The 539,074-nt window shown below is 38.8% G+C and overlaps 3 protein-coding genes and 1 long non-coding RNA gene across 47 annotated transcripts, besides 19 other annotated features; 3 read left to right on the top strand and 1 right to left on the bottom strand.

Annotated features, from left to right (window-relative positions):
* Nucleotides 30,862–31,419: an enhancer, noted in NCBI's record as "OCT4-NANOG hESC enhancer chr6:130322225-130322782 (GRCh37/hg19 assembly coordinates)". NCBI's record gives its function as "activates a minimal SCP1, AML or CMV promoter by ChIP-STARR-seq in naive H9 embryonic stem cells {active_cell/tissue: H9 hESC(naive)}" and the evidence as "EXISTENCE:reporter gene assay evidence [ECO:0000049][PMID:30033119]".
* Nucleotides 48,363–171,220, top strand: L3MBTL3 (L3MBTL histone methyl-lysine binding protein 3). 22 transcript variants are annotated; one of them, XM_047419407.1, is made up of 23 exons: nucleotides 48,363–48,526; nucleotides 52,009–52,087; nucleotides 72,467–72,583; nucleotides 79,064–79,175; nucleotides 79,433–79,612; nucleotides 81,031–81,190; nucleotides 82,641–82,773; nucleotides 84,953–85,037; nucleotides 87,188–87,279; nucleotides 89,818–89,922; nucleotides 96,135–96,270; nucleotides 98,112–98,203; nucleotides 100,758–100,909; nucleotides 108,340–108,416; nucleotides 113,402–113,487; nucleotides 115,922–116,032; nucleotides 122,527–122,641; nucleotides 124,047–124,149; nucleotides 134,208–134,357; nucleotides 150,661–150,740; nucleotides 163,234–163,403; nucleotides 163,625–163,687; nucleotides 169,392–171,220. In XM_047419407.1, the coding sequence occupies exons 3-23, from the start codon at nucleotides 72,482–72,484 to the stop codon at nucleotides 169,533–169,535; spliced, it is 2,448 nt and encodes an 815-aa protein (XP_047275363.1). In that variant the 5' UTR covers nucleotides 48,363–48,526; nucleotides 52,009–52,087; nucleotides 72,467–72,481; the 3' UTR covers nucleotides 169,536–171,220. The 22 variants fall into 22 exon arrangements, with proteins under 22 accessions (XP_047275363.1, XP_011534486.1, XP_006715639.1 ...); XM_011536184.3 differs by having other exon boundaries at nucleotides 79,538–79,612; XM_006715576.4 differs by having other exon boundaries at nucleotides 48,363–48,446.
* Nucleotides 48,843–48,972: a silencer, noted in NCBI's record as "silent region_17535". NCBI's record gives its function as "represses an Ori minimal core promoter by ATAC-STARR-seq in GM12878 lymphoblastoid cells {active_cell/tissue: GM12878}" and the evidence as "EXISTENCE:reporter gene assay evidence [ECO:0000049][PMID:35858748]".
* Nucleotides 49,923–50,162: a silencer, noted in NCBI's record as "silent region_17536". NCBI's record gives its function as "represses an Ori minimal core promoter by ATAC-STARR-seq in GM12878 lymphoblastoid cells {active_cell/tissue: GM12878}" and the evidence as "EXISTENCE:reporter gene assay evidence [ECO:0000049][PMID:35858748]".
* Nucleotides 50,213–50,282: a silencer, noted in NCBI's record as "silent region_17537". NCBI's record gives its function as "represses an Ori minimal core promoter by ATAC-STARR-seq in GM12878 lymphoblastoid cells {active_cell/tissue: GM12878}" and the evidence as "EXISTENCE:reporter gene assay evidence [ECO:0000049][PMID:35858748]".
* Nucleotides 50,643–50,702: an enhancer, noted in NCBI's record as "active region_25052". NCBI's record gives its function as "activates an Ori minimal core promoter by ATAC-STARR-seq in GM12878 lymphoblastoid cells {active_cell/tissue: GM12878}" and the evidence as "EXISTENCE:reporter gene assay evidence [ECO:0000049][PMID:35858748]".
* Nucleotides 58,049–58,098: an enhancer, noted in NCBI's record as "active region_25053". NCBI's record gives its function as "activates an Ori minimal core promoter by ATAC-STARR-seq in GM12878 lymphoblastoid cells {active_cell/tissue: GM12878}" and the evidence as "EXISTENCE:reporter gene assay evidence [ECO:0000049][PMID:35858748]".
* Nucleotides 144,679–144,808: an enhancer, noted in NCBI's record as "active region_25054". NCBI's record gives its function as "activates an Ori minimal core promoter by ATAC-STARR-seq in GM12878 lymphoblastoid cells {active_cell/tissue: GM12878}" and the evidence as "EXISTENCE:reporter gene assay evidence [ECO:0000049][PMID:35858748]".
* Nucleotides 148,183–148,272: a silencer, noted in NCBI's record as "silent region_17538". NCBI's record gives its function as "represses an Ori minimal core promoter by ATAC-STARR-seq in GM12878 lymphoblastoid cells {active_cell/tissue: GM12878}" and the evidence as "EXISTENCE:reporter gene assay evidence [ECO:0000049][PMID:35858748]".
* Nucleotides 168,352–168,621: an enhancer, noted in NCBI's record as "active region_25055". NCBI's record gives its function as "activates an Ori minimal core promoter by ATAC-STARR-seq in GM12878 lymphoblastoid cells {active_cell/tissue: GM12878}" and the evidence as "EXISTENCE:reporter gene assay evidence [ECO:0000049][PMID:35858748]".
* SAMD3 (sterile alpha motif domain containing 3) lies at nucleotides 172,534–395,650 on the bottom strand. Of its 12 annotated transcripts, NM_001258275.3 has the most exons (14): nucleotides 394,902–395,650; nucleotides 342,760–342,875; nucleotides 252,476–252,595; nucleotides 246,353–246,398; nucleotides 244,977–245,076; nucleotides 244,119–244,308; nucleotides 239,277–239,390; nucleotides 214,220–214,405; nucleotides 213,885–213,969; nucleotides 205,623–205,790; nucleotides 184,607–184,807; nucleotides 175,792–175,963; nucleotides 175,122–175,204; nucleotides 174,097–174,586 (listed from the first exon to the last, which is right to left on the bottom strand). In NM_001258275.3, exons 5-14 carry the CDS (start codon nucleotides 245,053–245,055, stop codon nucleotides 174,302–174,304), a joined length of 1,563 nt encoding a protein of 520 aa, NP_001245204.1. In that variant the 5' UTR covers nucleotides 245,056–245,076; nucleotides 246,353–246,398; nucleotides 252,476–252,595; nucleotides 342,760–342,875; nucleotides 394,902–395,650; the 3' UTR covers nucleotides 174,097–174,301. The 12 variants fall into 12 exon arrangements, 11 of the variants coding, with proteins under 11 accessions (NP_001245204.1, XP_024302103.1, XP_047274195.1 ...); XR_001743174.3 differs by lacking the exons at nucleotides 246,353–246,398; nucleotides 252,476–252,595; nucleotides 342,760–342,875; nucleotides 394,902–395,650 and adding exons at nucleotides 172,534–172,898; nucleotides 173,532–173,833; nucleotides 245,255–245,420 and having other exon boundaries at nucleotides 174,216–174,586; XM_024446335.2 differs by lacking the exon at nucleotides 342,760–342,875.
* Nucleotides 182,427–183,047: an enhancer, noted in NCBI's record as "NANOG hESC enhancer chr6:130473790-130474410 (GRCh37/hg19 assembly coordinates)". NCBI's record gives its function as "activates a minimal SCP1, AML or CMV promoter by ChIP-STARR-seq in naive H9 embryonic stem cells {active_cell/tissue: H9 hESC(naive)}" and the evidence as "EXISTENCE:reporter gene assay evidence [ECO:0000049][PMID:30033119]".
* Nucleotides 207,149–207,348: a silencer, noted in NCBI's record as "fragment chr6:130498512-130498711 (GRCh37/hg19 assembly coordinates)". NCBI's record gives its function as "represses an EF-1alpha promoter that drives an FKBP-Casp9 reporter gene in an ReSE screen in K562 erythroleukemia cells {active_cell/tissue: K562}" and the evidence as "EXISTENCE:reporter gene assay evidence [ECO:0000049][PMID:32094911]".
* Nucleotides 213,705–213,754: an enhancer, noted in NCBI's record as "active region_25056". NCBI's record gives its function as "activates an Ori minimal core promoter by ATAC-STARR-seq in GM12878 lymphoblastoid cells {active_cell/tissue: GM12878}" and the evidence as "EXISTENCE:reporter gene assay evidence [ECO:0000049][PMID:35858748]".
* Nucleotides 224,444–224,944: an enhancer, noted in NCBI's record as "H3K27ac hESC enhancer chr6:130515807-130516307 (GRCh37/hg19 assembly coordinates)". NCBI's record gives its function as "activates a minimal SCP1, AML or CMV promoter by ChIP-STARR-seq in naive H9 embryonic stem cells {active_cell/tissue: H9 hESC(naive)}" and the evidence as "EXISTENCE:reporter gene assay evidence [ECO:0000049][PMID:30033119]".
* Nucleotides 227,404–227,984: an enhancer, noted in NCBI's record as "OCT4-NANOG hESC enhancer chr6:130518767-130519347 (GRCh37/hg19 assembly coordinates)". NCBI's record gives its function as "activates a minimal SCP1, AML or CMV promoter by ChIP-STARR-seq in primed H9 embryonic stem cells {active_cell/tissue: H9 hESC(primed)}" and the evidence as "EXISTENCE:reporter gene assay evidence [ECO:0000049][PMID:30033119]".
* Nucleotides 253,340–253,449: an enhancer, noted in NCBI's record as "active region_25057". NCBI's record gives its function as "activates an Ori minimal core promoter by ATAC-STARR-seq in GM12878 lymphoblastoid cells {active_cell/tissue: GM12878}" and the evidence as "EXISTENCE:reporter gene assay evidence [ECO:0000049][PMID:35858748]".
* Nucleotides 290,145–290,284: an enhancer, noted in NCBI's record as "active region_25058". NCBI's record gives its function as "activates an Ori minimal core promoter by ATAC-STARR-seq in GM12878 lymphoblastoid cells {active_cell/tissue: GM12878}" and the evidence as "EXISTENCE:reporter gene assay evidence [ECO:0000049][PMID:35858748]".
* Nucleotides 290,505–290,624: an enhancer, noted in NCBI's record as "active region_25059". NCBI's record gives its function as "activates an Ori minimal core promoter by ATAC-STARR-seq in GM12878 lymphoblastoid cells {active_cell/tissue: GM12878}" and the evidence as "EXISTENCE:reporter gene assay evidence [ECO:0000049][PMID:35858748]".
* Nucleotides 338,263–353,284, top strand: LOC112267974 (uncharacterized). Of its 2 annotated transcripts, XR_007059768.1 has the most exons (4): nucleotides 338,287–338,373; nucleotides 339,649–339,759; nucleotides 347,452–347,590; nucleotides 351,006–351,351. It is a non-coding gene; the product is annotated as an uncharacterized LOC112267974 (long non-coding RNA). The 2 variants fall into 2 exon arrangements; XR_002956398.2 differs by having other exon boundaries at nucleotides 338,263–338,373; nucleotides 347,452–353,284.
* Nucleotides 392,073–392,273: a silencer, noted in NCBI's record as "peak6122 fragment used in MPRA reporter construct". NCBI's record gives its function as "represses an SCP1 promoter by STARR-seq MPRAs in K562 erythroleukemia cells {active_cell/tissue: K562}" and the evidence as "EXISTENCE:reporter gene assay evidence [ECO:0000049][PMID:32103011]".
* Nucleotides 395,233–395,332: a silencer, noted in NCBI's record as "silent region_17539". NCBI's record gives its function as "represses an Ori minimal core promoter by ATAC-STARR-seq in GM12878 lymphoblastoid cells {active_cell/tissue: GM12878}" and the evidence as "EXISTENCE:reporter gene assay evidence [ECO:0000049][PMID:35858748]".
* On the top strand, nucleotides 395,313–472,849 carry TMEM200A (transmembrane protein 200A). Of its 11 annotated transcripts, XM_005266816.4 has the most exons (5): nucleotides 395,313–395,504; nucleotides 396,215–396,306; nucleotides 414,955–415,018; nucleotides 469,130–469,260; nucleotides 470,189–472,849. In XM_005266816.4, the coding sequence occupies exon 5, from the start codon at nucleotides 470,205–470,207 to the stop codon at nucleotides 471,678–471,680; it is 1,476 nt and encodes a 491-aa protein (XP_005266873.1). In that variant the 5' UTR covers nucleotides 395,313–395,504; nucleotides 396,215–396,306; nucleotides 414,955–415,018; nucleotides 469,130–469,260; nucleotides 470,189–470,204; the 3' UTR covers nucleotides 471,681–472,849. The 11 variants fall into 11 exon arrangements, with proteins under 11 accessions (XP_005266873.1, XP_047274107.1, XP_047274108.1 ...); XM_047418151.1 differs by lacking the exon at nucleotides 469,130–469,260; XM_047418152.1 differs by lacking the exon at nucleotides 469,130–469,260 and having other exon boundaries at nucleotides 395,313–395,404.
* Nucleotides 472,850–539,074: the final 66,225 nt, after the last annotated feature.

The following is a 539,074-nucleotide window of genomic DNA, read 5'->3' on the forward strand; positions in this document are numbered from 1 at the left end:
TGATAACATCTCAGAACTGATGAAATTCAGCAGCTATATAATGTCCATGCTAAGTGCCATAAAGAAAATAAAGCAGGTAAGGAGATAGAGAGTAATGGGAAGATTGTGTTGTTTTCAGGTGTGGTATTCAAGGAACACCTTCCTACTAAAAAGACATTTAAGCAGAAATCTATAAGAATTGAGAAAGTAAACCATGCAGATGTCTGGGGGAGGGCTTTTCCACATAGAAGTACTGCAAAGGCAGATGTTCCGGAGAGAGAGGATGTATGAAGTGTCTGAGGAATAGAAAAGAGTTTCCTGTGGCTGGAGCACAGTGAATGAGGGGGAGAGTGATATTAGCTGAAGTCCAAGAAGTAGTGGTGGAGGTACATACACATTATGGGAGACCTGGGAGACTATGGCAAGGACTTTGGATTTTAGTCTTAGTTTGATGGAAAGTCATTGGGGATTTTTCAACACTAAATACTGCATGAAGAACAGAGTAGGCAGCAAGGTAGGAGCTATTGCAATAGTCCGTGGAAGACTTGATGGCAGCATGTACTAGAATATTCATGGTGGAGGTGATGATTGCATTTTGAATGCATTTTGGAGGTAAAATCCACAGGATTCATGGATGGGTTGTATATGCAGATATGAGAAAAGGAAATCAAAGATGGCTCCAAAGTTTTTGGCCTGTATACCTTATTAAATGGTGGTATCCCTCATTGAAAAAGGTATGACTCTGGGAAAATAAGGCCTTGAAGAGAGCATAAGGAAAGGAATTATTACCTAAGTTACACATCTAAGAGGAAAAGGTGACTACACAGTCAATATAAGACTCATTGATCAGGGCAGAGGCTGAGGCTGTAGAAATACATTTAGGAGTCCTCAGAGTATGGATGGTATTGAAAGTTATCAGACAGGATGAGATCACCATGGGAGAGTGGGTAAAAGAGAGTGAAAGAGGGAAGCAGCCAGTGAATTGGGGAGAAATCAGGAGTATTTTGAAGCCAAGTGAAGAAAGTGTTTTGAGAAGGTGAAACTAATTAATGCAGTGTCAAATGTTGCTGACAGGCCAGTTAAGATGAGACCTGAGCATTGAGCATTGGACTAAGCAATGTAAAGGTCATTGATGGCATTGACAGAGCCCTTTCAGTAGAAAAGTGGATACACAACCAGACTGGAGTAGATTCAAGAGAAAATAGAAGGAGAAGACAGTGAGACTGAGGAAAGACAGAGCGTAGGTGACTTTTTCACGGGGAAAGAGAAACGGGTCAGATGCTGGGGGGAGATGTGAAAAGTTTTCTCCTTTCTGCATTTTTTTAAATAATGAAAATTATTACAGGATCTAAGTGTTGTTGATGATAATGTGGGCAACCCAACAGAGATAAAATATTGGAAAGAAAATAACCCAAGAGTGGACAAAAAGCAAGGAGATTCAATGAACAAGTGAAAGACTTGTATAAGAGCTTTAAAAAGTCTGTGATCATGGTCCAGATTCAAGTCATATTAACAGACAATTCGCCATGGGCCTCTCAGGGTTTTGCATATCTTGTGAACAAAGGCACTGACTCCTTTTATTTCCAAGTACCTCTTTAAAGATGTTGGTATAATAAATAGCCTTGGCAGATAGAGATCCTGTCTCCCTCTGGAGCAAAGAGGAGACCTGTTCTCTGCCCATCATAAAAGATGTGAGTCCCTAGTCTCAGGGTTCTTCTTCTGAACACAGCCTATGGCATCAGCAAGGATCCGTTGGGACTTATTTGTCAGGGACATGGAGGAGTGGGAAAGGTTGGTAAATATGCTGATGCTCATGTTGCTTTCTGTGCAATGAATAATATAGTTATTTGTCTCTGACCCAGGAGTCCTGGGTCTTCTGCCAGCATTCATGAAACCCTATTAGGCTAACTTGTTAACTTACATATGTGGTAAAATCTCAGACCATTCAGTCCTTGACATAGCTCTGCCAAGTCATACTGGGGGCATATGTGAGGATTTTTGGACATAATTATAGAGTACCAATGGTCTGTATGGTCATTCATTTTTCTCTAGCCACTTTTGGCAACAGGGGTATAAAAGGAGAAGAGGCAGAAAATTAGACTTAACTAGGGGTTGGATTTCATTCAAGGTAAGAATGCTGAAGTGAAATCATGGTGGACTTGAAGAATTGCTGAAATCTCTATAGTAGGGGTATGATCTGAAAAGGTAGAAAGGAGGAGTTTGGTAGTAAGATGCTTGAAATTGAAATTTTGCAGTCTATCAACTTAACCACTCAGCTACCTTATCACAACAGCAAAATTGACATTCTGGAAGTGGTAACATTATGGGTAATTGGTCCCTACGTTGATACTGATGTCACCAAGAATGAAGACCAAGGTAGTGGTAGAAAGGTAATAAATCAGAGATAAAACCTCCCACGAGTGAGAAGAGTGTTGTAGATGACTACAATAAGAAGGTGGTATATTCTTATCAAGGTGGTGTTCCTTCCTACAGTGAGTACCTTAACAGAAAGTCATAGAAAATCACCCTCTGGATGAATGCAGCCTTGCTCAAACGTGGCTTGGAGAATGGTTTATATCTCTGTGCAAATTAGAAAATGGAACCCTTCTTCTGGTCACAGCCAGCATCCACAAAGCCTTCTATAGGCTCTGCCTCCACATCACTGCATGGTAGCCCTGAAGAGGATGGCATTTGTTTCCCCCAAAATAAGCTATTTCTGATTTTTTTTTTTCGAGATACAGTCTCGCTCTGTCACCTGGGCTGGAGTGCTGTGGTGTGATCTCAGCTTACTGCAACCTCTGCCTCCTGCGTTCAAGCAATTCTCATGCCTCAGCCTCCAAAGTAGCTGGGATTACAGGTGTCCGCCACCATGCCTGGATAATTTTTTGTATTTTTAGTAGAGACAGGGTTTCACCATGTTGGCCAGGCTGGTCTTGAACTCCTGACCTCAAGTGATCCGCCTGCCTTGGCCTCCCAAAGTGCTGGGTTACAGGCGTGAGCCACCGCACCCGGCCGAAATTTTTGTATTTTTGTTTATTTTAAGGAAGAAGGGGAGTTTTTTCTAGGAATGGCAATGGCAAGAATGGATAAAGACTTACAAGGGATGGTTGTTATTCTCCTGCATCCCAAGACCAAATGTTCTGTAGGATGCAGGAGAATAACAATCATCACTTGTAAGGATCATAGGGGTAGCAAAGCCCTCAAGGGAGAGTCTGGCTACAGTGAGAGGAAAAAGGTTTAGAGAAGAATTCAAAGACATAGAGTATTTAACTGAGACAGGCAATGAGTGTCAAAATGCAAAATGGGTAGCTGGCCTGGGAGGGTGGAAGACTGTGCAAAATTAGAGACTCATATGCAGATAAGAATCCCAGAGATAATGAAGGATAATCTAGAAAGTCTGTGTGGTAAGATAGAACTTTATGGATTTAGACTTGATGGTCTCTTAGCATTTTCAAATTATTCTAACTATAGGCACACCTGGTTTTATTGTTATTCACAGATATTGTGCTTTACGTTAATTGTACTTCACAGATACTTCACTTTTTACAAATTGAAGGTTTGTGGCAACCCTGTGTTGAACAAGTCTGTCGCCATCATTTTTTCCAAAAGCCTGTGCTTGCTGTGTGTCTCTGTGTTACATTTTGGTAATTCTCTTAGTATTTCAAACTTTTTCATTCTTATTATGTCTGTTATGATGATCTGTGATCAGTCATCTTTGATGTTACTATTGTAATTGTTTTCAGGAACCATGAACCACCCCTGTATAAGACAATGAACTTGATAAATGTTATGCATGTTTTGACTGCTCCACTGACCAGCTGCTCCCCTGTCTCTATCCCTCTCTTCAATCCTCTCTATTCCTTCAGAGACAATAATATTGACATTAGGCCAATTAATAGCCCTACGATGGCTTTGATGTATTTGAGTAAAAGGAAGAGTCATACATCTCTCACTTTAAATCAAAAGCTAAAAATGATTAAGCTTAGTGAGGAAGGCATGTCAAAAGCCAAGACAGACTGAAAGCGAGGCCTCTTGCACCAAACAGCTAAGTAGTAAACGCAAACAAAAAGTTCTTGAAGGAAATTAAAAGTGCTACTCCAGTGAACACATGAATAATAATAATAATAATAATAAAGCAAAACATCCCTATTGCTGATGTGGAGAAAGTTTGAGTAGTCTGGATGGAAGATCAACTCAGCCATAACATTCCGTTAAGCCAAAGTCTAATCCACAGCAAAGGCCAAATTCTCTTCTATTTTATGAAGGCTGAGAGGTGTGAGAAAGCTGCAAAAGAAAAATTGGAAGCTAGCAGAGGTCGGATCATGAGGTTTAAGGAAAGAAGCCATCTCTATCACATAAAAGTATAAGATGAAGCAGCAAGTACTGATGTAGAAGCTGCAGCAAGTTCTACAGAAGATCTAGCTCAGATCATTGATGAAGGTGGCTACACTAAACTGTTTGAATGTGGATGAAACAGCTTTAAACTGAAAGAAGATGCCTTGTAGGACTTTCATAGTTAGAGATGAGAAGTCAGTGCCTGGTTTCAAAGCTTCAAAGAGCAGTTTGACTCTTTGGTTAGGGGCTAATATAGCTTGGGACTTTAAGTTGAAGCCAAGGTTCATTTACCATTCTGAAAATCATAGGGCCTTTAATAATTATGCTAAATCTACTCTGCCAATGCTCTACTAATGAAACAACAAAGCTGGGATGACAGCACATCTGTTGACAGCATGGTTTACTGAATATTTAAAGTCCATTATTGAGAACCACTGCTCAGAAAAAAAGATTTCTTTCAAAATCTTACTGCTCACTGATAGCACCTGGTCACCCAAGAGCTCTGACAGAGATGTACAAGGAGATAAATGTTGTTTTATGCCTGCTTACACAATTCATTTTTCAGCCAATGGATCAAGGAGTAATTTCAACTTCCAAGTCTTATTATTTAAGAAATAAGTTTCATAAAGCTATAGTATAAATAGTGATTCCTCTGATGGATCTGGGCAAAGTAAATTAAAAACCTTCTGGAAAGAATTCACCATTCTAGATGCCATTAAGAACGTTTCTGATTTATAGAAAGAGGGCAAAATATCAACCTTAACAAGAGTTTGGAAGTTGATTCCAATGCTCATAGATGACTTTGAAGGGGCCGAGACTTCAGTGGAGGAAGTAACTGCAGATGTAGTGGAAATAAAAAGAGAACCAGAATTAGAATTAAGGCCTGAAGATGTGAATGAATTGCTGCAACCTGATAAAACTTTCAAGGATGAGGAGTTGCTTCTTATGGATGAACAAAGAAAGTGGTTTCTTGAGATAAAATCTAATCTGGTGAAGACATATAAACTATCTTAAAATAACAACAAAGAATATTACAAAAATTGGCTGGGTGTGGTGACTCACACATGTATTCCCAGCACTTTGGGAGGCCGAGGCAGGTGGATCACCTGAGGTCAGGAGTTTGAGACTAGCTTGGCCAACATGGCTAGTCTCTACTAAAAATGCAAAATTTTTTTACCCCATCTCTACTAAAAATACAAAAATTAGCCAGGCATGGTGGCAGGCACCTATAATCCCAGCTCATGTCAATCTACAGCGGCTTTTCAATCACTACAGCTTCTGGGGACCACTAGGGCTATTGCTGGAGTTTCAACTGAAATCAATGCCTCCAACAGATCCTCAAGAGGGAGGCCAGCTGACATAGTATCTTGACATTCCTCCCTCCCTTCTTCCATCCCTTTCTTCCTTCCTGCCTATTCTCCCTCCTTCCTTCCTTTATATTCTTACAATAAACCTCTATTGTCTAAGGTAGATTTAACATATGTGTGACCTTTGAAAATAGAAGGGACCTGATGGATGAACAATGGCAGTAAATCACAATGCCTCACACATATTGGCAGGTCAAAAATAGTAACAAAGAGTAACAAAATGGGCTCCTCCCAGGATTCAGACTTACCTTCTCTAAAACAGTGCCTCCGTAACTTCCTTGTGCAAATGAATCACCTGGGAATCCAGTGCAAGTGTAGATTCAGTGGATCTGGAGTGGGGCCCTGCCTCCTGCCTGCTGGTCTGCACGCTACACTTAGCATAGAAAGACTCTAGAGCAGGGAGAGAGGAATATGGACATTTATGTATAAAGCAGCACTGCCCAGCCTTTTTGTCACCAGGGACCTATTTCATGGAAGACAATTTTTGCATGGATAGTTGTCGGGGGATGGTTTTGGGATGATTCATCCTCCTTATGAGAATCTTCATTTATTATTAGATTCTCATAAGGAGTATGCCCAACCTAGATCCCTCGCATGCACAGTTCACAACAGGGTTCATGCTCCTAAGAGAATCTAATGCCACCGCTTATCTGACAGGAGGCTGAGCTCAGCCTCGCTCACTTGCTCGCCACTCACCTCCTGCTGTGTGGCAGGGTTCCCAACAGGTACTAGTCCGTGGTCTGGGCATTGGAGATCCCTGCTATAAAGGGCCAGATTGTAAATATCTTAGATTTTGGGGACTAAAATCTAAAATATTTTAGTCAGGGTTCTCTAGAGGGACAGAACTAGTAAGATAGTTGTATATATGAAAGGGAGTTTATTTAGGAGAATTGACTCACACGATCACAGGGTGAAGTCCCAGGATAGGCCTTCTACAAGCTGAGAAGCAAGGAAGCCAGTCCAAGTCCCAAAACCTCAAAAGTAGGGAAGCCAATAGTGCAGCCTTCAGTCTGTGGTCAAAGGCCTGAGAACCCCCAGAAAACAACTGGTGTAAATCCAAGAGTCCAAAGGCCAAGGAACCCGGAGTCTGATGAAGGGCAGAAAGCATCAAGCATAGGAGAAAGATGAAAGCCAGAAGACTCAGCAAGCCAGCTTATCCCACCTTCTCCCACCTGCATTGTTCTAGCAGTACTGACAGCCAATTGGATGGTGTCCATCCAGATTGAGGGTGGGTCTTCCTCTCCCAGTCACTCACTCAAGTGTTAATCTCCTCTGGCAACATTCTCGCAGATACACCCAGAAACAATTATTTACCTGCTATCCAAGCATCCTTCAATCCAATCAAGTTGACACCTAATATTAACCATCATAGGGACCACACAGTCTCTGTCATAACTCTACTACTCTGCCATTGTAGTATGAAAGCACAAGGCCATAGACAATAAAGAAGTGTACCTATGCTTCAATAAACTTTTATTTGTGGACACTATAATTTGAATTTCATATGATTTTTTACATGTCACAAAATATAACTTTGCTTTCATTTTTTTCTCAATCATTTAAAAATGTCAAAATCAGCCAGGCAGGGTGGCTTATGCCTGTAATCCCAGCATTTTGGGAGGCTGAGGCAGGCAGATCATTTGAGGTCAGGAGTTCAAGAGCCGCCTGGCCAATATGGTGAAACCCCATCTCTACTGAAAATACAAAAATTAGCCAGGCATGGTGGCAGGTGCCTGTAACCCCAGCTACCCAGGAGGCTGAGGCAGGAAAATTGCTTGAACCCAGGAAGTGGAGGTCACAGTGAGCTGAGATCATGCCACTGCACTCCAACCTCAGCAACAGAGAAAGACTCTGTCTCAAATAATAATAATAATAATAATAAAAGAAAATAAAAATGTAGAAATCATTCTTAGCTCACAAGTCACACAAAAATACATGTTGAGCCAGATTTGGCCCAGAAGCACTAGTTTGCCAGCTCCTGCTCCAGAGAGAATCTGTTAGTTTCCTATGCCCAAAATCAATTTCACTGTCCCATAAATACACCTTCATTTTGGGGGAGATGGTGGAGGGAGACTACCATGGTTTCAATTTCCTGAAGTCATAATGGGGCCATGAATTACGATATCCTGACCGAAGTGTAGGCATATGACCCAAGCTAGGCCAATCATGTATTCTCTCTCAGGAATTTGGCTCTTTGATAAAGTGACCTAAGGTTTTATGATGCCAGTTTCTCCCATGGGGGCGCCCAAAAGACAGTGTCCAGTAGTTCTGCTTCCTAGATCCGGGAGGCATTGAGATAATTCCTTTGTAGAAAATTGTCTTGCAATAATATGGTATACACATCTGAAACCTTCCTAGCTATAACGTATGCCAGTTTATTTATTAGAATTTAAATCTAAATTTGTACTTTTTTGCCAGCTCCATGAAAATGCATCTGGGCCCTTTAAATATTTTTCTTTTGTCAGCTGGTAGAATGTGAAGCTATAGCAGTTGAGGGCAATGGAGAAGCACTGCAGAAGGAAAGGGTTTTGCTTGCTGGTGCTGGTGTGTCAGCCTGGAAAGCCCTATAGTGTGACAGTTTCCCCAGCACAAAGCTCCTGAAGCAGGCACAGCTCCTCCAGTATTTCACTTCTGGATCATGTGCAGCTTTTGCAGCATTAGGCTTCTGCAGTGCACAGCAGCCGGCAGCTGCCCCTGGAACACCCTTTAGGTGGTTTTGCCACAAAGTGCCTCTGGTGAGATATATCCCTGTGAATAGGTTTCCTCAGCAGCCTTCATTCGCTGGAAGATTTTCAGCAAGTTGTACTGGTATGACGTCACAATTATCTGCCATCTGGTTAGCTATGTCATGCCCTCTCCAACATGGTTGGGATCTCAGCCTTGAGGGGAGGGAGCTCTTCCATGGGCGTCCAGCTAAGCCACAAAGGTAGTGGCTACTGCTTATATCTGTTATTTCTGCATTGTTTAGAGTTCATTTCTTATTACTGATCCCTTGTTACTGTAATATTCTATTGGAATTAATCATTCTTTTTATTGAACTTTCTCTGTTAAAATAACTGTGTGGTTTCTGTATCCCGTTTGGACTCAGACTGACATGTAACCAAATTAACCTCCAAAATGATGATACCAATTCACTATTTTATACCAGCAGTGTATGAGAGTTTTCATTTCATCAGTCCTTTGAATTAGAAGATCTTTAATGGTTGCCTGTTTGATGAGTTTGAAATTGTATCTCCTGGAAGTTTTAATGTGGTGTTTCCTGATCCTGAGCCCCCTTTAACCAGTCTCCTCAAGCATTATCTGCACTGGGCTCTGCCATACCAGGCAGAGGCCTGGCTCCTCTAGGCTTTAACTGGTCACTCTCTGGACACTGTGCCACACAAAGTACCTTGAAGCAGTAAGGTGTTTTCTTCATAAAGATTCTAGGCCCAAATCTGATTACTATGTTAGACTCTTTCAGATTCCTATGGCCTACATTTTAGAAACCTCTGATTCACCAATTGTGAACATTGTCTCATACTTTCTTTAGCATATACACTCTCTTCATACATGTATATATGTATATGTAGACATAATGTGAATATATACATACATATATTATTTTTAGAACCACTTAAGAATAAGATGCAGACATTATTGCCCTTTTACCCCCAAATATTCAGTGTGCATAACCTAAGAACTTCTATGATCACAGTACAGTTCATTTATAAAGTAGAGAAAATTAAATAATAATACATTTCAATATGTAATATACAATCAATACTTAAATTGTCCCAATTTCCCCCTTTTCTAGGATCTATGATAGGTTATGAATTTGCATTTACTTATCATGGCTCTTTTGTTTCCTTTAATCTGGAAAACTTTCTCAGTTTCTTTGCATTTCATGACATTGGTATTTCTGAAGGATACAGGCAGTTGTTTTGTACGCTATTCTTCAATTTCAGTATATCTGATGTTTCCTTATTATTAGATGCAGGCCATGCATTTTTGGCAGAAATATTACAGAAATGATCTTGTGTTCTTTTCAGTGCCTTGTATTATAAGCACATGATGTCAGTTTGTCCTAATATTGGTGATGTTGACTTTGATCCCTTAATTAAAGTGGTGTCAGTCAGGTTCTCCATATAAAGTTATTATTTCCCCCTATGCAATTAATAAGTAATCTGAGGAAAAATATCTTGGGACTATGTGTTCCTCTCCTTTCCCAATGTCATATTTTATACCTCTGTTCTCCTATAGTAAGAACCCTGGTTTCCAATAAAATTAAGATATTTACTCATTTTCTCTATCCTATAAATACCAACAATATAGTTTTAGATTTACCATACTATTACCACTAGCAGCAACAATTAGTTATTGAGTAAATTCAAGAATCCTTTACAGTTGTTTTTCCTTAGACTATATCCTCTTGAAAGTATACAGAGTACTGTGTTCAAATTTACTCGTATTATTTCTGTGTGATTATTTTATTGTTTTAATAATTCACATTTGGTTTACTTATGTTAATGATTCACTTCTTGTCTTTTTATATTTAATTTTACATTCCGAATATTTGAAATACTAAATGGTTTGCCCTGTTCCCACCAACCTCTAAAGGAAACCAATTTTATAAGTTTATGGTTTATTCTTTCTGTGTTTCTCTTTGCAAAATTCAGCAGATACATACGTGTAGTCTTGTTTCTTACACAAATGGCAGTATATTATACAAACTCTTTTGCACTTTACATTTTTCATTTAACTAGGTTTCCTAGAAATCTTTATAGGTTCATATGCACCTTCTTCACTCTTTTTTACAGCTTCACAATGCTCTGTTGTGTAAACATATAATGTTTATTCAACCAATTTCCTAGGCATTTAGTTTGTTTCTATATTTTGCAACTATAGATGCTATAATAAATAATATTTATGTATGAATTTTGATTTTTTATGGTGTAACTTCAAGATAAATTCCTAGAAGTTGTATTTCTACATTAAAGGATAAATGCATAGTTTTTTTTAGATGTAACTGAATGTTTTGCTATAAAGCTTGTACTATTTTACATTCTGATGAGCAATGCATGAGCATGTTCTAGGCCACCATTTGAAAATCAAGGCTATTAGTTACAGAGGCCAACAAAGGAAATGAGGATAGTCAGCCTTCTTGTGGTGGTGTCTAACCGTTAATCACAGTGAATAATGAGAAATGAATGGAACAGAAAAATAGGTCAGAAACAGACCAATATATTTATTGGGTAAAACATAAATGTGACATATGTTTTTCAACAAATGTTTTTAGGCAAGTGGTTAATCATTGGTAGGGGTAGAGGGTGGGGAATCAAACTTGTAAATAGCGTTGCAGACTGGGCTATTCAGATCAACTCAGATCAAATCCTGATGGAAATAACCAAAGAGCCTAAAGAAAAATGCAAAAAATATCTTCCTAAATGCAAAGAAGATAATGAGAAAAACAATTATAGGCCCAAGCAGACTGGGCTATTCAGATCAACTCAGATCAACTCCTGATGGAAATAACCAAAGAGCCTAAAGAAAAATGCAAAAAATATCTTCCTAAATGCAAAGAAGATAATGAGAAAAACAATTATAGGCCCAAGCTGAAAGAAAATAAGAACCCAGATAGTTTCATTTACACAAAAGAGCTTTTACCCAGAGAACATTTTCTGGCCTATGAAAGGTAGAACCTTAGTTTGACAACCCACATGATGAGGGGAAAGAAAATCAAAACCCTAAACTCATTCAAGATAGGAGCAGTCCCTGAAATAAGCTAGGTAACCCCAATGGGCTATACTTCCAAGGTGAGGGTGACAAAGAAGTTAAAACAAAATCCTGAAGTAGAATTAAAGCCCAAGTTCAAATTACTTGAATTGTTTTAATATAGTCTTAGTCGGGCAGTGCCCCCAAGTGTCTGACAGAAGAAAATGTAAATCATCTCTGGAAGAAGCTACCTTCATTACAGGTCTTAGATTATTTCCACAAACCCATGTCCAACACACAATATATAATAAAGAGGCAAGTGAGGAAATGAAATTCTGTAACTGTGACCCCAACAGAAACAACAAACAAAAGAAACAGATGCACGAAGATGTCAGATGTTAAAATTATCAGACACGAAATACAAAGCAACAATGCTCACTATGTTTAAAGAAATAAAACAAGCTTGAGATATCTGTAGAGAAGAGAAAGGTGTAATAAGTGATACTGAAGATTCAAAAAAGGACCAAATGGAGTTTCTAGAAATTAAAAACTAAGCAAAATTAAAACGCAATAGATATTTATCTCATACCATAATACAAAAATTAACTCATATTTTTTAGTTTTTCCAGTGATTTTGGTCATATTTTTCCAGCGCTTCTTATGGCAAGCAATTTTGGATTGAATCCTGGACACTGACACTCTTATGATGTGTAGATTTGGGGTTCTGTTATAATCATCCAGAGAATATTGATATTTTTGTTTTAGTAGTCAATTAACCTAGGCAAGTTCAGATGATAACCTCTTCTTGCCTTCTTTGAGTGGTGGTCCAAATCTCTATTTCTTTGAGCTTTTGCTATTTTGAGTCTGTTCCATGCGTATGTGGTTCTAGCGATTGGCAGAGTTTGTGTTCATCACCTACTTCTGTTGATGAACAGAATGATAACATAATGATGAAGAGATGATAACCTCTTCTTGCCCTCTTTCCTAAAAAGAGTGAACTTTAAGCTAAAAAGTTAGTGAACGTTAAGCTAGATCAACAGAAATTTTCCACCTACTTCTGTAGATGAACACAAACTCTGCCAATCCCAGAACCACATATGCATGGAACAGACTCAAAATAGCGAAAGCTCAAAGAAATAAATTGAGATTTGGACCACCACTCAAAGAAGGCAAGAAGAGGTTTTCATCTGCACCTGCCTAGGCTAATTGCCTACTACAACAAAAATATCAATATTTTCTGGATGATTATAACAGAACCCAAAATCTATATATCAAAAGAATGCCAGTGTCCAGGATTCAATCCAAAATTGCTTGTCATAAAAAGCGCTGGAAAAATATGACCAATTCTAAGAAGAAAAGACAATCAACAGATGCTAATTCTGAGATTATTAAGATAGTGGAGTTTTTAGACAAGGACTTTACAGTAGCTATTATAACTTTCATTGAGGTAAAGATAAACATACCTGAAATGAATAAAGGAAAGGAAATCTCATCAGAAAACATATTATATAAAAATAAATAAAAAGTTTTAGAATTATAACATACAATAACAGAAATAAGAATTTCACTGGATGGGCTCAATAGCAGAATATAGATGGCAGAGAAAAAAAGTTGGTGAAGGCCAGGCGTGGTGGCTTATGCCTGTAATCCCAGCACTTTGGAAGGCTGAGGCGGGTGGATCACGAGGTCAGGAATTCAAGACCAGCCTGGCCAAGATGGTGAAACCCCATCTCTACTAAAAATACAAAAATTAGCTGGGCGTGGTGGTGGGCACCTGTAATCCCAGCTACTCTGGAGGCTGAGACAGAGAATTGCTTGAACCTGGGAGGCGGAGGTTGCAGTGAGCCAAGACCACACCACTGCACTCCAGCCTGGGCAACAGAGCAAGATTCTGCATTTAAAAAAAAAAAAAGTTAGTGAACTTTAAACTAAATCAATAGAAATATTCCTATCTGAAGGATGGAGAGGAAAAAAATAAAAAAGCTGGAACCTCAGGGACGTATGGGAAAATATCAAAAGGTCTATGTCCATGTAATTACAAAGTATTTCCAAGAAGTATGAAAAAGATGGAAACAGAAAAAAATTAAAGCAATAATGATTTTTAAAGTCCTGAATTTTCTGAAAGACATAAATTAGCAGATTTAAGAAGCTCAAAGAACTCCAGATAGGATAAATTCAAAGAAAACTATGCCTAGACCCATTATAATCAAACTGCTAAATGACCAAAGATTTTTTAAGATCTTGAAAGTAGTCATTTTTAAAATGGCACATTCACACAGAGTAACAATGATTTTAATGACTGCAAATTTATCATCAGAAACCATGGAGGCCAGATGACATGGAGCAGTATCTTTAAAGTGCTGAAAGAAAAAAAAACATCAACCCAGAATTCTATAGCCAGACAAAATATACTTTAAGATTTAAAACAAGATAAAGACTTTCATATAAAGGAAAACTAAAAGAATTTGTTGCCAACAGCCCTGCATTGTAAAACATGCTAAAGGAAATTGCCTTCTAGTTTGAAGCAAATGATACTACAGGGAAATTGGGATTTCAGGATCAAATAGTAAGCATCAGAAATGATAAATATCTGAACGAACATAAATATCTATTTTTTCCTCTTGGGTGTTTTAAAATATATTTAACTTTTTAAAGTGAAAATTACAATATTGTCACATGTTGTTTTCAATGTATATAGATATAATATATGTGACATCTACAAAATAAAGGATGGCAGGAGGAAGGAAAGCAATCTATACTGTTGAAAGATTTTTATAATGTACATGAAGTAGCTAGTACAATATTAATTTAAAGTGTAAAGAATAGTATACATTAAGAGTATGCGTGTGTATGTATGTGTGTATGTATGTATATAAATCCCTAGATCAACCACTAAAAAAATACAAACTACATCTTAAAAGTCTATAGTAGATACATTAAAATCAAATACTAATAAATATTGAAATACTATAATCCAAAATTAGGTAGGAAAGAGATAAGAGAGGAACAAAAAAGAGGATGGAAAAACAGAAAACAAGTAATAAACTGGTTACTAAATTCAATCATATCAATAATTGTATTAAATGTTAATTGTGGCCTAAAGATCCCAATGAAAAGAAATTGTCAAATTGGACAAAACAGCCTCAATTACAAGGGTTTTAAAAAATTCATGTGAAATGTGTATTATCAAAAAGCTATGCATAAATTTCAAAATGTTTATATACCAAAGTAAAATCACTAATTTGTTATAAAATCTGAACAAGATCTAGTTTGAGGTACTAAGAAGGATAAGGCATCCATTTGAAAAGAGCTCCTAACAGAGCAACATGAATTCTGTAAAACTGAAGCAAGATTAAACATCAACTTTATGGTGAAGCTTGGGTAGAAGAATGGTGAAACCACTAATGCTTTATGAAGAGTTTATGAGGACAATGCCCCAAAGAAATCAACAGTTTACAAATGAATAACTCATTTTAAGAAAGGACATGACGATATCAAAGATGAAGCCCTCAGTGGCAGACCATTCACATCAATTTGCAAGGAAAAAATTCATCTTGTTCATGCCCTAATTGAAGCAAACCAACAATTAACAGCACAAGCAATAGCCAACACCGTAGACATTGCAATTGGTTCAGCTTACACAATTCTGACTGAAAAATTGAATTTGAGAAAACTTTCCACTCTGTGGGTGCCAAAACCAATGTGCCCAGACCAGTTACAGACAAGAGCAGAGCTTTCAATGAAAATTTTAAACAAGTAGGACCAAGATCTTGAAGCATTTCTTTGAAGAATTGTAATAGGAGATGAAATGTGGCTTGACCAGTATGATCAAGCCACAATCAGAGCACAATCAGACAAAAGACAAGGTACAATCAGAGCAATGGCTACCAAGAGGTGGACATGGTCCAGTCAAAGCAAAAGTGAGCCAGTGAAGAGTAAAGGTCATGGCAATAGTTTTGGGGAGATGCTCAAGGCATTTTGCTTGTTGGCTTTCTGGAGGGCCAAAGAATGGTAACAACTGCTTATTAAGAGAGTGCTTTGAGAAAGTTAGCCAAAACTTTAGCAGAAAAACACTCAGAAAGTCTTGACCAGAGAGTTCTTCACCACAGCAATACTTCTGCTCATTCCTCTCTCAAGCAAGGCCAATTTTGAAAAGATTTCTATGGGAAATCATTAAGTATCCACCATACAGTCCCAATGGGCTCTTTCTGATTTCTTTTTGTATCCTAAACTAAAAAAAGATCTGTAAAAGAAACCCATTTTTTTCCAGTTAATAATGTAAAAAATACTGCACTGATACGGTTACATTCCCAGAACTCTCAGTTCTGTAAGAATGGACTAAATAGCTGGTATCATTACTTAGAAAAGTCTTGAACCTGATGGAGCTTATATTGAGAAATAAAGTTTATATTTCTATCTTTTACTTCCATTTTCCCATGAACTTTTTGAAGTCCCCTCAAATATGCTGCCTATAAGGGATACATTTTAAGTATAAAAACATAGTTAGTATAAAAGCAAATAGATGAAAACAGTATACTGTTCAAAGAATAAGTAAAAGAAGACCAAGATGCTAATATTGACCGCAAGTAAGTAGTCTTTAAGACAAAGTTTATTACCAGAAATAAAGAAAGATATTTCCTAATGATAAAAGGGACAACTGGTTGGGAAGAAGTAAATGGTGTGTACCTAATAACAGAACTTCAAAATATATCAACATACAAAACTCATGGTATCTTCATGCAGTGTAAGACTACTTAGCAATAAAGATATACAGATGGCAAATAAACAAATAAAAATGCTCACCATCATTAGTCACTAGGGAAATGCAAATTGAGACTACAATGCAGTACGATTACAAATCCATACACTAGAATGTCTAAAGTGATCAAGAATGTCTCAGTACCAAACACTGAGAAAGATATACAGCAACTGGAACACTCTTGTAAAAATGATACAACCAACTGGGCACGGTGGCTCATGCCTGTAATCCCAGCAATTTGGGAGGCCGAGGCGGGCGGATCACCTGAGGTCAGGAGTTCGAGACCAGCCTGACCAACATGGTGAAACCCCATCTCTACTAAAAATACAAAAATTAGCTGGGCATGGTGGTGGGCATCTTAATCCCAGCTACACGGGAGGCTGAGGCCGGAGAATCGCTTGAACCCAGGAGGCGGAGGTTGCAGTGAGCCAAGATCATATCGCTGCACTCCAGCCTGGGCAACAAGAGCTAAACTCCAACTCAAACACACACACACACACACACACACACACACACACACACACACACACACACACACACAAAGATATAACCATTCTGAAAAATGGTTTGACAATTTTTTGTAAAATTAAATATATAGCTACTATATGATCTATCAGTTCTACCCCTAGATATTTAAATACAAGGAATGAAATCAAATGCCTACACAAAGATTACACATGAATGATCACAGCAGCTTTATTCATATTACCCTGAACCTTGAGCTAACCCAAATGTTTGAAAATAGGTGAATGGATAAAAACATATATAGCATGTTCGTTAACTATAATACTACCAAGTAATCAAAAGGAGTGAACTCCTGATATTTTCGGTTATATGATTCTCAAAACATTATGCTGAGTAAATAAAAAAGCCAAACACGCACCAAAAAATGCCATACGGTCGCATTTATATGGAATTTTAGAATAGGCAAAACTAATTTAAAATGACAGAAAGCATATCAGTGGTTGCCTGGAGCCAGGAAGAGGTGATGGAACTTTTGTGTGACAGAAATGTTGTATTTCTTAATTGGGGTGATGACTACACAGGTTTGTATATTTGTCAAAACTCATTAAACTATAAACTTCAGATGGATGCATTTTTTATGTAAATCATCCTCAGCAAAATTGATTTAAACATGAAAAAATAAGTCAGAGCTGGGGTGTCTAATCTTTTGGCTTCCCTGGGCCAATACTGGAAGAAGAATTGTCTTGGGTCACACATAAAATACACTAACACTAACAATAGCTGATGAGCTAAAAAAAAAATCGCATAACGTTTTAAGAAAGTTTACAAATTTGTGTTGGGTCATATGCAAAGCCTTACTGAGCTCCACACGGCCCATGGGGTGCAGAGTAGACAAGCTTGAGTTAGAGTTTGGTTCTCACAAACTCTTAAGTTTTGTTTTTTTTTTTTTTTTTTTTATCTTGTTGGGGTTTCTTTTAGACGAAAAAAAGAAACAGGCATAATTCCTCTCTTCCTCCCCCATCCCACCTAAAATTAATTTGAACTTAGTAGTCTAATAAGTGAAAAATAACAGTTTTTCTCAGTCTGGGAGAAGACAGCCTATCAGAGGTGAAATCGCCTATGCTGTGGCTTCAGATTTGTATTTAAACTGCATCTATGATATTTACCTGTTAGACAACTCTGGGAAAATTATTTATTCTTTTGAGTTTGTCTCCTTATATGTAAAATGATTATAACACCTATCTATTAATAGCTGCGCTGCCAGGATGAAATGAGACAAGGTTTATAAAATACCTGACAGAGAAAGAAAATTTGGAAGAAGTAGTTGGTCCTCTTTTTAGAAGAACTACAGACCCCAGATTCTAAAACACAAGCTCAATTCCAAATGTCTTATCGACCGTGTAATCTCATTCATACTTCTCATACCATACATCTTGGGTTCCACTGTTATTGCTGTTTAGAAAATAGGTGACTACATTTATAAAGAAACAAGCTTAGGGTTTATTTCAGTTGTTACTAAGATTTAAAAGTCTGCAGGTCACTCAGTCAACAATATTTATTGACCATCCATTATGTGTCAGGTACTTCTTTGGGCTCTGGGGATACTGTTGGGGAGTAGGTAGGAAATAACTAAGATGTTTTCAGTTAGTGATACAGATAATCATTGTATGAATTCATTGTATGAATATATATATATACACACACACATATATATACACATACATACACACAAATATACAGACATATACACACAAATTAAGTATAATAAATCTATACACAATATACTATCTTGTAACAAGACTCTAGGTTCTATGCCAGCTCTAACAAGACTAATGTCATATTGGACAAGCAAGTTAACAAACAATAATTTTTGTATCTATAAAACAAGACATCTGAACTACGATTCCTTTCAATTCTAAAACCTTATATACTAAAAAATGTCTAAAGTCCCTTCCTAATTTTCAGTCATTCACTATATATATTCTTTCTTTCACTAATTTTGAATGTGCATTGTTAACCAATTACAGATCTGTAAGTCTATAATTGGTTAATAATGCAGATCTATAAAGATAATTCTTTATAGATCTATAATGTAGATCTATAAAGAGAGTTCCAAATTATCTCAAACAAAAAATTTCAATTCATTCATTCACTCATTAAACTCATTGATTGGCATCACCTATGTATTATATAAGTAACTATGCTAGGTTCTAGACATCAACACAAACTTCACCCCTGACATCATGGAATTTATTAGGTGTAGGGGGTAGGAAAGAATATTTCTGATTTGGTAGGAAAATAAAGAATTCAGTTTTGGTAGGTTAAGTTTGAGATGCCTGAGACACATCCCAGTGGAACTGGCACGTAAAATAAATTAGGGAGGCATCACCTGTTAGACAATAGTTTTTAAAACCATGAGACTGAATATGGTCAACTTGAGAGAGTGAGTACAGTGAGAAGGAAAGAGACAAAAGGTCTAAGTTTTCATGAAAATTAAGATTTAGAGGTTAGGCATAGGAAGAGGAGCTAACAACACTGAGATTGCTACACAGAGCATAAAATAAAAATCCTAAGTGTGTAGTCTATCAAGTATATCAAAAAAAGGGAATGGTCCAGTGTATCTAATTAAATTTTTAAAATCCCTTGGATTTGAAAAAAACTAACGTCATTGATGCACTTGGCAAATGCAGTTTAGTGTGCTGGTTGAAGCAGAGACAAGGTTGGAGTGGATTGAGTAGGAATGGAGGGTGAAAGCCTAGAGACTGTGCAGATAATCATACAGAGGAAATCTGTGGTAGAGGGAAGGAAATATAGGTTTGACAGGTTTGTTCTTGTTGTTGTTTCCTTTTTACTGTGATTGTTTCATTTTTATTTTTTGTTTAAGGTGAGTGATATTAGGACTGAAGGGATGTTGAAGATGAGCAAGAGAGAGGAAGAGAATGGATGGAGAGGACTCTTAGAAGGCAGGAGCACTGGCTCTCAAAGCAGAACGGAAGGATTGGCCTTTGACATTTGAAAGGGCCTAAAAGCAGTGGAGGGGACATGATGAAGCTAAGTTGCTAAGGATGGAGAAAGAAAGAAGAGGTAGCATGTCAGAGAGTTTAGGAGCTGGAACCAGGCTGGAATCCAACTTCTTCCATTTATTGTAAGTGTGGTCAAGTTATGCTCTTTCTAGACTTCAAGTTCTTCACCTATAAAATGCAGGGAAAGTATCACCTATGTTATAGATTTGTCATGTGAATTTTTAAATGAGTTAATATTTATAAGAGCACTTAAACCATGTCCAACACATACCAAGTGTCATAGAGGTGGTATCTATTATATCAGTGTGTTTTGATAAATAGGGTCCTGTTTGATGGCTTCTATTTTCTCCAAGAAATGAGATGAAGATGAAAAAATTGTCAACCTTTCTAAAATGTAAAATCATGTATAAGTAAACAATGAGAAAAAAAAATTTCCATTAAATTGCTGAAGGTTTAAAAACTGTAATACCCAGTATTGGTGATGGTGGGGTGTATCAGGCCTCTTTCTCCATGGCTGGTGAAAGCATAAATGTGTACATCCCCTGCCCTACAAAAGGCAATTTGGTAATATAGATCACAAGATTTTACCAACCTGTAAAACAGAGGTCCTCAGAGGAGGGGTGTGTATGGTAAAGAGAAGTGGAAAGTCTGGCCTGAGAAAGCAAGTCAGTTATATTCAACTCCATGCCCAGCTCCCTGATTGGTGACACTCTCAAGTCCTCCCCATGGTTCCTGTTAACTCCCAGGTTTATGCTCGATGGTGTAATTGGCCTCAGGCTGTATGCTGTTTTTGTTTCTCTGTGTAACAGTTCATCTTCTTCACAAGTCTCCAATAGAAATCCACTCACAGGGAGGGGGCCGCATCCTGCATCCTTGAAGCACACATTTTTATGTCTTATTTCCCTGCCTTATTTTCCCCCAATTGCCTCTGGGGGTTCAAAATTCTGTGTTGCGCAGAGCATTTTAGCTCTTTCAAATTTCGTATTCCAGAGTTGATACCAAACCCTTCAAGGTACCCAGGAGAGTACTCTAATACCTGCTGTTCTTAGAAGGGTTATCAATGGCAAAATTTTACTACTGCCTCGGCAATTCCACTTCCAGAACTTATCTCAAGATATCAAATACTCATTTTAGTATTATAACTGCCAAAACATTGTACATTTAAATACTTAACAAAAGGGATTAATAAATCATGATATGTGTTACATGGTAGAATGTTACCGGACTACTAAAATATGATTTTGGAAAGCATTTAATATGGGGAATTTTTTGCAATGCTTAAAAAAAATACACTGAGGTACAAAGAATAAAACAACCAAAAAAGTGTATGCCCTAATCTCCTTTCTCTAAAACATTTAAAAAAAGAGTAATAACACATGTATACGGTGAAAACATTTAGACAGTGTAGAAAGTTACAAAATGGAGGCCGGGCGCGGTGGCTCACGGCTGTAATCCCAGCACTTTGGGAGGCCAAGGCGGGCGGATCACGAGGTCAAGAGATCGAGACCATCCTGGCTAACACGGTGAAACCCCGTCTCTACTAAAAATACAAAAAAATTAGCCAGGCGTGGTGGCGGGCACCTGTAGTCCCAGCTACTCGGGAGACTGAGGTAGGAGAATGGCGTGAACCCGGGAGGCGGAGCTTGCATTGAGCCGAGATCGCGCCATTGCACTCCAGCCTGGGCGACAGAGCAAGACTCCGTCTCAAAAAAAAAAAAGTTACAAAATGGAAAGTGAAAGGCCTCATTCCCTTCTTCCTTTGGCCTACCACCTTCTCCAAGTACATAATTACTTATCATACTTTCCAATTTAAAAAAGCATAAATATGCATAAAGTTATGCCTATCATATCTCTTTAATTTTACACAAAAGGAAACAATTTCCATTGTTATATATCTTTTATTACTCTTATGATACATTTTAGAAATAGTGATATTCTATATTATTCCATCATATCAATACACCGTAACTTATTTAATCAGTCTCCTATTTTTGGAAAGTCTGGTTGCCATGTTTTCTTCCAAAAGATTGTTCCAGTTTGCACTGCAACCTACAAGGTTTTCCCGTGTTCTCGTTGCATCCATACTGAGTATCATGAAAATTTACAATATAAACTTACAAGAAAAAAATTATAAAAATGTAAGTAAAGTAATTCCCCTACCAGTTAATGAGCACCTACTATGTGAATTTTTAAAAATCATGGCATGGTTCTATAATGTATAACCATACATTAACAAAATATGGTTCTCTGTTCTCAGATTAATCAGCTGGAGGAGAGGATGCAGATGTAAATAATTAACAATTAAAAGAAAAAAACTTTGGGAGGTGGAGGCAGGAGGATTGCTTGAGGCAAGGAGTTGGAGACTAGCCTGGGTAACATTGAGAGACCTTGTCTCTAAAAAAGTTTTTTAGCAATTAGCTGGGCATGATGTGCACACACCTGTAGTCCTAGCTACTCAGGAGGCTTTGGATTGCTTACGCCCAGGATTTCAAGGCTGCAGTAAGCTATGATTGCATCACTGCCCTCCAGCCTGGGTGACAGAGTGAGAGCCTGTCTCTAAAAAAATTAAAATTTTTTTTAAAAGACAGAAATAATGGCCATACTAAAACTAAAATGAAGAGCAGAATATGGAGTAAGAAATGATTTATTTAAATTGGGAATAGGAAAGCATTCATAGCTGTTTTACTTGGGATCTAATAGTTTTATCCACTGCTATCTGTTGATGCTTAGTATGTACTAGGCGCTAGGCTGATTTGATTCAGGTGCATTTTCTAATTTAACCTCCATAACAATATAAGGTGGATATGATTTTTGTAGGCATTTTATAGATGAGAAAACAATCTGAGTGGGATGAATTGTTTAATGTTACACTGCTCGTCGTACACCTTCCACGTATAGCTCATTTCATTCTCATAACATTCCTATCAGGTAAGCACTGTCATTGCCCCTTTTACAGGGGTAAAAATAATACACAGAGTGCTTACATTGTTTGCTTGAGGTCACACGACAGGTAGATGGCAGGGCAGGGAACACAAACCCAGACAATCTGACTCAGAGCTCATCTGTCCTTTCTTGATTTGTTAGACAGGGAATGGGATGCAGAAAGTACATTCTCAGAGGAAAGAGCTGCAGGAGCCCAGCCAGTGTGAGACATGGTAGGATGAACCAGCTTCTAAAGCCCAGAGACTAGTAACAGAGTTGTTCACTGGAGAATGGACAAAGCCAGTGGGAGAGAGAATGGCATAAAGTGGATGTAAATGAGATTCGTCGCAGAGGAGAATAGAGAAGACTTGATGACTAATTGGATGCTTCAATCACAGCCCTCAGCCTTTACCTCTCTAAACTAAAGCGTTTGACTCCTTTTAGTCAGAGGTCACAGCCAGCCAGCATTTTATTCCTTTCCCTTTTTTTTTCCTTGGTTTCACAGTGTTTGGAGTATTCCTTTCCTTTTATTTTAGGGACCTGTTTCGGGATGCTTCTGTTAGAAATGTCATCATTTCTGTGCAGCGTGGCTTTAAGAAAAGATGATGCTAATGGGCTATGCAGTTCAAATAGTACTTCTCCATCCCTCAGTAATGCACCAATTCCATGAGGTTAAGATATTGGTTAGCAAGTAGGATGCAAGAGAAAAGGCATCCTATCCTCCAGTTTTTTTTTTTTAACATAAATGAAGGGAAATGTCCAATGAGCATTATTTTTGAGATGGAGTTTCACTCTTGTTGCCCAGGCTGGAGTGCAGTAGCACCATCTCAGCTCACTGCAACTTCTGCCTCCCAGGTTCAAGTGATTCTCCTACCTCAGCCTCCCAAGTAGCTAGGATTACAGGCATGTGCCACCACACCCAGCTAATTTTCTGTATTTTTAGTAGAGATGGGGTTTCTTCATGTTGGTCAGGCTGGTCTCGAACTCTTGACCTCAGGTGATCTGCCCACCTCGGCCTCCCAAAGTGCTGGGATTACAGGCATAAGCCACCATGCCCGGACTTCCAATGAGCATTTTTCAGTTCTCCTACCACTTCTCCCTGCAGCATTGGACCCTATGATTATTCCATCCTTGAAATTCTCTCTGCCATTAACTTCTGCAGTATCACCCTTGCTGTTTTCCTTCTACCTTTCTGATGTGCCTTTCCATTTTCCCTAAATATAATGATATCACTTCCTTTGATGCCTCTGAAAGGATCCTGCACCTCAGAGCTTGCTCAGCATTCTTTAATTCCATCCCTGTTTGCTTCAAGTACAATCTCAAATAAATTTACTTAGAATCTTTCAGCTATCTGTTCACAGAAATAAGAGAACCTGGACCTTTTTACTTATTTCCCTGTTTCTATCCAGAACATCATTAATCTTATAGCACTCATAGAGTGTTAGTCCCGCACTTATTTTTATGTAGGTCACATGGGTCAGCTTTATCTACCTCCTCTTCACAGTAGGTCTGATGCTTGGTGCTGCCTCTTCAGCTCTGATCTGGCCTTGCTCCTTGGCTATAATCATGCCCAGGACTTTGACTACATGTCTTTCAGCTGCTGTGTGTAAACACTTCATTTGGCCTAATCTAGCTAACAGTAATGGACATCAGTGGTTCCCAAATTTTATTTCACATTGGAATCACTTGGGGTTCATTAAGAGCAGCTAACACCTGGCCACCCCAGACATACTGATTTAATTGGTATGGGATAAGACTTGAGACATTAGACTTTTTAAAAGCCAATGTGCAGCAGGTGATTCTAATCTGCAGCACATTCAGGAACTACCATCCTATATGAGGGTTCTGAAACCCAATTACTCAACAAAATCACTTAGGGAGTTTCCAGTTTCTTTAAATACAGATATCTGGGCCCTACCTTAGAACTCAGTCAGTACGGCCTAGGAATTTTCGCTTTTCATGAGTCTCTAGGTGAATGGATATTGGGATGCATCGCCATGTATGCAACTTGGAGTGGACCTTTCTGGCCGGGACACCATGGCCTTCTTTTCAGCTCTTTGAATGGCACCGACAAAACTTTTTTCTATATCTGGAAAACAATCGGTCTGTTGTTTCTCTGCAGATGCATGTTCTTAGCTCCAGACTCCCGTGTATAAGATCTCATAAGACATTTGACTGATGGTCATCCCACATGCACCTAAAATTCAACATGGCCAAAATTGAACTCATCATTTTGTTTTTGTATTGTTTTTCTCTTCTCTGTGTCATCCAGATAATATCAAACTTATCCACAAAGTGTGCAAACCCTAAGGCTAGCAGTCATTTTAGACTCTTCCCTTCTTAACCCCACAGAGAGCTACCAGATCTGGTGGTAATTCCATCTGTTGATTCTGTTTTGCAGATTACAGCCTTAGTTCGAGCACATATTACCTCTCAGCCAGAGTATTGAACTTCTAATAACCTAACTGGCCTTCCTTATCCAATTTCCTTTTTCTTTAACTCTTAATGCTGCTTGAATGAACTTTCTAAAATGCAGATCTGATTTTGTCACTACTCTTCTTAAAATCCTTCAAGAGGTCCTTGCTTTTACGATAAAATTCAAACTTCTTAGCATGCAAAGCCCTTCATGGGTTTTGCCTCTGGCCTCATTCCTCAAGACATTTTCCCTTTCATGTGCGTCACCTGGGGCCTCAGTTCAGCCCTACTGAGTCAGATACCTTGGAGGAGGAGCCCTAGATATCTAAACCTTTACAAGCCCCAAGTACTTCTTCTGATCACAGAAGATTGGGAACTCAACCCTCAAACACGCCCATTGCACTTGTCCCTTCAGAAACCCAACTTTAGAGATGATTCCTGAACATACTGCACTACCTCACTGTCTCCTGCACTGATTCCCTGTGTTCATCTCTACTCATCCCTCAAAGTCCCCTCACAGGGTGGGGTTTCCTGACTCCTGAGGTGCCACTCCTCTGAACTCTTCTTCTCTGCTTCTATTACACCTCGGGTCCACCCCTATTTCATGATTACCACCTTGTTATTTGATTCCTTGTTTATCCTCCCCACTAGAATTTTTTTTCTTTCTTTTTTTTTTTTTTTTTTTTTACAGAGCCTCTGTCGCCCAGGCTGGAGTGCAGTGGTATAATCTCGGCTCACTGCAACCTCCGCCTCCTGGGATCAAGTGACTCTCCTGCTTTCCTGCCTGGCCTCCCAAGTAGCTGGGACTACAGACATGCACCACCACGCCCAGCTAATTTTTGTATTTTTAGTAGAGATGGGGGGGGGGTCTCACCAGCTTGGCCAGGCTGGTCTCGAACTCCTGACCTCAAGTGATCTGCCTGCCTGGGCCTCTCAAAGTGCTGGGATTACAGGTGTGAGCCACTGTGCCCGGCTGATCCTCCCCCCACTAGAATTTGAACTCTTCAATGGCAGACAGAGTATCATTTTTCTCTTTATCCTTATGTAACAGCACAACACTGAGTGCAATGTGAATGAATTACTAGAAAACAAAAATGGAATCCATAGTTAAAGAAACAAACAAAACACAGATAAATAGGTTATCAAGAGAATAGGCAGAATTAGCAATACAGACAACTATCAGAATTTGAATTTAAGGTAGGAGGTCCTAAGCCAATAATTTAAAATATACATATATATACACAGAATGCAAGTACAGTATCAGTCAAGGTTTTTAATTGCAAGCAATAGACACTGATGCAAGCTGCTTGAAACAGAAAGGAATTTATTGAAAGGTTGTTCGGTAGCCCACAGAATTACCAGGAAGACTAAAATTGCCAGGCTTTGAAAACCGGCAGGAACAAAGGAAGGCTAAGCAGCTGGAATCATAGCCACGGCTGAACAATAGAGGCTGCAGCTCACCCACCTGTCTCCACCAGCACGGGACACGCACACTGCCGATGGCACTGCATCTAGTGACTATTGCTATGGCTGCTGCCACCAAAATGAATTTTCCACTCATCCTATTTCTCTGCCTCACTCACTCCCTCCAGATTCTAATCTTAAACTGGTTCAAGTGACTGGGCATGTCTAGGTCTGGATGTACATGAGATGTGTGTGTGTGTGTGTGTGTGTGTGTGTGTGTGTGTGTATGTGTGTGTGTTACAGACTTCTCAACTTGTCAATAGCCAAAAACAGGTGAAGGAAAGGTCCATACCTTGGAAAATCCCTCAAACAAAGGCAGGGGTTTGGATGCTGGATAGCTAATTAAAATAAAGTTGTTTCTAATTTTATCCAATATTATATATAGTATTACTAAAATGGTAAAATGTATTAGAATCTTGATACTCAGCAGAAAGTCAGAATAAATAATTTCTAGTAAGTCATAAATTACAATTGTGAACAAACCCTAGGGTTCTGTTAAATTAATTTGAGTAGAATAAATGCTCGCTATGTAGATTGAAATCAGACTCAAAGAAGGGAGGAGGCACTGCTGTCTTGAGGGAACTAAAATTGCAGCATGGATTCCTCCAGGACACTTGGAGAATGAATGGAGTCCATAGGGGGAAATTAGTTGTCAAACACTGGGGATGGAGAGGCCAAGGGTGGGACCCAAGTTTGGGATTGCAGAGTCAAGGGTATGTAGCTGGGGAGATGGAATTGAAGCAAAACACTGCAAGCAAGCCCAGTTTCTGGATGGTCGCCTTGTACATGGGGCCATTCAAGGTTAAGTCATTCATTTACTTAAATATTTTATTTCCTCAATGCTATGTGAGGAAGACTTGAAAAATATAAATTAAATTTGATTTCTTTGCTTTTATTTACAAAAAAAACCCAATTTTGTTAAAAGAGTGGATGCTTGGAAATTTGTAAGCAATACTGAAAAATGTGGAGAAAGTTTAAACAATCACAAATTCTACAACCAAGAAATAGGCATTAACACTATGGCAACTTTATTCTAACCATCCTTCTATGCATGTGTACAAACGGAAGCATCTGAACTGCCCTCCGGTATTCACCATTATTCACATAGAAAGCACACAAGAAAGACAACTGGGTGGATGGATGGAAGGATGGACTTTTGTAAAATGATCTCATTTGAAAAATAACAATTTTAATTTTATTTAATAGAAGAAAAATGAAAAGAATTGCTAGACTTCAAATATTTTTCTTCAGCACAAAACACATTGTTTCTTCTGTTTTTTTTTTTTTTCTTTTTTTTTTTTTGAGATGGAGTCTCGCTCTGTCACTAGGCTGGAGTGCAGTGGCGCAGTCTCGGCTCACTGCAACCTCTGCCTCCCAGGTTCCAGTGATTCTCCTGCCTCAGCCTCCCAAGTAGCTGGGACCACAGGCACCTGCCACCACGCCCGGGTAATTTTTTTGTATTTTTAGTAGAGATGGGGTTTCACCATGTTGGACAGGATGGTCTCGATATCTTGACCTCATGATCCACCCACCTCAGCCTCCCAAAGTGCTGGGATTACAGGCATGAGTCACTGCATCCGGCCCATTGTTTCTTCTTTTTAAAAATTAAACAGTAGGGTGTGGAGGCTCACCCCATATAGTTGCCTGACTTCAGAAGGCCAAGGTGAGAGAATGGCTTGAGGCCAGGAGTTTGAGACCATCCTGAGCAACACAGTGAGACCCAATCTCTACAAAAAATAATTTAAAAAAAATTATCCATACCAGGTATGGTGGTGCACACCTGTAGTCCCAGCTACTCGGGAGGCTGAGGCAGGAGGATAGTTTGAGTCCAGCAGTTTGAGGCTGCAGTAAGCCATGATTATGCCACTGTACTCTAGCCTAGGCAATGGAGAAAGAGCCTGTCTCTAAAATAATAAATAAATAAATAAATAAAATTTTAAAAAATTCAAAAAGCTTAAAAGAGTTTATTTAAAAAGAAAGAGGTCAAAGTTGTTATTTGTTTCAACTAAATGCTTTGCTTTTAGACAATATCAATTGATTTATTGCTATGAAAGATGAAGACTTCAGCAGTCATGCTTCTTGTCATCTGCCTCTCAACTTTGCCATGTTTGCGAGTTGTTTTATTTGTATGCTGTCAAGACTTACTGTATTTATATACCCAGTAAGCTGGGTATTTTCTAGTAGTTTCCTATATGGAAATGGATTAATTGCTCACCTCATGTGTTGTTCTGCCACTATTTATCTAGTCCTCAATTTCTAATTTTGATTCATTTTCTAATCAACTGGATTTTGAAATCGAATTTATTTTTCTTTGCAAGAAGAGCTTGGTGCGTTATATTCCCTGAGGTCTTTCTTGCTTAAGTATGTTCATTTTTGCTAATGTACAGTAGGCCTGAGAAAATGTTCTTTGGTCCTACTTTCTTTACTTTAGAATACTTTTGGTATTTCACCATCGTCTCTGGCATTAAGTACTGCTGTGGAGAAAAGTGTGATGCTAATCTTTTTTTTTTGTAGGTGATTTGATTTTCTGTCTAGATATTGGACTAATTTATTTTTATACTTTCAAGTTGAGTAAGCGAACCGGAGATATCTTAGGGCTGAGCAGTTCGTATCTAATTATTTGATAATCTAATGACCATTTGAGGTTCAGTGATTACTCTCACAATTTTGGCAGTCCTGAGAAATAGTCTTCTAACAACTTTGAGAAGCTAGAGAGAATGAATGTGCCTGGAGAAGAATGACAAATGGTCCCTCCAATTCTGACTTTGTCTTCTAGGTCCAATATCTTTGGTTTTGTGTCTTTGTCATATTCAAGCAAGTCCTGTAACTCCTCTTGGGTAGCTTGAAGTGATTCCATGCACTCAACAGTCTCTAAAAAGATGGTGATGCAAAGAAGTTACAGGAGTAGGAATTTTTTTTTCTTTTTCTTTTTTACTATAGAGGATAATGCTTTTGGTGGAGATTTGTAATGAGTTCTGCACTTAGCAAGTGTGGTAGACCAGGTGTATTATTGGGAAGATGAGGTGTTTGTTTGTTTGTTTTGTATTTCTTCTGCCTGGTCTATTATTTACTGTAGTTAGATAAATGGATTTAAATGTCTGAATAAAATATTTTTAGAGTGGGTAGATGAAGTGGCTTGTAATGTATGGAAGTAAAATATTTCTATGATGAATAAAGAAGCATTGGACTTCCCATACAGAGATTATGCATGTCATTTTGCTGAGGGCATCTACTTCCACCAGAATGATATTGTATCTTCAGAAGGAAAAGGGGAGAAGCCAGTGATAAAATACAGGGTGTTATTATCTCAGAGGTGCTTGGAGCTCAAGAGGGCTTGAAGTAATTATTTCCCAGATGTATGTTGCCTGTGTGCATGTGATATAGGAGTTTGCATTTTGGATGTTAACATGAAAAGGCAGAGTCACCAGAAATTCCCAAGGGCCATTTCAAATATTTTTAGTGGACCACAACTGCCCAGTATGGAAGAAACACAGCATTTGTGTGTGTGCATCTGATGCCAAGAAATAGATCTGGCAGGGTTGGTTAGGTAGCCTCCTTCCACTGGTGGCCACCATAAGGCAGCCCTGAATACTGCCCAGGTGCTGTGCATATAGGTATTAATTGGCTTCCCTGGGATTACCTTCCCTAAATCTGACTGAAGCTGAAAGATCCCAAAGTTTTGGCACTGGAATATCACTTGTGATGGGCTCATATTGTGGCTTATAGAGCAGGGTGTCTGTGTGATTGCTTGAGTTCCTGTCTCTCATTAGTGACAACAGAGCCCACCTCCTCTGATGTGAACAGTTTTCAAGTTTGCCTGTACTACTCACAGCCTTCGAGTGTGCACCTATCCCAGCGTGCTGAGCCTCTTTAATTAGGTGTATAGCCAAGATACCTTTAATTGCCGATAGTTCTTTTTCCCTCACTGGGAAGTTAGCCTTGGCTGGAATAAGCAGTCCTGGTGAAGAGAAACAGGTCAGCTGCCTTGAAATCCTCTTTGGGCTCAGCTGGTATTCACTAAGATATTAGAAAGTTAATTTAGATCAGAGATGTCAAGCTATATGCCTATGGTCTGAAATCAGCCCCCAGGCTCATTTTCTTTGACAAAGAGAGTGATTGCCTGCAGGCAAAGACTGCATAGTCTTTTAGAAGACTTTTTTTCCAAGTAGTTGCTGATTTTTAAAAGTTAGAAAATGTCCCATAAAAATCCAGATTTCCACCTTTTCTTGTAAAGTGAAATATATGACCATCACACTGAGTGCACATTTCCAATGGCAACAGCAGATCCAGAGCTGCTGAGGAGAGCCGAGGAGCAGGTCCCCTCTTGACCCAGGCCTGTGCTCTCCAGCTTGCCAGCATCCCCTCCAGTTGTTCTTATCCTTCTGACTCAGAGGGCAGATGTCAGGTCCCATTTCTTATCACACCTGAACTTTTTGTTTTTCTTATGATAGAGTGAGGAGGAATGTGACATATTTTCTACTGTCTACCTCTACCATAAGCAGAAATATGCAAGCCACATGGAGGGCCACTCACTTCTTTTTCATGGCCTGCTTTATTCATTGGTATTACCCGCCGGGAACCTGTGAGCAACTGAGTTTATGACTGTTGCTATAGATAATAGAAGGGCAAGGTGAGTCAGGTAGACCAAGATAAGGATGCAGGAAAGCATGACAGTTTATGGAAAAGGGCAGCTCCTTCTATGTGATAAGTGCTTACCTTTGTTGTGCAGATTTATTGCTTGGGAATGGAGATGGGACTATTGGAGGGAGAAAAGTCAATGGTAATCAGGGATTCTTGGATGTCCTTAATCGGTTGCAGTCACATATAGTTTCCTGTTTTTCTACTTCAAGGAGCACCATGTTTACTTGAAAGAATGACAAGCAAACCACGGTTAGTCAGAGACTGTTTGGCAAATATTTTTTCAAAAATGAATAAAATAAGCCTGTTACTTGGAAGAAAGAAATGAATGATAATATGAATTGCAAATGATAAAATTTGAACTTTTAAGTAAAAATTAGAATTTTAGAAAGCTTTTATCTACCACTTTGAGCTCAACAGCTCTCAATACCTAAAAACTTTTCTGTCGTAATTGATAGTGATAAAACATATGCAATTTTTTGAAATTGTAGAATAAAATGTGTTAATATTTGGAAGATATATAATTCAGTGGATCAGTATTTTTCCAGATCTTTAAAAAATCATGCATAGGTAAAAGAACCACTCAAAATGGAAGGGAACAATATATTTTAATGTAACAGAGTATGAATAAGTATTTGATAATATATCAGATACTATAACCTTTGAGAAACTACTAGTTGTCAAGTTTTGTGTAATATCAAAGAATATCCACAATTATCTGAAAAGGCTCTAAAAATACTTCTTCGTTTCCTAGCCTCATATCTGCATGAATATTTCTTTGTATACTTCAACCAGGACAACATAGCACAATAAATTGAATGCAAAGGCAGGTATAAGTATCCAGATGTATTCTATTAGGGTAGACCTTCAAGTGATTTGCAAAAATATAACAATATACCACTCAACTTTTTTTTTATTTTGGAAAACCCAGTTATTTTTTATAAAAATATGTTATTTGTGTTAACATGTAATAAGTTTATCATTGCCATTCTGAAATAAATATTTAAATTTTTTCTCAGTTTTAATGTCTTTTTTTTTTTTTTTTGAGATAGGGTCTCACTCTGTTGCCCAGGCTGAAGTGCGGTGGCATGACCACAGCTCACTGCAGCCTCAACCTCCTGGGTTCAAGCAGTCCTTTCACCTCAGCCTCCTCAGTAGCTGCGACCATAGGCACATGCCACCATGCCTGGCTAATTTTTAAAAAATTATTTCTAGAGACAGAGTCTCCCTATGTTGCCCAGGCTGGTCTCAAAGTCCTGGGCTCAAATGATGCCCCTGCTTTGGCTTCCCAAAGTACTAGGATTACAGGATTTTAACTTCTTATGTGGTAAACATTGGTCGATATAACCCACGTAACAAAAGTTATTTGAATTCCCTATTAGGGTGTAAACTGGTCCTGAGACCAACAACCATTTGTCTATGCGTATATTAACTTTCTTCATATCTATGCTACATCCATATTATTTATGTGTATATATGTGTGTGTGTGTATATATATATATAATTTTTTTTTTTTACGTAGAGTCTCGCTCTGTCACCCAGGCTGGAGTGCAGTGGTGTGATCTCAGCTCACTGCAACCTCCACCTCCAGGGTACAAGTGATTCTCCTGCCTCAGTCTCCCAAGTAGCTGGGATTACAGGTGTGCACCACCACACCTGGCTAATTGTTGTAGTTTTAGTAGAGATGGGGTTTCTGCCATGTTGGCCAGGCTCGTCTCAAACTCCTGACCTCAAGCCATCCGCCCATCTTGGCCTCCCAAAGTGCTGGGATTACAGGCATGAGCCACCGCACCAGGCCCATATCCTTTATGTATTCTTTTCTTATACAAAACACATTGCATTTACTCTTGCTCCACCTTGCCTTCCTAACTTAACAACACGTCTTCAGAATTGACCCATATCAAGACATATAGAGATTCCTTATTCTTTTTATGGTTACATAAATCTCTTTGCAAGAAATTATGTAATTATTTATCTCTTTGCAAGAATTTATGTAATTTTTATGCCAATGTCATGCTGATGATTTGTTAAAATTATTTTGTTTATACAGACACTGCCACATTGAATAACTTTGTATCCATATCATGTCAAATGTGTGGTAAGATCTGTAGGACAAAAGTAGAAATGCTAGTCAAAGATTAAATGCATATGTAATTTCGATATATGTTGTACAATGTATAAGCTTATACTTTTTTTAAGAAAGTAAGGTATGTATTACAGCCCTATACAAATAGGCTACATCAGTGTCATAATCTGTGTTCACTTGAATACAGCAGAGTTGAGTGCTGAGTGTGTATACACATACGCAGTTTACATGCTTAGAATCAAAAGTTAATGTTAACTGATTAAAACTTGAAAATATTGAAATGAAAATTAAGCTGGAAAGTCCATTGTAATAGATAAAATGTGTTGTTGATTATTCTATATCAGTGTGATTTGGGAGAAGTCATAAGTTTTTGGTATTTGTCTGGTACATGGTTGAAACAATTTGACAACTTTTGTTGGAAGGCCTGAAGCAGCTGGCACTAACTGCACTAATGAACAGGAGGTCCCAGCATTTTCAAATCCCGAGTTCACAGTGACCATCATTACAGAGGCAAGACTTCAGAGCCAGTGGAGATGGATTCCAGGCAAAGACTGTTAAGGAAAAGCAAAACAGATTCTTGCGTTCTTGCTTAGACGCTGCAGGGAAGTGCTTGTAAGCTCATAAATATGGGATCATTAAGCATCTTTGTGTGCAGGGATGAATTTTTAAAAGAATGTTAACATTTTCAAACAATTTTTAAAATGATAGTCCTCAATTCCCCTCTTCCTGCTCCCAGCGAAACCTCACAAGTTTTTTTGGTATTTGTCAATCTTTTGGCTCATTGCAGAGTATCCCATAGCTCCTATTCTATCTTCACATATCAACGTACGTGCCATCTCCTCCGGAGTACCTCACTTGGTTCCTGATATGCAACAACCTTTTTTTGCTTCATGTTCCCATAGGACTCTGTAACTTATCTACTATAGGTTATATAATGATGTCTTATAACTGTTTATTGACAATATTTCCACTACATTTTACATCCTAAAGAGAATGATGCTATGTGTCTTATTTAATGCTTTATTCTCAGAACCTACTTTAGTGCCTGACATATAGTAGGTACTCAATAAATATTTGCTGAATTAATAAAAAATAGGAGGACAATTTTGGCTAGCATGTGGGCTCTAAGAATCTCAATAATTTTAATTTAAAAATCCCAAATCTTGGCCGGGTGTGGTTTGCTCACACCTGTAATCCCACTTTGGGAGGCTGAGGTGGGTGAATCACGAGGTCAGGAGTTAGAGACCAGCCTGGCCAACATAGTGAAACCCCGTCTGTACTAAAAATACAAAAATTAGCCAGGTGTGATGGCACTCACCTGTAGTCCCAGCTACTTGGGAGGCTGAGGTGGGAGAATTGCTTAAACCTGGGAAGCGGAGGTTGCAGTGAACCAAGACCACACCATTGCACTCCAGCCTGGGTGACAGAATGAGACTCCGTCTCAAAAAGGAAAAAAAAAATCCCAAATCTCCTAGCAACTACTTTAAGTACCTCTGTCTTCACATATTTGTTTTATTGTTTCATATACAATTTCTAGTAATACTAGTACACATAGTATTTCTGGTGTAGATATACTATGGTTTGATAAAGTGTACAATGTTATTTTCTCCTCTGTTTTCTCTACCTTCTCCCATGACCCTGATGTTATTTGCCTTATTGGCCATCAATGGCACCTTTGGCCTAACAGAAATAATGAATTCTCCAAGAAGCAATAGGATTAATCACATAAGAAAAGTAGTGATCAGTAAACTGGTTTATACACGCTGTAGCCCAGTGATGGTACTATTGGTACTATTAAGGTACTATTTTCTTTTTTTTTTTGTTTGACAGAGTCTCACTTTTTTGCCCAGGCTGGAGTACAGGAGTGCAGTGGTGTGATCCTGGCTTACTGCAACCTCCACCTCCTGGGTTCAAGTGATCCTCCCACCTCCGCTTCCCAAGTAGCTGGTATTACAGGGCACACACCACCATACCTGGCTAATTTTTGTATTTTTAGTAGAGATGGGATTTACAGTTTGAACAAAATGTATTTCTTTTCCTTGGTTTCCAAACTTTCTTAGGCCAACCAAAGAAAATGGAATTTGAAGGTGTGGGTAATTTATCACCATCTCTTATTTATAAAAAAGCTTATGTGTTAGCTCATAATGAGCAGGAAAAAGTGAGAGCAGCAGTTGCCCAACATTTTTGGTACCAGGGACCAGTCTCGCGGAAGACAGTTTTCTACAGACTGTGGGGCAGGAGGGCAGTGGGGGAGGGTTTTGGGATGGTCCAAGTGCATTACATTTACTGTGCACTTCATGTCTATTATCATTACACTGTAATATGTAATGAAATAATTATACAACTCACCATAATGTAGAATCAGGGGTGCTCTGAGCTTGTTTTCCTGCAACTAGATGGTCCCATCTGGGGGTGATGGGAGACAGTGACAGATCATCAGGCATTAGATTCTCATAAGAAGCATACAACCTAGAACCCTCACATGTGCAGTTCACAATAGGGTCCATGCTTTTATGAGAATCCAGTGCCACTGCTGATCTGACAGGAGGGGGATCTCAGGCAGTAATATGAACAATGGCGGTGGCTGTAAATGCAGATGAGCTTTGCTGGCTCACTCGCCTGCTGCTCACCTCCTGCTGGGCACCGGTTCCTAACAGGCTACATACTGGGGGTTGGGGACCCCAACACTAAAAATTAGAGCATCAGGAAACTTCTTCTGTGTTCCCTGGCAACTCCTCACTTTTCTGTAAAGCAGAATCCTATTCACTTCCTTTGAGAAGACTTCGTCTCTCACCCTCTCATTTTGGTAAGATTTTATTATAGCCTCTTCTGCGAACTCCTTTACTCTTTTACCATTTATGATCCTCCCTTTGGGATTGATCTTGTGTCTTCTAGAAAATGCACTTATTCAGGGACAACCTTGGGTTTTCTCACGCCATCCAGGAGGGCTCCAAACCTCTGAGGAGACCTGGCTGACACCTAGATTGCAACTTTGTGAGGCCCTGAGCAGAGGGCCCAGCTTAGCTATGCCCAGAGCCCGGACCCGTAGAAGCTGTAAGATCATAAATGTGCATTAAGTAGCTACCTTTGTGGTAATTTGCTGCATAGTGATAGAAAACTATATACTGCCTTATTGGGAAGATGTATAGTTTATAAGAAACTGATTCTAGCTAATGTTAGATAGAGAAAAAAAAAGCAAAATTAGACATGTCACGGAATTGAAGGAAAAGCTAAACCATCAGGCCTTAGGGATAATAGGCACAAGGGTGACCGTGAGGGTATCACTGAGGAATTTTGAGGAGTGAGCTTTGAAATAATCTGCCTACATCCACCCTTGTTCCTTATCCCACGGATAAGATTTTTCCTGACAGACTCTAACTGGCCTCATTCTCATCACCTGCCCATTCCTTGATGTCGGGAAGCTTGAGAATGGACAGACCCCAAGACCATGTGGAAGGAGAAAGGAAGTCTCCTAAAGGGAAAGTGTGATGTTCTTAAGGAAAACAAAGGAGAGGGATTTGAGACAGGCCCACACAAAAGAAAGCCACTTTGCTACTGCATAGGGTTGTCAAGAAAAAACATGAGATAATGCATATAAAATGCTTCGCATGGTTCTTGGCACACAGTAGTCACTCAGTACAGTTTAACTATAATTATTAAGCATCAGGGGCCTATGCCTCATCTAGAAAGCAAAAGAAAGAACTCTGTTCTTGAAAATGAAAAGAAAAATCCCAATTTGATAAGGGGAAAAATCCCTGACACTCAAAAGGACAGGCTTAAATGTCTGTTGCTACCTAGATGATTTATAATCAAAGGGTTATCAGAGGTTAGGAAGGTATAGATTTCAAAGTGCTATTTGTGCTGATTATTGCTATGTACTCAAAGTCAAACCAGCTATGAGATATAATCCTCCAAATTCCAGTGGGCCACAGACAGAAGCCAACTATTGGTGGCTGTTTCTCTTCACACAAAACTCTTAATGGTTGGCTCACAGCTCTGATTGTAAGTGGGCTGGATGGTACCTAAGCCCACCCATCCATCCATGCTTAAATCATGGCTTTAAATTTGAAATTTTGGAAAATTAATTCAGATATGAGATGATAGTCATGTTTACTGAGGATCATGAACAGAGTCCACAATATGTTTGTGTACTTGGTATTGAGTGATGTAGTTGTGTTGTTGAAGTGAGGCTTTCCTTTGATCTTTTTGTTGACGAATGCCATTCACTGGTCAGTACAACCATTCTGAGGAAGAACTGTCTATCAGGTGGTGTCATTTTGGGCCCAGAACATCACTGACGGCTGGAGTTCACTTCCATTCCATTCTGTTCTACTCCATAAGTATTTATTGAGCTCCCATTATGTGCAATGAACTGTATTAAGTGCTTTGATAGATTAAAAAATGAATAGATAAGACAGAGCTCCTGACCTTAGGGTATTTTATTATCTCAAAAGAGAGACAAACGTTTACAAGGACCAGACACAATACAGAGCAGGATGTGACAAGTGCTAAAATAGATATAGAGACAGAAGAAAGCTTTAAATTTCAAGTGCGCATACCTGAAGTTTTCATATAAAGGGTGAATTTGAGCCCTTTTAAATCATATGCCCACTAGAACAGGCAGCATTTTATCTGTTTTTGTATTCCTAATTCCCAGCACAGTTCCTGGTACTTAATAGATGCCAATAAAGATGAATTTTTAAATTGCTTGAGGTGTGGAAAAATAGACATAAAATTTGCCATTTTAACCATTTTTAAGTGTACAGTTCAGTGGCAGTAAGTACATTCACATTGTTATGCAAACATCATCACCATCTATCTATGGAACTTTTTAAATCTTTCAAAACTGAAAGTCCAGGACCTATTAAACAATAACTCTTCATTCCTCTCTGCTTCCAGCCCCTGGCAAACACCATTGTACTTTCTGTCTTTATGAATTTGACTACTCTTGTTATCTCATATAAGTGGAATCATACAATATTTGTCCTTTTCTGATTGGCCCATTTCACTGAAATGTCGCCAAGGTCCATCCGCGTTATAGCATGTGTCAGAGTTTCCTTCCTTTTTAAGGGTGAATAATAAAGTTTTCACTGGATATATATAACTGCATTTTGTTTATCCATTCATCCATCAGTGGACATCTGGATTGTTCCCATTTTTGGCTATTGTGAAGAATGCTGCTATGAACATGAATGTACAAATATCTTTTCAAATGAGCTAGAAATTGGGATAGATCAAGAGTGGTCAGAAAGAGGGCATTCCAAGTTCAGGAAATAACATGAACAAAAGGAAAGAAGAATGACAATGCACTAGGCTTGCCTGGTGTGGCTTACTCATGGGTTGGGGCTGCACATGGAAAGGTTGATCTGTTCCAGAAGTTGCAGGGCACTAAGTACCATACCAAGGAGAAAAAGTTTTTCTGAAGTTATTAGGAACCATTTAAAAGGGGTTGGAGCAGGTAAGCAACATTACCAACACTATACTTGAGGAATACAATTGTAATGGCGAAGATGTAGTTAGAAATATACGGTAATAATCTTGGCAGGAGACAAACTAGGGCAGTGGCAGAGGAAATAGTACCAGGAGGGAGTAGAGTTATTTTTATTTTTGTTTGTTTGTTTGTTTGTTTGTTTGAGACAGGGTCAGGGTCTGGCTCTGTCACCAGGTAGGAGTACAATGGCACGATCTCGGCTCATTGCAACCTAGGCCTCTCAAGCCATTCCCCCACCTCAGCCTCCTGAGTAGCTGGGACCAAAGGCACGCACCACTATGCCCAGCTAATTTTTTTGTATATTTTGTACAGACCGGGTTTCACCATGTTGCCCAGGTTGGTCTTGAATTCCTGAGCTCAAGTGATCCACCTACCACGGCCTCCCAAAGTGCTGGAATTACAGTCGTGAGCCATTGTGCCTCCCTGGGAGTAGAGAGATTATAATGGAACTGTTAATAGGATCTGTTGACCAACTGGATGTGGGCGGCAGGAAGAGGAAGTTGTTGTTAAATCAGTGCCTGAGAGCATGGTGACATTACAAACTGAGATGAAGAATGCAGAGGAAAAAGAAGCAGGCAAAAACAATAGCTACCATTTATTGAGCTCTTATGTGTTAGGTACCTCACATGCATTATCTCACTTAATCTTGATAATGACCTTGTGAAGGACGGATTATTGTACATGGAAGGATACTCTGTTTATGTAGAATAAGTTACTGTCTAATATCTAGTAAAGGGGTGGAACTAGGATTCCAACCCAGACCTAATGGCAAAGTTCAAACTTTAAAAAACAAAAAACACCATACTATTCCATTGTCTTCAAACACATGGAATATCCATGTGGACTCATCTCTCAATAACTCGGCAATGTAAATTTCAGTTAAATGCTCATGAATAAAAATATAGTCCATCTCTACACAAAGATGACTTCAAGCGATGCTGAGGAAGAACATAAATAAGCTGACTGAGGAGAGACTGTAATGACAGAAGACCGGAACTTAATTCCGGAAGCACAAGTATCTATCGTGTGAGAAGACAAAGTGGGACTGGGTTTGAGGAATAAGAGAACAGCCAGAACAATGAATTGACAAAGACGCTGCATGAGAAGGCCATTTCAAAGAAGTGATCAGTCAACACTGTCAAGTGCTTCTAAAATCTTAAATAGGAAATAGACTGTGGCCACTAGATTTGACACTTAGGAAGTCATTGGACACTTTACAGAGAAGAAAGTACATATAGCAGTGTCTGTGGATTGAGGAATGTATAGAAAGTAAGGAAACAAAGAAAGTGAGCGTAAACTTCTTGTTTATGAAGTTTGGCGGCAAAAGAAAGGTGAGATTATGGTACAGTATTTGAAGTGATGTAGATTTGAGGAAAGGTTTTCTTTTTGAGGACCTGGAAGATAGGAGCATAATTTTTTGGCTGTGAGGAAAAAGCTAGTGGAGAATAGTCAACTGAAAATTTTGGGAGAATAATGGAAATTCATGGAGGACTAGAGATAGGCTGTGATCAAGAGCACATTTCAAGGGATAGTGAGGGGCAGGGAGAAATAGGAATATTCTTTCCCCAGGAATAGGAGAGAAAGAGACTTTGCAAGTTGAAAGGAAGAGCTGACAGTTTTTGGTGTTTTTTTGTTTTGTTTTTGTTTTTTGCTTTATAGAGAGGGTCTCACTCTGTTGGCCAGGCTGGAGAGCAGTGGTGAAATTACAGTTCACTGTAACTAGGAACTCCTGGGCTCAAGCGATCCTCCTGCCTCAGCCTCCTGAGTAGCTAGGATTGCAGGTGTGCACCACCATGCTCAGCTAATTTTATTTTTTTTTTAAGATGGGGTCTCACTATGTTGCCCAGACTGGTCTTGAACTCACGGCCTCAAGCCACCACACCTGGCTTGAAGTAGTTTACATTGGGATAGAGAGGCAACACTGTGAGGCTGTGGGAAGCTCTGGTGTCAAGATTGGTAAACAGCTGGTTGGGCTAAGGAAGAGGGAGTCAGATAGGGTCAAATGAGTAGATTATCTAGCTTTACTGAGGGCTCCTTTGAGTTAGGATGGTTTTACTCTACCATGAAGGCAACCCATTCAAAGAGTGACTGAAACTCAGTATCTTTCACACTAACACATTTTCCAACTTTCCTGAAACTCCACAGAGATGCCTGATTGAGTTTGGGTATTTCACAAACCTCCTTAACCTTATTTATAGACCCTTAAGGTAGATAACTCTTGGCTGATTTTATTGATGGTATGCTGATTTTTACCAGTTTTATTTTTCACTGTCAACAAATTCTAAGGGCATACGTGCGGAAACCCTCAACATACTGACACTAGGAGAGAACTACTTGAAGAGACTGCCATAGAAAAGTATGGGGAAATTACTGAGACATGGTGAAATGTTTCAATGTTGAATTTCAAAATTTCATTCGTTAAAGACTTCAAACCCATTGAGAAACCTCTGTTTAAAAACCTTTCTATTGATTCTGGTTTCTGAAATAGAACCAAGTGCAAGGCATAGCTAGTATAATTTAAAGTAACAGATTGTCTTCTTCTCTTACATTGACATTCCATTCGGCATTCTACGTGAACAAAGTAATGTTCCAGATTTTTTTAATATATAGTTACATTTACTGTATTTATGTGATAAATTCAATTCTAGATATAGGTATTAGCAATTGGAACCATGCTTCAGTTATCTCCCTTATGAAAGATAACATAGGAATGTTATAACAAATATTTAGTTAAAAAACTGAAAAGGGCTTTGAAAATGTAAAAGTGTAATATAAATGCTAAATAAAGATAATATATTCTGAACAGCAGGCTCCTTTGAAATAGGGCCTATGAATTCCATTAACACTCTCTGTTTACATGCTTTTAGGAACTTTTAGGAGGGTGTTGCCCATGAACATAACTCCGATACAATACCTACGGTCTAGTAACTAGCCAGGAAAGACACAAGTCCAAGAGCAGCGTAATAATTCACATAAGAATACTTCTTTAAGTCATTTAGTAAATGTTTTTTGCATGCTTCCATGTGCAGGTACAGTTCTGGGTGCTAGGAGTACACAGGGAACAAAACAGAAAAAAGCCTGGCCAGGGATCTGAATAGACTTTTTCAAAGGAAGATATGCAAATAGTCAATAGGTACATGAAAAAGTACTCAACATCACTAATCATTAGAGAAATGCAAATTAAAGCCACAATGAGATATCACTGAACAGCTGTCAGAATGGCTATTCTTTTAAAAAAAATAAAGATACCAAGTGTTGGCACTGATGTAAAGGAATGGGGACCCTTGTACACTGTGAGTGGGAATGTACACTGATATAGCCATTATGGAAAATAATATGGAGTTTCTAAAATAACTACAAATAAAAATACCATACGACCCAGCAATACTACTTCTGAGTATATATCCAAAGGATTTGAAATCAGCCTGTCGAAGAGATATCTGCACTCCCATGTTTATTGTGGCATCATTCACAATAGCCAAGATAGGGAAGCAGCCTAAGTGTCTACCAACCAGTGAATGCGTAAAGAAAATGTGGCATATACACATGATGGAAAACTATTCGGCCTTTAAAAAGAGGGAAATTATGCCATTTGTGACCATACGGGTGAACCCAGAGAACATTATGCTAAGTGAGATAAGCTAGACACAGAAAGAGAAATACCAAATATTCTTACTTACATGTGGAAGCTGCAAAAAATTGAACTCATAAAAGGAGAGTGTAGAATGGTGGTTACCAGCGGCCAGGGAGTGGCCAGGAATCGGTTCAAGGGGTACAAAGTTCCCTTTAGACAGAAGGAATACATGATAATTATTTGAGATGATGGACATGTTAATTAGCTTGATTCAATCATTCTACATTATATACATACAGCATCACTTTATACCCCATAAATATATACAATTATAATTTGTCAATATTCAATAAAAATAAAACAGGAAAAAGTTCCTTTTAAGAAGTTAACATTTATTGCTTGCTAACCAAGTGCCAAGGATTTTTCTTGGATGCGTCCATCAAATCCTCATAACAACCCCACGAACTAGGTAGTGTCAGTATCCCCATTTTACAGATATAGAAACTGAGGCAAGAGAGGATCAATAACTTGTCCAAGATCACACATTAGCAAGTAGTGGAGTTGGGATTTGAACCTTGAAATTCGGCCTGAATGTTCCACTAATGAGAAAAAATGACGGGTACTGGATTGACTAAATTGACTGTCTAACTTGGTCCTCTTTAATTTTGTAAGGCCAAAGAGAATGAGTCATACACATTGCTTGGCGTCTTTGGTTTTTCTATTTGATTCAAAAAATGCCTCAATTTTCCATAAGTGATGAGGAGCTATTGTTGGGATGCCAGTGAAGATAGGAATCCTGCTCTACAAGTAGCCCTTCTGGTAACCACAGAGTGATCAGGCCTTACAAAACTGGAATGACATTTGGGAATAAGAAGACATGCAGAGTCCACTGCAGTTCTGGCACCTTTATCTTTTGGGCCTCCAGCCACCTATCTCTGTTTTTCTCTAACTTATGGTTTCTACTTATGCATAGTTTCTACTGTCTAATCGCTAATCTTCCCATGCTTTTTCTCTCTGAGTTGTTTATTAATTGTTTTTGTAATGGCTATCAACTAACTTTTAACCCCAGTGTCCCCAGTGTCTTCAGTTAATGTGGCCAAGTGTGAGAATATGATTGGCTATTCATATGGGGAAGCACATTCCCTGCTGACTCACAGGCCACCCCTGCTATTCTACTCAGCCCTTAGATTACATGCCCAATCCTGGACCAATCAGCTGTGGCCAGGAGATCAGGTCAAATGGAAAGAACATTCTAGAACCAGGATCTCAGTGTACTGGCGGCTGTTGTCACAGGCATGTTCTGAAGTCTGGCTTGTTCCTTCCAATATTGTTTGTTATATGGCTTCTGAATTTAGGTTCTAAGTGAGTGTGTTATGAAGAATTATCAACCGTCTTTTTAATTTAGAAGTCAGTTGACAATCCCATATTATTCTATTCTTTTGAATATGTCTGCAATATTTCTATCTTAACTTCTTCATATCTAAATGAAATGATAATATATATTCACATCACATCTTTATATATTTAATTTCCTTACGATGTTTAGAATGTGATACATATTATAATCCTTTCCTCACCTGATGAGTACTATACCCCCTTTTTTCCCCCTCAGCATTTCAATTACATTTCACTATCATAAGCTTTGTGCTGAGTGTTGGATACAGATGTATCACAAGCAAGAGATTGGTATTCAAATGAAAAGAACTATAAGAACATTTCAGTGTTATCTAGAACATTAACAGGAAGACCAGACTCAGCTCTTACAAATATCAATGATAAGAATTTTGGCCAAATCAATGTTAACATCATTTTTACAGTTGGAAAAACACAGAGCACACAATTATATAGGCTAAAAAAAATCAATAACTTGACTCATATGTAACAGTAAGATAATACATTAAAAGGATGATTTCAAGAATTGTTCTTTTAGAAAATTTCTATAGAAAGGTTCAATTTTACCTTAAGACTTGTGACCAATAGCACACATTGTAACATGGGGGACCGGGGTTAGGAAAGCAGTCTGTGGCTATGAAACAGATCAAAACTAACTAGCCATTAGGGAATGAAACCCATGACCTCCATCTCATTAGTACCAGGCTTAAGCCAAGCTGAATGAGCTATTCATTGATAACATTATGATACCTATTGGATGAGCCTTTACTCTTTACTTAAAAATCCCTTTCTCGGTTCCATATTATTTGTACTAAAATATGATTGTGTTGCTGTTATGTGAGAAGGAGTAGGGAGATACATGGCTTTCAAGGAGACTTCAGAAATCAGACTGAGCGCAGTGGCTTATTCCTGTAATTCCAGCACTTTGGGAGGCCGAGGCAGGAGGATCACTTGAGCTCAGGAGTTTGAAACCACCAGGGCAACATAACGAGATCTCCATCTCTACAAAACATAAAAAACATCAGCCAGGCATGGTGGCATGCTCCTGTAGTCCTAGCTACTTGGGAGGCTGAGGTGGGAAGATCATTTGAGCTTGGGAAGTCGAGGCTGCAGTGAGCTGTGATTGCGCCATTAAACTCCAGCCCAGGTGACAGAGCAAGCCACTGCCTCCAAAACACAACAACAAAAACTTCAGGAAGCAGGGCCAATTAAAAGGAAAAAAAAGGGAAAAAATCAATTACTCTGTTTACTTTATCTAAGTAGGGAGAGAACTGAAGCTCCTAAAACGTGAGGTGACATGGCTAATGGTTCCCAGTGGTGGTAGCAGAACTGGATTAGAACACCAGTCTCTTGGACTTCACTCCTGGGCACTTTCAATTTGTGAAGGGCTGGCTCATGGAAAATGTAATCCTTGAATTTTTCCAGGACATGAGGGGCCTGTCTTATCAATGCAGGACAAGCATAGTGTTAGGAAAAGGGTGCTAAGCATTTTTGTTTGTTTGTTTGTTTGTTTTGAGACAGAGTTTCGCTCTTGTTGCCCAGGCTGGAATGCAATGGTGCAATCTCGGCTTACTGCAACCTCTGCCTCTTGGGTTCAAGTGATTCTCTTGCCTCAGCCTCCCAAGTAGCTGGGATTGTAGGCATGCACCACCATGCCCAGATAATTTTGTATCTTTAGTAGAGACGGGGTTTCACCATGTTGGCTGGGCTGGTCTCGAACGCCTGACCTCAGATGATCCATCTACCTAGGCCTCCTGAAGTGCTGGGATTACAGGCGTGAGCCACCACATCCTGCAGTAGCTAAGATTTCTAAAATGAAGTGCATGCAGCATCGACATTCCAGGATGGAGTACAGTGAGAAGTTTTGAATGACATCCATGAGGGTGGGGGATGGGGTGATGAGAGGCTTCAAAAATTCTCTGGAGAGTGAGTACAGTGATTTGTTTAAAACATTTTCTATGTAAAATGACTTTAGCTTCAGAATATTTGGGAATGTAGTAACCTGAAATCATTTTGGGGTGGACAAGTTTGGATATAAACAAATAAATATAAAGAAAAATAAAGGAGTGAGCTCATAGCTGAGTGTGGGACGTCAGGGAAGTTATAGACCTGAACCTGAAGCATGGATTTGGTATTTACATGTGGCAGGGTGGAGGAGGGTGGGATGGGAAGGTGGGAGAGTGGTAGAGGATGATGAGATTAAGTGATGCCGGAAAGAAGGCATTCATCATGAATCATTAACAAGTGAGTGAATGGTGGAAGGTGGAAGGGATGGCAAAGAAGCCTCTGCTAGTATATTACTATTTAGTGAACAGACGGAGAAAGGTCTGGTAAATAGTACACATTTATGCGAAGAATAAAATCATGTTACCTAGCTTCTAATAATGTATTTTACCTCTGTTTTAGATAGTGGCACCAAAGGATTCTTTGTAGAAAACTTTGACAGCAGCCTTTAAAGTCATTATTCCTACAAGTGAGTACTTTCAAAATCTTTACTATCCTGAACCACATCTTGAGAAAAATTGAGATGAGGTTTTAATAATGATCTCCGGAGGAGAAAGAGTGTATCATAGAGAGCCTCAAGTCATCCTTATTTCTGTTAGTGAACCTCTGTCAGTACACTTTCTAGGCAAGCCTTGCTCTTGAAACACTCGGACCTTTACTCAGGACTTCTCTGATTGGTTCATGTTCCCAGACACCTTCTGGGAAGAAGAATGGCATCATGTACCCTGGATGTTTGTCCTTCAAGAATCAGCTTAGCCATCACTTCTAATGTAAAGCCTTTCCTTATTGCCACTGGTGCTCAACTGTGTTTGCTCTACATACCTCTGCTATAACATTTTCCATATAACATTACTGTAACATAATGCCCAATTTACTACACTGTCTCTCCACCAGGCTGAATTTCTTGTAGCTGGGGCCTAGTTTTGGTCACCTGTTTATCCCCAGCACCTTGCAGAGCACTTAGCACAGGTAGGCCATTAATACACATTTATAGACTGTTGAACCAGTATCACTGAAAACATAAGTACAACAGAAATATCATCTAGAAATTATCTTGAGAGAAGGAATCTAAAATTGATTTTTCAGAAAGAGGAATCTAAAATTAATTTAGTTTCCATGGGGGCAAGGTCTTAGTTTTGTACATAGCTCATGCCCTTTCTTTCCTTCTCCTGCAGTTTGCCTTTGGCCATTTCACTGCTTATTATTCAAGGGCTAGAGAGAAAAGGAGAGAAGCTGAAATTCAGATCAGTTAATTAAGCTGTTTGGGAACAGCTCTGAAAAGGGTTGAATGTGGTGGGTGAAATCAATAGTGAACTGGTGGTTTGAGATCATCTACAGCTCTCACTACCCAGCCTTCTCTACTTCACACCCCTCAGCCAACGGCTGTTCAACGTATGAAGCATTTTATAAGTTCATTTCAGCTTCACAGGATTTGTCCGTTTGTTCTGGAGTACATGTTAAGGCATATGGCCTGATTTTTGGTTTGGAGAATTTGGTCACTACACCAACATTAGATATATCGGGTGGTCTGCTTCTATAGGGTAATTTCATGGTCCTAAGGAAAGAATTTAAGAGTTTATGTTCTGAAACTGGTTCAAGAAACATTCCTTAAGTGAAAAAATTCAATCAAGAATAATATTCCCTACACTGGAGAAGGATTTTTAATATAGAACTTCCATCTGTGATATATTTAAATTCTAGGCCTCAGGCAGCAGTTTCAGAAAAGGGCCTCCTTTACCCTTTATTAGATGCAAAATAGTCTACTCTGGGGATGGGAACTTCCTTTTACCTCCCCCCCCCCGCAAAATCTAAGACATGCTTCCCTCATTCCTAAAATCACACATGCTTTTTTTTTTCACACAGCAAACTCTGCTATTGACATCAAAATGTTTATCAAAACTTTAATTACTCGAATTATTTTGTAAGTACTCCTATTAAGTGGAAAAGACCAGTGAAGCTGTCCAAACGGCGGCCCGCAGTCAATGCGCCGAAAGCTGTCAATACTGAAATGTAATACTCTCTTGATCTAGTTTTGACGCTTTAACAAAGACAGGTTTTGCCATTTAGGACCGCTCAGCCATCTTGACTGAATACCTTAAGAGGGTAGTCCTGGACCTGCTTATTGCCAAGGGACTTTCACAGTGTTCTAAGTTACTGTAGGAATCTCAGCCTATTACTCGACAGAGGCCTAACATGTTGGAGCTGTCAATAAAGATCCGCACTTAGGAAGCGGAAAGAAGGCACAAGTTTTATATGCACACTTTCTTTATTATGCATTGTTCCAGCCATCAAAGAGAGGGAGATTGTACTCTCCCAAAGCTTACAACTTTGTTACTTTTCATGACCTGTAGCATGTATTTAGCCTTTGGGCAGTGTTTGTGCAAGACTAAGGCCCACTCTTTAATGGCTGAATGCATACATTTCACAGCACATGGTGGATTCGCTGCTCTGAGAATTGCCTTTAAAAAAAGTAAAGTGAAAAATAGACAAAGAAATCTGGAACCTTAGCAGTGTTTCCTATTTGTTTGGACTGTTCTTGAACCAGCTCTGAGGCGGTGACCGGGCTATTGAAAAGATGCACCTGAAACAGGATCTGCGGGCAGCTGCATTTGCCACCCGGCTTTATTGCTGCTTTCCAGCGGCGAAGGCGCAGCAGCAGTAACAGGGAAGCCAGAGCGAGCCTCCCCGGCAGCGGCGGCGGCGGCGGCGGCACCGGCACCAGCGCAGTTTCCCCTCTCCCCAGCCCTGACTCTACGCGCACATGCGCATTGCGCCCGCAGCCCTGGACCATTTGTCAGGACTACTCGTGAGACGGAGAAAAAAAAAAGAGAAAATTTGGGGGTAAGAAGCGGTTGATCGGATCTAATCTCTAATTAATCTGAAGATTTGTCCGTGCAAAAGCCATTCATTTATTTTTCTGGGTGAGGATGAAAGTTAAGAGCCCTATAGAGGGAAGGAAGCGCACCCTCGTCTTGTGAAACAGATCAGGGGAGGGGAGGGACAGAAGGGGTTTCTCCCCCACTTCTCTGCGCCTCTGGGAAAGAGGAGAAAACTTAATCCCGGGGAAAAAAGTGGGCAAGTGACTCGGAAACGGCTGGAGGGGGAGTCTCTGGGCATCTCACTCTGAAGTAGTGAGTGCGAGTGTGAAAGAGGAACAAAAGAGAGAGAAAAGAGAAAGGAAAAAATGGGGGGAGGAGAGACTTGTATTTTTTTCTTTGCGCGCACACGGGGAAGGGTGTGGGGGGCCGTGCGGAAGGGAGCCGGGGCGAGGCGGCCGCGTTGGGCTCAGGCTGGCGCGCAGGCGGCGGGATGCGTGTGGCCCCCTCCCCCGCGCCCCCCGAGCTTGTCACTTTGGTCGCTTTCGTGACACCGGGCGCGGGGTGGGGGAGCGCGGCGGCGCCGGGCTCCACCGGGGTGCGTGTCCGGGTGGGCGCCGCGGAGCCGCAGCCCAGGCGGCGAGCGCGGCCGCCGAGGCGGGGGGCGCCGGCGGGGGGCGCGGGGGCGGCCGGGGCCGCGGATCGGTGCGGCGGGAGGCGCGAGCCCCGCGCGCCGCCCCTGCGGCCCCCTCCGCCCGTGTGGCCTTTGTGCCGGGCGCGCACCGGAGAGCGAGCGAGCGGGCGGGCGAGCGCGAGAAGTACAAGTACGGGAGACCGAGGCAGTGGGAAAAGAGGCCGGGCCACTTTCTCCCCTTTCGGGCTGCGGAGAATGGACTGGTTGAATGTGCAGGCGCGTCTCCCCGGCGTGTGCTGTGTGTGTGCGCGGCGGAAAGGCCTGCCCGACTCCCACCGCGCACACGCACACTCACACGCACGCACACACACGGACCCGCGGCGGGGCTCGGCGGCCGAGAGTTTGCGTGGCTTCCTCGCCGCCTCCCTCTTCCCAACCGAGTGTGTGAGAATTTCATATAGATCAGCTCCAATTTCCGCCATTTTGGGAAAGTTGCACAAAAATAAACCCTCCGGTTTATTTCTGCCCGAGGCAGGAAAGTGCTTTGGGAAGCGAGGCGGCGCGGGCCCGCGGCGGCCGTCCGCGCGGGAGAGGGCGCGGGCCGCGGGCCGGGCCGGGAGCCCGCGCCGTCGCGGCGTTCGCCCCGCGCCGTGCCGCGCCGCGCCGGCCCGGGTGCGGGCGCGGGCGCGGGCGTGTGTCGGGAGGCGGCGGCGGCGGTCGCGGCGGCGGCGGCCGCGCCGGGGCGGCGGGCTTGTGGGGGGAGGGTGGGGGCGGCGCGGGGCTGCTTTTCCTGCAACTTGTTTACGCCTGCCTTATTCTGGGGAGGAAAAGAGGGGTCGGGGCCGGGGCCGGCGCCGGGGCCACCGCCCGCCTCGCGCCGCGTGTGTGTGCGGTTCCGGAATAATGGGCTTTGCACACTCGCGTCCTGGGCCCCGCGGGCCGTCCTCGCGCCGCGGCGGCGGGGCGGGGGGAAGTAGAGGCCGGCGGGGGTGGGGATCGGGAAGCGCAGGAGCCGAGGCATCCGCCGCGCGCCCCGCGAGCTGGTGGAGTGTGGGGGCCGCCGGGCGGGGAGAAAAACTTGAGAGCCCTGGAAGGGGAGGAGGGCACGGTGGCACGGGCGGGGGGAGGGCGCAACTTTTGGACTGGTGGTAAAACTTTAATTACCTTTAAAGAAAAAAAGGCCCTGCGATTCCCCCCTCCCCCAGTCCCGGTCAAAGCACAGCCCGCAGCGCGACCGTGAGAGAAAGTTTAAAAGCGGGCGTGTTCCTCCCGGGTCCCCGCGGAGGGCTGGGGGCGTCGGTCTGTCCGTCGCGCTCAGAGGGAGGTGGGGGTAACTAGCCGCTTTCCAGGGCGCGGGGACCGCGGCTCTACCCCACCCTTCCACGGGAGACGGAGGTAAACGTTGCTTCGGTTTCCCTTCTGAGTCCCCCTGCTGCCACCACCCCGCTTCCTTTTCCTCCCCCTCCCCGCCGATTTTTTGAGGGGACCCGAAAAACGGAGTCCCTTTCCTTAGGCAACTTCCTCGGGCGCTGTGAGCACGGCCCTCCCCCTCACCGCCCCCACCCCCAACGCCTCGCATCCCTTGGCCCGCTTCTCCACCTCGGGGCCACCGCCAGAAAAATGCATTCGAGATCATTCAGAGTGCACAGAAACAAAAATAGATTTTTAATTGTTAGGTTAGGGGAAACTGAGATGAGAAATAAGAATTTGGGGTGGGGGGGCGCGGCCGGGGCGAGTGCGTCCAGTTCTCCTTTTGGTTTTCCTAGAGCGTTGTTTGTGATGTCTTTATTGGTTTAGGGAGTCCGAGAGGCTCTATGCTGGCTATCTCGGTCGCGTGGATTTTTGCGCAAGTTTTTAGAAAAACACTGACTCGAGTAGAGAGCATTTCTCCGGAAAGTTTCAAGTGCAGCAAAATAGCGAACGTGCAAAACTGGCCAAGGGGAGACCTCTAGTGGTTGAACGCGTCTTTTAAGTTCGGAAGGCCGAGAGCAAAGTTTGGCCTTTACTCGTAGCTACGTAGTCCGTTCAGACGTGGAAGTAATTAGAGGACCTGAGCGAGCAGCCAGATGTTGTGTGAAAGGATGCTGATCAGAAATTGAAAGTTTAGTAAATCGAAGCAATGAATTCTGAGGACTCAGACCCTGTAACTTCCATCCGACATGAGTTATATGGGAAAGACACTTTGCTTTTATTCAGAGATTTGAGATTGATCGCTCCCTGAATTGGAAACAATTGTTTGCTTTTGCATTTATCGGTGTCTGTACCTCTGATCAATTTTTAATTAACGAGTCTCAGCTGATGACTTTATTTTGAATGTTAAGAAAACTGCTAAGTTGAAATGTGTTTAAAACTTTGAAGAAATGGAAAAGACCTTTAGTTGAGATTTGTCTTTTATATGAGCTGTTCATTTTACTGTCTGATAAGTGTAAGGCAATTTTATATAGTTTCTTAGCTGTATAGTTATGTATAGTCCGAGTAAGTAGTCCCTTTTGGTTCTAAGACTGTAATTTTGTTTCACTGAGTACGAAATTATTTCTGAATACTTGTATAATTTGTGATTTAAAGTCCTTAAATACATGGGCAAAAATTTTATGTAATATCTATTCTTTTTCCAGTGTGTTTTCTGTAAAATATCTTTAATTTTAAAGATAAAAGCAGTGAGGGAAATTAAAGTTGACTCAAATGATCCTTGTAACTTTCACCTGCCTGTCATATACAACAGGAGAGACGTTATTGGGTGAATTTAGGACATGGGAATGATACGAATGATTAAAATCCATTTCAACTCATCTAGAACCAGCTTATTTTATTTTAATTTACCGAGTGGCATGGTGTAAAATTATGCCTAAGTGATTCAGAATGTAAGCTTCTTAACTGGGGATGGTGGATTTGAAGGTTTCTTTTTGATGACAGTGTTTTGATTTTACCTTCCCTCTCTTTAAACCAATGCTAGAACCCTTAGGAGAAATCTTGAGAGTGGACAGCAATTGTGAAGATCGCCAGAGAGTTCTGTGTTTCATCACCGCCGAAAGGTAAGACCCACTTGTTGAAATAAATTGCTTGACATACCTGCAAATGTTAAAAAGCTGCATTTGGAGATCAGGAAGGAGAGTATGAGACTGGGTTGGCAGAAAAACATCATTTTGTGGGGCTGCTTTGAATGCATGAATGTATTGACACTAAATGTAATTGTAGTTTGGATGAAACATTAGGAAGTTAGGAGATTGTCCTGGATAATCTTTGTATTGCCTTACTTACTAGATTCTTAATTAGCATTTTAGCACCTGTTTTCTACTGAAAGTAAATGTTTTATTCTTTGGAGTTGAAAAAGTGGAAAAACTGGAATAAAATGATTGTAAATTAATATAAGTGTTACATTGTTATACAGTGATATGGAAGATTCTGGAACTCTAAATGTCTTGGGGGGCCAGTGGTAAAATTTTGTGAATGAAATTTACATTGGGTGCTTTGGGGGTATTTGTCACATAACTTCTATGGCTTAAATCCAAGATGGGCTGACTTGTGCCAAGTGCCATGTTGCAGGGTTATGAGTGAGTTTCAGTGTGTTAGCTTAGACTTGTCAACTTTTGAACATACTTCCACAGGGAATACAGCTGTTGTCTACTAAGATCTCTTTAGTAATTTTGGAGGGTGTTGGCTTCTTTCCAATACTCCAGGTCCTTCTTTTAGGGCAAAGGTCATTCTCAGGCAGAGGGGACAGCCATCTCTGAAGGTAGAACATTTCAGTACATTTTTGCTACTCCAGTGCTTTCTACTGTTTATACCTTTTTTTTTCTTCCTTTAATCTTCCCCTCTCCTTTTCTGCCTGTTTTCCTGCCCTCTCTGTCTTGAGTAATAAAGGGGTCGCTAAATCTTGTTTGGCAAAAACAAAAGAAAACCAAAATTAGCCTACCTTTTTAGAGCAGAACTAACAACCTTCATTGGGCCAGGTGTAATCTAGAAATCAAAATGACTAATTATTGATATAAAAATGATTAACAGGAGTTTATTGTCATTTGCTGCTTGTGGATCATTTTGAATTGTATAATTAGCAAAATAAGTAGATCTGGTCCATGTGGATATGCAGCAGAGACAATGGGGCAAGAACAGCTATAGGAAGGTCCTGCAGACAACTAGGGTTCAAGAAGAGTAAAATCAGTTTCCTAAGATGGTGAATTTCATGTTTAAATGTGCTGAGTTGAAGACACTGCTTATTTTTCTTTGTCTGCGGAGTCACTGTGTCTGTGGATAGAATGCTAGAATAGGAATCAGAAGACTAAATGTAATAACTAGATATATCACCTTGTATATGTCACTCTACCTCCTTCAGCCTCCATTTCCTCATCTACAGAGCGGGAACAGCAATACTTGCCTTGCATCTTTTGTTAAAAGAATCAAATAAAATCAGATTTTGAGAACCATAAAGAGTTATTCAGATGTATAGTGGTCATATCATTTTACCTTCGTCCAGCTTTATGAAGGGCTGGAGGTAGATTGTCTAAGTCAGAATATAGTGATTTAACACTTGGCTAAAACTTTTAGATTGGTTTCTGATGTGTGTATTGTATGGACTTCTCGGAATATTTCTAGGAGTATATCTTGTCTTGAGAAAAAAGTAGTTTCCCTTGTATACTATTGGCTCTTTGAGGGAAGAGACCATGCTCTAACATGGTGCGGAATACAAAACCGGAAATTTATTTATCCCAAACTAGTCATTTAATAAGTAGAAGGAGTAAATGAAAGAAATACTTTAAAATGATGCCTAATTGTGAAAATGGTAGGGTGATGAAAGTAGAAGGGTTGGTGTGAGGGGAATTAATGTACTGTAATTAATATTTTAGTTGCATGAGTCTGCTGGGAGATGAGGATGAGAAAATAGGTAACTGGAGTAGTAATGATTTAAACTAACTATAGGGGCCAGAACATGAGTCCTCCGAATGACTGAATTTAGGAAATGTCCAAGTAGGGCTTTTCCTCCTTGTTTTCTAGACCTCTTTGGCTGCAATCTAATTATAGCCAACTATGTAAAATCTAGATTAAAAAAATTGTAAGTACTATCTATTATTATTTTTGATTTGATGCTACTGAACCTGACAAAATAAACCCTGACAGGTTTTAGTTTTACTTCATCTCCACTCTTTGGAGATTATCCAATCAATGTTCTAAGAATCCAAAAACCCAATAGGAGTGGAAAAAAGAAGTATATGTCCTGTTTAATTAGTCCCTGAGTAATTGAGAGTTGATTCTTAAAGAATTTTGACTGGGTTGGTAGTTTATTTTTAAGAATTCCATATTTCAGCCAATGCTGTTTATAGTAGTGCAGTTAGGATGGGGAATTTATGAGAGAACTTACTTTATGTGGTGGGTGGGATGTACCGTTGGCATCCCAAGGATGGATAACTTGAGTGATCCCTGCGGTATTGTTTCTACTAGTTACTTAACCAGTTTTTTTCTGAGCTCTTATGGTGTTGAACACTTAAAAGACGAGATCCTTGCTCTTGAGGAGTTCTAGAGATCCTTACTCTGGGACTAGACATAATGAGCTCTTCTAATAATAGTATAACAGTTGCACATGGTACCATTAGGAAAGGATGAGGGCTCTAGCACTCTTTGGAGCTGTTGAACCAGGAAACATGGATTTCTGGGCTAACTGATGCAGGACCATGGCATATCATCCAATACACATGGCACAATATAATGCATTCCTTTTTTAGTGCTTCGCCTTCAGAAATGAGTAAGAAGCCCTTCACCCACAGTCAAGGAATGTCTAGCAAGAGTCTAGCAAGATGGATTGAGGCGATTCTTTCTTTGACCAGTGTGTTCACAAGGTAACTTTCTGGTGAAGATCTACACTATCTTCCACTGTTACCACTTGCCACTATTGAGGGATTTGTTCCTCACAAGGATTTGGGAATGCTTATAGTATAGGTAAAGATAGTGTCTTTAGAGAGAACTATTTATATGTTCATATGGGTGCACATTTATATGTGACATCTTGAAGTTCAGCGGATCCATGGAAGATATATTTTCTAAAGGGCTTCATTATCTAACAGGAATATTCTCAGATTATCTCTTTACTGTATTAAATTATTTCATTGGTGGTTGTGGATGTAAGTCAATAGTGGGAAATGATGAACGGATTTGTATTGACTGTGGCAGCTATGCAGTGGGTGGATGAAAAGAAGCACCAAGAAAGGGTATCCTTGATATATAACTAAGCTTGATTTATGAAGTAAAATTGGGAAAGACCTTTAGAAAATTCCCATTTGGGAGACAAGATAGTTTGGAGGAATGAACAAGGATCTTTGAGAGGAACTTGAGTAAAGTTAAGTTGGGTGATCTTGGATGAGGGAACTTTCCTCATAAACTGTAGTTTCTTTCTGAGTAGACTTGGAATTGATTAGTTGGATGGTGATTATAAGAATGATATGTATATTATATGTAACAGTAAAATGCCTTCTGCATTATTATTCTTTCTCCCATATATACTGTAAATCATTGTTTTGTGTTCCACCAACAGATACTTATTGAACCTCTATTTTGTCTAAATTACTGTTGTGAACTGCTTCACAAAATCAACAATTACAGCAGGGTTGAATGAATGTATGTGTTGGGGCTACAAAGACATCGAGCATCAATCCTTGGGCTCAGTATATTCCTAATCTAGTTGGGGAGATAACCCATACACATACGATGGCAATTAACAAAACAAAGCCATGGTTAAGTGTGGGTGAATGGTAGATAAATGCTGTAGACACTGTGATGGCATCTCTGGATGTGGTGGTAAATGTGTTCCTGTGATAGGACCCGGCAGATGGGGTTGCTCTTTTAAAAACCCTATGAAGTGTTGATATACAATGTTAAGTGCAATTGTATATCGAGTGCCTTCTGAAGATCAAGCATTAAGCTAGATGCTTTATATTTATTTATTCATCCAAAAAATACTTTGAGTGCTTTCTGTATGCCCAGGTACTGTTCTAGGCACTGACTATTACCTCTCATACTTTCACTAACCTTGAGCACTGGGTATTATTTTTTGTCTTTTAGAGCAAACTGGTGCTCAGAGTTACTTAGTAACTTGTTCATATCATGCAGTTTGAAAGGGGTGGAATCAGGGAAAATGATACTGGCATATGATTGATGTGTCTTTAGGTTTTTGATTTTCAAAATAGTAACACATAGAATATTTTAAAAACAACACATTTCCAGATTAAGGTATGTGCTCTTTTACATTGGTTTACTAAGATGAGCAATAATGAACAGGTATAAGAAAAATAGATGGGAAGAAAAACTGGCTTTACTTTCTTCTTTTTTTTTTCTTTTTAAAACCAAGAATTGAGAAAAGACCAATTATTGAATTATTCTGAAAAGAACACCTTGGTCTAGCCCATGGCCTTGAAATGATCACAAACTGTTGATAAAACATTACTCAGAATAGGCTTGGGAATCACTGGGCTTACTTATATAAAGATTTCATTTGTTCTCTATAGGAAGAGACCCAATAAGGTAGTAGGACTAGTTATGAAAAATATATATATAAAGCATCAATCAATGAAAGAATGGGACCTGCATCTACCAAGGCAGGCTCAGTAGGTTATGAAATTTACTCTAAAGCCAGGATTGTAAAAGGAAAGAAGAAAATTAAGAGAGACAATGGTGGGGAGAAAATGGAGGGGTGGTGTGGTAGAAATGTGTCCTAGAATCAAAGTAAAAGATGAAAACAGGGAATATGACTAAGATCCTGAGCAAGAGTGCTATAATTACTGGTGTTATACACTGTAACCAAAAGAGTATGTCCCATGTTTGCAAAATGAGGTGAAGAGTCTATTTTGACTCATCGGGTGGTTTTGTATTGCAATGGGAATTATATCTCTCTGTTATATGAGTTACGGTGGATCAGGCAGTTCTTCAGTTTGACTTAGAAGGATGCCATTGTAGGCATTGATTACAAGGTAATGGGCTGTTTCTCCTTTGTTGAAGTTCTATTTAAAACATTTTTTGAGCGTATACTATGTACCAGACCTTTTAAAGGCTGGACCATAGCTTTATATTACATAAATTTTGTGGAATTAAGCTAATTTAGTTACTAGAACATTTTGGGTATGATTGCTTAGGTACCAAAATCAGTTGATTATTTTTCTCCATCCATTACACTGTTGAACCCTGAATAGTGAATTGAAATTCCTAGGTGGTCAATCTGGTCTGGTTGTTAAATGATCTTAGTAATTCACCGTATTGGTTTGTGGTCTAATTGGGTGGACTTGAGGCTTAGCTGTTCAGTCTATTGATAAGGAGGTTGGCTACAAATGGTTATCAAGATAAGCCTGTAGACTTCTGTGAAAGAAAAATCTAGCCAAATCTAATTCATTACATGCAAAAGAGAAATCAAGTGTAAATCTTAGCTTTATGTTCTATAAAAATATGAAGCAAAATAAGAAAAAAGATACTACTTTTAGCATTAAAAATTATGAAGTAAAATAAAAAAGAACAAGAGAGTACTTTTAGTTTTTCTTTTAAAATTTTAGTTCATGCATATTTAGCATATGCATAGAAATATCTGTGTCAGGTTCTTGTTCTTTTTATGGCCCTTGAATCCCTCTAATGGGTGTAAAATTTCTATTATTACCCTTCTAGTATAGTATGTTGATGATATGCTAGCACTTTAAAAAATATGTCTGACTCAAATTGAGGTATAGTCTGCACGTTGAACATGAATTTAAAATAAAAGCATTTAATGAGAGTCTATTAAATATGCCATAGGCCCATTAATGTCAGTTTGTGATTTCACTTTCTGTGTACCTTTTTTTTTTTTTTTCTTGAAAGGCATTTTTCATTTTCTGTTCCTTCTTTAGAGGAAGTAAGTAGGTTAGGCCACAGAATCTCAAATAATTCATCCTTCTTACAGTAACACAGAAGGGCAGGAAGTTGAGATTTTGTAAAGGTTACCTTTGGTGACTACCCTTTCTTTGCACATGATCTCCATGGCAGACAAGGTAGCAAATCAGAGAGACCATTGCAACATTATAAATAGGATCATTCACATTAAAATATGACTAGCTGATAAAGGGACAGTGTTTTTGAGAAAATATCAATAAGATGGAACCGCTGTAATGACTGATTTCATGTTTAAAGGCAGCATGGATTAGTTCACACTCAGGTGTCTCCTCTGCAGGGATGGATGAGAACAGAAGACCCAACTTCTCAAGGATTTGTTCTTGATGCTGCTAAGATTTCAGTTCTCACATTGAAATAATGATCTAGAGTTTTTCCTGCCTAAAATCTATGAACTTAGGTCCTTAGGACAGATTTCACATCTCTCCACAACAGACCTTAATTCCAATATATGTGTGATTCAGAGTACTTATCAGGCAGGATGAGTAGCATATCAAAGGTGGTCTCTGTCATGCTTGATTTGAAAGGAATATTTTTCTTCATAGCAATGTGTGTTTGTTGAGAGATGCTTCAAGTGTGAGTTTAGATTTTCTCTTATCCTTATTGAATAAGTCTGTTTAAGAGGTTTGAATTTAACTTCTTTTGATGTGTTCTCCACTGACACTTATATAAGGAGAGTTTCTTGGAGTGGTGATGTTATGCTTCTGCCAAAGAGGTAAACAAATACTTAGCAGCCTAGTTGTTAGAATTTTCACTGGAGAATATGAGCTAGATGGACAGATGAAGGTCTTTCCCTGATTTTTCCTCTCCCCAAGCCCCTTCCATTCCCCTCCAGTAGTGTATTGTATTTTCCTCTTCTCTTTTATTGATTCATTTGGTAAGTTTTATCAATACCTACTATAGATATTCATAAGAGATAACAAAATGGGTAAATCAAGGTCTCTGTGCTTCAAAACCTCCTATAAGTAGATGATCAAGATACAGTGTCATAAGCATTATAATCAGTGTATAGATTCTGTCCTCCCAGCCCCACTTATGTCCTGGTCCTGGCATCTTACTTGCACGTACATACTCCAGTGCTCCTATAGAGAAACACTCCCACTGTAGCCCCTTTGGGGATGATGACGCAGAGCTTTCATCTCTCTTTTTCATACTGGCCTCTTGCTTTAATCTCTCACAGCACTTTCTGTTTGCCTGTGTACCAGCTCTCTTGAAAGCAGGTCCTGGAACCACATTTGGTACATGAGGACGTTTTTATGCCTCCTCAGCAAAAACGTCACAGTAAGGTTGCGAATGGCCTAGTCCTGAGTAGTTTCTCAGAAATTACGTCCTTTTTATTTTGTTGGCAGTTAAATTTTTTTTCTTTATAAGAACTTGGCAAAACTAACAGCTATTGACCTTACATCGGTCTCCCAAATTCACTTTGAAGTCTACTTGTCCATGAAATCTGAGTCATACCATTGTTCTTGACTGCCCTGCTGCCCACCTTTCCTGTCCTCATCTCTGGACTCCTGAGAAATTAAATAGGCCTTTTTTGATGTAAAGGTATTGGCCTTCGCACAGTTTTCATTCCTCTGCCCTGTGAGACTTCAGAGATCTGATAAACTGGTTCTTGGAGGGCATGTGGACCCTGGAGAGCCCCTCCCCTCCCCTGCCCTGCCCTCCTCTTTTTGAGACAGAGTCTCAGTCTGTCACCCAGGCTGGAGTGCAGTGGGTGGTACAATCTTGGTTCACTGCAACTTCTGCCTCCTGGGTTCAAGCGATTCTCGTGCTTCAGCATCTGGAGTAGCTGGGACTAGAGGCATGCACCACCACGCCCAACTAATTTTTGTATTTTCAGTCACCACCACACCCAGCTAATTTTTGTATTTTCAGTAGAGATAGGGTTTCACCATGTTGACCAGGCTGGTCTTGAACTCCTGACCATTTTTGATTCACCTGCCTCGGTCTCCCAAAGTGCTAGGATTACAGAAGTGAGCCACCTCTCCCGGCCGCTTGTCTTTTCTTTAGAATAACTGTAACTTTTACATACCAAGCATTCACTGTGTGCAAAGCACTCTAGTGTACATAATTTTTTTTAAAAAAAGTTTTTACACCCCTATGGAGAGGATATACCTAACCCATTTTACAGTTGAAGGAGCTAAAGCTCAAGAAAGGTTAGGTACCCTGGCTAAGATTATACAGCTAGTAAATTGTGAAGCTAAGATTTAAACCCGGCCGGGTGCGGTGGCTCACGCCTGTAATCCCAGTACTTTGGGAGGCTGAGGTGGGCAGATCATGAGGTCAGGAGATCGAGACCATCCTGGCTAACACAGTGAAACCCCGTCTCTACTGAACAAAATACAAAAAAAATTAGCCGGGCATGGTGGCGGGTGCCTGTAGTCCCAGCTACTCGGGAGGTTGAGGCGGGAGAATGGCGTGAACCTGGGAGGCGGAGCTTGCAGTGAGCCGAAATCTTGCCCCTGCATTCTAGCCTGGGTGACACAGCAAGACTCTACCTAAAAAAAAAAAAAAAAAAAAAAAAAAAAAGATTTAAACCCAGGCACTGGGGCTCCAAAGCCTTTGCTGTTACATTAAGTTGTCTTCTAGGTTGACTAAAATACAATGTGTTGGCAACTGTCTTGGAAGGTAAAATCTGTTTCTTAGCTGGGTGACCTCAATTTTCTCATCTGTGAAATGAGGATGATAATGTTTATCAGTCTTAAAAAAGTAGTTTGAGGGTCAAATAGGCTGATATTGATAATATCCTTTAAAATGACAAAGCATTGAAGAAATTATTGTGCCCCACCATGTTTGTTTCCCTTTCATGTTTGTTAGGCTTATGGGCTTTGTATGATTACCCCATGTGACCTTGTATTTGTGGATACATGAGTCCTTCCATTAGTGGCTGCGTATTTCTCTGGTACCATGGAGGTAAAAGAAGGTCATCACAAACTAAATCTGAGAGCTGTAGGGAGGTCTTAGGAGACAGGGGCCATACCTTTCTCAGAATCACTTTCTCAAGTCTGGACTTAAAGGACTTATAAGTCCTGAGGACCTTCCCTGGTATTAGACACTATACCAACAAGCAGGTTCAGACTGGGAGCTAGATTAGAAGGTAGCATCCTTGTAGTTGAATCCAACTTGAAGATGAATAAACTCTATCCTCTAAAACACTACCTTACTTTCATGTTATTTTCTGAATTTATTTTGTATAGCTCAGTGCCTTCCAAATGAGGGATTCCATGGAACTTGATGTGATGTGATAATAGTGCCAAGGCTAAGTGACTCTGGGAAACTTTGGCTGGGACAGCACTCCACAGATGGTTGCACATCGATGTGCCCTGGACGTCTCCCAAAGACGCTAGGGTATTAGACATCTCTTTTCACAAACCCCTTTATCAGGGGACATGAATAAATGGTCTCGTAAAAGTTGTGTTTTGGGGAGCAGACTTTGTGGAATGTTGCCCTAGCCTTTAGTCTTGTTTAAGTGCAATCAGACCAGCATCGTGACCATTCATTAGGCTCCTCCAAGGACAGGGTATCCTCTGGAAAGAGGGCCTGAGCTTCAGGTCCAGTACCTTCCCCATGTGACTAAGCCTTCACTGTTACTTCAGATGTGTTGCTTTATAAAGAAATTGGCAGTCTTTTCTGGTGCCATGTAAATATGAGGAATTATTACTATAAAAATAAATATTACTATTATAGTAATAGTAATACTAATTTTTACTAATAGTAAAAATTACTATTAAAATAAAAATAACATATCTACTTTTCTTTTTTTTGAGATAGAGCTTCACTGTGTTGCCTAGGCTGGAGTACAGTGATGTGATCATAGCTCACTGAAGCCTGAAACTCCTGGGCTCAAAGCGATCCCACCTGCTCCGCCTCCCGAGTAGCTGAGACCACAGGTGTGCAACACCATGCCTGGCTGATTTTTGCATTTTCTTGTAGGTGTGGGGTCTCACTATGTTGCCCAGGCTGGTCTTGAACTCCTGGCCTCAGGTGATCCTCCGAAAGTGCAGGTGTGAACCACCACACCTGATCATATCTGCTTTTTAGGTAGTGATCTTCACACCTTGTGACAAAGGTTTGAGCACAGATGGCTTACTACCATAGATGTTATTCAAATAAAATGAATTTTTTAAAAAACCTAGAGTAGCGTCTGCTGTTGTGTGTCTGTAGTCCCAGCTGCTCTAGAGGCTGAGGCGGGAGGAGTGTTTGAGCCCAGGTGGTTGAGGCTGTAGTGAGCTATGTTTGTGTTGTTGTACCCCAGCCTGGAAAACAGAGTGAGATCCTGTCTCTATGAATAAATAAGCAAGTCACTGCCTAATTTTTTTTTTAAGGTCACTGAGTGACTTTCATGAATTTGAATAATTGTTAAACCAGATAATTATAACAAGAAGCTAACATTTTATTGACTGGTTTACTATCTGGTAAGTACTATGCTGTGGTATTATCTGGCCTATCTCATCTGTCTTCACCATTACTCAATGAATTTTGAAAAAAGGTTCTGTTATTCTTTGCATTTTACACATGGGGAAATTGAGACTTCAAGAGATCAGGCTGGGCGTGGTGGCTCACACCTGTAATCCCTGCACTTCGGGAGGCCAAGGTGGAAGAATCACGTGAGGCCTGCAGTTTGAGACCACCCTGGGCAACATAGTGAGACCCCCATCTCTACAAAAAATTTAAAACATTAGCCAGCTGTGGTGGTGTGCACCTGTAGTGCTGGCTCCTTGGCAGGCTAAGGTGGTAGGACCGCTTGAGCCCAGGAGGTTGAGGCTGCCGTGATCCATGATTGCACCACTGCACTCCAGCATGGGCAACAGAGCAAGACCCTGTCTCAAAAACATGCAAAAAATGAGAGACTGATTTGTCGGAAGTCATGGAGTGGGTAATTGTCAAACCTTGGAAAGTGATACGAAGAGGAGGAAAAGAAGGAAGTAGTTGAGGGAAGGGTAAGGGATGGAAAGAGGAACTGTAAGAGTAGGGCAAATCTTGAGGATAATCAAGGAAGCATTTGGTTTGCGCCTATGAAAGGATGACGGGAGCTGGGTGAGTCGGGTGGGGAGGCTCAAAGCAGTTTTATATGCCACATTCATAAGGTGATTAGCAGTGGGGAGACTCCTTGGAGATGATGTTACTGAAAAATGACGTTTAGGAGTTTTGAGTATGTCATTCTGCACCAAGTTTGACAGTTAACGGTTAGTGAGTGAAGATGATTTCTGTAAAGTAAACAAAAAATCATCCTGAGTTGATGGTGTCATATAGTAGGCATCATAGCAACAAGCTGTTGGATTCTACAGTGGAGGTTGGCTTTTCTCATTGCTGTCTTCATCTTCTGCATAGTTGTCATTTTTGTTTGGTTCATAGTAATGATTTTAGGGTTAGTATTCCTGACACACTGTTTACAAAAGATACACTGCCCTTTTAACCAAAAACTGGCAAGTTTAGTTCCTTGACACCAGGCGCTGATCTCAGGCCTGTTATCTGAATGACAGAATTTGAATCTGATTCTCAGATGCTGCTTTTAAGGTCATGTCTACCCTCATTTTATAACTATTCTTAACTCATAACCGTAGTATTTCTATACCTTATTTTTGAAAAATGTACTTGTTAACTATGAAGCTATAAAATGCAGCTCTTAAGAAAAAGCAACTGTAAAATTATTAAAACTATTTAACTGGTCTTGATGAATGTTAACTAGCCATTCTTTTAAAGACAATATTTGGAGAACAGTGGTTTGACCAGGAATGGTTGGGCTACAGTCAGTACCCTTTCTCAGTAATCCAAATTTCTTCCCTTATTTGCAGGTGCAGACTTTTGGGTTATAGCAGGGCCCACTCTTTTGCTTTGTGCTGTGCGCCTCCTAGGTTATGCTGCTTATATCTCAGAGGACTGGTATCTTCCCTTCATCTCAGCCCCAGGCAGCCTCTTTATTTTGAATATGCTGCAGGAACCCAGCTCGTAGGAGTCCCTGCTCCTCACTCTGAGCCTCTGTTTTATCCACTCCTGGCAGATAGGAGCAAAGAAGTTGTAGGAAGGAAAGATTATGAAGGACACACAAACTGTTTATCTCTAGTCAAAATGAGATACAGTAGATTCTTGACATTTGTGAGGTCAATGTCCGCAGCCAGTCACGATTCTCAACTTGAAAAAAAATCATTTTAGCACATAATTCCTTCCGTAAAATTGCTAAAGTAGAATTGGAAAATTTAAATGATCTCTCTAGACCCCTATCTACTTATCTCACTTGATGACTGATTTTTTTACTGTCTGGAGTACTTATTGAAACAAATTCACACATCTTTTCTACTTATTTCCTTTTGGAGCATTTGGTAGTTTTGTTCGCACAATGTGTCTGAGTCATCATTGCATTTGACATTTCAGTCTTTAATTTATCTGAAACTTCTGTTTTGTGGCTAGCCTATCGCTTTCATAAACATCCCCATATTCCCTTCATTCTGTCATCAACACTAGACTCAACTAGCAGTTAATTTTGTTTCATTTCTTAAAAAGAAACAGTTTTTATCACTTTATTTACAGTCTTCATAGCACTGAGACTAAGCGCTATGACTAAGAGCATGCCTGGGCCTCGGCCAGGCTGGACAACTTGCCCTTGCCCCAGCTTTATGGCATGTGTGATTCAGAATCATGTCTCTGCAAAATGACAAATTACTAAATGTCACAGCAACTTCAGGTGTCACTCAGGAATGGTAGGAACCATAAATACGTAGTCTGCGAATGCATACCTGAGTTGTGGAGGAGTGAACCGTACACCTCCTCCTCTCATCCATCTGTTGAGCTGATGAATGTGCATGTATAGTTAACGAGTACTAGTTAAGTTACCAGAGAGCTTTGTGGAAATGGATTTTCCTTCGTGACGTCTATGCTGTAGCTTCAGTTGTTGGCATTAATAACAAATATTTTCATGGGAAGACATGCCTTTTGTAATATACACTTTTAAATAAACATGAAACCGGATTTAAAAACTCATTTTTATTCATTAAAAAAATTATTTAAACATTCAACAGATACAAAAAAGTATACAGAAAGAAGGCTCACCACCATCAATATATGAGTGGTCTGCTTCCTCATAGGGGTTTTTGAATATAAGATATTAACTAGTTTAATCACCACCTGATGTAAGTGGTACATGGTAGACTGGGGCTGCCAGGGATTTATTTACATGAGAGAGTGAGGAGGTTCATCCAGCAGATAGAATATCTCAAGGGAGAGTCAGGTTTCACAACTTTGGTTTGGAGATGAGGAGTGGTGTAGGAGAGAGATAGGAGGTAATTCTGAGGAAAGTGTCGTATGTCATTTAGTCTGTTCTCCAGCCCTTTTGTTGGAGGCTGAGGGAAAGAACATTGTAATAAAAGCAAATTGTTTCACAAAGCAGGGACTTTCAGAGTGCAATACTTTTGCACTAGTGCCAGCAGTAATGGTCTCGGTCTTCAGTAGTCATCAGCTCCTTGACATCCACAGTGGGCAGTGGTAGCAGCATGCTGGGCATCAATGCCTTTGGTTGCAGCCATGGTCAGCCATGACATTACGTATTAGTGGGAATCAGAAGCATTTGGTGGACATCTGAACCCCAAACTTACCTCTTATGACATTAGTAGTGGCTGGAGACCAATAGAAGTTAGAGGAGATGAGGAGGAAAAAGCCGAATCTTGTCTGGTAGCACAGAGGACCCACCAGGGTGTACTTTCAGGATACTTCCTTAGGAAATCTCAGCACCATTTAACAAAAAAAAATTGTGATGGGGTTTTCTGCAGAAGGAGAAATACTGTTTGTGACTTGCATTGTGACTCTCTTACCTACCTGTTTTGTGTGTGTGTGTGTGTGTGTGTGTGTGTGTGTGTGGCCTGTGGAATACAGGTGGATTGTGGTGTAGCAGCAGGTGATACCTACAAGAACAAAACACAAGAGCATTTCTAAGTACTGAAAAAATTTACCGAGTCTCAGGAACACGAATTGTTGAAGGGAAAGGACTTTGTATGTTTGTATGCAAGTATACACATTTACAGAGGGTGACAACAAGGGAGGAAGACTTGGGGTGACTTAGAAGCAGCTTTTCTTAAAATAATATTGGTTCCTGGCTGTTCTGCCTCATTAATAGATGGTGGAAGAACAATCTGTTGTAGCCATTCAGTCTTCTTGTAATAATGAAAGTACCCATAGGCTTCAAAATTAGATGATGGGAGAGACAACATAGTAAATATTTTTATGCTATAATATTGTATTCAGAATCTCTGCAAACCTTAGAATGAAAATATGGGTGAAAACTATTTTTACAAAGGTTAGATATATGTTTTCAGGCAGAGTACACTGTGTATCATTAGTACTGTTTCATACAGCAAAGGCATATTCTGAGTATTTCTTAAAACATAGTGAACATTTACTGCAGGTTATATACAGTACTAGCTTTTAGATATCTGCTACTTTCTATTCCTCCTGTCAGACAGGATTTTGCTGCTGTGAATTTTGTACATATATGGTTTTTAGGTAGGAAAAGACTAAAAATCTATTTGTGGCGTCTGCATGTCTTACTGACATTTTGTTAGTAAGCATGTACTTTGAAGGTACTTTATCAGATACATGTTGCACTGATGTGGACTTGGTATTTATATTAAGAACTTTGGCCCTAATAAACTAGTTTTGTCATGTTCTGAGGTGTACCATATTCTGGTGAAAGTAGATTTTGCCAGATTTTCGGAGGAGAACAAAACTCTATAAAGATTAAACGATGGTTAACAAAGAAAGCTCACTGTTGGAAACAGTCTGACCTGGGTTCAAATGGTGGCCATGCTACTGGCTGTGGTTTTGGTTGAGTTACCAAATCTTTCTGCACCTCAGTTTCTTCAGTGTAGACTAGAGGGTTGATAAAATCCCTGTTTTTCTGAAAAAAATAATTGAAATAATATATGTAAATTGCTACTTTGAATCCTTTTCTGAAAGAAAGAAAGATTGAATCAAACTTACAAAAGTATGTATTGTGCCTGACACTTAGTATCTGGTGAACAAATGCTATTATCAAATGCTATTATATTTATGGAGACTGTAATAACCAGGATAGTCACAGCTGACAATTTTATACTATAAGATAATTTCACTAAATTTCCTTAAAGTGTACTTGCCAAAGAAAATAATGGAAATGGTTATCTAGAGATTTTACCAGAAAAAACAGTAAAACTTTTTTTATTAAAGGATCACTCAGATATTACCAAGTTTATCCACCAGGGGGAAGATATTCTGTCGCTCTACTGTCTATCAAAAAAAAAAAGTTACCACTCTTAAACATCACTTTATAGGCAGTCGATATCATTGCTGGTTGTTACCTGTTTAGTGAGAGAGAAGTCATACTAAGTCTTAATTCATTTCATATTTCTATTATTGATTAGATTAATTCTTTCTCAGCTCTTTACATCCTGGGTCCTGTTTTGAGGCTGCAGTCTTAATGGTAGTGAAATCTGATTTAAAAAGAATTACTTTTAATTGATGCATAATAATTGTACACATTAATGGTACACATGTGATATTTTGATACATGCATATCATGTGTAATGATCCAGTCAAGGTAATTGGGATATCCTTCACTTCAAATACTTATCATTTCATTGCTTTGGGAATATTCAAAATCCAATCGTCTGACTCTTCTGAAATATACAGTAAATTATTTTTAACTATATTCACCCCCTGTGCTATAGAATACTAGAACTTACTTCTCTTATGTAACTGTAGTTTTATACCAGTTAATCAACCTTTGTCTATTGCCTCCCTCCCACCCCCTTCCTAGCCTCTAGTAACCACTGTTCTATTTTCTGCTTCTATGAGACTTTTTTAGCTCTCACATATGAATGAGAACATGTGATATTTGTCTTTCTGAGCCTACCTTCTTTTACTTAACATAATGTCCTTCAGGCTTATCCATGCTGTCACAAATGACAGGATTTCATTCTTTTTTATGGTTGAATATTCCTGTGTGTGTATAAACCACATTTTTAAATCCATTCATCCACTCATGGACACTTAGGTTGATTCCATATCTTGGCTCTCAAGAATAGTGCTGCAATAAACATGGGAGTAGAGATATCTGATATACTGATTTCCTTTCCTTTGGATATGTACCCTGTAGTGGGATCACTGGATCATATGGTATTTCTATCTTTAATTTTTTTGAGGATCCTCCATACTGTTTTCTATAATGGCCATACTACTCTATATTCCCACCAAGAAGATACAGGAGCTCACCTTTCTCTGCATCCTCACCTGCATTTGTTCTTTTACATTTTTCATAATTGCCATTTTAATTGGGGTGAGATGATATCTCCTTGTGGTTTTAATTTGTATTTGTCTGATGATTAGTGATTCTGAGCATTTTTTTAATGTACCTGTTGGCCATTTGTATGTCCCCTTTTGAGAAATATCTGTGTAGATCATTTCCCCATTTTCAAATCAGATTATTTGCTTTTTTGCTGCTGAGTTATTTGAGCTTCTTATATAATCTGGATATTAATCCCTTGTCAGATGGATAGTTTGGAAATATCTTTTCCCACTTTGTAGGTTTTCTCTTAACTATGTTGATTGTTTCCATTGCTGTGCAGAATCGTTTTAGTTTCGTATAATCCCAGTTGTCTATGTTTGCTTTTGTGGCTTGTGCTTTTGAGGTCTGTAAAATCTGATTCTTCTTCAAATTTAGATTGTGTAAGTTTTGAAATGATCAGAAATAGGCTTAATAATATGTCTAATATTTGATGTTTTCTCTACTTAAGGGGGAAAACAGAAGAAAAAATATTGAAGCGTCTAGTAAATTCCAGCAGAAATTAGCTGTAATTAAAAGAAACAGAAGTTTTTTTTTCCTATTAAGTATTTAAAAGTGAATGTATATTATATATGTAAGGAGACTGCACTTTTAAAAATCTTGAATTTTTGAACAAAATTTTCAAGCATATACAAAACTAGGATGTAGTAGAATAAACTATCATGGACCCTTCACACGTCTTGACAATTGCCAACACATTGCCAATCTTATTACTTCATCCGCTTATTAATTTAGAGCAAATTTCTCACATTACATCATTTCATCTATTCCTTTCAATTTGTACCTGTAAAATATAAGGAACAACTCCTCTTTTAAAAGTACATGCTGTCATCATTTTGCTTAAAAAAAAGCAACAGTATTTCTTTGATATCATAAAATATCCAATTTGGCATTCATACTTTCCTTCCTAATAATCTTTTGTTTAAATCAGGGTCCACAGATTATCTATGAATTACAATATTGTGATTGGTTGATATGTTTCTTAAATCCCTTTTCATCTAAATTTCATACTTCCTTGCTCATCTTTTTTTGTAGTTTACAGTATTGGCTTTCAGACTTTTTGGTCTCAAGTTCCTTTTCACTTCTAAAAATGGTTGAAAGCTCAAAGAGGTATTGTTTTTATAGTTTATATATATATATTTGCTATATTAGAAATAGTTTAAACTATTTAAAAATAACAGTAAAACCAGTACATGATAGTATATATAAGCATAATTTTTATGAAATATAATCACAGTTTCAAGAAATGCATTTTTTAAACATTTTTGCAAATCTCTTTAATGTCTAATTTAATAGAAGATAGCTGGATATCTGCTTCTGCATTCTTGTTGCATTGGGTTGTTTTGCTTGAAGTATATGAAGAAAATCTGGTTTCATGCATGTATGAGGTTGGAAAAGGAAGGAATATTTTAATAGACTTTTCATTTAATAGTGAACATTCTTAGTTACCACACTAAAACTTGACAGGTGGTGGTAGTTTCTTAAAGATTATTTGCAGTGTGCAGTTTGGAACCTTACCAATGAACCTTATCAATTATGAATCATAATCTGTTACATTAAAATCTGTTGGGGCTAGGTGCAGTGGCTCATGCCTGTAATCCCAGCACTTTGGGAGGCTGAGGCAGGCGGATCACTTGAGGTCAGGAGTTCAAGACCAGCCTGGCCAACATGGTGAAACCCTGTCTCTACTAAAAATGCAAAAAATTAGTCAGGTGTGGTGGTGGGCGCCTATAATCCCCAGCTACTGAGGAGGCTGAGGCAGGAGAATTGCTTGAACCCGGGAGGCGGAGGTTGCAGTGAGCCTAGATCATGCCATTGTACTCTCCAGCCTGGACGACAACAGCGAAACTCTGTCTCAAAAAAAAAAAAAAAAAATCTGTTGGTCCATCTTGCACTTTAAATGGATCATTTACCTATGCATAATTTTGTACCATCATGTGTTGGTCATTTTGAAAATTTTGCTTAACCGAGTTAGGCAGATCTCCCAAGTGTTGACATATTTCATTATGAAATATTTTAAACATCACATCCATTACTATCACCACCCATCCACTGCCTTAGAAAAGTCTTTAGCCATCTGGAAGCTGGCAAGCCCATGGTGATGCTTGTAAGTGTTACAAAATCCTGATTTTTCTCTTGAAGGTTCAAATTTAATTGGCAGCTACAAATACTGTTAGTGTTTTCTTTCATGTGACAGGCCCACTTCATTAATTTTTGACAAAATATTTACCAGATATCCAAACCCGAATAAACATAGCTTGTTAAGTGAAAAAGGCATTCCGTTAAAAACCAGGAGCTTGCATCCATGGTACTTTGGCATGTCAAAGTACTTCCCATTTCATCACACAATATTAAAAAGATGTATATTCAGATATCAAGACTTAATAACATTTATTATTTTTACTTCATCAATAATGGTCTTTAGTGAAATTGACATTTATTTACTGTGCATGCATGGTGGGGAAGAATGCAATGGCTGCTACTACAGTTGTTGCCACTGCACCGGCAATTTTATCCTCTCTTGGTTTTGCACTATCAGTGCAAATGTCGACACAGTGAAGAAGGCAAAGAATGTGTGAGTATTTTTATGAAAATAGTTGACTTTTTGGACCTTTTGAAAGGGGCTCAGAGACCCTTGAGGAATGCATGCTTTGAGAAATGCTGCTAAAGAATTTCTGGTAATCTGGATTTTCTTCCTTATATCTTTGTGGTATGATTTAACAACAGGCTTTCTTTCTCTGATAGCTCCTATAAATAGACTTGATCAGATTAGGTTTGATTTTGTTTTTTCCTGGCAAGGCTACTTCATAGATGGTGTTGGGTTTGCATTCCTGGCAGCCATCGATGGTTGTTGCCTAGAACCATTAATTTATTAAAGGTTACAAATTATAATATTCTATCATTCCTTCTTCACTTATTAGCTGGAATTCTTTCTAAGGGGAAACTTTATCTGCCCAGTGATATGGTTACTCTAACATACAGATCACATTGGAAAGGCAGGATAAATCCATGTTTCCTTTTCCAAATAGTGAGTTGGTTTTCTTGAATCCTGAGAAGGTGATCAATGAGGTGTTCTTGGTTTATTTGTTTGCTTTGAATGTCATTATGAACTTGTGGATTTCAGTTTATCTGATGTGTTTCAGTTCACTGCAGCTAAAATTAGTAAGGATAGTAAGGATACTACTTTGCCTTTCTTTGGCCAGAAGAAAGGGGCCAGAAGAAGGGGCCTATTCAGGTTGGCTCTTGAATTCTTTGGATATGACTTCTGTTGTCTTTGATAGCTTCTTTGCTTTCTTGTTTGACAAGATGTTTCAGTTTCATCTTGGACATTTCCTGCTATTGAGCAGAAATCAGCTTCTTCTATGGGGAGAATTGTGAGAAATGGTATTTAGACACCACAGTCTGAAGCTAGACTGCTCATTACTGTTGATTGATGATTGTTTCTAGATTCTTTCAGTGGACAAAACTAGAAAATACACATATTTCTAAAGATAAAACACATCATGAATTCATACTGATACCTCCATTCAGATTTAGGAGCCATCAATCTTTCATCAGTTGTCTATGATACCAACATAATTACTTATTTGTTTTTCTCATGTTACAAAGACAACAGTCTTAGAACAACAGTATCAATACCACAACCAATGATGTGATTATGGAAATTTGTTTTCCAATTTTTTTAAAAAATGAAAATTAGAAATTTTATCACAATTTAGGTAGCCAAATTGGTTATCTTAACAGAGCCTTTTTATGGGTATTTGCTGTACATTTTGAGACTGTTTTCCTATTTCCTAGAATAACAAATTGGCAGATTATCATTTATCCATACCTACTTTTTTCTAGTGTCTTAAAACAGAAAACAAACTACTTACAGGCAAGGAATTCTATCCATATGGCATTATGACTTTTTGTTTTAAGTGAATATGCCTTGAATAAATGAATTTCTTTTGTTTATGAATAGAAAATGTTTACCATAACACTTTTTAACTAAGACATTTTTATTAATATTTTTTCTCTATACTTTTCCAAGGATCGTACTAGGAAAAAAGTGTTAATATTTTTGAAGTAGCTGTTTTTAGATCCAGGGATATGGGATATTGTGATCAAGAAAATTATGTAATTAAGGGAAACTGAACTAACGAGTACTAAATTAAAAACAGATTTCCATGTGGAATATTTAGTGATATGCCTTCTTTTCCCCTTTCAGGTTAAAAAATAAATCATGACTGAATCTGCCTCTAGCACAAGTGGTCAAGAGTTTGATGTGTTCAGTGTTATGGACTGGAAAGATGGAGTGGGCACGTTACCAGGAAGTGACTTAAAGGTAAACCCTCTTTATTACATACAATTATGTGTGTGTGCATCTGTGCGTATGCTTACTTAAAATTGGATACATATGTGAAATAAAAATTAAAAGCATTAATCATAGTGGTGTAGGTTTTAGATGATGCTTAGACCTCCACAATAAATTTGCAAGACAATTTGAAATGCTGATGGAATGGCAGAGCCTTTGTCACTTGGATAAGGGGAGTAAGGAATGTTTCTGCAGTATGTGCTTATTTCGCAGAAATTGATTTATAGTTTCAAGAAGGATCATCTCAGTTTTGACTCTTACCGTGACAGCCTATAAATGCAGAAATGGCAGACTTAGAAGAGCTATCTTTTTTGATTTTGTAGTAATGGGCTTTGTAACTTTAAGTGAATAGCCACAATCTCTGTGTCCTAGAGTTCTCATTTAAAAACTGGATAATGTTAAAGTATTGAATAAATAGGATTATTCACCTCTCTTAAATTAATTATACTGTAAATATGGATTTTTATATAATGACTTGTTCAAAATCGGGTTCTTCCTGTAAATCCGTCTGCCTAAGTATAGATGAGAACTCTTTGGAGAGCAATACTTCAGTCTGCTGCTTTTGTATAACCTTGCCCTGCCTCCTTTTCCCAGTAACCCCAAACCTATTCCAGGACCACTTCTGTTGTCCCATGAAACATGGTTGCGCAAGCACCGATCTGGGAAACCAACTACCCCCATCTCTCATTTCTAATTTGCTTTTGCTCTGATCCTATCTCTGGAACCTTGAACCGGTCTGTGGCCCTTTAGACTTTGTGTTTGCACTTGATCGTTCAGGTATTTGAACTTCACATCTCCCCAACAGGCCATTGCTGGGCTTACCTCTCAAATGTTTGGTATTCTAGGCTGTCTTGAATAGAAATTCTTGCTCCATTATTTAGGCCTCCTGGAATCTAGTCCCTTTTAGTGGCTGCTTGACAAGTATCCTAGCCAAGCCTGCCCTAGCTCATCCTCAGTGGTGAGATTGGGACAATCTGCCTGTCATTGGAAAAATACTTAGATTTTAGTTGGGTTGGGTTTAATTAAGTGTAATGTGCCAACACCTCTGAGTTTAGTTTAACAAAAATGTTGCACTGAGGTTTAGTAGAATCTGGAGAGGAGATTGGGTTTTCAGTTTTAGCTCTGTATGACCTTGAAAAAGCCAGTTAATCCCTTTCGGTCAAGTTTCCTCTGCAGTAAATTAGGAATTAATTGAATGCCAAGCGTTTTGCTTGCGCTGACATTCTCCAAATATTCATCTGGATAAGATATGACAGAGAAAGGTTGCTGAACATTTTTGAGAAAGAAAAACTGTTTCTCAAACTGGTCATGTCAACTACATAATAGCTACCCAAGCTTTGTCAAATTATTTCAATTGCCTAAGTTTTGGAAGCCTTATCTGTAAAATTGAGGACATTAGAATCTATGTGATAAGGTGGTTTTGAGGATTGAAAAAAATAATAGAGAACACTTAACAAATTGTATTTTTTCTGGCTTTGTGACTTACTATGTACAGTGCCATTTTTAATTGCTTTACTCCTTTATTTCCCTTGTGTGTTTTTATCCATTTTCCTCTCAATGGCTTTTTTTAAAAAAAACTGTCACGTGGATGATGAAATTTGTAAATTTTTTTCAGTTAGCTTTTAACAATAGAGTGAAGTTTCCATCCCTAAGAAATCTGTATTGCTTTAAGGTTTTCTAAGCAATGAGTTTTAGAAATTAACCTATTACTTGTATTAAGGTAATCAGGTAATTAAGCCATTTAGTGGGTATTATCATCTGAGTTATTTGATAATGACTTTCAGACCCATCTAATTATCTGGGTAATTGCCATGTATCCAATTCATGTGCTGTAGACAGTTTGATACCTCCCTTAAAAAATAATTTAAATGTCATTTTCTTTTACTTTATGACCCTTTTTATCTGAGATTCAGAGGTGACCCAATTGATTATATCACTGAAGATTTCTAATTCACTTGCTTCCTACTTAAAATCCAAGTTGCTTAAGAAATCTGATTAAGAAATTGATTTTTCACAAAATTAGGATATTAGAAAGAACTTTGAATGAATCATGAAATTTTCTCTCACTTCATTCTTTGCCTATTTTATCCTACCTAGGCTTCTATGTTTCAGTGGGTAGAGGCATCTAGATTTCCTAGGCTAAAGTTAATTCAGTTAATATAGTCAGCAAATCTATAGAAGTCAATTTCTTATCATGGGAACAGGTTTTTGTATGCCTCAATTTTTGCTGTTTTGAAATAACTTTTCCTGTAAAATCCCCATGATTGCTATCCAGTCAAGTTACACCCTTCTTCTTCACATTTTTTAGCAGTTGCCAGAATCTTTTTGGTGAAGTTCAAGCCCCTTAAGTTTACCACAAGAGTTTTTTGGTGGTCTGGCCTCTGCTTTCCTCTCTGGCCATGTCTCATTTCACTCCCACTGCCACTCTTGTTTTCTCCCCAGCCCAAACCACTAGTTGAAGCCTTCACACGCTGGGCCCTTGTTACTGTTCCCTGTTGCTGGAATCCCTTCTCCACACTGGGCTATCGCATGCTTATATAAACAGAGCACAGACATCTCTGGGTGCAGTAGGGGAAAGAATAGAGAACGTACTCTCTGCTGAACACTCTACCTGCATCTTTTTATTTAATTCTTTTATTTTACCCTTTTTAAGATAGTTTTTGTCTCGTCAGTTTACAGATGGGGAAATGGAGGCCTGGAGTAGTTAATTCACTTGTTTAGGTCAGTTACTGGCAGGGGTCTCAAAACCAGGCTTTTCTGATATTTAAAATGGATTATCTTACACCTGCTATACTGCTGTCTAAAGAGAGAAAACACCTTCATATCAAAAGAGATGCAAGGAAAATTTTACAGGAATTTAGAGGAGGTAAAAATTTATTTCAGCTGGAGGGATCAGGAAGGCTTTGAAAAGCAGATGTCATTTGAGCTTCAGGTGCCTGGAAATATGTAGGAGTCTCCATGAATACTTTAGGGAGGAAGGGAAGGAGAAGGGCTTCCAGAAGAGGGAGTAGCTTAAGAAGGTACAGAGTGTTAAGGGAGAAACAGCAAGTGTCCACTGACATTCTTGAAAATATTATAGTCATTAAAACACTTTTGCCTAAGCAAGCTTTGGAAACTTCACCAATGCCTAGTTTGTCCTTTTAAAATGCAAATTCGTATTTGTAGATTAATGTCTCAGCGCCAGCTGTAAGAACAGGGAGGTGACTAAGTGGCAGTGCAGAGGGACATGGTAGGGCTTCCCATAACTGAGCAGTTTCCCTACCTGAACTTCTAATGATGTCTGAAATTTACAGAGAATTATTCCTCTGGGTCATAATGTCTTTCGGAGTCTCTCAGTAAAATGCAGATACACTCCTGAGAGGACAGCATCTTATCTAGTAAGAATAATTGCCAGTTAGCCAAGAGCAAGACCCTGCCTGCAGTAGCAGGCAGAGACCCAACAGTAAAATTCACCGCACTCTTAATACACGGTTTTTGCCTTGCTTTGATTAATGTTGAAAACAATTTAGTTATCAAACATCTTTGCCCTTAAAACACACTGGTAAGTCGATTCAAATCTCAGCATTGAAGGTAATAAAATGAAAATAACCTCAACAGTATCTTCTAATGATTTATTATTAAATCAGGCAAATATAGGCAAAAGATCCTTTGACTCTACAATCAAAAATAAAAAAGAGAGTTGAATCAATTAAAGGTAGTTCAAGCCAAACAAAACATGTGCAGTCCCTTATATATTTCAGGCATAATTTTTTTCTGATTGACCTGGATATATCCACATGCAGAAAAAGTTAGCAGATGTGTTTTGTTTGCTTAATAGTAAATCCCTTTTGTAAAGTTTATAATTTTGACTTTCTTGGTTGTAGAGTGGAGCCACGTGGCAAGTTTTTTACATATTTTAGCTCTCTAGGTTAAAAGAACTAATGATTTAAAGAAATATAAACAAAGGTGAAATTTCCATCATTCCAAAACCATTTGTAAAAGCATCACTAATTTCAGAACCTGGGTGTTTTATTGGAAAACATAGTGTTAGGAAATGTATCAGTCTTTCTGGAATTCTGTCTGTAGGACTTCAGTAATGTTAGCAGGACCTATCAACCTTTGTGGTCTAACATTTTCTATCATAGCAATGTTGTGGAAGACACAGTAAGCCCAAATTGAGAAATCAGAGAAAAATTTGATCCCTGTATGTTTTTGCATATGACAGAATATTTTGAAAATGTTTTGAGGTATTTAATTTTTGAGATAAGCAACTTTGATAAGAGCAGGTATTCTTTATTTTTTTTTCAGGCTTATAGTATGCCTTGAAAACTATGAATCTTGTCCCCAGAAAGCTGTATATGCACATATCATAATTTTGCATATATTTTATGGGATTAATCAACCCTCAAAGTCCATCTGTGGATCTCTGGCTTACAAGAGTGAACTGTGCCCCGAAGTGACATTGCATCTTTACTTTGTACTTAGACTGTAGGTCAGTTACTGGCAATACATTTTAGGAGAAAGAAAAGCTGACTGGGATTGAAGGTTGCATCGTGGGAATCGTTCCTTTTAACTTTGAAAGTATTTGAACCTGAAGCTTCCAGGTGTCATAGTTCTGAGTTCTGACTTGAAGATTTCACTCAGTGATGTTTTCTTTCTCAGTCTTTGAAATGGAGGGTGGTTTGCTGTTTTACAGCAATTTGAAAACTTAAGCCATGGGAGACTTTCTGTTTAATGTAAATGTTTGATGCTATTTCTTACATTTTGTATTTGTCAAATAAGCATAAATTAACATCAGTGACATATGATAAAAGTAAAATTACCTGAAGTGCATTGTCAAGCTTGTGCCTATTGTTTTTGAATTTTAATTCAAATTGATTTTTTATCACATTCTTTAATATCATTAATTAATAATTATCATGGTAGTTTGTTTTTTCTGCTCTTGCCCAGCAGATGGTACTGTCAGCCTTATTTTGAAATATTCTGTCTTCAAAGTGATCATTAAAAACATTTTTTTAAAGATTTCTTTTTCTAAAAGTAAAGTTATTTTTAGCTCTTTTCCTTCTAAATAAACTTTTACCTCTTCCTACATTGACATTTTGGTATACACACTTGGTATAGTACTCACATATTACCTGGGAACTGGTATCTGGAATACATAGTAGGGTTCGAAGACATTCTCACATTCCTTAACCATTTCCACACGTTTAGTCTAGAAACCATTTAATAATTGTGGACTATGCATAGAACATTGTTTAAGGTGCTGTTTTCACCTGATAGAAAGAATAATTATTGATACTTTTTGTTGAAGAGTTTTCCAACTTGCAGTTTAGAATGTAGTTTAGTAAAATAAATAATTCTATTGGCGTGTTGACTAAATCGATTTTTTCGGATTGGCAAATGGAGGGCCTTGCTTAAATACTCATAATTTGCTCATAATTTCTGTGAAAGATCTGAAACATCTTACTATCCTTTTGAATTTTGAGCTTTCTAGCTTTTTCATCACCTGCTAAAATTAGTGGGTCCCTAATGTTATTCTGTTTTATGGAAAAACAGAAGGAATACAGAAAACTGCTTGAAACCCATGAATGTGTGAGTAAACCTCACTGTTTCAGAGAGAACAAGGTCTCCACACGTAGGTAAGCCTTCAACACACACACACAGTACAACCAGGTTGTTGTAGAAACATACTTTATTTGAAGTGTGCTGTCAGGTGAAAGGAAATTTTCAGTATTTGGAATGGAATGTCCATGAAATCAAGATGCTGTTGCTTTTTAGTGATAAAATCAGCATGTAGCTAGTAGACTACTTGTTCAGGTCCCAGAGAAATTTCCAGTTATTTTAGAGGGCTACAAGTGAAGATAATGCAGAATTCTAAAGAGCAGTGAAAGAAAGAGGAAATGTGGCACTGGGGTTATGTGGTTCAGGCTTCAGCCTTCTGTGCTCACTTCTTGGATTGTAAGGAGAAGGATGTTCAGGCCATTATTTCTGGCATAGGGATATTCCTTCTCTCTGAACTGGGTGAGCCTGGGCAAGACAAGTTGATTCCTGGGAAAAGAGTAATTCTCCTTTTACTAAACGTGATTTTTAAATAAAAAATACGACGTAAGAAAAAATAAGTCTTAGTTAAAACACACACACACACACACACACACACACATACACACACAAAGTGTGTTTGAAATGATAGCCTATCAAGTAAGCTGCCAGCTCTATAGGACAGGGCAGAGCAGGGTCATTGGTATCCTTCAACAGACCTTGCTGCTTTGTTCTGTTCTCCTTCCTTGAATTCCAAAATTAGTAAAATGCAAAGGTCTTAGTATTGGTGGGAGGTGTATCAGGATATAATTGTCTAAATTAACTTTTACCATGTAATTAATTTGCTTGAAGACTATATGTGTCAGCCATTAAATAATTAATGACTTTCCTGAGCACTTTTTAAATTTTGCCTTTCTGCTGTGTTGTTGCTAGTTTCGGGTAAATGAGTTTGGAGCCCTGGAAGTTATTACAGATGAGAATGAGATGGAAAATGTTAAAAAAGCAACTGCTACCACCACTTGGATGGTACCAACTGCTCAAGAAGGTAAGGATGGGTCATCTGCATTTTATTTCTTGCTTTTGAAAGATTTGAAATAAGAATATCTAAAGTTTTATAATAGGCTGGAACTTTGAAGGCCCCGGGTAATTTTTGTGCCTCATGTTGTTAGGTAAATTTCTATAATGAAACTGATAGGAGCCAGCATTTATGTTTTAAAATAACTATAAACTGTCTTCTTTGTCCTAATGCCAGATCTGTAGTAGCACAAGGTTAGTTGGAAATTAAGTAAATCCATGTTGTAGCCTACACAGGTGATTTAGCCAAAAGCCTGCCACTTTTTTTCTCATCTACTCCGATGGTTGTAACTAACACCTATATGCTGATGACTCCTAAATCTACATCTCCAGCCCCGACCTCTCCCCCGAGCTCCAGGCCCGTATTTCCACCTGCCTACTGGACATCTCCACCTGGATGTCCCACAGGTACCTCAAACTCCACATGTCTGAAATGCAATTCATTTTCTATTTCTTTCTCCCCTCCCCACAAACCTGCTCTTTCTTCCCTAACCCATATTTCAGTTGACAATAGCACCATCCACCCAGTGGACAAGCAAGAAACACAGGAGTCATCCTGAATTTGTTCTTCCCATCCCCATATCCTGTTACTTATACCTCTTGATTTTTATTTCCTAATATGTCTCAGATCTGGCCTTTTCTATCTATCATCTTTGCCATGGCCTTAATGTAGGCTCTTCTCAACTCTCATCTGAACTATTGCAGATGTCACTCTACTTCTAATTTTACCCCCTTCCAATTGGTCCTGCACCTTGAAGCCAGAGGAACTTAACGTAGATTGCTTATCTGACACTTCACTGATTTCTCATTGCCTTTTTAGCAGAACATACAAAGATCTGGGTGCCTGCACCTACCTGCTCGCCTTGTCTCCTCAGTCTCTGTTTCCTTCTTTGTATGTTGTGTTCTGGCAGTGCCAGCAGCACAGAATTACGTGTAATTTTCCCAACACATCATGTGGTTTCATGCTTTCTTGCCTTTACTCATACTGCTTTTTCTGGCTCAAATGCCATTTCTCTCTTTGTCCAGTTGGTAAATTCCTCTTTGGCCTTCAAAACCCTGTTGAGGCTTTCTATCAGAAAATCCTTCTCTGACCTTACCCCAGGCTGAATGAATCACTTCTTCTGTACTACTTCTGGACCTTGTTTATGCCTCTAGTATTGCATGTATCACATTTTATTATAAATACTGGTTTTCTTGCCTCTCTTTTCTTCTAGACTGTGAGCTCTCTTGGGCAAGGTCTCTACTGTCATTATTAATGTCTAGAATAAATTGGTGCCTAATAACTGCTGGCTGAATGAATGATTAGCCTAACAATTCAGGCAAAAGGAAATGCGAGTTTCTACACAATTTGGATAGCTATGAGTCAGGAAATGTACTACATTGAAAGCGTAATAGAAGAGATGTTGATTTAGCCAATTAAGTAAAACAAAATCATTCATCAAAAGATTATAAATGTGAAATAAAAGAAGATCCTCTGAAATTTTCTGAAAGATACAAATATAGAAGAAGTTTCTATAGATCGATATATGCGTCTTCTGAATTTAGTGACTAGTGAAATTTTCTTCATTTTACTTTGAACTCTGTAGAAAAAGCCTTGGGCAAGCTTTTATCCTTTCTGCAGAATATTTTTTCATTATTTGAATGACTTGAGTGATTTTTACAGAGCCCATACCCCCCGAAAACACTATCATTTGATCATTCATTCATTCAGCAAACACTATTCTTTATTGTGTTGCTAACAAAATTATTAGAAGAAAAAGTTTGATTGTATTTTAGAATGTCTTCTGTCATGGTTGTAATTTGCATTTCTTCTTTTCATCTTCTAGTCTTTTCAGAGAAGACTGGGATGCCTTTCAGGTTGAAGGATCCAGTGAAAGTAGAAGGGCTTCAGTTCTGTGAGAACTGTTGTCAGTATGGCAACGTAGATGAGTGTCTTTCTGGAGGAAACTATTGCAGCCAGAATTGTGCTCGGCACATCAAAGATAAGTAGGTTTTTGCCCCATTCCATCTATAAATTGAGTTTTAGATTCCAAAGTCATGGTGCCTGAGAATATAGAAGTTTTATGCTCTCGGACATTGATCACCTATTGATACCTTTTTCCCAGAGACTTTTCCTTTAGGGCCACATGGGCCCTAACCCCTATATGGGACCTGGTGACGTCTGTCATGCCTGGTCTGAGTTGTATTACTAATATTCTGCCTGCAAAACAGCCTCTGCCTCTGCCTTCAGTCTTCCATTTCCATTCATTTGATTGTCTTCAGCTAAGAGTATTTAGTTTTTTCTGGGCTATATACACATTTCGATGACACTGACATTTATAGAAACATAGTTTTGTTTATATTTTGGGAATTCTTAGGTAACTCGGTTAAAACTCCACCTACGGCATAAAGCTTCCACTGATTCGTAATCAGCTGAATGGAAATGGCCATAGGGAAGAGTGTAGTGAGTTGGGTCACTGATGATCTCAAGGTGTGGACTGAGGATTATGAGACAGAGGCATCAGCTGTAACTGGTAGTGGTGTGTGACCTTCCCATTTGGGGACAGTCTGACAAAGTTCAGCTTATCACCAAGAAGGTGTTTTTCTTGCATATCATTGTATACTACAAAGAAATGACTGGACATTTATATTTTAGTGGCATTTCCCATGTATTTTAATCAGCACAGGCTTGGGAAATGTTTTCTTTTTCTTTTTTTTTTTTTGAGATGAAGTCTTGTTCTGTCGCCAGGCTGGAGTGCAGTGGCGTGATCTTGGCTCACTGCAACCTCCACATTCCCAGGTTCAAGCAATTCACCTGCCTCAGCCTCCCGAGTAGCTGGGACTACAGGCGCACGCCACCACACCCAGCTAGTTTTTTCTATTTTAGTAGAGACGGGGTTTCACCATGTTAGCCAGGATGGTCTCAATATCCTGACCTCATGATCCGCCTGCCTCAGCCTCCCGAAATGCTGGGATTAAAGGTGTGAGCCACTGCGCCCAACTGGAACTGTCTTGTTTTTCTTGGATAACTGATGTTTCACAATGTTACACTTAGCCTTTTTTCAATTGGATTTGTCATTCTTAATAACTGCTAGATCCTTCTTTGACCCTGAAAACAAATATCTCTAAATAATCAATTCTTTTATTAGTATAGATGGTAGATGTGACAGACAAATAACTTGTTAGAACCTATTTCATACATATTGCTGGCCCCCTTTTGAAATTAATATATAAGGTAATTTTCATTTTCTGCCCTGACAGACAGATGTCATATGTAATAGTTGTTTTCAGTGTTCCTGATATATGATATTCTCATGCCTACAGATTTCTCCTGGTAGTTAAAGATTTTTCCTTTGCAGGGTGATTTTTTTTTAATGATTGTTGCATTGATAATCAACAAGTAGATGTTTGATAGGTATTGTCTCTTGTCACTATTTTGGGTTTATAAACACAACAGAGATCAGAAGGAAGAAAGGGACGTAGAAGAAGACAATGAGGAAGAAGATCCTAAGTGTAGTCGGAAGAAAAAACCAAAATTATCTCTGAAAGCTGACACCAAGGAGGATGGAGAAGAGAGAGATGATGAAATGGTGAGTGCCTCTGCCTGACACCAGGAGCACAGGGATGCATCTTTAGTGGGTAGCATCACAGTCACAAGCACTGCTCTGGAGCCCACTGAGTTCAAATGTGGGTTCCAGGACTATCTGTGTTAGTGTCAGTAAGTTACATGGCCTCTGTGTGCCTTGCTGTCCTGATCTCAAAATGGGAATCATAAACAATAGTATCCTTCTCTCAGGGTGAAAAAGTGGGATGTCCTGAAATTTAGTGCTAGGGTGAAAGGGAACATTTAAAAACCTTCAGTCTTGTAGATGAATCTTAAATTCCTCTTGACAACACAATGCCAATCTCATTTCTTTAAATTGCAGACAGATCTCATAAAACTATCTGAGTGGGCTGGGCGTGGTGGCTCATGCCTGTAATCCCAGCACTTTGGGAGGCCGAGGCCGGCAGATCACGAGGTCGGGAGATCGAGACCATCCTGGCTAACCCGGTGAAACCCCTTCCTTACTAAAAATACAAAAAATTAGGTAGGCGTGGTGGCAGGCTCCTGTAGTCCCAGCTACTCGGGAGGCTGAGGCAGGAGAATGGCGTGAACCTGGGAGGTGGAGCTTGCAATGAGCTGAGATTGCACCACTGCACTCCAGCCTGGGCGACAGAGCGAGACTGTGTCTCAAAAAAAAAAAACAAAAAAAACTATCTGAGTGGTTAAAAAATGGCACACAAATATCAGGTATATTTGGGGAAAAGCCATTCAAAATGTGTGAATTAAAACATAAATATCATATTCCTAAAGGCATCTATTAATGGTTTTATAGGAAAAGGGAACTTTGAGATCTGGAAGTGTTTCCGTTGAGATCGGTATTGTACAACTGTTACTTGGGAGTCACTGTTCTAGGAGCTGAGAATACAGGGATGCATAAGACAAATAGATGACATAGAGTCTCTCCTGGCAGAGACACTGCATTCTTGTTTAGGGGGTAGTTAATCTACAAACAAAATGAACAGGAGAAATGTCACCTAGTGATAAGTGCTACGTTGAGAATTAAAATAGGGCATTAGGATTGGCTGACTACTTTAGGTTGGGTTGTCAGGGAGCCCTCTCAAAGACGATGGCATGAACAGTGTGATCTGATGAATGAAGAGGAGTCAGCTATGTGAAGTTGAGAGTGAGGCGTCTTCTGGGTAGTAGAACTTCCAGAGGAAAGTCCTTAAGGTAAGAACTTGCACAGCATGTTTTGTTCGAGGAAATAAAAGGAAGTCTGGTCACTGGTTTAGGAGAGGGTGGAGTAAGATGAAGTTGAAGAGGTACCTGTGGTCCAGGGCATGTAGGGTTTTATGGTAAACAAGAGTCGAGGGTGTTCATTGTATTCTGAGTGTCAGGGGAAGCCTCTGGAAAGTTAAGACAAGGGAATGCTTTGATATGATGTATGTTTTAAATGACCACTGTAGCCCTGAGTGGAATCAGGGAAACCAGTTAGGAGTTTATTGCAGTAGACAACGTAAGAAGGCTGAAGATGATGGAAGTCCGTGGATTTGGGAATCAATGTTAGAGGTAGGGTTGTCAGAGTGTGTGAGGAAAAGAGAAAAATCAGGGATAAAACTTTGGCTTTAACAATTGGCTGGATAATCCTGTCTCTTACTGAGAATGGGAAGATGAGGGTGGAGTGCAGAACACAGAGTCCTTTGGCCATGATGGGTTTGAAATGCTGATTAACCATCCAGGTGAAGATCCCAAGTAGGCATTTGTCTACAGCCACATGGAGTAAGGAAGAGGAAGCTGAGGGTGTGGATTGGGAGTATCTGGCCTATGTAAGATGACCTTGAAAACCCAGGGAAAGGGACTAGAAAGAGTAGAGAAGGGAACTGGATTGGAGGAGACATCAGCAGAGGAGACAAAGAGGAGCCAGTAAGGCGTGAGGAAAATCAGAGCAGAGCGGTCACGCAGCTGAGAGCAGAAAGTGTTTCAAGGAGCGGGGAGCGGTGTCCATGCCCTTCCAACCGGTAACACGTGGATACAGTCTTATTTTGTAATAACCTCAGGCCAAAAGCAACAGTTTTCAGATGAACTATATTCTTACTTTCCTTAAAAGTTACAAAGTAAAACTGAAGAAAAGAACAACAGAAAAAGTGCTTTCTGATAGCTCTCTAACTATTCACTGGTGCCAATTTCTTGAACTTTAAAGTCATAATTTTCCTTTCTTTTTGTAGGAGAACAAACAAGATGTAAGAATCCTGAGGGGTTCGCAGAGAGCACGGAGGAAAAGACGAGGGGATTCGGCTGTACTAAAGCAGGGTGAGCTGATGAAAATAAAGTCTTACTTGTAACTTTATGAAATTGGAAATGGTTCACACAGGTGGAAATTTTAGTCATGCCACTTAAAGTATTACTTCAGGATTTTCTTTGATTCAGTTTGGTCAATAAAGATTTGAGATTTTGAGGATAAGGAAAAAAATGAAAATTCTTAACTTTCAAGTGGTTTCAGGGTAAGCATGAGAACTGTCTTCCTCCCTCCCTCTCTCCCTCCCTCTCTCCCTCCCTCTCTCCCTGCCTCTCTCCCTGCCTCTCTCCCTCTCTCCCTCCCTGTCTCCCTCTCTCCCTCCCTTTCTCCCTCCCTCCTTCTCTCCCTCTCTCCCTCCCTCTCTGTCTCCGCCTCTCCCTGTCTCCCTCCCTCCCTCCCTCCCTCTCTCTCCCTCCCTCCCTCTCTCTCCCTCCCTCCATCCCTCTCTCCCTCTCTCTTTCTCTCTCTCTCTCTCTCTGTTCCCCTCATCAAGTAGGTGTTTCCTGCCTCTGCTTCTCTATAAAACCTCTGTTCTTGTTCATTTCCCACAGTTTTAGGTTTTTAATGTTCCCTCTCAAAACATGAGCTCCTGGCGTGGAACCTGTTTTTTGCCTTCTCTTTTCATCTCTTCTGTCTTCTCTTCCCTTCCCTTCCCTTCTGTCCCCTCCCCTTCCCTTCCCTCCCCTCCCCTCCCCTCTCTTTTCGAGATGGATTCTCACTCTGTCACCCAGGCTGAAGTATGGTGGCGCAATCTCGGCTCACAGCAGCCTCCACCTCCTGGGTTCACGTGATTCCCCTGCCACAGCCTCCCAAGTAGCTGGGATTACAGGTGTGCACCACCAAGCCTGGCTAATTTTTGTATTTTTAGTAGAGATGGGGTTTCATCATATTGGCCAGGCTGGTCTCGAACTCCTGACCTCAAGCCATCTGCCCGTGTCTACCTCCCAAAGTGCTGGGATTACAGGCATGAGCCACTGTGCCTGGCCCTTTTTTTTGTTTGTTTCATTGTTCCTCAGGCAGCATTTTATTTCCAGGAGGAAACCGGCCCTGAAGCCCTTCCCTTTAGTATTTGTCTTGATGTACTTTTCTGCTTATTCTGTGTGGACCTTGGGTCACTTCCATAGAGGCCCTGGGGGATGTCCCCCACAAGGCTCTATCCCCTTGCCTGCCTCAGCTTGCAGCCTGCACAGTCAGTCATACTGTCCCGACAAACCAGGGCCATGAACCAGGTGCTTCTCCTCAGTGCCGGGGTGCATTCTAGCCTTGTTCTGTTAATTCCTCAAAAAACTGGAAATAGCCCCACCTGCCCTAGGCACACAGCTTAACTTTTGTGTCTTTTCAGAGATGACCTTCTATTTTACATCACTGAGATGAAGGGTGTAAATTCCTCAGTTCCTCTGCACTCTGCCTCCAAATGTCTGTTTCTTTCACCATCATTTCCCCTGCCCTTCTTTTTCACCTCAGATGAACTTCCAGGCCCCTGGCTCTTCTGGGACCTTGTTCCTTCAGTCACATTTTTTCCTTAAGTTTTCCGATTTTTTTCTTCTCTTTGTATACTCTACCTTAGCCTGTTCCAGTCTCATCCCCAAAGTACCTTTCTCTCAGCTTTGCTACCCATCAGGCTATTACATTTTTCCTTCATTTCCAGTATTTGTCAAATTAATCCAAAATATATAAAACTAATATTAACTGCCTCTATTATTTTTATCACTTATGTATTCTTTTTGCACCTAAAAATCTGCTTCTCACTATACTGATTGTTTTCCTTCCTTTTCAAGATTAGCAGCCACTCAATGCACTGGCCTTTCCACAGTCCTCAACTTCTTGATCTCTTAGAGAAAATTTTTTGAGCATCCTGCTTCTAGAAGCTCTCCCTTCCTGTAGCTTCTGTGGTAGTGTTTTGTTTTGACTTCCTGCTGTCTTCTTCCTTTATTCTAAGTACTTCCACTTCCATCTTCTACCCTCCTCACTGTAGGTGCAAACCACAGTTCACTTTTTATCTTGGTTCTTGGGAAGACGAGCCAGGAAGAGAGACAGAGATACCAGTCCTGGAAGTCAGAGAAGAGCCAGGCAGCGTATCAGTCAGGGACGTGTGAGTTCACAGATGCATCACTGCTGGCTTAGATTTGGAAATTCTGTCATTTCCGTCTTGCTTGCCTTTCAGGTTTGCCTCCTAAAGGAAAGAAAGCGTGGTGCTGGGCATCCTACCTGGAAGAGGAGAAAGCGGTGGCAGTGCCGGCGAAGCTGTTCAAGGAGGTACGGGCCCTTCTAGAGACGTGATCTGTAAGGGCGCAGGAGCTGGGATACCAGCCTGAATTACGATTGTTGTTTCCACTGAAATTTGACTTGGGATCATTTTCTCAGCATACAGTTTTCATGCGTGTGTTTATATGGAGGGCAGTGAACACTGACTTGTGCGTACCTCCCATGTGCCACACATGTGCCATGTGTGGGTGCACACTGACACACGTGTGCTCTTCTCTCTCAGCATCTTATGGGCTTGCTATCATGAATTTTAACAGAGATACCAATACTACCACGAAACACTAGCAGATGAAGAAAAAATGTTAGGAAATTTCATGTCAACATTGTGGCTTTGAGAGATTAAAAATGAGTTACTGGCCGGGCGCGGTGGCTCACGCCTGTAATCCCAGCACTTTGGGAGGCCGAGGCGGGTGGATCACGAGGTCAGGAGATCGAGACCATCCTGGCTAACAAGGTGAAACCCCGTCTCTACTAAAAATACAAAAAATTAGCCGGGCGCGGTGGCGGGTGCCTGTAGTCCCAGCTACTCGGGAGGCTGAGGCAGGAGAATGGCGTGAACCCAGGAAGTGGAGCTTGCAGTGAGCCGAGATTGCGCCATTGCAGTCCGCAGTCCGGCCTGGGCAACAGAGCAAGACTCCGTCTCAAAAAAAAAAAAAAAAAAAAAAAAAAATGAGTTACTACGATTTACATATTATCACAGCAAAACATCTAAAAATGGGTCACTATATTATATTAGCTATAATAAAAGTGTTTTATCATAAGTGATTTAAAATCAGTTAACAATATAGATATCAGATGTAGTTCTGAGTAGCAGTTGATGTCCCTGGACTAAACCAAGAGTTGGGGTCCGGGTGTGGTGGCACATGCCTGCCTGCAGTCTCATCACTTTGGGAAGTTGAGGCAGTAGGATCACTTGAGGCCAGGAGTTCGAGATCAGTCTGAGCAACATAGTGAGACTCGGCCTCTAAAAAAAAAAAAAAAATTAAAAATATAGCGGAGTGTGGTGTTCAAAGTTGCAGTGAGCTGCAATCCTGCCACTGCACTCCAGCCGGGACAACAGAGCAAGACCCTGTCTCTAAACAGACAAACAAAACACATACAAAAACAAGGGTTGGTAAACTTTTTTGGTAAAGGGCCAGATAGTAAATATGTTAGGCATTTCAGAGCACGTGGTCTCTGTTGCAACGACTCAGTTAGGTCATTGTAGCACAAAAGCAGCCATAGAGAATAGGTAGACAAGTGGGCATCGCTATGTTCCAGTAAGATTGTTTACAAAAACTCATGGTGCACTGGCTTTGACCCGCAGACTGGAGTTTGCTGAACCTTGGTTTAAATTATTTCATTATATTTAATCGTGGTATGTAATTAATTTGTCATAGATATATTTTTATGTAGGTGTGAACATAGCAAGCTTTTAAAAAGTGATGAATAGTAAATGTTAGTAAATGTTAGGACGATTACATCTGCATTAAGAATATTTAATTTAAATATAGTAGTAATTACATATAAACTTGTTCTCTGTAATTATTTTCTGTAGCTTTGGTCCTTTAGAGAAGAGACTTTTTCACATTAAAAAAAAAGTTTAAATGTAGCTAATTCCTTGAATCAGTAATGAATGCATGTGATTCAAAATATAAAAGTACTACAATAGTATAAAGAATGTCTCTTATAGCCCTGCCCCCCCAGGCACCAGATTTGCCTCTCCTGAAGTAACCAGTGTTACCAGTGCTTATATTCCCTTCCTGGAAAATTATATGTTCATATAAGCAATATATATATACACAGATCCTTCCCTTATGGTAACATATGTTGTGTACTTTTTGGACTTTGCTTTTTTTGTTTAACTTGACAGTTTGAAGATGCTTCTATCTGAGTCATGAATCTCTTCACCATTCTTTTATAGCAATACATAGTATTCCATCTTAGGCCTGTTCTGTAATAATTTACGTTCTTCCCTATTGATTTGCACATACATGCATGTATACTTTCAAATCTTTTGCTATATGCTTTACTGAATAATCTTCTATACCAGTCATTTTTCACATGTGTGAGAATCTCTTGGACAATTTCCTAGAGTTAGAATTGTTGTATCAAAAAGAATTTTTTGATTGATTTTATGAAATTGCTAGAGGTTGTACCAATTTTCATTCTTCCTAGTGATGTATGCGTGTGTCTGTTTTCCTACAGCTTTACCAGCACAGTGTTGTCAAACTTTTTGATCTTTAACAGCCTGATAGGTGAAACATATCTTAGTGTAATTTTACTTTGTATGTCTCTTCTGCATGAGGTCGAGCATCTTTTCAAATATGTAAAAGACAAAGGGTGTATGGCATTACATTTCCTTTCCTGGGACCTATTTGTAGCCTTGGTCCATTTTTTCAGTGGGTTATTTATTGATTTCTTTTTCTTTGGATTTTTAGAAGTTATGTATTTGGTTAAATAGTCTTTATTTTTAAAATGGTAACTATTTACATCTTTAAATAGGGCTTTGGGATAAGGGACTAAAACTGCTCTCATTTTGCATTTTAGCATCAATCCTTTCCATATAACAAAAATGGATTCAAAGTTGGCATGAAATTAGAAGGCGTGGATCCTGAGCATCAGTCTGTGTACTGTGTCCTCACCGTCGCGGAGGTAAGCTTTGCCTCGTCCTTTATTTTTAAAATAAAATGGTGATTATGGGGATTTAAAATGAGGAAAAACTGCCATTGGTTGTATTTCATGCCAGGCATGGTGCTTACTGTTTTGTGTGCATTATTTCATTTAATCTTTGTAAGAATCCTGTGCATGTTGTGGTTTTTCTCAAGCTCTGTTGTGTAGGTTAGGGAACTGAGGCTCAGAGTGATGAAGTGATGGATACAAGACCACACAGCTTCAAAGTGGTAGAACCCGGATTTGAACCAGTGTCTGTCTGATGCCATAGCCCTTGCCATAAGGAATAGACCAACAGATACTTGTGTGTGTTGTTTTTTTTTTAGTATTTCAAGGTATCTCTGTGAAATTTTTCAGGAAAAAAATGACCAAGCCAAATATATGAATATATATCTCAGTCTAATATATTACTGAGAGTACTTTAAAAACTGTGACCACACAGCTTCAAAGTGGTCGAACCAGGATTTGAACCCATGTCTGTCTGATTCTATAGGCTTTGCCATACTGTGTTCCTTAACATAAGGAACAGACCAACAGATACTTATTTTTTTTTTTTTAGTATTTTAAGGTATCTGTATAAAATTTTTCAGGAAAAAATGACCAAGTCAATTATACATACATATATTACTGAGAGTACTTTAAAAAATGTGTTTCCTCCTATGCTAGCCTTCTCCTTGCTCCCTCCCTTGAGCCAGAGGTATATCTATTTTAAAAATTCCTCCCAAAAGAATAAAATAGTCTTGTGTACTAGTTTGAGGTATTATACTATTCTTTAATTACCTTGTGAACTTGTAAGAAAGTTGGCTTCTGCAGAACACAGTACCATGTGCTGGATAATGACAGCCTCAGTCAATGATAACATACGGTTACATAGGGCATACTATGTGCCAGCGGCTAATCCAAGTACTTTTCATCTGTTAGCTCTTTTTTTTTTTTTTTTTTTTGAGATGGAGTCTCACTCTGTCACCCAGGCTGGAGTGCAGTGGTGTAATCTTGGCTCACTACAACCTCCACCTCCCAGGTTCAAGTGATTCTCCTGCCTCAGCCTCCTGAATAGCTAGGACTACAGGCGCGTGCCACCTTGCCTGGCTAGTTTTTATATTTTTAGTAGAGATGAGGTTTCGCCATGTTGGCCAGGCTGGTCTCGAACTCCTGACCTCAGGTGATCTGCCTCAGCCTCCCAAAGTGCTGGGATTACAAGCGTGAGCCACCACGCCCAGCCCATCTGTTAGCTTTTATTAGTTCTCAAAACAACCTTTTGAGGCAGAACCCTTTCCCTCCCATTTTTCAGATGAGAAACCTGAGGGCATTGAGTGTTAAAGGAACTTGTAGCTTGTAATAATGTAATAAGTAGTGAAAGGAAATAACTGGATTCTCTTACTCATATCAGAAAACTGTTGTGGAACATTTGTGTAGATTTTATTTACAGTGAGAATACTGACACTCTCAAACTTGATCAGACATTGTATGTTCTCTCCTTCCTGGACTCAAGTTTTTGTTAGACCCTTTTGAGTTGGAAGAGGAGGGTCAGAGTTTCTTGGTGGATGATTTGTGTTTGTCCTTTGAAGTGGATGATATTGCCCAGCAAGAGCGCAAGGCGTGAGTTGCTAGCCCTGAAGAATACCATCATCTAAGAGGTGGGTGCAGGAGAAAGAATAGAGCAGGATCCTGAAAAGGAACAGCGAGAGACAGAGAAAGGAACCAGGAGAGGGGCCTGCAGTAGGAACCAGGGAGAGCAGGCAGTTTAAGTGGGGAAGAAGCAGCAGTGTCAGATGCTGTGGTTGTTCTCAAGGAGCATGAGGGAATTGTGTCTTGCGCCATGGCAACTGGAGTGTTTGGGGACAGAATTGAGTTTTACAAAATCATTGTGAGGAAGCCGTAAGTATAGACTGCTTTTGAGAAGTTTAGCTATAGAAGAGAAAGGGAATTTTTATGATATGTGTCTGTTTTTCAGCTTTTGGTTTTTGCAGATTTATTTTACCTTCCCTATTTTTTATTATAAAAGTAATGTTTGCTCATTATGAAAACTTCAACTATTAATAGTGTAAGAGTGCATATTAATAAAAGTCCTGTTTCAGATCCCCCTTCCTTCCTCCCATATTCCATATCCCAGAGAGCATGACCCTTAACAGTTGACTGTGTGCCTTCCAGATGTTTTCTCTGTGTATAAAAATATGTACTGCATTTTGTTTTTGACACACAGACAAACACACGCGCGCACACACACACTTTTTTTTTTTTTCCGAGACAGGGTCCGTCTCTGTAACTGAGGCTGGAGTGCAGTGACGTGTACATGGCCTCACTGCAGCCCCAACCTTCTGGGCACAAGAGGTCCTCCCACCTCAGCCTCCCATGTAGCTGGGACCACAGGCGTGTACCACCTGATGCCCAGCTAAATTTTTTTTTTTTTTTTTTTTTTAGAAATGGGGTCCTGCAATGTTGCTCAGGTTGGTCTTGAAGTCCTGGGCTCAAGCAGTCCTCCCATCTTGGCCTCCCAAAGTGCTTGTATAACAGGCATGAGCCACCACACCTGGCATACATATTCTTTAACCATTGGGTAGTTCTCCATTTTATAGAATTGACTTTAATTCATTTAACTGCTCTCATATTGAACAACTGAGTGATCTTCATTTTTTCATTATTCAAAAAAAAAAAAAGGTCCAGTGAGCATCCTCTTACCTCTGTAAGTAGGTCTAGGATCTATCTCTAGAATTGCAAGGTGAAAAGTATGGACATATAAATTACATCTAAATCTTTGATGCTTATTGCTCCTTTTCATATTAATTTTCTCTTTTTTCTCTCCCTCCCTCCCTCCTTCCCTTCTTGCCTTTCTTTTTTTTTTTTTCTGTTTTTTTTTCGCCCCTTTGCAATGCAATGGTAAGACAACATAGTATTTGAATTCTGAAGAAGCCACTAGGGAGTAGAGTATTGGAAGATTCAGAGAAGAGGCCTGGGAGAAGATGGGACCCAGAGTATATGTGGAGATCCAAGTCTTAGGCAGAAGGAGGAGTCTCTTGCATTACAACAGGAAGGCGGAGCAGGAAGAAGTAGGGCTCGTGGATACAGAGAGGCTTGTCTGTTTGGAGGCACACATTTGGGAAACCTTCTTTGGGTTAGAAGGCAAATTACTGGCTGAGAGTGAGGATGGAGAAAGTGGGATTAGAAGCTGAAGGAGGAGGAGGGGGATTTGAAAAGACCACAGTGAAGAATGGGAGAGGGAGTTGGACAGGACCATCTAGGAGAATTGCTAGGCAGTGGCAAAGCCCAGCATTCAGGTGGAGTTGATTTTTGTTGGTCCATTTTCATTATTCGCAGTAGTTACGCTCCACAAATTACCTTGTGTGGAACCATTGCTCTTAGGGGAAATAGAGGGTTAGCTTCCTGTGAGCCTCTGGTCACATTTTTGTCTACTGATCAGTGTGTAACCTTGTTTTATGTGTGTTTCTGTTTAAAGACACCTCATTTAATGTATATCGTTCATTCATTAAAAATTGAACTCACAAGTAAGAGCACTATCACTCCTGCCTGATGAAGCTTATCTAGCACAAGTATCTTCTCTGTAAGGCAACATCACAACCTTTTGGCACTTAGGGACACTAAACAACACCTCAGCACTATGTCAGGGGCCATTTTAAACAGTAACATCACCCAAGAAAAGCACAAAAATGTAGAATATGTGGCACTAAATGGACCACACAAAAGACACTTATTCCCAGTACGAGAACTGAAACAGGAAGGTAAAGCTCCTTCTTGATTGACTTCAGCTGGGAACATGCATGTTGAGTGACTCAAAAGTGTTGTCAGTCTGTGCATGTCCACGAACACTGCGAGTATTATTTTGGGGTTACAAATAAATTGTAGCAAGTAGATGACTTCACAAACGTGGAATACAGTATGTGAATAATGAAGACTGGCGGTATGTCATTTTTTCCTTCCCATCACCATTTACTAGACTTGGTTAGGTGGAGACAAGATGGATACCTGAAATGATAGAATGTCACCAGGCAAATATTTTGCAAAGGATATCAGGGCAGAAATTTTAAAATGTTGGCAAGAAAATGTTTTTTAAATGATTGCTAGGAAAGGAAGGCTTGGGGTGAGGAGAGCTGCTAGGGAGGAAGTAAAAGGATCAGTGTGAGACTAGAGTTTCTGTTGAGATTGAGGAAGAGGCATCTGGGGGTAACTGGGTTTGCAGACTGGAATAGGAGTATGTGTCCCAGGGTTGGATTTTTAAATTTAATACTAAGAAGCAGAGCAGTTCTTGTTGGGGACTAGATTCATGGGAGTGAGGGCTTGAAGTAGAGAGGAAGGGAGTCAAAATGCCAGGGTATTGGATAAGTCATCCATATGGATGACGAAAGTACTCAGATGGAAAGGAAGAGAATAAGCCAGGGCTAAGTGTTTGGGTGGTTAGCATGGGGGAAGAAGAGGAGGAGAGTTGCTTCAGCCATATGGCTCGAGCCTCGGCAGGGGAGAACTGGCCTAGGATCCATGGTGTGGTGGGAGGCAGCAACCCGTCCTGTGTCTATGGGAGGTAGAGTTGGGAACATGAGCACCCTTGGGGAAAGGCTTGAGAAGGACGAGCTAGGTATGACTGTGGGCAAGGAGGGTGAGGATGTAGGAGATTGTTTCTCAAAGCATAGCTTTCCGGTGAGCCTGAGATAGAGACTATGGGGAGAACAGAGAGAGCTTGGCTCAAGGGAGCAGAAGCTCAGAACGGTGTGCCCACAAGGAACTAGAGGCTGTAAATTACTATAGGGCTGAGCTCTTAGGATCGGCCAGATATAGCTGACTGTGAGAGAGAGGAGAGAAGCAGCCTTCTTTGCATGGGGTGGCTGTAGGGAGTGGGGGTAGCTCCTGCTTTACCTGAGAGATTGTATTTCCCAGGGATTCCAGTCTCAGCTGTATGGAGAGACTCTGTTCTCTCTGGGGGGAGTCAGCTTAGTTGTAAATTTGATGTATGTGGTATATCAATACATTCTAATTGAAAAAATGCTGATACATAAAAGAAAATATGAAAAGTCCATCATTCCCATTTTGCCCCTTCCTTTTCACTACCACTTCCTAGAAGAAATCATTATTAACATTTTGGCAAATATACCTCCGGACTTCTTTTTACTATGTGTTTACATATGTATGCATATGTGTGTATATTAATGTATGTATATAAATGCATATACTTATGTATATACACATAATACACATATGTATACATAATCATATACCCATAAATACATGTGGACCCCCACATGTCTAATTTTCTCATAAACTTAACTCATTCTGTGTTATGTGTTCTACCACTTGAATTTTAACTATATGTTTTAGAGAACTTTCCATGACAGTAACTGTACAGCTACCTCACTATTTGAGGATTAATTGCCCTGGCTCTGCACTCTGGTCTAAGTTCATCATTCAGGGTTCTGCAGGACAGACACTCCTGGAGCGGGTAGAGGTCTGGCGTGATACGTGTTTCTACTTGAACACATCTTCTTGTGTTAGTGGGAAGAAGTCTCAGGGGCTGAACCCTCTCTCTAAGAATCCAGGGCAGGGTATGATCCAACTCAGGTCTCGTAAGCCTATATGACCTTCTAAATCAGAATGTCTCTAAGTGGGGCCCTGTAGGCATATGTATGGCATGTGTTATACAGAGTACATTCTTACTAGCATTCTTAGGAGCCTGTCTCATCCAAGTAATAAACTAGGAGAGACGCTTTTCTTTCTTTCTTCCAACCCAGCTTTGGTGGAGAAAAAAAGCTTGACTTCTGTGCATATGCACCAGCTGTGGTCTGCAGCCTTCAGTGCAGGGCAGACTGTCCACTCTGGGGCCATGCTAGAGCTGAGTGTGCTGTGCTGGTGTGCCTTCCAGCTTACCCTGGGGACACATCTTGGTACAACATAGGGAGTGGAGAAAGGACCTGCAATTGTGGGATATTATGCTTTGCCCCCTATCCGTGTGGTTGTAATGTAACTGAGAATGTTGCCAGAATGCCACAGCTCAGCTCTTCCCACTTTAATAGCTTTTGTCTTTAGATTCTGGTTATTTGTTTAGTTGTTTTATTACTGTTAATGTGGGTGGTTTGATTAACATTAAGACTATATCATGCCTGGTGTCCATGTTTATTTTTGTGTATATATATATATATATGAATATTCTGAGTTAAAAAAAATAATTCAACCTATTTTACCTGTTTCAGGTTTGTGGATACCGGATAAAGCTTCACTTTGATGGGTATTCTGATTGCTATGACTTCTGGGTGAATGCAGACGCTCTGGATATCCACCCAGTTGGGTGGTGTGAGAAAACCGGCCACAAACTCCATCCTCCAAAAGGTTTTGTCACTTTTTGTTTGATATTTTAAATTCAGTAAAAACTCATTTTCTTACATGCTACATTAGAATTGTTAAGAATTCAGACTTTATGAAAATTCAGATAGGCACAAATTTAACCTTATTGTTTATGATGAAACCATGTTTATTAAAGTTAAAGAAATAAAAGCAGAATCCAGCCTAGGAAAATAAAGTATGTTCATATGCTTATTTTCATGTAAAATAACATTTGCATGATACTCAACTTTGACTACAAATAATGTTTACCTGCAAATTTCTATTATTAAATACATACATCTTTGAAAAAACTGATTTGAAAAATTAGTTTAAATTAGTTTATATAACTAAGTTTAGTGTTAACTGGTTTAAACTAATTTTTCAAATCAGTTTTTCATTATATAGAAAATCCTGAGAAATTATGCTTGACCGTATAGATCTTAATATTTAGGAGATTGGCAAGAAGACTGTAACACTAAAAATTGGCTTAGGTGGGGGGTTGAACTCATAGCAATTACTTTTCTTATATTTGAGTACTTTATATTATAGTCCCCCAGTGATTTTCCTATTTCATGTTTATATCAAAGTTCAAGAATAACAGATATCGTCTTTTTCACTGTCTGCCTAAAGTATTCCCTAATTTTTTTTTGAGACGGAGTCTTGCTGTGTCGCCCAGGTTGCAGTGCAGTGGTGTGATATTGGCTCACTGCAGCCACTGCCTAGCAGGTTCAAGTGATTCTCCTACCTCAGCCTCCCGAATAGCTGGGATTACAGGTGCCTGCCACCATGCCTGGCTGATTTTTGTGTTTTTATTAGAGACAGAGCTTCACCATGTTGGCCAGGCTGGTCTCAAACTTCTGGCCTCAAGTGATCTGCCCACCTTGGCCTCCCAAAGTGCTGGGATTACAGGTGTAAGCCACCGTGCCCGGCCATATTTAGTAATATCTTATTCCCTTCTATTTCAATCATTACATTGATTTTTGTTTATGTCAAAAATTCAGGTTACTGGGTTGATATTTTTGGCCTGTCTCAGGGCTTTAATGCATTAGCCATCCCTTTGTTTTAAGTGAAAAAATAATGGCAGAGTGGTATTTTCAGATAGCTGAAGGATTCAACAAAATAGCATAGAAAAAGTGAGGGTGAAAAAGAAAATCTGTAAGCCTTTTCACGAATTGATCTCTTATATATGGTAAATTATTAGCTGGTTTTTTCATGCTGCTTTCTGGACTTTAATGAATGTAAAATAAAGCATATTCGCAGATAAAATAAGATGCTCAATTTCCTTTTTAAAGGAAATGTTAACTTCAATGAAATTGTAAAAATTAAGGGGAGGACATTTCCCTTATTGTAATTTGCCAGCATCCTTACTTCATAAACCTTAAATTGTCCTTCTTGAAGTGATAGGCCAAAAAGATTTTACCTGTTTCATTTCTATTATTTCCACCTTTCCACTTGTTCCTATAAGTTAGTCTTCCCAAAATAGACTAGGTGAGAGAAAAATAAAGAATTTTGACTATTGTAGTTCAGTATCTATACCGCTGAGGAATTCTACCTAAATACTGGTACAAATACCCTGATAATAAGTGTCCTGGGTATAATACATATTTGTTTCCTTATTCCTTTTCTTTATATCCATTACCATTCATTCAGAATTGGAAAATAATAATACAGTTTGTTGAAAATAAACATAGTCTAAATATGCATAGTTATGAATTATGAGTTAAATTTTGTTTATTTAAAAAGTCATTTGATTGATTTTGGCATGTTAGAGATAAAAGTGGGACTGGAAAACTAAGTGTAAAATATTGTGGTATTTGAATCAATCTGTTCATATGTGCTTACTCTAGGGTATAAAGAAGAAGAATTCAATTGGCAGACCTATCTTAAGACATGTAAAGCTCAAGCTGCTCCTAAGTCATTATTTGAAAATCAGAATATAGTAAGTACATACGAAACACGTTTTCTTTCAAAGGAAGAAGTTTTTTGAGTGTCTCATAGGATCAATTACAAGTGATAACAAGGAACTATAATAAATTTTATCGCCTTGGTAAATAGAGTACTCTTATCTTAATTAAAGTTTAAAATTAGCTTAAAATCTTCATGAACAAATATGTTTTATAGCCATATTATGGTTGTCTCTTTTATTGCATAGTAGAAGACAAGATAGTACAAGATTCAGGTGAGATTTACAATTAAGATGCATAAAAAATTAAATTGGCTGAGATATTTTATTGTTATTATCACTTATATGGGAGTGCTGTTCAAATGGGATTCACATAGCCAGATGAAGGTAGCCCTGTTTCAGTTTACATGTAGGAGGTCACTGGAGACTGTGACATATCTTCACTCTAGCTTATAGCTTTGTTTACAGTAAACAAAAACAAAATCTGGATGTGCGTGTCTTTTCTACTTGACCGGTATTCCTGCTTTCCATAACATGTTCCTCCATTGGCCGACTTGATCCATGACATTTTTCTTTTCCCAAGTTCTGATCTAATTGGAAAGAATAAAGGGCAAGCCAGTGGAAAACCAAAATGCCATCTTTACAGATGGTCAGAGCTGAGTTGGAGGACGTGCATGGCTTGTATCTGCAGACAAATAAGCTTGATTCTGAGCCCTAGAATGGAAGAGATTTAATTCGCCTTTCACGCCCATCCCCCAAGCCTGGAGAACACTAGACCCTTGAGGAGCAGAGTGGAAACTGTGCACCCTGCAGCCCAGCTTTCTCTCTAGTATGATCAGTTCCTCCTTTCCAGAGTCACCAGGCTGGTAGCAGTGAGTGAGACAGTGGGGAGAAGCAGTAATGTTTCACTAACAGCATTCCCTTCAAATGGAAATAAATAAATATCAAGAGCAGGAGAAACCTCCTCACTCCAAAAATCCTTCATTTGGGAAACAGTGTTAACCAGTTGGTTTGAGAGCATCAATCTAATGGCTGAAATGTTTTCTGATTTAATCAAACACAAACCAGGTTGGATTACAGAACTGACACATTGTGTTTGTGTGCATGCGTATGTGTGTTTAGGTTAGTAATAGTGTTAATGGGCCAGCTTATTATTTTAAAACATCTTAATTGAGAGGATAGTGTAATTGCCAAAGTGTAACAGTGCATTGTCAGTTGGTATTCTCTGTCAAAACTTATCCCAGGGAGGAAGGTCAGTTGGGTGGAAAACTTAGCAGCCTGCTGTCTCTGCTCCAAGTTTCCTAATCCCTGTCTGGTTCTCTGATGATGACTTCAGTCAGGGATTTGATTAACTGCCTTGAACGGTCTTCCTAAATTCTATGCATTGCCAGCATACAACTTAATCTTGGGCTCTCCATTTCGTATCTAAGAGACAATTAATTTTTCCATTTCTAGATTACCTCAGAATACTCAAACATTTATGATCAGAACTCGGATAAATTTCAGTACTTAAATGCATAGTAAAGATTTCTGTATAGCATTAGTGCCTGTTCTATCCATTCAGACACAACTTATTCTAACATTTTCAGATACACGGCTGTCTACATTTTTGCAATGATAGTTGTATAATTATAGTAAAATGAGAGATAGCATTTATTTTGCCTAAAGTAGTTAGAATAATATCTGTATAATTGAGTCTAACAGAGGTTTTTGTTTGTTTTTTGTTTTTTGTTTTGTTTTGTTTTGTTTTTAGGGAAGGAATGACTTGTAGTGTGTTGTGATTTGCATAATTGGTATCTAGATATACTAGTCTATAATATGTAGAGATAGATAGATTAAGATATTATTCCTCACAAAAGATTGTAAGAGATTTTATATATTACTGTACCTTAAGCACTAACTCTTACAGAACTTTCATTGTTTTTGTTCCATGTTCTGAATGACTGGTTATCTGTGGATTTCTTTAAGTTACCAACTATTTTGAATAGCTTTGTACATCAACAGCCAATTCTTTTGCTGCTATTAGGAATAAAATATATCTGTAGTGTTGAGTAAAAGTTGTAATAATTTGCAGCCTTTCATATATGAAGATGACCTACTTTCGAGAGTACTCTTTTGAGAGATATTTTCGGAAGTGGGAGTGAATTTGTACTGACTCATGCACATTTTTAACTTGATTAAGTGCATATTTTGTGTGAATAATTTTCATTGTTAAGTCTGTAATCAAGAAAAGAAGGATAAAATGTGAACTATATGGTGAATAAAACTTGCCTACCTATTACAGTTTTCTAATTAAGGCATCAAAACACATGTTAAAATTAATTATTTTAAATTCTGTGAGGTGATGGATATTTTCGTTTTGAGGCCCAGATAGCTAATTGGGTGTAACAGTAGGACCTTTTTTTTTTTTTTTTTTTTTTTTTTGCGGCTTGTTGGAAAGCGACCCTGCTGTGAAACTGGCATATGATTTTTAAATTATGTGAATACAGCAGTGGATGCTGGGCCTTTGAGCAGGAGGTGCAGAGAGTGTGCAGTTCTTGTGGTTGTCAAGTGTGTGCTTATCTCTAATTAAATCTGTGTGTTTCCATAGACAGTGATCCCATCGGGCTTTCGAGTTGGTATGAAGCTTGAGGCAGTAGACAAAAAGAATCCCTCATTCATCTGTGTTGCTACGGTAACAGATATGGTGGACAATCGTTTCCTGGTACATTTTGACAACTGGGATGAGAGCTATGACTATTGGTGAGACATTTTCTGTTGTGTGCTTTTAAAAATTTAATATTTATCCAAGTAAATGGTTTGAAAACAGTAATAGTGCAACGCTTATAACAAAAAAAAGCAGTGTTCTGCCCCACTTTTTCCTGTTACAGATTTTTAATTTTTTACCTGTTCCATATGGGATATATTTTAAATAACATCCTTTAATTTTGCTTTGTGATTGGTATTTTAGTTGACTTCCTACTATGGAAGTGCAGTCTGCACACTCCACATTCCCAACATATGTTCACACGTATTTTAATCTTCCCTTCTTATTTTCATGCCCACCAGCTAATTTAAACATTCGTAATAGCTGACTACAAAATATATTGAAGAATATTATTTTTAATCCTTGCAGTTTTTAGATATCCTGCACAAAGTTGTAAAAGCAACATATTTTACAATTATATAATTATAAAATAATTATAATAAAGCCATTATATTTTGATTAAACAGTTGAAATAAGGATTTTTCATACCAAATTCATGTTCATTGATTGCTGTAATTCAGTTTCCTAGTAAAAGGCATTTCTAAAGTGTTTAGTTCCTTCTAGAGTACACTTGAATTGAGAATATTTTAGAGAAGTAACAGATATCTTTATAAAATACAACTTGTGTTATAGGATAAGTGAATATTAACTTATATAAATATTGCTAAATATCAAGGAGGTTTGTTTTTTGACCTAATTTTTTAGTATCCATATATTTAAACATTCAGTAGACACATTGATAATTTCCATTACTTCTCAGATGGGATTCTTAGATACTCATTAGTTTTACTTGCATTGTTTAAAAAAGAAGAGATGTTGAAATTCATTTGCTATTCATATTTTTAAAATGCTTTCTATTATATGTTACCTACGCTTTTTGCAGAATTTTTAAAAAATGTAGACAGTTAGTTCCATGATTAGATTACACAGACCCAAGTACGGTTGGCCTTCTGTATCTGTGGGTTGCACATCCATGGATTCAACCAACTGCAGATCAAAAATATGAAAAAAAGAAAAATAGCAATACAATAATAAAAATAATACAAATACAAATATACAGTATAACAATTATTTACGTAGTATAACTACGTAAATAATTGTATAAATGCTGTGTAAATACATAGCATTTACATTGTATTAGGTATTATCAGTAATCTAGAAATGATTTAAAGTATAAGGGAGATAAAGTAAACAGAAAGATGTGTGTAGGTTATATGCAATTACTATGCCATTTTGTAAAAGGGACTTGAGCATCCTTAGATATTGGTGTCCACAGGGGCTTCTGGCACCATCTCCTGCTGATACCAAGGCATGACTCTGCTTTAGAATATTTTGTTTGTTTTTCCCAGCTTTTTTCTGCAGAGCATAATTTTTCCTTGTAGGACATCTTTATATTCAGTTTATAATAAAAGTTTTTCATTGAAATACAGTCAATTTCTAACATATACAAAAGTAGAATAATAGAGCAGCCCTGCTGCAACCTTTACTCAGCACCAACAATTATCAACTTATATCCAGTATGTTTCCTCTGTATTCCTACTCCTAAAATCCCAACTCTGGGATTGTTTCGAAATCAGTGACAGATATCAGAGCATTTCAGTATATATCTTCTAAAGAGAGGAATTATTTTTATTTTTAAAAATATAATAATAACTATGATATTACTAACATACTTAAATATTTCTCCCTATTGTTTTAGTGGGATTTTTGTTTATTTTTAGCTTGATGGTTTTAGGTCCAATAAGGTGTACACTTTGTGATTACCTTGCTTGACCTCGTTTAATTTACAGATACCTATTCCTCTCCTTTCTTCCTCGTTGATTGTAGCTTTTGTTAAAGACACCAGGTTGTTTGTACTGTTGAGTCTCACAGTTTGATTTGCTGATTGAAACCTCATCTTATTTACTGTGTTCTTCTGTTCCTCCTATTTACTGTGTTCTTCTGTTCCTCCTATTTACTGTAAATTGGTGGTTTTTGTTTTACTTAAAATTGTTGGGCCTGCATGGTGGCTTATGCCTGTAGTCCCAGTAATTTAGGAGGCCAAGGTGGGAGATCACTTGAACCCAGGAGTTTGAGACCAGCCTGGTCAACATAGCAAGACCCCTGACTCTACATAAAAATTTCAAAAACAGTAAAGATTTTCTATACATATTTTGAATGGGTGAGTGGATGAGAAAACTTTAACTTTGGAAACAGTCTAAATCTGTCCTGAATCAAACCTGTTTGTCTCCTTCTGTGCTTGGTGGGCTATGATGATGGCACTACTAGGGCGATAACTGGGCTCCAGGCCTTTTCTTAATAAATAACGCTAAAACAATGACTAGAATCTATTGAAATGAGAATATTTTGTTTTTAAAGTTAGGTTTATTTGGGGAGGATTTTTTTAAAGCTTTTGCCTGATTTGAACAAAATAGGTGAATGTCAGTTTATTTTTGTGGCCTCATAAGTATTACAGTGTTTTAAAGGTATAAGTTGCTGATTTGACATAAGATGCGTTGCCTTTGAAAACATTCATGTGGAAAAAAAGTAAGGGGAGAGTCTAGAAGAATTCGCCATGTTCATTTTTCGATGCCAAATGTCTAGGGAACAAACAGGAAGGATCCTGGGTTCTAAAAAAGATCCTGGATTCTAAAAAGATCCTGGGTTCTAAAAATACAAAGAAAAGAAAAAAATTGATCTCTTTTAACTCGAGTTTTGTGCTTTTATGAGCACAAACTAATTATTTTTAGGATGGAATGTACTTTGAGGATTACTTAGACTTCCAGCTACTGACATGAAATCATTTTTTGTTAATTCTCTGAAAACGAAAACAGTGTGTTTTCTTCCTCAACATGCAGTTAAGATGCAATGGAAATTGTTTAAGTGCTCTGGAATTTCTCCACTTTTACTAAATATTATGCTCTTTGATCTTTGAATTTTGGAATGGTTTTTATCTGCATAAATTACTTAGGTATGTAATTGAGGTTACAGATTGGGTTGCCTTTCCCAATTTAAAATAGTTTGGAAATGAGATATTTTTTGCTTTGATTTGAATAGTAATTCTTTATCTCTTTTTTACATTAGTGGGAATTTGAAAATATATATGTGTCTGTATACATTTGTGTTACTACATGTTTAGTTGCAATAAAACATTTCTAACTTCCAAAGAGGAACATGATAAAAATTTATGTAGGACTGAAAAAGTAGCTTTCTATGAAAGGAAAATAGCATATATTAGAATAAAAATGGCTTCACCTCTGGGTTTCTTCTGTGCTTTTGTTACTGATAGTTGGTAGCTGTTCGATTCTATCTCCTTGACAGTTGTTAGATTTAGGAATAATCCTAGATGTAATAGAATATTGCCACTAGAAAGAACTTTAGGGACCCAGGAAGGTAGGTCAGTACCACGGGGAGGGTACCTCCAGGTTACTGCTGTCCTCCCGCCACTGCAGCCTCCTTCCTGATTATCTGCCTGAAGGTTGGGCTCTGGGGCAGAACACAAAGAGAACAGTCACCTCTTTTCTTCCAGGCACTAGGAAGGAACCTTTCTTTTAAAAAATGTTATTTTCATGTACCCTTGTCTTTTGGGATCCAGGAAGGATTGACAACAGGATTTGGTCCATTGTTTAGTAGAAGGCCTAAATGAATGAGGTTGCAGCTTCAGCCATTTTTTATTCCATTGTACTTTGGTGTCCCAGTGGAGTCAGGGCAAAAATTCGTAACAAAAAGATCTGTGAAAAAGAAAAGGGTTATTAGTGAATTAGAACAAATGTAGCAGTGGGCCTTTTCCTGATTGCCTGTAAGTGTAGTGTAAACTTTTTTTTTAGAGATGAATCTCTTTTACATTTACAGATTAACAGCAGTAGTAATTTTATGTGTCTCCCTAAAATCATGTTGAAAAGTTGTCAGTTTCTTAGAGCAGTGTCAGTTAATAGGCTTGTCACTATTTGGTTAAATTTGGGAAGCACTGGTTGGTGGTGGTGATGGGAAGGCCGTGGAGATGAATGGAACCTGGGCTGTTCTGAACTTCAACTCTGGGGGGCTCATGGTCTGGGGAAGGAGAGAAACTAAACACCACTGTCTTGAGTGCAGGGCTAGATGGTGGTTATTGCTTAATTTTTAGAACCAACCACTTGGAGGGGTGATGGCACTTGGAGGGAAGGACTGACTCAAGCTCACTGGAGGGCTCTTGGGGAGGGCTTCTTAGAGGACATGGGGATTTGAGCTGGACCAAGAAGGAATGGGTACTTAGAGGTTGGGATGGAATATTCTTGGCTAAGGAAAGCACTTCCTTGTGTTTTGGCCCAGGGGTAGGATGTGTTTGGGTAATGGCAGCCAGTTTATTCAGTGCATTACTTAACACTTCTAAACTTTAGTTGTCTTCTGAAAGGGATTGATAATAATACCTGTCCCATCAGGTGTCGTGGGGATTAAAATAAGAGTTTTAGGAACAGAAACTGATTTGCAAAAGGTTGAAGAGTGATAAGGGATATTAAGCAGAGAAGTTTAGTGCTGAAGGCAAATGGATTATTGCTTAAGAGGAAGTTGACTTCTAAGGAGGGTTCCCTGCACCATGAGCATTTTTGAGCTTGGTTTTTAGGCAGAAGGCAGGAAGCCACTGTGGAGGGAGAGAGTGGAGATTTCTGAAACTATGGGTAATACAGGTGGCACCAAGTCTCCTAGGAGCAGCTAGCCTCAAGAAGAAATAAACTTTCTTTTCACTCAGCCTGGAGAAAATGAAGAAGTAAAAGGAAAATTTGATACGAGGGTGATGAGATGCTATCACCTTTATCTCTTCCAAGTATTCGTTGTGTTAATGAAAGATTTTAAGCTTGAAGCAAATTAATATTTCAAACAGCTACTGTGGGTAATAGAATTGGACATGAATTAGGGATGGAAAGGATCACTTGATGACTCGGGCTGATGAGGTTTGGGGTTTAGTAGTAAAGTGCAGAGTAATGGAGGCCCTGAAGAGTTCACATATAAGGGGAGCCAGGAGAGTTGGGTACTGAGTAATAAATTGGTAGAGTCATCATGGTCTGTGTTATAGGCAGTGAAGAAGCCAAGTGTCCTGTATTTCTTCAAATAATCTAAACCACTCTTGCTTAATGGAGAGACTTTGATGTTTTCCATAAGTAAGCATCTTGCAATGTTCTCCTTTGACTCTGGCTGAAACTGCAGAGCCCAGCATGTGTGCATTAGTTTTTGTTTAGCTTTTGGCTGTGACTGACAAAACCAGAATCCCTTTCTTTTCTACCCGAGTGCTTGGTGAAATCACTTAACCTCTTTGATTTCCATAAAATGAGGATCTTCATGTCTCCTAACTTTATCCTTATAAGCATGGATTTTTTTTAAAATAGGTTATTTCTTTGGTTTCTGGCCCTTTTAGAATTTACCGTCTGAGTCTCATTGGGTCTTAGCAGTCATTATGAATAATTTGCACTTACACATGAAATGTATTTCAAAAATTTGAAATGGAGGCTTCTTTCATGATATACATAAAAACCCAGAAGAAAGGAAGAGTACAGCAATCAGTGTTTTGTCATACTTTTTACCTTTAGTTGTTCTTCATATTTCTTTTCAGTTACGTTTCTACTTTTGAACACTAGATGGGACTAAGAGATGACTTGTTTTACAATAGTAGCAGAAGGCTATCACAGCCTTCCAACTTTTGAGTGAAGTGTTGTTTGCTTATTAAGAAAATATAAGTAAAATAGATAAAAACAGTAATATTTTTATCTTCTCTATTGAGGCAGCTTCTTTGTTTTAAGTGGCGACTTTGATCAATATCTAGATATTATTTAAACTTTATATTAGATTCAGATGGTACAAGAATGAATGACCATTAAGAGACCACAGTATTTTCCTTAATTGCAATTTGTATATCCAGCAAAATCAAAGAGTAATATTCAGTGTTTCTACTTTAAAATAAACACTGTGAGTCCGACAGATAATTATAAAAACTACTCTCTAAGTTCTATTAGATTGAGAAGGAAAAAATTAAATATTATATATATGTTATTTTTTCATTTTTTATGATGCTATCTATGAATTAACATCCTTCCCTAAAATAAAGGCAGTAAGACATTAGTAATCCATAACCAAAATGATTTTTTTTAGGAAAACACTAGGATATCTGGAAGTAGAGCTCCATAGCCTTGTTTGTATAATTTATAAAAGTGCATCTTAATGAATTATGTATTAAAATACCTTTTATGAAAATATGTATTGTAAAAAATATAGTGATTGCAGCATGAACTTGGCATTGACCTAGCAGTGCTTGGTTTTTTTTCATATTCCTAAAATAATGACCAGAAAAATAGTTTGTGGTAGAAACAGTATGAGATAACAACTGAATAAAGGAAGAAGCCTTTAAGTAATAAGGAAAAGATATTTTCTACTGAAGTAAGTTCTGAGAACCATCAGCATTCAGTAGTGGTTACATGAACTCACAATGTATTATTGTCCCAGGCTGCGCCTTTAGAAAGTTTGGCTTCGTTGACTGTGTGCTAATCTCACCCACTTACGATATTTTGTAGAAAATTATTTGTTTCACTATTCATAAGACTTCCTTATTCCCTGGAAACTCCAGCCACACTGTTACCTTCCTGGCTCTCTGCCTTCTAGTTTCCCATCAAGAGGGCTGTGTTGAGATTTCCTGATCTCAGTATGGACTCAACAGACCTCCTAGTTAGTATAGCAAAACTGACTGGACTCCTTGGCATCTTTTAGACCAACATTTTCCAGACTATGTTCTGCAGAACACTCGGGTTCCATATGATGTTAATAGGCTGAAACATGTTGCATTTTGAGAAGAGAAAAACATGGCAAAAGTATGACTAGGAGCAAGGAATTAGATGTACCAGGTATGCATGCTGATAAAGAGGCTTTGGAAAAATAGATGCTTGACTGTAGTAGAGATGACAGAAAGGAGAAGAAAGAGGTAAAGAAAAGAGAGTAATAGTTTGTCTTAATACCTGGTCTCTGTTATTCTAATGGGTAACAGAAATAGCATGTTGGTTATTAAGGATGATTGGGCTTCCTGCCTTTGTACATTTGCCCTTAGCGATACTGAAATAATTTTAGTTTTCCTATGTACACACAGTCTAAGTTTATTGTTCCACATGATTTTAATGAATCTAAATTATAAATTTTAATGATATTATGTTTGCATTTTTGCTGTAGTTGAAGTTACAGGATATAACAAAATTTGTGGGGAAAAGAAAATTGCATGGTGTCAAATCCATATAATGTTTATCTAATAAAAATCCACTTGGTATTAATATATTAAAAAGTTCTTTGGTTTAGCATTTTTTTCCAAATTAGATTGATTGTAATAAATAGAACTCTCTGTAAAGTGCTCATGATCTCTAGTTTTCTTTTTATTTTACTAGTTTTTGTGAGTTTATCCTGATAATTGCAGTTTTTTAATTTGTGTAACTTTCAGGTGTGAAGCATCAAGTCCACATATTCATCCAGTTGGTTGGTGTAAGGAACATAGAAGAACCCTTATTACTCCACCAGGTGTGTGTTTTTTTAATGTGGCTAATACTATTCGTAGACTTCAAGAGTAGGCAGACTTTTTCTGTAAAGGGCCAGATAGTAAATATTTTGGCTTTGCAGACCATGCAGTTTTCTGTCACCACTACTCAAAACAGTTGTAGTGCAAAAACAGCCATAGACAATAGGTAAACCAATGTGCATGGGTGTGTTGCAGTAACAGTTTATTTACAAAAACAGGCAGCCAACCTGCAGGCGTTAGTTTGCTCACCGCTGATGTACTTTCAACTATATTAAGTATTGCCTTAGTTCATAACAGAGTCTCAAATTTTGTCTCTCTTGGAAAAAAAAAAGTTCTGTTTTAAAAGATCTTTCATTTCTCAACTTGAAATTCATTTCTAGACTTTATATTAGTATATATTTAAATATATTGTCTAACCATAGAAGCAAATTGTCTAAGGCTTGAGCAAGTCCAGAAAAATGGATAAGAGGGACAGCATTTGTGTGTGGATTGGAGACCAGACTTCATGTCAGCATCAGTCCTCACAGAAGCACAGTGTTCACGTTTAAGTGAGAAATTGAGGCTTTAGATTTTTTTACTTAGTTTAGAACTCACACGCTCACTTTTCCTTTTTCTGTCGTGATTCCTGGTTCCAAAATAGATTTTGCACCTTCATGCTAGTGGTGCCTTTGTGTTCTCTGAAGTTTTCAGGCGCTTCTGCTCTCTGCCTCTAGTCATAGAGCCTTCTCAGCTTATTTGCTGTCTCTTTAACGGGGAACAGTGTAACTGCTGATAAATAGTGTCCTTGTTTTATATCATTTTGAGTTTATTTTATGTGCTAAAGAACAGATTCTGCGGTTTCTTCATAATCAAGACAGTGTATTTGTGCGTACATCACTACTCAAGGGGCCATGACCACTCCTGGTATGAAAAGACAGGATCATCAAACTGAAAGCATCCCTGCGCAGTAGACAATTGCTTAGTGGACCCTTACAGGAGTAATGAAGATTGCCTTTATTACAGAGAGAGGATGAGTCCTGGGTTTACTAGGAGCTGTTTTCGAATGTAGCCTGCAGCATGTAAGCTGCAAGATTGGAGAGCTTCAAATTCTATTGGAACAGCTGGTTTCATTTTTACGTTTGTCTCCAGTTCCTTGATACAGTGTCTCACTTAGAGTGTCTGATCATTTACTCACTCAGGAGGACCTATCATTCCTGTAACAGGCAAGTCAAGTCCTATCCACTCCCTGAGTTTTCTCATATAATAAAGGGAGGAAAGTCTCTGTCTTGACTTATTTACAGTACTATTTTGACAGTGAAACAGCATTGATATAAATCATGAAGGGTTAAAGCAAAGTATTGGCCAGGCACCTATGGCTCACGCCTATAATCTCAGCACTTTGGGAGGCTGAGGCGGGAGGATCACTTGAGCCCAGGAGTTCAAGACCTGCCTGGGTAACATAGTGAGACCCTGTCTCTATAAAAAATTTTAAGTCAGCCAGGTGAGGTGGCATGCACCTATAGTCCCTGCTGTCTGTGAGACTGAGGCAGGAGGATTGCTTGAGCCCAGGAGTTTGAGGCTGCAGTCAGCCAGCTATGATTATGCCACTCCACCCTGGGCAACAGAGCAAGACAGTGTTTCAAGAAAAAAGAAAAAAAAAAAAAGAAAGCAAGGTATTAATGGTTTCATGGTGCCAAACATAGTGCTGCCTGGAAGATTTCTTGTATTCTACCTTCCTTTGTCTGTCCTGCGGCTTACAAAATAATAGTGGCCAGTGATTGCCATGGTTGCTTCTTTGCCACTATCACCATCTAAAATGCTGTGAGGATCCTTTTAGATTTCCCAGTTTGTTATCAGCCCTTCTTTCCGTACCACCATTTTTGGTCATGATCAGAGATCTGATTAATTAACAATGAACCAGTGAACAACAACAGGTTCCTGGTTATGTACCCTGGAAGGAGTGGTGTAAGGCGTTATTGCCGACTTCTTAACATGAGGCAAAGAACCAAGCCATCTATCTCCTTTCCTGGACGTTTATAATTCAGTCGAAGAGAAAAAAAAAATAGCTTTTTGACACATTTTAAAAATTCAAAATTGCATGTGAAAATACCAAATACACAACAATATGAATATACATAATGCCATTACAATAGTAAAAATGGTAAATTTTATGTTATGTATATTTTGCCACTATTAAAAAATGCAAAAATGAACAAACAAAACTGCCAAATTGTGAGACTGATTTATTGGGCATGTGCTGATGCTACTCTTTGCCCCATAACAAAAAAGACACCCTTTCTCTGATCTGTTTTCTCTAAGGGCAGATTCCTGGGTCATCTCTGATCTGTCTGAAAAGAAGGATTCTAATCACTGGGCTTCCTAAGCAGCTGCTTCCTTCACCCCCTTGTACTTCACAGATTTCTGCATCCACTAAGCTGCCCTCTAGGCCACCACCACGTTTCCGTTCTTTCTAAACACGCAGCCTCTCTTTATTGTTCTTTTCAGAAATTAAAATCTTCATGCCTTTTAAAACTATTTTTATTTTGAATTATCCAAATTATACATTAATGCATGCTTGTTTTTAAGTTTAGAGTGAACTGCAGTTATCTCTATTAATATTTTAATGGTTTGTCCTTATGTGTTTCCAGGAAAGCATTTTTGCCTATGCAAAGTCACACACATGCATGCGTACACCTCAGTTTGTTTCATTTAGTAGAATGTTCTAATTTAAATTGTTTAAATTGTGCAAGATGTGTTCCTTAAAAATGTCATAAAATGTATACACAGAACTATGTTTGCGTATTAACTCCATTTTTTTTTTTTTTGAGACGGATTCTTGCTCTGTTGCCCAGGCAGGAGTGCAGTGGTACAATCTTGGCTCACTGTAAATTCCGCCTCCTGAGTTCAAGTGATTCTCCTACCTAAGCCTCCTGAGTAGCTGGGACTACAGGCACGTGTTACCACACCTGGCTATTTTTTTTTTTTTGCATTTTTTAGTAGAGATGGGGTTTCACCATGTTAGCCAGGATGGTCTCAATCTCCTGACCTCGTGATCCACCTGCCTCAGCCTCCCAAAATGCTGGGATTACAGGCGTGAGCCACCGCACCCGGCTGCATATTTACTCTTTAAACATTTTATTTTGGAACAATTTTGAATGTACAGAAAGGTTGCAAGAACAGTGCAAAACTCACCTATACCCCTGACTCAGAGACCCAGTCAAGTTTGCCAGTTGTCCTAGTGATGTTATTCCTAGCAAAAGGATCTCAGTTGTCAGATCCCTCCAGCTTCTATTAATTAGGCTTTCCTTGACTTTTATGACCTTAATAAGTTTGAGGATTACAGATCTGTCATTTTGTAGATTGTTACTTAATTTGAGTAGGATTGGTATTTCCTCATGATCATACGAAGACTGTGCATTTTTGGCAGGAATATCATAGACATAGTGCTGTGTTCTCATTTCCTTCTCTCAGGTGGCTCATCATGTCAGTCTGTCTCTTTACTGGTTCGCTTTTACCACTGATGGATCAAGATGGTGTTTGCTAGGTTTGTCTACTAATGGAGTTATTTTTTCTCTGTAACTAATAAGTATTTTCTGGAGAGATACATTTTCTGGAGAGATACTTTGAGACTGTGTATCTTGTCCCAATGTCATTTGCTAGTTTTAGCATCTGTTGACATTCCTGGCATGAATTATATTATTCTGACAGTGCTAAACTATAATTTTTCTTATTCCATCATTCCTTATACAAAATTAGTTGATATTTTCCTGCAAAGAATAGCTTTTCTTATCTTCCTATTTATTTGTTCAATTTATCTGTATCAGTGTAGACCCATAGATTACTATTTTTATCAGTGAGTTATAATTGATTGCTAGCATTATATATCTTCATATTCAGATTTTCTCAGATAGTAACCAGTTATAGCCCCTTTAGGCACATTTCAGTGTCCTTTTGAAATGTTCTTATCATTTTTTGAGAACTTCTTATTTTCTGGCACAGCTAGGCTTATCTCATACTTTCCCTGACCCCATCTAGAGTCACCCATTTCTTCAAGGTTCCGTGCCTCTTTTTAGTAGAGAATGATATTTAGAAACTAAGATCTGAACACTAAGTGTGCTTATTTACTACAAGAGTGTTGATGTTTCCAGGCCTTTAAGCTGATATAGCTAGGAAATACATGTGTATAAATATATGCAAAAATGTATATGTCTATTTCTGTGTCTGTTTATATATTGAAAACTGTGAATTTATGCCATTAGTTCCAATTCAAATCCAACACATCAGCTTCATTCTGGTTTCCCTCAAACCTGGCTAACATTATCTCTGATATATTTGCTGCTTTTCTCAGTCCCCTTTATGTGGCTAATTTCCCACCATACTGGGCCACTGTTTATTCCTGCTCATGCCTACCTAATGGATTTGGGGCCCTGGAGGGAACAAAAGAGGGCAGGAGGAAGGAGAAGATATTTTTACACATTCTATTAATAATGTTACATCATTTGTGTGTGTTTGTTGGAACAATATGAAGTTATATCTGGAATTGTTCACATATTAATATATATAAATCTACCATGTTCTTTTTAATAAGTACTTTCTGCTTATGTACATTTTTTTGCACATTTGTATATTGAAGGTCATTTAACTTACTTAATTTTCACATTTACAAACAATTGTGTGTTGCCTTTATTGCATATGTCAGATTTTTCTAGATTCTCCAATACAAAATTGCTAAAGGGTATTTGTGTGTCTGTCTTGTAAGACTGTCTTTATCTGAAAATATAAATTATATATATCTATAAAATTTTCATTTTAAAAGTAATAGAAAAATAATGATCAAGATGAAAACAATTTCATTATTACTAATAGCTCTGAATGTGTGAGTAAAGTTGTCATGTATATATGAACATAATTTTCTAGATTATAATATTTTATAATTTTTGTTGGACAGTTTGTTATTCTTGCTATCATTTTGGTTAAACCTCATAGGATTTACATTTTTCTTTCTTAGGTTATCCAAATGTGAAACATTTTTCTTGGGATAAATACTTAGAAGAAACCAATTCTTTACCTGCTCCTGCAAGAGCTTTCAAAGTGGTAAGATGATACATTTTATTAATTTGCGTGGATGAGATCATTTATTTATTGAAATTGAAGAACAGAACAAGATGGTATTAGTAAACCAGAATAGGAATGAGAAAAAAATAGAGCACCAAATAAGATGTTTTTGAATTTTTACAATTTTTAAAGTCAAAATTGTTACTGGAATTTTTGTTGTTGTCATCCAAAAAAATGCTTTGATTTTGGACTTTAAAGTCTCCTTGGAAAATAATTCTGCTTGATTCGATAGCATGTGGGGCCAGTTGTTGAAATCTTAAAGCAATCTTCTGTCTTTTTAGCTAGATGTTCTAAAAGACCAGAACAGAATATGAAAATATTTTTCAATAAAAACTGATGGATAATTGATTTGGATTTGTTTATGGCAAGCTGAGATGCTGGGTTTTTTAATTTTATTGCTGTAAATCAGCATGTTTAATTACCAAAATACAAGATCATCTGCTTTTATTACAGTATCTTTCTAACCCAGGGTCATTGCTTCTTGCATATAAAGTATTAAGATTCAAATGAACCTCATTTCTATGCAAGGAAGGAATAAGAAGTGAAATATATTTCTCATTTTTTCATCTCAAATAGCTTGCTTTATGATTTAGATTTCTCATGAATTTAACAGAAAAGAAAAATATATCAAATATTTATTTTTTTAAATGTGTCATGATGAGCTTATGATAAATAATTTTCTTTAAGACATCCTTTTATGTATAAATTGCTAGGATTTTTAATGTTAGAATTAATTATGAGGTATAGGTCCAAATTTGCTCTTAAAAAAATTTTAAGAGCAAAACCATAAGGCACGAAGAGAAACTATATCAAAAAATGTGTGTGATTTCATCTGATAGTAAGTTGAAGATTTAAAAAAGAAAACTGTTTAGAGTTATGCCATATTTGTGAATTTTTATCTCCCACCCTTTAACTTTAAATTCTTGTCTGATGCGAAGCAGAGCTGCATTACACTTCACTTTAAACGAATAAAATTACATACAGATCAGCCTACATGTCTACTGTCACAACAGAGAGAAAACAGATTTCTCTAGTTTGGTCTTTTAGGTGTCTTGCATTGACTGCTCTGTGTTATTTATATAACATACTTAATTTTCATGGCAACCCTTTTTTTGTTGTTTGAGTCAGGGTCTTGCTTTGTTGCCCAGGCTGGAGTGCAGTGCCATGATCTCGTCTCACTACAATCTCCACCTCACAGGCTTAAGTGATCCTCCCACCTCAGCTTCCTGAGTAGTTGGGACTATAGGCACATGCCACCATGCTGGGCTAATTTTTGTATTTTTTGTAGAGAAGAGGTTTTGCTCTGTTGCCTGGGCTGGTCTCAAACTCCTGAGCTCAAGCAATCCACCCACCTCGGCCTCCCAAAGTGCTGGATTACAGGCATGAGCCACCGCGTCCTGCCCAGCAACACTTTTCTTATACCCATTTTACAGAAGAGGGACCTGAAGCTCAGAAAATTAACTAATTTGCCTAACATTATGCCAAACAATCACCTTATCTTCCACTGTCTGTGAGTTTTTCAGAGGCTTATAAGTTTCTGCTGAGTACTGAGGCGTAGGTAGCTGTTGATTCCCCCAACCCATTCCTGGTTCTATCTTTTATGTTTGATTGCTAATTTTCTGTTTTAAAGATATCTTCTGCTTTTTGCCTCCATTACCACTTCTAATTTTGGTGTCTCATCTCAGCCACTTTAATATTGTTCCTCTCTCTATTTAAAAATAAATTTTATGCTTGTTGATTTTTGCCAGTACACCTCCAAATAATAAGAAAATTTTCTTGTCTTCCATCTGAGTAATCAAATAACTACAGTATTTTGAATTTTACTCTGCTATTTCCCTTGCTCGTGCATCTGTGTTGGAATTTTTTGACAGACAGGGTGAAGTTCAGAGCTACTCTGGAAAGTTGAGAATTTGAAAGCCTGGTTCTCTTATTTTCTTTCTTTATTTAAAAAATGACAGCAAGTTCTAACCATTTAAAATTTTTCTGTCTTCTTTTATGACATCATTCTCTAAATAGCCCAGCTATTTCTTTTTTTAATTTTTATTTTTTTGAGACAGTCTCCCTCTGTTGCCCAGGCTGGAGTGCAGTGGCACAATCTCACCTCACTACTCCACCTCCTGGGCTAAAGCAATTCTTGTGCCTCAGCCTCCCGAGTAGCTGGGATTACAGGTGCATGCCACCATGCCTGGCTACTGTTTGTATTTTTAATAGAGACAGGGTTCAGCCATGTTGGCCAGGCTGGTCTCAAACTCCTGGCCTCAAGTGATCCGCCCGCCTCAGCCTTCCAAAGTGCTGGGATTACAGGTGTGAGCCACCGCGCCTGGCCAGCTTTTTCTTCTTCTTCTTCTTTGTAACATCAAGTTTACCTTCTCTTCCTCTTTATCTCACTCTGTAAAATTTTTTTTTGTGGCAGAAACCTCCTCATGGATTCCAGAAAAAAATGAAGCTTGAGGTTGTAGACAAAAGGAACCCTATGTTTATTAGAGTAGCAACTGTGGCAGACACAGATGATCACCGGGTAAAAGTAAGTGTTCTGTGTGGGGGGTTGGCTTTGTCTTTTGTTATAAGATGTTTTAGATAAAAACTTTGGTAGATACTTAACTTGTGAAGTCCTGTAATTAGTAAAATCATAGGAATAAGCAAAATAATTGGCTGTGCATCTTTGTAAATCAGCATTCTTCCAGGTTTGTCCTTTAATCTGCATAAAACAATTTATCTTTAGTTATGAATGACTTAATATTTTGAGTATGTATTTGGAGAAAGAAAGTAGATACAACACATTAAAGTAGTATTATATTCAGAAGAAAAGATACTTCATTCTCTGATAGTATGCCCTTTTTTAAAAAAATTGAAGATTAATGTTTTTGTGGGGTAGATTAGAAGTAGTCTTTTCAGAGGAACATCCTATCTCAATATAGGCCAAGTAAAGATAAATAATTTCATGAATAAAATCAGATTTTAATTAGAGTAATAAAAGTCAAATGCCTCTTAAAAAGTAAGCAAATGTTTAGGGAGATGGGATCAGCTTGTTATGTCCAGCCATGATAAAGTGAAGTGGAGTTCAGGAAAGGAGCCAGAAGAGCTCGTCTCTGTTTCTTACTTCAGCATTAACTTCACCCTCAGACCAAAACAATGCCTGTTCTACTTAACTTCATAAAATTGTTTGGAATTTCTATTAGGAATAAGAATAGTTATAACAGCAAGACATTAAATGTACATGATGTTTTACAGGGTAACCCTGTTCTCATATTATTTAACATTTGTGGGAAGTATACATTGTTATCACTTTTACTGATGAGGCAGAGAGGCTCATAAAGATTAAATGAATTATTAATTACTGGCAGTGGCAGAATGACTTCTTAGTTCTAAGCTGTAGGAGTCTTAAGTTTATGCCCTTTTTAAAAAAATTACATTCTCAACTATCTCTAATAAGATAGTGTATAATAAAATAAATTATAAAATAACATGAAAAACCACAAATGTGGTATTTCTATAGAATAGAAATTTTAACATTTAGTTCACTGTTAAGATTATAGAATCATGTAGCATTTTAGAAAATTTTATAAATGCAAGACCTGTGCTAACCATATTTTCAAGTGCATTTTCTTATTATATTTGGTAGTAATGTAAGTCATAAAGCAATCAGTATTTTAGAACTAGAAGTATTTTTTAAAATAAAATCTAGACAAGTAATCAAATACATTTACAATTAAGTACAATATTACTTTTATAAATCAGATTGCTCAGAATTGAAAAAAAATATTGGTTCGACTGCATGAAAATTTAATTATCACATATGGCTGGTGGGAATGTAAAATGTCTCAGCCTTTCCAAAGAGCAGTTTGGCAATAGGTTAACAAAATCGTAGAATGTTGTTTATCCTTTCATTTAAGAATGTTAAGGGAATAGCCAAAAGGAATATGCAAAAATAAAAACTCCAAGGAAAATATATCAGTGCTGTTTATAGTACTTAACATTGGAAGCAACCACAGTAGCTGATGGGTAAAATGCATTACTCTTTATCTACATGATGTTAAAATTAAATATTTTAGAAGACTATTTAATACCAACAATTGAAAAATTCAGGTTTACATTATGTTATGATATCTGCTGTTGTTTTTTTTTTTACAAGCATACATATATAAGCAATTCTGGAAAGAATCATACCAAAGTAATGACAGTGCTTCTTTCAGGGTGCTGAAAGTATAAATGGTTAGGTTTTTTACTTGTTTAGTTTCTGGAATATATATTACTTTTATAATTAAAAATGTAGATCAACTCTCTTATTTTACATATGAGAAATTTTTGGCCCAGAGAGGTCAAGTATGCTCAAGTGGGTGGTTCAGTTAGTTAACAGGAAAAGTGTAGACTAGAATCCACCTCTTACTTCTAGCTGGATTCTCTAATACAACATCCTGGTCAGTCCATAACACCCCAGAAATACTGGCTGTGAGGGGTACAGTTGACAATTATCTTTTGGTAATTACTGGAATTAATTTCATAGCTGAAGATGAACCATGGAACAAATATCTGAGTATTTATGAGGTCTTTAAAAGGCTTGTATACAGGGGTCAGTGACTAAGTTTCAGAATTCATCAGAAGCTTCTGAGAATATAAAAAGCCTGCAACAGTAGGAGTTTATCTAATAAGTGGGAGATTAGACAGCAGGAAAACTCATCTTTCTTTTTTAAGAAGGAAGAAGAGGAGGAAAATGTAGACCAAGTTATTAGTGTAGCTTAATATTTTAAGTTTTTCAGGGATAAAATCAACTCAAGTAAAATCATCTTTTAAGATTACATATTTCACACCTTGAGCTATTATAGTAAAACATTTTAAATTGTTCTATATTTGATCAGATGACATTGAAGAAAAATGGCCTAGAATGGTTTTGCTCTCATTTATGTTTTTAGTAATAGAAGATTATTCCTGCCTCATTCCTTCCCACTCCCCAGCCTGGCTCCCCAGAGGCAAAAACTGTCAGCTCTTTTAGCTCTTGCTTAGGACCTTTTTATCTGTAATTTTCTAAAATATTACCTATATTCTACTCTTTCTCAGTTCATCAATTTTAAATATGGTTTATTTTCTTCATGTTGTGGTAATTCAAGATTTAGATCTTGCCCTTCTTCCCTTCCCCTTATCTTTTCAGTAGTTATTTTACATTGTTTTGTTCTCATTCACTGTTGAGCAAAGTAGTCTTCTCCTTGTGACTATTTTTTTGGGAGTCAGTAATTTGTTCATAGTTTAGTTTTTTTGTCTTCTTAGATTTTTACAAGTGCAACAGTGGATCTGACATGCCTTTGAGTCAAAAGCTCAAGTATATTTTTCAGTACTCTATCTTTTTATTATTATTATTATTATACTTTAAGTTCTAGGATATATGTGTACAACGTGCAGGTTTGTCACATATGTATACATGTGCCGTGTTGGTTTACTGCAGCCATTAACTCGTCATTTACATTAGGTATTTCTCCTAATGCTATCCCTCCCCCTGCCCCCCACCCCATGACAGGCCCCAGTGTGTGATGTTCCCCGCCCTGTGTCCAAGTTTTCTCATTGTTCAGTTCCCGCCTATGAGTTAGAACATGCAGTGTTTGATTTTCTGTCTTCGTGATAGTTTGCTGAGAATGATGGTTTCCAGCTTCATCCATGTCCCTGCAGAAGACATGAACTCATCCTTTTTTATGGCTGCATAGTATTCCATGGTGTATATGTGCCACATTTTCTTAATCCAGTCTATCATTGATGGACATTTGGGTTGGTTCCAGGTCTTTGCTATTGTGAATAGTGCCGCAATAAACATACATGTGCATGTGTCTTTATAGTAGCATAATTTATAATCCTTTGGGTATATATCCAGTAATGAGATCACTGGGTCAAATGGTATTTCTAGTTCTAGATCCTTGAGGAATCGCCACACTGTCTTCCACAATGGTTGAACTAGTTTACACTCCCACCAAAAGTGTAAAGTGTTCCTGTTTCTCCACATCCTCTCCAGCATCTGTTGTTTCCTGACTTTTTAATAATTGCCATTCTAGCTGGCATGAGATGGTATCTCATTGTGGTTTTGATACACATTTCTCTGATGACCAGTGATGATGAGTATTTTTCACAGCAAAAAAAAAAAACTACCATCAGAGTGAATAGGCAACCTACAGAATGGGAGAAAAATTTTACATCAACACTCTATCTTTTTCTTTTTTTCTCGAACTCTTTCTCATACTCAGCAGCCACCTATTCCACTGTGGGTGGAAATACTCTAAGCCTGGTACAAAGCTTTCATCCTGACACTTCTCTTTGCTGACAGACTAGATTGTATTTCATTTTCCTGGATCACATACTTTGCTTTTCTTGGGGTATTCTCTTATCTTGCTGACACACGTCTTTTCATATTTTCTATGGGGTTTTGATTCTAAGATTAATTTATTTCTAAGCTTAAGAAAGACTCATTGCAAAGAACATTATTTTAAGCACATATATATATATATACTTTTACTAACTGCATTCTATTTCATTATATGAATATACCATAATTTATTAACCAGTCTCCTGATGATGGGCACTGTGGTAACTTCTAGTTGTTTTCTAATACAAACAATGAGTTATTGAGATTATCAAGTCAAAATTAATGTCGTTTAAGTGCTCGACTGTTATTACCAAATAGCTTTCCAGGAATATCTCAGTAGTTAACACTCTTGTCAGTGGTCTATGAGAACACCCATTTATTCTCATTCTTAACCAGCTGTAGGAATTACCAAAATGTGAACATTTTTAACAGGCCAATAGGAGAAGAATTGTATCTTGTGATTTTAATTTGTAGTTTTTAAATTATAAGTGAAAGCAATTGTCTTTTTTCTTCTTCTTCTTTTTTCTTTTCTTTTTCTTTTTTTGAGACAAGGTCTCACTCTGTCGCCTAGGCTGGAGTGCAGTGATATGGTCTTGGCTCACTGTAGCCTCAACCTCCCAGGCTCAGGTGATCCTCCCACCTCAGCATAACTGAGTAGCTGGGACTACACTTAGCTTTTATTTTTATTTTATTTTTTTTGTAGAGATGGGGTTTGCCATGTTGTCCAGGCTGATCTTGAACTCCTGGGATCTAGTGATCCTCCCTCCTTGGCCTCCCAAAGTGCTGGGATTACAGGCATGAACCACTGAGCCTGGCCTCAAATTTATTGTCTTTTCATATATTTACTAAACATTTATATTTATGTTTTGGATAATGAGCTATTTGCCTCCATTTTTCATCTTTCTGTAGGGTTTCATCTTTTTGTGCTGATACATCATATTTTTATAAATTGAGGAAGAGAGTTCTTGACACAGGTGTTGCAAATGTATTTTGGGGGGTTTCTTGTAGGTCTTTCATTTTATTTTATAATACTTGCCATTCTGAAGCTTTAAATTTTCATGTAATCAAATTGATCAGTCTTTTACTGCTTTTGAGTTTGGTGTTTTGCTTACAAAGGCTGATCCACTCTGTGATTACAAATAAGTTCATTCACACATTCTTCTCGAATGTTTATTGTTCAATTTTTAGTGTTTGACTTTTTTATCCCTCTGGCATCTGTTGTCTTGTAAGGAATGAGAGGTTCATAGACTTCTAAAAAGAAATCTAACTGGCAGACTTGTTTTTTTAATATCCTGTGATCAGTTGATATAACTGGCAAAGTTGATTTAAAAATAAAATATCTAAAGCATTTCAGTATATCCCTTCATCCTAAAAGGTAAAAAATATATAATAACCTAAAAAAAACATGGTCGATTCCTAGTGACCATCACTAGAAGACCAACTGCCCTTTCACACAATGGCCATAGAGATGGTAGCAGTGACTGCTTTATAATAAGACATATCTTTTCACACTAGCTAAGATATGGAAGGAACCTAAGTACCCACCAGTTGGAGGAATGGATAAAGAGAAGTGGTATATATACACAACGGGATATTATTCAGCCATAAAAAAAGAATTAAATACTGTCATTTGCAACATCATGGATGAACCTGGAGGACATTATGTTAAATGAAATAAGCCAGGCACAGAAAGACAAATATTGCTTGTTCTCACTCATATGTGGGAGCTAAAAAAAATTGAACTCATGAGGACAAGAGGGTACAATAAGGGTTGCCAGAGCCTGAGAAGCATAGCAGGGAGTAGGGCATAAAGTGGGGGTGATTAACAGGCGCAAAAATAGAGTTAGATAGAATCAGTAAGATCTAGTATCTGGTAGCACATTAGGGTGACTACAGTTAACAATAATTTATATATTTTTAAATAACTAGTAGAATTGGAATATTCATAAAACAAAGAAATGACGAAAGCTGGAGGTGATGGATACCCCAGTTACCCTGATTTGATCATTATACATTATATGCCTATATCAAAATGTCACATGTACTTCAGAAATGTATACCCATAATAATTAAAAATAAAACAATAATAGAACACATATTTGAGAAATACTGTAGTTATTTGCAAGGAAAAAATGATATCTAAAAACACACTGGGTGGAGGGATATTTCGTAAATTGAATGTGTGTCTAGCAGGCTTTTTTTTAAATCATTTTCAACACAATTGCAGAAGGCTTGACATTACTTGAAAGGTCCTCCTTTCCTCTCCTTCCTCTCTACCCTCCCCTCTCATCTTCCCTCCCTCCCTTCCCTGAATTTTTAACTCCTTCTGCATATTTATTGGGTGCTTGATGTTGATCATATGAAGATGTTATAACAGTTCCTGTTCTCATGTTGCTCATGGTGTTGAGAAATACACATAATATGTCTGTAGAACTGTTGGCCAAAAAGTGCTTTTGGCAGGGCCTTTATGTCTGGTTATATAATACATTGAAGGTGGTTCAAAGATGTCTTTTTTTTCACATTATGAGTGAAGTATTTTGAATAATTGAACTGATTTATTGGGTTTTAAATCTACTGTATGTGTTAGAATGAAAATGGTTATGCTGTGGGCAGAACTTTGACTGTAGGAACTTTTATGACTTAATTTGTACTGTTAATGTCCTTGTGTCATCCAGGTTCACTTTGATGGCTGGAACAATTGCTATGATTACTGGATAGATGCAGATTCTCCTGATATTCACCCTGTAGGCTGGTGTTCAAAAACAGGACATCCCCTTCAGCCTCCTTTGAGTAAGAGACACGAATAGCTTGTATAAATGTTTCCATTTCCATATGTAGCATTCTTAAGATTTCATCCTTAGCCCTTTCTTTTTCTCCTCCTCTCTCTACTGATGTTTCTTCTCTATGTAATCCCTTCCTTTTACTACATTTTAATTACCACGGTCACAGAAATATAAATGGAAAAAAAACTTAATGCCTGAAAAAGTAAAGCGTGTATAGACATTCTGTTTTATTTAGAAATAAATATCACCTTTTACAATTAGTGTTGAATTTTTGGAAGACAATTTGTGAGACTTTCAAAATTTATTGTTTCAATATTAGTATTCTGATAGTAATTTTATATGATAGCTTTGCAAAACGTTAACATTGGGAGAAACTGGGCAAAGTGTGAAGGAGAGCTCCTTATGTATTATTATTTACAACTGCTTGTGAATCTATAATTATCTTAATAAAAATCTCAGTTAAATTCAAATTTTAGAAAAGGTACGTGGAGAACTTAACATACCACGGCCTTAATTTTGGAGTAAAATGTATACATTATACAAAACAAATGTAGGAAATACAATAAATTATTATCAAGTTTTTAAAAAATTTAGTGTACTTCTGTATCCAGTGACTTCACTTCTGGATGCTACATACAAACTGCATAAGGGCACATGTACATGGCATTCAGTGTAGCCTATTTAGAATAACAAAGCTTGGGGAAAAATATTGGTTAAATAAATTTTGGTGCACTATGCTGTAGAAACTATGCAGTAGTCACAAAGAATATTAGTATTGCAACAGAAAAATTTGTAAGACAAGAAGTTAAAAACCAAAGAAGGATATTGGGCCTTTATGTGGCAAAATAAAACATCTGTGTTGTGCCTTTTATGTGGCAAAATCAAACAAAACCGAATGTGCCTGAATGCTTAGAACAATTTCCAGGAGAGCCCACACTAACATCAGTGGTCAGAATGAGGGAGGGTCTGCAATGTAGAAAGAAGAGCATGGAGGGATCTGGAACTGTCATTCTGGATTCTTCTATAGTACTTGAAGTGTTCACAGTATGTGAGTATTCATGCTTTAATTATGTTATTTACTTAATAAAAGTTGTTTGACTCTTCTTGTTAATTCGTATTTAGATATCTCTGGACTTTATGACGTTTTGAAAGATTGTTACGTCAAAGTTTATCATTTCATTGTTGAAGAAAGATAACTAGTGTGAATAGTCATAAGGAAAAACCTTTAAACGTAGCGTCTTTTAAAATATTTTTCATTTTTATAGGATCTACTTTTTCTGTTTATGTATGTTGGTTAAAAAATTGGATTTTTAGGGAGTCTTTTTCTTCCTTATTCTGATCCAGACATTTGACTCTTCACAGATTTTTGCTTAATATTTTGCCCCTTCTTTCTTTTCTTTGCTCTTTCATAGGCCCCTTAGAATTAATGGAAGCTTCAGAACATGGTGGATGCTCAACCCCGGGATGTAAAGGGATTGGCCATTTCAAGAGAGCGAGACATCTGGGCCCTCACAGGTATGTGGTAGCTGTCACTCACTTGGTCAGATATAGGTGTTCCATATACATGTATATATAATGAATTTCATATATACTAAATTGATGTGAACTAATTTTAAATTCAGATCCATAAGAAATGTGGTTACCATGGTGATCATGTAAAAATGAAGGGAATATCTATAGTAAAATCTTCCTGGGAGAAAATGCATTCACAGTTTAAAATGGATTTACTCTAGCTTTTTGGCTTTTCTTGGCAACCTGACTAGATTTACAAATAGTTAGTTTCTGCAGTAGTTATTTTGCATTGATCATTAATAATGAGAAGAGGGGAGACTCCGTTGATATCATTTGGTAGAATATTATCTGATTGGGTGACTTGATAATTTGAATAATGAGAGATGAGATGATTGTAGATTAACAGCAAAGATCACAAAATGCACAATATAAATAGTCAAACATGAGAGTGCATTGGTCCAAAATGCATTTTAAAATATTTTTCTCTTACCCCTAAGTAACTTTAAAAAAAAACCAAATTTATGCATTTGAAATGTGATGTATTTGGTGATTTAGGGATCTTTGTAGAGAGTTAAAAATACTACTAAAGTACAGCTACTTGGGAGGCTAAGGTGGGAGGATCACTTGAGGCCAGGAGTTCGAGATCAGCCTGGACAACATAGCAAGATCCTGTCTTTTAAAAAAATATTACTGAAGTACTAAGAAATTCCTGTGATTCAACTGGCATTTTTAAGGAATAAATGTATCACCTATTTAGGTATGTTTTAAAATAATAATTTGTCGGTATAATGTTCTAACTACATAGTAACTGGATTGCCCACTAAGCAAAATGATTCCTTGTTTATCTAGTTTGTACAGGTTGTGAATCTAGGTCTTTAAAAATTTTGAAGATTACTGTACCTGTTCCTCCAAGTATTAATAGGAATTGCAAAATTGTTGTAATTATTTTCATGTGGATATAGTTTTCTCTTTTTTTCATCTCTGCAACCTCAAATCTTCCTTTTTCGAACAACTCTCCTTAATGTTCTATGAGGTTCAGTATGTTCCAGAGTGAGAAGTCTGAGCATAGACAGGATGATGATGATTCCGTTTGCAAATCCTTTTTGTTGCTTGTCTGACTGCAAACCAAAATTTATATGATACATCTTGGAAGTTATTAAATATTGCCTAGTGAAGGCAGCTGGATTTTCAGCCATTATGTAAATCTAGATGCCAGAAATAATTCATGAACGTACTAAATTTCCATTATTGTTTTACTTGTTTTGTGTTGCTATAATAGAATACCACAGACTGGGTAATTTGTAAAGAAAAGAAATTTATTTCTCACTTTCTGGAGGCTGGAAAGTCTGAGATCCAGGGGCCAGCATATGGCGAGGGCTTTCTTGCTGCGGAAGGTAGAGGGCAAGAGAGCATGTGTGAGAGAGCTAGAGAGGGCCAAACCTGCTTTTATAACAACCGCTCCCATGATAACAAACCCACTTCTGCGATAATGTCATTAATCCATCCAGGAGGGCAGAGCCTGATCACCTCTGTATTGTCACAGTGGCAATCAGATTTCAACATGAGTTTTGGAGGGGGTATTCAAACTGCAGCAATATGTTTAGAAACTCAGTAAATATTTTCGAGCAGCATTTTTTCAACAAGAACTAATATTTATTGAACATTTATTTACTCTGTGCAGGATATTGCTCTAATTGCTTTACATATCTTGGATACCCTTTGTAACAGCCCTATGATATAAGAACTGTTTTTTTCCCCACGTTTTGGTGAGGCCACGGGGGGTACTGGGGAGGTTAGTAACTTGCCTTACTTCCCAACTGGGGAGAAGGGAACTCTGCTCTGGACCACTCCCCTCTAATGGCCTCTCAAGACACTACTCCATAAATTAGTCACAGACCCAACCTTCAAAGAATTCACAGGCTGATGGAGCTATAAAAGCTGGACATAATTTAATTAAAACATAAGATACCAAATAATATCAGAACTTTGGCACACATCCCTTTCTGCTGTACAAAGTGTTCATTGGAGCAAAGAGAATTTGTTCAAGTTGTGAAGAAAAAGAACAAAGAAAATTTTAAAATGAGTAAATACTAACAGTATGTTGTTGAGGTGCAATTGGAGGTGAAACAAAACTTTTTTTGGTCTTCTGGAAGGAAGACACACCTTATGGCAGTGTCCATGGTCTCCTTAGGACTGCTTTACGTTTGAGTGGAGAGGTTTGCCTTTCACAGCAAGGCCCGTGGTGACAGTTGTGTCCCCTCCCTGATGGCCCAGCCATTCATCAGGACTGCCTTTCCCCAAGTGTGCAGGTGGACCTCCGAGGGTTCCTCAGCTGGGCCACACCCATTTCACCAAGTTTCAGTGGTTATATTTAGAGCATTTCTTCATAGATGCAGTGTTGTGCTTGTTAAGAGGATTAGTGGAAGACTTTATAGAGGAATGTGGTAAGGAACCCTTTCCAGTGGAATTAGAATCATAATAGAGAATTACTCATTTTCTTGGAAGGAGAGGCAGAAGTACACCTGATGGTTTAAAGGACAAGCATTGATAAAGAACCCGTATTCATTTTCTTATCACATATAGAGAGCATAACTAGCAGATTTTGTGCCTTGGGCAGAGTTGTTGGTTGACTCGAGCCCCTGGACCAAGGGATGCAATTCACAGAACTCCTGGAGGTCCCAGTTTCTGCCCAAGTGCTAACATCCCTTCTCCTCAGTCTTCGAACTGGATTTTCTTAGACTCCCTGACTATGCTGTCCTATTTACAGCACTTAAAGCTCTTTTTCTGGCCGGGTATTAATCCTTAATAGGCACAGCCTGTTTTCCATTTCATTAGTAGACTTGTGGAGGAGCTTACTGTGTCGTGGATATTCTTTGAAAGGTTTATTTCACTGGCTCTTACTTTTGTTCTTACTAAGAATGCTGTGTTTAGGAAAACATAATGAGAAAATTCTCTTTGGATTAATTACTGAGAAACTGCATGTATCAAAACATGCACTCTTTGCATAGATAACAAAGAAAGTTGCTATTTTAGCAAAAATAATCAATTTAATGAACACATAAGCAAGAGACTTTGTTTTGACTAGCGTTTGTTGTTACCTTCTCTGAAGATTACAGTGTTTGAATTTGATCTAAGAAGTGTTAAAACAAAACGTGTCTAAACAATGAAGCTTGATAATTTAACGTTTTTTAAAATGGTGAAATATAAATGATCAGTGAAAGAGTTGGAGATGGGTATGGTTTTCTCATCTGTAGGGGTATTCAGGAGCCAGATTGCTTAATTCCAACTCTCTAGCAAGGGAACATTAATATTGGTTGTGTCACAGTGTTTCCCTTTGTCACTTCATTTATTTGGCCTACCGAGAGAGGGTAAGGAATGGGAAGAGATTAAAGGAAATAAAGTTATATAAAAGTAGACATTTGGCCAGGCGCAGTGGCTCATGTCTGTGATTCCAGCACTTTGGGAGGCCAAGGCAGGCAAATCATCTTAGATCGGGAGTTCTAGACCAGCCTGACCAACGTGAAGAAACCCCATCTCTACCAAAAATACAAAATTAGCCGGATGTGGTGGTGCATGCCTGCAATCCCAGCTACTCCGGAGGCTGAGGCAGGAGAATCACTTGAACCCAGGAGGCAGAGGTTGCAGTGAGCCAAGATTGCGCCACTGCACTTCAGCCTGGGCAACAAGAGCGAAACTCCATCTCAAAAAAAAAAAGTAAACATTCTGCACATCAAGTGCCTTCAGAACTGAATCTTTTCTTTGTAAGATTTGGTCTTGGAGAAATTAAACAAGAAAAGAGAAAGGAATGTTTTCAGAAACACCTAAAGGATATTAATGAAGTCCATGGAATGTTTTCAACATTAGTAACTCTTGGTATGCCCCTGCAAGCTGTAAACATCATATTAATTCACCATGCATCTATCCGTGAACAAACCTTTGTTAAGTGCCTTCTTTATGTCACCTGCTGGGTTAGGTGAGGGACTGTATAGAGGAGAGGGTCCCTCCTTCTAAAGAGGCCAGTCTGGTGTAAACAGATTCTCATAGAGGCAGGAGTGGAGTGGCGCTCAGAGAGAAGCGTCAGCTTTTTATGAGGGAAGCAGAGCATTCATAATGAGGTATGTTACGGAGTTTTTATTGCTGTTTACTTTTTGCTGATGTTCTTTTTACACAATAGGGGTTAAATGTCACTCTTCTTTTTAAATAATAATAATCGGTGGGATTTATTGATGACTTCCTATGTTCCAGGCACTGCTTCAAGGACTTAATGTGTGACCTCATTTGGTCCTCACAGGAGCTCTGTGAATGTTAGGCACTTTTCTAGTTCTTGTTTTATAGATGAGGAGACAGAGAATTGAAATGCTTAAGGAAGCACCTGAGATTGTACATTGGCGGAATCAGAATTCAACCCAGGCTTGTAAGGCACTGAAGTCCCTGCTCTTAACTGCTGGGCATTCATGCAATGCACAGTGGCCTGATAGAGCCTGCCTCGTGTGTTTTTCTTTTTTTTTTTTTTTTTTTTTAACTGTTTTTTGTCAGGACAGAGTGCGAAAATGATTGTGCGAGAACTTAGAAAACTGGAGATGTTGCCTAATTGTTAAAAATATACAATTATTGTATATTGTATATTTTATTGTATAAAAATATACAATAAAAATTACAATTAAAAGGGTTTTTAAGGTGGCATTGGAGAACAGTGAATAAGGCATCCTTCTACCACACCTAATGAGCTGGACCAGCCTTCCCTAGAAAAAAACATTCTTAGAGGAGCCAGTGGGGCAAGTATTTGCATATTTAGCTGATATGTGAAATAATATGCTAATAGTGTAGGATGCACCTCAATAAAGTACTTAGAGTAGAGAACAGTATCATCCTATGGGACTCTGTTCTTCTGCTTGCTGAGGAGTTGCATAATAGTAAAGAGTTGTACATATACATGTGCACGTGTCTAACCATGACAGAACATACACACGTTATGTGGTAAGCCACACCTTATTAAAGTTTTGTCACTAGAAACTTAGTACGTGAGAAATTAGAAGTCTATAAGCCTAGTGAGAACCAACTTTTTCCATAGATGTTTAATTAGCACTGGTGAGTTTTTTAAAGTTCATATGCAGTTTTAGAAGTTAACAATTTTGTATCTGTACATAACAGAACAAATATGGAACAGAAAAAGCAACATTTCTAACATGATGCAGATCACATATGTCACTTGTGTTCTTTGAAGTGACACAGGAGTCGTTCCAACTCCTCAAAAACATAATTGCTTGTGAATTTTACCCTAATTTTTATTCCAAGGGCTGGTTAATGGGAATAGATGAAATAGTGAAATACTTGACCCACGTTCTATAGGTTGGCTTTTGTTTTTAAAGCCATCAGATAAGATTATTTACAAAGCTCTGTGACCTTGAGCCAATACTTAACTTCTTTGTGCCGGTGTCCTCATTTATAAAATAAATTGGTGACAATAGTATCTGCTTAATAAGAATAGTGTGATAAGTAAAGGAGTTAATTTTGGAACAGTGCCTGACACTTCCTAAGCACACAATCCATGTTAGTTCTATGAGTACAGGCAGCAGGCAGTGGCATCTTGCTAGAAGATGGTACTCTCAGATCAAGTTCATTGTCATGGGTTAGGAATAAGGAAATTCTTCAATGTGCAAGGGTACTATTCACCCATATAGTATAGTGGTTAAGAGATAGCCACAGTTCCTAATGTAATTCCATCAGGAACTGATTGAAGACACTAAACAACATCCCTGTCTAAGCCCCAAAGGAACTACTTCTTAGGATTGTGAGAATTAAATAGGTAATGTAAACATTTGGCCTGGGTAATGCACTTAATCCGAGGTCAGTTTTGTTACTACCATCCTCATTTTACAGATGAAACAGAATCTCGGAGCCTGTGCTTGCTCATTATTGAGTGGAGGATGAAGCAGCAGAGCAGGGTCAGAACCAGGCTCCCTGATGTCCGCCTCCATGCATGTCCAGTCACCTGAGCTCCTTTTGCATTTTGTGGCGTTCCATTTTGTCATCACCTCCCACTTCAGGAGCCAGCTGGCTTTCCTCTTTACCCCAGAGTAGGTGTGAAAATGGGAGGTTTGTTGACCCTTTTGACTCTTCTCAGGGTTCAGAGAAAGGAGGTTAACATAAAATCAATAGCTGATAGGCTACCCTTGGTAGATCATTAGTAAATCACTGCTTTGAGGGCTTTGAATGTTTTTCCCTGCTTTAGGTTGAGATTTTATAATTGAAATTACTCTCTGGTCCTAGCAATCTATTTTCAAAAAAAAAAAAAAAGATATTTAAATGGTAAGTGTCATAATGGCTGCAGTCTTACCCCTCTCTTGAGCTATCCAAGTTTACATATGGTGATTTAGAGAGATATTCTTTCATTTATTCAACAAATAGGTGACGATGCTGCCCTCCTAGGGCTTAGAATATAAATTGTCTACACTGTAACTGTAATTAGTGCTAAATTGGGGACCCAGCCCATCTAAGAATCCTGCGAGTCTTCCCATTGTCGAAGGTGGATGAGGTAAAGAAGAGAACCTGTCACTTTCTTCATATACAGTAAAATTTCAATTTTAATATATATACAGTTATTTAATAATTGTAAGGCCAAGCGTATAACAATGAATGAAATGCTGGTCATGATATTCGAGGAATAGCTTGCATACAGTTTATTTAGAGAAACTAAAAAAGTCCTTAAATTGTTATTATTTTTTGCTGCCACGAAGCTTAAGTAGATAAATTTGCAACAAAAACACACAATATAAGGAACAAATAATAGAGTGGAGTCAAAGATGGTGAAGACCTGAGGTTGGGTTAATAAATTTATTTTGTCATAAACAGAGTCAGGAACAGTAGGAGGAACTAGTTGTGTTTATCTTTTGGGAGAGTGAATTTTTAATCATTTTTGGGTGGAGGGGCGTGATTTGTTAAAGGTGATAAAGTTGTTTTTAAACATATTTATTGTGAGGTGACACTGAGACATCTGAGTAGAAATGTTTAGTGAACATTTGTATTTTCCTTGAAGTCAAGGTGATGTTAGGTCTGACACCTCCTACTAGGGAGCCACAAGGGACCGAGGCTTCCCTTTCTCAGGCCTTTGGCAGTTTCATTGTGGGCAGGAATCCCACACCCACCAATCAGATGCTGCCATCCGGGCTTTCCATCTTGAGGAATGAGGTGAAGGCAGGTCAGACCTTGCGATTGCAGCCTCCATGGAACTGAGGACTACACCAGGGCCTGGAAAGGGCAGGGGGACTGAGAGCAGTGGCGTGAGGGCCACATGCCCAGCAGCCTCCTCCTGTGCAGATCGTTTTGAGGGAGTGTGTTGCTTGTACCCTGCTTCCTACCCAACCCTGATTTTTCTGGCCTTCCTGTTGATCTGTCAAATGCCCTTACAGTGAGTGTTTTCTGCTCAAGTTAGGCAGAATTGGTTTTGGTCACCTGCATCCATGAACTCTGAATTAGGATCCCGTGAAACATATAAAGAGACATCATAGTTGGGAATGGATTTTCCTTCACATTATTACTAAATGAATACAATGAAATACTACCGTCTGCCCATGCTCATGGCGATGCGTGAAATAGTGTGTTCATTTTGCTGAGCTACTTCATTGCTATGTGACCTTGGGCAAGTAACATCTCTGCTTGGATGTCTAATAAACAAATTCCACAATTTCTGATATTACCCCCAAATCATCTTCTCCTTAGTCATTCTATCTCAGGGGGAAAAAAAAAAGGCACCTCTGTTACCACCAAGTTCTTCAAGCCAAAAACCAAATGGCCATTCCTGAACTCTTCCTTTCCATTGCTTCCCATCTCCCATCCATCCACAGGTCTTCTTGGGATGACAAAGGATACTGTGACTCTCTTCTTCATTTTTGCCCCATCTCAACCACACAAATCCAAGTTACGTCATACCTTTACTCTTGAACAACTTTTCTTTCTTCAATTTTGTCCCATTGGAATCTTCTCTGCTTTCAAAATCCTCTCTCCAAAAAGAGAAATAACTTTTAAGTAACTTTTCTTGCTCCAGTTCTGTCCCTTGAAATCTTCTCTGTCTTTAAAATCTTCTCTCCAAAAGGCATCCTGAGTAATCCTTAAAATTGTAAATCAAACCTTGTCATTCTCTTATTTGAAGATCTTCCATCAGCTTCAGATGTAATGTTTGCTAAAAATATAAAGTCCTGACTGGCCTGCTAGGCTCTACATGATATTTGCCTGCCTGCTTCTCCCGGTTCATCTCATCCCCATCACACTCTAGCCAACCCTGGTCTCTCTTTCCCTCAAACAAACCAAGCTTTTCCTGTTGGCACTGCTCCTCCCATCCCCTGGAACATTCTTTCCCACATTGTTTCCCTACGGATCTTCTTCCTGACCATTACAGCTCTGCTCGGGTGCTTCTTCTCCAAGGAGGACCTTCCTCACCACTCCGTCATAGCATCCTCACACCCTCTTTTATATCATGGTATTTCTTTTTCATGGTGTTTATCACCATATGAAGTTATCTAATTTATGTGTATAATTGTGTACTGCCGATCTCCCCCTGGAATATCAGCTCCGTGAAACCAGAGAGCTGCTTTCTTGTCTTTTTATTGTCCACTGAGTTTCCAATGCCTGGAAAGGTAATTAGCACATAATAAATGCATGATAAGTGCTTCTTGAATAAATGAACGAAATAAAGACTGAAGTTACTTAACTGTTGTAAGCTTTAATTTGTTGCATGAAATGCTTTTTTCTGGGATGTTGGCAAGATAAAGTAAAATATTGCATGTAAAGCACTTAGCACAGTGCTTGATATATCATAAGTGCTCCATAAATGTCACTGGTTTTTGTTTTTGTTGATGTTAAGCTAACATTATATAAATTTATGTCAGCACATGATCAGATGTTATTTGCTTTCTTCTTTTGGATAGATACCAGTGTAGACTAGCAGTATTTAAAGAAAATAAAGTTAGAATTTTTGCTTATGAGATATCTGTGATATATCTTATAGGCCATTATCAGAATCACCTGGCAACCCTTTTAACTCTTCCCTCCTTTTCCTAGGAGGGTGTATCAGATTCTCTTGGTAGAGGGTAGCTAGACACTGTTTAAAAATTTTCCCTGGGTGATTATCAACATTCTCACTGTCATCTACACTGAAGAAAAGAACATAGAAGATTCTGATGTAATTTACCTAAGGCCCAAACCATTTCCAGATTTAAGAATGCTTCCCAAAAGCAGAGAGGCAAGATAGGCAGTTATTTGGGGAGGCCCATGTATATTGGGGTCTGAGATACAGCAGTTGCCCAGTTGTTTCAGAGACTGGAATGCTGAAGACCTGGGCACAGGAGTATACTAATGGTGAATTAACAGTGAGTGACCTCAATTTCCTTTCAGGAATGATCACCAAATGAGACCTGAGAGACCAACTGGTAGTCACAAATGGAAGGGAAATGAGCTCTGTGCATCATTATCCAAGTTGGCCTCTGGTCCTTTTTCATCTTATGAACAAGATTAGCTACAAATTGATCCATGTATTTTCTAGAACATCAGGCATAGGTCCAGACCTGAACACAGGGAACAGCCCATGAGGAAACCTCCTTCCTTTGGAGGGTAATAACTATTAAAAAAGGAAATTAAATAGCGTGTGACTGCCCTGGTCCTGGAGGATCCCCTTAGGAAGCAGAAGCAAATCTGCTCCATTAACCAATCAATCAGTCTCTCTCCCACCTTTGTCCTGAATGATGTCTTAAGCATTTCTTTCTTGGGGCTGATTGTTTCCAGAGATATGCACAGAGGTAATCCTTCAGTGACTCTTGCTCAGTTCTGAAGATTGCAACAGATTCCTTCTTAAAGTCTAGTGTAAAAACCTATTTCCTATTTGTATATATTTGTTATGTTTTAAAGATAAAATATGCTGTATGTATGATTATAAAATATAACAATATAACATATTCAGTTAAATTTTAGAATTTTATATTCTGTATCCTGTCATTTTAATTGGAAGAAGTATGGCCTAATGGAAATGTTCAATGTTCTTTTTTTTTTCTTTTCTTTTAATCTGTTAGTGCTGCCAACTGTCCCTATTCAGAAATCAATTTGAATAAAGACCGTATTTTTCCAGACCGCTTAAGTGGTGAGATGCCTCCGGCTAGTCCGTCATTTCCAAGAAATAAAAGGACAGATGCAAATGAAAGCTCTTCTTCCCCTGAAATCAGGTAATCAAAGAGCTAATATTAGCATTGTTTAGAAGTACTCTAATTTAAAGAGATTTTTTATCTTTTAGATATTTTATTTCCTATAGCAATGTTTTCTTGGAGATTGTTGAAAATACACCTGACTTAATGTGAAATGATGGTAGAGATCAGTACTTGAACTTAAAAAAAAAAAATTAGAGAATTGATAAAAGCATGTCCAAATCAGGCAGGATTTTTCTCTGACTCATTTTTTTTTTTTAATTTGCTTGGTGTTAGAGGTAGGAATTTGGAAATTCCAGTCATTTTACTGCATACCAGTTAATATTTCTGCATGAATTGATCAATACTTACATAGAGTCAACCTTTATCAGTAAAGTAGTGGACTGGTGAAGAATGGACATTATTTCTTTTAGTGCTCATTATATGCCAAGTACTTGCATATACATTATTTCATTTAATTATTAATATGTTAATTGTTTTATAAGCCCAGTCATTTAGTTTTTACTTGAGTTGGAATGTTTAACCCCAGTGGTTTATTAAGTGAAGAACCAAACTGATACATCTTTAAGCAAGTGATCCATTCCCTGATATTAACTGAGGATGCTATTAAAAGAAAGAACAGATTAGGAAAAAGACATTTCTTAATACTTAGGTTTTGGCTTTCTCTTTTATGAATTACTTTAAAACCTAAGGCTACCTAGTTTATTTTTATATTTTATAATTTCCGTTATTCTGGATGAACCTAGTGGGCATTTAAATCAATGCATTGTCATAGGAGTAATGGCATTTAAACTAAAGGATTGTTTTCTTTATAGAGAAGCAGTTTACCCTTTGGATGGAGTAGGGGACACCTACAACTTCTTCTGGTATTAACAACAGTGATGGTTTTTTAAATCCTTAAAACCACGACTGATAACATAAACTCATTTACCAAATCCCAGCATCCAAAAATGAGGGTCACTTGAAAAAATTTACCAGGATCATTTGAGCCTGGGAGGTCGAGGCTGCAGTGAGCCAGGATCATGACACTGCACTTCAGCCTGGGTGACAGAGTGAGACCCTGTCTCAAAAAAAAAAAAAAAAAATTAACTTTAAAACATATAACGGTTATTAACTCATGTAGACATGATTATAGATACAGGGTTCATTGACTAAAACGGTGGTAAGAATACGCTTTAGATTTCAAAATTGGTTTTAAAAAATTTAAAAATTGTTTATTGTTTAAAAAGTATCAACAGAATACTCAGAAGGGTTGGTAGTGCCTGTTGTAGGTTTTTCAATAATTGTCTGGTTGCTTGGTCCAAATACCTGGAGCCAAAGTCTTCTCACAGAGCAAAGAAGTGGTTAGTTTGGATGATTTTGTGGATTCCTTTTTGGCTGTAAATCCATATAAGAGTAGAGTAATCTTTATAATGAGTCTAACCGTTTCGGTGTTCTGTCTTCTGTTCACGTGTGGTCCTGGGCCTTCCTCATGGTCAGCATTTGTGATCAAGGAAACAATCTCAGACATTTTAAAGTTTTCTATTTATAACCCATTGCACATATTTCATGTCTAAATATTTTTAAAATGATATTTTTGCCTATGCCTATTAATACTTATCATTAGTAATTACTACCTATTAAAACCTAATTATTGATTACCTAATAATTATTACCTATTAATAATTAAATGAAATAATGTCTGTGCAAGTACTTGGCATACCATCTTTTGAGTCAATGAGGTCTGACCTGCCATTACTTTTCCTTGTCTTTTCACTGTTTTTGTAACTTTTCTGCAAAAATGAGTGGGTTTGAAAGTTCCCATCCTCTCTCTGGGGTTTCAATGAAAGCCTTTACTCACTGAGACCTTGAATTGACTCACTTAGGATTGTCACCTCCACTGTCAAAAATAAAATGAAATGTATGTCCTTGCTCTATATCACTGTATATGTGCAAAGCAGTACTTTAGTTTGTCAGTTGAGCCTCCCTTTCTGCCACTTCCCCTTTTTGCGGCCCTGGGAATCAAGCAAGAAATGAAAATGTCCGAAGCAGCCTGTGAGCTAGTGATCTGCTGAAATGGCTCCACTCAGAAGGTGTTAGTGGTAGGAAGTTTGATTACCATTGAGGTATGCAGCAACGCTGGTCTTAGAATTCTTCTCCTAATCATCTCCTCCCCTTCCAAAGCTCCCCATCTTCCATCCTGACTCACATTTTTTCCAAGAGGTCAAAGAGCCCTTCTCCCTTCCTGTTGGTCTCTTATAAACCTTAACTTTGAGTGTAACCCAAGGCTGGAAACATATCTTTAAGAGGTAAAGAAATGCCCTTCCACTCATTTCCCAATGGGTTTCCTCCTTTTCAGGAAAATCCTGAGCATGCCACATTACTAGTAATCTTATGTTTTGAATTGTGTGTATGCATGTGTCTTAATCATGTCAAAGTGTCCCATTTGATTATTGTGAAAATGATCAGAGGTGTCCATGTCTAACCCTTGAGAAGATACTGGCAGAGTAGCAATGACCATCCTCTGGCCTGAGATCAGCCAGGAGTGAGAAGCAGTGGTAGGACCCAATTTGTCCTAGTGTCATGACTTGATACCTCTCCCTAGACACCCTGGAGTCTTTTTCTTAAGGGTTCAGAGGTGAGTGCTCTGTAGAGGTGTTCATAGGTTGAACTGTATCTTCTTGACTCACTCACTTTCTGTACCAGGTTTGGCCAAAACTACAGTTTTAATATGTAGGAAATGTAAAAGAGCTACAACTTAGACTTTCTAACTATTTATTTAGAGTTTTATATTTTTTCTTTCTTCTTCCCACATAACCAGGATGCAGTAAGTCAGTTCCACCTTGGATAAATCAGCAGTATACAAAGAGGTTGAAAAATAAAAAAGGTTATGAGGATCCTGAGCTTTCTGTTTAACTAAAAAGAATTTAATGCCTTAAAACCTAGAGGTAGCAAGTAATCTCATCTTCATTGAAGCTTCTATAATTCCTGTAAAGTGTCTATAAAAGTAAAACTAAATGACAATAAATACTGATATATTAAAAAAACATTTGTTAAGCATTTTCTAGGTGCTATACTTGGTGTCCCATACATTATACAAGCATGGTTCTTGTTTCTTCTGGCAATTTTCCTCAAATGTTATCTTCCTGAGCAAATGCTGTCAGTGATGCCAACCTTTTTTCTGTTTAGTACTGTCTTAGTTATAGTTTAAGGTACATAAACCAGTGAGAGACACTAAAACTTTGGAGGTAGAAAGTTGATGCAACTAAACTCTCTTAGGGGTTTTTTTCCTCCCATGCAACTTTAACACTTGGCTTTTTGCCATTGTTCTGCATGCATGGCCATCTAAGCTCTTAATGTAGCTCTGAAGATTAGTTCTGTCTTTGATGCAGGCCCAAGGAACAAATGAGTGAGTGGTTGAAGCCCAGCACAGCAAGAGCAACACCATGGTGTTTTCTGTTCCTCCAGAAAAGAGCAGCAGAATGTGGTGATTAGGAACATGGGGCACTGCTTGGATTTAAATCTCGGCTTCCCTACTTGCTAGGTTTATGATCTTTGATGAATTACTCAATAGCTCTTCACTTTGAATCTCATAATTTATGAGGATTACATGAGATGAAAAATGCAAATATGAAGCTCTTGGAATAGTGATTAATAAGTCATAAGCCCTCAATAAATGTTAGGTGGTTTTTTTTTTGTTTTTTTTTTTTTTTTTTTTTTAGATGGAGTCTTGCTCTGTCACCCAGGCTGGAGTGCAGTGGCGTGATCTTGGCTCACTGCAACCTCCGCCTCCCAGGTTCAAGGGATTCGCCTGCCTCAGCCTCCCGAGTAGCTGGGATTACAGGCGTGTGCCACCACGCCCAGCTAATTTTTTGTGTTTTTAGTGGAGACGGAGTTTTACCATGTTAGCCAGGATGGTCTCAATCTCCTGACTTCCTGATCTGTTGCCTCGGCCTCCCAAATTGCTGGGATTACAGGCATCAGCCAATGTCCCCGGCCAAATGTTAGTTTTTATTAGTGTTGTTGAAAGAGAAATAGATTACTTTGTTTCATTATATGTCTTTTATTCCTTAGGAGCAAATGAATGGCTGGACCATTTGTTTACTATATTTTTTTTTTGGTGGGGGGAGGATTTTATTTTATTTGGTATTTATTTATTTATTTTTATTTTACTTTAAGTTGTAGGGTACATGTGCAGAATGTGCAGGTTTGTTACATAGGTATACATGTGCCATGGTAGTTTGCTGCACCTATCAACCTATCTCCTAAGTTTTAAGCCCCACATGCCTTAACTATTTGTGCTAATGCTCTCCCTCCCCTTGCCCCTGTCCCCCGCTGACAGGCCCCCGTGTGTGATGTTCCCCTCCCTGTTTCCGTGTGTTTTCATTGTTCAGCTCCCACTTATGAGTGAGAACGTGTGGTGTTTGGTTTTCTGTTCCTTTGTTAGTATGCTGAGAATGATGGCTTCCAGCTTCATCCATGTCCCTGCAAAGGACATGAACTCATTCTTTTTTATGGCTGCATAGCATTTCATGGTGTATGTGTGTCACATTTTCTTTATCCAGTCTATGATTGATGGGCATTTGGATTGGTTCCAAGTCTTTGCTATTGTAAATAGTGCTGCAGTAAACATATGTGTTCATGTGTCTTTATAGTAGCATGATTTATAATACTTTGGGTATATATCCAGTAATGGGATTGCTGGGTCAAATGGTATTTCTGGTTCTAGATCCTTGAGGAATTGCCACAGTGTCTTCTATAATGATTGAGCTAATTTACACTCCCACCAACAGTGTAAAAGTGTTCCTATTTCTCCACATCCTCTCCAGCATCTGTTGTTTCGTGACTTTTTGATAATCACCATTCTAACTGGCATGAGATGGTATCTCATTGTGGTTTTGATTTGCATTTATCTAATGACCAGTGATGATGAGCTTGTTTTCACATGTTTGTTGGCCACAAAATGTCTTCGTTTGAGAAGTGTCTATTCATATCCTTTACCCACTTTTTGATGGGGTTGTTTGTTTTTTTCTTGTAAATTTGTTTAAGTTCCTTATAGATTCTGGATCTTAGACCTTTGTCAGATGGGTAGCTTGCAAAAATTTTCTCCCATGCTGTAGGTTGCCTGCTTACTCTGATGATAGTTTCTTTTGCTGTGCAGAAGCTCTTTAGTTTGATTAGATCCCATTTGTCAATTTTGGCTTTTGTTGCAGTTGCTTTTGGTGTTTTAGTCATGAAGTCTTTGCCCATGCCTATGTCCTGAATGGTACTGCCTATGTTTTCTTCTAGGGTTTTGGGTTTTACATGTAAGTCTTTAATCCATCTTAGTTTAATTTTTGTATAAGGTGTAAGGAAGGAGTCCAGTTTCTGTTTTCTGCATATGGCTAGCCAGTTTTCCCAGCACCATTTATTAAATAGAAAATCGTTTCCCGCTTGCTTGTTTTTGTTAGGTTTGTCGAAGATTAGATAGTTGTACATGTGTGGTGTTATTTCTGAGGTCTCTGTTCTCTTCCATTGGTTTATATATCTGTTTTGGTACCAGTACCATGCTGTTTTGGTTACCGTAGCCTTGTAGTATAGTTTGAAGTCAGGTAGTGTGATGCCTCCAGCTTGGTTCATTTTGCTTAGGATTGTCTTGGCTATATGGACTCTTCTTTGGTTCCATATGAAGTTTAAAGTAGTTTATTTCTAATTCTGTGAAGAAAGTCACTGGTGGCCTGATGGGAATAGCATTGAATCTATAAATTACTTTGGGCAGTATGGCCATTTTCACGATATTGTTTCTTCCTATCCATGAGCATGGAATGTTGTCCATTTGTGTCCTCTCTTATTTCCTTGAGCAGTGGTTTGTAGTTCGCCTTGAAGAGGTCCTTCACGTCCCTTCTAAGTTTTATTCCTAGGTGTTTTATTCTCTTTGTAGCAATTGTGAATGGGAGTTCACTCATGATTTGACTCTCTGTTTGTCTATTATTGGTGTATAGGAATGCTTGTGATTTTTGCACATTGATTTTGTATCCTGAGACTTTGCTGAAGTTGCTTATCAGCTTAAGGAGATTTTGGGCTGAGATGATGGGGTTTTCTAAATATACAATCATGTCGTCCACAAACAGACAATTTGACTTCCTCTCTTCCTATTTAAATATGCTTTATTTCTTTCTCTTGCCTGATTGCCCTGGCCAGAACTTCCAATACTATGTTGAATAGGAGTGATGAGAGAGGGCATCCTTGTCTTGTGCCGGTTTTCAAAGGGAATGCTTCCAGCTTTTGCCCATTTAGTATGATATTGGCTATGGGTTTGTCATAAATAGCTCTTATTATTTTGAGATATGTTCCATCAATACCTAGTTTTCTTTGCTATTCTTAAGTTAAGCTTTGAATAGATTGCTCAAGCAAGAGATTCCCTTAATATCACATTACTCACCTGGATGTAATTTCCCACTCAGATTTTAACAAATTTTCTTTGCATTTTTCTTAAGAATTTACTAAAATTTGGTTGCCAGACATTATGATTTTTTTTTAATGCACTTTGCCACACAAGAGACAATTTGCATCCTTGGAAGCAAACTCTGAGACAAGGATTTAATTGCAAGTAGTTTACTTAGTAGGTCAAGAAAATATCAGTAGGCAAGTAAGGAAGTGATGCAGGGAAGGGCAGACAGCCAGAAAAAGCTTAGTTGTCACGCTGGTTACCACCATGGACAGCAGGAACACAGACCTGCTGGGAAAACTCTGGAATTTCTTGTAAATTGCATATCTCAGAGTTAGCCCACCATAGGGATGAGGGAGCTGAACTACTGAAACACCAATTTCCTTGAACCAGAGTGAGGCTGTACATGTTAATTCCCCAGCACATCCTCCCTGCCACACAGCAGGCCAAGCAGCCAGAGCCCAGGGAAGTCCTGCAGGAAATCAGCGCAGGTGAGACAGGTGGATCAGGCTGGTGTGTGCTGAAGTGAAGCTGTGGGCTGTGGCATCAACCCAATGCCTATTCCAGATGCCAGGCAGTCCCCAGAATGAGTGATGTGCTGACGTTGCTTTTGATTCAGAGCTTATTTGTAATAGGACTAGCATAAGTTAACAGTGTGAGGAATGAATGTCCTTTTCCTGTCATAACATTATTTTAAAGGTCACCTGCTCAGAATAGAGCCATGGGCAGCTAATGTTCCATCACACTCATTCCCAAATTTGGCTTCATATCAGATCCCCTGGGACTTCCTTAAAACTCAGATTTGAGGTCCTATCTTAGCCCACCACATTCTGCCAGGCTAGAGCTTTGGAGTCCAGACTCAAATATTTATGTGAGTGTCTGTCCCCCTGCTCAAAACTCAATGACTTCCCGTTATTCTTGGAATTAAGACCCTAATTCTCAGCATGGCCTACAAAGCCTTGTGTCATCTGGCCCCTGCCTAACTCCTGCTTTGTCTCTGCAGGCTCTTTTTTCAACCTATGCTTCAGCCACCCTGTCCTGAGATACCTCCTTTCCCTCTGTCTAGATCCTCTCTGTGCCATCTCCTAGCTAATCTCTCATCTTTGGGGTGTCAGATTCACTCTCCTTTCCTCAGGGAAGCTTTATCTGATCATCCAGATTTTGGACCAAGTCCTTCATTACATGCTTTCTCATCTCACGTCCCAATGCTGTTGACGTTCTTGGGTAAACACCTCTGTGTACTTTGCTTGATGATGTGCTCCATAAAGGCAGGGGCCATGTCTTTTCTTACTCTCCGAGTTGCCCTAACCTGAGCACACTCCCTTGCGTGCAGTAGTGACCTCGAACCATCCATCTGTCTTCCATGGACAGCTATCAGTTATGTAACCTAAGAGGCAATAGCTGTATAACATTTCTGTTCAGTTAAAACTCCTACACTTTGAACTGTGAGATCACCATTCCAGATATGTAAGGAGTGATTATTAAATGTTGAGATAAATTCCCCAAAAACATACCTGCACTCTCTCATTAATTAGAGTGGTATGTCCCAAACTGTTGTTGTTTAGTTTCCTGGCCCACATAGAAAATGATACCACAGAAATGACAATGTTTGTGTCGAACACCAAAGAAATGGATGAGGCTGCCTACCAGTCACCAGAGAGGGATGCAGCGGGCTGTGGGGATCAGTATCTCAGAACATTTGTACCCTAGGATTCAGGGCATCCTCATCGGGAAGCTCTGCCCCATATTAAGACGGTCCCACCCTGAATCCACCTGGTATGCCGAATGCTTGGATCTCTTTTCCTACAGAGACTTGTCAAATGGGTGTGAGTGAAGGGAAGTCCCAGTGCCTCTAGATAGAAATGTGAGTACGTGGTCCTTATAGACAGAAATGTGAGTATGCAATCCTATCCCAGTGATCCATTTATTCATCAGAAGTATGAGGAGTGTCTTTTGTGCCAGTGCTTGCTGTGAAAAGATGCTTTCCTCACTGTGGACAGTGGCAGCTCATCTCTGCCCTCACGCTGCTCCTAGAGGCAAGATGTTGAGGCATGGGCTCTACCAGTGAGTGGAGTAGCTTTTCCTGGGGACTGATAACTTAAATCTCTGCATATCTACAGCTGAGTGAAACAATATATGTGTTTCTCTGTATGTCTTAATAAAACTGTGGGTCTCAAACTTTGATTTGCACCAGAATCATTTGAGATGCTTGTTAAAAATGTGGCTTTTGAGGCACTGCTCCCGGAGGTACTCATTCAGGAAATGGAATTCTTGTGTTCATAAAAATGAAGGCACAGGAATCTTCATTTTTTAACCAGCCCTCCCAGGTGACAGATGCAAGTAGTCTATAAATCAGGCTTTGGGAATCACTACTGAATGAAAACACCCTTTTCAGGGGTAATACTTCACAATGTGTTATTAGTTGGGAAACATCGGGCATCCATCCCACATAGCCTTGTTCTCATGAAATCTATTCTATAGCTGCTTATAATTGTGTTCTAAATTAGGTACTATCTCTATTAAAAATCACTTAATGTTTTGAGCTCCCATGTTGTTTAAGCCTGCTAAACATCAGCCACAGAAACACAATAAAGCAGCTTTAAAATGCCTGCCAAATGCTTAGATTACCTTGCAAGGCAAATGCCCACTGCTTAACTGGTCTAATGGCAGAAATCAGTCTGTTCAGTTCATTATAGGCCATTAAAATGGCTTCTCAAGTTGTAAGACCAGTGTTTCCACTATGAGAACTACATAGAGCGGTTGCAAGAATTGCAGACATCAATCTGGTTTATATTTTTAGCACGAATCCAATTTTGCTAGTCACACCGAAAGCCGAGTCTGTACCCTGTTAAACAGATAGGAAAGCAAGCTAACATAAAGTATGAAGCTAAAAGCATATATAAATCTATTTGCTTTGCAAAACTATCACATCAAATAGAATAAAATCAATTTAGAGCCAACCATTCTAAAAGATTACAAAAGTTAATTAGTAAACCTTGGGAAGTTGGTTTTTTGCCCCATGAGGTCTTCTGGGCCGAGAGCTTCATGTTGAATATCGGCGAAAGTAATTTCAATGACTAGGCATTCTCTGGCTATTGTAAAACCTCTTCTCCCTTTTTGTTGATGGGCTTCCAGGTATGAATTAGGAGCTCTGGAAGTGTTTTCCTATTCTAGCTCTTGAGAACTTGAGTTAAATCTGTGTAGTTGTTTATGTACCCCAAAGAGTAGCTTAGTGTTTAGTTAAAACACTCACAGTTCTGATGCCAACCACTGTGACACCAAGGCAGCCATTCAAAGTGCAGGGATAAGATGACTGTGTTATTGCTATATGCCTGTGAAGTTGTTGGAACAATATTGTAACAGGATCTTACTCTATCTCCTTGAATATCACCAATTTCTGACTCAGGAAACCCTTTTCTGTAGAGTAGAAAAGCGGTGACATCTGTTCTCTTTTCCACAACAACAACAACAAAGTAATAGAGTCTCACTCTTAAGAGACATCATCTTTATTTCCCAAACCTCACCTTATTCGTTAAGGCTTTTCATTTAATAAGAGGATTAATTGCTGAGTTTTTCTGGAGGGTTTTTCCTTGTTATCTTGGTAATACCCACCTCATTTATTCATTATATTCCTTTTATTGTATTCTTTCACTAGCGTATGGTCCTTATGCTAAATTATAATTAAATAGGCCTGTTAACCAAAATGTTTTTATTCATTAGATACACAGTAAACCATGTTTACCTCTCCTGGGTGATGTTTATGAAAACATAATTCAGTAAAACCGTTGCTGTTGTATCATCTCAAAAGGAATTTAATTTTAAAAACTCTTTATTTGAATGTTACTCATAGTTGCAGAAGTTTTAGTCCCAAGTCCCACTGGTTTTATTTGCCATCTTTTTCTGAATCCCTTCGAAGGTGGTGATCTCCTTGACCTGAAGCTCCTCAAGTACAGTCGCTCTTCATTTGTACGAGGCATTTTGGAGGCAGTTCAAGTATTCTTTTAAACTTTCTTTAGAGAATGTGGAGATTCTCATTCCCTTATGTTTTTACCTGCGAGTAAGTCACAGCTCAGAAACTTAAAAAAAAAAAAAATGCTGGGAGCATGCAAAGAGACATTCTTTTGATGGCCAAAACAGAAAAACTACATTTTTTAGAGCTCTCTGGTAGTCATCTTCCCCGCTTGTTACTGGGGAAGTACAAGTCTCTTTCAGTTCTGCAAAGGCCCCATGAGACTAGAATAAGCTATTTTGAAAAGAGAAGGGTGGCGTTATTTTAAACCAAGCCAAACTAAGGAGTGAACTTTCACACTTGAGCTGCCGCAAGGTAGCCATGTCTCTGATGCTGGGCCAGCAATAACTGTCAATCCGAGCTTCCTAACCTGGTTGGCAAATATTTCAATCTACATGGCAATCTGCATCTGCCTCCTTTCCTGCTGGACTTAAAGAGGTGGCGGAAATCGATAAATCCCTAAATTGGGGCAAAATAATTTGTTTTTCAATATTTTTTAACAGACTGGAACTAATTGAAACGTAATTGGTTAGAAATTGTTTTTATATGACAAACAGACTTGAAGAAATACAGCTGCACATATTCAACTGCCATCCTATGCATTTACCATTCTAATGTCTGTTTTACTAATATTTATCACAAAGCATAATTAGATTAAGACAGTAAGACCTCTAAAAAGTGACACATAATTACAGAGAAAAAGAAAATACTGAGTCATAAAGAATACATTTTTCCATTCAAGTGGATTCCACTGTCTTTATTAAAAACCAAAAGTATTCTTGAGTAAGATTTCACTATGATTGTATTTCCATTCAATACAACTGAAATGTATTGAATTGAATTGAATTGTATTGAATTGCAACTAAAGAAATATTGCAGTAAATGGCTTCTTGAAAATTCTGAAATTCCAAGAGAAATTGCTGTTTTCCATGCACTTTTTTTTAGGTGCTTTTACCTATGTGGGTGCATTTAATCTTCATGATACCTTATGTGGTGTAGTTGCTATCATCACACCTTCATTCTACAAACATGGAACCTCCTTTGGTTAGAGGCCACATAGCTAGTCCGTAGCAGACCTGGGTTATAACCCAGACAGTCTGACTGTAGTCTGTGCTTGGAACCATTACTCTAAAAGCTATTTTAATAGTTGAAGAAAGGTTAGTTAAAGACAACAGGTGTCAGTAGATAATTTTATCCTACAATATAAGTAATTTATAACTAGGAATAGCTGCTGTGCATCATGCTCCTACTTAAGTGCCTGGCTCTGTGCTAAGTGCTTTCTATACATTATTTTATTTCATTCTTAACATGCCCCTCTGACGTAAAGGATTTATTATCCTTGTTTTACCAATGATGTAACTGAGAATTAGACAAATTAAGTAATTTGCTGATGGTCGTGTAAACCTAGTGAGTAGCAGAACTGAAATTTAAACCAGATCTCTTCACTTCCTAAGATCATATGTGTAACCACTATTGCTGGGCTGCTTCCTCCATGTTAAGATTCATGCACCCAGCTGCAGTGTGGGTAATCTCAATGCTTTGAGAGGGTGAGGCAGGAGGATTGCTTGAAGCCAGAAATTCAGACCAGCCCTGAGCAACATAGTGACACGCTGTTTCTACAAAAAAATTAAAAATTAGCCAGGCATGGTAGCGCATGCCTGTAGTTTCAGCTACTTGGGAGGCTGAGGCTGGAGAAGCACTTGAGCATGAGTTTGAGGTTACAGTGAGCTAATGATGGCACCACTGCACTCCAGCCTGGACAGTGGAGTGAGATCTATCTCTTAAAAAAAAAAAATCGCACACTTGCGCCTAAGCAGCTTGTACCCTCTTTTGAAACGAAATTGTTGATAATGAAAAATGTTGATCAAGGAAAGCAGGTCAGGAAATGTTTAGGTTGACAATAATTGTGGTATTAAAATATAGCATGAAAATATTTCTGGTTGTCATTTTTATTTTTTTTATTTTTTTTTCCTCTTATTTTTTATTTATTTATTTATTTATTTTTTTATTTTTTTATTATACTTTAAGTTTTAGGGTACATGTGCACATTGTGCAGGTTAGTTACATATGTATACATGTGCCATGCTGGTGCGCTGCACCCACTAACTCGTCATCTAGCATTAGGTATATCTCCCAATGCTATCCCTCCCCCCTCCCCCCACCCCACCACAGTCCCCAGAGTGTGATATTCCCCTTCCTGTGTCCATGTGATCTCATTGTTCAATTCCCACCTATGAGTGAGAATATGCCGTGTTTGGTTTTTTGTTCTTGTGATAGTTTACTGAGAATGATGATTTCCAATTTCATCCATGTCCCTACAAAGGACACGAACTCATCATTTTTTATGGCTGCATAGTATTCCATGGTGTATATGTGCCACATTTTCTTAATCCAGTCTATCATTGTTGGACATTTGGGTTGGTTCCAAGTCTTTGCTATTGTGAATAATGCCGCAAATCTGTCAAGAAGCATATCTTTTACTCTGCTCCAGAGTGTACTGTAACATTATCCCAGAGTTTTGGCATTCTGATATAATCATATTTTGTCTGTAATTGGAAGACTATGTAGCTAAAATAACATTTTGCTTAGGAAGTTGAAATTCTAGAACAAGGATTTCATTTTTGTGTAGAGAAAGATTCATCACAGTGCATATTCAGCCAGAATTTGCGTAATGAAATTCTACCTTATAGTAGAGAGAAATAATGGTTGTCCAATTGAATAAACAATTTTTCTTGTTTTTTTCTTTCTGAGACACAGTCTCACTTTGTCACCGAGGCTGAAGTGCAGTGGTGCAATCATGGCTCACCGCAGCTTTGTCCTCCAAGGCTAAAGTGACCCACCTGCCTCAGCTTCCCAAGTAGCTGGGACTACAGGCGCATGCCAGCACGCCTGACTTTTTTTTTTTTTTTTTTTTTTTTTTTTGTGGAGACACAGTCTCACTGTGTTTCTCAGGCTGGCCTCGAATTCCTGGACTCAAGCAATCCTCCCGCCTCAGTCTCCCAAAGTGTTGTTATTAGAAGCATGAGCCACTGTGCCTGGCCTCAATTTTTATTTTAAATAAAATGTAAAACAAATGAGAATACAGAGTCAGTCTCTTCATTCCTGACCTTATCAATGAAAGACAATTTGGAGAATAAGTTTATGGCACAAAAAGCATGTTTCCCTTAACTTCATATATCATACTTTATTTTAGAAAAACACAAGTGTAAAAATAAAAGACGATTGAATCCAATTGCAGATTTTGGTGTCAAGAAGAACGGGTGCTATACTCGCCCTGTGAATTTAGTCTTAACTTCTCTACATTTCTGTGGCTATAGTAATAAACCTTCCTTCAAGGCGTGTTATAAAATATGGGGCATGTAAAAAGCTCAGTCAGTCTTTGGCTCATACTGTGTTCTTAAGAAGTGAACTTTTCTTATTAATATTAACTGTTTCCACATGTCTGGATGTGCTCGATTAAGATTCTGCTCGCTCCAGTGGTTCTATTCACCCATCTGTTTCATAATGCCTGTTCTAAGAGACTGTGCAGATTGACCCCGTCTTCCACCTTTCCACTCTCTAGCTAAAGGAAACAGCACATAGAACCTCAGGGGTATAGGCGCTTTTAATTTGAAGGAATTTGCAGAATCAATACATTAACCTGAAATAAAACATTCAATAAACATTTTTTGTGGAGTTCTTCATGTTTGGTAAAAATACATATCTGTGTTTATATATTCCCAGGTTTGTATGGGTCCAATTTAATGAAGTGTCATGAGTTAAAACTGGGACAGTGAAAACTGAACATGCTTCTATAATGAAGCAACATAAATTATGTAAGACTACATAGCTTCCATTCTGCTTCTCTTTTGGGATAGGTTATGTCAGATCCAGGTATGAGGAAATTTTTTGGGTCAAAGATTTTACTTTCTTATTCTATCTCTGTTCCCTCTTGGAAAGTGATCTTTTTCTTGGAGTTCAGAAAATAAGTAATTGTCATTGTATTCAGGCATAAGAAAACAAGGGAACTTTTTTCATAGCTCAAGTCTTCTATCTTTATTTTAACAAAGCTTATTTTAAAGGAATAGTATACTTTAATAAATCCACAAAAGGGTAACTGCTGATTATTGGTGGATAATTGTGATCCTGAAAACTGAAATATACAGAAAATTTTGACTTTTTAGCTTTTGGACTCATGGTGTTTCTCTCTCTATTTAAAAAAAAAATATCAACTACTCATCAGAGCTTCTAGAAAAGCCACAATAATTGGAAATTTGCTTTATTTGGGAAATGCCAATTTTAAGTTATATGACTGTAGTGTATGGTTTTTAATAATAATTGATATAGCCATCTACAAACTATTTGTTGACCACAATACTTTCTGGGATAGAATTTGTGCACTCAATATTATTTCCAATTTAATATAAAACAAATTTGGAAGTTCATAGAAGTTAATTTTAGCATGGTAAGCTAATTTTAACATGTTGTAATTACCAAGCATAGCTGCAGCATTATTTTTACATAGAAAACACAATTTTTATCAATACTTCAACTAATGTTCTTTCTCCAGTTATCAGTGATACTCTTACATTTGTTTTTACCGTAGCTTCATCCTTCTACTTTCTGTGGAATAAGAGACCCTGTTGCCATTTAATTGATTTCTCTTGGAAAAAAAAATAATGATTCTCCCCCATTTTCAAAAGAGCAAGTATACTTCAGCAGTTGTAGCAAGTTGTCTTTAGCATGAACTAAGCCGGGGAGTTCAGATTCAAATGAAATTTTGCATTTGCTCCTGGAAATGATCTTTCTTAAAAATAGTATCTCCTCACAGGATAATCACAAATAAACAATACATAATTTAAAAATAGCAGTAAAAATAGAAAACATGTATTTATTGCATGCTTACTGTGTTAGTGTCATTGTGTTAATTATTATATTTTCAAATGGAGACTCAATTAGTGCCTTTGTAATTAAAACTATAGAACTCCTTTTATATTTGTTGGGATATTTTGTTTCAAATGTATTTGCCCCGTTATTAAAACTTAACAGAAGTATGCTCTGGATCTTTAAGAAACTCACGTATATTTGTAACGGTAACAGCATGTATGAAACAGTAGCACATCATAAACACAGAATACTATAAAGCACTAAAGTGTGTAGGCCAGATAGCATATTCTGGATAGAAGAAATTGCAAAATGGGGTTTATTGTGAACCCTGAGAATGGAATACATTAGGTTGAAAAATTTTAAGTCCCTGAAACGTAAGAAAAGTAGTTCCTTTTTTTAAAAAAACAAACAAACCCGTTTTTGCCCTTGACATAAGGAGAAAAGCTCTGAATTAAGACTGTAATGGATCTATTCCATTTTGGAGCATCTCTGGCATGTTTAGTTTAGCATTAGGTTACTCCTGGTCAGAAAGAGGTGAAATCACTTCAGCGGGTGGACTTGACCTGATTAAGCCAGGAAAAGCTTCCTAGAATTGGGATTGATTCCCCCAAGCCAGTCTTAGCCTCCATCCAAATCCCAGTGCTGAGTCGTATATAGTGATTTAGTTCAATGGTGTGGACTTCCAAAACGTCTTCTTTCTTTAAATAGAAGTCTTACCAAACTGTGTAAGTAAAATTCCACATGAATACATGTCCCAAATTGTAGTTGAATTATTCAATAGCTACATTTTCCAGAATAGTTCATTTTATTATCTTTAGCTTTAAATCTTCTTCCTGAATAGGAAATGAAAATTGATAATGAGGAAAATGGGCATTTATAGGTGTTATTAATTAATTGCCTTGTAGGAGAACTATATATCCTTTCTAACACTTTAGTAGCATCCTTTGGTTTAAAATTAGGAAAAGCACTTGTTGAGATGTAGTTCTGAACCATTTTTTTAAAATGTTTCTCTTATAAAATATTGAAATGCCTGTTTTTCTTAGAGACCAGCATGCTGATGATGTCAAAGAAGACTTTGAAGAGAGAACAGAAAGTGAAATGAGAACATCACATGAAGCCAGAGGTAGCCATAATAATTCTCATATTACTAATGTGTATTACTGCTAATATGAAACAATCAAAGCCTTAACTGGAATACAACAGTCTCTTTTATGTTAAAAATGAATTTTATTTTTTATTTTTATTGTTTTATTTTAGGTTCAGGGATACATGTGAAGGTTTGTTACATAGGTAAACTCGTGTCATGAGGGTTTGTTATACAGATTATTTCATCACCCACGAATTAAGCCCAGTACCTGATAGTTACCTTTTCTGATCCTCTGCCTCCTCCTGGCCTCCCCTGGCAAGTAGACTCCAGTGTCTGTCCTTTCCTTCTTCGTGTTTGTAGGTTCTCATCATTTAGCTCCCATGTGTAAGTGAGAGCATGCAGTACTTTTTTTTCTGTTCCTGCATTAGTTTGCTGAGAGTAATAGCCTCCAGCTCCATCCATGTTCCCGCAGAAGACATGATCTCATTCTTTTTTATGGCTGCAAAAGATGAACTTTAAGTTTGGTTAACTTATTCTTTTTTGCAGGCAGCAAAAGTTTATTGTTTAGTATCAATATAGTATGTAATTTTTTATATGGATTCATTTATGGTCTGTATTAACAGTCTCACATATTGGTACAATATTGTACATAAAGTTTGGTAAGACATTCTCTTAGGACCTTGTCACACATTTTCTTTAGTATTGTTGATATCATTTGCTTCCTGTGTTTAAAACGCAATTCAGAATGTGTTTTGAAATCCAGATAGAATATTGTCTTAATCTAATATCACAAAATGAAAAAAAAAATTCCTTGAACAATGTTTTAAGTTGTATTGGAGGAAATAATTTGTCCTACATCTTTGTTAAAAATATATTGCTTTGGGAGGCCAAGGCAGGCAGATCACCTGAGGTCAGGAGTTTGAGACCAGCCTGGCCAACACGGTGAAACCCCATCTCTACTAAAAATACAAAAATTAACCAGGTGTGGTGGCACATGCCTGTAGTCCCAGCTACTCGGGAGGCTGAGGCAGGAGAATCAATTGAACCTCGGAGGCAGAGGTTGCAGTGAACCAAGATCACACCATTGCACTCTAGTCTGAGCTACAGAGCGAGTGGTTTAATTAAGCAATGAAGTTGTAATAACTGTTAGTCATAGTATAGATGGTATTTATAAATCAAATATAACAATAATTATTTATTTTTTATAAGAAAATGTCAGTCTGATTATGATTTTGATTGTCCCTGGGGACTTTGCTTTTCATGTAAATAGTTTTGTTTAGATTACTATAAGATTTGAGAATGGCACCTGATGGCTGTTTGCTTGCAGTGACCTATTTCATAAGTGATGCTTTGATTTCCATATCTGATTTTCATAAAGCAACCATTTATGATTAATTTAAAAGTTATAGTCAGTGCTGTCTTCAGCACCCCTTATGGTGTTTATGTAGCACGGTGTACAAAGCCTATAAATGGTCAGAGTTGGAATCTCTGCTCTGCCACCTGCTGCTGTGTGATCTTAGACATGTCATCACATACCTCTGAGTGTTTCTGTTTCTTTATCTGTCTATCCAGGAGGATGATGATAGTATACCTCCCTCATAAGATTGTAATGAGGATGAAGTACAGTCACATTTGTAGCTTGCTTAGAACAGTGCCTGGCACATAGAAAGTGCTATGCAAGTATTCGATTATTTAAAATGTTTCTGATTATGGAAAAAGGCAGAAAAATATTTAATATATGAAGGTTTTGTTATCAGGGCTATTTTGAATTCTTAGACAAAAGCTTTGGCCTTTCTTTGTGAATGGTGGTTTATAAGAGGAGGTAAGAGCATGGCCTTCATTCAGGTCTCAGCTCTACTACTTCCTAGCTGTGCGGCTAGCTCTGGGCAAAGTACCTAACCTGTTTGTGCCTCAGTTTCGTCTTGTGTAAAATGGATGTAGTAATGGTATCTATATCATTGGATTATTGTGAGGATTAAATGCATCAGTGGCTGGAGTATTCACTCTTATTAATAGTAGTAGTATTGTGGAATAAGTGTCTATTGTATGGAATTACCTGATCATTAAAAGTTCAGATAGATTGATAATAAAATCTTCTAGGCTTTAAACTTGTTGAGGGAGTAATAATTTGATAACATATTTAGTTTCTCAGCGATCTTTTTAACTCAGTGTTTATTTAACTTTCCATTTTATTTGCTGGGCCAATTTTCATAATTTCTTTCTGAAAATTGTTTGCATAATGGAGAATTTCCAGTTTATTAACATACACTATGCATGGTATTCTCTTCTTTATTTGGTAGTTTTATGTCTTTCTAATTTTTTTCTTTCTGTTTTTCTTGATTTGAATTGCCTAAGTTTTTGTTTTATTATTCCTTTCAAGGAACCATTGCTAGGAGTCATATATAATTCTTAATTTTGTAATTTTTCAAGTCATTTATTTTTATTGTTTTTTTACCTGTAAAACCTGTAGTTCAATGTGCATGTTTTGCTTATTGTCTTACTTTTTGTTAGTGAAAGAGAGCTTCATAAAATAAGTTGTTTTGAGAATTATTGCACATATTTTTATAGGTGAGATTGGCCTATAATGTTCTCCTTTACTGTCTCATCCAGCTGTAGCCTCCTAAAATCAATGTAATTTTTCTTCTTTTTCATGTTTCTGAAACATTTTGAATAAGATTGTAACATAAAATTTATCTATAGTGAAAATATGTTACGATTCTAGGCTTTCTTTTAACATCTTTCTTAGCCTTAGATTTCTTTTATCTTTTCAAAATGGTTTTTCAAGAACCATTTTGTATGAAAGAGATTTGGATAGCACTTTGTCCGGTACTGGATAGCACCATCCAGTAGTTTACTGGTTGTCTTCACCTAAAATCCAGGGAGCTTTGGTCCGAAACCAAGGCTTATAGTATCTGAAGACGTTTCTCAGTGACACTGGGGACCTCTCGGAGCCTAGTCAGTGGGTTTCCTCCTGCCTCTCAGTTCTTAATAGAGCCCTGGCTGAGTGCCTTATATGGGGTTCCCTGGAAACAGACCCCGAGAGTGTTTTGTGCAAAAGGTTTGTTAGTGAGTATTCTTGGGAGCAACAACAGTGAGAGAGCAAAAGAAGCAGGATTGGGCAGACGGAGAAGCTGAGCTGTGATGTAGTTATAGCAGAGGCCTTAGCCCATCCCACAAGTTGTGCAGGTGGCGGTTCGGAGTTATCCCAAATTCAGGCAAGGGAACCAGGCTTTTGTATCTCTAAATTGACCAATCCTCGGATGTTTGCTGGGAGGGGCACATGTTCTCGGGCAAGGAAGCTCCCTTTGGCTTTGGACAGTTCCGGGAGAGGGAGGCAGCTTTGAGCATCTGCATTCCACAGGGAGAATGAAGCCCTGGTTCTGAAGGGCGCAAAGAATGGCCCACCACAGATTCACTATATTCAGCCAGATGTTTGGTCTGTTTTTCTTTGAGGGAAAATCAGACAAAACAAAAGAAACAAACCAAAATATCCCTTTATGTGAGATTAGGCCACCTAAATTCAGTCTACTCTCTTGGTTTTGAAAATGAACCTGGCTCTTAAATTCTGCCTTCTTTTGTGATGTTTTGCCTGGGAAGTCATGAGCCTTTTTGATTTTTTGATTCAGTCTTCTTAAATCCAGAAAGCTTCCTTAAGTTATAGTTTTGATTATTATTAATACTTCTGCTTCATTTGTATCTTTCTTGAAGGTAATACCTATTCTTCTTGGGCTAGACCCAAGGAATGATATCAAAAATACTTAACAGGGGCCAGGTGTGGTGGCTCACGCCTATAATCCCAACACTTTGGGAGGCCGAGGCGGGTGGATCACCTGAGGTCAGGAGTTTGAGACCAGCCTGACCAACATGGAGAAACCCAGTCTTTACTAAAAATACGAAATCAGCCGGGCATGGTGGCTCATGGCTGTAATCCCAGCTACTCGGGAGGCTGAGGCAGGAGAATCACTTGAACCTGGGAGGTGGAGGTTGCAGTGAGCTGAGATCATGCCATTGCACTCCAGCCTGGGCAACAAGAGCGAAACTCCATCTCAAAAAAAAAAAAATAAAATAAAATACTTAACAGCTCATTTGGTAACCAACATGGCACAGGACAGTTAAACAGTCGTCTTAGTACTGGAGCGGGGTCCTGGAGGCTCCGTGCTGTAACAGAAGTTATGCTTAGATGCTGGATCTTGGGGAAGTCCCACAAGGGACTGACTACATGGTGGGGAGTAACTATTGCCAACCAATATGGAAGTATTTTAATATTTTAACAACTTTGGCATTTTGTGATGTTGTCAACATGTTTTTCAAGTTGAAATAGCTCACTCAGTCTCTCGTTCTGTCGAGTGTGCTATTTACTGCCTTTAACATGAATTTTAACAGCAGTGTCTCTTATTTTCCTGTGATTTCCTACATTGGCTTGTTCTCTTTTCATAGCCTATTTTTTGTTTTATAGAGTTTATTTCCCCTTGTGCATTGCTAACGTCATGAAACTCTTCTGTCTATAACTCAGTGCTCTTCTTCTGATGTTTTCTAGAACTTTTTATCAGAGGCCCCATGGTAATTGTTTTCTGTTTGATCATTTTTGCGTCCCGAGAAGTTTTCCCAAGGTCTTTTGTGAAGAACACTAAATGCTTAATGTTCCCATTTGAGTCCTGGCACAATTCCTCTTTCAAACCCAAGGCTGAAGGTCAGACAGATGTGCTCCATTCTGGAGCCCTCTAGTGAACCTACAGGTGCCCACCAGTGTTCATTCTCATTTCCATTCCTCCAGTGGCAGAAGCAGCCCTTTCAAACCTAGCCTGGCTGGGGTGGCCTGGGGTTGGGAGAGAATGCCCCTTGCAGTGTGGGTAGCATTTATTCTAGAGGAGACTTGAGAAACCACCCTAAGTTGCTTTACAATGTCAAGAGGATTTAAGACTCCGTAGGTCCATGAGGCCTGTTTTGAGTCTAGGAGCAAATTGATTTAAAAGACACGCATGCACACACACACACCCCTCTTAAAAAAGGATATTTCCCTCCCCCCCACCCATTTCTTCTGTTAATTGTGTTTAGTACAGTAGAGTATGTGTAATTATGAGCTTTTGGGGATGAATCCTGCTATGCTACTGAATTTGATCTTTGGGGACTTTAACTCAATACTTCCCTCCCTCGCTCCCTCCCTCCCTCCTTACCTCTTTCCCTCCCTCCCTCCCTCTCTTTTTTTGCTTCTGTCTTCTCTACCTGAATAAGTAGCTCATTCCTACCATTATGGAAGTCCCATTAGTAAAGAATTGAATAGTTTGACCTTCAAATTTAAATTGTTGTATTCCTGGGAAAGGTATGGTTTTGTTTTCCCTTCTGCAGCCACTCTCTCTCCTGGGTGGCTCATGTGTGGAGAGAACTGAATTCTACTTTATAACATGCCAGATTCTCACCTCCTTTTGTCTGGCACTTGCCCTCCTGGGTCAGCCTACCACATGATGGTTCTGTTGGGCCCTAATGGAAACAGTCTGGTAGGAAGCAGGTTCTTACCCTCCATGGTATTAGAGATGTCTCTTTCCACCAAAAGACCTCATATTTGGTTTAGGTAGTGTTCATTGAAGATTTATTGTCTTGTTTCTCCTGAAACACCAGAGGATGTTTATTTCAGGATCATCTTTATTTGAAAAGTCTTTTTACAAAGGTATTTTCTCTGCATCACTTTCTTCTACCCTAAGCCAAATCAGGAATTTTAATACCTGTACTCAACCAGAAATGAGAGGCATGTGAGCAGATTTGATTTGCAGATTTCTACTTTGGATAATGACATTATTATTTATTAAACTTCATTTCAAAAAAGTGTAGGGACAGAGGGTAAGCTTCCCCTCTGCCTTCTCTGAAGGTTCACTGAGATGACTGACAATAGATTAATAGGAGAAAGAGGCATACAGAATGTATTAATGTGCATAAACGTGGGAGTCCTGCAAATATGAGACTCAAGTCCAATGGTTGAAGCTTGTGACCCCTTTTCATAGAAGAAAGGAGAATGGGGGTGGGATTGGTATAGGCAGTTGTGAGGGGTAGTAAATAATTTTCAGGAGAAATGAATGAGCCCAAAGAACAATGGCCTGGGACAAAATTTCTCTGAGTTCTGTGGGAGGTTGCAGGCAGGTGAGGAGCAGAACTTCACTGTGAACAAATGTTGGTCTTACTATGTAGATAATGTCTCTTGGGTAATCTCTTGGAGCTGCCCTGAGAAGAATAGATGAAAAGTCTCTCTGAGCATGGTGATGACTTTTAGTGGTTAAATCTTTCTTGGCTATTTGATGAGACTTCTAAGTTGGCAATAGCATTTCTTTTGGAAAGAAGTTTTCTTAGTCAGATAAGGAAATTCTAGAGAACTTCTCTCTGCACGTGGGAAAGAAGGGAACAGAGAGACCAGGGCATGGGGGAAGGTCAAAGGGAGACCTTGCTTCTGAGGCTTACTTCTGAGGTCTTTCAGTTTCCTTTAATTCAGAGCATTTAGCATGCCAAAGCGCCACATTTTGGGTCATTGTCCTCTGTAGCCTAACAAAAGTCTGCAAGTATATGCTGTATTTATATAGCCTTCAAGTTTCTGATACAGTACAGTGCTGAATAAATAATTGCTGAATGAAGAACTTTCATATGGTAAACAATAGAGGCAGGCCTTTATCACTAAGAATCAACATTTAAAAAACATCCTTGTTTGCTGCTTTTTTAGAGGGATGAAATAATGAAGTCAAAGATCCACAAACTTATTTTTCTTACTATTACTCCCATCTATCATTTTCTTCTGATATTAACGAGACCCAGCGATTGATGTTGTTTTAATGATATAGTTCCACAAGTGCATTAAATTGCTTTCCAAGTCACCAAAGTGAGACTTCCATTTTTTTGTTTTTTTTAGTAACATTAAGTAGTTTATTTAATACCTGCTGCTAGTTTATATAACTTTTATTATCCAAATAATACGTTTATTATAGAACAATTAGCAAATACAGGGAAGCAAAATGGAGAAAATCAAAATTATGTGTAATTTTATACCATTTTCTGAATGTGGGGACCTACTTTTTTAGACTGTTTCTATCTGAAGTGTACAAAATACTTTGTAACCTGCAGTTTGCATAAGTATTTATACTTCTTGCAACATAATGTTAAATATTCTCTCTGTGGATGGATGTAGCATCACTTAACAAACCAATCCCCTACTGTTGGGTTATCTAGGCTAGTTATTTTGTATTTCTGACTGTTATAAATGTTTTTGCAGTAAACTTTAGTAGTGATTAGGGTTAGGGGGGTGTGTGTGTGTGTAATATAAAACACATAAAGTGGCTTATGTAAGGTAAAAGAGGCTTATTTCTCTTCCACATAAAGGAAGTACAGAGCTTGGTCCAGGATTTAAATGGTACTTAACAGTGTCAGGAAATCAGATTCCATTTATCTTGCTGCTCTGCCTTGCAGAGCACGTATTCCCAACACCATATCATGGTTAGAGGTGGTTGCTGGAAGGCTAGCCATTAAAGTACTATTCTACCCAGCAGGAAGGAGGGACATATTGGGGGAGTGGTGGTGGGTGTGCTGTCAGCCTTTAAGAGCACTTCCAAGTCCAATTAGCAGAACTCACAGGATGTTGTAGATTCCACTTCTGCTTATGTCCGTTAGTCATATGGCCACTTTTAGCTGAAAAGGAAGCTGGGGAATATAGTCTTCATCTCAGTACAGTTACATACGTACCAGAGACCCTCCACTGTAACTGACTTTGAGATGATTGTTAGCGTTCGTGCTTCATTATTTTCTTAAGATGAACTTCTAAACTTGGAATTGTGGAGTCAGTGGATGATAACTCAGAAGGAATCTTTTCCAGGTGAGAGAAAAGACTTTTGCCCAAAGCTGCTCCTTGGAGTGTTTTGTGGTTTCTTTAGCATACCAGTGCATGATGAAGATAAGAATGGGAGACATTCTTTTATCTCGCTGGAAGGTGCCATCCATCCGATCTATCCAGAGAGCATCTGCTGACCCTGTTGGAGGTGCACAGGTGCAGGGTCGGTAGAGGCACCTCTTACTGGGGCTTTGCCAGTGAATGTTTGAAATTTGAGTATAAAAGAGATCCTAACAGTACATTCCTTATACCGTGCAATATCTCATGGTGTGTAGGGCCAGGGATATTGGTGGTGCTGTGTTCTAAGACTGGAAGCTACTTTTCAGCTGGTCCTGTCTGACTTGTAGGTAGATTTGGATCTTCAAATTTGGCACACAAAAATCTTTTTATCTTTTTTTCAACAAAACATTGGTCTTTATGCCTCTTATTCATGACTAGAGGTCTTTAGTGTCTGTCTCTTTCTCATACATATGTATAGGCCTCACTGAGAAAATTTTTTAAAAGTAGTGATTATTTGATTAAACATTAGACTGAATAGATTAATTTGTTCATAAACATAATGAATATTATTATTTTTCTCTGCAGTATACTGTGTCCATTTTAATGTACTGTCACTTTTCTCTTAATTCTTATCTTTCCACTGTTGAGGATGACAGCTTTGGTTCTACAAATAAAATTTATCAGATTGTTGAATCAAGAATCAGGAAGGATGACCATTCCTTCCATATGGTAATTTTAGTTATTCGCAGTCAGCCTAAAATATTTTTTACTCACTGTGGAAGCACACAACCCGAAACCAAGTGGGGCAAGTGAGAAAAGAGTTTGATCACATACCTTTGGTCAATTTTCATCACAGAAAACTTCAGAAATATAGAAAACTTCTTAAAAATTTTCTTTTCCATGCATGTCAATGGTTTGAGAGGAGAGTGGTACGAAATAGGGTCCCAGGCAAAGGGAGGTGGCTGAAATGTCTTTAGAACACGAGGCTCTGTTTCCCGAGGCATACTGTGCACATTTAAACCTACTCTTCCTTACTCTTGGCACTGAACCACCTACTGGAGCCAGAGTCTATTTGCATTTATTTTAGCCTATGTCATAACATGTTAAAACAAAAACCTGGAGTCACTTTTCTTTGCAATTCAAGGAATGCAGTACAAATTTGCTCAAATGAAGCTGCTTTCTTTATTCCTTTTGGATTAAAATCATAGGAGGTGGCATGCTGTGTGGCAGATAACATCAGTTAGCGAGGAAGACTCAGCAAAAGGAAGGAAAGTCTTAATGCGAAGGAGGCAGAGTTGGTACTAGGATTGGAAGAGTATGTATATCTAGGCCTATTTATCGTATCAGGCTTAAAGACATGCAGAGGCAACCACAGACATAAGGGCTTTGGTGTTTTTAGTCATTTCCTTAGAATGGGTTAGTTATTTTTCTAAGGAACAATGTGCGGAACATTAGAAATGAATTGTGACTAATACAGCTTTTAGCAGAAAATAAAATGGAAGAGTAGGTCTGCAGTGATAGAATGAACAGTGCTGAGTGTTAATAGAACATAAACAGTAATAGGATAAAGACTATGGCTTTGGAAAAGACTAATTATATGGCATGCACTCAGGATACAAATTATAAAGTCAGCCCTATGGTATTACTGTAGTGTAGAATTGGAAATCTTACCATTTCATATAAAGCTGTCTTATAAAATATGTACAAATATTGTATTTCAAATAATAGCTAAGCTCTTTAGAATACCTGAGATTAAAAAGATGTTTTTAAGTTACTCCGTATTTTGCTACACAAAAATTCCTTAAATCTGGGCAATTCAAAAAGAAAAAGAGAATAAAAACAAACTTTCTGCTTTATGTATTTGGTTCATAATAGATATTCAATAAAATGGGATGAGGACCTGCACCTTTGAGGTTGATTGGATGAAATGTGGAAAGAGGGATAATGATGGCTTTTTAAAACATATTTGAAGATTTGAAATGTTTCATGTGGAGCAGACACTAGAATTTTTCTGTATAAGCTCAATGAGGTAGTACCAGAACCAGTGGGTGTCAACTCCAGTAAAATAGATTTTTGACTCAGCATAGTGACTTTCTAGCATTCAGAGCAATTCAAATTTTGGATTAGGCTAGTTTAAGAATAAACTTATTAGAAAACTGTAACAGAACAATAAGAAATAAATTTTTTAAAAATTTACCACTTATAACAGCCTCAGGAAACATCTGATACATAGGAATAAATTTAACAAAAGATGTGCAAGATCTCTACCTGAAAATGACAAAATATTAATGAGAGATATTAAAGAAGAGCCAAAGAAATTGAGGGATTTAGCTTCTTCATGGATTGGAAGACTCAATATTGTAAAGAAGTCATTTCTTAACCAAATTTATCTATTGGAAATTTGTCTAGTAGAAATAAGCCCTTTACAAAAGAGCCTCTCTATGTGGACAATAAACATAGGGAAAGATTATCATTAATCATGGAATGCATTTGTAACCATAATGTGATACCACTATACACCCACTAAACGGTTAAAAAGAAAAAGATAGACAATACCAAGCATTGGTGTGGAGGTGAAGCAATTGGAACTGTCATATGCTGTTGGTAGGTATTCTGCAGTTGTTTTGGAAAGCTGACAGGATTTACCAAAGCTTAATGTACACACATGCTGCGACCTCAGAGTTTCACTCTTTGGTATATGTGCAATGGAAACACATACGTACATTCAAGAAATTGTTACCAGGAAAGGGTCGCAGTCCAGACCCCAGGAGAGGATTCTTGGGTCTCGCGCAAGAAAGAATTTGGGGCAAGTCCAGAGAGTGAAGTGAGGATGCAAAAGTGTATTAGGAAAGGAAAGGAATAAAGAATGACTACTCCAAATGGTTGCCCATTTTTGTGGTTATTTCTTGATGATATGCTAAACAGGGGGTGGATTATTTGTGCCTCCCCTTTTTAGACTGTATAGGGTAACTTCCTGATGTTGACATGACAATTGTAAACTGTCCTGGCGCTGGTGAGAGTGTAGCAGTGAGGACGACCAGAGGTCACTTGGTTTTGGTGGGTTTTGTCTGGCTTCTTTACTGCAGTCTGTTTTATCAGCAAGGTCTTTATGACCTGTATCTTGTCCACATCTCCTAGCTCATCCTGTGACTTAGAATGCCTTAACCATCTGGGAATGCAGTTGTCTCAGACCCAGTAGGTATCAGCCTCATTTTACCCAGCTCCTGCTCAAGATGGAGTTGCTCTGGTTCAAACGCCTCTGACAAAATAATCTGTACAAGAATGTTTGTAATAGCACTGTTTGTAATAGCACCAAATTAAAAACAACTCAGATGCTCATTGTTCATGATCTCCAAATAAATTATAGAGTATTCACAGCCACAAAAACCATACAAGAAAGAGAAGGTAACTTCTACTACTCACAACAATGTGGATGAATCTCAGAAACATGCTGTTTAGAGAAAGAAGCCAGATACCCAAGTTTCCATTTTAAATACAATTCAAAAAAGGGTAAATGAATCTATGGTGTTAGTAGTCAAGGAAGTGGTCACCCTTGACAGATGAGGTGCGATTGGAAGGGTGTGCTGGCCACGTTTTGTTTTCAGTCAGGGTGTTGGTTACATGGGTGTGTTCACTTTGTGAAAATTCAGTGAACTTTACACTTAGTGATTTCTGTGTCTTTCTGTAGATCTTAGAGATATAAAAGCAAGGCTTTGTGATAGAATTGAGGTGTCCTTGTAACTGAGCTGGTGTGTGAGCAGAGAGGAAATGTATGGGAGGTGCCTTTCTTCTGAGGTGCTTTGAATACAGAGTTTTCAGAAAAGGTTTCTGTTCTAAAGGACCATAAGGAGACGACGATTGACAGCTCTAAGTCAAGCGTCCAGAGGACAAAAATCCTTTGCTAGAGAATGGCCGTTTTAGGAAAGCAGCCATAAAACTAGCTTTGGGTTCAGAAGCTCTAACATAAATAGAATATTCAGTAGGGTTTTTTTTTTTCTTTCAAGAGATGGGACCTTGTCTTGTTGCCCAGGCTACAGTAAGAATATTTAGTAGTTTTAATTTTGATCTGAACAAGTAAAAAATTACAAAAACATTTGCATTTCTGCTGTTTTATTTTTATTGCAATAATTTCATATCCCTGTCAAAAAATTGAATTGGCTATTTAAAAAATCAGTATGATTAGTAAATAAGAAGTTAAAAAACCAAACCAAGCCCTGAGACAAAAGGAGAGAGAAAGTATGCCAACTGTGAATACATGGTAAGCACAGGTGTTAGACGTGAGATGCAACTTGGCTGTTACCTTTACAACATCCAAAGCAGAAAGGGGAGCAAATAAACAACTTCCTAGAATAAGACTAACTTTCCTTCCCATTAAAACTTTGAGGCACGTTTCTTATCTGAAGCATTAAAGAGACAACGTTGAACAACATAATGAAGCATGTCTTTAGTAATGAGTGCTGTAGCAAATGATATCAGTTGAATTTACAGGTTGTTTTTTATAGTGACCTTCAGTAAAGACAAAGAAGAGCCTATTCAATAGTATAATGCTGAAAGGAACCAATGCTTTAACCACTCCCACCTCCAGTCTCGTTATCTGGGAGATGCACGGCATTTGGGGCTTTCTTGCTGCTTTCAGAGAGTGATTTCCCATTTGTTTTCATTGACCAGGTGCCCGGGAAGAACCCACCGTCCAGCAGGCACAGCGTCGGTCAGCTGTCTTTCTGTCCTTTAAGTCCCCAATTCCATGTCTGCCCTTGCGCTGGGAGCAGCAAAGCAAACTTCTTCCAACTGTCGCAGGAATCCCTGCCAGTAAAGTTTCCAAATGGAGCACAGACGAGGTATATTTTATTTTCTTTGCTGCCCGACACCAGATACAGGATTACTGGCTTAAGAGGTGTGGAACATTGAGCGTAGGTAGCGTTTAGTCTTTTTTTTTCTGAAAGAGAAGAAATTATTGTGAGAGAAATAACTAATGCATATGGGTTAAATGTTTTGAACCTGTAGCATTTAGATTCTGACTGTGTTTTTTAACTGGGAATTTTGATATTGCTTTTGACAGGTGTCAGAATTTATACAGAGCTTACCTGGGTGTGAAGAACATGGAAAGGTATTTAAAGATGAAGTAAGTATTCCACTAAATTGCAATATGTTACTTAATGGGATCAAAGCACTGAAATGCAGTGGAAGGTGAAATGTGTGGAATTGGCAGAGTCAAAAAGAGATGGGGTGTGTTGAAATTGACAAATTGATGTATACTAACAGGCAGTATGAATCAGTTGTATAAAAATGTCTTTGTATAAGATGAGATGCATAAGAATGTTTGTGAGTACCATTTTATGATACCCCACAGCAGTAACACTAGGCTCCTTATAAAAAGAAAACCCACAGAACTTAATAGCATGCATTTATATAGTTTATAGCACAGAGGAAGCCAAAGAAAGAAAGAAGCAACATTTTCTCTTTTTAATAAAGTGAAATTAGTTTCCATTATTTTATTTTCCAGTGTCATTCTAACAACACCATGATTGACTCCATTTGAGGTTTATAATAAGTAATATTAGCATTATGTCTAAAAAAATCCCTTAAGTCATATACATTCCTCAATAATGTTTATAATAAGATATTTATCACAGTCCACTTTTGGAAGATTATTTTATTAGTTGTTTTCAACTCCCTCTCCAAAACTTCAATATAAGGGGTGATTAAGAATGATATCACTTACAGTGAGCACTAGAATAAAAAGGAATCTGGTTTCTAACTTTTAATTCTGTAAGCGTACAGCAGGAGACCCTTTTCAGTAGAGACCTTTAAAAATAAGCCACTTGCCTGTCATCTCCTCCAAGCAAAGCAGTCAATTACCCCTCTGATTTTGGCTGTGTCTACTCCTGCCAGAAGGCAGAAAGTAGACTGAGTAATCTCAGAAGGTGCTCTCCAACATCTGCTGTCTACAGTTACACGCATACACAACTTGTTTGCCCCTATGTGTAAAGCTCAACTGTTAAGAACAGCACACTTTCCATTTCATTGCAGGAGTATAGACACAGCTAACAATCCAGCCACCAGTTGTCAGTGTTGTTATACTGTTAGGTATAATTTATGCGTTAGATGAAAGCTTGTTAAAATGCACAAGGATCTGATTTCCAACATCCTTTTTCTGATTTATGTTCTTATTGTGCAAAGGTTTTATTTTCTCTCTGTTTGATCTTTAATTGGCAGTTATTCAGATTTTCTTTCCCTAAGTCCTGAGTGTCTTCACTGATACTCTCAATTCATTTTCTGTTTTTTCCTTTTTTTTTTTTTTTTTTTTAAATCGAGATGGAGTCTTGCTCTTCTCTCCTGGGCTAGAGTGCTCACTGCAACCTCCGCCTCCTGGCAGAGGCGATTCTCCTGCCTCAGCCACCTGAGTAGCTGGGATTACAGGTGCCCGCCACCACGCTCGGCTAATTTTTTTTGTATTTTTAGTAGAGACTTGGTTTCACCGTGTTGGCCAGGCTGGTCTCGAACTCCTGACCTCAGGTGATCTGCCCACCTCGGCCTCCCAAAGTGCTGAGATTACAGACGTGAGCCACCGTGCCCAGCCTGAATTCATTCTGTATCGCTGAGCAGACTTAGAGCCACATAGGGAGCTGTTGGTCTGTCTTGGAAAATGTCATGTTGTCATTACCTTTGAAAATAATAAAGCATTTTTGAAAATAAATTTATAATGCATCTCTTTTATAACTTCTGTTTTTTTATTCTGTTGTTATCTAGATAATCCCTATAGGTTTGCTCTATTATTCAGTTTGAGTAAGATTCAAGTTTAAATTCAAAATGAGATGCTATTTTTTGAGTAATTTTTTTTATTCATGGCAGATTGTCTTTGGAGATGTTCCTCAGTTACCAAATATGCTCAAAGCTAGATCCTTTTCTGGAGGAGTGAGATAGTTAATATTCTCTGTCGATATGAATTATTCATTCATTTACTCCTTCATTCATTCATCTTGTGCACATTTGTTAAATTCCGACCATGAGTATGTTACTTTGTGTCATGCTCTTGTGAGAAGGATGATTCGAAAATAATGAAACCTAGTCCTTGTTCTCAAGTGTCTCACAAGGTCAGTGGGTTTGGGTTTTGAGTCCTACAAGTAAACCATAGTACAAATCTAACCGAAGTCTTATAAATCATCTTTAAAAGGCAAAGGACAAGTATTCAGATAGGCTGTTGTTGGAAATTATCCTTGACTTCTCTCTTACACATGCCACATCTCATCTGTTGAAAATCCTATTGGGTGTATCTTTGAAACATGTAAAACCCTTATCACCCTACTGCCACCACCACCCTGGTCTGCGCCACCATCCTCTCCCACTTGGATTAGTGCAGTAACCTCCAAACTCATTTTCCTGCTTCTGTTTTTGCTCCTCTACAGTCTATTCCCAGCACAGCCAAGGTTACCCTGCTGAAACATAAGTCAAACCATGTCACTCCTCTGTTCAGGTCCTTCCAATAGCTTCATCTCTCAATCAGAGTAAAAGCAGAAGTCCTTACAAGGGCCTGCAGTCTGACACCTCATTACCTCTCTTGCCCCCTGGCTTTTTGTTTACACTGCCCCTCACGAGTCTACGTGCTGGCCTCCTTGCTCTTCCTCTGATTGTCCAGGCTTGCTCCCGCTCCTCCTTCTGCACAGAACACTCTTCCTCCAGATGTTCATGTGGCTCACTTCTTCTGCTCAGATGCCAGCTTGCCAATTAGTCCTGCCCTGACTTTCTTACTTGAAATTGCCTCTTGTCACCACACATGCATCCCTGCTCCTGCTGCCCATTCATCTTCCTAGTCAGCTCTGTTTAATCATAGCACAAATCACCTTTTTTTTTTGAGACAGAGCCTCACTCTGTCGCCCAGGCTGGAGTGTAGTGGCACAATATTAGCTCACTGCAACCTCTGCCTCCCAGGTTCAAGCTATTCTCATGCTTCAGCCTCCCAAGTAGCTGGGACTGCAGGTGCGTGCCACCACACCCGGCTAATTTTTGTATTTTTAGTAGAGATGTGGTTTCACCATATTGGCCACACTGGTCTTGAACTCCTGACCTCAAGTGATCCACTGACTTCAGCCTCCCAAAGTGCTGCAATTACACTCATGAGCCGCTGCTCCTGGCCAACATGAGTCACTTTCTAACTTACTAATTAATTGGCTTACTTAGTATGTTTATTGGCTTATGGTCTGTCTACCACTTCTAGAATGTAAATTCCACAAAAAGTTTTTTGCTTGCTTGGTTTTATTTGTTTTATTCCCTGCTATATGTCTAAGCCCAAGAAGAGTGTTTGGAATATAATAGACATTCAGTATATTTTTGTTGAGTGAATACATTCATGCCTTTACACTCTGAGAAAGACTCACTCAGACAGAGCATGTCACTGTGGTTTCGAGTTAAGGCATTGGAAAAGAACAAATAGTGAATAGTGGAAAGGGCAGTGAAATGGAAGGCCAGAGCTCCTGAATTCCAAATCCCTCTCCTTTGTTTTAGGCCATTAGCAAGACACCTAATGTCTGGAATAATGGCATTGTATATGCATTGCAGAAGCTAACCGAAAAAAAAGTAAGCCTTGTAATACATTGCAGTGGTCACTGTTGTTCTTAGGATGTACTTTCCTGAATTAAGTTGACTTCCTTCCAATCAAGACTTGTTTGTATGGCCACATGTCAGAGCAACCTGTATGTAATAAAGAGTTTGGAAGTAGCCTCAAGATTTTTTTTCTTTCTAGTGTATGTAACCTTATAAATAACAACCTACCAAAATGTATCCTTACTGTCCCACTTTTAACTTCAAATCCCAGCCACTAAGTTCTCTGGATGTTTTTTTTTTTCATCAGTTACCTGTTGTGTTATACTCTTACATAGTTTCAGAAGGAGACTTGCTGTCTGCGCCAGGCCTTCAGTAGGGCCAAGGTTGTAATAAACCAGTCAGCCTTTGTAGTGGGCTCCTTGGGAATGTCAGTTGACATTTTCATTAATGACTTAGAAGACTTCTATAAGGCTGTCCATTGTACTAAGGTCTGCCTTGGTTGAGCGAAGTGTTAATAGATCTGCCTTTCTTCCTGACCTTGCTTTATCAGAGGACTGTCATAGCACAAGCAAATGAGAACAGACCAATGTTTCCAGAAAACAGGAGAACATTTCTCATACCTGCCGCTTAACGGTGCTACACTTGGAGATTAACACTGGAACGTCTTTCCTTCTAGTTTACAACAGCAGGATGTCTTTTTACTGAAATTAGCACACTTTTTCCACATAATTGTTACTTGAAGAAGTTGTGTAAGATGACTCCAGTTCTTACTGATGAAGCATTTAGGCAGTCTATATTTACAGGTCTTTCATTTTTAAAGGAGAGAGGAAAATCTTAAGAAGTAGCAATTTAATTATATCAGCCTTGTTTAGAGAACTGTTTGCAGAATTTAGAGTTGTCTTAGTTTGCTAGGGCCACCATAACAATGCCAACCACAAACGGGTGGCTTAAATGGCAGAAATGCATCGTCTCACAGTTCTAGAAGCTGAGAATCTGAAGAAGGCTAGAAGTCAGGGGGTTGGCAGGGTTGCTTCCTCCCGAGGGCTGTGAGGAAAGAATCTGTCCTGGGCCTCTCTCCTTGACTTGTAGATGTGACTTGTAGATGGTGGTCTCTCTTTGGGTCTTTACGTTGCCTTCCCTCTATATGTGTCTCTTTCTCCAGATCTCTCCTTTTTATGAGGATACCAGTCATAATTGGATTAGGCACCCACCCTACTCCAGTGTGACCTCATCTTAACCAGTTACCTCTGCACTGACCCTATTTCCAAATAAAAGTCACATTCTGAGGTACTGGGAGTCAGGACATCAATATACGAATTTTTGTGACAGGGACACCATTCAACCCATAACGGAGTGCGTTGCTGTCAAGGTTTCTGATGTTCTAAGGCAGAGAACAAAAGTGTGTTTTACTTTTTGTACAAGGTGGGAAAACTGAAAGGGAAACTTTTTTTTTTTAAGGTGATAGAAGAGCTGAAAGTCATAATGAAAGACTGTTTCTTTGCTCTGCCCAGTAAGCCAGACATCATTTTCATAGTATTTTATCTTTTAACCTAAAAGATGTGTTGTACCTTTGAACTTCTAGAGAATAGTAGCCTATTTTTCAGAAGCATAGACTTTTGTCTTAGAAGATGTCCAGAGAGAGGAAGGGTCTTTCTCATAGTTACCCTACCTGCGTATTAGAAGAACCACCTTAAAGTCAGTGACTCGTAACACCAGCCTCACATTCACTGTTTGATTGCCCCGTTAGTAAATGCTTTTCTTCTGTGTGTAAAGACTTAACTGTGGCCACACTAGAGATAAGTGTTATCTTTCTGATTTTCTTTTCTTCATGGTGGAAGGCTAATTCTGGAAAAAAAAAAAATGTTGCATGTAGCTGATATGTTTGCCTGAGTTATTTTATGTCCACAAACATTCATGTACCTGTTATCTCTTCTAATTTTAAAACCTGCCATGATAAAAACTAGACTTTGGGCATCCTGGATTTTTCCATATTCTTCTTAACTCTACAACTAATTCAGAGTAATCACAGGAAGATATGGGCACCTTCTGTTTTCCTTTGGCTGGTTTTTCAGGTGAATTAGTTTACTTTGTTCCCAGTCCACTTTGGGATGTGTCATTGTGGATAAGAAAGGTCCATATATCAAGAAATGTCATTGCACACGTGAACTTCTCTGTGCTTTTTTAGCATTGCTATGTAGAAGACAGCTGGTAATTTAACCTTGAATATTTTCTACAACACTGCATCTTGTTAATCCACATTCTGTTGTTTTTTTCCCCCATTTTAGCAAATTGATGGAGAAGCATTTCTACTTATGACTCAAACAGACATTGTTAAAATTATGAGCATTAAACTGGGCCCTGCTCTCAAAATTTTCAATTCCATCCTGATGTTCAAAGCTGCAGAGAAGAATTCTCACAATGAACTTTGAAGATGGTGAATTCTGAATACCATCAGCATTCTGCTTTAAAGCTCATGTTTTATTCAAAGCACAAGGACGGTTATAACTCCTAAGTGAGAAGTCTCCAAAACTCAAAAGAGCAACACTATCGGATTATTTATATTACTCAAGAGACAATATATATGAATTCTTATGAAAGTGCTTGAGCTTTTAACCAGGTACTGTCTAACAACAGTCATCTTTTGGTTCTGTTCACTGAGCTAAATTTATCTTTGTAAATCTTTTTGAGTCTGGGGGGTGGGGGGAAGGGGGGCTTCATTAATTATTTATGGTAATGGGGGGCAGAGTAAGAACTTTTGGCATTTTGTAAACATTGTTGAATTCTCTTTCATGTACACTGTTTCTTTTTCAATACTTTCAGAAACCTTTTTATATAATCAAATTTCAATTTAAACCAAATTAGTCGAAACCTGGCTAAGTTTAGCCAGTAGGACTGTTATCTGTATTGTTAATTTTGTGCCATATTTTGAATTGCAACATTATGCTAAGTATAACTTTGCAAGTCATGATATTGCCTAACTGCTTGTCATAATTGTCAGGGCTGAATAGTTGTAAGAATGACTTTTCTTTGAATCAGTATTTTTCCTTTTGCACGCATTATGAAATGTTAAACAAATTACTTTTCACCAGCATCTTTACTATAATTACCAAAAACATGTATATAAAAGAATGAAATTGAAAAATAAAATATATAAACATAAATAAATTAGGTAGTGTATTTTGAGTGGCATCAGTCTCACTCATCTTGGTGCCCCGGTGTTTACAAGAGCCAGATGGTGTCAGAGGAGTACGCAGTTGTATGCAGTTATGGTTGGGGGGAATGTTTGTGAGGGTCTTGAACTATTTATGAGATGATCTTGAGCTTCTAATTTTCATTGATGAAATTGTGGTGGTTTACAGAGACTAAGAGCTCATTCTGTCAACAGAAACACTAATCTGTACAGAGCGCTGTCTCAGGTCATGCATTGTCCTCCAAACCCAAAGGTTTTTTTCAGGGTTGGCTAGAGAGCGAGTATTGTGATTTTGCTGAAAAGACAAGGTGTGAAGGAGCAACTTCAGTTGACACAAAATTTGAAATGCTCACAGATCAGGGAGGTGATTTCCCAAAGTAATTGCCCAAGAACCTCCGTTTTGGAAGGATTCCTTTTTCTGTAGAATACTTTGCCTCGATATATAAGCATACAGATGCACTTTAAATGAAAACCCTTGATTATAAATTGATAGCTGGTAGTGTTTCTTTTGCAAGAATGCATTTCTAAGGCAAAAGGTAAATTATTTTGTCCGTCTTTTGATGTACTTTCTGATTCCAGGATTGGATATTTATTCAAGGACTATTTTAAAAATAGAAAGTAAGTTTGTAGCATGCTGTCTGAATTCTGGGGTAAGTTCCACCTCTTCTTTAGTTGCTTTCGTTTTTTATGATGTAGGACTTCCTTTGATATCCCTGTTGGAAGTCCATTAGCAGTCCTTTGCATTTGCCAATTCAAGGTAAAACAGGGTCAGTGACATCTGCAGTGTCCCAGTCATTTATTTGCATGAATCTGCTTAAATAAGTTTTTTGTTGCTGTTTTTTCTTTTTTATGTTTTGTTCAGAATTTGTACATTCAAGTTGTACTTGTTATATCTGACATGAATGAAATAAAATCTTAATTACAGATGCTTTTTACATATGTATGATTTTTAAGAAAGCTTCTCAAATAGGAGAGGCAGAACAAGAACAGGAAGAGCATCAAGTATTTGGACATTACTAGCTATGTAATGAATCTGTAGGATTCAGAATTGTCAAACTGTGTCCCAAGATGATGACAAAAATATTGAAAGATTATATTGTTAGGTCAAGTCCAATTCATCCCCATTGGGAATTTTTTTCAAGTGTAAAGCATAGAACTAAAGCATAGTTTAAATCATGAGATTTTAAACATCTTCTTCTTTTTTTTTTTTTTTTTTTTTTTTTGGAGACAGAGTCTCTCTCTGTCCCCCAGGCTGGAGTGCAGTGGTGCACTGTCGGCTCACTGCAACCTCTGCCTCCTGGGTTCAAGTGATTCTCCTGCCTCAGCCTCCTGAGTAGCTGGGATTACAGGTACCCGCCACCACGGCTGGCTAATTTTGGTATTTTTAGTAGAGATGGGGTTTTGCCGTGTTGGCCAGGCTGGTCTTGAACTCCTGACCTCAGGTCATCTGCCTGCCTCAGCCTCCCAAAGTGCTGGGATTACAGGCATGAGCCACCACTCCCGGGCAATTTTTAAAATCTTATTGAAGACATCCACTCATTCTATGCAACATGTTGTTACATGTTAGAGGCAAGGCATTAAGCATCTGTAGGGTGGTGAGGAATTCACTGTACCTCAAGAAGGTGAAAACTCTCACCACTCCATCCCTGGGATATAGTCTAAGTTTTAACAGAGAATATAGGGCACCATGATTGTAGGGAGATCTCTGAAGTGAGAGATGCAGGCTTGGGGTAAGACAGACGGTGGAAGCCAAGCTCAGTGGCTCAACCCTGTAATCCCAGCTACTCAGGAGGCTGAGGCAGGAGGATCTCTTGAGCCCAAGGATTTCGAGACCAGCCTGGGCAACATAGCAAGACCCCATCTCAAAAAAATAAAAATAAAAGAGAGAAAAGGGAGGAATAGAAAATATAGACCTTGATAGGACCTTCCCATCTAAAGGCATTTTTTTTAAAAAATTGAAAACACTGCGCAAGCCAAATACAACCTTTGTGCAGGTTGATATTTGTCCTCAGGCTGCCATTCTGCAACTTCTAGATTCAGTAGACTCAGCCCCTAAATAAAATAGGGTATGTTGGTCAAGCAGTGTTGAATTTAGCAAGTGTCAGGATGTGCTGGGCACTGGGGATAGATACACCATTGAGAAAGACAATAAAATGGGCTTGAATCTACCTTCAAGGTCAGCCCATGTCTGTGTCATGCTTGGAGCCAAACTTCACTGCAGTTTCCTTGTAGCTCACCTTGTCATCCTGTCATGGCCTGAGAGAGGCTGTCATTCAACTTCAGCCATAGGGATGTATACCTTATAAGGAAAAGAATCTGTAAGAACTTGGTAAGTTTATTTGGGAATAAAGGACTAAAAGGAAGAAGGAGTAATTTGGGGAAATAAAGGAAAGTTTGTAAGGAACTAAAGGTACATTCTAATGAAAGGGAAGAAATGATTACTGGAGGATAGGAACTAGGTTAGGCAAAATGACTTGTGCCAAATTGTTACTTACTCTGCCTGTGTTTTGATGTAAGTAGTTAATTAATAGTGATTGTAGAAATGGGCAACTGTTCTTTGACTTCTTTTATCTCACTGGCTTTAGCGTTTTAATGAACAGTCCTTAGAGAGAGAAAGATATCTAGCAGGCTGTTGTCATTTCAGTGATAGAATAAATATTTTGCAGTTATTTCCAGAGATGGGTAGTGTAAAACTATTTCTTCAATAGTTTGCATGAACCTTTCTTTTGTTTTTGTTTGTTTGTTTGTTGAGACACAGTCTCATTCTGTTGCCCAGGCTGGAGTACAATTGCATGATCTTGGCTCACTGCAACCTCCGCCTCCCAGGTTCAAGCAGTTCTCCTGCCTCAGCCTCCCAAGTAGCTGGGACTACAGGCATGTGCTACCACACCCGGCTAATTTGTTTTTTTAGTAGAGACAGCGTTTCACATTATTAGCCAGGCTGGTCTCGAACTCCTGACCTCAGGTGATCTGCCCATCTTGGCCTCCCAAAGTGCCAGGATTACAGGTGTGAGCCACCGTGCCCGGCCCACATGAGCCTTTCTTAAACTTAAAAAAAAATTAATTTGAACATGTAACCCAGGAAATGTTCATCCCACCATGCTGTGTAGGTATTTTTAACACACTTAAATCCCTTTTCTGTTCCCAAAAGGCCCTGGTCTATCTTCCAAAGCTAATAAGTCATGTTGATATTTTGATAATAACATCAAGGGGCACCTTAAACTATAGTTCTTACCTTGTGAAATAGTTGGAAAGAGGGAGAGTGCACTGAGTCTTGTTAGACCCAAAAAGTACTTATGCAGCCATTGTTAAGAGCAGAACAGATAGAACTGGACTCTGGGCAGTAGCCAGTTGGGCATGCAGGATGAGTCACTGTGTTTCCAAGGCGAGAAGCAGTAGCAGATGAACACAGGTCACAGACATCAGGACCTGTACCAGCAAGATCAGCCAGCAATGAGGAGACCTCAAAAATGCCGCAGCCCTTATTCTCAACAAGCGATTAAAGACAACCAGATCTCCTGGGGCAAGGCAGATCCCCTGAGGGAGAGAAGAGTATGTGTCCCTTCTTGAAATGTTCAATGCAAGTTCAAAATGTTCCCAAGTGATGTTCAGACCAAAGAGACAGCCCACAGGCCATAAATGTGCAGCTCCTGTGCATTAAGTGGGCATGCTGAATTCAGTCCAAGGCCATTCTCTAACCTGAAGGATTTGAGTACAGTGTATTTCAAAAAAACTGAGGCACCTCTGAAAATATAACTTAACTGCGGAATTTCTAAAAACTCAAAATAAATCGACAGCTCTTTAATGAAGTAGAATTTTATTACAGAATTTCACAAAGAACTTAATATCTAAGTGTAAAGATAGAAAGCATTGAAATTCATTAGCATCTATAAATACAAGATGATTTTCTCATACCTACCTCTACCACAACCCTAAATCAAAACAATTTCTTATGAAGCTTCAGTTTTCCCAGAGGTAAATTCCAGTACAATATTTGGCATGCTATTAAGTGAGTGGGTGCTGAAATCCTACTTCGTTTTCCTTTTCTTTCAAAGAAGGAAAATAAGGACTGTGCATATCGAAAATCAGCGTTTCTAGGAAGTTGAAAGTTTGGGACAGTCTTCTTGGACACTCAATCCTAAATACATGAAAGGCAGCTACTAGCGCAGCCAAGGCTGTAACACAGTCGTCCACCTTTGTGAGCCTCTCCCTTTCTAAATATAAAGAAAATTCGCAGACCTCCATGTTGAAAGGGTTTTTAACTTCCAACACAGGTGTGGACACTTGCACCTGAAAAAAAGAGTGGAGTCATTACCATGATACGTAAAATAGCTAAATAATAAAACATCTGAACTTAATCATGGTATTACAATAAATCAGCTTGTTGCAATGTAGCATATTTGTAAATATGACAAACATACTTCAAAATAGACCACCAACTTTGCTTTTAAATAAGTTATCGCGGTTGGGCTCAGTAGCTCATGCCTGTAATCCCAGCACTTTGGGAGGCCAAGGCAGGTGGATCACCTGAGGTCAGGAGTTCCAGACCAGCCTGACCAACACCGTGAAACCCCGTCTCTACTAAAATACAAAAATTAGCTGGGCGTGGTGGTGCATGCCTATAATCCCAGCTACTTGGGAGGCTGAGGCACGAGAATCGCTTGAACCAGGAGGTGGAGGCTGCAGTGAGCCAAGATCACGCCATTGTACTCCAGCCTGGGCAAAAGAGTGAGACTCCATCTCAAAAATATAAGTAAATAAATAATATAAATAATCGCATGAAGATGTAAAATGTCAAACTAGTGGCCATTCACATACTACATACCTGTTCATTCATGATGACAAAAAGGCTGGGATCATCCCCAAAAACATCTGGGAGGAGTAAACATGTGGCTGTCATCTTCATGTCTGTCAAAGCAAATATGTTAACATGTGAAGTAAAAATAAGCTTTTAGCAATTGTAAGCTAAGCTAGTATTGAAACATCTGGATTTTTTGTTACCTTGGACAGAAAACAAACTAGCCTTCTTAGATCAATGTTTCACACCTTTTTAAACCATACCCTCTTCTAATAAAACATTCAAAATCTCGTATCTGCCCTCCAGAGCACTTCCAGAAGACAAGAGTTCTGTACTGTCTGTCCATCAGCCAGGAAGAATTTATGCTGCCCCTTGTGATTTGTATTGTAAAATTAACTGGTTACTAGTTCCCTAAATATAATTTTACAATATCCAGTATACTTTTAAAATCTATACCTCTCCTCCTCCTCTAATTGGAAAAATTCTTTTTTTTCCCCACCAGTTGTTTCACTTATTACTTAAATATTGAAAATTATTATTAAATATATTTTAGTAATGTAAATTTTTAATTTTTAAATATATTTTTAAAACTCAATAAATGTAAACTACTGAATTTTACTGACTACCAAAGCATAACTTTTCTAGATATTCTGATAAATAACAGATGAAATCACACCACTCCATAAGGTTTACTAACATTTCAACATGTCTTCATCTGTGTAATGTTTCATTTTTTCTTGCAATACAATATTGATTGGATTGTCCACCACTGAAAAAGAAGTCAGTATATTTTCTGAATAGGATTCCAAAATGTGCCTTGTTTTCTTATAAATATCTGTTCTTGTAAGAAGTTGGAATTCTCTGAACATCTGACAAAAGAAGAAAGCAATGGATACATCAGATCACAAGAAAAGCTAATATATAGAATGTAAAGACATAAAACCTTTAGAATTAAGCTTTGAATGCTGGTTTACACTAAGTACTCAATATTTTAGAAGTTTTAGTGGAGAATTAAAGCCTTAGGATGAGGGAGGAGAAAAGAATGAAAGCCTGAAATGAATTTGAAATGATAAATAATGGGCATGGCAAATTTCTAAACCTACAGAACTAAAACTTTGGATGCAGACTCAACTAAATGAGGATTCAAAGGGTGTATGCATATGCAGGCTATTTGGGTTACCCAGCTAAGGTTCTAAGATCTTACATTTCTTTAGGTGACTACATTGTTATGTCTTGTTCAACAAGCAGCAAAGAACAAAACTGTTAGATTTTAGGAAGCAAGCCCTGACAAATACTTAACCATAGTATCCTAAATTTAGGTAAAGGAGAGTGCTTTAGAAACTAAGAGTAGACAGAGGTAAACAGTGAAAAACGATATATGGCTGGGCACGGTGGCTCATGATTATAATCCCAGCATTTTGGGAGGCCAGGGCAGGAGGATCACTTGAGCCCAGGAGTTTGAGACCAGCCTGGGCAACACAGAAAAACCCTGTCTCTACAAAACACAAAAATTAGCTGGGCATGGCAACATACGTGTATAGTCTCAGCTACTCAGGAGGCTGAGGTGGGAAGATTGCCTTAGCCCGGGGAGATCGAGACTGCAGTGAACCGAGACTGTGCCACTGCACTCCAGCCTGGGCAACGTAGTGAGACCCTGTCTCAAAAGAAAAGAAAGAAAAAGAAACAATGTATGTGCAGATTTGACTACAAGTTCAAAGCAAAACCAGTTTACTTTATGGAAGTCCCTTTCCTCAAACTACCCCATCCTACCACTGCCTGAACTCTTCCCCCTCAGAGGATTCCACCACCACTCCCCCTCCTGTTTTTGACAGTGGCATTATCAGATTATTAGCCACCCACACTCCAGTGAATTAATTTAGTCATTGCTTTTCCTAAAACTATAAAGAACAATCACATACTACCCACTGGGCCTCATTGTTCCTTGAATGTTTTGGTAGATCATAAATTGCCTAGAGATTAGGTCTGAAAGTTAAGTTGTCAGAAAGCTGGAATGCATAAGGCATAGTGGCTTTGTTACCAGGCAACCCACAGTGGACCACTAATCTAGATTAATACCGTTAGAAAACCGTTTTCTCAGCAGGAAGATGTGAAGGGAAGGATGAAGGAGGTGAATACGCCACTGTTCTGGGCTCATAGCCTAAGAATTTCTTTTCTGACTTTTTATGTTTTGAAATAATTTCAAGTTTGCATTAAAGTTGCAGAAATAGTAAACAGAACTTACAAGTGCCCTCTGTGCAGCTTCCCCCAATTTCTGATCCAGTTGAAAATGAGCTGTAGATACAATGCCCCACTATTCCTTAATACCTCATTGTGTATTTCCTAAGTACAAGAGCACCCAAATTCAGGAAAATCTACTACACATTCCATTCAAATTTGCCAGTTGTTCCAGTCATATTCTTAACAGGCCCAGGATCTAATCCAGGATCCCATATGAGATTTAGATACCACGCCTCTCTAGTCTCCAGTCTGAAACAACTTGTTAGTTTCCTTGACGGTTTCTGAAAAGTGGAGGCCAGTTACTTTGTAGAACATTTCTCCTTGGAAGTTTTATGATATTTCAAGATTTATGCATTTCTGGCAAGAATATTAGCATTTCTCACTGTGTCCGGAAGCACAAAATGGTAACTGGTCCCAGTATTGGAGATAATTTTTATTACTTGATTAGAAATGGAATTCACCAGGTTTTTCCACGTAAAATTAATATATGTTGTATTTTATGAGGAGATACCTTGAGTTTATGTCAATATCTTGTTCCTTGTATAACTTTGATCCATCAGATTCCACATCCATTAATGATTCTTGCCTGAATCAAGTACTACTACAATAGTTGCCAAATGGTGACTTTTCTAATTCCTTTCTTTCTACATGGATTAGTTGGCTTTCTATTTTAAGATAGTTTCTTTTCTTCCACATATATTTACTTACTTATTTCTATCACTACAGGTTAATCAATTCCCATTTTACCCAAACGGTTACAAATCTGATCCTTTCATTATTTATAGAATTGCTCGAATTGCCCAGACTTGGCCAGTAGGAGTCGCTTCAAACAGACTGCCGTGCCCTCTTGGCATGTCCTTATTAGTGTGCAAGCACTTCCTTCATTTCTGGCATTACACAGTATTTCAGACTCGTCTTGACTCGTCTTGGTTTGTTGTTGTTGTTTTCATTTTTGTTTTGCCCCCAACCCTGTAGTGAGCTATTTCTCCACGAACCCTAATTCCTTTTCATGAAGAATGGCTTTAAAAACTAAGATTTCAGGCCAGGCACTGTGGCTCATGCCTATAATCCTAGCACTTTGGGAGGCCAGGGCAGAAGGATCATTTGAGCCCAGGAGTTTGAGACCAGCCTGAGCAACATGGCGAAATCTGTCTCTACAAAAAATACAAAAATTTGCCAGGTATGGTGGCACATGCCTGTAGTCCCAGATACTCAGGAGGCTGAGGTAGAAGGATCACCTGAGCCCTGGGAGGCCAAGGCTGCAGTGAGCCATGATCATGACACTCCAGCCTGGACAACAGAGAGACTTTCTCAAAAAAAACCCAACCAAAAAAAACCAAGATTTCAGCCCTGGTGTGCAACTTGCTACGGAGATGTTATTGCTTTAGACTTTCTCATAGAAGAAATCTAGGAAATGTTTGAATTTACATAAACAAAGGCACCCGTTGATCCAGAAACACCAATAACTATATATGTAAATATTAAATAGCCATACATAAAGACTAAAACCATGAATTCACATTGATACTTTCAATTCCAAACCAATACCACAGGGCTTTTCCTAACCTTCCCCTTCCCAAGCTTCTAACTCTCTTCAACAGTGAGATTCCTGGCTCCCATTATATCTCAGTGTATTTACTTATGAGCACTAACATCTGTGTAGCCAAGCTCCCAGCTGTGAATGGTCAGCCACAGGAAAGCCTCCAACACTTATACACTGCTAGTGGGAATGTAAATTAGTTCAGCCACTGTGGAAAGCCGTTTGGAGATTTCTCAAAGAACTTAAAACAGAGCTACCATTTGACCCAACAATCCCATTACTGGGTATATACCCAAAGGAATATAAAGAAAGACGCATGCACACATATATTCATTGCAGCACTATTCACAATAGCAATAACATGGAATCCACCTAGATGCCCATCAATAGCAGACTGGATAAAGAAAATGTACATGTACACCATGGAATACTACATAGCCATAAAAAAGAATGAAATCATGTCCTTTGCAGCAACATAGGTGTAGCTGGAGGCCATTGTTCTAAGCAAATTAATGCAGGACTAGAAAACCAGATACTGCATGTTCTTTCTTATAAGTGGGAGCTAACCACTGAGTACACATGGACACAAAGAAGGGAACAATAGACCCCGGAGTCCACTTGAGATTAGAGGGTGGGTGGAAGGTGAGGATCGAAAAACTACCTATCGGGTATTATGCCCGCTACCTGGGTGATGAAATAACCTGTACACCAAACCCCCACGACATGCAATCTACTTATATAACAAACCTGCACGACGTATCCCCTGCTGAACCTAAAAGTTGGAACAAAAAGAAAGCCCCCCTTTTCACAACCCCAGATTATGTCCTACAAATTAATCATCTTAATCCTTTTTCTTTCTGTTACTCAGACTGGATAATTTCTATTAATCTATCTGCAGATTCACAGCTCCTTTCTTTTCATTTTCCAATATGCTTTTAAGCCTACGCACATGGTGATGTTTTCATTTCAGATAACTGTTCTTTTCAGCTCTGAATTTCAATTTGGTTCATGTGTGTGTGTGTGCGCGCGTGTGTGTGTGCGTGTATTTCATTTCTCTGCTGAGATTCCCTATGGTGATGATACATGGAATTTACTGGTCTTATCCTGTTCCCCACCGTCCTGTCCTGAAGCAGCTGGCTTGCCAGACTGGTGGAGTGGCCTGTTGAAGACTCAGTTACAGCACCAGCTAGGTGGCAATACCTTGTGGGGCTGGGACAAGGTTCTCCCAGGCTGTATAAGCTCTGAATCAGCATCCAGCATACAGTGCAGTTTCTTCCATAGCCAGAATTCATGGGTCCAGGAACCAAGAGTTGGAAATGGGAATGGCGCCGCTCACTGTAACCTCTAGTGATCCACTAGTGGGGAGTCTGGATTAAATTATGTTCCTTTAAAGGGTGTTAAATTTTGTTCTGATAGGCAGATAAATTATGGTGGATCTTCTGGTCCTGTCAGACTTGATTTTATCATTTCTTTCGGCAATTCTGTTTTGTTGTTTGTCCTTAGTCCTAGCTAAGGTCCTGGCTCAAACTTAGGCATGGTTCTCACTCATGAGGCATTGTTTTCTGGAGTCTCAGATGAATGCTGAGGTGTTCTGCAGGGTCTCTACACACTGGGCCAGAATTCTTTTTTTTTTTTTTTTGAGACAGAATCTCACTCCATCGCCCAGGCTGGAGTCCAGTGGCACAATCTCGGCTCACTATAGCCTCTGCCTTCCAGGTTCAAGCCATTCTCCTGCCTCAGCCTCCTGAGTAGCTGGGATTACAGGTGTGTGCCACCACACCCGGCTAATTTTTGTATTTTTAGTAGAGACAGGGTTTCACCATGTTGGCCAGGCTGGTCTCGAACTCCCGACCTCAAGTGATCTGCCTGCCTCAGCCTCCCAAAGTGTTGGGATTACAGGCGTGAGCCACCACACCTAGCCTGAATTCTTATTAGCAACACTGTGTGAAGTCTCGGCTCTCAGCCAAGGATCCCCAGGGGATCCGTGTGTAGACTTCGGCCCAGCCCACTTTCCTCCAGTGCCTGTCCTACAAAGGCCAGCTGCTTCATCATTCCTCAACTTTAATCTCTTCCTGTGCAGCTCCATGAGACCTCCGCATGCTGCTTGCCTCCCACCATTCTGTACAGTGAGCTAGAAAGTAACCCATGCACAAAACTGAGGCACATCTTATGTCTTTCCGTTACCAAGGATCAGGGTCCTGCATTGCCTGTACCTTAATGCCTGAGTGCAGTTGCCTCATACATATTTTTTTTTTCCAGCTTTATCCATGTTAACAGTGGGAAGACTAGACCAGTACCAGTTACTCCATTTGGGCCAAAACCAAACTCAAATTCTTTATTTTTTAAATTTATTTATTTATTTATTTTTAACACGGAGTTTCACTCTTGTTGCCCAGACTGGAGTGCAGTGGCGCAATCTCGGCTCACCGCACCCTCCGTCTCCCAGGTTCAAGCGATTCTCCTGCCTCAGCCTCCTTAGTAGCTGGGATTACAGGCATGTGCCACCACGCCCGGCTAATTTTGTATTTTTAGTAGAGACAGTGTTTCTCCACGTTGGTCAGCCTTGTCTCGAACTCCTGACCTCAGGTGATCTGCCCGCCTCGGCCTCCCAAAGTGCTGGGATTACAGGCATGAGCCACCATGCCTGGCCGATTTTTTTAATTTTTTGAGACTTTATTAGCTGGCGATTCTCACGTACTTCACTTAAAGAGATGATGATTGAAATTGTTTCTCAGGAAGGCAGAAACTATGGCATCTGAAAGGATTTTTTGGAAAATTTGGGGAAGGGTTTCAGTTTGTGTTTGGTATTTTCCTTCTCAACTCCCTCCTACTTGTCTTGTGCAACATCCAGTAGATCCCAGTAACACATTCCTAGTTGATAATATTTTAGATAATCTAATAAAGTAAATGGTTACATTCTGAATTTTTAAATGCCTTGTTGAAAGAAAGTTTTTTGAGGAAGGAGGTTAATGAGCATGGAGGTGATGGGGGGTCAGTGTTAACAGCCAGGACCACCGCCCACCCCGGCTGCTGCTGTTCTGCCACCCTGTCTCCACCAGCTCCCTAAGCACTCAGTGTTTTCACAATGGCAGGAGCAACAGGCGGTGGGGGTGGTTTGGTGCAGGGACAACTGTCCTCTTACGGGATCATTTGTTAACTAGGTATTTGCGAGGTCAAACTTGCTTTTATTTTAGGAGGCACACAAGAGTTTTATAAATTGGAAATCCCAGCTGCCTAGGGCTGAGTCAGGGAGGTACTTCCTGGAAAAACCGAAAATGATTCGTTCTTTTGTCTAAAACAATCAGGTCGGGCACGGTGGCTCACAGCTGTAATCCCAGCACTTTGGGAGGCTGAGGCAGGTGGATCACCTGAGCTCAGGAGTTCAAGACCAGCCTGACCAACATGGTGAAACCCCATCTCTACTAAAAATATAAAAATTAGCCAGGCGTGGTGGCGTGCATCCGTAGTCCCAGCTACTTGGGAGGCTGAGGCAGGAAAATCACTTGAACCTGGGAGGCAGAGGCTGCAGTGAGCCAAGATTGTGCCACTGCACTCCAGCCTGGGCGACAAAGTAAGACTCTGTCTCAATAAATAAATAAATAAATAAATAAAACAATCAACAGGCAACTCTATTCAATAAGTACAGTCATTACAAAAACCATACTCCATATTTTGGATATAAAGGGTGAAATACTTGAGGAATGGTGCGGAAGATACACCTATGCCACAGCAGGAGGCCTGGACAAAAGCACAGGGGACAGCATCAGGTCTGAAATCTCTCTGCTCCTCACATAAGCTATGACAGACCTCCACCTTACTGTCACCAATGGTTCTTTGAAAAGCTGCTTAACATAGTCCATTTATATTCATCACTAAGCCTTTGTAGGCCACACTCCAATGAAGACCCCTAAGGCTACGACATTAGTGATCACAACAGCCTTACCAACCTCCACTAATTCACTCAGCATTCACAAAATCAAGATTACATTGCTGTGTCACACGTGGTGCTCTGCTAGGCACTTTGGGAACTGTTAATATTAACACGTGCTCCCTACATGTAAGGAGTGTATAGACCGTAAGTTTGACAGGCTTTTGCTTTAAAACTGTATTTTGCAGATGTGTCCATTTGGCATACTTTTCTAACAGCCAGAGATGACTGGCTATTACAGTTCCTTACAACCTGAAGATTAAGGGGAAACAAGCGAAAGCCACAGTATGGTTGCTGAGAGGATTAGGTAGATTAATCCGTGGAAAGCACTGAGAACATGCTGTTACAGAGAAGCATTCAGATATTTGCTACTTATGTTTCTATTAAAATAATACAGGCAATTCTTATTTCCCTTTGCTCAGAAGAAAAATATGTAGATGTTTCATGTTTAATTTGGTTAATTGAATACATAGAATTTCTCCATGAAATATGTTCTCGGGTAAAACCTTTGATGATCTTTCATTATATACCACCACCAAAAATTACACTAAAATTGTGAAAGAACCTTGAATGGCCACTCTAAGTGAACTAAATGGAAGGGTATTTGATTGATTTACCCATTAAATTTCATATATATATATATATATTTATTTATTTATTTATTTTTTAAAATTTGAGACAGGGTCTCACTGTGTCACCAAGCTGCAGTACAGTGGCTCAGTCATGGCTCACTGCAGCCTTGACCTCCCCAGGTTTAGGTGATCCTCGTGCCTTAGCCTCCCAGAATAGTTGGGACTACAGGCACGCACCACTAAGCTGGGGTAATTTTTGTACTTTTAGTAGAGATGGGGTTTTACCAGGTTGCTGAGGCGGGTCTTGAACTCCTGGGCTCAAGCAATCCACCCACCTCAGCCTCCCAAAGTGCTGGGATTACAGGCATGAGCCACCATGCCTGGCCCTAAATTTCATATATATTTAAGGACACTTATGAAATTATTTGGGATCATAAAGGAAACGTATTTTTACTAAGGATGCATAATAACAGTTCCTTAATAAACTACCTTGATTACATAAAAGCATGAAAGGGAATAATGATTCACACTGTCAAAATACCCCTAAGTGATGATCCGCCACCCTCCACAATATGTCCAATGACAGAGAACTCTTTAGTTCTGAAGGCAGCTGGTGCCTATTATCTGAATATGCTACTGAAATTCTTTTTTTTTTTTTTTAATTTTTCCTTTTTCATGGTTAGGAAAGAGGGTGGGTGGGGAGGGTCTGCTTCCTGAAATTCCTATCAAATGGCTCTAGTTGCAGCCTTTGGGCCTCACACCCCACTGAGATTCACCCCCACTGTCTTGCTATGTTGTCCTGTTACCACTCCAAGAGGAAAGAGGGAAAAATCCATTTGGACACTGTAATCCCAGCACTTTGAGAGGCTAAGGCAGGCAGATCACCTGAGGTCAGGAGTTCAAGACCAACCTGGTCAAGATGGTGAAACCCCATCTCTACTGAAAATACAAAAACTAGTTGGGCATGGTGGCACACACTTGTAGTCCCAGCTACTCAGGAGGCTGAGGCAGGAGATTCGCTTGAACCTGGGAGGCAGAGGTTGCAGTGAGCTGAGATCGCAGGCCATTGCACTCCAGCCTGGGCGACAGAGCAAGACTCTGTCTGAAAAAAAAAAAAAAAAAAAAAAAATATATATATATATATATATATATGTATGTATATATAATATTAAAATATGTGTGTGTGTGTATATACATATATATGTGTGTGTATATATATATAGAATAAAGATACCTGATAAGGGCACTTCAAGAAAGGAAACAGTTTAAGAATGTCCTTCAGAGGTGTTCGGCTGCCAATCATCTTTCTTCTTATTTCCAAAGTTTGGCTCATTCTCTTGTCAATTTCTCTCCAGTCCTTTTCTGTTTTCACGTATTCTTGCTGGAACCACTTAATATGTTCATCTAGCTCAGAATCAAAACAAACAGCTTCTTCCTGCAAAACATTTTCAACATATCAATGGATTCCATGTTTCTATAAAAACTTGAATTTCAGGCTGTTATTGCACACTCTTAACTCATTCCTAAGGTGAGTATCACCATACCTGGTTACACTTGACATTGAGCATAACTAATAAATGGACAGTCTTTAATGACAATAAATTAGATAGTTAATTACTTATCATGGAATTATAATCTATTCTCTTGAAAGATCTAAAAGAGTTACTTTAATTCCTACGTTATCCTTTTATATAGAGACAGATTATCCAGAAGGTTCCCACTGAATCAAATGTTGCTCATTTCTATGCATTTCAATTTTAGAAGATAAAATGTTAAGAAGATATTTTTAAAAGTATTAAGGTTTTGTTATTACTATTATCTTTTTTCTTTTTAAATGCCTTTTTATAGCTGCAGTACCATGCCATATAATCCAAATTCAAAATAATAACAGTGGTTATTTTCTGATGCTAAATCATTAAACTAATAATTTTATTCACTATACAACTGGGTACGTTGGGCGGAGTGGGGGCAGCTAAGAAACACCTCACTTATTCTTGTTGAAAATCTAAGACAATCAGCTTTGAGGAAATAAGAAAAATATCTTTCTAGAAATATGAGTTAAGAGGACAGTCAGCTGAACTGCATGCAAATCAAAGTTGATCAACTGTCTAGCTGACCAGAATGTGAACAGATGATACCTATAAAAGACGAAAAAGGTGATAAGGAATCTACAATCCTCTTATATCAAGGCTTTTACAAGCACATAGGAAAGCCTCAGTAGATCTACTTTCTGTGAACACAGAATGACTAACAAGACCTAAACCAAGTGAAGGAACGCCTAGAAAAATAAAATTATCAAAATTAAGAAGAAGTTCCTATAATCTTATACAAATTTAGTTGGAAGATAAAAGTCTTTCCACAAAGAAAATACCAAGAAAGACTTGAGGGTTTTACAGACAAAATCTACTTAACTTTTGAAACAGAGTGTTCAAATTTATGCAAAATTTTTCAAGAAAAAGGAAAGGAGGCCAGGCATGGTGGCTCACACCTGTAATCCCAGCACTTTGGAAGGACGAGTCAGGAGGATCACCTAAAGCCAGGAGTTCAAGACCAGCCTAGCCAACATAGCGAAACCCCACCTCTACTAAAAATACAAAAATTAGCCGACACAGTAGCATGCACCTGTAATCCCAGCTACTTGGGAGGCTGAGGCATGAGAATTGCTTGAACCGGGAAGCAGAGCCGAGATCACACCACTGCACTGCAACCTGGGAGACAGAGCAAGACTGTCTCAAAAAAAAAGAAAAGAAAAAAAAGGAATACTCTCTAACCCATCCTTTGAAGCCTCTATGACACTGATCCCCAAACCTGAAAGAACAGTGTAAGAAAGGAAAAGTGCAGTCACTCTCGTTCATGAACAAAGTTGCAGATATTAGAAACAAGGAACAACTAACTTGAATTTATTATACCTCAGAAACTCAAGGGTAGTTTGACATTGGTAAGGGAACTATAGCAAATTAAAAGAAAACATGATTGATTTACCCATTACGTTTCACATACTATCATACTAAAATCTCAGTTTGGGGGCCACTGTTATAGAAAGATTCGGGGCAGAAAAGAGGTAGGTTTTGAGAAACGTGGTGTATGAACAGTATGATTGTTGGGCACAGCAGCTCACACCCAGTAATCCCAATACTTTGGGAGGCTGAGGCTGAGGGTTACTTGAGGCCAGGAGTTTGAGAGAAGCCAGGGCAACATAGCAAGGCTCTATCTCTACAAAAACAATAATAAATGTTGGGAGGCCGAGGCGGGTGGATCACCTTAGGTCAGGAGTTTGAGACCAGCCTGGCTAACATGGTGAAACCCTGTCTCTACTAAAAATACAAAAAAGTAGCCAGGTGTGGTGGCACATTCCTGTAATCCCAGCTACCCGGGGGACTGAGACAGGAGAATCGTTTGAACCTGGGGGACAGAGGTTGTGGTGAGCCAAGATGGTGCCACTGTGCTCCAGCCTAGGCAACAGAGTGAGACTCCGTCTCAAAAAATAAATAAATAAATAAATAAATAAATAAATAAATAAATAAATAATAAAATTACAACAGTTCCATAATTTTACTTGGATTATCTAAACATGTGTAAACGTCATATACTGCATTAATTAACTAATTAAAGATGAAAAAACATGACCATTTCAAATAACGCAGAAAAAGTATCTTATAATATCCCTCTATGATTAAAGAAAAAAACTTTTGTCAAAATAAGAGAAATTTTCAAAACCTATAAAGTTATATACCAAAAACCTAGAGCTAACATATTTTTTTTTTTTGAGACAAGGTCTCACTCTGTCACCCAGGCTGAAGTGCAGTGGCGTGATCACAGCTCAGTGCAGCCTCAAACTTCCAGGCACAAGTGATCAACTGTCCCAACAGATGGGCCTACAGGGCCATGCCACCACATCTGGTTAATTTTTGTATTTTTTGTAGAGACAGGTCTTGCCATGTTGCCCAGGCTGGTCTTGAACCCCTGGGCTTAAGTGATCTGCTACCTTGGCCTCCCAAATTGTTGGGATTACAGGCATGAGCCACCACGCCTGACAGATATGATTTTTAATGGTGAAATTTTAAAAGAATAATCTTTAAAATCAGAAGCAACACAAAGGTGCTTTATTAAACTCTTACTCAGCCTATACTGAAATTCTAGTCAGAGTAGTAAGACAGGAAAATAAAAGGTATAAAAATTGAAAAGATAGAAACGAAATTGTCAATATTCATAGATGATGTGATTGTTCAAGAGAAAACTTAAAATCATGCATATGTAATTTGTTACAGCTGAGTTTTTCAGAGCAACTGAATACAAGATAAATATTCTAACATACGCTAACATAGAAAATACAATTTTTTACAATTATATTTTGCAAAAAAAAAAAATTAAATTGCAAAAAAAACCTTATAAGATACCTAGGAATAAAACTAACAAAAAATGTGGAAGACTTTTAAGAAAATTATGAAACTATAAAATATTAATGAGACTTAAATAAATGGATAGCCTATTATGTTCACAGCTAGCAAGATTCAATATTGTAAGAAAGTCATCTTTCTCCAAGTAGAGCTGCTGATTCAATATTTCTGTCAAAATCCCAAACCTATCAAAAACCACAATTTTTTTTATCAGAACTTGACTAGCTGATTCTAAAACTCATTTGAAAGATTAAAAACCTCAAGAATGACCAAGGCATTCTTAAAGAATAATAAAGCAGTGATGGGAAAGTATCAAGACATTTTACAGCTATGTAAGTAAGGAAGTTGGTATTGATGCAGGGATAGATGACTTTACTAGCGGAAAACAGCAGAGCTTCTAGACACAGAGCCATGGAAACAACAGAGATGGCATCACGAATCTGAGGAAGAGAATGACTATTTTCTGAAAGGTGCAAGAAAATTTTCTATCCATAAGGAAAAAAAAAATCCCATATGGCTTAAGAAGTTAAATTTTAAGAGCAAAAACTTAAAAAAATTTAAAGAAAATATAGAAATATTTCTTATCACTTCAAGGTAAGAAAGGATTTCCTAAAAGTGTTACCAGTGGAGGGCCTTGACTACAAGTTGTCCAGGTTCTTGGCGTTTTGAACAAAGAATTGGAAGAAATGCACAACAAAGCCATGAAATAAAGAAGCAACAAAAATCAGATTTATTGAAACAAAAGTATACTCCACAGAGTGGGAGCGGGCTCAAGCTGGCTGCTCAAGAGAATTTTCTGGGTTTTAAATAGCCTCTAGTGGTTTCCCACTGGTGACTCGGTTTACACCCTATGTAAATACAGGAGAGGCCCACGACCAGTCTGATTGGTTGTGGAAGGTGACCAATCAGTGGCTGAAGTTACAAAATTACACTCTATGCAAATGTCTGATTGGTTGTGGGAAGGGACCAGAGGCTGAAGTGAAGTAGTGAAGTAACAAAGTTATATCCCAATGCAAATGAAGACTAGGCCTGCTACCAGTCTGACTGGTTGCAAGAGGGGACCAATCAGAGGTTGATATGGTTTGGCTCTGTGTCCCCACCCAAATCTCATCTTGTAGCTCCCATAATTCCCACCTGTTGTGGGAAGGACCAGTTGGGAGATGATTGAATCATGGGGGCAAGTCTTTCTCATGCTGTTCTCATGGTAGTGAATGGGTCTCACAAGATCCAATGGTTTTAAAAACGGGAGTTTCTCTGCACAAGCTCTCTGTTTGCCTGTTGCCATCCACAGAAGATGTGACTTTCTCCTCCTTGCCTTCTGACATAATTGTGAGGCCTCCCCAGTCATGTGTAACTGTAAGTTCAATAAGCCTCTTTATTTTGTAAATTGCCCGGTCTCAGGTATGTCTTTATCAGCAGTGTGAAAACAGACTAATACAGAGGTACTTTCCATTTTTCATCTGCCACACAGAGGCGGGTGGGAGATTGCAAAGGGAGTAGCCTCTGGTCCTTTTGTTACCTGGGCATGAAAAGTTGGGGTTTTCCTTTTGATTCAGTTCGAGGAAGTTGGTGCAAATTGGCCTTAGGCTTCCTGCCTTCAGACCCTATTCTCCTGCCTCAGAAGCACTGATCATAAGACAAATGATTGATAACTCTAACTACATTAAAATTGCAACCTTGTCTTTCCTTGTCAAAAGACACCAGAAAGAAATTTAAAAGGCAAGGCACAAACTGTGAGAAGATATTGGGAACAAATATAATTAGTAAAGGAGTAGAATACAGAATATACAAAGGATTTTTACAAGTAAATTGAAAAAAAGGCAGCCTCATAGAAAAATAAGCAAAAGACATGAACAGACACTTTACAGAGGAGGAAACATGAATATTTCATAAACATATGAAAAGATGATCACCCTCATACATAACTAAAATGGAAGCCAAACACAGTACCATTGTATTCCCAATAGATTGGAAGTGGGGTGGTGGCATTGCATGGGGGTGGGGTGAGTGGAAAAGAAATCAGATGATTAACGAGTGCTGCTCAGGGAGCTTAATCATCCAGGAAAATAATTTGGCACTGTCTTACAGAGTTGAATATCTGCACACCCTGTGAGCCAGTGAGCCAGCAAATCCACTCCTAAGTATAAATCCTTGAAAAAAATCTTCACATATGCTTCAAGACACACATACAAGAATAATCACAGCAGCATAGTTCATAACAGCCAACACTGGAAACAAATCAAATATCCGTTAAGAAGAGAAGAGCCAAATAAACTGGTTGCCTGTCACAATAGATTAAACCAACAGGAAAACGAATAAACTACACTCAACTGAACAACCTGGATGAATTCCAGTGACATTACATTGATTGAAAAAAAGGAACTTATCAAAGCCAACATATAGTTTTCATATCATTTTGTAAACCTTAAAAACAAGCAAAACTAGAATTTGTTTTAGGCTGGGGTAGTGAAGGAAAATTCGTGGAAGATGAGGAACTGATCAGATTTTAAGGGATAATAGAATTTGAAAGAAGAAAGGACAGTTCTGGGTGGAGAGACAGGAAGGGCAGAGCATGTTACGGGAATGTTTAGCAGAGCAAATCTGAAGATTGTGGAAAACCATAGACGGCCAGGGTTTAAAGCTGGGACTTAAAGGCGATGAAATCTTTTAATTGAGGTTGGAAGAATAGCTAGGAAACTTGTGAATGCAGAGATAGAGATTTGATATTTCTTTTAAATTATCTAGATTTAGATATATAGAAAGGGAGAAAATTATAGGAGCAGGAGAACCAGGATAATGGATTGTCAACGAAGCCAAGGAGTTTCAAATGTAAAATGTGGAAGGTGGTGAAAAGAAAAATAAAAATCTTTAAGCTTCAGATATGTCAGATCTTCATTTACTTTCAAGCTTTGTTTGTATATGTTTTAAACTGTTGAACATAAAAATGGACTACAGAGGATTTATTCAAATAAAATATGTGCTTGAAAAAAAAACAAGCAAAACTAAGCAATATATCCCTTAAGAATTCATGCATATGTGACAATGTCATTTATTTTTAAAACAGGTGAATGATAAACATAAAATTCAGAATAGTGATTAGTTCTAGAGGCCTGTGGTGTTGGAAAGGCAGGTGACAGGAGAGGGGAGGAAAACTCAGGCACACACAATGGTGCAGGCAGTGTTCTAGTTCTAAAGTTAAATGCTGAGTTAACAGTGTTTATTTTGTCTCATAAACTACATATATGTTACGTATGTAGTTTTTCTTCTGTATGTCTCAAATGCATAGAATGACAATTTCTTAAGTAAGAAAACATTTTAATTTTTTAAAGTACAGAAAAAATGTTTTAATTATCTAAATGGCTTTCTTTCATCTACTGAAATATAGTAGAAGTTATATAATTGCTGATATTGACATTTAGATATTACTGTATTTATAATGTACTACTTCCTCCAAAACTCTTACCCAATCATGAAAATAAAGTTTCTAGATAACTTCCACCTGATCAGACTGATGGGATTAACACAGTGTTGGTGGGTTGTATTCTAGACTGAAGTGATTTTCCTAATTATTAAAAAGCTACATCAGAATTTAAAATTCTCACCATTTTAATGATTTACATATTGTTAGATTTATATATTGTTAGATATACTGTTAATGATTTATATATTATTAAAGCTGGAAAGAACTTAGAAACCACCTAGTCCATGCCTCACACTTTACTGATGGGCAAATTGAGACCCTCAAAGGGGAAGTGACTTTTCCAAGCACAGAGATGCTCAGGTGTGCAGGTTTCTTTTAGGGTATTTCCTCACTTCTCTAACAGGCTGATTTCTTTAACAGTGCACGTTGAAATGAGGCAACTAGTGAGTAAGAAATGTCTGAATCTTACAGAACAGCAGCTGGAAACAGCTGCTGACTGTTGACTTCAAGATGTCTGTCTCAGCAGACAAAGTTAATGGAGGGCCGTGCTCAAGGAGGAATCAAAGAAAGTAGACATGAAGCACGAAAGAGATCACTTCAGGCCAAGAAATACACTGAAGGGAAGTGTAGGACTCACCTTTGAGATGTGTGACTTTAGAGGAATCAGCGTAAATTAACCAGAACATTAACTTGAGTTAAAGCCAAACAAATTGTATAAAGAGCGTATGCTATGCTTCCTTTACCACACCAGTTTTGGCAACATAGAGTGTGGTCTCTCTACTCCAACACCACAGTAACCTAAGCTCTCACAGAGTTGGTTGTAATAGCAGAGCATAGTTCTAGCCAACTTTTAGTTTAAGCTGACAGCTGGAGCAGAAATAAGGAGGAGAATATTTCTAAGTTTGATTTCAACAGAAGAATGAGTCTGCTTTTGAAGTAGTAAGACGGCATGGTTAAAAATGTAGTTATAGCTTTTTTATCTCCCAGAAATGAATAAAAACTCATCTTGACTTTTATAAAGATAACTTTGTTCTATATTCCACAATCTGAAAAAGTTTACAAAGAGAGTATCTTGTTATGAAAATGGAATAATTCTCTTTAAAAAAATTTTTTTAAGAAAACGGTATCTTGCCATGTTGCCCAAGCTTGTCGTGAACTCCTGGGCTCAAGGCTTTCTCCCATTTCAGCTCCCAAAGTGCTGGGGTTACAGGCATGAGTCACTGCATCTGGTCCCTGAATAATTCTTATAAATACCCTATGAAAAATCTACTTTAAAGGCACTATGTAAATAAAGGTTTCATACCTAAGATTGTGGACTGTAGCTTCTGAACATCACCAGCAAGTAACTGGACATACTCCTGGCTAACTATAGTGTTCTCTGCAAATTGTCATCTCACTTATTCTCTAATTACCCAAGGGGTGTATTTGTCTGAGCTGTCCAGTATGGTAGCCACTAGCCACATGTGGCTTCTGAGCACGTGAAATGTGACTAGCCCAAATTGATATTTCTAATTTTTAACAAATTTAATTGTCATTTTTATTATTTTTTAATAGAAGAGTGGGTTTTGCTATATTGCCCAGCTGGATTCTAACTCCTGGGCTCAAGCAGTCCTCCTGCATTTGCCTCCCAAGTAGCTGGGACTACAGGCATGTGCCACTGAACCTGGCTTTTCTTTTTCCCCCAGAGATAGCCCAAATTGAAATGTAAGTGCAAACACTGTATTTCAACTATTTAGTATGCAAAAAAAAAGAATGTAAAATATCTCATTAAAAATTTTTAAGAATGATTACATGTTGAAATAATATTTTGCATATAGTGAGTTAAATATACTATTAACGTTAATTCCATTTGCCACTTTTTAAAAATTTCTGCTACTAGAAAATTAAAAACTACATATGCAGCACATATTATATTTCTATTGGACAGTGTTGTGTTAGATACTAGGTGTTTCCTCATACCAAATCCCAGTCATCCTCATTTCCAATTCTATTGTCGTCAAGTGTTGACTTGGAAATGATGTACCCCCTATGGAACTTGAACAGTAGCTTAGCTTAGCATTCAGGCATGTGTCTCAGTCAATCAGCAGGCAGAGTTTCACCCATGCAACCTTGCCCCATGTTTCCAAGTGTGCAGCTTACTTGTAAAACTTCGCAGTATTAGTAAATATGCCACCTGCTAATGACAGTAATTGCACTCTATGTAGAATGAAATTAACTGTCAAGATTTGTCTTCAACTTTTGCTGTCTTGTTCAATTTTCTATCATGAGAGAAACATCTGTGGAAAAGGCTATAAAATAATTAGTATTTATGCAATAAATCATTATGTGTCAGGCCTAGTAAAAAACCAACAGTAAGTGTTGTAAGATAAATCCAAAGAAACTTAGTAAATATTCTTAACATTTGACTCACTAGGTAGTTTTTGTGCAACTTTAATTCTATTTTATTTCCAAGCCAAATAAATCTAACACACAAAGCTATTTCATAGCTTTCAAAGCTATAGGGTATATATGTACCCAATAAGTAGGAAAAGAAAATGTTTTAAGAGAGAAATGAATTATAGGTATAGTGTTAATAATTTAACACCTGGTAGTTTATGTGGAAGGCTTTGGAATACAAGAACATCCTAAAAGCATTTATCAAATCCATGCATCAGTATCCTACACATAAAGTAGGTTGAAAAAAAAAAAAAAAGAGGCACAAGTTAACCTCTCTAAAGAAATTGCCATGTTGTTCCAGTATATATTTGATAGAATATTTCACATCAGAATGCGGCAAAATGTTAGGTATTTTTTCCTCTATGTTTCAGACTTAGAGAAATGTCCTTAACATTAAGGTCACAAAGGAGACAATCAATTCCTAGTACTGAGGGCTTAGAAAGAATCTTCAAATAAATTAGCTGTAAAAATGAAAACTAGGTGTTTTTACTTAAAGCAAAATCATTTTTTCCTATGTTCTAAGTGTTCTTATTACAACAAATGGCAGTAACTCTCATATATTTCCCCACGCTAAAGATAGTACAAGGACACAGATTGTAAAACCACAAGGGAGGATGGTAGGACTAGCCTGATCCTCAAAAAATGCCTTCATTGCTTCATGAAGCAGCACAGGCACAGGAGAATCACAGAGAAGTGGATCGAATGCTTGACAGTGTGTTCGGAGTCCCTGGTATTACCTGCAACAGGCAAGATTACACTGCCGCACCTGATAACCCCCACACTTTATAGTGACAAAAGTTTATCACACATATGACATGCCCACCTTGGGTCCTGCTCCTATCCCCCTTACCCAAGGACATGGCTCGATCATCTAGAATGTTGTCAGTTGTCACTAAAAAAAGGGGAAAATGAGGAATTGTATACTGGATCTTTAATGCTCATGTCACATCTGCTCACATTTCATTGGCCAGCCTTGTCACCACACCTAACTTCAAGAGGGTAGAGAAGGACAATCCTGCTGATTGTACAAAGGGAAAAAATTGGTTAAACTGGTAAGTAACAGGGCTGGGAGGGTTACATCAGGAAGATATAGCAATTATAAACTTATATACACCTAACAACAGAGCCCCCAAAACCATGAGACAAAAACTGACAGAACTGAAAGGCAAAATAGACAATTCCAGAATTATAGTTGGAGACTTCAATACTTCACTTTCAATAATAAATAGAACTACTAGAAAGATGATAAACAAGGAACTAAAAAATTCAAACAACTGTTGTTTCTGGAGAAGACAACATACATTGTAAGAACTTGGAATCAGAAATAATGAATACATCATAAAATGAAGACCTCTTAGTGATGAAATTAAAAGAAATTTTGAAGAAACTAATAGGACTGTTACTTATTTAAAACGCTTAAAGCAAAACAGAAACCAAATGTAGATTAAACTAACTGACAAAGATAAAATGATCTATGCACCTACATAACATTAAGAGCTTCCAAATCAAGAAAACTCCATTGCAGTTAGAAAACAAAACAAAACAAAAACCAACAAAAACAAACAAACAAAAAAACACAGAGATAAGCCAAGGCTCCAGCTGAGATGTAAATGGTATTTACATCCTTTGTATTCTGCTTCAAGAAAACAAAATTATTTTCACCAAATATCAAATTTAGAGTGAATTTACCCCATAAAGACAGAGGAGAATCTTTTCAAAGTAGTTGAAAAGATCAGCCATAAATGTAAAGAGCTAGACACCTATACAGTACACATCAAAATTTTTTCAGAAAATTTCTAAAGAATCACTGGCTATTATCAAAGTCAGCTTTTTTTTTCATGGCCAGAAAGTTTATGATAATAGGTTGATAGCTCTACCGGCTGAAAGAAACTTTAGTAATTAAGAAAAGAAAATGCATGCATTAGTCAAGAAAGTATTAAGAAATTAAGCATTTCGGTAAGTATGTTTACATCCTGATGCTTCAAATGGGGCATTTGACAGAGGCCAAGAGGACCATCAAGGAATTTTTTGGTTGAAGAGATCCCCAAGGAAAGGATGAACATCGAGCTATGATGACATGGGGATCCAAGGTCCCGTGCCCCATGTAGACCAGATACGACCTCCTTCATCCCAGGGTCAGGACAGTAAGAGCAGGATCCCTCCACCAGTCCATCTCCATCCAGTTACAGCAGGATGCTTCCCCAAGAGCTAGCCAGAGCTTGTCCTGGTGCTCCCTGTGCTGGCCGATGCTCAGAACCTTCTTTTGGTTTAACACTTCCTCCATTCATGGCACCACAGCCCAGGATGTCATTCTGTGAGAGGGCAGATGCTACAAGGGGGTCCTGGGGGCTGGTTTAAGAGGACTCCCTCTTCCCCTTATTCTGAAAATGAGGATGAACTTACACAGAATCTTCTCCACTGAGGGACTTCCCTGACACAGCATATCTTCCACTGGGCAACAAAAAATGTCTCTACACTAAGTAGTACTAAGTAATAAACACTAAGTAGAAAATGCAATATAGAATGGCATAAGAACAGTCTGTATATGCTGTTAAATAGAGATCTCCACGTAATGAACCACTTTCTCAACACCAGTTACAAAACAGCCCATTTTCTTCATGGGTTTATGGTGCCACTTTTATTGTATATTAAGTTCCCAAATAGACTTGGGTGTATTCTGGGCATTCTCTCTTATTCCACTGGTCTATCAAAGATGAACTGCAGATGACTTAAAGATTTAAACATGAAAGTTAAAATTACAAACATAATAGAAGAAAGAATAAGGGAGTAACTTTGTGACTTGGGGTATGGGAAAGACTGCAGTCTACAAATCAACAAGAAAAAGATGCAAACCCATTAGAAAACAGGCAATGGATCTAAAGAGGTAATTTTCTAGAAGAAATGCAAAAGGCTAACACACATATGAAGAGATGCCCAGACTCAGTAATCCATGGAAATGTAAATCACAGCAAGAATGAAATTATGCTTTATACCTATTAGTCTCAGCAGCATTTTGAAGGCTAGATAATGGTAAGCATTGGCAGGAATACAGGGATCTGCACTGGTGTGGGAGTGAGACTAGCAAAGTCTTTCTGAAGAGCAACTGGTCAAATTAAGTACACGCATGCCTTGAGCCCCATCAGTTCCACTTCTGGATGTGCAACCCAAAGAAAGGACACATAGCTTCATAACCAGGTATGCATAACGGTGTTCTCTGTGGCGCAATTTATAGTGGGAACAGGACTTGAGGCAAGAGTACTCTATAATGGTTAAAATCAATGGACTTGAAATATACACGAATGAATCTTTAAAAGAGTGTCAGTTTAAAAGGTGAAACCGAATGAGGTAAAGAATCCTCATTTATGTTAAATCAAATATACATGAACCCCAAATGACAGAACACATTCTGGAACATTTACAAACAAACAAAAAATACATATGAAACGCTTTAAAATGGTTTCCTACAGTCAGAGGTGGGGAGAAAGGCAGATAGAAATGGGGACAGAAAGGAATAATAAAACCAGAAAAAGATCCAGCACAGGGCAACAGTGATAATGTGCCATGAAGTGAGAAGTTGGATTCATTCAACTTTAACACCTAAGGATTATGACAAAAAAATACTACTGTATAAAGTACAATCTTACATTGCCATGCAGTTCCACACAATTCCTGTAAGCTTTTAAATCCAACATTTTCATTATTTTAACAAGATACTGTCAGTAACTTATGAAATTACTCAGTTAAGTGTACTGGTTTAAGAATCTAATTATATCTGTTTATAAATACACGATGAGGTACAGTAAGACACTTAAGAAAAGAAAGCAGATTTATCAATTCATGGGGCTATACGCTCTCTGGACCTAAAACTAAAAGTCAGATGCATAAGAAGCGATGGCACAGCTGCTGCATTGACTGCACGACCATACATGCAGCCACATGAGGTCTTGAGATTGGAAAGGCATTTTTAAACATTGCAAAATACCCGGCATTATGCAAGATTGGTCTGGGAACATAATGTGGGATTCTGACAAGCAAAGCTATATATATAACATGATGATACGTCTTGCTAGCAGTGGGACATGAGGAACTCAGGTATGTTGACTCACAGGTGGTGCTTTGGCATTGCAGATGCTTCAAGTTTTGCAGCCAAAGAATATAGCCTAAGCAGAGCAAAAATGGCAAAGAGAATGCAGTGGGTGGAGGGTTAGGGACAAAAGATCTGCCCCCTCTGCTCAGACCTGCAGAAGTTCTGCAGCTGCCTGGTCTACCTGTGGAAGCCCATGTGACAGAACTAAGAAATCCACCCTGGCCAGGCGCGGTGGCTCATGCCTGTAATCCTAGCACTTTGGGAGGCCAAGGTGGGCGGATCACCTGAGGTCAGGAGTTCGAGACCAGCCTGCCCAACTTGGCAAAACCCCATCTTTACTAAAAATACAAAAAATTAGCAGGGCATGGTGTTGCATGCCTGTAATCCCAGCTACTCAGGAGGCTGAGGCAGGAGAATCGCTTGAATCCAGGAGGCAGAGGTTGCAGTGAGCCAAGATCATGCAACTGCACTCCAGCCTGGGCGACGAGTGAAACACCACCCAAAAAAAACAAAAAACAAACAAACAAAAAATCCACCTTCTTTCATTAAGACATCTACCTTCAATTCTTTGGTAAATCCCATCAGACCACCAAAGGAAAAAAACAGAAAGAAAATTAAGCAAAACAAAAGAAAATCTCTTCCTCTATTTATCCCTTCCCAAGATCTTCCTCCAGTTTAGCCAAACTCACTTTCTTGCCTTTGAGTGAATGGCCAGACTCCTGTGTCTTGCCTGCATCAACATTTTCGATCTCTGCAGCATAGGAAATAATTTTTTTCTGTATTATAAAAATATTGTGCCCAGTTAAAAAATTTTAAAAGGTGAGAGTTACCCAAGTGTGTCTTAAACATTTTTAATGTTCAGAAATCTTTTTCTTTTTCTTTTTTTCTTGAGACAGGGTCTGGCTCTGTCACCCAGGCTAGAGTGCAGTGGTGCATTCTCAGCTCACTGAAGTCTCAACCTCCCTGGCTCAAGCGGTTCTCACCACCTCAGCCTCATGAGTAGCTAGGACTTACAGGCACATGCCACCAGACCTGGCTAATTTTGTTTAGTTTTTGTAAAGAGGGGGTCTCACTATGTTGCCCAGGCTGGTTTCAATATACGTGACACATGGACTCAAGTAATCCTCCTGTCTCAGTCTCCCAAAGTGCTGGGATTAATGAGCCACCATGCCTGGCTCAGCAATCTTAAAGACATTACAAAGGAGCTATCGACGGAAGAAGTTCAAACCAAAGATTAAAAATAATGTTGGTAATCACTCTGAAAAATAAAATTATATGAGATAAATTCAAATGATGGAACCCCCCCACACACACACACTTCTTAGTGTTTGTACATTTGCTTAATCCCCATGTAGTGTACAAAATACAGAAACAGAGTGTTTCTGTAATATTCCATTATAAATAGTTTTCTCATCCTTTAAAGCTTTTTGCTTTACAGAACATGAGAGCATAAACGGAGAGGCTATAGTCTTCAAAGAATCAGCGATTTGCACTATTTGTAAGGGGGAAAAAAGTTAAATCCTTACTAATTAGATTTGTTTGCCAGCAAAAATGTTGTCTCTGTAGACGTCAACAATGACCACCCTATCGTCTCTTTTTTAGCCTTAGCTGGCAGGAAGGTCAAAACTAAATTCCATTACCATTTAACTGCTAACCCCAATACATTCAATTCCCTGTTCTTTCTGTAGCAAAGGGCCCTGGATTGACCATAGCAGGGTTCATCTTAGGATTCAAGCATGTCTTGGGGGCTAGAAAGGAAAAACCACGAAGAGTGTAGTTCCATGAAGAAGGGACAGAAAATGTGAGTGTACAAGCTGGTTAAAAGATGATGTGTCAACACAAGAGGTGGGCTTGTATTTAGACTCGTGTCCAGGGGTGTGACCTCTTATCCCGCGGACTGACCCTTGAGTTCTAAGGCTGGGGACAACTGCTGGGGACAATTGATTTTACCATTCATCAATTCCGTTGAATTTTGGTGGGAAATACCTCATAGAAAAAGAGGGGAAACTGAATGGAAAGGAACTCCACCTTTATTCTACTGAAAATCAAATGTTTGAGAAAAGTAACTTATGCATAATGTAATGCTGTTATTTTACAAAGTGATTTTTATTTTATTTCATTTTAAGTTTTGGGATACATGTGCAGAAAGTGCAGGTTTGTTAATAGGTACACATGTACCATGGTGGTTTGCTGCACCTATCAACCTGTCATCTAGGTTATAAGACCCACATGTATTAGGTGTTTGTCCTAATGCTCTCCCTCCCCTTGTCCCCCACCGCCAACAGGCCCTGGTGTGTGATGTTCCCCTCCCTGTGTCCATGTTTTCATTGTTCAATTCCAACTTATGAATGAGAACACGTGGTGTGTTTGGTTTCCTGTTTCTGTGTCAGTTTGCTGAGAATGATGGCTTCCAGCTTCATCCATGTCCCTGTAAAGGACATGAACTCATTCTTTTTTATGGCTGCATAGTATTCCGTGGTGTATATGTGCCACATTTTCTTTATCCAGTCTATCATTGATGGCATTTGGGTTGGTTCCAAGTCTTTGCGATTGTAAATACTGGTAGCTTGATGGGAATAGCATTGAATCTGTAAATTACTTTAGGCAGTATGGCCATTTTCATGATACTGACTCTTCCTATCCATGAGCATGGAATGTCTTTCTTTTCCTTTGTGTCCTGTCTTATTTCTTGAGCAGTGGTTTGTAGTTCTCCTTGAAGAGGTCCTTCATGTCCCTTGTAGGTTGTATTCCTAGGTATTTTATTCTCTTTGTAGCAGTCGCAAATGGGAGTTCACTCATGATTTGGCTGTTTGTCTATTATTGGTGTATAGGAATGCTTGTGGTTTTTGCACATTGATTTTGTATCCTGAGAATTTGCTGAAGTTGTTTATCAGCTTAAGGAGTTTTTGGGCGAGATGATGGTGTTTTCTAAATATACAATCATGTCGTCTGCAAACAGAGACAATTTGACTTCCTCTCATCCTATTTGAATACTCTTTATTTCTTTCTCTTGCCTGACTGCTCAGGCCAGAACTTCCAATACTATCTTGAATAAGAGTGGTGAGAGAGGGCATCCTTGTCTTGTGCTGGTTTTCAAAGGGAATGCTTCCAGCTTTTGCCCATTCAGTGTGATGTTGGCTATGGGTTTGTCATAACTAGCTCTTATTTTGAGATATGTTCCATCAATACCTAGGTTATTGAGAGTTTTTAGCATCAAGCGATGTTGAATTTTATCAAAGGCCTTTTCTGCATCTATTGAGATAGGCATGTGGTTTTTGTCATTGGTTCTGTTTATGTAATGGATTATGTTTATTGATTTGCTTATGTTGAACCAGCCTTGCACACCAGGGATAAAGCTGACTTGATTGTGGGGGATAAACTTTTTGATGTGCTGCTGGATTTGGTTTGCTAGTATTTTATTGAAGATTTTTGTGTTGATGTTTGTCAGGGATATTGGCCTGAAATCTTCTGGTACATTGTATCTTTGTTCTCACTGGTTTCAAAGAACATCTTTGTTTCTGCCTTCATTTCATTATTTACCCAGTATCATTCAGGAGCAGGCTGTTCAATTTCCATGTAGTTGTGCAGTTTTCAGTGAGTTTCTTAATCCTGAGCTCTAATTTGATTGCACTGCAGTCTGAGAGACTGTTATGATTTCCATTCTTTTACATTTGCTGAGGAGTGTTTTACTTCCAATTATGTGATCAATTTTAGAATACGTGCTGTGTGGCACTGAGAAGAATCTATGTTCTGTTGATTTGAGGTGGAGAGTTCTGCAGATATCTATTAGGTCCACTTGGTTCAGAGCTGAGTTCAAGTCCTGAATATCCTTGTTAATTTTCTGACTCGTTGATCTGTCTAATATTGACAGTGGGGTGTTAAAGTCGCCTACTATTATTGTGTGGGAGTCTAAGTCTCTTTGCAGGTCTCCAAGAACTGGTTTTATGAATCTGGGTGCTCCTGTACTAGGTGCATATATATTTAGCATAGTTAGCTCTTCTTGTTGCATTGATCCCTTTACCATTATGTAATGCCTTTCTTTGTCTTTTATGATCTTTGTTGGTATAAAGTCTGTTTTATCAGAGACTAGGATTGCAACCCCTACTCTTTTTTTGCTTTCCATTTGCTTTGTAAATATTCCTCCATCCCTTTGTTTTGAGCCTATGTGTGTCTTTGCACCTGAGATGGGTCTCCTGAATGCAGCACACTGATGGGTCTTGACTCTTTATCCAATTTGCCAGTCTGTGTCTTTTAATTGAGGCATTTAGTCCATTTACATTTAAGGCTAATATTGTTATGTGTGAATTTGATCCTGTCATCATGATGCTAGCTGGTTATTTTGCCCATTAGTTGATGCAGTTTATCGCGGCATTGGTCTTTATATTTTGGTTTGTTTTTGCAGTGGCTGGTACCAGTTTTTCCTTTCCATATTTTGTGCTTCCTTAAGGAGCTCTTGTAAAGCAGGCCCAGTGGTGACAAAACCCCTCAGCATTTGCTTGTCTGTAGAGGATTTTATTTCTCCTCCACATATGAAGCTTAGTTTGGCTGGATATGAAATTTTGGGTTGAAAATTCTTTTCTTTAAGAATGTTGAATATTGGACCCCACTCTTTTCTGGCTTGTAGGGTTTCTGCAGAGAGATCTGCTGTTAGTCTAATGGGCTTCCCTTTATGGGTAACCTGGCCTTTCTCTCTGGCTGCCCTTAACATTTTTTCCTTCGTTTCAACCCTGGTGAGTCTGACAATCATGTGTTTTGGGTTGCTCTTCTTGAGGAGTATCTTAGTGGTGTTCTCTGTATTTCCTGAATTTGCATGTTGGCCTGTCTTGCTAGGTTGGGGAAGTTCTCCTGGATAATAACCAGAAGTGTGTTTTCCAACTTGGTTCCATTCTCCCTGTCACTTTCAGGTACACCTATCAATTGTATGTTTGTTCTTTTTACATAGTCCCATATTTCTTGGAGGCTTTGTTCATTCATTTTCATTCTTTTTTCTCTAATCTTTTCTTCATGCCTTATTTCAGTAAGTTGATCTTCAATCTTTGATATCCTTTCTTCCACTTGATTGATTCCACTATGGATACTTGACGAAGTTCTCGTCCTGTGTTTTTCAGCTCCATCAGGTCATTTATGTTCCTCTCTAAACTGGTTATTCTAGTTAACAGTTCCTGTAACCTTTTATCAAGGTTCTTAGCTTCCTTGCTTTGGGTTAGAACATGCTCCTTTAGCTCAGAGGAGTTTGTTATTACCCACCTTCTGAAGCCGTCATCAATCTCATTTTCTGTTCAGTTTTGTGCCCTTGTTGGAAAGGAGTTGCTGTCATTTGGAGGAGAAGAGGAATTCTGGTTTTTGGAATTTTCAGCGTTTTTGCACTGGTTTTTCCTCATCTTCATGGATTTATCTACCTTTGATCTTTGATGACCTTTGGATGGGATTTTTGTGTGGGAGTCCTTTATGTTGACATTGATGATGTTGCTTTTTGTTTGTTAGTTTTTCTTCTAACAGATCCCTCTTCTGCAGGTCTGCTACAGTTTGCTGGAGGTCCACTCCAGATGCTATTCGTCTGGGTATTACCAGTTGAGGCTGCAGAACAGCAAAGATCACTGCCTAGTCCTTCCTCTGGAAGCTTCGTCCCAGAGGGGCACTGGCCAGATGCCAGCCAGAGCTCTCCTGAATGAGGTGTCTGTCGACCCCTGTTGGGAGGTTTCTCCCAGTCAGGAGGCACTGGGGTCAGGGACCCACTTGAGGAGGCAGTCTGTCCCTTAGCAGAGCTGGTGCGCTGTGCTGGGAGAATCCCTCTTGTCAGAATCAGCTGCTCTCTTCAGAGCCAGCAGGCAGGAAGGATTAAAGCCACTGAAGCTGCACCCACAGCTGCCCCTTCCCCCAGGCACTCTGTCCCATGGAGATGGGGATTATGTCTGTAAGCCCCTGAGTGGGGCTGTTACCTTTCCTTCAGAGATGCCCTGCCCAGTGAGGAGGAATCTAGAGAAGCAGTCTGGCCACAGCCACTTTGCTGTGTCCAGCCCAGACCTCCCAGCTCCTTAGTACTGTCAGGAGAAAACTGCCTACTAAAGCCCCAGTAATGGCGGACAGCCCTCCCCCCACCAAGCTCGATCATCCCAGGTCAACTTCAGACTGCTGTGCTGGCAGTGAGAATTTCAAGCCCGTGGTTCTTAGCTTGCTGGGCTCCATGGGAGTGGGACCCACTGAGCAAGACCACTTGGCTCCCTGGCTTCAGCCTCTTTTCCAGGGGATTGAACAGTTCTGTCTCACTGGGGTTCAGGCGCCACTGGGGTATGAAAAAATAGTCCTGCAGCTAGCTCAGTGTCTGCCCAAACAGCCACCCAATTTTGTGCTTGAAACCCAGGGCCCTGGTGGTGTAGGCATACGAGGCAATCTCCTGATCTGCAGATTGCAAAAACTGTGGGAAAAGTGTAGTAACCCAGCCAGGTAGCACAGTCCCTCATGGCTTCCTTTGGCTTGGGGAAGGAGGTCCCTGGCTCCTTGCAATTCCCAGGTGAAGCAATGCCTCACCCAGCTTCTGTTCATCCTCTGTGCATTGGACCCATTGCCTAACCAGTCCCAATGAGATGAAGTGGGTACCTCAGTTGGAAATGCAGAAATTACCCACCTTCTGCATTGGTCTCTTTGGGAGCTAGCTGCAGACTGGAGCTGTTCCTATTCGGCCATCTTGGTCCCTCTCACAAAGTGATTTTTAAGAACATAAAAGATTGCCAAATAAATATGATTCTATCTTATAATTTTAGTTTGTAATTGGAATTTTTCAAAGTTTCTAAAAAGTTTCTTTTAGGGCACCTTTCAGCTGTCTTGTCTTTTTGTCAAAGAACAGTTTTAGAACTATGTTATCTTGACTGACCTATTATTTTGAAAGTCTCACTGAAAATTAGAATAAGATATTTAAAGTACATACTTTCACCCGAGTTTTGCATGATGCATGATGCTGGGATAAGTGGTTTACAAAATATATTTAAAATATTCCTATCCTATGGATCTTATAACTAGCACTAGTAAAACTGAGGTGACTCAATGCTTTGCCCTTTTATTATCCAATAAATATACCAGATGAAAAAGAAAATAGAATATTTACACCAAATACATTCACTAATATAAACATGTTTGTTGAAGAGTTAGGATTTACATATTCACATTGGATCAAGATAGAAACAGAATTGGGAGGACAAGAGATTTCACTTTCATACTTGGTAGTTCAGACATCCTTGTTAAAGAGTTCAATCTACTTTGATAGCAGGGGAAATTTTTGTTTCTGAGGAATTTCGGTGCTCTGAGGTAGAAAAGGAATATATATAGGATCTCAGACAATTGGAATTCCCATGACCTCCCAGGTGCTGAGGGTTGAATCTCCAGGCCCTCCCACGGGCCCTCAGCCTGGAGCTCCCGACAGCCACTTCTGGGTTGGGGTGGAAAGGCTTCAGGACCAGCAGGGAAGGGAAGGCCACAATGGAGTTTTGTATCCATGCATGTGGGTTATTTCTTCCCTGAAACCTGGAGACCAGAGGCTACCTAACTCAGACAATGTGAGTATTAAAAAACTTCCTGTAGCAATAAGAGCATCAAGAACATAAGACGCATTGTAGGATAAGAGCAAAAAAAAAAATTATTCAAGGACTCGAACTTAAGGGTTTTTTGAAGTTTTTGAAGGTTGTGAAAAAAACTGGACACGAGATGTTCAGTAATTGTTTTGGGAATTCTTTTCTTGGAAATATCACGCTCATTGTTAGCCAGGCAAAACAGACTTTCTTGGTTCTTAACTACACTTCAAATTTTAAAAAGGTATCTTATTTTGTTTTAATTATTTTAAATGCTATTATTTATTATCCCTTAATCAATATATCAATCTATCAAGTCATCAGAACATTTAGGAATTCAATCTTACTTTTATCTGGACAAGTTTAATTTCATCAAATCTTATATCAGCAAGAGATTTCCTTGTCTGGCCTCTTCGGTGTCCAAATTTACACTTATTTCTAATCACTTGCTCATCATCTTCTATGGGTCTTCGAACATATTTAAAGCGATCTTTGAGGGCTCGTTTCCATAAAAACTGTAAAATAAAACAGACCAGTTAATCTTCAAGGAGATTGAGATAATCCTATATAAACAATACGTCTATACAACAACAATACATACCTATCATCTTTGGGCTTGAAATTATTTTCACATCATGGTAATAGAAACAATATATCTATCCTTCCTTTTATCCTCACAGCAATCTTGTGACACTGCTACAGAAATTATAAACCCTAAGTTATAGGTAAGCAGACAAAGTCACAGAAATATAAATCTTTTCCCAATGTCATATGGTTATTGAGTAAATATATTGGTTCTTGAACCTGGATTTTCTAATTCCCAAAAGTGATACTTTCCACTATACTCTGTCTCCACAACCAATTCCATTTTTCTAGTGGGTTCTAGAAAAGACCTGATAGTGGCTTATGGATTGATGCATTTTCTTTAAAAATAATTTCCTGTCATCTTTTGAAATTTGTTTTGATGAGTACTATTGGCATTCACTCCCTAAGTGTGTGTGGTGCCTCTACTGTTTCAAACAAAAAGACCAACTCCCCACTCTGGGAGGGAGAAGGGTGTAGGTGGACCTCACTTTCAGTGTAGCAGAGGGATGAGTAATTTCAATATAGAGTGAAAAGTATTATAATAGGGGAAGATACATCATTCATTTACATTGTGTTAGGAGATCATAAAAGCCTTCCTGTAGGAAGTGAATCTAAACTGCGGCTTAGGTCTTAGGGTCAGGTAACTGCATGAAGGGATGGAGATAGCAATGGGAAATGCCAGTTGGGTAGATGCACAGAAGTTCCGGAAGGATGAAGCTGCAAGTGCAATGGAATAGAGGGAGAGCTGGTGCCCCTTAGAGAACTACCAAGAGTTGCGCGAGGCTGGAGCACAGAGCTCAAGATGAGGGAATGACAGAGGATGGGGTAAAAAATAAAGTGGGAGAGAGGAGCCAGCCCAATCATCAACGGCCATGGTCACCCCATTAAGGAACCTCAATGTAATCCTGAACCAGATCTTAAATCTGTCTCTGTGGACAGGCTGTATTAGAATCTCATAGGAACTTTTGCCCTTGGTCTTTCCTCTAAAGCAATGGTTCTCAAAATTTAGCCTGAATCAATTCCTGGAGGACCTGTTAGAGCACAGGTTGCTGAGCACCACTCTCAGCATCTCTGATTTTGAGGTCACGGGTAAGCTGAGAGTGTGCGTTTCTTGCAAGTTCCCATGTGATGCTGCTGCTTGCTACTGTTCGGGAGATTGGAATGGAGCCCAGATGTCTGTATTTTTTAAACCTCTACAGAGAATTCGTCAGAACAGCCAGGTTAGGAAGTCTTCCTAGGCCATGTTGAGTTGGGAGAGTGAATGGTCCAGATTTGAGCTCTGGAAGGATCTGTCTGGCATGTGGAGTTTTTGTGAGACCAGAGACATGGACAATACCTAGGAAGCACCCCTGGACTTCTACCTCAATATGCCAACATCTCTTCCACTGCTGGGCCTTCAGTTTGGGCCTGGAAAGCTTTATCCCTCTGTTCCCACACCTAGATGGTATGTAGTTAACCCTTGCTTTGCCTTCAGGTCTCAGCTTAGCCTGTGCTTCATGGAAGTGTCCTCTGGCTTCTGTAACAGCTTGGTGTTGGATCTCTCCTTTCTTCACTGGCACTTATCACAGTGGTAATCTACCCTCATCTATGTGATACTTTGTCTGTTTCTATTTATATTTCTTTTTCTTTTCTTTTCCTTTCTCTTTTCCCTCCTTCACTTCCTTCCTTCCTTCCTTTCCTCTAGGCTATAAGCACATAAAGAAAGGCTCATGCCTGCTTTGCCCACCAAGCCCAGCACGGTGCTTCATGCATGCTAGAAACTATAAATGTTTGATGTCTTGTGTCAATACTCTGTGAAGCAGGAGATGCAGGTGTCAGCATGACAGACCAGAAGCAAGACTCTGAGTCTTGGCAGTGCTTAGCTGGTAACTAACTCACTGCATGAGTGGTGGCTCAACCCTTCTTTTTTTTTTTAGACGGAGTTTCACTCTTGTTGCTCAGGCTGGAGTGCAATGGCGCAATCTTGGCTCACTGCAATCTCCACCTCCTGGGCTCAAGCGATTCTCCTGCCTCAGCCTCCTGAGTAGCTGGGATTACAGACATGTGCCACCACAGCCAGCTAATTTTTTGTATTTTTAGTAGAGACGAGGTTTCTCCATGTTAGTCAGGCTGGACTCAAACTCCCAACCTCAGGTAATCTGCGCACCTCGGCATCCCAAAGTGCTGGGATTACAGGCGTGAGCCACCACGCGCCCGGCTGGCCCAACCCTTCTTGAAGACAGTGCCTTAGGGCTGCTTCTGCTGCTCTTCTCCGCTGCAATGCCGTGTGATTGAATAGATCCCCACAGTGAGTGCGGGGAAGGGAAAAAAAAAAAAACCCCTGCAGGCATATGGGCCTGTGTTTCCCTCGAGCCCTGGCCAAGAGAGAAAGTGGTAAGTCGCCAAATGGCTTTGGGCATGTTTTCTAAGCTCTATTTCCTCATGGGCCAATGGGAATGACACCAAAATAACATTAGCCAAATGCTTGGCACTTAGATTTTGCCATTCCTGGTTATATGGTTTGTAAGTCCCAATGAGAGTAATCCCTGAAAGCACCATAGCCTAAGTTGGGAAGACTGCAGGTCCAAGTACTAGTGTGAATACATATCAGCCAAGTAACCCCTCTTAATTTTAGTTTCTTCAACTATAAAACGGAACAATAAGATCTGTCCTATCAACTGCACTAGCCTTTTGGGAGAGTGAGTAGCTACTCATAGAAGATATTTGTAAACTAAAGTGCTGTTTGTAAAGTCCTTCAACAGCCCTAGTAAGAAAGGCAGTGGTTGAGGGTTGGAGTATGGCTTCAGCACTGATTAAGCTCCCAGGTATGCATGAGTCAGAGGTGCCTTATCACCTCCCATAGGCTTGCTTGTGAGCCTGGACTTTACCATTGCTGTTTTACCACAGAACAGACAAAAAGAATGGCTTGTATTTTTCTTAGCCATGAAATATGAACTAAAGCAAGTATAGTACATTTTTTTTCCATATGTTTCCTGTAGCTCTGAAGGGTTTCTAAATGTGCTGAACCTGGTGGGAGGTATTATAGCAATCAACGGCTAGGACATTTTTAAATTGCCAATTTCTTCTTTCTAGCCTCTCCCATCTCTCCTTATTAACTGTCTGATAGGAACAGAAAAAGGACAAATCAAATACAATCTTCCACATGAGTATTCAATCAATGAATATTTACTGAGAATCTGCTATATGCCTGACACCATGAGTTACTTACGCAGACGCCTCAGGTAGGCAGACTCAGTAGGAAATATTTATGTTATAGAATAATCATCCCTCTCCTCCATGTTTCCAGCTAGAGAGGGTGTAGAAAGTTCTACATGAAGACAGCTCTCCGTCAACCACTCTGAAATAAAAAATGGCCCTGAAATTGCAGACCTCCTGTTGTGACATATGAAGCAGTCCACAGCATCACGAGCAGATCTTTGCACATTCAAATGCAGAATGTGGACCGTCTTACATGGCAACTGGACTAGACTTGTCCAAAAAGCAAATATCCAGAAAAATAAAAAAGGGTATGGAGAGACTGTCTAGGCAAAAAAAAAAAAAAAATTAAAGAGACATAATAACGAATGCAATGCATAATACTCAATTAGATATTATAGCAAAAAACTATCTTTAAAACATTTTTGAAAAATTGGAGAAATGTGAATATGGATTGTATATGATATTATGCACTTATTGCTAATTTTCTTGGGTATAAGAATGGTATTGTGGTTATATAAGAGATTGTCCTTATTCTTTTTTTTTTTTTTTTTTTGGAGATGAAGTCTCGCTCTTGTCCCCCAGGCTAGAGTACGACGACACTGATCTTGGCTCACTGCAACCTCTGCCTCCTGGGTTCAAGCGATTCTCCTGCCTCAGCCTCCCGTGTAGCTGGGAATACAGTTACCTGCCACCATGCCCAGCTAATTTTTGTGTTTTTAGTAGAAACGGGGTTTCACCATGTTGGCCAGGATGGTCTTGAACTCCTGACCTCAGGTGATCCACCCGCCTCAGCCTCCCAAAGTGCTAGGATTACAGGCGTGAACCACCGTACACGACCTTTTTTTTTATTATTATTATTTTTGAGACAGGGTTTTGCTCTGTCATCCAGGCCGGAGTGCAGTAGTGCAATCATAGCTCACTGCTGTCTCAACCTCCTGGGCTCTAGTGGTCCTCCCACCTCAGCCTCCCAAGTAGCTGAGACTACAGGCTCATGCCACCATACCTGGCTAATTTTTTTTTTTTTTTTTTTTTTTTTTTTGTAGGGATGGGGTTTTACCATGTTGCCCAGGCTGGTCTTGAACTCCTGGGATCAAGTGATCCGTCCGCCTTGGCCTCCCAAAATGCTGAGATTATAGGCGTGAACCACCACTCCCAGCTGTTCTTATATATGTTATGGTGTTTAGGGATGACATCTGCAACTTGCTTTTAAATGCTCAACCAAAACAAACAAACAAGCAAACAAATATGACAGAAGAAAAATAAATGTGGCAAAAAAATCCCTAATCTAGATCAGTAACTCTCAGCCAGTGACGTGATGTTGCTCCTCTCCCTCCCCTTGTTTGGTTTTGTTGTTGTTGTTGCTTTGTTTTGTTTTTTAAGAGAAATTTTGCTTTATTCTGTAGTGTGCTTACTTTAGTGATGTTTGGGGACATGTCTGGTTGTTACAACTGGGTGGACAGAGTGCTACTCACACCTAGTGGGTGCCAGGGATGCTACTAAATATACTTCAATGTACTAGACAGTCCCCAGCAGAAAGAATTATCCAGCCCCAAAGGTAAACAGTCAAGAGGTTGAGAAAATCCATGTTGTTAGGAGTATATGCATATCAATGTAGCATTCTTTCAACTTTTGTTCAGATTTGAAACTTTTCTTTTCTTTTTTCTTTTTCTTTCTTTCTTTTTTCTTTTGAGACGGAGTTCCGCTCTTGTTACCTGGGCTGGAGTGCAATGGCGTGATCTCAGCTCACTGCAACCTCGGCCTCCCGGTTCAAGCGATTCTCCTGCCTCAGCCTCCTGAGTAGCTGGGATTAAAGGTGCCCACCACCATGCCCGGCTAATTTTTGTATTTTTAGTAGAGAGAGAGTTTCACCATGTTGGCCAGGCTGGTCTCAAACTCCTGACCTCAGGTGATCTGCCCGCCTTGGCCTCCCAAAGTGCTGGGATTATAGGCATGAGCCACCGTACCCGGCCCCAAATTTTTCAAAATTAAGAGTTAAAAATAAACTTAGCCCTAAAAATAACCAAGTTTGTGCACCCTTTTTCTTTCTCCACCCCTGCCTCCCATTAATGTTCTCTGAAATTTTGTACATTTTCCACTGTAACATTAGAAACACAACCTCACACACACTCGCAGGGAGAATTTGGGTAAACATCCATCCAGGCACCAGAGTTTCTCCTTCTACTCTATGAGTGCAAATCTGAGCCCTAATCTGCTAAGCAATTTTGCACACATCTCTTTATCAGTTAACGGTCCTTAGTGAATGTCACTGGGAACAGATGTGGATAAAATGGACACAAGAGCAAAGAAAGCATTATTTGTTACTTTGTACATGTCTCACTTTGATAACCATCAAACTAAAGGTCAAAAGGTATTGAATCAATATGGATTTGCTTAGGTATATGCAAAGATTCTCTAGAGGGACTCTAATAGTATTGGTTACTTATGGGGAGGAAAATTAGGTGGCTGCAGAAGCAAGGGCGGGTGGGAAACTTTTCTATTTATACCCTTTTGTAGTTTTTGAATTTTGAGCTATGTAAATATGTAATTTATTCAAACAGTAAATGTAAATTTAAAAAAAAAACACAAGTTCTATCCTGGCTAACATGGTGAAAATCCATGTCTACTAAAAATACAACAAATTACCTGGGCGTGGTGGGGGGCACCTGTAGTCCCAGCTACTCGGGAGGCTGAGGCAGGAGAATGGCGTGAACCCATGAGGCGGAGCTTGCAGTGAGTCGAGATCGTGCCACTGCACTCCAGCCTGGGCGACAGAGCAAGACTCTGTCTCAAAAAAAAAAAAAAAAAAAAAAACCACAAGTTCTATACACAGTAACACTGATTAGACATTAAGTTGGTAGATGTATCTCCAGTGTAGAAGAAATTCCGAGAATCAGTTTTGTCAGCCATATTGACATGATTGTCAATGTTGGGATGCCAGGTTTGTGTAGTATTGTTGTTGTTGCCTTGTTTTTTTTCCTTCGCTTTGTTTTGTTTTTTTAGAGGAAATTCAGTTTCTTCTGTAGTGCACTTTATATGCAGCAGCATATTTTGGAAAGGATGTCATCCTAGAAGCAAGAATACCTGAATTCTAATCTTGGCTTCAATAACTATCATTTTTCCAGACATGGTATACAACATCTTTCCTCAGTCTGAGTGGTGAAAAAAACCTTTAATTACCTCTCCCACTGAGAAAATTCTGTGATTCTCTCCATATATAATGAACCTTTTCTTGAAAATACAAAAAAAGAAGGAAGAAAGGAAGGAAGGAAAGAAGGAAGGAAGGGAGGGAGAGAGGGAGGGAGGGGTAAATACAAATAAGGAAGGAAGAAAGGAAGGAGGGAAGAAAGAAGGAGGGAGGGGAGGGAGGAAGGAAGGAAGGAAGGAAAGAAGGATGGAAGGAAAGGAGGAAGGGAGGGAGGAAACAGAGCCTTAAAATGTCTTTATATTCATAGATAATTGGCATTTATCCTTTGTTGTTCTTGGAAATAATTGCTGAAATTCCATGTCCTTAAGAAAGCACAGCAAAAAATATCTTTTCACAGACATCTGAGACAGTAAAGCACAAAAAGACATCTATCTTCTTTAGATATGCCTACCAATGTGTATGCATATGGCATATAGAGATACAGGGAATAATAGACCATCTACCTTTTTGTATACATAGCTACAGTTCCTTGTAATTGTTCCTTAACTCATAAAGTTACAGCATCATAAACACTCAGTTTTTTATTAACTATTCTTAGGTACAGTTCAATAGTGTTGATTATATTCACATTGTTGTGCAATGAAGACAGTGGTCTTTGAAATCCAGGAGACAGGCAGGTTCAAACAGCAAACTTTGTGTTGAAACGTCAGCGGCAGTGGTTCTCAGCCGTGGTTGTACATTAGAATAATCCCATCCTCAAATTAATTCAATCTGAATCTCTAGGAATCCTAATGTGCAACCAGAGCTTAGAACTGCTGCCCCAGAGAATTGCTTGAACCCAGGAGGCGGAGGTTGCAGTGAGCTGAGATCGCGCCACTATACTCCAGCCTGAGTGAGAGAGCGAGACTCCGTCTCAAAAAAAAAAAAAGGAAAAAAAAAAAAAAGAACTGCTGCCCCAGAGCATCCTGAGGGTCTGTTTTTATCAGGACAGAAAGCAGAGATCTGACAGGGCCAGGTAAGGCTGGAGGCCCAGACCTCAAAGCCAGACAACAGCTCCACTGGGTCTGAGAAGGCAAGAAACACTTGATGACAGCTCCGAAGCAGGTGCAGCCATGTCTTTCTCTTTCTATGTGTCACATCTCCTAAAGACCCTTCCTAACCCTTAAAACCCTTAAGACTCTAAAGCGAACAGCTCAATTTTAGCAACTTTATATGCTTGTGCAACCATAATCACTATCCATTTTGGCCACCCTCAGCCCTAGGCAACTCCTGATCAGCTCTGTTGCACTGAGCTTCCAGTTTTGACAGGACAGCAACATGATGACAGAGAGAGACAAAGAAGACAAAGAAACACAGGGCAGAGAGAGACCAAGAAGTTATGAAAAAGGGAAGACAAGGAGACAGAGAGAGAAAGAGAGAGAGCCAGAGAGAGAGAGAGCGCAAAGTCAAGAAAGAAGCATGGACTAACAGAAAGTGAAAGACAGAAACAAAGTTGGAGAGAGATTAAAGAGACAAAGAGTCAGAAAAACAGAAACAGATAGACCTAGATACATAGACAGAATGAGAGAGAGAGAGAGAGACACCAAGAAAAGATGGGTGAAGCATAAAATTACTGGGCAACACAAGGCAATTATTTTAAGATAGTCTGAAATTAACAGGATGGTGCCATGTGGTCACTTACGAAGCCACAGCCATCCTCATCCAGGAAAGGGTGGGCCTGCAGCAGGGCATTAACCACGTCATTGTACTGCTGGGTGCTGGGGTACCTGTTCACCAAAACAAGGAGGATATGTTTCACTTCAAGCAAACCACATTCCTTCCTTTAAGATGAGTCTAATTACACTCATTTTTCTTCACATTTTTCTATATAACAAAAAGAGATTTAAATATTGGGCAATTGGGACCTATTACCAATATATCATCCACAATCTGAAGAGAGTTGATTCCACAGGAATTCTACTCTATTCTGAAACAGACCCTTTCCCAAAGCAGCAAGCTTGTCCTGTTGTCACTCACAGTGAGCCTTCCAGATACTTAGTCATGTCGGCCTGGAGAAACTCAATGATCCTTATCCTCATGCTGTGATCCGGGCACTTCTGCTCTGCTAACATGCATTTGACATCATAGGGAAACTCTGGTAAAACATAGGACTTCGTCCACTGTAATGCTTTGCTTCTTGCTAGAATTTGTTTCACATTTCTTCTGTGAAATAAAAACACACAAAGAATGAAATTCTATTCCAAATATATGCAGTTTATTAATTTGCTACATCCTGAGAACTTATGAAATAAACAACTTTCCTGAGACCCAAATATATGGAAGTCATCAAGCCATCTTCCATCCATTCATCCATCCACAAATGTTTGAAGGCTCATTAAGTGTCTTTGTCCATTCACACAACACATAAATATGTATTCTTTAGAAAAAGTCATAATAATATAGACTTTAGAATAAAGCCTGAAGTTGAAATGCATACTAATTCATTTTTCTTAAAGAGAAAATGTAATGCATAGCTCAAAACTAGACAATATACTTAACAAAAAGAAAATACATTGCAATTCAGCAAAGCAAATGAGGCCTACCATAAAGTCTTAGCACCTGTTAAGAAAATTCTTCTAATTAATTTATTCTGCTGTTGTTTATAATTAAATACAAGATCCACCTAATTTAGTTTGTCTTTGCCTATTTTGATAAGGTGAACTTAGTTTCCAAATTAAATATAAGTAACAGATATTCCGATTCTATCCAGATGAAATTTCTATGAAGGGCTACAGAAAACTATAACTACAGAAGGCAGATCAGGAGTTGCCTGGGGATGAGGGTGGATAAAATGGGTAGTGATTATTTGTTGTACAAGCATATAAAGCTGCTAAAATTAACTGAGCTATTCACTTTTTTATTTTTTATTTTATTATTATTATTTTTTAAGATGGAGTCTCACTCTGTCGCCAGGCTGGAGTGCAGTGGCACGATCTCAGCTCACTGCAACCTCCGCCTCCTGGGTTCAAGTGACTCCCCTGCCTCAGCCTCCCAAGTAGCTGGGACTACAGGCATGTGCCACCACACCTGGCTAATTTTTTGTATTTTAGTAGAGATGGAGTTTCACCATGTTGGCCAGGATGGTCTCAATCTCCTGACCTCGTGATCTGCCCACCTTGGCCTCCCAAAGTGCTGGGACTACAGGCCTGAGCCACTGCATCTGCCCAATTTTTTTTTTTTTTTTTTTTTAGACAGAGTCTTGCTCTGCCATCCAGGCTGGTGTGCAGTGGTGCAATCACAGCTCACTGCAGCCTTGACCTCCTGGTCTCAAGCAATCTTCCCACTTCAGCCTCCCAAATAGCTGGGACTACAGGCACGTGCCACCATGCCCAGCCAATATTTTTTATTTTTTGTGGAGATGGGGTCTCACTATGTTGCCCAGTTTCATCTCGAACTCTAGGCTCAAGTGATCCTCTTGCTGTGGCTTCCCAAAGTGTCGGGATTACAGGCATGAGCCAACACAGCTAGCCTCTTGTTCACTTTAAATGGGTGAACTTTATGCTATGTAAATGAAATGTCAATAAGGCTGTTTATAAAATTATCAGAACAATGTTCAAGCCTTAAAGTTAGTGACTGACCACTGAGTATGCAAAATGAAGACTCTATAATATTAATAAAGTGTCCAAGTAACAATTAATCAAAGGCACTAGGTAGCTCTTAACCCATTTATAAATAGGATCGATTTGTGGTGGAAGTAAAGAAACAGAGGCAAGCCAAGTAGAAGACAACAGGAAGATTTCCTAAATTGGCCTAAGTAGGTTAATTTTCTGATGACCATGGAACCTTTAGTGGCCCAAGCAACATTCAGATGAATTTTGAAAGACTAGGATTCTTTTAGCATTTTAGGTCATCCTTTATAAGAATGCACGAGCTATAATGTGATATGGAGAATCAAGCACACAGGAGAAAGCACTCTCACATCTATTTTTATGATAAGCTCCCTTTCCTTTTTTCCCCCTTTGGCGGTCCCTACTATATCAGTGGCGAAATTATGTCCTGGCTAAAATAAGCACACCAGTATTTAATACTTGACCCAATACCACAACAGGATATTTCCAGATGTAAGTCTCCGCTGCAGCCCAATCTATTTTCTAGTATGTTTCTCTTTCATTTTGTTCATTCATTCAACCAGTATTTATTAGGGGTCTACTAAATGCGAATTACTCTTTCACAATCCTCATTTTCTTCCATATTCTATTACTTTGTTTCTTTCTCCCATGGCCAAATTACCTCTCCTGTATCTACTGAGACCTAGAAGTATAAAGTAATGGCCAGTTTTGTTGGATGTCTTTTGTGCCTTCCTGGGATTTTTTTTTTTTTTTTTTTTTGAGACGGAGTCTTGCTCTGTCACCCAGGCTGGAGTGCAGTGGTGCAATCTCGGCTCACTGCAACCTCCGCCTCCCGGGTTCAAGCGATTCTCCTGCCTCAGCCTCCTGAGTAGCTGGGACTACAGGCGCATGCCACCGTGCCTGGCTAATTTTTTTTATTTTTAGTATAGACAGTGTTTCACCATGTTGGCCAGGATGGTCTCAATCTCCTGACCTTGTGATCTGCCCACCTTGGCCTCCCAAAGCGCTGGGATTACAGGTGTGAGCCACCGTGCCTGGGCCTTCCTAGCATTTTTTAAAAGCGATGTAACTTGGCAGGTGTTAAGCTGGTTTCAGTAATCTTAGCATCTATTTCCTTTTCCCCAGTGATTTTCAAGTAGCTAAATTAGCTGCCTGCCGGGTCCAGGTTTTTGAAGTTGTTATGTTACTTAGTACCACCTCAACAGATAAGTTCAATGTTCCAGTGTTATAAAATAAAGCTCGTTACACTGTTTGTCTTTTTATTCTACATACTTTCCCTCCTTTTTTTTTTCAGTGTCGGGGCGGAGACTATACTGCATGGTATTATTTCTATCAAACATCCACAATGTAGCTAGACATATAAAGGATCCAAGGAGACAGATACTCCATCTTGCTCTAAATAGAGGTATTAGGAAAGATCAGAAGCATCAAATTTTCATTTTCTTTACATTAAAACAATGTAAGAAGATATTCTGGAATTGACTAAAAACCAACCCATGCCACCTAATACCAGTCAAAATGAGTATTACACACGAAAAGTGACTCATCAGAAATTAAAAATACATTCTAATTTGGAAGCAGATAACTGCAGGCAAAATCATTTCTCATCTGTAAAATTATATTTGCATTGGATTAAAAAAAGCTTTACTGTGAGGTTAAGATTATTCATAATATTTTTATTAAGCTAGAATTGGGCAGAACACCATAATAAGTCAGCCAAAAGTAAGGGCAGGGAGCAGACAGCAGTTCAACCCAAAGGATGGTTATATTACTGTTCCCACCTCAGAACCAGGCTCTTCGACAAAATCAGCACCACAAAGCAACAGATCTCTAACCCAAGGTATCTCAATCCTGGGTGCACAGTAGAATCAACTAGGAAGCTTTTAAAACATGTTAATGCCTACAGTTGGCCCCCGGCTAACTGAATCAGAGTTCACTGCTTACTAAATTCTCAGCTTATGTGTAGAGCTTATATTTGCAATAAAATAAAACTTATAATAAAGTTAAGACAACACATTTGATACTTGGCCATATCATTATTGTATTAGGTGCTAATTTAAAAAATGATTAGATGGCATTTTCATAAAAAAGCTAACTGACTCTCCAACATTTTCTAACTTTAGTAAGAGTGAAAAAATATCCAATTCTTTCCCTGCTTCCAAAGAGCATATGGTATACTCTGATGAGGCTCACACAGGGTAGGAAAGATGGCTCTGTTAAGAACGGGCTCAGGTGAGCACCAGCTCTCTAAGGAACAATCTGAAAGCACAGAAGAACAGCAGTTGGTAGGGAGCAGAAGAAACACAGATGTTACATGAGGGCGGGGACTTTTTGTTTAATCTCCAGTATATATAACATTGCTTAGCAGAGTTGATAACACAGTGATTTTTTGTTGAAAGAATAAACCAGGCATCTGAAAGAAGTAGCTACCTAAGCAGGGCTGAATTTGATGTGGTCTCGGCAAAGATGTGGACACTTCACTGGTCCGTGATTGCATTCATTACCCTGTAGATTCGGCTCCCCATTTATGCTCCAGGCATGTCTTTGAAATCACCTTCATCCTGCTTTTCCCTAACCTCTCTTACCTCAATCTCTTCCCAATCACCTCACCGGGACTGCTTCCTCTAAAGTCAATAATGATTTCCTGATTGACAAATTCAGGGCCTTTGACCATAACTTTTTACAAGAGCTTCATAACTGCATTTAGTGTTATTGACTACTTCCTCACACCCCTTTTCTTCCTTAACTTCCTTGACACTGTTTCATTTTCCTGCTTCTCTTCCAATCTCTCTGACAACTTGTTTATTTGCTGATTTATACCTCCTTTACTTTCTGTGAGAATTTGCACATGGCTTGGTTCCTGCCCCCTTAATCCTCTGTATTGATTTTTGCTTTCTTCCTCAGAGAACTCATCCAGCCCCATGGCCTCAGCTCTGAGCTTTATGTTGATGGATTGTAAATCTATCATCAATAATCTGTTCTCCATGCTCCATCTTAGATCTCCAACAACAACTTGTACATTGTTCATCTCATACTCAACAAATCCAAAATAATTCACAATCTTTAAAAAAACCAAAAAAAAAAAAAAACCAAAAAACAAAAACTAGGCTCTCATTTTCTAGGAACTGAATTGTGTTCCTTTCAAATTCTATATGTTGAAGCCCTAACCTCCAACGTGACTGTACTTGGAGACAGACCTTTATGGAAGTAATTTAGTTAAATGAAATCATAAGGTTGGGCCCTGAGATGACGGGATTGGTATTCTTAAAAGATCTGTATGCCATGTGAGGTCAGAGAGAAAATGTAGCCATCTGCAAGTGAAAAAGAGGGTCCTCAACAGAAATGGAAGAGGTCAGTGCCTTGATCTCAGGCTTACGGCCTCTAGAACCACCAAAAAATAAATTTCTATGTTTAGGTCACCAAGTCTATGGTATTTGTTTGGCAGCCTGTGCGGACTAACACAGAATTCCAATTTCCTTGTTTCTTTTACTGTACCCGTTTCTGTTAGCAACTCAAGCTTAACATCGTGATGTCTTTCACCTTCATTTTTCACTCCTAAGTGTCATGAAATTTTCCCTACATTTTATCTCTGTATTTATTTACTTATTTCCATGGTTCATGCTACTACACTAATCCAAGTATTCGCCACTCAAATGTGGACTGCTTCAGTAGTCTCCTAGCAGAGTTCTGCTGGAATGGCTTAATGAGCTCCCACTGGACCAGCTGTCTCAGAAACATTAACCATAAACATTAAACACATTTTAAAAAAATTAACTGAAAACACTGAAATGTGAAAAACAGAATGCAGGTTTTGAAAAGAAGCCTACACTTAGAACAAGAGGAAGACACTGGGCCTTTGATGAGGTTCCCTTTTCATGGCTTTTGGCCTGAAGGCAGGCCTCATGCTGTGCTGCCAAAACTCTAATAGAAAAACCTGTAGTATTTCTGGACTCAAAGACTTGGGGGCAGGATTTCGGGCAACCCATTATGTGGAAAAGGAGAGGAAAACCCCAGAAAAGAATGAGCTAATGAGGGAAAACTCCACAATCTGTGTATAAACTGTTCAAATCTCTGGATGATCCTGAACTACACATGTGCATAACTGGACTAAAGATAAAAGAACTCAACAGATTTTAACTGACACCAGGAGACTGAGTTTTCCACGTGAGTCCAACCAATTTTGCGGTTTCCTAGAACAAAATGTCAACGCTCTTTGGGCGAACACAACAGATTCAAGAGACTCCACACTGTAACATTCATATTTAATCCAAAATTATGTAACGTACAAAAAAAAAACCCAGAAAATGTAATCCATCCTCAAGAGTAAAGATAATCATTAGAATGTGATGCTAAGATGAACCAGATGTCGGCAAGGATTTTAAAGCGGCCATTCTAACAATGTTCAGTGAATTAAAGGCATATAGGCCAGAATGACTGAAATGATAGGAAAATTTAGCAAAGAAATAGAAATTGTTTAAAAGAAACAAATAGAAATTTAGAAGAAAAAAATACAAAATTTGAAATTAAAAATTGTACTAGATAGGATTAATAGCAGAATGGAGATTTAGGAGGAAATAGTCATTGAATTTGAAGACAGATCAACAGAAATGATCCAATCTGAAAAACACTGGGAAAAGAGATTAAAAAAAAATAAGAAAAGTAGCTCATTTTTTCTAATTGCAGCTCCTCACAATTTATCCCCCTATATAGCCATAAACCCTTCTCCTCTGTGATCCATCATCCAATTTTACATAAACACCGATTTAATCATGTCGGTCAGTGGAGGGGCCAGGTAGAGCTGGCCAATGGCTTCCAGGGCTACTTTTGGAACCAAGACATAGTTGAAGGTCCAAGCAAAATAAGGCAATCTTGCTTGACACTATAATCATGTCCAATTTCAAACACTATTTCTGGTACTGAAACACCACTGGGAACCAATGTAGAATTTAACTTCAAATTTAAAAGTCCCATAGTTTAAAGACCAAGTATATAGAAGACCTGCAAGTCCACATTCAATACTTGACCATACTAGATATCTGCCTTTTGCATGATTTCACATTTTCCAACTGTCATATGCATGATAATCTTCCTGTTTGCCGACAATGTAACCCATATATATATTGAGTGACATGGGTGATTCAGGATTCTTCTACCCCCAACAATTAGACACCGTGAGAGTTTACTATGCAGTGAGAGTTTACTATGTCAGTCTCTTTGACCAATTAACATCTTCAGTATGTGGTCTCCCTGAGAGGAGAGTTACTGCTTCCTATTTCTGAGGACAACTGTGAGCCAGGCCCATCCCTTAATTATCATCCCTTTGGGTTCCTGGGGCTCCCCAGGAAGAGGAAAATAACTATGATTTGTTGACATGTTTGGATATAAACATTCGCATTTGGAAGGAAAACTGAGTCTGTTCTCTGTATTTAAACCCCTTTTGGAGCTATTGAGTGTTTGGCAGTTATTTTATCCCCATGAAAGTAGATAATATTGCCTTAGGGAAAAAGTAAGCTCTTGAATTTTCAAACTAGAAAGCTTCAGTATTTCTTTTCGAATTAGAGGAAGCTTAAGAGTTTAAAACTGTTGCTTCCTTCCTTTTTTTTTTTTTTAACTGAGCCGCAGTTTCTCGCTTTGTTGAAATTGGTGCTTCCAATTTCATTGACTTAAATTTAAAGGAATTTTTTCATTCTCTTTTTACTTCTACAAATAAAACAGGTGATAGGATTTTAAAATTCTATGAGAAAAATAAAAGTCAATGGTCTGTAATTTCTTAAAATCCCAAATTTGAATTCTTCATATTTACTAATTAGAAGTTTTTGTACTCTCTTATTATCAACTGCTACACAATGTGAATTCTCAGATCCAGTCCAGACACAAGCCTTACTAAATCTCCAGAATGCACTATGCATGTGTTAGCAGTTTCTTCGCTTACTTTGTTGCCCTCAGTTGCCCTCATTCTTCTAGGTTTATCTCAAGCCTTCTTCTCAGGTAGATTTTACTCACTGCCACACTCCTGCCATGCATGTGGTTCTCCTCATCTGAATCCCCCACCTGGCCTGGTCCAACACTGGCCCTGTGAGCACTCAACTACATCTAGTCTCCTTATCTGTCTTGATTTTCCTACGTCCTTGTTGAATGAAATAGTTTGTGACAAAAATATTGTAGAAAGGTTTAGCAATGCTTGAGAAAGATATAAAATATCAAATATAACATTGTATGATTGATAAAGATGGTCTGTAGTTCTATAAACTTGTGTTTTCTTTTCTTTTTTAAGAGACAGGTGTCAGGCCTCTGAGCCCAAGCTAAGCCATCATATTCCCTGTGACCTGCACATACACATCCAGATGGCCGGTTTCTGCCTTAACTGATGACATTCCACCACAAAAGAAGTGAAAATGTCCTGTTCCTGCTTTAACTGATGACATTGTCTTGTGAAATTCCTTCTCCTGGCTCATCCTGGCTCAAAAGCTCCCCCACTGAGTACCTTGTGACCCCCACTCCTGCCCACCAGAGAACAACCCCCCTTTTTCCTTTACCTTCCCAAATCCTATAAAATGGCCCCACCCCATCTCCCTTCGCTGACTCTCTTTTTGGACTCAGCCACCAGCACCCAGGTAAAATAAACAGCCATGTTGCTCACACAAAGCCTGTTTGGTGGTCTCTTCACACGGTCGCGCATGAAATTTGGTGCCGTGACTCGGATCGGGGAACCTCCCTTGGGAGATCAATCCCCTGTCCTCCTGCTCTTTGCTCCGTGAGAAAGATCCACCTACGACCTCAGGTCTTCAGACCAACCAGCCCAAGAAACATCTCACCAATTTCAAATCCAGTAAGTGGCCTCTTTTTACTTACTTCTCCAACCTCCCTCACTATCCCTCAACCTCTTTCTCCTTTCAATCTTGGCGCCACACTTCAATCTCTCCCTTCTTTTAATTTCAATTCCTTTCATTTTCTGGTAGAGACAAAGGAGACACGTTTCATCCGTGGACCCAAAACTCCGGTGCCAGTCACAGACTGGGAAGGCAGCCTTCCCTTGGTGTTTAATCATTGCAGGGACGCCTCTCTGATTATTCACCCACATTTCAGAGGTGTCACACTACACAGGGACACCTGCCTTGGTCCTTCACCTTTAGCAGGAAGTCCCACTTTTCTGGGGGAGGGGCAAGTACCCCAACCCCTTCTCTCCATGTCTCTACCCCTTCTCCGCCTTTCTGGGGGGCAAGAAACCCCCAACCCCTTCTCCTTCACACTTAGCAGCAAGTCCCACTTTTCTGGGGGAGGGGCAAGTACCCCAACCTCATATCTCTGCTCCCCGATCCCTTATTTCTGTGCCCTGACCTCTTACATCTCTGCACCCCAATCCCTTATTTCCGTGCCCTGACCTCTTATCTCTGCGCCCTGATCCCTTATTTCCACGCCCCGACCTCTTATCTCTGTGCCCCAACCCCTTATTTCTGTGCCCTGACCCCTTTCCCGCTTTTCTGGAGGGTAAGAACCCCTGAACCCCTTCCCTCTGTGTCTCTACTCTCCCTTTTCTCTGGGCTTGCCTCCTTCACTATGGGCAACTTTCCACCCTCCATTCCTCCAACTCCCTTAGCCTGTGCTCTCAAGAACTTAAAACCTCTTCAACTCACACCTGACCTAAAACCTAAATGCCTTATTTTCTTCTGCAATGCCGCTTGACCCCAATACAAACTCGACAGTAGTTCCAAATAGCCAGAAAATGGCACTTTCAAGTTTTCCATCCTGCAAGATCTAAATAATTCTTGTTGTAAAATAGGCAAACGGTCTGAGGTGCCTGATGTCCAGGCATTCTTTTACACATCAGTCCCTTCCTAGTCTCTGTGCCCAATGCAACTTGTCCCAAATCTTCCTTCTTTCCCTCCCTCCTGTCCCCTCAGTCCCAACCCCAAGCGTCACTGGGTCTTTCTAATCTTCCTTTTCTCCAGACCCATCTGACCTCTCCCCTCCTCCCCAGGCTGCTTCTCGCCAGGTCGAGCTAGGTCCCAATTCTTCCTCAGCCTCCGCTCCTCCACTCTATAATCTTTTTATCACCACCCCTCCTCACACCCAGTCTGGCTTACAGTTTCATTCTGCGACTAGCCCTCCCCCACCTGCCCAGCAATTTCCTCTTAAAAAGGTGGCTGGAGCTAAAGGTATAGTCAAGGTTAATGCTCCTTTTTCTTTATCCGACCTCTCCCAAATCAGTTAGCATTTAGACTCTTTTTCGTCAAATATAAAAATCCCAGCCCAGTTCATGGCTTGTTCGGTAGCAACCCTGAGACACTTTACAGCCCTAGACCCTAAAAGGTCAAAAGGCTGTCTTATTCTCAATATACATTTTATTACCCAATCTGCTCCTGACATTAAATAAAACTCCAAAAATTAAATTCTGGCCCTCAAACCCTACAACAGGATTTAATTAACCTCACCTTCAAGGTGTACAATAATAGAAAAAAGTTGCAATTCCTTGCCTCCACTGTGAGACAAACCCCAGCCACATCTCCAGCACACAAGAACTTCCAAATGCCTGAACCACAGCGGCCAGGCATTTCTCCAGAACCTCCTCTCCCAGGAGCTTGCTACAAGTGCCAGAAATCTGGCCACTGGGCCAAGGAATGCTCACAGCCCAGAATTCCTCCTAAGCCGCGTCCCATCTGTGCAGGACCCCACTGGAAATTGGACTGTTCAACTCACTTGGCAACCACTCCCAGAGCCCATGGAACTCTGGCCCAAGGCTCTCTGACTGAGTCCTTCCCAGATCTTCTCGGCTTAGCAGCTGAAGACTGACACTGCCTGATCACCTTGGAAGCCTACAGGACCATCACAGATGCTCTAGGTAACTCTCACAGTGGAGGGTAAGTCTGTCCCCTTCTTAATCAATATGGAGGCTACCCACTGCACATTACCTTCTTTTCAAGGGCCTGTTTCCCTTGCCTCCATAACTGTTGTGGGTATTGGCGGCCAGGCTTCTAAACCTCTTAAAACCCCCCAACTCTGGTGCCAACTTAGACAATACTCTTTTAAGCACCCCTTTTTAATTATCCCCACCTGCCCAGTTCCCTTATTAGGCTGAGGCACTTTAACTAAATTATCTGCTTCCCTGACTATTCCTGGACTACAGCCGCATCTCATTGCTGCCCTTCTCCCCAACCCAAAGCCTCCTTCATGTCCTCCTCTTGTATCCCCCTACCTTAACCCACAAGTATAAGATACCTCTAATCCCTCCTTGGTGACCGATTATGCACCCCTTACCATCTCATTAAAACCTAATCACCTTTGCCCTGCTCAATGCCAAGATCCCATCCCACAGCACGCTTTGGGCATTAAAGCCTGTTATCACTCGCCTGCTACAGCATGGTGTTTTAAAGCCTATAAACTCTCCTTACAATTCCCCCATTTTACCTATCCTAGAACAAGACAAGCCTTACAAGTTAGTTCAGGATCTGCGCCTTATCAACCAAATTGTTTTGCCTATCCACCCCATGGTGCCGAACCCATATACTCTCCTATCCTCAATACCTCCCTCTACAACCCATTATTCTGTTCTAGATCTCAAACATGCTTTCTTTACTATTCCTTTGCACCCTTCATCCCAGCCTCTCTTCGCTTTCACTTGGACTGACCCTGACACCCATCAGGCTCAGCAAATTACCTGGGCTGTACTGCTGCAAGGCTTCACAGACATCCCTCATTACTTCAGTCAAGCTCAAATTTCTTCCTCATCTGTTACCTGTCTCAGCGTAATTCTTATAAAAACACACGTGCTCTCCCTGCCGATCATGTCTGACTGATCTCTCAAACCCCAACACCTTCTACATCCTAGGCATGGTTAGATACTTTCGACTTTAGATACCTGGTTTTGCCATCCTAACAAAACCATTATATAAACTCACAAAAAGAAACCTAGCTGACCCCATAGATCCTAAATCCTTTCCCCACTCGTTTTTCTGTTCCTTGAAGACAGCTTTAGAGACTGCCCACAACCGAGCTCTCCCTGACTCATCCCAACCCTTTTCATTACACACAGCTGAAGTGCAGGGCTGTGCAGTCAGAATTTTTACAGGACTGGGATCGCGTCCTGTAGCCTTTTTGTCCAAACAACTTGACCTTACTGTTTTAGGCTGACCATCATGTCTCCGTGCAGTGGCTCCTGCCCCCCTAATACTTTCAGAGGCCTTTAAAATAACAAACTATGCTCAACTCACTCTCTACAGTTCTCATAACTTCCAAAATCTATCTTCTTCCTCATACCTGATTCATATACTTTCTGCTCCCCAGCTCCTTCAGCTGTACTCACTCTTTGTTAAGTCCCACAATTATCATTGTTCCTGGCCCAGACTTCAATCTGGCCTCCCACATTATTCCTGATACCACACCTGACCCTCATGACTGTATCTCTCTGATCCACCTGACGTTCACCCCATTTCCCCACATTTCCTTCTTCCCTGTTTCTCACCCTGATCACACTTAGTTTATTGATGGCAGCTCCACCAGGCCTAATCGCCACACACCAGCAAAGGCAGGCTATGCTATAGTACAAGCCACTAGCCCGCCTCTTAGAACCTCTCATTTCCTTTCCATCGTGGAAATCTATCCTCAAGGAAATAACTTCTCAGTGTTCCATCTGCTATTCTACTACTCCTCAGGGATTATTCAGGCCCCCTCCCTTCCCTACACATCAAGCTTGAGGATTTGCCCCCACCCAGGACTGGCAAATTAGCTTTACTCAACATGCCCCGAGTCAGATAACTAAAATACCTCTTAGTCTAGGTAGACACTTTCACTGGATAGGTAGAGGCCTTTCCTACAGGGTCTGAGAAGGCCACCGCAGTCATTTCTTCCCTTCTGTCAGACATAATTCCTCAGTTTAGCCTTCCCACCTCTCTACAGTCTGATAACAGACCAGCCTTTATTAGTCAAATCAGCCAAGCAGTTTTTCAGGCTCTTAGTATTCAGTGAAACCTTTATATCCCTTACGGTCCTCCATCTTCAGGAAAAGTAGAACGGAGTAAAGGTCTTTTAAAAACACACCTCACCAAGCTCAGCCACCAACTTAAAAAGGACTGGACAATACTTTTACTACTTTCCCTTCTCAGAAGTCAGACCTGTCCTCAGAATGCTACAAGGTACAGCCCATTTGAGCTCCTGTATAGACGCTCCGTTTTATTAGGCCCAGTCTCATTCCAGACACCAGACCAACTTAGACTGTGCCCCAAAAAACTTGTCATCCCTACTATCTTCTGTCTAGTCATACTCTTATTCACCGTTCTCAACTACTCATACATGCCCTGCTCTTGTTTACACTGCCGGTTTACACCGTTTCTCCAAGCCATCACAGCTGATATTTCCTGGTGCTATCCCCAAACTGCCACTCTTAACTCTTGAAGTAAATAATCTTTGCTGGTAGGACTATGCTGAATCTCCTTAGGCACTCTCTAATCAGATGTCCTGAGTCGTCCCAATTCTTAGACCTTTTATACCTATTTTTCTCCTTCTCTCATTCCATTTAGTTTTTCAATTCATACAAAACTGTATCCAGGCCATCACCAATAATTCTAAATGACAAATATTCCTTCTAACAACCCCACAATATCACCCCTTACCACAAAATCTCCCTTCAGATTAATCTCTCCCACTCTAGGTTCCCATGCCACCCCTAATCCCGCTCGAAGCAGCCCTGAGAAACATCGCCCATTATCTCTCCATACCATCCCCCAAAATTTTCGCTGTCCGAACACTTTACCACTATTTCATTTTATTTTTCTTATTAATATAAGAAGATAGGAATATCAGGCCTCTGAGCCCAAGCTAAGCCATCATATTCCCTGTGGCCTGCACGTACACATCCAGATGGCCGGTTCCTGCCTTAACTGATGACATTCCACCACAAAAGAAGTGAAAATGGCCTGTTCCTGCTTTAACTGATGACATTGTCTTGCGAAATTCCTCCTCCTGGCTCATCCTGGCTCAAAAGCTCCCCCACTGAGTACCTTGTGACCCCCTCAGTCCTGCCTGCCAGAGAACAACACCCCTTTTTCCTTTACCTACCCAAATCCTATAAAACGGCCCCACCCCATCTCTCTTCGCTGACTCTCTTTTTGGACTCAGCCCGCCTGCACCCAGGTGAAATAAACAGCCATGTTGCTCACACAAAGCCTGTTTGGTGGTCTCTTCACACGGACGCGCATGAAAACAGGGTCTCTGTCTGTTATCCAGGCAGGAGTGAAGTGGCACAATGATGACTCACTGCAGCCTCAAACTCCTGGGCTCAATGGAAGCCTCCCCCCTTAGCCTCCTGAGCAGCTAGGACTACAAGCATGCATCACCACACCCAGCTAATTTTTAAAATTTATTTTTGTAGAGATGAGGTCTTGCTATGTTGCCCAGGCTGGTCTCAAACTCCTGGCCTCAAGTGATTCTCCTGCCTTGGCCTCCCAAAGTGTTGGAATTAGAGATGTGAGCCACCACATCTAGCCTAAATTTGTGTTTTCAGACATAAAATTGTCACCTTTCAAAAAGGAGCTCTCTGTTGTGCTAAAACAGCCCACTGATGACAAAGAAACCACTCACTAGCAAGGCACCAAACCAAGTGGTGAGTGAAAAGAAGTGCCAGGTTACTAAGCCCATAAATTTGAGATACAAAAACCAGTGGGGAACACTAGAGAGGCAGATCTAGAGACTGAGGTGGAAACCTCTGGAAACACAAAAGGTATCTGAGAACTAGACTGTGACTCTTGAGAATTACAAAAAGGTCAGACACGCCAAAAATAAACCCTCCAAAAGCTGTTTTCTAAGCATCTCACCAGGCTTCAGTTGCACCCCATGTGGCTTTATGGGACCCAGGGCAGAGTTCATATCACACTCAGCTGAACCCTGGTTGACCTTTGGAGTCATAGCTCATAAATCATCCCTGTTTTCCCAAATTTCGGGGCACAAATTGTACCTTTCTCCAAGGGCACCCACTTGGAGACAATCTCCTACTTTGAGGAACTGTGATATTTTCCTAGTCTTGTAAAATAGTATTACTTTCTGGTCCTCCAGGGAGGAGAACAAGGGACAAGTGGAACACTTTGCTGTGAAGAATACACATCCTGGCTACAGGACTTGGTCTTCACATCTCAAGTGCCACCAGCAATAGTATTAGTACTCCCACCATTGGGAGAGAAAGCAGTGACAACTATGCTGCTTTCCAGGGACTGAACTGAAAGAAATTGTGCCCCACAAGTGGCTGTATTGTGGCATCCCATTTTCATTTAATTCCTCTCTACATCCAAGCCTGCAGACTTTATACACTGAAAATGGTATAGATTGGGATACCCAGGTTTATATTATCAACTCTGAAGCTAAATGGCATGTGATCTCTGCAACATCCCAAACCTGAGATGTTTTGGGGACATAGAAGAGGAAGAAGCCAGGGGAGGCTTAGATATCTGTTTAAAGAATTTGCTGTCATTTTATCCTAGGATAGAAGATGTTATGGTACACATCCCTTCCAAATAGGGAACAAACTTTACCAAACTACAAGTGAATCAGAAATTCTGCTTCTGAGTTAATTATGCCAGTAACCTGGGAATTACCTTCTTTATCTTGGCAAGAGTAGCTACTGCTAAGAAAACAAACAAGAAGTTTTGAAGAGCTCAATAGAGACACGTGCCAATGAACAAGGTGAGATGCTGTCTCTGAAGATATTGAACAATGTCACTTCAAAGCACCCCTAAACTATGAAGAAAATGCTGTTTTGTTGCTGCAACTGATGGTACCCACCGTGAATTCTGAAAAATGTTTGAGCCACATTCCTATAATTTTGATGTTTGCTTTTAATTTATGTTTTATAGCCCAGGGCTCTCACACCTGGCAATAAATTTATGAGATTTCCAGAGGAATTACATGTCTGAAATGCATGTGTGAACCTATAATCAAGCACAAAGAAAAGAGAGATGTGACCAGCATCAGGCACCATGTCTTGGCAAAGATAGACAGATGTCTCTCAAACCCTCTATGTTATTGGCCCCCAGTGTGAGATTCAAGGCCTCGGGAGTCTTTGGGGCCCTAATTCATCAAAAACAAAGCAGAAAAAAAAAACTTTTAAATCTTCCCATTCCCCAATTCCTCTTGGTATTAACAGAAATGCAAAGTTTCAGAAACTCAGCCCTTTATCTTATCTACTACCATGACATGCACGTCAACAAGTCTCACAGAGCTATCACCTCTCAGTCCCTCTTTTCTTTTTTTCTTCCTCATTCATGCGCCTGTAATCTAAGCACTTTGGGAGGCTGAGGCAGGTGGATCACGAGGTCAGGAGATAGAGACCATCCTGGCTAACACGGTGAAACCCCATCTGTACTAAAAATACAAAAAAAAAAAAAATTAGCCGGGCGTGGTTGCATGCAACTGTAGTCCCAGCTACTTGGGAGGCTGAGGCAGGAGAATTGCTTGAACCCGGGAGGCAGAGCTTGCAGTGAGCCGAGATCACACCACTGCACTCCAGCCAGGGCAATGGAGCCAGACTCTGTCCCCCGACCCACAAAAAAAAAAAAAAAAAAAAAGGGGAATGAGGCATGACATGCTCAGTTGTTGCAAAATGGTTCAGTAGTACTATTTTTGCAGTTCAGAAGTGTTAAAATGTGTTTTAATTTATCACCAGCAATCAAAGTGGGCAAGGACATTCAGTAGCTACTGAGGAATATAGAAAACTGGGTCTTTAAACAAAAATGAGGAGGGCCTCTCTTCATTTGGGAGGTGGTGGTGTTATTGAACTGTTTAGACTGACTCTGTTGAGTGTTTTCTATATAAAATGTTAATATGGAAAAGAGTGTGAAGAAGCCCTAGCTTTATCAGAATCCCTGTTTTTCTTTCATCCCGCTAAGTTCTGTTGAATAAGCTGTTGGTCATATTCTTCACAATGCTATTCTCATGTTTGTTTTCTCATGTTGGTTGATAGCATCACTAGTTATACAAGCCAGAAGTACAGGAGAAAGTTTACCACCCAGCAAACTCTCCTCTTCTCCTCAGTAACAGGCCCACCATGTCCTGTTGATTTTATATTTAAATATCCTTTTGATGCCTGTTACCACCGTCTTAGCTTAGACCTTCATCAATTCTTGCTTGAACTTTAGTCTAGTGTTTTGATGGGTCTTCCTCCTTTCATTTTTCTCCAATCCATTCTCTACATCACTGCCACAATAAATGATGAAAACTATGTATACCTGATCAAATCACTGAATCTCTTTGATTATTCCCTAACCTACAGCAGTAGTTTTCAATTCTCACTATACATTATAATTACTTGTGGAACCTTAAAAAAAATACTGATGCACAAGTCTCATCCCCAGAAGTTCTTATTCATCTAATCCTTTGTTACTCAAAACGTGGTCTTAGAACAGCACTGGAATTAAGAATTGCAGAATCCCAGGCCCCACCCTAACCTACTAAATCAGAGTCTGTGTTTTAACAAGATTCCTCAGTGTTTTATAAGTACAATAGAATTTGAGAAGAATCAGTTTAGGACATTGGTATTTTTCCTGTAAGTCCACTAGGTGAATTTAATGTGCAAAGTTAAGAGATGCTTAGTATGGCATGGAAGTCCCCTCCTCACCTCTCTAACAGAATCTCACCATTTACAGCAACTCCATCTTCTCTGCCTCTATCACATTCCAAAAATAATCCAAACAGAATCCTCCATGCTATTTCAGGTGTTTGTACACTTGCACATACTGTGAATGTCCTTTTCTTCTCCTGCTTCATTTTCCTTAAGATAAACCTCTAATCATCTTTCAAAATCCTCCTTCAGTGTTTGTGAAGCCTTTCCCTAGAGGCCTTCGCCACGCTTACTTCCCAGAAAGTCTTATTTCTCCCTCTCTCTGTGTTACTTCTCCATTTCTCTTTTGGCATATTTTTCTGTGTTGCAGGTACTCGCTTACATATCTGTCTTGTCTACCAGACTCTGAATTCCCCAAGGAAAGGAATAAAGTATCCATCCCCAACCCCATGTCTACATAGTACCTAGCCCATGGGGTATAGTCAGTAATTTGGACTGAACAAAAGAAAAACAGATTAGAAATCAAGATTACTTTGGACCTCTCTAAAGACTTAATAATACTGTCCACAGATATCTTCCCCTGACAGAAAGTTTGGCTCTAGCTCAAAGCCAATATTCCTCACTTCATTAGGGTCCCTGCTCTAATATCACCTAGTCAAAGTTGAAAGGACTTCCCTGAGAACCCCATCTGAAACAGAACCCTCCTGTACATTGACACATACATGTACATGCACACACTGCTCACTCTGTATCCCCGCTCCTGCTTTTTTGCATCACTGGTCTTCATAGCATTTAAGCAAATTTATAACCTAATGTTATATTTATTTTATCTATTTTTCTCCTTACATTAGAAGGTGAGCTCTGCAAAGTGGGAGGCTTGGTCAGTTTTTCCCTACTGTATCCCCAATACCTACAACAGTGTCTCACACGTAGTAAGCACTCAGTAATTATTTACATATTGAATGAATGGATGAATCCTGATTTAGGTAAGGAATCTTTAAATAAGTATTTCCTAAGGTGTTTTGTTGTAATGTTAATAGATGTTACACAAAGAGAAATCCTGGGTTAAACAAAGTTAAGTGGGATTTTTTGTTTGTTTTACTATAAGACTCCTCAAAGCCTACATTACTACATTACTGTATGCTGGAAATCTCTAATCAAGGAATAGAATTAGTATGTAATATTTCCACAACACAGAACCTTTAGGCATGAGGTTCTACACATGCAAGTGGTACAAAATGATGGGATCTTGCATTTCCCTCTCAGATCCTTGCTCCACTGCCCTGGGACTCAGGATCTAAACGTGTCAATTCAACACCTGTGTGGTCTTTGATGCCCCCCCTCCTCCCCCGCAGTGGTGACTGGGCTTCTCTAATCAGATTCTTGAAACTTCCCTCTTCACCTCATTATACATATCGGTTCACACACCTTGTTTCTGTTTTGTTTTCTACAGCAACAACCGACTGGTGTCCCAGGCCTTTTGGGAGGCCTGAAGCATATGCTCCTCTTGTCTGGAGCCCTGAGTCCTGGGAAGGCTTCCAGACACTGCTGGCCTACCTGCACTTCCTAGAGCTGCTTCCGCTTTGGGACCACTTGTTAGAATCGAGAGCAGAATTTTTTCAAATCTCCTTGGACTCTGTGTCTTAGTGACTACCCAGACAAGAACAACAATAGGTAAAACTAATGAGCTCCTAAGCATTTTTTTCATAAATTAATTCATTCTTCTATGTATTTTACAGATAAGAAAAGTGAGACCTAGTAAGGTTATATAACTTGTCCAAGGTTACTCAGCTGGTAAATGACAGAGCTAGGGTTTAAAACTAAACTCAAATACTTGCCTATCCTCATCTCCAGACTTACCAACCCTGGTTATTAGCAGGTTTGACATCCTGGACTAATACATATACTTACTGCTCTCCCAGACCATCTGCTTTTTAGCTCTATGATTGAATCACCATGAGTGACAATGGATCTCAAGACATTGCATCTCACCCCCATGTCTTCCTACAAGGCTCTTTCATTATCTGTTGTGGTTACATATATTTCAATTAAGCAGAGCCCACAGAAAATGCTTAATACATCTGTTCCTTCATGCAATGAACATTGTTGATCACCTGTGTCAGGGACTGCACAGATGAATAAGACTGGTTCGTCTCATACTTCCCCAACCCAGAGCTCTTGGCCTGTAGAGGACCAAGGAATTGAGGAGTAGGAATTGAGAAGACAAATCACACATCTAACTGGAACCTGCATTAATGAACCCATAACTAGGCTGGCACACTTCCTTGCAGCTTCCCTTTATTACACACTGGTATTGGATGCACACACAACTGTATGGCCCCTTGCCTGAACTACCTGTGTGAAAGAGCCTGCAAACAACGCATCAAATATGTTGAAAATCCATTGACATTTGCCTTAATCACTGAACATAGGCAGAAGGATTAGCTTATTCTATACCATTTCATTGCAGTGGCCAGACCGAAAAAAAAAAAGTTTGTAATTAAAATAATTTTTAAATATGCATGAAACCATGACTAATTTATAATTATACCCAAAAGCGGAAGCAAAACATCTGGACACATATATTTAAAGTTCAGGTGAGAAGCCTTTAAAGTAACATTTAGGAAGCCTCTACCTGTTTATCTACTTTCATGCCTTATTAGCTACTAAAAGAGAGGTGAACAGTTTCAAACAGGGTAGACAAAAAAGCAAAGAATAACACTGCAAAAAAAGCTCTTCCCAAAAAATCACCAGCACATGATGAGGATGGGACCTATTAATTCCTCCTTCCAGAAAGGGCATTTAAGCAATTCAGTAAAGAGCACAGTATCTTCATGACTAGCCTGGGCAACATGTTGAAACCCTCTGTCTACAAAAAATACAAAAATTAGCAGTGTGTGGCAGTGCATGCCTGCAGTGAGGATACTGAGGTGGGAGGACTGTTTGAGCCTGGGAAGTGGAGATTGCAATGAGCTGAGATAGCGCCACTGCACTCCAGCCTGGGTGACAGAACGAGACCCTATCTCAAAAAAAGAAAAAAAAAAGCACGGTATCTGCTGTCCCTGGAGAAAACTGCAATGTGCCACAGCACTCTAGTGTTTCCTTGGACACCCAATTCACCCACTGGAACACACACCTCATTTTCACTACTGTTAGAGTCATTCTAAGAGCCAGAGTCAGGTGAATTTCCAGGCCTTTTTTTTTTTTTTTTTGTCAGCACACAATCGGGATGGAATGAATATGTTCATTTCAGGGAACAGAGGAAAAAAAAAATCACAAGAATAGTAACTGCCACCTTGTGAGGTGTGGTAACAGCTGCCAGGTGCTTTGATATGTTCTATCATTGGGACCTCACAGGACTACATATTGAGGTGCAGGAGACATGGTTCAGAGACCACTTGTTGGGCAAGTGGAGGAGTCAGGATTTGAACCCAATGTGTAAGACTCCAAAAGCTGGCACTTGTTCCCCACCTCTCTCTACCTCTTGAAAAAGGCTGGCTTCAAGAAAGCCTGTAGTCAAATACCTTTGGATTTCTAGCCTGTTATGGAGGAATGGCTTATAGAGCCCTGGAGTTTGGCTCTGTAAAAAAAAAAAAAAAAAATTAGTATATGGATTGTATTAAAAGATCTAAAAAAATTGATGTTATTCAAACATTTATCCCTTCCTATGAAAGTGTATTCAGTCTTTCATTGGCTCACACATCCCAAGTTCTATTTTATTATATTTTATTTTATTTTATTTTATTTTTTTGGGACAGAGTCTCACTATGTCACCTAGGCTGGAGTGCAATGGAGTGATCTCAGCTCACTGCAACCTCTGCCTCCTGGGTTCAAGTGATTCTACTGCCTCTGCCTCTCAAGTATCTGGGATTACAGGTGCATGATACCATGCCAGGCTAATTTTTATATTTTTAGTAGAGACGGGGTTTTACCATGTTGGCCAGACTGCTCTCGAACTCCTGACCTCAGGTGATCCACCCACCTCAGCCTCCCAGAGTGCTGGGATTACAGGCATGAGCCACCATGCTCAGCCCCAAGTTCCATTTTAAAGCTCCTATTGAGCCTCTATGTGTGAGGAGCCAAGCTAAATGTTGGGTTTACAACAGCAAGAAAAAACATGGTCATTGTCCTTGAAGCACTTATAGTCTAATGAGAGAATACAAACTTTAAAGTGATCAGTTTTATTAGCTAGTTTACAGTCAAGCACGAGATTAAGTAGATGACACTATACACAGAGGAAGGGCTCCGTGCCTGGCCTGGAATGTCACCAGAGGCTTTCTATAGAAGGATGTTGAGCAGAGGAAGAGAACCATACACCATGACACAAAAATCATACAGTAGGCCCTTAATGAACAACTGTTGACTGAATAGTGCCCTAGGCAGAGGGGCAGGAGAAAGGGACCAAGAGTGGCTCCAACACTTTGGCTCACAGGGTTGGATGGTGGGACCACCATCTGAGATAGGACATTGGAGGGGAGAGAATCTTCTGCCCCATCTCAGCCCACAGCTCTGGATAAAGGGCAGGGCCATAGGGAAAATATTAAAAATAGATACTTCACCCTGTCTTTATGGGCCCCTCCTCCCACACAAGTGATTGCCCAGGAGGGGACACCTGATTCACGCTGGGCCCATGAACAAAGCAACACTGAAAGACAGAGTCAGTTGGCTGGGAGGACCTGAGCTGTTTATAGGGAGCATTTCCTTTGGAGTTGGTACTAGGGCAAGGCAGTCGTATGCCAGGTAGTTTGAGGGGAGCAGAACAGCCAGAAGTAGTATGATAAATCTATCCTTGCAGGGAAAAGCAAGGAAATGAGGCCAACTAGACAGGGAAGCAGAATGGAGACAGAGACAACCCGTGAGAAAAGTAGGGACCACTTCACTCCCTGGCTTTCCAGCACCTGTGTCTTCATGCTCGGGAACTTACTTGTTCAGCCCTTGGATGCTGGGAAATGCTTTTCTCACAATAAACTCCCTTTGTCTTTACTGTGAGTGGATTTTTGTTTCTTACTGCCAAATATATACTAAGGCAGGACAGATAAGTTTACTTTTTGAAACATTAATTCTAAGGTGCGGTATGCAGAGATGGGCAGCTGGTGGTAAACAGATAAGTAAAGGGCTTAGGAGAGACTTTATGACCAGAGATAAAGATAGGGGCGTGCCACTTCTAGTTTCCAAACCCTTCTATTTCTCTCAATTTCTTAGCCAGTCCTATTTTTCTCCTCCCCCTTGCCAGCTGCTATGAAGAATGTGAGATGCCATTAAGTGTGGGGCTGGTCCTTTGATGAGCCATGTGAAAACAATTGGAATAATAACCCTGCCTAGCCAGTATCACAGGAGCATGATGAGGACAAAATGTCAGAGGGCTTAGAAAGGAGAAAAGAGAGCTTGGGCAACACAACTAGATCTCATTTCTACAAATCATTAAAAAATTAGCTGGGCCTGGTAGTGCACACCTGTGGGCTCAGCTACTCCAAAGGCTAAGGCGGGAGGATTTCCGGAGCCTGGAAAATCAAGGCTGCAGTGAGCCCTGATTGCATCACTGCACTCCAGCCTGGGTGATAGAGAGATGGTGATAGACCCCATCTCATCAAAAAAAAAAAAAGAAAAAAAAGAAAAAGAAAAAAAAAGACCTACAGGTATAGAAGGTTGCATCCTCATCTGCTGTGTCAAGTAGGCAGAGAAAAGACACCCTAAGGAAAGTAGGAATACCTCCAGGAGCAGGGCTGGAGAAATGGCTGTACACCGAGTGCCCTCTGTGTGCTTCCACTCTGCTTGGAACTTGGCAAGCATTATCTATTCTTAATGCTCAAAACAACACCATGAGAAAGTATCATTATTATTTCCATTTTGCAGATGAGGATACAGAGACAGAGTGCTACTAGGGTAGGTAGCACTGGGGCTAATCACTGTTCACCCCAACTCTACCCACACTTCCACAGTTATAGACATGTGGACTGGCTGCATTTAGCAGCTTCGTGTTGGAAGGGGTAGTTGAGAGCTCATGGCTTACTACATGCACCTGGAGCCAATCACGGGAAAGCTCTAGGAATCAACCAGCACCCATGAGTGGGAAGGAGGGGAAAGAAGCCACCTTACAAATGAATTTCCACTTTCTGAATCATAGTTCAATCCAGGAAGACCAAGGCAATGGATTTTGCACCTACGACATAGCCTTCCACCTTCTTGGTTGCCACCCCAAACAAGAGTCAGTGGGCCCTAACACTGGGAGATCTTGAGGCACTGAGGCTGTGGGGCTAGAGGTGAGGTCCAAGGTTGAAGAGAGGGAAAAAGAGCGGAGAGGAGAGCCCAGAGCCAAAGCCCATTTGCAGGAGCTCCTCATCAAAGGGGCTGCTCTTCTCTGCACTCATAGGGCTGCTGGGGCCTTGCAGGCCTGAATCCAAGGCTGTTGCCCTCAGTCCCCTGAGCTCTCACGCTGAGGGTGGCTAGGTCCTGTGCTGAGGCAACAACAGTCCACTTGGAAAAAATAGCTAGAAATCCTTTGACTGCTCTAAATCTCGGTTGTACTCATTTACAAAAAGGAGAGAATAATGCCCACCTTGCAGTACTGCTCTGTGGGCAAAATGAGCTGATAGTGTAAAGGGGTTGTGAAAACTGAAGGACCACATCCTTGCTTGGCTATTACCCGATTATTCTTTGTGTGCAAGGTGACAGTCTCTCTTTTCAATGAACTACGTTTAAGGCATTGCATTTGCTTGTTAGTGACTGGAGACAATATGTAATATGAGTTATGGATGCACGGATTGCCTGGGTGGGACGGCCGTGAAATGCTGTAGGACAGGGGTTCTTAACCCTCAGGACACAGACTGGTTCATGGCCTGTTAGGAAACAAGCCACACAGCAGGAGGTGAGCAGCGGGTGAGCGAGCAAGGTTTCATCTGTATTTATAGCCACACCCCATCACTGGCATTACCACCTGAGCTCCGCCTCCTGAGAGATCAGTGGCAGCATTAGATTCTCATAGGAGCACAAACCCTACTGTGAACTGTGCATGTGAAGGATCTAGGTTGAGCACTCCTTATGAGAATCTAATGCCTGATGATCTGTCACTGTCTTCCATCACCCCCAGATGGGACTGTCTAGTTGCAGAAAAATAAGCTCAGGGCCCTCACTGATTCTACATTATGGTGAGTTGTATAATTATTTTATTATATATTAGAATATAATAATAGAAATAAAGTGTGCAATAAATGGAATGTGCTTGACTCATCCTAAATCCATCCCCCTGACCCCTGTCCTTGGAAAAATTGTCTTCCATGAAATCAGTCCATGGTGTCAAAAAGGTTGGGAACCGCTATTCTAGGGGATGCCGTGACCTCCGTATCATATCTTACCTATGACCATCTCAGCACCAAATCCTACATGTGGTTCTCTAAGTCTACAGTTTTTCCTTTGTTTAGTTGTAATCCATATATTGAAATATACATTACGTAAAACCCAGTGTAGGAACATAGAGAAAATGTTTACCAAAATAACTGGAATATAAAGCAAATGCTTACCTGCCTCTATCGGGAGAGTCAAGTTAAAGCAACAACTACAAAATTCAAAACAAAAACTCCACCAAGGGATATTCTATAGAACATTATTCATTGAATAAATTCCATCTTTGTGACTGCTGCCAATCACCTTGAAGATTTTATGACAGAGAAATCCTCTTTTTTCTTAAAAATGTATACTTGAAAGATGTATACTATCATTCTAAAACTTCACTTTTCCAATACAAAAACCAGAAAATTTAATCTTCATCTTTTACCAAGTATCTTTATCGCTGGATAAAAATATATTCCCTTCCAGGAAAACAAAAAGTTTCAAATTAGAAATACATCTAAACATATGAAACCTTATCAAAAAGAAATAGAGAAGAATGTTATTTGGCTTTAAACTGTCTTAAAGTTGGTACCCCCACCTCTGTTTCAATACTCTTTGGTCAATTAGTCCATTATCAAGGTTTTCAGCTGGATAGAAAGATGGCATCTGCTCCCCATGCCTGGCTGGACTGGAGGACTCTTCATCCCTGTAACTAAGAAAGAAGAGGTGGGTCAGGCACTATTCAAGAGGTGATATGACCATTGATCTCACAGCAGCTCTGAAGGTAGCACCAGCCCAGAGTAAACATCATGGTCTGTGTCCACTTCCCAGTTCCACGTTAGACTCATGACTAAGAGAATGGAAAGAAGGCCCCTCTGGCGTCATCTAATTCAGTGGTTCCTATGTGCCAGGAGGCAGACTGATGCCTGTTCATAATGCTGTTTTCACCAGTCTATCCTATTTTTAAATGGCATTAAGACAATACCTTCCTTTATGAAATGATGGTGATCGTAGAATGTATCTTTTTTAGCTAATATTCTTGTTTGGCAAAATTAAATAGTAAACTCTGCCAGATCCCTACTCTGCTCTCTGCCATTTTGGGAGACATTTTATTATCTGTGAAACCTCAGGATCTTAGAAACATACTCTGCTAGCTCCCTTATTTTCCAAGTAATGCAACTGAAGCCTAGAAGGCAGAGCAACTCCTGGTGAGCTACTCAGTAGCAGTGCCAGGATTTGAACTCAGTTTTGCACCTTCCTGACCAATGATTTTCTACCAGTTTCAACAAGAACAACAACAAAAAGCAACTGCAAATATGCCTAACTATTTCATATCCCCATCATTTGCTGAGGTATCAACAGGATGCTAAATATCCTGCCCAGATGTTGCCTACACATCCTTTTCAAAATAACATGCCAGGCCAGGTGTGGTGGCTCAACATCTGTAATCCCAGCATTTTGGGAGGCTGAGGCAGGTGGATCACCTGAGGTCAGGAGTTTGAGGCCAGCCTGGCCAACATGACAAAACCCTGTCTTTACTGAAAACACAAAAATTAGCTGGACATGGTGGCAGGTGCCTGTAATCTCAGCTACTTGGGAGACTGAGGCAGGAGAATCACTTGAACCTGGGAGGCAGAGGTTGCAGTGAGCTGAAATCATGCCATTGCACTCCAGCCTGGGCGACAAGAGAGAAACTCCATCAAAAAAAAAAAAAAAGGTCAGGTATAAACCAAAAATAAAATTCTAAGGCCCCCAACCATTTGAATGGACCCCTCCTCTCAGCTAAAGGCATTCCAAAATTAACCTGAAAAACTAATTCAGGCCATGATGGGAAGGGAAGGTTGAACATGCCTCATTATACCCTCCTCCCTTTTAGAATTGAGGAAAAGGTGACCAGCATTAACATCAACACAGACCTTAAGTCTAATAAGAAACATTTATGGGCAAGGCATGGTAGCTCACACCTGTAATCCCAGCACTTTGGGAGGCTGAGGCAGGTGGATCACGCGGTCAGGAGATTAAGACCATCCTGGCTAATATGATGAAACCCTGTCTCTACTAAAAATACAAAAAATTAGCTGGGCATGGTGGCATGTGCCTATAGTCCCAGCTACTCAGGAGGCTGAGGCAGGAGAATTGCTTGAACCTGGGAGGCAGAGGTTGCAGTGAGCCGAGACAGCACCACTGTATTCCAGCCTGGGTGACAAAGCCAGACTCCATCTCAAACAAAAAAGAGAAACATTTATGATCTATTCTCTCTGAAGCCTGCTACCTGGAGGCTTCATCTGCATGAGAAAACCTTAGTCGCCACAACCCCTTATCATAACCCAGACATTCCTTTCTATTGATAATAATTCTTTCAATCAATTGCCAATCAGAATTTTTTTTTTTTTTTTTTTTTTTCTGAGACAGAGTCTCACTCTGTCACCTAGGCTGGAGTGCAGTGGTATGATCTTGGCTCACTGCAACCTCTGCCTCCCAGGTTCAAGCAATTCTCCTGCCTCAGCCTCCTGAGTAGCTGGGATTACAGGCACCCGCCACCAGGTCTGGCTAATTTTTGTATTTTTAGTAGAGATGGGGTTTCACCATGTTGGTCAGGCTGGTCTCAAACTCCTGACCTCAAGTGATCTGCCCGCCTTGGCCTCCCAAAGTGCTGGCATTACAGGCATAACCCACCACGCCGAGCTGCCAATCAGAAAAATTTAAAATCTACCTGTGACCTGGAAGCCCCAGCTTTGAGTTGTCCTGCCCTTCCAGTTCAAACCAATGTAAATCTTACGCTGATTGATGTCTTATGTCTCCGTAAAATGTATAAAAGCAAGCTGTACCTGACTACATTGGGCACATGTCATCAGGACCTCCTGAAGCTGTGTCATGGACGGGTCCTTAACCTTGGCAAAATAAACTTTCTAAATTGATTGAGACCTGTCTCAGAGACTTTTGGGTTCACACAGGCAATCACTAGCCATTAAAGGGAATCTGTACTCAAATGGAAACCTATCTGCTGTCTCAGATCTAGAATGCCATCACAGACTCTTTAGAACGGACCTAAAGTATCACTTATTCTACCTACTTCATTTTACAGTTGAAGAAGCTAAAACTAAAAGGGGTCAGACAAATCTCCAAGGCTAGTTGAGGGGCTAATATCATAAGAGGGGGTTAAAATCAGATGTCTTGATAGCTAGCTTCAGGGTTCTTCTGTACACCAAGTTTCCTATCTTTTTTAAACACTCTCTAAGGGGGTTTAATTAAACAGCATATTCTCATGCCTCTTTCTACTATCATTCTCACTTGATGATTGTCAAGTGACAACATATAATAAATATATTTGACAATAAGCAAATACAACCAACAAGAATTTTAATCAAATATAAAGCAATAAGTATTCTCTTCTCACATGCAATTGTAATTCTGCACCAGAATAATTTAATCTAAATACAAGATAAACAAATCCCTAAGGTGAGTCAGCTGCTTATGGGTACAGTGCAAAGTCCCCACTCATAAATCCCCAGACAAAGAGTGGTCCCAGTCTTGGCCATGTTTGAAACTAGTTAACCCAGTTAACAAAGTTTCATACTTAACACAGGACTATTTCAGTCTAGGAGAAAAAGGACAGATTTGCTCAAAGACTGTGATACTCCTAACATCAGTGTGAATTAAAGAGGAGGTAAGTACCATATTACTTTTCACAACGTACGGATGAAGAAACAAGAATGCCAACATTTAATATAATCAATCCAAGTCAGTAGTAGAACCAGGAAGGAAGCCCAGGTTTCCTGGCAGTCCAGCTAGTTCTCTTTTACTTGAGAACATTATAAACTGATTTGCAGTGGAAACAAGACTGCCTGTTTTCTTCTAAGCTGTGCCTAAGGCAATTTCAAGATTCCACTCAATGGAAGGGAACTTCCAGCTCAAATGTCCTACTCATCCCAAAATGCAAGGAAATTACTTTGATCTCTCTTTCAGGTTCCTACCCTTCCTTTGCTGGGAAGGAGTAAAAGCTTGCAATGGGAACTTCATCAAAAGTTACATGTTCAAGAGCGTCCTTTTTTACATAGATATGCCAAAACAATGTTTAGAAATCCTTCAAATAAATTGGTTAGGGGCCGGGCAAAGCAGCTCTTGCCTGTAATCCCAGCGCTTTAGGAGGCTGAGGTGGGAGGATGGCTTGAGGCCAGGAGTTGGAGACCAGCCTGGGCAACACAGTGAAACCACCATTTGTTTAAAAAATAAAAATAAACATAAAAATAAATTAGCCAGTCATGGTGTTGAGTGCCTGTAATCCCAACTGCTTGGGAGGCGGAAGCAGGAGGATTGCTTGAGCCCAGGAATTCGAAGCTGCCGTGAGCTATGATCCTGCCACAGCACTCCAGCCTGGGGGTCAGACTGAGACCCATCTCTAAAAAAAACAAAAAGCTTTTTTTTTTTTAAAAAAAATCAATTAGTAGAATTTCCATTCCAGCTCTATACCATCCCTTCAAGGCTACCTATTCCCCTCCATGTCCCAAATATTCAAATATTCTAGGAATAAACTTGCTTATGTCAGGTCCCTACCATTATATTATTTATCAAGGAGAAAGAGAAATCTCTATTATTACCACTCTAATCTCAAAAAATTAACGTAAAAACATAGATTTTATCAATCATCAAAATCATTAAAATTTATTTAATCTTAGAAACCCTTCAAAAAAATCTTGAAAATGGAAAAATCAAATCAGAATGGCTGAAATGATCCCAGGGCATAGATGGATGTGTAAAATGAAATTTTTAATCTTATAAATCCTGTTATCATTTCTTTTCATTGCAGAAGTCAGTGATTAAAAAACAAACAAATAAAACCGTCCCCAAACTTCAGAGCTTTTATCTGCCACCACTAATGTTTCTACATAATTTTTTGGGGTGTTTCATAGTGTTCATTACTATAAGGACACTCTTAAAAAATTAGAATACTCATGTGACAATAACGTGTTTAGCAAATTACATCGTAAAGGCATCTAGAGAAGACTATAAATTCATTACTCTAAGAAATCCTAGGAAAATAAATAAATAGATTAATAAATAAATAGTTTTGGGAAAAGCAAAGAAGCAATCAAGATGCCTTTCCCAAACCCTGATTTTAAAACCAGAGCTTCAGGATCCCCTTTCTCCTTGTGTTACATACCTATTTCACCTGCTTGTTCCACAGCATTTTATATAGAAACTCCTTGCTAATAGGACATCCCTAATGATTGGAATCCATGTTTAAAAAATGGTGAATAAAAACGTTTCTTGATTCTTAAAATTTTACAGTGTCCTTTGCTCAAATATTAGAAATACCGTACATACAATCTAGCTGAAAACGGTCACAGTTTTCCAAGGGCTTTAAACCCAAACGTCACGCTCTAGCCATCATTGGGAAAGCTTGGGAAAAAAAAATAAGGCCATTTATGAACATACTCACTCTCGAGCTGCTTCTGTTTGCATGACCAGGGCTGCCTTTTTGGGGTTTTCTGGGGACTTCAGTCCTTGAGTGTTCTGCTTGTATTTTTTAATTAAATCCATCAGAACAGCCTGGTGCCCAATTTTCTTTACCAGTTGCTGAACCATCCGATCATTAAGTGCAAGAAGAGCGGCCCCACTTACTTCTTCCTCTGGGAAAAAGAAAAAAAATTAGTTTCTACATGACTTTCCGGCAAAACACAGGCATTCTGAAGAGGCAAAATTACCTCTAGTGATAAAAGGATCATCTAAACTTGTCCCCTGACATTATAAATTTATCCATATTTTTGACAAAGATAAAACTCCAATGTTGCATAATTCCAAATCAATGCCTGCTCCTAAGAAAGTACCAGAACATGGAATCACAATAAAAACTTATTATTTCTACATTAACACCCTTCTCATTCTAATTCTCTCTAACTGGTATTGTTTTTATAAGGAAAAAAAACTTAGGAAATTATTCTTCGTAATAGCTCCTAGCCAGTATTCAACTTTATAAACCCAACACTACACAAAATACATACTGTATTACTTAAGAACAAAAGCAATATTAAATGCATATATCAAATATGTATTTTAAGTGACCCGTAAGACTTTTTTATTTGAGTTCTTAAAATATTATATTCTCTTGTGGATGTTACTTTCAAGTGGAAACTCTGCTACAGTCCATAAAGAAATGAAAAGTTCTCTACTGCAGCAACCCCACATCCACATTGACATGCACACAGACATTTGGCAACAAAAGTAATTTTCAGTAACAGAGGACACCAGAATATCTAGGCTGCTCAATTAAAATTTTTGGAAAGCATAAACAACTCACCTTGAAATCTATGAACTAGCTCTCCTAAATTTTTCTCCACCAACCAACTGCAGACCTGCTCAACTGACCAGGTTTCCATTGCTGTCTCCTGTAAATACACCTGTAGAGCAAAAGGTCAGAGAATTCTCCAGCTTTTCTTTCTGATTGTGCCTTAATTTTTTTTTTAACAGTCAGCCGCTTCCTTTGCTAGACTCCTTTATCTTCTCAATGTTAAGCTTTTTTAAAATTACTATTTTTACAATGTACATTTAAAAATTGCTAACAAAACACACACTCACTTTAAAAATAAGACCTGATTTAAACCTATTTCCTAGCATCCCATTTCTCAAATTTCTTCACCTTCTCCTACTTTTTTTCCACAGGCATCTCTAAGCTTTACTAACAGACAGCCAGGGACATACAATGGTACCCAATCCTGTACCATTAACACCCAGGTTTCTTCACAAAGAAAAGAAAGGTGTGAAATTCACCACTACCAGGCTCCTCAGGAAGTGGTTGACATTTACAGAAGGGGTGGGCAGGAGAGGAAGGGAGGAAGGATCAGATAAAAGCCTGACAGAGATACTTAGTAAACTGGTTAACCCCTTAGTAGACTGGTTAACCCCTTGCTTCTCCTGGCTAGGAGAAGGAGATTGTAACTTGCTGCTTCTCATTGTTTTCCGTTAGCAAGAAGAGGAAGTAGGACCCACATTTCTCTGGAGAATCTGAATGTTTCTGTCCTTCCTTCCAATACTATTCTTACATACCCCTCTGAGTTCTAGAACTTTTTTGGACACTGTTATGATTGGTAAGATAACTAGGATAAACTACCACACTGACTGAAAACTTTTTACTTAATTGGGCAGATTCAAAATTGGAAAGTAATTATTTATGTTAATAATTATCGTGAAAGAAGCGTAGGCAAGTTTGCAAGATATATTCTTTAACTATTTCAGTTATTTTTGTATGCCACTTGTCTGCAACCACTTAGAAAACTTAAAACTATTTCCCTAAGGAAGCTTATTCCTTGTTTTTGTAATTCAATCCAAAGGACCTCTGATGGACTTGGAGAGGGGTGGGGTGGAGGGGGGGATTGAAATAAATTTAAAACGTTTTAACCTTTTATCTTTACTTGGCAATTTCAAATCTTAATCTAAATGATATAGATTTACTTGCAAATTAAGATACTGACTATTCTGTAAAGACCAAGGAAAAAGCTACTCTTGGAGAAATGGAATCATAAGGAAAGATTAAAATGGTTATCAGTCGTGAATTTAAATTTTATTGATGGAAGTTTTAAATGGAACTATTGTTGTATTTCTCATTTTTGTATATTTAAAGAAGTTACAATTACCAACATCATAGTTAGAATAGTGGAAAAGGGGAAACATGTTTACCTTGCATATGTGACAAGCTGGAAAGATAGTCTTCAAGAATCATTTCCTAGAAAACAAGTAGACTTCAAAGTATTAAGCCCCATAATCATAAGTGTTCACAAACACCAACTTGAAAAATTGAAAACAAGGGTTAAATATAGAAGAACATCTTTCTGAATTTCAGCAGTGGATTTAATTTGCTATGACAAACAGTAGCCACAGAACCCCTCCCCTAGGCTAAGCAGCAATAGCAGGGTGTGAAAAGTCATTATTTGCGAGACTCTGGTGTAAATTAAAAATCACACCTTTCTATCACACTTCTGGCTTCCTTGCGAAGATTAGGACTTAGGGAAAAAATAGAAAATAGAGAAAAAATAAAAGAATTCTCTAAACTCGAAGATAAAAAGGTAAGCAGAGCAGAAGATACTGCCTTGTAGTCATCGATGGATAAAAGGAAATTTGAAAATAAAATGAGTACTTGGAAATGATCATGTATTTTTAAATTTGCAGATTTTTACCACAATTCTACTTCTGGGAAAAACAAAACAGGTTAAATTATAACATCATACAAACATAATAAAATAAAAAAGCATATAGTTTTTGCCTAGTAGCTTTTCTGGAGAGTTAATAAAACAATATCACTGGCTAGACAACGTAACATCTTTGAGTAGTAACTTTACAACTTCTTCTCACATAAATAATGGATATATTATTTATGATCTTCTACACCATGAAGGCATAAACTATATATCAAATGAGAAAAGATATATCTGGTAGCTTTATTCTGAGCTTCAGAAACATACGAAAATATTTCAAAATGTGAAGGCAAGCATTATCTCTAAATAGTTGAATAGTGGTATCATTTTTAAGAAGAATTAATAATACATTATGTATGAATGCTCCTGACAAACCATTATCATTATTTGATTGAATTATAAATCAAGAAAATAAATTTGTATTAAATATTAAAGGGCTTCATTTAACTAAAGCCAAGAAGAGGTAAGACTTCAGCTAAAGCAGCCTAAATATGGGCAAGCTTTATTTAATAAATTTGTTAAAACTACAAAGGAAGATAATAGGGTCACCTGCTGTGAACGTGATTTATAATCTTCAAGGGACAATCTAACATATAAAACATCATATAAAACATACAAAACATTCGACCACAAAAGAGCACTTTTTAAGAAAATATGAAAACTTTTTGTCATCTTTCTTTCTATTTGCATTTTTCGCTTTATTCCTCTGAAGTCCAAAAGCTGAGACAACAAAAGATTCCTAAAAGTTTTGCTGGCGGCATATGCCCACTCCTGGATCAATACCTCATTCTGCCCTGAGAAAAAGTATCTCCTACCGTGGCTGAACTTGAAGGGACAAACAATTTATCACAAATCAGTTCCAGGCCTGGCGTGTAAAAAAGAAGGAAAATTGAGGTACAAAAATAAGGATGTGGCTGTCACATGAAACAATGTCTGGGCAATTCTCTTGGGTAGCAGCCTCGCTACCATGGGAGGTGATAGTGTTGTAGGACTCTCTCTTTAGTTCAGCTAAGAGCTGGGTTCTTGTCACACTGCCATGAAATATTAGGCTCACAGACACTTTGAAGGGTCAGAAGAATGGAATTTATTGGGCAAAAAGGAAAGAAAGGGGAAACAGTGGCTCTCAGCAGAGCGAGGGTCCTGCTAGTATATGCTTCTCGCCTCACAGATTGAATTCCAAGTTCCCACACCAGAATAAGAAGGGCCAGTTCCTCCTCGCTGCAAACCGTGTGAACTTCCGTGGCTCCACCCCATTCTCTCAGTGCGCAGGCTGTCGGAGGCTCTCCGGGGACCTGTTTATACTCAGGTGTCTCAATAGCAGCATGGTGTTCCAATGGAACATAACATCTCATCCACTATGGCCTGATGATATTCTTCCAACCATCACCAGACCACATGAAATAAAAACTGAAATATTCAACTCAAATAATTTGCAGATGTTAGTCACCAAGACGTTTACTGCCTAGATAGATAGCCCAAAGTGGGGTGGATGATGATATACTAAAGAAGTTAGAAGCCTTACTAAGAAGATAAGATACATAGATAAGCAGAATATGATATACAGCCAATCATGGTGGATGCTTTAGAAAGCACTCTGGGGCTGGATTTTCCCACAGTGTCCTGGAAGCGAATGGATCTTGATTTGGAATCTAAATAATGGACATAGTTTAGATAGCAAAGAAGCTGGAGAAAGCAGGATCAATATAATGAACTCAAAGTAAAAAAAACCAGAAAAAAACGAGTCATGTTTTGGAACCTCAGGGAGGACCGTGCTGCTTGGAATAGGAACCACATGGTAGGCAACCACAGGAGACAGGGTCTGAAGATCGCAGAAAGGCTTAGAATGTTAAGAGTTTATAGATATGCTTAAGCTTGGGAGAGTCATTGAACTGAGAGTATGTTCCATGCTTTGGAAAGATTATTTAGGCAGCTGAGTCAAATAAATGACAGAAAAGCATTCTTTCTTGAAGCAAATTGTGTATGAGATGGAAGGGCTTAGCCTTTACTAAACATCCATATGTGCACCAGTTTTCCTTCGTTTTAGGAAACATAGATATTTATATTAATCTTTTAAACATTTAAGGAACAAAACTATTAATTTTTTTCATACATCACGGTCTGAAAGGGAGTGACATCTACAAAGCTAGCAGACAGCAAACAGGTGAAACACACCAAAAGGGGCTGTCTCTATACGTTATGCTAAACGATATGAAACAGCCATTTTTTTTAAATTACAGGGATTTATTTTTTTTTAATTTTTATTTTCATAGGTTATTGGGGAACAAGTGGTGTTTGGTTACCTGCATAAGTTCTTTAGTGGTGATTTGTGAGATTTTGGTGCACACATCACTGGAGCACACATTACTGCACCCAATTTGTAGTCTTTTATCTCTCACCCTTTTCCCCACTTTTTCCCGAGTCCTCAAAGTCCATTGTGTCATTCCTATGCCTTTTCATCCTCATAGCTTAGCTCCCACTTATGAATGAGAACATATGATATTTGGTTTTCCATTCCTGAGTCACTTCATTTAGAATAATAGTCTCCAATCTCATCCAGGTCACTGCGAATGCCATTAATTCATTCCTTTTTATGGTTGAGTAGTATTCTATCGTATATATACCACAGTTTCTTTATCCACTTGTTGATTGATGGGGTTTGGGGTTGGTTCCACATTTTTGCAATTGAGAATTGTGCTGAAACAGCCGTTTTTGCACATACAAGAATTCAAGATCAGTAATTTCCTATGGCTTAAGTTATTAAAATCTTACTTTTATAAAAATTAGTGTCTCCATTGGTTCTTTTTATCTAGCAAGACTTATCAGAGTTGTCTGTAATTCACAACACCTCCAATAAATTTGAAGGAAAAAGTGGTGAGCACAGTCATAGTAACTTAAATTTCATATGTTTACATTTTTTTCTTTTTCTATTTTTTTGAGATGGAGTCTCGCTCTGTCATCCAGACTGGAGTGCAGTGGCACTATCTCGGCTCATTGCAACCTCCACCTCCCGGATTCAAGCCATTCTTTTGCCTCAGCCTCCTGAGTAGCTGGGATTACAGACGCGTGCCACCATGCCAGGCTAATTTTTGTATATTTAGTGGAAATGGGGTTTCACCATGTTGGCCAGGTTGGTCTCGAACTGCTGAGCTTGTGATCCACCTGCCTCGGCCCCCCAGAGTGCTGGGATTACAGGTGTGAGCCACTAGCCTGGCCAATTTTTACATTTTCAAAGAAACTAAAGAGCCACTTATCTGGGAGGTTTAGTTAAATTAATGAACAAAAATAGCAATGAGCCAGAGTCCCAGAACTTTGGAACTTTTGAGTCACAAACACCCTAGTGTTTTGGCCTTTGAGTCAAACTTATGGTTTATCCCTGCTTCTGCCTCGTTGACAGCCAAAGCTTATGGTTCAGCAACACAGATTACAGTCCTGCCAGAGATGGTAACTGTGAACTGTGCTATTGAATTTTATGAAAAGCTGGATGTGTGACTGAGAAGTCTTGATAGTTTGAAGATGTCATTTCCCTCAGAATTAATTTATAAATTCCAATTAATATACATACGTGGTTATATGTTTTACTTACTATGAGGCTAGTTTTCATGTGGAAGAATAAATAGGTAAAAAGAACGAAAAATGCTTGACAAAAGGACTTGCACTTCCAGATGTTAAAAAATGTTATGCTATTAACAGCATGGTACTGGAGGAAAAGAGAACAGATATTGAAACAGAATAGAAACTTAGAAACAGAAACATTCATATGGAAGTACTGAAAATATCTTTTTTTTTTTTTGACAGTCTCGCTCTGTTGCCCAGGCTGGAGTGCAGTGGCACGATCTCGGCTCACTGCAAGCTCCGCCTCCCGGGTTCATGCCATTCTCCTGCCTCAACCTCCCGAGTAGCTGGGACTACGGGTGCCCACCACCACGCCCAGCTAATTTTTTTGTGTTTTTAGTAGAGACGGGGTTTCACTGTGTTAGCCAGGATGGTCTCGATCTCCTGACCTTGTGATCTGCCCACCTTGGCCTCCCAAAGTGCTGGGATTACAGGCATGAGCCACCACGCCCAGCCAGTGAAAAGATCTTTAAAATTGGTGACAAAGAAGGGATTAGTCAATATATTTTGTTGGGATAATGCCTCATAACACCTACACAATAAATTCCTCAGATAAGTTAAATATGTAAATATGAAAAATTAAAAAGAGTTTAAAATAATCTAAGATTACATAATAAAAATAAAATATTGATAGATTTGACTAAAAAGGAAAAACGCATGTGTACACATATATATCACAGTGGACCCTTGAACGACACAGGGGTTGGGACGCTGACTCTGCTATGCAGTTGAAAATTTGCAAGTAACTTTTGACTACCCCCAAACTTAACTACTAATAGCCTACTATTGATCAGAATCTTAACTGATAACATAGACAATTAACACATATTTTGTATGTTATATATATTATATACAGTACTGTTACAATAAAATGAGTTAGAGGAAAGAAAATGTTATTAAGCAAATAACAAGGAAGAGAAAACATTTACTATTTATTACATGGAAGTGGATCATCATAAAGATCTTCATACTCGTCGTCTTGCAGTGAGTAGGCTGAGGAGGAGGAGGAGGAAGAGGAGAGTTGGTCTTGCTGTCTCAGGGGTGGCAGAGGCAGAAGAAAATCTGCATGTAAGTGGACCTGAGAGGTTCCAACACATGTTGTTCAAGGGTCAACTCTATAATCCATAAAACCAACTAAAAAATTAATACACCAATAGAAAAAAATAGGAATAGGTAACTCTTGAACAAAATTTTAAACCAGTATCTGAAAAATCTACATTATTTGTAATAAAAATAATTAAATACCATCTTCATTTATTCCATTGGAAAAGGTGAAAATTAGCAAGAATGCAAGGTCAGTTGTTCTCTTACACACTGCTAAGGGGAGTATAAAGTGGCACAACTTGCCCTGTCATATTATTCCCATTTTATAATTGAAAGTCCTGGAGTTTACAGGGTAACTCGCCTAAGGTTCCTTTGCTTGTAAAGGTAAAAGTGATTTGAATCCAATCTATCCAACTTTAAAGGGTACTAATGCAAGCCAAAAACATTAAAAATATTTCTACATTCTGACCCCAAAATAGCATTTCTAAGAATGTGCCTAAAGACATTAACAGAAATGAACACAAAGATGTGTGCCATAGCAATGGTCCGAATAGCAAATAAATTGGACAGATAAAATTTCCAGCAATAGGAATTGGCCAATGAATTACAGTAATTTATATTTAAAATAAAATACTATGTAGTAATCAAAAATTGTATCTAGACAAATAACTATGTAGAGAGAAACAGTCATGGATATGGTTAACTGCAAATAAATTTAAAATAGTATGATTCAGATTTGTGGAAAGAATAAAATAAAAGTAGAATGAAATGCTTGGTTACACAAAGGCTGGGAAAGCATATACTAGAAGGCAGAAGTGGCAATCTCTGTTTGGAGGAATTAATGTTTTTTGTTTGTAATCTGCCACTCTTAAATTTTTCTCAATGAAAGAATTTTATCTTAATATCAGAAAAGTTAGAGTTTTATAGAGAAAAGGTAAAAAGTGATATTTACGGATTATTGCTGGAGAGGCTTTTGGTCCATCTCTTCCAGAAGAGAAGATCAAAGGAGAGAGCACCCCTCCTCCCCAGGCAAATCCGATCAGTGGATGTGGTTCTGGTTCCTTTGTTTTATCTGAAAAATGGAAGATATCACCTACAAATCTGGAATCTTGGTTTCTCTTGAAAAATCAAAAGTTCTGGTGATACTGGGTTCATATTTCTGAATGGCAGCAACTGAGCAGTGGCTGCCCCATTGAAAGACAGCAAGACTGGGAGCCTCACAGTACACAGGAAGCATAAGGTAAGTTTGAAACAGGGTGGATCTCAGACAGCTAACGTTTGCACCTCTCAAAGGAAGAAGATTCTGACAAGTGTGACAAATACCCATGTATGTACATACATGTTTACCATAATATATCTTTGGAACATTTAATTCTTCCTTAGTTACCTTTTTTAAGCTCCTAGAAGAAATAACACTAACTAGAAAAAAAATTTCCTATATCAATCTTAAGGCAGATATAATAATAATGTATTAGAATTTAGACATTGAATTCAAAGTCAAGGACTCAAAGCTTTGCATCTCAGAAGGTTCTAGTGTCTTGAGGCTTCATTTTCTTTGTAGCTACATCATTGAACTAAAATGCACAAACCTTTATTTAGCAGACATTGGCTGAATGTAATTCTCGTTACATAGCTCAGTGTGTACGTGATAGTGCAGGTGATAGCTGAACATTTTATAGCTCTGAGTAGTGGCAAGAACTTACATTATTAAAATATTACAACTATTTTTTTGGAGTTACTCATTTGTTAGAACACATGAAAGGTGACTTCTGTATCCACCTATATTGCTCAGCTGGTAGAGTCAAGCTGGGCTCTCTTGATCTGTTAACACTAAGTGCTGGTCTGACTTTGTAGGCCTCTTCAGGAAGAAGGGGATGCAAGGTAGTGGATCTTCTTAATGCAGTGTGACTCAAAGTGAAACTTGGAAACACCCTTGCAGGGCGTGCGATGGGTGTGACTCGCTTCTTCAGTACCCTGCAGCTCAAACCCCTAGAGGGAGCATGCAGACGGGCAGGTCATGGGGAGCATGGGCTCCTACCCCATGGCAGCACCTAGGGTTGAGTGTTTACAGCTCCAGAAGCCCCAGTGGGAGTGTGTTACAGTGCAGTCTTTCAGCTTAGCCATCCGCAGGTGGCTTGTGTTAATCAGCTCAATTAGATCCTCTGCCTTATCGCAAGGACAGAGGGCTTTCTGTATCCCAAGGTTCTTGCCTTAATGTACCAGAAAAATTGAATCACATGTAGGCTTGGAGAATGGGTGCACAGTTTTATTGACTGGTGGAAGTAGCTCTCAGCAGATGGATGGGATCCACAAGGGGAATGGAATGGGAAGGCGGTCTTCCCCTGGAGTCAGGCCGCTCAGTGGCCTGACTCTCCTCCAACCACCCCCAGGCAAATTCTACGTGGTCCACATCATACTGCTGTTGATGTCCTGCCAGTCTGTCAGTGTATTCTGCCAGTGTGTTCCTCTTGATGTCCAGCCGCTTGTGTCTGTGCCCGCTAGGGTCTCAGGGTTTTTATAGGCAGAGGATGGGGGTGTGGCGGGCCAGAGTGCTTTTGGAAAATGCAACATTTGGGCGTGAAAACAGGAGTGCCTGTTCTCACTTACGTCCATGGGTACAGGCCTGAGGGTGGAGCCCTAGCCAGGGACCCCATTCTTCTCTACCCAGCACTTCCCTGCCCGCCTCCCGTATCAAAAGCAAAGCACAGATGGGAGGTGTGGAGACACAAAAAGGCATAGGACCCTGTGTTTCTCATGAGTGACAAATGCTCATGCTTCTGCCAGCCCTAGGTTCATGTGAGGACGGGCCAGAATGTTCAAACTTTTGTTTATGCAAAAGCACTCTATTTATTTATTATTATTATTATTATTATTATTATTATTATTATTATTTTTGAGATGGAGTCTCCCTTTGTCACCCAGGCTGGAGTGTAATGGCACGATCTCAGCTCACTGCAACTTCCACCTCCTGGGTTTAAGCGATTCTCCTGCCTCAGCCTCCTGAGTATCTGGGACTACAGGCACGTGCCACCACGCCCAGCTAAGTTTTTGTATTTTTAGTAGAGATGGGGTTTCACTGTGTTAGCCAGGATGATCTCGATCTCCTGACCTCATGAACCGCCTGCCTCGGCCTCCTAAAGTGCTGAGATTACAGGCATGAGTCACCACGCCCAGCCCGAAGCACTCTTTTTAGAGTTGGCCCAAAAGGTAAAATTCATACCAATTGGTAGGCTATAGTCCATCATTAAATATGAGTCTGTGTGTCTGAATTTGTGTGTATGTGTGTGTGTTAGAGAGAGATAAAGAGAGACAGACAGAGACAGAGAGCAGTACTGAGCAAGAGAGTGAGTGAGCATGGGGAAGAAAGTAAGGAGGAGAGGAAAAGGTTATGTGAATGATTAACAAGTAAAAAATAATGTTACTGAAACACCAGGGGTTCAGTTTAGGTCCTGCTATTTGCTGCACAGAAAGCCAACGACTGAGACAACAAGTATTGCCAAGGAAGAAGGCTTTAATCAGGTGCTGCAGTCCAGGAAATGGGAGCTCAGTCTCAAATCCATCTTCCTGATCAACTAAAATTAGAGGTTTATATAGCGGGGAAGAAATGTTAAATATGTATGGGAAAACAAGAATGTGGAAGGAGTAAGGGAGCAATTACAATGAATGAGAGGCTGGTATCTCATTGTCTGGATCTGGTGAGTTTCAAGCTTTAAAACCAGAAGGATTAATTTCTATATTTAAGAAAAACTGTCTATGGGACTACTGGATCAGTTTCAGTAAGATAGGCATATTAGAAATAAAGACTGTAAGGATTATAATAGCACATAGCTTTCCTCTTTAGATTGTTCCAAGGTAAACTTATTTTTAAAAATCCTTACATTCCAATCTTAACTGCTGCCTACTCACTTCTACCATTCTTTGATTACATATGGGAACAAATGTGGCACACCAATATAAAGGTGAGAGTAGTTGGAAGAAGAGGAAAAATATTTATTCATATATTAGGTCATCCAAAAAGCTTAAGATATGAGAAAATTCAGTATTTCTATAACCAGGCCAAAAACTAACTTGTCATTTCAAACTCCTTGGCATTTGGAAGCTTGAAAAATGCTTGCCTGGGCACCTATTCCTGGTAAAGTGCTAAGGAGAGACGCCTAAGGAAATTGAGGGGTCAGCCTGATGTTGGCTTAATCCTGGCTCCATTGTCTTCTGATCACATCACCCTTCTTATCTAATTGATGTGATCACTTGTTGAGTTATCTCATCCAGTTATTCTCTTCCTGGTACAGTCTTCTATCCACTGTTGCAGAAGTATCTGCAGTAATTCAGGACAGCGCCGCTTTTCCCAGGAAGGGGTATTAGTGAAGCTGTCATTCTACCTTTCTGGAGAGCCTGATGGGCAGACTGGAGCTTGAGGTGTTATTGAAGGGTGCAGAGGTTGCTGCTGATCCCCTGTGTTTCTCTCTGTTGAACTCAGAATTCAGAATTTTATTTTTAAGAATGATTTTCCAACTTACCTAATATAAGAACAAGGGGTGTACTTCATGAAAATATTGATTCCTAAGCCCTTTCTTAGAAGATTCTGATTCAGGTGGGTAGAGTGAGTTCTTATAGTATTTCTAATCATTACCATTGATTCTTATGATCAGCCAAGTTTGAGGAGCAATTGAAAGATTTATTATGATTTATTTCCAATGTACAGAGCCCTATAGGTCAAAGTTAGCACACCATCCCCAAATGTCATTATGCACAAATTATACCTTTGAGAAATGTGTATAACACTTTATAAAAATAATTATGAGGGGCCGGGCACCATGGCTCACGCCTGTAATCCCAGCACTTTGGGAGGCCAAGGCGGGTGCATCACCTGAGGTCAGGAGTTCAAGACCAGCCTGGTCAACATGGTGAAACCCCGTCTCTACTAAAAATAAGCTGGGCATGGTGGCAGGCGCCTGTAATCCCAGCTACTGTCAGTGTAGCTTTTCTGTAGGCAGGAGAATCGCTTGAACCTGGGAAGCGGAGGTTGCAGTGAGCCGAGATCATGCCATTGCACTCCAGCCTGGGCGATAAGAGCGAAACTCTGTCTCAAAAAAAAAAATTATTTACATCACTGAAATTAAATTAGTAACATTGTGTTTACAAGGATTTTTCATAAAGCTAAGGATGTACAATAAATACAGTAATCTGATATTTTTTACATTTAAATAAATTGTGCAAAAATATACATAATGTAAAGTTTACCGTCTTAACCCTTTTTGAGGGTACAATTGAGTGACAATAAGTATATTCACATTATTGTGCAACCATCACTATTATCCATTTCCAGAACATTTTCATCATCCCCAAAATGAAACTCTGTACCCATGGAACAATAACTCCCATATTCACCCTGCAGCCCTAGTCCCTGATGACCATTATTTTGCTTTCTATCTCCATGAATTTGACTATTTTAGGTATGCCATATAAGTGGAATCATACAATATTTGTTTTTTTGTATCTGGATTATTTCTCTCAGTATAATGTTTTCAAGGTTCATTCATGTAGCTTGTGTGAGAATCGCCTTCATTTTTAAGGCTGAGTAATATTCCATTTGATGTATATACCATATTTTGTTTATCCATTCACTTGACAGTGGACATTTGGGCTTTTTCAATCTTTTGACTATTTTGAATAACGCTGATACGAACACAGGGGTGTGCAAATAGCTGCTCAAGTCTCTGCTTTAGTGGTCTGCTTTTGATAGTTCAAAAAATCAGAGGAATCTTGCCAGGCACGGTGGCTCATGCCTGTAATCCCAGAACTTTGAGAGGCCAAGGTGGGTGGATTGCTTGAGGCCAGGAGTTCAAGGCCAGTCTGGCCAACATGGTGAAACCTCGTCTCTACCAGAAATACAAACATTAGCCGGGCATGGTGGCATGTGCCTATAGTCCCAGCTACTTGAGAGGCTGAGGCAGGAGAATCGCTTGAACCTGGTAGGCAGAGGTTGCAGTGAGCCAAGATTGTGCCACCACACTCCAGCCTGTGCGACAAAAGCAAAACTCCATCTCAAAAAAAAAAAAAAGAAAAGAAAAATCAAAGGAATCATTCGACGTCCTCTGATTTCCTGCTGCAGCATTAGCAGACACGGAGACCTATGTGGATCTTCCACACCTGGTAAAATCCTCTCGTTTCCTAAATGGAAACGAGAGAATTTCAGAAAAGCCAAGTGATTTGCCCAAGGATGCACAGCTAATTGAATAAGGATACCCTTTTTAAGAAAAATCAGGTCCAGCAAAGCAAGTAAAACTAGTTACACTTAAGGATACCAGCCTATAAGGTATTTTCATCCTGATATAAACCAGAAGCCTATGCATAATGACAATTGTGTGTTTCCATCCTTGTATTCCCTGTGCTGAGCATTATAATATGATATACATGTTGTATATACAAAGCCAGATGGATATCTTAACAAAGAGTTCACAACTCCAGCATCTCAGCACAGTGGTGACCTCCAGTCTGTTGACAGGTTGTGAGAACTCGATTGTTCTCTTTGCTGCAGCTAGAGCTCCTTCCAGGTGTCCAGAGGCTTCAAGCAGCCTCACTTGTTTAACCCGTTGTGCATTAAAAATTGTTTTTTTTCTGCATGCCATGATGAACCTGAAAGTTCAAAAAGTGCAGGGCTGGGCTAACAAAATGGAATTTGGGAGAACCAGAAATGGACGGGCACAGGAATGGTTCGATTCTTACCTCTGGCTGCAAGTTAATCTCCAGGGGAGCTTAAAAAAAGCTGATATCCAGCTTCCATATCTGTCCAATTACATGAGCATTTCAAGAGGGTGGGTCATAGGTATTTTTTAAAGCTCTCCTCTGTGGTTCCAATGTGCAGTCAGGGCTGGGAGCCGCGGGTGTTAAGCAAGGCAGAAAGGAAAGCAGACATCCAGAAACAAGGAAAGATGTTTTCACGCATGTTCCTCCTTCTTGAGTCTTCTCTTCAACTGCATGCAATGGACTCAACATGGACCCTGATGGAAGCCCGCATGTGGGAGCTGTAAGCAGACAGTACTGGGCAGAGGGATTTCTACGTGTGTCTGGGATCATTCCCAAGCCCACATTCCTTCTTCCTCACTGCCACCTCTCTCCCAAGTGGGCTCTGGGCTCCTTGCCATTGGGAAGGAATAGGGCAGTGTGGAAACAATACATTATTACAGGTGTTTCTGGTTTTTATAAACAAAAGCTTGAGCCTTAAGGGAAATTTAGTTGCTTCCCAGGCTTAGAGAGTGTGTTCTGGTGAAACATAAAGACAGGAGGACTTCCCTAGACTGGAGAGAGAGTCCTCTGAGAGAGAAGGACCTTGGCCTTCCTTCTTGGTAGCACTGCTGAGAAGACAGCAATGCCCAAGAAAGCAATGCTGTGCTGTGAGTTTGCATAAACGGGAGCCCCAGAGGCCTTGACCAATTTCTCGTGCCCAAGCATGGCCCAGATGTAGTAGTGAGCCTCTGGTCCTGAGGACTGTGTTGACAGGGACAGTGGATATTTTGATAGAAAACTACATGTCCGATGACCAAAGGTAAGATTCCCCACTAGAGCACCCATTCATTCCCAATGCCTTAGCAGCGCCCATGTCGTAGACTTCATGACACAGCCCTAGGAAGTAAGAGTGGCGGATCCCCAGGAAGAACTGAGGTCACTTATCTTTCTCTTTACCCTGGTGGAAGTGGGGCTCAGAGCCATGAACTTAGTATTCATGGGAATATAAATTCCCATGAAACAGTGGAAGCTTCATGTCTTGTGCTCCTGAGCTATTGGACTGAGATTTATACCTGTGTGCTGACACTTTCTTAAACAGTGAGGTAAGTCATAGGTATTAAGAGAAACTGGAGGCGACTAAACATGAATTAGGTGCACCATAACATCATGTTATGCTTCCATTATGGCATTTGTCACCTAGGAATAAAATTGATTACAGACCTGTGTTTTCCCCCATTAGACTTTATGTTATTTGAGAGCAAGGGCTGTTTCCTATCCAACTTCGTATTTTTAGCGCTTAGTGCTACGTTTGGCACAAAGGAAGCCATCAATTCATGATGAGTAAATGAACCGCATAGGGAGGAGCTAGGAGGGGAAGGAAGCTCAAAGCAAAAGAGAGTCAGCAAAGCTCACCACAGTGACCAGTTTTAATGGCTGTCAAACAGATAACTACAGACTCTGAAATATAGGTAAGTTTCACAGCTGGAGAAATTATTTTTCTCTAGTCATAATTCATAAAACAATTACCTGCTCATACAAATACTATAAAATGTTTTACAGCAAATTGTGATGTACAGCATTATATCTTATGTAATACAATTTGTGGTGCAGAACAGGTCTGATGATAAAATGGTTAAAGAAAATAACACAGATTTATTTGCATAGAGTGCCGTTAAGAGTTCCTGAACACTGAAGCTATTACTTCGAGCCTATCAGGAGAACGGTATTATGTTGGAACTCTTTGCACCTCGAGGGTTTGCATCACAATCCAAAGTATATAATATGAATGTTCGGCAGGCTGGGAAACCCAGCAGTAACAGCTGGGCAGGGGGACTTTTTTGTGCTGTTCAATTCATGCCCAGAACATGGTGGTCCACTGTCCTTAAAAGTAAGGCTAGGTTTGTTCGCCTCTCCTTCTTCTTCTTTTTTTTCTTTTTTTAGACGGAGTCTTGCTCTGTCTCCCAGGCTGGAGTGCAATGGTGCAATCTCAGCTCACTGAAACCTCTGCCTCCTGGGTTCAAGCGATTCTCCTGCCTCAGCCTCCCGAGTAGCTGGGATTACAGGTGCCCGCCACCATGCCCAGCACATTTTTGTACTTTTTAGTAGAGACAGGTTTCACTATGTTGGCCAGGCTGGTCTTGAACTCCTGACCTCAGGTGATCCACCTGCCTCGGTCTCCCAAAGTGCTGGGATTACAGGCATGAGCCACCATGCCCGGCCTCTTCGCCTCTTCTATGCACAATCCTTGGACCTTTCCTGTTTAGCTTGGCACAGAGTGATTTCTCAATAAATATTTGTTGAATAAATTGAATGAGCAAACATATTCCGACCTGCTTACAGAACTCTTATGAACATCTTGTAGTCAACATAAATAAATATGGGTTGATTGCTAAGACATTAAGGAAGAGTTAAAATTGGTATTGAATACTTACACCTGAAAACTTCTGAGGCCGCTACCTTTCACCTGGGGGAAGAGTCTCAGTGTCTTGCCCCTCAGTTTAGCCTTTAGTCATGTTCTGTTCAACAGTGCTATTAATGACTTAAATAAGAAAATAAAGATTTCAAAGACCTTAAAAATTGTGTGCATGGGTGCAACATATTTTGATTTTAGTTATGATAATAGAAATAACATTATCATGATAGAAAATGTGGAGAATATACAAGGAAAAATATTTAAATCTTATATATTTTAATACAGTTAAGATAATAATACACGATTTATTTTTAAATTTATATTTATTTCGTACTTCTGTCATTTTGCCTGATATAAAAATTTTTTCCCATGTTATTCAACTTTCTAAAATGTAATTTTTAGGCCAGGCACAGTGGTTCACACCTGTAATCCTAGCTCTTTGGGAAGCTGAGGCGGGCAGATCACTTAAGGTCAGGAGTTCATGACTAGCCTGGCCAACATGGTGAAACCCTGTCTCTACTAAAAATAGAAAACTTAGCCAGGGGTGGCGATGGATGCCTGTAATCCCAGCTACTGGGGAGGCTGAGGCAGGAGATCCACTTGAACCTGGGAGGCGGAGGTTGCCGTGAGCCAAGATCACGCCATTGCACTCCAGTCTGGGCGACAAGAGTGAAACTCCGTCTCAAAAAAAAATAAAAATAAAAAAAGTAATTTTTAAGGATAGCATTTCAATTTGCAGAAGTATAAATTAATTAGACATACCTTTTAAATGTTGGGTGTTTAAATTGTTTCTGTGTGTATGTGTATGTGTGTTATTAAAAACAATGCTATGCTGATCACCTTTTTTCATAGGTGGCTCATAGGTAGTTCAAGGATTATTTCCTTGAGCAATCAGGAATATTCAGTCAAAAGGTATGAACAATTATAGTTTGTTTTTTTTTCCCACACTGTTTTCTTGAAGGAACATTCCAAAAATGATCCTAAATAGCATAAACTAGCACTGGACAGTAGAACTCTCTGTTTTGATGGAAGTGTTCTATATCTGCATTAGTCAGTTTTGTAGCTCCTACCTCATGGTTACTGAGCATTTGAAATGTCAGTAATATGATTGGGGATACAAATTTTAATTTTATTTAATTTTAATTAATTTAAATTCAAATGGCCACATGTGGCTACTGTAGTAGACATTACAGATAGACAGTTCCTGGATCGATAGTGACCCAGGAACTTGTCAGTGTCCACCCACAGCCTCACAGGCCTAGCCAATACAGTGTAGGAAAGGCCTTTTTGTCCACTGTCTGGGGAATTCCATTGCAACTAGAGGCCATGGTGCCCAGGATAGGCTGGAAATGGAACAGTCTTACAATAGACTGATTGGTGTTTAAAAGACTCCAAAGGATTGGACAAGGCCATTATAGATTTTTCAGAGGCACAACTTCTACTCAGATTTTGAGAGTTCCCAAGCAGGATCGAGTTCAGTTACCGTCAGTGTTAATGGGCTAATTAATGCACTCTTTACAGGCTGTCTTACTATCCTGTTTCATTTTTCTGCTCCTTTCCTAGTATTTATTTGCACCCAAGATCTGTCAGGATCCACTTCTTGAAAAACCAAAATTAAGAGTGCTACTCATTCCAAAAATATATCTACCTGTCAGCACAATTTGAAACACTATGTTCTGAGAGTATACAGTTTACGAGTTCAAGTGATAGAATCAAAAAAAATAAGGTCTACATGTTGGTTTTCCTCCTTTCTGGATGTATGACTTTGAACAAGTTACATAACCCTAAACCTCCTTTTCCTCATCTGCGAAAAGAAAGATCATAACTGTACCTGGTTCATAAAACTGAGGCATCACAAAAAAACAATTAGCAAATGCTAGCACTTAGCATTTATTGCTCCTTTATTATTTCTTTTACTAATGGTATGGCATGAAAGGGGCACTTGATACTATTTGCTAAGATAACCAATATTTTTAATGAAAAAATTACAATATTTTTCAAGATGCTTTTTGAAGGAATTGGCCAGTAGGAAGATAAAGAGAGAGCATTTCAGAGATGTGGTACAAGCTTCAGGTCATTTGATGCGTGACACGAGCTGAGATTACTGTGCCAAGCTTCTGATTGGCAGAGACAGGGCTGGCTGTCCTTCAGGAAGGACAGCACAATGAGTTTTCCAAACTTCAAAGTCTGAGGGCACAATCTCCCATAGGGCTTCCCCCACTTCAGGCACCAACTGCAAGTTCAGGGGTCTCCAGGGCTACCCTCACTTCTGGCTAGCTGGGTGGCTACAAATTTGTGGATTTCCATGACCACACTAGGTCCAGTAATTCACTAGAAAGCATCACAGAACTCATTTAAGTGCTGTACTTATGATTACAGTTATTATTATACTTTAAGTTCTGGGATACATGTGCAGGATGTGCAGGTCTGTTAAATAGGTATACATGTGCCACGGTGGTTTGCTGCACCCATCAACCCTATTAGACAACTTTTAACTCTCTGCCTTGATTGGTAGTGATCATTGATGCTTTGGATTTCAAACTAAACATGGAAAGGATTTGATTTAAATTTCAGATGAACAGAAGCTTCACACTGTCCTCCCAGCAGTCCAGCAATGTGAATGAAAAGCAAATGAGGTCATCAAGGATCCCGAGCTGAACAGAGGAAAAAATGTCAAGCATCTGGTTGAGTTTCTATTCAACAGCGATTTCTTAGGAAGGAATCACTTTAAAAAGCAAGACAGGCTGAAAGGTGATATTTGTTCTTTGGGGTATGCTGGTTTCTCTTTTTAAATCAAAACCCTGAAATAGAACCACTTGAATTCTATCATCATGGAAGCTTATGGGCTGAATTTATAAGATGAATCTAGTGTTCAAGGTGTAGAAATCAACTTTGTTTTAAAAATTAATCTTATGACACATTCTCTCTAATACAAACTAGTTGCTTTTGCAATTAAGATGAAATTACTTCCTTTTAAAAAGTGGGGTTTATGGATAATCTTTTCATATACTCTGCAACCTGAATATAGCCCCATACAATGCTGCATATGTCATTTATTACAAGTATCACAATTTGTAGAATGAATTCCCCAGAGAATGAATGCCAGGTTAAAATTAAATGCATTTGTCATTTTTGCAGAAATTTTGGTAGAAATTGCCAAACTGCCCTCCATAGGGATTTATCATTTATTTTTCATTGCTATTAGCAACACAGAAGAGTGATGTCTAACTCTCATCCTTCCTTGTCATTCATTGGAAGTTGCCAAACTATGGGATTTTTGTCACTTGTATGTAGTTAGCTGAGGCTTAATTTTTGCTTCTCTTATGTGTAAATTTAATTATTTCTTCATATGGTCAAAATCCATTTTTATTTATTTATTTATTTATTTATTTGAAACGGTGTTTCACTCTTGTTGCCCAAGCTGGAGTGCAATTATTTATTTTTATATAAAGTACATATTTCTCTATTAGGTTCCTTGACTATTTCTTCTCAATATCAATAAGAGATTTCTTAAAGAAACTTAATGTTTAATTCATGTTCAACAAATGACACACATGTAAAGGGGACAATATGATACATTTTGACACACACATATATATCCATGAATATATGGCTATCTTTTCATATATATGTATATCTCTATTTTCATAAAACAATTATCATAATCAATATAATGGACATTTCCATCATCCCAGAAGTTACATGTCCTGGATCACTACCAAATCTGCATAGCAAATTTGAACCAACGTGTAAGATGATGGTTGTGCTTGAACACATACAGAGCTCTGTTCAGAGTTCAGCCTACCACTGGTTTCCTCCCCTACAGATAGGAAATGGGTGATCCATGCTCTAATATTCACTTGTCTTGTCAGAAATTGAAAACTAGTTTTTCTTTACACTCTAATCTTTATACATTTTTTCTAAACTGTTTGAATACACAATAAACTTTAAAAGGAAATAGAGGGACAGGCACCATGGCTCATGCCAGTAATCCCAGCATTTTGGGAGGATTACTTGAGCCCAGGAGTTCGAGAACAGTCTGGGCAACATAGGGAGACCCTGTTTCTACTAGAAATAAAAATAAATTAGCCAGGCATGGTGGTGTGCATGTGTGGTCCCAGCAACTCAGGAGGCTGAGGTGGGAGGATCGCTTCAGCTTGGGAGGTCAAGGCTGCTGTGAGTGGTGATTGTGACACTGCACTCCAGCCTGGGCTACAGAGCATAACCCTGTCTCAAAAAAAAGGAAATAGGGAAATTGTAGTTCTTTAAATTGACAAATTGAGTTTATATTTTGACTTTATTAAAGTAATATGAAAACAGCTAAGTTTTTCTCTGATGTAACTTGCTTAAATGTAATCATATTGTCTTCTGGTAGAACTAAATCATATTGTGTGTAGTACTCTCATCATTCAACTCTAAGGTAAAACTGTTATTTTTGCAAGTCCTTTTTTACAAACCAATTCCAAGTCTTTGCACTGAGTTTGAAAATAATAATTTTATTCCCTACTGTGCTTGAGCATTGTAGTGAGTTTTGAATTTAATAGTGGCTTTTTCAATGATGTAATTTTTCTTTTAAATTTCTTTTCATGGATTGGAAATCTAGATCATTAAGTATAAGGTCACTGTTATTAGATTGAACACAAAGTATCGGCAGTCAAAAAAACTAAAAGGAAGATTCTCTACCTGGATCATGGCCTGAGGCTTTCAAAACATATAGCTAAAATGATAAGCTTTCAGACTCTCAAATTTTAGGTAAAAAGACATTGTGTTGAATCTAAGTCAATTGCTTCCTCAAAAGTTAATAATAGAGTAATTGCTTCTCAGTATTCAAAAATGTTTATGAAACGAGTAAGTATAATATATGGTTTTATGTTCAAATTATGTAGTAGAGGCTAATTTTTTCAATTTGTATTTAAGTATAATGAGAATAACAAGAGTAACATTTACTGAGCAATTTATATGTTCCAAGAACTGTGCAAATGATTTACAGGTATTGTATCATTTACTCCTCTGTGTGGTAGCACTATTGTTATGTTCACTCTGTAGTTGAGATGTAGAGATGTAGAAAAACAATTTAATAGCTAATAAGGAAAGCTGCTGGGTTTTGAACCTAGAGGTCAAACACCCAATACACATAACCTAAACAATTATTAAATCATTAGATTTTAATAATACTTTCAAGATGTTACTAGTTAAAGATTAGATATATCTATTACAGATTTTTAAATGAGTGCATTGATTTTATTTCTCCAAGTCTTTGTATACAAATTATTTAGGAATTTTATTTAATAGCAAAACACTTCAAACTATTTAATTTTAAAAGTAGTTTTGTGGAAGTTTTGATTAAATACGGTGGATTACACATGTGTGTTAATCTCTGCAAAATAGTCTGTGCTATTTTGTTACACAGCATGAAGTGACAAAGACAGCGGAAGTTAGACCTCAGGTCTCTTTCCCTGCCCTAAATAAATTATAGTTAAGAAGAAAGCAAGAAAATGATTGACTTTTTTTTTTTTTTTCCGAGATGGAGTCATGCTCTGTCACTTAGGCTGGAGTGCAATGGCGTGATCTCAGCCCACTGCAACCCCCGCCTCCCGGGTTGAAGCAATTCTCCTACCTCAGCTTCCTGAGTAGCTGGGATTACAGGCGCCCACCACCGCACCCGGCTAATTTTTGTGTTTTTAGTAGAGATGAGGTTTCACCATGTTGGCCAGGCTGGTCTCAAACTCCTGACCTTGTGATCCACCCATCATGGCCTCTCAAAGTGTTGGGATTACAGGCGTGAGCCACTGCACCAGGCCATGATTGACTTTTTATATTACCCAAGTTATCATGACCAGTTTATATTATGTAATCAGTAGTGCTGGTTATTTCATTAGATGAAAATATTGGTGTTTTGTCATTTGCATTAATCAGTAATTTTAGCCTGTTAAAGTTTTAACTTTTTTTGTTATGTTTTATAATTTTCCTTTTGACAATAGGCTTTTTATTTTGAAAGATTTTTCCCTTGTATCAACTTCATATGGTTACAAACAGGAAACTAACAAAAGATTCAGCCATTTGCATTTCATTGCAATCAATAAAATATTGCCCAATTTTATCCAACCCTGCTAATAATATAAAACCAACTCAAACTTAATATTTTTGAAAACTCATCATCATTTCTAACTTTATTATAGGTTTATTATAATTAATGACTACTATGTACTACATTAATTAAAAAATAAAGCTGTGCTGATTTTTTTTAAAAATGTTTTTTCTATCTTCAGCAGTTCAGGAAGAATGTGTTGATTATGAATTGTTGAGGACTGAAGGTCAAGGGGTCTGGGTAGTGAGGCGCTACTATTCTGTTTCACAAGAAATATGTCTCAATTAATGGTAACTTATTATTAAAATTATTTTTGAACACATATTTTAGTTGTATGCATTACAGCCCCCCTCCACTCTATTATGCTCACATAATCCCCTGTATATAATTCTTTCCTAGCTAGTTCTCATATCTCATCTTTTTGCAAAGAACTTGGCATTTTGTACTTGGTACATTTTGAATTGATCTAAATTTCTGAGCTATCTTGAAATACTTTTACCCAGAACTGCTGCCCAATGACCATTCAAAGGATAGAAATGATAGAGATATATTTTGATAAGGGTCAGATTTTTTTTTTACTGCTTTAAAATGTCTAATAATTAATTAATAATGGTTGTCGTTATTGATTGCTGGATACTTCAAATACATATGCATTTATACTTCACCTTAATCCTTTGAAGTCAATGTTACCATCCTTATTGTATACACAAGGAGAGTGAGGCTCAGGGAGGTGAATACATTACCAACTCAAACTACTCGTAAGTGTCTTAACCAAGATTTGAATCTGATCTAAACAAGGGATTGTGTCTAAAAGTAAATGCAACCTCCAAATTGATTCAGGTAATACTTTAGTTTAGTTTATTAGTTGTGAGAATTCAGTGATTTTATGTTTGTGATTATTAAAAGGAACGCAAATGTAGGGTGTTTAAAAATATTTATTTAGCAAAGTTTCAATTCCAAGTCTAGGAAACATAAAAAAACGATAAATGCTAAACCTATTTAGCTGTTGTTTTTGCAAATTTAAGTCACAATGAAAATTAATTAGAATTAATTCTCAAAATAGGGGATTAAAATAAAAGAAAAAAGAACTAAAGATGCTGAATGTTCTCAATCATCATATTTTTAGTTTGTTTTATAGTTCAAAGTATTCCAAAGTCATACACATTTATAAAAAAACAAATTTTCAGCATTATCAATATTTTATAAAATGAAATTTATTCAGGGATAACTACGTGCACAGAGGCAAAAACCCAATAGTCTTATGACTGGGGATTAATATTTATGTGATCAATGTTGGCAGTTAAGTCAATAATTGATAGTTATTAAAAACGAAAAAATATTGTGGGAAGATAGCAAGTGGATTATTTTATCAACTAATATTGTTTTTCTCCCTATAAAAAGTAGCATATAAAGATATTTGGAAATCAAAAATAATTACTGACTTTTAGTTCTATCAAGTCAATTCTTTAAACTAATATGAGTAAGGAGGAACAATAGCAAGAGATCATGTTTAATTATTTTAAAAAAAGAAAGGGAGAAAGAAAATTGTCTCTTGGCATTTGTGAAGAATGATCAAAAGAAAAGTAAAAGGACAAAAAAAAAAATACTTGGTCTAGGAAATGCATGGTTCTAAAAGGACCCTAGGAAAGAATACGAGCAAGAGGGGAAACTGAGCCCATGCTGTCCACATGCCCATATGGACATGGTAAACACATTACTGCTTGGCCATATGTGGACCAGGAAGGGATGGAGAAGACAAGGTAGATGGGAGAAATGTTCTTAGTTTCCCAGATTTGTTTGTTTGTTTTGAGACAGAGTCTCACTCTGTCGCCCAGGCTGGAGTGTAGTGGTGCAATCTCAGCTCACTGCAACCTGTGCCTCCTGGGTTCAGGTGATTCTCCTGCCTCAGCCTCCCGAGTAGCTGGGATTACAGGTGCCCACCACCACACCTGGCTAATTTTTTTATTTTTAGTAGAGACGGGGTTTCACTATGTTGGCTAGGCTGGTCTCAAACTCCTGATCTCAAGTCATCCGCCTGCTTCGGCCTCCCAAAGTGCTGGGATTACAGGCGTGAGCCATCATCCCTGGCCAGTTTCCCAGATTTTAAGAAGAGGAGCAGAATGCTTGAGGAACACCTAAGAGATGATGTCTGAGAGAGAGTCATCAAACAACCACCAGAGGGCCAGAGAAGTGGACTGACTCTCCTGAGGCTACACAGCTACCTTGCAAATGGAGATAAAGCTGCCTCTATTTCCTGATTTCTAGTTTCTCACTCTTTCCGGCATATTGTGAAATGGTGTGGGGTGTACCATTTTCTAGGGTCTGCTTTGCAACCATGAGCGAAAGATGAGTAAACTGTAAACCATCTGTAGTGGCAGCTTAGAAAATATCTATCTGTAGGTATATTGAGGCACTTATATAAGCCATTAGGAGACTAGATTGATGGAAAAATTTACAAATAAATTTTTAATATTACATCATTAAAGAAACCTTAGCCAGTGAAGGCGTTTTTTGGTTCACCAAATAATATTTATAATCAACTCTATAAATATAGATTTATAGGAGTTAAGAGCAAGAAGAGATCTAAGAAGTATGAAGTCCAACTACTTCTATTACAGATTTGAACACTGTAGAGGGGAGGTAAGAGAAAGACAGGTGAAGAACAAGCAAGCAACTGGGTCACTTGTCTGAGGTATCACAGTAAGTGAGACCAAAAAATGCTACAAGCCAGTACATTCCTATTTCTAAGTAAAAAAACACAAACCTTTATCAGTAGGTTGGTTTCCATTTTGAGGGGCAAGTTTTGCTCCAAACTTCTCTTCTTTCCTTTCCACTGCAGAAATTTGGTTCCTGGACCTAAGAAAAATGTGCCAAGCCACCTGACACACTCACTGTGGGTTGACCGGAAGACAAGCTAGTTGAGACCAGGGCTCCCTATTCTTAATAGGAGGGGTGTGTCCAAGCTCAGCTTCCCAGAGCACTGCTGGCTTCTCACATTGCTGGGCAGCCAATATCATGTAAATAGCTAACAAGCCAAATCCATTCTGTATAAAGCCTTATTAAACAGCAGAGCACCAGAAGAATTGGGTCCCTCTCCTGGAATGCAAACCCATGCTGCACATGTTATCAGCACAGCGCCTGGTATTATGATGTCCCTTCATGGAAAAAATAGAAGAAGGACAAGATTTCCTGCATTTTCTTCTTTTTCTGGCCTTAGCTCTGGAAGGTTCCTCTTCTCACATACAACATTTTCCTTAACCCATACCATAAGATGCTGTGGAATTCCTCTGGAGTCCCAAGGCACCCACTGCTGATGACCCCAATTCATACAACAAGCACCAAATCTCTGTGTGTCTTAATAAAAGATCCACAGGACCAAACAGAGTCAAAGAGGGAACACGTGGAATAAGCTGTAATGCTCAGAGATGGCAAAATGTCAGAGAGATGAGTAATCACAGACGTCTGTGGGATCAGAGGCAAAGGAAAATTCTTTCCATCCTATTAAATTATTGGCTCTTACATCAATTTTGAAAACAGTCTAAATCAATTTAGGAAAAGTCTGTAACAACATGTCATAGTGAATGCTGTGGTTTAAATGTGTCCCTCAAAAATCGTGTGTTGGAAACGTAATTCCCAATGTGACTGTGTTGGGAAGTGGGGCCTTTTGGGAAGTGTGTAGGTTGTGAGGGCCCTTCCCTTATGAATGAATTAATGCTGTTATTAAAAGGGCTTATGAGGTTTGATTCTCTCTCTTCTGCCCTTTTGTAATGTGAGGACACAGAGTCTGCCCCTCCCTTGCCCTTCCACCATGTGAGGACTCAGAAAGAATGCCCACACCGGATGCCAGTTCCTTGTTCTTAGACTTCCCGGCCTCAGAATTGTGAGGGAAGAAATTTTTGTTCCTTATAAATTACGCAGTCTCAAGTATTCTATTATAGCAGCATGAAACAAAGACAGTGAACACCTGTCTTTACCTGGACTCCCTTCTCTCCTTCTACTAGTAATACCACCTCAGTATCTTGGAGGCACACTTCCTTCTCCTGTTGAATTCCTCTTTGGCGAACTGTCAGTCAGGATGCTCCAGTAGCCCCTGGCCAAAGGAGGCAACAAGACTCCTGCTGGGACAGTCAGACTCTCTTTGCCAGACATTTGAATATTGATCAGAGTGATACAAATCTAGAAACAGCTTTAGCTGATCTATTGGCCCCCTGAAGAACCTGTTTTGTACTTAAACCTCCTTTTTTTTTTTTTTTTTTTTTGAGATGGAGTCTCACTCTTGTCGCCCAGGCTGGAGTGCAATGGCGCAGTCTCGGCTCACTTCACTGCAACCTCTGCCTCCCGGGTTCAAGTGATTCTCCTGCTTCAGCCTCCCAAGGAGCTGGGACTACAGGTGTGTGCCACCACGCCCAGCTAATTTTTGTATTTTTGGTAGAGACAGGGTTTCACTATGTTGGCCAGGCTGGTCTTGAATCCCTGACCTTATGATCCACCTGCCTTGGTCTGCCAAAGTGCTAGGATTACAGGCATGAGCCACTGCACCCGGCCTTAAACTTCCTGTGATTCTATTTGCTACCCTAAAACTTTTCAATAAATTTTCTTTTTTACTTAGCCTTTGTTTCTGTGACTTGCCACCAATTACCCCTTACTAATATATAAGAAAATATTCTTTATATTAAATTAAAAAGCAAAATGGAAATATTTTAATACTAATATGAACACAACTTTGAAAAATTTCTTATATTTGGAATAAAGACCCAAAAGGAGAGTGTTTGATGTTATCATCTGTCCCTGAAAAATGGGATGGAGTTAATTTTTTCCTATTCTACATTTTATTTTCTTTTTTTAATTTTTAATTTTAATTTTTTTTGAAAGAGGGCATACCTGGGAAAAAACAGCCACAGGTGTTTCTGTGACTGTGTTTTTCCCACCTATTCTACATTTTCAGTAATGAATTTTCATTGTCTTTTAAAATGAACTTTATTTTTAAAAGTATATTTAAGAGACCTGATATTTTTCAGGATCAAATCCATTCGTTTAATGTAGCTCTGAAAATATGGCAGGAAATTCAGTCCTGACTCCTACCAAACATACTACCGCCACCAGCAGCAACAAAAAACAGTGGAAAACTTTAAGGATAAGTGTCAATATTATCTGTTATGATTCTTTAGCTACTCATATTATAACCTTTTAATGCAACAGTATCTAAAGCCTATCAAGGGAGAATAGGTTGGCAATTTTTTTTTCTATAAAGGGCCAAAGAATAAATATTTTAGGTTTTGTTGGCTAGACAGTGTCTGTCTCAGCCACTCAACTCTGCTATTGTAGTACAAACACTGTCATAGATAATATGTCAATAAGTGAGTGTGGATGTGTTTGAATAAAACTTTATTTACAAAAACAGGCAGTAGGCCAGATTTGGCCCACTGGCAGTAGTTTGCCAATCCCTAAATTATACACGAAAAGTTCTTGTTTTCTAGAACTGGACTGCAGGTAAGGGAAAACACGATCATGGATAAGTAAACAAGACATTTTGGATAGTAATACATGTGAGAAGGGAAGTCAAACAGGTAATACATTAGATGATGAACTGAAAATGAGGGCTATACTTCTTTGATGTTCACAGGGAGGACCTCTCTGAGGAATAAGAAGGAAGTGGCCATGTAAAGATCTGGGAAGAACAGGCTCCAAGCTGAAATTATAGTAATGACTTGTAAAATAATATCCAGAGCTGGCCTGTCCAAAGAGCTCTCCCTCTGCTCAAATCAGGAAGCTGAGGCACAATAAGGACACTGAGATGCACTGTGAGGAGTAAGATGTGGGGAAATGCAGTTGCCAATGGTTTGCCTTCAGCTTAGGAAGCACAGTTAGCTCTGGTGGCTGAGCCGGCATCCCTTTGATAGCTGGAGTCAGGCACTGCCAGGTGAAGAGGGCAAGTCTTGGGGTCAACAGCAGGTGTCAGCTGTGGCCATAGCTCAGCTCCTTCATTGCCTGGGGTATCTCAGGGATTCTGCAATGCAGCCCCATGGTGCAGAAGCATTCATCCACTAGCCTGAGTATAGTTTCACATCACAGAGGCAAAGAGCAACAGCCTCCTCCCAAAGTTGTTCCCCCGCTACAATCCCAAGAGCCTCATCTTTCTTTCACAGCCCACCCACATGTGAAAGGGCACATGACCCAACGGGGACAAGTGCTTGTCAATTATGTCTCTACTGGAATCTCTAACTACTTTTCTGTCCTGGTAAGATGGGTTAGATAAGTGGAAAGGAATTTTAGGTCCTTTTATTTCTCTCTTCCTTAAAAATTTGAGCCTAAGAAGCCTGCTCCCTTCCTCTTCTCTGATCCCACCAGACTTTGCTGAGTCCTTCAAGTAAAGCCTTCTCCTAAGCAGAAGACACCTCTACCTCTACCTCTACCTCCCCATGGCTCACCACCCCTTTGCTAAGAGAGGAAAGAATACAAGACAGAGGGGAAGAGAGAATTGGAACTGACATCTAAAGTACCAGATGCTGTGTATTCCTCAAATATTATTTCACTTAATCTTAGCAATCTCCTTACAAGATAAGTAGCATTTCCATTTTTTCAGGTTAAGAAACAGGCTTAGCAAGGTTTAATAATTTGTGCAAAGTTACATAACTATTAAGTACAGAACTAAAATTTGACCTGAGTTCTTATCGAATTCTAGGCTCTTTCAACTCTGAAAAATACTGACTGTGCTAAATATATATGTATATAATTCTAAGAGCCCTTTAAAAACTATGGGGATCAATGAACTTGGGCGTTTTCCCAAAGGTGGAATAATTGGGAAGAATAGTATCTCTTACGTTACACACACAGACACAAGTGCACAACCATATGCACACACCACAAACACATTATGTAATAAAAAATTTCAAAATGTATCTGCTGCTACTTGAATGTTGTTGTGTTCTCCAACAGTCTCATGAATATATATGTCTGCAACTTTCCACTTGATTTTGGATTTCTTGTTTATGAGCCTAGATAAAAGAGTAGGTAACCCATTAAATTCTCATTAGATAAATGAGTAACAAAATTTTAATCAGTTTGCAAATACAAAAAAGAAGATAGATTTCAAATAATGGCTCTTTTTCTGTGTAAGTAAGACTATTAAATTTGTTCCTAGCAAGTAGAAAGTACATTTTAATTGGGCTATGTAATTTAGTTTTATTGGTTTATTTGATTTAAAGGAAAATATTTCATGCCTGTGACAAAGACAGATAAAACTTCTATTTAAAAGACAATTTGTAGCCCCACTAACCTTAGGATGTGTCATAAAAGCCTGTAAATGATTGAGAAACTTCTCAGCTAGCATTTTTCCATTAGGAAGGCGTCAAGTGTGTTGAAGAACAGGCTCAAGGTCATATGTCTGGGTTTGATCCTTGGCTCCTTCATTCTCTAGCTATGCAATCTCCGGTAAAGTACTTAATATTTCTGTGACTTAGTTTGTTCACCTACAAAATAGCGCAGTAGGGCTGGGCATGGTGGCCCAGCCTTGTAATCCCAGCACTTTGGGAGGCCCAGGCAGGGAGAATCACCTGAACTCAGGAGTTCGAGATCAGCCTGACCAACATGAAGAAAGCCCATCTCTACTAAAAATACAAAAATTAGCCGGGTGTGGTGCTGTGCACCTGCAATCCCAGCTACTCGGGAGGCCGAGGCATGAGAATCGCCTGAACCCAGGAGGTGGAGGTTGCAGTGAGCTGAGATCGTGCCACTGTACTCCAGCCTGGGTGACAGGACGAGCCTGTCTCAAAAAAAAAATAAAAATAAAAATAAAAATAAAAATAAAAATAAAAATAAAGCACAATAGTGTGCAGATGCCATAGGGTTGCTGTAGTGATTAACTGAGATGGTGCTGTAGAATCACATAGAAGAAAGCCATAGAATGATGCTGGGCCCCTAGTGATCCCTCAGTAAATGTTTGCCATTTTTGCTTACAAGACATTTTCTAGGGGAACATTGAAAAGAAGATTGTTAGGACGCATGCATGGAAAGCAGTATTGTGACTGAAGTGTTCTGATGTGCTCGTGGGCTGTATGAATTCTTATACATGGTGAACTCTGTAAAAGTCAACAAATTCATTTGAATTAGGAGTGTTCTGGATGCATATCTATGAATGTTTCTAGGAAAATGTACCACAAGACATTGGAACTACAGCCACGGCACTGCCATTTTCTATAAGAACTAAAGTTGTGTGGAAAGTGCTAGACTACTTTGAATAGTGGTTAAAAGTTGTTTCTGCTGCCAAAGGCAAGTAGAAAATACACTGTGATCAGAAATGTCTAGAAGATTGTAGAAGGACTCTTAGCTTTGGAAAGGAACAAGTAACGTTATTTCAACATGACACTTTTATATTTCATCTTCAGATCTAATTCATAGTTTTCAAAACTCCCACTTTTTTCAGGGTGCCATGTGTTTCCAAGTATAAACAAGGGAAGGAAAGTGTGCTCTCTCACAGCTTCCATGTGTTGACACTCTCAATTCAGACTTACACTGGACTCAAAGAGTGGAATTGATATTCCACTTAGGTTGGAGGTCACTGGCACCTGCCAGGACAAACACTGCTATTGCACTGTGTCTTTTGAAATCTAATAAAGGAAAACTCTCTGAGTGCACATTGGTGGCCGCAACACAATAAGTGAGGCCCCCCAATAAGCTTAAGCTTCTTCTCAACCTTCCTTTGGAGCAGAACCATGTATTGGCCTCAGGGAGTGTAATGAAACTCTTGAAATGTATGTAAAACTCTACATAACAGGGTAGGGCAAGAATTCTATGAGATGCCAACTGAGGTAGCTACTTAAAATTTATTCTAGCCTCTTCCATATCTTAGAGGTGGTGCTCAAATGTTGTACTGCAACATTTTTTTTTCTATTTTGTGGCAAATCATGCGTGTGTCTTCCCTCAGTTACACGAACATAGGAGAAGGTAGGAGGATGGGAAAGGTGCAATAGAAATTTCAATAACTCTGAAATCTGTCACTTACTGAGATTTTGTTCATGCAAAGCCAGTTGCAGGGAAGCATAGATCAATCTGCAAATTGAGTTAGCTGCCCACTTAACAGCCATTCCCCCAGTTGCAAGTATCAGAAGCAATTCAAGCAGTAAATAGAGAAAGTTTATTTAAAAGATGTTCAGAAGTTCATAGAACAATTGGGAATCCTGGAGAACAAAGATCAAGGCTAAGCCTCCAGAAAATATACTAAAAATCAAGACATACAAACATATGAAAAATATAAATATATGTACCTTGTTTTATAGATTTAACTTTAAAACAGTGTAAATATGTTACATAATTATAAACAGTAAAAATTTTGAAAGCCATCTCTAAAAACTGAAAGCAAAATGAAACAAAGGAACACAATAGTATATCAAGTTGGAAGTGTAACCACACAAAAGAGGAATTATTTCAAATAGCTTAAAATCACATTAACTTGACTATACATGACTAGTGGGTACACCCTAAAGACCAAGAAAAACTGATTATAAGCTGTTTTCGGTAATCATGCCTTGGCACTTGTATTGGTATTTTTTTTTTTTTGAGAATGTTGCATGTGTACTAAATGGGTAATTATGTTGATGCTGGAAAACGGTATTTTAGTTGTGGGAAAGAGCATATACAAATGCACAGTTTGGCCGGGCTCATGCTTATAATCCCAGCACTTTGGGAAGCTGAGGCGGGTGGATCACCTGAGGTCAGGAGTTCAAGACCAATCTGGCCAACATGGGAAACCCCATCTCTACAAAAATACAACAATTAGCCGGGCATGATGGTGGGTGCCTGTAATCCCAGCTACTTGGGTGGCTAAGGCAGGAGAATGGTTTGAACCTGGGAACTGGAGGTTGCAGTGAGCCTAGATTGTGCCGTTGCACTCCAGCCTGGGTAACAGAACGAGACTGTCACAATTGAAAAGGTAAATGTGAGTTGGAAATAACATTATGAACATATGATTTATTTTCAATATATATTACTTTAACTACTAAAAAGGCCTAGAAACAATGAGCACTCCTAGAACCCAGATTATTATTTCTAAATACTATTTCCAAAGGAACCAACTCTCCTTGGAGAAATGACTGATTTCCTGTCTAGAGCAAGAAGTGAATAAAATGAACCTGAGACATCCTGCACATTAGAAATAAAAGGAGCTATTAAAGATTATTGTTGTCATGTCAAAGGAGTCAGGAATCATCATGAAAATGTTCCTGGCTGGGTGTGGTGGCTCACGCCCGTAATCCCAACACTTTGAGAGGCCGAGGCGGGCGGATCACCTTAGGTCAGGAGCTCAAGACCAGCCTGACCAACATGGTGAAACCCCATCTCTATTAAAAATACAAAACTTAGCGAAGTATGGTGCACACCTGTAAACCCAGCTACATGGGAGGCTGAGACAGGAGAATCACTTAAACCTGGAAGGCAGAGGTTGCAGTGAGCCGAGATTGTTCCACTGCACTGCAGCCTGGAGGACAGAGTGAGACTCCATCTCAAAAAAAAAAAAAAAGGAAAATGTTCCCACTGGACTAAGATGGGACAATCTAACCATTAATATGAATAATATTTGTAAAGGATTGAAACACTGCAAATATATTTAAAATCGTGAATTTGTAATGATACAAAAACACAACCATGGGACCACCATTGGAAGATGCTCAGTGAACTACCAAAATTTTGAAAACTGGTGCATAAGAGAACAAAGCCAGGTATTCATCCTGTCTTTATTGTCTGAAATATATCTCAGGATAATCATATAGTTGATGAGTTTTTTACAGACATATTTGACTGCTACGTAGAAAAGGAATGGAAGATTTGGATTACTATTAGATGAATGTTATTATTAGGTTATTTAACATTTCTGTGTCTTTACTTAAGTTTTAACTGTTGCATCCATCATAGCCTAAGTAGGTGCATTACAGTTGTCTACCTCTAGTGTGTTTCTGTTTCTGCTTGCGTCTTCTGTTTCTTTTATGATTGTTGTTATATCATTTGGTTCATAAGTATTCCTAATATATTTAGTGTGATGTGCACCCCATAGTATTGTAAACTGCCCTTTATTGTGGCATTTATTTTTGGCTAGCTTTCAACCTTGCTGATATTAAGATTCATACATCTGCTTTCCCTTTGATAGCATTTGTCTGGTATACTTTTGATCACCCTGTTATTTTGAACTGTTCTGAATCATTTCATTTTTAAGTGTTTTGCGTGTGTGTGTGTGTGTGTGTGTGTGTGTGTGTGTTCCAATCTGAAAAGTTTGTTTTGTTTGCTTCTTTGCCTTTATTAACAAAAAGTCACTCACAGCATTTCAACATTGTTCAAACACACAAATCACAGCCAATGGCCCCAACAAATAACCACTTAATGTCTAGATCAAAACCATGCTGCAGGGAGCAGTGTTCCTCTGGTTCTGTTCCTTGAGCATCTCAGTTTCTTCTTTTCTTGTATCTCACTAACTCCCCTGAGAGTTATAAAATGTGCAGAAACAAAATCACCCTAGAGGAGTCACCCTACTTTGTTAACAAGGAAGAGTATTTGATGCCTGAGAAACAAATAGAAGTGCACTGCTTGTTGCCACCCCAGGGATGCCAGTCTACTCACTACACTTGTCTGTTCAATCCTCAGCCTGTCCATCCCCTAGGTCCTTGCAAGGCCTCAGGAGAAAGAAAAAAGCAAGGAAGACGCTCCAAGCATGGCAGTATCTGGCACTGGGGGAATTAGTGCTGACCGAAACCATGGGCAGAACTCTGCAGTAATAAGGCAGGCTCTCCTTGAGGGTAGAAGGAAGGAACGGAGAGAAGGTTTCAAGAAAGGATCTATGCTCCATTTATAAGCAGTTTGGCTAAGATGCCACCTAGAAACCTTAACAATGAATCCTGCTCTTATTCCTGGAGCTCTAGGAAATGTTAAATTAATAATTAGGTGGCAATCAGATGTAAAACTTGATTAAAACCAGGCCTCAAGGGCAGAAATATCATCTGTGTTTGTCTCACCGAGCGTCTGGTATGGGGCTCAATATCACTTTTAAAGAATAAAATTTATCCATGAGATAATCATTTGGAAATCCACCCTTCCAGAACACCTCTCTCTTTCCTGGAAAACTTGGTAATACAGCTTAGGAAGGACCAGTGGCATGCCCCATAGATATGAACTTGGGCCATGTTGGGTATCAGAAATTCCCAGGAAAGGAAATAAAAGGGCTGGGACCTAAACAATTAGCATGAACTGGACACAATGTCCTGATTTTAGCTCCTCTTTGTCTTCATGAGTCTAATATGACTTACCCTAATTGGCCAAAGAGTATCTCTTTTACACCTATTGTCTTAATCTAGTAAAAATGGCTTTCTGTTAATTTTGTTTTTATTTTTTTTCTTGAATACATCCAAAGCCTCATTTCTGAAAAGAAATGGTGTCTGGGAGCTTAGAAGGGAGAAGCAATGGGTGCTTTCACTGTAATTATCTTAACGTTTTGCAGCTATGAACATTCTGAGTGCTGGCTAGAGTTTTAAAACTCCAGCATCTGTACTTACGGCAGCTTGTATACATGTATTTATCAACATCTGCATCCCACGGTGTATGCTTTTATTCTATTATACAGAATTAAGGAAACAAGGAATGAAAGTAAGAAGCCAATAGAAGAGACAGACTAACTGGGGCATAGCAATATGATAAGCTCAAAAGATATTTACAGTCTGTACTATCTAAAAATTACACTCCAGACCCACCTAGTAAGCAATGAGCTATGGGACACAAAGAATGGTAGGTTTGAAGGCACCCAGGATGATCAGTGTTAGGGTAAGTTCTTTATCAAAAGAGCCTTTCCAGAGAAGTTATATTTCTGAGTAGAACGTGACATAATACTGAAGGTTATCCAGGGAAAAACAAAAAAAAGCAAGACTCTAGCCATTTAGAGTTCCAAAATAGTCTCACTGAGACCCACACGCTCTGAGGAAGTCCAGATACAAGCTTTATGGTAACAACCTAAAGGAGGGCTCCCCATTTACAGCATCCAACCCTGATCAATCACAGAGTTTGATGCTAAACAACACGGTGCTCCCAGGGATGAAGTAATAGGAAATATGCGGGAATGGAGAGGCACAGGAGCCCCCAGATAGCTCTGCAACAGTTACATACAGCTATGGGTGTAGACTGGAATCACCAACATTACAGTGAGACAGGTTTGGCTGAGATTAGAAACCAAAAAGAGGCATAAGCACAGCACATTGAATAAAGGTATTTCTAAAGACAGTCACAAAAGTACCATTATTTTTGGACACTGCATTTGACATCTTCCAAAGCTTTCCCCCTCCTATTCTACGTTATCAAAACAGGGTCTACCAGGCGCCCTTATTCTTTTGCCCTAGTGCTAAAGGACTAGGAAGAGAAGAGGTGAAGAAAAGCAGTAGAAGCAGTTATGCCTACTAAATAGTAGTCTCCCCCATTTTATATGTTTATTGGAATAGATTTCACATAACATGAAATTTACCCATTGAAGTTTACAGTATATTGATTTTTAGTATATTTCCAGAGATGTGCAACTATCACCTCAATTTAAGACTAGTTATATTACCCCAAAAAGAAACTGCATAGACATTAGCAGTCACTCTCCATTCCACCCTCACCCATTGTTCTATCATCTCCCCAAGCAACCACTAATCTGCCCTTTGTCTCTTTCGATGTGCATATTCTGGACATTTCATATGAATGGCATTGTACAATATGTGGTCCTTTGTGTCTGCCATCTTTCTCCTAACATAATGGTTTTAAGGTTCATTCATATTATAGCATGGATAAGTACTTCATTCTTTTCTATGACCACATAATATTCCATCGTATTAACATACCACATTTTGTTTATATCCATTTATCTGTTGATGGATTTGGGTTTTTTCTACTTCTGGGCTCTTATGAATACTGCTGCTACAAACATGCATGTACAAATTTTTATGTAGACATATGTTTTCATTTCTCTTGTGTATATACTTAGCAGTGGTATTGCTGGGTAATATGATAACCCTGTTTCATCTTTTGAGGAAATGTCAGTTTTCTAAAACAGCAGAAACATTTTATATTCCCAACAGCAGTGAATGCAGGTTTGAATTTCTCCACATTCTTGCCAATACTTGCTATTATCTGTCTTTTTGATTATAGCCATCCAAGTGGGCATAAAGTGGTATCTTATTGTGGTTTTGAGTTGCATTTCCATTATGGATAGAGACACATCTCTGTATGCATCTATGGGCCATTTGCATATCTTTGGAGAAATGTCTGTTTAAACTCTTTGCCCTTTTAAAATTTTGGTTATTTGTCTTACACTCTTGAGTTGTAAGAGTTATTTATACATTCTTGATTCTATATCTTTTCAACCTTCTTGATAGTGTTCTTTGAAGCACAGATGTTTTAAATTTTGATGAAGTCTAATTTATCTAGTTTTTTTCTTTGGTTGAGTATGTTTTTGGTGTCATATTGAAGAAACCATTGAATAATGCAAGGACACAAATTTTTCGTCTGTTTTTTTCTAAAACTTTTATAATGATAACCCTTATATTTAGGTCTTTTATCTATGTCAGATAATTTTTGTATATGAGGTGAGGAAAAAATGGAATTTCATTCTTTAGCATTGGATGTTGGTCCAGCACAATTTGTTGAAAGATTATTATTTCCCTGATTGAATGGGCTTAGCATACTTGTCCAAAATCACTTAATCCTAGAGGTGAAGATTTCTTTCTAGGCTTTCAAGTTTATTTCATTGATCTATACTTGTGCCAGTACCATACAATCTAGATTTCTGTAGCTTCGTAGCAAGTTTTGAAATAGGAAGGTATGAGTCCTCCAACTTTGTTCTTATTTTTCAAGATTGTTTTGGCTATTCTGGGTCTCTTGTGTAATTGTTAAGAAAATAATACAGAATAATCTGATCCTGAGGGTTCTACAGATGTGTTAGGTCTAGTGAGTTTATAGCATTGTTTAAGTCCTCTTTTTTTTTTATTGAACTTCTGTTTAGATGTTCTATTCCTTGTTGAAAGTGGGCTATTGAAGGCTCCATTATTGTTGTCTTCTTCTCTCTTCAGTTCTGTCTGTTTTCACTTCATGTGTTTTGGGCTCTGTTGTTTCATGCATATATATTTATAATTATTATATCTTCTTGACATTTTGACCCTTTCATTATAAAATGTCCTTGCCTAATTCTAGTAACAACTTGTGTCTTAAAGCCTATTTTTCTGATATTAACATAGCCACCCCAGCTCTCCTTGATTACTGATTTTGAAGGGTATATATATCTTTTTCTATCCTTTCACTTCCAACTTATTTGCATTTTGGATCTAAAGTGAGTCTTGTATAGACAGCATATAATTAGAGTAAGCTTTTTTCTCTATTTTAACAGTCTTTGCTTTCCTTTACATCTCATTTTTTTTCTTCCTGAAATAGATATTTGTTCATAAGAAATATGGGTACACTATCTTTTATTCAAAACTTTAGTTTAATTACAGAGAGAGAAAAAGAAAGAGTAAACCAAGTAGCTGCAAATAGCTCACTGGGGGGTGAAAACAAGGCAAATCACTTGGCCAAATCTTGCCCTCGTCTGATTTAAATTTCCGTAAAAACTTCAACTGACAAACTAAACCAGCTGCTGGTGTAAAGCTTTGTTACAACACTAGCTAAGAAAACACAAGTAGAAACTTGAAAGGGTTTCTGCCGCCTGAAGTGTCGTTTGTTTTTGGTTTCCTGGATTTGGGTTGGAATTCCTTTGTGGCAACCAAAACAGCTGTCCACTGGTAGGCTTAGCTTCAACTATTAATTCAGCTGTGGCACAGGAGCAAGCTTCAGAGATGCGCTCTGTGGAAGGGTTCTCTCGATCCCTGGAATTTTGGTGTTACATTCTCAGTCTATATTGGGTATCTGCTCTCCTGAAGAATCTTTGCTTTTTGGTAGGTTTTAAGACGATGACATTGGTAAAATTATTTTAGTCATAATTTCCATACTTACAGAAAACGCCATTCTTGATTAGCTGTTTACATTTCCAGTAATCAGACAGGTGAAGGCCATCTGGGTCAGGTTTTTTCCATGCCTCTGCAGGATTCTGTGTACATACTTTACACAACCTAGTGAAGTTCAGTTCATATTGTGCTGTATCCTTTCCTTAGCAATTGCGCAGGAGATGCAGTGTTATAAAACTTCACTACTTCCAGCACATCCTTTTCTGGGAACTCTTTATTAGTGACAAGTTTCCTGTGGTAGAAGTAATTTGAAATAAGACAAAAATAAGTGAGCTCTTTTTCTTATCCTTGTGTGAGTCCAGCTCTGGCTTCTCTCGGAGGCAGAAAGAATAGAGGAAAACTTCAAGTTCTTGTGAGTCTGGGTGCAGTCCTTGTTTAGTTGGAACCAGTGGGCTACAACCATCTTGAGCTACTACCTAAAATTCTTTTTCAATAGATGAGCTTACATTTATTGATATGATAATATCTTTAATTCTAGGTATTTACCTTGTGTGTTATTTTGAATATTTTAGGGCTTAAAAATCATTAACAATGTGATCCATTTTCTTGTCTTATTTGCAGAAGTCTTCTGACAGTTAAGAGAACTTGCATTTTTCTATAATTTTATAAATATAACTCAACAATGCTATATTTATAGAATATAAGATTTTAAATATGTGTTATATGTATAATTTTATATTCTCACCTTTTAAAGTAAATATCAATGCTTTCTATTTTAAGAAATAAATTAGTGTAATATTTCCTTCTATTTCTTCCTTGCCACCAAATTAAAATTATTATTTTTTTTTGGTGGAGGGGGGTATATCTTTGTACTAATAAATGTGCTTATACCTCTTTTATGTGATTTTTCATCATTAAATAATGTTATTTACCCCTTACCTCTCCTCCTGTTATTAGTGTATCTTCATTGTTAGGGTATATAACATTTAAATTCTCTCCTGTTACTGTATTGCTCATGTTTGTTTTGGTCTGAGGTCTGTAATTAGATACATTCAAAATGTCCCAGTAAGCATTTTGCTGTAGTTACCCATCTTTTTTTTTGAGACAAAGTCTCACTCCTGTCACCCAGGCTGGAGTGCAGGAGCAAGATCATGGCTCACTGCAGCCTTGACTTCCTGGGCTCACTTGATTTGCCTACCTCAGCTCCCAAGTATCTGGGACTACAAGTGTGTGCCACTACGCTCAGCTAACTTTTTGTATTTTTATTTATTTATTTATTTATTTTATTATTATTATTTTCTGAGACAGAGTTTTGCTCTTATTGCCCAGGCTGGAGTGCAGTGGCGTGATCTCAGCTCACTGCAAGCTCTGCCTCCCAGGTTCAAGGAATTCTCCTCCCTCAGCCTCCCGAGTAGCTGGGATTACAGGTGCCCTGCCACCACACCTGGCTAATCTTTTGTATGTTTGATAGAGACAGGCTTTGGCCATGTTGGGCAGGCCACTCTCGAACTCCCGACCTCAGGTTATCCACCCACCTCAGCCTCCTAAAGTGCTGGTATTACAGGCATGAGCCACCGAGTCCTGCCTTTTTGTATTTTTAGTAGAGATAAGGTTTTGCCATGTTGCCCAGGCTGGTCTCAAATTCCTAGGCTCAAGCAATCTGCCTGCCTTGGCCTCCCCAAGTGCTGGGATTACAGGTGTAAGCCAGTATTGAATACTGCTGTGAAGAGTTTGAAGCCAGCCTGATTTTTCCTCCTTATACATAACTGGATAGTTTTGCTTTGTTTCTCAGATGATTCTTCATTACTCTTTTCTTGTGATATCTTTGTCTGGCTTTGGAATCAAGGTAATAGTGGCCTCATAAAAGGAGTGTCAAAGTATTCCCTCCTCTTTGACTTTTTGGGAAATTTTTGAAGAATTGGTATTAGTTCTTCTTTAAATGTTTGGTAGAATTGGCTTTTAAATTTTCTGGAGGTGTACAGTTGTTTATTTTATATCTTTCTTCTTTTTTGATGTAAATAATCATTGCTTAAAACTTTCCTCTTCAAACTGTGTTTGTGGCATTTCATAAGTTTTGGTATGTTGTGTTTCCATGTTTGTCTCAAGATATTGTTTCAATTTCTCTTTTAATTTCTTCATTGACCTATTTGTTGTTCAGGAGAATGTTGTTTACTTTCCAAGTATTTGTAAACTTTCCACAATTCCTCTTGTTATTGACTTCTAGTTTCATACCATTGTGATCAGAAAATGGTACTTTATATGATTTCAGTTTTCTTAACTTTGGTAAGAGTTGTCTTGTGGTCTAAGATATGATCTATCGTGAAGAATGTTCTGTGTGTGCTTAAAAAGAACCCATATTCTGTTGCTGTTGGATGTAATGTTCTGCAACATCAGTTAGGTCCATTTGATCTAAAGCATTGTTTGAGTCCAGTGTTTCCTTATTAATTTTCTATCTGGATGATCTGCTCATTGTTGATAATAGGGTATTGAAGCCCCCTACTATTATTGTATGCAATCTATCTCTCTTTTCAGATCCTTTAACATTTGCTTTATATATTTATGTGTTCAAATATTGGGTGCATAAATATTTACAATTGTTATATCCTCTTGATGAATTGATCGCTTTTCTACAGTTTTAAATTTAAAGTATATTTTATCTAAGAATAGCTATCCTTGTTCTCTTTTGAATCCTTTGTGTGAAATATCTTTTTCCCTACTTTTGGTTTTATTACATATTCTATTTTTTTAAATATTCTTTTTGATAGATAGACACAAAATCTGACTACATGGCACAGGCTTGTCTTGAACTCCTGAACTCAAGCGATCCCCCCACCTCAGCCTCCCAAAGTGCTGGGATTACAAGTGTGAGCCACCACACCTGACCCCAGTCTATATTATTAAAAGTAAAGTTAGTCTCATGTCGGCAACATATAGTTGGGTCTTGTCTTTTTTTTTTTTAAACCATTCAGTCATTTTATGTCTCTTTATTAGATAACTTAATCCATTTACATTCAAAGTAATTATTGATAAGCAAAAACTTACTAACACCATTACATTAATTGTTTTCTGGTTGTTTTGTAGGTATTTTGCTTCTTTCTTTCTTGGTTGCTGTCTTCCTTTGTGGTTTGATGGTTTTTTGGTAGTAGCATACTTTGACATTTTTCTATTTTTGTTTTGTTTATCTAGTATAGACTTTTGCCATTCTGAAATCATGAGAACAAGCAAAAGCACCAAATAGATAAAGATGCACACTGGAAAGATAGAAAGGGTTTGGACTCTTGATTTCATTGATGAGCTGCTTAATTAATTGTGGAACTCCAGGCTTCTTGTATTTTAGCACAAGTTAGATATGAGATCTTCATATCAGATTCTCTTCTGCAACTAGGACTTTTATAACATAGAATGATTTGCTATTTTACCTAGTTATATGCCCTTTCTATTGGAATCTGAGACGACCACATGTAATTGTACTCCAAGGAGCTTTCAAGACCAGTGACCACTGTGCACTAAATCTTGACTATTTTCTGCCATGTAAAAATAAAATACTTTTTAAAATTCATAACCATTATCATTCTTTGTAGAATATTTCCTTGACTGCTATGATTCTTCTTGGAAGCAATTTTTTTTCTTTTGCTCAGAGGTCTCTCTAATTTGTATTGCTGCATGTCATTCCACTTTTTAGCTAGGAGAGTCTTTGTCCTCTTACTTGTCTGTTTATGACTACATGCTTTGTCAATATGCAGTCCTCTCCCAATGCTCATGGAAACAGATGTTGTTGCCTAAGCTCTTTCTCCAATAAAAGAAATGAAACAGAATTGACATAAAAAATAAAACATTTTATGGTTTCAAACTTATTTTAAACATCAAACCCAGATGTTCCAGCTTAACCAGATACCATTAAATGGATGAGTTTAATTTTCTATCACTTTGTGAGACATTTTATTCAGTTTTCTGAAATGGCATGAAATAAGGGTTATTTTACAAGTAACCCCAAATCACTATTTAGCTATCTCAGATTCTTTTGGAAATAGTTGCTGTGTAAGTAACTCTCTAAAAATATTTTCTGTGTCCTTGCTAACTGAATTGTGTCCCCAACTCCAAATTAATATGTAGAGGCCTTAACCCCCAATATGACTATGTCTGGAGAAGAGTTCTTTAAGAGACAATTAAGCCTTAGTAAAGACTAAGGTTGGGGTCCTAATCTGATAAGACTGTTGCCTTATAATAAGGGAAAGATCTCTCTCTGTCTCTCTCTCTCTCTCTCCTTATAAGGACAGAGGAATAAGGGAGCCATCTGCAAGACAGAAAGAAGGCCCTCATCAGAAACTGAATTGGCCAGCACCTTGATCTTGGACTTCCCAGCCTTCAGAGTTGTGAGAAAATAAAATTCTGTTTTTAAGTTACCCAGCCTTATATTTTGTTATGGCAGACCAAAAAGACTAAGACAGTCCTGGTGTACAAGTCTTTTAGTCTCATGACTGCATTGACCTGATTTAAGGCATTTTAGTAATAACAGAGAAATTGGTTTCATATAGTAGTTGTCATTCATTTCATTTATTTTTAAAATTAGAAGAATAATTTCACTCCTGACAGTATAAGAAAACCCATAAGTCAGGGACCTTTAATTCCCTATCCCTCAATTACTATTCTGAATACATCTCAATGCCAACTCTCCTCTCTAGATCAAACTTTCTGGTACTTATTCATATCTAATTTACTCAAAATGTTATAGAAATATTGTTTTAATTTTTAGAAAAATCTTATTGACAAGCAATTTTTAATTGAAATTATAATGGACACACAGCAAAATGTACAAATTTTAAGTATACAACTTGATGAATTTAATATAAATATATACACCCAGCAAATAAACAATAAGATGAGGTTATAGAACATTTCTAACTATCTAGGAAATTCCTTTCTGCCCCTTCCTGCTGGTACTCTGAAGGTAAACACTATTCTGTCTTGTATTTCCATAGATTAGTTTTGTCTCTTCTTAAGGCAAAAATGGAAGTATACGATCCATGCACTTATATCTGTGACATCTGTTATTGCTTGTAGCAACATATGTTTCTGTTTGTTCATGTTCATACAATACATGTTATTGTACATCATATTGGAGTAGTTTTTTCTTTTTAATTATTGTGAGTGTTCCGTGGAATAAATATATAACTATTTATTTTTACATTCTACTATAAATGGGCATGTTTTGACTATTATCAATAAGCTGTTTTGAACATTCTTGTATGTATCTTTTGATCTATTATGTTTGATATAAATATAGTCATGCCAGCTTTCGTATTCTTATTGTTTTAATGGCATATTGTTTTCTCTCCTTTTACATTCTACCTATCTCTCCCTGAATATTTAAAGTTGGTTTCTTGTAGAGAGCACATGGTAGCTCTTGCTTTTTTATCCAGCCTGAGAATCTCTGTCTTTTAATTGAAGTGTCTAGTCTATTTACATTTATGTAATTATTGATAGGGATGATTTAAATCTGCCATTTGCTAATTGTTGTCCATTTGTCCCTTCTGTTCTTTGTGTATTTCCAGTCTTATTTTGGGTTTATCAACTAGTTAAAATTAACATTATTGAGGTAAAATCGGACACACATATTTAAAGTGCACAATTTGATAAGTTTTGACATATGAATAGTCCTGTGAAATTATCACAACAATCAAGATAATGAACCTAACTATCACACACAAAAGAGTCTTTATGCTCCTTCATAATCCTTCTATTTGGAACCTTCTCACCTCCTTATCACCCAGCAACCACTCATCTACTTTCTTTCACTGTAGATTAGCTTTCATTTTTTAGAATTTCTATATAAATATACTTTTAGAATTTTATTTTGGGAAGATTTTTTTAAATTAGGGATTGTTGTGGTTATATCCCACAGATTTGATGTTACCTTTTGATTATCATTTAGTTCAAATTTCTTTAAAATTTGGGGCAATTTGGGAGATTTTAGTGATTTTAGCAAGTAGATTATTAATAGTACTGAATAAGAGTAAACAGGAACTGAGGAAGTGGGAACAATTAGTGAGATCTACCATTTTATGACTTTTACAGTGGAAACAAAGGAAAGATATGAAGTAAGTTAGAAGAGAAATAGAGAGGAGGTGAGCTGGCCTAGCCCATACAGGTTGGTTATAGGTTCATGATGAGAGAGGATTAAGGAGAAATCTCAGTCTTAGGTTACTTTCCCAAAGGTTTTCTATTTAGCCAGTAATAGCAGAGCAAAGAAACCCTTAAGTTTTAGTCTGTTTTATGCTGCTATAAAGGAATATTGAGGCTGAGTAATTTATTTTTTAAAAAAGGTTTATTTGGCTTATGATTCTGATGGTTAGAAAGTTCAAAATTGGGCATCTGCATCTGGTGAGAGGGCCTGAGGCTCCTTCCACTCACTGTAGAGGGCAAAGGGGAGCTGATGTGTGCAGTGATCACATGGTGAGAGAGAAAGCAAGAGCGTGGAGCTCTTTTTAACAATCAGTTCTCTTGGGAATGAATGCAGTGAGAACTCACTCACCTGAGTGAGGATATTAATTTTTCATGAGTGATCAGCCTCCATGATCCAAACATCTCCCATTAGGCCCCATCTTCAACATTGGGAATAAAATTTCAGCATGAGATTTGGAAGGGACAAACATTCAAACCATAGAAACACATAAATGATCAAAAGATACAGTGAATAGAAACAGGCCCTTTACCATTGTCTCAGTACCCGATTTAGAGGAAAAGGCCTGCCAGGTCAGAGGAGCACAAAACCTGGACTCAATGTATTTTTTTTAACAAAACTTTTTATTTTGAGATAACTGTGCACTCATGTGCAAAGTTATAGGAAGTAACACAGAGAGAGCCTGCCTATCCTTTACCCAGATTCCTCTAGTGATAACATCTCACAAAACTTTAGTACAATGCTAAAAACAAGATATTGACATTAACTTAATCCACTGAAATTGTTCAATTTTTTTTTGTTTTACTTGTGCTCATTTGTGTGCTGCATTTAGTTCTCTGCAATTTTATCACGTGTTTCAGGTATCTACCACAGTCAAGATAAGAATAAGTACATCATCACAAGGATTCTTCAGTTTTTTGGCCATTTTCTAATTAGTCTTTTGAACTATTGAGTTCTTAGAGTCCTTTCTATATCATAGATACAGTCACATACTGCATAATAATGTTTTGTTCAACAATGGACTACATATAGTGAGAGAATAGAGACAGACCCTCTCATATTGTTTTATACTCAGAAAAGGAAAGAGAAGTGAAACTAAAGGCAGGTAGCCCGGTGCCTAGGAACCAGACCCAAAACCAAGGAACCAGACCTGAAACCAGGCCTGGGCCTGCCTGACCTAAGCCTGGTGGTTAAAATTCAACCCCAGACCTAGCAACTGATGTTATCTATAGATTCCAGACATTGTATAGAAAGACATTGTGAAACTTCCTGGTCTGTTCTGTTTCACTCTGACCACCAGTGCATGCAGCCCCTGTCACGTACCTCTTGCTTGCTCAGTTGATCACGACCCTCTCTCACGGACCCCCATAGAGTTGTGAGCCCTTAAAAGGGACAAGAATTGCTCACTTGGGGAGCTTGGCTCTTGAGACAGGAGTCTTGCCAATGCTCCCGGCTGAATAAACCCCTTCCTTCTTTAACTCAGTGTCTGAGGAGTTTTGTCTGCAGCTGGCCCTGCTACATTTCTTGGTTCCCTGACCGGGAAGCAAGGTGATTGGCGAATGGTCGAGGCAGCTCCTTAGGTGACTTAAGCCTGCCCTGTGGAACATCCCTGCAGGGGACTCCAACCAGCCCAAGCCATGCGGATCCTGAGAGCACTCCCGGGTAGGCATTTGCCCAGTGAGACGCCTCACCAGAGCAGTGTGTGGCAGCCCCCTGTGGAGGATCAACGCAGTGGCTGAACACCGGGAAGGAACTGGTACTTGGAGTCTGGACATCTGAAACTTGGTAAGACTAGTCTTTGGAACTTGCCTACTCTGTTTGAGTGGAAGTGTGGTCTGATGACCCACGGTGTACCTTTATCGGCACTTTGGTTTGGTTTTGGTTTTGGTTTTGACTCGGTTTGAATTGCTTGACAGGACTGGTCTTGGGAACTTGCCCACTCCATTTGAGTGGAAGTGTGGCCTGATCACCCACAGCATGCCTTTATTGGCACTTTGGTTTTGGTTTTGGTTTTGACTTGGTTTGAATTGCTTGACAGGACCGGTGTTGGGAACTTGCCTACTCCATTTGAGTGGAAGCGTGGCCTGATCACCCACGGCGTGCCTTTATCAGCACTTTGGTTTTGGTTTTGGTTTTGACTTGGTTTGAATTGCTTGACAGGACCGGTCTTGGGAACTTGCCTACTCCATTTGAGTGGAAGCGTGGCCTGATCACCCACGGCGTGCCTTTATCGGCACTTTGGTTTTGGTTTTGACTTGGTTTGAATTGCTTGACAGGACCGGTCTTGGGAACTTGCCTACTCCATTTGAGTGGAAGCATGGCCTGATCACCCACGGTGTGCCTGTACCAGCACTTTGGTTTTTGTTTTTGACTTGACTTGGATTGCTTGATACTTTGGTTTTGATTTCTGGATACTCTGATTTTGGTTTTGATTTTGATTTGGTGTAAACTGCAAAAGTGTGTGTGTGCCCTTTTTACCCATTCTTTGTTTTGTGGTGTGTGTGTGGTGTGAGCGTGGTGTTTTGTCTCGAAGAAGCATGGGTCAGGCACAAATAAGCTCACCCTACTAGGAACTATGTTGAAAAATTTCAAAAAGGATTTAAAGGAGACTATGTAGTACTATGACACCAGGAAAACTTAAAACTTTGTGTAAAATAGACCAGCCAGCATTAGAGGTGGGTTGGCCATCAGAAGGAAGCCTGGACAGGTCCCTTGTTTCAAAGGTATGGCACAAGGTAACCTGTAAATCCCGGGCATCCAGACCAGTTCCCATACATAGACACTTGGTTACAGCTGGTTTTAGATCTCTCCACAGTGGTTCAAAGAACTGCATTATAAGCCAGGCAGAGAGAGACAGAGAGAGAGACAGAGAGGAGAAAGAGAGAGGCAGAGAAAGAGAGGAAGAGACAGAGCCAAAAGGAAAGTCAAAGAGAGAAAGACAAAGTCAAAGAGAGATATATACAAGTAGTTAAGAAAAAAAAAATGGTGTACCCTATTCCTTTAAAAGCCAAGGTAAATTTAAAACCTGTAATTGATAATTGAAGGTATTCTTCGTAAGCCTATAACACTCCAATACCACTTTGTTGTCAGTGTAAACAAGGGCATATCTCGAAAGCACTGAGGCCTTCCTATCAAAAATCCTTGACCCAGTAACCTGTGGATGGCCCAAATGCATTCAATTTGTAGTGGCAACTGCTTTGCTAACAGAAAAAAAGTAAGAAAAAAAAAAACTTTTAGAGGAAACCTCATTGTGAGCACACCTCACTAGTTCAGTTCAGAGCTATCCTAAATCAAAAAGGCAAAAAAGTAGCTTACTAACTCAAAAATCTTAAAATATGGGGCTATTCTGTTAGAAAAAAAAAAAAGGAAATTCCCTTAACCCAGCAGGTTTCCTAACAAGGGATTTAAATCTTAATTACCATACAAAGGTCCAACCAGACCTAAGAGGAACTCCCTTCAGGACAGGATGATGGATGGTTCCTCCCAGGTAATTGAAAAAAAAAAAGGTTATAAAAGGAAATTCATGCAAGAAATGTTGTATAATTTAAAAGTAATTAGGCCTCCTAAATGTAAAACTATTAAAGAAACAGTTTATGTGCAAGGTATATAAAGAAATTAAAATATACTTCTAGTAGTAAGAATTATAAGGAGCCATAAGAATGTAAAGCTTTACCTACATTAAAAGGTTATAAATATGTATATTTTGTTTTAAAGGTTTAATCAAGTTTCAAAATGTTAATTGAAAAAAAATTCTGTGTGTAGACATTGGCCAAAGTTAAAGAGGTATCATCCAGTTTTTCTGTAAACTGGACATAAAAATAAAAGCATAACAGGTTTTCCTTAAAACACAAACCTGCTCTTTAGCAAAAATTATAAAAGGTTAAAAAGAATCTATAAAATCTTACCTTATAGTCAAATATTAAAAATTGGATAAATGTCTACAAGGTTTTATTAAAATTAGGTTTAACATTAATAACACACTAATATAAATGTAAAATTTAACTTATCTGGTATAAAAATCATACAGGAAGCATTGTTAAATGTAAAATGGTATTTGGCTTTCTTTGGTTTAAAACCTAATAAAAATAGGTGCTAAAGGAAATTTCTCAGTAAAAAAGCACTAAGGACTATAAAGTCCACTGCCAAGGTCCCCACATTTAAAACAAAAGATCAATTTCTTAAAAATTATATACTTGGTTTATCTTCCACTTTCCTTTCCCTCAAAAACTAAAAGTCTTTTAGCACTTGTACCACCCTTAGAATTTCCGGTAAACCAGAGCCAGCCTGAAGATCACGTTCTCGTCAAAAGGTGGAAAGAAGAAAAACTCGAGCCAGCCTCAGAAGGACCCTACCTTGTGCTGCTAACCACCAAGAATGCTGTTCATACAGCAAAAAAGGATAGACTCATCATGCCCGACTCAAGAAAGCGCCACCCCCTCCAGAGTCGTGGGCCATAGTCCCAGGGGAAAACCCTACCAAACTAAAGCTAAGAAAAATTTAACTCGTTTCATCTACGCTATTACTCTTTCTTCTTTCCTCGTTCTATTGCTGACCATCTAGTTATTAACATAACCAAGTCAATTTCGCCTCAAACTATTGCATCTAATGCTTGCCTTGTGGAGACTTGCCAAGTCAAAGACAGCTTTCTACTTCAGAAAAGTACTTCTGTTCCTCCTGACTCTCCTTAGACTGGGCATTAGTAAACTAGGACCATTTAATCGGGGGAGATTTCGATAAAGACCCCAGTGCCGACCAGGAGTCTTGCCCCCCGATGTAGAGTTTTCATGCCATAGTTGGTCCAACATTCTGTGGACCACTAAAGAGCAAGGATGGACTGCCCCAACCAGTTTTTGTAATTTCCTAAAATCATACATTCATTTTACTAGAGGATCATGGAAGTTAAAGACTTACAACAAACTTTAGCAATTAAGACAGGATACCAAGATGCAAATGCCTGGTTAAAATGGATCAAATATTCCATCTGCATGTTAAACAAAAGCAATTGTTATGCTTGTGCACATGGCAGGCCAGAGGCCCAGATTGTCCCCCTCCCACTAAGGTGGTCCTCCAGTCGACCATGCATAGGCTGCATGGTAGCTCTTTTCCCGTATTCTACAGCCTGGAGTAATAAGTCATGCCAAGCTCTCTGTGTTCTATCCCGAAGTCTGGCACCCTGCGGTTCAGCTGCCAAAGGCCATCCAGCTTCCATCTCCCAACACTAAGTTCACTTCATGTCTCTCATGACAGGGAGGAAATAGCATTCCTTGGAGACCTGAAGGGATGTGATGAGTTTAAGAATTTTCAAGAGCTTATCAATCAGTCAGCCCTTGTTCATCCCCGAGTGGATGTGTGGTGGTATTGTGGTGGACCTTTACTGGGCACTCTGCCAAATAACTAGAGTGGCACTTGTGCTTTAGTCCATGTGGCTGTCCCTTTTACCCTGGCATTTCATCAACCAGAGGTAGAAAAAATAAGACATCATAAAGCGGGAGAAGCCCCTTATGGGTCTTTCAACTCTCACATCTATTTAGATGCAATTGGAGCCCTGCAAGGAATACCAGATCAATTTAAAGCTTGAAATCAAATAGCTACAGGATTTAAGTCAATATTTTAGTGGGTGACAGTTAATAAAAATGTAGATTAGATAAACTACATCTATTACAACCAACAGCAACAAGCTTTTCATGAGTTAAAAGAAAAACTCATGTCGGCCTCAGTCCTGGGGCTACCTGACCTGACAAAACCCTTTATACCCTATGTGTCAGAAAAAAAAAAAATGGCAGTTGGAGTTTTAACCCAGACTGTAGGGCGCTGGCAAAGGCCAGTGGCCTATCTCTCAAAACAACTAGATGGGGTTTCCAAAGGCTGGCCCCCATGTCTAAGGGCCCTGGCAGCAATGGCCTTGTTAGCACAAGAAGCAGATAAGCTAACTCTTAGGCAAAACCTAAACATAAAGTACCCCCATGCTGTGGTGACTTTAATAAATACCAAAGGACATCATTAGCTAATGAATGCTAGACTAACTAGATATCAAAGCTTGATCTATGAAAATCCCCGCATAACCATTGAAGTTTACAACACCCTAAACCCCGCCACCTTGCTCCTGGTATCAGAGAGCCCAGTTGAACATAACTGTGTAGAGGTATTGGACTCAGTTTATTCTAGTGGGCCCAACCTCCAAACCATCCTTAAACAGCAGTAGACTGAGAGCTGTACGTGGATGGGAGCAGCTTCACCAACCCCTGCAAAGTGGCTCTGAAGAAGATAACAAGCCCTGCTTCAGTCACACCTGGAAGCTGACTGGTCCATGCACGGCCGAAGCATGAGGAAACTCATCACGGGACTCATTTTCCTTAAAAACTGGACTTGTACAGTAAGGACTTCAACTGACCTTCCTCAGACTGAGGGCTGTTCCTAGTGTATACATCATGTCACTGAGGTAGGACAAAAAGTTGCTACGGTCCTATTATTTTACAGTTATTATAAGTGTACTGGAACCCTAAAAAGAACTTGTTTGTATAATGTTACTCTATACAAGGTATGTAGCCCAGGAAATGACCAACCTAATGTGTGTTATGACCCATCTGAGCCTCCCATGACCACAGTTTTTAAAATAAGATTAAGAACTGAAGACTGGTGGGGGCTCATAAACGATATGAGTAAAGTGTTAGCCAAAACAGAAAAAAAAGAGGTGCCCAAATGAATCACCTTGAAATTTGATGCCTGTGCTGTCATTAATAGTAATAAGTTAGAAATAGGATGTGGTTCTCTTAATTAAGAAAGAGGCTATATGGCAGAAAATAAGTACGTTTATCATAAATTAAGACTGTGTAAAAATAAATGTGGATACTGGTCTCATGTCATTTAGGCTACTTGGATTAAAAAAATGAAAAAATCCTGTCCACCTTCAGCAAGGGAAAAGTGGCCCTTCCTGTACCAGTGGTCAGTGTAACCCCTTAGAACTAGTAATAACCAACCCCCTTAATCCTCGCTAGAAAAAAGGGGAACGTGTAACCCTAGAAATTGATGGAGCTGAAATGGATCTTCAAGTAAATATCGTGGTTTGAGGAAAAGTTTATAAACGCTCTCCTGAGCCATTATTTCAAACCTTCTATGATGAACTGAATGTGCCAGTACCAGAAATTCCAGGAAAAACAAGAAATTTGTTTTTGCAATTAGCTGAGCATGTAGCCCAGTCTCTCAATGTCACTTCATGTTATGTATGTGGAGGAACTGTAATAGGAGATCAATGGCCATAGGAAGCCCAAGAATTTGTACCTATAAACCCAGTTCCTGATGAATTCCCGGCTCAAAAAAAATCACCCTGATAGCTTGTAGGTCCTAAAAGCCTCAATCATTAGACAATACTGTATAGCAAGAGTAGGGAAGGACTTCACCCTTCCTGTAGGAAGACTCAGCTGCCTTAGGCAAAAACTGTACAATAGTATTACAAAAACAGCCACCTAGTGGAGTTCAAACCATACTAAAAAAAATCCATTTAGTAAATTCCCAAAGTTGCAAACCATGTAGATCCTCCCAGAGTCCCACCGGGACTGGACAGCCCCCACTGGATTATACGGGATATGTAGGCATAGACCTTATGCCAAATTACCTGACCAGTAGGCAGGTAGTTGTGTTATTGGAATTATTAAACCATCTTTCTTCCTACTGCCCGTAAAAACAGGCGAACTCCTAGGCTTCCCTGCCTATGCTTCTTGCGAAAAGCGAAGCATAGCCATAGGTGATTGGAAAGATGATGAATGGCCTCCTGAGAGAATTATACGATATTATAGGCCTGCCACTTGGGCACAAGATGGCTCATGAGGATACCGGACCCCCATTTACATGCTCAACCAAATCATATTGTTGCAAGCTGTTTTAGAAATCATCACTAATAAAACCGGTCAAGCCTTGACTATTCTAGCCCGGTGAGAAACTCAGACGAGGAATGCTATCTATCAAAATAGACTAGCTCTCGACTACTTGCTACTGGCTGAAGGAGGGGTTTGTGGAAAATTTAACCTTACTAATTGCTGTCTACACATAGATGATCGGGGCAAGTAGTTAAAGACATAGTTAAAGATATAACAAAACTGGCACATGTGCCCGTGCAAGTGTGGCATGGATTTGATCCTGGGGCCATGTTTGGAAATTGGTTCCCAGCACTAGGAGGATTTAAAACCCTTATAATAGGAGTTATAGTAGTAATAGGAACCTGCTTACTGCTCCCTTGTTTGCTACCCGTACTTCTTCAAATGATAAAAAGCTTCATCACTACCTTAGTTCACCAAAATGCTTCAGCACAAGTGTACCATATGAATCATTATCAATCTATTGCACAGGAAGACGTAAGTAGTGAAAATAAGAGTGAGAACTGCCACTAATAAAAAGTGAGAGTCTCAAAGTGGGGAAATGAGAGAACAGAGACAGACCCTCTCATACTGTTTTATATTGTTTTATACTCAGAAAAGGAAAGAGAAGCAAAACTGAAGGCAGGTAGCCCGGCACCTAGGAACCAGACCCAAAACCAAGGAACCAGACCTAAAACCAGGCCTGGGCCTGCCTGACCTAAGCCTGGTAGTTAAAATTTGACCCCTGACCTAGCAAGTGATGTTATCTACAGATTCCAGACATTGTATAGAAAGACATTGTGAAACTTCCTGGTCTGTTCTGTTTCACTCTGACCACCAGTGCATGCAGCCCCTGTCACTTATGCCCTGCTTGCTCAATTGATCACGACCCTCTCACATGGAGCCCCATAGAGTTGTGAACGAGCTCGGCTCTTGAGACAGGAGTCTTGCTGATGCTCCCGGCCAAATAAACCCCTTCCTTCTTTAACTCCATGTCTGAGGAGTTTTGTCTGTGGCTCATCCTGCTACAAAAGCATGGTGGTCCCATTAAATTACAATGAAGCAGAAAAATTCCTATCATGTAGTGACATTGTAACCATCATAATTTCATAGCACAATGCATAACTCACGTTTGTGGTGATGCTGGTGTAAACAAACCTATTATGCTTTCAGTCCTGTAAAGACATTGATGATCCCAGCCCTGTGGAAGCCTAGGCTGCTGTGTGTGTTTGTGTCTTAGTTTTTAACAAAAAGTAAAATATAAAAATAAAAAAATTTTAAAAATCGAAAAAAGTTTACAGACTAAGGATACAAGAAAGAAAATATTTTTATACAGCTATACAATGTGTTTATATTTTAATCTAAGTGTTACTACAAAGGAGTACAAAAATTTTGAAACATGAGAGAACTTATAAGGTAAAAAAGTTATAGTAAGCTAAGGTTAATATATTGTTGAAGAAAGAAATGCTTTTAAAAATAATTTTAGTGTAGCCTAAGTGTACAGGTTTATAAAATTTACAGTAGTGTACAATAATGCCCTAGGCCTTCATATTCACTCACCACTCACTCACCCACTCATACAGAGCAACTTCTAGCCTTGCAAGCACCAGTTAGGGTAAGTGTCCTATATAGATGCACCACTTTTTGATGTTTATACCATATTTTTACCATACTTTTTCTGTTTAGATACATACTTACCATTGTGTTACAATTGCTGATAATATTCAGTATAGTAACGTGTTGTAAAGGTTTGTAGCCTAACAGCAATAGGCTATCCCATATAGCCTAGGTGTGTAGTAGGCTATACCATCTAGGCTTGTGTAAGTGCACTCTATGATGTTCACACAATGACAAAACCACCTAAAAACACATTTCTCAGAATGTATCTCTGCCATTAAATGATGCATGGCTGTACTATTCCTTTGTCAGATATGTGATTTTCCCAATATTTCTACTACACTGTAACTTGCCTTTTTATCCTCTTAATAAGATATTTTGCTCAGCAAAAGTTTTAAATTTACATGAGGTTCCATTTATCATTTTTTTCCCTTTTATGGATTATGCTTTTGATGTCAGGTCTGAGGATTATTTGCCTAGCCCTAGTTCCCGAAGTTTTACTCCTTTTCTTATTCTTAAATTCTTATACTCTTAACTTTAAGTCCGTGATCCATTTTTGAATTAATTTTGGTATAAGTTGTGAAGTTTAGGTTGAGGTTCTTTTATTTTTTTGCCTATATACGTTCAATTGCTCCAGCACCATTTGTCGCAAAGGCTTTCCTTTCTCCATTGAATAACGCTTTGCTCTTTGTCAAAAATCATTGGGTATATTCATGGGCATATTTCTAGGTTCTCTATTCTTTTTGAAATGTTTGGTAGAATAATCAAGTGAAACCATTTGGGGCTGGATATTCTTTTTTAGAGGGTTTTAAAAATATGACTTCAATTTCTTTCATGGTTATGGGACTACTCAGATTATCTATTTCATCTTGGTTTTATTTCAGGAGTTTGTGATTTTTGAGAATTTAGTCAATTTCTCCTAAGTTGTTGAATTTACGAACATAAAGTTGTTTGTAGTATTTTCTTACTATCCCTTTAATGGCTAAAGGATTGGTAGTAATATCCCTGGTTTCCATTCTGATATTGGTAATATGTGTCTTCTCTCTTTTTCTTTTTGTCAGTCTTCCTAGAGGTTTATCAATTTTATTGATTTTTTTTCAAAGAAACAGCACTTTTTTTCATTGACTGTCTCTATTGTGTCCTTTTCATTTTAAATGTTTCTGTTCTTAACACTATTATATCCTTCCTTCTGCTTGCTTTGGGTTTATTTTACTCCTCTTTTTCTACTTTATTCAGGTAGCAACACTTACTGTTCATCTGAGGTCTTTCCTCAGTCTAAGAACTTAGTGGTACAGGCTTCCTTACCAGGGTTGCTTTAGCAGTATGTCACATATTTTCTAATTTCTATTGTCATTCCTTTTTTGATCCATGGACTATTTGGAAGTGTGTTGCTTAATTATCAAACATCTGAACATTTTCTAGTTCTCTTTCTGTTATTGGTTTTCATTTTAATTTCATTGTGGTCAGAATGCAAACTCTGCATGATTTCAACCCTCCACAATCATAATTATAGAATTTTTAAGGCTGTGGAAATTCTTTTTTGAGACAGAGTGTGACAGTGTGTCACTCTGTTGCCCAGGCTGGAGTGCAGTGACATGATCTCAGCTCACTGAAATTTCTGCCTCCCAGGTTCATGTGATTTTTGTGCCTCAGCCTCCAGAGTAGCTGGGACTACAGGTGTGTGCCACCAGGCCCTGGCTAACTTTTGTATTTTTAGTAGAGATGGGGTTTCACCATGTTGGCCAGGCTGGTCTCAAACTCCTGGCCTCAAGAGATTTGCCCACCTCAGCCTCCCAAAGTGCTGGGATTACGGGCTTGAGCCCCTGCGTCAGGCCAGGATGTCTTAGTAGTCCACATGAAACTATGACTCAAACATGTAGGTTAGCTCCATATCTTGTGATGTTTTCTAGGACGTCATTGGCCTGAAGCAATCTTCTCTTTCTGTTTCAGCTTCAGCACCCCTTCCTGGGACTTTAGGTAAAAGGGTTAAACAAGCAATAATTTGCCTAAGTAGTTAAACCTAAACCAAAATTTCTCACTTACAAATATAAACCATGCATAGTCTAAACATCACTTTTTCAGAAAGTAATCTCCCCAGAATATTTTCATGTGGCCTGCATATGGTCTTACAGATACATGAACACATAGATCTATTTTATTGATTTTGATAGCTCTAAAATATCCCATTGTATGAATAAATAATTTGTTTAGCCAGTCTTTTACTCATGGATTTTAAGATAATATTAGGGTATTTTTTGTTGTTATAAATAATACTGCAGGAAACACTTACATACATATTTCTTAAAGTAACTGTATGAATATATCTGTGGAAAATTCTTAAAAGTGAAATTCCTAGTTCAAAGGATGTGCACATTTTAAATATTGGCAGATACTGCCAAATTGCCTTCAAAAGAATTTGTACCCAATCTTGTTTTTTTTGTTTTTTTTTGTTTTTTTTTCCTTAGGGTCTCACTCTGTTGCTCAGGCTGAAGTGCACTGTGGCGCCATCTTGGTTCACTGCAACCTCCACCTCCTGGGCTCAAGCGATTCTCCTGCCTTTGCCTCCCAAGTAGCTGGGACTACAGGAGCACCACACCATACTTGGCTGGTTTTTGGATTTTTTGTAGAGACAGGGTTTCGCCATGTTGCCCAGGTTGGTCTGGAACCCCTAAGCTCAAGCAATCTACCTGCCTCAGCCTCCCAAAGTGCTGGGAGTGCAAGCATGAGCCACTGCACAAACCTCTTGTCAGCAATCTATAAGAATTTCTGTTTCCCCTCAACTTCCCTATCCCTGTGTACTATCAAGCTATTTGATGCTTACAAATTTGATTGGGTTAAAATGTTTTCTCATTGTGATTTTTATTAGCATTTTTAAGATTGTGAATGAGCATCTTTTCTTACCTTTTTAAGATTTTCTTATGTTTATTTCCTTTGTCCATAATCTATCCAGTGTTTTTTAAATTGTTGATTTGTAAATACTCCTTATATATTTAGAAAATAATATTTTGTTGGTCATATGTGTTGCAAATATGGTTTCACAGTTTTTGTTATTTGCGTTTGACTTTCTTGTTTTCTTTCTCCCTCAGCAGATTTTACATAGGCAAATATATCCATTGTATTAGTCTGTTTTCACTCTGCTAATAAAGACATATCGAGACTGGGTAATTAATAAAGGAAAGAGGTTTAATGGACTCACAGTTCCACATGGCTGAGGAGGCCTCATATTCGTGGCAGAAGATGAAGGAAGAGCTAACGAACATCTTACATGGTGGCAGGCAAGAGCGTGTGCAGGGGAACTCTCATTTATAAAACCATCAGATCTCATGAGACTTATTCACTATCATGAGAACAGCATGGGAAAGACCCGTCCCCATGATTCAATTACCTCCCACTGGGTCCCTCCCATGACATGTGGGGATTATTACAATTCAAGGTAAGATTTGGGTGGGGACACAGCCAAACCATCATCATCATCCATCTTTTAATTTGCATTTTATTGAGTTTTATGTTTGGCCTTAAAAGGTCTTATCTTTTCCAAGATTATAAATAATACTCTTATATTGTTACGTTTAAAGTTTTGATTCCCTTGTAAGTTATTTTTGTGAAAAGAGTAAAGGAAACATCCAGTTATATTTATTTTTCAAATGGCTGACCATTATCCCATCTCCATTTATTTAATAATCCCTTTTTCTCTGTTTTGAAATGCTATCTTTACTGACATGTATTCCTGTATAAGGATTTGTCAGTCTTTATTAAATGAATTGAATTCAAGCATGGCTAAAATCAATTACTTTTTCATGGTTGTCTTAGGACCTGGGATCAGATTGGGACAGTCAGTATCTAACTTATTTATCTATTTATTATTTTAAATTATTTCACATCTAAGTCTTTACAGTGTTCTAAACAGCCACCTCCCCCAAAATAGGTCCAATACTTCTGATGTATATAAACAATGAGGAAATAATTAGAGAGCCAGGAATACATTCCCTTAAAATACCAGGAGGATTAATTGGCTAGTGATGAGATAATAAATCTCCAACTGATAATTAAATATTATTGTTCTTTGTGGAAATATGAAGTAATTGCATGCAAGGTGGGATTAGTTTTTATTGCTTTAGTTGGTGTACAACATTGAATCTCAACTTCTCAAATTTTTATTTTATTTTATTTGATATGAAGTCTTGCTATGTTGCCCAGGCTGGTCTCAAGTACTTGGGTTTAAGTGATCCTCCCAGCTCAGCTTCCCAAGTAGCTGGGATTCCTGGGACATGCCACCATAATTAGGTAGATATGAACTTTTAACGATGGCCTACTCATTTATCATAGATTGGGAAGACCAGAATGACTGGAATCTGTAGGAAAACTTCAACAGACTAGTAGACACAGATTTTAGCATCCTCATCCTCAGATATCATAGACACTTGGAGTTTTTTTATTTATTTGGTTTATAGTATTGTTCAAGTGTGCTGTTTCTTTATTGATTTTTTTATGTTGGAGTATTGAAGTTCTTTTTTTTTAATTTTATTTCTCTGACACTGGCTCTGAGGTGACATGAAGCTTTTTATTATTATTGTATTTTTGCTCATTTCTCTTTTTAGTTCCCTTAATATTTGCTTTATATATTTACAAATGATGGTAGGTGCACACATATTTATTATTGTTATATCTTCCTGATGAAGAGACCTTTTATCATTATATAATGTATTTCTTTGTCTTGTGAATAAGGTCTGTTTTGTTTGACAGAAGTATAGTCACCTCTGCTCTCATTTGGTCACTATTTGTACAGAATATCTTTTTCTATCACTTCACTTTTAGCCTATGTGTATCCTTAAATCTAAAATGAGTCTCTTGTAGACAACATATAGTTGGGTCTCTTAAAATTAACCATTTAATCACTCTATGTCTTTTGATTGGGGACTTTAATCCATTTATATTTAAAGTAATTATTGGTAGAGAAGAACTTACAATTGCCGTTTTGTTGTTTCCTGCTTTGTAGTTCTTTTGTTCTTTTTTCTCCTCTTGATGCTTTTCTTGGCATTTTATTGATTTTTTTTGTAGATATAGTCTTTATTCTCTTTCTCTTTTTCTTTTTTGTATCTTCTGTATGTATTTTTGTGTGTGGTTACCATAAGGCATATGTAAAATATTTTATTACTAAAACCATCCATTTTAAGCTGATAACAACTTAGAAGTATTAAGTATGCTTTAATTGCATGCAAATATCTCTATACTTTTACTCCCCGCTACACAATTTATATTATTGATGTCAAAATTTGTATCTGTTTATACTGTAACTTCATTAACGAATTTTTGTAAAGTTATTCTTAATATTTTTTGACTTTTAGCTTGTGTACTAAAATTAAAATCAATTTACACACCATCATTACAGTATTATTCTGTTTATATACTTAACTCTACAAGTGAATTTTACACTTTTATATGCTTCTGTGTTGCACTTCAGCATCCTTTTATTTCAAGTTGAATAATTACCTTTAGAATTTTTATAAAGCAGTTCTGATAATAAGGTATTCCCTCAGTTTTCATTTATCTAGGACAATCTTTACCTCTCCATTTCTGAAGAACAGTTTTGCTGGGTATCGTATTCTTGGTATACAGGATTTGTCTTTCAGTACCTTGACTATATCCTACCACTGTCTCCTGGCTGGTAAGGTTTCTGATAAGAAATCCACTGATAGTCTTATGGAGACTCCCTTGTGCAGAGCAGTTCTCTGAGTGGCCTTGGACCAACCCAGTTCTCTCCCTTTTCTTGCTTATAATTTTGAAGTATAACTATAGAATGTACAGGGAATGCAACATTCTCAGATAGGGAGGGACTGTCTGGAAAATCCCAGGCTCTGTTCTAGTCTTCCAAGAATAGGATGTCCTTCCATATTTTAGTCGAGTGACATGTGAGTCTGGGGTATACAGCTTAGGGTGGGCTGCTGTTTTTTAGGGTTCCTCAGCTGCAAGTGGGACACATGTAAATAGGACTCCATCCATCCTTAGGACATATTTTGGGCCAAAGAGATTTTATGTTGAGCTCTGCTGGCTTGGAGGAGGGGCTGACACAGGTAAAGTGAAACTGTTTCTCTTTCCCATTTTGAAGGGATTTTTCTCTGTGATGTGTTCATCTGAGCACTGCAACTTCTTAATTGGAATCTGGAGTTCTGATAAAGGCAGTTTGGCCTAAATATCTTTTTTTTTTTTGGTGTTTCTGTTGAGGAGGGGACAAGGGCTGTGATTTCCTATTCCAGTATATTACTGAAGTCCCTCTCCCTTTATATTTGATTGCAATGTCTCTTAAGACTCTTAAACTTAGTCCCTTACAATTCCTACTTTGCTATTTTTTTCTTCATACTATGGACTTTTGGGAACTATCAGGTTAGTCCTTTTTTTGGACCCTTGGCACTCAAAATATAGTCTGCTGACCAGCAGTACTGGCATCAACTGGGATCTTACATGAAATGTAGAATTTCAGGTCTCTAGACCTACTGTATCAAAATATACATTTTGATAAGATTCTTAGGTGAGTTGTATGCCCATTAAATGTGAGAAACACTGCTCATAAATGCCTTAATTCTGTATTTTTCTCTTTGATTCCTTGTGGTGTCATTTATTTATTTATTTTTTCTCCTGTATTTCCTGTAGACAGAAGTTATCTTGATACCAGTAGCTCTCAACTTTGACTGTGAAGACTTACTTGCTGATTTATTTTGCTTCTTGAATCAGCCTGGGTCCCATTATCAGCATTTTAAATTTTATTGACATAATGATAAGCCATATTAAAAAATAGTCGAAAGAGATTTTACCTTTTTACCTTGTCAGCTCTGGGTTTTAAATCTTGACAAAAATACTCAGATAAATCCCAAACAGTTCAGAAATCTATTTGTCTCAACTCCCAGTAGGGCTGAATTACACTGAACTTTGGAGGAATCACAAGTATATATTTAGTTTATAATAACCACTATATAATTTAACTAGAGTACACAGTTAAAGCACAATTGTATATAGCAATCTATTTATGATATAAATTTGAGTTTATTAATTTACCAATACCTCCCTCAACTAATGATATGGGAGAAAAATCATTTATTAATATATTATAATTATTAAATCACCTATTTGGTCTTGATTCAAATTTTTATTTTCCTGATCTTCAAGTCTTGCCCTCCTCTTCCCTGAACATTACATTATTTTCTTCTTTGTATATCATATTCTTTTTATTATTTACATTTACAATCCATATCAGTATGGTTGTGTTCTTATTTTAAAACGTTTTCTCCCCCTCTAACTCTTTGATTATGACCTTGCTCGGACATCTTTTAAGTATTGTGGTAGGCTGGATAATGGCCCTGCAAGGATGTTCACATTCTAATACCTAGAATCTATGAATATGTTGCCTTACATGATGGAAGGAACTTTGAAGAAATAATTAAGGATTTTGAGAAGGGGAAAATTTTCCTGGTGGGCTTATGTAATCTAGGTGGGCTTAATGTAATTACAGGGTCCTTATAACAGGGAAACAGGAGGTTCAGAGAGAAGACAGAAACAGGAGTTGGAATTACGTACTTTGAAAATAGAAGGAGGGGCCATAAACCAAAGAAAGTATGTGGCCTTTAGAAGAGAGAAAAAGTAAGGAAACAGATTCTCCCCTAGAATCTACAGAAGGAACTCAGGCCTAATGATACCTTGATTTTAGCTCAGAAAACCTCTGATTCCAGAGTTCTGACTTTCTGAACAGTAAGATAATAAATTGGTTAAATAATCATTTTAAGGCCTTATCATTGTGGTAATGAATTATAGCAGGAATAGGAAACTAGTACAAGTATAAAGCTTTAATCAGTTTACTAAGGTCAGGTTCTAATACTTTTCTGCAAGAATAAACAAGAATGTATAGGTAAGTAAAGAGTGGGTGGAATAATATGAGTCTCTCATAACAGATATTAAGCATATTAAAAATATTATAAAGCTATAATAATTAAAGAAGTGTGTTATTTAAACAAGTATGGACACATGTATCATGAAAGCAGAATAAGTAACACAGAGTAAGAACCTATGTATGTATATACACTTACATTATAATAAGGGTATAATTCCCTAATGGGTTCTTCTTGCCCACTGCCCAAATAAAACCAATTCACTGAGACTGCAGGATTGCAGTAGAGAAAGAGTTTAATTAATGCAGGGTTAGCCAAGTAGAAGACAGGAATTCATTACTCATATCAGCTTCCCTGAGAACTCCAAGGCTAGGTTTTTATGGATAATATCATGGGTAGAAGGCTAGGGAATGGGTGCTGCTGATTGGTTGGAGATGAAAATAGGGGTGTGGAAAATGGTTCTCGTGTGCTGAGTCAGCCTCAGGGTGGGGGCCACAGGACTGGTCAAGTCATGAAGCACAGGTCCAAGTAGAGCCAGTTGGTCACCAGAATGCAAAAGTCAGAAAAACATCTCAAAAGACCAATTGTAGGTTCTAAAATAGTAATGTTATCTATAAAAGCAATTGAGAAAGACAAAAATCTTGTGACTTATGGCCACATGATTCCTGAGAAGTAAGGGATTATAGAAAAGAAAGTTATGAAACAATGGCTTGTTCTCATTTAACTCTGCCTACATCTTAGGCATAATTTAGGCCTCTACCATAATCCTTATCTTGTGGCCTTTCATTAGTTTTACACAGACAGTTTCAGTCCTCAAACAAAGAGTGGGTCAGTTTTAGGGTGGGACTATTATCATTCTTGTTTCAAAGTTAAACTATATACTACATTCCTCCCATGGTTAGCTTGGCTTACACTCAGGAATGAACAAGGACAGCCAGCCTGTAAGGCTAGAAGCAAGATGGAGTCAGCCATGCTAGACTTCTTTTGCTGTTATAATCTTTGCAAAGGCAATTTCAAAGGCAGTGCTCATTGACACTAATTGATCAGCCATACTCTTCTTCAAACATACCATCTTGTTCTATTAAACATTCATAAATGGTGTACAGTCTACTGGTTCTCCTTTTTCTATTTTTTCTCCTGCTTGTTGCTTATATAACTCCTGTTCATCCTTAGGAATAACTTAGGTGTCACTTCTTTCAAGGATCTTTTTATGAATGCCCCAGGTACAGATTGGATGTTCTTCCTTGGTTCTCTGAGGCACAGGCTTGGTTTATAATGTGGTAACAAGCAATCCTCTAATGTTAGATGTTTTGAAATCACCATTGTAAAATTATAACTGAGACAATGACAGAGATCTGAGCTAACCGACTCCTTCTTGCTTCTAACCTCCAAGCTGTCTCTGTTCATTCCTGGGTGTAGGGTGAATTAACTTTGGGAGGAACTTAGCTTATAGTTTATAGTTTGAAACAAAGATGGTAACAGCCCTTTCCCAAAACAAATCTCCTTCTTGCTTGGGGACTAGATTGCCTTTGTAGGACTAACAAAGTAGCCACAAGATTAGAAATTATAGTTTAGGGGCCATGCAGCTGGAAGCTACAAGATTCCAAAACTCCCCAAATTGCTGCTGGGTATAACATCACTATTGTATAACCTAAGAGCAGTGCTTGAGATAGTTTGCAGACCCTGCACTTTATGGATCACTTGGCACCACTCAGATTGATAAACTGGCTCATCCAATCTTGTGGACCCCACCCAGGAACTGATACAGCACAAGTAGACAGCTTCGACTCCCTATGATTTCATCTCTGACCTGACCAATCAGCACTCCCAACTCACTGGCCCCACCACCTACCAAATTATCCTTAAAAACTCTGATCCTTGAATACTTGGGGAGTCTGATTTGAGTAATAATAAAACTCCAGCCTCCTGCATAGCCAGCTCTGTGTGAATTACCGTTTCTCTATTGCAATTCCCCTGTCTTGATAAAACAGCTCTGTCTAGGCAGTGGGCAAGGTGAACCCATTGGGCAGTTACAAATTAACACAATAAAAGAGTATTTCTTATTCATACAATTTCCATTGCAGAGTTGTTTTCTATTCTTCAGAGTTGTTTTCCTACAAATTATGGCTTAGCCATCTAGTTGGCTTCAGTCTTTTAGTCCTGTCAAAATTGAATTGAGATGGCTCAATTCAAGGCCTCCCTACAACTGGCACAGTGGAGGAAGGGTGAAACTGGAAAATAAGGCTTTTCATTGCCTCAGTCCAGAAGTGGCATCTTACTTTTGCTCACATTTCACTGGCTTTAACTATTCATATTTTCCTGCACAATAAGGAGCTGAGAGGTTCATTCTTCCACGTGCCTGGAAAGGAAGGAGAACTGGATAGTAGTAAAGCACAATAATGCCTACTGCACGCTCTGACCTTAGCTTGAGTGTATCACTTACTGCAGCCTACTGTAGTTACATAGACGGTGGGGAGACACGATGTGGTTAGACTCTGCAATTCTATCAAATATTCTCCCATGCTAGGGTCAATCTAGTACAAGGGTTAGAGAATGAACCTTAGAATCAAGTTGGATCTGAATTTAATTCTCAGCTCCACTACTTAACTTACTGTATGACCTTGGCAAGTTATTTCACCATCATGAGTCTCAGTTTCCTAAATCATAAAATGAGCTTAATAATATCTATCTAATAGTATTATTATAAGATTATAGAATTTAATGGATATAAAGTTCCTGTTCCTGGTACTCCACCAGATATGGTTTGGCTGTGTCCCCCACTAAATATCATCTTAAATTGTCATCCTTATAATCCCCATGTGTCATGAGAGGGTCCCAGTGGGAGGTATGTGAATCATGGGGGCGGTTTTCCCCATGCAGTTCTCATGACAGTGAGTGAGTTCTCATGAGGTCTGATCGTTTTATAAGCATCTGGCATTTCCCCTGCTGGCACTCATTCTCTCTCCTGCCACCCTGTAAAGAGGTGCCTTCCTCCATGATTGTAAGTTTCCTGAGGCCTCCCCAGCCATATGGAACTGTGAATCAATTAAACCTTTTTTTTTTTTTTTTTTTGAGATGGAGTTTCACTCTTGTTGCTCAGGCTGGAGTGCAATGGTGCACTCTCACTGCAACCTCCACCTCCCAGGTTCAAGCGATTCTCCTGCCTCAGCCTCCCAAAAAGCTGGGATTACAGGCACCTGCCAGCAGGCCTGGCTAATTTTTGTACATTTAGTACAGACAGGGTTTCATCATGTTGGCCAGGCTGGTCTCAAACTCCTGACCTCAGGTGACCCACCCGCCTCGGCCTCCCAAAGTGATGGGATTACAGGTGTGAGCCACTGTGCCTGGCCTAAACCTCTTTTCTTTATAAATTACCCAGTCTTGGGTATGTCTTCATAGCATTGTGAGAAACGGACTAATACACCACCTGACATACAGTAGGAGCTAAATAAAAAGCAGTCTTTATTATTACCTAGTCTTTGAGCTGCACCTCCCAGGGACATTATCTTTGTCTTTCAAATTTTTATTTCTTTCTCCCCTTTGACTCTTATCTTCAGTTGCAAATAATAATTATCTTTCCTAAGTTAAAAATAAAAAACCACTCAAAACAAACTAAAACTTTGCTTTAGGCTATTTTTCCATTTCCCTCTTTCTTATCACCAAACTCAAATGTTTTCTGTTGTGTTGTTTTTCACTAGCTACTTCTACTTTTAAAAGTTCCCATTCACTGCTTGGCTCATCATAATCTTTGTTTTCCTATTTACTGAAGCTATTCTCTTGCAGCTTATAACCAGCCTCCTAATCACGAAGTTATTAAACTGCACAAGCGTTTCACCTTGCAGGTCTTTCTTGTGGTTTGACATTTAATTATTTTTTTGCCCTTGATAATGGCATGTAATGACATACCTCTTACCCTTCTCACCATTCCCAAACCTTCTTCCTGGTTCAATTTATTTTCCTGTCCCCTCCGGCAGGATCTGCAGAAGGTTCATTTTTTGGCCCTCTTCTCTTCTCTCACATGCCTCCCCGTGGCACTCACATTCCCTCCCAAAGCTTGAAAATATCACCTTTAGACAGGCATCTTCTATGTCTAGCCTCTCCTCTGAACTCTCTTCTAGCTTCCCAATTGCCTAATCAAAATTTCTCAGACTTTTTGTTCCTGCACTCAAATTTACTGTGTCCCACTTGGATTCTGTACCCATTTGGCCATTGTTCATGGTTCTATTTCAGCATGTACACATAGAATCCCATATTATAGTTATTTGGAACATTACATTGCAGTCGTAAACTCCTTGGGACAGGAGTTATCTAAAGATAGTCTTTATCTTCTTGCCTTCCCTCTTTATTTTCATATTAAAATTTAGTAATCATCTATATCACCATCAGGATAATTATAATATGCTAATTATGATATGTGTAATATATACTTCAAAATAAATGTTCACATTAAAAATGTGACACAGTAGTTCTCTGATACCCTCAGGGGATACATTCCAAGACCTCCAGTGGATGCCTGAAACCATGGATAGTATTGAACTTTCTATATACTATGTTTCTTTCCTACACATATGTGCCTATAATAAAGTCTAATTTATAAATTAGGCATACTAAGAGATTAACAACAATAGCTAATAATAAAATAGAACAATTACAACAACATACTGTAATGCAAATTATGTGAATGTGTCTCTCTCTATCTCTCTCTTTCAAAATATCCCATTGTACTGTCCTCCCCTATTTTGGATTGTGGCTAATGACAGGTAACTGAAATTATGGAAAGCAATACTGTGTATAAGGGAAAACTACTGGTTAGTGTGATTGAGCATAGTTGGAATCACCACACTTCAAACTGTTAGAGAAATGAAAAGTCTCTTGCTTACTGATTTTATAGTATAAAGTTATTATTTCCTCTTTATTTACATTTCAGGGCCATCAGATGTGCACCACTGGGGATGTTAAATTAGGGTTAGAGGTGCACCATTGCCAAGATGGGGAAGACAGAGCCCACATTTTCCAAAAGAACTTGAAAGCTTGTGAATGAATGCAATGTCCTCTTATCTCCCTGCATCTGTTCTTCATTTTTCCACTCTCTCTATAGAGGAAATCTAATCATGTCACTCTTCTGCTTGAAATCCTTCAAGAGCTTTCAATGGCCTTTAGGATAAAATATAAGCTTCTTACAATGGAATTAAAATGTATTTCAGCTGGGTATGGTGGCTCACACCTATAATCCCAGCACTTTGGGAGGCCAAGGCAGGAGGATCGCCTGAGGTCAGGAGTTTGAGACCAGCCTGGGCAACATGGAGAAACCATGTCTCTACTAAAAATAAAAAAATTGGCCAGTGCCACTTGTCTGTAGTTCCAGGTACTTAGGAGGCTGAGGCGGGAGAATCACTTGAAGTCAGGAGGTGGAGGTTGCAGTGAGCCGAGATCGTGTCACTGCACTCCTTGACTCCTTAACATTTCCCCATGTTAAGCTTATGCGCCAGTGGAATAGACCTACTCACAGATCTTCAAATAATCCATGTTTTCTTAAACTTTTCAGCATTTGCACATGCCATACTCTGCCTAGAACAGATATCCTCTGCCTCTGTAGTAAATTCTTCTTCCTTCAAGACATGACAGAGCTACTCAGGAAAGTCTTACCTGGCTGAGGCCTTGCTTTACTTACTTAACATATTCACACAAGCCACACACACACGCACACACACAAGCACACACGCACACGTGCAGGGAGATGGGGGGTAGAGAGAGAAAGAGAGAGAGAAAGATTTGGCCTTACTCTTTGCATTAAATTGGCTTCCATAACTAGGGAAATGGCCTTGTGTTCTAGTCCTAAAGAGATGGTAGTCTTAAGGAGATAACAAACAGAGGAAAACAAGAAGCAGAAAATTCTACTACCAACACCTATGAAATACATGTTATATATATTATATACATAGGCAAGTATAAATGCATAGTTGATCATACAAGGAAGAATAGAGCCTCCCCTGGTGGCAAACTGAAGTGTGTGAAAACATGAGCTGTTGTGACTGCCCTGAAGTAGTCTTGGTCTCAATAGTACAGAGGCTTAGAGTTTAAAATCCTCATGGGAACAGAAACTGAAGCTTTGTATTCAAAACAAGAGGGGGATTGAAATGGAGACCACTGAATAAATATGGGACTTTCAAAAGTACTGGACTTCAGGGAAACCCTCAGAGAAAGAGTGTTCTAAGAAAAAAAAAATCTACTCACTGGTACAGAGAAGACAAGGACGCTAAAAGTAACAGCTGAAACAAAAGAGAATTTTCTGAGAATTCAAATTCCAAACTTGTGTTTCATGCAGGCTCAAGATTCAAAATAATAACTTCTCACAAAGTCTGGAAACCTTGAAAGAAAGAGATTGGTATAAAAATTGGACCCAGCAGGGTGATTCTCTTGGGGCATGTAAAAGAAGCAAATATAAAACTTTCAGGGAGGCATGCCCTCAACAGATGCTATTCAGCAACAATTTATAAGTCAACAGACACAGCAATGGGGATAATCGGAACCCCAAGAATTTCAGCTCCTAGGGCACTGGTCGAGATTATAAAATTGGTTTGTCCTAAATGAATAAAAAATAAAATGTGGAATTTAAATCCTAAGGAAAAAAAGGCACTACAAAAAACGGCACATTTGAAAAAGAATGAAATATAATTTCTAGAAATAAAAAAGTCAATAGACTAAACTGAAAGTAATATACAACTAAAGGACTTGCAAACAGAGTTGGAATGAAGACTATTACTCAGAATATAGCACTGAGAGATAAAGAATTAGAAAACAGGTAGGAGAAATTAACAGATATGAAGGTTAGAATGAGAGCCACAGTCAGGTAGGAGTTGTAGAAGGTGGTGTTTGAGAGAAGAGGGAGAAGTAATATGTTGAGGTAATGGCTGAGAGTTTTCCAGAATGTATGAAATATATGAATCCTTAGATTAAGGCAACATTATAAGTCATGAGCAGGCTAAATAAAAATAAATCACACATAGAGCCTTATAGTAAAACCATCAAATACCAAAGACAAAAAGAGGATCTAGAAGGCAATCAGCGAGAAAATACAGATTACCTAAAAAGAAACAAAAATTATGCTGTCACATGCTTTTAATAGCAAGAAAAAAGGCTAAAGAGAAACGGTATATTGTATTGCCTTTCTTCAAATTACTAAGAGAAAATAATTGTTAATCTAGAATAAATTATACAAACTGTCATTTGGGAAGGAGAGTTAAAAATAATTTTTTGACAAAATTAAGAGTATTTACCACTTTCAGATCTATGATGAATAACGACTTTTAAAGGATATAAGTAAGGAAAAAGCCAGAAAGAATAGGCTTCAAGTAATGATGGTAAGCAAAGAAACTAGTAAACATGTGGGTCAATATAAAGAAGGATTGTTATTATTATTTTTTTGAGAGAGGGTCTTGCTCTGTCACCCAGCCTGGAGTGCAGTGGCGCTATCCTGGCTCACCACAACCTCTGCCTCCCAGGTTCCAGTGATTCTCCTTCCTCAGCCTCCCAAGTAGCTGTGATTTCCATGTGATAAGAGGCGTGTGCCATCACGCCAGGCTAATTCTTGTCTTTTTAGTAGAGACCCGGTTTTACCATGTTGGCCAGGCTGGTCTTGAACTCCTGACTTCAAGTGATTTGCCCACTTCAGCCTCCCAAAGTGTTGGGATTATAGGCGTGAGCCACCATGCCCGGCCTAAGAAGCATTTCTTACACAGAACAGTAATGATAATGGTTATTAATTTTGGTAATAATATCAAGATATAATAAAATTCCAAACATCTCTAACACTTAATAAGAAGATGAGTAATTTTTATTAGAAGAAGGTTAGAATTATTGATTTCAATTTTAGTTCCTGTTTAATCAAGTATATATGTTAGCAATTTCAACATAATCACTTAAAAACAGAAACTGATCATATAATATCTAAATAACTAGAGAATAACAAGGATTAAAGATAACTTAGTTAATCTTATAGAAGGCAGGAAAAGATAAAAAATCATTTTAAAGAGAAATCTGAAAAAGAGAGAGAGAGGGAGAGAGAAAGAGAAGATAGATATAAATCCAAATATTTCAGCAATCAAAAGAATGTCATATGAGCAAAATTCTCCAGTTAAAGGAGCAAGGCCATAAATTGGGTGGTAAGTATTCAATAAAATTGTCTTTATAAGGGAACATAAACATAAATATCATGGCATAAAATGACTTAAAGTAAAAGGATGAGAAAAAGTTGACCAGGTAAATAATCAAAATTAGGCTAGTGTATCTATATTAACATAAAGAATGCACTCGGAGAGGGATAGCATTATTAGGGATGAAGATGGTTACTACGCGTTGATAAAAGATTCAAGTCACAAGGAAGTAATAACATTTCAAAATATATATGCCTCCAACAACATATATAGAGAACATTTTATACAATAAGAAGGAGAAATAGGTAAACCCACAGTTCTATGGGGGAGATAAATGCTTGTTCCATAATAGTAGAGTAAGCAGACATGTAAAATTCTTTATTTGCATCTCTGTTTGTAATAGCAAAGAGTAGAAACAACTGTCCCAAGTCAAGGAAGTAGATAGCTAAACTGAGACTGATTTATACATTCAGTTAGTATTCAATGGTTAAAAATGGACTAGATCTCATGGATAAGATGGATAATTCCATCTGATCATTCCATAATACTGAATGACAAAAGAGTTGCAAAACGTTATATATAGTAGACACCAAGTGGAGATATGAATTGGATATATAAACATGGAGCTTGAAGAGATGTGGGCTGAAAGATACATTTGGCAGTTATCTGAATACATTTTTTGAAAGCATGAGTATTCACAGTCATCAAGGAGAGTTAGTAGTGAAGAAAACCCAATTTAGAACCCTGGGATTTCCAACAATTACAGATCAAATTGAGAGAAAGAGAATCAAGCAAATAAAATCCAGAAAAGCAGCCTCACTAGTAAAGAGAGAGAGAGGGAAGTAAGGAGAGCTCTCATGTTGCTTGTCTTCACTGATTCCTACTTTAAATGTGTTCATGAGAGGTCATGATGCCCAAAGCTATGTCAGCCAGTTGGAAGCATGAGGGTGCACGGTTGAGGATAAAAAGCCAATATGCTAAGGGTGGAGGATGAGGAGAGAAAAAACATGACATTATAGAGCCAACTAATCCAGAAACTCACTATATCTATAATTCTGTTATATGCGATAAGCATGTATTTTGTAATGTCATTGCTAGTTGTATTTTCTGTTACTTGAAGCCAATAGCATCTTATTATGCCCAGTGACAATTTTAAAAGTCCATCTTATTCCCAGTTAAAGGAAATGTGTGTTGAATAAATGGCACTAGTGTTTCACTGGGGTTGCAAAGATAACTAAGACAAGTCCCAGCCCAAGATTTCATAGTTTAGGAGAGAGAAATTTACATTTAAAGCCATAAGAGATGGTAGGACCTTGAAGACTTTTGATCACGGATATGAGATAATAAAGGCAGTGCTTTAGAAACACTAGTTTGTTGTCATAATAAAAATGATTATGCACCTTGGGTACATATATCTGTCTATTTAGCATATTTTATTTTATTTGAACCTTATAACAAATCAATCAGGAAGGTATTGCCCATGTTTTATAAATGAAGAAATAGGTTTATGAACTGAAATAATTTGCTTAGGATCAGATAGTGATAAGATTGAAACTAAGTTTGTTTAGCACCAGAAGCCAGGCTCTTACCTGCTTTCTTCCATGCTATGCCGTGCCTCCTGTGGCACCATCTGCCTTTATCTCACACACTTCATTGACCCAACACAGGATGGCCAGAAGGGAGGAAAAGTGAGCATCAAGGAAACCAATTAAGGTAGGAGAGAGGCAGTGTAGCAAGGGAAAAGGAAAGATCAAGATGGTAGGCATTTCTGAGAGGAAGAGTGAGCCTTAATGACAGACTGGAGACATGGGATGAAGAATGCTGAAGCTTCAAAGGGATGTCAAGGTTACGGCACAGTTCCTTTCTTTTGAAAGAACACTTGGTATTTATTGCCTCCGTTCCTTCATGTGCTTTTAACATATGATCATCTAGTTTTTGCTTCAAATTTTCTCTCTTTTTTTGTGGAAACTGTTCTCTAGGTATGTACCCTTGGCCTACTCATTGAAAATTACATAGATATAGATATCCATATATTTTTTCTATTCTCCCGATGCTTCTGTATTTTCTTTAAATTTTCTCCTTCATTGGCTTCTCCAAAATTAATTTATCCCTAGAGAAGCTCATTCTTTATTTATTTGTTTTGAGATAGAGTCTTGCTCTGTCGCCCAGGCTGGAGTGCAGCGGTAAGATCTCTGCTCATTGCAACCTCCACCTCTCAGGCTCAAGTGATTCTCCTGCCTCAGCCTCCTGAGTAGCTGACTAGAGGTGCACACAACCACGCCTGGCTAATTTTTGTATTTTTAGTACAGACGGGGTTTCACCATGCTGCCCAGACTGGTCTCAAACTCCTGACCTCAAAGAATCTGCCTGCCTCGGCCTCCCAAAGTGCTGGCATTACAGGCATGAGCCACTGTGCCTAGCCTTGTTCTATCTTTCAAAATCTCTCCTTCCCCTAAACATTTGCCTACCTCCAGAATTACTTTGGATGCCACATTTCTTACCTATCGTTTTGCTTGGCTCCAGTTTTTTTCTTCTGTCTTCTAAATGAGCATATATGGTATGTACTTTGCTGTAATGATCTTTACCTAAGTTTAGTCTCCTCCTAGAAATCTTCCAAACAATTCTCATCCTTTGACACGCCATACTTCTTTCTGCCTTGTTGCTTATAACAATCACATAACATTTTATACATATGCTTATTTGTACCAATATATGCCTTGTTTAAGGAGTAATTTTCATGTATCTTGATAGTCCCCATAGTGCCTAGCATTCTTGCATTTAGTAGACAATTATTCATTCATTTCTTTATTCCTTCAACAAATACTTGAATGGGAGGAACAAAAAGGGGAAAAGCAGAATAAATAACTATAAAAAGTGTGAAACAGGAAAAAGAAATAAGGTGTTAATTTGAGGAAGATTTGAAAACCTGTATTCTATTTTATTTTATCTTTTTTAACCTGATAGCCTTGGACTTGTTTAAAATCCAATGAGAGGTAGAACACACAAGGGAGAGAAGTAAGCAAAGGGTTATGAAGAGATCCTCTAGAAGGATGCTGCAGCTAAGAGTTACAGGTGTGGCCGGGCGCAGTGGCTCACACCTATAATCCCAGCACTTTGGGAGGCCGAGGCAGGCAGATCACGAGGTTAAGCAATCAAGACCATCCTGGCCAACATAGTGAAACCTTGTCTCTACTAAAAATACAAAAATTAGCACGGGCATGGTGTCACGCACCTGTAGTCCCAGCTCCTCGGGAGGTTGAGGCAGGAGAATCGCTTGAACCCGGGAGGCGGAGGTTGCAGTGAGCTGAGATCACGCCACTGCACTCCAGCCTGGTGACAGAGCATGACTCCGTCTCAAAAAAAAAAAAAAAAAGAGTTACAGGTGTGCTGAAGTCTTGATGTCCTCCGCTCCAGGTGGCACAAGCTTCCAGCTATAAGCAGCCAGTGTGTTATGCAAATTTGTTTTTAAGTAGACCATTTTGTGAAAAATATTAGGAAGCCCTTTTGTGAGGTTCCCAAGAAAGTAGATGAGGATGTGTATGAGTCAGAGTACTCTAGATAAATAGAACCAGATATATCTATACATCTATATAGAGAAAGACAGAGAAAAAAGAGATTGATTTTAAGGAGTTGGCTCACCATATTGTGGGGGCTGGCAAGTCTGAAATTCGTAGGGCAGGATGCCAGCAGGCTGGAAATTTTGGCAGGAGTCAATGTTGCAGTCTCAAGTTTGAAGGCAGAATTCCTTCTTCTTCTGGGTACCTCAGTCTTTTCCCTAAAGGCCTTCAACTTACTGAATGAGGTCCACCTACATTACGGAGAGTAATTTGTTTACTCAAAGTCTACTGATTTAAATGTTAATCACATCTGAAAAAAAATAGCTTCATAGCAACAGCTAGACTGGTGTTTGACTAAACAACTGTGTACCATAGCCTAGCCAAGGTAACACATCAAATTAATCATCACAAGATGGAAGCCAAAGGGACAGGTGAAAGTTCGGCTTTGGGTAGGAGGAGGGTCACCTCCACCAATGTAAAAGGAGAAATGTGGATGGAAACTAATGTGGATGTTTAGGTAACTCCAAATCTATGGCTTCTATTTCCTCTGTGAAGCTGGGATGAGAGGAGGAAATCAATGGTTTAAAGATAGTGATAGGTTTGCAAAATTTACTTAGGTGAGTGGGAGAGTAGTTGCCAAGTGAAATAGACTGAGACTGCTGAGAAGAGCTAAAGGTTGGTGATTACAGTCTTATGAGGGGTGTAAATGCTAATAAATGCTCACAACACAGCTATTTCACTCTATTTAAGATGGTATCTTTTCAAGTATTGACACAGTATTGCTCTTTACTTTCTGCTAGCAAACATCACCCTTTGGTTAACTTCTATGCGCCCTTCTATAATCTCTTATTTCATGGATTAGACCTACTGAGTGTTAACTGTGGTAACACTTGTCTGGGGACCTTATTATTTTTTGTCTTGTAAGACTACACATCTAATAAATAACACAATTAAGGGTGGTGCACAGGAGACATGGTGAATGAGCTTAAGGAGAAGGATGTTGTTGTTGAGGCTACTTTAAATGCTAGAAGTACTTTATAGGCTTTTAGCATAGACTCACTGCTCTGTGACTCAATAATAACACACTTCTTTAGCCATCATTCAAAGGACAAGTGTACACACTGTGCAATAGGGACTCCATACGTATTTGAAAATACAAATGAAGATGTGGCTTTTCTTGATTCTATTTTCCACATCTTTGCCTATTTGCATATTATGTTAGCTCTAGAAAATGGCTAGGAGGCAGACTTTTTCCACAACTGTCAATCCAGTGTTCTCCTCTTCTTGTTTGTTTGAATTATCTGATAAGCGGCACTTATTTATTTGAGAGGTAGTAAAAGGTAAAGAAAAAAAAATATATATAGAGAGAGAGAGAGACAGAGTCTCACTCTGTCACCCAGGTTAGAGTGCAGTGGCACGATCTCGGCTCACTGCAACCTCCACCTCCCAGGTTCAAGTGATTCCCCTGCCTCAGCCTCCTGAGTAGCTGGGATTAGGGGCACCTGCCACCATGTCTGGCTAATTTTTGTATTTTCAGCAGAGATGGGGTTTCACCATGTTGGCCAGGCTGGTCTCGAACTCCTGACCTCAAGCCATCCACCTCCCTTGGCCCCCCAAAGTGCTGGGATTATAGGTGTGAACCACCGTGCCCAGCCCAAGAAAAGATTTTTAAACCATGTAGTCAGAAGACCTAGGTAGGTGATGGCAAACTCATATCCTTCCAGAAATATATAACATATTTGCTGTAGCCAAACTAATACATGTACTGGCAGATCTCGTAATCTTGGATCTATGTTTTAGTTCAGACTTTATCACGTACTAGAGCTTTGATTTGGATAATCTGCCTTCTGTTGGCTTCATTTCATTTATCTGTAAAATGTTAATAATGCTTGTTTTACCTGGGGCATAGGATTATGATAAAGGTTATATAATATAATGTTATATAATAGAAACTTCAGATATACAAATATACATGTATTAGTCAGGGTTCTCCACAGAAGCAAAACCAATATGGGGTGTGTGTGTGTGTGTATTCAAGAGAGAATTTATTTTACGGAATTGGTTCGTGTGATTATGCGGACTGGCAAGTCTGAAATCCATAAACAGGAGAGCAGGTTGAAAATTCCAGGAAGAGCTGGTGTTGTAGTATAGAGTCCCACACTTGCCGGCTGGAAATTTAGGCAGGATTTCTATGTTACACTCTTGAGTTAGAATTGCTTCTTCTTCAGGAAACCTCAGTCTTTGCTCTTAATGGCTTTGATTAATTAGATGAGGCTCACCCATGATATGAGAGTAATCTGCTTTACTCGAGGTTTACCTTTTAAATGTTAATCGTATATAAAAACACCTTCACAGAAACATGCAGTCTAGTATATACTAAACAACTGGGGTACAATTGCCTAGCCTAGTTGACACGTAAAATTAAGCAGCACAATACAGCATTAAGATGAATATCTGGGCTCTTGATTTAGGTTGCCTGAATTTAATTCTAACTCTACCTTTGGGAGCTAAGAGTCCTTCAGCAAATATTGCATTCTTTCTGTGATTCAGTGTTCTCATCTGTTAAACCACCTTACAGAGCTGTTGTGAGATTCAATATAGAACACACATGTAGTGTGTTCAGAATAAGATAGTATGGAGTAAATGTGCAGTAAATTTGGCTACTATTAAACAAAAGCCATTATTATTACTGTTATTAAATCTGAAAATATAACAATATACAAATTTTAAATAAAAAAGAAATTTTTCTGTTTGCTAGTCCTGCTGTTTTCCCTTTCCTCTGGGTCTGAGTATAAGGACAGCAGTCAGTCATCCTGGATTTACCGAAACAGTCACACTTTCAATATTCTGCCTTATTATTCCCATTCACATACTCTGTCAGACCTTTCATTCTGATGTGTGGTTCACAAAATATGCATGCCATACATGGTGATGACAACTGACTTTATTTATTTATTTATTTTTGAGAAGGAGTCTCACTCTGTCGCCCAGGCTGGAGTGCAGTGGTGCAATCTTGGCTCACTGGAACCTCTGCTTCCTGAGTTCAAGTGATTCTCCTGCCTCAGCCTCCCAAGTAGCAGGGATTACAGGCACCTGCCACCACACCTGGCTTTTTATTTATATTTTGTTTTTGTATTTTTAGTAGAGATGGAGTTTAGCCATGTTGGCCAGGCTGGTCTCAAACTCCTGACCTCAGGTGATCCACTCGTCTTAGCCTTCCAAAGTGCTGGGATTACAGGTGTGAGCCACCATGCCCAGCCGATAATTGACCTTTTGAAGATGGTAGCTGAGCCTTACAACTCAGGCTCATGGTTGACTCTGTAGTTTGATAGAGAATAACAAGTTAGCCATCTGTCAGCTAAAAAGCTTTGCTGCTTTGTGGGTGGTATCTTGGTGCTGGATTATTAATATCATGTGAAGTTATTCATTAATTCTTTGCCATCATCTCAGAGGGTCATAGCATATTTATTTCTCTGCATCTGAACATACCAGCATGATCTAAAGCAATTTGTTGATATGTAATGTTATTTGCTAATAATCATGTGATTTTTATCATTTCAAACTAATTTCTCAGAATTACCTGATTAACTGTGGGTTTTCCTTTAGTGACATAAGTGTATATTTAATAATTTCCCAATTTCAGAATTACTTGATTAATTATGGGTTCTCCTTCAGCGACATAAGTGTACATTTAGTAATTTCCCAATTTCGTTAGAGTCACAGTATGTGGGCAAATCTGTGGGTTCTTAATGTGCCTTTATATATTATGTCTAAGTGTTCAGATAAAAATAATTTAGCTTAGAAAAAGAAAATAAAAATTAAAAAGGAATTAAAAATTTAACAGGTCAGTTATGTGACCTTTATTATTAAGCTAATCTAATACTTAATCTGTTTTCAAAACTGTGAATTTACTAAATTATGAATAAGAAGTCCATTTTTGCTGCACTTACAGAGATGAGATGAAGAGCTGGCCACCAAGGAAGGCTCTCACAGGTTGGCAGTAAGTAGGCAGAGCCACTGACCCAGAATGCGGATCCTAGATTTTCACATTTTGAACTTCAGTTTCATCAGGAACTTAGAACTTAGGTGATTCAATTCTCAGGAATAACTTTTTTTTTCTTTCTTTCTTTTTTTTTTTTTTTTGAGACGGAGTCTCGCTCTTGTCACCCAGGCTGGAGTGCTGGAGTGCTGGAGTTCAGTGGCGCAATCTCAGCTCACTGCAACCTCCACCTCCCGGGCTCAAGCAGTTCTCCTGCGTCAGCCTCCCAAGTAGCTGGGATTCCAGACATGCGCCACCATGCCCGGCTAATTTTTGTATTTTTAGTAGACACAGGGTTTCACCCTGTTGGCCGGGCTGGTCTCGAACTCCTGATCTCAGGTGATCCACTTGCCTTGGCCTCTCAAAGTGCTGGGATTCCAGGCGTGTGTCACCATGCCCGGCCCGGAACAACTCTTTTTTGTTTGTTTGTTTGTTTTGTTTTGTTTTGTTTTTGAGAGAGAGTCTCGCTCTGTCGCCCAGGCTGGAGTGCAGTGGCTTGATCTTGGCTCACTGCAAGCTCCACCTCCCAGGTTCACACCATTCTCCTGCCTCAGCCTCCCAAGTAGCTGGGACTACAGGCGCCCGTCACCACGCCCGGCTAATTTTTTGTATTTTTAGTAGAGACGGGGTTTCACTGTGTTAGCCAGGATGGTCTCGATCTCCTGACCTCGTGATCTGCCCGCCTCGGCCTCCCAAAGTGCTGGGATTACATGCGTGAACCACCATGCCCGGCCAGGAACAACTGTTAAGTGTCAAACTCAGAAATGATTGTTGTGTATGTGATTCACAATGTCAATTTATTCAGTTACAATGAAAGCTGTTTCTATCTGTTTCTAATTAATGGAAGATTAATCTAAGTTACTGCTTTCTCCTTGCATCAAAGTCCCTAATCCTCAATTAGTATTTAAAATTATGTTTCAAGAGTTCACAATTTGGTTAACGGGAACTTGACAGTTGCATCTATACTAGAGAAGCATTTTGGTTTTATATTACGGACCAACTCCATTTGCTTGGGGTGCTGGGTTGGAAAGTAGTTCAAAATGACATTTGAGGCCAGTGAAAAGGAATGCTATGATTGAATGACAGTGTCTTACACCTGTCCAAGACTGCTAGTGTGAGCTGAGCTTGCTGTGTATTTGACATCTTTGACTGAGGCTATTGATGAAAAGCTCACAAGTATCCTTGACCCACAATGTATCACAACATTCTGGTCCCCTCACTCTAGTAATTAAAAAACAGGTGTTTTCTGGCTGCATTGCCTCTTTCCTTTAGACAAAGATCGAAATAATGTTATTATCTAAAATATTACTCTCTTACACAGATTACCACCTTTTTGTGACCATGTTTTTTTGTGATAGGTGACAATATCCTTAAGTAGGAAGTTGCTTTCTTTAGTTATATTATAGTCCTAAGAATAGCCCCAGTGATGCTTCCACAGTTTCCATAAACATTTTTAAAAACCAGTCCTGAAAGATGTAGGATAATATTTGATGTTGACATATGATTAATTCAATGAGGACTGACTCTATTTTATAATTGCCAGAAGTGAGTGGATTGTGTCACCAGATTTAGGGGCACTCCACACCACTTTATGCTGAAAACTTGTTTTTAGTGCTCCATACTACCAAAGACTTCATAGTTTGTCTCGTGAGTCTCTAAACTTTTCTTGATAGGGATTGGCTTTTGATGTTGCGGAAGTCTTATGCTATACGGGTAAGGAAAGACACTCACAACATGGGCCTTATGCACACAGCATCTTAGCAGTGGGAGCAGAGCCTGCTCAGGCTTCAAGACTGACCAGAAGAGGGCAGACAACCTCTTGGATTACCTTGATTTAAGTGATTGCCTCTCCTCTGTAAAGGACAGAGATTTCACCCCCAAGACATTCCTTTGGTGTGACAGTAGGGACTGAGAGATACAGATTTGAAGAGCTAGTAAGCAAGAATACATTATGATTTTTTAAATCATAGTTTCATATTTTTAAAAGGAGACTGCTTACTTAACAGGATAACTATTTTTCTTCTTTAATTTCAATTTGGATGAGCTCAAGGATGCTATGCCATACTTATTATACTAGACTTCAAAAGGCTTTGTTTAAAGCAAAGCAAGCCTAAAATCTACACAACTCTGAAAATCACTTCAGAGAATCTTGAATAAACTTTTCTTCAGGGTATTTCAGACTAATCTAAGAAAATATTTGCTTGAACACTGTGTGTATTTTTTAAAAGGAATTCTGTTCAGCCCCTCGTTATTAATGTTTATTTTATTTGTGAAGTTCTTTAGACTCTTCAGAAGGAGGGTTAATGATTAAGAACCAAGGTAAAACATTGTTTCTTTTTTATTCTTATATTTCATTCAACTGAAAAAGATCTTAATCATTAGCATGACATATTTATTAATGTTTCTAATTTCAAGGATTAATTTTTATTTTTGCAAGGATTAATTTTTTTTTTTTTTGCAATATGGCTGTTAGAATGACCTCAAAATTATATAACTCCCTGCTTTTTGGTTGTGTAAAAATTTGTACATGATTGAGTATTCTGAATGTCTCGAATGCCTCCAAGTCCTTCATCTCCAGGGTCAGTTTGCCCTTCAGTATCCAACAATTATAGTCCAATCTTGCATACCTTGATTATTTGCAGGCAATTTATTTATTGTTATTGTATTTCTTTCCTATAATATTTTTGAATTCCAGGAATGTCTAATTTTTCCATACATTTCTCTGATTTTTTTTTTTTTTTTTTTTTTTTTTTTTTTTTTACGGAGTTTTGCTCTTGTTGCCCGGGCTGGAGTGCAACGGCACGATCTCACCTTTCCGCAACCTCTGCCTTCAGGGTTCAAGCAATTCTCCCGCCTCAGCCTCCCAAGTAGCTGGGATTACAGGCATGCACCACCACATCCAGCTAATTTTGTATTTTTAGTAGAGATGAGGTTTCTCTGTGTTGGTCAGGCTGGTCTCGAACTCCCGACCTCAGGTGAACCATCCACCTCGGCCTCCCAAAGTGCTGGGATTATAGGCGTGAGCCACCACGTCCAGCCTCTCTGATTATTTTTTTATCAGTCTGTATCAGTTACAAAGTTTTCAGCTTCAACTGGCATAAACCTGACTCAAGTTGGGCTTCACTATTGAAGGTATTGACTCACATCAAGGCACTGCAGAGGTAGGGCATGCCTCAGAGGTGGTGGTTTGATGAGATGGACTTGGGTTCTTTTTGTCTATCTGCAACTACATCCACTAGATAAATTGCATCCTAAATTTCTCTTGCGGTCATAGGATTGTAGTCAGTAGCATTTGGGAATACAGGCTTCCATTTTCAAGTCTAAGAAGAAAGAACTTGACTGTTTGTAACTTACTCTTAAGAGTTAAGATATTTCTTTCCTAGGAGACCACAGCAAAACTCTCCTCATCTCTCATTGGTTTAAATGAGCTTAGGCCTTTCCACTGACAACTTCCAGCAAGGGGAATGGGATTATCATAATTGGCCCATATTAATCAGTGATCCTTGTCCCCCCTCTCCCAGACCCAGGTGGGGTAGAAAATGGATATTGGGTAGTCAGTCATTCCATATCATGCTGCTATGGACTGATGTTCTGGGCTTTTCTATTTGTTGCCCCTTACTGCATTATACCTGCTTTCTAGGCTGCTGCCACTTCCCTGCCCTTCTTGACCCTAGGCATAGACATAATAGTAAAAATGGCAAGTTTAGTTTTCCCAAACATAGACACATCAGTAAAGACACTTGGAGACTGCAATATGGGAAACAAAAACATAATACTGAGTACTGAGGTCTTGCCTTGTCTCTTTCTCCTGCCTTGCCTTCTCCTGCTTCCTGTCACCCGCTTCTTCCCTTCCTCTTCATTTCCTGAGGCCTCCTCAATTCTTGATGCAAATCAGTATCCAGGTGGCCCACGGGGTCCCATGGGGGACCATGTTGGTGGATGAAAAGAGAATGCCAAGAAGGTAAATGGGAGAATTTGGTGATAAGAGCAGATGGCTGACCAGAGACACTGGATGTCAGTTCTCCTCAGAAAGATCAAAGTTACTGGTGAATGGACAAGTTCTGAATGGAAAGCTGAGAGAAGAGAACCAGGATCTGTTGGAGTGCCTATGGGAAGGAGCTGGGGTACAAAAAAGGAAAGCAGCAAGAGTCTGGTAAAGGTCAACCCAGGAAACTCAGAGTCCATGGAAAGGGTAGGTGGGAGTGCCCTTGGTGGGAGGAGCCCTACAAAAGCCCCCTCATGACAAAGGAAATAAGGGCACAGCACCAGTTACTGAAGTGGGCGGCACTGGCTCCCAGGAACAGATGTGAAGGAATATCATCTCCTGCCTTCCCCGATAACTTGTTGGGGATGCAACTTCCCACCGGGGGCCAGAGCACATGCACTTGGAGAAAGTGTTTTTCATACTTTTTGTGGTGGCTTCACCCTCGCTGAAAGTGAGTCCATGCCGTTTGAGCTTGTACAAAGCCCAACTCCCCATCCCTAGTCCCTATACAGAGCAGTAGCATCTAGCAATGGAGGAGAGATTGGCCATAGAGTTGCCTGCTCTGGACCAAGGGAAGAGGGTCTGCCCTGAGCCCATATTGGGGTAGCTCTCAGAGGGGTGTGTCCAGGGCCTGCAGCCACACTGTGGTGGGGAACCAAAGGTCAGTCTTTATGAAATAAGGGTCATGAGCCCTATGACAGGGGTGTGATAGGGAAGTGGATCACATTCCTGCCAACTCAGGATGAGGAGTTGGTACACACCCCAGCCCCTTCCCCTGACACTTCAGTGCACCCCAACACAATCTCTTCCTACCACCCATCCTTCAGGGCAGGTGCTTCCACTCATCATCAGTCCACCTGACGACAAGCCAGCTTTTACACTTAAGCACCATCTATTGGATTGCAGCCTGAACTGCATCACCAAATAAAAAGCAAGCCTGCTGCCAGACAGGCTAAGTGCTGGTACATGGGACAAGCTTTCTGAGATATCAGAACTCTCAGTCAGTCCTGAAGGAGATAGTTTGTTGGCTCATACATCCAATGCATCACTACAACAAGCAACATCTAAGAAAGCCACTGCACAGAAGCTATCCACAACCAATGAACCCATATAGAGTCTTGGCCCACTGAAAACACCCAGGAATGAAGCCAAATGACCATATGCAGTGTACACCTTAGTCAGGCCCTCAAGAGAAAAAAGAATTTAAAAATAAAAATGTCCCATCCAAACAATAGAAAATTCAAAAATAAGAAGCACCAGTTCCCTCAGATGAGAAGGAATCAGCACAAGAACTCTGAAAGTACTAAAAGCCAGAGTTCTTGACCCCTCCGAAGGATTGCATTCTCTTTCTAGCAATGGATCCTAATCAAATTGAAAAGTTTGAAATGACAGAAAAAGAATTCAAAATATAAATTGCAAGGAAACTCAATGAGATCCAAGAGAAAGTTGAAATCCAATAAGAAGAAGCCAGAAAAATGATTCAAGATATAAAAGACAAGACAGCTATATTAAGAAAAAACCAAATAGAACTTCTGGAATAGAAACATTCCCTAAAGGATTTAAAAATACAGTTGGAATCTTTAACAATAGGCTAGGCAAAGCAGAAGAAAGCATTTCAGAGCTTGAACGCTGGTCTTTTGAATTCACCCAGTCAGACAAAAATCAAGAAAACAGAATTTTAAAAAATGATCAAAGCCTTAGAGAAATATAGGATTATGTAAAGTGACCAAATTTACTGACATTGGCATTCCTGAGAAAAAAGAAAAAGCAAGCAACTTGGAAAACATACTTGAGGAAAAAAATTCAGGAAAATTTCCCTAATCTTGCTAGAGAAGTCAACATCCAGATATAAGAAATTCAGAGAACACCTGCAAGACACTTCACCATATGACCATTCCTGAGGTACAGTCATCAGACTATCCAAGGTCAATGTGAAGGGGAAAAATCTTAAAGGCAACTAGAGAAAAGGGTCAAAATTACCTATAAAGGAAATCCCATCAGACTAACAGTAGACTTCTCAGCAGAAACATTACAAACCAAAAGAGATTGGGGGCCTAGTTTTAGCCTTCTTAAAGAAAAGAAAATGCTGCCAAGAATTTCATATCCTGCCAAACAAGCTTCATAAACGAAGGAGAAGTAAAGTCATTCCCAGAGAAGCAAATGCTACGGGAATTTGTCATTACCAGATCAGTCTTAAAAAAATACTCAGAAGAGATCTGCACATGGAAACAAAAGAATGACGCTTGCTACCATAAAAGCACACATAAGTACACAGATCATATAAGGCAATTATATAATTGAGACTACACTATTTATCACTTAGCAACAGTATGACAGGAACAAACCTCACATATCGATATTAACCTCTGGGACATAACGAAAGCAGTATTAAGAGAAAAGTTTATAGCACTAAATGCCGACATCACAAAGAGAGATCTCAAATTAACAACCTAACATTGCACCTAAAGGAACTAGATAAACAAAAAGCTTAAATGCTTCACTTAAAAGACACAGAGTGGCACATTGGGCAGAAATAAGACCCAAGCTTCCACCGCCTTCAAGAGACCTATCTTATGTGTAAAAACATTCATAGGCTCAAAATAAAGGGATGGAGAAAGATCAATCACACAAATGGAAAACAAAAAACAGCAGAGGTTACTATTTTTATATCAGATAAAACAGACTTTAAAGCAACAACAGTAAGAAAAGAGACAGAAGGGCATTATTTAATGATAAAGGGTTCAATTCAACACTGCGTATGCACTGAACATCAGAGTACCCACATTTATAAAACAAATTCTACTAGACCTAAAGAGAAAGATAGACAGTGATCCAATAACAGTGGGTGACTTCAACACTCCACTGACAACACTAGACAGATCACTGTGGCAGAAAACTAACAAAGAAACTCTGGACTTAAATTGGACTCTTGACCAAATGGACCTAATAGACATCTACAGAATATTCCACCCCACAATCACATAATATAATTTTTCTAATCTGTGCTATGAAAAATTCTCTAAAATTGACCATACACTTGGTATTACAGAGAATCTCAGTACATTTTTAAAAACTGAAATCATATCATATCAAGCATCTTCTCAGACCACAGTGAAGTAAAATTATAAATCAATACCAAGAAGAACACTCAAAACAACAGATGTACGTGGAAACTAAACAATTTGCTTCTGAATGACTTTTGGGTAAAGAACAAAATTAACGCAGAAATATAAAAATATTTTGAAACAAATGAGAATGGAGACACAACACACCAAAATCTCTGGGACATAATGAAAGCAGTATTAAGAGAAAAGTTTATAGCACTAAATGCCGACATCACAAAGAGATCTCAAATTAACAACCTAATGTTGCACCTAAAGGAACTAGATAAACAAAAACAAAGCAAACACAAAGCTAACAGAAGAAAAGCAATAACAAAGATTATAGCAAAACTAGATGAAATTGAGGCCAAAAAACCAGACAAAGGATCAACAAAACAAGAAGTTGGTTTTTTGAAAGGATAAACAAAATTGATAGATTGTCCTAGATTAACCAAGAAAACAAGATTGTGCAAATAACCACATTCAGAAGTGACAGAGGTAGCACTAGCATTACAACTGATACCACAAAAATACAAAAGATCCTCAGAGACTACTAGGAACATCTCTGTGCACACACTAGAATATCTATAGAAAACGAATAATTTTCTGGAAACATGAAACCTCCCAAGAGTGAACCAGGAAGAAATTGAAATGCTGAACAGACCAATAATTAATTGTGAAATTGAATCAGTAATAAAAAATCTACCAAACAATAAAAGCCCTGGACCAGATGCATTTAGAGCCAAATTCTACCAGATGTTCAAAGAAGAACTGGTACTAATCTTACTGAAAGTATTGCAAAAAATCAAGTCAGACGTATTCTTCTCTAACTCATTCTGTAAAGCCAGTATCATCCTGATACCAAAATCTGGCAAGGACAAAACAAAAAGGAAACTACAAGCCAATATCCTTGATAAACACAAACACAAAAATCCTCAGCAAACTACTAGCAAACCAAATCCAGCAGTGCATCAAAAAGATAATTTATCACAATCAAGAGGGTTTTATTCCTGGGATGCAAGGATGTTTCAACATATGCAAATCAATAAATGTGATTCATCACATAAACAAAATTAAAAACCAAAATTATATGATCATCTCAATAGACAGAAAAAGCATTTGATAAAAAAATCCAATGTCTCTTCATGATAAAAACCCTCAACAAACTAGGCATTAACAAACTAGGCACTGAAGGAACATATCTCAAAATAATAAGAGCCATTTATTGCAAACCCACAGCTGACATGATATTCAATGGGCAAAAGCTTGAAGCAAGCATTCCCCCTAAGAACTGGCACAAAACATGGATGCCCACTTGTACCACTCCTATTCAACATAGTACTGAAAGTTCTAGCTACAGAATTCAGAAAAAATAAAGAAATAAAAGGCATCCACATAGGAAAAGAGAAAGTCAAATTATCTCTGTTCTCTGATGACATGATTCTATACCTAGAAAATCCTAAGGATTTCTCTGAAAGACTCCTAGACATGATAAATGAATTCAGCAAAACTTCAGGATACAAAATCAACATACAAATATCAGTAGCATTTCTTTATTATTATTATTATACTTTAAGTTCTAGGGTACCTGTGCACAACATGCAGGTTTGTTACGTAGGTATACATGTCCCATGTTGGTTTGCTGCACCCATCAACTCGTCATTTACATTAGGTATTTCACCTAATGCTATCCCTCCCTCAGCCCCCCACCTCCAACCAGCCCCGGTGTCTGATGTTCCCCGCCCTGTGTCCACGTGTTCTCACTGTTCAACTCCCACCTATGAGTGAGAACATGCGGCGTTTGGTTTTCTGTCCTTGTGATAATTTGCTGAGAATGATGGTTTCCAGCTTCATCCATGTCCCTGCAAAGGACACAAACTCATTCTTTTTTATGGCTGCGTAGTATTTCATGGTGTATATGTGCCACATTTTCTTAATCCAGTCTATCATTAATGCATATTTGGGTTGGTTCTAAGTCTTTGCTATTAAATACCAGTAGCATTTCTATACATCCAGGATGTTCAAGCTGAAAACCAAATTGAGAACTCAATCCCATTTACAATAGCCAAACAAAAAAGAAAATACTTAGGAATACACTAAACCAAGAAGGCGAAAGATCTTTACAAGGAGAACTGCATAACACTGATGAGTGAGATCACCGATGGCGCAAACAAATGGAAAAGTATCCCATCCCCATGAACAAGAAGAATCAATATCATTAAAATGACCATACTGCCCAAAGCAATCCATAAATTCAATGCTATTCCTATCAAATTACCAATGCCATTTTTTCACAGAATTAGAAAAAACAATTCTAAAATTCATGTGAAACCCCCAAAGAGCCCAAATAGCCAAAGCAATCCTCAGCAAAAAGAACAAATCTGGAGGCATCACGTTGCCTGAGTTTAAACTATACCATATGGCTATGGTAACCAAAACAGCATTGTAATAGTGAAAAACAAACAAACAAACAAAAACCAGACACATAGATCAGTGGAACAGAATAGAAAACCCAGAAATAAAGCCACACCTACAACCAACTGGTCTTTGACAAAGTTGACAAAAATAAACAATGGAGGAAGGACATCTTATTCAATAAATGGTCTGAGAAAACTGAGTATCCATACACAGAAGAATGAAACTGGACCCCCACCTCTCACCATATAAAAAATTAACTCAAGAGGAATTAAATACTTAAATTTATGACCTCAAAATATGAAAATTCAGGAAAAACTCTTGTGGACATTGGCCTAGACAAAGAATTTATGACTAAGACCTGAATAGCAAAGGCAACAAAACCAAAAATAGACAAATGAGATGTAATTAAACTGAAGAGCTTCTGCACAGCAAACAATAAACAAACAAACACACAAACCAGAAACAATCAATAGAATAAACAGACAACCTCCAGAATGAGAAAAGTATGCATGCAACAAAGGACTAATATCCAGAATCTATATGGAACTTAAACAAATAGCCCATTAAAAAGCAGGCAAAGGACATGAACAAAGATTTCTGAAAAGAAGATATACAAGAGGCCAACAAACATAGGAAAAAATGCTCATCAACACTAATCATCAGAGAAATGCAAATTAAAACCATAATGAGATACCATCTCACACCAGTCAAAATAGCTATTATTAAAAAGTCAAAAATAACAGATATTGGCAAAGATATGAAGAAAAGAGAACACTTACACACTGTTGGTGAGAAAGTGAAGTAGTTCAACCCTTATGGAAAACAGTATTGAGATTTCTCAAAGAACTAAAAATAGAACTACCATTTGACCCAGCAATCCCACTGCTGAGTATCTGTCCAAAGGAAAATAAATTGTTTTATCAAAAAGACACCTGCACTTGTATGTTTATCTCAGCAGTATTCACAATTGCAAAGACATGGAATCAACCTAAGTGACCATCAGTGGTGGGTTCGACAAGGAAAATGTGGTACATATGCACCATGGAATACTATGCAGCCATAAAAAAGAATGAAATAATATTTTTTTGCAGTAACATAGATGCAGCCAGAGGCCTAAGTGAACTAATGCACAAACAGAAAATCAAGTACCACAAGTTACCACTTATAAGTAAGAGCTAAACAATGGGTACATGTGAACATAAAGATGGAAACAATAGATACCAGAGGCTTTAAAATTTGAGGGGGCAAGGGTTGAAAAACTGCCTGTTGGGTACTATGTTCGCTGTTTGGGTGGCGAGTTAACTACAAGCCCAAACCTCAGCATTATGCAATACACCCATGTAACAAACTGCACATGTATCCCCTGAATCTATAATACAATAATACTCAGTACCACATATTACTGTTCCTAGAGGTGATCGACTGTGTGCCTGCCCTGGGGGACTCTACTGAACATTGCTCTCTTCGGTACCTTTCCTGCCTCTATTGTTCAGGGGCAGCATGTCTCCTGTAAGTAGGGGTCCTCTTCACTTTGTCTTTCATCTCCAGAATCACAAATCACAATCTTTTCTGTTTCATATCACAGTACAGGAGAAAAAAATAGATACCCTCACACCACATATGGCCAATGACATCCAAATTATTCTTCTATGTCTGATCTCTCTGTTGAGGTCTGAACTAAAGCAGCTAGTGTCTATTGTAATGGAGCCAATATCTCCATTTAGGTACTTAATAGGCAACTTAAACTTAACATGGCCAAAAGGTTAACTCTATATTCCTCCTCAATCTGAACCTTTTCCTCTCCCAGGCCTTTCCATGAATAGAAATAAATGTATTTATTTATAGAAACTCATTTACCCAGTTGATTAAGCCAAAAAGTTTGGAGTCAAAATCAAATTTTTTCCTTTTCTTTAAAATCCACATACCATTCATCAGTGAGTTATGTTGGCCACACATGCAAAAACACATCTGGAATCCATCTGCTTCCTTTTTCTCCACTGCTCTACCACCCCAGTCCAAAATTCCATCACCATTCACCTAGCTTGCCTCTTAACTCCTGTCCCAGTTTTCACTATTGCACCTATATGCACTTTATTGGCCTGGTAATCTTTTAAAACAATATATAAAATAATGTCACCTCCATTCTGAATATATTCTACATTTTAATTCTTTATTTTGTATGTGTGTTGCAAGTCTATCTTCCAGTTTTTTTCGTGTTTTTATTATGTTTTGATTAACATAAGGTTTTAATTTTAAAGTTTTCGAATTTATAAATATTTTCCTTTAAGTTTGTCATTTTTGTTTTTTCTTTAATAAATTCTAACTTGAGTGTATAAACATTTATCTACATTTTCTCCTATATGTTTAAATGTTTTCCCTTTCAAATGTAAGTTTTAAATTTCCTGGGACTGATTTTTATGTATTATATGAGGTACATATCCAGCTTTTTTCTTACACGGTTAAACAATGGTTTTGTCAACATTGTTGAACAGTCCTAATTTTCCCATTGATCTGAAGTGCCACCCAGGCTGAAGTGCAGTGATGTGATCTCGGCTTACTGCAACCTCCGCCTCTTGGGTTCAAGCGATTCTCCTGCCTCAGCCTCCTGAGTAGCTGGGACTACAGACACATGCCACCATACCCAGCTAATTTTTGTATTTTTAGTAGAGACAGGGTTTCACCATGTTGGCCAGGCTGGTCTCGAACTCCTGACATCAGGTGATTCACCCGCCTCGGCCTCCCAAAGTGCTGGGTGAAGTGCCAAATTTGTTCATAAATCAAGTTTCCATAAATGTATAGATTAGTTGTTGGGCTTCTCTCTTTAGTTCCACTGAACACATTCTCTATGTCTATGCTAATATTACACTTTCATCTTAGTTGCTAGAGCTTTATGACTTTTTACTGAAGTTAAAACAAATCTCTCCACTTACTCTTTTGCTTTAGGAGAGTTTTGGCTCTTTTCCGGACTCTTGGAATTCAGTGCATAGAATCATCTTGCTAAGTTCCATGAAAAAAAATTATGCCGAAATTTTAATTTTATCCAAACTTTAAGTCGAGATTATAATTGATATTTAAAAAACTATATTGAGTCTTTCTAAAAAGATGGCGTATCACTCTACTTATTTAGGTATTTTAAGATATCTTTCAATAAACTTTTGTAATTTTTCTACAAAGTGCTTACATATTTTAATGGTTTTTACTTAGTTGCTACTATAAACACTAAAATTACATTTTCTTCCTTTTTTTTTTTTTTTTTTTTTTTTTTGAGACAGAGTCTCACTCTGCTGCCCAGGCTGGAGTGCAGTGGTGCAATCTTGGCTCACTGTAGCCTCTGTCTCCTGTGTTCAAGTGATTGTCATGCCTCAGCCTTTCAAGTAGCTGGGACCACACATGTGCATCAGCATGCCCTGCTAACTTTCTGTATTTTTAGTAGAGATGGGGTTTCACCATGTTGCGCAGGCTGGTCTTGAACTCCTGAGCTCAGGCAATCCGCCCACCTCAGCCTCCCAAAGTGTAAAATTACATTTTCTATTTGTTGCTGGTATATAGAAATGAAGTAGATTTATTTACATTGGTTTTATTTCTAGCAACACTGCTAAACTCTTATATATCCTAATATTTTTCTATATATTCTGTGGGTTTTATGTGTAAACTTTCAACTGTATCATCTAAAGAATTATAGTATTTGTTCTCAATTTTAAATACTTAATTCTTTGACTTATTTTTTCCTTATCTTACTACCCTGTCTATAATCTCCAGAACAATGTTGAACAGAAATTGTGATAGGAATAATAATTTTTCCTGATTCTAAAGAGAATGTTTATATTCTTTTAGAAAAATGATAGCAATAAGGCCTTTGTAGATTCCCTTTTTCATGTTATGAACATTCAATTCTACCAGTTAGATAAGAATTTTAGTCATGAATGGATATTAAATTTTGTTAAATATCTTTCCTGAGTCTGTAAAGAAGGTCATATGGTTTTCCTCCTTTCAGATATTATTGGGATGCAATGTGTTGATTGATCTGCTGATATTCAAACAACCTTGAAATCTTGGAATAAATACAACTTGGCAATCTCATCTTTTAAAATAAATTGCTAATGTGCTAATATTGCTAATGCTAATATTTTGTTTAGGACTTGTCCTAGTCTGTTTGGGCTTCTATAACAAAACACCATAAACTGCATAACTTACAAACAAAATAAATTTATTTCTCCTATTTCTGAATACTTGGAAGTCCAAGATCAAGATGGCAGCAGATTCAGTGTCCAGTGAGAGCCAGCTTTTGGTTCATAGATGATGCCTTACAATGTGTCCTCACATGGTGGAAGGAAAAGGCAGTTCTCTAGGGTCTCTTTTATAAGGACACTAATCCCACTGATCTAGTTACCTCCCAGAAGCTCCACCTTCCAATACTATCACACTAAGGATTAGGTTTCAACGTATGAATTGGGTAGGGAGTGTACAAACATTCAGACCATAGCAGGACATTTTTACTTAAAAAATATTTACTTTATCAACTATTCTTGGATTATTTAAGCACTAAATTAATCACTGTCTAAGCAGAAAAATATAGGATCATTTTAGACTTGCAAGAAGGTGAAATTTAAAACAGGAAATTAAATTTATTACAAAGTTGTTAGGAGAGTTAGAGGAACAAAAAAGGAAAGATTAATTACCCAATGAAGGTAAATGAGGGTTAGAGAAGCAAAAGAAAAATGATATTACCTGATGCCTATGTTTGCTACGATTCTGAGGCTGCTGTAGCTGGAAGGAAGTTGACTAAGCAGTTACTCTTCTGCTAAGCATCTACTCTCACAGGTGGCTGCCACCATGACAGCTAAATCTACCATGGCTGGTTGAACCGACAGAAATTAGAAACAAATTGCTTCTATTCCACTAACTGTCCAGTCTCTTGTCAGTGCCTCACATTAGCAGGAACAAACAGGAAGCCAGATGGCAAGGAGATTATGAAATATAGCTTGCAGACTTCCAGCCCCAAAGATAAGTGTATACAGGGCAAGTATGGAGTAGAGAGAAAACATTAGACATCACAGTATCAAGATTTATACTAACCTTATAGAATGAGACAGAGAATGTTCTTTCTTTTTCTATTCTTTGAAAGAGTTCATGAACATGAAACTATTAATTAATATTTGCCAGAACCAACTGATAAACCATCTCATCCTGGTGTTTTCTTTCTATAATGATATTTTAAGCTACTGATTAAAGTTTTAACTACTACTTCACTACTGAGGTTCTATTTCTAAAATGTGACAAAAGATGCGGATGATCTAGCTATTGTTCTGACTTATTCTCTCATTCTCTCTGTTTCCTAGCCTTTTTGAATCATTTTAATACATTTTTACTGTATTTTTTGTGCTTCTGGACACACTTTCATGTATCTAAAGAATTCTGTGATATTTGTGAATTCACAAAGATCAAACTTTATACACATATCTAAACTTACACATGGAGTGAAAAGAAGCATTCCCTAAATGTGAGAGATTATACATGGGGTGAATGCAGTTGTGAGCAAGGCTCACAAGGGCATGAGATCTGTGCAGGTCCACAGGGCCGTCTCTTGCACTGTAATGCTCTGCTGTTGCTGTCTTGGAGTTTTTAATTTTTGAACAAGAGGTCCCACATTTTTATTTTGCATGGGTCTCTGAAAAATTACGTAGCTAATCTTTTTGTGAGCATTGGGAGAGATAGATTTGGAGTTAAGCTTTCTTTTCCTTCTTTTCTTTGTAATTAACTGTGAAAATAAGAGTTCTTCAAAGACCTATTAATGGTATTATTCAAATATTCTTTAAGAGAGGAATTAGAATATTGATTTAAGAAACTTAGGTTTATAATTTAATAAAGGAAAATTGGGCTTAATATTGGGGTGGACTGTTCCACAAACCATGGGGAAAATAGAGAATTTTGAAAATCAAATAACTATGATCCTCAGTTCATTTTTATAGAATTTTACTACAGAATTAATTTAGGTCAATTGGTTGCTAATGGTTATGTCCACAAGTTAGAATAAGCTTTTAAAAGCTTTGGTTACAAAATGTAGTAGGCCCACACTTTATTTAACTTAATCATTATAATCAATGTTTTTGTATAAGCAGATAGATGCTGGTCTGAGAGGGTTTAGCATCTATAGAATTTGAGACAGTTGTTTTAGAACCAAAGATTGTAAAAAACCAGTTTGTGTATAGCCAGTTAAGACCTGTGCTTTCATAATATCTTTTGACATAGATGTATGTGGCCAAACATGAGCCAGAAGAGTTTCATCTCACAGGTAGTCTGAGGGCCTCCCATCAAATATTTTAAACTTAAGTTTTTAAAGAACACCCATCATTGGTTAAATGTAGATACCATATAATCCTGGAAGGTTTCTCTCACATTCTGATGCACATTTGGCCTCTCTGAACAAACAAGCTTTTGTTTGACCTTTACTTTATTTGTTTGGGTTTGTTTGGTTTAGCTCTGTTAGTCTTGACTAAATCAGAAACTGGTGTGCATGACTAAGAAATTCCTGGGGTATGAGGGACAGCTTCTCTCTCCAGGAAGTTATAATAATCTTGGAAGGTTTTTAGATGCCTATAAATTCTGGAGAGAGTCGAGGTCCTCATTGTATCTCAACCTCCTCAATTTGGCAAGTTCATAGAATTCTATTCTATTCTATTCTATTCTATTCTATTCTATTCTATTCTATTCTATTCTATTCTATTCTATTCTATTCTATTCTATTCTATTCTTTTGTGTGTGTGTGTAGGAAATGTCCTTGGGGAGAAAGCTCATCTGTAGGCCAACCTAGAAGGTTGGGCCATCCTGGAAATAGCATAATACCCAATTTTGATGGTAACACATTGGACCTTGTAAAAGATAGATAAAATGAATTTCTGGGCTAGTAAGTATTTTCTAGATAACTAGATTAGGACTCTGGAACAAGGGAAGGATAAAGTCTGCCTCAAATCAAGGGGAAAATTTTTTCAGTGAGAAATGAATTGACCCCAATATAGAAGTAAATCAGGATGCTGAAACACTTCTTAGATACTGATTCACAATTGCCATTTTGACCTACCTCCACATAAAAATGGCCCAAGCTACTTGGGAATGAGAGTTATAAATCTACCTTTCATATGTAAAATACCAAAATTAATATCACAATAGCTGAAATTTATTGAGAATGAGTGCATGGTGATCTTTAATGAAATAATTCATAATTCTCTTTAAGACTCATGAAACAGGCATAATTATTATCCTTATTTTAATGAAAAAGAATCAGAGAATTTAAATAACTTCACCAAGTTGGTGAATGGCAAAATCCACACTCATATTTGATCTCTGATAATAAGGTTTGGCTACAACTTTCAGCAGTCTTATTACATAAGTTTGACCCTAGTGAGAAGAGAGCCTTCTCCAAGTTCATTAGACAAGAGACAGAGTATTTCAAGCACTGTAGTCATAACTTAAAAGATGCATGTAGAGTACTTGATATCATCCCTTGCATAGTATAAACAGTCAGAAAATACTACTACTTACAATGTGGGGAAACTAGAATGTGAGGCATAAGAGCATAAATGTTAGATTCCAAATTCTGTGTTTATAACCCAGCTCTAGCTTGTATGACTTTCAGCAAGTTTCACTTTCCTTATCTGTAAAATGGGTATAATAATATCCCCCACTTCACAGGGCTTTTGTGGGAAGCAGATCAGATGGTATTATATTTAATATCATGGCACACAAAACATGCTCAATAAATTGTAGCTACTGTTCTTGAATCCATTATTGTTGTTGCTTTTAAGTCCACAAAGTCAATGCTAGTGCTTTTAAAATCATTGATATCGGCAACTACAGAGTAAAAAAATCAGAACAAGTAGCACAGGTGTGGTCCTCTTGAAGTGCTTAAGTCAAAGCGCATCTAGCCACCAAGCAGTGGAATTGAAAACAGCAAAAAGCCTAACAGTAACCAAGAAGGATGAATTTCCTGGCACCTTACCAGAGGAAAGAAGTAAACTTGAAGGACTTGGGACACCAATTATTTTGCTGAGTGGAGAGTCAGAATCCATTTTCACTGCCATTGCATTTGTTAACTGGTGTCCTTGACTGTCCTCTGCTAGTATCCTGTGCCATTGGGAGGTAAAAGCTCCCTATCTAACACCTTTTTAATTGTATATTTCAGCCTTCCCAGTTTTCTCCTTCCAGCTCAGAAAGCAATCACTTACTAATATCATATGAAGAGAGAGAGAGGGAGAGAGAGAGAAAAACCTTTCTGCAATTTACAAAATTACAGGTAATTCTGTTATTCAATTAAGTTAATACCTGTTTCTGTCTGAGCATAACACTGCATTTCAAATCCAAACCCCAAATGGGCTGCAGATGCATAGAAAAATAAAAGAAGAATCGTGTACACTCATGGTTTCTCTATTCTTACCTTAGAGAATAATATTCTCCCAGAATTTTCTGGCATGCCTATCCATTTGAAACAGAATCCGTTTCAACTGTTTCAAAGAATGCAAAATATCATCACCGTAATTGCTTCTGTATCTTTATGAATATTGTAATATCTGTATTGCAAATGTAATCTTAGTAATCCTATACTGCATTGCCTTTTGAGAAGATTTCATTTCATATATGGTGAGTTTTAAAACCCTCATAAGGAGAATTTTTACTGATAGAAATGCTTTCTATATTTTATTTTATAATTAACCAAAGGAATAATTGGCTTTCCAAGGTTAATTACCTCTGCCTTCTAAAAATACTTTTTGGTTAAAGAAAATATTTGAATTCTTTTTGTTTAAAGAAAGCAAGGCACAATATACCACATTATAACAAAATTCCACACATTGTACGTAGATATAGTTTTGGTTCTGAGCTGGGGAACACAATTTCCTTGAATGTTATAGTTTTTATATTCTATTTTAGTGCTATAATTTTTCCAAGCAATAAATAATGTACTTCTACTGAATTCAAAATTACAGTAAACGTGCTCTCTGCAGATAATTTAACACCTGTGTATTTCTATGCCCTACAACTGCAGACTGCGTATCTCAGAGGCTTAAGGATCTGAATTATATTGCAAAAATAATGAGCTGAAGACTGATTGTAAATGTATATTTATTAACATAGCCACTAATTTTTTCGACTGCAGAGAAGAAATGGATCCTCCAGTGTGAGACCCTCAGTAACTACAGCAATATGTTGGATTTAGTAGGTTTCGATTTTTCAATGATTAAAACTGAAATCACAGCTAATATTCTTTTTCGGGGGATTAAGCAGGGAGAGTGTATCAGCACCAGCCCAATGCGAGGGCACTGGCGAGGTGTACCTTGGATGTATGGCTCCAGCGCTGGGGAGGGCTGAATAGAGAGTAAAGCTGAGCCAGGGCCCTGACAAAGAACCACACATACCGTGCACCACCTCACCTCCTCCCGTAAATCATGCACCTACGGAGGGGAGGAGCTACATTTAAAAAGGATCTTGAATCTTTTATTATAATTGAGCCTTTTCTATTGTGAATATAGATTTTATCCATCCAGCTACCAAAATAGTGTATGTCAGAATCAAAACATATTAGGACTGAAAGTTTATTTAGAAAGCACTTACATTTTATGAAAGAGGCATTTTATGAGAGACGAGGACATAGGGGCTTGGAGAAGTTATTGCCCTCCTGAAGGCACAGGCAAGGAGGGGTTCCTCCAGCCTACTGCTCCCTGGTCGCTGTTGCAGACACTCTCATGGTTCTGTGTGCCCATAGAGCAGTATTCCGAAGTTTTCTAAGAAAGTGAGGGGGAAATTTTACAGGCGTGAGGACCCTACATTTTTAAAAAACTGACTGAGACTAAGAGTAAAGGGAATACCTGAAGTGTTGAAAAAAAATTTGTGAAGACATCTGCCAGACTACTGCTTTCTTTTAGGCCCAGTAGTTGAACAAGTTTAAGAGGCCAGTGCAGCAGAGTGGAGGTGGCTGCGCTGAGATGGTCTCCTCTGTCCACATTTACCAGGGCAAAGGATATAAGAGTCTTCTGGGACCAGATGACAGCCATGTTGAGGAGAGGGGAAAAAAGAGCCAAATGAGATGGACTGGAGCAGTTTCAAGTCCTGTCCTAGAGGACCTTCCACACAGGGTCTCTGTTTGGGTGGATAGCTAGAGAACCAGGATCCAAGGACTGAGTGACAACTACAGGAATAGATTTCATTCCCCATCAGGAGGGGGGCCTTTGATGAGCCCAAAGAAGTACCAGCGAGAGAAGGAGCCTGCCTGAAACCAGCCCAGAAAGCATCCCTTTGCTTCTCCCCCGCCCCCACTTGCCATACCTGAGGGGCTGAAACCACAGATAGCAAAGAGGGGAGAAACAGTATGAGAAAGAGGCAAGCCACAGCTAACAAACACCTCTTCCTTCCTAATGAACAAATTCTTGCTTCTGTGGCTTGTAGCTAAAAGAGGAAAAGGAGACCTCTTACCCTAAATAAATATGGAAGTGTTGATTGATGTATTGGACTGGACACATTTCATGTGTAAATTGAGACTTCGTTTTGTGACTTTAAGTGATGGTTGAACTCTCCATTACTTAAGAGTGAGAAGCCAGGAAACTGCCAAGGCTTTTATCAAAAAGCAGAAGGCATTTTCCACTGAAGAAATTTTAAAACAACAATGGGAGACGAAAGGAAAGTAATGCATTGATTCCTGAATCATGCTTGCTCACCGTACCGTTACACGGTGCTCTTTCCTCCTCAGGCCCTTCCTGTCCCTTACCCTTAGAGTCCTCCTCAGCCAGAGGTGGAGTCTTTTCTCATTTTAACCATCTATGGGTCCAGGGCCAATCCAGTCTTTGAGTAGGAGACAGTGAAGTAATTTTACCCCATTCAGTCTGGAACTCAGCATCAAGTTATTCTCGTTTTAGTTTGGGCTGTGATTTGCAATTCCCTATTTTAGTTCTGTGCCTTGACTTTTCTTCTTTTTCTTTATTCTTTTAATGATAATTTTTGCTTTCTAAACTTTTTTTCTTTTAAAATCATCCAGCCTAAAATGGCATTGCCTTGTTTTGTTGAAACCTACCTTATCTTGTTGAAGACAGTAATTATAGGCCTTATGTGTGAGTATACATGCACACACACACACACATATCTTTTGTTTGTTTGGGTCCCTGACTTTCATGTTAGACACTTTTTCTCAATAATTTGGTGATTTATCTGGCTGGTTATTCTTTTTTAAGAGTCATTTATTAACAAGTTGATGGCAGTCTCGTAGTGCATAGCACGTGATGGGAACGCGAGGCAGTTGCACACTCACCCTGAGGATCACCAGCTCTCAGCATCTGTGGGGCTTTTCTTTTGGGTTGTAGCTTCCTAACAGCAGTGGTTCAGTAGTGGTTCAAACTGTGACTGAGTTAGAATCTCTTGGAGAGCCTGTTAAAACACAGAAGGCCAAGACTCACCGCCAAAGTTGGTGATTGGGTAGGTCTGGGTAGGCTTGCATTTCTAACAAGTTCCCAGCTGCTGAGCATGCTGTGGGCTTGGAGAGTACACTTTGAAAAGCACTGTCATGGTGCAGGATTTCTTAATGTTGGCACTATTGACATTTTGTGCTGGGTAATTTGTTGTGTGGCGCTGGCCTGTGTATTTGTAGGATGTTTAGCAGCATCCCTGGTGTCTATCCACTAGATGGCTACCCCCAACAGCCCCGATCCATACACCAGGTGTGTGAAACAAACATGTTTTGAGACATTGTCAACATGTTCCCCTAGTGGACGAAATTACCCTACATTGATAACCACTGACTCCTTAAGGAATTCTCTCTCCTGCCCGGAAAATAAAAGTGCAGCTGTAAGCAATCTGGGAGACAAAAGGAAAAGGGACTTGAGACTCACAATTCAGTTGGTAGACTCTATTAAATTCCCTCACTTTCTGTGTTGCCTTTCACCAATGCCACCCCACTGTCCATTTTCAGCTGTAAATCTCTCCAAAGGTAAATCTGTTCCATAGAGGTAGAAGAGGGCCAGGTTCCTGGAGAGGGGATCTGGGGTGTAACTGAGCTTCACATAAACTTTCAGTCTATCCTCCAGTTGGCAGCTTTGCCCTGAAGTCCTGCTATCAGAGGTACCTACTATCCCGAGATTTAAGTATTTCCAAGATTCACCAGAGCTAAGCAGCTTCCTTCCCTGCAAGCTCACAGTTCTGTTTTCTCTGGTCTGCCAAATCAATTGCTATTTATCCATCTGCTTTCTTGACTCTAAAGTTTTGTTGACATCTCTCATCTGCTGTTATCTGCTCTCCCATTCTCTTTGTTCTTGTAGATTTATGGCTTTTAAGCATTTATTTTCATTTTGGCGTGTTACAGAGGAGCAATAGTAAACATGTGTGTTTAATCTGCTACGTGTAGCCAGAATTTCCAGCTGCTTATCTGAAACTAGGTTTGGATGAGAGGGAAGGTGGAAAGGACGTAAAATATGTACACTGGAGAGGTGTTATTAATGGTTTTGGTTAAAGAAAAAAATGGAAATTTGAAGGTACAAAAAACACTCTTTTCATGTTTCTTTTGTTCTGCCTAAAGCCCTGATTGTTATATCTTTATCATCTGTTCAATAAAAGCAACATTTGAAACTAACAATATAGCCCTTAAGAGGCCCTGAAATAAAGGGACCTCCAAAATAGACACCTTTAAGCAAGACAGTATTTATAAAAACCCATTATAAATTTCAAATAGACACCTATGTTGGGTTATGATTCATCACTTAAAAACATAGAGATTACAGGTTGCCATTTTACCCACAAAATCAAAGGCATACGTTCTTACAGTTAGACTTTCTCTTTAATTTACTCTTAGATGCAATCAGAAAGTGTTATTTAGGTATTAGTCATACTTGCTCATGCATAATTCCTCTTATTGATGAGAGAGCTCAATTCATGACTTTAAGGGATCAGGTGGGATTTAGCCATAAGAAGTAACCAAAAAGGATATTGAATTGAATTTAATTTCAATAATTAACAAAATGATAGGTGGAAATTCTTCACAGATAAATATCTGGCTCTGGGAAAGTCACTGAATCTCTCAGGAGTAAAATTCCGTCAATAGGGGAATTGTGAAAAACATAATAGATAAAATAAACTAAGTGTCCTATGAACAAAACTTTGACCTGGCATTGGACTTCTTTTGAGTTTTCTACAGGTATAGCTACATGCAATTTTGAAAAATGCCCTCCAGCTGCTTCTAGGAATAAGCAGTGCTTTCTGAATACCAGTACTTTAAAAAGTATTAGTTATCACATACTCACTAAATATGAATTAATATTTCCATTGTATTATGACTTATTTGAATCTTAATACATGGACAAACTACAAGTTCCCTCCTCAAACTATATACTATATTGTGCTTTTGCTTTCAAGCTAATGAGCATTGAGAATAATATGGTGTTCTTGTCCTTGATTTTCACAGCAATATTTTTGGCTTATATTGGCATGTTGTGTAACCTATGTGCTTACATGAAAGTCAATAGAAAATACAGGAGGGAAGCAGTTACAGCCACCATCTTATAGTATGTCAGAAAAATATCATGTAAATATATATATTTCAGAGATACATATATATAAAAGAAGTCAAATGCAAATATGGTTTAGAGTGTCAATGAAAACTTGGAATGGAAGAGTTATATATGGGAATAATTTTCATAAGAACCAGTGAATGTGTTGGCATAATCACTGGATTAGACATTTGGAGATTGAGTTATGTGACCTTACATAAAGTCATTTGGCCTGTCTGATTTTTAAATCTGTAAAATGAAGATAATATGTGCCTCTTTCCCAACTCTCAAGAAGGCTATGAGGATTTATGGAGTTAATATATATAAAAGCACTTTATAAGCTATATGTACTACACGAATTTAAATTGTTGACACGAATAGAATCATAGAAAAATAGAACTGATAATATCCATAAAAGGTTGTTTGGTTGATTCACCTGCCTAAGTTATTCAGGATAGTAACTTACCTGTTATTCCTTTTATTTGTTTTGGAAATATTTTCATTTTTTCCAAACATTTAAACATTTTGCATAGTATTTTTAATATAAAATGATTTTTTAAATAATTTAAATTATTGGTAAACAGTAATACATCACGTGAATGGTATTTTTCTTATACATATGATATTAATTCTATAACGATGAGCTCCCCAAAGTAGGATCCCCTGATGGACTTGGGGGACTTTGTGACTTCCATAAAAGGGCATGTGAAAGTGTGTATATATGTGCTAAGGAGTGATTTTCTGGAAAGAAGGTTCATATCTTTCTTCACACTCTCAAAGAGACTAAAAGAATGGGATATTAGGGGCCGGGCGTGGTGGCTCACCCTTGTAATCCCAGCACTTCGGGAGGCCGAGGTGGGTGGATCACTTGAGGTCAGGAGTTCGAGACCAGCCTGGCCAACCTGGCAAAACCCCATCTCTACTAAAAATACAAAAATTAGCCAGGTGTGGTGGCAGTCGCCTGTAACCCCAGCTACTCGCGAGGCTGAGGCAGGAGAATTGCTTGAGCCTGGGAGGCGGAGGTTGCAGTGAGCCGAGATCATGGCACTGCATTCCAGCCTAGGCAACAGAGCAAGGCTGTCTTAAAAAAAAAAAAAAAAAAAAAAAGAATGGAATATTAGGAAGAGTGAAAGGAAGGAAGGATAAGAAAATGTGAGAAAAAGAAAAAAGAAGAGAAAGGGAATAGAAAACTTGAGTACATTGCTAGAAGAGTGTGCTATAGGTTATTTGTGCTTTTCCAGAAGAACTGAGAAAATGTATTTTGGGCTAAAAATTTTTATAATTAAAAAATAATAATAACTTGAATTCATGAGGGCCTACTGCATTCAGGTACTATGATAAGAGCTTTAATTTATGTTATCCTTACACCTCACAAATACCCCATGAGGTAGGGAAAGAACCACAGTCCCTTTTAGGAAATGCTTGGCCCAAGTGTATGCTCTATTAAGGTGAATGCATTGGGGTCAGATTTTGGAATTTAGAATTTTTCAATTTTTAGAAAGATATGTTGGTGGCCTTAGCATACATTATACACTATACCCAGGAGGGTCTGAGGGATCATAATGGGATCAAATAAAAGTGTTAAAGAGCTTCACATGAGTTCATTTCATATAGGTCAGATTTTGATGCCAGATGAGTTATGACAAAGGATTTGATTTTCACAGCTTTTAGGATTTTGAAATTGCAGACAAAATATTGTAAACCTGTATTATTATCATTCCCATTTTCTTGACCACAAAATGGCTTTAAGAGGTTGGTTAACAGCTCTGGTTTGTACAGCCAGGAGGTGACAGAGCAGACTGCACATCAGGCCTTCTGACTCCTGGTCTGTGGATTTTTAGAATTTAATGCAGATGGACCAGTGAGAAATCCTGAGTTACAATTTGGATGTACTAGTAGGCACCACCAGCTATTTGCCTTACTGTTCTTATGATTACTATTAGCTATAATTTTCCTGAACACCTGTCAGCAACTAGGTGATAAGGGAGTGGGAGAAAGAAGGCAGTGATGGAGCCCAACGCTTTCCTAAAATCCTAAAATCCTGATGGGAAGGCTGACATTCCAGATTTAGATGAACTGATGGCCAGTTCATGAGAACTTTCCAAAGAAGAACCACAAAGAGCTCACAGAACATCCATAAAATATTTGTTGGACGCCTACTACGTGTTACTTATTGTTCTAGGCACTGGGAATAGAAATGCATGTATTTTATTATGATATATGATACTATGTATATCTCTCCTAACAGAGGAGATATACATATAACCAAATAATTAAAATACATTGTGATAAATGCTGTAATAGGGTTCATTAGGAAATACTGGGAATGTCAGGAAAGTCTTATACAAAGAAACTGATATTATATTTGGACTTAAAGGATGAGTTGTTTTTGTAGATAGATAAATGGCAGAATAAGTAGAATGGCTGTTCTAAAAATGCACTTTTAATTTCTGCTCTTGATCAAGATGGAATGACAGGGACAGGATTTATTCCCCACTGGAAGCAACTGGAAAACTGGAAAAAAATATACAAAACAGCAGTTCTCAAGACATTGTGTGCCGGCAACAAAGGACAGTGATGCTGGAGAGATGAGAAATAAGCAAGGTAAGCCCTATAGTGTCCCAGCTTACTGCCTGGAGAGAGTATTCAGGCTGCAGGCCTATATTCTCAGAGTAAGGAGATTCTCAGGGTAAGATTCTCAGAGTAAGCAGACAATGTTGATTGACCGGGAAGGCCAAGGTGGCTAGAGGCCACAGAGTAGAATGCCAGAAAAGAGAGAACTACATAGATTGAAAACTACGCAGACCTGTAGGGAGTCTTTAAGTATTCAACTGAGTACTGATCAACACATGCATGTTAGGAAACCACCCAAGGCTGGGGGCAAGAATCTAAAGGATTAGAGGCGAAATCCTTGGAGCTCACATGGAGCCGCAACTGGAACTTCTTCCCACCAGCCAGAATGGAAAGCCTCATAATTCAGTGGGCATTTGAGTAGAGTACTCAGAAGAATTTTGCCTCATTAGTACAGCTAAAGTCAGGCCTGGACTATCACTGCTCTGTTTCTGCCTAACAAAGCTTAAAAAAACAAGACTCAAAATGATCATATGCTTTCCAATGAACTATCTCCCATAACAAAGCTCAAGAATATTTATAGAAATAAAATACATATGCAGCACCCAAGAAGCTAAATTTTACAATGTTTGACATCTAATAAAAAAATTTTTTTTTTAATTTTTTATTTTGAGACAAAGTCTCACTCTGTCGCCCAGGCTGGTGTGCAGTGGTGAGATCTCGGCTCACTGCAACCTCTACCTCCTGAGTTCAAGTGATTCTTGTGCCTCAGCCTCCTGAGTAGCTGGGATTACAGGCACACGCCACCATGCTCAGCTAATTTTTGTATTTTTAGTAGTGATGGGGTTTCACTATGTTGGCTAGGCTGGTCTTGAACACCTGACCTCAAGTGATCTGCTCACCTTGTCCTCCCAAAGTGCTGGGATTACAGGCATGAGCCACTGTGCCCAGCCCATCTAATAAAATATTAATAGGCATGGAAAGACACAGGAAAACAGGGCCCACAAGCTGGTAAAGAATAATTAGTTGAAATTAGCCCAGAAATTACATGGATAATCAGTTATTGAAGACATTAAGCTTATTGATAAGGTTGTTAGTTCTGTTATTAAAACAGAACATAGATATTCCATATATTTATGGAGCTAGAGAAAAGATTGAACTGTTAGTTATAGATATGAAGATACAAAAATCGAATTTCTTAAGGTTAAAATTATAATGTGTGAGATAAAAAGACAGACTGGATCAATGACAGATTAGGTATTGCAGAAAAAATGATGAGTGAACTTGAAGACATGGTAATAGAAATTATCCCAAATGAAACTATCCAAGAAGGAAAAAATCCTGAACGAATCAATAAAGCATCAGTGGGTTGTGAGGCAACTTCAAGCAAACTAATACAGGAGAATTTGGAACCCCCACAGGAGAAGAGAGAGAGGGACAGAAAAACATTTGAAAGAAATAATTACTAAAAACATTTCCAAATGTGATGAAAATTATAAACCTCAGGTCTAAGAATCTTAAAGAACTCCAAGCATAGGAAACATGAAGAAAAGTATGCAAAGACACGTTATAATGAAATTGCTTAAAACCAGTTAAAAAAAGAAAAATTTAAAAGCCCGAAGCGAAAGACACATTAGATACAAAGGAAAAAAGACAAGGAGGAGAGCAGAGTTCTTGATGAAAACAATGCAAACTAGACAACAGTGGAGCAACATCAGTAAATACTGAAAAAACAAAAACAAAACTTTCAGCCTGTAATTTTTTATCCAGGGAAAACATCTTGCAAAAATGAAGGTACATATTAGTTAAAGGAATTAATCACCAGCAGACCCTGCCCTACAAAAAATGTTGAAAGAAGTCTTTCAAGCATAAGGCAAATGATGCTAGATGGAAATTTGGTCCTATACAAAATAATGAAGAGAATTAAGAAATGGCATGTAGAAAAATATAGAGAATTTTCTTATTAAATATCTTTAAAATATAATCAATGGCTTGAGGCAGAATTAAAAACCAAATATTGTGGGGTTTTAATGTGTAAGTTTAACATGTAGAAGTAAAATGCATGAAAGCAGCAGCAAAACAAATAAACAAAAAATACCCAGAAGGGGAAAATTAGAAATAATTGTAGACCTGACATGGCTAAGAAAAGAATCAGTAAACTTGAAGCAGATCAATAAAAAGTTTCCAAAATGAATTGCAAAGAGAAAAAAATAAACACACACACACATGCACACACACACGTCCCCCAACACATTAAAAAATTGTGGAGAATATGAAAATGGAATAATACAAACTATTCAATCCATCCAAAAGAAGGCAGTAAAAGGAAAAAGGCAATAAAGAACAAATGGAAAAAATGGGAAATAAATATCAAACGCATATCTAATAAAAGACTCAGATCCAGAATATACAGAGAATTCTCAAAACTCAAACAACTCTTTCCTCTTCAAAAAAAGAAATGGGGGAAATCTGAACAGAAGCTTCATCAAAGAAGATAAATGAATAGCAAGTAGGTAGATGAAAAAATGTTAAATAGCACTAATCATTGAGGAAAGGAAAACTAAAGCCACAAAAGAATGTCACTATGCACGTATTAGAATGGCTAAAATTAAAAATCAAATGTTGGGGGAGAATGTGGAGCAACTGGAATTCTCACACATTGAATGGTGGGAATGGAAAATGGTCCTGCCACTTTGGAAAACAGCTTGGCAGTTTTAAAAAAGATACATATAGCTGCTGTATGACTCAGGTATTGCGTGCTCATGTAACTATCCAAGATAAATAAAAAGATTTGCACATGAATGTTTATAGCAACTTTGTTTGTAACGGCCCCAAACTAAAAACAACCTAAATGCCCATCAACAGGTGAATAGATTAACAGTGTTACAATCAATGACATAAAGAGGAATGGATTATTGATATACTCAAGAACATGGATAAATCTCAAAACAATTATGCTGATTATTATTTATATAAATGTCTAATTCCATTTATATAAAATTCTTAAAATTACACACTGATCTATAGTGATACACAGCAGGTCCATGTCTACCTTCCAGGTATATCTGACTTCATCTTCTGTGCTTCTCTCCTTTGCTTCCTGGGCTCCAGACAAGCAAATCTTGCTGTTCTTTGAACACATCAAGAATGTGCCTGTCTCAAGGTTTACATATTTGCTGATCCCTTGACATGGGTAATGCTTCCCCAGAGAGTTTGCTCCTTACTTCATTCTAGCCTCTCATCCAATATCACTTTGTCTAACATAACTCCCAATGATCTCTGCCTGCTTGTATTTACTAGGTGAGTGTGGGCTGGACCTAGTGACTCACTTGTAGCAAATAGAATGCAATGAAGTGATAGGATGCCACCTCCACAATGAGGTTACAAAAAGAGTCTGGCTTACATCTTTCATGCTCTGTACCAGTCTTTCTCATTCTATCTTTCTTAGAACTCTTGTCAATTGCCTTACGGACAGACCTATAAGGCAAGAAACTGATATCTGTGATCGAGAGCCAGTGAGCACCTGGGGCTTGTCACTGGCCATGTGAGTGAGCTTGGAAGCAGATACTCTCCCAGTTAAGCTTGGAAATGATTGCAGCCCCAACCCTGATGGCTGACTTGTGAGAGACCTCCTTGATTCACAGGCACCCAGTTCATCTGCACCTGGATTGCTGACCCATGGAAATGGCGAAGTAATAAATGTTTGTTATTTTAAGCTGCTAAACCTCTGGATAATTTTTTATGCAGCCATAGACAACTAATCCAGAGGTGTTCCTTAGAAAACTATGTAAAATATCCCCACTGACACATACAATTCCCAGTACTCATTGTCCTCTTACCTTGTTTTTTCTCATTCAAGACATTTTTCATCATTCAAAGTATTATTATATGTTATATATGTGCTAACTTGCTGTCTGTCTCTCATTCCCCCAATAAAATAAGATGAGAACAGCATCTTATATCTAGGGCCCGAAACACTGCCTGGCCAAGCTACGTATATATCCATTACATATTTGACACCTTTATATAAAATTTGAAAAAAAAGTCTAGACTATAAGGCAGGCTCCTTTTAGCTAGATATATTCTACATATATTCAGACCTCAACTCAAGGACAGAGGCCATCACAGAAAACCAGAAGAATGAGAAATTCCTTAAGCTACTGTGTCCCTTTTTCCCTAGGATCAGGCAAACACACTACTAATTCATCATACACTTAAAAATATTTGGAAAGGAGGAATAAGCAGAGAAGACAACTACCTCTCTGGTCAAGAGGAGCTGTGAGGGCCTGATCCAGCCACAGGGTGAAAATCACTATGGGAACTCATTAGTGAGGGTTTAACTGAGCCATCAGAGAGGCAAGGCTGGAGCGAGGCATCCAAAGGGGCCAGGCAAGGGTGGAATGGAGGCTAGTCCAGAATTGGGACAGGGACAGAGGCGGAATCTGGTTCTTGGTTGAGCCACAGCTTCAGGAACCAGCAGCAGGCTGAGAGAGAGAGAGATGGACCCCAAGGAAGTTCTTTTTCTGCCCAAGCCAGAGTACAGGTCGAGGCATCAAGGCTGGAGTGGAAGGCTGGGAATCAGGCATTTTCTCATAGATTGTAGGACGAGTAAGAGCAGAAGGTACAAGTGAGATGACACGAGACATCTCCACGGAGCTGTGACTACAGATAGGTCTGCATACATAGACAGTGTTCATTCAAAGTACATTGTAGTAGCCGGGCATGGTGACACACGCCTGTAATTCCAGCTACTCGGAGGCTGAGGCAGGAGAATCACTTGAACTCGGGAGGCAGAAGTTGCAGTGAGCCGAGATTGCACCACTGCACCCCAGCCTGGGCGACAGAGTGAGTGAGACTGTCTCAAAAAACCAAACCAAACCAAAGCAAATGGTTCAATGGTTTTATGTGGGATCAATGGTTTTATGAGCAAGGTGGAAACCTAACAACCATTCATGATATCATTTTTATGTTAAGATGATTTGAGTATTCCAAGCAACTAATGCAAAAGCAGAAATTTTGAAGAATCCTAAATTTGAGTTTACTTGAATTAACAATTTCTGTCAATCGTGGAAGCTGCTGCTATGGCCCACTAGGTGGCAGTATGGGAGTGATTTGCTGGTTAACAGAAAATGGAATAGGCTTGACTCTCAAGCCACTAGTTTGTTTTTTTCCTAGCATTTAAAAGTTGACAATAGAAAATGTTCATGGAATAATAGATGGAAAGTCAGACAAGGACTATCATGCAAAGGCCATTGACATATAAAATAAAACCGTTTTACAAGCAGTTACCATGGAGCATTTTATAAAAAGTCAAAACAGCAAATAATGTCTGCTGTTCATAATAAATATAATGTTTTTAAGTGATTCTTCTGATAGGTGAATGTTAGACAGATATAAAATAGAGACAAGTGAGAGAACAGGACAACGGATACCTCTTTCCCAGACCTTGCAAAAACCAGGCTCCCTGAAGCCTCTATGTTGGGGTTTTCAGTTCCCAGATCCCTACTTCCTCTTTACCCATCCACACTCCTGGCTTCCCTGTGAGATGCTCTTGGCAGCAAATCCCTGACAAGTCACATCATTCAAGTATCTTAATTCACTCTTTCACTTGTATTTCCCTGAAATTATGGACAAAGACACACTAATATTTTGCAAGGTAAAATTTCCAATTTTTTTTTTTTTTGTATGATGAGTGCTTAGACTATTGCTGTACATGTTAAGCACCATTCAGGAATTTCCTGTCCAGGCCAGGCATGGTGGCTCACACCTGTAATCCTAGCACTTTGGGAGGCCAAGGCAGGCGGATCACTTGAGGCCAGGAGTTCAAGACCAGCCTGGCCAACATGGTGAAACACCATCTCTACTTAAAATACAAAACTTATCTGGGCGTGGTGGCATGTGCCTGTAATCCCAGCTACTCAGGAGGCTGAGGCAGAAGAATTGTTTGAACCCGGGAGGCGGAGGTTGCAGTGAGCTGAGATCGTGACACTATACTGCAGCCTGGGTCACAGAGGTAGACTCTGTCTCAAAAAAAAAAAAAAAAAAAAAAAGAATTTCCCATCCAATCAGGTTCTAAGGGAAAAGGGCAGAAAATGTGTCTTCTGGTTCCCTTTCATTAGTGTCTTTTAAGTGCTGGCTATGCAGCATATGCTCAATAAATATTTAAACCAATGAATGAATAAATAAATGGCTCAATATGATGGTGTGCATGGGATGCACAAGGGATGAATGAATAAATACACTCTGGCATTTAACATCTTGGAACTTTTTTTTTATAACATATCAATCTTGCATGATTCAAAATAGAACACTTTAAATTTAAATAAACCTTCAAAATGTCTTAACATTTTACATAGAGCAAATTACTGTTAATAATTTACAAAGTTTAGAAAGTTTAGTTTGGAAAGATTAGTTTAATCTCAAAATACTGATCTAGGATAGCAGGCTTTTTAAATTAGCAGTTACCTTCGAGATCATTAGGTCAACCCTCTTATTTTCAGATTAGAAACGAGGACTCATATTTAGTGCTTTTTTCTCCTTTTAAACAGATTGCTGCTCGAATTTGGCAAAAGCCATACATATGATGAGTATGTTAACTGTGATTGATTTTGCTGTTAAGAAATGTTTGTGAAGAATATTCTTGACAGTCTATATTTTTCATATGGTTGAATGAATTTGTGTAATATTAAGGCATAATTATTTTTGGAACTAGCTTTTTTTACCATCAAAATATAAAGTTTCATTCTTAGACACTTTTCAAATTGTGAAGCACTTTCTGGAGTGTTTGTATCAGCTTACTCTACTTTCTTTCCCCTTGAAGTTATTTCTCTTTTCTTAAAGAAAGTAGGTTAAAATGCTGCTTATTAGGAAAATTAGGCTGGGAAGAAGCCGAAAGATCTGTTAAATACCTCAAGTGAATTCCTGAATTCAAAAAATCTGAACATTATCCTTGAAAACAGCTGAAAGTAAAATAACAAAAACTACTTTTTGGAGAACATTTTTTTTTTTTTGGAATAGAAAAATGTTAACTCATTCACAGATCTTGCCCAGATGCAATCGCCTACTGGTCTGGGTTCAGCCTACACACAAGAACAAATTCTTTCCCGGTGCCTCACACTGTGAGGCTGCAGTCCAATCTTGCCAAGGAGCCAGGGGTTCTTGTGTATCTTTTTATTGCTTTAAATTATAAGTTTGTCATTTTAAATTGAACATCTTTTTACTGCCATAAATATCAGTGGAGCCTTAAATGAAATACTGCACGTACAATTCAGCTCTGAAGAACTATATCCATCCATTCATAAACAAGAGCTCTATCGAGCAGGTTTTTCCTTTAGCAGAAATCTCATTGTAGTTTTATGTATTTATGTATATGTAGTATGTTAGTCAGGGTTCTCCAGAGAAAAAGAACTTATATATAGAGAGATATGTAAGAAGGGATTTATTATGGAAATTGACTCATATGATTATGGAGGCCAAGAGTCCCTTGATATGGTGTCTGCAAGGAGAGCTAAGGAAGCTGTGTGAGGACAAAAGACCTGCGAACCTCGTGAGCTGTTCCTGCTGCAAACTCCAGAGTCTGAAGGCTGGAGAACCTGGAGGTCTGATGTCCAAGGGCAGGAGATGGTGGTGTCCCAGCTCCTGAAGAGAGAGAATTCACCTTCCCTCTGTCTTATTGTTCAGGCTCTCGACAGATTGGATGATGCCCACCCACACTCGTGAGGGCCATCTTCTTGACTCAGTCTACTAATTCAAATGTTCATCTCTTCTGGAAACATCCTCACAGAAAATAAGATTGTTTAATAGGATGCTCAAATGCTCATCTCTTCTGGAAACATCCTCACAGACACACCCAGAAATAATACTTTACCAGCTATCTGGATATCCCTTAAGCCAGTCAAGGTGACACCAAAATTAAGCATCACGCTGTGTATGATTTATGTATTTCTTTATATTTTTGGCACAATTCAATGCTGAAATTACTCTTTAAATGTCATGGTTCGAGTGTTTTGAGTTCAATGTACCCGTTCCTGAACTCATCATCATCCTCTCCTCCCACAGTAATACCGATTTAGAGAATGGGCCACATCTAGCAGCTGCCCATCAAAAATCTAGAAGTTGACCGGCCTGGCTTTCACTTGCCTACTTTTCAATTCTGTCAGACACTTAATCCTCAAGTTTGCCTCCCATGCGTCTCCCTTACATGACTGCATCTGCCACGTGGGCAGGGACTTGGTTGATAAACTCAGGGGCATATTGAGCATAGTCCTTAAAACTCAACGAATGTCAGAGGAATGAATAAATGATGAATATTTATCCAATCTATCCCCTTATTTTCACTCTTGCCATCTCGATCCTAGTTTAAGCATTAAGCATCTCTTATCTGGACTACTGCAGTAGCTTATAGTTTGGATTTTCTGACTCTATTTGTATGTCAGCCACCTGCCTTAATTCTAGCCTCATGTTTCTCTACTCTTGTCCTATGTTGTATGCTTAAATACTACTGAGCTGATTATGTCTCCTGCCATATACCCTGATATCTCCTGCCCCTATGACTTTACCTAGGATGTTTCCATCTCTAGAAATGCCTGGTCATTTTTTTTTTTTTTTTGCAAACTTCTGCTCATCCTCATTGCTGAGCCAATGTGACGTATTTTTTAGTAACTTTTTTCTGAAGTCCCAGGTTGTATTACATGCCCCCTTTCTTTTGTCCTATTGTACCTTGTACATTTCTCTAACTGAATTCTTGTATCACATTCTATTTTACTGTTCATCTGTCTGGCTTTCTCTCTGTGCTCCTTTTGGGTAGGAATTCTTTCTTAAACATTGTAGTAATTTTAATGGTGCACAGAAGGCAGTCCATAAATATTTGTACTTGTTTTTTCTTTTTGTGGAATGAACAACTTGGATGCCACAGGAATTTAGGATCGCCACTAATTACGAGTGTGTCTGCCATAGCTAGGGCCACTGAGTACAGCTGTACACATTGTGCACTGCACTATTCTGGGCATGGGTACTAGTCCCATAGAGGATAATGTGAACGTCTACTCCACCACTCCAGTTGTAAACTGCACCAGTCATCCAACCACAGGCACTACCCTGGTGGATATAGATGAGATACTGCAGTGAATACCATTTTTAACTGTAAGATAGTTATATTTTAAATTGTAATTTATTTCAGGTTTTTAATAATTGGATTTATAAACAAACATTGAACAAATAATTCCATTATAATTCACGTGATACTTTTTCTTTTCACAGGAAAGCATTTGTTTTAGCTTGGCATGTTTCTTCCCAGTATGTACCTCATAAATTATAAAATACTTTACCTTCCTTTCCTAGACTGTATTCTTGTTTCCTTAAATGAATTTGAAACCCCGGGACATGAAGTTTATACAGATGGACAGCTATAAATCAATGAATTTTACTATGAAAAATAAGCATTGGCATGTGCATTTTTTTCCATGAAACACATCAGTCAAAATTTAAACTTTAAAAAAAATCAGAGGCTAAAGAAGTTCATTCTAAAGAAAGCTGCCAGTAAACAGATATTACCATTCTCCAGATTCTAGAACTGAACTAAATTGAATTTATCATTAAATATCAAATTTATAGCTTTTAAAAAGACATTAATTTTTCTCTAGAATATCAGTAAGTCTCTTAAATATTAGAGATTTAGGACTGAAAAACATGAAATTCTCTATTTAGTAACTAGCAAATTCTAAATTAATGGATGATAAACCAGACAACTCTTTAAATAAAAATCAATCTAATAAAAATAGCCATTAGACTTATGCATCAAAAAGGTATCAAAATTAAAACTGAGTAAATGGTCAACTTGGCATGAAGCCTTACTAAGTTGATTAAAGTAGAGACTCACTAAATTGACAGCTGGTATTTACAATCTGTGTGGAACAGATATTGATATTAATATTTGTAATAACCACCATATTGAGAAGTATGCATCCAGCATTATGCTAAATGTAAGATACTTTTTAACATTTTGTCATTTTAATACTCAGAAGAATTTATAAGGTAGAAGTGACTACAATACCCATATTATGACTGATGAAACCTATACGTGAAGAGATCAACAAAGAAAATAAGGAAGAAGTGAATGAAAAATTAATTAAAAAGCATTTTTTCAAACCAATCAGGAGAATTAATGAGGCAAGCATTGTTTATCTCCAGAAATGGGATTAAAATATTAAAATATGGACCAGCCAAGAAGGCTCTAACTCTCTAGATATGGTCCATTCTACCCCTACCTGTAGCTGCCTGTCTTCTGTCTACTTTCTGAGTCTCCCATTGAAGCTGAGGTTTGAAATTCACCTGCTGATCAATGTTGCAGATCTCATGTGAGACCCTGGAAGTGGACCCATGGGATAATTGGCTGATACCCTTTCCACAGTTGCTCCTGGTAAGCCTATCGTGTGTTGGGACTCATGCCCCAATTCTGATTCATATTACAGGACCTGCTGGACCTGGAGCTATGTGCCCTGGTCTCTGATTGCTGGTTTTGGCCAAACAACAGCTCAGTACTTGCCAACCCTCACTTCCTGGTGGGCTAAACTCTGTCTACTACCTAGAGGCTCTGGCTAGGGTCCTGTTTCAATTTGAAATTCACTTTTTCCCCACCTCTTTCAGGGTTAAGATGCTACCACTTATGTGCCATCAATGCCCAGGCAATACTAATCCCATAACTCCACCTAAAAGAGTAGGACTTCTGTATATTCACATTAGCCTATGAGGAAACTGAATCCAAGTTATCTTGGACTTTGAGGTTTTATTATCAGATGACTACACATGAGGTCAACCCAAAAGCAAGCTTGGTCCTCTCAGCCTCTACTCTGCACACTGTCAGCTTACCTCCCTCAGCCCATCATGCTGACACTAGGATCAATTAGGCCTCAAGACCAAGGCTGTTTAGCCAAAAACAATTTCTGAACCTTAGAAAAGCCTTCCATTTGTTCTAGTCATCCAAGTACCCAGTTTGCTGGAACTCTCTATCCACCTATTCTCAACTTCAAGAAATCTTCTGGATAAAATATAGAAAATCATTTGGGATCCAAAGTAGATAGTTGTAATGTAGAGAAATCTAAGTGGAAAGCAAGTAAGTGTAAGGTTTATGAGTATAAAGGAAAAATGGCAGATTTACCAAGACAAGGTTGAGAGTGTCAGAGGGAAACGAGAATATAAGAGATTGTCTTTAGATGGCCACAAGTAAGAGAGGGAGGGGATCTAGGTGTAGACCAATATCTCTCTCTCTCCCTCTCTCTCTCTCTCTCTCTCTTATCTATCACCTATCTATTATCTGCCTACTTATTTATATTACATGTATATGCCTTGGTCATTGTTAATCCGCTTCTACTTTCTGTTTGAATTTAGCAGACCATATTTTTCCAATTATCTTTGGTATGGTGGCTACCATCATTACCACTGCCTTTTTTATAGTAGCTAAATATAGATTAACAGAATCAATGAATCTCAAAAAAAAAAAAAAAAAGCCTGGTAAAGTTTAGTATTGCTAATTAGACCTGCCTCTATTAGCAAAACCACATTCATTCTGGGGACTAATGACATCTGCCTGATATCTTTACAATCCATTTTCACATAAAAAGCACCCAAAATGAGGTCCTGGATGGCAGTAGAATGAAATTTTTAAAAAGCCAAATGAAAATGGTTCAGTTGGTAGGAGTGTAAATTATTTCAACCATTGTGGAAGACAGTGTGGCGATTCCTCAAGGATCTGGAACCAGAAATACCATTTGACCCAGCAATCTCATTACCGGGTATATACCCAAAGGATTATAAATCATTCTACTATAAAGACACATGCACACTTATGTTTACTGCAGAACTATTTACAATAGCAAAGACTTGGAACCAACCCAAATGCCCATCAATGATAGACTGGATAAAGAAAATGTGGCACATATATGTCATGGAGTACTATGCAGCCATAAAAAAGAATGAGTTCATGTCCTTTGCAGGGACATGGCTAAAGCTGGAAATCATCATCCTCAGCAAACTAACACAGGAACAGAAAACCAAACACTGCATGTTCTCACTTATAAGAGGGAGTTGAACAATGAGAACACATGGACACAGGGAGGGGAACATCACACACTGGGGCCTGTTGGGGGGTGGGGGGAAAGGGGAGGGAGAGCATTAGGACAAACACTTAATGCATGCAGGGCTTAAAACCTAGATGACAGGGTGATAGGAGCAGCAAACCACCATGGCACATGTATACCTATGTACCAAACCTGCACATTCAGCACATGTATCCCAGAACTTAAAGATAAAAAAGAAATGAAAGAAAATGGTTCTGTGACTCTGATAAGTGTAGAAGAGATGAGTAATTGCAGCATAGTACATTTCATGTGTGATGAAGTAAGGATTGTTGCCTGAAAGGTCGGCAGGCCCAGAAGATGAGAGGATATTTTCTAAATTTGAGGTGGATAACAAAGGGCACTTGTACGTAATAGAGGGCATCCTATTAAATGCAAAGACATTTTGGGGTGTTGGTATAGAAGACCTGGGATGCAGTTAAAATGGCTATATTTTGTGATATAAACTTTCTTAAAATAGCCTATATGAATTTCTATTGCTATCTAAGCTTTAATCTACATAAATAATCTAAAGTTACCAATATCAGGACCTCAAAGCGTAGTGAGATTCAGTCATGTAGCTATGTTTTTGGAAGCTGGTTTACTTAGAAATATAACTGGATATGGCTGCTGGAGATGGTTAGTTTAGAATAGGGAAAGGGAGGAAATTAAATTATGTGACCATTGAGTTTGAGGAACATTTTAATATCTTACTGAGGAAGTGTAGTTAAAGAAGAATTATGTAACTGATACTCCTGAGCTAGAAGAACTAAGAAGCCAGGAATTTGTAGCAACCAGTGGGGATACCAAAAATTACTGGTGGAAGGGGTAGATTGGAGGTGGCTTGGGTTTTTCTTCTGATGAGCTGAGTGAGCATCGGCTGTTTGGGTGCTACCTGCTCCCTTGACCCAGCTTGGAAGAATTAGGAAAAGAAACTACAATCTCTACCACTTATAAAGTCTCTAGGTCACTTGGTACCATAAACATTCCTCTGTGCTCATTTATCTCTCTTAAGAATCTGAAAATCAGATTATTTGCTGACATTGATACTAAAAAGTGAACAGAATACGGATGAGTTTAGCTATCTGCAGAAGTCATTTTAAGGGATAGGATATTTCTTAGAATATAAGCTGGTGCAACAGGGAGTAGAAATTAACTTAAGCCATGACTGAATATTAAAGGAAGTTATAACTAAATCAAGGATATTAGAGTACTAATATATGAGCAGAAAAAGTAGAATTTGCATGAAGCTCCCAAACAAAGAAGTCACCACAGCTAATGTTATACTGGAGCTACTTCTATTAAAGTCAGAGCCGTAAGGCTGCTGTTTACTATGATCATTGACATTCAACATTGCTTTGGATATTCTGTACAATCCAATAATACAAGGCAAATAAGACATAAAACAAGTATAAAGGAGAAGACAACATTAACATTATATCCAGAAAATAAGATTGTTTAATAGAAAATTCAAGAGAACTTACTTTAAAAAAAAATCTGAGTTGATGAGGAAAGTCATATTAGTGACTGGATAAAAAATAAATACATAAAGTTTGGCTGGGTGCAGTGGCTCACATCTGTAATCCCAGCACTTTGGGAGGCCGAGGAGGGCAGATCACAAGGTCAGGAGTTCGAGACCAGCCTGACCAACATGGTGAAACCCCGTCTCTACTAAAAAAATACAAAAATTAGGTGTGGTGGCATGCACCTGTAATCCCAGCTACTCAGGAGGCTGAGGCTGGAGAGTCGCTTGAACCCGGGAGGCCGAGGTTGCAGTGAGCTAAGATAGCACCATTGCACTCCAGTCTGGGCAACAGAGTGAGACTCCATCTCAAAAAAAATAAAAAAGTTCATAAGCTTTTACTATGTGCCAGCATTTTATGCTAACTAGTTTTAAAAATGGTAAAAAATAAATATATATATGTATGTTTATGTGCTTCTGTGTGTTTATGACTTTACATAGCATGGTGAGGTATGTATTCTCTTAAGAGGTGACATTTCACACAATACCTGGACATCGAGGTGAAGTAGGCTCTGCAATCATTAGGGGTTAATCATGCCAGGCAGGCATGCTCTGATTTCTGCTTAAAAGTATCTCTGACTGTCATTTTGAGGGTAGTTTGTGAAAATTTAAAAGTGGAATCAATGGATTAGTTAGGAGGCTATGGCAGTAGATAAAACAAAATACAATGATGGTTGAATTAGGATGGTAGTGATAGAACTAGAACAGAGGTGATAAGCTTGTGGCATTCTTTGGAGTAGAGTTGCCAGGGCTTGAGGATTTGAACATGAAAGGGAAAGTTATGAGATGAATGGATTGTGGTTCCTAGATTTTGGTTTTGAGTAATTGAGGCTGTAGAAGGTGGTGCTACTTATGGAGAAGGAAAAGATTGGGTAAGATTAGAAGGAAAGCAGGAGTTCTGTTTTAGACATGTTAAGTTTGAGAGGTAAATTACATATTCAGATGGAAATGTCAAGAAAGCATCTATATATATGAGTTTGGAGCAAAAGGGAGGGGTTAGAGGTAAAGTCAGAGAAAGTGTCCTGGTCAGTCCAATAGTTAGAATTTGACAGAGAAGGTGTCAGAAGTGGGACTGAAGAAGGTAGCAGTTGAGGTGGGTGGAAAACCACAGAAGTGGAGTATTTTAGAAGGAGCACTCAAGTATATTGAATAACATGCTGACAGCTCATGAAAGTAGCAAACAGAAAAGTGATGGTTGGATTTGACAATATGGGGGAATTTTGTGCTCTCAACCTCAGTGGTTTGAGTGGAGATATGCAGCTAAGTAGGCTAAGGAGAAAACTAGGAAATGAGAAAATTTAGGCCATTAGAATGTTCAGATTTTTAGAAAGAATTTTGCTGTGAAGGAGAAAGAATTAGCTGAGGGAACCCTAGGTCCCGAGAGGCTGTTTGTGGTTGTTTTATTGAAGGAGAGATACTATAGCACCTGCAAGCTGATACAGCAGAAACATCTTTATGTACTGGAGGAGATACGATCCAGACCTGTGGAGGAACTGCTATAATTTTTATATTGTAGCAGAAGAGAAGGAAGAAAGTAAAGATCAGATGCAAGCCACTTGGTAGATTTAGTGATTAGAACATAATCATTGTGCTTATTTCCTCAATAAAGTTCAAGACAGGGCCACAGTTGAGTATGCGTGTGTGTGTGTGTGTGTGTGTGTGTGTGTGTGTGTGTGTGTTAAGGGGGTGACAAGTTTTGAGGAGTGATGAGAAGGTGTAAATCAGTCTTCTGGCAGAGTAGAAAAGCAAATCTTCTGGGGATATGTATTAGGATTATGACCTAGGTCTTTTTTGCTAAAGGTTTTCAGCATGAAAACATATTTTACTATAATATTTGAGACATGCAAAAGAGTATTTGTTGTGCATGTGTAAGTTATGAATTATATATAATAAAGCAAAGACTGATACTCCCACCACCCATTCAAGATTTAGACTTTTGACTTTGACCCACAACCACCCATGTCCCTTTGTGCTCCTCCCTGATCTCATTGCTCCACCTTCTCCTCAGGAGTAACTAAGATTCCGAGATGTATATTGTAACTTAAGTATGAACTAGTGGTTCAGCACATCATAACCCTTTTCTGAATGATTGCTTCATGACTGACTACTAGCAATTATATTGTTAAATAGACTTGGATCAATTAGCAATTCCACTGGAAGCTGAGTCTAATTTAATATAGAATTTTGAGTAGCTCATATTTAATTCCTTTAAAATTAAACCTTGAAGAAGGGACCTTTACTATTTTAAATCAATATAAAATCTGATATAAGCTCTTGTACTGTCCGACAGGGGAGACATTTAGTTTTAGTCATTAAGGCTGCATAAAAATCAAGGAAATGTTTTGGTGCTGACAGATGGAGAAAGAGAGTTTCATCTCTAGCTCATCACAGTCATCTATAGTCACGCTTCAAGCCTGTGTGCTCTCTGCTTCCATGCCACATGGAGGCCCAGGAATCTTTTCTAAGGCTGCAGACTCTGGGCTTGGGACCCAGTTTCTCTGGACTCAGAGGATAGCCAGACTCCTCAGTGGGGCTGCCGCTTCTCTGAGGCTCTGCCAAGGAGCTATGCTCAGGTTCCTGCACAGAAAATACCATTCTTTTTCTTCTCTGGATAAATCTTTCCTCCTCCCTCTGTTGACCTCAAAGGCACTGCTTTCTCCTTCCTCATCCCCTGGCACACTTACCATAATAATATCGGGGAGCATAGGTTTTAAAAAAAACTAAGAATATTCTCTGATTTCAAGTGGCTTCTGCTGTCCATCCTGCCACAAATATCATCTGAGGCAAAGAAGCACAACCACGCTCATTGCTTGAAATTGGTGGTGGGAAGAGAGGAGGAGGGAAACACATTTAAACAAATTACTATCTCAGTGGAAGATCTTGCAACACTTCTACATAAGCCATGGGCATATTATTAAAGAAAAAACTTTTAAGGAAAAAAACAAACAAAAAAAGACTGTGGTCCTCACGGCATTGGGTTTTGGTCTAATGCAGTCCTTTCCTGAAAAAAAGGTAGATACCCACATAGTTCACCTCTTTCATTTTACAGATGAGGCAATTGAGTTTCAGAGGCAACATAGTATGGTAGAAACAGCAACGGCTTTAAAATGAGCAGAACTAAGTTAATTTCTTGATTCTGCTACTTGTTAAGGTCAGTAATCTTGGGCAAGTTATACAGTCTCTCTGAGATTCACCTTCTTGATATATAAAACGGGGATCATTACACTTGCCTTCCAAGGTTGTTGGGAAGATTTAAAGAGGTTACATGCATTTCCAGTATCTTACCCAGAGACTCGTATTTGGAAGATATTCAACAATGCTGGTTTCTTCCCCCTTACTCAAAACTATATATACAATGTGTGGCAGATCCAGAATGAAAGCCCATGTTCCCCAACTTCTGGTATAGTTCTTTTTATGCTGCACCATCCGTGTGGTTATCTGAGAAATGCAGGGAGATGTGAACAACCAGGTTATATTTACAGTAGACAAATCTGTTACCAGCAGACAGCCAGCATGCATGCTTAGTGTGAAAAGGACAGCATGTCATTTATCAATCAACTCTTTTCATTTAAAAGATTTATAATATTTGCAAAACACTTGGCAATATCAATCACCTTTGTCTCTGAGCTGCAGGGGATGGGGCCAAGACCTGACAGCAGCAAAGGGTTAGGCTCCCAGCCGCTATTTTTCTCAAAGTTGGCTTTCCTATTCCCAAAGATGAGCCAAGTGGTCAGCAGGCAGTCAATTAGCAGATTTTTCATGCTCCAGGGTGAATGGAAATACAGCCAAGGTTGTGGGTTCTCTCCCTGTATGAGTAGGTTCATTCCAAAACCAGAAAACAATGTGCCAAGACTGAGTAGTATAGCCCTGATCCCAACCAACACTAACTCTCCAATGTATATGACTTGTCGCCTGACAAACACATCAAGGAATATGATGGCTTAGCTCAACTGAGTTGCCACTCAGGAGACAATTCCATTAATGCATCTTCCTGATAGAGGGCCACCTGTGTCCTACTAAGTGAAGGACAATGTACTCATTACATGCTATAGATACAAACAAGTCAGATACACAATCATTATTCATTTATCCACTCAATCAACATGATCAAAGCTGGGGTTTTGTAAGCCAACATTATCAAACACATACTCTGTGTCAGTAGATGACTATGCTTCAGCTATTAAGATAAAAGCTAACATTTAGTAATACAGATCTAGAACTAGAAATACCATTTGACCCAGCCATCCCATTACTGGGTATATACCCAAAGGACTATAAATCATGCTGCTATAAAGACACATGCACACGTATGTTTATTGCGGCTCTATTCACAATAGCAAAGACTTGGAACCAACCCAAATGTCCCACAATGATAGACTGGATTAAGAAAATGTGGCACATATGCACCATGGAATACTATGCAGCCATAAAAAATGATGAGTTCATGTCCTTTGTAGGGACATGAATGAAATTGGAAATCATCATTCTCAGTAAACTATCGCAAGAACAAAAAACCAAACACCGCATATTCTCACTCATAGGTAGGAACTGAACAATGAGAACACATGGACACAGGAAGGGGAACATCACACTCTGGGGACTGTTGTGGGGTGGGGGAAGTGGGGAGGGATAGCATTAGGAGATATACCTAAAGCTAAATGATGAGTTAATGGGTGCAGCACACCAGCATGGCACATGTATACATATGTAACCAACCTGTACATTGTGCACATGTACCCTAAAACTTAAAGTATAATAATAATACAATAAAATTTAAAAATTTAGTAATACAATGTATTAAGCATGTTACATAAATTATCTCTTTAATTACCAAAAAAACCCACATATGAGATATTTTCTAGTATCCCTGCTTTACAGATAAGGAAAATGAGGTTCACATTGCTAGGGTCACACAGTGGCAGAGCCAGGATTTGAATTCTGATACGTGTGCATCTAAACACTATGTAATACTACCTTGAAGAGTTCCAACATAGTGCATGGGGCTATCTCTGGGAAAGTTTTGTTCTAAAAAAAGGAAGAGAATTTACTACAGTTGTGGAGAATATCCTAGGTGAGTGGAAGTAACATTTTGGATAACTGGTTCCATATTTATTTTCGTTCCATATTTTGTTCCATTCTCATATTTGTGTTTCCCATAAGAGTGAAACCTAAGCAATCACCTGTTCATATGAGTAATGGCAGAGTGCCTGCCATCATTGTGCTTCCTGCTTATATGTTGTGGCTTAATGCCTGACAGAATGCTGGTTGGTGATTCTTTTGGTCCCTATGCTAGGAGGGAAAGGTAATTGCTTTGCTTTGAGGGTCAGGGTAGCACTTCTTTGTACCTATGCCAAAATCTGAAGGTGTAATTCACTCTTTTTCAACCCTTCCATTCAAGATGTGGAATTTGCACCTTGCTACACAATTTTGTGGTGGTCTTTGTAGAGGATCAGTTTCTACACATGAATCAATGTTTATACTCATGCAAATATATGCCTCAGCTATAAAGCCCTGAATATAAGTTACAATCAAGCCTTAACTAGATCTTTAGATGCTTAACGCCACCAGCAAAGATTGTAAGACCAGCCTGACACAAATGCAAATTGGGCAATGTTGGTTTCCACCATCATCAGCAGTACCGTTTGCACTGAGTACAGCTGGGTGCCTTGATATGGGCTGGCTCTGTGTCCCCACCCAAATCTCATCTCAAATTATAATCCCCATAATCCTCATGTGTTGAGGGAGGGATCTGGTGGGAGGTGACTGGATCATGGGGGTGGTTTCCCCATGCTGTTCTTGTGATAGTGAGTGAGTTCTCATGAGATTTGATGGTTTTATAAGTGTTTGACAGTTCCTCCTGCACACACTTTTCTCTCTTCTGCCACCAATTAAGACGTGCCTGCTTCCCCTTCCACCATGATTATAAGTTTCCTGAGGCCTCCTCAGCCATGCAGAACTGTCAGTCAATAAGACGTGTCATAAAATGAGTCAATAAACCTCTTTTCTTTATAAATTACCCAGTCGTAGGCAGTTCTTTATAGCAGTGTGAGAATGGACTACTATAGTAAATTGGTACTGGGAATGGTACCCCCTGCCTTTGGGTATAAAGATACCCAAAAATGTGGAAGCAACTTTGGGTAATAGGCAGAGGTAGGAACAATTTGGAGGGCCTAGAAGAAGAAAGGAATATGTGGGGAAGTTTGGAACTTCTTAGAGACTTGTTACATGGTTTTGACCAAAATGCTGACAGCAATGTGGACAATGAAGCCCAGGCTGAGCTGGTCTCAGGTAGAGATGAGGAACTTACTGGGAACTGGAGCAAAGGTTACTCTTGCTGTGCTTTAACAAAGAGACTGGTGGCATTTTGCCCGTGCCGTAGAGATCTGTGGAACTTTGAACTTGAGAGAGATGATCTGAAATTGGAACTCATGTTTAAGAGGGAAGCAGAGCATAAAAGTTTGGAAAATTTACAGCTTGACCACGTGGTAGAAAAGAAAACCTCATTTTCTGGGAAGAAATTCAAGTTCACTGCAGAAATTTGCATAAATAACAAGGTATCAAATGCTAATCACCAAGGCAATGGGGAAAATTTCTCCAGAGCATGTCAGAGACCTTCACAGCAGCCCTTCCCATCACAGGCCTGAGGTCTAGGAGGGAAAAATGGTTTCATGGGCTGGGCCCAGGGCCCCCGCTGCTTTGTGTAGCCTGGGGACTTGGTGCCCTGCGTTCCAGCTGCTCCAGCTCCAGCTGGGGCTAAAAAGGGCCATGATACAGCTTGGACCATTGCTTCAGAGGGTTCAAGCCCCAAGACTTGGCAGCTTCCAAGTAGTGTTTGGCCTTTGGATGCACAGAAGTCAAGAAACGAGATTTGGGAACTTCTGCCTAAATTTCAGAGGATTTATGGAAATGTCTGGATGTACAGGCAGAAGTCTGCTGCAAGGGGCAGAGCCTTCACAGAGAAATTCTGCTAGGGCAGTGTGAAAGGGAAATGTGGGGTTGTAGCCCCCACACAGAATCCCCACTAGGGCACTGCCTAGTGGAGCTGTGAGAAGAGAGCCACCATCCTCCAGACCCCAGAGTGGAAGATCCAAAAACAGCTTGCACCATGTGCCTGGAAAAGTCACAGGCACTCAATGCCAGCCCATGACAGCAGCCTCAGGGGCTGAATCCTATAGACCCACAGGGGCACAGCTGCCCAAGGCTGTGGGAGCTCACCCTTTGCATCAGTGTGCCTTGGATGTAAGACGTGGAGTCAAGGGAGATTATTTTAGAGCTTTAAGATTTAATGACTGCCCTGCTGGATTTCAGACTTGCGTGAGGCCTACAGCCCCTTTATTTTGGGCAATTTATCCCATTTGGAATGGGAGCATTTATCCAATTCCTATACTAATATTATATGTTGGAAGTAACTAACTTGCTTTTGATTTTACAGGCTCCTAGGTGGAAGGGACTTGCCTTGTCTCAGATGAGACTTTGGACTTGGACTTTTGGGTTAATTGTGGAATGAGTTAAGACTTTGAAGGGACTGTTGGGAAGGCATGATTGGTTTTGAAATGTAAAAAGGATGTGAGATTTGGGAGGGGCCAGGGGCAGAATGATATGCTCTGGCTCTGTGTCCCTACCCAAATCTCATCTTTTCGTTTTGTTTTGTTTTTTTGAGATGGAGTCTCCCTTTGTTGCCCAGGCTGGAGTGTAGCAGCACAATCTCAGCTCACTGCAAGCTCCACCTCCCAGGTTCATGCCATTCTCCTGCCTCAGCCTCCCAAGTAGCTGGGACTACAGGTGCCTGCCACCACGCCCGGCTAATTTTTTTGTATTTTTAGTAGAGATGGAGTTTTACTGTGTTAGCCAGGATGGTCTCGATCCCCTGACCTCGTGATCCACCCACCTCAGCTTCCCAAAGTGCTGGGATTACAGGTGTGAGCCACTGCTCCCAGCCCCGAATCTCATCTTAAATTGTAATTCCCATACATCCTACATGTCAAGGGAGGGACCTGGAAAGAGATGATTGGATCATAGGGGTGGGTTCCTCCATGCTGTTCTTGTGATAGTGAGTGAGTTCTCATGAGACCTGATGGTTTTATAAGTGACAGTTCTTCCTTCACATACTCTTCTCTCTTCTGCCACCATGTAAGATGTGCCTGCTTCCCCTTCTGCCATGATTGTTAAGTTTCCTGAGGCCTCCCCAGCCATGCAGAACTGTGAGTCAATTAAACCTCTTTTCTTTATAAGTTATCCAGTCTAGGGCAGTTTTTTATACCAGTATGAGAATGGACGAAATCCACATTTATGCTTTTTTTCCTCTTTATTCCATGCTCTTTCTCCTTTCTAAACTCCTCTTTCAGAAAATAGGACTTGCAAGAATTACTTCACACTCTTACCTTCTATAGCCAGTGGTTGGGTGTAGAAAAAATATCAGTAGTAGTGTGATTATCAGGATATAAGTCCTGATTCAATGAAAGATGATAGCCTTTCCAATTTGAATATTCTCCATTCATTTCCAAGTCTATTTCTCTCCATTTATGTAATCATCTATATCCTCCTAATGTAATCCCTCAAAAGTTATGGGACTCTTAATATTGCCATAGGTTCCCTCAGAGGGCTCACTCAATGATATGCAGAGGATATAATCTCCACTAATCTTACTGAGGTTAGGGACCATGACTTACATCTAATCTATAATGCACAGATGGTTTACAATATGTGTTCAATAATATTGCATTAGCTTTCTATTGCTGCTATAACAAATTACCAGTTAATTAGTGGTTTAAGCAATGCAAATTTGTTTCATAATTCTGGAACCAAAAGTCCACAATGAGTCTTACTGGGCTAAAATCAAGGTATCCACAGGGCTAGTTCCTTCTTGAGGCTCTAGGGGAGAATCTGTTTCCTTGCCTTTTTCTGAATTCTTTGACCTGTGGCCTCTTCAGTCTTCAAAGCCACTAGTATAGCATCTTCGAATTTTTCTCTGATTTTGACTCTCTTGCCTCCCCAGCTCTTTTGCTTATAAGGATCCTGAGGATTCCACTGGGACACTTGGATAATCCAGGATAATCTCCCCTTCTCAATGTCAGCTGATTAGCAAACCTAATTCCATCTACAGTTGTAATTCCCCATTGCTATACAACATGACATAGTCACAGTTTCTGGGGGATTGGGGTATGGACATCTTTGAGGAGCCATTGCTCTTATTACCACAAATACTAATCAATTAAGTAAAAATTAGAAGGGTTAAAGTAAAATGAAAATAGATTCTCACAATTTCATCTTTTAATTCTACAAAAATTCCTTGGAAACTCTAAGAGAAAGAAAATACTAGGTCTGATCCAATTGGATATTCTGATCATATTTATGTTTATATCATTTTGAGACTTTCTTCACAAACACCTTAGTGTGAGATTTCCTGCTATTGTAACCAGTCATCTGGTTTCCTTTATGATGAATTTGAAGGTTTTGTGCTTCAGTCTTTTCTTAAACATTTTTGTTTATTTATTTGTTTGAAGATGTTTGATTTCTGTGATGCAGTCAGGCCTCAGTTGGGGTGTGTCATCCTTGAGTGAAATTTGTCTGGATGCAAAAAATGATGCCAGAAACATTAAAAGGTTTTCAGTACATTTAGAACACATAAAGTTTTAGGTACCTTTAATAATTAAGCCTTATTGATGTGGGATTCCACAAACTCTCAGTGTTACTGTTTGTGTATTGTTTGAGTTTGCTGTGAAAGAAACACAGAGGGAGGGAGGGAGGAAGAGAGGGAGGGAGGAAGGAAGGAAGGAAATAAATAAATTAGTGATAATAACCAATATGGTCTATTACTCTGTTTTGCTTTAACACATGATATCACATCAGAATCCTTCAGCTGACTGATGACTACCCCATGTACAATGCAAAATGGTCAAACTTTAATGACTTTTAGAATAAAGATGCATAGGAATGCCTAGTTCTTGTTTTTAATTCAGGTTTTAGTTTAGTTCTTTTGTTGTTAATTTCTCTCACTTAAGAACCTGCTGAGCAGATTCGTTGAGTAAGAAGTAGAATAAAATCATACTTAACTTGCCTCAAAATTAAATGAAGCTTACTCTAGTTAGTTGAAGCCCACTCCAGCTTAAAACTTCAATAATATTTAAATTATATAAAGGTGAAAGAAAATACTCTGAGTCAGTAAAGTTCACGGCACATGCAAGGGTGTGTTTGCAGTGAGAACTTTGACAATGAGGAGTGGCTTTCATCTGTCAGTATGTAAGGATGTGGATGACATCCTGGAATTGGTATACTAAGAGTGGGGCTGATGGCAGCACTTATGAGTGGGAGGCTTGTTGTTATTTTAGCAGATTGTTAAACACATGGAAACATGATCTTTTGAGGCCTTTTAGGAAATAAATGGCTAAAGGATGACATTTCACCGTGTCTTCCCCATTTTCTGTGTTAAAATGTACCATCATGTGTTTTCCACCTCTAAACACCTTTGTAAATTTAGCTCCATAAATTTTAAAAAATCCATAAAATATTCTTTTTATTCCACCAATGGATTTAACTTAATAAGAAAATAAAGAGTTCCTACAAAGCAAAAACATTGACATGTCTCCTGACCTTACCATAATTGTTTGCTTTGTTTTGGGACAGTAGTTCTTAACTTTGGGTCTTTGGTTAGTTGGGTGGTCCACAGAAAGACATCAAGTTGTCAGGAAACCCTCTATGAGCATGGGACAAAATTGTGAATATGATTGCATCTGTCTTTTTCTGGAATAAGGGGCCATAGCTTTTACCAGATTCTCAAAAGACCCTCTGTCTAATAAATATATATCAAATAAAATAGAATGGTTAAGAACTAGAGATTTAAAGCCTTGTTTTTGTTTTAACAAGATGTTGCTTACAAACCCCAGAAAAAATTGTTTTGGAATCATAATGAGCTGTTTTTTGCTATCATGCATAAACTGAGCAGGAGCTTTTTGGAAAATTAATGTGAAAATATAAAAATGTAATTGCTAAGCAAACTGTGCATTAAGCATCATTTTCAATTAATTTTAGCTAAGAATTGGGTTATTAATTTTAATATCTTGCAATCACATTTATAATTAATTAAAGTTAATCTCTTTAAAACTCACTTTAGAGACTCTGTAAACTACAGTGTATTCTTATTTTTTAAGGAATTTCTCTTCTTTAAAAAACATAAAATACCATATCAGCTAGACAGGCTTTCATAATACCAGGAATAAACACCTCTTTTTCTTTAATTATAACTAAAACAGTGAGACTCCATTATTAAAATAAAAGATTAGAAAGAAAATTGTTTAACCCAACACTTCATTGTGTGGTAAATTTTATATGTAACTCATTATTTAATTGATTTTAACTGTTCTTGACCTAAGTAGCTTTCCTGAAAGGTGGCAATAAGAAATATTATTCAAATCTGATAAAATTCTCAAAGGCTTTATCTACAGAGTGTTAAAGGAAAGGAAGTGCTGCTGATCATGACTTAGTAAGCAATGTAGATGGTGAACCTAGGACATTTTGACCATGGTGGGGCCTTGATTCAACTATACAAGGAACAAGACTTTTCTAAAATGAGTTAAGTAAGTCATTTTAGGAAATTTCTGAAAGTAGACAACTTTTTGGAAGTTTAGAGTGAAATTTAATCACTTCTAGAATTACTGATTTCTGTGTACTTTTAGTTTTTTGTCTAATTTTATATTAAATCTAGTATGAAGGGCAATTTCAGGTCTGCATTATCAATAAACACAGAATCTTTTTCAAATAATCTTTTTAACTTACTATAAAAAGGATTTCATTTCACTGAAAGCTCGGACATTCTCCCTGAGGTCCCCTGAGTCAACTCCAAGTCTCCACAAATCGGGATCATAAGTGAGCTACCTATATCAAAAGTCATGACCAAGACAATGAAAAGGATGCTTTCTAGTCACATAGGGCTTTGACACACACTTCATTGCCAGTACAAAAATAACATACTGATGCATGGGTGAGAAATATTTAAATAATAAAAGGCATATCTCTGCAGTATTGTAAGAAAGCTATATGTGTCCTATAGGCTCAATTTTCTGTTATTTTCCTGATTCAAAGATTGTCCACATATTCCTTTCGTGGAAGTCAGACTATGAGAGCTGGTTCACTGTGGGGAGAGCTCAGTCCTAGGGCAAAGGGTATGCATGGGCTGGGTGAGTTAGGGGCTGGGTGTACTAAGAAGTAGCCTAGAAGTGGATGAAAATGGCAGGAGAAAAGGTATCAGTGCTAGAAGAAATTATTGACAATGAGTCATGGGCTGGGAGCTCTGGCTCAGGCCTGTAATCCCAGCACTTTGAGAGGCTGAGTTGGGTGGATCACTTGAGGTCAGGGGTTTGAGACCAGCCTAGCCAACATGGCGAAACCCTGTCTCTACTAAAAATACAAAAATTAACCGGGCATGGTGGTGGGTGCCTGTAATCCCAGCTACTTGGGAGGCCGAGGCGGGAGAATCGCTTGAACCGGGGAGGTGGAAGTTACAGTGAACCGAGGTCGCACCACTGTAATCCAGCCTGGGCGACAAAGTGAGACTCTGTCTTAAAAACAAACAAAAAAAAAAGGGTCAAGGACACCCCTTTTACCTCAATAACCCCCATAAGAGAGTGGCCCACTGGGCACACAAGGCAGCAAGTAACCTTCAGGGACAAAAGCTTTTCTGGCTTTTGTTTTCCTTGTCTTATTACCAACTTATTTATTTTATTATAGAGTAACAAACGTTCACTGCAGAAAATTTGGTAATACATAAAAAAGAAAATTCTCCTCTAACTCCAACTAGTAAGAACAGCTGCTAACATTTTGTTATTTGTCCTCCCAGTGTTTTTCCTACATGTATGTCTCTCGCTATCTGTATGTTTGCCCATTGGCAAAATCCTGGAATCTATTTTTTAATCCACATTTATTCTCTTAATATATTCTGCTTAAACATTCTTCTGGAGATACTTGTTTCTGACCTTCCCTGGCTTCTTTTTTTACGGGGGACAGAGTCTCGCTCTGTCGCCCAGGCTGGAGTGCAGCGATGTGATTTCGGCTCACTGCAACCTCCGCCTCCCAGGTTAAATTCATTCTCCTGCCTCAGCCTCCTGAGCAGCTGGGATTTCAGGCAAACACCATCAGGCCTGGCTAATTTTTGTATTTTTAATAAAGATGGGGATTCGCCATGTTGGCCAGGCTGGTCTTGAAGTCCTGGCCTCAAGTGACCTACCCATCTCAGCCTCTCAAAGTGCTGAGTGCTGAGATTACTGGCGTGAGCCATGGAGCCCAGCCATTCCCTGGCTTGTAACAGGGAATCCTTTGCTGCAGATGCCACTCACCCCAATATATGCATATTTTCCAGAAAGAAAGAAAGAAGGAGGAGAGGGGGTAGAAGTGAAGGGAAAGGAAGCAGAAAGAACAACAACAGCAAAAAAAAAAAAAAAAAAAAAAAAAAAAGAGAAAGACTGCATTCCTTTTACTTTGGCCTAAAAAAATTTCCTTTTACTGTTTCAGGACACCTGCCCCCCTATGCCCACCCCCCTCCATCTCCTCTACCAAAATGTCTGCACAACTTGTTTTTATCACAGTACACAAATGGAGGAAAAAGGGATGCTTTATGAACCAAAACTAGGCTGTGATTAAATTTCCATCAAATTCTTCCATTTATTCTGAACCTCTTAAGGTGGGGCAATAAGTAAGTGGCTCAATACTTAATATGTCTTTAATAAATGAGTGTGGAGTTGAGCTGAATTTTCTGTTCTGGGGATCAGGGAATGGGAGTGGAGGTGGAAGAAGCCTGCGTAAGCAGGAAAGTATTAGATACTTGTGTGGAGGTGGAGGTAGAGGACAAGTGGCTCCCCTGAAGAGGGAAGGATATTAGAAAAAGAAGCCTAGGAATGAAAAAGGCAAGCCTCAGAAACTCACAACCTCTTTTCTGCAGAAACAAGCAGCCGCCATCCACTGAGGTATTTCCTGTTAGGCAGCTGTGTAGACAACTCAGCTCCTCCTGCCTGTCAGGGTGTTCATCACCCAGGAGTGTTTTGGATAAAACAGGAGAAGCTGTGTTAATCTAGATGGAACTGTATTTGTGTTAGGGAATACAAATCCTCCAGGCTATGACAAGGCTTAGGTAAAATTATGGATGAGATTGGTTTGGGGGACATGGGGATAAGGACTGTGTCCAAGTCTCCTGAAACACCCCCGAGAGGCAGCAGGGTTTGGAATGCCTTTGAATCCTCAGTACCTGGCATATGGCAGGCCCTTGGCACCTGTTTATTGAATGAGTAAATACAGACACTGAGCTTCTTCTAGGCCCCATAACACAGCAGGAAGGAGAGAATTTGTCAGTTGTCCTCAAGTGGTACAAAAGAAGCCTGCCTGACTTCACATATGAATGTAGGGAGCTCAAGAAGCAAAAGGCAGAGAACAGATTCTCATAATTGGAACCAGAAAAGTCTCAGTATCTGTCATGGGTCATGTGTCATTGTGCCTGTTCCCAAATTAACTGTCAGGACATCCAGGGAAGGCAGTTCTGTTAGTTCCATGAGAAGGGTTTTGGATAAGGCTACAAGGGTAAAAAGCACACTAGGTTGTTATGACAGGCTGAATATTTTGCACTTTATCTTTTTGCAATATGCAGCCATGGAAGTTTTCAGAAAGAAAAACTTGATTAAAAATTAATATGGTTGGGAGGAGGAGCCAAGATGGCCAAACAGGAACAGCTACAGTCTACAGCTCCCAGCGTGAGTGACGCAGAAGATGGGTGATTTCTGCATTTCCAACTGAGGTACTGGGTTCATCTCACTGGGGAGTGTCAGACAGTGGGTGCAGGACAGTGGGTGCAGCACACCGAGCATGAGCTGAAGCAGGGTGAGGGATCGCCTCCCCTGGGAAGTGCAAGGGGTCAGGGAATTCCCTTTCCTAGTCAAAGAAAAGGGTGACAGATGGCACCTGGAAAATCGGGTCACTCCCACACTAATACTGCGCTTTTCCAGTGGTCTTAGCAAACGGCACACCAGGAGATTATATCCTGTGCCTGGCTTGGAGGGTCCTATGCCCACGGAGCCTCGCTCATTGCTAGCACACCAGTCTGACATCAAACTGCAAGGTGGCAGTGAGGATGGGGGAGGGGCTCCGGCCATTGCCCCATTGCTGAGGCTTGAGTAGGTAAACAAAGTGGCTGGGAAGCTCGAACTGGGTGGAGCCCACCACAGCCCAAGGAGGCCTGCCTGCCTCTGTAGACTCCACCTCTGGGGGCCGGGCATAGCCAAACAAAAGGCAGCAGAAACGTCTGCAGACTTAAATGTCCCTGTCTGACAGCTTTGAAGAGACTAGTGGTTCTCCCAGCACGCAGCTGGAGATCTGAGAACGGACAGACTGTCTCCTCAAGTGGGTCCCTGACCCCTGAGTAGCTTAACTGGGAGGCACCCCCCCAGTAGGGGTGGACTGACACCTCACACGGAGGGGTACTCCTCTGAGACAAAACTTCCAGAGGAACGATCAGGCAGCAACATTTGCTGTTCACCAATATCCGCTGTTCTGCAGCCTCTGCTGCTGATACCCAGGGAAACAGCATCTGGAGTGGACCTCCAGCAAACTCCAACAGACCTGCAGCTGAGGGTCCTGACTGTTAGAAGGAAAACTAATAAACAGAAAGGACATCCACACCAAAACCCCATCTGTACGTCACTATCATCAAAGACCAAAGGTAGATAAAACCACAAAGATGGGGAAAAAACAGAGCAGAAAAACTGGAAACTCTAAAAAGCAGAGTGCCTCTCCTCCTCCAAAGGAATGCTCCTCACCAGCAACAGAACAAAACTGGATGGAGAATGACTTTGACGAGTTGAGAGAACAAGGCTTCAGATGATCAAACTACTCCAAGCTAAAGGAGGAAGTTCAAACCCATGGCAAAGAAGGTAAAAACCTTGAAAAAAAATTAGACAAACGGCTAACTAGAATAACAAATGCAGAGAAGTCCTTAAAGGACCTGATGGAGCTGAAAACAATGGCACGAGAACTATGTGATGAATGCACAAGCCTCAGTAGCCAATTCAATCAACTGGAAGAAAGGGTGTCAGTGATGGAAGATCAAATGAATGAAACGAAGTGAGAAGAGAAGACTAGAGAAAAAAGAATAAGAAGAAATGAACAAAGCCTCCAAGAAATATGGGACTATGTGAAAAGACCAAATCTACGTCTGATTGGTGTACCTGAAAGTGACGGGGAGAATGGAACCAAGTTGGAACACACTTTGCAGGATATTATCCAGGAGAACTTCCCCAATCTAGTAAGGCAGGCCAATATTCAAATTCAGGAAATACAGAGAATGCCACAAAGATACTCCTTGAAAATAGCAACTCCAAGACACATAATTGTCAGATTCACCAAAGTTGAAATGAAGGAAAAAATGTTAAGGGCAGCCAGAGAGAAAGCTCGGGTTACCCACAAAGGGAAGCCCATCAGACTAACAACTGATCTCTCCGCAGAAACTCTACAAGCCAGAAGAGAGTGGGGGCCAATATTCAACATTCTTAAAGAAAAGAATTTTCAACCCAGAATTTCATATCCAGCCAAACTAGGCTTCATATGTGAAGGAGAAATAAAATCCTTTACAGACAAGCAAATGCTGAGAGATTTTGTCACCACCAGGCCTGCCTTACAAGAGCTCCTGAAGGAAGCACTAAACATGGAAAGGAACAACCGGTACCAGCCACTGCAAAAACATGCCAAATTGTAAAGAACATCGAGGCTAGGAAGAAACTGCAGCAACCAATGAGCAAAATAACCAGTTAACACCATAATGGCAGCATCAAATTCACACATAACAATATTAACCTTAAATGTAAATGGATTAAATGCTCCAATTAAAAGAGACAGACTGGCAAATTGGATAAAGAGTCATGACCCATCAGTGTGCTGTATTCAGGAAACCCATCTTATGTGCAGAGACACACATAGGCTCAAAATAAAGGGATGGAGGAAGATCTACCAAGCAAATGGAAAACAAAAAAAGGCAGGGGTTGCAATCCTAGTCTCGGATAAAACACACTTTAAACCAACAAAGATCAAAAGAGACAAAGAAGGCCATTACATAATGGTAAAGGGATCAATTCAACAAGAAGAGCTAACTATCCTAAATATATATGCACCCAATACAAGAGCATCCAGATTCATAAAGCAAGTCCTTAGAGACCTACAAAGAGACTTAGACTCCCACACAATAATAATGGGAGACTTTAACACCCCACTGTCAACATTAGACAAATCAACGAGACAGAAAGTTAACAAGGATATCCAGGAACTGAACTCAGCTCTGCAGCAAGCGGACCTAATAGACATCTACAGAACTCTCCACCCCAAATCAACAGAATATACAGTCTTTTCAGCACCACACCACACCTATTCCAAAATTGACCACATAGTTGGAAGTAAAGCACTCCTCAGCAAATGTAAAAGAACAGAAATTATAACAAACTGTCTCTCAGACCACAGTGCAATCAAACTAGAACTCAGGATTAAGAAACTCACTCAAAACCACTCAACTACATGGAAACTGAACAACCTGCTCCTGAATGACTACTGGGTACATAACGAAATGAAGGCAGAAATAAAGATGTTCTTTGAAACCAACGAGAACAAAGACACAACATACCAGCATCTCTGGGACACATTCAAAACAGTGTGTAGAGGGAAATTCATAGCACTAAATGCCCACAAGAGAAAGCAGGAAAGATCTAAAATGGACACCCTAACATCACAATTAAAAGAACTAGAGAAGCAAGAGCAAACACATTCAAAAGCTATCAGAAGGCAAGAAATAACTAAGATCAGAGCAGAACTGAAGGAAATAGAGACACAAAAAACCCTTCAAAAAATCAATGAATCCAGGAGATGGTTTTTTGAAAAGATCAACAAAATTGATAGACCGCTAGCAAGACTAATAAAGAAGAAAAGAGAGAAGAATCAAATAGACACAATAAAAAATGATAAAGGGGATATCACCACCAATCCACAGAAATACAAACTACCATCAGAGAATACTATAAAGACCTCTATGCAAATAAACTAGACAATCTAGAAGAAATGGATAAATTCCTCATCCCTCCCAAGACTAAACCGGGAAGAAGTTGAATCTCTGAATAGACCAATAACAGGCTCTGAAATTGAGGCAATAATTAATAGCTTACCAACCAAAAAAAGTCCAGGACCAGATGGATTCACAGCCAAATTCTACCAGAGGTACAAGGAGGAGCTGGTACCATTCCTTCTGAAATTATTCCAATCAATAGAAAAAGAGGGAATCCTCCCTAACTCATTTTATGAGGCCAGCATCATCTTGATACCAAAGCTTGGCACAGACACAACAAAAAAAAGAGAATTTTAGACCAATATCCTTGATGAACATCGATGCAAAAATCCTCAATAAAATACTGGCAAATCGAATCCAGCAGCACATCAAAAAGCTTATCCACCATGATCAAGTGGGCTTCATCCCTGGGATGCAAGGCTGGTTCAACATATGCAAATCAATAAATGTAATCCAGCATATAAACAGAACCAAAGACCAAAACCACATGATTATCTCAATAGATGCAGAAAAGGCCTTTGACAAAATTCAACAGCCCTTCATACTAAAAACTCTCAATAAATTAGGTATTGATGTGATGTATCTCAAAATAATAAGAGCTATCTATGACAAACCCACAGCCAATATCATACTGAATGGACAAAAACTGGAAGCATTCCCTTTGAAAACTGGCACAAGACAGGGATGCCCTCTCTCACCACTCCTATTCAACATAGTGTTAGAAGTTCTGGGCAGGGCATTCAGGCAGGAGAAAGAAATAAAGGGCATTCAATTAGGAAAAGAGAAAGTCAAATTGTCCCTGTTTGCAGATGACATGATTGTATATCTAGAAAACCCCATCATCTCAGCCAAAAATCTCCTTAAGCTGATAAGCAACTTCAGCAAAGTCTCAGGATACAAAATCAATGTGCAAAAATCACAAGCATTCTTATACACCAATAACAGACAAACAGAGAGCCAAATCATGAGTGAACTCCCATTCACAATTGCTTCAAAGAGAATAAAATACCTAGGAATCCAACTTACAAGGGACATGAAGGACCTCTTCAAGGAGAACTACAAACCACTGCTCGATGAAATAAAAGAGGATACAAACAAATGGAAGAACATTCCACGCTCATGGGTAGGAAGAATCAGTATCGTGAAAATGGCCATACTGCCCAAGGTAATTTATAGATTCAATGCCATTCCCATCAAACTACCAATGACTTTCTTCACAGAATTGGAAAAACTACTTTAAAGTTCATATGGAACCAAAAAAGAGCCCACATTGCCAAGACAATCTTAAGCCAAAAGTTTAGGCAAAGCTGGAGGCATCACGCTACCTGACTTCAAACTATACTACAAGGCTACAGTAACCAAAACAGCATGGTACTAGTACCAAAACAGAGATATAGACCAATGGAACAGAACAGAGCCCTCAGAGATAATGCCGCATATCTACAACCATCTGATCTTTGACAAACCCATCAAAACCAAGCAATGGGGAAAGCATTCCCTATTTAATAAATGGTGCTGAGAAAAGTGGCTAGCCATATGTAGAAAGCTGAAACTGGATCCCTTCCTTACACCTTATACAAAAATTAATTGGGGATGGATTAAAGACTTACAGGTTAGACCTAAAACCATAAAAACCCGAGAAGAAAACCTAGGCGATACCACTCAGGACATAGGCATGGACAAAGACTTTTTGTCTAAAACACCAAAAGCAATGGCAACAAAAGCCAAAATTAACAAATGGGATCTAATTAAACTAAAGAGCTTCTGCACAGCAAAAGAAACTACCATCAGAGTGAACAGGCAACCTACAGAATGGGAGAAAATTTTTGCAATCTACTCGTCTGACAAAGGGCCAATATCCAGAATCTTCAATGAACTCCAACAAATTTACAAGAAAAAAACAAACAACCCCATCAAAAAGTGGGCAAAGGATATGAACAGACACTTCTCAAAAGAAGACATTTATGCAGCCAAAAGACACACGAAAAAATGCTCATCATCACTGGCCATCAGAGAAATGCAGATCAAAACCACAATGAGATACCATCTCACACCAGTTAGAATGGTGATCATTAAAAAGTCAGGAAACAACAGGTGCTGGAGAGGATGTGGAGAAATAGGAACACTTTTACACTGTTGGTGGGACTGTGAACTAGTTCACCCATTGTGGAAGTCAATGTGATCTAGAACTAGAAATACCATTTGACCCACCCATCCCATTACTGGGTATATACCCAAAGGATTATAAAACATGCTGCTCTAAAGACACATGCACACATATGTTTATTGCGGCACTATTCACAATAGCAAAGATTTGGAACCAACCCAAATGTCCATCAATGATAGACTGGATTAAGAAAATGTGGCACATATACACCATGGAATACTAGGCAGCCATAAAAAATGATGAGTTCATGTCCTTTGTAGGGACATGAATGAAGCTGGAAACCATCATTCTCAGCAAACTATCACAAGGACAAAAAACCAAACACCGCATTTTCTCACTCGTAGGTGGGAATTGAACAATGAGAACACATGGACACAGGAAGGGGAACATCACACACCATGGTCTGTTGTGTGTTGGGGGGAGGGGGGAGGGATAGTATTAGGAGAAATACCTAATGTTAAATGACGAGTTAATGGGTGCAGCACACCAACATGGCACATGTATGCATATGTAACAAACCTGCACATTGTGCACATGTATCCTAAAACTTAAAGTATAATAATAAATAACATAAATTAAAAATTAATATGGTTGTTTTACATAGAAAGGGGATAAACTCGAGTCAAGGAGCTATATTAATAAATCAAGATATTAAGACTTTATGAGTAGAAGCCCATTAAAATTATTTCAGCAGTTTTTCTCATCATATATTAAAACTCAAGTATGCCTCACAACTTAAGGAGTTTTGAATTGGAACTTCTTCACTTTACGACTTTTCTTACTATCAATAAAATATCACCCCTGCCATTAGTAACCAACAATTCTCCTGTTTATGATTGCAAATTACCTCCAATCAAAGGGACCCCAAATACCCACCTGATCCACACATCTAAGTGCTAATGCAAAGTCAAGGATAGGGCCACTCAAGCTCATTGTGTAGCTGCACTTAGAGTGAAGATTATTGAAGAATATGAAAATTTCACTTTCCTAGAACTTGCCCTTCCAGTGTGTCTGTGGTCTTCATGCTCACTGAGTTAGAAATTAAACATTTTGAATAGTAGACCTTAATTTTGAAAAGAACTCACAGTTTCTATGAACAGCAAAGAAAACATATACTGCTCTGGGGAGATTTACCTATAACAGATGTGTCTACATCTACATTCTGAAATTCTCAGAGCTCTTATATTAATGAGCTTTAGCTAAAAGGATCATTTATGATATACTGTAGAAATTTTTGGTTTTACCTAATTAATAATTGTTTAAAACCAAAATATTGGAAGGAGTTGACACATTTATTTTCCATTTCTTCATGTTTCTATCGGCAAAAAGCAAAGAGTAAATACTTCTTGTTCCTTTCTTGACTTATTTTGGGGTCTTGTGTGAAAGGTTCCTCTTGTTCACATCTATTTCCTTTTGAAATGCTATACTCACTACCAGTTAGAAAGGCCAGCACTCTGTTCTGCATCTAGTCTTTCTTTCTGTTCCAGCTTAACTGTCTGAGACAGAAGATCCAGTGATGGAGAGAGAGGCAGTAGAATGATTTGGTCCATAATAATATCTCTAATCCAGCTTTTATTTGATAGCTCTGCATTTTGGAGTTGTTTAATATGTTTGCATTACCATAAATAAAACTGATACTTTGGCCTCTACTTGGCCATCAGTTGTTTTGTGTATATGCAGTTGGTCAAACCTAGAGGGGAGGAGAAGAGCCTTCCAGGACATAAGCACCTAACACATGTGTTTTTGTTTTATTTATTTAGGTTATTAATTTTTGTATTTTATATTTTGAAATGGGTTTCCAAAAATAAAATTCTAATTTCTATCACTGCACTTAATATAGGAAATAAAGGTACAACTTCAAATAACATGATCTGCGATATCTTCTGACAAACCACAAATTAGGATGTCAGTTGGGATTTCTAGCCCTCTTTTTAATCCAGATTTTGTAACCCTCAAATTTACTACAAAAATAAAATTGGTTATCCAAAATAAGCTTTGACTTCTACATCAGCCATCTCAAATACACTATTTTAGGGAGCAAAGGGACAAAGGGAAGAGTAGAAGACAAATGAGACCAGAAGGAAAGATCAAACTAACTCCCCTAAAAATCCGAGACTCACAGAGGGATACACATCTGTGTCTGCAGGCTATAAGCCATATCTCAGACATCAGTTCTCCTTAAAAGTATGGTATTCCACAGCAAAAGAAACTATCAATGGAGTAAACAGACAATCTACAGAAGAGTAGAAAATATTTGCAAACTATGCATCTGAAAAAAAGTCTAATATCCAGCATCTATAAGGAACGTAAACAACTTTGCAAGAAAAAAACAAACAACCCCATTAAAAAGTGGGCAAAGGACATGAACAGAAACTTTTCAAAAGAAGACATACATGCAGCCAACGAGCATATGAAAACAAGCTCAACATCACTGATCATTAGAGAAATGCAAATCAAAACCACAGTGAGATACTATCTCACACCAGTCAGAATGGCTATTATTAAAAAGTCAAAAAAATAACAGATGCTAGTGAGGTTGTAGAGAAAAAGGAATGCTCATACACTGTTGGTGGGAGTGTAAATTAGTTCAACCATTGTGGAAAGAAGTGTGGTAATTCCTTAAAGACCTAAAAACAGACCTACCATTTGACCCAGTAATCCCATTACTGAGTATATACCCAAAGTAATGTAAATTGTTCTATCATAAAGACACATTCATGCATATGTTCACTGCAGTGCTATTCACAATAGCAGACATGGAATCCACCTAAATTGCTCACCACTGGTAGACTGGATAAAGAAAATGTGGTACATATACACCATGGAATACTATGCAGCCATAAAAAAGAAAGAGATCACATCCTTTGCAGCAACATGGATGGGGCAGGAGGCCATCATCCTTAGCAAACTAATGTAGTAACAGAAAACCAAATATCACATGTTCTCACTTATAAGTGGGAGCTAAATGATGAGAAACAACAGACACTGGGGCCTATGTGAGGGTGAAGGGTGGGGAAGGGAGAGGATTAAAAAAATAACTATTGGGCACCAGGTTTAGTACACGGGTGACAAAATAATCTGTCAACAACCCTCTGTGACACGAATTTACCTATATAACAAACCTGCACATGTACCCGTAAACCTGAAATAAAAGTTAACAAAAATAAATTAAAGTAGATGTCCCTTGGCATAGCTGATGGTGCTAATTCAAATTTGAAGAGATAGCAGAGCCTCCTTTGAGACCTGCTAACCTTTTAAACCAGTGCTAAACTAAAAAAAAAGGATATGGCATTCCAGAGCCACACTCCCCTTGGGAAATCAACTGATTATTAAAAATGCAGAAAAAGTTTATCTTTAAAGACTCTGACCTCCTCAGCAATCAGTGATGTGTAGGTTTCCCAGATAAAGTGAACTTCAGAACTTTGCATCCTACATGCCATCTGTAGCAGCACCTGTAGGGTACATTTGTTTACAATAAGGATGCAACTGCCCAGGCACGGTGGCTCACGCCTGTGATCCTAGCACTTTGGGAGGCCAAGGCAGGTGGATCACCTGAGGCCGGGAGCTCGAGACCAGCCTAGCCAACATGGTGAAACCCCGTCTCTACTAAAAATACAACAATTAGCCGAGCATGGTAGCATACACCTGTAATATCAGCTACTCAGGAGGCTGAGGCAGGAGAATCATTTGAACCTCTGAGGCGGAGGTTGCAATGAGCTGATATTGCACCACTGCACTCCAGCCTAGGTGACAGAGTGAGACTCTGTCTCAAAAAAATAAAATAAAATAAAAAATAAGGATGCAACTTACATTGGTGTCACCTCCGTTTTTAAACTTGAATGACATGTACAACTCTTCCTTAATCCAGTTCTTTTTGTTTATCCATGTAGTTTCAAAGACTGAAAAGACATAACATCTTCTCTAATGGAGGAAGGTTGTGGTCACATGATGCTCTTACTATCAAGAAATACCATTTTCAAACAGAAAAATGCTAAACCCACCAGGCAATAAAAGAAAATTGTGCTTCAGTGGGGTAGTCCCCAGGGATCTATCATTAGTGAGGCAAGATGACATGACAGACACAGGAAAAATGGAGAAGCACCAGTAAGAGGGGTCAGAGACAAGAGGGGCAGCCCCAGAAACACCACAAGAAGAAGCAGGAGTACTTCAGCCCAGTGGCTATTAGAGAAACATCTCACACAAAGTGTAGAGCGCATGATTTAGTGAATATTTGGAGAAACCACAAAAGATTTACATCAATTAAAATTCCACACTGTCTTTTCCATTCTGAGACACTTTCCCATCAGTGCCATTTTTCCTTGCTACAGCCTTTTAGAGGTGCAGCCTATTTTGTCTGTTCCTTTTTTTCAATTGCCATCAGTTTGAAAATCTTGCTAAATTCTCAGGATTGTGAAAATGCGAATCAGATTGTACAACATATAAATAAGATCAAGTCACTCACTGTTTTAAAGTCTTCGTTGGTTTCCCATCAAACCTATAATCAAAACCTGAGTCCTACAAAGCCCTGGATGACCAGGTCTCTGACTCCTTATCCTCTCTCATCAATCAGTATTCACCCTTTTCCTCATCTTCTCAGCTGGAAGGGCCGTCTGGTTGGTCCCTACACATACCCAGAACACTCTAGCTCAGAGTTTCTGCATTTGCCTTTTCCTCAGCCTGGTCTGCCCCGGCTACAGATATCTGTAAAGCTTCTGCCTTATTTTATGCAGATATCTGCTCAAATATTACATCCTAAAGAGAACTTCTCTGATATTCTATATAAAACCACATTCTCATCCCAGGATTACTGTCTAGCCTCTTACCCTACCTTATTTTTCTTCATAGCATGTATCATTTCCAAACATTATATTACATATGTAATTATTATCTGCCCCTCCGGCATCTAAGTCATTAAGGGTGAAGACTATGGTCTGGAACATAGTAGTAGGAACACATGAAAAGTGTATTGAATAAAGGAACAAATAGTTGTTATCACAAGTTGATTGTTTCTGATATTCCTGTAGACGGTACCAGAGTGCCCAACAGCTTTGCTAGTTTTCCTTTTTTCTCTGAGGGTGGAGCTCATTGAATTGAGCTCAATCCTCAATCTTTTGTTCTTTTCTGGACCTAGTAAGTTCCCATTTCTATGAAGAAGTCACTTACCTGTTGGGACTACAGGGAAGAAATTAAGAGGACAACCAGACAGCCACAATTAATTCATATTTCATATGCTTTCAAATCTGAGTGACTCAATGTTGCTTAGCTTCCCATTTTGCAAGTGATTCACAAACACTTCCATCAAACTATCCCTTTTGCTGAGGAAAACGGACTTTTACCTTTGTATCTACTGTATCATGAAGTGGGCACATAGGTCAAATCATTAGATGGGAATGCAGAATTTCTTGATATTTTGTATTTTATCTTTAAAAATCTATGAGATTTAAAAAATTATCTGCCATGGCATCTTTTTTTTTTTTTTTTTTTTTTTTGAGACGGAGTCTCACTTTGTCACCCAGGCTGGAGTGCAGTGGCGTGATCTTGGCTCACTGCAAGCTCCGCCTCCCGGGTTCACGCCATTCTCCTGCCTCAGCCTCCCGAGTAGCTGGGACTACAGGTGCCCACCACCACGCCAGGCTAATTTTTTGTATTTTTAGTAGAGACGGGGTTTCACCGTGTTAGCCAGGATGGTCTTGATCTCCTGACCTCATGATCTGCCCGCCTCGGCCTCCCAAAGTCCTGGGATTACAGGCGTGAGCCACCACACCCGGCCGGCATCTTTTAATTTCAGTTAAAAAAAATCTCCCTTCAATCATCCAGCAAAATTGCTCAGCCAGGAGGCTGTACCACATTAACTCCTGACTTGCAGTAGCCCCTGGCAAACCACCTGTACTCCTGTTATAACCATTTCCCATTAAGAGAGTATTTTTGCATAGGGGATAATGAACATGAAGACAGGAGACCTGTGTTCTTGTCCTAGCCTTAACATTCGTTTGCTGCTAGATCCTTGGCAAGTTAAACTCTCGGAGCTCCAACATTCTAATGTGTATCTTCCCTCTCAATGTTAAAAAAATAATTTCAAATCTCTAGTAGGTAATTGATCAACCTGTGAAGGAAAAACCTGCTGCTACCTGACACACTTTATTAAACACTGTAAAAGAGCATTGCTCATGAGTATGTTTGGGTAAACTTTGTGAAAGCACGGTCATCATGTTTTTTGTTGGCACATGCCAAAATTTTGTTTAAGTAAGTAATGAGGACATTAACAGGAAGACAAAAGAGCTGATTTGGCAAGTACTTGAGAAATGAAGATTTACCTTGTCAGTAGGAAAGGAAATACTAAATTAGGTATAAGACTAGTGAGTAGAGTTAATTTCTCTCATAGTAAAAATTTATTATTTTCTGTCTGCTCTTTTTATCTACTGTGGGTTGATAATCAAATATCCTTTGGCAGAAAGCTGCATTTTCTTTGACATAGAAGCAGAAGAATCTAAGTAGATAACATTTTCCCTAGCAGGATATTTAAAAATCAAGCAACCATTACCTTGCCTTTTTCTGTGTTTTGAAGTAAATTATTCTTTCACGTATCTAAAAGAAGCAAATGGAAGGAAGCTTCACATTGATTACACTTGCCAGAAGATTCCTTAAAACTTGCTTTTAGACACACTGGGATTTCAGGAAGCTTTCAATTCTGATTGCAGATCTCATTAAGGATTCCAAAAATCTTGCATCTTAGCTGATCAATTCTAAGGTGAAATCCAGTTTTTAAATTTGTTGTTGTGTGTACATGTCAGGAAAGTTCTGAAAATGTGAAGGTGAACTTCCAAAATCTGTCATTTATCAGTAAGCTCCATCTGACTGCTGTGTCCACAGTTGACAGAGGAGGAAAAGGGCTTGATGGTTGTTGTTGTTATTTTTTTAAACTGTTCATTATCAAAATAATACAATTTCACTAAGAAAATTTTGAAAGAAAAAAATTGTCTAAAATAAAAATTTAGAGTAATACCCTTACTCTTCAATTTCATTCCCCATTGGTAGCCTCTGTTAATATTTTTGTGTATATCCCACTATGTCTTACACACACACACACACACACACACACACACACACATTTTAACAAAGATGGGATCACACTATACAAGATTCTACAAGTTATTTTCTCACTAACAATGTCTCCTTAACCCCTACTCATATCCGTGGATATAGATCTTTTGTCTAATGCTGCATGGTATTCCATTGTATGAACATGTTGTAATTTAAGTAGTCTTTTATTGATGGGCACAGAGGTGATTTCCAGTTTCACCAAGAGGTAGCTATCACAGTTGTTGAGAGCACAGGCCTTAGCATCAGACTGCGTGGGCTCATGAGCCCAGTTCCTCCACTTACTTACTTGGATAAACTACTTAATCTCCCTTACTCCAGTTATTTCAGCTGTAAAATGGAGAAAAAATTAGTGCTTGCTCTAAAAGACTATTATGAAGAGTTAATAGTTATAAAATGCTTAGAATAGTGCCCATTTCATAGTAAGTACTGTATAATAATTTTATATGATATTTTTATCACTATATACAATACTAAAATCCACTGATTTTATATGTATCTAAACTTCAACTTTTGATTGGGTCTGATTTGTTTGAGTACACAGAACAAATTCTTAATCTGGAATGCAAAGCCCACTGTAAGCTGGCCTCTGCCTATTTCTCCTATGCCTTCCCACACTCCAGCCACAGTGATTCTTCCTACACTTCTCTGAGTGCACAATACTGTGTTCTTTTCTGGAAATTGCACACACATTTCCCTCTCTTTGAATTCTGTTACATCCTTGTCTACCTTTTGAAGTCTCTGCATCTTTCAGAGCCAAGATCTTGGATCCCTATGTCTTTGAATTCTCCTTTGAACAAAGGATTTCTGATGATCCTTATTTTATATCACCATTTTGTACCCATTAGGGCACTTTTCATACTGCAGCTATGTGCTTACAAAGATGCCAAACACACCAGACCACAATAAATATGCAGAAAAGGGCTCTCACTCGCTCATTTCTATACAGCCCAACTGAATATAATGCCCAATACATTATGTGAATGCTTTCTGAATTAATAAAAGAACAATCTAAAACTGAAACTCTACTCACATTTTATCACAAGGCTGTTTCCTTAGGTGTGAAGGAGTGGTAAGGCTGGGAAAATGCATAGCTTCCAGGGATATGCTAAATCTTTCAATCACTTGGGACCTGTAAAGCACTCTAACATGAGTCATGTTTTATGAGTGCTAAATAAGTACTGAACTAGGAATAGGAAGATCCAGTTTCCAGCCATGGCCCTGTCATTCTGTGGTTATGTGATCTTAAGCTGGGCACTTGTGTTCATAAACTAAAAATTGAAGGAGTGGCAAAGAATGGTATCTAATGCAAAGAATAAATGTAATGTCTAAGAGAAGATCTGACATGCTCAAGTTCATTGCAGCTTATTTCCTTATATAAACAGGTGTTTCTAGATCAGCAATGACACAATGAGCAATAATCCCCAGTGTCAAAACTCATTAAATGACTATTGTTTACAGAACAGATTATCAGGTTTGAAGTTTCTCTTGAAAAATGAATGTGCCAACGTTTTCTCATGTTCCAAAAGAAATGTGTGAAAGTATCGGGGAACCTGCCCCAATAGTCATGTAGGTCCTTTTCTATTTTCCCTAAGTGTCGGCCAGGTTGAGAAATAAAGGGACAGAGCACAAAAGAGAGAAATTTTAAAGCTGGGCATCTGGGGGAGACATCACATGTTGGTAGGTTCTGTGATGTCCCACAAGCCACAAAACCAGTAAGTTTTTATTAGGGACTTTCAAAGAGGAGGGAGTGTACGAATAGGGTGTGGGTCACAAAGATCATGTACTTCACAAGGTAATAGAATATCACAAGGCAAATGGAGGCAGGGTGAGAACACAGGACCACAGGACCGGGGCAAAATTAAAATTGCTAATGAAGTTTCGGGCACCATTGTCATTGATAACATCTTATCAGGAGACAGGGTTTGAGAGCAACCAGTCTGACCAAAATTTATTAGGCGTGAATTTCCTCTTCCTAATAAGCCTGGGAGCGCTATGGGAGACTGGGATTTATTTCATCCCTACAGTTTCGACCATAGAAGATGGCCACACCCAAGGGGGCCATTTTAGAGACCCACCCTCAGGGGCATATTCTCTTTCTCAGGGATGTTCATTGCTGAGAAAATAATTCAGCAATATTTCTCCCATTTGCTTTTGAAAGAAGAGAAATATGGCTCTGTCCCGCCCGGCTCACTGGAGGTCAGAGTTTAAGGTTATCTCTCTTATTCCCTGAACAATTGCTGTTATACTGTTCTTTTTTCAAGGTGCCCAGATTTCATATTCTTCAAACACACATGCTCTACAATTTGTGCAGTTAACGCAATTATCACAGGGTCCTGAGGCAACATATATCCTCCTCAGCTTACGAGATGACAGAATTAAGAGATTAAAGTAAAGACAGGCATAGGAAATCACAAGGATATTGATTGGGGAAGTGATAAGTGTCCATGAAAACTTCACAATTTGTGTTTAGAGATTGCAGTAAAGACAGGCATAAGAAATTATAAAAGTATTAATTTGGGGGAACTAATAAATGTCCATGAAATCTTCACAATCCATGTTCTTCTGCCATGGCTTCAGCTGGTCCCTCCGTTTGGGGGTCCCTGACTTCCCGCAACATGAAAGGGTATTCCCTGGACCCCTAAATAGCACGATTTAAACTGCATTATATTTTACCAAAATTGTGGCTTAATTCAGGTCTAAATGATTACTGTTTACAAACTCAGCTGTATGTGTGTACAGTCTGTTGGCTGTAGGATTAAGAAATCTTGATATTTATAAACATTTTAGAATTCAAGATGCCAAGTAGTTTTGTTCTAATTTAATAAAAACAGATCTAATAAAATTGTTAAGAAAAACCTTATTTTTCTTTACTCTAGATCATGATTATGGATGGATAAATCCCAAACAGAAAGATGATGTAGTGAATTTTAAAATTTTATTTTGTCAACTAATTTAATGTGGTTGTACTGTTTTGATTGAGCAGAAACTGCAGAATTAAATTCTTTTACAATAAATTTTCACAGTGTCTGAGAATGTTATGCTGAGAGGCACCCCTTCTTGGGTTGGGGAAGTATCACTCACACAGTGCCTGAGAGATTTGTTGAACATCTGCTACATGCCGACCCAAATGTTTTACAACTATAATTTTATTATCAGTGAACACTTAAATCAGTGTTATGTGGACATGTTAAAATTATTGGCAGTTTATGGATGAGGGCAATTAAACCCAGAATAGTCAGTAAAAGTTAATATTTTAGCCCGGCTGTTCGGGTCAAAGGCTATGCTCTCTGTGTAACACCACACCACCATCACCAACTGAAATGTAGCTAAAAAGGCAGCATTTGGGCTGTGCTTCTGGAAGGGACTGAAGTGAAGGCTGATATAAGCAGAGCACCAGGGAAGTCAGAGGACATATGAACAGTGCCCTAGTGCAGTGCTTTTCAAATATTAACATGCAGACAGATCACTTGAGTATGTTGCTGAGTTGCAGAGTATGATTTAATAGGTTTGGGCAAGGGCCTGAGATCTTGCTATTCTAACAGTTCCCCCGTGATGCAAATATTGCCGAGTCTCGGACTATGCTTTTGAGTAGTCAGGCACTAACGAAAGAATGACTGGTTCAGTACCATGGACAGTGGAACAGGTGGGCCACCACTACCATCTTCTCTCATTTCAGTCAAATCTCTATTATCTTCTACAGGTAGATTCTTGCAACAAAAACAGTCAAAATCTTTAAAAAGTAATTTTTGGATTTCTATAAGCTACTTGGTGATTATCCTTCAACAGGCACAAATCTGTTCAGAGGAAAGAACTGGGCTTTGGAAGGGAGAGAGTATGGCTCCTTTCACATTTCTAAATGGTACGCTGCCAGTGCCCCTCAGGCAAAAAGAATCTAATCAGGTTTATTATCTAACAAGGAGGTATCTGATTATCTAATATAGATGATTCTGTATCTAATACAGAATTTATAAATATTTAAGTAGTCGTATCAGCCTCAACATTATAAAACATCAATCTGAGAGGGGTTAGCACTGTTACTTGCACATTTAATGAACAGAAAAGAAATTAGCAACATCTTTCTGCTGTGAAATCCACTGAACTATTAGTCAATTGCACATAATGAGAAAGAAAACATGAAAAGTATGACAAAGTGCTATTCAAAATCACGGTGAAATAAAAATGACCTTAAAATTTTATTTTTAAATATATTTCCTCTACCTTTTTCTTTATCCTATATTCCTCCCCCTATTTACTTATTTCAAGAATAAAGTCAGAAAGTTCATTTTCTTTATTGACTTTACCCTCTACTTTGAAAAAGCACCCATGGCTGCTAGCAGAAATACTACAGGGGTTTTAAGACTATCAATCTATTTCACATCAAGAACAAAGCCATTCAGATAAAAATCTAGCAAACAATTCTATTTTTTCCCATTGAAGACATTTTTATTTTCTGTTTAAGGATCCCTTCTCAGGCCTAAAAATGCTATGGGCTACATTTAAGGCAAGAGGAAATGAATATAATCCCACACAAATTTTCTAATAGCCCTTCTCTTAGCCTTGTTACATGACCTCTTAAGAATACTCATTCTTTTTCATTTCAACGTATGTTTCCAAAATTAATTCATTAAATATGAATTGCCATCCATCAGACTTTTATAATACTATACCAAGAGTGAAAATGTTGATCTTCATATTTTGACCTTTTTTCATGTTAATTCTTGATTCCAGAGGAAGAGCCTTTTTTTGATGATGTTAATTGCATTAAAACAAGTTTGATGTGAGTGTATATATGTTCAATCACATATGTATTGAGGATCTGTGACTTGTAGGAAGAATATTATACACATCATTTCATTCAATTTTCACAACACTTTGAAATAGATACTTTGTTCCTACTTAAGGGATGGGAGAAATGAGGTACCAAGTCCCTCTGTTAGTAGGTGGTGGAGCTTGGATTACAGGACACTTGGATTACTCTCTTTCTACTATGCACTCTTATAAGATGGGCTTGTTCTAGTGGAAATTTACATATCTCATATAGACACAGCAAAAAATATTATGTGTGAAGTGCAGTGCTACTTGATGGCGAGAAGTAGAAAATAGTTGACTTCTATCCATTATTTCCAAAGCCGATGTGTAGCTGAATTCAAAATCCATTACTGGCATGGTATATTCACTGTCAGATGGGAAGATATTGGCCATTAGTAAGGATAAATAATTTACCTGAGATTCCCTTGAGCACTCAAGGTCAGGGAAAATTTATAACTAATGTGTTGAGAGTTGCTCGGACTACTGAATTGCAAATAATCCTCTATTTACAGGCCATTTTACCCGCCTCTTCTGAGACTAATAGTAATTATTTTAAAAAGAAATCTAAATAATTCCCTTTTGGTGATTTTACTTAGTCTATCTTTCTTCTTTTTTGGTAAATCACTAAAATCTGAGTTCATAGTTCATAAATGAGGAAGCATCAATATCTGTGGCCTTAAGAATGTGCTTATTCCTTTTTTCATGGCTCTCATCAGTCTCTTTTTGAGGACGGCTCAGTCACTCAATGCTTAAAATGGCTAGATGACCATTTTAAACGTTTTACCATGGGTCTTAGAGAGGATGTCACCTCAAATGATCTATGGACTATGAGCCTATTCCTATTACTCACTCCTTAGATAGTGAGGGGAACCAGGAGGTGTTTCCTCTCAGGAGCTTTACAGACAATGTGGCTTCAGGGTGTTTCTTTATAAAATGTAGAGGTAACTAGGAAGAGGGCCCAATGGAAGCACACTCCTTTGATATGGTGCTTGACAAACACATTTAAGAAAACCTAAGAGAATTGAGCAGGTGGCTGTGGGCTAGAATACTAGATGCAGGTGGGGTAAAAATAAAACCACAGATGGTTTATAAAGGTGACTCATCCTTCCCCCACCGTAACTCCTTTAGTTTTCTTTTCTTTCTTTTTATAAAACATTTTGATTGTGACATCTCCACTAAAAGTGCCCAATCTCTAAATTCTTCTAGTCAAGGCAAGAAGGTTATACCACAGGAAATCCATTTCTACAGTCTCTTCTCATTGCCATATCTGATTTTAAAGACTTTTTTTTCTAATGTGGAAATTTTTGCATGGCTCTCCCCCACCCCCCAAACACGGATTTTATACCCCCCCAGAAGCAAACTTTTCTTGAAAACGAGATAAACAGATCACACGCCGAAATAAACAAATACACTGCACCAGAATATCATACTTGCCTTCTATCACTTAAAACAGATCCAGGGGACACAAGCATAGCACACACCTTGTGCATGCGGCTGGCCTGCACAGGGGGTGGTTGGAATATCCGGTAATTAGTTTTACATGAAACTTTACTTACGGAATTGGCCTGCATATATACAGTCATCACCGTCTTTGCCGAATTAGAGACGACATATTTTACTCTGTGAACAGGCCAGTCTCCACTCACTGGATGTTTGGGGTCAAGGAGGAGTAACCTGAACCTCTCGTTGGCTTTGATGTTTGGAGTCGAACATCCGCACTGCTCATCGAAGACCCCCGTGCTTCAGTTCCCTCTGTCTTCCATTTCCCCCGCCCATGGTTCTCGCCCCCCCAAGCCGTTCTCCGGAACCCCTTGCCGGGCCGGCGGGAAGCGTGGACGGAGCGGGCCTTGGCCGCGTCTTTTCCGGCCAGGTTTGGTTTAGCTCGCGCAGCGCCCGCGCAGCCCGCCAGGGGGACCCCGGCCCGCCGGGCGGCATCTGAGGAGAAAGCGTCCGAGGGGCGTGGAGCCAGGGTCCTGCGGTGCCTGCTCCGGGAATACTGCGAGTCGGCTGGAGCTCCCCAGCCGCTCCGGAGAACTGGGGGAGCCGGGTCCCTGGCTCGGTAACCGGTGGTCCCGCGGTAGCTAGAGGCGGGCCCCACGGGTGGGTGTGTCCGTTTCCGCACGCCAGCCTTCCAGCCCGGGAAGAGCGCCTGCAAGCGGGTACTTTGTTCCCAAAGATGGGTTTTGTCTGCGGGTGATTTGGGCTCTCGAAGTGCAACTTTGTGGCCGGGACGCGGATCGGCCGGCCTGGGCTCCTGCAGAGCAGATCCTGTCTGCGTCCTCCAGGAGGAGTGGGTGGCAGGACTGGGGTTTCCCACAGGTTTTGGGGCGGCGGCGAGATTGGCACGGTCCGGGGTCGCAGGCGCGCAGCCACGCCCCTGGAAGTCCGCCCCGGCCCCCGCCCCCAACCCGCCTCTTCGGGGCTTTATGGCGTGAGGTTTGGGGCTGGGATCCATCTGGAGCCGAGCAGAAAACTTTTCCCCTCCCGTTCCCGGTCCCTTTTGTCTTTCTTGGACGCGGTGGCGGCGCCGCCTGAGCGGCGACTCCCTCTCCCCTGCCCGGCTTGCTGCGCCCGGTGCCCTCCGAGGGCAGGCGCGCCTGGACTCTGCGCCCGGATGGCGGCGGCCCTCTGTGAGCACCGGCAGCGGCGCATCCCCTGCCCCGAGGCCTCCGGTGCCCCCCCGGCGCGGGCATAGGGGCGCCCCCACCCTCCGTCCGCTTGCACCCCTTGCCACCCGCCCCCTCGCCTGACTCATCCGCCCGCGGTGGCCGCCCGAGCCCTGGGATGGGGAGGGAGACCGCGGCTGCCCGCGGCGGCCGAGATTCCCGCTGACGCCCCCGACCCTGCCGCCTTCTTCGTCCGCCTCCAGAGGCGCCCGACGTCCCGACAGCTCCTGGAGTGAGACCAGGACTGAGAACAGGGAGAGGCGACCCGACCCCCAGGGCCCGGTGCTCAGGACAGGTGAGGGGAAGGAAAGGGTGCTGACGGGAGTGGGGAGGTGGGTGGGCGGCCACCGCAGCCGAAACCGGGCACTTCTTCAGCCCTCTGCCCTCCCCTCCCCTCCGCTACAGCCTCCAGAGTTAGGTAAACGCTGTCTCTCCTAAAGTTTGGGAAATAAACCAAGTCCGCCATCAGGTCCAGACTCCCCAGTCCCGGGAGCGCGAGAGAAGCCGTGCGGGGCAGCCTCCAAGAACCCGGAGTACTGGAGCGCCTGGCTGGGTTTCTCCAAGCAACACCCTCCTTTGTCTCGGTTCCTGAGAGTCAGCATTCTCTGTAATGTCCACAGCGTTAATTCATGATTGAGCAAAGTATGGTCAGGGTTTCGTAAAGCAGTATCTGGATGGGGTAGAATCTACACAGGCAAAATGGAGAGGCAAAGCAATTATTTGCAAAATTCAGCACTACTCTTCTCCCTGTAGTCTTGTCTGTAAGAGAAAGGACTGAGGGCTTCTAAGATTTGCTTCATTAATCATTCTTTTGCTATAAATTGTTCCAGCCAACACTTCACATTGTGTAGGCGCAAGCTCTCTGTGTGTATTTACCGCTGTTTGATTTAGAAAAATGTGTGTGTGTTTGTGTGTTTTTTTTAAATAACAATTCATTGTTCAGTACCGGGCATTGGTAATGTCGGAGAGAAAGGCAGATGCAGCACATACAGGTAATTGACTAATTGGAATCAGCCTTAGTCCGGTCCACCTTAGTCTGGTGTATTTAAAAACTAAATATGTTGGACTAAAGTGTCTCTTGCCTTGTCTCTTCTGAATACCTTCAGAAGTAGTTATGGACAACTGCATAGAAAACATTTCAAGAATCGATGATTATTCTTGTTTATAAGAAAGAATATTGAACTCTCGGTTTTGCAATCAAACCAAGTTTGAGGCACACTTTCTATAGTGCTGTATGCATAAATATTACCAGAGCTTGTGAAAGCTATTTACTTTGTCGTTTCTTGAATTATGGAACACTTATAAAAAGACCTTCAATTTGTTATTTGGCTACTGATACTAGAAAGCATTATCATTTTGTGAAAAGTAGACTAAATTTTGAAACTTTTTAAACCTTACTTTATTTTCCCACTGTTTACCTACACAGAAGTATGTAGTTGTAGTTTCATTCTTTATAAACACCTCAAGTGAAGAATAGAAGTCCTTCTAAACAGAAAATAATGCTTCCATTAAGTGGAAACTATAGTTAAATGCTTTGACAATTTAACAGTATGATTTTTTTACTGTAAAAAACACACACTGAGGTGTTTAGAATGATTTTTTAACCAAGTCCTACTAGATAGCTCATAATTATGAGATAATGTAACTATAATTTGTAACCCTGGTTATAATTAGCTTTGTATCTGGGCTGGGAAAGCCTTCATTAGAGTTGTATGGAAAGTCCCTGTAGGTAAATTCCAGGCAGTTAGCACAGAAAGGCTTCACCTGTTGCCTTTGAGGCAGGTCTAGGTAAATGCTGTAGTGTCTGAAGACACCCGTAATCAGAAGGGATTCTTCAGGAAAGATCATTGTAAAGAGGGATGGCTGTACTTGTTATTTTAACTTAGTGGAATTTTTAGTGAAGCTTTTGAATACTACAGGAGTTAGATTGTTATATTTGGACTTGTGTAGCTTCAGAATTTTGACAATAGCTCATTGGCCAGAAAAGGATAACTACTGACATATAGAGGGAACGGATCTGAACTGATTGGTTAAATGCTGTACTTCTCATGATGACTCTTAGCATAAAGGAAAGAAATTCATATTTAGCTTAGGAAGATAGATAAGAACAAAGATAAAAGCAAATGTCAACTTTTACATTTCTTAAGCAAAATTAGTAGAGGATAAAAAATAAGCCCTTGTAGTCATACACGTTACTTATCAAATAGAGGGTAGAATTTAAAAGAGGAAAAATAACTTGTGCAGCAACAGAAATCCAAACCTGCAATGAGATGGACCTCATTTTATTAAGGAATGTATATCTGATTTACAGTTTTATCAAGCAGATCCACTTGTTCCTGGACTTACGCTATGTTTTGTCTGCTGAGATCTGATATGTGCTCAAACACTCAGAAAACATCAGTGAGTGCTTATTGTGGTGTCATGCTAGCTACCCTTCCAGGCCTTTTCTATGGGCTTATAGGCTGATGGAGAGGGGACTGATAAATGTACCACAGATCACCTGGCAGCTGAGGTGGTCTGAGAGCAGCAGGGGACCAGTGCAGACTGGGAAGCAGCATAGTGGGTTGCAGAGGGACCTGGATGGGGAGTTGTCATCTTGACTGAGTCACTAATTAGGTGGCTGTGGGTAAGTGGCTAAGTTCCTCCACCTTTCTGCTCCTTGGTGCCCTTATCTGCAGAATGAGGGCTTTGGACTGACGATCTTTATGGTCTCTCTTTAAAATGCTGCAAGGCAAATTCTGGCAGAATTAAAGAGAGACAGAAGTCAGTGTGTGTGTGTAGGAGGGTGGTTTGTAGGGTTTTGGTTGAAGGAAGCCAGGCTGGAGGGTCTTGCTAGTTGTATTGAATGGGAAATGGCAAAGAGAAGTAAAAGATGTCTGGCCTGGGACATCTGACCTAACATTGATTATGTGAATTGAAAATACATAATAAAATAATAAAAATACCAGCTTTCACTTAGTACTGGGTGGTTTTCCATGAATTTTCACAAATGATGCAATAGATTTTTGTAACAACCCTCGGAAGTAATTAGAGCAGAAAGGTGATGAAGCTGGGACTAATACTGCAAAGCACATCTGCACCAGTATGCGCCACTGCCTTTCTGCAGGATTTGTAGAGATAGGAGAAGCTAAAGCTCACTTTGGAAACCCTGAGTAAACAGGAGAGAGACATAAGGTTAGGGTCAGATTTTAGGTGAGGTTGAATTTCTGCGTAAGAATTTAGGTTACATTCTGGAACACAGAAGTCTCCAATTACGAGCTCAAGACTTCCTGAAATGCCTTGAATTCTGATTATTGATGTTTAATCTTACTGCTCCTGTTCTGTGCCCACTCCTCCTCTAAGGTCCCCCTTTCCCCAGCAGGAATTCTGGGGCTTTGACTATCACAGAGTAATTGATATGACTCTTCCAAGAGCTTTTAGTGATGCTGGAAAAAGGAAATCCATGCATTTCATATAAAGGCGAGGATTCTGGGGCCACTGTATCATTAATTGATAGGATGTGTTCTGCAAGTTGTGCTTTGGAAACTTTGTCACCAGAGGTGAAATTCCACAGAAGGCATAGAAATCTAGAAAGGTGTAAGATGAGTGTCTGTACATTCCTTCCTGTAGAGCCCTAATCACTCTGCTCTGAGCATGAAGTGCACCAAGGGGGGACAAGTCTCTGCTTACCACCCAACTGTGTGTTCACCACCCCACTTTGTGTTCATGTAGAAGGGAGTTACTCAGGATTCATTTGCTTGCATGTGTGAATATTTAACTAGGTAAAGCAAAAAAGGACTTACTGGCTCATTGGACCAGAAAGTCCAAAGGTGGTCCTTGCTTCAATCATGGCTGGAACTCAGAGACTTACACAACTTTGTCGAGGTTCTTTCTCTCTCTCCCCATTTCTCAGTCCCACTTCTCTCTGGGTCAGCTGTATTCTGAGGCACTCTTTCTGGATATGGAGAAAGATGACTGTGGGTATTTCTAAACCTACATTCCTGGGCTTTTCATCTATGAGAAAAAGAGGTCCTTTCTCTTCCAGGTCCCATTTTTATAAATCTCCTTGAAGGGCTCTGATTGGCCCTGCTCAGTGGTAATTGAATTGGTCTCTGTGTCTAGCAGAGAGTGCTACTCTGATTGTATTGGACTAAATCATGTGCCCAACCCTGTGTATATGTGGTTCTGGTGCTGGGATGAGGAGGAGGAGGCTGGTAGGGCACTATGATAGGCAGTTCTGTCAAGATTACATAGAGTTGTGGTTCTCCCAAGAAAATAATGCTGCCAATCAAAAACAATAGTCTATTATTGGGAATAATTCCTTCCTTTTTTGGGACAGCCCTCTGCACAATGATCTGGAGTTTGCACATGGAAGCAACTCAGGTGCCCAAGACAATGCGTATCCCAAAAGTGGGACCTTTCTCCCAAGCAAGGTATAGCCCAGTGATGAAATAATGCCCTCATGTTTAAACTTTATTAAAAGGAGGATTGTTTCCAGAATGGGAAACACCCATTCTGGAATGAATGGGAAGCCACCATTTATTCATATCTATGTACTTCTAGCAAATATCCCTGTGCCTTATTTCCAGCCCAGAGATTTTGTTTCCAAAAGCCCTGCCCATCTAGTGATGATGAGATTGGATACCCCCTACTTTGGCCATTGTAGAGCCAGTGAAAGTTTGAACAGGGAGCTGAAGTGATTAACACAGAACTATTGTTTATGCAAATACATTGGGTTGTTGGAAATGCACAGAGGGGAGTGGCAGGCACAGATTAGGATTTTCATTTAGGAGGCATAAGATGATAGGTTTCCAATTAGAGTAATGGCAGCAAGAATTTGTGAGCAATATTATGAAGTTCTTATGAGGTTATATGTCAGGATGAAGGAGCATCTTTGTTGACAGAAGCATTTGTGGAATGAAATAGGCCAGGAGGGAGTAGACTAGGAAGACATCCTGGGCCAGTAGGTGAAATGGCTATGCGTGGTAGATAGGTTAATAGCAAATAGATTGTGTAGACAGGAGGCCTGTGGTCACCATGAGTCCTAGGGGCATGTATAGAACTGACATTTACCAAGGATCTACTTAGTATGGTAGGTTCATGTTGCATACTTTAAAGTTATTATATTAATGTTTATATAAAGTCAGGGAGGTAAATAACTTACTGAAGGTTATGAGGCCATTAAGCAGTACAGCTGGAATTCAAACCCTGGCAGTCGGACATCAAAGCCTTGCTTTAACCACTATGCAAAACTACCTCTCAACCTCAAAGTCAAATTCACTGTATCAGGCCAAACTGAAGGACCAGCTAAAGGTTGGCCCTTCTGATAGGAAATGAGAGTGCCAGAATTCCAGGTCAAATAGAAGGCACAGAACAGAGGTTATTAGGGTGAAAGTGGATAACATTCATGCTCAGAGCCAACCTGGACAAGAATGTCAAGGTAAGACATTCTTGGAAAGGAAAGAATATCACATGCATCCATTCTGGATTTAGGGTTTGGGGTATAGCAAGGAAAGGGGATGGGAAAATTATCAGGCAGTTGAACAGATGGGCAGATCAATAGAACAACTGGAGTTTGATTGTTGACCTGAGAACAGGAACTCTACCATCTGCCATGGCTTTAAATATCCTTCCTGGTGTAAGTTGATAAGAATATGGAATGGGCAGCTCCTCAGAGGGAGACAGGATTTTATTAGTTGTCAGGCACTATCAGGGAAGGAGCTAACGTTTGTAAGGCCATGCGCCTTAGATACGTAAGCTCACTAAATCTTCATTATAATTCCAGAAGGGTAAATATTATGCCTCCCCACCATCGCCACTTTTCTTGAGCCAGGAAATGGAGGCTCAGAAGGTTAAGTGACTTGCCCGAGCTCCTGGAGCCAGACTGGAAAGTGAAAGAGCTGGCATGGAACCCAGATCTGTTGGAATCCAGACCTCTTCCTGGATCTTCAGGGAGTCATCCTGGTGCTAGCAGGACAAGGTCAATATCAAGTCTGAGAGATGGAAATGGGGAAATCAGGAGGGGCATATGGTTGTGAAGGAAGACAGTAAGCTAACTTTTAGACATCTGAGTGTGAGATAAGAGCAGACCGTCTGAAGAGAATTGTCCAGCAGGATTATATCTGGCTTTGGCAGAAAACTTAATAATCTAGTAGGTTTTTTCCCCTCAGTACAGGATCTCTATCATTATGCAGGGTAGATACGTCAGCAAGTCAGATGTTTGGAAGGCTTAATTTAAGTCACTGATTTCAGTTCAAGAGAAGGGACCTCTGCCAGCTGCCATGGCCTGAATTTACCTTTATACATACAGATACTCTGCCCTGAAATGTGAAAAAATGAGAAGTAGATACATATAGAGAGGGAGAGAGGACACTCGCTAGCACATGCTGAATGTAGCAGGTTCATGAAACACTCTAGTTACAAAGGTGTGTACTTGAGGATGCTCTAAATAAAATGAGTTACTAATAGAATGTGAGTGACATCATATCGTTCCCCAACAAATACAAGGCCAAATTTGTATCTGCTTAGGTGTGTGACTGGATGTGTGCGCAATTGACTGTGTATGTATGTACAACAAGAGGAAGGGGAATGAGAAGGTGTATAAAAATAGAAGTATTTATGAGAACCTTGTAGCCTATTCGGAGAGGTAAAACAACCATGTGTAAAACTTTTAGAACAACTCAATAGAATAATATGTAAACAAATGGTTACAATGCTTTGAAATAAAGCTGGTAGAGATATGCAAAGAATATTAGAGGCCTGTGACACAAAAGCAATGGTGAATAGGAGTAGGCTCTTTCTTGTAAATAGTGAGCTAATCACAGAGGTGCTGATAGATTAGCAACTGCTGGGGAGAAAAAAAAGTATTTTCCTTTTGAGAATCAACATCTTTGGGCTTAAATGCAGGATGAATCCAAAGAATCTCAGTACTGTCTCTAAGCTGAGGTTGGCATAGGAGAGACACAAATTTTGTTTCCCTTGGCAAAGTAAGTCAGATCGGCTTAGTGAACATACATGTGCAAGTATTTGCAATAAAATGGAGTTAGCATTTCTGAAGAGATGTTGTTAGATTTTCTAATCATAAAGGCGATACACACTCCCAATAAAAACCTTAGAAAAATACATTAAGTATAAAAAGTCAGGGAGAAAATTTGCCTGTAATCCTATGACCCAAAGGCACTCATAACATTTTGGCATTTTCTTTCTCCTTATTTTTAATGATTTTTTCCATAATGCTTAATAGTGTATTACAACCTACTCTGTTTGCTTAATCTTATGTCTTAATATTTTCCAACTTCTAGACAAGCTTTATTAATGTCAGTATAATATTGGATTATGTGGACATATCATAATTTATTAACTATTCCCTTAAAATTGAACTTTTAGGCCATTTCCAAATATTTGATATTATAAATGGCACTTTGATGAATCTTTCTTCAAATTTCAGAATCTGTTTTTTGTGCATAAGGGTTATAAATGCATTTATATTCCATTTTATATATGTTTATCAGATTACTTCTTTTAAAAAGATTCGTGGAACGATAATTCCTGGGTCAAAGGGTATGAAAATTTCAGGCTCTTGATACTTAATGCCAAACTGATTTTCAAATAACTGAAGTTATGACTGACAGTGCATGGAACTACCCTTCACATGCTCTCACTAGGTGATTGTTTTTATTTTTAAATTTAAAAAAGCCACCATTTTGAAAAAAAGAATAGTTTATGCTAACTGCTGATTTTGTTCCTTTGTTACCCAAATCTCCCTTTTAGAATGTAGACTATGTAAGATATTGTGATTCATTTCACTTTTAAAAATTTACTTATGTTTCTGAACATGCAGATAGGGGCCCATGATAGAAAAAAGTAGCTTGTGAATGATTTTTTGAAAGCCAGTGTTATACATATCCTGTTTGGGGACTCTTCAGACTCTGCTGTGGAACAGCCCGTGAGAGAAGTTGATTGATGTAGGATGAGAGCCCCTTTTTGCAGAGCTAAACCCCTGACAGCCCCGCCTCTGTAGCCTTGGATATTAGGTCCTAGTAGTCATGGAGTGTTCTAACTGCACTTTTCACTGGGGCTGTAACCCAAGTGAGAGCAGGCCTGTAACTGTTTTGTCCATGGCTATGTCCCTAGCAGATGACCTTAGACAAAGTTTTGCTGGGAGGTGGGATCTGAAAATGCCTGAGTTTTTGTTTTTGTTTTTGTTTTTGTTTTTTTTTTTTCAGACGGAGTCTCGCTCTGTCACCAGTCAGGCTGGAGTGCAGTGGCATGATCTGAGCTCACTGCAATCTCCGCCTCTCAGGTTCAAGCGATTTTCCTCCCTCAACCTCCCGAGTAGCTGGGATTACAGGGGCACACCACCACGCCAGGCTAATTTTTTGTTGTTGTTATTTTTAGTAGAGATGGAGTTTCACCATGTTGGCCAGGCTGGTCTCGAACTCCTGACCTCAGGTAATCCACCCACCTCAGCCTCCCAAAGTACTGGGATTACAAGTGTGAGCAACCTCACCTGGCCATGAAAATGCTTGAGATTTTTCCCCTAGAAAACTTCTATAATGTTAGTCACTGATTGCCCAGAAACAAACTTCCTGAATTTTGAAACTTCTGGTTTTACTCTCTTTTCCAAAGAAAATTCAACCACATCACAGTACCTAGTTTTATGGCAATGAACTTTGACTTATTCCAGAAGAGGAATTTGGATCTTACACATACCTCTGCAGGGTATTTTATTGTCTAAAAACACTTACTGAGAGTAAAGGGAACTATTAAACTTACAGTAGCAGTCAATTTGAGGTGGTTTTTGAGTGCCAATTTCAATTTTTCCACAACTATTATATTCCTACAAAAATAATTTACAACTAAAATAAAAAATGTTTTGGTTTTCTTCTAAAAGTTGAAGGATATTATTCTATTGTAATAACTCTATTCTCCTTTATGGATCTCAGTCAGTAATTTTGAACAAAATTATTTTCGTTCATTTGTTCAACAAATGATTATTTAGAGAGATTCATTCAGCAGGTGCTGTTAAATTATATTATGACTCATTTTGTCAAATATGAGACAGATCTTCTTACACAACAATAACGCAGAACACTGTGTAGGAATTTATGCCTATACATTTATTTACTTACTTATAAGACACATAAAATCTCTTATAACATGCGTTAAAAAGTAAACTTGGCTCAGGAGAAGGTTTATTAATTAATAAAGGATTCATTAAATATTTGTGCTGCCAGCTGGGGATCCAGTAATGACCAAAACAAAAAGTTATGGAGGAGCTTACATTGTAAATGGAGGACACAAACAGGAAACATATAAATGAGCAAGGCAATTTCAGGCATTCAAAAAGTGCTGTAAGGGAAGTCAAGAAATCTGATGTCATAGAGAGTGCATGCGCTCATTTAGATCAGATGGTCAAGGAAGACCTCTCTGCATTTGAGGCATTTAAGCTACAACCTGCGAGAGAATGAGGAGCCAGCCTCACATATTTGGGGAGGGGGCATTGGAGTAGGTTTTATACTCAGTGCACTGGAAAGCCATTAGAAGGTTGCTCTTTTGGAGCATGATGTTTGAGGTCATTTATTAAAAATGAGTGTTGAGATGAAGAGTGCAAAGTATTACCTCACTGTAATGATGATATTGGTATTGGGAGCAAAAACAATGCTCACATTAGAGACTATATGTAGTTATGGTCAAGATATGTCATATATCACTATATGGCTGAAGACATTTCATATACAGTATGTCTCCCTACAAAGGGGTTTTAATATAAATATAACGTAAATATATTTAATAAATTTATAAATATAACTAAATATAAATAGCAATTTCAAAAGAATATATAGAGCTTAGTAAGTCCACCACAGAGTTTTTGTTATGTGAACTTGTATTCTTTAACTGAGCCTAGCATATTGACTTGTACATTATATACATTTGATAAATGTTGCGGAATTAACCATGTGGAATATTCTACTTGTAAGAAAAAAAATTAACCTCGGATATAAAATCACATTAATTATTTTCAAATTTATTTGTTATCACATTAAATAATTATCACATTCAATTAATTAATTATTTTTTGAGAGAGGGTCTCACTCTGTCACCCAGGCTGGAGTGCAGTGATGTGATTTTGGCTCACTGCAACCTCTGCCTCCTGGGTTCAAGCGATTCTTATGCTGGGACTCCACAAGTAGCCTCCCAAGTAGCTGGAACTACAGGCACACATCACCATGCCTGGCTAATTTTTGTATTTTTAGTAGAGATGAGGTTTCACCATGTTGGCCAGGCTGGGCTTGAACTCCTGATCTCACACAATCCATCTGTCCTTGGGACTCACAAAGTGCTGGGACTACAGGTGTGAGCCACTGCACCCAGCAAAATCACACAAAACAGTATTTTTATGAAAATACTAAGCCTTTTCTTTGAAAAGGAAAGAGATAATATGTTCCTTATACTCTAAGTATTAACAGTAATTTTAAATTGTATTCAAAATGCTAAAATTGAAATATTGAAAAATAAAAAATACACAAGTATAATCATCGTCTTCCTCACATACATTTTTTTTTCTCCCTGGTTAAGTAGGAATCTCTGGAAAGTCCACATTTTAGATAAAGATTTTATTAATATCACTTGGTCTTATCACACTTTACTTGACTTGTGGAAATTCCTTATTTATTTTGTGAGTCTCCCAACTCTCAAACTAACCTCTATTCAGAACTTTTCATGCATAATTGAATATAAGACAATAATAACACAAAATTAATGATGCTTGTTAATGAATATTTAGCTCAGTGTCTTCTGGGAGATCTATTCAAATATACTTATTAAGTCATCAGACATTTATTGACACATACTGAGTGCTGGCCATTGTGTTCCATGCTAAGAGCATAACAAGCTTTTCTCAAGAAACTCAGGCTAGAGAGCCATTGGGTAATACTTTAAGTACTTAGAGCAAGGGAAAGAGTTTTGCAATAAGATGATATATGGGACTCCCTGAGTCTACGTTGGGGTGGCAGTAATGAGGAGTGAAATTGTGAATTAATTCAGTAATTCCTTAAATCTGGTATTTGGTTAAGTGATTTGAAAAGACAGGTTACAAAAAAGAAGTCAAAGTTAAAAAGGCAGCACATGCCATCCATCTCCAGGTAACAAGGCCACCTGCATCCCAATTCTTATTTCTAGAGATACCATCCTAGGGATTCCCTGTTCTCCTGCCCCAACTGCCAGAATCTCATCTGTTTATTTGGCAGGAGACCCATCTAGCTGCAGGCCTCTGGGACTCATCCCTACCTAGAACCCCATGAACCCAGCCCTCCCTTCTTTATCCTCCTGCATGTGGGGCTGCATATTGACTCATTGACTTCAGAGTACAGTGACCTAAGCTGCTCCTCCAAGTCCTCCTGCAGTTTTGGATTGAAGAGGCCTCAATCCTGCTGCTTTCATTTCCAGTAGAGCCTCACTCATTTATACTTTTATTTATTCATTCAATAAACATTTTCTGAGTACTTACCATGTACTATTTTAGGCACTGGAAATATAATCTGAAACAAAACAAAGTTCCTGTCTTTATGAGCCTTATATTCCAGCTGGGGAAGACAGACAATACATGTATAATTTGTTGTGACAAATAAGAAGAAGAAAAATAAAGCAGAGCCCAGGGACTAAGAGCAGTTAGGATGGATGTAGAGTAGCATGGCCAAGGAAGCCCTCTCTGATAAGGTCTGACATTTGAGCAGAGACCTGAATGATGCCAGGGAAGAAATCATTAGTATATCCTGTGAAGGAGTGTGCCGCAGGAGGAATAGAAAGTGCAAAGGCCATAAGGAGTCAGTGTGTGGGGTGGGAGTTGGCTTGGACTGTGTGAGTAGCATTAGCATAGAGGCCAGTGTGATTAGAACAAAGCAGGGGCTCACAGAGGGTGTTGGCGTCACAAGGAAACTTTGGACTTTACTCTGAGTTGTATGGGAAGTATCTGCTAGGAGGCTAACCTTTATCAATATCACTTTCATGTGACCACATGATTTCTAAGAATATTGAATTAGAGTTCAGGCACATAAGTGGGGGTTTTATTGGGCCTAACCCTTACTTTTATTGCTAGTCTCAGAAGGAAATATGCAGTGATTAAAATCCCAGGTGTCTGTGTCAGTTATAGGCCTGCCTGATAGGGCCTGAACTCAAATTCAATGTTCTTAGAAATCATGTGGTCATGTGAAAGTGATATTGATAAAGATCTTGGCCGGGCATGGTGGCTCACACCTCTAATCCCAGTACTTTGGGAGGCTGAGGTGGGCTGATCACGAGGTCAGGAGATCGAGACCATCCTGGCTAACATCGTGAAACCCCATCTCTGCTAAAAAATACAAAAAATTAGCCGGGCATGGTGGCTCATGCCTGTAATCCCAGCTACTTGGGAGGCTGAGGCAGAGAATCACTTGAACCCGAGAGGTGGATGTTGCAGTGAGCCAAGATCGTGCCACTGCACTCCAGCCTGGGTGACAGAGTGAGACTCCGTCTCAAAAAAAAAAAAAAAAAAAAGATCTTGAGTAAGAATAGCCCAGAGAATTCCCAAGCCTAATGAGAGATATTTTACTTTGGATGGTGTATTAGTTTATTTCATGCTGCTGTAACATGAATATCACAGACAGGGTAATTCAAAAAGAAAGGAAATACATTTATCAAGTTCTGGAGGCTGGATTATTAGAGTGCTGGCAATATCAGGGTGCTGGCAACTGGTGAAGGCCTTATTGCTGCATTATCTCATGGCAGAAGGACGAGAGCATATGGGGTTGAACTCATTCTTTTTATGAAGAAACCATTCCTATAATAACTAACCCACTCCTTCCATAATGGCATTACTCCATCCATGAGGGCAGAGGCCTCGTGGCCTAATCACTTCTCAGAGGTTCCACCTCTCAACACTCTTGAATTGGGGATTAAGTTTTTAACACATGAAGTTTGGAGGACACATTCAAACCATAGGAGGTGTGAACAAAATTTTGTTGTTGATTGAGAACTGTGTGGAGAATTTTTCAGACAACACTGTGTTAAATTGGAAAAAATTACAATTTAGAAAAGGAGAAGAGGAGACTTTCTTTCTCATAAAGGGTTACAGCCTGCAGAGTGGCCATTCTGACAGGCTGGGAAGCATAGCCTCCAGCCAGAAGCCAGAAACAGATACTTAAGAGTGAGGGACAAAGGGAACAGGAATTTATGCTGAATGTGGTGGCCAAATAAGCATATTCAATAGGCCATAGGAGGAGTCATAAATATTAATGAAGGGAGAAATGTGCACATGCGTGATTGAGCTTCATGCCTCTCCATGGGTCCCATCTACAAAAAATGGTGGGGTTAACACGATCTGTGGGTGGACTTTTCCACCCTCCAATGTCAAACGGTGAAGCAGAGGATACAAAAACCCTTACTGCGCATTCTGCATAGACTGGCCAGAACCAGTTGGTGTGACTAGTTAGGGCATGAGTTCAGTATGGGGCACATTAAATTTGAGATGCCTGTGAGACATCTTAGGGGAAAGAGCACAGATGGGACAGATGGGGCTGGTGCTCAGAAGAGAAATATGGAATGGAAACTTAAATTTAAGGATCATTAGTATGTAGTTGATAAATAAAGCTATGGAGAGAATAAAGATTGAGAAAAGAAGGAGGCTTAGGAACAAGCTTTGGGAATTTCTACATTTCAGGGTGGATAGAGAGCATACCGAGAAGTAGCAGCCCTAGTAGGAGGAGAAAAGCTGGGGTGTGCTACTGCTGATGAAAGCTACGTGATATTAGCAATAAAGCTTTGTTTTGTTTGCACATGGTCCTTACTGAAGCCCTTTTTGAATATTTGGGTTCAGTTTCTTCAATTTAATCTATAAGTGCATCTCCAATGTAGTATAACCTTCAAATTTTTGAGTGAAATGGGATTAAAAGTTACTGAAAATCTTTTTTTTGAATTTCATGTCATAGTTGTTGATACTGTCAGAACAGAATAGACATAGTCGTACCTTCACAATAAAATAGTGATAGAATAGTGCATCTGAAGGTTAATTTCATGATCATGCTGATGACTAATATAATCTTACTGTCAACTCCATTGCTGCCTTCCAGTTTAGTAGGTCTTTAAACTTTTTTAAAGCATCTGCAGGCTTACTGCTAAGTGATATATTATTTTTGTTATAGGTGTTTTTAAAGCCACAAATAAAAGTTTAAGCTATTTGCCAGGACACTATAAGGAAAGTATAAAATTTAAAAAAGAAGTGATTGAATAGCTAGCAGAAGACTCTGAGGGCTACCTTGGCTTTTATTATGAATGCATTTTAGCTCATTAAAGTTGACGAGAAAAGACAACTTTTATTGGAGGTTGAATTTAGCCTTTTCATTTGGGAGCTTATCTTGGCCCATTCTGTATGTGATGGTGGACCCTGAGGGAACATCACATCCTTGTTCTTATTTTCCTACAGTGAAATACATAGCAGAGAGTCACTGGTAGTACATGAAATGAATATGAAAAAATTCAAAATCAGCCTTGTGTGAGCATTGTCTCAAGGTGATTAACTACATTTATTTTATGTTTCTCTAATCTACCAACATAATCTTTTTATTTTTTACAATTTTTACACTATTAAAATATTAAGGCTGAGTATGATGGCTCATGCCTGTAATCCTAGCACTTTGGGAGGCTGAGGCAGGAGGAATGTTTGAGCCCAGGAATTCAAGGCTGCAGAAAGCTGTGATCGTGCCACTGCACTCCAGCCTGGGAAACAGAGTGAGACCCTGTCTCTAAAAAAATAAAAATTAAGTTTCAGAAGTAATTTTTAAAATGAAGTTATCAAAGCACCTAATAATGCTTAATATATCTATAGTACTCTCTTAAGTTATAACTTAGAAGTATAAAGTGAAAACTCTCCTAGACTTTGAGTCATCTGGGAGTTAGCACAGTGCCATTCAGAGTCTCCTGTTTAATAAGAAGCCTCCAGTCAGTCCTTTGGCATCTTTCTCTTCTTATTTGAATGCTTAGAAGGGGAACTTATCAGTGGTCCTATCTGTCCTGGCATCTGTGTCTGTCAGTTATGGATGACCTTCATCAGCAATGGGTCATAAGAAGCAGTGCTAGATATTGCTGTCTGTATTTGATGATCCATCCTCTTGCCTGCCCCTAACAAAAAAATATAGTTTTGTTTTTTTTAAATCTGTGCCTTTGGGTGAACCATCTCTGAAGATGGCCCGTGAGGGAAGTGGCACTGTTTTCCTGATGAGAGAGGATATTTATATTTGTGGAAGTTGACTTCCCCTTGGACACATACATCAGTTGAGAAGTTGCAGAAAAACAAGTATCAGGCTCGGATTACAGTGCCAGAGACTAATTTTCCTCCCAGTACAACAATCAGAGAATGTCCACCATGTTTCTGTGACAACTGCAGAACATTGAGTGCGGGCTCAAAGCTGCCTTGTGCTATGCCATACAGACAGGATGATATTGTACCTGGATGATGGGAGGCTACCTCTTTGTTGTTGTTGTTGTTGTTGAGATGCACAAATTAAAAGTTTATGGAAAGACCATGTCATTTTAAAATTCAAGTCTAGGAAGCAGAAAGGTTTATTTGGTTTTTACCCTTTAGTTCCACAGGTTATCTAGTAGAATTTGAGAAATTGCTGACTGAAGGTTAACATTTGAAAGGATGGTTAACCGACCTGTCTGCAGCTTCTCTGATCTGTGGCTTCCTCTTCCGTTCACTCCAGAACACACTGCCATCTGGCTGCCTTGCTGAAGTGGCTCTCCTTCAAAGATAGTTTTAAAGATATATTGTGAACCTTTTATGATCTGGGCTACTTATGATTCAGTTGAGATTTTTTTTGGAAAAAAGAATCCCATTGCCAAGGATAATTTGAAAATCACAGGAGGATTAGAGCATTACTACCTAAGAGCTATGAAACCTTGGGCAAATTACTTCACCTTGCAGAGCTCCAGTTTAGTGTAGGGCAGCATGACCACCTTAGGAGGTTGGTGGGGGGCAGTATGAAAGGCCATGTAAGTGAAGATCTGGCACAGTGTGTGGCACAAAGTGGACACTGCCCAGTGTTGTTCCCTTCCCTTTCGGCTCGCACTTGCCTCTCTCCATTCCGTCTCACCTGGTTACACTTGCCCTGTGCACATGCATGCTCTACATGAAACAGCTGTTAGCTCTGCCTGGATGGGAAATCCTTGCTGGGGAGGCATTTTTCATTCTTCTAGACCCACCTTGAATTAGTGCATCTCTTTCGTGGAGTCTTCTCTGGCCTTTCTCAGGAGAGTTGGTTGCACCTTCCAGCACCTTCAGGGTGCTTTGCTCATGCCAGCAGATAAGCTTGTATGAAATGATAGTGACTGGTCTATCTTCTGTCTCTATCCTAAACCCAGGGCTATAAGTAGTAGAAGTGGACTTAATCTCCTCAGGACAACAAAGAGAGTTGAGTGGAGAGTGGAACATGAAAGATTTTTTTTTCCTTTAGTGATTTTACCACTGGCAATGTTACCAAAAATTAGAGCCCATTTCAGCTCTGTTGATGGAGAATTGAGTGCTTGATTTTTGGAGACTAGTGGATGGATTCAGGGTAATGACTGAGCCCCACTAAAAGTATCCCCCTTCCTCTGGCCTTCAAGAACTTCTTCCATCTTCTTGGGGAAGGGGCGAGCTAGTGGCATGAAGCAGGAACATTTGTGTTATTTGTGAAGTCACTTGTCTGTGGCCTGGTTCCTCGAGGCACCTGCTTTGCCTCCCTAGTGACTCTAGATCAGGAAGCAAACCATCTCACCCAAGGGGCTGTGTGAGTTCCTTGAGGCCAGGCATGATGTTACACTGTGTTTGTGACTCCTCCTCATGGCCTACATCTATTTGCTCAGGCATTATTAAATTTGTCACATTCAATTGAATTAGGACGGCACTCCATGGGATTCATTAGTTGTCCGTAGCATCGGGCAAGACAGTTCCACTCAACTGAGGAACACGTCATATCAAACCAAGGGCATTAACTAGCTCAGAAAAAGAGCCACCCTAGCCTTGGAATTTTTCTCTTCCCAATTGCTAGGAAGTCAGCAATGCCATCCTGAAAAGAATGAGACACTGTGAGGTGAGCAGCAAGTTCCAACATGCTGGCATTCCACAACAGCCAGATGGGAAGTATTTATGACAGGGGATAATCTGCTCCCATTCTTGGCCTTATTCACTTTGATGTTTTGAAACGTTCATGATGCCGTCTTAATAAAGTTGAAGTTTGAAAACTTGAATGTCTGGCGATGGCAAATAATCTGGTTCCCATAGCCATCTTCACTCAGCTGTGTATCCAGACATAGCTTTCTGGATCTCTGAAAATACTGATCAATAAATTATGAGCTGTTGTGATTTAAAACGCTAGTAAGTATTTTTAGTTTCCTTTTAATTTTTAGTGTTTTAACAAATCACAGGTGGTTGGCATCAAGGTAAAAATGAATATGAAGACATGGTGAATACTGCCTTCATTATGAGTATAAAAGATTATTTTTTCCTTTTTAAAATGTTTTGAATAATTCTGACAAGTATTAAAACTTTGGAGGCCATGGGACCCATAGAACCTCGTAGGAATAATTTATTCAAATTATATGAGAAAAGAAGAGGCAGGGAGCGGTGGTTCATGCCTGTAATCCCAGCACTTTGGGAGGCTGAGACGGGGGGGATCCCTTGAGGTCAGAAGTTTGAGACCAGCCTGGCCAACATGGTGAAACCCCATCTTTACTAAAAATACAAAAAATTAGCCAGGTGTGGTGGTGCACACCTGTGGTCCCAACTACTTGGGTGGCTGAGGCACGAGAATCGCCTGAACCCAGGAAATGGAGGTTGCAGTAAGCTGAGATGCCAACACTGCACTCCAGCCTGAGTGACAAAGTGAGACTCTGTCTAAAAAAGAAAAGAGAGAAAAGAAGAAATCACTTGTTAAGTACTTTCTCAACGTTGTCAGTTGTTGTTAGTCTTTTATAAGAAATAAGCTTACCGTTTGTGAATGCTTTTTGGTAGTTTATTATAAGCATTTATCATGTTACTGAAATTTTTGTAAGCATGCCTTTGTAAAGGCTGTATAATGTTCTGTTACCTGTGTTTTTATTTTTGTTTTATTTATTTATTTAAAGGTTTGCCCAGGCCAGAAAGCGGTAGCATGATCATAGCTCACTGTACCCTCAAATACTTGTGCTCAAGTAATCCTCCTGTCTCAGCCTCCCGAGTAGGTGAGACTGCAAGTGTATGCCATCACACCCAGTGAATTTTTTAATGTTTTGTAGAGATGGGGTCTTGCTATGTTGCCAAGGCTGGTCTTGAACTCCTGACCTCAAGGGATCCTCCTACCTTGGCCTTCCAAAGTGCTGCAATTATAGGTGTGATCCATCCTGCCTGGCCAGAAAATTATTGTTTTAATTAATAAAAAAGGAAATGTTAATTCTTGTGACACTTCAAACTTTCCTTTGTAGTTTCCTTGATTCAGAAAGGAATAGCATGTTTCTGATATGTATCATTAGATATTTTGTATTTTCTATCAAGCTTAACCTTTGAAGTGATGATCAAATCACATTACAATGAACTGGTCAATGGGTAGGTAACTCTCCTATAAAATTTTCTGACAGAATTTCTTTTCATTTTCTTTAGAAGTTTGAGGATGTTAGACAGTTTGGGATTGTTTTTGCTTTTCTTCTAATACACAAAAATTTACATTTGGAGTACATTTATTATCTTTTTGCAAATGGATTTATCTCTATCATAGCATCTCATCTGGTGGCAGAAAGAAACACATGACCATTCAGTCATTTCTAATATATTCTTTTGGATATAAATGTGGAAGAAAGTAGTCAGACAGAAAAAAGTAGAAAGAGGATTTGATTTGTTGACATTATGCTTCATGCATGTAAATTTGCGACATTGTCAGTTATGGAGCTCACATAATAAAAATTCTTAATTTCTTAGCACACAGAGCCGCTGAAAACGACTGAAGAGAGCAAGGGATTTCCTGGGACATCTGGCTCTGGAGGTGAGCGACAGCAGGGAATGACGTCAGGGACCTGGGAGACTGATCACCTGGATGGTGACTTTTTATGATGATTTTTTTGTAATGAGTTTATTCTTCCAGTGAGCTAACAGAGTTTATTAGTGGGACTTTGTCAGGCAATTATTTCCTTAGCTTGGTTAAATAAACCAGATGTCTTATTTGGACATTTCAAAGTTCCTTGCAATAAGCATTTTTAAATTAAGATAGAGATAGGTCTCTGCTCTGGTGAAACACTCACTGTAAAAATAATTGTATAGGTCATTTTATAGAGTAGGCTGTTTTAGCAAGACAGCTCCTCATTCCTCTCATTCTTTTCTCTCCACTCAAATCCCCAAGAGAAAAGGCCCTTAATTAGAAGCTCATTGACTACAGAAAAAAATAATTTTCTTTGCTCTTCTGTAATTTCAAAATTACATTTGTTCTGCTTGGAATAAAAGGAGGTTTATACCTTGTAACCTGTAATCTTTCATGCTGTTTTTGTTTTTGAAAACTTCTAAGAGTCTGAGCATTAACCATTTCATGATGCTATGTAATCTCATATTATTTTACATAAACTACAGAAATAATTTGCAGATGAATTTTTAGGGATCACCTTTTGCCCTTTGGCAAAAGGTGCCTTGAAATGCAAAATGAACAGTTGAGAAAACGATCCTTAAGTTGAAGAAGAAAATCCCATGTTTCTGAAATAATGTTGATATCCTGAAGAAAATTGTTTTGTATATTGGTAAGGGGACTCTTAAACTTCAATTATCTAGAATTTTTCTCTATTCTTTATTTCACTTGTGTGTATGTATCTAGGTGTGTAACTTGGTTTATAAAACAACTAACATTCAGTTTTGGGAGAAAATAATCTATTGTATTGAGAGAGCTTTTTGGCTTTCATTCTCTGAGTAATCACAGCCCCTCTAAGATACCTCTAAGATAAATGATCTCCAATACAGTAAATCCAGGAGCTTGAACAGGGACCAACCTCATTCACTGAAGCTCAGAGGAAGGGTCGGGGTATGTGGGAATGTTTTCTGTGTGCAGCACTTGAGTGTTTCAAAGTCTTCTTTGCTAAAAGGGGTAGCCACTGAGTTTGCTTAGAACGGGGCTGAAAACTGCTGTGGACCAAAATTCTGCTTGTCAGAGCCAACTGTGATTGCTCTAAAGATGCACCTTTTATAAGCTACTCTTAGAGTCACTAAAGGAAACTATGTTATTGTCAGCCAAAGACTGGCACCTGGGAATTGAAATTGATGATCTTTTTAGACCTTTAGAGAGAACCTAGGGAAGAGATTAGGAAAGTTTACCCTCTTCATCTTAGATGTCTGGTTTTTCCTTCCACATGGATGCAAAATTGTTCCAGTCCTTACCCTTTTCAAACATCAACTTCTAGTGCAGAAAGGAAACCATAGATCTTTAAAAGATACTCTAGGTGATTAGCATTAAGATTTTGTTTTCACCAAAAAATTCCGACAAACAAACCAAAAAACCCCCAAGAAATTGTAAGAATGTCGTTTCGACAGATAGGAGCTTGGAGCATTTTCAAATAAAACAAATTTGCCTTGCATTAACTTACTGTTACTTTAAAACTATGCTCAAAGGCATATTCCTTTTTCTTCGCCAGCATCATTTGGAAGCCAGATCTTTTTATAAGGCACTCCTGCATTACTCCCAGGCACTCTTTCATGGAGAACCTATTTCTAAACCTGAAACCGTCCAGTTATGGTGGAGGCAGTCACACAGTTCATTCATCAGTAATCCTTTAATGCTGTTGAAGTGAGTGGGCAGAAGAGGGCCTTTAATTATCAATGCTAAGAGGACTTGATCTTTAAGATTCTTTCTAATTGTGCCATTTTGTGACAATATGTGTTTCTTATATGAAGGTGGTAGTGCAAGACACTGAGATGCCTAAGAGGAAAGGATGTTTTTTACCTGTGTTTATAGTAAAAATAATATAACAGCATTAAAGTCTATTGCAAAATCTCCTATAATTTCTTTGTAGCAGAATGGATATTTTTATTTGGATAGAGTTGTGTTTGTTTGTTTGTTTTTTGACGGACTCTCGCTCTGTCACCCAGGCTGGAGTGCAATGGCGTGATCTCGGCTGACTGCAACATCTGCCTCCCAGATTCAAGTGATTCTCCCACCTCAGCCTCCTGAGTAGCTGGGATTACAGGCACCCTCCATCATGCACGGCTAATTTTTGAATTTTTAGTTGAGATGGGGTTTCACCATGTTGGCCAGGCTGGTCTCGAACTCCTGATCTTAGGTGATCCGCCTGCCTCGGCCTCCCAAAGTGCTGGGATTACAGGCATGAGTCACCACACCCAGTCTGGATAGAGTTCTTAAAAGGGTAAACAACTCTTTTCTTTTCTGTTTGAATGCAATCATGTGGACTTGGCCACATGGCTTCTTAAGTCTTGTTTGCATTTGCTTAAGCCAACAGCACTCAAATATGTTAAGGGAATTCTAGATTGAAATTGTGACTTAGTTTCCACACTCTTAATTATGTTTCCCCAAAACAGTTATGCATGAGGCTCTTTGGCAACTAGACTTGAGAATATTTAGGTTTAAAATTTCTTACTTGAGTGGTTTAGAGCCCTATCCAACTTCTGGTGTCTTTTCTCTTAAAAAGCTTTTAAAATCCTGTTTGCCTTTTTCAAGGTAGGAAAGAATACAAAAGTGTAAGGGTAGGTATTCCTAAGTCTTAGAGAATTGATTTGCGGTTAGTTTCTGATTCTCAAAATAATTTTCCTTTCACAGGTGGAAGTTTTCATGATGGGAGTTGAAGGTAGCATAGCAAGTGCCGCTCAGGAAAGGGGAGAATAACAGTTTAAAACTTAGTAAGTTTATTATACTCTGTACTAGTGGAGATCCCTTGGAGATTCCTGCATCGGTTTTAGAAATTAACCAAAAAGAAGGAAGTGAAGGAGTTGAAGTTCTAGGCAAGCAATAAGGCTTGATTAAGAAGTTGGAAAATGTGAAAGGAACTAGGATTATTCTGGAGAAGGGAAGGCTTATAATAATGGCTTTCAGATGCTGTAGGACTCAGATATCTACTTTCCTAGTGAATAACCAATTAAAAAGAAAATAAACTACAACATTAGGATATTAGCTGTGTAGATGTTTCCCAAAGTGATAACCCCCTGGAATGAATTATCAAGACAGGAGTTATATCTGCCCTCAATAAGGAACATGAGGCATAGCCTCAGGGTGTGACAATTCATTGCTTAGATAAGTTCTGTTTCTGTAGATGTTAAATGTGGATTCTCGCTTGTACATGTTTTCATTCATGCATAGTATTTCACAATCTAAATTCATATATCCTTATTTTTTTATATTTCTAATAAGATGATTGGTTCTTTTGCTGAGTGGCATAAGTAGATACTCATATTTCTCAATCTTGTCATCAGAAATGATGGCTATTTGTTTTTATATTTGTAAATATATAGTTGATGTTTACATTAAATAGTTCATTACTCAATTGTAAATACTAAAATTGGCAAGAATGAAAAAATAAAACATTAGAATATCCTTACAGAAAGTATCATTGCCCCAGTTTGTGGGAATTGCATCAACCACTGCAGATAAGTGTGTTTATAAAATCACCTAACTCATGACATTTGGCACATCAGCAAGTAGCAATAATTTTAACACTAATTAGTATATTTAAGAGAAATTACTTACAAAACCTAAATCATGTTTTGAACAATGATTTCTTGAATAGATATGAGATAAAATAAATTTTATAGAAAATATAAAATACATATAATATGAAAGTAGCACTACGGTCTAGCTCTATTATCTTTAGATAAGTCAAAGATATTGTCTTTGACTCTCAACAAAGTAGAACTGTAAAATACAGTTTTAGATTCGAACTATAGATTGTTAGATTTGGATAGACTAGAAGATCTTGTAATGTAGTCCCCTGATTTTACAGATGAGCAAATGAAGATTTAGTATTGATAAAAATACTAAATGTTTTTGGTGAAATGACCACAGCTTTTTACCCAGTCACACAACAAGATATAAGTGGAAGCAGAAGCAGTTATGGGCTCTCCTGATTTCCAGCCCTGGGCACTCCCTCCTGTAGTGCACTGAACAGAAGGTCAAGTGTAGATTTTGAAACGGGCAGTCTCTTGACACTGTGTCACGTCTTCCCTCAACTCACAACTCTATATCCTACGTAAAGAACAATGTGAGAGAAAGAAGAGGTTATAAGCTTGAAAGTGATAAAGTTAATATGTATTCTAGGACCCTCTACCAAAATATTTTGAATAGGAGGAAAGCAATAATATAGCTTGTTAGAATTTTGAGAAATTCTAACAATAATATAGCTTGTTAGAATTAATGAGAAATCATTAATTTTAGATACATAATATCACAGGCCAGATTTTAACACCAATAATAACAATAATATAGCTTGTTAGAATTTTGAGAAATCATTAATTTTAGATACATAATATCACAGGCCAGATTTTAACACCAGCAGTGGGTTCAGAGAGATCCACAGAACTTCAGATTTTCTCAGAAATTTCAAAACTACTCAGTAAAATTTCCAGCCCAGTTGTGCTAACTAAGGGACTCAGATTGAGATTCCCTGGTTTCATTTTATTACATGGGCTTCCATTGTTAAAGTTCTAGGATCCCCATCCAGTTCTTTGTTAATATATTTTACTTTATGAGAACAATTAGCCGGGTAAAAATTGCTCATACTGATAACGAAGAGTTACTAATAAAAGTTATTTTGCTTACAGGTTCATTAGGCACTTGTCGAGAATGGCCAGAAACGTGTTTTGGTTTCTTAGATGTTCTGTTTAACCATGAATTGCTGTAAATGCTTATCAGTTTTCAAAAAAAGTATAAAAAATGAAATGCCCAACAACCCCCAAATTATTTTTGAATATAATTTAACTGTTTTTTCACTTACTAAATCTCAGGATCTGATAGATATGATTATAAGTCATACAGTTTTGTTTAATTAATCTTTGTGGTTTGAATGTTGGAGAAATAAGATCTCATTATACCTCTGTGTCATCTATTATAGTTTTAACCTAGAAGCATTCCGAAGTTGTAAAACCATAGCTGTAGAGCAAATTCAAATGTGTTGTGTTTTGGTGAAATGACCATGGCTTTTTACCATATCATCTGAATGTAACACACGTTGTGTATCAGAGCAGCCCTATGTGGGCTACAGTATGTCATTTAATCTCAGTGAGCTCTTTCTGACTTTACAGAGTGAAACTAGTACTGCCTACTTGATAGGACTGCTGAGGATTAAATGATAAAGTATGTTAAAAAGCTTGACAAACCTTAGTATTCTTTATACCCTTAAAGGTACAAATCCTGTCTTTTTTATGACTATTTCTCCTCCATAGCATAGAGGGGAATGTGTTGCATATAATAGTATTTCTTACTTAATACTGATAATGGAGTGAGACTATGAAAAGCAAATACTGCATAGCAAGGAGGAGATATCTGCTAGAATCAGATATTGACATATTAGCTTGGCAAATTGCTCCTTCTAAAGTCAGCTTCCATGTTGGTGAGGCTGCTTTGAATCTCCCAGGCACCTTTGAGTTTTTGTTCACTGCTCTGCTCTCTGTCAGCTCACCTTCATCACAATAGGGTTTCTCAACCTCTACACTATTGACAGTTTGGACTGAATAACTTTTATGCATTGTAGGGTGTTTAGCTCCATCTGTAACCTCTACCTACTGTGTGCTAGTAGTGCTCTACCCCAAGTTGTAGCAAAAAATTGTCTCCAGACATTGCCTAGTGTCCTCTGCGGGACAAAAATGCCTCGGAATGAGCACCACTGCATACATACAGCAGTCACTGCTTTGTGATGTAAATATCAGTTTACCTGTGCCCCTTCTCACCAGACTGCCAGCCCCTAGAGGGTAGTGTGATGTCTTTCTCTGGTGCCACAGCTCGGACACCCATAGAAGTGCAATAAATGTGGAAAGAGAAAAAGGTTTAAGAAATACTTAAAGAAGTTATCAGTTATAATACCTATGTTGATTCATTATATGCAGTGGATTTTTATTTTGTTCTGGACCAAAAAGACAAGGACTCACCATAACCTCAGGTTTCTTTCCTGAAACCATTAATGCCACCACCTTCTCAGATCTTTCTCTTGCCTATGCCCCATCATTGATATAATTAGACAATGTGTTCACTCAAAGAAGAGGGAAATCTGGGATAGGATACCTGAGATGTTAGGCTTTAAGGACCAGGCAGAAATTAAAGGCATCTTTCTCTCTCTCTCCCGCTCTCTCTTAAACTCTGTAGCAATTCCCATACCCAGGCTCCAACAAATAACCGGAATATCCCCAAATATATTATCTCTAGCTTAGAACCTACCTGTTAGCTCATAGTATTACTAGAGGTCTCCTCTTGTATATTTCACAAGGTCCAGAAACAGAGACCCAGTATGCATAAAACTAAACTCACCATCTTATTTCACTTCTTTTAAACCTTCAAGATTCCTTTTTTTTTTTTTTTTTTTTTTTTTTTTTGAGACAGAGTCTCGCTCTGTCGCCCAGGCTAGAGTGCAGTGGCACGATCTCGGCTCACTGCAAGCTCCACCTCCTGGGTTAACACCATTCTCCTGCCTCAGCCTCCCGAGTAGCTGGGATAACGGGTGCCCGCCACCATGCCCGGCTAATTTTTTGTATTTTTTAGTAGAGACAAAGTTTCACCGCGTTAGCCAGGATGGTCTCGATCTCCTGACCTCGTGATCCTCCTGCCTTGGCCTCCCAAAGTGCTGGGATTACAGGCGTGAGCCACCACACACGGCCAAGATTCTTTATCCCAGGGAATGGTGTAGGGGTTCTGGAGTGAGAATCTTGCTTTGCTATTTAATAACCCAGTGACCTTGTACAGATTACCTACCCTCTATCTCATTTTCCTTATCTGTCAAATTGATACTGATCTTCCAGTGTTATTGTGAAGATCAAATTAGGTGATGCATGTAAGTTACTTAATGAGGTAATGCATATAAATCACCTAGAAAACAATGCATAGCCTGTTGAATAAAAGTAGATGTTATTATCTCAAAACAAGCTTCAACCAAATACTTGAGAGCTGTTTCTTACTTTTGCCCTCACTATTTCCCTGTTCCCACCCATCAAGTTTCTACATTTTCTTTATCCTGCCTCCCATTTCAGTGCAGTATGCACAGTTCATTCTTGCCCATTTCATTTCCAGTGCAATAGCTTCAGTGCAGGCCTTGATCCTTTTTTACCCAAATCATTACAGCAGTAGCCTTTTAAGCCTTTCCGCCTCCGGTTTCACTGTCAGCCTATCTGTCCATTTTCTTGATGCCTGTACAGAGATATATTTTTTAGTGTCTCCCATCGCCTAGTAACTCAAATCCCAACATGCTTCTATGCCTTTGTGTTAGCTGTTCCCTCCTCTTTTTCTTCTCTTTTCTTTGTTGAGCTAACATGTACTCATTTTTAAGATACAGCTCAAGCATTTCTTCATCTTACAAGCAACACCTAACCACCCTTCCCTGAGATCACTGCTATACTTTGTGCCTGTCTTCTTACCACAATAGCACTTTGTGCACATGTACTTTCTAGCACTTACGATGCATAACTTGTGTTTCTTGATTTATTTCCCCCACTAAATTGTGAGTTTTTGACATCTCATTCATTTTGATTCCTCATTTATTTTGGTTTTTACAGTGAGTAGCACATTTCTTGACATGTAGTAGGTGTTTAATAACTATTTGTAGTTCAATACAGCTAGGATTCCATAAGATTGAATCAGACAGTATAGACTTACAAAATCATGGGAGCAAAACTGTTTAAGAATTCATTGATGGAATTAACCAGCCAAATTGTGAATGAAGAAACCATGCAGGCATCTCTGTTGGATAGAAGCGAGAGATCAGTAGATACCCAAAGAGAAGCTAAAAGCTGGGATCTTATCAGAGGTCCTAGCTGAGTAAGTTAATCGGCAGTAGGTAGTAGAGAGAGGAAGACCAAGGGATCTGGGTATTAAGTCATGCTGTCTTCTTTAATTGTCCCTAATTTTAAGGAATTTGATCTTGTAAGGGAGAAATACCAGAAGAGAAAAAAAATTAATTCTGACAATAGAGTGCTATTTAAAAATATATACCTAGTGTTATGGCAATAGAAAATGAAGTAATTTTTCAACAAATGTTGTCACATCATTGCCTGTGGGCCAGAAATGACCAGTTAAAATATCAGAGGTGGGTGTGCAATGGGCAGACGTGTTACATCAGTTTTAAGTCCTCCAGTGTCAACACGGCTTCACATGCGAGCCTGAGCAAAGATCATGTTCATGGGGTCCGAATGGGTTGGGATCACGTTGCTTCAGCCGCCAATGGTGATAGTGTTTTGTCATTTTCTGTGTAAGCATAATTTGTAAATTAGTTTGCTGCTAAAAACAATAGTCTGAAGAGTCCTTTTTTCAAGATTATTTTCCAGGCCCATCATGTAAAACGGGAAATGGTGTACAGTTTTCTCAGCACTGTAGAGATGACCAAAACACCATTTAGTAACATCACTAACCATTTTATGCCATGATGTCTGAAAAGAAGAAATCCTGATCCAGGAAACAATTGCTGCATTGTCCAAATACATCATCTTTAAAATTACATTTGAAACATCTCTAACCATGGTTTATTTATTGGAATCTCATCCCACCCTTTGAGTAAAGAGTTTTCTTCCTGTCTTGATCCTACAGATTGAATATCACATATGCCTCTTTGATTGGAATGATGAATGAGTTTCTGTTCCCATTATTTTACACTGCTGTTGAGTTGAAATAGCAACAAATCACATCCCTAGTTGTATTTAGTGATTCAATATACTGTACTTGGGATTTCATTGTTAGGGTTTGAAGTCAGTATTTGTCCATTTCTCCAAACCTTATACCAACATCAGATTTGGATCTTGATTGTTCTATATTGAGGGAGCCAACATCCTTCTCCTGAACCCAGCCTAGAGTCTGTAAGCCTGAGACTGCTTAAAGAGAAATGCTGAACTGCTATGCAAAAAAGAACCTTTATCAAGGCTTGATGTGATTTTTGCTGTTTCACAACTGTCATATTGAAATTCCCTTTCGCACCCACAGAAGGGAATACTTACCTCTGCCAGCAGGTTTCTGTTGGGAGCTGGAATGCATCCCCGTAAATACTCAGAGTGGCAGGGGTGGCAGAGCTTTCTTCTCTCCCCACGCTGCTTCTGCTTTTGGCAGAGGCTCGAATATTGGCAGGGGCACCCGCCTCTGCACAGTCTGCTCTGGGGAGGTGGGGGATTCCTCTTACTTCCAATTACCAGTTTCTTTATATGTGGGAGGACATTTTTTGGCAAAGATTATCCTCTTCTCTTCATGTCTGGCTGACAGAACCCTTGCTAATTTATTTTTTGGCATCCCTTATGCATTTGTTAAGATGTCAAAAGGTACATACAAAGCACTGAATTGAAGACTGCGTTTACATTCTGGAGCTTCCAGTAGGCATGCATGAGATGTTAGAAGCTATCTCTCTGGAATAGAAGGTATGGTGCAGGGTAAACAGAGGATAGTGGGCATGGTTTACTTGCCTTCTTGCAAAAGCCTTAAGGCCCTTTAGTGAACAGTGAATCACAGAATCCTAAACTTGTACGAGGGTAAGGATATGAAAGTTCATGTGATTATTGCCCATTTCTCCTGGAAATTGAGGCCAGGAACAGTTACATGGCTTGCTCAAGTCCAGCCAGCTGACCAATCAGGAGCCTCCTGATAGAGCCTCCATCGGTATCCTAGTCTTCTTTCTTTGTCCTGTGTAATTTTCACTGTATTGCAATGTTTTGAAAGTAGTAGACACTCAGGAAATATGTATTAGGTCTACTCAATACCTATCTTCATAGCTCCTTCCTGCATATAGGATGGGAAAATTTCCACTCCCCATTTCCCTCAGAAACACGCACACAGAAGATTCTGACAAGCTATCCAGCCATACTGGTTGGATTGCTTATAATTCTTCTAGCTAGATTGAGTTGCCTAGAAAAGAGGTCATTTCAGTAGTTTTTCCCTTTCCCAAGTGGGATGGAACCCTTAGTTGAAGAGCCCGTGTCAAAATCAATCTGTAATTTTGGAGGCTGTGGAAAAGCAGCTCCAATCGCCTGCCCTGGACAGTCTGTTCTATTAAACTTTCTGAAACATTAATAGCAGATTTGTGAAGTCATGCTAAGAAAGAACAGATCTCAAAAATGGTCTCTTCAGAGGGAATGATTATTCGAAACAACTAATTTGAGGTAAAGTAGCCCTGAAAATGTTTCGGGTATGGTTGAGAATCTTAAGTAGTCAGCTAAGTAATTTTTTTAAAAAAGCTTTCATTAAACCTGATATTAGGAAGTGATTTAAACAAATAAATTGTTAAAGAACGAAATTTCTGTTCATAACAATTGCTTTTAGATCACAGGTCAGATGGAGAAGGTTTTATTTGTTAATGACAGAACAGGATCATCCCACACACTTTCTTGAGGGGATTGCGTTATGTATCCAAGAAGATAATTCAAGGTGGATCAAAGTCGTTGAATTTAAAGCAAGTGTTACGCTTAACAGCAGTTTAAAATACTGAACTAATAGTACTGTGGTCATGTAAGACAATCATTTTGTGATGGCAGTTCTAAAGAGGGCTTGGCTATCCAGTTGGTCATAGTGCCTTTAGTGGCTAAAACTTAACATTTAAACAGCTCCATCTTTCTCTCTGGAGTAAATATGAAAATAGTGAAAAGGGATACTTGATGTTGGAATCATTTTCAAAGAACAGTCTTAGACATACTTTAGTTATAAACTGTATGCAAAGCCAGTATGGTTTAATTATTTTTTCTTTTTGCCTAAAAATATCAACTAAAGCTTTTACAAATTTCTCTACTCTCAGATTTTTTATCTATTACGTTAGTATTTCTAATGCTTATGAACATGGGGCCAGCAGTTGTTGCCTGTAATGGGTGCTCTGAAAATGCTAGTGATGATAGAGGTTTAGAAAAACTTAAGAAAAACCTTCTGCACTAGTTTTTTATTTATGTATTTTTGTTTGTTTATATTTTTATTGGAGCCTCAAAAAATGACTCAGAACTTATTTTGGATTCTGACCAGTCTGTTTTTTTTTTTTTTTTAAACTAAGAATATTTTCAATTGGTGAGATAAAGGTTGTAAAGAATAAAATATCTCAGGAGGAAAGGAGGGAATTTGTTCTTCTTGTCATTAGCTTGGTTTTAGGAAGATAATACTTTTCTTTCTAAAAAATCAGATATTTTGGAAAAAATATAAAGAAGTAAATAAATGTTGGCAGTAATCTATCCATATTTTGAGCATAGCCTTTAAAAAATATCAAAACCATATACATTATATATACACACATATTGTATATATATGCACACACATTTATACTTTGTATATTTTTAAAAAGTGAAATCACTCATACTTTTTAATATGCTAAGGTTTTATATTTAATAGTGAAATATTTCAGGTATACAAAAATATACAGAGGAGAGAAGGCACCTACCCATCATCCAGGTGAAATTTAACATTTTGTCATTAGAAAATACTGTAAAAATACTTTTTAAGAAATAAAATGAGAGTCCAGAAGGTACTGTTGGAGGCTTCTTCCCCCGGCATTCCATGTTTCACCCTCCTCAGAACCAGTAGGATGTTGTGCAGCCTTCACCTCTGCTTCATACTTTTACTTTCTGTTTGTACTTACAATTATTTATAGCATTGTCTTATGTACGTTTAAGTTTACTTAAATGATTTCCTAGTTCACATGCTCTTTGCACATTTTGTCATTAAATATATTTTTTGAATTTAATCAGATTAATACTTGTAGCTCTAGCTGATTATTTAAACTGCTGTGTAGATTACATGGTTATATCATCCATCCCTTATTGATGGGCAACTATTAATAATTCATTTTCAGTTTTTCCTTATTACAAACAATATTGCAGAGGACCTCATATCTCCTTACACATGTAAGATTTCCTAAGATTTATATTTTCAAGTAAAATCATAGATTAAGGGCAGCTTTAAACTTAACTAATAATTGCAAATATGAAATTTAAAGTGATTGTACCAATTTGTATCTCCATTAACAAGGATCAGTTTTTTTTGTAACTTAGTCCATTTTTGCTTTCTATATTTTAAACTCATGTTGTTGGATAAACAGATTTAAGATTACTTTATTTTAATGGCAAATTGTTCATTTTGCCATGATGTAAAAATCCTTTTCATCCTTAATAATGTTTTTCCCCCTCTTTGGAGTCTATTTTATATGTTAATGTTGTTATACAAGCTTTCTTTTGGCTAGTATTTGCCTTTTTCCATTCTTTTACTTTGTGTCATTTATGTTTTAAATTTGTGGTTTTTTTTGAAATCCAATCTGAAAATTTCTGGCTTTTATCTGGTAAATTTAGTATGTGTGGTTTTATTATGATTACTGAGGCATTTGGATTTATTTCCACCATCCTATTTTGTTTGTCTTTTCACCAGGCTTTTTATATGTTTATTTATTGCATTGATTACCCTTTCATAGGTTTTCATTTTTTTCCTTCTGTTGCTTTGGAAGGTATACATTTTTATAATAATCATATCCTTTGCAATAATAATAATTTCATAATAATAATTATTTTAAAATATAGTAATATTTTTATTTTAGTGGGTAGCTCTAGATTTTTACATGAATTATTTTTCTTTATAAACGTTTCTTTTTTCTCTCTCAACTTTTATTTTAGGTTCGGGGGTACATTTGTAGGTTTGTTACATGGGTAAATTCCATGTTGCTAAGGTTTGGTGTACAAATGATTCTATCACCCAGGTAGTGATATAGTACCTGATAGGTAGTTTTCCAACCCGTGTTTCCCTCCCACCCTTCTCCATCAAGTAGTCCCCGGTGCCTGTTGTTCCCATATTTGTGTCCATGTGTATTCAATGTTTAGCTCCTGCTTAGAAGTAGGAACATGTGGTTGGTTTTCGATTCCTGTGTAGTTCTCTCAGGTTAATGGCCTCCAGCTGCATCCATGTTATTGCAAAGGACATTATTTAATTTTTGTATGGCTGCATAGTATTCCACAGTGTATATGTACCACATTTTCTTTATCCAGTCTACCACTGATGGGCAACTAGGTTGATTCCATGTCTTTGCTATTGTGAATAGTGCTGTAATGAACATACCAGTGCATGTGGGTTTTTTTTTTGATACAATGATTTCTTTTCCTTTGGGTATACACTCAGTAGAATATACTCAGTATACTCAGATTGCTGGGTTGAATGGTAGTTCTAAGTTATTTGAGGAATCTCCACGCTGCTTTCCACAGTGGCTGAACTAATTTACACTACCACCAGTAGTGTATAACTGTTCCCTTTATTCCACAACCTCACCAACATCTGTTGTTTTAAGACTTTTTAGTAATGGCCATTCTGACTGGTGTGAGATGGTATCTCATTGTGGTTTTGATTCGAATTTCTGTAATGATTAGTGATGATGAGCATTTTTTCATGTATATATTTGTTGACTTCATGTGTGTCTTCTTCTGAGAACTGTCACCATCTAATGATATTATAATATTTTTATAGTAAATTCTTATTGCTATTTAGTGATTAGTTTACCATTTTCTTAGTTCCCAATTGCCTCTCATATCTCATTTTTTTCATTGTCCAATTTCCTTCTACTAAAGTCTATCCTTTAGTAGTTATTTCATAGTAGTTATTTCATTGATGATCCATGAGTGTAAACACAATCTTAGTTTGTCTGAAAATATATTTATTTTTTTCTCCGACTTCAATGATAGTTTAGCTAGTTATGCAGGTATTGTTAATGGTTCCTTTTTCTCAACACCCTGAAGTTCCCACTCCCTTTAACTTCTGACTCTACAATTTCTTATAGAAAGTCTATACTTACTCACATTATTGTTCCTTTGTATTTAACCTTTTTTTGGTTGTTTTCAAGATTTTCTGTTTTTCTTGTGTAATGTTTTACTTCATTGTAAGTAAGTATGCATTTAAAAAAATTCTTCAGAACTTAGTATATTTCTTCAACCTGCTAATTCATGTTTTCCATCAGCTGTGGAAGTTTTCAACCACTATGTCTTTGAATTGCCTGTTTCCCATCCTTTCTACTGATTCCTTCAGGAATTCTTAATAGACCAATTTGGACTTTTTGATTTTAGCTACTGTGTTTTCTAATTCTTTATTCATGGCGTTTTCCTCAGAAGCATCTTTGTACACCACTTTTATCCCTAGCAGTGACTCATCTGTAGCTCAATCCAGCCATTGAGCTTTTAATTTATTATTATATTTTTATTCGACAAATTTTGTTTAAAAACACCATTTCTTTTTTCATAGTATACTATTTTCTACTTATGTTTTCTATTTTTATTTCTTCTTTTATTTATTCCCTATTTATATTCAAATTTATTTATTATTATTATTATTTATTTTTCCATAAGTTATTGGTGTACAGGTGGTATTTGATTACATAAGTAAGTTCTTTATAGTGGTGATTTGTGAGATTTTGGTGCACCCACCACCCAAGCAATATACACTGCACCATATTTGTAGTGTTTTGTCCCTCGCCCCCCTCCTACTCTTCCCCTTAAGTCCCCAGAGTCCATTGTATCATTCTTATGCCTTTGCATCTTCATAGCTTAGCTCCCACATATCAGTGAGAACATACAATGTTTGGTTTTGCATTCCTGAGTTACATCACTTAGAATAATAGTTTCCAATCTCATCCAGGTCATCGCAAATGCTGTTAATGCATTCCTTTTTATGGCTGCATAGTATTCCATCATATATATATACATACACACACATATATATGTATATGTACAGATATACATATATATATATACACACACACACACACCACAGTTTCTTTATCCACTCGTTGATTGATGGGCATTTGGGTTGGTTCCACGATTTTGCAGTTGTGAATTGTGCTGCTGTAAACATGCATGTGCAAGTATATTTTTCGAATAATGACTTCTTTTCCTCTGGGTAGATACCCACTAGTGGGATTGCTGGATCAAATGATAGTTCTACTTTTAGTTCTTGAAGGAATCCCTACACTGCTTTCCATAGTGGCTGTACTAGTTTACATTCCCACCAGCAGTGTAGAATTGTTCCCTGTTCACCACATCCACAGCTCTCTTTTTAGTCACTTTCCTATTTTTTTAATTATCTCCAGTTCTTGGGGTTATGAGTCCTACTGTTTGGAGAATCTCCTGACTCTGTCATAGTGACAGTTTAGCTCCTATGATTTTTTTTTTTTTTAATTGTGAGCTTATCTTTAACTGGCACTGTTTTCATATGTAAGCCCTGAGTTACAGTTGTTTCAATGGACATGTTTATTTCTGCTGGGTTTTGAGGGGTTTCATTAGTCCAAGATTAGTTTTCTTCACTATAATTTTGTGACCTAAGGTTTTTGTACTTCATGGAGAGTTTAACTTGGGTTCTGCCTAGCCACACACTTGGAGCTTTAGGCAAAGATAAGCTTCCTTATTGTTTCACTGAGCCAGTGACTGAAGTTTTCTTGCCTCTTTTTGACATAATTGACTGTCCGGGGCACAGACTCTATTCTAGGGTTCCAAGTCCAACCCCCTGCTTTGTGTTCCTTTTCATCACACCACCTGAACCCACACAGTTGTTACAGAAGCAGACAAACAAATAAATAAACAAAATTTAGTCATTAAGTGATGGACCTTACATCTAGGTCTGAAATTTCCATGAGATGCCTTGACATCAGCTGAAATTTTTCATTCTGACTTTGGGTACCTCTTCATTTCTGGAAATAAATGGGGAGTGGGGATGTCTCTTTTCTTCATCAGAGCTCAGCTATGCATTAACCTTTTTTGTTTTTATAGTTTATTCAGCAATTCTGTGTCTTTCTAGCAAGGAGGTCCATCTTACCTCAGAGTGCCACCTCACTGTATTCAGGTGTCATGTTGATTAATATCTTGCCTTTTCACTTCTTATATGGAAGGCATCTTTTCACAGCAGTAAATTATTATTTTTATTAGCCTCATAGTATTCCATTGTTCAGCTAGACCATAAATTATTAGACTAATCCCTATTACAGATAATTTAGATCCCTTCCTTTCTTCCTTCCTCCCTCCCCCTGCTTGCTTGCTTGCTTCTTTCTTTCTTTTTCTTTCTTTCTCTTTCTTTCTTTCTCTCTTTCCTTCCTTCCTTCCTTCCTTCCTTCTTTCTTTTTCTTGCTTTCTTTTTCTCTCTCTTCCTTTCTCTCTTTCTTTTTTCTTTACTTTTTTGTCTTTTCTTTTGTCTTTTTCACTGTATTAAACAGTGCTGCAACCAGGTATCCTTGTACATATATTTTTGTATACCTGTCAAATAATTTTGTATATTTAATGCCTTCATTGGGTCTATGGTTATATGCATTTTTAAAAATTAAGTATTGCAAGATTGTTTTCCTGAAGGTTTGTACCCATTGTACTTCCACTTCACACTTTTTCCATACTTTGCCATTAGTAGGTCTTTTCAGTTGTTTTAAATGTGTAAATTTGATAGGTAAAAACAGTGGTCTCTCACTTATTTACTTAGTATTTCTTCTTTAATGTTTGTGTGTGTGTGTTTGTGAGCTTTTTTCAGTTTTTCTCTTTTGTAAATTGCCTGTTTATGTCCTATTTTTCCATTTTTCTTAAACCATTGATTTCTAAGAACTCTTTATATGGTAGGGACAGTGTACCTTTGTCTGACATGCAGTTTCTTTCTGTTTGCTGTTTGTGCCCTAATGTTGACTATCGTGGCTTTGCCTTACAGGAGTTTAAAATTTTGTATCTTCATAGCTGCCTTTCTTAAAAAAAAAAAACCTTAAGGCTTTTGGTTTTATTACTATGACTACAAAACTCAAAAGAATGAATTTCTGAATTGCTTTTATGGGAGAAATATCACAATTTGCCATAAGAATAGTTCATATAATAAACAAACAGAGTATTATGGAAAAAAGACATAAAAATGATGAAATGGTGAAAACTTTAAAGTGAAACACAACAAACAATTTCCAAGAAATAAAAACTGAAACACTGTGTCTGCAGGAGAGACAACGCTGTTCATGGAAAATGGGAATCAGTTGAGCAAAAAATACAAAAGGTTGACACTCAGTAGATCTAAATTAAAAACCACAATCAGTTTATCTATTTTTATTACTAACTGGATAAGACCCACAAAGGAACCTTTTATTATGCTTATGAGAATTACTTGGGGTCTCCATCTCAAGATTCCATAATTTGTCTTCTCTTCCAGAACTTGACTCTATCAATTATTCCTGTCTTTCTATACCTTTGATATTTCCCTTTCCTTTTGGTTTCCATTCTTCAGCATATATCATAGCCAAGACTTTTCTTTCTTGCTGTCTACCTATGGAATATACTGCAGACACAAAAGAAGAATATAATGTGTGCAGTTTAAACAACTCATAACAAACTCAAGGAATTTCTATAAATCCTTGGTTTTCAACTTATCTACTTTTACAGAAAGTTGATATACAAAGTTTATTTAAAGTATGTATGTTAGATAAAGTGAAATATCCCTAACCTCTATTAGAAGTTTTATTTATAAATATCCCTATCCTCTATTAGAAATTATATCATGAATAACTTCTTGTCATTGTAAAAATGTAGCCTCTTTATGTTATCTACATGTATGCAAGAGTCCATCTCCATCTCTTTTCTTTATGCCCCCATATCACTTTTAACTGCAATTTCTGCATCTTGCCTCCAGTTACCACTCTCCATCCTCCAAATCCTCAGTGGCATAATTTCATATTGTTTCCATCCCTGGCTGTCCTGCTTCTTTCTTTATATCTCTAAGTGCAGAAACACCAGGTAAAACCACTTGTTTTAGCAGGGAAAAGCATTTGGATAGTAGATGGTCCCTTCCATTCTGAGGGACACCTGTCATTTGACTACATTAATGATCACTAATTACTAAATTGAACTCTTTTGATAAATGTAGCAAGATATTCATAAGAAGCCATTTTATAATTAATTTTGATTACAGTAGATCACAGATTTTCTTTTCAGATGTTCAGACAGAATCTATGACCATAGAAGATAGCACTTTCATACCAAGTAGATTTTAGATACTGTAATAATGAATTCTTCTTAATTATTATTATTTCGATAAACGGTATCCAGAATTAGTTCTTTTTTAACTTTGAGGTATTTTTAACCTGCTGATTCACAATGGTGATTATTTATATAATCAGAACATTATTAGAAGAGGCAGATTATATGCTAAAAATGATAGAATTTTGAATGAAAAATTTATATTTGATAACATGTATTTTTACAGTGAAAAAAGCCTGGATCATCTATAGTTTTTGAGTAAATCCTTCTTATTTCAGGAACTTTGTTTTCATTTTGCTATTTTTTTTTCAACATGACTTACAGCATTTTTAAAACTTTTATTTTAAGTTCAGGGGTACAAGTGCAGGCTTATTACCTAGATAAACTTGTGTCATGCGGGTTTGTTGTACAGATTATTTCATCACCCAGGTATTAAGTCTAGTACCCATTAGTTATTTTTCCTGATTCTCTCCCTTCTCCCACCCTTCAACCTCAAGTAGGCCCCAGTGTGTGTTGTTCCTCTCTATGTGTCCATGTGTTCTCATCATTTAGCTCTCACTTATAAGTGAGAAAATGCGGTATTTGGTTTTATGCTCCTATGTTAGTTTGCTGAGGATAATGGCCTCCAGCTCCACCCATTTCCCTGCAAAGGATGTGATCCTATTCTTTCTTATGACTGCATAGTATTCCATGGTGTAAATGTACCACATTTTCTTTATTCAGTCTATCATTGATGGGCATTTAGGTTGATTCTATGTCTCTGCTATTGTGAATACTGCTGCAATGAACATAATACATGTGCAAGTGTCTTTATAATAGAATGATGTATATTCCTTTGTGTATATAACCAGTAATGGGATTGCTGAGTCCAATGGTATTTCTGCCTTTATGTCTCTGAAGAATTGCCACACTGTCTTCCACAGAGGATGAACTAATTTACATTCCCACCAACAGTGTATAAGTGTTCCTTTTTCTCCACAATCTCTCCAGCATCTGTTATTTTTTGACTTTTTAATGATAGCCATTCTGACTAGTGTGAGATGGTATCTCACTGTGGCTCTGATTTGCATTTCTCTAATGATTAGTGATGATGAGTTTTACATATGCTTGTTGGCTGCATGTATGTCTTATTTTGAAAAATAATATCCTGTTTATGTCCTTTGCACACTTTTTAATGGGGTTGTTTTTCTCTTGTAAATTTAAGTTCCTTATATTTGCTGGATATAAGACCTTTGTCAGATGCATAGTTTGCAAAAATTGTCTTCCATTCTGTAGGTTGCCTGTTCACTCTGATGATAGTTTCTTCTGCTGTGTAGAAGCTCTTTGGTTAAATTAAATACCATTTGTCAATTTTTACTTTAGTTGCAATTGCTTTTGGCGTCTTTGTCATGGAATCTTTGCCCTTACCTATGTCCTGAATGGTTGTCTTCCAGGGTTTTTTATAGTTTTGGGTTTTACATTTAAGTCTTTAATCCATCTTGAGTTAATTTTTGTATATGGTGTAAGGAAGGGGTCCATTTTCAATCTTCTGCATATGACTAGCCGGTTACCCCAGCACCATTTATTGAATAGGGAATCCTTTCCCCATTGTTTTTGTCAGGTTTGTCAAAGATCAAATAGTTATAGTTGTGCGGTTATTTCTGGGATTTCTATTCTGTTCCATTGGTCTTTGTGTCTGTTTTGGTACCAGTACCATGCTGTTTTACTGTAGCCCTGTAGTATAGTTTGAAGTCAGGTAGGGTAGCATGACGCCTCCAGCTTTGCTCTTTTTGCTTAGGATTGCCTTGGCTATTGGAGCTCTTTTTGGTTCCATATGAATTTAAAAATTTTTTTTTCTAGTTCTGTGAAGAATCTCAATGGTAGTTTCATAGGAATAGCATTGAATCTGTAAATTGCTTTGGGCAGTGTGGCCATTTTAATGATATTGATTCTTTCTGTTCATGAGCATGGAATGTTTTTCATTTGTTTGTGTCATCTCTCATTTCTATGAGCAGTGGTTTGTAGTTCTCCTTGTAGAGATCTTTCACCTCCCTAGTTAGCCGTATTCCTGGGTATTTTATTTTTTTTTGTGGCAACTATGAATGGAAATTCATTTTCAGAAACTTTTAAGAATTGCTCTTATCACTTAAATTCGACTACTGCAGCAGTTTCATTTTGGTCTCTTCTTACAGTTCACTTTCCATTAGTTGACTTTGCATCATGGTAGGAGAATCATTCTAACTGAGAATGAGGAATCATGCATTTTCATATTCCTGGGAACTCTCACTTTCCTCTGGGAACTGGGTTGCTCAGTGCTCCTGGAGAAAATCGTGCAATTTAGTGGGTTATTGTCATTACACAGTCATGGTTTCCAGCTCCTATGTGCTTTCAGCACTGCTCAGCAGCCCTCTTGTGCACACCTGGTGTGTCCTCTCCCTATGCTGGTTCTCATTGCCCTCCCCAGGCTTCCTGACCCACTGCTAGCTTGCGGTAGATGGGCTGCTTCCTAATCCAGATGATAGACACTGCACATGCTTAACACTTCACTGGCAGGTTGCTTCTTCATGTCTTGAGTGGACACATATGACCCTGCCCATGTTTGACTAGGTTTTGACTTGCAAAACCAGCAATTTCATCTACTTCAGACTAATGCAAGCTTATCCTCACCCTCTATCATTCCCTGGCTTCTGGGAATAGATGATCCTCTTCTCCAAAGTTAATGCATTCTTTAGGAAGGAGCTCATACATCATTTCTCCTCCAGGATTTGTCTCCATCAGATCCTTGTCTTTTCATATATTCAATATCTAACTTTTCCTCTTGGCTCCTTTCCGTTTACATATATAGCCGAGTTTTTTTCTGTCTAATTTCTATTTGATTTTTAAAAATATATAGAATATACTACATGCACAAAGGAGAAATATAAAATATATGTGCAGCTTAAAGAGTAATACTTAGAAAAACACTATCCAGCTTAAGACTAGACCCTTTTAAATATATCTGTAGCCCTTGTGTGCTCTGATCCCTCCTCCCACATTCCCCTAAACAATATCTTGGATTTTATGTTGATTCCCCCTTGCATTTCTTTATAGTTTAGTCACGTGTATGCATCCCTTAAAAACCTTGTTTAGTCTCACATATTTTTAAATATAAATGAAATCTAAATATATATAGTCTTCTGAAACTAGCTCTTCCACTCTCTGTTGTGTTTGTGAGATTAATCTATGTTATGTTAATACATGTGACAGTAGTTTTCTCTTATCCGGTTCCCATTTTCCAGGTGCATTGCTGTAGACTCTATACCTGATAAATAATGTCCTGAATTGCAAATGAAAGAACTTTACTTCTCAGTCTTACAGCCTGGAAATAGTTTGGTTTGACTTTGTCAGCCTTGTCAGAAGCAGTTCTTCTGTCTTAAACAGAAGCCCAGTCCTCTCTCCTTAATTTGTACCCATCTCTAACTAATGCTCTCTTTTCCTTTAAGACTCAAATCTTAGCAAGAGTAGTTCATACTCACTGTCTTTATGTCTTAGCCTCCCATCTGGGCCTTGTTTGATCTCTTGATGGCTGATCTCTCCACGTTTTTTAAACTTTCTCCTTTCGTTTCCTGAACAAAGCTCATGACAGGCTATTTTTTCCTCTCTGCTAAATGTTAAATGTAAACCTTAAAGAGTTTATAATCTAGTTTTCTTGGTTTTGAGCGCATTGTACCTGATTTTAGTGTAGTTTTCCTTTTATTTTCATACGGGGAGAGTGAAGCCTCCATTACATAATGTGAAAGGCGCTTGGAATTATAATTGTATTCTGGAAGTCTTGTGGTGCTGTATTAAGCCTATGTGAATGAGGGGGTGAGGGGAGGCAGAGAAGCTTGACTCTGCATCTGAAAATGCTTAAATGTATTTTAAGTACCATCTGAAATACAGTGACAGAAGCAAAATTAATTGGATGAAATCTAACCTAATGTTTTATTTAGGGATTTGGTTCATCTTGGAATGTGGTTTGGGCATCAAGATTGTGAAATATCACACTTGCATGACAACAGGGTTAGTAGTTTCTTCTCATTTGCACAAGGAGCTTGCTACAGTAGGATTGTTAATGGTCGGGAGGTATATTTTGTCTGCATTTACAGACTTTAGCAAGGAGATGATTTAAATAACCATCTAGATAATTCAAAACCAAAACCTTTGTTGCCTCAATTAGCACTCTTTGGAGGAATTATCTCAATAATCATTTACTCATGTACTTTTACACAGGTGTGTCCACGGAGATACTTGATTTGGTCAATATCATAAATGCTTACTATGTTTAAAACACTGACAGGTGCTGCAAGACATGTAGAGATGAGTAAGAGCCAAGAAGCTCCGAGGTGCCTCTAATGTGAAGGGGAAAAAACTAAGCAGACAAATGATTTATATTGCAAATCAGACTACAAATAACATTTTAGAAACAGAAAAGTTATATAAAGGGTCATAGGAAGGGAGCCTGACTCTCACAAACTTTGAAATTTATTCTCCTTAGAAGTAGATTTAAGAGGCTACATCTCAGACCTGATCTCTGAATTTTACGTCTGCTATCCTTTTTATTTTTATGTAACAAGTATATTGATGTATTATTTACATATCATCTATATGGTTATATTTGTAGTAAATGCCATTCATTCATCAAACCTATTTTGAGCACTTACTATGCTCCACCTGCAAAATGTGGGGCATGCAAAGGTTGGTAAAGCACGGTCAAGGAGTTTGGAGCAGTCTGGAGGCAGATATGGAAACAGTATTCCCAGGATAGTAATAAAAGTGCCCCGTAGTGCACAATACTGTAGTGGCCCAAAGGAAGGAGTTATGAAACCTGATGGATTGGGCAGAGCAGACTGTAGAGGCTTCGAAACCCAATGAGGGTCTTGAAGGATGGATAGGAATTTACCAGAAGGATCAGGAGGGAGCATTCTGGGTTTTCTGCCCAGGTAGGCACTTTCCCAGATATTTTCCTCCAACTACACTTGAGGCCAGAGAAAGTCTATGATAAACCTCTTCCCAGACCCTCTGAGTATTTGAGACACTGCTTTTGTCTCTAGCCTCCATCCTCTGACCCTGACCTGTTCCTTATCTACTTTCCAAAATCTCTGGATGGCCCCAGAGGCCTGAATGGATTTGGCATGTGTTGCATCTTAGACAGGGTTGGGGAATCAGATATAGACAAAGAAAGGAGCATTTGAAAGGTCAAGGGAACAAAGAGGACATGAGACATGTGGGGTGGGCATGAGGAAATATCTGTGGCTTGAGTGTGGGTAGTAGGGTGCTTATGGAGAAGAGGTAGGAAATGGAGTTGACCAGAAAAGCAGGGTCCAGATTCTGAAAGACCATGTGTTTTGTGGAGGGGTTTGGGTATTATGATGTGGGTCACAGAGAAGTTTGACAGGCTTTCAAGTAGTAGAATGATATGAAAAGACCTGTGTAGTATATGCATACTGTTTTTCTAGTTTGGTTGTTTCTGCATTGACACCATTGATGAGGGTGCCACTCAGATCTCCCTTTAGGGGAGACCTGCCATAGGAGTAGTTGGCCAACAGCCTGTAGGTGCCACATCTGATCCACTGCAGCATTCACACAGGACCACCACCCCCTCCCTGACCCTGGGATATTCCCAGACAGTGACTGAGCATGGTGAGATATGAACGCCAGGCCAGCTCTGTCTCACATGGCACTCCTCTAATGGGCAGTCCTTGTTTGATACTTTCTCAGAGCCACATGCATCTGAATCTCCTCCTACTCATTCCTGCTTTCTTTCCTTCCTTTCGTTGCTTCCAAGGCTTCATGGTGGTCTAAGGTTTTCTCTACCTTTTCCTGCACCCTCTTTTCTTTATCTGTCACAGGTGTTTTCCCCAATAATCATTTCTAATTCTCTTGACATCTGCTTCCCATTGGACATGAACTGACCCATGATACCTCAAAGCCTATTTTTAAATTTCATTATTTATCTTTAAGTGGTTATTTATGTTTTACCCTTTGAATGAGCATGCCTCCCTTTATATGAAATAAACTTTATAAAATGAAGTCAGAAATAATCTCAAATACCTGGTCTCAGGACAGATTGGACCTCTGGGCCATGCCAGGCTGCTCTACACAAGTTTGTCTCTGCAACTATGTGGGATCTGACAGGCTTCCAGGGACCAGTGAGGAGGTGCCAGCCTTTGCTTAATTCTGCTTAGTGATCTATTTCCCACATTCTATCTGTGACAGAATTGGCTCCAATTCAAAGATTTGATGGACAGGTAATGCTTCAGATAGATAGGATTTTTTTTCCTGACTGTCATTCTTATAATACAAAGTATTTTGATGTCTCATGACTAGCAGGTGGTTAGACAAAAGAAGAGGATAATTCGGTGTCTTAAAAGCCAGTGACCTAGAATTTGGGAGGCCAGCATTAATTATAGTGAATCTCAGTATGATTTTTGAGGCAGTTATTCTCTATGGAATAATATGGCCTTATGTATGAAAGGCACTTCCTTTCTGTCTCTCAGTTTTTTTTTTTTAATGAAAACTCACTGTTTAAGTAAAAACAATGAATCACGTTCTTGAAGTATGTTGCAATCTTTAAATATCAGAAAAGTATGAGAAGTTAATTTTTAGTTTTTAGAAGATCTATGGTATTTATTGCAGTTTGTATGACTCTAACAGCAAAATTGCACACTACTCTAACAGCAACATTGCACACTACATTTCTTTAAAATAAAATGCTGGATTGAATATCATATATTTTGAAACTAAAGTGAATGTGTTTAAGTTATGGAATTGAGCCTTAACTTATCTCCTAGGTAGACTTTTGGGTGTTCCTGTGATCAGAGTTTCTTTGTGAGTTTTCTGTGAGTGGGAATTCCCTGTGTGGTCTGGCTGATTTAGGAAGGGGCTGAAGACCAACCTCATCGCTTTGGCTTCACTGCTTTGCTCTCATCTTACATATTAGAAACTCTTCAGTAAGAGACAACTAAAGGGCCAATGAAATTCAGATGGACTCAAAATCTCTGGAGTGATACAAGAGCTTTTAACATTAACTTTTTCATTTTTAAATGAAATGTCTAAATCCAGATGATTTCATGGTAATTGTGGGCATTTTCTAGACAGTTTTTATTTTAAGGGAATATATAGCAGTTGCTTAAATGGAAAAAGAACCATGTAAAGAAAAACCTCATATTTCTCTGAAATTGTCCAGTAGTGCTACAAGTCTTTTTGGTGAAAAGATTTCATATGGTATCATAATTTTGTAGTATTTAGAACCCATGTACAAAAATGAGTCATTGCTCCTGTTGAGTGTGGCAGATCCGTTGTTTCAACAAAGCTAAGTGATAATCAGAAAACATGACAAGAATTAGCACTTCAAAAGCCCAAGTGAAATGTTAATGAACTTATGTTTTAATTCTGATAAGATTGGATTTAGGGGCATGACCTTCTTTATTTAATTAAGAATAAGTTGTCAGTGTTATCATAGCTCTAGGAAAGCCACAGTAGACTCTAGACTTGGCTATTGTAGGGAGACTGCAATGCCTTTAGTAGAAGTTTTGGAAAATCAGGCCAGGTGCAGTGGCTCACGCCTATAATCCCAGCACTTTGGGATGCTGAGGCAAGTGGATCACCTGAGGTCAGGAGTTTGAGACCAGCCAGGTCAACATGGTGAAACCCTGTCTCTACTAAAAATACAAAAATTAGCCAGGCATGGTGATGCATGCTTGTAATCCCATCTACTCGGAAGGCTGGGGCAGGGGAATTGCTTGAACCTGGGAGGCAGAGGTTGCAGTGAGCCGAGATTGTGCCATTGCATTCCAGCTTGGGCGAGGAGTGAAACTCCATCTCAAAAAAAAAAAAAATCAATATGGCATCTTACATTGACGCTTGAGATTTGTTTTAAACCAGTAGTTGACTGTGTTGGGATGAATGTCTTAGCTTATGGGGTGCTAAGACAAATAAATGCCATTTTTAAAAGAGTTTTTTTTAAATTTTATAATTACAGAAATTTTGCAAGTACAGTACAAAAAGCTGTTTTCCTAAAACACTTGAAAGTAACTTGCTCTCACCTCCAGGTACCTTAGTGTGCATTTCTTACAAAGACATTCTTTACATAACTACAACATAACCTTCAAATTCAAAGCACTAACATTGGTATATTACTACCACAGAATTCTCAGATCCCACTTCAGTTTTGCCAGTTTTCCAGTAATGCCTTTTATAGCAGAAGGATCCAATCCAAAATCATGTGTTGAATTTAGTGGTTGTATCTCTTTACTCTGCTTCAATCTGGAATGTTTCTTCGGTATTTGCTTGACTTTCATAAACTGGAAGGGCCAGTTATTTCATAGAGTGTCTCCTAAGGTTGGTTTGTTTGGTGCTTGCTTGTTGTTAGATTCAGGTTTGGCAGGATTATCACAGAAGTCGTGCTGTCTTCTCATTGTGTTGGTTACTGCATTTCAGTTTGTCCCATGATAATGATGTTCACTTTGGTCACTTGATTAGGCATGCCTGCCACTGTAAAACTGCATGATATTTTCCATTTTTAATTACTGTTTTTTGTAAGGGGGTACATCAAATGTATGTAAATATCTTGTTCCTTATTAAAGTATCAATGTATACGTTTGTTTGTTTATATTATTATGGTCTTGTAGTTTAGTAGGTTAAAATCTGACACTATCATTATTTCTTTTGATGCTCAATTATCCCATATTTGACCAGTGGAAGCTCATTCAAGCCTTTTTGACATACCCCATCATTTGTTGAACGTTTCCTTGGCTTTTTTTTTTTTTTGGCACTAATCGTTGTGAGCTCATCTTGTCCTTTTCCTGCTCTAGCTCTGAAATTAGCTACTTCTCCCAGAAGCCTGATTTTTTTTTTTTTTCTTTTTAGTGGAAAATGGTATTTAGAAACCAAGGTCTGAATGATGGGTGTGCTTATTGCTATCTGGGTATTGCCGCCACTCACAGGCCCTCTCTGTGTAAACAGTCTCTCATCCCTGCAGCCCTTGCCTCACTCTGCCCCACAGGGACTCCTGCCTCTCACTGTCAGTGCTGATTCCCTGCGTGGCTGTGCTCTGCATTGCCACTCCTCATCCACCTTGCCCCTCCCACAGGGAGTCCCATCTCAGCTCTCTCAGATTCTAACACCTTGTGCTGGCCCACAGCCCCATATGAAGTGCTCCTCTCTTGGCTTGGGCTCTGAAACTCTGTGCCTAGACACCCCCACTCCCCTTCCTGTGGAGACACCCTCTTTACCCAGCTCAGACTTGAATACCCCACTAGGGCTACCACCCCTTTGAGTGACTATCCTTCTCATGCTAGCCAAGCCCTAGCACCCCACTTTTGGTCACCAGGAATCCTCTGCTGTGCTGTGGATTCCTGCTGTCTTCACCCCCTTCGAATGCTTTAGGGATGAACTGTTGCTCAATGCTAGTTTGGAAGGTTGACTTAGGAGTTACCTAATGGTTTGCCAAACACAAAACATCTGTGGTCATATTCTGAAACCAAGATTCTGGAACACATAATTGAAGAGAAATTATTTCTTAAATGTCCTCATATCAATTTATTTTTTAATGTGAAGATACATATTTTAATAAGGCAAAACTTTGATGTCTGATTAATTCTGCATTCAGTGAGAAATGAATGTATATTTATAACATATCTTCTGTAAAATATGTATGTACAATAAATTACTTAGGAGTAAGTTGTCTTCAGAGGATTTTGTGTCCAAAGTAATTCATGATGGAAACTTCAGAATCAAGTACCAGCAGTTTCTCATTTACCTTGCATCATATCTGTGGTCTTTTAAACAGAACAAAAGTGTAAGGTTGCTCTCATTCTACACATGGAATCTATACTGATAATCCCAAGTTTGTATTCTAGCCCAGATCTTGCCCCTGGAACTGGCTGTGAAGCCCTCTACTTTGGATTTCTCTTTTATCTCAATTGTGTTGTGTTAAAACTTTGTCATTGAGATGCCTGTGAGATATCAAAACAGATGTCAAGTAGGCATCCCCGGGCTTCATGCACCTGTAGCCAGTGTCTGTGTGACATCTGCATTTTGATGTCTCACAGGCATTTCAGACTCGCATGCCCACTCCTGAACTCATGATTCCCAATACTGACTGCTCTCCTCAGGCCAAATCTTCTTCCTACGCTCAGTCTTCCCTATGTCAATAAATGGCACAGCCATCCCCCCCACTAGAGATCTGGAAATTCCCTTGATTCTTGTCCTTTCACCCGCCATGTGGTGCGTCCTGTCTTCTGTTCCTTTCAGCATCTCCTATCACAACCCTAGTCCAAGCCACCAACATCCTTCACCTGGTCTACTTCTTGCTTCCATTCTTGCCACTTTGGGAATAATTATCCTCACAGCTGCCAAAGTGATATCTGCATATCAGATTGTGTCACAATCCAGCTTAAACACACTTAACAAACCACACACTTTTTATCTAGGCTGCATGACCAGCCCCTTGTCCATCTCTGCCTCAGCCACTTTGGCCCTCTTTCTGTTCCCAGAACATATCAAACTTTTTGCTGCTTTAGAGCTTTTGAACGTTATGTGCTTAGAATATCATTATCTTCCCTCTTCCAAATAGGAGTTTTAAATTCTCACACTAGAATTAAAAGCTAACTGATGTATATGATTTGGGGACTAATTTCTGTTAGAGTATTATTTATTTTTTACTTGAAGGAGAATCTCTTTGGCAATATGGAATAATTGTTAAACTTAATTTACTATTAAGAAAACAACAAAACCTGCTTCTCACTGTTCTCAAAAGTCTTAATAAAAATGAATGTAATTATGACATTAAAAAATATAAAAAGAGGCCAGCCATGGTGGCTCACACCTGTAATCCCAGCACTTTAGGAGCCTGAAGTGTGTGGATCACTTGAGGTCAGGAGTTTGAGACCAGCCTGGCCAACATGGTGAAACCCCATCTCTACTAAAAATACAAAAATTAGCTGGGTGTGGTGTTGGGCGCCTGTAATCCCAGCTACTAGGGAGGCCGAGGCAGGAGAATCACTTGAACCCAGGAGGTGGAGGTTGCAGTAAGCTGAGATCGCGCTGCTGCACTCCAGCCTGGGTGACAGAGCAAGACTCCATCTCAAAAAAAAAAAAAAAAAAAAGCTGCAATATCTAGAAAATATTAGGTATATGAAACACTTTAAAACCCTGGAAGAAGAGGGAACCTAAAGTGTTGTTACCACCAAATTATTACTAGTTTAATTTTCAAATGACTCATTCTAGTAAAGATGAATTTTCATTAAGAGTGCTTGTAAATACTGTAATAATTTGTCACATATCTATAATTCAGTACAAGAATATATGCATGGTCTCTCTTGAAATTCACAACCTCGTGAGCACAGAATAGTTCAATGACTCCTGTAACATCATTTGGCCAAGTCCAGTTCTCTGGATTCCACCTTCATTCAATAAATGTCATTTGAAGCATACTATGTGTCAGGCACTATGCTAGGAACTTGTGAACAAAATGTTCCCTTTATAATCTAGTGGAGGAGACACATCATAAACAGGTAAACCAGCAAATACATATGTATGGTTTGAGGGCTGTTTTTCTTTGCTCAGCACAGACTGTTTTTATGGGGCCAGCACCATACTGAACTTCCAAACCCACCTTTGGATATGAAATATAAAGGAAAGGAAGAGTCAGAGGCTCCTTAGCATATTCATTCATAGGACGTCAAGTATTTGGTTCAGCATGAAATATTTTATTGTTTTGTAGATAATCTACCCCCTAGGGACTGAAAGCTCATCCCTACCACCCTATGTGGAATGCAATTCAATGGAATGGAAGGACTTGCAGAATTATCCTCAAGGGAAGCAGAAGGAAAGGGGTTACTCTGAGGAACAGAGGGCAAGCAGGGAGTTAGGGACCATTAGGGGCTGGAAAGAAGAAAGGTTTGACCTCAAAGAGAGGGTTTTTCTTTTCCTAGTGAGCACATAATAAGGTACTAAGGACTGGGGGATTTGGGAGAATGAGCAGAAGGTTCCTGTGTACCCTGTGAGACTAAAAGATAAAATTCAAACCTGGAGGGATGCATCCTTTAATATGTTCTCCTCACTTTCGTGTGCTTGACTTGCCAATAACAAGCTTCATTATTAACGAATTGCACCATTCCTTGGTGAAGAAATCAGCTCTATATAATGAAAACAAAACTATTTACCAGTACTTAGAGAAAGAGCTGAAGTCTCCGTAACATGGCAGATCCTTACATTTTGAAAGGATGTGGGGGTCTCTTTGAGCCCTACTTTCGTCGTTTACTAAATTACGAGAAATCTATCCACCCCTCCCATGCTCACGAGATATCCTTCCTCTACCCACATGTCATGAAACCCTCCTTTTCCTGCTGCCACTAGACAGTTATTGAAGGGTGTCTGAGGTTGCGCCCAAACCTAAAAGAAAAATCTGTGATATGATGTGTAGCTGAATTATTGTGCTATGTGTATGTAAGGAAGTGTCACAGTATGCAAGCATTATTAGTGAAAATTCATTATCTGTGTTGAAACAAGTCATTTGAAAATCAAACTAGTAATAATTTGGTAACAATGATACTTTGAATTCTTCTTTCAGGGTTTCAAAGTGTTTTATATACCAAATATTTTCTAAATATTGTGGCTTTTTTTCTTTTTATCATTAAAATGATAATAAAAATCAATGTAATTATGACATTTAAGATTTTTTATTTTGGAAGCAGTTGGACGCAGGCTTTTTCTTGTTGTTTTCTTAATAGTATATTGAATTTAACAATTACTTTATACTAAATGCTACCACAGTTCTTCATTATCAAATAAATGATGCTGTAAGAGAACAGAAATTAGTACTAAATTATACTCATCAGCCAGCATTTGATTCTAGTGTGAAGATTCAGAGATTGTATTTCACTAAGAAAAACATTATTATGATTCATAGTCACTAAGCCTCATGCTTATTAGTGGATTAAATTTTTAGTTTTGATTATAGGATGGATTTCTCTCTCTCTGTCTCTCTCTCTGTGTGTGTGTGTGTGTCTATACATATAGTCAATTAACAGCAAGTCTCTAGGAATGTAAGAACCAATAACATATTCAAAACTAAACTCTTTCTTCAAACAGCTTCTTTTCATTTGTTCTTATTACAGTAAAAGGTGCCATCATCCATCCAATTGCTCAAGCCAGCAACTGGGCATCATCTTGATAGCTGCTCATCTTTACTGCCCACACCCAGTGTCAAGGTCTTCGTATTCTGTCTTCTAAATAGCTGTCTGTTCTGTCTACTCTGTTCACCCTAGTGACTGCCACCCTGGTTCAAGCTGCTATCATCTCTTTCCTGAGTTACTGTAGGGGCTTCTTAAATGGCCTTCCTACATCTATTTTTTGCCCCTTTCCATACAGCAGCATGAATATTATAAAAATGCAAATCTGATCCTCTTCTATCTCTGCTAGAAGAGATCATCATGGTGTCTCCTAAGATAGAGTTCAGACTCCTTAATATGATCTATGAAATCTCAGATGGTCTTGCCCTGCTATCTTTTCACTCACCTGCCTGCCCAAGCCACATTGTTTTTCATTCATTTCTTTGAAACCAGGTACTCCAGTATTTGAGACTTGGCACATGCTAGTCTTCCCTTCCTTCCCTGCACTATCTCAGTTTCAAGTCACTTCCTCAAACTGCCTTCTAAAACCTTCCAGACTAAGATTGCCCACCTTGATATTCACTTCCATACCATGCTACATTTTCTCTTTTTAATACATATCATATGTATAATTGTTTGTTTAATTTCTGCCTTTCCACTCAAGATTTAGATCTAAGAAGGTGAGGATCAAGTCTGAGTTGTTCATCATTTTATCCCTGGGCCCCTGGCAGAGTGATTGACACATAGTAGATGCTAATTAAATATTTGTTAGATGAATGAAAATAAATAAATGCAACAAATGAGTGAGTGTATGAAAGACTGATTTGAATGTCACTCAAACACTTTTGGTGTTGAATTATTCTGACAATCTGAGTTTGAAAAAAATAAAATTATGAAAATTTGAGCACAAATGGGTGGTGCTTTTTAAAAGTTAGTTTGAAAATATCAACAGCTTTATCTACCCAGGTTGAAGTTGATTTAGCAACATGTAAGTGTGTATAGAAAGAATCTTTTAGGTGGAGAAATTTAAATATACTGGCAAGCCCTGAACAAGTGGAAAGGATTCTTTATGAATTCTTTGTATTATATGGAAGGTAAAATCTAGAACAGATTTTTCCTCTACTCAAAGGCTACAACATATCTAACAAACAACTCTTTAACCATTTAAAGGCTATCCAGTATCATAACTTTACACTTTATGGACCTTTGCTTATTAAGGATGAAGCAAAACCAGGAAGTAGACATACACACACAAAATTTTAAAAACTCCAAAGTCATTTCTCATTCTTGATCATATGTAGATGAACTTCTTAAGGAAAGACCTTGGCTTTTCGTTTTCAGAGTATTGCACAAAACCTTGTCCTGGTTGATATTCATAATCAAACAAGTCAAATAGTTGTCATAAACTCCAACGCATATGTATACTCAAAGTCTTCACTCCAACTTCGCTTGCTCTTAATTTGCACACATCCATAAGCCTGTTTACTTTGTTATCTCATTTCCAGGGCCACAGCAAATTAAAACCCTTGGTCATGAATTGGGCAGGAAAAGACAGTTGCAGTATTGGCCTAGTGTCCATCTCTTCCTCCTCCAGACTCCTGCAGACCTTCACTAGTGTGAGCACACTAACCACATTCACCTCTTGGCATGATTATGCTTTAAAAAGTCATTTCTCATTCTTGATCATATATAGATAAGCTTCTTAAGGAAAGACTGGCTTTTCACACAGCTGTCAGAGGATTGCACAAAACCATGTCCTGGTTGATATTCATAATCAAAACACACCAAAACAACTCTGAGTCATCAAAAGAAAATCAAATGATGTTTAATATTGTTTGAGGAGACAAGAATGAAGTAGTATTATTTCCATCACAAATAATGAAAGTAAAAAGCTTTTATTCTAAAGAGATGAATACAAAATTATTGCTTTTTTCTAGAGCCACTCATGAACCAGAGAGTGTCCCAGAGCTCAAATTTTATGATTTACTACTTCTAATTCTTAGATGTATGATTTGCAAACCTTTAAAATTCAGTCTAGTTCATAGCAACCTGTGAGGAAGGGAGGATAAATATTCCCACTTTACGAATAAAAACCTGAAGTCATTGCTTAAATTATTACCTCAAGGTTATTGCTATTAAGGGTGGAGTTGAGATGAGAACTTTTAGTTGGCTTAGAGTACATTTAGTCATGACAGCAATGTAGCATTGTGATAAAATCACAGGCTTTAGAGTCAGAAAGATCTGGGTTTGGGTCCTTCCTTTGGTCACACAGTCACAGTGGGCAATATGCTTAACCTCTTTAGATAAGGGCAATTTCTTTTTATAAAATTAATATATAATATTTTACATATTTCTGGGGTACATGTGATATTTTGTTATGCATAGAATGTGTAATGGTCAACTCAGAATATTTAGGGTATCCACCACCTCAAATTTTTCTCATTTGTATGTATTGGGAACATATCGAGTCCTCTCTTCTAGCTATTTTGAAATGTACGATACGTTGTTGTTAACTATAGCTGCCCTACTCTGCTATTGAACATGAGAACTTATTTCTTCTATCTAACTGTATGTTTATACCCATTAACCAACACTTCTACATACCACCACTCCCCCTCAGTCTCTTCCTAGCCTCTGGAATCCACCATCCTAGTCTCTACCTCTGTGAGATCCAATTTTTTAGCTCCCACATATGAGTGATAGCATGCAATATTTGTCTTTCTGTGCCAGACTTATTTCGCTTAACATAATGACCTCCAGTCCCATTCATGTTGCTGCAGATGACATGGTTTTACTATTTTTTGTGGCCAAATAGTATTCCATTGTGTGTATATACCATGTTTTCCTTATCCATTCATCTGTGGATGGACAGTTAGGTGGATTCCATATCTTTGCTATTGTGAATAGTGCTGCAATAAACATGGGAGTACAGGCATCTTTTTGATATACTAATTTCTTTTCCTTTGGATCAATAACCAGTAGTGGGATTGCTGGATCATATGGTATTTCTATTTTTATGTTTTTGAGAAATGTCCATACTGTTTCGCATAGTGGATGTACTAATTTACATTCTTACTGACAGTGTATAGGACTTCCCTTTTCTGTGCAGCCTCTCCAGCATTCATTATTTTTTGTCTAGATGTGGGCAATTTCTGATCAATTATTAGTCATGTGATACAAACACATATCAATGTGGCAAAGTATGAACTAGAGCTGCAAGAGGGAATCTTTGTGGAATCAAGTAATTGAATTTCCTTTGGCTCCTGACACCAGAGCATCAGGAATTAAACCAAAAACATTTACTCAGTGACACCACTTGTCTTAGTCTGTTCTTGCTCCTATAACAAAATACCACAGACTAATTTATGAACAACAGAAATTTATTTTTCTTAGCTCTGGAGGCTGGGAGACTCCAAGATCAAGGCCAGCAGTTTCAGTGTCTGGTGAAAGCTGCTCTCAGCTTCCAAGATGGTGCCACACATGGTGGAAGGTGGTGCTACACATGGTGGAAGGTAGAAAGGCAAAAGGGATGAAGGCTATATGAAGCTTCTTTTATAAGGACATTAATCCTCTCCATGAAAGTGGAGCCCTCATGATCTAATCACCTCCTAAAGGCCTCACTTCTTAGCATTATCACATTGGTCATTAACTTTCAACATATGAATTTGAATTTTGGTGGAGGGGACACATTCAGACTATAGCACCACCTCTCTGTATTTTAGTAAGTTGTTTTAATCTCTCTTTTATTTCTTTATATATAACATTGGAATAATACTAATACCTACTTGTATCAGTCAGAATAGGTTATGTGCAGTAAAAACAACCCCTAAATATCAGTATTTAAAACAACAAAGGTGAATTTCTCACTTACTCATGTCCATTGTGATTTGGCCAGTCCCTCTTCCACATCATCCTTACCTGAGAACTTGAGTTGATTGACCCATTGCTATCTGGAAGGTTGTTGGTCACCATGGCAAGGGGAAGGGATCATGTCATGTCACACACTAGCTCTTAAAGTTTTTCACCAGGAAGAGAGGAACATCTCTCCACTCACATTTTTCTGACCAAAGTAAGTCACCTCTCTATGCCTAACTTCATGGAGTTGGGAAATTGCAATTAAACAATGGACCTCCGGGAATATGTGACTTCAGTTGGCACTTTCATCTTAAATATATTATTCTGGCCTGTGAGCTCCTCTGGAGTAAAGATTCTGACATTCTTCAGCCTCGGGTCCTTAGCTCCCAGCAATGTCTTCAAGTAACAGTGAGTGAAGAACAGACTGAGTGAACAACAAAAAACGTTGTCCCATTTAAAGGAATTCTAGGTATAGGGAGAGCACAAGGGGACGTTTTCTCAGTGCAGGGCCCGCTGAAATCCCACGCTTGTTGTCTTTCCCTTCCTACTCATTTCTTCTTCCATCCTTCATGGCCAGGCTGTGACCACTGGGCAAGCACCAAGGAGTCTCCCTGATCCTAGAGGACATGCTGGAGACTGCTGCCTCAAGTCATGTTTCTCTAGTAACAGCATTCCTTTCCCCACCTCCTTCCACCTTCCAAAAAGAATCTTTCTTGTTTTAGAAAGTCCCCTCCCCTTCTGTTTCATCTGAGTAGAGGCTGCATCTGTGCCAGAAATTCTTTCAGCTCAGTGGCTCTCAAACCTCAGCAGGCATCAGAATCACCTGGAGGACTTATGAAACCAGTTTGCTGGGCCCGCTTGGTCCAGCGCTTCTGATTCAGTAGGGAGAAGTGGAACCATGAATTTGCATTCCCGACAAGCTCACAGGTTATACCAGTGTTGCTGGCCCGAGGATTGTATTTTGGGCAGCATTACTCCATCTGAACTCTTCTTGTTCTCTTACCTCCTTACGTCCCAAGACTCGCGGATGTTAGTTTATTCTCAGGTACTGGTTTTACTTAGATTTTTTTGTTTGTTTTTTAAATTGAAATTGTATGTATTTAAGGTGCATAACATGATGTTTTGATATACATATACACAGTAAACTGATTACTATAGTCAAGCTAATTAACACATCCATTCCTTCACAGTTACCTTTGTGTGTGTGTGTGTGTGTGTGTGTGCATGCGTACATGTTAAGAACACTTAAGATCTACTCTTAGCAAATTTTAAATATGTAACATAGTATTTTTAACTCTATGTAGTCCCTTGGTGTACATTACATCTCTAGAACTTACTCATCTTAACGTAACTAAGACTTTGTACCCTTTGACCATCTCCCATTCCTCCCTTCACCCCTGGTCACCACCATTCTACTCTCTGCTTCTATGAACTTGATGTTTTTAGATTCCATGTAAGTGAGATCATACAGTATTTTTCTTTTTGTCTGGCTTATTTCACTTAACATAATGTCTTCCAGATTGACTCATGTTGCCACAAATGGGAGGCTTGCTTTCTTTTTAAAAGCTAAGTAATGTTTTATTGTGTGGGTGTGTGTATATATGTATATATACATGTTTATCACATTTTCTTTATTCATGTGTCACTGGACATTTAGGTTGATTCTATATATCTTGGCTATTGTGAATAATGCAGCAATGAAAATGGGATTGCAGATATCTCTTCAACATACTGATTTTATTTCTTCGGATAAATACACAGAAGAGAGATTGCTGGATCGTATGGTAGTCCTGTTTTTGATTGTTTGAGGAACCTTCATACTTTTTAATAATGGCTGTACTAATGTACATCCCTACAGTGTACAAGGGTTCCCTTTTCTCCATATCCTTGCCAGCACTTATCTTTTGTCTTTTTGGTAATAACCTTCCTGAAAGGTGTGAGGAGATATCTCATTATAGTTTTTTATTTTTTTTAAGATGGAGTGTCACTCTGTTGCCCAAGCTGGAAGGTAGTGGTGCGATATCGACTCACTGCAACTTCCGCCTCCGGGGTTCAAGTGATTCTACTGCATCAGCCTCCTAAGCAGCTGGGACTAAAAATGCATGCCACCACACCCAGCTAATTTTTGTATTTTTAGTAGAGGGGGTTTCACCATGTTGGCCAGGCTGGTCTTGAACTCCCTACCTCAAGTGATCTGCCTGCCTCGGCCTCCCAAAGTGCTAGGATTACAGGCATGAGCCACCACACACAGCCTTATTGTACTTTTTAATGTTGCTTTTGAACTGTTGAAATGATCCTAATTATTTCTCCTTGGGATATCATAATACTCGTGTCTTTTATGTGTCTTCCTGAATGTTGTTTTGATTGTTACGGACTGCAAATTCCAAAACATGGGAACTGTTTTGTACCAGAAGGCCTTAGAGAGGGTTTCCCACTCAGCATTTAATGCAAGTTGCATATGGCCAAAATAGTGAAGGCATTTGGACCCTTTCAACCAACTATTTAAAAAACTTATATGAGTGTTCTTATTATATTTCTGGTATCTTGCTAGTTAGCCAGTTGGCATTTTTGAAATCATTAAAGAGAAGTATTGTAGAAGATAAGATTAATGTATCTATAATTTTGACATGGAATTTTATCATTTAGTTGACTAAGCTAGAAATTCATAGTTGTAGCTCTCAAATTGAACTTGGCATAACAACAAAGTAATTTGACTTTTTAGAATAAAGATGTATGTGACTTTGAAGAAATGAAAGGCTGTATTTTAAGTGGCCTTCTATCTGGGGTAATACTTAATAGATGAGGAAAATTAAAATTATATTTAGTTAGACCACGGAGTGAGCTCTTTTTCGAATGGCTTATCTGGGTATTTTCTCTATGTATATCTGTTCTCCATGTGCCTCTTGTTACTACAGGGACATTTGTGTTGCTGAGTCAGCAGCTGAATATAGACAGCTGTGTATATTTTGGTATCTATCTATTATTCCAGCCATGTGTACATGTGAAAAAGTCTCAAATAAATGAGATCGCTTACCACATTGTCTTTATGTTCACTTAACATATTTACTGAACATTTCTTCCTGTCACTAAATGATTTCTTACATTTAAATGATTACATAGAATTCCTTTATTTGAATACACCCTAATTAGTTGGAAAATCGTTGCTTTAAAATAATTGAAAGAAAAAAAGTACATGTTGCCGAATTACCCCCTAGAAAGGGAGAAAAATATACATACAAATGTTGCTAACAAAAAACCTTTTGTTAATATTTCCATGTGATACTTTAGGAAGAAAATGAAATTTTAAACCTGCTTAGGTTTAAAAACATCTGTCAGTTTGGGGTGATAGGGGTCATTTTTTAGTATTCTCTTAGCTTTGGAGACAGATGATCCAATCTATAGCAATAAAGAGAAAAAACACCAGAAATTATGCCTCCAAATAATAAGATACATAAGAAACTAAACAGATTAAATGTTGCCACCATTACATGCTATTTGGAATGTTTGAGCTTGATTTACGCATTAGGTGGTATGTGTTTGTTTTCGCTTCTGTTTTGAGCTATTTGAATACTTCTCACATACAGTTTTGATAATTTCTTATAGAAGTGAGTTCCTATAAAGGTTATAAGTTGAACTTATTTGGTCCTCACCAACAGTTGCAAGTTATCAAAGACAGGGCACTGTGCTATGCAATTCAGAGACCCATTTGATTTCTTTAAATAACATATTTTTAAAATTTTTTCTTTAGCATATTTTTTCTAACTGCATTCTAAATTCATAAAGTCTTCTTTCTTTCTCATCTGTTTTCTCCAAAAATGTTCAATTATGCTTCCTTCTCCTAATCCTTTTTCTGTTAATTAATTTGTGGCATTATGAAGGGGAAATTGTGTGTTCTTTAAGCTAAACGGATCTGAATTTGAAAGCTTTCCTTCTGCTTCCTGGCTGTGTGACATTGAACAAATTACAGACGTTTTCTGAGCCTCAATGAAATGGAGCAATTTTTCCTCCTGCATTTTTCTGAAACTAAATACAATAATATATATTGAGTTGCTAAAAACTAAAATCAGGACTCAATAAATGCTAGTTCTCTTCTCATTTCTGATTTTCACTCTTTCTTCTCATTTTTCATACTTTCCCCCAAAGTCTCCAGATGAATAATTTAAAACTTCTTGGCAGTTCTTTTGGGAAAGATTTAGGATAAAACTTTTTTCTTTCTTTTTTTCTGGAGTTAATCATTATTAAAAAGTCACCATTTAACTAATATTTACTTTGATCTAAGTAAGGCTGTAGACCTTAGTTAACTTTATTTAATTTCAATTTGAATGAGTCCTGAGATCACCTTTTAAGCAGTAGATAGTCCCCACATTATGGGAAGAAATTGTTATCCCTGGATCACCAAGGATGGGTGGGGGAGCCATGATGGTGACTGGTGTCTTCATCAAGTAAAACCTAGAGATGTTACCAGTGAATTCTGTCTTTTGCTTGGGAGTTGCTGATAGAAGGTTATGCTTCTTAAGCCTAAACCCCAGCCAGTCTGAATGCATGCAAATCAATTCATGCTATGCTAGTAGCTGTCTTCCCTTGATTTTCCCGGCTGGGAATTCCTCTCTGCCTCTCTGCTTTTCCTCCTCCTTTCTTTGAAAACAGCTTGAAGGTCACCTTCTTTGTGAAACCTCTCTTGCTCTCTCCCTCCCTCTTACTCCATCCCCAGAGTTCTTTTTCTGACCGTTCTCTGTGCCCCATGAATACTGCCATCCTTGTGCCTAGTAATACTTGCTCATCTCCCTGCTTCTAGGCCCTCAGCCCAGTAAGAGCACAGACGATGTTGGATTCAGTGACAGATTCTGGTCACTACTCATGGCAGTGCTCAGCAAGTATCTATTGAATATTTCTGCAGAAATCAATGTTAAACATCACAAGAGTTTAAAAGTCATGGTTCCCTTGGATAAAGGAGCATAGAAGTTTGAAGTTATAATTGGTCTGGATTGAAAACAATATAAGCAGAGCTAAATAAAGTTGAGTTGGAGTCTGCTTTCTAATTATACTAAACTAGAAATTTGAACCAATTATCAACATCGTTCTGGAAGAATTAAGAATGCTATTTGATTTACCTAATTACTTGATTTCATTATCTTATTCAGATTTAGGAAGAAAGGAGAGTCCTCTTCATCACTCAAAAAGTAATATAAAAATAATCCAGACACACCATAAATATATTAAAGCAAAGGATATTGAAGCCTGAGAAAGCTGAGCAATTACTTCAGTTCTCTACAGCATTTTCATTTTGAAGACACAGCCAGTTCGGAAGTAATATAGTGGCTGCAAAAATTGTATAGTCAGAACTTGAGTTGGAAGAGCTGCTAAAACAGCCACTTACATACCAATTACATATCCTCTTGGACCTTAGCTCATCTGTCTAAGGGGCTGTTGATAACTACTTTTCAGGGTTGTTATGAGGATTAAGTGAGCCAGTATGTGAATAAGCCAACAAACATTCCATTAATCTCCAAAAGACTACAAATAAATCTATGGTTTTACATGAAAGTACAGCAAAGCTAAAAAATAGTGTGTTACAGTAAGTTATGTTTGTCTATGGATCTGATACCATTGAGGATCAAGAAATGTAAACAAATGCTAATTATTTATTTAGAAAGCATACACATATCAAAAACTCATAACACTATTAGTATTTGATTTTGATGAAAAAAAATCAAGAAAACTGCGGTTGAAGTAACTTGAATGTAGGGGACTGCTCTCCCTTGTCATAAACTCATTTTAAATAAGCCCCAGGGATTGTAATGCTTTGAAGAAAAGTCAAATGTAAATATTCCTTCTGTAGGTTGAGAGTAGACAGGGAAAAGCCACCAGTAGGGTAACCCTTGAGGGCCAGGGACAGTGGCCTCTCACTACCTCGCCCAGCTCCAGCCTTAAGGCCTTGATGAAACAGACCCTCGCCCACTGGGATGACTCATGGTCTCTGTAGAAACAGGACTGTGCAGCACGCAAAAGATGAAACAGGACAAACGGAGGGAGTGGACTAGAGATTTAATTTCAAGGCATGAAAATTAAATAAAATTCAGTCTCGCTTCATCATCTTTATGAGGAGATGAATGTAAATTAGGTTAAGGAGAAGAATCCTTTCTGCAGCCCCCCCCCCCTCAGTTTCCCTTCATCACAAGGCTGAAGATCTCTGTCCAGCCTCTGTGGCTGCCTGCTTTATGAGAGTAATCATTCTGAAGTCGCAGGATATTCTCAGAAAGAAGCCGTTTCCATCTGTGAATCAAAGTTGTAAGGTTAGAGCAAGCAAAGATCACTGATGAGTTGGCATGAAGGTAGGTAGACATAAACACAATGGGGACTGAGCTTTGGGGAAGGAAAGAAAGAAAGCCATGTCCCTTTTGGAGCCCAGGAGGAAGCTATCAATAAGTCGGGATGACCCAGGTGCAGAGAAAGTTCATCGATGCTGATTAAGGCTTACTTCTCATTTGCTTTACAATGCACAGCATTAGGCTTAAACAGATTCTTGAGTATAAACTTCATAAAGGCAGATAACAATTCTAAATTCATCCTCTATTCTACTTTACACCCAGTAGATTCAGGTGTTGTCCAAGTGGGTAGAATTGTTTTCAGTGTTTCAAGATTATAATGTGTCATAAATAAGTCTTTCTTTCCTGAACTTATCATTTAGTCTGGTTTGTGATTTTAGCTATTTTCTAGTTGCTCCAATCCTGCATTTTTGCCTCGAAGGCTACACTCCACCTGCTTTAAATTAGCAAGCGCACCTAATTACTCTAATATGTACCAGACTGGTTTGCCTTTTACTCTTATGTTCCAGGCTTCAACATCCTTTTTTGCTCTGTACTTAGAGTTCCATATTGGAAATGAGATAAAAGCAGTACATGTTCCTTGCATAGGTCAATAATACAGTTACATATAAGTGAGAGTTCTGTTACGTGTCACCAACAACATTCTGTATGTTTGCCATGAACAGAATTCTAACTATTTCTGCTCTAGAAACTCAGAAATATCATGTGAACATTTTTCATTTTAGTATATATTAATCCTTTTAAATATCTGTATAATATTCCATTATATGGAGGCAGCATGATTGATTTAACCAATTTTCTGTTGCTGAGCATTTGTTTCCAAGTTGTTGCCATTACTATCGTGCTGCAGTGAACATCCTTATACATAGTTTCATGTATTCTTGGGCAAATCTTTTGAAAGAATTCATAGAAGGGAAATTGGCAGTCAGCAGGCAGGGGGTGGCAAAGGGAATGGACATTTCGATTTTTGAAAGTCTTTCTCATGTTACCCTCAAGAAAAGTACCCATTTGTCCTCTCATTGACAGCTTATTAGACCTTCTTCCCTTATACCTCACCAATAATGGTCATAATCAATCTTTTTGTCTTTTTTTTTTTCATTTTTGCCAATTACTAGTGAAGTTAATATTTTTACTTTTGAGATTACCTTAGTTTGCATTTCTTTGCTCATTCTTCTTTTCATTTGTTAACAGAACATTTCTGTTTTTTTCTTCTGTGAATCAACTATCAAAGTTTTCTACCCACTTTTCTCTTGGCTTGCTATCTCTAACAGGACATTGCAGAGGAAACAAACCATTATAAAGTGTAGAAGATACTTGAAGCTAAAAATATCTGAGGCATGATTCCAAATTACACTATCCTTGTAGAAAGTGGTAGGGTGTATGTATGGTGTTTTTACAAACATGGTTTTATCCTGTTATTGTTATCTTAGGCGTCCCTTGAACTCATTTTTACTGCTAGGCATTCTTTCTGATTTTTGTTATATTCCTGACATCTTAGGCAATTAATCATTCTTCTCAATTTTTTCCTTTCAGCTCATATATTCGGTAGATAATTCAGCAATCTCAAAAATCCCAGGCAGAAAATTTCTGTCCTTAGATACATGTGTTTTTTCAAAGAAGAGGTTGTTTTTAACAAGTAAGGACATTTAAAAAGGTATATGGGAATTCTTATTCATGCTTTCAGATATTTAATATTGTCATTAATCCATAATTTTCTTCCCCAATACAACTTTCTCCTTCTCTTCCTATACTTTATCCTCCACCTTTTCCTTTTTTCTTTATCCTCCACCTTTTTTCTTTCTTTCTTTTGCCCTTTCTCTGCTCCTTCATTTCACTTTCTCTGTTTTACTCTCTAGTAGAGAGCTTTCTCTCTGACAGCAACTCTGAACCAATTAATTTTGTCTCCTGGAATTCTAGGTGAAAACTCTTAATAAAGCAGGCACTGATTGATTGATACTTCAGTGGTGAAACAATAGGTGTGCCCATTAAATTCAGGAGCGAAGCCAGGATGTACACCTTCATCCCAGTTGTGTTTACCTTTGCTCTGGAGGCACTAAGTGATACAGTTAGAAAATAGCAATTGTAGGTTTTAAAATTAGGAAAAGGAAGGCAAACAATACTATGTCAAGATGATATAATTGTATTTCTAGAACACGTGAGAGAATGAACTGGAAACTGTTTTTCTTAAACAGCTAGCAAGTTTAATAATGTGGTTTAGTACAAAATCAATGCACAAAAATCAGTAGCCTTCCTACATTCAAACAACTACTTGAAGATAGAAATGGGAGTAAAAGAAATATACAATACCAATTGTATTGTATACCAATATACAATAGAAACTCAATGACAGAATACCCAGGAAATAAAAAGTAACAAGAAATGAGAAAGGTCTATGTTAAAAAAACTATGGCATAAAACGTATTTTTAGATAAAATGCTACAGCAGTGTAACAACACCGATTTTCCATATATTTATGTATAGATTTAGCATGATTCCATAAAAATTACTAACTGGATTTAAAAAAATCAAATTATAAAGTTCATGTGCAACATAAAATGTGTAAGAACAGACTAGAAACTTTTGACAAAGAAAAATAATGAGGCCAGGAGCAGTGGCTCATGCCTGTAATCCCAGCACTTTGGAAGGCCGAGGTGGGCGGATCACCTGAGGTCAGGAGTTCGAGATCAGCCTGGCCAACATGGTGAAACCCCATCTCTACTAAAAATACAAAAATTAGCCAGGCATGGTGTCATGCGCCTGTAATCCCAGCTACTCCAGAGACTGAGGCAGGAGAATCACAGAATGACAACTCTTAATATTGACCCAAATACATACTGGATTTGGTATATAGTACAAATATATGAAATTGATATGTAATATAGGTGGTAGTATTTCAAACCAAGGGAAGAGAGATTGTTTACCTGTAAACAATAGTTAGATCCCTGCCTGATTCTTACACAAAAAGAAATCCCAGATGCATCAGAAAATTTGAATGCAAGGAATTAAACCATAAAATTACCGGAAAGAAACATGGGAGAATGTTTTAAATATAATCTTAGATTGCAGAAGGTCTTTTTAATGATGACTTGAAACCATCCATGAACATACTGATAGGTTTAACCATATACAATTGAAATTTTCTGTATGCTAAAAGATACAATCAAATAAAGTAAAAATGTAAATTAAACATGCTTCTCACACATATTACAACCAGAAACCTGATTTCCTCAATACGTAAAAAAAACGTGTATAAATCAGTTCTAGAAAACCAAATGAGAAAACATTCTTCTCTGGATATAGCTATAAGAAATCCAACACCATGCTTACATTGGGGAAGGAGAACCAGAGGCTGAAGCGACTCCCTCTTCATTTTGTACTGCTGGGTTTTTACCATGAGCATGTGGAGTGTCCTACTTTGTTCTGGCTGCTATAACAAAAATATCATAGACTACATGGCTTATAAACAACAGAAACTTATTTATCACAGTTCTGAAAGCTGGGAAGTCCAAGATACCAGCAGATTCAGTATCTAGTGTGGACCCACTACCTGGTTTATAAATACTGTCTTCTTACTGTGTCCTCACATGGTAGAAGGGGGAAGGGAGCTCTCTAGGATTCCACTTATATTAATCCCATCATGGACTCTACCCTCAGGATCTAATCACCCCCAAAGGCTCCGTCTCCTAATACCACCACCTTGGGGGCTAGGATTTCAACATAGGAATTTTGGAGAGGCATATTCAGCCTATAGCAAGTAGTTTCCAAAGAGAAATAGATGAAAGAAAAACAGACCGAGAAATACATTTTAAAAATTGAAAATCTATGTTTTCTTGAATTCATCTTGCTGCCACTAACCTGCACAAGTAGGAGAAGAGAGGGAAAAAGATGAAAACAGAAATAGTCCAGAAATAGTCGCAGCCTTCTCCACCATCTTCCTTTTTTTTCTAATACGTTTACCATTAAGGTTTCATCCATGGGGTTTCTCTGAAAAACCCCTGGATGTCCCTTAAATGCTAAAAGAATTTTGCATTTACAAGTGGAATAGATCATTCTTTCTGTGAGTGGTGGGAAGTTTGGTCTTGCCATCCCCAAGGAAGTCTCCCTTCACACCTGTTTCTACCTTGCTTTAAGGATGATCCTACTTAGATTTTACTTATGAAAAATATGTAAAATTCTCTAGCAGAAATGATGTAATTTGAACAATTTTCTAATGTTTGTATAGAATTTTAAGAACGCTTTACTATTAATTGAGCTACCATCAATTGGAAAACTTCTTAAGAAATTTAATGTACAGTATATTAGTCTGTGGCTTAAAAGATGGCACAACTCACTGTTCATTTAGATGGTGATTCTATCTTGGTGAGAGATGGCTCCTTATTTAGAGCAGTTAAGAATGTAAGACCTTTAGTAGCCTTAACAATACGGACACGACTGTGTTACTTGCCAAAGTGTAGACTTATGTATATAAGATATTTAATAGTACATGGAACGACTAGAATTGAAATTGCTATTGTCCTCCAGCTTTCCCCTTGCCCTGTAGGAAAGCCAACAGTGTGTGGGAATTTACAGGTATCTAAAATCACCGGAAATGATATTAATACTTAGTAGAGTCTCATTATTCAATGGTGTCTCCAAAAACATAGCCACTATCTTGTAAGTGAAGTTACTATATGTTTTCCAGCAGTGGAGGGGTCTCTATAAAAAGTCCAATTTGTGATTTTAAATGCTTCAGTTCTTCATCCAGGAATATCTTGGCTAATTTCCCGTGTCTTAGTAAATTGGTGACATTTTTAGTGATAGTTTCTTTACACCAGTTTCAAGTCACCTTCCTGTCAGGAAATGCAGAGAATGGGGAGTGTGACAGTGATTGTGTAAGAGCTTGTCCAGATTTGAGGAGTTGGGATGTGGGGTGGAAAGCATATTTCTACTTTGAGGGAAATGGCCTTCTAATTTCTTCTGTTCCTGCAGAAAATATCTCCCACAGGGTCTCAGCAGGGTGTTTTCTGAGCTCATTATGGATCTGTTACTTGGCCTCCTGGAGACTTCTGTATTCTACGGGCTTCTGGCTTTTAGTCTTTGGAGAGCACTTGTTCTATGTCATTGTTACGCAGCTCATAATTGGTGTGGGCCCATATTTTACAGTTTGTCAGGCTGGCAGGTTTTGAAGGCATTACTAACAGAACAGGTGTAGATTTCTAAGGGCAGTCTCGTCTCTATTCCTAGCGTTTTCTGCAGGCTCAAGATGTACTTGACCATAAAGTAATATTTTACATTTAATGACTTGAATATCATTTTGCAAATTTTCTAAACATTTTGTACTTCCTTTTAGTTCCAGCATTCAAGTGAATGTAGAACTATACTGAATATTGAGAAACAATTCTCCCCAAGGTAGACCAGCAAAGATCTTCAGAATGTGTCCATAAAATCATAGCTTAAACTTGCCACAGAATTAACATTTTGCAGATTTTCACATTATATCACTCTTATGGCATCTTCTGTACTCCCCATATGCCCAGGCACCATGTTCCTCTGCATTTTCAGTTAGTTTTATGCTTGGGTGTCCCAATGGAAACAGAATAGTGCGTGCAGAATTGATCAGATTACTCATTCATTCGATCCAATTGCATCACGAAGTTAACTAAAAACATCAGATGAACGGGTTTAGGTTTTCCTACCTTGTTTTTCTTATTGCTTTTATGTTTGTCACAAGACAGGTCTCCGAATCTGAAGAAATAGAATGAATTTAAAAGAAAGGCGTGCTTTATTCTTTCTGTATCTCCCAACTGTCTCTTACATAAATTCAGCTGTTCTTTTTAACTTCCAAATTGTTAATGCTTTTGCCACTAAAATATACAGATTCCATTCAGATAGTTTTTGACTCTTAAGTCTCAGAACAAACTTGCAGTCATAACTACCTCTCCATGGACAGAAAGTCATCATTAATTACTTAGTATATTTTTAATTTGCCTAGCAGAGCAGTAAAAGAACAATGTGAGCTATGAAGAGTTAGTAATAGCTATTGTTTGAGAACTTCTTATAATCAACACAAAAGTAAGCATTATATACATAACTTATCTTTGAAAATTCCTTGTAGTCAGACCCAGCTGATATCACTAATATCACTCACGTAGACCTTAATTGCCAGAACTGAACTGTGCTTTGCATTTATTATCCCCTCTTCACAACAATCCTACAGGTACTGTTACTATACCCATTTTACAAATGAAGGAACTGGGGCTCCAAGAGGTTGATTCATTGTTCAAATGTGGTTATTAAGTATTAAGGGCTGTGTAGGGATTCAAGCCTGCTAGGTCTTCTGCCTCAAGTGCACCATATACTGTGTATCAAAGAAGGCTTTGCCATTTTATAGATGGAGGAACTGAGATAAGAAAAGCCACTTGCATGGCATCAAATGAGGAAGCAAAGACATGGGCCCCTGTCTCTCTGATTCCAGTGGCCACGTGAAAAACAATTATGCTACATGCTAAAAGATGATCTTTTTTTTTTTTTTTTTGAGACGGAGTTTCGCTCTTGTTGCCCAGGCTGGAGTGCAGTGGCAAGATCTCGGCTCACTGCTATCTCCACCTCTCAGGTTCAAGCGATTCTCCTGCCTCAGCCTCCTGAGTAGCTGGGATTACAGATGCCCACCACCATGCCCAACTAATTTTTTGTATCTTTAGTAGAGACAGGGTTTCACCGTGTTGGCCAGGCTGGTCTTGAACTCCTGACCTCAGGTGATCCGCCTGCCTCGGCCTCCCAAAGTTTTGGGATTACAGGCATGAGCCACCACGCCCAGCCAAAAATGATTTTTATTCTATTTTTATTTTTTAAACTTTATGTGATTGAACTCTTAGTCACCCATATGAATTTTCTTTTTTCAATTCTGGTAAAGATATAGATTAAAAATCCTATTCTAAAAGTTTGAAATGTCTCAACCAGGAAGAAAGTCCTAAAATTGTTCTAGCTTGAACAGAAAATATTTCCATCTGTCACATTTGTGGATACCACATGGGGTTTTTATATAATGTTTTTGTTTGGTACTCAAGGCATAGATTAATTTTTACTTCCTTTGGGCAGACAGCCTCACATTCTGGTGAATTTTTAAACCTCCAGATAAAGATAAAAATTCAAACATATAAATAAGACAGTATCAAATATATTTAAAATAATAGTCACACTTCAACTAGGAAGATGATGAAAAATCAGAGGGCAGGGACCCTTATGCAATAGTCAGGAACAAGGATGAATTAGAATCTATCTGCATGGCATACCCTCATTTATGTGCCAAGCCTTCGTTAACTGCCACCACTTCTTGGAAGCCTGTCCTGACTCCTTCAGATAGTATGGAAGAGCATTCTGCAATGCTCCTGTAGCTCCATCATAGCAATTCTTTTATTTTAAATGTTTATTTCTACTGTTTTCCTACTGGACTCCATACTCCTTGAAATCAGGGATGAGGTTTTATTAACTTTGTGTCCCTAGTGCCTAGAACATTTCAACCATACTCAAACCTTCATCAACTCAGTTCACAGTCAACAGATACTTACTGAGCATTTAGTATATGCCAGGCACTCTGCCAAGGCACTGGGACAGCATGAAAAAACAATAGAAAAGGGAATATATAAACAAGAGTGAACACTGGACTGGGAGTCTGAAAACTTGTATTCCAGTTCTATTCTGTCTGCTAATTCAGTGTTTGATCTTCAGTAACATTCCTGGCCTTTAGATGGCTAAAAGGAATGGCTGGATCCAAAGATGTCTAAAGTCTCTCAGCTCTGGAAGTCTATGTAATTATAATTATCTCAAATATAATTGAACCATGTCTAATGTATTATAGGCTCACAGTGTGGTCAGAATAGTGTGATGTAAATATATAGGAATAAACTTCTGTGAGTGTGAGAATACTAAAAACTGGTATGGATTAGTGCCATAAGAAGCAAATACCAGAATGTGCTTAAGCTTGTAAAAAGGGTAAAGGACAGCAATAAGGCTTTTAAGATTAGTATGAGAACAAAAATAGGAGAGGTAAGCCTGAAGATTAGAACGGACGGTATGTGGTATAGTATTACACATGACTCACAAAGCAGAAATCTTCTCTTCAAGAAGAGCTTTTGTCTGCAAAGGCAAATGGTTCAAAGGGAAGTGAACCCAAGAGAGGCAAGCAGACAGTGGGCTTGAGTGCGGGCAAGAGTACATCTCTCTGTAGTGAGAAAGGTGGAAAATAAGATTTTCTACAGATGATCTCCAAGACCCACAATGAATCTCAGATTTATGTAAGATGGGAAAGGCCTGGAGATAGCCCAACAGTATCCTAGTTTGCAAAGTAAAAGAAGGTGTGTTTTGTGAATTTCAAGCTGGTAATCTTGATGTCTATTGCTTAGCAAAATTGTGGCTGGTTTGTGAGCACTGGGAATGAAAAAAAAAAAAAAGATGATCAATATGTAGCCAAAAGTTAGCCCAAACTAATTTTGTATTTTTGGTTGTCTGCAGGTATATACATATTTGTCTCTTTTTTTTTCTTCAAATTAAGAGACAAGGTCTTAATGTGTTGCCCAGGATGGTCTCGAATTCCTGGGCTTAAGCAATTCACCCGCCTTGGCCTTCGGAAGTTGCTAGGATTACAGATGTGAGCCATCGCACCCAGCCCATATTTGTCTTTTAACTTGGCCTTTGACAAAATCATGATCTCTTTTTGAAGAATATGGAAACATTAAGTGTGGCTGGCCTTCTAGTTAGATTTATTTATAACCAGTTAAATGATGTCATCAAAATGATGGTTGCTGATCAATATAGTCTCAGGCCAGGAAACATATTTTGAGCCCAGTGTCTACTTCAATGCCAGGTGTCCATTTTTATTGCAATTACATGAATATCTAAACAAATTAACAATGTGTACCTAGAAAGAGGTCTGTAGTGGAATATCACAGAGCTTTCTTTGCTCTATACTTTCTTCAATTACGATTTCCAAACACTTGGGTGAAGCTTTGGAAGTCAGATTTATAATATTTGCAAATGAACATAAACTGAGAGGGACAACAGGATTTTGGAAGCCAGGCTTAGGATCCAAAGAGACTGATAAGCAGAAATTTTGTTCCCAAGTTAACAAAATGAAATTCAGTGTAGTAAAATCCTTCACTTGAATCTTTGAGGGAATAAGTCACGGCCCTGCCCTGTCAGGCATGCTGGAGAGCAAAGAGGAGGATGTGGAGGTAGAAAAGTGGTCTCCTTTGAGTCTGCATCTTCATACACTGAAGGGATATGGACAGGTGCAAGAGGCCAGATACTCACCCAAGGTGAGGCCTTCAAACTTATGTACTCCCCATGGCTTTTCACAGGTAATCATTGAGATTTGGAAAATGGGAGTTGATTGGTCCACAGGCCTAGTTTTAAAGGCAGAGCAGCATTCTTTTGCATTTGGTGTTATGGAAACAGGAATCAGAATAAGAAAAAAGAAAACCTCAAATGAAAGCAAATCTGGAGGCCCCTCCCCATCTCAAATGGGAGGCTCTGGGGTAACCTCCTAGCTGTGTGACTCTAGGCAAGTTACCTAAGCTCTCTTAGCCTCAGTAACCTGAAAAATAGATATTACAATTATTACTCCTCCAGAATTATTGTGAGAACAAATGTTTTTGTACTAAAGCACTTAGAACATTGCCTGACCATAAGCAGTATGGGCTGTTATTACTATTATTATTAAAACTTAGAAGAGTATGGCTTGTTACAGTGAGGAGACTAGTTAACAGGATTCTTACATTTCCCATGCCTTAGAAAAACATGCAAAACAAAACAAAAAAAAACAGTCATAAAAGTGTAGGATGGAGGGCATGTAGCTTTGCAGCATTGACCAAAAAAAAAAAAAAAGGTAGATTTAGGCTGTTTTTGCATATACTGAACACTTTGTACCAATTGGCATTACAGTTTGAAGATGCAGAGCCTGTAGATTCACTCATTCTAGATTTTATAGTTTCACTAGGCTTCGTTTTTCTTTATCCTTTTTTTTTTTTTTTTTTTTTTTTTTTTTTTCAGAGAGACAGGTTCTTGCTCTATCACCCAAGCTGAAGTAGTGGCATGATCATAACTCACTGCAGCCTCCAGCTCCTGGCCTCAATTAATCCTCCTGCCTCAGCCTCCTGAGTAACTGAGACTACAGGCATCTGCCACCATGCCTGGCTAACTTGCTAAAAAAATGTTTTGTAGAGATGGAGTCTTGCTATGTTGCCAGTGCTGGTCTTGAACTGCTGGCCACAAGTGACACTAAAGCCTTGGCCTCCCAAAGCTCTGGAGTTACAGGTGTGAGCCACTGCACCCAGCCTTCACTAGGCTCCTTATTGTGCAACTGCCGTTAGCATCCCCATGCCATTTTCCGGTATTGGTCCCTAATTCCTGCTTTCATCTACAAGTTCAGATTAATTTTTTCTAAAATAACAACAGCAGTATTTATGTCTTACTCCAACTCCATGGCAGATGTGTATAAATTGCAAGCATTTAGGAATAGCATTTGCCAACTCCCAAGACTTGGCTGTCCCTCTCGCTCTGGCCTTACTTACCTAACTGACCTCCTGTAGTACTGAGTTGTGTGCTGGCCAAGTTCCTATTCCTGGACTGCTTTCTTTCCCTTGACCTTCCTTGAAATACTGCTAACCTGACTTTTGACTGTGATCTATGTGCTATCTCCTGTGTGAAGCCTAATGAAAGGTCCTTCTCTAATGGAAACTTTCATTCTAGGAGTTACCTCATTCTGTTTTATGTGGATCTGTTAGCTCCTTCATTAGGTTTCAAGCTGTTTGAAACAGTGATTGAATTTGCTCACCTTTGCTTTCCTCTCAGGGTCTACATTGGGACCCTGAGTGATAATAGAGCCTTCTGTAGTATTGAATTGCTTTAAACAGAATTAAAGGACATTGGCACCAAATGTGATTTTGCCAATCCTTGGGAGTCTTGGTGCCTCTGTCTGGGCTTGACCAGGGTAGAATGGCTGAAGAAAATGTGATTCCTCCACCCATTAAATTCTTTATTTCTCAACTACTCTGGAAGTTTTTGCCTCTTTTTGTTTCTATCCATTTTCATACTTTTAAGATACCCTTTTTTACTTTAAGATACCTTTTTTCTTCCTAACGTTTCTTTACATGCTCACATGCAAGCCCAGTCATCCATCTCTCTTTTTCACCTTTCTGTCCTCATATATTTTTCTTAAAATATCTTTTCTCATCTAATCTCCTTTCCTCTATCAATCAGCCTCCTAAGCGAAAATGGTAGTGCTAATGTTTTAAAAAGTGGGGGAGGACTAGAAATCTGTATGGAATGTAATTCACTTTTATTGCTTTTAAATTAAATGAAACGTTTTTGCCCTTGTTTCCATTCTACTCAGAAGGATTTCAGACTAAATCCTTAAGCCTGCCATATGGAAATAACTGGGCTAGAGGGCTGCTATCTAATCTAAGCATTTAATTCAAACATTTGAAATGGTTTTTGCTTCAAGAAAACATAGGTTGACACTAAGCTTTATTTTAGCAAAGGTTTGGGAAAGGTTCTAATCTGCAGTATGTACACTTTGATAAATTTCATAGACTAGAGCAACAGATTACAATTTAGTTTGTTCTTCCAACATAAAACTATTTTAATCCTAGTTATAATTTCACTGAAGGCTGGATTTACTCACTGGCTTGTTAAAACTGTAGATAACAACCACAAGCCTGTTATTTAAACACAATTCAGAAATCATAAATAGAAATTCAAAAGGAGAGCTCAATGCTGCAAGATGAGATTTGATGCCCTGAAGAAACTCTCTCTGAAATTTGCCAAAGACCTTGTGGAACTTAAAATATCTTCTTGTTTCCTACCAGCTAGATATGGCAGCTTGAGAACTATTTATTATGAATCAAGATAGATATTTTACCAACTCAGAAAATGTTGCTTTTTGTTTGGATATTAATCTTGTTTGTTCATATTTTTAACTAGGAAAGTTAGTACAGTAATATGGTGGTCATCCAACAGACCACAAGAAGAGAATTTGTCCCTCATTCAGCATTTTAGCAAATATTTCTTGAACACTAGCCATGTGCAAGGTATTACAGTGAGTGTTTCTGCTAATAAAAATATGAATTAAATTTGATGTTTGATCATAAGTAGAAGAACTGTGATACTATAATATTGTAAGTGCCATAGAAAACTTGCTATTATAAAATGCTGTAAGGAGTTAATGCTTGCATAGGGTGCAGTGGGTCAGCTAGAGAAGGCTTTATAAAGAAAGTGGAATATGAGCTTTGATGCCTAGCCAGATGTGGGTATGTGAAGAACAGGGCAGGGCAGTGGGGAGTGGGTGGATTCTGGACAGCTGAAACATTGTTAACAAAATCTCAGAAATGGTACAAAATGGAATATGAATGAGAAATACAGAACATTTGTTAGGTTTTATTTTTATGCAAATTAAAGAGAAGAGTTAGAGACAAAGTTAAAGTCAATGGGTCTAGAATTTCAGCTAAAACTTTGGTAGGTAGTGGAGAATATTTTATCATTATTCTGCTCTTTAAACAACTTCAGAGATGATTGATTAATCTTGATTGTAAAGGAAGAGAAATTCTTTGGAAGACCAGTTAGGGGGTTATCATATGGTCTAGTAAAAGTTAATAAGATCTGCACAAGGCTGGGAAGAGTAGGATTAGAACAGAGGGGTGGAATTAAAGGACATCGTATATTGGAAATTTCTAGGATTTAGAACCTGATTGGAAGAGGAAGAAGAAAGGGAGGAGTTAAAAATAACTGTAAAGAGCCAAATCTGAGAACTGACCCTGCTAAAAAAGTCAGACAAGTCAAGTGGTGCAGCTGGTGTGTGCTAGAAGGTAAGTTCAGCTTTACTAGCAGTACATGAATGTGTGTATGTTCCCTAATGGGCAGTGGAAAGTGTGAAATTGAAACTCAGGATATGACCTGAAATATAGACTTGGGACTCATTAGCATCAAGGAAATAGTGAAGATGTAGGAACAGATATGAATGCCAAGGGAGAGTATGGAAGAGAAGATGACCAAGAACAAGACTCTAGGGAGAAGTTCTACTTTTAGGTGAGTCTGTTGAAATAGTCAGTGAGGTCAGAGTAGAAGTAGGAGAACTTAACATCATAAAAGACTGGGGAAGAGAGAGTGTGGAGAAAGGAGGGGCAGTAATATCCATGGAAGCAGAGAGGTAAGGAAGATGAAAATTGAGGGGGAAATTAAATGTGGCAGCTAAGAATTCATTGACGACTTTCACAAGAGAGGTCTTAGAACCATGAATTGCTGGAATGTATCCTCTTTGTCAGTCTGGAGTGTTTGTTTTTGACCTATTAAGTATTCTAGATTTGTCCAATGAATGATTTAAAATAGCACAGATAACTCTGTGTGTGTGTGTGTATGTGTGTGTGTGTGTGAGAGAGAGAGAGAGAAGAGAAAGAGTGAGCATCAGTCTTGTGGCCAGGGGACTATTTTATATTAATAAGTGATAAAATTATTTAAATATTCCTTGAGCTCACATTTAATCAATAACAGAAATGTAACTGAAAAAATAATAGAAATGTTTACTTAGCCAAAAAGGAAATCTCCAGAAATTTACATTAGTCAATAAATAAAATTTGTACCCAAACTATGTCAATTAAAAAAATATTCTGCCCCATTTAATCACATGAAACTGCAACAGCAACAAAAATTCTGTGTAAACAGTTGTTTAATTGAACTGATGCTCATACCCCAGGAACATATTTACATCATCTTTTTCCTTTTTTTTTTCTTCTTCAGAGTAAAAGGCCAAGCTATGATAGCAACTGGTGGAGTGATAACTGGCCTGGCCGCCTTGAAAAGGCAAGACTCTGCCAGATCACAGCAGCATGTCAACCTCAGCCCGTCTCCTGCTACCCAAGAGAAGAAGCCCATCAGGCGCCGGCCCCGGGCAGATGTTGTGGTTGTTCGTGGCAAAATCCGGCTTTATTCCCCATCTGGTTTTTTTCTTATTTTAGGAGTGCTCATCTCCATTATAGGAATTGCTATGGCCGTTCTTGGATATTGGCCCCAAAAAGAACATTTTATTGATGCTGAAACAACACTGTCAACAAATGAAACTCAGGTCATTCGGAATGAAGGCGGTGTGGTGGTTCGCTTCTTTGAGCAGCATTTGCATTCTGATAAGATGAAAATGCTTGGCCCATTCACCATGGGGATTGGCATTTTCATTTTCATTTGTGCTAATGCCATTCTTCATGAAAACCGTGACAAAGAGACCAAAATCATACACATGAGGGATATCTATTCCACAGTCATTGACATTCACACGCTAAGAATCAAGGAGCAAAGGCAAATGAACGGCATGTACACTGGTTTGATGGGAGAAACAGAAGTAAAACAGAATGGGAGCTCCTGTGCCTCGAGATTGGCAGCAAATACGATCGCCTCTTTCTCGGGTTTTCGGAGCAGTTTTCGAATGGACAGCTCCGTGGAGGAGGATGAACTTATGTTAAATGAAGGTAAGAGTTCTGGGCATCTTATGCCCCCTTTGCTCTCTGACAGCTCTGTGTCTGTCTTTGGCCTCTATCCACCTCCTTCCAAGACAACTGATGATAAGACCAGCGGCTCTAAGAAATGTGAAACCAAGTCAATTGTGTCATCGTCCATCAGTGCTTTTACATTGCCTGTGATCAAACTTAATAACTGTGTTATTGATGAGCCCAGTATAGATAACATCACTGAAGATGCTGACAACCTCAAAAGTAGGTCAAGGAATTTGTCAATGGATTCCCTTGTGGTTCCTTTGCCCAACACCAGTGAATCCTTCCAGCCCGTCAGCACAGTGCTACCAAGGAATAATTCCATTGGGGAGTCGTTGTCGAGTCAGTACAAGTCATCTATGGCTCTCGGACCTGGGGCTGGACAGCTCTTGTCTCCTGGGGCTGCCAGAAGACAGTTTGGGTCCAATACATCCTTGCATTTGCTCTCGTCACACTCAAAGTCCTTGGACTTAGACCGGGGTCCCTCCACTCTAACTGTTCAGGCAGAACAACGGAAACATCCAAGTTGGCCTAGGTTGGATCGGAACAACAGCAAGGGATATATGAAACTAGAGAACAAAGAAGACCCGATGGATAGGTTGCTTGTGCCCCAAGTTGCCATCAAAAAGGACTTTACCAATAAGGAGAAGCTTCTTATGATTTCAAGATCTCACAATAATTTGAGTTTTGAACATGATGAGTTTTTGAGTAACAACCTAAAGAGGGGAACTTCTGAAACAAGGTTTTAATGTTAAAAGAATATATCATTTTACAAGGGTATATATTTTAAAACGATTTTCACTGGTGTTTCCTTCTTAAAGTATTGGCTGTAAGCCTTTTTAATCAAATGGTTTGTAGTGTATTAGAATTGGCTGCTTAGTTCTGTAATGAAGATGGTTGTATGTTTGGGTTACTTGTGACTGCAGTACTCTATGTTACCACACATGATTTTATTTTTCTCTTCCTTTGAAAGCATGATCTCTTTTATTAATATGAATGCAAAATGCTTGCATCCAAATTAAAGCTTATTTTCTTTACTTTTAAGTTCTTTGATTGCCCTATTCATAAAATGAAATGTCCAGTATGGAAAACATAGGGTACCAAAGTGTGGACCAGGAGTACAAATTCAGTCCCAATACTCAATACGTATTATAGATGACTATGAGTGCAAACCTTAGGATGTGATTTTCTGAATAATTGTTCTTTGTAGGATTTGGTTACATTATTTAAAATGAAAAAGATCTAGTTTTAGTGTGAGCTCAGTAATGTTAATTGGTTAAGTTCATTGTGAATCTTGAGTTTTAGATAAGTAGTTATTTTTTTCAATATCACTTCTGTTTTTAGTGATATTATATCAAGAAACAACGTATTCAAGAGCCATGGCTGACAGTGCCAGATATACTTAGGGATAAACATCAAAATGCAATTATAGTTGCTATAACGTTAGATACTCGGAATCAAAATTTATTTGCAAGCTGACTTGATAAACTAAATGAACCAATAAAATTTGTAGAAATGCTATCCTGAAATAATTATATACATGAAGACAATGTTGACTAATGAATTAAGATACATTATATACTAGTTAATGCTAACTAGTCTCAGTACCTGTTTTTAGCCATCTGTTACTGTCCAATAGCACCTCATTCCCACATTCTATTTTCCCCCGGTATTCTTTAGATCCTAGTATTTGGAAAACAATCGGCTAACCTTGACATTTCTTTTTACCTTCATATGCCACTATCTCGGTAGTTCAAAAAAATTTAGTTCTTGATAAATTGCCTTGAAGTTTACCTTGTGCTGGAGAGCCTTATGATAACTCCAAAGACTTTCTTACGGTATAATACATGTTGTTTAGGATTGTGTTTCTTAGTCACTGAAGATAATAAATATTAAAATGGATGTTTTCATCAGAAAATTTTCATGTTTTCCTTTAAGGTAACATAATTGTAAGAATTGTTTAATAAAATACTCAGGAAATTCTAAAGGTTTCTCCCAATACCTAAACATTTCTGAACATCAGTATTGCAGTTGTGGAAGAGCAGAAGGAGGATACATTTGTTTGTGTTGCTCCCCAAAATTCCACCTTGCATTTGCATCACAAACTTCCCTCAATTGAGGCAGTTTTCTTTGTTAGAACATTAAGTCTGTGTATTGTAATAGAGTGGGCTCAATATTTTACTATAAAGCATTTAATAAACTGTTATTAATAGAAGTTTGTGTTCTTCACACCTTTGCTATTGCTTTTTAAATAAAATGTACATTTCTGCTTAAAGTACTGTTTTTCACACTTTCAGATATATTCTACTGAGGGCACTTGATACCCTAGTACATGTACTGAGTATCTCGGCTTTTAAATTTTGCTTCTATTCGGTTAAAGAGCTAGGTCTATCCACCTATTTAATTAGACTGTTTTTAAATTTTCTTATCTTGGGATCGTTTTCACTTAAAGTTTCATTGACTCTCAGGAAAATAACCAAATACAGCAAAAGTCAGCGGCACTCAGATTTGAAAACAGTGGCTGTCAACACCCCTGATGTGACAGATGACTGGAGCCATATAATTTGTTCAGTTCATCCCTGAAAGAGCTCTAGAAATTTGAAGAGGATTAAACAGCATGGGTCTTAGATGATCCAAATAAAGGAATTGGGGGCTTAAAGTAGTGGTTCCTGCTCAATCTTCTCTTCATCAAAAAGCCTGAGTTTTTTACTTATCAAGCAAATCAACTTTGTTAAATTATAAATAATTTTCTCATTTTAAATTAATGAAAGACATCGATTACTAACTAAAGTTTCAGATTCATATGAGATAGCTGGTGTCACCACATTGGTATAATTCTACCTAAAAGCAGTGAAACCTGGAATTCTAGATAGACCATATTTTGTGCATTTCCTTTAGGCTTTTATGAATATTGAAAATTATTTTGAAAATACACCTGCCATATTAGATTAGAACTTTACTCTAGATGCCTTGTTTAATCTTAATCACCTTAATTGCCTTTTTAAATCTCCAAATATGGGTATTCTGAGGGGCAGGGGTTTGGGACTTCAGCATATGAATTTCAGGGGGACACAATTCAGCCCGTAAGATGGGGTGTGGAGAGGTGAGTAAGGGTTCTTAGTCTAGACTAGGTGAGAAGAGTGCAATATGCCCTTAATGACATTGCCACCCTGGCTATGTAGCCTTGAGCCAATCACTTAATGCCTCCATTTCAATTACTTTCTTAATGCCATGGCTTTGAATTCCTCACCTGTGAAGTGAGATGAGTAAGAACAGAAACTATCAAGTTCTTTCTAACTCTAAAGGTCCAGGGTTCTTGATGCCCTCAGATGAAGATCTACTGCCTGTCCCTGTCTCTTTGTAGCAGATTACTTCTCAAAGGATAAGGGCAGGACTTCCAGGAGAGCAGAGCAGTGGGAGGTGTGGATGGTGGAGCCAGAAGACCCGGCATCCATCAGTTGTGAAGCTTTCAGGCTTAAATACATGTTTCCATCTGTATAATCTTCGAAGAAACAATGGCAATATAAGTAAAAAGAAAAACATTGTTTAGCACAAGTTTGTATCAAAATGGATATTATAGTAGCTCTTGACAATTTACTAAAGACAAATTTTGAGTTACTTGTTTGGCGGTTCAAATTTAGCTTTTTTTTTTTTTTTTTTTTTTTTGAGAGAGTTTTGCTCTTGTCGCCCAGGCTGGAGTACAATGGTGCGATCTCAGCTCACTGCAACCTCCTCTTCCCAGATTTAAGCAATTCTCCTGCCTCAGCCTCCCGAGTAACTGGGATTACAAGAGCCCACCACCACGCCAAGCTAATTTTTTGTATTTTTAGTAGAGACGTAGTTTCACCATGTTGACCAGGCTGGTCTCGAACTCCTACCTCAGGTGATCCACCCACCTTGGCCTCTCAAAGTGCTGGGATTACAGGCATGAGCCACTGTGCCCGGCCCCACATTTAGCTCTTAAATTCACCACAGATAACTAAAAGAAGTAAAATACAGCATAAAAAAGAAAAAGACCCATCAGTTTATCAATAATTTTCCTATAACGTTTTAAGTATTAGAGTGGGGGCCCACCACTGACATACATCCACCTACTGTGGTGTTCAGGTTGTTCAGAGATCTTAATCACTTCTTCTCTAAGTAGGAACTGTGAAAGTGGTACTTTGGTTATCCTGTCTCTTACTTTCAGCAAATTGCTCTGTCACCCTTCCCTGACCCTATATATAATCATATGTTAGACCTTATATCAAGGTTTTAGTGTGTATAACCTTGATGTTGGATTATTGAAGGACTTTGTCTTTAATCTCCCATTTGGTGATTAAAGTCCTTTGTGAGGTGTTTTCACACTGAAGTAACTCATTGATTTCTCTCTGTATGCTGTTTTTTCCAGATGATGGCTAAGAGAAAAAAGGCCCACTTCATTGAAGTACCTTTTACTTAATAGTTGATGCTGTCTTAAGATAACAGGTTAGTTTTCTAGGGCTGGTATAATAAAATACCACAAACTGGGTGGCTTAAGCAATAAAATTTATTTTCTCATAGTTCTGGAGGCTGCAAGTCTAGGAATAAGGTGTTGGTTGCTTTGATTTCTCTTGAGGCTCCTCTCCTTGGCTTGCCAATGTGTTCTCACATGGTTTTGTGCATCCCTGGTGTCTGTGTATCCAAATTTCCTGTTCTTATTAGGATACCAGTAAGATTGCATTAAGGCCCATCATGACAGCCTTATTTTAACTTAACATCCTCATTAAAGGCCCTATCTCTGAATACAGTCACATTCTTAAGTACTGGGGGTTAGTTCAAATAGCAGTTTGAGGTGGGGGAACACTTCAGTTCATAACAGATAATAATTTAAAAATAATGCCTGCCCAAGAACAGGGCTCATTAAAGTAACAAAATGAAGTGAATCAACCCTCGTATATCAGCAGATCATTTCCTCTTCTTGAGGTACATTTTATGTAAACTAATTTACATTTATATTTCCTCTCTTACTGTCAGTGTATAAGATGAAAGAAGTAATAAAGAGGATATAAGAAACTTCTGCTGGGCACAGTGGCTCACACCTGTAATCCCAGCACTTTGGGACCCAAGGCGGGTGGATCACTTGAGGTCAGGAGTCCAAGACCAGCCTGGCCAACATAGTGAAACCCGTCTCTACTAAAAATACAAAAACTAGCCGGACATCCTTGCTTGAACTCAGGAGATGGAGGTTGCAGTGAGCCAAGATCGTGCCACTGCACTCCAGCCTGGGTGACAGAGTGAGACTCTGTCTCAAAAAAAAAAAAAAAAAAAAAAAAAGAAACCTCTACACATACTATCTTGCTATTCTCACATTCAAGGTGGTTTTCAGCAAACTGGGCAGAATCTTCAGCTTGGGCTATTCCCTTCTTATTGCCATCCTTTATTCTTGGTTGGTTCATTAGTTGCTTTAATACAAAAATAACAGAGAAAAATTACTTTTATTTTGGTCTTCTCCCTTATTAATTCACAATTTAAAAGTTTGAGACTTATGATAATTTTTTAGTTCTTTCTCATTACCAAATAGTATATATCCTGTCCCCAGGAGCATGTGTACTCTACAAATTAAGTGTAGAGATATATGTACATTTCAGTTGTTTGTAATGTAGACAAGGCCACAGTATTTATAGTACAAAAGATGGAATAATTTGCTAACAGAAACATAAACACCTGGAATTTTGAAGACAGTGGACATTAGAGCTGACACCCAGTGCAACACGGAAGTTAGCAGAGTCAAGAACTGAATTCGGGACTGTTGATTCCTAGTATTTCCATCAATTAGAATCAAATCAAGTTTTTAAAAACACATATGTGCAAAATCTGGTGATTAGATTTTGGGTTTCTTAGGGCTGGTAAAGAGAGACGCATCTATAATTTCTGGAGGAAAACCTAGTGTTGAAATGTCCAACACATCTCATTGGGTTGGGGTTAAGGTGGTATACTTGGGACCTATATTGCAGACAGCACCAAGATTAGAATGGGAATTTTTAGTATTTAACTTTGATTTCCCATGTTTTAAAGTATTAACTATCTAGCACTGCTATTGAAAATTATGCCATTAAGCCCTTCCACATCATAATATTGTCTTTCAGCAAGATGTACGGAACTAAAATAAGACGTCTGTATCCATATTCAATAAACCACATGTACAAGAAGGAAGGCAAAAAGACAAGGGGGAAGGAAGGAAGGAGTGTGGTATTTGGGAGATAAGAGAGGAGGAGAGAATGCCATATGTTTTTCCTACTTATTAAAAACACATGCATAGGAAAGGCATTCCATTTATGCTTAATTTTGGAATAAAACCAAGCTTATAATTTTTAATCACTGAGGCAGTGAGAAAATATTCTTAGTTGATTTTAAAATACATTTTAGTAGGCATTAAGAGTGCTTATTATCTGGCTCATTTGAGTCAGTCACCCTAAGGGTTAGTGAATTAATCATTCATTTGAAGTCATCAGCTAATGAGTCATCAATAGCTCAAAGCTGTTAAGAAATTATTATTTTAAAAAATAAAATCACTTTTTTCTATACTCAGATATTTTCTATGTTCATTAGGTGTGTATTTTTCCCTAAAGCATTTCCAAATTCCAAGTGTGTTACCTTGTGTTATCATTTACAATGTTAATAACCTGAAAAGTCAAATTAACTTTCCAGCCAGTTAGTTGAACAGTTAAGGAATTATCTTTCAAAGACTCTTGCATTTTATGAGTCTGTTATTAAAGTCTATTACTGTTTTAAGGCCTGAAGAGGATCAAATAAAATACATATGAGCAAAAAATATGAAGGACATTTAGAATCTGGATCAAACTGAATATAGGATATAATTATTCCTTACTCTGTAACGTGCTCACTATACTTTAAGTGATAGGAAAAATTTCTCTACTGAAGTAATGTAAGTGAAATATATTCTCTTTGGCATGTGAATACCACATTCTGTTTTATATTGGTTACCAAGATGTTTAGCAACTTAAGAAGGACATTTAATATAAGCCAGTCTTTTCTTACTCAGGTTTCTTCTGGCAATGACATACACTAAGAAATTCTGACACAAAAGTATTGGATGTTTATGAAATTCCACCAAAAGGGTCTAGTTCTAAAAATATTGCCTGCTCTCAAATATTTAAATATTTAATATTTAATCTGTGGTTCATTCAGGCCCTTCTCTTTCAACTTTTTATTTATTTACTTTTGTTAACCCAATTTTATAGCTGTGTTCTCTGGTTGGTAGGTTAAAAGAGAGGTAAAATCAAGTGTTGACCATTTTGCAATGTAATGGTGACACTGGCCATGGGCTTCCAATGGAAGAAAAGGGAGAAAATGTGAAAAAGTCCAATGGGCTGAGGAGGTATAACTAAGTATATCTTTTATATGTGCTGTTTTCAGTCACCCCTTCTATTGCCATAGTCAATCAAGAGTTGGCTCATTGGTCAAAGGAGATTACTGTCAATCCAGATATGTCTCTGAATTTGTATACCAAAAAGTCCAGAAAATTCTGAAATTAATTTTAACATATCAGGGGCTTACACAGTGCTGGTACATATTGGGTTCCCAATGAATGTTAGTGGAATTAATTTACTTTTTAGTTCATTGTGGAAAATAAAAGGAATAATCAATTTTATTGTGCTATACTTAGGGGTGAGTTTGCCAAAGACTCTATGTCAGGAAAGGGAGAACATATGTGGCTGGTTATAAAATTTTATGTTTTACAGTGATATAAGGCGGTAACTGGGTTATACACCAATTGCAGGGAGTTAGAGGAGGCATGAATACAATGGTACTCTGGTTCATTTGAACCTAGAATGAATGAGGAAAGTAATTTAATTTCAGTGGCTGTGTATATGTTTTCAAAAATGTAGAAAATATAAAAGCTAATTCTGAAATGCAAAAGGAATTCAATACTTATAAAATTGGCCAAAGGCCTTTTTGACACATTAGCTTTGTATTATCTTTTTGTCCCATGTATTTGCAGTTTAACCTTAAGGCCCAACCCCTATTTGAAATAAAGGAACTATCTCTATTTTATCAATGAAACAATTACTCGGGTGTACATAACATTTCAATTTCATGATTTTATAAGTCAAAATGATCATTTTCAGTTAGTTTCATGAGAATTGCAGATGTTTCATTTACCAAGGTCTTATCATTGGTACAGCACATTTTTCTCATTCTCTAGTCTCCCAGAAATTCCAACATTTACCTGTGCATGCAAATTACCTTCATTTCCTAGATGTAAACCTGAAAATAGAAACCTACTCTTTATGAAATTTTACACATTTACACGTTCTGGTAACAGATACCAGAAGAGTAGGAAAATACATTTTAGATGCAAATATTCCCTCTTTCAATTTGAGTAGAAAAAATATTTTGACATTATTAATTTTATTAAACAGGTAAAGAACAGATTTTTAAAAAGACTTTCAAGTGCCTTATGCACACTCACGTGACTTCTATGTATGGCATTGGGAACCAGCTATGAGACTTGTACTATCCTTGACATCCTGAAGGAATATTAAAAAGAAAGTGTTGCTGTCTGGATGGAGCAACTTGAGGTAGACCTTGAAGGATTTATATGAACCAAGGAAATATTTCAAGGACAATCTTATAGATGATAATAGCAGGCAAGGTTAAGACCTAGCATTGGGAAGAAGCAAAGCCTTTTGCAGGACACATGGCCTTCCTGGAGTATTGACTTTAAATTGGAGAGGAAAAGAAGATAAGTTTGGAAAGATACTTGGAGTTCAGATTAGTAATAACTTTAAAAGCCAGGCCAAGTAACTAGGTTTTGTGGTAGTGGTAAGACTTTCTAAGCATAAGATAAATATATTAGGAGAGGTTCTCAAGAATATAAACTTGGTCATGATCTGAAGAGTGGTTTGGAAAATATTGGAAGGAGAGAGAAAAATAAAGTATAGTTGGGACATGGACCAAAGTAGTAGCAAGGAAAATGGGAACATTTTTGATTCTCAGATTCTCAGTCATCTCAATCTACTAGCTACCTTTCTTCACGTTTCTCTCTCTCAATCTTGATTTCCAGGACACCACATCTTCCCAGATTTTTTTTCCTACTTAGCTAATCCTTTCTTCCCAGTCTCCATCGCTGGTTTTTCCCTGTCTTCACTAGCACTTAACATTGGAGTGCTCTAGAGCTCAGTCTTTGTTTCTTTTCTGAATCTGCCCTCATTCACTGCTGATGTAATGGCTTTAAAAACTATTTAATGCCCACAACTCCCAAACTCTCCTTTATTTCAGTCTCTTGTTTTTTCTACTTGGATGTCTGATAGACAATGAAATTTATCATAGCCAAAACTGGACTCTATACCTTTCCTTCTAAATTTAGTCCATTTATAGTTTTTCTCTTCTCAGTGATGACATTACTCCATCATTCAAATTGTTTAGCTCAAAACCCTTTGCGTCATCATTGACTAAATTTTATTTCATGCCCCACACCCAATCTTTCCATTAACTGTTCCCTATCTATTTAGTCTCTCAACAATGTGTAGGTTTTTCCTCTTGATTTGACACAGGAAGCTATTCACCTTTGCTTTAAAAACTTTAATTATTATCGATATACTTAAAATTATTTGCATAATTTCTCTGGTTATGGAAATAATGTGTGGTCACTATATAAAAACACATTCAAATAAAATGGAACTGTGTGACTTAGAAAATGAAATGTCCCCCACGATCCCACCCTCAGATAGCCACTGTCACAATCGCTTTTTGAGAACCCATTATACATCAGGCATTGTGTAAGGTGTTGTGAAAACAAAGCCAAATAAGACATTACCCCATCCTTCAAGGAGCTTACAAGACTTCGATAACCAAATCATCCACTAGTACATGGATATGGCCACGTGCTATGACCTTTAGCTCACTCCCTGCGCTGGACACTAACCACTCCCTCTGGCCTGGATTATCCTCCTGCCTTGGGGCTTGTGCTGGCCTCATGGATGCAGAGAACACTCTGCTGACAGCATGAGGGATGAGGAAAAGGAAACAAAGAATTCAGAATGAAGATGCTGGATAAGGCCAGGAAGACCAAAGGCAAACAATTTTGAAAAGACTGTTTCTGAGATGATCCAGAAACTCAAAGATTATTAAGTCACGTCACCTGTAAATGAATGGCTTTGAGTATTTTCTGGAGTTTTTTGCCTTCTCAGTGAAAGATCTTCTGAGAACTAAAATCATTATTTGAAAAAAAGAAAAGAAAAGAAAAGAAAGAAAAAGTCCCTTAGGCTAAAATAATCTTCTCATAACTTCAGAAGCAAGGTAGCACATATTCTTAGCTACACTTTGTAAAAGCACCCAGGTCAGGAGGTGTACTTGACCCAGCCTGGAGGAGGCCCTAGGGGAATTTTTAATATATGTGTGTTTGCTCTACAGCCTTCACTACTCTCCCTTCCCTATCTCTGTCATGAGAGTAACATCCTTCATCACCTAAGCTCCCAAGAGAAAAAGATCTAAGATGACCATTGATGCTTGTTAATGAATTGCTTCCATTTTGATTTGGAGCCTTTTATCTCTAACTGTGAAATGAATATATTTGTTCTTCAGTAGCTTTATGTTACTGATTCTTTAGTAACTTATGCTTTGCAAGCATACACAAAATCTCTTATACTTGCCAGATCTTTGAAAGTACCAATTCTTGTCTTCAGTACTATTTGTAATGTTATTATATTCTACTATTAGCAAAGTCTTCGCTGTTAATGAGATTCTTTTTTTTTAAGTGAAGGTCTCACCCCACTATACACTGAATTATTTTGGAACTAATCCAAGATATTATATTTCATCTGTAAATATCTCAGTATCCCCAAAGGAGTCTCCTCTCATTGTAATTGAATCACAGTACTATTGTCCCACTAAATAATTAACATTATTTTTTATTATCAAACACTTGGTATTAAAATTTCCCCAGTAGTTTTATAAGTCTTTTTTTTCTGTTGGTTTCTTTATATCAGGATGCAAATAAGGTCCACACACATCATAGTTGGTTAACCGTATCTCTTTAACTTATATCTCGTTTAGTTCTTTCCTCGTCTTTAATTTTCTTTGTGATTTCTTTGTTAAAGAAACCAGGCCAATTTGTCCTGTGTCATTTTCCACATTCTGGACTTAACTGATTTAAGTGTTGTTTGACCAAGTTTCTCTGCCCCATATATTCTGCATATGGGTCATTTGAGCAGGTAGGTTTTTTTGGCAAGAATATTTTATATAGGGTATTGTGTACTTCTTATTGGATCTCCTTAGGAAGCATATGATATCTGTGGTCTCTTTCTCTGATATCAAGATGAATATTAAATTGGATATTGTTGGATTTGAGAAATACTCTTTATTGAATTAAGCCTCCAAGATTTCCATGATTTTCTGTGACAACAGCCAAGTTACTCATCATTACTAATATACCTATAATAACATTACTTTGTCAAGGAAGAAGTATCGCAAATTAAATTACAGGCATCAAAATAATCATCTTTGACATTATTCAATTTTTAATAATATTTTCATAATGGAACCCTCTTTACCTTAAAAGCATAACTATTTTTATCATTATTTCTCCCTCTGATATGGAGATTTCTAAGAGAAGTATGAGATTGGAAGAGTATCCTTGTTAATGATTTTATTGTCTTTCAAAACCAAGACAGCCTAATCTCTACCCAGCCACACCAGGTAACAAATATTTTTTAAATTGTCTCTACATTCCATTAAGAACTCTTTTGTTTAAGCAATAACAATTTCTTCGTGTCCAATAATAAGCTTTTTTGATAACAGCATCATGTATTTGATGGTTTGGCAAAGGTCTCTGAAGCAAGACAATCTCTGTAAAAGCCACAAGCATTTAAAACTTTAAAGACCGTGATCTAGAGTCACAAGATTCTCAAAAGAACCAAAGAAAAGACAACAGAGAAGAAAAGGGGAAGGTGCTTGTAAGTTTACAAAGTAGATTTTCATTATCAAACCTTCTCTACTGCACCCTGAAAAAGACGTTCAAGACCCTAAAATTGATCTGGTAAAAAGTTGTTTGGCAATTGAAAATCTATCCATTTAGTACGAGACTTTCTACTCACATAGAACAAATCTTGATAATAATTCTTAAAGGGTCTGAAAAAGAGGCTTTGGCTCTTATGACTTTATAAAAATGTTTGCTGTTCTTCATTTGGTCATGATTAATGCGGCCGGAAATGATGTGATTGCAACCTCCACTGTTAGCCCTACCGGTATTAATCATCTCCAAGGTGATCTCAGTTTCCGTGGCAACTCTAATATTTATTTTTGCACTATAGCACTGTCTGGTCTCTGATGGTTGGGATGACAGAGTAATGCTGAAATGTTTAGTCTCAGTCACAAATTTCTCACATCCCTGATGTTAGAAAACCATTTCACCACATTCAAGTGTTATTACTAACCCGTACTCAGACAATTGCATTACAAAGGTGTTCTGAGCCAACCCTGTTGCTTGATTTCAGGTTACCAGGCTTTAAGGTCCAAAGGATTTCCACTGACTAAAGAAGCTCTTGGTATTTGCATCCAAATTTTCATAATAACAATTTTAAACATACATAATGCATCACTATCACAATCATATGGAAATAGACTGAGCAGTTCTAGGTATAACTCCTACAAGAAAAAGAAAATATATGTTAAGTAGAGCTTTATATATTCTTCCAGTCAAAGATATCAATCAAACCCAAGAAATTAAGCTACAATTTCTGAATTTTGTTACAATTAATAACATTCAAGAGTGAATCATAAATGAGGAAAAGTCACTGATCTTTCCTGTCTTCATCAGAAATAATCAAATTATACTAGATATCAAGATTTTCCTAGAAAGAGTCTCTGGAACAAAGGAATAGAGCAGGTTGCCTTACACTTAGGTGGACACAAAGGTGACAGAAAGCTGTTTTTGAAAGATGGCTTAGGGCAAAATTCTGGATTCTTGCCCCCTTGAATTAACACTGTTTCTATTCCTGTCACTTTGCTTCAAGTTCCTTTCATCCTGCATGTCTTTTTAGATACCTGCTAAACCCCTTGGACTGATAAACCTTAATGTGCCAGCTCTCCTGGCTTTCAAAAAAAAAATCATGGCATGTAGGCATCTTTCATTCTGCCTGTGCTCAAAATTGGCTCCATCTTTTTCTCTTGCCAAGGATGAGAATGGTAGCACAGAATGACATATGGCCCTGTTAGAAACCTATTCTTATAATCCCGGATACAAGAGTAGGGAAAGGTTTGAGTAGAGATAAAGAGGGGGAAGCATGAGAACACTGGGTGAAGTCACCAATGCCAGAATGGCCACTTCCTAGGGTCACACAGCTGTGGGCACTGGGACCTCTAGCCTGTCCCTCTAATGAGAGTCCCCATCCTACCCCACCTTCATCAAATTCCTAAGTGTTCATATCTGGTGCTGTCGTGGTTGTAGAGGATAAGAGCTTCAGGGAGGCTGAGCAAACAGGAGTCTTTACCTACCAGGTGCCCAGAGGATACACTGTAAGAAGATGGAAGAAAAACCTAGCAAAGCAAAGGGCACAGCTTCAAACAAAGAGGAATCTCTCAGTCTTCACATATCCAGACTTTTGGATTTTTTCTATTACATTCCTTAATTCAGAGACAGTGAGTATCTCCAGGCATGAAAACATGCCCAAACAGAATGAATCCCATCCTGAGTCCCTGCTACTTCCCCCAAAAGTTGAAATGCTATGATTAAGTTGTCCTATTTATTTCTTTTAATGCTTCCAACATAAAGGGAGTGAGGGGCAGCATTTGGACACAGAAATTAGGTCTGCTTCTCTGTCATGTTTTTATGCTCCTGTCTAGGAAAATCCCCATAGAATCTTAGGCAGATTTCAAAGTCCACTGTCATCATGATAAAAGAAATGACTTGAATAAGACATAAATATAATTAGCTTCGTTCTTTTAAAGGGAGCACTTTATCTTTGAGGTGGCTATTCAGAGAGTGGACACTCCCACGGGAAGCCTTTAAAATAGGCAAGATGATGTGATACAGAATCTGGGTTCCTGGTGGTGCCTGCTCTCTACTTGGTGAATGGAAATATGGATTTCCTGACATCACTTTCAATTTTGTCTTCCCCCCACCCTAGAAAATGAGTCCTTTGGGGTATGTGAACCCAAAATATCTGAGAAGGTCTCAATTGATTTACAAAGTCTATTTTGTCAAGGTTAAAAATGCCCCACTGACACGGTCTCAGGAGGTCCTGACGATATGTACCCAAGGTGGTCTGGGTACAGCTTGCTTTTAGACATTTTAGGGAGATATGAGACATCAATAAATATGTGTAAGATGAAGTGGTGGGGGTGAGTGCTTCCAGGTCATAGGTAGATAAAGAGACAAAATGTTGCATTCTTTTGAGTCCTTGATCGGCCTTACACTAAATACACAATTTAGCTGGGCCCAGTAAACCTGCATTTTTACATAAATAATGGAAGCCATCAGATATGCATTTGTCTCAAGTGAGAAGAGCCGTGATGACTTTCTGTCCTGCACCTGTGATGATAAGCTATCAGTTCGCATTGCCAGGGTGAAATTCAACAGAACTGTTTTAGGGTAAATATTTTGAGGCTCACAAGCAATTTCCTTGTGCGCAAATTGTGAGGGAGGTATGTAGCTTTTTTGTCTTTATAGCTATTTTATTTAGGAATAAAATAGGAGGCAAGTTTGCCTGATAGAGTTCCCAGCTTGACTTTTCCTTGGCTTAGTAAGGTTGAGGTCCCAAGATTTATATTCCTTTCACAGGTAGAAACAAAGGGCAGTCGGCTTCCTTTATTTCCCTTCAACTTTGAGCATTTTTCTTGTTGTGTAGTGGATATTTCTCTGCCACTAATACAGGGACAGTCACCACAAAACACTTCACAGTTGTTGAAGTGGAGTGCTTACAAAGTACAGATAGGATGGCCTTGGAATGAAAGCCTCCCTGCTGACTCGTCCGCCCGAGCATGGATGCTAAGTGGCTCACTTAGAGCCAAAAATTCTACCCCAAGTATAAGTACATTAACCTGAAACAGCAAGACATCTTGAAGCAACTACATGAAAAGCCCTGAACAGCAGCATTTAGGATTTGCAGGTGTCTTACAGGATGACCTTGTCAGAAAGAAAGAAAGGAGAAGCAGCCACAGGACCCTGTCCTCTGACAGCTCTACCGGCAGCCAAGCCTTAGGCCAAGCACTGGCCCTCTTGGGGTAAGCGTGCTGCTGTAGGTGCATGATACATTTTGAAGACCAGTGATTGCTTGATTTTATGTTCTGACTGACACTTTCTACGTGACTTGGAGAACTTGAATTTTGGAGACCACAAGCAGGACACCCTGTAATACAGTGTACTGGCAAGTGTAAAAGATACATTGCCGGCCAGGCACGGTGGCTCACACCTGTAATCCTGGCACTTTGGGAAGCCGGGGAAGCCGAGGCGGATGGATCAGTTGAGGTCAGGAGTTCGAGACCAGCCTGGCCAACATGGTGAAACTCCATCTCTACTAAAAATACAAAAAATTAGCCGGGCATGGTGGCGGACACCTGTAATCTCAGTGACTCAGGAGGCTGAGGCAGGAGAATCACTTGAACCCAGCAGGCGGAGGTTGCAGTGAGCTGAGATCGTGCCACTGCACTCCAGCCTGGGTGACAGAGCAAGACTGCATCTCAAAAAAAAAAAAAAAAAAAAAAAAGTCACATTGCCTTGACTTTATGTCCCTGTCTTGGGAGGCATTGTGTTTTCCAGACCAGGTGAGCAGGGCAAGCAAAACCAAAAGAAGTGAAAGATTCAAAGATGAAAAAAATCATGAAAGCACTGACTAAACCAACACAAGTAAATTCTAATACTAATATACTTAATTGGATATTAAAATTATATGATCTGATCAAAATACAATGTCTTCTTTCTTTCTCTCTCCCTCCCTTTCTCTTTCTCCCTCCTCCTTTAAATAAAGCAAGCTTGCTGCCTCTTTTCTGAAGACACTCAGCTCTGACAGCCACCTTCCTTGCAGGCCTGACCTCTCTCTCCTTTATAGTGACTGATGGATTCCCCTAGGGTCCCTTAGGGCCCTAGAGCCTTGGCCTTCCATGAGGGGATGCAGAGCAGGAAGAATTACTTTGAATGGTCTTCCTCTTAGCCCTATTATTATTATTATTATTATTATTATTATTATTATTATTATTTTGAGATGGGGTCTAGTTCTGTCAGCCAGGCTGGAGTGCATTGGCGCGATCTCGGCTCACTGCAACCTCCATCTCCTGGGTTCCAGCAATTCTCCTGTCTCAGCCTCCCGAGTAGCTGGGACTACAGGTGCCTGCTACCACACCTGGCTAATTTTTGTATTTTTAGTAGAGACGGGGTTTAACCTTGTTGGTCAGGCTGGTCTCGAACTCCTGACCTCAGGTGATCCACCCACCTCGGCCTCCCAAAGTGCTGGGATTACAGGTGTGAGCCACTGTGCCCGGCTGTCCCTTTTAAGTGAATGAATTCAGATGAAAGAGAATGTCTTAGAGGGAGACAGGAAGACAGGAAGGGGAGTATGCTGCAGGAGACAGAGTGTAGAGAAAGCAATCAGGTTGCTATGAACTGGTGGAAGGGCTCCAGCCTATATTTGCACCAGATGGGATAACTGCCTCCTCCTTCCCCAATCCCTGTGGTGCCAGGCCCTTGCTCTCCTCCTGCTGGACTCCTGGAGCATGGGCCCGGTGACTCCAGCCACAGTCTTCACCCAGTCCTGAGGAGCTCCTTCTTCTCAGTCCCTACTTCCCTCAGGACTGCTCCACTTCTTCAAGACCACGGTAGGCAGATAATGAGGCTGATATAGTAGGAGCTCAAATTGTGAACTATATCAAAAGCCGTTTTCATATAACAGATTAACAACTACATCCATGGAAGCCTGTGTGAACCTTTGTCCCCTAGAGGAGGTTTTGCAAGTTGAATTATTTGGAATCTAGGCAGCCCATAGTGGTGTGGTTAAGAACATGGGTTAGAAAGAGAGACCTACATTCAGATCATAGCTTTGCCTCTAAACTTGAGTTTTCCTAACCGCAATGGCAAATAATAAGAGTGCCTTCCTCCTAGTGCTGTTGAGAGGATTAAATGAGATAATGCCCAGCAAACACATAGTAAATGTGTTAGCAATATTAGTTGTAGTCATTGAGTCAGCCTGAAGAAAAATGTTAAGGCAGGCTCTGCTAATTTTTAAAGTCGTTTTGCTCTTCTTTCAGTTCTTCTACTTCTTATTGGACAACTTTAATTCTCCAATTCCTAGGGTTCTGTTGTCTATGTACTACAGTCCCCATAACCATCACTACCCAGCCGTCCAATAACATCTAAACCCCTTCCCCAAATTAATCAAGCACATAGTACCCATGAATCATACACTCCATTTATCAAAGAATGTTAAGACTGAAGTTTTCTCCACAGAAATATCTTGAGGTTGGCTAGTTAAAAATAACTTACTTTATATTCAAAACTCAAAAACCATCTCATCCCTCATCTAGATTTAAATGTCTATTTACGATTCTTCCATGCACTATGCTGGGACTAACCTCAAAACTAAGTGATACTAAGTTGTAAAGAGTTTTCTCTACCAGTTAATGTTTGTATAATAATGGCTTTCCTTGACCAGACTTCTATGAACATCCAATGGTGGGACTTGCAAGCTGTGCTGGCCAACTAGAGTAGAAGGGGCATTGATTGGTACAGGAAGGAGTGTCGGTGCCACGTAGATGGCCACACTTTATTTTGGAAAATACTATATTAAGCAGCTGTACAAGGGTTACTTGTGATATCAACAAGCCCTGTCTTTCAGGACACAGAAATAGATTTCATAAACAAAATCCTACATTTAAAGGAAATTCACTAAAATAGAATTTTCCTTGCAGATGTGATGAACATATATTATTGGACTATCAAAAACAAAAATCCCTGCTTCAAATAGTAGTGAAGACTATGGGTTGCAAACTTCACATATATAAGAATTTCTTCAGATGCTCATCAAAAATACAAATGCTGGGATCCCAGTGATTCTGGGATGGCCCCTAGGACTCTGCATTTTAATGAGTACACTACATGTTTCTCTTGCAGGTGGTTTAAGAATGGTGTTTTGAGAAAAACTATTGTAGACTCATTCTCTATAGCCGTAGTTCTCAACTGGGGGCGAATTTGCTACCAGGGAACGTGTGGCAATGTCTGGAGATATTTTTGGCTGTCACAGCTTGAGGGGAGAAGGATGCTGCCAGCATCTAGTGGGGAGAGGCCAAGGAGACTGATAGCCATGCAACAATGCACAGTACTATAATCACCCACAACAAAGAATTATCTGATCGAAAATGTCAGTGGTGCTGAGATTGAGAAGACCTACCCTATAGCCACAATGACCTAGTTAGACCTCGGTCTATGACTCAGAACATTCTGCTTTTCGTCTGCCATTCCCCCGTTGGTCAAGCCTGTGAATGGTGCCCAATCACCAGTTTCCCCAATCCATGCTGGCTTAGTCCCAGGGATTACTATAGAACATTCTGACAACCTTGCTTCAAAGATTTAGGTTGGAAAATGCTGTCTCATTTCTGAGCCTTTGGTGGCAATTATGCTACTGGGCTTGAAGGACCATCAGCTCCTCTGAGGCCACTCCTGAAACATCACTGCATTTGGCAGATCTGCTGATGCTGGAGAGATTTCTCTGTGGATTTCCATTCTGCGTGCAGTTCTGAAACAGTGGAGTTGGAATCAACGTAGATGATAGAAAAGCATGGTTAAACTAGAAAGCTGTGGAGGCTTTGCTGACCATTTCTGTCTGTCTCATTTCAACTCAACAATTCAACAAACTGTTCTGTGCCAGGCAAAGTGGAAGGCATGGGGAAGGATTCAATATTGGACCAGACAGTCATTTCCTCAAGGAATCCAGCGTTAGCTTCCTTCACCTGTCTTCTCTCTGCTGTGTACTTCTTCTTAACCCCCACAAACATGCCCTTCCTTGTGATTTACTTCTATTTGTTGCTTCCTTAGGATCAACAAGGCTAAAAGGACCCAAAGAGACCAATCTAGAAGTCCCAGAAAAGGTAACAAAAAAAGCCCCTCTTTATAGGAAAGTTCCACTAACTTATCATTTGCAAAGTAACAGCCTTCAATGGAGCTATTAAATACCAAATTTCCACACGGGAGAATGATCTCAGTTAATGCCTCTAATTCGGAGAATGTGCCCAGTCAAGAGGTTACTCTGCTAGTTTGAGTGTAGTCATAAGACTCTTGTTCTTTAATGCCAAAAGCATTGAATTGTAACATACAGGAGTCAGAGTAAAAACAGTGACCCCTACCAGCCCCTCCTGCACACCCTATCTATACGTCCAGGATCACCCAAGTGATCTCGCAGCACTAAGAGGCTAGGTTATAGTCAGTGTAGACAGAAACTCCATGCAGGTTTTCTTGAGGAAGAAAAATTACTCAACGAAACCCCATCCACTCTCTTCTCACCCACACCATGCACTCTCCTTTGCCTCCTTTGTAAAAGCAGCTGCGAACTTCTGGACTCTGAATTCAGGATAGGAGAAGTAGTAAACAGGAGAGAAGAGGAGAAAGGGACAGGCTGAGAGGGGCATCCAGGGAGCTTCAGCTCCCTGTTCATTTTCTTAAGGTGGGTTGTGGGTCTGTTAGTATTTGATGTATGATAATATACTAGCCTTTAAATATATGCTACATATATTCCTTGGAAAATATAAAATATTTCATAGTAATGAAATGAAAAAAAAAAGTTTCCCAGGTTAATTCTTATGGTCAGCCAGATTGTACCTGAACTGTTGGTTCATTAGTCTGCTCTTTTTCCAAACCCCTATGCCCCTATTACCTATCTTCTGAACTTACACACTCTCACTCTCTCTCTCTCCCTCCCTCCCTCCCTTTCTTTCTCTCTCTCCCTCCCTTTCCCTCTTCTCTCTCCCCTGTATCTCCACCTGCCACTTCCTCCCACTGCCTCCCTTTCCCTTCTGGCTGGGTGTCCCATTTCTGCAAAACCTCCTACTCTTTCCTCCCACAGCCTGGGCATCTGTGAGGAGGGAAGGGCTAGTATGAGCAGACCATCAGGTTAATTCTAGACCAAAGTTTCACTTTAAGATTGTCCACATGGTCCCTAAATCCTCAGATATTATTATAATGATACGTCTTTAAAAGTGTCCATTACCTAACTAACTGCACCAAGTATTTGAGACTATTCACAAAGGTGCATAGAATATAGAAGGAGCAAATAACAGTTGAGAGAATCAGAACATAGTTCTCACCACTTTGCTCAGTTGTGTTTGTATTAAATTGCTCTGTTATCAACTTAAATTGGAACTATATTTCCTAGAATCCCTATCCTTGAGGTGCTGCCTTTACTTGACTAGCTCTGGGTAAGAACTGGGTTAAAAGAAACCTTGTGCAAGAATTGTGAGACTGAAGTAAGCAGCAGCCTCCTTTTCTGAAGGTCATATGGTCAGAGGTGCTAGCAGGCTCTAGCTTCAACTTACTCTCCTCTGCTTCCATTCCAGCCATTCTTCCTGACTTCTGACCCTCTGACCAGCAGCGGCCCCAAGCCTTTCCTTAGACTCTTGGCTGCAGAGCCATAGATGTTTTTCCTGTAGGCTTTTCCACAATCTCCCTCTTGGCAACCCACTTAGGGGCTGGACATATTTGGCTTCTTGAAATGACTGGCTAAGGACTCTTGATCATCACTCCCCTATCAGACCATCCATCCCCCAGCACCCTCCTCCTCCCCACAATTGTGAAAGGTTTAATTCCTGTATAAATCCATTGTCTCATAATTCTTGGTAGTTCAGCTTCCTGGATTGATACCATGATAGATAACAGTGTTCAGGACCAAAGAGAGACAGCACAAATCTGACATTCTCTTTGAAGCATTGACTGCAAGCACCGTAGAGAGCATCTAATCCACCAGTTTCATTTTATAGATGATGAACCTGAAGTGCAGGGACATTCAGTTCAGGTCATTATCAAGATCACCCAGCTACACTGGCAAGTATAGGAACGGGACCCAGCTTACTGACTTGAATGGTTTTAAAATTTTATTTAACAATAACTATAGCAATGTTTTAAGTTACTTTTAAATATGTTTACTTTTCAAAAAAATATGTCAAAGCAGTAATTAACACTTTGATGTTGCCTAGAGGCTTATTTTAGAAGATAGAGAACTGTTATGATTATTTTGTTTAGTATCTGACAGAAAGCTGGATGGTGTATCAGACAGGTTCTAAATTTCACTATCTTTAATGAAAATCAATAATGAAGGCTATTAGAATGAAAGAAAATACGGCCATATAAGAACCTCAAAGTTGATCCTGAATCTAAAGTTACTATGGCAGCATTACTACCAAAATTGTATATATTAATTTTGTGGTTCACTAAAGATATTAGCATCTTCAGTATTTAAAATAAACATTAGATTCAAGATGTTCCTATTTATATTTTTAACAAGCAGATATGTAGACCAGGGAGTATATTTTAGCTGTCATTAAGATAGACACACAAATGCTGAAATTTCCTCACTTCTAACTCAGAATTTTCCCCCTTACAATCACATTTGCATTTATAACAATATAAATAGGATGTGTGCTGATTGAAACAGCAGTAATTGCATGAAATTATTTTTTGGGTGTGAAAGGACAGAAAGACTGAGATTGTGCAAACTACTGTTTATGTGGTTCCTGGGCAGGGCCCTGGGTAAGATCTGAGCCTGGCTGTCCCAGTGCTGAGTCCCAGGACTAGTCCTCAGGCTGTCCTGGGTAGAGCAAAGCACTCTGAATCCCATCCCTGTGTTGTCGTTCCCTAACTGTATAACCCTGAGTCAATCATGTCACCTGTCGTTGCCTCATCTGTGCAATATGAGAGTAAATCTGGGTAAGCTCTGAAGTATCCTTCTGTTCTTCAATCCCTTTTTTGTTGTAGTGTCAGGCTATATAATAATGGTATTAATGAAATTTGTTAGAGATATCGTACTATATAGATGTATCCTACTTTTCCCTAACTCATTATAATTCTGACAAATTTTCAATCACTATGGCAATCACTAACAAAAAGTAACTTTTGAGGGGAACCTATAATCCAGGCATGATTCACCATCAGAGCTTTTCTTCATAAGGTAAACTGAGCCCCATCTCAGATAAGAGTGAGTTTTGTCAGCTCACGCACCCAAAGTTCTGTGTCAGGCATTCCTGGAGCACGGTGATGTGGGTGCTATGTCACAACCACCTCTTCCTTTGTCTTCCTCTACCATGAGAGTCCAAAATGCTAAAACACTCAGCTCCCCAGGCAGTCTTGTTTCTAGAGTGGCACTGTGGCCCAGTTCTAGCCAATGGAATCTAAGCCGAAGTGACTGAGAAGGGCTTTGGGAACATGCTATGGAAGAGACAGGTGAGCTGCCATTCCTCTTCATAAGATGTCGACGTGAAGCCAAGAGGTACAGCATGCTCTTGATTGCATGAGACCAAGGCCACACACTAAGGAAGGGGCCCACCTGATGGGTTTGAGCTTTGGCCATTCTATTCCTTGTAACCAAACACAGTTTTAACTCAGACATATGGACTCTGTAAACGGTGTTCAAACAGGGCTGTAACTCACATGGCTTAAAGTAGGGAAAGGGGACAACCATGTTTAGAACACTATGCCTCAGTGCCATTATTCACAACTACAGATTTCATAACATACATAGCAAACACAAGAACAGTTCCAAACAGAACTGCAGAATGGATGCCGCTACTTTGTAGAGAAGGAACAAAGCCATGGAAAAAGGGAGTGAAACAGTGAGAAGGATCCTCCTGGGAGAGGTGGGAGAGTAAATCCCTCCTCTTCCTTCCCTTCCATACGAACTGTACCTAAAATAGCAGAACAGTTGGAGAAACATGTGCTTTAAAAATTGTTGGTTAAAAGCAAACACAAGTTTTAAAACTTTGATCATAATAATTCCTCCCAAGCTGGCAGAGCCAAGTTATGCCCAGGGCCAACCTTAGACAATTTTTAAAGTAATAACCAGGCAGGCTTGTTTCAGAACCTTCCTTTGGCTACAGGGGACCTTACTCTCTGCAGAGGCCCAGGCCTCCCTACCCTGCCTCCCTCACTCTCCCCGGTCCCAGCCTTTTCATCCTTTCACTTTTGGTACAAGGTCTCTCTCCTATTTTCTTAGTAATATGGTCTGCTTCTCATGCATCCTAGTTCATAAATGAACTCCTCAGTATAAAGTAACGTTCAAGAGTCCAGGCTTTGGAGTTAGACTGATAAGATTTGGCTAATTACTATTCATGTGGTCTTACACAAATTAACCTTGGCAAAATAGTAAGTTTCCTCATTTGGGAAATAGGGATAATAGCAAATACCTTATAGGGATAGAATTGAGATTTAAATATTTGCAAAGTATTTAGCATAGAAACATAGTAACCTTAGTAAACATTAATAATAAGTGCTGATGACTTGGTGTTATTTCACTCAAGTCATCTGGAGTTTAAAAAGAACTCTCTCAAAATGCCACATTAACACAAATTAGTTTGGGTGATATCGGGGCCAGGAAGTTCTTCCTTGGCCCATCAGATGAATTGGTCAATCTATATGCATTAGGCATCTTCAATATGCTCAGTGATGCAGTAAGCCCTGGGGCAGAGTGTGGATGTTTGTGTGTTGTGTTAGTCCATTTGGCATTGCTATAAATAAATACCTAAGACTGGATAACTTATAAAGAAAACAGGTTTATTTTGGTTCACGGTTCTGTAGACTGTGCAAGAAGCATAGTGTCAACACCTGCTTTTGATGAGGCCTCAGGGAGCTTACAATCATGGCAGAAGGTAAAGGGAGAGCAGGCAAGTCTCATCTCAAGAGAGGGAACAAGAGAGAGAAAGGAGAAGGTTCCAGGTTCTTTTTTAAACAACCAGTTATTACAAGAGCAAACAGAGTGATGAGAACTCACTCATCACTGCAGGGAGGGATCTGTCCCCATGACCCAAACACCTTCCAGGAGGCCCCACCTCCAACTTTGGGGCTCACATTTCAACAGAAGATTTGGAGGGGACAAATATCCAAACTATATCATGTATATGTGGAGAGGGGGTTGTGTGGTGTGTGTGTGTGTGTGTGTGTGTGTGTGTGTGTGTGTGTGTGTGTGTGGTGAGGGGGCACAGATGAATGAGGAGTGTTTTCTCCCCTTAGGATTTCACCTTGCCACAAGCCATCTGGGCTTCTCCCTCCAGGGTCAGCCCACCCAAATAGACCACCTAGTGCCTTGGGTGGAGTTGAGTACTTGCAGGTGTTTTGAGTAGGTTGGGAAATGATACTTTGGGCTTCTGTGAGGCTTCTGGAGGACATAACCGGCTGCATTTGGGGACTAGATGGCAGGAATGGAACAGGCTGTTCAGCACCAGTCAACTTTATCGTCTACCTACTGTTGGACCACAGAAGGATACTTCAATGCTCTTAGGTAGCCACTTCCTGCAAAAGGCGATACTTTTCTGAAGTCTAATTTGTGTTCTTAGCCTGTGATGCTCTTTCCACTACGAAAGTGATTTTCCTTTACTAAAATCCTAGATTTCAGTCCAACAAATTGAACTAGTCATAGGGGGTAAGTTGGGGTTAGAACTAAAGACTATGAATCAAAAGTAGGACTATTTCCACTGACATCAAACAGGAGTGACAAACAGGTAATTAAGGCTAGCATGTTTCTAATTAAAACTCTAATCACGTCAAGCTTTTCTGACCCAAATAGCAAGCCACAATTCCTACTGCTTAATGAAAGCAGAATTCCTAGCAATCGATGCTCCACTCTAATGCTCATTCATTTATATAAAGGTCAATTGCCACATAATATCCACAGCTGATTGCCACCCACAGGAAAAGTGGTGGGAGGGAAAAAAATGCATGTGATGACAGTTATTCTTGCCCAGCTTTCCAGCTTTTAAAAATACCTGCGTCTGCGTGATGACTACACCGGGAGGCCTTGATTGCAGCCTGTTTTTCTATAATGGATTAGAGGCAAGTTTGCTTTTTAACTGTTATACTATGATATTGGCCTATAGCAACAGGACAGTGAGTCCTTAGGTTTGTTGTCCTCATCATCACAGTTAGTCATACATAAAGAGTACATAAACACGTGCAGCTCGATTTCTTTAAATGCCTCTGTTGCTCATTGGAAAAGCATTGTCAGATCCGATTCATGTTCCCACCTGACAAATATTCAGTCTTATTTTCAAACACTTGTGGAGCAAGATAAGATACCGTAACCAAATCAGAAGAAAATAAAGATCTTAAAGGAGCTGGCTGCCAAATCACGAAGCAGAATGCTCCCTTCTGTATACTTACCTAATTTTTATGCTAGAAATTGTACCTGCTTTGTTACTTAGCTGACCATGAACAGAAAAGCAATACCCCAGAACCCAGTAGAGAATAGCAAAATCTTATAGAGCATAATACAAGGAGCCAATTTCTTTTCATCAGAGAAAAACAAATTTGTTGACGAAGCAAGTTTAGCCATAAGATCACATACTTGTATTTTGAAGCAAATTCCAAACATAAGAAGAAAATTTATTTGAAAGTGCTCTTCTGAAAAGCAGAAGGGAAGCTATGTGAATAAATATATTTGTCCCTGCAAACAAGAATGAAGTCATAGTCTGGGATGGAGTGAGCTGATTCAGAGGTTTCTCTGAGATACTGCAGTTGCTGATCCGATCAGACACATAAGGGCATGCCACCTGTGGATTCCTAGCCAGCAGATCGTCTGAGTGTTATACTTTCCATCTGGTTCTTTGCGGACTCTGATTTCCTTTCCTAGCCAGAGCCCATTGTCAGGGTAACCAGCTCTCACTTCGAGTCCCTGCCCTTCTCTTCCCATCCTTAACCTGTACACGGTTTCACAAAATGGAACATGTAGACCTTTCTTTAACCAAGAGTTACTTTTTCTGTTTTATTTTTCTCAGCAGATGCTCTTACACTGTTAACCTCAACAAACCCATTTTGCCTGAGGCGTTTATGGTCCTAAATGGCTTCACTGTGTTATAACACCCCACCCTCATTCCCACTACCACCAGGTTTGTATGTAAAGTTAAAAAGGAGCTTTCTCAAAATAATATCAAAATGTCACCACATCTTAAAAATAAAGCCCAGGTTATGAATTGTACTTTGAGCAAGCACTGTGCCTCTGGAGCCCCACACCTTTCTCAAGCAGGGCTGCTAGAATGACCACAAAACCCCAAAGCACCCACAGTAAACAGGAGGATTTGGTAGCTAGGATGGTCATAGCCAGTCACTGTTAATATCTTATAGCTGCAGGAGGACTGAGGTTGGGGAGCATGGAATCGAAGGGCACTAATAGCTGTGGGCTGACAAAGATTGCAAATCCCTGCTCTAATTCAGCCTCAGCCTCTTGTGGGGCACATTTGCATATGTATAAGTGAACTCAATTTTTCTTTCATGTCACTTTATGTATTGTACAAGATTTTAAAAACAGCATTATTGTTGCTCTTTGCTAAAGGCCAGAAAGGTCTTTCAAAGATGAAAATCTGATCATGTCACTAAGTGGCTCAGAACTCTTCAATGCCCTCCTGTTCTCTTTTAATCAAGGCCACAGTCTTTAAGGTAGCCTAGGAGCTTCTGTCTGGTGGGGCCTGGCCTGCCTCCCCTGACTCTGTTCTCTCTTTTTCCTCCTCCCTCCCTCTGCTCACTCTGCTATTGTGAAAACTGTAAAGAAGGCAGGTCTTGTTCAGGGCTGCTACAATAGATGTCAAAACTATCACAACAGGGGAGAGAGACAGAGTTCAATTCCAAGTACAATAAGGACAGCTGGGGATTTACAGCCAACAAGCAGAGCAAGGGGGTCAGTGGATGGAAAATTAAAGAGGAGACAGCAAGGGTAGGGAGATTCTTGCCAAAGGCAGGCCAGGGGAATCAGGTATCAAGAGTGGAGGGTACTTTCTAAACTGACTTGACAGGATTCTTCCTGAAACTGCATTTGCCAGTCAAAAAGAGGACATGGCCAAGGTCAGAGCCTAGTAAAGAAAAGGATCCAGAAGAGCCTAAGGGTGGTCAGGGAGATATTCTTTGTCACTCTCCAGCCTCTACACCAGCCTCCTTCCAGGCCCTCTGCTCCGGTGCCCCCTCATCAGAGGGAACATTCTTCAATGCTTCTGCTCTCACTTTAAATTGTTTAACCATAATCACCAACGTATGATTTCAAGGCTTGGTTAGGAAATATGCCGTATGATTCGAAGAACCTGTTAAACCCACACAAGAGAAAACATTTCAATATTTCCAAATCAATTATCTTAAATGAGGGTTATGTAACAAAAGGACAAAGTAAGGATGTCAAACACCCACTTTAACTTAGTAAGAAAATCATCCATGGTAAAATATTTATGTGCTTAGAATCATCACCCAAAACAGGACTTTTCTGAAGTTCTCAGTTACTGTTAGTTAAGAAGGCTCAGAAATCGAGCCAACCTCAGAAGGAAGACAAAGTTGGAGACTAAATGGTCATGCCTCCTCATCACTTCGATCTCAGCCCCCAGGTTCCCTCCCTTTAGAAGCCTTTCTTGACCCTGAAGACCCTAGGCTAGGTCTTCCTAGCTAAGGATCACCGGGAAACCATCAGAGTCTGTCCTCTATTAGCAGAGGACAGAAGCTCTTTATTATGAGCTCAGCTCATTTTCATGTCATCCTTCCCTGGAAGCAGTGTGAGCAGAGCATAAATACAGAAAACACATCGTGAGATTCCTGGAAGCCTGCTTGGGTATTTGTTTAAAAGGCTTAATCAAGTTAGTGAAAATTATGTGTTATACTACTTTGCAATTTAAAGATAAAGAAGTAAAAAATGATGTAGAGAACTCAGTTTTTTGATAAGATTCAAATCAAAGTTAATGTGTTGCTTTGAACTCCTAGTTTTTTATCTAGCTCTTACCCATGCCAATATCTGCATTAGTTTAAATAGTATCTGTGGATGGTTACGATAATTTTATGATAATAAAATTAACCATAGGAGGCAACGTCATGTTTTCTGCAGTGTTTGATAGCATTTTCATCAGCATTTCATGATATACTGTGGTATGAGCATGGTTTTCTGATGTGATATCCTTCTAAGCTGCCTGACCAGACAATGCTCATAGTGTTTTTTAAAAACACAAGTGATGTAACTTAGTCTCCAACTTTGTCTTCTGATGTTGGCTCAACTTCTGAGCCTTCTTAGCTAACAATTGTAACTGAAAACTTCAGAAAAGTCCTGTTTTGGGTGATGATTCTAAGCACATAAATATTTTACCATGGATGATTTTTTACTAAGTTAAAGTGGGTGTCTGACATCCTTACTTTGTCCTCTTATTACATAACCCTCATTTAAGATAATTGATTTGGAAACGTTGAAATGTATTCTCTTGTGTGAGTTTAACAGGTTGTTTGAATCATAAGACATATTTCCTATCCAATCCCTGAAATTATACGTTGGTGATTATGGTTAAACAATTTAAAGTTCTGAAATGGCTATTTACCTGATTTGCTGAACTGTTGATCAAAGTATCTTGTACATCTCTTTCCATGTGAAAACAATACAATTCTGAACCCACAGTCATGCCCAGAAATGCCCAGTGTTCACTTAACCAGTACTTTGCTACCCACGTAGCACTAACTTACATTGTCCCCTCTTGGCCACTGTTTCATTTATTCAAGCCCATAGCCCCATGTCATAAAAAATGTGGAGTGCTTTGTTACTATTGATTATCATTATCAACAAGACATGATCTTGAATTTGTCATAAAGCTAAAATTGTATAATTTAACGAATCAGCCAGTTGTGAATATTGCAACCAACAGTTGACAGTCCTGCTGTTGAGGAGCTAATCACAATCATAAAAACAGCTAAAATTTATTGAGCACCTGCCATGTGCCAAGTACTGTTGCTAAGCATTTTATATACATTTTCAGCATCATCAGTTAGGGTTTTAATTACCAGCTGATAAGGAGATTCTCAGTAATCACTACAGTCTTAAAAAGCATAATTAATTCTATACTTTGATTTATTACCCTTAATAATTCATTTCTTTTGAAATCCCAAAATGTTACGAGAGTGTTGGATTTTTTTTCCCAAAAAAAAAGGAGCAGGGATGAAGAGGTTTGAGAAACATTGAGGGAATAAAATAAATACACAAATAATTATAATAAAAAGCAGAAAAAGATAAATGCCACAAAAGATATATGAGTAGAAGTTCTCATCTGGCTCAAGAAGGGGAGAAAGGTAGTCAAAAAAATACTCATGAAAGAGGTCACAGTGGAGAAAAGCATTGTATGGCCAGTGGCATTTTGTTTGTTTGTTTGTTTTACAGACAACATTTGGCACACCTCAAGAAGGTAGAACAACTGATGTAGCAGAAGCAGCACAATTATGGGGGCAAGAAATGAATGGGGGTTTCAATGAACATCAAGATCTAGTCTGGTTGACAGCTAGAGGAAAGGTAAAGGAGAGCAGAGGAAAAATTCTGGAAGAGGGGGCTGGGCCAGTGCTTCGAAGGGTCCTCAAAGCAGCAGACCAGGAGCTGGGGTTGAGCTTGATAAGTAGGGGGGTACTTGAAAGCTTCCAAGCAGGGACATGATGGCATCACCCCAGCACTTAAGGAAAATGAATCCTGCAGGGATATTTCGAAGGCGCAGGTTCAGAAGGGGACTGACTTGGAGGAAATCAGCTAGAAGCCTATTAAGATGGCTCAGGTGAGAGATAATGAGGGCCCGGGCCAAGGCTGTGGTGGTGATAATGAGAAGTAGAGAAAGAACCAGCGGCATGAGGCTGAAACCCTGATCTCTGCAGCACGTCAGCAGCCCTTCAATTAATGGGTAAACGACATGGAATGCCCTCCCAAGCTGGGAAAACACCTCATGATTTCATGTTTAATTCAGCAGATCACTTCCCATTTTCAGTGCAGGGTAAAGCTTTTCTTTGTTGTTTACTTTTAATGGAAGCAACAGGAAATTTTCCAAGAGTAACTTTAAAAATAGAAATCGGAATTTGAAAAAAAGACCCCCAATTTCTTAGTTTGTCTCTGAGGATTAGCGAGAGAATGAGCCAAGTGTATGGAGTCCAAGGTTAAATGAATGCTGTGGGCAAAAAAGCCTGTTTTACAATGTGTATGTGTGACTGTGTGTGGCCTATATAATAGAGAGTTGTGCTATATTTAACTTTCTGAGAAAAGCATAGTTAAGAGGAGACAATTCTTACAAGATTGTCCTTTTGTTCAACATCACAACTGATTTTGAGTTGTCAAAATGCACAAAGAAAGAAAATTGAAGTTTCTGACCATGCCTATAACAGAAGGAAAGGCCAGTACCTGCAACATGATTAATTCATATTATAATTATGTTTTTAATTAAGTTACACTCAGTTTCTATTCTGATTCTTAAATATGTATTAAATATGTCATGCTTTATAGGCCCAGTGATCAACATTGATAACCTTCTGGTTTGGAAAAGGTTGAATTCGACCATTGCCATTAATTCCTTAGTTCAGAGGAACTCTCTGATGGGTAATAGCAGCAGAATTTTACAGTTGCTTTTAAATTTTCTAATTCTCTTACAAGTGGCTCATACTGTGTAGCTTGTTGCTAAATCTTATCGCCCAGTTTCCATTTTTCTTTATAAGTGACATCCTGGATACCAGAAAACAAAAAATGAGGATCATAAAACTGGGGTGATTGTGTGGTATAGGAAGGAGAATGCCTCCATGTTTTTATATACCAACTTCCTTTTTTCTCTCCTTTAACCTTCATTACCCATATACTTAAGTTGTGAGCAGGTGGACATTATCTGTGAGCAGCAGAAGGCTGAACACAGCAGAACAGAGTTTAATATTATAATCAGATGAAATTTGCGTTGAAAAATTTCTGAAAATTCTGATTAAGCATAATTGATCACTAAGGGTTAGCTAGTAATCTGTATGAGATTTATACAAACTAATTTGACAAGATATTTTGTTATTGTTGTTTGTATGTTTATTTTCAAATAGCTATAGTTTTTCAGTGGTATAATGAATCTGCTCCTTTGCTCTTTCTAAACTGTTACCCTACCACCATGTAAAAAAAGAAAAAAAAAAAAAAACCACCACACCCATACACACACAGGGAGAGAGGTATTTTCCTCATAATGTCAAGTGAGGCTCTTTGTCCTAAATGGAAACTCTCATTTCCTCCCCACCCTCTCCAAGATCTGCCTGCTTCCCTGAGTCTCATGTCTTCGTACCACCAGTACACTCTTTGCTTCCTTCAGCCAGAAACTTAGAAATTCTCTCTCAGAACGCTTTTTCTCCTTTGCCATCAGCATCCAAGTCCCAGAAATTTTACTCTCTAGATACCTCTGGAATTCATAGATTTTTGTTAGTTTCTACCATCACTCTCATAACTCAGGCTCATCTTATCCTTGACCTATGGTAAGACTCCAGCCTTCTTTCTTTGCAGCCAGAAATTCAACTAAATCACAAACCTGAACTCCCTACTGGAACCTACTTGATTACGTATAAATTAAAGGCACTCTTCCATAGCATGGCATATGAATCTGCCTATGACCTGGTCCTGCTCTTTCTCTCTGCAGTCTCTAATACCTTAAGCTTTAAAATTACCAAATGGGAGTGGGCTTCATGGTAGATGAATTCTAAATATGTTCGCCCAAGATTCCCATCACCTGGTTATTCAGTCAAATACTAATCTAGATATTGCTGTGGTGATAGATCCTGCAGATGTAATTAAGGTTACTAATCAGCTGTCCTGAAGATACAGAGAGTAGCCTGGGTTATTCCGGTGGGCCTAGTGTAATCACACAAGGCCTTAAAAGCACAGAACTTTCTTCAGCTGGAGGAAGGCCAGATGAGGTATACAGATTTGAAGACTAAGAAAGACTCAACCTACAGTTGCTGGCTTTGAAGATAAGTGGGACCATTAACCAGGGAAAGCAGGCTGAGAACTGCCTCATCCAATAGTCCAGAAGGAAACAGGGACCACAGGCAGAACTGAATTCTACCAACAACCCAAAGGAGAGCTAGAAGCAATGTCTCCTCCAGAGCCTCCAGATAAGAGCCCAGGCTGCCTGATACCTTCATTTCAGCCTTGTGAGGTCTGGAGCACAGAAACCAGCCAAGCCCATCAGACTTCTGACTTGAAGAGATATAGGATAATAAATTTGTATTAAGATGTTGAGTATGTTCATACAAACCATCTTTTTAATTCTATTCAATGTTCTAAGTTCAACATACATGTTTGAGTCCCTATTACTTGCTGAGTGTTATGCTAAATGCTGCTGTGTGTGTGTATGTGTGTGTGTGTGTGCATACACACTTAGGCATCACTTAGTGACAGGGATATATTCTGAGAAATGCATCATTAGGTGATTTCATCATTGTGCAAACATCAAAGAGCATACTTATATGAACCTAGATGGTATGGCCTCCTACACACCTGGGCTGTATGCTATAATGTATTGCTGCTAGGCTGCAAATCTGTACAGCATGTTACTATACTATTATAGGGTATTATAACACGATGATAAATATTTGTGTGTCTAAACATATCTAACATAGAAAAAATAAAGATACAGCATAAAAGATAAAAAAAAAATGGTATACCTGTATAGGGTAGCTCCATTGTAATCTCATGGGGCAACCATTGTATATGCAGTTTGTCATTGACAGAAATGTCATTATGTGGCACATGGCTGTATATATGACCACTAGGTGTATGTGATCTCATGGTCATATATACATTTGACCTTACACAATTATGACAGCTGGTTAAACAGTCTAGGTAAAGATCTTGCATCTGTGTTGAAGCTTGAAGTCAGTAGGGCAAGCAACTGGGAGGAGAAAAATAACGTGTGAAGTGACAGGAACAGAGAAGGCCAACTGGAACCCAGAAGCGCAAACTGGAACTCATGACACACTGGAACCCACAGTGATTACTCACCACCCTCAGGCCTCCTAGAGGATGATGAGGTGTTTTTTTATGGCAAAACTAAACACACATCTGGCTGAGAAGTCCGAGAAGCTGAAGGAGGATCTGGTGGAAGCTGGAGCAGCTCCATGCCCATTGTTGCCCGATGCTAACAAGGTGAGCTAGCAGCTGGATAAACAGCAACACCAACGTGGATAAGCTGCAGCAGCACCTGGTGCCTCTGCACCTACTTTCTGAGCATTAAAAGAATATCATTGCCTCTTCTGCCTTCCAGATCTTGCCCAAAATGTCTCTTGTGACCCATGCTAACATGAAACTATGGAGGGAATGAAATTTTGGGAGATGTAGTTTCGGCTTAGCTAAGTTGACATAGTATAAATTCTCTATATTCCACTGTCAACTTGCCATTGATATCTACCTCCTTTTACCATGTTTAACTTACAAATATGACAAGATCATGCTTCTGCCTAACTGAAAACATAGTGACCCTCTATCCCAACAATACTGAGTGTATTTACCCATCTTTAGGTGATGTGCATTCCTCTTCTAGCTGACAACTGAGATACGGGCTTAACTACTATTAACACATGTCACATGGTAGAAGAATAGGACAGAGGAAGCAAAGACATTTTTTACATCAAAATAAGAAATAATTGAGCTATTACAGTCTTTGTTTCTATAACACACCATGTGGTCATAGCTGTAAATGAAACTACCACCTTCCACTACCTATTTCCTATTCCCTTTGCCCTCAGCAAGCACTTCAGATAGTCATGGTTCCTTGCCTGAGAGAGTCACCTTAGCCTTCATTCCTGAAGAGTCTGGGCCATTAGCAGTCCTGCCTAAATTAGGTTGATACAGTTTTTTTGATTGACTTAGTCCAGAACATAGGAAAAATGAAGAAAAGCCCTATGAGGTCTCCTGCCTTCCAGACATGTTCCTCCTTACCTCATTAAGTAACAGCCCCATTTCCTCTTGATAATCAGGATCGATCTTCCCAGCCACCACTGTAGCTCCCTTCTTTGCCTGAAAATTGGCTGGCATGAGTTGTACAAAGAGGCAGGTGGCAGCTTCAACTTTCAGTTTTGTGAACCCACTGCTGTGTCTCCTGGTGGAAGCATTCCTCACTTGGAATGTAATATATCTAAGATCATCAGAGTCATAAGTCCTGAGTACAAGAAGCAAAAATTTCACTAGTTGATTGCTAATGAGAAGCGCTACTCCATTTCTAGCCCTTTGATTCCTAGGTGTGTGAATTCTAGCTATAGGAGAAATAGCCACTACTTATTGGTCCCTGATATAAAGCATATACCATATTCTGGAGGACATTACTCCAGCCCTTGTGTTGCTATCCATAATTGAGTCTTCAAAAAGCCATTGTTGCATTCCATCAGGCAAGCTGCTTCACAATGATAAAGAATATAATCAGAATTGGTGGAGCCAAGATGGCAGGATAGGAACAGCTCCGGTCTATAGCTCCCAGCGTGAGCGACGCAGAAGACGGGTGATTTCTGCATTTCCATCTGAGGTACTGGGTTCATCTCACTAGGGAGTGCCAGACAGTGGGCACAGGACAGTGGGTGTAGCGCATCGTGCGTGAGCTGAAGCAGGGCGACGCATTGCCTCACTTGGGAAGCGCAAGGGGTCAGGGAGTTCCCTTCCCTAGTCAAAGAAAGGGGTGACAGATGGCACCTGGAAAATCGGGTTACTCCCACCCCAATACTGTGCATTTCTGACGGGCTTAAAAAAAAGCGCACCAGGAGATTATATCCCACACCTGGCTCCGAGGGTCCTACGCCCACAGAGTCTTGCTGATTGCTAGCACAGCAGCCTGAGATCAAACTGCAAGGTGGCAGCGAGGCTGGGGGAGGGGTGCCCACCATTGCCAGGCTTGCTTAGGAAAACAAAGCAGCCCAGAAGCTCGAACTGGGTGGAGCCCACCACAGCTCAAGGAGGCCTGCCTGCCTCTGTAGGCTCCACCTCTGGGGGCAGCGCACAGACAAACAAAAAGACAGCAGTAACCTCTGCAGACTTAAATGTCCCTGTCTGACAGCTTTGAAGAGAGCAGTGGTTCTCCCAGCATGCAGATGGAGATCTGAGAACGGGCAGACTGCCTCCTTAAGTGGGTCCCTGACCCCTGACCCCCGAGCAGCCTAACTGGGAGGCACCCCCCATTAGGGGCAGACTGACACCTCACACGGCCGGGTACTCCTCTGAGACAAAACTTCCAGAGGAACGATCAGACAGCAGCATTCGCGATTCATGAAAATCCACTGTTCTGCAGCCACCGCTGCTGGTACCCAGGCAAACAGGGTCGGGAGTGGACCTCTAGCAAACTCCAACAGACCTGCAGCTGAGGGTCCTGTCTGTTAGAAGTAAAACCAACAAACAGAAAGGACATCCACACCAAAAACCCATCTGTACATCACCATCATCAAAGACCAAAAGTAGGTAAAACTACAAAGACGGGGGAAAAAACAGAGCAGAAAAATTGGAAACTCTAAAAAGCAGAGCGCCTCTCCTCCTCCAAAGGAACACAGCTCACCAGCAATGGAACAAAGCTGGACGGAGGATGACTTTGACGAGTTGAGAGAAGAAGGCTTCGGATGATCAAACTACTCCGAGCTACAGGAGGAAATTCAAACCAAGGCAAAGAAGTTGAAAACTTTGAAAAAAATTTAGACGAATGTACAACTAGAATAACCAATACAGAGAAGTGCTTAAAGGAGCTGACGGACCTGAGAGCCAAGGCTCGAGAACTACGTGAAGAATGCAGAAGCCTCAGGAGCCGATGCGATCAACTGGAAGAAAGGGTATCAGTGATGGAAGATCAAATGAATGAAATCAGCGGAGAAGGGAAGTTTAGAGAAAAAAGAATAAAAAGAAACGAACAAAGCCTCCAAGAAATATGGGACTATGTGAAAAGACCAAATCTACGTCTGATTGGTGTACCTGGAAGGGACGGGGAGAATGGAATCAAGTTGGAACACACTCTGCAGGATATTATCCAGGAGAACTTCCCCAATCTAGCAAGGCAGGCCAACATTCAGATTCAGGAAATACAGAGAACGCCACAAAGATACTCCTCGAGAAGAGCAACTCCAAGACACATAATTGTCAGATTCACCAAAGTTGAAATGAAGGAAAAAATGCTAAGGGCAGCCAGAGAGAAAGATCAGGTTACCCACCAAGGGCAGCCCATCAGACTGACAGCTGATCTCTCAGCAGAAACTCTACAAGCCAGAAGAGAGTGGGGGCCAATATTCAATATTCTTAAAGAAAAGAATTTTCAACCCAGAATTTCCTATCCAGCCAAACTAAGCTTCATAAGTGAAGGAGAAATAAAATACTTTACAGACAAGCAAATGCTGAGAGATTTTGTCACCACCAGGCCTCCCCTAAAAGAGCTCCTGAAGGAAGCACTAAACATAAAAAGGAACAACCGGTACCAGCCAGTGCAAAATCAGGCCAAACTGTAAAGACTGTCAAGGCTAGGAAGAAACTGCATCAACTAACAAGCAAAATAACCAGTTAACATCATAATGACAGGATCAGATTCACACATAACAATATTAACCTTAAATGTAAATGGGCTAAATGCTCCAATTAAAAAGACACAGACCGGCAAACTGTATAAAGAGTCACGACCCATCAGTGTGCTGTATTCAGGAAACCCATCTCACGTGCAGAGACACACATAGGCTCAAAATAAAGGGATGGAGGAAGATCTACCAAGCAAATGGAAAACAAAAAAAGGCAGGGGTTGCAATCCTAGTCTCGGATAAAACAGACTTTAAACCAACAGAGATCAAAAGAGACAAAGAAGGCCATTACATAATGGTAACGGGATCAATTCAACAAGAAGAACTAACTATTCTAAATATATATGCACCCAATACGGGAGCACCCAGATGCATAAAGCAAGTCCTTAGTGATCTACAGAGAGACTTAGACTCCCACACAATAATAATGGGAGACTTTAACACCCCACTGTCAACATTAGACAGAGAAATGAGACAGAAAGTTAACAAGGATATCCAGGAATTGAACTCAGCTCTGCACCAAGCAGACCTAATAGACATCTACAGAACTCTCCACCCCAAATCAACAGAATATACAGTCTTTTCAGCACCACACCACACCTATTCCAAAATTGACCATATAGTTGGAAGTAAAGCACTCCTCAGCAAATGTAAAAGAACAGAAATTATAACAAACTGTCTCTCAGACCACAGTGCAATCAAACTAGAACTCAGGATTAAGAAACTCACTCAAAACCACTCAACTACATGGAAACTGAACAACCTGCTCCTGAATGACTACTGGGTACATAATGAAATGAAGGCAGAAATAAAGATGTTCTTTGAAACCAATGAGAACAAAGACACAACATACCAGAATCTCTGGGACACATGCAAAGCAATGTGTAGAGGGAAATTTATAGCACTAAATGCCCACAAGAGAAAGCAGGAAAGATCTAAAATGGACACCCTAACATCACAATTAAAAGAACTAGAGAAGCAAGAGCAAACACATTCAAAAGCCAGCAGAAGGCAAGAAATAACTAAGATCAGAGCAGAACTGAAGGAAATAGAGACACAAAAAACCCTTTAAAAAATCAATGAATCCAGGAGCTGGTGTGTTGAAAAGATCAACAAAATTGATAGACCGCTAGCAAGACTAATAAAGAAGAAAGGAGAGAAGAATCAAATAGACGCAATCAAAAATGACAAAGGGGATATCACCATCGATCCCACAGAAATACAAACTACCATCAGAGAATACTATAAACACCTCTACGCAAATAAACTAGAAAATCTTGAAGAAATGGATAAATTCCTCGACACATACACCCTCCCAAGACTAAACCAGGAAGAAGTTGAATCTCTGAATAGACCAATAACAGGCTCTGAAATTGTGGCAATAATCCAGAGCTTACCAACCAAAAGGAGTCCAGGACCAGATGGATTCACAGCAGAATTCTACCAGAGGTACAAGGAGGAACTGGTACCATTCCTTCTGAAACTATTCCAATCAATAGAAAAAGAGGGAATCCTCCCTAACTCATGTTATGAGGCCAGCATCATCCTGATACCAAAGCCTCGCAGAGACACAACCAAAAAAGAGAATTTTAGACCAATATCCTTGATGAACATTGATGCAAAAATCCTCAATAAAATACTGGCAAATCGAATCCAGCAGCACATCAAAAAGCGTATCCACCATGATCAAGTGGGCTTCATCCCTGGGATGAAAGGCTGGTTCAACATATGCAAATCAATAAATGTAATCCAGCATATAAACAGAACCAAAGACCAAAACCACATGATTATCTCAATAGATGCAGAAAAGGCCTTTGACAAAATTCAACAACCCTCCATGCTAAAAACTCTCAGTAAATTAGGTACTGATGGGACATATCTCAAAATAACAAGAGCTATCTATGACAAACCCACAGCCAATATCATACTGAATGGACAAAAACTGGAAGCATTCCCTTTGAAAACTGGCACAAGACAGGGATGCCCTCTCTCACCACTCCTATTCAACATAGTGTTAGAAGTTCTGGGCAGGGCAATCAGGCCGGAGAAGGAAATAAAGGGCATTCAATTAGGAAAAGAGAAAGTCAAATTGTCCCTGTTTGCAGATGACATGATTGTATATCTAGAAAACCCCATCGGTCTCAGCCCAAAATCTCCTTAAGCTGATAAGCAACTTCAGCAAAGTCTCAGGATACAAAATCAATGTGCAAAAATCACAAGCATTCTTATACACCAATAACAGACAAACAGAGAGCCAAATCATGAGTGAACTCCCATTCACAATTGCTTCAAAGAGAATAAAATACCTAGGAATCCAACTTACAAGGGATGTGAAGGACCTCTTCAAGGAGAACTACAAACCACTGCTCAATGAAATAAAAGAGGATACAAACAAATGGAAGAACATTCCATGCTCATAGGTAGGAAGAATCAGTATCGTGAAAATGGCCATACTGCCCAAGGTAATTTATAGATTCAATGCCATCCCCATCAAGCTACCAATGCCTTTCTTCACAGAATTGGAAAAAACTACTTTAAAGTTCATATGGAACCAAAAAAGAGCCCACATCGCCAAGTCAATCCTGAGCCAAAAGAACAAAGCCAGAGGCATCACGCTACCTGACTTCAAACTATACTACAAGGCTACAGTAACCAAAACAGCATAGTACTGGTACCAAAACAGAGATATAGACCAATGGAACAGAAAAGAGCCCTCAGAAATAATGCCGTATATCTACAACTATCTGATCTTTGACAAACCTGACAAAAACAAGCAATGGGGAAAGGATTCCCTATTTGATAAATGGTACTGGGAAAACTGGCTGACCATATGTAGAAGGCTGAAACTGGACCCTTCCTTACACCTTATACAAAAATTAATTCAAGATGGATTAAAGACTTACATGTTAGACCTAAAACCATAAAAACCCAAGAAGAAAACCTAGGCAATACCATTCAGGACATAGGCATGGGCAAGGACTTCATGTCTAAAACACCGAAAGCAATGGCAACAAAAGCCAAAATTGACAAATGGGATCCAATTAAACTAAAGAGCTTCTGCACAGCAAAAGAAATTACCATCAGCATGAACAGGCAACCTACAAAATGGGAGAAAATTTTTGCAACCTACTCATCTGACAAAGGGCTAATATCCAGAATCTACAATGAACTCAAAAAATTTTACAAGAAACAAACAAACAACCCCATCAAAAAGTGGGTGAAGGGTATTAACAGACACTTCTCAAAAGAAGACATTTATTCAGCCAGCAGACACATGAAAAAATGCTCATCATCACTGGCCATCAGAGAAATTAAAATCAAAACCACAATGAGATATCATCTGACACCAGTTAGAATGGCGATCATTAAAAAGTCAGGAAACGACAGGTGCTGGAGAGGATATGGAGAAATAGGAACACTTTTACACCGTTGGTGGGACTGTAAACTAGTTCAACTATTGTGGAAGTCGGTGTAGCGATTCCTCAGGGATCTAGAACTAGAAATACCATTTGACCCAGCCATCCCATTACTGGGTATATACCCAAAGGACTATAAATCATGCTGCTATAAAGACATATGCACACGTATGTTTATTGCAGCACTATTCACAATAGCAAAGACTTGGAACCAACCCAAATGTCCATCAACGATAGACTGGATTAAGAAAATATGGCACATATACACCATGGAATACTATGCGCCATAAAAAACGATAAGTTCATGTCCTTTTTAGGGACATGGATGAAGCTGGAAACCATCATTCTCAGCAAACTATTGCAAGGACCAAAAACCAAACTCCGCATGTTCTCACTCATAGGTGAGAGTTGAACAATGAGAACACATGGACACAGGAAGGGGAACATCACACACCAGGGATGGTTGTAGGGTGGGGGGTAGGGGGAGGGATAGCATTAGGAGATATACCTAATGCTAAATGATGAGTTAATGGGTGCAGCACACCAGCATGGCACATGTATACATATGTAACTAACCTGCACGTTGTGCACTTGTACCCTAAAACTTAAAGTATAATAATAATAAAATAAAATAAAAAGAAGAAGAAGAACTCACCAGGCGCAGTGGCTTACGACTGTAATCCCAGCACTTTGGGAGGCCAAGGCAGGCAGATCACAAGGACAGGAGATAGAGACCACCCTGGCCAACATGAAGAAACCCTGTCTCTACTAAAAATACAAAAATTATCTGGGCGTGTTGGTGCGTGCCTGTAACCCCAACTACTAGGGAGGCTGAGGCAGGAGAATCACTTGAACCAGTGAGTCGGAGGTCACAATGAGCCAAGATCAGACCACTGCACTCCAGGCTGGTGACAGACTGAGACTCTGTCTCAAAAATAAATAAATAAAATAAAAAAATAAAAAATTTAAAAAAACAACTTGAAACAGAATTACCATTCAACCTAGCAATCCCAATATTGGGTATATGCCCAAAGGAATATAAATCATTCTACCATAAAGACACATGCATGAGTATGTTCATTGCAACACTATTTACAATAGTAAAGACATGAATTCAACCTAAATGCCTATCAATGGTAGACTGGATAATGAAAACGTGATACATATACACCATGGAATACTATATGGCCATAAGAAGAACAAGATCATGTCCTTTGCAGCAATATGGGTGGAGCTGGAGGCCATTATCCTAAGCAAACTAATGCAGGAACAGAAAACCAAATACCATGTATTCTTACTTACAAGTGGGAGCTAAACAATGAGAACACATGGACACACAGAGAGGAATAATAGGCACTGGGGCATATTGATGGTGGAGGATGGGAGGAGGGAGAGGATCAGAGACAAATACCTATTGGATACTATGCTTACTACTAAGGTGACAAAATAATTGATTACTATGCTTATTACCCGGATGAAAAAATACAGCTGTTTGGTGTAATCTTTTCACCAACCCCCTGCAACATGCAGTTTACTTATATAACAAACCTGCACATGTACCCTTAAACCTAAAATAAAAGTTAAAAAAAATTCTGGTGAAGAAAAAAAAATAATGTATCAGTGAATTCCATGAGTTTGAACTCATCACCATACTTCATTAGCTGTTATCACCAGGAACAAGGTCATTAATGACTCAATCCAGTCACATTGGAGAATCCATTTTGATAACACAAAACCATTTCCAAGAATCTACTCTTAAAATCCTGTTGTGAAACCACTTCCAGTATCAAAACCACTTCCTGTAGCAGTCAGGGTTCAATCAGAGAAACAGAACCACTGGGATTTATTAAAAGAATTTGACTTTACATATTTGTGGGAACTTCTTAAACAATCTATGTAGCATTATTATCTTTATATCTAGGGTGGGGATTTGAGGCCACTGGAAAGGGAAATTGAATGTGAAGATGGGAGAGAGAGGAAAACCTGAAACCCACAAAGATGGGCTAGAAACTGTGTTGTTCTCTCCTTGGCTCCAAGCCTCCAATTTTGATGACCTGGGTGTCCTATAGGAGGTACAGATGCATTTGGCCCAGAAGTCAGACAAGCTGATGGAGCATCTGGTAGGAGCTAGAGTAGCTGCGTGCCCAGCACTGCCTGCCACACACCAACGAGGTGAGCCAGCACATAAGCGATAATATGTGAGAGCTGCATCAGTGCTTGGTTCACCAACTACCACGTGTAAAAGGATATGACTCCTGCTTCTGCCTTCCAAATGTCATGCAAAATATATCGTATGGCCCATGCTACAGGGAACTATCCAGAGAAGGTGATAGTGGGAAATATAGTTCATCGTCACTGAGTTGGAATAATACAAATCCACCAGAATATGTAACCTTTGAGGGAATATGATGAACTGAAACAGATCTCACTAATGAGATAGCAGTCTTTCAGATAGCCGTGGTGTGCCAGTTTCAACTTTTTCTGTCGTAAGTGTTGTGAACACTTTTTCTGTCTTATAGATATTCAGTGAAGTATACCGGGTATCCTGATTATTTTTAGAATTGTTGTTGCTAGCAGTCAAAACCCACATTAAATAACCCAATCTCTGCAGTTTATAGTATATTATGTTGAATAGACAGAGAGAGTATGCTGTTTTGAACAGAACATGGAGGTATAATTGGACTGTGGCCAGATGGCTATCTAAATATAGTTCAATGCAGATAGGATCCGTTTCTTGTTAAAAGTTTTTACATCTGCTCTCTAAACAGACTTTTTTTCTCTGTTTTCAAAGGGAATGTGTTTGTGTATTTACCTTTCCAAATTCACTTTTCCATTGTGAAGATCGAGCATCAGTAAAGGGGTAAAAGTGATGCCTACTTGAGGACAATGTTGATTCCTATGTTATAGATATTGCTAGAAGTTGAGCGGGGATAGTGGGGCATGAAGAAACATCCTTATTCCTTCCCAGATTCTAACAAAATAGAGAACAGGCTCACAAACTATCAGCTTCATTAGTTGTTAATCACCCCTGGACTTAGAGGCTTCTGTAAACTATGGTGGTCATATAGCTTAGACTAAGCCAATGGGACCTTCTTCCCCCTGATTCTTGGGGATTGGCTGTGAACACCAAATATACAGTGCAGCTATCAGTGTATCACTTGTCTATTCTAACCTCCTGCAAGATGAGCATGCTGGCCTCATGTACCCAGTCACTGTTGAAAACCATAATGTTCTGAGTCAGGGTCCCTGTTTTGTCAGAGAACTCATGTTTGACCTGGCCAAGCTCCTCATTAAGGGTGGTGGTACGAGCCTGTGCTGGTATGTTCTTTGCTTCATAAAACATCTTCCAGGACAGGGAGAGAGTGACCAAGAATAGGCCTATCCATGATGGGGGAACAGATGGGCTTCTGGTAAGAGAGTAGCAGGAAGTTAAAATGAGGGCTTGAATGAATAACCATGCCCCTCATCTGATTTCATGGAGGTTCATGGGGGCAAAAGGGCCTGCCACGCATGAACCATGTACCCTACCCACCAAAAACCTGGGACATTCTGCTTCCTGGGGGCAGGAAGTATAAGAGGTCAGAATAGGTCTCCCTGATCTTCACCCCTTGTGGATAGAGGAACAGAAGTCTTTAGTTATGCGAATGTTAGATGGAAGGAAAAATAACTAACAGATACTGATTAGTATAGATCTACAGTTACAAACTGCTTTCATATAAATATCTAGTCAATCCTTGCAATCATTTTGTGAAGATAACTGTTTTTCCTATGAAAACAGCAAATACATTTTATTCTCCTTTACTGAAAAGAAAGCCAAAGTCCGAGGAGGCTACATGGCTAGCCCAAGGTCACCACAGTATCACTGTTATTATAAAACCAGGACATAAACTAGGCCTTCTAACTGCAATTCACTCTCTTTGTACCAAGAGTGTTTTCAGGAAGAAATCTTGGAGATCATCCTGCCCAAGCTCCAGAAGACAAACCTCAGGCAATGGTGAATCTTCTGTGATTTTTATTAGGGCCTGCAATCCCAGGGAAGCAAGAGTGAGGGAAAAGGGAAGTTGGACAGGAGAGGAGTGAGAACCAAAGTGTATGTGACTGAGTCAGCCACTGCTTTGTAGCAAGCTAAGACAGCATTTGAGGGTATACTCTTTGTCAAGCACTGTTATAGGATTTTACATGTAATAACTCTTAACCCTTGCAACAACCCTATAAGCTATGTAATTATTCTCATTTTATACAAATAAGGAACCAAGGTGCAGAGAGGTTACACACCTTGCTCATGATCACTCTGCTAGCAAGTGCCAAGCTGTAGCTTAAAGACTGCTGTATGATGCTAGACACTGTACACTTAACCCCTCTGCTCCCCTGGCTCTCTAGTACTGGAGCTTTCACACAGATGGTAAGCAGAAGAGGCAGGGGTTGGCCCATCCTCCCATGGCAAATCTGAAGCATTGATTAGTATGTATATACATTATATACCACCAAACCCTGAATGAAAGCTGCTTTAGGGCAGAAAATGTTCCATTCAAATCTACCATATGAAATCTACCTAATCACTAGTAGAAGCATACTTAGATACAATAGAATACATACTTTAATACGTACTTTAATAATTTAATAGAATACTTCTATTGTATTACAGATTGTTTTGAAGTTTTATTTGGGCAGGAGTTGAGGAGCAGAGAGCAAGGGCTGCTTTCATATTTAGGATATATTCTTTTGCAAGTGGCATTCTGATCAAAATTCTTAGATAATCAAAAGAATATTGATTTTCAGGCCATCAGACCACTTATTTCTCCTGGTATAAGTAACAAAATCCTAGAATAAAAAGTAAACAAGACAGAATCAGGGCCATGGAGTCCTCTTAGTGATGAGAGGATAACAGTGCCACACAAAACCCCAAGATCACCTGGTATTACTTTATAGACATGTCTATGAAGTAATTCAGTTGAGTAGGTATATTTTCATTGACATTAATCACTGTAAAGTCTGTTGTGAAAGGCGTAATCACAAAAGCTAGTTGACAACCAATCCCTAGTCTCCGAGGAACAGACAGCACTCAAAATAGATTACATTTGTTGTACAGGTGTAACAAAGGCTACAGTGTCTTGCTTATAAGTCTTCTTCAGAGATTTAGTGAATCTTCGAAGAATTTAATGTCTTCTAAGAGGAGCTTCAGGGACATTCAGAAATGTCACAAGATAAAAATTGCCTAAGAACTACTAGTTTTTACAGGAAGCATTCTTAGTGTTCAACCTTTGATTTACCTTATGTAGGTGACACCAGAGATGACAGCATGCTTTCCAGAGACTTTTGAAGTATAGTGATTTGTGGAGAATAGCATTATATAAAATCCATTTATAAAAACAACTCTGTTTGCATCTTTAAAGCTGTAACTAAGTCAACGTTTTAATTTCCTTGGTTTTGACATTTGAAAAACACTCACTCCATTAAAAGCAGGGACTTTAAATATTTAGTGTATTCCCAGTGCAAAGAACAGTCAGGCCCGTAGAAATGTACAATATGTATAACTGGCTCAAGTCTGGCTGCTCACCACTCAGAGGCAGAAAATAGGAGAAGGGAGGTGTGGTGAAAGGAAAGCAACTTTATTCAAATGCCAGCAGTTGAGGAGTGGCCCGGCTTATGCACTTTAAAAACCATTCCAAATCTTAGGCCGAGGGAAGGGGCTTTCAAAAGGGAGGCGTGGCACGGGAAATATGCAGGAGTAATGCTGGATGCAGGTCTGCGTGTCTTGCTTCAAGGGCTACCTTGAACTATTGTCTACTTGCAGTGGTGGCTGCTGCCTTCTCAGTTGCAACCATGTTGTAGATTATTCGTCTTGAGGGTAAACTCGAAGGTGGGGAGAACTGCACAGCTGGGCCTCCTTACCTGACTTGTTATAAAATTAGCCCCTGGAGAGAAGGGCGTGAACCTGGAAGGCGGAGCTTGCAGTGAGCCGAGATCGCGCCACTGCACTCCAGCCTGGGGGACAGTGCGAGAGACTGCGTCTCACAAACAAACAAAACAAAACAAAAAAAGGCCAAGCGTGGTGGCTCACGCCTGTAATCCCAGCACTTTGGGAGGCCAAGGCGGGAGGATCACGAGGTCAGGAGATCGAGACCATCCTGGCCAACACGGGGAAACCCTGTCTCTACTAAAAGTACAAAAAATTAGCCGGGCGTGGTGGCGGGCGCCTGTAGTCCCAGCTACTCGGGAGGCTGAGGCAGGAGAATGGCGTGAACCCGGGAGGCAGAGCTTGCAGTGAGCCGAAATCTCGCCACTGCACTCCAGGCTGGGCAACAGAGCGAGACTCGTCTCAGAACAAAAACCAAAAAAATTAGCCCCTGGAATTTCTCAACAAGCATGCAGTTAGATAAGTATGTATGGTGCAAGGGAATGTCTGGTGGGAAAGGGAAAGAAGCAGAGTTGAAAATTACTTTTTAAGGCTGCGTTTTAAGACTAAGAAAAAAGTGTCTACACACTTCTCAAAAGAAGACATTTATGCAGCCAAAAAACACGTGAAAAAATGCTCATCATCACTGGCCATCAGAGAAATGCAAATCAAAACCACAATGAGATACCATCTCACACCAGTTAGAATGGCGATCACTAAAAAGTCAGGAAACAACAGGTGCTGGAGAGGTTGTGGAGAAATAGGAACACTTTTACACTGTTGGTGGGACTGTAAACTAGTTCAACCATTGTGGAAGTCAGTGTGGCCATTCCTCAGGGATCTAGAAATAGAAATTCCATTTGACCCAGCCATCCCATTACTGGGTATATACCCAAAGGATTATAAATCATGCTGCTATAAAGACACATGCACACGTATGTTTATTGCGGCACTATTCACAAAAGCAAAGACTTGGAACCAACCCAAATGTCCAACGTTGATAGACTGGATTAAGAAAATGTGGCACATATACACCATGGAATACTATGCAGCCATAAAAAATGATGAGTTCACGTCCTTTGTAGGGACATGGATGAAGCTGGAAACCATCATTCTCAGCAAACTATGGCAAGGACAAAAAACCAAACACTGCATGTTCTCACTCATAGGTGGGAATTGAACAATGAGAACACATGGACACAGGAAGGGGAACATCACACACTGGGGACGGTTGTGGGGTGGGGGGAGGGGGGAGGGATAGCATTTGGAGATATACCTAATGCTAAATGACGAGTTAATGGGTGCAGCACACCAACATGGCACATGTATACATATGTAACTTGTGCACATGTACCCTAAAACTTAAAGTATAATAATAATAAAATAAAATTAAATTAAATTAAAAAAAGAAAAAAGTGTCTACAGTCTGTTTCACGGTTACTTTTTTTTTTGGTGAAATGATCTTTAATAATATATTTTATATAACACAGTGTATCCAAAATGCTATCATTTCAACATGTAATCAATATACAAATATTAATAATGTATTTTTTTTTATTATACTTTAAGTTCTGGGTTACATGTGCAGAACGTGCAGTTTTGTTACATACGTATACACGTGCCATGGTGGTTTGCTGCATCCACCAACCCATTGTCTACATTAGGTGTTTCTCCTAATGCTATCCCTCCCCTAGCCCCCCACCCCCATACAGGCCCCGGTGTGTGATATTCCCCTCCCTGTGTCCATGTGTTCTCATTGTTCAACTCCCACTTATGAGTGTTTGGGTTTCTGATCTTGTGATAGTTTTCTGAGAATGATGGCTTCTAGCTTCATCCATGTCCCTGCAAAGGACATGAACTCATTCAAGATTACATCTTAAGACTAGAGAGAAAGGAGGGGGAAAAAAGGTTTTAAAATGCATTTTGAAGCTAAAGCTACTCAGTTACATAAAGAATGAAAGAATGTGAATAATTCTGAAAGAGAAGCATTTTCATGTGCAGTATGGTGATGCTAGTTGCATTATAGGTAATGGCCAAAACGGTAATTCTTTTTGCATCACCCTAATACTTAGCACTGTCCTTGGAAAGTGAGCTCCGGACCCAGGAACATCACCAGTAGCAACCTATTCACAAGTGAGGAAGACAGCCTCAATCTCTCTTAATGGAGGCACTTTATACTATAGATCACTCCAGTTCCTTTTGTTTCTGATTTATACTGACCAAGCAATATTTTGAATAGAATTTAGCTTCCTGGGTAACTCTTGAATTTAGTAAGAGACTGTGCTAAATTATTGATTCAAGCGCTCTAGTCTTTCTTGTCAGTTTTATTTCTCATTGTATATTTATAAATTATAACTCTTTTAATGAATCAGTCTCCTGTGAATTTGATGAGCATGAATCTCGTATCCATAAATGTCTTACCAATTTTTGATGTGCTGACAAAAATGACCTTTTAGCCTTGCAAAGTTGTAGGAAAAAAATATCATTTTTGGAGGCAGACAGATCTGAGTTTAATTCTTAACTCTAACGACTGAATGTGTGAGCTGAAGGAGGTGGCAATTTTTCTGAGCTTCAGTTTCATGATTTCCTATTATGAAAATGTGGGCAGTAAGTGGGGATAAGATGAGATATCACAAGCAAAGTGCCTATAGAGGGCTTGTTGTAAATGCAGTGCATTTTCCTTTTCTCTTTCTCCAAAAAGATAAAAGAACAGATACACTAGTACTTGCTCACCCAGAAATGCTGCTGCCTGCCAGCATGTGAACAGAAGAGCCTGCAGGTATTCCAGATAACATTGGTTCTCTGTCTTCAAGCTGGGATAGCCTAGATGTCATAGCAGAGTTCATATGACTTCAGATGTAAACTCCTGCTTTATCTCATTGATCTTATTAGATATTGAAAAGTCCCTCACAACCTACGGTCAATCCTGTCTGGCTTCTGTCAGTTCTATTCCTACCAGCAGGTGAATCTGGAAATACTCTTTGCCCTAAGCCTATTTTAGACCCTAGGATGCTTAATGCTTACCAAGCTGCACTATCCAAGTTTACCATTGTTTTGAAGCCTGGCCCTTGGGTGGCACCTGCTTAGTCATGACCCTCATCCTACCCACTTCTCACTGATTACTTTTGTCCATGAGGTCCCAGACCACCTTAAATGTGGTCCCATAAGAATATTTCTGACTATGTGACTATATTTCACTTTAATTTTTGATATATTTAGTGGGCCAAAAAGTCTTTTTATGATACAGCAACTTTGCTTTTTAAGATTTGAGTAGGAGAGAAAACAGATGGTTTGTATATACTGAGACATACAAATATAAAGATTAGCTTTCTTTATGTATTTATTTATTTTTACCCTTTAGCTATGGATATTTATTTCTGTGAACTTATTTACATATAATTAAAATACCTAGTTTTTAAGGGCAGAATACATCCTTATTCCAAACTATAGAAATATAATGTTGGAGGCTTTTCAGGTAATAAGGAAGGATAAAATGGGAGAAAAGTATCAGAGTTCAATTTTTTAAAAATAATTTACCAATATTTTTAATGCTTTCAAATAGATTTTTATTTTTTCTCCCAATTTTTAAGTTCAGGGGTACATATACAGGATGTGCAGGTGTATTAGATAGGTAAAGGTGTGCCATGGTGGTTTGCTATATGGATCATCCCATCACCTAGGTATTAAGCCCAGCATCCATTAGCTATCCTTCCTGATGCTCTCCTTCCTTCCACCCCCTACCCTCTGACAGGCCCCAGTGTATGTTGTTCCTTGCCATGTGTCTATGTGTTCTCATCCTTCAGCTGCCACTTATAAGTGAGAACATGCAGTGTTTCGTTTTCTGTTCCTGTGCTAGTTTGCTGAGGATAATGGCCTCCAGCTCCATCCATGTCCCTGCAAAAGACATGATCTTGTTTCTTCTTATGACTGCATAGTATTCCATGTGTATACGTACCACATTTTCTTTATCCAGTCTATCATTGATGAGCATTTAAGTTGATTCCATGTCTTTGTTTTTGTGAATAGTGCTGCAATGAACATATGCATGCATGTATCTTTATAGTAGAATGATTTATATCCTTTTGGTATATAGCCAGTAATGGGATTGCGGGGTCAAACGGTTATTCTGCTTCTAGGTCTCTGTGGAATCACCACATTGTCTTCCACAATGGTTAAACTAATTTACACTCCCACTAACAAGGTGAAAGTGTTCTTTTTTCTCCTCATCCTCTCCTGCATCTGTTTTGTTTTTTGTTTTCTTTTGTTTTTTACTTTCTAATAATAGCCATTGTAACTGGAGTGAGATGGTGTCTTATTGTGGTTTTGATTTGCATTTCTCTAATGATCAGTGATGTTGAGCTTTTTTTCATATGTTTTTTGACTGAATGTATGTCTTCTTTTGAGAAGTGTCTGTTCATGTCCTTTGCCCACTTTTTAATGGGGTTATTTTTGTCTTGTAAATTTGTTTAAGTTCCTTGTAGATGCTAGATATTAGACCTTTGTCAGACAGATAAATTACAAAACATTTCTCTCATCCTGTAGGTTGTCTGTTCACTCTGATAGTTTCTTTTGCTGTGCAGAAGAGCTTTAGTTCAATTAGATACCATTTGTCAATTTTTGCTTTTGTTGCAATTGCTTTTGGCATTTTTGTCATGAAATCTTTGCCCATGCCTATGTCATAAATAATGTTGCCTAGATTTTCTTCTAGGGTTTTCATAGTTTTAGGTTTTACATTTAAGTCACTAGTCCATCTTGAGTTGATTTTTTTATATGGTGTAAGGAAGGGGTCCAGTTTAAATTTTCTGCACCAGTTTTTCCAGAACCACTTATTGAAAAGGAAATCCCTTCTCTATTGCTTGTTTTTGCCAGGTTTGTCAAAGATCAAATGGTTGTAGATGTGTGGTCTTATTTCTGCGTTCTCTATTCTGTTCTCTTTGTCTATGTGTCTGTTCTTGTACCAGTATCATGCTGTTTTGTTTACTGTAGCCTTGTAGTATAGTTTGAAGTCAGGTAGTGTGATGCCTCCAACTTTGTTCTTTTTGCCTAGGATTGCCTTGGCTATTGGAGCTCTTTTTTGGTTCCATATGAATTTTGAAACAGTTTTTTCTAGTTCTGTGAAGGATGTCAATGGTAGTTTGATGGAAATAGCATTGAATCAATACATTGCTTTGGGAAGTATGGCCATTTTCACGATATTGATTCTTCCTATCATTGAGCATGGAATGTTTTTCATTTGTTTGTGTTATCTCTGATTTCTTTGAGCAGTGTTTTGTAGTTCTCCTTGAAGAGGTCCTTCACTTGCCTTGTTAGCTGTGTTCCTAGGTATTTTACTCTTTTTGTGGCAATCGTGAATGGGAGTTCATTCATGATTTGGCGCTCTGCTTGCCTGTTGTTGGTGTATAGAAATGCTAGTGATTTTTGCACATTGATTTTGTATCCTGAGACTTTGCTGAAGTTGCTTATCAGCTTAAGAAGCTTTGGGGCTGAGATGATGGGGTTTTCTAGATATATGATCATGTCATCTGCAAACAAGGATAGTTTGACTTCCTCTCTTCCTATTTGAATACTCTTTATTTCCTTCTCTTACCTGATTATCCTGGCTAGAATTTCCAATACTATGTTGAATAGGAGTGGTGAGAGAGGACACCCTTGTCTTGTGCCAGTTTTCAAGGGAAATGCTTCCAGTTTTTGCCCATTCACTATGATATTGACTGGGGGTATGTCATATACGGCTCTTAATATTTTGAGGTATGTTCCTTCAATACCTAGTTTATTGAGAGTTTGTAATATGAAGGGATGTTGAATTTTATTGAAGGCCTTTTTTTGCATTTCCAAATAGATTTTTAAATTTTTGTTTTAATTTTTATTTTTTTAAATTTTAGATTCAGGATGTACATGTCCAGGTTTGTTATGTGGGTATACTGTATGACATTAAGGTTTGGGCTTCTAATGATCCTGTTGCTCATGTATTGAATATAGTACCTAATGGGTAGTTTTTCAGCTCTTTTTCTCCTCCAAACCTCCCCCATTTTGGAATCTCTAGTGTTTATTGTTCCCATCTTTGTGTCTCTGTGCACCCAATGTCTAGCTCCCACTTATAAGTGAGAATACTCAGTATTTGGCTGTTTCTGTGCTAATTCACTTAGAATAATGGCTTCTAGCCACATCCATGTTGCTGCAAAGGATATGATTTTGTTTTCTTTTTATGGCTGCATAAAGTTTGGCTTTAAAAACTCTAATATTACTGAGTATTTGTTAACTGACAAAATTATAAAGGATTTAGGACAATGAAGTCTTTAAATTCAGCCTGGATACAGGTAAAATCCTCTAATTGGTACAAATTACCTACCCTAGGAAGAGGGTATATCATGAATCATTATTCTACTAAAAGCAAGCTTCATCTTATAACTATTTTAGGTCCCTATTTGCTGTGCTGATTTTTTGTTTGTTTATTTGAGATGGAGTCTCACTCTGTTGCCCAGGCTGGAGTACAGTGGTGTGATCTCGGCTCACTGCAACTTCCACCTCCCAGGTTCAAATGATTCTCCTGCCTCAGCCTCCCAAGTAGCTGGGATTACAGGCGCCTGCCACCACACCTGGCTAATTTTTGTATTTTTAGTAAAGATGGGGTTTCACCATGTTGACTAGGCTGGTCTTGAACTCCTGACCTCAAGTGATCCACCCGCCTCGGCCTCCCAAAGTGCTGAGATTACAGGCGTGATCCATCCCGCCTGGCCTGTACTGATCTTAAACATAACTATATATACTCTCTCTCAACTCATAGTTAGTTATGTCCAAGATATACAAAACTAATACGGACACACATTAGATCAGAAAAACCATGCCAAACAAATATGCAAGTGAATGATAAATTGTTTTAATTGTATATGATTAAAGGGCAGGTACATTTCTGATCTGTAAATTAATGAACCATTTAGCCTACCAACTCACAATATAAGCATAATTTATATTCAAAAGAATGCACATATTTTAAGTGTATAGTACCATGAGGTTTGCAAATGTATGTAGTTGTGAACCCACCATCACAATCATTTTTTTTTTTTTTTGAGATGGAGTCTCACTCTATCGCTTAGGCTGGAGTGCAGTGGCACAATCTCAGCTCACTGCAACCTCCGCCTCCTGAGTTCAAGCAATTCTCCCTGCCTCAGCCTCTCCAGTAGCTGGGATTACAGGTGCCTGCCACCATGACTATCTAATTTTTGTATTTTTTTTTTTTTTTTTTTTTAGTAAAGATGGGATTTTACCATGTTGACCAGGCTGGTCTTGAACTTCTGACCTCAGGTGATCCACCCACCTCGGCCTCCCAAAGTGCTGGGATTACAGGCATCAGCCACTGTGCCTGGCCACAATCTTATAGAAAATTTCCACCCTCCAAATTTCCCTAATGCCTTCTTGCAGTAAAGCTCCCTCACACTCCCATCTTTTTAGGATCAAGCAACCACTTTTTTGACTTCTGTTACGCTAAATTAGATTTGTCTTTTCTAGATTTTCATACAAATGGAATTATACAATGTGTACCTTTTGATGCCTGCCTTTCTTCACTTAGCGTAATGTTTTGGGAACTCTTCATGCTGTTGCATATGTCAGTAATTTCTTTTCATTGCTCAGTAGTATACCATCATCTGGATATAACACAGTTTACATTTTTGAATTTACCCTGTTTCCCCTGTTGAGTAGACATTTGGGTTGTTTAGAGTTTGGGGCTATTATGTATAAAACTGCTGTTTGTATACGTGTACATGCCTTTTTGTAGAAATACTTTTATTTCTTTTGAGTAAAATACCTAGGAATACAATTGCTGGGTCATATGGTAAATGTATGTTTAACTTTTTAAGAAACTGTTAAACTAGTTTCCAAAGTGTTTATGTCATTTTAAATTCCATCTTGCATAAAGAGAGTTCCAGCAGTTCTGCATCCCCAGTAACATGTAATTTCAGACATTCTATAGGGTGTATAGTGGTATGTCATTGTGGTGTTATTTCATTTTTCTCTGATGACCAGGATGTTGCACATCTTTTCCTGTGTTTATGGCCATTGACCTGAATTCTTTTGAAAAATGTCTGCTCACACTTTTTGTCTACTTTTTTTGTCAGAAATAGGAACTGGAAATATTTTCTCCGAGTCTGTGCATTGCATTTTTGTTTTCTTAATGCTGGCTTTAAAATAACAGCAGTTTTTAATTGTAGTGAAGTCTAGTTGATCGCTTTTATTATTTTATGTTTTGTGATTTTTGAGTCCTATTTAAAAACTGGTTGTCTAATCCAAGGTGGTTAAGATTTTCTGCTATATTTTCTTCCAGAGTTTTTATAATTTTTCTTTATTTGTTTAGGTCTGTGATCCATTTGAAGCAATTTTTGCACATGATTTATAATTTATTTCCATATACATACATATCAAATGACATTGGCACCATTTGCTGAAAAACTATCTTTTCCCCATTGAGTTACCTTGGCACTTTTGTGCAAAATCAATTACTATATATGTGTGGCTTTTTTCTGGTTGCAGTTTTCCATTCAACTGATCTGTCTTTCCAACAATACCACATTGTCTCAATTATCACAGCTTATGGTAAATCTTGAAATCAGAGAGTGTGAGTCCCACAACTTTGTTCTTCATTTCCAAAATGGCTTTGGCTATTCTATGTCTTTGGCTTATTCGTAAAAATTTTTAAATTGCTTTCTAGTTTCTACCAAAAAAAGCTATTCATTTTGGTTGAGATTGTGTTGAATATATAGATCTCTTTGAAGAGAATTGACATCTTAGCTATACTGAATTATTTAATCCATGAACATGATATATCTCAATTAATTTAGGTCTTACCTAATTTTTATTATTGATATGCTATCATTTTTATTGTAGAAGTCTTACACATATTTTATTAAATTTATTTCTAATTATTTCATTTTTAATGCTATTCAAAGGCATTTTTAAATTTTAAATTTTCTTTTGTTGTTAGTACACAGAAATGCAGATGTTTTGTATATTTACCATGTGCCCTGTGACCTTGTTGAACACACTCTTGAGTTGAACACACTTTATATTTTTAAAGTAAAAATAAAACTGTCTAGGACATTTACCCACATATTTACCGTTTGTGTTGCTCTTCATTGTATAGATCTTAGCTTCCATCTGGATCATTTTTTTTCTACCTGAAGAACTTCCTTTAATATTTCTTGTAGGCCAGGCATGATGGCTCACGCCTGTAATCCCAGAACGTTGGGAGGCTGAGGTGGATTCATTGCTTGAACCCAGGAGTTTGAGATCAGCCTGGACAATGTGGTGAAACCTATCTCTACAAAAAGCATAAAAATTAGCTGGGCATGATGGCACACACCTGTAGTCTCAGCTACGTGGGAGGCTGAGGTTGGAGGATCACTTGAGCCCAGGAGGTCAAGGCTGCAGTGAGCCATGATTGCACCACTGCACTCTAGCCTGGGTGACCGAGCAAGACCTTGTCTCAAAAAAAAAAAAAAAAAAAATCACTCATAATCCCATTCTAATCAATACAAAAATAAAATTAAAATAGTATTTCCTATAGTGCAGGTCTTCTGCCAGGTACCTAAGCCCATGGCTTCACACAGCAAACCTGTTTCCAATCCCTCACTTATATATCTCAACTATAGAAATATAATTTAAATTTATACATATATTTATATATATATATATTTAAAAGATTTACATTTATAAAAATCATCAATTTTAAAATATTTATATGAAACTCTGGCTCCCTTTACTGGCAGAAATGAGACATCTAGACACCACTGCTTGCTTCTGGTACCAGATCTTAGAATACCAGTGGCTTCAGCCCTATGTTCATTTTGGTGTAGTTTTTGTTCATGAAGATGTTTTATCTTATTTTTTTGAGCCTGGACATATATTTTTGGATTTCAATTTTTCTATTTTTTCTGTCACTGCTATCAGTTCGAAGCCTAAGCTAAATGCATAACTCAACTATGTTATCTTGACTGGGAAGCACAACAACAGACATTTCCTTTTCACCTGCGTTTGTATTTAATACCATAAAATAAGGAGATTTCCTTTTTATTCCTATGTATTTCAACTATGCTATCTTGACCAGAAGCACTGGCAACAGTAGGCATTTCCTTTCACCTGCATTTGAATTTATATTTCACCTGCATTTGTATTTAATGCAGGCAAAAAGAAAATGTCGACTGTTGCCCTTCCCAGTAAGATAGCATAGTTGAGTTATGTATTTAGCTCAGGCTAAATGGGAATTGGTGAATGGATCTTACTAAACAGAAGAAAAATACCTACCAAATAAAAGAGAGGACAATCCATCTTATATCATAACTTGCTAAAAATAGTATGTCCAATTTTTAAATTTAATTTTTAATTAACTGTAATATACTTAAAATACTAATACGTAAAATATACTTTCTGATTATAATATAGTTATTATAACTTTCTGTGTAACTGGGTTTTCTAACACTTATGGGTATTACCTAGGGGCACTCCTTTTTAAAATACTAAAATATGTTGTAAAGTATAAAATATCCATGCAATTAATGTGTCATCAAAATTATTTATAACTATCTGCCAAGCTTACAAGATATTTCATTTATCCTACCCACAACTAATACATTACTATTAACTGATGTTGATAAACATTTAGAAAAAATGAAAGCAACAATGAAAAGAAGCCCATCCTTGACGACGGGTAGTTAGGGGCAGCGGCAGAAAGACACTGTACTTATGAACTCCTCACGTATTTCACGCCTGTTCCATATTTTAGAAGGAATTGTGCTGAAACTGTGCAGGAGAAGAATTTGAGAAAATGAACTGCAAATTTTGCAGAATATCTTCTATAAGCACACAAAAACGATAAATGGAGTATTCTGTCACGTTTCTCTCTTCATTTTTAGTTTTCTTATTTGAAGTTACACTCTTAGCTAAGAACGATAACACCCCTAGTCTCTCCTGTTTATACCCTAATATACTGTGTCCTCTGCTACTGTTCATGTAAATGGGCTGCATGGAGAGATCTGGCTCTCTTTCACTTCCCATAAGAAGAGTGGACAGTCAACCCAGATAATTCAGGACAAATGTTCCACTGGGGCCCTGAAGCATCTTGTTTGTTATTCATATTAATCACATTAACTACATAATGGCCAAATCCCATTTTGTCCTGTATGGTATTGAGGCAATCTTAATGTTTTATTATTATTCTATGCAAATTCATTTTTACCTGATTAGTTTGACTGCCACAACACAAGATAAGCATCATTCACTTAAAGAATTGGCAGGGTCAGAAACTGAACCTATTTTTCTAGGATATGGGTTCTACATCTTAGGGATTAATAAAAAAGTAAAACAGATTTGCTAAGAAGCAATCATATTTCCCCTATTGGTTTTATCCCTATGACAAATCAATAAAAACAAGAGAATCAAGACAGATTGTACATATTCCCAGTTTTTAAAAAATACGTCTTCAATTCAGGGTTTCTCAATCATAGCACTATTGGCATTTTAAGCCAGATAATACTTTGTTTTGGTGATTGTAGAATGGCTAGCAGCATCCCTAGCCTCAGATGCCAGTAGCACCCCGTCTCCTCCCAAGTTAGGACAATCAAAAATGCCTCTGGACATTGCCATATATTCTCTGGAAAGAGGGTTAAAATCACCTCCTATAAGAAACATGGCTTGGATTTTGTATTATTTCAGGAGGATATTAGTGTTTTTCACCTTCCAATCCCTTCAATTTACTATTAGAGATGTGACCTAAGACTGTGTCTATGCAGACCCAGCCCCCATAACACTCCGTTTTTTTCTATTCTATACACAGATAATAAATGTTATGAATTTGCAATCTGAGATATTAACCAGCTATTCTGGTCTGTTTAGTCACCCCACCACCAACCATCCTTGGACAACAATGTGAGAGTGCCATTTACCAAGAGACTGAGAGGGGAATCTTCAACACTCAGCAAAGATACCGAAATCTAGGCTCCTTTGACTTCAAAGCTATCCGTGGAGGTTCAAAGACCAAGTTTAGATTGGCACTTAAATCCCCTTAATGACTAAAACTTTATTGCTATTGTATTTGAAATAAGCAAGATAAATTTTGCCATCAGTTTGACATTTACATTTCATGAGACGCTTGATGTATATAAAATCTCAGTGTTGCCAGACTTGCATAGCAATTCATATAAAACTCTATGCTAACTCTTTATAAATTGAGCATAATACAGATAATTTACATGAAATGAATAATTCAAACACATAATGGTTTTCTTGACGCTTTAATAGAAATTGACTTAGTTTCTAAAAGCAGGTTGATTGCTGTGGCTTTCTCATAAACCCAAATGCTACTCTTGTGTATCTATCTATTTTTTAGACTTCTTTTTGAAAATCCTGATATGTGACTTAATTTAATATAATTTGCATATCGATATCCTTAGATTGTCTCTCCAGCTCTTGACTCAGTTCTTTGAGGTATTTTCTAATGTTTATAGGAATAGTCCATAAGCACAGTCTATAAGCAGCCACTCTGTGTGAATAATGAAGTGAACGAGAAACACCAACACTGAAATATAAGTCCAAAGGAATATGCACCTGTTGGATAGTGTTCATACTACAAATATGACAAGATAATTTTATAAGATTCTCTAAAGAAACAGACCTGATAAAAGAATAACCATTTAGTACTCTATGTAAAAAATAGTCATGTCTTTTTTCTTAGGTGCAGATACATAAAAGCATGAGGTTAGAAATCGATGAACTTAAAACAAATGCATGAAGAGTTATACTTATTTATTAATTATGTCTTTTCCATTATTTTTCTGGGATTTGATAAGAAAGACAAGTAAGCAGAGGACAGAGGTAATTCACAAATTAAGAAATATAATTAGAAACAAATTTTGAAACATATACAACCTAGCTGGCAGTCAGGTATATGAAAATTAAACCAAGCTGCCATTTTTGTGACTATTAAATTAGAAAGAATATATTCAGCTTGTAATATCAAACATTGATGACAGTTTCTCCCTAACTTGCATACATTTTTAAGGCATTATTAATTATTTCTTTTGAAAAACAGATTGAGAATTGTTTAGAGAGCAATATATAACACGCATTCCATTTTCAAATGTACACATAATTTAATCTGACAGTTTTACAGTACTAAAATTCATCTTAGAGAATATGTTATGATTTCTGGGTCAGAGGCATGTTTTGTCTTAATCCTTAAAATACAGTAGCAGCTTATTTATCAAGAACCAAACCTAGAAATCTATATTAAGGAAATAAAATCTGAGATACAAGAAAGCTATATAAATAATAATGTAATCACTGTTTATTTAAAAAATTTGAAAAGGCCAGGTTTACTACCATAGGGAAATGTTTAAGTAAATTACACAGAACATCCACCGTATGGAATACAGCTATTAAAATATACTTGGAAATTATATATGTCAAATGCATATGATATATGAAATACAAAATTGTAATTAAAGAATAAAAGAAGAATATTTAGAAGAAAGAGAAATAGAAGTAGCAGTGGTGTTTTTTTTTTTTTTTTTTTTTTTTTTTGAGACGGAATCTCGCACTGTCACCTGGGCTGGAGTGCAATGGCATGATCTTGGCTCACTGCAATCTCCGCCTCCTGGGTTCAAGCAATTCTCCTGCCTCAGCCTCCCAAGTAGCTGGGATTACAGGTGCCCGCTACCACGCCTGGCTAATTTTTTGTATTTTTAGTAGAGGCAGGGTTTCACTAGCCAAACTGGTTTCAAACTCCTGACCTCGTGATCCGCCTGCCTCGGCCTCCTAAAGTGCTAGGATTATAGGCATGAGCCACCGCGCCCAGCCATAGCAGTGCTATTACAGCAAAAATGTATGCCTTCCCAGTCCAGACCACAGATTTGAAGTGCATGCAAAATGAAACACAGGAGGGATTTCAAGTATTCGCCATCTGAAAGACTCAGTCTGGTATTAATAAAAACAGACTGATAGATTTTTACTTGCTTTGCTGAGAATTTCAAGACTGAGGAAGGAACAAGAGGAATGACTCACTCCTCAGCAGGATACAATATAATGCATTAAGTGCTTCACATTTTGCAAAGCAAGCTCCTTCACATTCAATGTTTCATCTCAATTTTGACCAATCTCATTAGTGAAGAACTGTTTCAGGTTATGCAAGTGACAGTGATCTTGGGAGTAGTTGACTATGCCATCTTAGGGGTCATAATAGTTAAGGAAGGGAGTCTGGGTATAAAATCATGTATTTTGCCAGACTTTGTAAAGTAGATTTCAAAAAGCTCAATATAACTAGAAGGTGAGAGAGAAAAAGAGAAGATGGCTCAAGAGGTTTATGGGGCAAGGGTGGGGGTGTCTTCAAAGCTATATTCTGATGATGCAATTATCACAATGAGGAAGAATATGTGAGGGCATTTAAAGAGTCATTGTGGACTGGGCACAGTGGCTCATGCCTGTAATCTCAACACTCTGGGAGGCTGAGGCGGGTGGATCGCTTGAGGTCAGGACTTCGAGATCAGCCTGGCCAACGTGACAAAAACCTGTCTCTACTAAAAATATAAAAATTAGCTGGGCACGGTGGTCGGTGCCTGTAATCCCAGCTACTCAGGAGGCTGAGGCAGAAGAATCACTTGAACCTGGGAGATGGAGGTTGCAGTGAGCTGAGGTTACGCCACTGCACTCCAGCCTGGGCGACAGCATGAGACTCTGTCTCAAAAAAAAAAAAAAAAAAAAAAGTTATTTGACTGCTCACTGTGGCTGATGCATCCAGAATTTTTAAGTATACTGATGAATGGCAAAAGGAGGGACAAAGGCAGGATAAGAGCAAAAGAAGGACAAATGAGAATTACGTTAGTAAGATTCGATCCTAAAATGTGCTGAGGTCTACTCATACTAAGGATTAAAAAGTATTTCAAACCATGGAAAGGAAAGGAGAAGGTCACTTTTTTGGGGTTTTGTGGTATAATTTTAACATATAGCAATCAGTGGCATTTCTCAGCGTTTTCTTTTTCTTTTTTTTCTTAGGTCTTCTCTATCAAGGAGAAAATTTTCAAACTGTAAAAAATAAGATAAACATAGGCAGGAAGGAAGTGGAGCCCAAGATTTAATAAGAAAGTAGTGGAGCACCTGAATACGTTTCTGTATCTGGAGACCATGCCACAGGCCCATAGCCTGGAAGTTTTTAGAAACACAGAATTCCAGGGCCCACCCTAGACTCCTGAATTAGGATCTGCAGTTTAACAAGCTCCCCAGGTAATTCATATTTTAAAAGCAATGGACTCAACAATGGAAGTCTTCAGACTCTGGTGAAATGAAACAACTAATAGCTATAATTCCTTGAATGTTGTCAAATCTTTTAAGAACACAGCAGAGAGGCCTAAAGATGGGCAAATATCCCTACTTACCAAGAAATGTACATTCTAAAAAATGCAGGGTAATGATATTTTATACACTCATAGAAAGGAACATTTGTAGGGATTTAAAATAATATGACCTTTCTGAAAAGTAATTTGGCAATAGATACAATACCAGCAATCCATTTCTAGGAATCTGCATTAAGGAAATAATGTGAATTGAAAAACAAACTAAGAAAATGCTGTAGGTTCAAAGATACTCATTTCACATTGTTTAAAATAATGAAAATTTGGAAGAATCTAAACATTTAGCAATAGAGAAGTTATTAAGTATAGCAGATGCCAATGTGATACTGAAAGAATTTTCTTCTTAATGTACAAAAGCACTTGAATACTTGAATGCACATACTACAATGTCAAGTTAATAAATAAAAGCAGGAATAAAACTTTAAGGACCAAAATAAGAATGATTTTTTCTTTATACTTTATAGTATTTTCTACAAAGAGCACGTCTATCATAATCAAAGAAAAATAAACATTATTTTAACATATATATAACACATGTATAAAAGCCTGAAAATATAGCAAAATATTACCAGTTTTTGTTCACCCTCTATGTAGTGGGATAATCAAGTTTCTACACATTTCTCTATATTTTGCACATATTTATAGTACAAATAATAATAATTAATATTCATATTTATAATCAGAAAATATCTTTTTTCAAAGGGAAGCCATAATATTTTGCATAAATTACCCCCAATACTTAACAACTGTGTAAGAATTTTGAGATTGGCATTTGAGGGAACTCATTACTTAGAAAGTGCTTTCATTTTGGCACAGTCTCTGGCTCAATAAATACTTACACAGCAATGAATATTTAATTAAGGCTATTATAATCACAGAAGTGCATAAAGCAAAGGAATTTTTAGAGAATTAAAAGAACTTGTCCAAAAAATATTGATAAATGGACTCATGTCAAACTGAAAGGAGGTTTCTGATGTTATGCCAGGTGGTTTTGCCTTGTGAAGTGTTTTACTTGGATGATGACAGAGGCATGTTTAGCTCATATGACTGTGATGCAACCCTAGGAAAGCTAGCAAGAGGCTCTGTGACAGAATCAAAATTAAACATCTCAAATCAATTGAATATGATAAATACAATGGAAAAGATTTAAATAGTAAAATAAAATAGATGGTTTAAAACATTTATAACTACAAATTATCCTTGTTTGCAGATGATATGATGTTATATTTGGAAAACCCTAAAGACTCCACCAAAAATCTATAAGAACCAAAAAACAAATTCAGTGAAGTTGCAGGATACAAAATCAACATACAGAAATCTAGCATTTCTATATGCCAAGAGTGAAAAATCTGAAAAAGAAATTGAGAAAATAATCCCATTTATAATAGCCACAAATACAGTTAAATACTTAGGAATTAACCAAAGAAGTAAAAGATCTCTACAATGAAAACTGTAAAACACTGATGAAAGACTTTGAGGAGGACACCAAAAAAACAGAAAGATATTTCATGTTTATGGATTGGAAGAATCAATATTGTTAAAATGTCCAACTACCCAAAGCAATCTATAGATTCAGTACAATCTCTATCAAAATAGCAATGATATTCTCCACAAAAATAGAAAAAAATCCTAAAATTTATATGAAATCTCAAAAGACCCAGAATAGCCAAAATTTTTCTGAGCAGAAGAACAAAACTGGAGGAATCATATTACTTGACTTCAAAGTATACTACAGAGCTGTAGTAACCAAAATAGCATGGGACTGACATAAAAACAGACACACTGACCAATGCAACAGAATAGAGAACCCAGAAACAAATCCACACACCTACCGAACTCATTTTTGACAAGGATGTCCAGGACTGAGGAAAAGAAACTCTCTTCAGTAAACGATGCTGGGAAAACTGGATATCCATATGCAGAAGAATGAAACTAGACTCCTGTCTCTTGCCATATACAAAAATCAAATCAAAATGGGTAAAGACTTAAATCTAAGACTTCAAACTATGAAACTACTTCAAGAACACATTGGGGAAATGCTCCAGGACATTGAACTGGGCAAAGATTTATTGAGTAATACCCCACAGGCAAAGGCAACCAAAGCAAATATGGACAAATGGGATCATATCAAGTTAAAAAGCTTCAGCACAGCAAAGGAAACAATCAACAAAGAGACAACCCACAGAAGGGGAGAAAATATTTGCAAACTACCTGTCTGACAAGGGATTAATAACCAGAATATATATATATAAGAAGCTCAAACAACTCTATAGGAAAAAAATCTAACAATCTGATTTTTTTTTTTTTTTTTTTGAGACGGAGTCTCGCTCTGTCGCCCCGGCTGGAGTGCAGTGGCGGGATCTCGGCTCACTGCAAGCTCCGCCTCCCGGGTTCACGCCATTCTCCTGCCTCAGCCTCCCAAGTAGCTGGGACTACAGGCGTCCGCCACTACGCCCGGCTAATTTTTTGTATTTTTAGTAGAGACGGGGTTTCACCGTTTTAGCCGGCATGGTCTCGATCTCCTGACCTCGTGATCCGCCCGCCTCGGCCTCCCAAAGTGCTGGGATTACAGGCGTGAGCCACCGCGCCCGGCCCAATCTGATTTTTTAAATGGGCAAAAGATCCAAATAGATATTTCTTAAAAGAAGATATACAAATGGCAGACAGACATATGAAAATGTGCTCAACATCACTGATCATCAGAGAAATGGAAATCAAAACTACAATGAGATATCACCTCACCCCAGTTAAAATGGCTTTTATCCAAAAGATAGGCAATAACAAATTCTGGCGACGACGTGGAGGAAAGGGAACCCTTGTTAGTGGGTTGTAGTGGTGTGAATGTACAATCACTATGGAGAACAGCAGGGAGGTTCCTCAAAAAACTAAAAATAGAGCTACCATATGATCCAGCAATCCCACTGTGAGGTACATAACCAAAATAAAAGAAATTAGAATAAATTGAAGAGATACCTGCACTCTCATGTTTGTTGCAGCACTGTTCACAATAGGCAAGATTTGGAAACAACCTAAGTGTCCATCAACAGACAAACGGATAAAGAAAATGTGGTATATATACACAGTGGTGGAGTAATATTCAGCCATAAAAAAATGAGATCCTTTCATTTACAACATGGATGGAACAGCAGGTCATTATGTTAAGTGAAATAAGCCAGGCACAGAAAGACAAACTTCTCATGTTCTCACTTATCTGTGGGAGCTAAAAATTAAAACAATTGAACTCATGAGATAGAGAGTAGACGGATGGTTACCAGAGTCTGTGAAGGGTAGTAGGGAGGAGGGCTGGGGTGGGGGGTAGGTGGGAGTAGAGATGGTTAATTTTTCTAACCAAAGGTATAAAGAATGAATAAGATCTAGTATTTGATAGCACAACAGGGTGACTATAGTCAATAATAATTTAATTGTACATTTTAAAATAACTAAAAGAGTACAATTGGATTGTTTGTAATACAAAGAATAAATGCTTGTAGTGATTGATACCCCATTAAAATAAAGATAAAAAATAAAAATTTATAACATTCACAAAGAGAACATCAATATATTTATCTATTTAGAACTAAACAACTTCAATGTCAAAAACTATCACAAACCAAAAAGGCAAAAACAAGTGTGTGGGAGGAGTGAGAATGTGCTACAAAATGACGTGGGCTAATATCATTATTATACAAGGAGTTCCAAGATAAACACTAAGATCCCAACTAGAAAATAACCCAAGGATACAAACAGGCAATTTACATAAGGAAGAATGACTAAGAAAAACATTCAAACCCACTAAAAATTTTTAAAAATGCAAACGAAAATTGATAACCATGATTTTTCCACACTGATAAAAAAAAGGCAAGTATAAAAATGTGGTCAGTTCTTCATTTGGGGAAAGGTAGGGTCAGGCAAGCTACCGATGACAGCATAAATGCCTCGTGAAATTTGGCCATGAAAATTGATGGGGGTCCAATCTTTCTGAGAAAGTATCATACTTAAAAATGATCACCATTTTTGGCCCAGTAATTCACTTACAGGAATTTTTCCTAAGGAAATAAGCAGAGATCCAAGAAATACACAAAGATGTTAGCACTGCAACATCTTTGTGCAACATCTTTGCAGGTGGCTGTCTGCAAACCAGGAAGTTTCCTCATGGAATCAGATTGGCCAGCTCCTTGATTTTAGATGTTTAGCTTCCAGAATTATGAGAAATAAATGTCTGTTGTTTAAGCCACCTAACTGGTGGTATTTTGTTACAGTGGTGCAAACCAAGATGGGGGCGGGGGGGTGCGGGGAGAAATAGAGACAGAGAGACAGAGAGAGACAGAGACAGAGATGGAGGGAAGCAGGTTTTCCTGAATTATGGGGTTTTATTTTTTCAGAAATTTCTATATTTTTACAATGAGAATATCTTCAACAGATATTTTCAACAATGAGAAAAAACAGGCTAGTCAAACACAGATAATAATAAAAATGGCAACTAATATTTATTTAGCATTTACTATGTTCTAGAGATTGTGTTGCCTTTGGTGAATTTCATTTTACCTTCACAACTATCTCAAGTAGTTACTATTATAATCCCCATTTTACAGTCTCCTAACCACTCTGAAAACAAAAACAAAGACAAAAACAAAAAAAAACCTTTTTTTACATTTTAATCTAGGTTTTCTATTTTTTTTTTTAATTTTACTTTAAGTTCTGGGATACATCTGCAGAACATGCAGGTTTGTTACATAGGTATACATGTGCCATGGTGATTTGCTGTACCTATCAACCCATCATCTAGGTTTTAAGCCCTGCATGCATTAGGTATTTGTCCTAATGGTCTCCCTCCCCTTGCCTCCCATCCCCTGACAGGCCCCGGTGTGTGATGTTCCCCTCCCTGTGTCCATGTGTTCTCGTTGTTCAACTCCCACTTATGAGTGAGAACATGTGGTATTTGTTTTTCTGTTCCTGTGTTAGTTTGCTGAGCATGATGGCTTCCAGCTTCATCAAAAAACAAAACTGACTCTTGAAATACCTGCTTTATTGCTAAGACTTGGAATAATACTTAATAACAGTATGTTGAATGAATATGTCTTAATCAACCGTATTGAATTCAGTAAAGTTACATACCACACCCTTGGCTTAGGTAAAGAAAAAAACAACAAAGACAGAGCAAGGAAGACCCGGCTTAGCATTGCTTTATGTTCTCAGTCAGCCTTGGGTGTGTGGGAAGGAATGGGGCTCCTTATACTTCATCAGATTCTTCAATCACCTGACAGGAATGCTGAGGAGATGAATTTTACTTGGAGTTAAAAATACGATTACTTTTCCTCTGTTGTTCCTTCTACCTTTGAAATCGTTTTACAAACTGAAAAACTGGAATCGAGATCTCATTTATTATCTGTGGTTTCACATTGCAAAATCACTGTGAACTTCAGAGCCAAATGCTTTTTTTATTTTCCTTTGAATTTCCATTAAAGGAAGATTTTCTTAGAAGCAGATTGAGAACTTTTAATTCTTTGCCAGGGATGAGAGAGACAAAAGACACTCACTGGCTGAATTTCACATCTAGTCCTGAAGCTTTGTCTGTCAAGAGAAGAGGCGATGCTTTTCTCTTAGTATCAAAAAGTAAGGAAATTTCTTCAGTATTCCCTGCCACCCAGAGAGGAGACACAACGACAGTGGCAGTTGTAAGTCTCAAGAGCAGGCACACAAGAAATGTGACTTCCTCCATTTTCCATAAATCAACTTCATATAGGATTCTGAAGCCCCATATTTCAGGCTAGCAGAATGTGGATTTTTAAATTTTATGGATTTTAAAATTTTCTTAAACTTTGGTTTATTCATTGTGAGGCATTTTTGTAGTTTTCCACCTCCCTTTTCCTCTAACCTATGTGCGTGTGCATGTGTGTGTATGTACATTCTAGGCCATTGGCATACAAGCAGTACAAGTATGTGTGTGTTGGGGATGCTGACCTGTCTGTGTGGCCCCATCTCTGCAGCCCGAGCTAGGCTTCCCATGAAGGCATGTCTGGGGAGGCAGTTAGCCCCATGCCAGACCTTCAGGTCCCAACAGACTCCAGCATGTCAAACCCACTCCTTAACTGCTCACCCAGTGTCCATCTCTGCTGTTCAGGCACCTGCTGTTCAGAATGACTGCTGGGTGAAGTCATTCTGTTTTGAGGTGGCCTTTAAGGGATGCCCTTTTCTTTCTCTGTTTCCCCTAAGCCACTCTCCACCTTTTGCAGACCCTCTTCCACAGATTTTAACACAAGTCAAGGAGTCTTATAGACCATAATTCTTTCATGCCCATCCCAAGGTTCTGTTATACAAGAAAGCTCAATGGGGCCCACCTGCCTCAATCATGAGAAAGAAGGCAAAGCAGAAAATGCAGGTGGAAAGATTATCCAGCCACTTGAGTGAAAAGATCTTTGGGATGTGAAAATCTGGGTGTAACTCTTTTTTTATATATATATATTTTAAGTTCTAGGTACATGTGCACAATGTGCAGATTTGTTACATATGTATACATGCGCCATGTTGGTGTGCTGCACCCATTAACTAGTCATTTACATTAGGTATATCTCCTAATGCTATCCCTCCCCCCTCCCCCCACCCCATGACAGGTCCCGGTGTGTGATGTTCCCCTTCCTGTGTCCAAGTGTGTAATTCTAAGGAGTCCCACTTGGTGTATGGCATGGTAGACTGGACATTAACTTTGAGAAGCTTCTCCATTGGTATCTTGATGGAGGAACCAGTGAAATGTCATAGCAGCCCCAGAAGGTAGAGATTATTCCAACAATTTATTAACTATGTCATGTTACTTTCTTTTGGCTTGATTTTATTCTCCCTTTGTATTTAATAGAACAGGTATCATAAATGGACTAATCACAAAAATGCTTCGTTTGGTTTACATTTTTCTTTTCTATTCTCTCTTTCTTCCTTTTTTGTTATTTCTAATATTATTTGTCTCTTAAGT

The sequence above is a fragment of the Homo sapiens genome, chromosome 6 (genome assembly GCF_000001405.40).
Source record: "Homo sapiens chromosome 6, GRCh38.p14 Primary Assembly".
In the NCBI taxonomy this organism is placed as follows: domain Eukaryota; kingdom Metazoa; phylum Chordata; class Mammalia; order Primates; family Hominidae; genus Homo; species Homo sapiens.

Coding starts and splice junctions, on each gene's coding strand:
- L3MBTL3 (XM_047419407.1), top strand. CDS start 72,482: ATGACTGAATCTGCCTCTAGCACAAGTGGTCAAGAGTTTGATGTGTTC. Junction 85,038..87,187: donor TTCGGCTGTACTAAAGCAGG/GTGAGCTGATGA, acceptor CTTGCCTTTCAG/GTTTGCCTCCTAAAGGAAAG. Junction 87,280..89,817: donor CGGCGAAGCTGTTCAAGGAG/GTACGGGCCCTT, acceptor TTTGCATTTTAG/CATCAATCCTTTCCATATAA.
- SAMD3 (NM_001277185.2), bottom strand. CDS start 245,629: ATGAGAAGCAGCAAGTTACAATCTCCTTCTCCTAGCCAGGAGAAGCAA. Junction 244,309..244,976: donor GCTAGTTCATAGATTTCAAG/GTGAGTTGTTTA, acceptor TCTTTTTCCCAG/AGGAAGAAGTAAGTGGGGCC. Junction 175,964..184,606: donor TCTTGAAGTGCCCTTATCAG/GTATCTTTATTC, acceptor TTCTTTTGTCAG/ATGTTCAGAGAATTCCAACT.
- TMEM200A (XM_005266816.4), top strand. CDS start 470,205: ATGATAGCAACTGGTGGAGTGATAACTGGCCTGGCCGCCTTGAAAAGG.